The sequence below is a fragment of the Taudactylus pleione genome, unplaced genomic scaffold (genome assembly GCF_031769625.1).
Source record: "Taudactylus pleione unplaced genomic scaffold, aTauple2 ptg000366l, whole genome shotgun sequence".
Classification (NCBI taxonomy): domain Eukaryota; kingdom Metazoa; phylum Chordata; class Amphibia; order Anura; family Myobatrachidae; genus Taudactylus; species Taudactylus pleione.
The window spans coordinates 1851142-2427857 of NW_028284767.1; the positions used below are offsets into that span (position 1 = coordinate 1851142).

Here is a 576716-nt window from a genome sequence, read left to right on the forward strand (position 1 = left end):
TTCTGCAGCTAGTTTTATTAGCAGCACAAAAATAAACAAAACATATAAGTAAATCCTGGCCTGTCTGGCTCTAACTAAACCAAATGATTTCCTCTCTCAGAGTGAAGGGTCCTAACATCCTCACAAAACAGAAGTCTCTAGCACAGAACTTACATTCAGTAATAACAGTGTCTCTCAACAGGTCTTTGACCTGTTCCCCAGGCATTGAGAGACTGACTACAGAGACTGAAACACCCTTTATCAGCCTTTGACAGGAGGTCTGGCAATCATAGCTGCTTATATTCTTTTGTTACCAGGCAGAAGCTAAAAACTGGGGCATATACTGTATATCCCTCCTTGACAACCTTCCCAGTGTTTTTGTGACAATATATTCACATTACTACTACTGGAGAGCATAAGCTGTCATTTTCTCTGAATCAAGGATGATCAGCATTAGATACTAACTTTGTCTGTTGACCTGTAATAGGACAATGACCACCTAGCAAGTCAGTACCTAACGAAAGAACTCTGTTCATCTACAAGTAAATGACTAATGAGTCTGGGGTATTTATAGTCTGTTGTGTGAAAATATATATCACTATTTAATTTTATCTGCTTATGTTAATATACACATTATACTCTGAATGTGTATATTAACATTAACATAAGCAGATAAAACTAAATACAGGTTGAGTCTCCCATATCCAAATATTCTGAAATATGGAAATACAGAACTTTATTAGCATGACTGAGATAGTGAAACCTTTGCTTTTTGATGGTTCAATGTACACAAACTACCTTCAGGCTGTGTGCATAAGGTGTATGTGAAACCTAAATTAATTTCATGTATGTACAAAAACTTTGATTGAGCCACAAAATTAATGAAAATATTGTATAAAATGACCTGCTTAAGGTGTGTATAAGGTGTATATGAAACATTAATGCATTTTGTGTTTAGATTTGGGTACCATTCCCAAGATATCTCATTATGGTATGCAAAGATTCCAAAATACGGAATATTCCGATATCCAAAATACCCCTGGTCCCAGGCATTTTTGGATATGGGAGACTCAACCTGTAGGAATATTAGCATTTTCTATTTAGTAATAGCCAAAGAGGGCTGCAGCAGCTAAAGTCAAATGTGTTTAATTGCCAAGAGAAACATAGTTTATTAGTTACTCATCACAATATTGATAAGGGAATTAATGCCTATTATTACCATCTCATTTGTGCTGTTTTGACAGTCCTTTTTTAGACTGATCATTATCTTCTGCAAACCCTTTTCCCGAACCTGTGTCCTTTTCCTCCCCTTTAATGAATTTTGCCAGCTTATTCTTCTTATCAAGTTTGCCATATTAAGTTATTTTACTGTGTGTATTAGCATATCCTCTCTGCTACAGCCTGGGAAGGAAAAGTCAGTTGGGTTTTTGTCAGAGAGAAAGAAAGGGAAGAAGAGAGCTGCCATCTCAACTGTAAGGCACCATCTGTACGTAACTTATGCCCATGTAACAGCCAGAACGTTAGCCTTCTTTCACTGGAACTGATTTGAAGAGAAGTGCAAAATCTCAATTCTCTTGTCTCTCCAACTTCAGAGTGGACCACTGTGTTGTGTAATTTTGTCTCTTATTCCACACAGCAGAGAGGTAGGTGGTCCCCAAACCCAACACAATGATTGGCACATTTAATCAAATAACATGCACTTTATTAAACTGGAATTCTTCACCAATTTTAGCAAAAATACATTACACAGTATAATATATTTATGCAGCACTTCAAATAAATAAACATATACTATATATATATATATATATATATATATATATAACATTATCAATACTCATGTGTTGTTACCTCCAATTCCTAATTAAGTTGGCAATTATAGGTTATTTTGTTGTTCTATTAATTAATGTTACAGAAATAGTCAATATACCCACACATATAAATATACAATTTACAAAAGAAAGTCATCTGGCCAGTTAAACGTTGGTGCACATAAACTGAAAGCCTCAACTCTAGATTTAAGTGTTTTAAAAAAACTTTTTTCCATTAGTGATTATTTGGTTTTGCAGAAATACTGTTACCGGTAGATTAATACTCTGAATCAATTGTAAGAGAAGATCCTCTTCCGAAGGAATGCTTTATTCAAGCCTGGAATAGGTGATAGACTGCATAATAGTGTATTATGCTTAATTTGCAGATTTAATTATAGCCTGATGTTAGCAGTACTGGACCAATGGTGGTCTGGGATCTCTCTGCCTGGCATATGAGTTGTAAGCTACTCTGGAGGGTTTAGAGTTCAGTTAGGCTGTTAGTGAATTAATGTTCATATGTGGGTACACACAGACATCACTCATCTAACAAATGATTATGTGTTGACACCTCACTGTTTCTTTGTGGTTCTAGCTCTATTGGCTAATGTAAATCTTCCTAAGGGGTTTTAGCCCAGGATACTGTACTGTACTTGAAGTACTGACAAACAGTAGTAAGTTCACACTAATTTTGTAATAATTGTTTGGGGTCAAATCAAAATCACTCATTACTGTGCTATGGGCCTGATTCATATAATGCCACCGCAGCTGCAAATTTGTACTCATCGGCTGTGCCAAAATAGGCAAACCACCGGTATTTGTATTGAGACACCCATCAGTGACTTCACAAATCCAAACAAACGCCGAACAAAAATGCGGCATTGGTCTGAGATCAGTCGATATTCAGCCATCTAAGCAACCCTATGTTAGTGCAGAATGGCAGCGGGAACTAAGACACCAGAGCCTATTTTACTGTTTACAGGATTGCATTCGCTGGTTGAGACATGCCCCAAAAATGGTCACGACACACCTGCGTTTGAGTTGCCACCCCTGTTTCTGATCACAAACGCTCCCTGACGCTCACTTTGCAAATAAATCCTCACTGTGAGTAACAATGGTAATAAAACAGTGCGATTCAGCCGCATGCACAGATCACCGATAATTGCTCAGCTAAGTGAGCATCAGCATTTTGTCCAACTCTGAATCTCTATGCACTTTCTAAATCTGCCCACCTGCAGTGCAACATGATTTTGCCAAGGTGTACGGTAATTTGTTTTTTCTTGGTTTATTCCAAAATCAGAATCAGGCCCTACTGGAGGGATGTGCAGAGACTCACATGTAATACTCCTGAGATTTGATATAAAAATTATTAGAATAATACAAAGAAGATATTTATAACATCTTCTTTATTTATTGTAATAATTTTTATAGTTAACATTCACCAGCTTTGTGGAGCTCCCTGGGACTGCAGGTAGATGAGAGATGAGGCAGCAACAGCTCAGCCTTGCTTCTGTATAGTCAGACACTGCTTGCAGAGCTGGGGGCAGGGCCACACCACCGGTAGTAAGCTGCACAGAAAGAGAGATAATAGAGGCATGCCTTGAGCACTGATGGACACGTTGGATGTGTCATGTGACCAGGAAGAGCACTGCAGTGTTTAGAGATGGGAACTCAGTCAGCAGCAGCAAGAGAAGACACAGTGATGCAGTTAGGAGAATCAATGGACACTGAAGCTTAGTGTAGTGAGGGAAGAGTTACAGTGAGTAGGGGGTGAGACAGGCTCCGAGCACTCAGACACATCTCCATGTGTGCCTTCATAGCAATTGAGCTCACCACACACCACTGCCCTATTGTATATATTGGAGATGTGCAATGTGTGCAAATCCCATACATTTGGTATTCAAATATGCACCCCTAAGGGGCTGTGAACTAAAATACACAATGTAGTGGCGATGTACACTGAAGTGCCAAAAGTCATGAGATAGTAGTATGTAAAGGTAATGGTAGGCGGCGTCACTGTACTGTGTTGTCTTGGTAATGTCCAGACCTGCATCAGTTGTAATCTGACATCACATGAGTTAGTCTGAACACCAGCTAGGCTGCTCATGGCAAGGTGCCATGAATTATCGGAGTTCGAACGGGGCATGATAGTGGGAGCCTGACGGATGGGACTTTTAATTTCCAAAGTTGCATGGTCAGTCATCATTCCTTGATCTACTGTGTCACGTGTGTACCAGGAATATCTCATAGAAGGCATTACCAGCCACCATGGACAGTGCAGTGGCTGACCACAGATGCTTCGTGGTCACGACCAGCGGCATCTGATCAGACAAGCGACACTGGCTCAAATCACATTCACATTCAAAGCAGGAGTTACCAGAAGCATATCCAGCAGATCAATGCAGTGTTCTTTAGCTTCCTTGGGATATGGAAACAGAAGACCCACCAGAGTGCTCCTGTTAACACTACAACACCAGACACAGCGCCTGACCTGGTGATTTCGCTAATTGGACCCTTGAGGACTGGCAATGCGTGATGTGATCCAAGGAGTAACTGTTCCAGTTGTTTTGGTTGATGTTAGGGTTCTGGTGAGGCCATGGACCCCAGTTGTCAACAATTCACTGTGCAGGCTGGTGGTGGTTCCATAATGATGTGGGGTGTGTATACGTGACATGGGTTAGGTTCACTGGTCTGACTTAACATGTCACTGACTGGCAACTGATACGTTGCATTGATTGATGACCATTTGCAGCCCAGCATTTACTTCATGTACCCCCACAAGAATGGAATATTCCAGCAATATATTGCACTCGCCATGTTGAGTTGCTGCACTTTGCCGGGCTAGAGGGGGTTCTACACAATACTAGGCATCTATCCCATAACTTTTGGCACTTTAGTTTATGGACAATGTAGAGCACCATTGACCGCATTCACATGCCATAACGACAGCACATAGCCAGCATCAAATGAGCATTACTCCTAGTTGAATTCAATCCCTTTTAATTATACTATTGATGAGATTATGATAATTGTTGTATTTTTGTGAATGTGTTTTAGAGTTTGCCCAATACCACCAAATCTTACATGAGCAGAATGATAAAAATATACATGACACAATGCACTTTGTTGTATATGCATTGATTCTGTGTACACTACTAAGGGGTATATTTACTAAAATCCGGATTTATAGAAGTGCCTGTGTACATCTAAAAATAACAATTTCAATTCACAGTCAAAGATGCATATAAATTAATGATGTCTCTATGTGTCTACCTCTGCTTTGTATACATACATACTGTAGTTTTCTCTCAAGGGCATCTTCTTCTTAATTGCTGACACAATTTAAAATTCTCTCTTTTATTATGTCACTGCATATTATATTATCATATGTATTTTGCCCACAGCAAAATAGAAAATGCTACATGTGACCCATAATAATGTTTAACATCCTTACTCATTTACTTATACAGTAAACTCCTTCCACATCTTTATGACAGTATCCTAAACCGAAAGGCATCTGATGCAGATCAAAAAGTTCAGACTGTAGGAATGTGAGTTGCTGTGCCATTACTGGACTTGTATTACTGTATAAATCCTCCAGTCCACTGTACACATGTGCAGAAAAAGTCTGCCCAGCTGCTAGTCACTCTTCTTATTTAGGGATCTATTTACTAAGCAGAGTTAGAAGACAGAGTGAAAAGTAATAAGGTGCCAGGCAATCAGCTCCCAACTTTCATTTTTCAAACACAGCCTGTGAGGTGACAGTTGGGAGCTGATTGGCTGGCACCTTATCACTTTTCACTCTGTCTCCTAACACTGCTTAGTAAATAGGCCCCTTAGAGAGAAGCACCTTTATTGCATACTGTAAGTCAGGGCCGTAACTAGCTATGAGAGAGCAGTGCAGCTGCACAGAGCACAGCGCTCTGTGAGCGGCACCGCTGACCACTCACGGGCCCTGTATCTGGCTAGTAGGGTGCTTGGAATGGCACCCTGCATCCAGAATCGCTGATGTAATGCTGCCTGGAACTTCCCCTGGACTCTTCAAATGGCTGACTGCAGCCATAAAAGCTCCCAGGAGCATCCTGAGGATACTCCAGGCATCGCTGTTGTTCCTGTCACTGGAGGCCCAGCCCCCATGGCATGATGTCATGCACAAATGGGGCGTGGCCAGAACCGGGAGCTGTAACTTGAAGTTACTACATGGCTGTAAGTATAGTATGTGAAAAACTAATTTACAAGAAACATATTTACATGATTCCATATTTACATATGCTGTATGGTTTATAATGAAACAGTTCATGAAATTCAATATGGCCTTTGCACATCCATTTTTGCTTTGTGCAAACTCACATTTAAATGGAGAAAGTAGATGAGATATCTTTAAGGGCGACTCCCTATGAAAATGTTTATCTGAAAGTGCGTACAAGTACTTGTCCATTTATGTATAATTGTGTGTTAGAGAAATTCACGCAACCAAATATAGAAATGCAGAACACCATGATCATCTCATAAAGGAATCTTTTTCTCTTTAACTGCCAAGCAGTTAGGAAGAAACCATAAGACCATAAGAGCAAACTTTGTCTATCTGATAATGTCAGTGGGTGTACAGGGGATGTACAGTATTACCTGAGGACTGTAATGAAAGCTATAAAGCCTTGATAATCTAAACAATCATGGTTATTGCTGCATTAACCCTGGGGGAATCGTGCTCCCAGATAAGGGCTAGATCTATTTATTTAATTTATTAATAAAATGGCAAATTCTTAAGTATACTGAATTCGACTTTATTACTTTATGCAACAATGGAACACCTGGTAAAAGGTAAACTTAAACAAGTATCTACAGTATTTCATCTGTAATATTTGGTGTTGGTGTTTATTTGATCTTTAATATGTAGTAGCCAGAATCTATGTGTTGCACTTGTAACAACGGGATGTAGATAAAAGGTTGACAATCACAATGCTGACATTCATAATGTCAACATCACAATGTCGACAGTTTTGATACTGACATTATTAAAATGTCAACAGACAATGTGTCGACATTCTCAGAATGTTAACATGCGAATGTCATATCATACTACACCCATAACAAGTTAACAACTAACAAGATCATAAATAACACTTTGTTGTATATGCATTGATTCTGTGTACTAAGGGGTATATTTACTAAAGTCCGGGTTTATAGAAGTGGAAATGGTGCCGATAGCAACCAATCAAATTCTAGCTATTATCTTCTAGAAGGTGATAGATAAATCCTAAGTAGATTCTGATTGGTTGCCATGGGCAACATCTCCACTTCTACTAGACTGCAGCATTTATATGGTCTGCACATTCAGCACAAAAGGCATCAAGCATTCATTTCCGTACACCTACCTACATACACCTACCTACATATACCTACCTACATACACCTACCTACATACACCTACCTACAACTCTATGAGCAAATGTTTTTGACATTAGTTTGGATTTGTCATATTTCAGATGATTCAAGGTCCAGAAACTAATTGGCTAAAAATGTGTTAGGTATATCTTAATATTATTATCATTTATTGATATTGACCCTGATTCAGACCCACTCGCAAGCGGCTGTCCGCTCACAAGTGGGTCGATGGTCTGCACTGAGCATGCACACGACGGAGGGAGCTCCGTCGTGCGCATGCGCCAGACACGACGAGTGAAGGAAAGTCCTTCGCTCGTTGTGTCTGATCAAAGGGGGCGTGCTGTCGATGTTGATTGACAGCACGCCCCCTTTGGTGGGCGTGCCGGGGGCGTGCCTCCCTGACGGGGGTGTTCCCAAGGAAACGCCTACCGTCAGAAGCCGGCCCACTGACATCACTAGTGATGTCAGTGGGAGTGATTTTGGCTCTGATAGAGCCAAAATCACTCCGGGCCTTGCGGTTGAAAACCTCAAAAGCAGGCTCCGGCTCGCAGTTTCGATGGTCGCGATGGTCACGACCATCGCGGCCATCAAACTGCACGCTCGTATAGGCTGTGGGTGGTGACCCACAGCTATACGAGCGTCCAGGAGGACGCTCCAGAATTATGGAGGGCGGCCCTCATTCAGAGCGTGCGCTCTGCTCAGAGCTTACGCTCTGAATGAGGGCCATTGTTTCACCATGTTACTAAGCACTGTACAAAGAATAATTCATATTTGTCTTTAATATCAGTCTCTGCCTCATTGGAGCTTACAGGTTACATTCCCTAACACACAAGTGTACACACACACCTGGAGGAGACCCATTCAGACACAAGCCGTGGAGATCAATAAAACAGTAAAATATAATCAAAACAATGCATTTTAATGAAATATATTACAATTAAATTATATTTCAATATATAAACAATAATTTGAAATCCCCCATTGTGATACATGCTCTTTAATAAATCTGAGGGTTAGGATGAGTGGGTATTTTTCTTTTAATGCCCTCTAGGAACCCATGAGTTAAGCCAATACAGAAACATTGTGTATAGAATTAATTTGTCTATTTTAAATTAGCTTGTATTGTAAAATAATAGATATATCAGCAAAATATCTGTTTGTGCAACACTCAAGTGATGTCTGCGGGCAAGCAAGAAAATTGCCATCAGCAGCCTGTAGACAGATGTAAACATGCATATCACATAACAATAATTAAAATAGTTAATTAAGACAGATTGGTACATTTCTTATTTAAAATATGATTTGAAATTTCCTATATAATCCATACCATAAAGAATGAAATATGTAGCAAATTACAGTATATACAGTACAGTAACAAAGAAAACAAAAAAACTTTCACTGCCCTACAGTATTAAAGGCAGACATTTTGGTGGGATGGGCCGAAACTCTTGGCATTGCAGCTAATTAATTCAATAGGAACCATTGCCACCAGGACAGACTGTGGGCATGGTGCTAGAGGGGGCATGGCCAAACATGTTTGGGCGTGGCCAAACCCATTGTGAAAACTAGTAACTAAGCATACATGTGGACTCCGTGCGCACCATGGAGGAAGCTCTCCATCTCCACAATGGATGCATCCCGCTTGGCTCCACAGACAAGCCCAGTCATGGGTAATCAGAGCCCATCCTTCCCCCTTGTTGCCCCTGCTAGTCACATTCATTATTGAGGACCTTGTTGACCATTTATCATGAGGCAATGGTTCCTAAGCTGCTTTGTCCTGAATATTAATTTAGTCTACAAAATTGTAGTCACTACTGTCTACAGTAGACTTGGGATCTTTAAATGTCTAGTTTCATGTTCCTTACAATCTTTAGGGGTAAGAGAAGGAATGTAGAAAACAAGTTTAATTCACTGCAAGTTGATACAATTGCATCAAAATGCATCTATGAATTTTTGGCTGGTTGAGACCATCAGCTTAATTATCTTACTTTACCAGGGAACATCCCCATGTTATCATTGTAATGTATCAAATGAATAGTAGTGTGGAGAGATAGAGACTGGGGAAGGATGTATCAAACCTTCTATAAAGGATAAGTGGAGGTGTTCCCCATAGTAACCATATTTATGTAGCACATTCTATAAAACGATAGCTAGAATCTGATTGGGTGCAATGGGAAACACTTCCACTTGTCTTCTTTAGAATGTTTAATACATTTACCCCATAGTCTGGGAGAGATAGACTAGTCTAAACAAGATTTAACTCTTTGGACTGTGCTCCTCCTTTCACCCTCAGAAAGCTGATTGAGTATCTTGCTAGGAGACAGCTTCCATCCTATCCTGATATACCCTTTGTCTATGGGAAAACAAGTTGTAAGGACTTGAATTCTAGTACAGAGATTCTGCTTGAACTGAATATTTAGAATTTACAAGAAAGTCATTGCTAAGTTACCATTAAGTTACAATTTTAAACCTTGATAATTTGTTTCTAAACTACACAGGATGAATTGGAAGTCATGACATTGTGTGAATCAAGGAGACACCAAATCCAGCTCTGGTTTAATATTAGTTCTAGAATGCCTTCATCAATCAAATCTATAGCTTCTATTTGCTTGTGACTTTATAGCACACTACACAGAGTAATGACCAACCACAGAATTAACATTTTTGAGTTGGTTGACACAGCTATAATTCCAGATAATATTGTATCATGGAGCCCCTACATTAGGTTCTATAAGCATTTGTATATTAATTAAGGAGCCAGAACAGTGATGAGGTTTTTTGAATATGCTTATACCTAGATGAAACTAGTGCCAAAGGCCACATACCCCCTAATATAAGCTATTTGCTTGTGTAGAAAATGTACAAACTGATGATTAGGGTTCTGTATATATGTTAGACATTCACAATGTTGACATCAGAATGTGAACATGGTCATAATGGCAACATTGATCATGTCCACATTGAACATGACGACATGTTCATTATATTGATTGTGAACATGTTGGCATTCAACACTGATGTAATACCAACATTGTTAAAATGTCAATATTCTGTTTTTCTTATCTTTCTGTCTTAACTATATTGGTAACCCTAATGGTAACCCAAACCCTACCAGTAACACTAATGCTAACTCTAAACCTAATGGTACCCTAATGCTTACCCTGGCCCTAACGGTAATCCCAGTGCTAACCCTGACCCTAACGGTAATCGTAATGCTAACTCTGACCCTAAGCATCACCCTAATGCTAACCTTAACAGTAACAGTAAGGCTAATCCTAACAGTAACCCTAATGCTAACTCTAAACCTAATGATACCCTAATGCTATCCCTGACCCTAATTGTAATCCCAATGCTAACCTTGACCCTAACAGTAAGCCCAATGCTAACCCTGACCCTAACCGTCACCCTAATGCTAACCCCAACGGCAACCCTAATATGAACCCTAATCATAAAACTCATGGAAATGTCAAAATTATGACAAAGTCGACAGGTGTCAACATAGATTATGTCAGCATCATCAATTGCCATTGTGAATGTTGACATAAAAAACGGAGACACAATGACTGCATACCGGTGACTAAGGGAGCCATTTATCAAACAGTTTAAGGATGGCAAGTTGGGGTGTAGCAGTAACTAATCAGATTGTATCTATCATTTTATTGAATGTCCTAGATAAATGCTAGCTGATATTTGTTTGGTTGTTACAGACAACACCTCAACTTATCCTCTTTAGAGGGTTTGATAAATTAATTCCTAAAAATCTTAGTTAATGTGCTGCCCCATACAATATATGGTTTCTTTCACCTTTTCCTAAAGTTATTTACTTCTTTCCTTTGTTAAATTGTATTCAGTGACAAACTGACTATTGGGTGTAGTATAGATAAAGAGTAAAACAATCTCCTATCTGAGAGAGGAAATGTTGCTTCATGTGTGCGGAACCTCTTCTTTACTCAACTTCGTATAATTACATTGTATTATTTTGGAGATGCCTCAGTGCCAAACCTTCTTGCTCAAACCTCCCTCCTTAGGAGATTGTCCTTCGACAACATAATTATAGCATCACAATTACAGTTCACAGTTTGCTAGCTATTTTTTTAACAATCTATATGACAAAATATTGCTTAATCACAAATATGATTAATTGGATAGACCTTCTGATGGCTTATAGAACAAGGCTGTAAAGATATTTAATACTCTTGATAATTAAATGTTTGAAATGTAATACAGTGCATAATATGTGTGCATAATGGAGGCTGTGAACATGGATTAAAATCTGGGGAGTAACTAGGTATTTGAAGGTCCCATATAAAAAGTCTGTAAGGGCCCCTATGTGCCACCCAATGGTGAAAAATGTATATAACACTTTTAACTTGGACAAGGAAGACATTGTTACGCTCTGGGGCCCATAGCAGCGGCATGCCTTGCACCTATGGTAGTAACGCCCATGGTTAAAATGTTATTTTATCTGCTACTTTATTAAAGTACTGTACTTAAATATGATCTATCAACACTGAGAAGCCTTATTGGATATTGTTCATGTGTATTTAATGGAAACATGTTTTTGGCTCTTAATCCTAAATGGTGATACCTGCTTGCTGTATGTTGCATGAAATGTGCACTGTTCACAGAGGCGTATTTAGAGAGGAGGGGGCCCGTGTTCGCTCATCATATGGGGCCCCCTCCTCTCTCTCCGGTGGCCGTGGCGCACTGACAGGTTCAGTAGACTTCGGGTACTAGTCTATGCCCAGAGTCTACTGCGCATGCCGAGGACACCGGGAAAATGGCACAGCAGCCATTTTCCCTGCAATTTCACTACTGTACATGTGAAAAACACCAGGTAAATGGCCCATTTTCTAGGCATTCTGTGTAGCACCTCTTCAGCTGATGTGGGACTTCATAGAGGTAAGTATTACAAAGTATGGTTGTAGGGTGTGCGGTGTGGGCCCCCCTGGACCCAGGGGACCGTGTGCGCCAATTATAGATACTCCCCTGACTGTTCAACGGGCCGCAGTTAATTCAGTCACAATACACAATGTATATATAGGAGAAGGGTTGATATGATGTTATCATTTTTGTTATGACTAATTTTTTATGCAGTTTCAATTATTGTATGTTTAGAGAATAAAAGCATTTCCTATGTCTTCTATCCAAAGTTATGTCAAATGGACTATGGGTTTACACAGTAGAAAGCTTTAGTTGTACAAAGTTTTATAAAAGTTATTTAGCACCGGTATGTAGTTCCAATGTATCTAATATATTTTTAATTTCCACTTAATATACTATTATGCAAGAGCTCAATCTAACATAATTCTGAAAATATTTGTAGGTGAAATACTTTTGTTTATTCATTTTCTTGTCACCTCAACAACATCCCTCCTTCATCTAGAAGTGACCTCAATGATCTCCCTCAACTATAAGTCATCTCAACGGCAGTTCAATAGCATGGATAATCCATAATTACTATAAGGCTCAAATGGCTGCTACTGTATATTATACTCTCTGTCTGGCTTATCTCCAATGACAGCAACGCTGTAAGGGACATAGGGCCAAGAGCTTCTTCCGGTGCCGCTACCTTGTCCTTGTGCCATTGGCGGCAGCACCTGTCACACCACCATCTATATGGCTCTGGCTCATGATTATGACTGGATTATGTTAATGCAGTGTTGGGTGGAAATGCTCTCTTTATTTTTATAAATATACTTGTAGTAGATACACTACATATTTTCTGTTCTTTTAAGTGTGACACCTGTTTGCTAGTGTTTGAATGTGTTTGTAATTTAGAATACTTTATTCTTTTTAAACCAAATAATCACATTTTACAAACAAAGTTATGAAATGTACTATTGTTTCCATGAGTGAAACATACAACGAAAGTGCATGGATGGAAAATATGATTTCTATGTTTATGGAATGGTTGTTGTTAGCGGTGATCAGCAGCTGAGCTTACAGTTTCACTACTCAGATAATAAAAGGATAGATTTATTAAAGTGCTTGTCATGTATTTAGCAGAAAATTGTACACATTTAAACTTGTGCAATCCATCAAAATAACCACAAAATCCTTGTTTTACCTTACAAAATGTGATAAAATTCAGCAAAGACTGAACATTTTACTCTTTGAATTTGGTATAGTCTATCAATATATTTATTGTAGATGTGCGGTTCGGTTTTCCAGAAATCCGAATCCAGATCTGAGTCGCTGTTCTAATCTCCTGAGGAGATCCAGATAAATCCGAGTCATGGTTCTGATCTTCCTATGATTCGGAATTCAGTTTTCAAATCCAAATTTCGGGTTTTGGATTGCAAAAATTACATGATTTTAGCTGTTTTTAATTTTTTTTATCATATTTAAAAAACAAAACAAAAACTAGAGATGTGCGGGTCCGGATCTCAGGGAACCGACAACAACCGAATTTAGGGGTTCCAAGTCGAACCAAGTCGTCTGAGTTCGAAATCACTTTTGTGTACTGGGTCGAACCGAGTCTAGGTACCGATCACCGTGAGGTTTGGAACTCGGATTTAAAAACCATACTCGGGTTTTGGATTGCATGCTAACAGGTCAAAATTATGTCATTTTTGCTTTAAAAAAAAAATAAAAAATTCAGATCCAGAACCAAAACCTAAACACTTGAGGGAGGTTTTGCAAATCCAAAACCAAAACACAAAGATGAATAAAGATCCAAAACCAAAACACTAGGGTAAGCGCACATCTCTAATATCTATCTATCTATCTATCTATCTATCTATCTATCTATCTATCTATCTATCTATCTATCTATCTATCTATCTATCTATCTATCTATCTATCTATCTATCTATCTTTTCTGCCATACTGTCACTGTCACCTGCTGACCACCAGTTTTCATCAGATAATATAACATACTTGATAATACAAGTTCATGTGTAAGGACTGAAAACCAGTAAAATGCACCACATTATGCACTTACAAAGAGCAGTTTTTGGTTGATATTCATTTCAATGTACTTCCAGGTTGCCGTGAAATAATTTATCAGTGCTTGAGTTTGGAATTACACATTTTGCTTTTATAATATTTCAGAGACAGGAAGCCCAATGTGGAATGGAAATTAGCAGATGATAATTGGCTTTTCTGTAATTAGTTTACAGTATTTCTCATGAACCATTCACTCTGTGCCGATGCTGCTATTTATTTTGTATGAAGTGTTGTCCCCTTTATTAAAATTGTAAAAAAATTCCTACAGGAAACATGATCAAATATTGCGACTCAGATATCTTTTCCATCCATGTCACTAAAGAGAATTTGGCGTTTTTGCTGGCTGGACAGAGGTGATTGGAATTTCTCAGATTCCATCCTTAGAAGAAGAAGATCTGTCAACTGCAACGGGAGAGAAAATATGAATCAAGTTTGATATAAACACTGATTGTATGACCTAAAATGTGTAACATTAATATTAGTACTTTTTGTGGACTTTTATGATCAGGGCTAAAATAAACGTAACCATTACACTACAGTCTTGAAATATATGGATCAAACAAGCATAGGAAAAAACAAAGTAAACCATGACCGTTACAAACCTGAACGATGGATTGGCCAACGCGATATATCTTTGAGCGACGTCATATGTGTTTACACACCGGCCGATGGTTAAGCTGATACAGTATACCATTTGTCAGTTGTATGAATGATATATCGTCTAGTGCAGTGGTTCTCAAACTCGGTCCTCAGGACCCCACACAGGTCACATTTTCCAGGTCACCCAGCAGGTGCACAGGTGTATTTATTACTCACTGACACATTTTAAAAGATCCATAAGTGGTTATAATTACTTCACTTTTGATTCTGTGAAGAGACCTGGAAAACATGCACTGTGTGGGTTCCTGAGGACCGAGTTTGAGAACCTGTGGTCTAGTGTGTTCCCAGCTTTAAAGGAAAATGCCAAATAAGCTATTGGGGCTGATGCAAATAGCTCTGTGTTTTTCCACTGTGCAAGATTCTAATCCGTGTGACTGACTGAAACTACAGGTGACTCTAAGTCTTATGCAATTCAAAAACATTTCCATCTCTTGCGGCAAAGAGGTGTATACTGTATCGGGTCAGGTTAACAATGAGGAGAACAGCTGCAGTCCTCCACATAAAAACTAAGAACATCATCAAGACAGTATGATGATGACCAGTTGCCCAGCTGGCCACATGGTCATCCACAAATTATAAGTATAAAAATTGTATTTCTATATTCCTCACAAAATTATACAATTTTCATACTTTTTTGTATTTTGGGAGATATTGGGGCTGATAGTATATGAAGTGTACACGCCCACATTGTACTAGCCGCACCCACACAGCACTGGTCACACCCACACAGTACTGGTTACAGCTCCTCTGCTTCTCACAATTGGCTCTTGCCAAATTTGCATCCCAGGCCTATGTGGTCCTTAATACAGCCTTGGGTGTAACTGGGTAGCAATATGGTTTGACGCATAGGCTACATTTTTATTGAGGTAATGTCAAGAGCGTGTTAATGGAACTTCAGGCAATGCAGATTTCTTTTTGGCAAACATTCATCTGTTTTCAGATGGATCTTTTGCATTATATATAAGGCTGGTGCAAGTGCACACTCATAATGATGACAGCTACAGTTTGAAAACCAAGGGTGCAGATAGGTGCATTGTAGTCACATAGATACGTACATCTCTGCATATGGGTTTCTGCATTTAGTTCTGTGCAAGCAATGCAGGTGCAATTGTGGACAGCATGCGTGTAGCTCTGCTTCGGCCCTATTATTGGTAAAGAAACAAGAAGGACCCCTATTAGTAAAACTTTCTGGGTTCCTTGCCTTTGAACATCAGATGTATTGTTTAAAAAACAGTGTCAGTCAACTAAACAATTTGCAGTAGCCATCGGATTGGCTGCCATCAGCAAGTAGTCAGAAGTTTCACTCATATGAAAATTCATTCAGGATGTTTAGCCAGTAGATTCTGGTTACTAATCCCAGTATAGGCATTTTATTAGTGACTATTTTATTTACTTGTGAATGCACCTCTATTGTCGTAGAGTTTTAAGGTGCAATAGTGCTCACAGTGCTAGACAGGGGTGACAGAATACATTATGATTTGAAAACACTGTATTGAGGGCTCAGCAGAGAGCTTACAATCTCATGAGAAATAGTACAGCTGACACAAGAAGAGTGTCCGTGACTTGGAGTCGTAGAGTGGGGCATGAGTAGGGGGCTAGCAAATTGTTTTGCGTTCACCGCTTGGCATCTATAAAAATAGGTGCCCAATGGAGCAATTCAATTGTTGCTCTGTTCGGCCACCTAAAGCTGCGGGGGGACACATTTCCTCTTGCAGCATCATGAGGTGCGAGAAGTAATGTGTGCAAGGTCCATTGTTTTGGGTGCCTTAATGGTGGTTAAGGTGCCTAAACGACTGTTTGGGCGACCTAACCACTTCTTTAGACTGGTTTAACCGCATTGCACGGCTGAACCCTGTGCAGGTAGCCGCATTAAATACTAATGGGTACCCGAACGGAGAAACAATTGAATTGCTTCGTCAAGCGCCTATATGTACAGATGCACAGCAGGGGGTACGCAAAACAATTGAATCACCGTATTAGTCACAGAGGAGCTGATTCTGATTCGCGCAGGTCTCTCTTTACTGATGCACATGGCACATTTTTTAATACAGCGCATGCACAGAAGCCAATCTACGCATTTCTGGTTATGTCTGTCTTATTCTGAGTCGGGAGTAACTTGGCCGGACCTGTCTTTTGGGGCGTAGTCTGTGCAGGAGCAAAGTGATTGAACGTAGCCACCCTGACTTGTGGGCGTGTCGGGGGCGTGTATCACAGCTCTGTGTGATCCTGGGTCATGCGTAGGATGAAGGGAAACCTGTGTCTGATGGATCTCTTGCATCTAGAATGTGCAAGTGGAAGCCCATGCCACACATTGATTTTTCGCCAGCCACTGTAGCCGCCATCATTAGTATCTGCACTCATACCAGCCCCATGCTAGGTGCAAAAAATCCGTCAGAAACAGGATTCCCTTCTCCATATGCATGACTCAGAATCACACAGACACACATGACACTCCCATGACGTTTCCACAAGTCAGGGCAGTTACTTGAGATCGTATTGTCACTGCCCAGTCCCCCACCCCCTGAACATAGGCAAACGAAGGGGGGGTTTCCATCTGCCTGGAAACCCCCCTCCCCAGCCCACACCATGACCACAATAGAAATAGTAATATAATAGATTGTTACTAGTGCTACATGTTCTTCTCAGTATCACAAATGAAATAATTTGCACCACATGTGGTTCTTTTAACATGTATCAGCCAGTAATAAATAACCTGTGCACCAACTAGAAAATCTGGAAAACAGGCACTATTAGAGATGCACTGCTATAGAGCCCAATATGTACAGATACAGTATGTCCAGGGCAGTGCTAGGTTCTTCTGCTGCTCCTCCAGGCTCCCGGACTTGCTCCAATAGTCTGGAATGGTGCTCACATCCAAAATAAATACATTCAGCTCAGGCAAGATGGCTTACTGACGCATCTAATGGGTTACTGTCATCGCTAGTCCTGTATATGCTGGAATTATTGCACACAATACACTTTGTATGACGCTTATTAAAGCTGGTTAAGTACCAATTCTGCCCTCTTCATTGACAGGCCACACTCACTCTAAAATTAAGCCTTTGGAAACCCCCCTCTGGAAATCCTGCATTTGCCACTTCTGAAATTCCCTATTTCACATTAAACAGATGCATCCAAGATCTGTTACACTCACAATAGGACAGACTCGCCATTTGCGTCCATGTTAAGAGATATATCTGACTCAGATTAATGGCGGGATGTACTAAGCATCACATCCGCAATGCCGTACATTCCGCCACCTATCGGGTACATATTGCCATTAATTATGCCGGTATGTGCCTATATTTTTGATTCTGGCATTCTTCTGTGCATTTGCAGAATGACGGGCATACTGCCGGGGGTGCTGGGTGGGATCCAATTGGATCCCTCTCTGTAAGAACTGCGGGAAGGATCCCATAGACTTTTATTGTGTAATGCCATCTAAAGATGGCATTACCCACTGGGTCCAAGCTCCGGAATATATCGCATTCTGGAGCTTGGTACATATGGAATTGCAGTCAAGAGTCAGAAAACTAAATTTTTGGAGTTTTGGCTACATTTTCAGGCTTAGTATATCCCGCCCTCCGTCCCATATACGAGAGTAGTACAATTTTATCAGTGATCCATGTTTTATATAGATTACACTTTACGTTGTGTAAATATAATGTTTCTTCTTGAAAAAGGAAACAGCACATCATATAAATACATTTTATAGTTTCCCATATAATCCCATGCAAAAATATACTATAAGGATGATTTTTGACATGTTCCTAAATTGAACGTGTCACTCAAAATTGTTAGACTGAGACAGAGGAAATATTCTTGGTCTAACAATGTAAACAGAGCAGTTCATATTCCCAATTTATGTCTATCAGGAAATGTAACTCACTACTGCACATCCGTAACTGTCATTTTCTAGTTTTACAGACAATATATTAGTCCGGCCTTTTCATATAATAATGCTGTGATACAAATGTAGTCATTTTAATTGTACAAATAATACAGTAATATCACAATCTGCAAATCACAAATGTCAGTCCAAGATTAAATCCTGACAATTTTTCCTTGATCCCAATTGTATCACAATTTTACAAATAGTGCAATATTTTAAAAGTAGGTGACCCTGTTGTACTGTATGTACTTTATTATCATTAAAAAAACAAAAACAACTTTTTATTTTGACAGGTCCAGATAACAAACAATACAGACACCATAAATATAAGGCACAATAGCCCCGGTATTATACACTGATGAGCACAATCTGAATGAGTGTAACACGGTAAAAGAAAGTAAAAAAAAACTAACATGGCAAAAAAAAAGAATTAAGCATAACAAGTACCTGTGTGTACTCTCTAGCAGCTAGCAATGGTCTATGTGTCTTTTCAACATCATACAGAAAGAAAATAGAGCTTCTCCATACCATGAAGTTTATAGTTTGCTCCTTTGCACTTCCGCCCCGGTTTGCGGAAATCGAGATTTCCTCTCAATCCTCGATGGAAAAGAGGTTGCACTGGGCGAAAGTTGTCACTCATACTCTGAAAGATCTGCGAGGGCTGGTTCTGACTAAGCAGACGTAACGAGTGCATCTTAGATAAAGAAGATTAACAGAAATTAAAAGAATGAATTCAAATAACGCACAAGGACTTCTTTTAACCATGGGCATCTTTGTATCTAGGTACATCAATCATTATATATATATATATATATATATATATATATATTACAAGAAGTGCCCTTAATTTGCACTATATAACAATACAACCAAATAGAAACAGTATAAGTACCAGCTGCATCTCTCTATTGACCCCCTGTTAGATGGATGTCTAGAGTAGTGTAAATATATAAGAGAGGACGCTTGAACATTAATTCCAAGAATCACATATATTGTTTACAGAAAACATCCGGATACATAGTGCTGTATATAAAATAACAAATCATTAAAATATGATTTTTACTAAAAACGGCAGATCAGTCCTAGATAGATGAAATGATGGGATATTTTCGTATAATGAGCTTCTTTTTTAAAAATCTTTGAGATTTTTCTTTCAATGTGGGAATACTGATGAAGCAATTTTCATAGGGATTGAAGTTTTCCTGAAATAAACCCTCACACCAGAAAACACCTAAACATAATAGGCCAAATGACCACAATTAGTATTTTAAAAAATATTTATTTTACAAATATTTGACATAAACAGCAGTTAATAACATGAAACTGTCAAGTAAATCAGCTTACATCAAGTGTGACATTATAAACGTACTGTAACAGGGTTATCCACTGTTGCACCCAATGGTGGAAAGTGTACTATGAACAATCACCCAGTAATATGACCAAACACGTTTCGTCCTTATAAGGACTTCAGGGGTACATCACAAATTTGATATAAAATAACATTCAGTTCTAAATTAGCGACTGGATACACTTCTCAATCAGTCCCAAAGCTAGCAACCGGATACAGTTTTCACCAGAAAAACAATTGCTTTTACCATCAAACTTCAGCGAGCATAAAATCACGAGGTCCAAACCGTAGGCTGTGTGTGTATCACAAGGACTTCTTTAAACCATGGGCCTCTATGTATCTACAGTAGGTACATAAATCATTATATATACATATAATATATATATATATATATATATATTATATATATATGTATATATAGAGGTTAAAGTGGGTTGGAGGAGAGCAGATCTGCATTGCAGGGTGCCGGTTGAGATTTTGCTACCAGTGGGCACCCAGTTCCTTCCCTACAGCGGCAGCTGGAGGCTGGAGTTCACTCCTGAGTTCTGGCTTCAGGCTCCCGCTGTGTGCACTATGGGAGAGATATGACGTATCTCCTATAGTTTCGAGGAGCCGCCAGTTGGACAGCAGCGGACGCAGGAGCAAGCCTTAAGGTAAGCATTGTGTATTGTGTTTTTTTTGTGTGTGTAAGGGGCACTACTACTGGGTGCATTACTGTTGGGGGCATTACGATTGGGGGCACTACTATGGGGGCATTAGTATTGGGGCACTACTACAGGGGCATTACTATTGTTGACACTACTACAGGGAGCATTACTATTGTGGGCATTACTATTGGGGGCACTACTACAGGGGGCATTACTGTTGGGGCACTACTACAGGGGGCATTACTACTGGGAGCACTACTTCTGGGGCATTGCATAATCGGCACTGCATAAGGGGCACCACTCCTGGGGGCACTGTATAAAGGGCACCACTAATGTGGACTTTGCATAAGGGGCTCTACCACTGTGGGCACTGCATAAGGGGCACTGTCACTTCTGGGGCCACTGCTTATGGGGCACTACCACTACTGGGGGCACTGCATATATCTTTGCAGTGTGTACCCACCTTTATGGGTATACAGTATTTACTAATGGACAATTTTTGAGTAAATTTTTATGTTGATTTTAATTTTATGAAATCGACTCAAAACAGACTATATAAATCACTGGACAAGTCTCTCATTTACTAACAGAAAGAGAGAGAGGGAAACAGAAAGAGAGAATGAAGGGAGGGGGAACACAGAGAGACACAGAATGAGAGGGGGGACAAAGAGACAAAGAAGGAAGGAGGGGCACAGAGAGACAAAATGAAGGAGGGACTGTTTGACACAAAGTGAAAATAGGGGAAGACTGTGAGATACAGAGTGAAGGGGGGAGACTGTGAGATACAGAGTGAAGGGGGGAGACTGTGAGATACTTAGTGAAAGGGGGAGACTGTGAGATACAGAGTGTAGAGGGAGACTGTGAGATACATAGTGAAAGGGGGAGACTGTGAATTACTTAGTGAAAGGGGGAGACTGTGAGATACTTAGTGAAAGGGGGAGACTGTGAGATACATAGTGTAGAGGGAGACTGTGAGATACATAGTGTAGAGGGAGACTGTGAGATACATAGTGTAGAGGGAGACTGTGCGATACATAGTGTAGAGGGAGACTGTGAGATACATAGTGTAGAGGGAGACTGTGAGATACATAGTGTAGAGGGAGACTGTGAGATACATAGTGTAGAGGGAGACTGTGAGATACATAGTGTAGAGGGAGACTGTGAGATACATAGTGTAGAGGGAGACTGTGAGATACATAGTGTAGAGGGAGACTGTGAGATACAGAGTATAGAGGGAGACTGTGAGATACATAGTGTAGAGGGAGACTGTGAGATACATAGTGTAGAGGGAGACTGTGAGATACATAGCTGCAACTGCTCCTAACTATCTCTTTACACTGCACTTTTCTTACTATGGTGGTGCCCTGGGGCGGCTTGGCTGGGCCAGTTTTGGGGGGTCCTGCGCTCTGGATTTGAACCCTAGAATGTTAGGGACCTACCCGAAAGAGGTTACCTGGATATGGTGGGTAGGCCTATAACCTTGGCCATGATTATGCTAAAAACCTCTATTGATTGCAAAATTTTATTGCATTTATATATATTATTAATAATTTGGAGTTGTGCACCTGAAATTTCTGTTTCTGTGCCTATAATGATTGTACAGTATGAAGGGCTTCGTTCGGAGATGTACATTGTTCTGAATTTTATGCATGCATCGAAATGCACATGCGCCAAGCCCCCGCTGCAATCTTGCTTGTATACCTTCCAGGATTGCAGTGTGATTGACAGGAAAGCACCGTTTGGGTGAGGAAATGGAGGAGTGATCGCCAAAATGCAGGAGGGTCAGAGTAATTTTGGGGGTGGGTCGCTGAAGGCATCTGCAGTCCCCTATGTACATAAGGTGCCTCCAGCATCTCAGTCCAGGTGCCCATGCTGCATGACCATTCTTGTGAATGAGCTGGTGTTCTGTGTTAGATATTGCTGCTGAAGGCAATACACCCACCCTATGGGCTGTCACAGTCATGTAATCTTCAGTTTGACCAGTAGAGCTTGTCCACATACTGTATCTGTTGTTAAGTCGATAGTCAGTACTGTACATTGGCATTTTAATGGGTAAGATTACATTTTTTGTTTAATGTCCTGGTACAGCTGATGAATTGCTGTTCTTGTAAAATAGAATTGAAATGGAATTTGGTAGCGAAGAAACATGACCTCAACTACCTGGCTAAAACCAGATGCATTGATGGCGAATATTGGATGTAGACCTAATGCTAGCATAGCCGTCAGGGCTAAAGTAATCAGCTGTGCATCAGGACGGCGACTGTCATACTTGGTTGCTCTTGCAAAGATTTGTTTCATAGACAATTATTTTTTGAGTCTACTAGTCTTCTGTGATGAAGATTTACCACCAGCAGCATCAACAACCCTAGCGGGCAAGGATTCTTCTTGAGAATCGTGGATTACATTAAGGGAGTCTGTTTGCCTTTGCATATTGGATGCAGGAGGATTACCGCTGATCGCTAATGAGATTGCATGTGCTGGTATCTATACATGCTTCTGGATATATGTATCCAAAAGGAAGTCTGCGCACTCACGGTTATCAATCCAGCAGCAAAGGTTTTCTTCTCAGCTAGACCCAAAGTCCATCGTTTTCAAATGTAGCAATAATCATGTATATAGAGGTACTCACCAGACATAATTAAAAGTGTTTAATAAATCATAGCAGTAATACCACAAATCAACGTTTCGATCCTCCACAGGGATCTTAAGCATGATCACTGCCCCATAATCCCAAATGCCCAGCCAAGGGGAGCCGCATCTCCAGGTCCTGCCTCATCCACTGATGTGCACAGAGGGTCGGCCAGCCTCAGATGGCGGCTCACTCGGGTTTGCCACTGGCTCTGTCTCACCAGCTGCTGTCACCAATATGCAGCTCACACATAGCCGCCATCAGCGATACCTCGGCTGCATGGTCCATTCCTTCAGTGACCACCTCAGAACTTCTTACCATGCTCCTTATATACATTTGGTCGTGTGCGCCATGTCTTTCCTGCCCATGGCACGAGCGGGTTGAAGTGATTTCTGCCACTGCTAATGATTTCTTCAGCTGGGGGGGAGAAGGGTTTAGAAGTAAGAGAGACCATGACCTTTTCATAGTTCCTAACAGTGCCTTCATAAGCAAAAGTTTAATAGACAGCATGGAGCACTTCACTTAATACCAGGGGGTAGCACTCACACATGGTGGTCATATATATTCCTTCCCGCATAAGAGTGACACCACCACAAATTTATTAGATGGTCTCTTGGTGGGGTATCACAGTCCTTTATTGGGGTATCACAGTCCTTTGGTGGGGTATCACACAAAGATCTTGTATCTTATGGACGTGTTAAGGGAGTTTTGCGGGTGTGTCTCAGGAATGATTCCAGACTCAGATGCTTAATCAAGGCCATACTATGCAAGAGATTCTGCACCTAGCATTGGACTGGTAATAGTCCCGATGGTGCGTCCCATGATTGCAGCTCCTTAAAGTGGGCACAACAGCTTTTGCTCATTCAGATGCACGGATTTACACCAGTGGGACAATTCATACTGGCATTTGCATAGAACCACAAACACTAAAGTGGCAGAAGACGCTAACATGGTCGCAGCAACATCCGGCTCAGAATCAGCACCTAAATGTCCACATACAAGATGATTGAAACTAAACATGAATATTATTTTATATTTGTTCATGTAGAATGCTGTGGCCATAGTCGTGTCTGCGACTTTATACGAACAGTAGTCACAGCCCTTACCCTGGTGTACAAGCATGCGTTTAAATGTGCATGGACTGATACACCCACTTTGTGCATCTATGGATGCCATAATACCATTTGATGTGTCTTTAGAAGCACCATAGGTCGCACCATCGAGACTTGCAGCATCCCTATTGTAGGTGCGGATTTGCGTATGGGCTCCTATGTGAGCGATTAAGCATCTGTGTACACAACCAGGTCAGTGACACCCAGGGATGGACTAAGGCTTGTGGGGGCCACCAGGGCAAATTAGCTGTGGGGGCTCCCTTCAATCTACACAGAGCCGAGCCTACCCCCCCAAACCCCCCCTACATGAAGATAGGGGCAGACACACATACATATAAACAGTATGCTCACACAGTAACACATATATACACATTAACACATATATACAGTATGCACACTAACTCAAATGCACAATATCACATACATACTGTACATAATACACACACACTAAAACAGTACACTACACATACTGTACATACTGACACTTGATGCAGCAGCAGCTGCTGCTGGCCTGTTACAGGACTACAGGTTGCAAAATGACCCGGGCACCAGGCTCCTCAATTCATTAGGCCCATGTCATGACACGATTTGCGGGGATAATAGTGGTGGGGCTTGACATATTGGCTCCTCCCCCAATGCGGCCACTGTGGGGGGGATTTATGTGCTACTGGCTACTGCAAAAGCTGACCCCCTCTCCGGACATAGACAGCTGATGCAGCAACACTGACTGTACTGCTGCGTGCAGTCTATCAAACAGCCGCGGCTCCAGAGCCTCTACCCGGGAACAGGTGATGATGGACACCTGTTCCTGGCAGCGTAACATCGACCCTGTGTGGGGGCCCCTCTATGTGTGGGGGCCCAGGGACGACCGCCCCTGTTGCTCCCGCCCCCTTAATCCGGCCCTGGTGACACCCCTGCGACCCTCCCATAACACACCCATGAGATGGACCATCTCTGTGTGTCTGAATAGCCACCTCCCAGTCACCACCTAGGAACGCCCAGCGCTTTTCCAGTACAATACTGATTCCGTGCGTCTCAATTGCAACAGCACCTCCGTGCATATACACACTGTGTAACGCATGTGCTGTATGAGTTTTTAAGGGATATTCGTGCATGCGCAGTAGCAATAAATCAATGAACTCCATGAACTTCAGCATTTCCTGCGATTCAGGATCAGTCGCTGTATGGCCTTTATATATGATGGTATGGTTGTTAATTATCTCTTTCTTCTTTTTTTTTTTAATTTTTAACATTGGCTATTTGTATGTGTTGGAAACAATGGGCCTGATTCAGAGATGGACACTTATGCGATCACAGCTGCAATTACATATGCATCGCAGCTGCAAAATATGCTAATAGTTGCAAAGCTTACCCAAGCATGCCCACTGCTGCCTTCTCATATGCGTACAATGTTGCTTACCTGCGTAAATATCGGTAACATCGAAGCACATCGAGGATCCATCTTGCCCTTACAGCAGGTCTGATCAGCCGCAGTTTTGGGAGCTCTTCTGACACGCAGAGCTGCATATGCTCTCGCAGTGGCTAATTTATACACGCCCATGTAACAGTGCTCAAATGGACAGACACGCCTGGGTTTATCAGACCACCCCCCCGTCACCACCCTAAATGCTGACAACCTGTCACTCATTCTGCGATGGATTCCTCTGTGCCTCTGTAGTTGCAATGAGATCGGAGCACACGAGTAGCGAGGCTTATATGCATGCGCGATGGCAATCGCTAGGTCGGCGTGCGTAATTGCCTTTGCCTCCAGCTCTGGATCAGACCCTATGTTCCTGCACAGGCACCAAATAAAATGAGTACATACTTGCATAATTCACACACAATTAGTGTATTTATTTTAAACCTGGACGTTTTTTATTTTATAAAAAGTACTAAGTAGCTCTGAGCTACTGACATCTCTTTGTTTGCTCTTGTGAATGATAATGAAATTCACAAAAAAAAAAGTTTTATATGCTACAAAATCATGAGGCATCATCTTATTGTTCTCCCGCCGACTCTGCAGAAGGGTCCATAACAAGCAACAAATCTGCCATCTATTTCCAACAACAGCCCAGGGGTGATATTCTCTCAAATGAAGTACAGATGCTATATTGAGCCACCGCGAGTGAATTATGCGAGTCAGGGTGATTGTCATTCAGTATGCCTCGTTGCTATTTACTAATGACATGACTTCTGACAGTTTAGAATTCTGTGTTCACATCTATCAGTATGATAATTATGTACATTCCTGTAATTCTGCAATATGTTTTTTACAACACAACAGGAATAGTTCTGTGAATGCTGATGTGTTTTAAAAAGGTTATGGTGCTGTTGACAGTTTATTTTACTCCCATAGCTATAATTATTGCAAAACTGTTATGTATTTGTCCTAAAATTCACATAATTAAATGTCCATAAAGCAGACATCCCTCTGCATTCCCGTATATCTCCGGTCTGTGGGCTGATTTTATACTCTCCATGCCATTTCATTGGCTCCGATAATAATTTTTATGCCTGTGTTCAGTAATAATATCAAATTTATTTCTTGCTATGGTTACTGTGGTTACTAAGGATTAGACTCGAGTTTATAAGTGTTGCAGGTGCAAGAGGTGGAATTTAGCAGTGAAACTGCTGATTTCAAATTGGGCTATTTATAATGCTCCTGGCTCATATATTCCACTAAAACTCCTGCTGAACTAACGTAACAAGAATTGTCAGCATTGTGCATGGCTTTGTTTCCACAATGAAGTTTCCAGCATCTTGTACTCATGTTTATAACCTGCATAAATTATAACTTTTATTCCATTATAGAAGAAGTTTACTTTTGGGAGCCTGGCCACCGGGAGTGTTATCTAGCTAGGCCTCCATCTTTGGGACCTACTTTTTTATTATATATTTTGCAATTAATAGATTCTTAATTGCTTCACACTGAGCAAAACAAAGTGTATGTTCACAAATTCCACATGCTCCTCATTATACTCCCTAGCAGGGGCAGAACTATGGGAGACAGTGGAGGCGCCTGCCGCCGGGCTCCAGCTCTGAAAGGGGCAACTCCTCCATTGTCCACAACATATTCATCCCACTTAGGGCTGTAACTATGTACCCGGAGTGTACCGTCATGGCCGCCCAATACATGGCATCCCTTCTCGGCACCTGAGAAACCACCATACAGTAGTGGAGAGCTCCATGTCAGATCATCAGCTGCTGCCTTCATCAATCTATAGCCTCTCTGCATGCAAATTGCTACATTACAGTGTCAGTGGCTGTGTCAGGGGGGGGCACTAAATTATAGCTTGCCTCTGGGCATCTGGAATAAACTTACGCCACTGCTCTCTAGGCAGTAACAGGAAAGGCATCTACAAAACTCGACAACAAACTTAAGACTCAGGACCTCATTCAGAGTCGGTCGTAAGGGAAAAGGGGCTGGATATGCAAATGATGCACTCGCAGGTTGCGTCATTAAGATCGGCTCGTTAGCTGGCCGACCAAGGGGAGGATGCGGCCGTAAGACAAAAAATACGCCCCCTTCTCGTACGCATTACACATCATGTCCGGGCATATAAGGATTAATCAAGACCATCGGGAACCATCGGAACTGGTCGTAGAGCTTAAGGTTGACCATACCCTCTCTTAAGCTCTACGATCAGGTCAGTGTACAAACCACCCATGTCACATGTGCCATGACACTACTTAGTTAATTATGCACTCCCATAAAATGCCGTTCGCATAATTAGGCACGCCTGCGTTCGGATCTACACTCCCCCGTTTTCAAGCACCTTCCCCTGTTACCACCCACAAACGCCTCAATCTGTCACTCAAACTACCGACCTGGCCAAGTTCAAGGAGAGAGAAATTTCTGATCGTAGCAGCTAGTTTGCGCACGCGCATTGCGAACTTTACGCATGCGCAGTTTAGCGAACATCGGTGGCGTACGACCGTGCGGCCGCTGCGACCGACTGTGAATGAGGTCCTCAATGTGTAATATTTTATGTTCTAGTCCATCCATGTCATCACGTAACGCACATTAATCCCTACATAATTCTCTCATGTTACATGCTACTTATGTAATACCCCGCTATGCGAGGTATTAAAAATGACACTGCATCACGCTACAGCACATGTCATTACACAGACAGACCTTAATTCCCAGCAGCCTCTGCAGCTGCTCAGGAGGATATCACATGAGCAGTGTCAGATGGTAGGAGAATGACACTTGGAAGCTTGGGGCAGTTGGAGAAATGACCGGCCTGCTGGATAAACCCCGCCTGAGAGTGAGGCGCCTCCGGAAATTAGCGTTCTGTACCTATCAAAATCAGATGGAAGCCTAAAAGGTGGAGACAGCACTGAGAGGAGGAGAATGTACAGTAGCAGTGGAAGCTTCATTCATTACCACATTGCCCCTCCATGTTGGTGATGCAGCCTTTCCCCTATTAACTCCTCCCCTCCTGAAGTGATTGACAGACTGCAGTGAGCCTGATTCTCTCAGTGTCCTCAGAAAAGGTCCTGACATCTCCTCTGAGAAAGCACCCGGTCACATGACACAGAGGAGCAGATTTTAGTCAGAGCCTCAGAGATAGACGCTTCATTTAGGAAGGGTTCCAGTAAGGCAGCAAGAAGTAGTCAGGCCTCTCCCTGTTATCAGAGGCTTTCCTTACTGTTAGTAATAGGCAGCATGAACATCCACAATAACTACAGCAGCACATAGTAGTCTTGGCCTTAAGGAAGTGAACTGTATATTATTCTCCAAAGGGACTATACACTATAACTAGAACTCTATTATAAGTACATTTGGAAGCCCATCCCATGCAGATTGTGACAGCAGCTTGTCTGATAAGGAACCGGAGGTAGAAGTCCCATACCCTAACAGCAGCAATAGCAATAAGCCTGAGCTTGGGAAGCTAGTAGTGCAGCTCTCACTATATGTAGATGCTGAAATCCGCTATTTAGTGCACTTTGCACTCAGGACTCTGATATCTGGAGGTGCACATTTATAGTCAGGAAAAAACTCCTCAAACCAGAACTTTTCTCCATATTTTTGACCTGGGTCAGACTTTTCTAATAATCTGAACAAGTTAGATATATGGGCCATATATCAAAAAGTGTCTAGTTATTGTTATTTTGTGAACCCACTTATATAAGGAATAGAAATGGTGATCTAAATTTGATGAAATAATACAGATAAGGTGAATTTAATTTGTATGATAATCTCCTTGTTAAGGAACTAAGAGGGGTATTCAATATAAAAGGTTAACTTCCCTGGCGAAGTTAACGTTTCATATCGGAGTTTTTTTCTGCGTAAAGGTATGGTGCGCGCTCCCACTTATCCCCGTATTCAAAATAAAATTAATGAAAACGGGAAACTCCGAAGTTGGATTTGCGTAAAGTTACGAATTTTTCCTTAAAATAATTGTAAGACCCCCCTAAAGTTGTAAAAACATGGGGGAACACTATGGGTACCCCAGTTTTAGCCTTTAATTGAAAGTCGGGGATTTAAATAGCCGCAGCAGGTGCTTTTTTCCCGACATTGAAGAAGTGATGCAGAAGAGCACTTAGGTTATTTTTTTCGTTTTTTTAAGTGGTCCCATCAAATTTGGGGTACATGAAAATGGGTACTAGCATATTTTGGTGTCCCTAAAGTAATTTTTTAAAAATTCTGCATTTGTGCACCTGCTGCTATAATTCTATTCTAGAAAACACCTGCCGCATACATGCAGAACAGCCCTGAACCTATTTCCCTATTCTTTAACAATTTTTTCCCATTTTTTTTTTTCACCCCAATTTTTTAATTAATTTTTTGGGGTGTCCCTATTTTTTTTTTAAACTTTTTTTGACACAGTTCTTTTTTAAATGTCAATCTCAGGGGTGCAGGCTATTTTTTTAAGCCTGCACCCCTAAACCCCAATTCTGCACTTTTTTTCGACACCTATTCAATGGAGAAAAGTTATCACCTTTTTTTATCAAAGACTTGTCAAAACTGCGATAAGTCTTTGAAATCGAATAGGGTGTAAAAGTAAAACAAGTGATATTAACGCAAAAATGTTAAAAAGTGCGATATTAACGCAAAAAACGATGTAATCGCACCCATATTGAATACCCCTATCAAGGTTAATTTACTGGTTTGAAAGGTATTTATAATAATATAATAACCAGAAGATTCCAGAATAGAGATATCTGTAATAGCAAACAATATAACTATGTCAAATGCAAGGCCTGTACTCTAGTGTAATAGCTAGCAATTATAATGTTTTGAACTTAATGAGTTTTATTGGTATTGAACAGTGTATATAATTCCATTGTTATTAGTATAAAAGAAAAGACTATCTCTTAGCCTACATTGGAGCAATTGGTGTTTAATAAAACCTTGTATTGTACGAGAAAGTTGTCAGTTAATGAGCTGGGGAATTGGGATACTTGCCTCTCTGCCATAAAGTAAAAGAAATCTGTGAACATCCCATGACCATATGCATAACTCCAACCTGCTTTTGATCTGGCAAAGGTAGGAAAAGCCGTTAACCAACATTTAGGGTGTTACACTTATACTGTTCAGTCATATACTCTATGGTTCTATGGCTGCTTTGATCCATACTTGTCTACTTTTGAAAACGCATTTCAGGGAGATTGTGAAAGCAATAGCTATGAGAGCGCAAAAAAGTGGGCGTGTACTGCTATATCTGAGAGGCGTGTCATAAAATTGATTTACATCGAAAGCCCAAAAGCAGTTAGTTAGATCTATTTGTTCATGAAAACACACTAATGGTGCATACAAACAGTCAGATTTTTCTTCAAATCGATTAAAAAAATCGTTCATTCGTTCATATCTGAAGGAAAATCTGACATATCTGACATATCTGTCAGATCTGTCAGATGAACGATTTGAACGATGCGCGTTCCCGATAGTCAGATAACGATATCTGACATCTGATGTGTTTGCAGTCAGACTTGGACGATTCTATTAATTTTAATGTAGTCAAATGTAGTCAAAAATCGTTCAAATCGTTCAATTCTTTGGTAAAACCGTTCAAATCGTTCAATCGTTCATCTGACAGATCTGACAAATCTGACCGTGTGTATGCTCCATAAGGGGTAAATTTACTAAAGTGGGAGTTTTTAGAAGTGAGTTTTAGAAGAGATGTTGCCCATAGCAACCAATCATATTCTAGCTATTATTTTCTATGAGGTGCTAGTTAAATGTTAAGTAGAATCTCATTGGTTGCTATGGGCAACATCTCTTCTATAACTCACTTATAATAACTGTCACTTTAGTAAATTTACTCCTAATACTTTTCAGAAAATCCATGTAGCCATAGGGATCATTGTGCCTTATAACCAATGCAGGGAAATGATACTAATGATTCTATTTGAATATATATCTCTGTTTTTTGTAATATAACAGCTTTACAATGGGGGTAAGGTGTAATCAGGGAGATTGCTACACTCTTCAGGGAGACAGGGAGATTGCTGCTATTTCAGGGAGTCTCCCTGCCAACGAGGGAGGGAATCGGTATGAAATCCCGGCAGTCGGGATGCCTGCTGTCAATATACCGACAGCAGAATCCCAATGCTCAGGATCACGACAAGGGTCTGGTAAGTATAGTAACCCTCCCCCCTTCTCCCTCTAACACTCCTTTCCTGCATCCTAACACTAAACCTCCCCACCCTGTACCCTAACCCTCCCCGTTAGTGCTTAAACCTAACCCTCCCCCCTTAATGCCTAACCCTAACCCACCTCCCCCAGTGGTGCCTAACCCTAACCTCCCCCGCGCGGCTAAGACCTAACAAGCCCTGCTAAACTTACAATCGGCATCCCAGCTTACGGGATTCCAGCGTCGGGATGTCAACTACTGTCGGTATTCCGGCGCCGGCCTTCTGGTTGGGTAGTGGCATTTTGGCACCGGGATTTAGTCAGCCAGGATACCGGCTGTAGGCATCATAACTACATCCCCGAGGGAGAGTTTGCAAGTATGCTTTGATCCAATGTCAAGTTAGATCCCCATAATTATAAACTTAGAGCCTCTTTTTTCATTTTATAGATAAAATGTGTTTTTTTTTTAGCAGACTGTAATAACATTTTAAATTAAGCCTTTGCATTTAATGTATCTAAGTTAGTGGTCCAAAACTTTCTCAGTTCCATAATTTTTTAAGGCACCCCTGAGAAAAAATAATAAGTATTTATAACTCTAACCATTTGCCCCTTTCCCTGTCTCTCTCTTTGCCCTCCCCATGTCTCTCCCTTTGCCCCCCTCCATGACCCCCTTACCTACTTTCAGTTGTGATAGCCAGTGTTGCTGTACAGCATCACTCCTCAGATCAGCCTGATCTCCCACAATGCACTGCCTTGTAAGACCCCACTGTTGCTTTCCACTGACAGGACTGCTCCTGCACACTCCCCCCACTCTTCGCAATCAACCCCTCCCACTCCACTCCACGCCCAACCCCTCTCCCCCCGTGAACACAAAAATAATAAGAAAATTACACTGTGCAGTCTCACCCTGGTGAGAGCGCTGTGGCACCCAGGGGAGCCGGGGCACACAGTTTGGGAACCACTGATCTAAGTAATTATGTAGTATCTTCATACACCATTAAGGCAGCTGCAGCTTGTCAGCAGCGTTAGGGCAGTCTCCTTATGGGATGATGCAGGTTAAAACCATTTGTGTGTGATGTGTAATTTTGTAGTATCAGATCAGAAGCGCATGCAGACTCGAGAGCAGGCATCATGCTCTTAAGCCCCACCTCCTCATGGTATAATGCTGTGATTCAAGGGTCAATCAGGAGTGGCGGAGCCAATATGACACGATTTCATTAGAATCGTATCATTTGGCTCCGCCCCCTCCCGATTGACCCGTGAATCGCTGCAGTTTCACGCTAGGGGGAGGTGCCTAATGACATGGTGCCAGCCTGCCAGGTAAGGGTGTGTGTGTAATGTATATATGTATGTGTGTTTAATGTACAGTACGTGTGACATACTGTATGTATGAGTGTGTGCATGTGTTTGTATGTATGAAAGTATATATATATATATATATATATATATAAATATCTCATACTTGTAAATTTGGGAGGCTCCCGGACGAATCAGGTGCTGCTCTAGGCCCCCCGGAAAGGCAGGCAAGCATCCTGGTGGCCGCCAACCCCTCTCACAATCTCTGCATTGTGTAGCGGGGGTGGGGCCAAAGTGATGCCCCCGCTCCGCCCACAAATGCAGTGACGCTCCCTGCAATGCCAATCTTGCTGCTCCTTCCCGGAAGGGGCAGCCAGAATATCGGCAAGCATGTATATAAATATATATATATATATATATATATATTACATACATACACAGTATACAGTATGTGTGTGTGTAAACCTCCCTGTATAACTCCTGCGTTTGCCCCTGCAGATGATGTCACAGTTTGTCCTTGTCTCTATCTTGTGACTGAAAAGCAGAAAAATCACAAGAGGAGTGAGTTACTGTAACACCTCTCTGGGGTCTCTCTTTTTGATACATTGCTGCACTAAGACATCCTGTAATTCTTTGATAAGTGACAATACAGGATATTTCGTAGCACTGACAAAATTGAGACTGTAAAATAGTTGTACCCTCAATGTCTTGAGTAAGTTTCAAGCAGTATTTTTATGTAAATAAAAGTCCTTTATCTGGCATCCCACTTTCAGTTGGTAATTTACAAGAAGTTTTGCAATTTACCAGTAAGGGTTCAGGAAGGTGACGGGGGTGGGTGTGGGGAGATGGGTACGGGATGCAAGCGCTCAGGATCCCGGCAGTCAGAATCTCGATGCCAGCATCCTGACAGGGTTAGAATACTAAACCTAACTCCCCTCCCCTAGTGCCTAAATCTAACCTCCCCCTCCCCGCACTCTAACCCAAGCCCTCCCCCAGCGCCTAACCCTAACCCTCCACATAACCCTGTTACTTACCTTCGGGATTCCGGCGGGTGGGATGCTGGTGCCGAATCTCTGACAGGTGTCGGGATTCCGGAAACGGCATTCTGACCGCCGGAATCCCCGTGGTCGGGATACAGTTTCCTGGGTGTGGGGATGTTAAGGTGAGTCAGCAAGCCTAGCAAAATTATAATTTTTGCGGGGCATATTTCTATTTATGATTCAAACTAACAATTTATCAGACTAAGCATGACACTCAATTGTTTAATTTGTTATACAAAATTAGTATCAATACTGGACTAGGATAGTGATGTGGAGCTTTTTTAATGTTACATGGCCATAATAAATAAAATTTTTTTATAGCGATCCAAAAATACATTTGTGAATCTCGTGTCTTGTGTGTTATTTTTGCAATTACCATATCTTGAACACCACTCAATTTTTCATTATATCCTTTCCTGACTAATTCAGTTAATTACAACTCTGCCTAATGGGATAGGAGTGTGTTTCCGAAGAGCATAAAATGCTGTTAATGTGACCAAAGGCTAAAAGCAATGGATATCTAAAAAATATCATAGCACATTCAAATATAACCAAATAAAAACAAATTTATAACATACAACCTAGGGTTGTGCAATGATGTCCGTGTTTTGTTTTGGATCTGTATCTCCTTGTGTTTTAGATTTGGATTTGGTTTTGCCAAAAAACCACCCCTTTGTGTGTTTTGGATCTGTATTTTTTTTCAAAAATTTATAAAAGCAGCTAAAATCACATAATTTATGTTTTTTTTTCTTGTTTCTACAGTATTATTAACCTCAATAACATTAATTTCCACTCATTTCCAGTCAATTTTTACCACTTCACAGCTCACAATATTATTTTCATGCGGTTTAGGCCCAAAATTTGCACCAAGCTAGCTGGCTGACTAAGCTAAGCAGCAGCAGTGGGCGGCACAAACGCTTGGAAGTTCAACTTCCAATATGGCACATAAGGAAACATAAGTTGTCATTAATCAAGAGACCTGAAGGAGTTGGAGTATGTATGTAGTTGAAGGCAGGGACAGGAACGGTTGATTGGCAGTAACTTTTATTTCATTTTTAAGCAAATTTATGAAGGAGGAGGGGAGAGCATGGGTGAAAATATGTCCCATGTTTTGCCCACGAAATCAACCTGGTGGTTCAGAATAATTTTTAAAATTAAAGGGGCATGCAGGACATGCTGTCTGTGGCCATAAACATTTCTGGACATTTTTGGCATTAAGCAACCGCATGTCAAAGATTGCAGCAGCAGTGGCAGTTCAACTTCCAACATGGCACATCAGGAAACAAATGTTTTTATTATTCAAGAGGCCTGAAGGAGTTGGATCATGTATGTAGTTGAAGGTAGGGAAAGGAAGATTTGATTAGTAGCAAATTTAATAGAATTTTTGATTCCGAAGCAAATTTATGAGGGAGAAGGGGAGGCATTTACAAAAAAATATTTTGCTCATTCACATAAGTCTTTGCCCCAGAAGAATCCTTGAGCGCTGCTGCTGGGAGTGGATTTTCATCCCAGATGGGGACCAGGAAGACTACTAGTATTAGATGTGTGTTCAATATCCGCCAATAATTCAGTGGGTTTTAGACAGTTAATTGAGGTCCTGTGTGCCCGCTACCAAATCTCATCAAGATTCCACTTTACTAGAAAAGCAATTCTCAACCTGTACAGGGACAGTAAAAAACACTTAATTAGTGGCCTCCAAAATACCATTGTCCACTTAACCACAGATATGTGGACAAGCTGAACAGAGCAAATGCAAGATTTAAGATAAAAGTTTTAAGACATACATTGTTCTTCCCAATGGACACAGATCTGAAGAGATGCAAAGAGCTGTTGGTAAGCAAATTGTCAGCTCAAGTGGCACGTGATGCAGCGATGGCTTCTCCTTCAAGTGCATCTGCCGAGAAAAAAATAAACTTTCCCAAAAGACCCGCTGGCTATGCAGATGAGTCAACACAAAACACAAAAACTTTTTGGATGAATGCGCTGCAGATGACATAACAGGGATTAGATTCCTAGATGGTTAAGGTTCCTATCTCTACTTACTCTGGCTTTACAAAAGGTACAGATGACTTGACAATTGTTGTCCAGATTTGGGTAGATATAATTCCACACATAAGAAGTGTATTTTTTTTATCTTGTGCCCAGGAATGACAATTGGCTTTTCCTTATCATGGGCAATAACTGTTTCTTCCACTGCTTCCAGATTTACACAAAAAACATCCTCATTAACAACATTATTATTAGTGTCAGCTACACAAGTATCCTGCTCATCCTGGTGCACTTCCACAGAAGCATCCTCGATTTCTATGTCAGCATGTTCACTTGTACTTACATCATCATTAGAGGCAGGACCACCAGTCATAAATAAAGACCAAGGCCTTAGCCTTTCCTTGCCACCTCATGTGATGAGAGGCATATTGACAATTATGTCTTTCTGCAGCTAACTTTCCCTTTGATGTTTTTTTCTTTATCATTGTAAAAGATTGGTTCTTGATTTTAGATGCCCTGATTTAAGCCCTGTATGCCCTTGGGCATCGGCATTAGTAGATGATGTAGATGGATTAGTATCGTCATGACTGGTGGCACTGGCAGCAGCTCCATCACTAGTATGTGGCTCCTGCTCTCCTCTCAACTGATCGTTCTCCATATCAACAAACACAAATGAAGTGGGGCACAGCACACACATCAATTTGTACCAATTTTAAATATTACACTGCGGTATCAATGACCTGCAGTGTCACAAGATTTTTTATGAATAAGGAAAGAATAACACACTGCACTGTCACTTAGTGTCACAAGATTATATATGAATAAGAATAACACACTGCGATACCACTTAGTGTCACAAGATTATTTATGAATAAGAAAAGAATAACACACTGCACTGCCACTAGTGTCACAAGATTATTTATTAATAAGAATAACACACTGTGATATCTCTTACAGTGTAACAAGATTATTTATGAATAAGAAAAGAATAACACACTGCACTGCCACTTAGTGTCACAAGATTATTTATGAATAAAAGAATAACACACTGGTCTGTTACTTAGCGTCACAATATTATTTATGAATAAGAATAACACTGCGATACCACTTACAGTGTCACAAAATTATTTATGAATAAGAAAAGAATAACACACTGCACTGCCAATTAGTGTCACAAGATTCTTTATGAATAAGAAAAGAATAACATACTGCACTGTCACTTAGAGTCACAAGATTATTTATGAATAAGAATAACACACTGCGATACCACTTACAGTGTCACAAGATTATTTATGAATAAGAAAAGAATAACACTGCGCTGCCACTTACAGTGATGTCATTATTTTTATATATAATGCTAGTTATTTAGCACCATGTTGTGATCTTGTAGTCGGCGTGTAGACTAATCATTTATTCACGATTGAGGAAAGTGAAAAGTTGAATATTAGACTGTGCTACCATTTACAGTGTCACAAGATTTTTTATTAGTAAAACAATGTGCTACCACTTACAGTGTCACAATTTTTTTAATGAAATGAATAAGAACAACACACTTCACTATGACTTATAGTGTCACAATATGTGGACAATAAACTGTGGTCTGGCTGGCAGTGTCACCAAACAATAATAGCGCAGTTAAATTGCTAATGCACACACTCAACAAAAAAATAGCACTTTCATTTTTTTGGACACTGGGGAACAGCACCCCTGAATGAGGCAGCAGCCCCCTTGATGAACAAAACAGACTGCACCCGTTTTTATGGACAACAAAGCACCCCTGCCAAGTGCGGACAGACCACTTGCAGAGTCACAAATACGTGGACGATAAACTGCATCAGTGTCACCGAACAATAATAGCGCAGCTAAGTTGCTAACTCACACCCCTTTAAATACTGCAGCATAAGCCCCATTATGGACAAGACAGCAGCAGCCTTCAGGCCAAGACTTTGACTGGACACACACACTGAGTGACCGACAGTGACTGACTACGTCTGCTAGCTTCTCTCTCCACAGCCGGAATGAAAATGGCGCAGATCGCGGGGACCTTTATATAATCCAAAACCCACAAGAATCCGACAGCAGCAGGATGACACGTTTTGCCTTGTTTTCAGATCTGAGTCAGGAAGGAAAACCCGAGCCTAGCTCGGTTCTCGCCTCGGATCTGGAAGTTCGGGTGGGTCTGGTTCTCATCCCCAAAGTGACAAATGTTGGAATAATACTGACAGATAACCAATATGGGTTTAATAATGACACACAATAAATGTGATACATACCTATTGGCTGAGATAATGAACCTAAGGGGAGTGACAAACATTAAGAGGAAGGACCCTGCTCTTAAGAACTTATATTCTAAAAGAAAAGGCAGGGAGAGGGGATACTTGGGAGATGCAATGGTTAGGGATGTGGGAGAGAAGACCAGATTAAGCAGAAATCTGGTACACAAGGGTGAATAAGTGGTTTTGTGGGAGTGCTTAAAGCAATGGATGTTGAAGGAGAGTCTAATAGAATGAGGGAGAACATTTCATAAGCTGGTGGTAGCATGGGGGAAGTCTTGGGAGAGGGAGATGGTAATCAGTGGGGAGGAAATGCTGCAGTCACTGCCTGACCAGAGAGGGTGGGAGGGGGGGTGTTGAGGGAAATGAGGTTGGAGATATAGAAGGGAAAGTACAGTGAGAGAACTTTGAAGGTGAGGGTGAGAAGTTTAAATGATATCCTGTAGGGAATAGGGGGCCAGTGAAGGGATTGCCAGAGAAGGGAGGTAGAGACAAAGTGGCATGATAGAAAGATTAGTCCAGCAGCAGTGTTCAGGAGAGACTGGAGTGGAAAAAGGTGGTTATGGGGAGGACCGGTGAGAAGGTTACAATAGTCAAGACAAGAGATAATGATGGAATAGACCAGTATTTGATAGCATTGAGGGAAACAAAAATGAAAAGTCAGGAAATATTCTGGAAATGTCATTAATAGGAAGTGTGTGCTTAATGTGAGGAGTAAATGAGAAGGCTGAACCAAGTTCAATGCCCATGCAGCAGACTTTATGAACTGTGGAGATGGTGTTGTTGCCAACAGTGAGGATGAGGTGAGGAGGGGTGGAGACACAAGAAGAAGGGAAGACAATGAGCTCAGTCTTGGAGTATGAGGTTGTATGAGTGAGGATGTGGGAGGGAATAGGATCTAGTGGGCATGTGAAGGGGGGGAAGCAGAGAGGAAAGTCAGAATATTCTCATTAGTGGTAGGCAGAAAGGAACATAAAAAGGCGGATTTGGGGAAGGGTATGGGTGGATTGGGTGGGTAGGGAGAGGTACTTGGAGAAGGAGATCTTCAGCCTGTAAGATTCTACTTTGGAGATGAAGAAAGAGGCAAAGTTGGACGCAGAAGGAGGCAGTGGAGGGAGTTGAAGGTGGCGGAGAGATGACTTGTATTTGCACATTAGTACAATCTAGCCTGTTCTTCTAATAAATAAAGGAAACCTTCCATAATATGCCAAACATTTCTTTTATTTTGGATGTTATTTTTGACAATATAACTTGGGGGAAATGTAATGAACCATGATTTGCCTGGTTTTGTCTTTTCAAGAAATAGCCACTTTAAATCCCTTAGCAAGAATCAATGAAGATTGCTGATTTGGACAAATTGTGGTTCATTACATTTCCCCCTTAGTATCTTGGGATATGTGCATGCCTCCATTCAACTGCCTAGTTCAGGTGCCTGCAAAAGATACCATATAAAAATCAGTTCCCAGGCCCACAGAGCATGTTAAGTCAGGGGCAATGCTTTAAAAACAGGGGTAGCAAAGACAGAAACCACAGGTTGCAGTTGTTAACCCTACAAAATATACTATTTAGGTTCAGGTTTCATTATCCCTTTGGGCTGCTAAGGATGTTATGTCACCTCATCTGTAACAGAATATGGAACTCATGAACATAAAGACATACAGTAAAAGACAATAAATTAGGCATACTTTCACACAACTATGGTATAGGGATGACAGGTACAGATGACTGCAATTTTGATAAGTTCTGCACCATACTGTACCTCTCACATAATTATCTTCTTACAAATATAATACAGCTAAATTATTTGGCAGCAGTGGAAAATTAGAAGGTGTTATCACCAAGCACAGGGTTGTTGTGAAGATTCATTGGAACACTATCTCAGATCAGCTTCTGAAGCCAGTGAGTTAAGCTGGCATTGCTGTTGCCATAACTTCTGCAAACATGGACAACCAGTGCTTCCAGTGCTGGAGCTCCAGTGGTTGGGGTATGCCTAAACCACTGAATGAGTGTATTAAATGCTCTAATAGTGTTTCCACACAGAGGGATTGCCACTGACATGAAGAAGTAGCAGCCAGCAGTTTCTTATCTGTGAATATGCCTGCTACCACTTCTCCATGTCTTTGAAAGGCAAAGGATCTGGTGCTTACTATGACGTCACATCCATATGATGTCAAACTCCTATTCCAAGAATTAGAGAATACCGCTCCTATTTTACATTAGCTACGGTAAGGGGGTGGGTTGCCAGGCTCAGGGTTGGGCATGCCATTTCCAAAGAGGACGGGCACCATCTATCACATATCGGTGCCTTGCAAATAAAGGATAATAACAACAATAATAATCTTCATGACAAGATATGGGTGGATGAATAAGAGGGACAAGAAGCAGGTAGAAAACATAAGGGGGGAGAAAGATGATTAGAAAGAGGAACATGATGAGGACACACAAAGGACAAAGACATTCGGGAAACATGGGGGTGCTGGCATGAAAAGGACAGAAATACATAAAGAAAAGGAGAATTTTTTTTTACTAATAATATACAGTATGCTGGAATCAAGGCTACATGGACTTGCAATGAGATTATAGATTTGGCTTTTCCCAACCAGGGTGCAAAAGAACCCAAGTTGGTGACAGAGGGCCTGAGTCAGACTTGTGCACTAATGCCACTGGCCGCTGCTGCAACTTTGTACGCAGCTGCTGTGCGAAAATATGCAAGTGTCGCAGCCGCTGGGATTAGTATTGAGACGCATACCAGCATTTAAGCAACTGCATAGAAAGAAGCAGGAAACCTTCACAGATCAGTTGATTGTCGGTCCTTTGAGCAACACTATGGTCATGCAGAATGGCCGCCAGAACCAAGTCGCCATAGCCATATTTACTGCATGCGGGATCACAGTCGCAGGCAGATACAGTACATGTCCTGAACTGTCTTGTGATGGAATATATTTCTTCTTCCTTCCACTGGCATTCTGCTCAACAGAGATATAGCAGAACCCATGCCGAGAGCTTATACATTTAATTTTGCCTGGTAGGAATTGCTGCATGGGGATTAAAATTTCTCTAAGTATTCAATATTTAAAGAGAAGCATTTTAAATTAGGCACTGTGCAGAGGTAATTGAGTGTCAAAATTGACTACAAGAGCATTACAGCACAGTCTTGGAGCAACACAGGAAGGCTGTCCCTCTAGGAAAAGATTGTACAACTTTGCATGGCGGACCTCGTGACAGGTTTATTGAAAGCTATAGTTTATTTTATTATTACTGTCTCTGCAGATGTTATTTAAAAGCTGTAATAAACTATATCAAGTTTGATGACATCTACAGAAGTTGACGCTAAAAGTTTTAGATGGCAGCTGTTTAATTGCCGCACTGTGTTCTGAAACCAAAGCTTTATAAATAAATAATATTAAAACGTACAGCATTTTTGAACTGTCAAAAACTGCTTGCTTTAATAAAGGGTGTCAAATTAGATGGATTAATGAAGTAAATAAGTGTATTATACCCCTTCCAGAATAAATATGTATTATAATTATAATGAAGGAATAACAAGTCTTCTCCATGACACTAATATAGTTAATATGTACTTTTAGATGTACATTATTCTACAACTAGAAATGTGTTTATGTACAGTAGAACAATATTCCCACAGAACACACTGAAATGTTACAGATAAAACTAACTCAAAATAAAGATGTAATCAAATACGTTTCTCACAAAATATTAAATATCACAGCAAAATATAAAAAGCAAAGATCAATGTTTATCTTTCTAGTCTTAAACTTGTCTGGCCTGTGTTAATGTTTTTGGAATAATGCAAATCTGCCTTCAGAGCTTCATATCACACCAATCCGGAATATTTTGGGGGGTATTTACCATTGTGAAGTCATACGGATTAAGGGCTCTTATTAGACACATCCTGGCAATCAGTAAGAATTGAAGTGATAGATTACACTTTCATTTTTCTGAAAGGTTCAGGCCTGGCTTTGAAATTGCACAGCGCTGCCATCTGCGCATGTGAGGAGTGAAAAACTTGTGATGGCCATCACAGTCACTCCAGCTCACCGAAGAGGGATCCCAAGATCCCATTACAGCCGAGCTTCCCTCATAGGAAACAACCTTCTAACACCATCTGAAGATGGCATTAGCCACTGCAGGCATTTATTAAAAGCAAAACTATTCAGAGCCCCTATAGAAAAACTGTTGCTCGCACCTTTGTCTCTGATATGCCTTATACCTTTGCTACATCTGAGAGAAATAACTGATTCTGCATGTATTAAATTCACAATTAGTTTGATAAATAGACCCATAAGCCTCACTGCCCCATCAGGACAAATATCCTTTTACCATGGTTAAACAATTTTATCTCATAGTTCTGGCCATACAAAAGCTACAGTACATATTCATAAGTCTTCCGGGTACATTTATTAATTATCAGGTTTTAGACTTGATGATAGTAATTTATTATAGCCGCTTTTTATGCGAATACGAAATTATGTATTGCCAGAATATATAAAAAATACACATGCTAAGGCGATCACCTTACTTGCTGCATTGGGAGCCAGCTACGCAACAGTGCATGGCAGTCATCAGACTACACATATGCGAGTGCTCATTGATTGGGAGGGATACTATGGGTCCCTCTCCCTGTAAATGTTGCGCAAAGTAGCCCATAGGCTATAATGGCTAATGCCATCTATCAGGGCTAAGTTCTGGAATCTGCTGTGGACCCCTCCTAGATAGATTCTGGGATAATTCAAATATACAGATATCTCCTGAAAACAGGTGTTTTCAGGGGATATATATCAATTATTTCCTGACAAAGGCCTTTTCATCTCTTAGATTGCAATTTGTTCAGGATAGGGTCATGCTTACCCAGAGTCAGACTGGCTCACAGGTGTACAGGGGAAATCCCCGGTGGGCTTCACTGCCTGTGGGCACCATCTCCTCCTCTAGGTATCAGGTTGGAGACCTTGTACTCAAATGTAATGCCCCAACTGTTTGTCACAGTTTGAAAACGATACTTAACAGTAGAAACAGTGCATGGCTGCATATGTGAGTGACATCATACCACTCAACCTCTTAAGTGGTTCTATTCCTCATTTGATAAAGGACCTTTCATATTTTCTCCATAAATGAATAAGAGATCATCAATTGATATTGGATAGGATATATGAACAATCCTTGCAGCATTGTAGCATTGCTACCTAGAGTGAGATTGTGAAAGAATATGATCGGCTGCTTGCTCTAGTGGTTTCTAGGCACGTTATTGTTTATCAATAGTTAAGTGGGGATATATCAGGATATTGTTCCATTATAATTATATATATATATATATGTATTATTGGAATTGTGTGGTGTATGGTTTTATGCAAGCCTAGCCAAGAACTAGTTACTTTTATATTATATTATTAAATATTAATGATTTTTTACATCTGTGTCTTAGTTAATCTAAGATATCGCGCACCCTCAAGTTGAATAGTTTTTTCTATTCCTCTTGTATATATATAATCTCTAACCGTTAAGTAGTAACAGATCTACTTTATTGGGGAGCAGCGTACTATAGATTATGATATTATTAACAATCTAACATCATCAGATTAATTTAATAGCGCCTGGAGACTGAGTTTGTGGTTAACTCATTTTTGTTCTAAAATATTTGATAATATATCTAAATTAATATCTGTTATCAACAATGGGGGTGCAGCCTCCTGACAACTAGAAGTACACAGGAATATAGTAAAGATGTTCTCTATTTAGGCACACTAAATTAATTTAAAACGTAACTTTTATTAGTTGATTCATAATAGTCTGGTTGCACACTCAACTAGATGTCCGTGTAATCACCGAGAGCGGTGAGACCGCCGGGTGCCGTGATCACGTAAGATCACGCGGCCTCCGGCTATCTGCTGACGCTTACGGTCGCTCAACCCGCTGGTTGGCGGGGAGACTGGATGCTGCAGAGGAGGGTAGGTGTCTGGTGTACTGGCTCTATCTAGAGCACTGTTGTACTTCCTGGTGGCAAAATCCTGATGACCCTGATGAAGGCTTGAGAGCTGCTATGTGTTGGACCCACCACTATGTCATTCTCACTGAACATAATATGAACAGCTGACTCCCTGTCAGTGCCCACGAGATCCCACGTGCGATCGCAGGATTAGTTTATGTTAACAATCTATTACATTGATACACATAAAAACACACAGTGGGAACAGCCACCGCCGTGCGTTTCACTGATACTAGCTTTTTCAAGGCTAACCAGAATCCCCTGTTTGGTAGCCTAATATTCATTAGAATAACCAATCCACAATCGTGCTACTGGTCATGTGTTAATCCTGACCATTCTCATTCCATTCCTACATTCCAGTCTTAGTTTCTATCTTCAGGGATATAATAGGTCAAGTAAGTTCAAATTAGGTCAATTGGAACAGTCCTAGGCAATGGCCAGTCCTAGTATTGTATGATAAAAATTATGATATGGTGATAAAAAATAAAAACATAATTGAGATCATGTGATTATCTTGTGACCAGTAAAATTTGTCATTTTGAACTCCTAGTGTATAATCAAATACTATAAATATTAATAGTGAATACATTTATGTGTGGTCATTATGATCATGTTAAATATGATATTTGTCATATTAATAGCGTGTACACCAAAAGGAAAAATCAAGACTTAAATTATGAGTGATAACATGTGATATTGTAAAAAGAAATAATAAATAGAAAAAAGTGACTCACTACAATCAAAATAATTCATGTGACAAAAATAAGAAAAGAAAAATATTTTCTCATTTTTTAATGTGAGTCTGTATAAAGAAAAAGTACCTAACGAGGATTGTTATGGATTTATTTAACCACCCACAGTATATTGATAATATGCATATTCCATTAAGGGTTATCTATTCTCTCTAATGTAATGTACATGAGGATAATAGGTTAAATTATTGTTGGCTCACAATTGTTCATGGGGATAAAATGTATATATTGGGTCAAACTCCCCATTGATTGTAATACCAAACATGAAGAAAGAGGGAGAATTTTTACATATTCATTCTATTCTATTCAAGAAAAAGGAAAAGCCCTTACTTCATCAACATGTTCTATTCTTAACCTTGGTTGATTACACTTATGTCCCTCAGTTCATTATTAGCTCCCTTGATTATTCAAAAAGAAATAGTATATCATCTTCATTATTATTTAAAGATGTTGGATGGTTCCAGAATTTTATAGGAAGGCTGAATAACTATTTCCCTCATTCATTCCTCTTGGGGAAATGGAATCCATGCTGAAAATCAATCTTGCTTCTCATCTGAGGAGCTCACAATCTAAATAATCTCCTCTGATGCCCATATTGATTCTCTTCATATGCTTTTAATCCCTTTGGATTACCTTTGTGGTGTTTAAGAAAATGTTTTGCTACAGGAGTTAAAGTTCTAAATTTAGCCAAATCTTGTTTGGCATTCCTAATTGTTCCTATATGTTCCAGTTACTGGACTTTGAGTTGCCTAATGGTTTTTCCTACATAACTTTTACCACAAGGACATTCCAAATGGTAGATGATCCCAGCTGTCGTACAATCTATATAATCAGTGATAGTCCATTTATTGTTGTACCTATCATGGAAATATTCTCTGGGTGCCATATATTGACATGACTTGCATTGTTTACAAAGGTAAGAACCTTTTTTGTTATGTAGGGATTTTTTGACATTGCTGAAGTGACTATGTACCAAACAGTCCTTTAGATTGAGATCTTCTCCAACTCGATTGGACTCTATTGGGCAGGCATTTGGCTAAATCCTTATCCATAAATAAGACCTGCCAATGCCTCTGTAGAATTTGATTAATTTCCCTCCACTGGTTGTTATATGTACCAATGTATCTAACTGGTTCTTCCCTCTGATGTTTTACCTTTGGTATGAAGAGAGACTTTCTAGAGTAACCTTTTGTTTCTTTGATTGCTTGTTTAATCATTCTACCACTATAGCCTCTCTTCTTCAATCTGTCACTGACTTGTTTGTTTCTGTACTCACAGGTAACCTTTTGGGAACAATTCCATTTGGTAAGCAACAATTCACCCTTAGGAATTGCTCTAATCATTGGAGGTAAGTGAGCACTACTGCTATGCAAAACACTATTACTCGCTATGTTTTTTCCGGTACATGTCTGTAGAAATCGTACCATCTTCTCCTACCCTTATAGTAAGATATAAGAAATTGATCTCAACTTGATTCATTTCCATGGTGAGCTTCAGGTTCAGATCGTTCATATTTAAAACATCAATTCACTCCTGACACAAGTATTGCTCCCCTTCCCAGAGTATAAATACATTTTCTGAATACCGTAAGTATAATAAGATGTGTTTGCTGTATTTTCATGGGATTCGTTGAAAACAATTTCTTTTTCCCACTAACCCAGGTAGAGGTTGGCATATTTTGGGGCACATGCTGTGCCCATAGCTGTCCCTCTGACCTGGAGGTAGAACTGTTCATATGAAGTAATTTTTCTTCAATATGAAATCCAGTAGTGTTATCAGGAAATCATTAAACTCACTATGGATCCCCATATCTAGAAAAAATTTGGCTGCTCTTATGCCATTATCATGTCCAATACTTATGTATAGGCTTTGATATCACAGGATACTAGCCAAGTTTCTGGATTCACTATTAGGTTATGCAGTTTTATCAATACGTCCATAGTATCCCTGGTGTATAATGGTAATGTCAAAACATGTTTACAGAGATGTTGATCAAAATAAGTATTCACATTCTCAGGTAGACTATTAACACCAGAGACAATGGGTCTACCTGGTGGGATAGTATAATTTTTGTGTATTTTGGGGAGTAAATACAATGTCGAGATCTTGGGTTTATCAACTTTCAAAAAATCTGCATCTTTCTTACTGATAATTCCCTCTAGTAAAGCCTTTGAAATCAAATTATTATATTGGTTCATTTGTGCTCAGCATACAGTTCCTCAGATGTCTCCTGGTAGATGGCTACAAACTTTTGTATCTCTTCAGAAAGAATACATGGTATTCAACATGTTCAACTTTTACTTGGGTTTGTCAATTTTTTTTGTCAATTAATTTGAGTCTTCTGCATCATCACAGTTGCCATTATTAATTTGACCCAGAAAAATAAAATTCGAAAGGGTGTCCTTTACCATCCAAAGGAGCATCCAGTGGATCGGATGACATATCGTTCACATTGTCCAGTGTGTACAGACTATGTCACTGATGATGCACACTCCCGCATATTGTCAGCAACATTGCCCATCGCAGCATGGCCCCCACTGTCGCGATGTTGGTCCCGACATCTGTAAGTGTGCTTGCACTTGCCGATAACGGGACCCCCACCATGGGTACCCAGCTGACAATAGGTCGGCTGGGTACACATCATTAAATGTGTACCCAGCTTTAGACTGTTAGATATCATGAAACTTGGTAGCTGTTTGTATTATGAAAGTCTGTTCAATGGGTTGCATAATGCAGAAGGCACACTAGGATATTGTCCTAGACCTGGAGAATTTTTCCCAGCAGTCCATGACAGATGTAAAAGTAAAAATAGCACATTTTTACGTGATCAACAGTACAACCCCCCTCCCCCTGAAAACTATAATACTGTACCATTCCCTTCAAACTCATCTCTTCATTCAAGCATTAAAAGCCTGTAAATTCTCCATCCACTGCATTCCTCAATGTGGCTTACTATCCCTCTTGTGTCCAGCCATTTCTGCTGTTGAATGTAACTGCTATGTAGTTATGTAATTTGCAGATTGTAATTATGTATATATGTCAGTTTGTGAACTTTCTGTAACAATGTACCTGTGTAATAAAGTTGTACAGTATGTTCTACCCCTTATGTACATTACTAAGGGACACTAGTGGAAAGATTAATAAAAGATAATAATATAAGTAATAGACTTTACTGTCAACACTTAACTATGAGAAAGAAGGTGGGGCACTTACAAATTCAAGCTCACTACACCCCAGTTACCATATACTGTATGTGAATCCCTGCAGTTGCCATTTTGGGAGAAGCTGTAGCCAGTGTTATTTTAAAATAAAGTTGATTTAAAATAGAGGAGTTGGATGAGTGACAATTGTAGCTGTTGAGAGAGGAGAGCTGAGGGGATGCCATTGCACAGTGATAAGCAGTTGAAGAGATAAGCAGCTGAGAGTGACAGAGAAAAATGAGACAAAGAGAAAATCCAGTGACCAGGAAGCATGGAGGTGCAGGACAAGAGTGTTTAAGAGAGCTGAGGAGAAACAAAGACTATCTGAAGACAAGCTGCAAACAAGAGTGGCTGGGACTTGTGGTGCCAGATAGCCAATCTGAGAGTCTTGTCCAAGTATTTGCTGTGCCTACCTTCTGCAGGGGAATTCACATCCTGATTTGATGTAGGTCATCTGATTTGGTGAGTGGGACCCATTATTACACACAAGTTCTATGTGTGATATAGAGACAATGCTCCTACTTTCATATCAACCTTCAGTTGTGAATACACTTTAAGGGACCCAAAATATGCACAAAGAGTTAACCGTAACCTGGGTTATCAATGATAGGTCCTCTGAATTACTGTAGGTAAGGACATTCTACTAATGTGTAAAGGATGTTGGTAATTCAGTATACAGTAAGAGATACAGTAGTCAATTAGAATAAAACATAGCCAAATCTAGCCAATTAAAGAAATATAGTTGATTTTTGTGTATTCTAGAAATAGCTGAACTAGTCAGTGGAGTTGTATTCAATTTACAAAAAAGGCTAATAGCGTGTATTATTTATGTGATTTCTTATGTGTTTATTGTTTATTTAACCAAATATATTTTTCTGTAGCAGTGACCCATGCAGTAATTTTGGGTTACTATAATACAAAATTACTAAATAAATCGAGATTACTTTTCCATAAGTTATGTCTCCCACTGTTTGTGTCTGGTTCGGGAACCCTTGCCTCTCTCCTGGAAGTAAAGAGTTGCTGATAGAGTAAGAAGTAACTCCAGCTAACACCCACACTACACCATCTGTATCCTTACCAATGGGTATTACATATGCATCAAACTTTATTCCCTGTATAGTAGAAAAAAATCAGCCATGTAGCAGACCATTTAGTTGTGGATAAATGACTACTAGCATTCTAATGAAAATACAAATAAAACTATGGCACTATGAATATTCTAGCAATTTTAAACTAAATAGTCATTACATAATATTAGAGGACAGATATTTTTACTTTATTTTCTTATATTTGTATCAATGAGAACTCAGAGCAGATGATTGATGTTTGAATAAAAAACGTAGCTTCCATCTGTTTAATGAATTTTAAATTATAGATTTGTTTTGTTCAATGCTACTGTTTTGGGATGGTTGTACAATTCAGATAAACATAGTGTTTTGGTGCTCATAATATTAATTTATCCTTTTAGAATTTTCATAGCCTTTAGGAAAAACTCAGTGCTGGATATTTACTAGGTTCAATGTTTATACCCTATAGAATTTTGCACATCAGAGAATCGGTAAAGAGATTTGTTAATATATATTCAGAGCACGTCTGTCTGTTATGTGATTAGAAAAGTCTGTTTTGAATATGCAAGGTATTTTTGTTTTACTATGCAATGAGAAATATCTCTATCTTTCTCTATCTTATATCATTTTATATCCTATATTATTTATAATGGATAAAGCATGTTATTATTTAGTATTTTCAAATTCAAATATACATTGCTAAAACAGAGGTTCTTATGTTAGAGGCTCAGCTTCAAGACTCTGATCATGTGCTGAATCTTGGTGCTTTAAGCATCATGTTTCAGCCATGATTAAATCTTTATTCTTTCACCTGAAGAACATAGCCAGAATCAATCATCTGATTCCCTCAGAAGATCTTCCTACAGTACACTCATGCAAGCATTTGTGTCCCTACACTTTGACTTCTGCAATGCGCTCCATTTGTATCTCCTATGAGCTGATGGTGCTAAATGTAGCAGACATGCTGTTAACTACTTAACTGACAATTTGTTTTTACAAACAGGCCCTCAAATCTTTAAATTTTTTGAAAAAGTATTTAAATATTTTATGAAAAAGAATGTGTCTTCAACTGACTTGTGTCCATAGGTTCCCATTGTAACTGCCACCCTCCAAAGGCAATAGATCCCCCAATGGCAATAGAACCCCAGTTGCATTACCCCTCACCCCCTAGAGGTAATAGATGACCACTTGGATAACCCCCCACCACGACCACCACCAACCATCAGTGTCCATACTGTAGGTCCTCATTGTGGCACTGCCCCCCAACCAGTGCCATGTGTCACCATATACATATTGTACACCCCCTCAACTCCAGCCCCTTACTAAACTTAGCCTATATGAGTACAACCCCCGTTACCACTCAGTTATGCCCCTTTAGCAGCAAATGGAGATGTGTATGACTGTACATCGCCCATAGATGCTTGGTTCCAGCTTGCATGCAATCTATATAGGCTCCAAAATGCCTAATGTCTATGCCACTATCAATTATAATCCGGAGGTTTCTAAATACTTTATTTTCTCTGAACATTTAAAAGAAAATATGTTCTAAAAAGCTTGAGTTACAGTAGTTGCTTTTTTAATTATTCTTCTAATTTATTTATTGTAGAAATAAATGTCATTATACATGTCTGAGCTCTATCTGTATGATTATACTTGAATTATTGTATTAGATATAATTTATGTTTCCTGCCTTGGATAGCTTGACAACCATTATTTTATTTATGTACCTGTAAATAAAATTGCCTATACATTGTTTTTATATTATTGTATAATCTGAACAATATTGTTGCCAATGTATGGGACATCTAATGAGAATCACCTATATTTTCTGACAATATTTTAGAATGTAATCATCCAAGAACTCTAGGAAGCAGCTTCAATAAGCAAAACTCACAAATATATAATGACATGCAATACAGTTTGTGCAGCAGTAATTATACAACCTCACTGTCATACAAACTAGCTTAATAAAATTATTATTATGGCTAAAAAATGAGTAGCAGTACTGTACCTGCACTGAAGTGATATTCAAAGGTCTGTCTATTATAATCCAAGTCACAGTTTCATAGCATGGAGGAATGGTCATAGAACCCTGATAAGTCAGAAACCCAAATGACTCTGGATAGAGTTCTTCAATGCTGAGATCTTGTATGAAATTAGCTTCATCTGTGGAAATAGTTGTGTTTTGTGTTAAAAGAATCCAAACACACATAACAGTTTAATACAACCTTTACATTTTTTAAACCCATTTTTGTGACATACAAACAAATTAAGTCCCAAATGAGTTATTAATGATCTGCTTAAAATGTAACTATAATGCACAAGTATTGCTTATATATGTATAAATTCCTGTATGTACCATAATATATGTATATACTGTAAATTGTGATATAATTGCTTATTATTTGTGTGTTTTGATATTATCACTTTAGTGTTGAAAACATGTCTATAATCTTATATATAAAATTCATTAGTCTGTTTGTTTATCTGTCCGGTTATGCAATAGGACACCCCTGTACTGATTGAGATGAAACAAAGGCAAGGTAGTCCAGTTGGATTCTGGCCAGGTTTTAAGGGGGTTAGGGTCCCAGTTGGACCTCCTGTTGGTGTACACTGGGCAGAACTTTGGCCCGGGAAGCCTGTCTATCACTAGATGGATTTAGATGAAAACTTCCCAGAGGGGTGATAATTGGCCTGGGATGCCTAACTTAAAAACTTGAAGATTTAAACCCAGACAGTGCTGGGTACTTCAGGTGGTAAGGAATAAAGAACCTGTAATTATTCTAGATATATTAACTTTTATCCCATAGATCAGTGACTTTTTTAGAAGTCTGAATGCCCATATTTTTATATGGTAATGGAACTCCTTGGTGACTTCAAAAAAGAATAAACAACATTGGTGATTTACAGGGTTTCCAATAGGGGGTGGTTCCCTATTATAAAACAGTGGTTCCCAGACTGGAAGGGGTGCCACGGGTTGGTGGTCCTGGACCGAATTAAAATATTTATCGTCAATGTGATAGGCCAAACTAGTGCTGCTGTCTGCAAATTAATTAAAAAATATGTGGACAAACAGAAGTGTAACCCTGTCCTCCACCACATAACTGAACCCAAAGATGGCAGGTAAGCACATTTTATGTAATTTAATAATTTTTGCTGAATTTCTCAAAAAGAAACATTTGGCCTAGGGGTGCCATGAAAACAATTCTGATACTCTATGTCAGAGGTTTCCAAACTCCATCATTACACATTTTAAGGATATCCATGCTTGAGCACAGTTGACTTAATTAGTACCTCAGTCAATTGATTTAACCATCTGGATTTAAGCATGGATATCCTTAAAACCTGGATTGTAATGGCGGAGTTTGGGAACCTCTGCTCTAGGGCAATGTGATTCAAGAAAGTTTGAGAACCACTGGTATAAAGTACTTTGCCTGAGACAATCTGGAAGCCAGGAAGTGCCAGGAAAGCATAACCACGCCCGCAAGATGGCACGACCCATCAGTATGCATTGCTTGCCATATATAACCCAAGGGACTGTGGCCACACCCCTAATTAGCTAGTTATCGCTCTGCCTTTATGTATTAATAATCAGTGAAGACAAGACAGGGACAAGGGATCTGTACACTAATTTAATGATGCTTTGCTGATTTTAGCTAGGATTTAAATACATACTCCTCTTAAAAAATAAAACTGGACAGTGGAGGTATTTTAACCACTGAATAATTTTGTTATTAACATGTTAGGGACATTGGAAAATGGCCAAAGAAGCAGTGTCGTCCCTCCCCGCGTTGTCACCTGGTGCGCGGAGGGATGCGTTGCCTCATGGGAAGGAGACATGGCCTTGCAGGAAGGGACGTAACCTCGCGGCCCAAACCCCCTTGTCCCATGCTTTATATCGGGGGTTCTGAGCAGGGGGTGCAGGAGGTGCGGACTGCTCAGTTCTGTGTGCAGTATTGGCTCCCTCACAGTGTCAGGAGCCCCCCTTGTGACGCCACTACAAAGAAGTGCTTTCATTTTATAAAAGCTACTCAGAAAATTATAATTAGAACCTGATTTATTTCTATAGCATGCACCCTTCCCTGACCAGGAGAACCATGCAACTCTTTGGAGTCAATTCAAATAGATGCAACCTACTTGCGTCTGTAAGTGCGGTTATATGCTGTACTTTAGTACTGACGGAAATGCACATTTTTGTTCATGGGCTGCTTACAAAAATCAACAAGGCAAAATCTGATTGAATTGACCCCTTTGAGCTAATACACATCACAATTTACATATTGTACTGATTAAATATTTTGAGACAGTAACAGCTGTGTATGGATTGGAATCATGTACATCTGCTGGTGTTTGTGCATCTAAGCTGAGGTAACTAATTAGCCTGATCAGATTGATTTAATCAGTGTAGTTCAGATATGGCAAACATGTGCTTATGTGTGCCTGTACCCTAGCTATTTAGTTCATATAGAATTGTGTGCCTGAAAGTGCTGTTCCTAAGCTACCTGAAAACTTTTATTTTTTGTTTTTCTTGCTAAAAGAATATCCAATTAAGTCTGATTATGGATCCAAAGCACAATGTGAATGAGGTCTACTGAAAACAAATAGCTATTTTTAATGGATATTTATGTAATTAATGTTACTTTAGTTTTAACTAAGCAAATTACATCTGGCAATAATAGGATTTGCGATGTGTTATAAGTTGTGCACTTAATACAGTAGGCTACCAAATAAATCAGCAATGAGTTGAACGAAAGCCAGGGATGAAGCCCAGCTGAATTCATCGCCAACTTGTCGAGGTGTATGGTAATAACGTCATGTTTGGTGCACTGTCAATCTGTGGTGGACATTCTTGGCTGGCCTGATCGCTGCTCATCTTGAATGTCTGTCCTGTCATTATCAAAGGCAGTGCACCAAACCCAAACCTCTTTCAGTGACATGACATTATCACCATACACCGCGAGAAGTTGCCGATTAATTTTAGCTTCTGATGTTCCCTTTAGACACAGAAATCTGATCACAATACGCACCTCAATGATTGACCATGTTTCTGACGGCCCCGCCATCTTACAATTGATGTTGGTACAGTATAGCTGAAATGAGGCGCAGTCTATTGGCCGTGAGGGGAAGCAATGGTCTACCTGCTCTAGCCAGGTGGTAAATTACAATGAAATAGAGAATATTACACACATGAAAGGTCTTCTTACCTTACTTAATGAACCACCCTTTATATTATATAATAGTGTGTCTATCATTATATGATAATGTACCTTTATATTATATATTGTATGAGAGTGTATCTTTATATTATATATTATATGATGTATATCTTTAGATTGCATATTGTACAATAGATAATTGCAAGATTATATAATGTATGATACTGTAGTGCATCTTTATGTTGCATATTGCAAAATGGTGTATCTATATATTATATACTGTATGATTGTATATCTTTACATTATATATTGTTTGATAGTGTATGTCTATATTATATATTGTACACTGGTATACCATTATATTACATATTGTATGATGGTGTATTTTTATATTATGTATTGTATGATAGTGTATCTCCATATTACACATTGTACAAAAGTATATCGGTATATTGTCCATTGTACGATGGTGTATCTTTATATTATATATTTGCTAGTTTATTTGTATATTAAATATTGCATGAAATTGTATCTTTCTTTATATTATATATTGTATAATGGAGAATCTTTACATTATATATTGCATGATTTTGTATTTTTATATTATATTACTACAGTATATTGGACCTTGCAAATGCCAGGTCAAGAGGTCCCCCCCATCCCCTAACCATCCCGCCCACATTTTCCCGTGGTACTGACTCCTTTCTCTCTGTCCCCCAAAGTGGAAGCTGTTAGTGGTGGGGCAGCATGCACGTTCCCCTGATACTACTCAAATTTTGCCAATGCCGATTATTATATAGTTATTTTATAATAGTTTATCTTTATATTTTATATTGCATGATAGTATACTTCTATATTATAGTGTATCTTCCTTTAAAAAGTCAGTATGAGTTTTAGGAGAGCTGTAGGCATGGTATTCAGAATTCATTTTATTATATGTTATACTAACTGCAGCAAATGGTTTCTGTAATCATTGTAGTGAGCTTTCAGGCAAAACCTGAGAGTAATGTGAAATATTTCAACTCATTTAAGATGCAGATGTGACTTTTTCAGAGTAAAATGACTGACAAGTTACATGTGCTGTTTCATTTCTGAAATCCATATGCAATGTTATACAAAAATGCAATAACATTAGCTGCAATAAATCCCATCTAATGTCATTAAACAAACCACATCTAAACCTTACATAGCCAACCTGCAGGCAACTGCTGACTGTAAATGAGAAGTGAAATCTGAAATGAGTGCCAATATTTCTTTTATAGTGGCAATGTTCTTACCCCTTTCTGCTAACGTGGCATCTCTGTCCAGCGTACAAATGTTCACTTCAACCAAAACGTTGTAATATAATACAAGTCCAACAAAATGCTACCTCCAGATAACCTAAGCTTCCCATTCTACTACATTATTACATTCCTGTACACAATGCATACCAGACCTTTCCAAAGATGTTGTTAAACAGCATTATATTATCAATTGGTTCTACGATCAGGTCAAATTTCCACTGGAGGCTTAGTAATATATCACACATTTAATTTTGATTTTATTTCTACTCCAGCGCCTGCAAGTTAAAAGGATATTGCTTTACCCCATGGGATCTTCAGAATTCTTACTTCTAAAAGATATCTTTGTGATGGTTTCTCTGTTCAGCATCCTGTTGAGAAATGGATTGGAGTTATCCGCAACCTTCAAAGGAGGAGACCCCAGAATTAGTGTTAGTAATGCACTTAAATAAGCATACAGTATATATATATATATATATATATATATATATATATTTATTTATTTATCAATATTTTTTTTCTTTTTCAAATGCATTCTGAAGTAAAACTTCAGTTGAGTTCATGCATGATTCATTATGCAAATGCAAATATCTACTCAGTTATGTTTTATTTCACTAGTTCTGCTTTGGCATACTATATGCAATACAATAGAAAAATGAAAAAAAAAAAACCTGAATTACTTTGAATGTGCTGAATATGTTCATGTATTTGTTATATTGCCATCTTTGATTTCTGAGAAACAGTTATCATCTAAATCTCAAGGTGTAGACAGGAATCTGATTAGATATCTCACCTAAATTAGTTTTCGTACTAATCTCACAGACTCTTCATTCCTGGCCTGTGTAGGTTAAGTAGATTAGGAGGAAGAGTGAGACCTATATAAATTACATACAGTATATAAATATGCTCTAATGATTACACTGTTATTTAATAGGAATTGTCTTCTTGCAAAGGTGTGACCATACAAATATAATTGAATATGATATGTTTGCATTTCAAAATAATCAATAAGAGCATAGCTGTACATGTATGTTAAACACCCTAGCAGCTGATGACAGCTTATGCACCAAATGCATAATAGTAACGATTAAGACTTTAACACTATAAATTTAAATGAAGTCACCAGACATAAGTGGCTTTGAAATTAGTCAGCTGTATTATTTAAGTTAAATAGTATGGTGGCAAAAGAAGATTGGCCAGCTAATCAATAAAACCACTTGACTTATCGCACATTTACTTCAAACAACATCAACATCTACATGGTCCAATTGCCCTTACAACAACAGCAGAGAAATAAAATGTCTCCAACTGCAGACCCTCCACCATGACCCCTTCCACCCGGTACATAATGCTCTGCTCCTGGACTTCCCACCTAATGTATGATTGCAGCCACCTGGGGTGAAACACCCTTCTCATCAATTAACTAGTTGAACACAGGTGGCTGCAATCATACATTAGGTGGGAAGTCCAGGAGCAGAGCATTTTGTACTGGGTGGAAGGGGTCATGTTGGAGGGCAGGCAACTGCTGAACCAATAACACATGTAAGACTTACTGAGCAGGGAGGAGCTGCTGACCTCAGTAGGATATTATTCAGTCTACTTGGTGTATTGAAGGGAAGAACTACAACGTATACTTTTACTATGCAGTTTTGACAAACAGTGAATGCAAAAATGATTGTATATGAATGTTGGGAAGAGCTAGATGGGCCAAGTAGTTCTTATCTGCCATCAATTTCTATGTGTCTACGTAACTTGTGAATAAAGCGTCAAATTGCTATTAGCACCAAGTGCCGGATTTAGAGGTGGATGCTGAAAATATGTGGCAACGGGCACATCTTCTGCTGCAACTGTGTCGGTGTCTTTGTGCTAATGACCTTGCAAATTTTTTTCAATGTGAGACGCCCACTTGCAGCAGCGCAAATCCGCATCAGTACGTCTTTAGACGCACCGTCAGATGCACCATTGAAACTTTCACCAGCCTTATGGCGGGCACAGTTTCTCCATCTCACCATGGTGTCCTGTGAGCCATTCTGCATCCTTAAACGTAGCCGCTGTCAGCGACATACTGGTGACATGCCTGCGTCTGACTAGACATACCCCTGTTGCCTCCCGGAAATGCCCACTAAAATCCACACTCCCTGCATCCAAATTAGTTCTGTGTCTCTGTGCAGTAGTCATTGGGACACAAGTGCAGTACTTCTTACATCAGCCAACTGGGGGCATATCAGCATTGCATGCAATTAACGTTCTCCTCAGGCCCCAATGCTCTCCACCTGGACAAAACAATGTAACTTTATATTAGTGAAATGTTCTTTGTTTAAACACAGGAGCTAATCCAATTCTTCATAACTGTATTCTGTTCTTATTGATAAATATGTTATCCTTCCATCACTGTACGTACAACATAGTAAGTACTTTAAATGCTGCAACTTGTCTTTTTGCTGTTGACATAACTATCCCTCTAATAAATAGAACTTGTCATTGTTCTAGGGGTGTGATTCCCATTGCCAAATTGCTTTCCAATGACACTATAATTGAGTCTTTCCCAAAACATAAGAGCTAGCTTTAAGGTTCATAGGGTCAATGCTTACTAAGTTACTATAGGCATTCTTCACTCAGGCTTTACAGTTACTGCAATTTTATCAGCTAATGAGAACTTCTATAGAGTTTGCAGAACCCAGAAGACTGTATGCAGAATAAACTCTTCGTGCTGTTAGGGAACAATTATGCTTTCTATATGTAGTAATCTTTTTTAATGATTAATAAAATTGAATAGTTCACCCTTGTGGTTACACATGAGCCTGTTCTATTGTACAAACATTTGGATCTAGATTAGATTATAAAATAAAATGAGCTTTGTTTTCTTACCTTAAATTGCACTAAAACCCCTAGTTTATAATTCCATTAAGTATGTTGGTACTATATAAGGATATAAAGACTATTAATCAGTGGCGGCTCCAGAGGTGGGACTGCAGCGCAGTTCAATATTCAAATAGAGGAGCCACACCAAGGACCTCATTCAGAGCCGGTCGCATAGAGCATGCGGTCTGTCTGAATGAGGGGAGGACCTCTTGAATTTTCAAGACGTCCTCCTTTGCGGTGGTAAGGCTGTGGGTTAACACCCACAGCCTTACGACCGCCTAAGGTGATGGTCGCGATGGTCAAGACCATCGCGACCATCGGGGCTTACGACGAGACCCTAGGGTAGGGTCTCCCTTGTCGTAAGCCCCGGAGAGCTTTCAGCTCTGTCTGAGCCGGAAGCTCTCCTCTGACATCACTAGTGATGTCAATGGGGCCGCCCCCAAACGGTAGGCGTTCCCATGGGAACGCCCCCGTTTGGGCTGCCACCCCCCCGGCCCGCCTTCCAAACGGGGCGAGCTGTCAATCAACATCGACAGCTCGCCCCCTTTGGATCGAGACCCGCTACGACCGGCGCTGTCGGTTGTAGCAGGTTTCATGCATGCGCACGACGGCACCGGCGCCGTTGTGCGCATGCTCTGTGGGGGGCCATCGACCCGGTCCGAGCGCATCGGCGCTAACGACCGGGTCTGAATGACCCCCCAAATGCCCATCCAAACTGCCAAACATCGCTAGCCGGGTCTCACTAGCAGTTGGTGTGGCTCCCATATTTGAATATTAGACTATCCTGCAGTCCCACCTCTGGAGCCGCCACTGCTATTAATAATAATTCTCTCTCAGTGAAAATGTATTACATAAGACTGCAGTTTGAAGCAAATACAATTTGCTTTACAAATATCAATGGGTGGTAATTATCAAAAAAATATATTGGAGGAATAGAATGTATTTAATATTGGGATGGTTATATCAATGCATTAGAAGAGGTCAGGTCAAGAAAGACATAGGGGGAGATGTATCATCGGTGACACCGCCAATGCCGTACATCCCCCCCGACTTCGAGTACATACCGCGGTTAATTACCGCGGTATGTACCAAGAATATCGCAAAGAACAGCTCTCTTGATGATACATGCGCAGAAGTACGCGGGCCACGGGGGCTCATGGGAGGGATCCGTTTGGATCCCTCCCAGCCTGAGCGTCGCGCTAAGAAGCCCATAGACTTCAATTGGGTAACGCATTCTGCTGCTTAATACATACGGGGAATGTGGTAAAACACCCGAAAACTGCATTTTCGGGGGTTTTACCGCATTTTCGCCGATGATACATCTCCCCCACAGTAAGGGGAGATATAGCAAAGCATCTAAAGAGAAAAAGTGGAGAAGTTGCCATAGCAACCAATCAGAAGGTGCTCATTGGTTGCTATGGAGAACTTCTCCTGTTTTTTTCTTTTTCATGTTTGATACTGTACATCTGGGATGTAGTCAGGTGACTGGTGGCCCAACAAGGGCGTTAAGATAGGTGTCGAAATGCCAAAGCCTATCTTAATCTGAATGCCGGAAAGCAGACGGACGGATGCCCGAACGAGGTAAGTCCGAGGCGCCCGTACTCTTAGCCGCAGGGGGGGAGGGTTAGGGCAATTAGCGGGGTTAGGTTTTGGGGGGGATGTAAGGGTTGGGCACCCCAAGGGGGGAGAGTTAGGGTCAGGCACCACTGGGGGGGTATTAGGTTTAGGTATTAAGGGTGGAGGGTTAGGTTTAGGCACGAAGGAGGGGGACTTAGGTTCAGGAACTAACGGGGAGGGTTAAGGTGCGGGGTGGGGAGGGTTAGGCTACCAGAAAGGAGGGTTAGGGGGAGGAGGGTATTCCCTATGGGGATACAAATCATTGGGATGCCACTGTTGGTATTCTTACAGGAGGCATCCTGATAGCCAGCATATCATATCGATTCCATATATCTACCCCGTATTGTTCTGAACACACAAAAAAGTCACCTTACAGGAAAGGGAAGATAATATTAGTTAAACTCTATCCAAAGTGTCAATATAATGGTTCTCATTCTGATAGGCCACTGTTGATTCCAGTCCAATATAATACCTGCACAGATGTATTGTCCAAACCAGGACCGAGTTATGATATTACTGGACCCAACATCACAGGAGAGGGTACCTCAATTCTCAGTGACCAGAGTTCATCGTTTTTCTTGTCATCCTTCTAAACATTGATGCAATGGGTTATTCACCTACACTTAAAAAGTTCTCCAATATTACACCATGTTTTTTGTTTGTTTTGGTTTTTTTTCTTCTAGACAGAGACATTTTCACTTAGAGGTAAAGAGTATGGCTGCAGAAGTAGCAACTTTTCCATGTGACCTGCAAGAGATGCTACCCTCTATTTTATAACAGGTGATCAGCACCAATCACAAAGTGGCCAGTGAAGCACAGTAGTCTGTGCTTGCAGTACGTTCATGGGCTGGCCCACCCGTTACGCGAAGTACGCAGTAATGTAGAGAGATGGTGGTCTGGACTTCCGATCGGCGATTACATCTAATTAATGTCCGCCCGGTCAAACTCAGCAATAGATTTAATGACCGGGAGAACTATGGCTGCCTTGTATGTAACCTCTGGTTGCGCCACACACCCGCTCGCTGCCTTCTTGTGCTTCAGTGCTGTGCTAGTGATGAGGAGTTGCATGGAAACGCTCCTCTTAGGACGATGGTTATTAGAAGTCAAGGTGAGCAGTGATTATCCACCTGTCAGGCTGCTTGTCACAGAAGTTGCAGCCTTGGGGGAGGGGTAAAGGAGGAGGATGGGTGGGGCATTATATATATATATATATATATATACACACACACACATACTACACAATTGGGAATTTAAATATATCTGTATATCTTATAACTATTATGCTTTGTTTAAACTCAGCAAATTAAATGAGAACACACATATATATATATATATATATATATATATGTGTGTGTGTGTTTTAATTTAATTTTCTGAGTTTCAACAAAGGATAATAGTTATAATATATATACATATATATATATATATATATATATGAATATATATATATATATTTGTCAGCTGGTGTGCGGCCACTTTTGACTGCATGCAGGCAATTACCACTCAATGTATACGTCCACACTGTGTCGCATGCAATGTATAATCCAGTGTCCTAATAATAGCACCAGTGTCCCAATAAATTCCAGACCGCTGCTCTCCTTGAAAATCCCAAATCCAACCCAAGTGACTTAGATCATAATGTTTTTTTTTTCTTTTTATTATATCATTTTACTTGGGTGGTTAATATGTTTTAGTATCTGTGTATCACTTTTCATTTTCCCACAAGATCCAAGGGACAACTCCTGTTGCACACAAGAAACACAGATATTTATGGGCTGCACTATCTGCATAGTATCGCCTGAGTTTCTGTACTCAATATAAAATGCATTAACTGAGGGGCTAAGGAAAGTTACAGTATTTCTTATAAACACCTCAGCAATGAGTCATTCTCAGATATAATGAGACAGCTACTACAACTAATAGATTGCGATGTGCTCAAATCGATAGTTTGGTCTAGATACATACTGGCGGATGCATTTACGGCAAGTCTGTGAAAAATCGCAAGAAAACTATGATTTTCAAATATTGCAACTCGCCTTCCTGATTTTGTCAGTGTTCTGAATGCAAGCCGTCGGATTTATAAGCTGTGAGTTCACAAATCGTCAAATAACAACCAAACATTAGAGGGGCCTCTGACAGGCAATATGGATCAGATTGCTTGATGAGTGTGCCAAGATAACTGAGAGAAAGCTGCTGACAATGTAGACTAGCTGTGTGAAGAGACCAATGCCTTGTGCTGTGGGCAGGGGCACTGAGAGAGGGGGGAGTGGTACTACATACCAAGGCTTGGGCTTGATAAAGGGGCCTGGCTGGGGCCTGGTCCCCTCCCACCTCTCTACCTTACCTGTCAGTGGCCGGTCTACCTTACCTGTCAGTGTCACTCCTCAACCCAGCACACACTTCGCGGCATAGCAAAAACTGTATTTTTTACCTTTTTTTTTTTAAGCATACGTGGCCATGCCTACGTCCATTAGACCAGGGATGGGGAACCTCAGGCCCGGGGGCCATATAAGGCCCACGGAATCATTTGGACTGGCCCTCGGAGAGGTTTTCTGCTAGCTTCATCTGGCTATCAGGGTGCCTAGAATGGCACACTGCAGCCAGAATATATGCAGCAGTGCCACCTGGAGTGTCCTTTGGTCGCTTCAGATGGTCACACCGCTGCCTTTACAGCTAACCGGAGCATCCTCAGGATGCCATGGGCATTGCTGTAATCACCGGTGATCGTGGCCCTGCCCCCGTGTGATGTCATCAGGCCCACGAATAATATTAAATATTTCAAAATGGCCCCCGGCAGAAAAAAGGTTCCTCACCCCTGCATTAGACTATGCCCCCAAATATAACTATGCCTCACTACAGTCCTGGTGCTGGGAGATCATGAGCAGGTGCATTGTGCTAATTAGATGGAAGATATAAATGTCCTGTTTGTGAGATCTTTATGAAGAAATGGTTAAATATTGTGATAGGCAGGCCTTAGATGGGAAGTGTGTATAAAATATAAAGCTCTACATTTTCAAACTAGCATGGTTTGCCTATATTGTAATGGGTATAGTTGGAGTTACTGTACACGCTACAGTTAAAATCTGGGTCAGAAATTAATCACAGTTCTTAATAGGTAGAAAAACTAACAACAACTTCCGCCTAATACCAGTATTTCATTACAATACCAATAACTCACACTTGTCTCCAGCACTATAGTGCACGTGCACACAGTCTTTCATACTACAGATTCATGCATGTTAAAAATAATAATGCTAAATATTACATATTTTGCTTTCAAAGTACAAAAACACTGTACTGCTATGTGTCAAACGTGCCCTGCTGCAAGCCTTACAAAAAATTCAAACAGCCAATCGCCATCTGTTTTTCTTATGCTGCTTGGGACAAAACACCAATTTCTTCTGCAGGGTCCATAGGGATCCACAGGGATACCTTGGGGATGTCCCAAAGCAGTATTCAAGGGCGGGGACGGTCCTGAGCTGACAGGAGAATCTGGTGCCCAAAGGAAGCATCCTGAGAGGCAAATGTGTCAAACGCATAGAAGTGCAGAAAGGTGTGGACAGAGGACCACGTGCCCACCTAACAAAGCTGTTCAGCTAAGGCGCCACGGCAAGCTGCCCATGAAGGTCCCACAGAGCGAGTTAAATGAGCAGTGATGGTAGCTGGCACAGTGAGACCCGAGTGCAAGTAGGCCTGAGAGATAGCCATATGAATCCATCTGGCCAGGGTCTGTTTGTTAGCAGGCCAGCCCTTCTTATGGAATCCATAGAGGACAAATAGAGAATCCATTTGAGATCCACTGATTCCCAGGGTTCAAACGGAAGCCCTGCAGAGATTGAAGAACCACAGGCAAATCCCAAGGAGCCACCGTAGGGACAAAGGGAGATTGAATGCGGAGAACACTCTCTACAAAGGTGTGAACATCTGGTAATGTAGAAATCTTGCATTGGAACCAAATAGACAAAGCAGAGACATGAACTTTAAGTGAGGCCAGTCGAAGTCCAAGTTCTAGTTAGCCCGAAGGAAGGCAAGGATTCTAGAGACCCCCAAAATTTGTGGGTCATAACGTCTGGCACTACCTTGGGGTTTAGATGGAGATTAGAACCAGACACAAGGAGATTAGAACCAGACACCAGACAGTTAAAGCTGTTGACTCCCAGAATGCACTGGTCCTTCCCCCTATACCCCACCCCTAAGCCAGAGGCCCTTCAGTTAGTTCTGCTGTCTGCAGGAGTCAGACCACCATTTTAGACAGTGGGCTGCGTTAGGCAGCCAATGAGCATTTTTATTTCTTTGATTTAATACTTTATTATTCTACAAGCTGAGTGTTCAGCATTAGACTGTCTATGACATGTCTGTGCTGACACTCCATCACCCCTCCGGACGTTGCAACACCAGTTCCGTCTGGTACTCTCGATGGGCTCCCCAGGGACCTTGCTAGCTGGCCCCGCGGGATGACCATTGACTGCAACTTGGACATAGGGGACAGGCAAGGCTCTTTCCTCTGGTCTCAGGGGACAGACCGGAGGACGCTGAGTGTGTACACCGGGGATGCTGCATGCTCCACTAAGACCACCAGGGTACACATGGTGTGGGAAACCAGCATCCCTGGGGTCAATAATCAGCCTGGGGAGGCCATTCTTCCCTGTTTAATCACCCCCTCTCTCAGCTCAGGGCGCCATCCGCAGAGGTCTACACTGCTCTGAGCTGCATTTCCTCTCTGGCCACGCCCCCTCAGAGATCTCCAGTGGTCATCTTCTAAGCCCAACCACAGCTCTCCAGGAACGCAGGGTCTGGGTCCCCCTACATACCTCTCCCTGGAGCCAGGTTATGTAGTGCTATTGCCTACCAGTCATTACAGTCTGAATAGTTGTATTTAGTGCCAATTGTGTAGTTAATTTTCTGCATTGTATGCGATCTGCTAGCGCTGTGTGTCCGTTTGATATTTCCTATACTGTGAAACTTTGACTATCACTTTCTTTCTCTATGGGTCCCTTATAATACCAGTGTATCCAGGGACCATTTATGTGAAGTTGTCGCATACTGGGGGAGTTGCACTACACATTGGGCCTGATTCAGACCCAGTCGTTGGTGGCCCAGAGCGCATGCGCACGATGGAGCCGGCTCCGTCGTGCTCATGCACGAGACCCGGATAGCGATGGGCAAGCCGTCGCTCCGGGTCTCGCTCCAAAGGGGGCGTGCTGTCGATGTTGAGTGACAGCACGCCCCCTTTGTTGGGTGGGCCGGGGGGGGTGGCTGCCCAGACGGAGGCGTTCCCATGAGAACGCCTACCATCTGGGGCCGGCCCCACTGACATCACAAGTGATGTCAGTGGGAGAGCTTTCGGCAATGAGACCCTATCACAAGGGTCTTGTCGCAAGCATGATGGTCGCGATGGTCTTGACCATCGCGATCATCTTCCTGGCCACTTGCTATAGCTGTGGGTGTTAACCCACAGCTATGCGAGCGGCCAGGAGGCCGCTCTAAAAAAAAATAGCTCGGCCCTGATACAGAGCGAGCGCTCTGTCAGAGCGTCCGGCTCTGAAGCAGGGCCATAGTGCCATATATGTGCTAAAGTTCTACAGCTTTATACAGGCTTGAACAAGCTATTTCCCTTACTTCCCCCCTTGTGTTATCAACACAATGGTGAGTTTCTGCCTCATACTGTTGTGCTATTTTATGCAGTACAGGCAAGGGTAACAGAGTAGCTGCTGCACCCATATTACTCTCATGTAATTCATGCGCAGCAGGATTGAAGGAAGAAGATTTCATCCAAGAGGGACTCTAGAAATGATGGTATCCATGGCTGTTAAAAATATATTACAGGGTGAGAAATCACTACCCAGTAAAAATAAACGTCCTTGGGTTTCCTCTCAGTCCACGCTCCTTTCAGATTCCTCTGATGAGGCTGGAGAGGCAGATTTGTCTAATACTGAATCTCCCTCAGGGGAGGAGGAACTACAGGCAAAGATTAATATCCCTGCCCTAGTTCGAGCGATTAGAGATTTACTTAACATAGAACATGATGAACCCACTCCAAAAGTCTAAACACCCTTTGTTTAAGAAACAAAAGATAAACTCTGCAGAGTTTCCTATCTCTGATCAGCTAGTTGAACATGTGATGGCTGCCTGGCAGATGCCCGGTAAAAGGTTTCAGCTGCAGAAAAGACTGACCCATTGTTCTCCCTTTCCAGCTGATCATTGTACAAAGTGGGAGATTCCCCTGGCTGTGGACTCTCATATCACGCGGTTGATCAAGAGTTCTACTTTGCCTATTCTGTCTGCTTCCTCGCTGAAGGATCCCAGAGATAAAAAGGTAGAAGCTGGTCTGAAATGTATATATTCCCTTTAGGAACCTCTGCTCACCCATCCATGGCTATTGCTTGGGTAGCCAAGGCAATTAAAGGCTGGACAGATGCCCTTGAGGACGCCTCTTAGTACATGATTTCCCTTGTGGCTCACATTAGGGACACAGCCTCCTACATAGGGGAAGCTACACTGGACATAAGTCTTTTAACCTCCAGAATATCATCCATGTCAATGTCTGTCCTTCACTCTCTGTGGTTACGGTCCTGGAAGGCGGATGCAGACTCTAAAAAGGCCTTGGAATCACTCCCTTACAATGGGGACATTCTTTTTGGTCCTGACTTGGACAAGATTGTCACTTCTTTGGCGGCCTCTAAGACTGCTTTTCTGCCTTCTGCTCCAGCTGCTAAATGGACAACGTCCTTTTATAGAGTTTCGTCCCCAAGGTAAATCTAGGGCCAGTCCTTTCCTCGAAAGCAGGCTTCCTCTAAATCAGCCAAACCTAGGCCCAAGCAGGCCTGGGCCACCCGCCGTCCTGCTGCAAAATCAGAGGATAAACCATCCGCCAGACTGAAGCGGACCTCCCTCTGGGGGCTCCCAGAGTAGGAGGCTGACTTCTTCTCTTTGCCCAGCGCTGGACTCAGATCACCTCAGACGCTTGTGTACAGGAAGTGGTCTCTTACAGGTACACCCTCTCTTTCCTAAGAAGACCACCCCACCAGTTTTTCCACATGGGCCCTCCCTCAGACCCAATCAAAACTCTGCTTATACAACAGGCTATTCAGTCATTACTGCAGGTGGGTGTGATAGTTCCGGTCCCTCTATCTCAGAGAGGGACAGGTTATTATTCCACCTTGTTTCTGGTTCAGAAGCAGAATGGGGCTTACCATCCTATTCGCAATCTCAAATCCCTGAACAAGTTTATCAGGGTGCCCAGATTTTGGATGGTAACCCTGTGCTCTATAGTTCTAGCTATGGAAACAAGAGACTTTATGGTGTCATTGGACATTCAGGGCGCTTACCTTCATTTCCAGGCTCTACCCTTTGGACTTTATACAGTCCCATGGGTCTTTACAAAAATTATGGCGGTCATGGCAGCTCATCTCCATTGTAAGGGAGTCAGACTGCTACCATCCCTGGACGACCTCTTACTATTAGCACACTCCCCAGAGGTTCTTCAACAACACCTTCAGGTTACCATTGCCTTTCTGCTAGATGACGGCTGGTAATCAATTAGAAAAAATTCTCCCTGGTCCCTTCCCAAAGAATGGTCCATCTGGTGGCTCTTCTAGATACTCAGGTTCAAAGAATCTTCCTGACAGCGGACAAGATCTCCACACTGCAACATCGTGTGTGCAGACTACTCCACACTCGCCGTGTGTCCATTCACTTCACTCAGCGATGCAGGTCCTGGGATCCATGGCCTCCACCTTCGACATGGTGAAATATGCCCAATTCCACTCAAGAACCCTACAGCTCTTAATCCTCTACAGGTGGAATGGATTGCCTCATCGTCTAAAGTCTCAGATGATGATTCTCTCTCCAAAGGTTCATCTGTCTCTCTCATGGTGGTTACAGACGTCTCACCTAACCAGAGTTCGACCCTTCTGGGTCCCGTACTGGGGGTGATCCTAATGATGGATGCCAGTCTCCGGGGGTTGGGGTGCGGTGACTGGCCCGCACTCTTTCCAGGGTCATTGGACAACAGTCGGGACAACCCTACCAATCAACATGTTGGAACTTCGAGCGGTATATAAAGCCCTCACTATGGCACAGCATGTTCTTCAAGGATGGCCTGTGCAGGTACAGTCCGACAATGCCACTGCAATAGCCTACCTCAATCACCAAGGAGGCACTTGCAGTCAGGCAGCCATGTCAGAAGTGGCTCATATCCTCATATGGGCCGAAAAACACCTTCTGGCAATCTCAGCCATGTTCATTCCCGGAGTTCTGAATTAGGACGAGAACTTTCTCAGCTGTCATGATATGCAGGCTGGAGAATGGTCTCTTCACCTGGAAGTGTTTCAACCTCTTGTGGACAGGTGGGGTCTCCCAGAGGTAGACTTCATGGCTTCTCGACACAATCACAAACTGGTGATGTATGGATCAAAGACAAGGGACACCACAGCAGCCTTTGTAGACGCTGGCATACCTGTTTTCTCCGGTCTCACTCCTTCCTCGAGTTCTTCGGAAGTTCAAACAAGACGGAGGCATGGTCCTGCTGGTGGCTCCAGCATGGCCCAGATGACATTGGCACTCAGACCTTCAGAGACTCTCCATTGCAGCTCCTCTTTTGCTGCCTCAACCGCCATCTCTTGTCTCAGGTTCCTTGCCTACACCCGAACTTAGGTCGTCTAGCTTTAATGGCTTGGCTCTTGAAACATCCCTCTTAAGATCTAAGGGATTCTCTCCTGCTGTAGTACAGACTATGCTCAGGGCGCGTAAACCATCTTCTGCCCAGATCTATCACGGAGTGTGGCATGCTTACTTTCAGTGGTGTAGTACCAGACGTTATGGACTAGAACTTGGACTTCGACTGGCCTCACTTAAAGTTCATGTCTCTGCTTTGTTTTTTTGGTTCCAACGCAAGATTGCTACATTATCGGATGTTCACACCTTTACAGAGTGTTCTCCGCATTCAACGTCCCTTTGTCCCTACGGTGGCTCCTTGGGATTTGCATGTGGTTCTTCAAGCTCTGCAGGGCCCACTGTTTGAACCCCTTGAATCAGTGGATCCCAAATGGTTAACAGCAAAGACAATCTTTCTTCTGGCTATTACTTCTGCCCGAGGGGTGTCAGACATTGGGGCACTGTCTTGTCACCCCACGTTTCTGAGTTTTCATCCAGATAGGGCGGTTCTTCGTACTCGCCCTGGGTTTCTTCCCAAGGTGGTCTCTAAATTCCATATCAAAGAGGAAATTGTAGTCCCAGCCTTCTGTTTACCTAATATTTTGGCTGGGGAGGCTTCCTTGGATGTGGTCCGTGCCCTCAGGATCTATGTGGACCATACCAGTTCCTTTAGGAAACCGGATTCTCTATTTGTCCTCCTATGGATTCCATTAAAAGGGCTGGCCTGCTAACAAACAGACCCTGGCCAGATGGATTTGTATGGCTATCTCTCAGGCCTACTTTTACTCGGTCTCCCTGTGCCAGCTACCATCACAGCTCATTCCACTCGCTCTGTGGGACCTTTGTGGGCAGCTTGATATGGCACCTCAGCTGAACAGCTTTGTAAGGGGGCCACGTGGTCCTCTGTACACACCTTTCTGCACTTCTATGCGTTTGACACATTTGCCTCTCAGGATGCTTCTTTTGGGCACCGGATTCTCCTGTCAGCTCAGGAGCATCCCCACCCTTGAATACTGCTTTGGGACATCCCCAAGGTATCCCTGTGGATCCCTATGGACCCTGAAGAAAAAAATGAGAAGTCCATGCTTCTTCTGTGTACCAATCTTCCTTCTCTCCTGTCCTCCTCCTGCCATTGGCTTGCTAACTAACTGAAGGGCCTCTGGCTTAAGGCAGGGGTATAGGGAAAAGGACCAGTGCATTCTGGGAGTCAACAGCTTTAACTGTCTGGTGTCTGGTCCTAATCTCCACCTAAACCCCAAGGTATCCCTGTGGACACTATGGACTTCGAAGAAAGAGTGTTTATAAAGGTAAGTTTTACCATACCTCTAATTTTTTGATCGCTTCTCAGCCTCCAACAAGTTGCATAACATTTACTATCACACAATCCAAATCATCTAATTAATTCAGTGGTTTAGGCATCAATATGCTCCCTATGGAGAGAGATAAAGTGAAGAAAGATAGAGTACCAACCAATCAGCTCCTGTCATTTTTCAAACACAGCCTATAACATGACAGTTAGGAGCTGATTGGCTGGTACTTATTTCTCTCCACTTTATCACTCTCCAAGGCTTAACACATCTCCCCCATTACATTTACCTCCAAACTTTTTTATATTGCCGTAAGAGGGAAATTTTCAATTTGGTGGAATACACTTCCTCTAATAAGGGCCAAAATACATTACATTTACAGTGTAATTCTTTCAGCAAAAATAATAATAATAATAATAATAATAATAATAATAATTTATCATGTCTCTTAAGCATACCGTCTCTGAAGAGAACAACTTAAACAGGAACAGTCATTCAGGCCTTAGAATGAATGCTTTAGAAGCACCTCCTACTCCAATCTGCTTTGCTGAGCTGTCTAACTGCTGTATGAATCTAAAGTAGTGTCAAGCTTGTCCAATTTTCAGTTGTGGAAGAAGAGAATAGTACAAAGTTGACAGGTGAATTTATTAATTAAGCTTATTATTTGGATATTGACTGGACACCAGTAAAATATTTTTTTTGTCTCCTCAACAGTCCCTATCTCATAAGAAAAAAGGATTGTGTGTGCATATATATAATTCAATTTATGTCCCATGGTGCTGCTGTTTCCTCTGCAGGACAGAGGCCCTCATTCAGAGCCGCTCGCTATTTGCGGTCGTTCGTTCTAAAACAAGGGGTGGCTATTCAAATGAACCGTTCGCTAATTGCGGTCTGTTCACGCCTCTAAGTCTGAACGAGCGAGCAAAACTTGCGGTTGTAATTTTGAAAAATACGCCCCCTGGCCGCTCGCATCCTACGTCATGTCCGCTATTTATTAGATTAATCGAGTACATCGACCAGCGTATGAACTGCTCGCTATTCTTGTGGCTGGTTTTTTCAACCGCTATTTTGCGAGCAGTTCGGAGTAAAAAAAAACCAAGTGACGTGGTCAATGACGCTGCTGTATTAATTATGCACTCCCTTAAAACGCCCATTTTGACCTTTAAGCATGCCTGCGATCTAATTCCACACCCCCGTTTTCAAGCACCTTCCCCTGTTACCACCCACATACGCCTCCCTCTGTCACTCAAAATAGCAGGCATTCGCTATATAGCGAACAAACGATTTTCGGCCGCACTGACTGGTTCGTGCATGCATATTAAATTCCGTAAGCATGCGCAGATGTGCGAACATCGGTCAGAACGAACGAGCGGCCGCTTACGAGCGACTCTGAATCAGGGCCAGAGATCCAGGTCCCAAAGACATCTGGATGATGGAAGCTTGTTTTGGATCTCAAGAGATTAAACAAACTCACGCAGGTAAAAAAAAGTCAAGGTGGCATTGGCTGTGACCATGAAGCCTTTGCTTCAACCAGGCATGTGGATGGTGCCAATAGTCCTTCGGGGTGTTTTCTAACTCGCATATTCCAGCACACAAAGCTTCACAAAAAAGTTTCACAGTCTGTTCATAAATTCAAAATTGTATTTCAATTATCTCCCATGAGAGTCAAAATTATGATTACTTTCATAACACAGATTTGCAAAAAAATGAACACCATTTATCATTTTTCTTCATAACGGCCCACAGCAACTATGGTGAAGGTTATTATCTCCATAGCTTTGAAAGGAACAACCAGGACAGCCATGTGACCAGATGTTTGCTGAGATCACACAAAACCGCCCTGCTTACTTATAGATACAAAATAAGGTTTATGTTTAACGACATTAGGAGTATGAATTATTGTGATACTGGCAATCTGAGTTCAAAATGCTAGAAGATTCCAGGCCAAATAGGAATCATTCTAATACTGGCTATTGAACAAAGTGTAGAGTTAAATATTCCTCCTCACCAAATTATAGGAGCATGGTTCAAAACTCCAGCATTTACAGTAAGGTGTTATTTTTCTATTTTAAGTCAGTAAAATAATTTCTATTGGTTCATCCAATTTTCTAAGCAGGATAACTGTGACCAGGCAGTCACATTGCTAGTTTTTAATCATTCATTAAAGAGATACAGTAATACATCCTCAGTAAAGATTGAGCACTTCTCCAGTCAAAACTATGGGCCTGATTCAGGGTGGAGTTAAAAAAAAAAAAATCCACCTCCAGGCCGCTCGCATAGCTGTGGGTGACCACCCACAGCTTTTGTGAGCGGCCTGGTAATGGTCGCGATTATCGCGACCATCGGGCTTGCGACAAGATCCTTGTGGTAGGGTCTCGGTTCCCGCAAGCCCGAGTGAACTTCCTGCTCTAAAAGAGCAGGAAGTTCACAACTGACATCATGAATGATGTCAGTAGGGCCGCCCACAAATGGCAGGCATTCCTTCGGGAACGCCTCCTTTGTCCAGCCACCCCCCCCTCCCCGCCTACAAAACGGGGTGAGCTGTCAATCAACATCGACAGTCGCCCAGTTTTGTAGCAAGCCCCAGAGCGAGTGAAGTTCTCACTTGATCCAGGGCTCGCGCAAGTGCGCACTGGCCGACCATCGACCTGCTTGTGAGTGCTATGCACTCGTAAATGCGTCTGAATCAGGCTATATATCCCATATAACCCATATATATTTAAACTCATTGACTGGATGGTTTGTGTGGTGGTATGTGCATGTGGTATGTGCATGTAAATCTACAGATACAATATTTGCCTCTCTGTCTATATGCAAACCCTCACTTGTAACCTTATAACTACAGCACCATTTCTCTATTTTAATTTGTCTCCAAATGACTTGCACAGACCAGTAACTTACTCTTCACTGCACACATTACCAGGACTTTCTGGGGGCCCGGGGCACTTGAGACAGGGGAGGGCGCCCCCACTCCTCCTGGCCCTCTTCCTCTTGTCAGCACCCGCTCGTCACCTGGCTCATCACCCTAACTTGTTGTCCAGCTCACTCCCACAAGTCATACAGTCCATCCCCACTCATCTGGCCCTTTGAAATTGCACAAAACTGCACAGTGCAGCAGTGTGGTTTGGTTGGGGGGGGGGGGGGGGGGGGGGGGGCCCGATCTGAGAGATTGGGGCCTGGTTCCAGGGCCCCTGCTTAGTCTGGCTCTGCACCACACTTAACAGGTAGAAGAGTTGGTCATGACATTTTCCTCTGCCAAATTTAAAAATAATGCTATATCCATCACATCTAAACATATCTTTAGCATTCTACTAGCTGGTACAGGTTGTTTTGCGCTGTCGAAACTGTTCACCTGCAATACCTGGTACCATGTTCCTATTAACACCCTTTGGCTCTAAAAGATTTTAATCTCCCAATAACAACAGCTAATACTATAAAAGGTTGCTCCTAAGGAAACTGAAATTGTCCATGAACAGGGTTTATTGCAGAGCCTTTGTATACTTTTTACGACACAGTCCCTCAATGCCAGTGTCAAGAATAGATTTCAAATACTGTCAATAAAATGATTTCCCCTGGGCTGTTATTCTGCTACAATATAAGTAAACAATATTGCACTTTTTTTTTTTACAAGAATATTACAATCTCAGGTTAAAATTATGAAAAAGTATAACTTCCAGAGGTAAAAGGAACTAAATATAACTCCACATTGTGGTTTGGTGTTTTAATAAATTCTTGATTTCAAATTATCTGCCCTGAATGTGTTTGTCCCCTGGTGAATCTTTGCAAGACAAACACATAGGCTGTTGTGGTATTAGCTACGTAAATTTTGCTTGCAAAAAAAAAAAAATTGCTTGTAACACAACTTTTGCCTGATGGTCATTATTAGGCTATCCAATTAGAGCCCATTTTTATTGCGAGAAAAACTATTCGTTTTCGTCTGAAAAAACACTGCGTATGTGAAACCTGCATGTTTTTGCAATCGCAGCAACGAAAACGGGGCTGATTTCTGGGATTTTGTTTCGCCTGCCTGATGCAGATGAAACACTATCCCCGATAAGTGCTGGCTTTCTGGGCTAATTTAAGAGCAATTGCCACATTAATTAGATATATTAGCCATGGCAAATGAATGCGGCTTAATAGGATACCGACCATAGCTTAGTTTTATATCTGAGACATATTTTCAACTCTTTAATGACTGAAAATCCTGCTTCTTTGTGTCCTGTTTTTTTACCCTAGAGGCAAAGAATTGAAAGGATACCTTGCCACAGCCGTGGTTTTTATGCATGAAGGAACATGATGGTCAGAGCTACACAGTTTCAACCTCTAAGTATTTCCTTTATATATAGTGGAACAAGAACTAACACAATATACAGAATATAAAAATACAACAGCTTTTGTCTATTATTATTGCAATACTATTTAGGGTAGCGGGACACTAAACTCTGAATACGTTTCCTGAGTATAGCTGTCATTGATAATGATGGAGCCAAATCATTAGTGTCTTGACCCAGAATATGGACCAGACTAATGTTTTGGAAAGTATAGAAATGACTTTAAAAAATAACCCCAAAAATAATTTTTCAATTATTTGTCGTGTTCAGTAAATATATGCAGAACATAATAAAACTATTGATAAATTAGTGGTGTTCATGTTTTATAAATACTCTTTAATGTATCATTAACATGACAGAGGGTTTGCGCTCACCAGTGTTTAGTTTGCTTTGTTTGGGAGTCATAACATTTGATACAAATAATTAGTTCCACAATAGATAGTGCCAGGAGCTGTATCTGCTGAAGGACCATTCTCTTGTCTTTAGTTAACTGCTGTTCTTAAAAGACAATTTCTAGGTATTTCTTACACTGTAATGTGATGCACGTGCTTCACCTGCTCCACTTGCCTTGATACTTGTACTATTATTAGCCGTGCTCTGAAGCGGCTTCTCCTTGACTACATCTCTGCTAGATTTTACTAGATTTTACTTCTGCTTGTTTAACTACGCTTCACTTCTGCCTACATTGGCCGTGGCTTGTTCATTATTCCACTATGGCAAGGGCGCTCCTTCTCTGCTACCAGATCCAGTACACAATGTAGTAATACACTGTGTTGATCACATTTATTGCATCAAACCTAATCAAGGGCATGATCCTGAGTTGGACACATCTGCGGATGCTTTTCTGTACAGCAATGGCAGCTTGCTTACTATCTTATGCTAATGCAAGTATTTACCTATCATCATTAGCATTGGGACTTGCACCCACCCCAATGCTCAGTGCAAAAGATCTATCAGAAATGGGGTCCCATCTCTGTCCACATGCTATGAAGGAGTGCGGATCTTGGCTTTCATGTCCACATCACTCCCATGACATTCGTTTTGTGCAATCCCATAGTTGCTGCCCAGAAACACACATATCACAAAAAGTGTGCTTCTCTAACAGTAGGATTAATCTATATGCACTTGCCTTCTCGGAACATTTGCGGATGCATGGTCCGGCACATGTGCAGTTGGCTATAGCTTTCTGTAGAGCATGCACAGTTCACACATATGCAGGAGATCTGAACGTCTTTTACACTTCATCTGACTTAAGCTGGGTACAGGCTGATAGATATATCGGCCATTGCATTTAGCACCCGAAATATCTACAGTACATCGGCGGCTATGTACACCCAACATGTCTGTCAACGATGTCGTTCACAGACATATTGGATCAGTCGTGCAGCACAACAGATATAGCTAAAAAATATATCAGTCATCTGCTGGTGTGTACGGGCGACCCGACGATCGCTGGTACACATGCTACAGGTACCCACCGATGAGTGACAGATCAACTGCGTGGGGAATATAAATGCCTGCCCAGGTGTGAGTTCAAGCATCAGGGCAGGCAACTGGTAAGTGTGTATGAACTTACCAATCATCAGATACTGTACTACTGGACATTAATGTTATCACAGCTGCTCTAAGAATCACATCTTTGAGAATTTGATGTGAAAAATTCTCGTCATCACATCCTGAACTGTATGGTTTAACACTTTGTTATGTTCCACTTTTGATAACATGGACCGGATTGTTACTTGTCTACATTGTAAAATTAGCACATATATCACTTGTCCACCAACTAATCATGCAGAAACACAACCATAATTGTAGGGTAGGAGATGGATAGAATTATTAGCTTTTTACTAGAAAAATGACAATGACAGCATTCACTGCATGGAAACACAAGAACTCACATTCACGAACAAAGAGATTATAGCCAGGCCATTGGGGTTGCGGGATGCTTCGCTGACATTACTGTACAAATCCTGGTTATAATGAATCAGCTGTACCTGTAATAAGAGAGGGGTATCTCACAAGGTCAGTAGCTAAAAAAGAAGATATAGAGTCAAAGGTCATAGTTATAAGAGAAAAAACACATAAGTGAGAAATATAGAAAGCAGGCATGAAGAAGCACAGATTAATAGTTACATGACAACGGGAAGAAGCAGGGGGCAATGGATTCTGAACCAGATCAAGAAATGTAAGATCATACGGTGCATCATGAACACTGTTTTTTAACATTAGCAAAAAAATAAAAGAAATCTGTATTAACATATTTTAGTACAAAGGCAAAGAGGAAAAGTAGGGCTAATCGCTTTGGCACTGTTATGAATAATTGTATATGTTTTAATATACATCAATAAAATAGTGTGGTACCATACATCTTGACTACAATTAAACGTGGTTAAATTTAATAATGAAAACCTGCGGCAAAATATTTATTAAATCTCCATTCAACTGGGTATATAAATAGGAAATGGTTAATAATGAACAAGTATGATTTAACACACATTTGGTTTAAGTGCTCTACCTGTGCGTGTCTAATCCCAATCAACCTCTTTTGACCTACAGCACCTTGTATTCCCAGGGGGTCTCCCATCCAGGTACTAACCAGGCCTATCACTGTTTAGCTTCCAAGATCAGATGAGATTGGGCAATCAAGTGATGTATAATAAAATGGGTTGCACCAGCACCTGGTCAGAGCAGTAACCATAAATGTAGGGCTATCACAATGAATAGTCCATTTATTGTTTAAAATACAGTGTTCAAAGAAAGTGATGCATGAGCACCCCTAATTTGTTACACGTGAGTTCATTATAATATATATGTACAGAATCAGGTTTATATAATGTGCAACAAAAGGTATATAAAGGAATACTAAGTAGCGAAATGTTTTTCAGTTTGTCCTAAAATTTGCTATGATATAGCCGTATATTAAATCCTCACCAAATAAGGATTATTTGGTGAGGATTTAATATACGGCTATTATTAACACAGATTGTATGCCCAAATTAGGTACTGCATCGCAGAGTGACCTTGATGCTTTAAATAGCTCATTAAGTTCTTGTGGTGTTAAGTATCAAACACAAAAAATCCAAATGGTATTGTGTACATTATTACAAAGAATTCCATAATTAATAGTCATTTATCAATAATAGTGTAACATGCACAAATGGCAGGACAGTTTTCCTTTTGTTTGAATACATGGGAAAGAGAAACAATAGCATTCCCAATCATAAATATAGATATCCACATAGGTAGTAGCTAGATAGATAATTAAGTCCACTATCCAAATGCATGATATACTCTAAGCATAATAGCCTGAGTGTGAAGCTCATTCACTAACTGGATACGGAGGTCCTAAACAAAGTGTGTGTTCATACAATACCAATCCCAGTGCTGTGATATCTAGGAGTCTGGTCCATGCACTGACTGATTCTCCTAGCAGAGTATGGTGTATCTATGGACGCGCGTTTCACTCGACTGAGGGCTTGGTCACCTCATGCATTAACATATTTTAGGAAATTTATAAAAAAAATAAATTTTGTAACTGATATATCTTTGTGTTATTATGACTGTTTAATGGGCTGATAACAGCAAAATATAGGACAAAATATGTACAACAGCCTTACATTTACTTGAGCTTCACACTCTTCAAACTTTCTTTTGTTATGTGTGTAGTTCAAGTATATGTAACCTGCTATTTGCTTTTGCAGTTAGTTCATTAAATAGCAGTAGTTTGTTTTATATAGATTTATATGCAATGATTCATTTTAATGTGTTTCCTAATTATTATGTTACTGTGTATACGCTCAGGTTATTAACTGAAACCCTTCCTGATCCCTTCTTAGAAAGTAATGATTAGAATGGCAATCACAGGCTACTGAAATTATATCAATTACTGTAAGAAGAAACACGATAATGAAAGGATATCATAACAATTCAATACAATTAATAGCAATGTTTTCTATGCTGCATCATTTTCCATTTTACACTATGCCATCTATTATATTGACTGTCTCCTTTTATACACATGTATAGAAATAATCTCTTTCCATCTTTAAGCAATAACAAAACACAAGACATACAATACCTTGATTGAAGGCACTATTTAAGCAAACAATCACTTTCTGCAACATAGTAATTGTGATTTATTTTTATATACAATATCAGAAACTTGAGTCTGAGGGCCTGATTCAGACCTGCTCGCGAGCGCTGAGTGCTCGCAAGCGGGTCGATGGTGCCCTAGTGCTCCGTCATGCCAGCCGTCGCTATGGGTCTCGCACCAAAGGGGGTGTGTTGTCGTTGGTGAGTGACAGCACGCCCCCTTTGGTGGGCGTGCCGGGGGCGTTGCTGCCCAGATGGAGGCGTTCCCATGGGAACGCCTACCGTCTGGGGCCAGCCCCACTGACATCACTAGAGATGTCAGTGGGAGTGCTTTTGGCTTTGATAGAGCCAAAAGCACTCCTGGGCTTGCGGCAACGAGACCCTACCGCAGGGTCTCGTCGCAAGCCCGATGGTCGCGATGGTCTTGAACATCGCGACCATCTTTTTGGCCGCTCGCATAAGCTGTGGGTGGTCACCCACAGCTATGCGAGGGGCCAGGAGGCCGCTCTAATTTTAGGTAGGAGGGCACTGATTTAGAGCGAGTGCTATTGTCAGAGCATCCGGCTCTGAATCAGGCCCTGAGTTATAAGAATGGTAGGACCCTGTCACTAATATTGACCAATGTTTAATACAAATTTAATTATACACGCACACATGTATTATAGAAATCATGCTCTCTGTTAATTTGTTCTTTTGATTGTTATATGCATATTTTCTTTTTCAAAACAAATAAAATGTGATTGTAATTGAAAAAATTAGGCATTTATCTTAAAGCTGCAATGTCACCAAGTAAAATGTTTTACTAAGGTATCCCTCCCCTATCCAGGGCACAAGGGGCTGCTCTATTGAGTAATTATTTCCCCATTGTTCCTCCATTTCTTTTGAAGCTCTGAACAAAAACCAAAATCATCTGGGTGAAAGGACCAATCACAAATTGCAACCAAGAGATTGCGGCTTGTCATTGACTTCTTCTCATTCACACCAGACTTCTTCCCACTCACACACCTCTTCTCATTCAAACCACTTCCTGTTTACTAGACCTCTTCCCACTCACATTACACCTCATACTGCTCATACTACTCACACCACACCTATTCCCACTCACAACACAACTCATACCACTCAAACTACTCACGCCACACCTCTTCCCACTCACATCACAACTCATACCACTCAAACTACTCATGCCACACCTCTTCCCACTCACATCACTCCTCATACAGCTCATACCACTCACACCACACTTCTTCCCACTCACATCATACCTCATAGCGCTCATACTACTCATGCAACACCTCTTCCCACTCACATGACACCTCATTCTGCTCATACTACTCACACCACACCTATTCCCACTCACATCATACCTCATAGCGCTCATACTACTCATGCCACACCTCTTCCCACTCACATGACACCTCATACCGCTAATACTACTCACACCAGACCTATTCCCACTCACATCACATCTCATAGCGCTCATACCGCTCATGCCACTACTCTTCCCACTCACATCACACCTCATACCTCTCATACCAGTCATGCCACACCTCTACCCACTCAAATTACACCTCATATCGCTCATATCACTCACACCACATCTCTTCCCACAAACATCACACCTCTCATACCACTCATACCATTCATCTTCCCACTCACATCACACCTCATATTGCTCATATTACTCACACCACACCTCCTTCCACCCACATCACACCTCATATTGCTCATACCACTCACACCACACCTTTTCTCACTCACACCTCATACTGCTCATACCACTCACATCAAACTTCTTCCCACTCACATCACATCTAAGATCGCTCATACCACTTACACCACACCTCTTCCCACTCACATCACACCTCATACCGCTCATACAACTCACACCAAACCTCTTCCCACTCACATCACACCTCATATTGCTCATACCACTTACACCACACCTCTTTTACTCACATCACACCTCATATCGCTCATACCACTCACAACACACCTTTTTTACTCACATCACACCTTAAACCGCTCATACCACTCACACCACACCTCTTCCCACTCACACCACACCTCATATTGCTCACATTACTCACACCACACCTCTTCCCACTCACATCACACCTCATATTGCTCATATTACTCACACCACACCTCTTCCCACTCACATCTCACCTCATATTGCTCATATTACTCACACCACACCTCCTTCCACCCACATCACGCCTCATATTGCTCATACCACTCACACCACACCTTTTCTCACTCACACCTCATACTGCTCATACCACTCACATCAAACTTCTTCCCACTCACATCACATCTGAGATCGCTCATACCACTTACACCACACCTCTTCCCACTCACATCACACCTCATACCGCTCATACAACTCACACCAGACCTCTTCCCACTCACATTACACCTCATATTGCTCATACCACTTACACCACACCTCTTTTACTCACATCACACCTCATACCGCTCATACCACTCACAACACACCTTTTTTACTCACATCACACCTTAAACCGCTCATACCACTCACACCACACCTCTTCCCACTCACACCACACCTCATATTGCTCACATTACTCACACCACACCTCTTACCACTCACATCACACCTCATATTGCTCATATTACTCACACCACACCTCCTTCCACCCACATCACACCTCATATTGCTCATACCACTCACACCACACCTTTTCTCACTCACACTTCATACCGCTCATACCACTCACATCAAACTTCTTCCCACTCACATCACATCTCAGATCGCTCATACCACTTACACCACACCTCTTCCCACTCACATCACACCTCATACCGCTCATACCACTCACACCAAACCTCTTTCCACTCACATCACACCTCATATTGCTCATACCACTTACACCACACCTCTTTTACTCACATCACACCTCATACCGCTCATACCACTCACACCACACCTCATACCACTCGGATCACTCGCACCACACCTCTTCCCACTCACATAAAACATTTTCTCACTCACGTCTCTTCCTGCCAACACCACACCACATACAACTCACACCACACCTCTTCCCACTCACATCACACCTTTTCTCCTTCATACCTCTTCCTGCTAACACCACACCTCATACCACTCACACCACACCTTCCCACTCACATCACACCTTTTCTCACTCATGTTTCTTCCTGCTAACATCACACCTCATACCTCTCACACCACACCTCTTCTTGCTGATATTCCTCTTCCCAATCACAATACACCTCTACCTGCTCACACCACACCTTTTCCGCTCACATTGCTGCCATTTAAAGCTGAAGGTAATTTATTTGCCAGTTCTATATGATAGATCTGGCAGAGCCACTGGAAAAATGGCTGCATGTAACAGCTAATGGAGGTTTGGTTAAGGAGAATGAAGTCTAAGGTGGTAGTGTGGCTCTAAGATATAAGTCAGAAAGATAAAATATGTTTTATATATGTAATATATTTCCTGAATCAAGTTTGCAAGTAATGGTATCTTAGTCTAGGTTTAATTACTTTTCTAGTTATTTACCATTTCATTCATCACTTCCCTCGCTCTGCTGATTATGCCAGTGGCATTCCATGCAAATTAAATATAGGAGACAGATTCATCAAATACAATTTAAAAATACATTGTGAGGATTTGTGAATCTTTAAAATTAGCTGTATTCAAGCATTATTATGGCCTAAAAATAAATAGAAACTGGTGAAACAAATACTCAATACAAATGCACAGCTCTGTATTGCACACATTGCTCCAAAACTCCCTATCTTTGTTATAAAACAAAAGGGCACCTTTAAATTTAGTAACTTATGGCATCACCTTTAGATGTATTGATTACAAGCTAACATTACTTGCTGTGTATTGTTCCTGGACATTGTCTTGCGAGTATTTTGGTCCAATCCTCATTACAGAACTGAACAGAATAGATATTTTTGGCCAGGGATGCATGTATTGCTTTGTAGGGTAAAAAAAATATTTAGCAAGGTTGAATCGGTCATATAAAAAGGCTAAATATCTTGTGCTTTAACTTCTTATCTATATATGTACTGTGCTTTAACTTCTCATCTAACCAGTACTTGTATGTATAGTTACTATTGTATGTGGTTATGCTGTTTTATCAAAATTCCATTTCATCCCACATTTGCATACTCTACATTCTTTCATAGTCTTTCCCGTTATAATCCCAAATTCTTAATTACCTGAACATATTGTAACTACTGTATTACACTGATTACATTACTACTACCAAAGTGCAAAACTTTTGTGTAGACTATTGCCATACAGAAAACTGAAAAGAGATTGTGTAGCACTAATGTTGGAGCTGTGTTGATAACTGAAGTTTTATTATTTTTAAGGGGTCTATTTACTAAGCAGTGTTAGGAGACAGAGTGAAAAGTGATAAGAAAGTGATAAGGTGCCAACCAATCAGCTCCCAACTGTCATCTCACAGGCTGTGTTTGAAAAATGACAGTTGGGAGCTGATTGGCTGGCACCTTATCACTTTCTTATCACTTTTCACTCTGTCTCCTAACACTGCTTAGTAAATAGACCCCTAAGTGATTTAAAGGACATGGGATTTTTAAATTTAACATTGTTTCTGTGTATTTCTAATTAGTCTTGCACATACCTCATAGTTACTGTGTTGGATTGTTTTAATTATTTGACTTACAGGGGTCTGTCTTTTTCCAAAACTGTATCACAAAACTAATACACACTTATTAAACAAAAGTATTACACAGTTTCTTCTTTTGGTGATTTAAGTGAATGATCATTCTTGGGAATAGAATCAGTAGTGGTTTTTGTAAAAATAGGAAAAGGTGTGTTGTTTTGTGCACTAAAAAGTAACTGTGTTAACTTATTATTAGTCTAATAAGATTATCTAAGTGGCATAACCAAGAGGAGGATCAGGTTGTCAAAGGATTTTATGCTGTAGGTCACAAACATTTTTCCACCGTTATAGATCCCCTGTCACTAAGAGGTTTGGGAACAGGTTGGAGTACACTATTATCATATTTTGTTTCTATTATTAACACATATTTACTTTTCAAATAAATAAAGTGTTTATCGTGTTAAAGAGAGATTCTGTTTAAGTAAGATGCATTTTGAGTTTCATTGATCTTAAGTGTCATACAACTTTACCTCTAGCATATAGAAACATCTGTTGCAAGATGCAACCGTCATCATCATGAACTCATAAACTTGCACCAGGCCTCTGGGATGTGCAAAATAATCACCTTGAACAGCATTTCTTAAAGGTGTGATGGATCAAAATTAGATATAGCTATAAGGGGTATGTACCGAGCATACACATGAACACCTCTGACCAACCCTGCCAAGAGCAAGTGTATTCAGGGGTAAAATGGATTCACGGCTTTCTCTAATCCAGGCCATGAATGTTTTATTAATAGATAATGCACATTCCATTGTTTTGTTGCTGTAATCACCTCTCCAGCTGCAGTTTCCTTGTTCATGAGGTGCTCCGAGCCAATCCCATTTTCACTGCCAAAATGCAGCATCACCTCTTCAAGACGATGGTTATACAACAGAGGACCGCCTGAAATATTAACCGGCTGCTGCTTGTCGAGGCGAAATGAAACATGCCGCCCTGTGTTATACATTGTTCCACTGACCTGCAATAGAATATTCATAATTAAAACACCATCATAAGTAGCTGTAGCTTCATACTGTTTAGCAATGTCTTTTGTAAACAGAATGTCAAGGATAATCTAGAGCACAGTGCACATATCAGCACTTTAATTGTTAATTAGTTTCTTACGTTTGTTCATGGGGTAAATGTAAATTGCCCTTGGCATCAATTGTTTAACTCAGCCCAGGTTAATTCAGTCAGGAAGCCAGCAAACATCTCTGGGTGAAATCTTTGTCGTCTCTATGTGCCTGTCATGTGCACAAATCGACTGAACTTACTGATTTGACAGCAAAGTGTGAATTGGCTCCTCCGCAGTGATTATGACAGAAATAGGCCATAACATCTTGCAAACTTGAGGCACAAAAGATAATCCACTACATGCCAGAAGCATATTGTATCTTAAACTTCAATATGGCAAATCATTCTGTGTAAAGAGAATGATACAGTAAATGTTAAATGTAAATTGTGGTCTATAGTGACATATTTTCTCTAAAGCTGTGAAGACATTTTCAATATTGAAAATGTTCAGATAAGTGTTCTATGTCTTCTTCCTTCCCACAAGTGTGTCATTGAAGGACTACAGATGCCAAATCAAAAGCTACTAGGTACATTCTAATATTTAACATCAGTTCTATTTCCCTGCCAATTACTGCAAGAACACTGAAGATCATGTTCTCAAGCCATTAAAAATAGCAGTTGCAGTAGCATATCATATGTTATTGGCTGAACTCTAGGAGCAACCTACCCATGTTCCATTTTGTTAATTGATTCAAGATCCTTGAACAGGCCAAGAGCTCACAAATCGTTTAGCGTATCTCTAGCTAATGGATTTATTATTTGGTTGCATTTTTCAGTTATCGGACACTACACAGAAGTATCAATTCTATTGATAATAAAAGCCTGTACTATTGAATGACCTTTAGAAATCAATGCATATGCATTTATCAAACCAACCAGAGACTTTCAGCCTTTCACACATGCTGTAGCAGAAAATCCTTTGAACATACAGTATGCATTACTACTCACCACTCTGAACATTATATTACAAGTTAATCGTTTCACAAAGTTTCATAAATGACTCTTAAAACATATTTGTATAGGGAAATTTAGATAATTTGTTGGTTTGGTCAACTTAAGCACATGTGGAGAATGTCTGCATACTTTAAAGTATCCTCTCTAAAAAAAAACTGCTGGTGATAAAGATCTTAAAAATTATAAATATCTTGTGTTAGCCATTTTCTGTAGAAGCCTGTTATACTCTGTATATACAGGGTAGTTCTGTCTTGTATACTGCCACCTTTCCATGTTGTTGCAGTCTGTGGCTATTCACTGCCGGAGTGAGCGTGATTACTGAGATAGTGATGTAAGTAGGACAGTAGGAGAAAGATAATAAAAAAATGCTCTTCCTCTCCTGCACCTAGAGCACCAGTGAGTCACCATACTACATTGACTACATGAAGGATCTTAGGAGACTTCTGTCACCCTCACTTATACTTCAATCAATTATTGCAGTCTGTCTAGTGATGAAGGTTCTAGTTGAGGTAGGGAGAGGTATGATGGGCTCCAGGCAGCTTGGTGAGAAAGTCTACTGTGTAATCCTAAGAGTGGTGCCACCTGAGACTTAATTTGGTGATAGGATTTTTTTTGAGCAGATGAAATGAGTTGGGACAACTTTTTTGTTATTTGATCCAAGTTCTGGATGAATTGTATTTTAATATCAGCTAATCTGTTTTTATTATTTTCAATATGTGCAGATTACTTATCCTCCTTAATTTAACCTTAATAAATTTGTGTGACAATTTTACACTACTTGGCTAATTTGCTGTCATTACATATACCCTTGGATATCTGAGGGGTCTTTTGCAAGCTGTGAGAACTTTCAGATGTCCATTAAAGATTCACAGATAAGTTTTTTTCACTCAGTTCTTTTGTAGGTATGAGGCTAATCTTTATGCACATCACATTATGGCATACCAAAATAGTACATCTAGATGGTGCCTATCATGCAATCAATTTTAATATTCCTTTCTGCTAGATGGACAGCTGGTTTATTTTAAGCCAGGATGTTACATAAATATATATAATAACTGAGCAGAAAGTGCTTATATGGGGATTGAACACCAGATATATATATATATATATATATATATATATACTGTAAATATATATCAATAAATATATATATATCAATAAATTTAATAGTATATATATATATATATATATATATATATATACTATTAAAGGGACTCGGCATAGATTGGGTCACATCAGTCCGTCCCCACTTTCCCCAGCTTCCCCCCACAGTCTGCTCATGGCTCACGCCCAACACCCACCCCCCTCCCTTGCGTGCTCTGCTTTGTTCCCTCACATAATCTCCCTGCTTTTGGCAGTGGGCCATCCTTCTCTTCTGCAGTACTTGGTCTGCCCCATCTCTCTCGCAGTGGCCGTTGTAGGGGCACATGTGTGCTGGAACACACTTTACAGAGATAAATAAATCTATACATACATATATATAGACAAAAGCCTCTATATTTCAAGAGTAAACATGCCAAATGTAGCCAACATGGAATAACCATTTTCTTAGCTTCACCAAGGAACTGCTGGAATCTGAGTCACCATGAGCATCACAATTCAATGCAGGCAACTTCCTCCTGCACTGTAAGTTTACTGGTACAGTACATCATTCAATGTCTCTGCCCCCTGTCACCCATAGCAACGCTGCCAGTAAAATGCTGATTATTCCTCTTGCATGGATGGGTCAATCATTTTAAAAGAATGCTGGAATTCTCTTTTAAGATACTTAATTATATCATTTTAAATGTTTGCCAATGTACTGTACAGTAGTTTTATCAGAGAATAAGGGGTTAATGTATTAACATCTAATCATATGAACATACACTGCATTCAGATTGAGCTCACTTCCCCTGAACTAAAATGCCATATAACACTGTTCCTGCTTATTCTACAACTATAAAAATACAGTTCTCTTATGAAGTACCTGCTTTCCTTCCATGCTCAGTCTTAGTGGGGACAGAAAGGGGTCAAAAATTATTTGACTGGTGTTAATGTTAATCGGAGATTGTCGCTTGCCGATGGTACATAAATTCCATGCAGAGTTCACCAGACCCCAGAATGCTGGACCTAAAGTAAATAGAATTAATAATGTTAATTCATTTAGTATAACACTGTGTTTTAGTGTAATCAATTTTAATCTGCACAAATCACCATGAAGAAACATTTTCTGAATAATAGTAAATACAATTTACAGTACCTTGCTACGTATTACTGACACAAGCGTTTGTGTTCATTTTACTTTTATATTCTGTCTACTGTACATTGTTTCATCTGGGCTTTCTTGGCTTCTACAAGTTGTATCCTTGTTCAGTATAGGGGATGGAACAGACTCAGAAGCACTTTACCACAATCAATATGAGGGGGCAGGTGGTTCACGAAAATGGCTCCTGGAGCAGGGTATGATGGGCTGGGTTGGACTGGCTGACCATGTGTGAATTAGAGTCCATGGAGGTGGAGCGAGGTGCAAGAAGCCTTGTGATAATGAAGAGACACTGGTTTGTTTATTAAACTGAATCTGCACCTTTTGTTATTTAAGAAATCTACACTGCAAAATACTATTTTATATATATATATATATATAGAGAGAGAGAGAGAGAGAGAGAGAGAGAGAGAGAGAGAGAGAGTTTATCTGTCCAAAAAATCCTCTACTGTGTCTGAGGCTGCTGCATCCCAAGAAGACCTCTTTGTTCTAAGTGTTCAGATGAGTAACGCAGTGTACATAACTGTTCTGTGTGCGGTGGTATCCTCTCATCATCTGCACCCCAAAACAATTCTCACAAAGGGGATCTGTTCCTCCAAGTACATGAAAACAGTTGCCAGTGTTGTTTGTATATAAAAAAGATATTAGTGCAAAAATAATTGCATAGTGTGTTTTTCTTCCAGTGTAAGCAACGGTGTGTGTGGTGGCATCTAACTATCATCTTGCACCCCAAAACAATTTAAGTATAAAAAATAATTTCTTGCTGGTATCAAAAATAAAACCAATTATAGATCAGATGGTAGAAGAGCAGAAGCAGTAACCCAGTACTAGCGTTATGGCTGCTGCCAGTCATGATAGTACTTCAACATCTACTAAAGGTGGTCAAGGGGAAAGAAGGGTTAACAAAGTTCACCTGAAATAAGAAAGGGCACCTGAAATCTAACCAGTATTTCACAATGTTAAAGAAAAAACATCATCTCTAGCAATAATGGGAAAATTTACTGCCGAAAAACTTAATGTTCAACAATTATTCAGGATGTGAGTTATACCTATATCTGCGCAACCTAACAATCTTGCAGCCCCAATTAACACAAAAAGAAGTAACACCAACTTCAATATACATATAAAACAAAAATGAATGTTCTTGGATGGAGCTTATTGTTAATAAAAGATGCCTGGTATAAATAAGAATGGTAATAATAGATTACCCAATACTTTCAAGGAAATAGCAATTTCATTTATTCCACAATAAAATAATAAACATTAAAAGAACTTAAAAACCATCCAAATTATGTACAAATAATAACAAACAGAGGAGTAAGGTTCCAATTGACAGCCTCCCACCAAATTTCGACTTTGCAGTGGGAATATAGCAGAAGGTCCCGGGTTCACCAGCTCGGCACCACCGCAGAGGGCTTTACAAAGTCCAAGTAGCCTGGGTCTCAAAGACTCCCTCTGGTTCACATGCGGTCACTTCCTGATATGCATTACGGATCGCCAAGGATCCTTCCTAAGGCAAAAGTGGCATGTGACCTAAACAAGATTGGTATTTATACCCTTAGGTTGTCGCTGATTGGGGCTTCAATTCCCGCTCCTGTGTCCAAGACCAGACGTCGTAACTACAGCACTTCCGATCCATACCGGTAGTTATTTGCATTCCAAAGTCCGAGAATTCCGGAGGAACCGGAAGTTCATGCGTTCCAAATTGCGGCCATCTTTTTTTCTTGATCCACCACTGATTTAAATCCATTACTAGAAAATAGATATTGGAGTCTAGCTGCAGCCATTTTGTTAGAGCCTTCTTTTAGAAGCAGTTATATCAAGCGGTGTTGTATAAAACCCAAGCAAGGATACATCAATTACTCTTTTTCTTTCAAAGATGGCAGACTTGTTTTGAAGACTACTTGTGGTGTATGGTGTTTTTGTGTTCCACCGGATAAAACTATACTGTACTTTGTATTCCGGCAGTGTTCATCCCTCTACCGGCAGAACATTGTGCGTTAAAAAGTGGGAGGCACATATAGAAACCATTGTAATTCCTACACCGTTCACCTGATTTGGATGTAATTACCCTCAAATTAAATCTGAAAGTCTGCAGTTAAAGCTCATCTTGTTTGTTTCATTTGAAAGCCATTGTGGTGGTGAATAGAGGCCAAAATATGAAAATTCTGTCAATGTCCCAATATTTATGCACCTGACTGTATATACAAATTTTTAGTTTAAAAATTCTGTATGTTGCTCCCCAAAAAACTAACATTCATCACTACTTACCTGGTCCCTCCCCATCATCTACATGTTGTTGGGGTCAATTAGGCCTATGGGCAGACTTCTTTTGTACTGTAATCAGAAGGTATTTTTCTTGAATATTTGTAAAAAAACCAATGAGACCATATTTGATTCGGACTTTAAAAATGAACTAAATCTAATTAAACCAAAGACCATTGAGTATTGTGTACAACATGTCCTTGCTGGTCTGTTTTTCAAGGTTTAAAATTAACACACAATTACGTGTATGCATTTTTTATGAATATGTGGAAATCATTTATGAAATTTATTGATACATATATTCCGGGATTTAGACAATGATTTAATATATTTTACTTTATTTAAATGAAGTTTCTGCTGATACTGTAGACGTGTAGTGTTAGGTGCCATTAAGTACTGTACCATTAGCACATTACATTTTGGTTGAAAAAAATGAGAAGTGGAAATAAAGTTTGCAACACAAAAATAGTTTCTGACAATCAGTCCTTTTTACATGCTATTCAGTCATTTTTACTGAATGTGAAGTCTAACTTTCTTAACCAGTTCCTATTCAGCTGTTGTGGAACAACAAGTGCCAGCATGCCTTTCAACAATTATTTATAGTTATTAGGTCGAGTTCAAAATGATTACAAGGTGTCTGGCAATGCTGGACTAGGTTGTGTTACAACACCAGAATAAGCCTTATTTTTATTTCCCTATACTACACAATGCATATGACTAAATTATACATTTTTGAAGAATTACTAAAAATTTTTACAAATGCTATGCAACTGGGCACTTGCAGAAATTTCTACATACACACATGCATGTTGCTAAACGTGAACAATGTAAAGTAATTATGGCTAAAGAAACAATTCCTGGAACTTAACTGGTTAGCTTAGCATGTAGGCCAGAAAGCAAGGAGAATTTTTGAGTTACTATGCAATTTTCATAACATACAGTATCAGACAGACCTCTCATAATTTACATTTGGGATACATTTTTATTAAATGCCAACACCCACCTGCAGAGCTGTATGTTTTTGGCACAATTCACATATAATTGCAAAAATGTTATATATTTAACAAACTCAATTGTTCTTGTAGTTTTAAAACATACATTACTAAACAAAACACACAGTATCAAAGATATAAAGGAGAAAAATTTTTCAAATAAAATACCTGGCTGCCTATGCTGATTAGTGTCCTGCACATATGTCCGAAGCACAACTTCAGGTGAGATCAAGACCTTCAGTGACTCCTCATAATCAAGGAAGGTGGCAATATGGGGGGAGCCTCCACCTGTCCCAGCTGCTGATTTGGCCTCCTTCCTCATCTTTGCCTTTACCCGGACAATTGCTTTTTGCAGATATTGACTGTCCAGCGCACAGATCCCTCGGCATTGACGAACGCCACCACCTTCTCCCATATGATGTTTTTGCGCCTAGTGCTGACATGTGCCGACTCCCAACCAAACAGCTTCCAGAGGTGATTCATGACCTCCGTGACCAAGGCCATATTCGTTGCAAAAGAAAATTTCACATTGCGGTCTGTCCTGGTCCTGATGTAGGTCTGTCCTTCCCTACACTCTCTGCCTCAGAGGAGTGCGAATCCTGGGCTGCCACGTCCTCCTTTTCACTACCCCCTGCCCCTGACATTATACACTGAACAAATAACACTTAAAATGAAAGACAGACAAACAAACTCTTATACTACCACCACACACAGCACCCACACACACACACTCGTACAAACAAACAATGACAATAGACTGAAATAAAAACAAAGACAGAAAAAGTGACAGACATTGAAATAACATCACAACAAAGAGACAAGACAACTTTCATACACAATACAGCACTCAGAAATTGCAAAATACACTACTCACCAACAAAACTCCACTAACCACTAACCTTTCCCTACTCTGGATGGTTTGGGGCTGTTTTATCTGGCTCAGACATGTCTGTCCCACTCTCACACTTTCTACCAATCATAAACAACTTATGTGCACTCCCGTATTCTTCCTAAAGTGACTGCAATAGATAAACCCTGATCGCAACCAAATCACTGAAATTTACAGGAGTGTTTCCGAAGTCGCAAGTAAAACACAGTTCACATATACAAATACATACACCATGGTTATGTGAAAAACAGTTGCTTAGTAAATTTCCAGATATATGTGGATCGATCCGATCCATGTTGAAACTTGGATAAACATGGGTCCAACACGATTCTTAGTAAATTTACCCCTGCCAGTCTAAGGCAGATGATTCCTTTAGTTAAAATACTGGAAAAACAGCTAGAGAAACAAAGTACAGTATGTTGGACTTGTAGATCAAGTTCTCTATTCCCTTCACCAGGACCAACGGGTTTGCAATATCTTGCAATTGGATCACTACATTTTGGCAACCTTGCTAGATCCTAGGTTTAAATCATGCATAATATCTTTCTTTCCAACTGATATAGATCTTAAGAAAAGCAAAGGACACCTTGAGAGCAAATTGGCAGCTCAAGTGGCACATGATGACATCTCCAGCTTCAGTTTCTTCTGCAAATGCTGCTGACAGGAATAGACTTACCTCTCCCAAGAGACCCACTAATGGGGATGTTTCAACTCAATCCGCCAAAGTTATACACTATTATGACATCTGGCCAGGCTTCAAAGAATTGGCCAAAATCATTGACACCTCTACCGTTACTCAATCTAATGCAGTAAACATCTATAGAGTGGCGGAGGATTATTTTAATAACAATGTACAAATAAGCATGTAACATAGTCCCTTTGAATACTGGGAGAAAAAAGGGAATTTGGAGCCCCTTGTACAAACTAGCTTTATTTTACTTAAGCTGCCCACCCTCCAGTGTGTACTTGGAAAGAGTGTTTAGTACAGCCGGGAACCTTGTGAGTGATTGTCATAGGAGGCTACTTCCTAACAATTGGAAAAAACTGTTGTTCATATACAGTACATTAAATACCAATTCTAAGATGATGACCTTTGCTGCCAATTACAACAAACTACAGATCTGTGATGGTGGATTCCAGTGGGAATGAGCTAATATTGTGTGATAATGAAGGTGAGGATGTTAATGACATCTTCAGACTGTAGACATGATTAACAACACTATTAGCCACCTTAAGTCTATTGCTAGCTTTATTTGTGCGGGCCAAACAACCAAGCACTTCAGCCACAAATGTGGCAGTCCCTGTCATTGAAGTGCTTGGTTTGTTAAGCTATGCATGTCCTTTTTAATATACAACACAATGGTGGGTGGGAGGGCCCAATGACAATTCCATACTGCATCACTTTTCATTATGTGTTTTGCCAAAATTGTGTGTATTTGACAAGCAGTGTATATTACTGTACTTTACTGAGGCGTTCATGTTCTTTTGTATCTTGCAATGCCATCCATTACCAGCTTCTCATCCAGTTGTATAAGCCCCATTTCCTGGAGCTTCTCAGCAGACACAGACAGGTATCATCAAATCATATAATCATATAATTAATAATGATTCACTTTGACTAGGCTGTTACTCTCCCTCGAATCCTGAGGCCTATGTTTTGCAGTTTGTATTCAGTTTCCACTTCAAAGATCTCCTTGGGATTTGGATATTTGTTCTTTAGAAGTTTTTTCCATTTCTCTGCTTTATTTATTAACTCTAATCATTAAATTAATCAATCAACAAAACAATTTCTTGCAGATTCATGTTTTTTTAATGGTTTGCTCCATTTATCAATTTATATATATATATATAAGTATATATATATACTGTTATATTCTGCCATCAATCAATCAATTGATCAATCAATCAACCTCATTTGAATTTTGGATACTTGTTTTGGGATAGTGTTTTACATTTCTCTGATTTTTTTATCATTAAATTATTAACACTAATCAATCAATTAATCAAGCAATCAATCAATTTCATTTGGATTCTTGTTTTTTTAATGGTTTGTTCCATTTAGAATTTTTTTATATTTAGTTATATTCTGTAATCAATTAATAAATCAATTAATAAATCAATCAATCAATTACTCAATCAAGCAATGCTTTACCCTGCTTCCACTAAGTACTCTATCTTCATTTATCTGTGCTGGCATTGGGACTATGACCTAGTTCTTGATGAATGAAAACATTTTATTGTATTATGTACTGTAGTTTATATTAAACTGTCACCATGTCTGCCACTGCAGTGCCACTATGGTTTCTAGATGTATTATATTCTTTTTTAAACTGCCATGTGGTTATGCTGAAACCAAAATTGTGAGCTATGAGGTGGTCAAAACTGACTTAAAATTAGGAAATTAATGTTATTGAGGTTAGTAATAAAAACAGGCCCAAATACAAATAATTTTAGCTGTTTTTATATATGTTTTAAAGAAATCCAGGTCCAAAATCAAAAACTTTGAGAGGTCCGTGCATATCTGTAGTTATTAGTTATTATACATGGAAGTTTTCTATTATTTAGCTACCATTATAGCTAAAAACACAGTTGAAGCCATAATCAATAAGTGAGAAATAGATTGGGCAGTTGTATAATCCAGGTGTGTGAGAGCCGGAAAGATTATTATACAAATCCAAAATCAGTACAAGGAATGTTATACAAAACCAGTATAAAATATGTGCAAAGGAATTCAAGCAGTTATTCAGGAATGCTGGTTTAAGACACAATAATCTGTCAATTAGTTGATGCATTTATATATCCTTTCTACGAGAATGCAGCTAGAGATTGACTACAGTCTAGAAGTGTACAATAAAGTAATCTGGACATGCTTTAGGCTACATTAATCAAAAACAAGCTTCCCTAAGTAACTAACTGAGATAAACAAGTGTCCCAGAGGATAGAACAATGTTATTGAAACTCACAAGACCAGGCACAAACGCATGGCAGTTTAAAAGAATATAGCACAGATGAAACATTGCGGCAAAGGAGTGGCAGAAATGATTATTATTATTATTATTGTTTATTAATAAGATGCCACAGCGCCTTACAAAGTACATAAACAAATAAGTGACTTACAGTACAATACAATGCAGGACAAGCATATGGATAATATACAATGCTACATGGGGACCATAACACACAAATAAGCTACTGAGCATAAGCAACAAAGTGTTAGGTGCCCTAGTGGGGAGTTTGAAGTAGATGAAAATAAAGTAAGGAGAAGCACAAGAGGGTAGAGGGCCCTGCTTGCAAGAGCTTACATTCTAAAGGGGAGGGGCAGACAAACAGGCGTGACACAGATGGGGTAGACAGGGAAGGAGGAGCATTTAGCAGTAAGTTAGGATGAGAGCTGGAAGGCTTTGATGAAGTAGTGGGTCTTCAGAGCCCATTTCAAAGATTGTAGAGAGGTGGAGAGTCAGATGGGGAGAGGGAGAGGGGGAGAGGGAGAGAGTACCAAAAATGGGGAGCAGCATAGGCAAAATCTTGGAGGTGGGAGTGGGAGGAAGTAATCGGTTGGCATAAGAGGCAATGTGCATTTGTTGAATGAAGAGGGCGGCAGGAGAGTGAAGGTGAAGATGAGGTCAGAGATGTAAATGGGAGATGCCAGTATTATAAACTATGTGATGACCCAAGTGCCCCCCCCCCAGCTTGTACTATCCCTGCAGCTTGGGTCATCCCAAAATCGTGTACTTTTTACAGTATGTTCCTGCTTTCCAGTGTATAAGGGCAGGAAGGACAGACAATCAGGAGAGGGCCCGGCTGAGGCAGCTCACTATGTGTGAGTGGAACTTGGCCCATTATAATGCAGATGGAGTGTGTGTGCATCACAGGTTTTTGTGCCTATCAGTGTATAATATCTCTAAAGCCTGATATGTTACATACAAGATGCATGATGTTATAATGTGTGGTAAGGATGCAGGGGGAGACATCCCCCTCCCACTGGAATGTATAGGAAGCCAGGTATCTCTTTATGCCTGCTGAAATCCCCCACAGCTGAATGGCATGTGACATCACAAATGACTATGAGGAGTTAACAGTGACTGGTTTTATTGCTCTAATAAGCTAAATCCTCTTGTCAATGTGATGGGGTGGTCTTTGTCCAAAGGGGTCTAGGCCAGACACATGGGCACCGGAATCCTCTCCTCTGGAGTGAGGTAAGACAAGACCACTAACTGTACAGAGCATTCAAATCATCCAATAGTAGGGCTCAGAGGTGTGACCTCATGGTGGGAAATAGCAAACTGAGGATTTACAGGGAGAGTTCTGATTTGAGATAGGAGTGGAGTTCCTAGCCGGAGGGGCAGGACACAGGCAGGGCTGGTCACAGAAGTCGGGAGATCCTGCCAGCCTGCCATCCGTGGACCTGGCTACATGGAGGAGGTCTGGCAAAGGATACGCAGCCAATGCGTAGACTGGTTGGCACGCCCTGCTCCTGGTGGGCAGTGGACAATCAGGCCTAGCACAGACAGAGAAGCCATTTCCCTGAGAAGCATGGAGACACACAGCAGCCTAGCTCAGGCATAGCGATTCCCCCCCAGCCCAGGATGGTAAGCGTGATGCAGCAAATGTTCCCACTTCTAATACTAAGGGGCCTCTGCTATAGGGACATGTGTGTGGGGTCCCCAAAGTTTAGCTGATACTACTGGCAATTCTGTATATATTGTATATTAGTTTGTAGTTGCTGTTTTTACATTACTATAGAGTGTGTTTAAAATAAAGGTAACATTGTACCTTTGCTATTGTGTCATTCCTGTGTGATCCAAAGGGACTCATAAAGGAACCGGGGTACTGTGCAAGGTGCTGAAGGGCAATAGGGCAAAAATAATGCACGTGTAAACCAGTGTCCTACAAACTATACAACCCTATAGAATTTTTCATTACTCAAGAGCTAATAGCCTAAAATTAAGAGCCTAGTAGACAATATTATCTATTATCAAAACACTTTGCAACACACCAAATCACAGGTCCCAGGCCAATACAGGAGATTGAAGCTAGAGTAACAGTTTAGTAATAAAGATACAAATTAGTTAATCTGTTGAATTCTTTATTTTCAATAAAAGTTTACATTTGCCATCACTGTTTAAATGTATTTTATAGGAGCATAGTGCTGATAATAGCATGGAGACATGTAACCTTGCCTTCGAACAGTCAGAATTTTGGTTTGTATTAATATAATTTTGATTCAGGGCCAGAACCACCAGTAGAGTACTATAATATACAGTGCCTATCCAACACACACAATCTTGGAAAAATCCATAATGAAAAGTGGTGCACAATGGAATTATCCTTTGGCCCCCAACCCACCCTTATGCTGCCTATTAAAAAGGACATGCACAGTTTAACAAACCAAGCACTTTAGCAACCGGGACTGACACTTTTGTTGCTAAAGTGCTTGGTTGTTTTTGCCTCCACAAAAACAAGCTTAATCATGTCTACAGTTGGAAGATGACATTATCATCCTCACCCTTATCAGTGCTATGGATATCATAATCACACAATATTAGCTTATGCCCACTGGAACTCACCATTACAGAAATAATTGTACTTTGTTGTAATTGGCGGCAAAGGTTTTCCTCTTAAAATTTGTAGTTCATTTTGATGAATTCAAGTTTTTAAAAACATTTTGCCAATATCCTCCATTTTTTTGTTGTTTACAGTATCAGATTGAATCACAGAAGAGGTGTTAATATATGTGGACAAGTTTTTTAAATCTGACCAGATGTCATTATGTTTCAAACTGAGTTGACTCATCATCATCATCATCCCAAGTGATTCTCTTAGAATTGTCAGTTTCTTGCAGGCAGTAGCATGTGCAGGAGAAATTGAAGCAGGAGATATTGTGTCATGTGCAACTTGAACTGACATCTTGCTCGCAAGGAACTCTATGCATCTCTTAAGATCGGTGTCAGTTGGAAAGAAAGACATTATATACAACTTAAACCTATGATCAAGCATGGTTGCCAAAATGTACAGATCCAATTGCAAGATGTTTCAAATCCTTTGGTCCTGGCAAAGTGAATAATAACTTGATCTACAAGTCCAATATACTTTTCTGGTCATACACGGGAGATATATTTGTCCCAGGTTTCTGACCTACTGTATGTGTATTAAACCCCAGGAAAATGTCTGATTGCAAAACAGACTTGATAATGTTTGGGCTTTAGTAAAAGCCAGATAAGGGTTCCTGGGATTATGGATGGAGAGTGAGGGCAGGTTTTATCCATTAGGCCCATTTTGGGTCTTCAGGTCTTTAGCCTGAGAACAGGCTAATTAGTACTTGCACATGTAAGAGGCAGATAAAAGTGTGTCAGGGGTTTTACTCAGTGTCTCACTACTTGGGGGAAAACAGGCAGCAGACATTGTGACTCAATGACCATGAGTACTGTGCATATGCCTGTATTTGTGGTCGAGGCATTAGGTCCTATCATGATTGAGATGTTTGTTTAGTTAGAACCCAGACGGGTTGGGATTTTATGATTTATTTTTACTGCACAATAAACTAGCTTTGGCAAATTGCACAGAAACCCTGGACTGATGTGTCGTTTCCTGCCTGCTGTGTGTTTGGAAGTGCCCATCTACCCCAGGAGAGGACTCCCCCACCTTGATCGTATTACAATAGTCTTAACAAAAAATTTGACAAAACATTATTATGAAGGGGTATATTAAAATTTGTTTTTCACTACTTTCATAACTAAGCGATAAGGAAAATTATGCAAGATAATTTATGAAGATTTCTTTTTTTTATTGAAATCAAACTTTTTTTTATTTATTTTTTGCTGCCAAAGCAAATGTAAAAACCTAATTTTCTTGTGCTTATGACGTAATTCGGTTTAGGTGTATCTGAATGTACTCCTTACATAAACCTGTCACTAAGGGCAGAGTAAGTTGTATGTTAGGATGTTTGCTATGTGCGCAAATACACTATTTTTAAGTCTGAACTTTTTAATGCTTACGTTTTTGAACATATATTCATCCAACTCAGAACAAGCCCCAGATATTTGTCTTCAAGTCACAGTGACAGAACTCACACAGTAAATTATATAAGAAAGTCTGTAAATTTGAATGATCCATCTCTTGAAATGTGATATATGAGCTGCATTTTTAAAACATTTTCCTACAGATAAATTCATAATAATATATTCCAATGATTGAGTATGGCAAGGTTTCTAAGCACAAGCGTATAGGACCTGTCCAGGCCAGGCAACTTCTGCTGCTATAATTATCTCAGTTGAGCTTCAGAATCAACTGTCAGAGCTTTAACTCTCTTCCCTCATCTGATCAATGTCCAGAGTTAACTGTCACTGCTGCAACTCTCTCTGCTAATCTTCTGTATGTCCAAAATGACACCTAGCTCAGCTCCTGGATCATATGTCAGCTGTCATCACTGCTTCTCTCTCTATTTATGTGCTGAAGGTCACAGGTCAATCTAGCAGCGACTTTCTGCACTCAGCTGCTGAGTGCCCTATGTATTAAAAATGTCATTTAAAAGGAGATTATTTGGTTCGAGTAGTGAAGGGCCAGAGCTGGCCTAGCAAGCAGGATGAGGACCGCTGAAGCTCAAATAATTCATAGACAGGGGAATAGGACCTGTGAGAAGTATATGTGGTGATTTTGTGTAAATATTCGTGTGCCTGTAGTGATATAAAATGAGGATTTTGGAATATTCTGGCAGCCATTTAAATTTAATTTGCAGTGAAATATCGAAAGCAACAATCCCTATGTATTGTGATCTTACCAGCAGGGTCATATGACTTCTTTGTATGTTATTATGCAGTCTTGTTTTGTTACTATTTTGTTTCTAATTGTAAACGCACAACGGAATATGCTTGTGCTATATAATTAACTGCTAATAATAGTAATAATAATTATTATCATGATGCCTGTCTTGCCTAATCATTTTATATTGATTAATTAATTTTACTGTATATATTAAGGGGTTAACCCATTTTGGTCACAGATGTACATTTTAATTGCCGATCATATAGTGTCTTCTATGAAGATCATGTTAATATGTTTTTGTGTTAACTAGCTCACACAAAGCCATTAAGTTAAATCTGCTCAATGGCTGACAAGGCCACCAGTACATCCTGTGTCATATACAGTACAGTAACAGTAACCTGAGGTTGTGTTTGTGTTAAAACTTAAAATAATGCTCTTTGTTGGATATAAAGATTATTTGTTAAAGATATATTTACTTTATTGGAAGTTGATTAATATGTCTTTTACTGGGTTTGACTAGACCCTGCTTTTCCATCAAGTCTGAAATGATGATCAGCTCTGCTAGAACCAGCCACAATGCCAATAACAGACTAAAGGTGGCATTGCAACGTCAACGTTGACAACTGCTTCATGTTAAGCTGGGTACACATCAGTGCCGGCTCTTGAGATGGGGCTGCAGCACAGTCCAAAATTCAAATAGGGAAGCTACATCAACTGTGAGTGGTTCCGGTCCAGCAATGATTGGCAGCATTTGGTATGGCAGTTGGTATAACTCCCCTATTTGAATTTTGGACTGTGCTGCAGCCCCACCTCTGAAGTCACCACTGGGACACATTAAACGATATTTGTACCCAGCGATCCGACGGGCGACTGCATGGGTGACGGGCCTATATATCGGGTGGCCCCTGTCACATCCCGCTGCATGGGGTCGTCAGTTGCATCGTCAGATTGAGCTGCATGTATGACTGACCTGACGATGTGACTGATGACCTAAGCATGCATGGCCCGACATAGAACATACACATTAGACGATATTGACAATATATTGGACAGATCTGTTGGAACAGCCGAAATATCATCTATGTGTACCCAGCTTTAGGATCCACTGCAATACTAAAGTTGGGATCTCTTTTCTCTGCTGTTGTGACAAAGTATGGTTTGCTTGTATGTCGATTTTGGCTTCGTTACCCATGTTTATACATAATTCATCCCATGAAGTTTACTTTTATATCCTCTTAGGACTAAGCAGCATAGCTGGTTGAGGTGTTTTTCTGACAGCTACCCCAGCCAAGTGGATCTCTCATGAGAACATACAGCAATGTCTTATTCTTTATAACAAAGTTACCCTGAAGTGTTGTTTGTGTAAAGCTCGGTACATATTAGACGATATATGATAATAAAATTAGGTATATTTAATGTGCGCAAAATCTGCTGCCTCCCTGTTGTGCAGAATCAGAATCTCACCACACTCTTAACCAAAAACACACAGTGAAAAAAATCTGGACACAAGGTGGGATATACAACAAATGTATAAATATACTTAATAAAATACTTAATAAAAAATATATCTTTCTCTTCCCACCTTAACTTCTCACAAAGTGTCTATTCAACAAGCAGGGGGATCAAACATAAATATATGTGTACTCTACTTAAATGCAGGGTATAATTTAGAAGCTCATCAAGGTTTCCTTGCACGATTCTCAGATCTCCACCAACGCATATCAATGGTTCAATCCTAACATAAAATTCCAAAAAAAGGGAGAATGAACCTGGTGTAAATGTGGGGAATTAAATATATATAACAAAGATCATCAGAAAAAAATGCAAAAAAATGCAAACATAAAATGGCTATAAGCGCAGTCTAGGTTGATGGAAAAAATGACCTGGTATAGTACAGCAATGAAGTCCGGAAATCCACCACCCATCCAAGGAAGTCACAAATGGTAACTGTATAAAAGTCCCATTTCACCGATGCGTTTCGATCTGCTCCTGCAGATCTTTTTCAAGGTGTCAGAGATTCCCACCTTGTTATATATATTAAATTCATCACATTTACACCAGCTTCATTCTCCCTTTCTCCCTTGTAAGAAGAAGAGGTGGGAGGAGTAACATACCTAGATGTAATTGCCCCCACTTGCTAGCTTGTGAGTTGGGGTACGCTATTATCTAGACAATTTGGGAAACTGCAGTTAAGATTGAAAGAACTACTTACATCTTCAACAATTACTAAAAACTTTTTTTGTCTCTTTATGTGTTTAATTTTCATGTATAACATGGAGAACATCATGATGGTTTGAACGCTACATAAAGGAATCTTAAAATCATTACAACAAACCTCCAGAACAAACATAGTTTTTGAAACATTAGAAAGGACTAAGTATTTTTTGACGATATATCGCCTGATATATCATTTTGACATGGATTGGAATGATATATTGGGCATATCATCTAATGTGTACCTGCGATTGTGTGCTCCCATGGGTCATCAGCGACTTCGTCACAGCAGATCTGACCCTTCCGGTGGCTGACAGCATGCTCCTAGATGCGGCCATTGGATGATATATACAGTAGCGCCGTTGCATACTATATGATTCTATTTGTGTGGATGACCGATGTATCGTTATGTCATCCCAACGGCCACGATCCAGATTCTAATGTGCACCCAGCATTACAGTTGAAATATTGTTTTCATGGAATTTATGCTTAGTTGGTGAATGGTTACTTAAGGACACTGGGCCTGATTAAGAGCCGGACACTATTTGCGGTCAGTCGTTCCAAAAAAGGGGCTGGCTATTTAAATTGAGCGCTCGCTCTTTGCGGTTTGTTGACGCCTCTATGTCTGAGTGTGCGAATGAAAAATGCGCTCGCTATTTTGTAAAGACGCCCCTTTGCCATTTGGATCACACGTCATCTCCGGTATTTATTAGATTAATCGGGTACATCGAAAGGCATCTGAACTGCTCGCAGTGCTTGTGGTAGGTTTTTCTTACCGCTATCACTGCGAGCAGTTCAGGCTAAAATACAACCAAGTGACGTGGTCGATGACGCTCCTTTACTAATTATGCACTCCCATTAAACGCCGTTTTCACCGTTAGGCACACCTGCGTTCGGATCTCCACTCCCCCATTTTCAAGCACCTTCCCCTGTTACCACCCACAAACAGTAGATTCTGTCAATCAAATTAGCAGCCCCTCCCTGTTTTGCAAGCGCACGATTTCCATTCGCAATGACTGGTTTGTGCATGCGCATTACGACCCATACGCATGCGCAGTTGTGCGAACGAGCGGCCGCTTACGAGCGGCTCTGAATCAGGCCCTCTGTCTCATAAGGCTATCTAAGGGATTTGCCAAATTACACTTTCATATAAATGACTTGATGACTAGCATGGCTCTTACCATACAAATACCCTGGGGTGGTGATTTTGATAAACCTAAAACAGACTCTATGTGTAAATAAAGTTCCTTTGGTGAACAGATGATGATAGGATTGGTGTCATAATATCATTAGTCATTATGTTGTTAATCAAGCTTACACTAATCCACCAAGTTAACATGGTCTGAGAGTAGACATGCTCTGCTGAGATGAAAAATGCGGTGTTAAGTATAAAAAGTTTCTTTGGTAAATAGTTGGGGGCACATACTATTGTCTCATTAATACTTTTGTAAAGCTAACTACATAACTAGCTAACTAACTAACTAATTAATTAATTAACTAACTTACTCACACAAGACCATCATACTAACACGGCCTTAGCTGGCATGACATGCATGCATAGGCGTCTCTATAATGGGTGCAAGGTTTGTGGGGGGCCCACACCCTGCACCCATAGGTAATTATACTTACCTCTCCGCTGATTCCTAAGTGCTGCTCCGCCTCGCCGTACCGCAGCAAACACTCACTGGTAAAATGGCGGTGGACATTTTTCCAGTGATCTGTGCATGCGCAGAAAGATGTCCTCCGGAAAGTAGATGCGGGCGCCATTTTCCCAGTGACCCGTGCATGCACAGTAGGTTCTGGCATAAAGCCAAAATCTACAGCGATCACTGCCACTGAGCCGCTTACAGAGAGGAGGGGGCCCAAACGGAGGCTGCACACGGGCCCCTTCCTCTCTTAAAACGGCCCTAAACTGTCATTACTATGCAAATAAGTTGCATAGCATACAGTACCTTGACTGGAAATTAGACTTACTTTAATTAATATATTATGCATTTATGAATAATTGAAAAGTTGAACTAAACCTTGCAATAATTAATAAACGTGTGGCCATTTCCAACCAGCATCCTGTTGTCTTCTGTATTATATATGCTGAAGAGGATGTGTATGGCTATGATTAAGTCTATATGCTGAGTACAGTTAACTAGTCAATATTCTGCTCCCAGGAAAATAATGCAAACTATAGCTATGCTTAGAACTAGTGTAAACGTTTCCATCCCTTGGAGTACAAAAATTAGAAGTATTATCAAGTTCAATCACTGAGAATGTTTTCAGGTATACATTGAAAATACTGAAATCCTGAACAATGGTCTATTTAACTGTCTTTGTTTAAAGATGGTTCTAAAATGAAGAGATTAGCTGTGGGGTAAATTGATGAATCAACCCAAAATAGTCAAAAATGTCTCCATAAAGTTATTCCCTTGCAGCATCAATTGACTTCCAGTACACAGATTGTGGAGAAGCCAATCAGAAAGCATCATCTACAGACTTTACAACAAACTCATACCAGTGGTATTGAAAATGAAATTTGTAACCAAACGCTCCTCCAAGGGAAAGAGATCCACTAATATTAAAGCTTTAATGATTACACCAGACAGTATTTTCTAAATGCTTTCCATGCAAATTATAGTTAAAATTTTGATCTTCAAACTCACAACATTGGCCCTCATTCAGACCCACTCGCAAGCGGGCGCACGTACGTTAGGCGTACGTACAAAAATATTTAAATTCAATGGCTCGCTCGTATTTTCGTTCGCATCTAAAATTCCTCCCAAAACTCTGACGACCCCTCCTCTAACTAACGAGCGTACGAAATAGCGAGCGTACATCCCCGAAATGGCTTGAAAGGAACGCACGCACAAGTATAAACAGGAAGTGGCCTTGTCAGATGTCGATTACCTGCTCCTTTATTCTGCCTACCTCCATCAATCGTATCATGCCAATCAATGTATCAATTAGCTTAATTGTTTGTTTTTTTCAACACAATGCAAGAAACTTTACTCTTGTCCGTGTTTGTATTTACCCGCAGAATACGTACGGATGAAACATTCGCTTTTATTGTTCAAAAAACATGTGAACCACAATTAAACAATTGTACTATTGCTGTGGATCCCCGCATATTTCCCTGGGTTCATTTCTTTATTTAAATTTGCTTACGCATGTCACTGCATCAAGCCTATCATAACTCTCCAGAGATTTCTGGCCCTGTCGAACACATGACTCATACACTAACCAATAAAATTGCTCCTGTTAATTTCCAAAATACATTAGCCAATCAGAAAATTTTTACACACTTTATCAAAAATGATTTTTAAGAAAAACACCATTGCCATCATGAGAGCCTCCGCATTCACCAGGCGCGAGCTGCTGGTGCTTACGGAGGTCATGGATCGCCGGATCACCAGCCAGCCTCAACCCATGACCAACCGGCAGAAGCGCTCCGCGTATGCGGAGGCACGGTCCCGCCTGCGGTCCTTCGGCTCACGCCGCAACATCGGGCAGCTGGAGCGCAGGTGGTCCGACCTGCAACGGCGAACGCCCCGCTTGCTGGCATGCTTTCGCATGCAGATCCTGGCAAGTAAGTGTTATGTATTGTGGTTTTAATGTTTGTGTTTGTGGGGCAAACTGCGTGTGCATGTTTTCCTGTCTGTTCTATTTATTATTTGTACTCATATCTGCGTGTGCATGTTTTCCTGTCTGTTCTATTTATTATTTGTACTCATATCTGCGTGTGCATGTTTTCCTGTCTGTTCTATTTATTATTTGTACTCATATCTGCGTGTGCATGTTTTCCTGTCTGTTCTATTTATTATTTGTACTCATATCTGCGTGTGCATGTTTTCCTGTCTGTTCTATTTATTATTTGTACTCATATCTGCGTGTGCATGTTTCCCCTCTATTTCTGATTTATTAATTCTACTGCTATTTGGCTTATTGTTTTTTTTTTTTTTTGAACAAATATCTTTGCCACAAAAAAAGGCAACAAAATATTAGGCCAATTTGTTTGTGTTTAAACAATAAATTAAAAACAAAAAAATGAGATTGTATTGTGACATTATTGTACAAATGGGTTACATTTAATCCTGGCCCTAAAGGCAAAAACTGACCCTCTTAAAAAAAAAAAAGGCCTCTTTAAGGAAGGTTTAAAAAATCACATAGCGATGCAAATTCCACAGTAAACCAAAAAAAAGGGGAGCTAATTAAAAGATGATGACATTATTGTTACAATAGGCCATAACCAACAAATTGTGGCCAAAATAAACCCCAAAAATGTACGCTAATTGATTGTGTAATCATGACATTAGCAGCTCTGATTTCCACCTGCGTACGCTTTTGTGCTATCCCAATAAACTGCTTTCCAAACACATACCAAGCCGGTTTTCAATCCAACACTAATTACTTTACTGACCAGCCGCGATTAATCGCAGCACCATCGTTGAGTCCCGGGACGGAGGAGAAGGCCATCGCCAATGTGGTCGAGTAATCCTGACCCTAAGCTGTGCGAGCATTTTGAAGGGAAAGCGGATGTTCCAGTGACGTATGAGACGGTCCGAACACATTTGACGTTCGCATCTGCTAATGTATGTACGCCCCAAAAACGCCTCGCCACGCCTGCGTTTTTTCATCTCCACCCCCGTCAACACCCAAAAACGCCCTGTTCTGTCAATCACATTTGACATGTCACTTCCTGTACGCTATTTTAGGAACGAGAGAAAAAAAACTCGCAATCTGCCGTACGCACATGCGCAGTGTAACACCGACGCATGCGCGGTTAGTCAACATCGGAACGCAACGAGCGTACTGTTGTTAACGTGCGGCTCTGAATGAGGGCCATTGTACGCTATGTAAAAATGATGGGGTCTATTTACTAAGCCTTGGATGGAGATAAAGTGGACGGAGATATATACCAGCCAACCAGCTCCTAACTGACATTTTTTAAACACAGCCTGTGACATGGCAGTTAGGAGCTGATTGGCTGGTACTTTGTCTCTGTTCAATTTATCTCTATCCAAGGCTTAGTAAATAGACCCCTGAAACATTGTAAAATACAGACATTTAAGCCAGGCAGGAAGATTTTTTTTGTGTACTTTACAGTCTTTACGAACCTTAATTTGGTTGAGACAGTCAAACCCAAATTCAACCATCATGAAAATTATAATTATATTGCAAACAGGATTCAAGACCCTCAAACTGAGCAAATTCTATCTAATTTCAAACTGGTACAAATAATTCATGCACCTCTTTCTGGAAGTTATGGTCTGAAAAAGGTGCAGACTTACCCAGATTGCCTACTCTGATAATGATTGCCTGAAATATTGCAAGGAAAAGCTTCTATACCCCATGTGAACAAAAAGATCAATGTGTAACAATTAAATGTGTTACTGCCTAATTTATTGAACATGTGTTTTTTCATATGTTTCTATTTTTTGTTATGTTGCCAAATAAGAAGTCCACCATGTCCCATGATAATCTACGCACAAAAGACACTATTTCATTGCAGTCTGTCAAATGCCATAATACCTCGACCAAGGCAGCACTATGGCACTTAAGTTCAGGGTAGAGAAATAGGCTGCAAAAATAGGTTCTGTACCATATGCTTTAGTATACATTAATAGAAAAATAGGGAGAAATAATCCTTCATCTCTATAGGCCTATTTGTATTCACATTTAAAAACCACTCATGCCTGCTGCACATCATCAGGGTAGTGTACAGCAGTTTTTTATTGCAACAATTAAATATACATTATTTCTGGATGAATGATCGTTTAACACTGAAAAAGTTCTAGACCATCAGTGAGTGTGTCTTCTAGCAAACATAGTTGAATGTTTTCTCCTTTAAAATATGCACAGTGGTCCTTCATAATAAATGCAACAAAGTAAGTATCCTTAAATTTTAACATCTTTAGGTGAAAAAATGCACAGCCTTTTGTAAAAATGATTAATTGTACTGTACTGAAAATCACCTTCATTAATGATGTATTCAAGGCATGAATGTACAGTATGATCTGTTGGAATGCAGCTAAACATATGGTATGCAGGCTAATAATTAACATATATAGCATATGCCAGACAGATAACTCTGACAACCAACAAATGGATGTTAAACTACTTGGACAGCCAATGTACTATTAATAATACCAAGTATAACCTAAGTTAATAAGCAAGCATGGCACTAATCTATTCCATTTTCTATAGGTACCAGAAATATACACCTTTACTATGTCTTCCTAAAGTTTTATTAATTAGTTGGTAATTTGCACTCATTTATTAGAGATACATTGAGCATATGTTTGTTTCCTTCTGCTGTAGTTCATCAATTAAGTTAAGTAATTTATACATAGACTCTAGAAACATCTAATGTGCATAACTGCTATTTCTGCTAAATACACTGATTCTGATTTGCATATGAGGAGCTATTTGATAGCAAAATGTATAATATACTTTAATGGAAATTTATAGCTAATATACCCAGAATTCTCATTTGAGAGTAAAATTCTTGTACCATTCATAAATCTATGTGGACAGGTACAGTATAACAGAAGGAAAGTGTTATTAAAGATAACTATATAGATTTTTAACTACTGTAGGCTCCATTTAAATTCAATAAATTTTTACTTATTAATTATTTAGATATGACCCTGTGGCTTGCCTGTAATGATATCGGTATTGTATTTGTGTTATCTTTTCTTGCTGTGTTTATAAATCAAGTATAAGATCGATGTGAAGCAATAGAGGCCTGACATCGCAATAAGTGCAAAACACCATCCTCAACTGAAGTTTTAGGGAAGCAGATGGTAATATAAATGCACTTTATGAATACAGATAAAGAACCATTGTTGCCAGTGCTTATCCATGTGAGTAAAAATCTGAATAAATCTTACAAAATAGAAATAGGAAGTATTGTGTTGAGTGCACAGGGTTTTATCTGCATTTCAGTGATGTCTGAGGCATAGATGTAGGTGTAGGTGTTCACTAAAAATGATAGGTTGATGATGGATTGCAAGCTTAAATGTTTTGATCAAAATATGAATCAATACCACAGTATTTTATTGTGTTAGATATATTCAGATTTGTACCGACAAGGGTAAGCGCTGGCAACAATTGTTCCTTCGCTCCAAAATAAATGCATCAAGTCTTTGTTTTCCACATTTGAAAATCTTGATGCTTCTCCTTGTCAAGACTTCTCCCCGTCGTAATGATGACAAAGTGATGCATCAACATTCAGACACAGAGGGCTAATGCAGAGAGTGAAAACATCTGGGTGAAAAATGCAGATGTAAAATGCATTCACCTAAAATACGCAAATACATATTATTATTATTATTATTATTGTTAATAATATCATTATTAACCTTTATAGAGCGACACCGAGGTTCTGCAGCATTCTACAAATTGCATATACATAAACAGTGCCAACATTATGATAACTTTATGATAAAAACAAAACCCAAAATGAACACATAAAACAATTTACAAACAATCATAACCACAAAATCAGTGCTGGCTGTGACTTGTATCCTGCAGCAGACAGTTCCTGGGCCACTGTAAGGAAGAGGAAGAAATACAGATGTGTCCTCACTTGTCTTTCCTGCAGTCGCGTCAAACAGCCCTTCTTGGCGCGCCTGGTCCCGTTCGACTCTGCTAGCCCCAGGCACATTTTTTGCGTTTTATTCAAAGATGCAGCCAATGCGATGCTAATAGGATGCACCAGGAGACTGTGTTAATTAATTTGATATGTGACACTTGTATATCAGTGTGCCACTTAGTCTCTCAATCAGCATGCAAAGTGCTATGATGCAGTGGCCACAGCTTTTTTCCACGGCAAGTTCTGTTTACAGTAGAGATTGACTTCACGATCCGGGCCGGGTTTTTCCGCCTGACTCTGATCTCAAAACGAGGCAAAACGTCATCTTCCCGCTGTCGGATTCTTGCGGGTTTTGGAATCTATAAGATTCCCCGGTCATCGGCGCCATTTTCAATCCGGCTGTGGAGAGTGTACTGTACAGACATGTGGGTCCTCCAGGGGTGCTCTGTCTGTACTCTGTACATCCATCAATGGCTGCTGTGTCCTCCAGGGGTGCTCTGTCTGTCCATCAAAAGGGATGTTGTGTCTTGGGGTGCTCTGTAAGTCTAGGGGTTCTCTGTTCATTCATCAAAGGGGCTGCTGTGTCCTCCAGGGATACTCTATTGGTCGCAGTGTAATATTCATACATGTATTGTGCAACACTGCAAGTTGTAGTGCAGTGTAATATTCATACACATATTGTGACACTGTAAGTGGAACTGCAGTGAAATATTCATAAAAATTATTGTGACACTGTAAGTGGTAGCGCAGTGTATTGTTCCTAAAAAATATTGTGACACTGTAAGTGGTAGAGCAGTGTATTATTTATAAAAAATATTGTGGCACTGTAAGTAGAACCACAGTGTATTATTCCTAAAAAATATTGTGACACTGTAAGTGGAACAGCAGTATATTATTCCTAAAAAATATTGTGACATTGTAAGTGGTAGCGCAGAGTGTTATTCATAAAAAATATTGTAACTTTGTAAGTGGTAGCGCAGTGTATTATTCATAATAAATATTGTGACACTGCAAGTGGTAGCACAGTGAGTGTATTACTCCTAAAAAATATCATAGAGGTAGGGATCTTAACCACCTTGGAACTTCCTCCCTGTTACGTAATCTAAAGAGCATCCATCAAAAGTGATTGCAAAATTCAGAAACTTTGGCTAAAAAAGTAACAACAAGCAGTCCAGCATCAGCTAGCTTCCTTCTCTCTGCTAGATCCAAGCACCTGCCATCTTCACCACCAACCTCTTCATCAGCAATATGCTCAATCATGATTGGAAGTAGTCCTGCATCCAATTTGGTAAGGCTAACTCAGTCATCCCCTATCCTGCATTCCTCAGAAGAATCCTTGAGCGCTAAGCCTTCTGCTGCTGCTGGGAGTGGATCTTCATCCCAGAAGGGGACCAAGAAGACTACTAGTATTAGTTAAAAAAACAGCTGCTGTTAAACAATGATGTTATTAGATGTGTGTACGATATCCACCATTAGTGCAGTGGGTTTTACACAGTTAATTGAGGTCCTGTGTCCCTGCTACCAAATCCCATCTAGAGTCCACTTCACTAGAAAAGCAATTCCCAGCCTGTACAGGGATGTTAAAAAAACTTAATTAGTGTCCTCCAAATTGCTGTTATACCCACTGTCCACTTAACCACAGATTTGTGAACAAGTGGAACAGGGCAAACACAAGATTACATGACTGTAACAGACCACTGGGTGGGTGTATTGACCTCCGTGCCACCAACAACAGCAGCATATAATAAACAACAGCTCATTCAGAGGCAGGCTACTCTGTGTATCACAGGTTTCATTAAGAAGCATATCGCTGACACTGGGAAGTAATTGCAACTCTCCTTGGGATTTGGGATTTCTGACAATACCACCAATATTGTAAGAACATTACAGATGGGTGAATTCCAGCACGTCCCATGTTTTGCTCACACCATCAGCTTGGTGGTGCAACATTTTTTTAAAAATGACAGGGCCAATGCAGGAGATGCTCTCTGTGGCCCGCAAAATATCCGGATATTTTCGCCATTCAGTAGGTGCATGTAGAAAGATTGCAAGAAATGTTGAATTTGCCCTGTCACCAACTGAAGCAAGAGGCAGTTACAAGGTGGAACTCCCCCCTTCATATTCTTTAGCAGATGGAGGAACAGCAAAAAGCAATCCAAAGCAACACAACAAAGTATGAGATAGGAAGAGGAGGAGGTATGTACCTTGCTCAAGCTCAGTGGAAAATACTATCTGTTGTGCAAAGTGCTGAAACCCTTTGAAGTAGTCACCTGTGAAGTGAGTTCAGACATGGCTAGCTTGAGTCAGGTAATTCCCCAAATTAAACTGTTGGAAAAGCAGCTTGAGAAACTGAAGGAGGAAACTGAAACAAAGCAATTCCACCTCATATGTCGGACTTGTAGATCAAGTCCTTTATTCGCTTTGCCAGGATCCAAGGGTTGTCAGGCTCTTCCAATCTGATCAATACATTTTGGCAACAATGCTCAAATCTAGGTTTAAGGCATACATGGGGCTTTCTTCCCAATGGACACAGATCTGAAAAGACGCAAAGATCTGTTGGTAAAAAAATTGTCAGCTCAAGCAGAACGTGATGCAATGATGGCTCCTCCTTCAGTTTCTCCAGCAAGTGCGGCTGCCAGGAAAAACTAAACTTTCCCCAAAAAAGACCCACTGGTGATGCAGATGAGTCAAAACAACCAAGTTTTGACATCTGGTTGTGTCTAAAAGAATTGCCTATAATTAATGAGACCTTTACCGTGACTCCATCTGATATAGTCAGCATTAAAAGATTGGTTGAGGACTATTTTAATATGCATGTCAGACAGTCTGTTTCACTACTGGCAAGAAAAAAAGGCAATTTGGAGGCCCTTGCACAAACTGGCTTTGCTTTACTTGAGCTGCCCACCCTCCAATGTGTACTGAAAAAGAGTTTCAGAACAGCCGGGAACCTTGTCAGTGATTGGCGTAGCAGGCTACATTCTCAAAATGTGGAAAAGATGATGTTCATCAAAATGAACTACAAATTCCATGAGTAAGACCTCTACCGTCAATTATGTCCAAAAATTAAAGAGGCATCTGAGTCTGTAATGGTGGATTCCAGTGGGGACAAAGTAATATTGTGTGAAAATGATGTACACACTGATGAGGGTGAGGAATAATTGTGGGTGGAAGGGCCCAAGGACAATTCCATCTTGCACCTCTTTACTTTGCTTTATGTGCACTGGGCATTGCTGCCTGACATTTTTAAGTTTATAGTTTATCAAACTGCCATCCTGTCTGTCACTGCAGTGCCATTTTCTTTCCTAGATGTGCCATATTGGTAATTGAACTGCCACAGCCGCTGAAATCTTCTACATGTGGTTGCTGAAAGCCAAAAATGTCCAGAAATGTTTATGGCCACAGACAGCATCCCCTGTATGCCCCTTTCATTTTAAAAAAAATTCTGAACCACTAAGTTGACTGGGTGGGCAAAACATGGTAGATTTTCAAATGTACCCAGTTTTTTTCATTGCTCCCAACCTCAACCGGTTGCCTCAGGACCCTGGTGAATTGATAGGCTGTTATAAATAACGGTTCAGCTCAATAACTGCCTGCCTCCTTTGTATGTAGGTGACTCTAAGTTGAATAACTGGATAATGTAGATGAAGTGTGTCATGAGAGAGACCAGAAATATGAGCAGCAGCACAGAGCATCTTCCTGCCAGGATATGTGCAATAAAGTGCAAAAACGTTTAATACAAAAATTAGTTGTGTATATTGGTCACATTACATACATATATACATGTTACATACAGTGGGTAAAGCAGGCTGAGGTAACCTGAGGCACGCCACCTGTTGTTGACAAATAATCTTCCAGTAGGCCCGGCAAACATCACGGATGCAGGGAGTTCTAGTTCTGCCATAGAGCTACAGGCTGCTTTCCTCTGATGTAAACAGCAAGCACAAAGTAAATGTCTGTTTACAGTGTGTACTAACAGCACCTACACAAGCAAGGCCACCGCGTTTCTATTAGATGTATAAAAAACCTCCTCAAGATCAAAAAACGTCTTTCGTGGACTGAAGAAATTGATTAATTAAAACATTCTTGGTTTTTAAACTTCCTATGGTGTTGTATAGTTTATTAAACTACCATCCTGTCTACCACTGCAGTGCCACTCTGTGCCATGTTGGAAGCTGAGCTGCCACATCTTAGTGCTGCCCACTGCTGTCGCTTAGCTTAGTTAGCCAGCTAGCTCAATGCAAACTTTTGGCCTAAATTGGAAGAAATCAATATTTTGATCTGCGAGTTGGTCAAAATTGACTGGAATGACTGGAAATTAATGTTATTGAGGTTAATAAAACTGTAGGAACAAAATCGGGAACAAATTATGTGATTTCAGCTGTTTTTATGATTTTTTAGAAAAAAATACAGGTCCAAAACCAAAACATGCAAGGGCGGTTTTGCCAAAAACAAATCCAGATCCAAAACAAGAAGGAGATATAGATCCAAAACCGAAAACAGGGGGGTCGGGCACATCCTTAGTCCAAACTCCGAGTTCGGTTTTTAAATCCGAATTCTGAACTGACAGCAGATCTGAACCGGGACTCGGTTCTACTTGGATCCCCAAAGTGATTCCGAACTGAGACTCAATTCGGCTCGGAACCCCTAAGTTCTGGTGTGTTCGTATTTCAGGAAAACCGATCCGCACATCTCTAATCATAAATTCAGTAATGTTTTATCCTAACTCTTGCTATTCTCATGCTTTGAATGACGGCCGCTTGTCTTCTTGAATACTGACAAGCTGATGTAAAGGATCTTTTAAAGGCCTAATAAACAAAATATAAGTAATCATTCTACAAATTAACTTAGTCATGGATGCCTGATCTATTTAAAGTACATATTGTTCAATTGTTCATTAAGGTGGCACTGATTACCAAGGATTTAAATGAAACAGTGTCATCTTAAATGCTCTTTGCTAAGAACTGTATATATTTTCCTCATATAATTTCTTGAATGCTGTCTTCAGGGCAATTTTTTCTCACAAAGGATCATATAATTTCTCTTCGCGTACAGACAGCTTCCTACTTAGAATTATTAGAGTGACAATCCATGTGTACATATTACTGGGAGAAACAGGCAAATCACAATAACTAATTATACACTCAGAAAGGAGTATAGAATACTTGTTATAGATTTCAGATTTTTACCATTAGAGGATGAGGCATGATCGTGCAAAGAGATGGATGGCACCAATTGATGGGTGGCAGGCTTATCGAGTCAGATCACTTTCCATCTATAGAAACCAATCATGCCTAATGTCCTAATCAATAACAATTTAATGTCTTAATCTTCTAAAAGAGATGCAATTCTGAAATCTCCCATGAGTTAAGGACTAGACAAGAGAATAGATAAGTCACTGTGTGGCCTTCTCAGTCCCTAATTATGCTATAGCAATAGAATACAACAAATTTATGCTCAACAATTATAAACAGAGTGGTTACAGAGGACTCGTCAGGTTTCTTTTTATACTATACACACAAACTAAATTATGCAATATGTAATATGAGCAGGTATTATGGGCCTGATTCAGAGCAGCTCGCTCGCGCTGTGTTCTCGCAAGCGGCCCGATGTTCTGCGTATGCACATGCGCACGATTCGTTCTGCGCATGCGCGAACTACACACTGCGTTCGCTACCCTCTCGCTCGCCCAGCAAAGGCAGCCCAGGGTAATGAGTGACAGGAGAAGCCATTTGTGTGTGGTAACAGGGGCAGGACACTAATAACGGGGGGTTGGAGATGCGAACGCAGGCGTGCCTGGGTGTTTCAACGCCGTTTTAGAGGCGTGCATAATTAACAGACAGCGTCACAGTACACGTCACTTGCCATTTTTTCACACTGATTTCCTCGCAATGTTTGCGGTAGGGAAAAGCTACCTCAAGCACTGCGTTCGCATCCGATGGTGCTCGATGTACCAATGTTTTAATACACTTCCTGGAGATGACATGTTGCTGGTGGGTGGCTCTGCCTGTGCGATTGGCATACGCATACACAAAGTGGCCGCTCGCTAAGACATGGTGGGCGTGCTTATGCCTTGGCGAGCGATCGCTTCCCGTGGCGTCACTTCTAAAAATTTGCATACGCATCTAGCGAGTGTATTCAGATAGCAAACGGGTCTGAATCAGGCCCTATGTCCTTAACATATCTCCCCCCTCCATCCTTACAGACGCAGGGCCTTATTCAGTGGTGCACACAATTCCCTGACATTCCTGCGTTTTTGTAGCTACCCTGTTAACTCCCCAAATGCTGACTACCTATAACTCACTTTGCGTATAAATCCTCACTTCGCTCACCATCTCAAACCCGTCGATGCACGTATGCAGTGTGACTTTGGTGCATGCACAATAGCCCAAAATTGATCCACTGCACCCGACATCATCAACACTGCATGTTCCTCTGAATCAGGCCCTCAGTTACATCTAGTATTTAAGGGATTAGTGCAGAACTATGCAACTCCAGACAACGATGGCAGATAAGAGGGCAATTTATTTAAAGTAGAACTAGCACATAATGGTTAGCACAGTGGTTAGTATTGATGCCTCAAAGCATTCAGCCCATCAGTTTTATTCCAACTAAGGCCCGCTTTCAATTAGAAGCGAAAAGTCAGTTGCCGGACCTTTCGCCATCATCGCTGGTTTTGAGTGCGAAAAGTATCACGCTCGTTCCCGCTTATCCCCGTATTCAATTCCAAATCGGCAAAAACGGAACCCGGCGAAACTTAAATCGGCGAAAACTTCTGTCAGATTTGGGGAAATCAGCCTGATACCCCCCAAAAGATGCACTAACATAGGGGATCACTCTGGATACCCCCGAATAGCCCTGCTGAAGGTATTTGGTCACTTTAAATGGTCTCAGTAGATGCTATTTTGCGTGTTTTACAAAGTGGTGAAGAATAACATTTTGGAGGTTATTTTGGAGAAAATAACTAGTCCCGTCAAATTTGGGGTACATGAAAATGGGTACTAGCATATTTTGAAGTTGCTAATGTGATGGTTTAAAAAACATGAAAAATCCACCTGCTGCAACCACCTGCAATCATAAAAACACCTGGGGCATACTTGGGGACCCCCCTGGAGTCTATTTCACTAGTTTTTAACTTTGTACCCCATCTTAGTTTTTTTGCCCCCAAAATGAATGTACCTTTTGGTGTGTTCGTAATTATTTTTTTTACATTTTTTTGACACAGTTTACCTTAGGGGGCTGTACAAAGGATGCTGGGTGGTTTTCCAATGTTTACACCCCAATTCTGCACTTTTTTCCGCCTGCTATTCAAAGGCGAAACTTTTTTGCCGGGTCCATTGCCTAGGCAAAAAGTATTTGGAATTGAATACGGGGATAAGTTTAAACCGGCGAAAATGATGTAATCGGCGAAAAAGTATCGCCGAAACTGACTTTTCGCTTCTAATTGAATACGGCCCTAACTGCATGTAGTGTGTAAGCTCTCACCATTTTTGCATCTATAAAAAACCATGCTGACAGGTTATTTGCTTCTGATAAAATTACCCTGTGTTTGTGTGTTACTGTGTACGTGTGTGTGCATTATCGTGTACGTGTGTGTGTTATTGTGTACGTGTGTGTGTGCACGTGGTAGAAAACTTTAAGACTGTAAGCTCCACTAAGGCAACTACTTATGCGAATAACAAAATAAATAATAAAGCACTGTCAAGAGTGGTTTGACCAAGCAGCTGCTAAAAGGAGATAGTAGGTCTCCTATACAATAAATGGATAGAATACAAGAGAGCAGCGCTTCAATTAAAATTTACAACCATTTAATAAAATTAATGAAATATCAATTGCATAAACAAATCATAAACACAAAAACACATAAACTAGAAACTGGATATTAAAAATCTTTGAGTGCGATAAAAAACACAAATGAAAATTTCAGACATGCATGTCAAAGTTCGAGCTCCTGATAATAGAAACCCTTTTATGGCACCATACAAATGTACTAGATGAAGTCCAATTATTGGATTAAAGTGGCAATGGCAAATATATAGATATTACCAGTTCCAATGTTCTCCAATGGAAATGTGGGTCTAATGACTGGCAATGACCCGTGTAGTGTGGTCTTCTTTAGATCCGTGAAGAAGGCTGGTATCCTGCAGAGACATGTAAATCTCCTACACCAATTCTGCTGTCATCCCCAATAAACGGGGAAAGCATTAGCAAATAAAATCCCGGGCAGATAGATGATTGTCCAAATCAGGACCAGTGACTTGTGTCACATGTAGTTCTGTCCTTGCTACCAAAGATAACTTCACAGAGTTTCAATCAAAGAACATGTGTGCCAAGTAAGGGTATACACCAACGTGTTTCCCAGCCGGATTGGCAGATTTTTCAAGGGGATGAAATTTGTACGGTGGCATAAAAGGGTTTCTATTATCAGGAGCTCGAACTTTGACATGCATGTCTGAAATTTTCATTTGTGTTTTTCATCATACTCAACGATTTTTAATATCCAGTTTTTAGTTTATGTGTTTTTGTGTTTATGATTTATTTATGCAATTGATATTTAATCTGTTTTATTAAATGGTTGTAAATTTTTAGTTGAAGTGCTGCTCTCTTGTATTCTATCTACTTATGCGAATGATTAAACATTGTTTGTATTTTGTCTAATTTGCCGGCACAGTATAAATAAAGGATAATGATGATAATAATAATAATAATAATAATAATAATAATAATAATAATAATAATAATAATAATAATAATTACTTATGAACGGTTTGGTTTTGCTGAAAACCGCACACACCCGAACTTTGGAGGTCCGAGTCCCGGCTTGGGTCTTGATGTAAATTCATAACTCGGATCTCAAACCTGGATGTTGGGTTTTGGATTGCAAGAAAACAGGTGCAAATTACATCATTTACGCTGTTTTTATCAAGTTTAAAGAAATCCAAAACTAAAACTGAACCAAAACATTTGAGGGGGTTTTCCCACTGAAAGTAGGGAGTTTGTCATATGGGATTCTGCTGTAAGAGGTATTGATCTGGTAGTTGGTCAAGAAGTAAAAAGAGATTTGGTGCTGCCAGGAACAGGTTCAGTTTGTTTTGTCAACATTCATCATGTTGACATTAATAATGTCGACATGAGAATGTTGATATGGGTGGAATGTTTACATGTGTAGCATGTCGACATTCATCATGTTGACACAGATGAAACATTGACATTGATTAGAATGTCAACTAAACAGTCCCTGTGGTGCAGCGGCTTCACTTGCCTACACTAATGGCTCCGGCAGTGTCTTGTAGTCCGGCGGTCAGCTGATGTGGAATTCTGGCAGAGTCATCTGACCCTCCCTCCCACAGCCTATCTCTAGTGCCTAACACTAGCCCTCTGTGTCTGTAGCCTAACTTTAACCCTCCATTCCCGCAGCTTTACCCTATTGTTGGCATGGCACAGAATGTCATAATTCGAAATGTCAACACTGTAAACATGTGGACATTCTACAGGTGTTGACATGTTCCATGTCAACATTTCCACCATGTCAACATTATAACTTTGAGAAGTCGACAATGTAAATATTGACATCATGTTTGTCAATATGGTGACTGCATCCCCCAGGAACTATTGCTCTGAAAAATACCGTAGAATGTGCATGGTATAGACTGCTGAGTTGGTGACTCAAAATGAAGAAGTAGATGTTTTTGTACAGCTTTGTACAATTGCAGAGAGTTTTTGTCTTTTAGGAGGCAGAATCCTCTTTCTGAGACTTTTATCCTGTTCACGGGACAGAGGAACACTCCATCAGACACTAATAGGGGTATTAAATATGGGTGCGATAACATCGTTTTTTGCATTAATATCGCACTTTTTAACGTTTTTGCGTTAATATCACTTGTTTTACTTTTACACCCTATTCAATTTCAAAGACTTATCGCAGTTTTGAAAAGTCTTTGATAAAAAAAGGTGATAACTTTTCACCATTGAATAGGTGTCGAAAAAAAGTGCAGAATTGGGGTTTAGGGGTGCAGGCTTTAAAAAAATAGCCTGCACCCCTGAGATTGACATTTAAAAAAGAACTGTGTCAAAAAATGTTTTAAAAAAAATAGGGACACCCCAAAAAGTTAATTTCAAAATTCGGGTGCAAAAAAAAAAAATGGGAAAAATTGTTAAACAATAGTGAAATAGGTTCAGGGCTGTTCTGCAAGTATGCGGCAGGTGTTTTCTAGAATAGAATTATAGCGGCAGGTGCACAAATGCAGAATTAAAAAAAAATTACTTTAGGGACACCAAAATATGCTAGTACCCATTTTCATGTACCCCAAATTTGATGGGACCACTTAAAAAACAAAAAAAATAACCTATGTGCTCTTCTGCATCACTTCTTCAATGTCGGAAAAAAAACACCTGCTGTGGCTGTTTAAATCCCCAACTTTCAATTAAAGGCTAAAACGGGGGAACCCATAGTGTTCCCCCATGTTTTTACAACTTTAGGGGGGTCTTACAATTATTTTAAGGAAAAATTCGTAACTTTACGCAAATCCAACTTCGGAGTTTCCCGTTTTAGTTAATTTTATTTTGAATACGGGGATAAGCGGGAGCGCGCACCATACCTTTACGCAGAAAAAAACTCCGATATGAAACGTTAACTTCGCCAGGGAAGTTAACCTTTCTTATTGAATACCCCTCTAAGGGGTAAATTTACTAAGAATCGAGTTTGGGTGAGATTGCAATCTTGGGTGAGATTAGGCATGTTTTTCATCTCGCAAATTTACTAAAGTCAAAGTCGGGTGAGTTACAGAGAGATTTCTCTCATCTCACTCGCAAAACTCGGGAGACCTAGCAAACTCGAATCTTCTCACCATCGGCCAAACTCTGAAGTACTTTTCACCTCAAAGATACAGCTCGCAAATTTACCAAGAATCGAGATAAGAATCTCGGGTGAGATGCCTGCAAACTCTCTGCCAAATTGACGTTTTAAACACTCACCTCCAGAGCTGCGAGTTTGTCTGAAATATACACTAATCATTGTGTTTTGTGTATGTTTCTTTTTGTAACTTGTTTAAATAGTGTTAATTATTTTAAAAAAATTACGTGAGGTCCCACCCCAAAAGTCTAACCAGCCACGGACTTGCCAGCTAGTCCTGGTTCTTAAAATTACAGGAAACAAAATGTGTAGGGTTCCACTGTAATTTAAGAACCAGCACCAGGCAGCAGGGACAGAGCTGGTTTTAAATATAGGGAGAAAAAAATTGGCATAAGGTTAGCCCTATATTTAAAACAAGCTCCAGACCCTTTCTAGCGAAGGACTGATGCCACAGCCAGGGGTGTCCTTTCACCGGGCCCCCCAGCCACAGCATCAGCCCTGACCACTAGTCAGCCTCCAGCCACAGCATCAGCCCTGACCACTAGTCAGCCCTGGGGAGTTGGGGACCCCTCCAATAAAGGTGTTCCCCTCTCCAGGGCACCCCTGGCCTAGGCTGATAGCCCGGGGCTATCCCCGGCACTCTAGGGCGGTGGGTGCCGGGTTGATAGTGCTAGTGTGTAGTGTAAAATAAATGGTTAAATATTGTCTTTAGTTGTGAAACTACACATACCAGCAAGCCTCCCCCGCATGTTGGTATTTGGAGAACCACAAATACCAGCATGCTGGGCATTACGGACCCGCTGGTACTTATAGTTCCACAACCAAAGCAATACGAGAAAAAAAAACATACACCGTGAAAGTAAAATTTTATTATAACATACATTCACGCTAACACTCACTATCACACATACTCACCTAGTATCTGAAGTAATCCATAGGGGTACCTATAAAAAAATCAATACTCACCTCACCTATGCATAGTTCACGTCATATTCTCCAAGTAGGCATCCATGGTTTAATAAAAAAACAGGTGCTCCCAAATCCAAGCCAGACCGAGTAAAGGTATGTGTTTTCACATAGCTTTACTCCACGCGAATGACCGGGGCACACGTGTGCCATGTCATTGAAGGAGCTGCCAGCCAATCAGCGGGCATCTCCGCTGTGTGCGGTCAGCCTGTCTCCCCCATAGACTTCAATGGAGAAAAATCTCCATCAAATCTCTGCTCTATTGTATTATTGATGTAACCTCAAGTAACCTTGTGGTTACATCAATGATACAATGTAGCGGTTCCCTCCATAGACTTCAATGGAGATATCTATCAATTGAAGTCTATGGGGGAGACAGGCTGACCGAACACAGCCAATCAGCGAGCTGCTTCAACGGAGATGCCCGCTGATTGGCTGGCGGCTCCTTCAATGACGGGGCACACGTGTGCCTTGGTCATTCACGTGGTGTAAAGGTATGTGTAAACACATACCTTTACTCAGTCCGGCTTGGATTCGGGAGCACCTGTTTTTTTGTTTTAACCCCATGAATGCCTACTTGGAGAAGAGGACGTGAACTACGCATAGGAGAGGTGAGTATGGATTTTTTTATATGTACCCCTATGAATTACTTCGGATACTAGGTGAGTATGTGTGATAGTGAGTGAGTGTGCATGTATGTTATAATAAAATTTTACTTTCACGGTGTATGTTTTTTTTCATTTTGCTTTGGTTGTGGAACTACAAGTACCAGTGGGTCCGTAATGTCCAGCATGCTGGTACTTGTGTTTCTCCAAATACCAGCATGCAGGGGAGGCTTGCTGGTACATGTAGTTCCACAACTAAAGACAATATTTAACCATTTATTTTACACTACCCCTACACTATCAACCCGTCACCCACTGCCAAGGGGATGGGGGGGATAGCCCCGGGCTATCAGCCTAGGCCAGGGGTGCCCTGGAGAGGGGGACCCCTTTATTGAAGGTGTCCCCAACTCCCCATGGATCCCTGGCATGGGCTGAATAGCGATCAGGGCTGATGGTGCAGCTGGGGGGCCCGGTGAAAGGGCACCCCTGGCTGTGGCATCAGTCCCCCCATCAGAAAGGGTCCAGGGCTTGTTTTAAATATACAGGGAACCTCACACTATTTTTTCTCCATATATTTAAAACCAGCTCTGTGCTTGCTGCCTGGTGCTGGTTCTTAAATTACAGTGGAACCCTACACATTTTTTTCCCTGTAATTTTAAGAACCAGGACTTGCTGGCAAGTCCGGGGTTGGATAGTCTTTTGGGGGGACCTCACGTCATTTCTTATTTTAAAATAACCCGTTTTTTTACAGGTACAACACAAGCAGCTTACACATATCTCACTGATAAGTGCAGGATGCTAGCTCGGGAAAGATTTGCAGAGAGAAAACACTACACTCTTGGGTGAGTAATCTCAGCATCACTTGCAACTCGGGGGAGATATCTCGATCTGCATCACCATCGGCAATCTCACTTTCAGCTAAACTCACTTCTTAGTAAATTTGCAAGTAGAAAAACGGGAAAATCACCCGAGATTTGGCAATGCAAAACGAGATTAAAACAACTAAACTCGACCATTCCCGATTCTTAGTAAATTTACCCCTAACACTTGGTAAATAAATGCTGCAATGAGGAAGGGTTTGGACAACAAAGTTTGAAAGAATGAGACACTGTTAAAAAGAGACTATTCGCTTTCTGGTACTTGGGGAACAGAGGTTCTTAATGAGTAATTGAGACATTTCAATAGAAGATATTAAAATTAAATAAAAGGACCAAAAATATAGACCCCTCTTCCTCCACCATAAGTTGATCAAAGTTTATTTGACATACTGTAAGCCGCTCTACAGATGATACAATTTGCCCGTTATAATAGTCAAGGTGTTGAAGACTCACTGGAAATGCACTAGAATAACTTGCAAAACTCTAGACGGGCAGAAAGAATGATACAATCTGACATTTGAGGCCTATTAGCTCACATATGCAGTCTATTTCAAAACATTCAAAGCTTATACAGTAGAAACCAACCCACAAGCCCTTTCACTATAAAAAACAGACTTTTGTTGTGTTTCAATTTTTTTGGTTAAACATAAACAATTTTTAAATATAGAGGGGAATTCAATTAGCTATTGTAATTTCCTGACCCCTCGGGCCTATCCAATTAGCCCCAACACGTGGCCACCTACTGCACTTATCAGGGAATTTTTTTTCCGGACCATAGAAGGCTCCGGAAAAAAATCCCTAATAATTATCCTGTTTTCGCGGATCGGTCAGTGAAAATACATAGGCCTGTGAACTTATCACGGATTCTATGTGTTTTTGCCTGAAAACAGATATCTTTTCAGGCTCAAAAAACGGGCTCTAATTGAATTGTCCAAAGGTGAAAAATGCTAAAAAGTCCAGTTTTTAGCACCTGAAAAATTATCGGGGCTAATTAATTTCCCCCATAGTTGTTATACCGCTCTTCCTATATAAGGTGCTGGCCTTTATCAGTCTCCCCTTTATGTTAATAATTGTGGAATGCTGAATTTTAAAATTGTGCTCAGAGAAATGCCTAAAGTTGAAACACGTTTGATTAGTTAGTTTTGTACAATAAAGTTGCAAGATGTAGTGTAATGCATGTTATATAGCTATATAAGGTTATTACCTTTTAATGTTAAGCACTTTTTTTTTAAAGCGTGTTCTATATGTTTTAAAAAAAAAATAATAATTCAAATTTTGAGTAATCATACTTAATGTAATATACAAAAATATGCAAATCTTTCAAAACTAATTATTTTATCTTTTTGAAATGCTATTGAACTTCTGATTCCTCTTCTCTGTGCTCCTTCACCTTTCTCCTTTCCCAACCTATCAGACTTAAATATGTACAAACAAGGCTTATATAGGGATAACGAGGTCAAACTCACACAATATCTAACTCCCAATGCATACAATGGTCTCTGTGAGAAAACAACCCTATGTAATGAAACTCTCATTTTGGCAGTTTTTTACAGGCTCTAGCCAGGGCCTGCGCTAGGCGTCTCTGCACCCAGTGCTAAAGCGTGCTCCCCGCCGCCCGCTCCTTCCCTGCGTCCTCCCCCTGTCCATAATTAACATGTCAGGAGCTGGCCCTGGCTCTAGCTTGCAGTCACTTGACGGATGTCGCAGGAGAATTACATTGTTACAGTACCTTCTAAATTTACACATATTACATCCCACGACTATATATCCGAAGTTGCTGGAAACTTGCCACTATTTGCTGTGATAAAGAAATCATCGGAAGTACATTACATTCCCCCTATGCAGCTTTGGAAATGAGGACCTCATTCAGACCCGCTCGCTAGATGCGTTCGCTCGCTTGATGCGTATGCAAATTTGGGAAGGCAGGAGATCGTGCGGCAAGGCATTAGCACACCCACTATGTCTTGGTGTGTGATTGCTTTGTTTATGCAGATGCCCACCAGCCTGTCTTAAGACGTCCACTTGCGCACGTCATCTCCAGGAAGTGTATGCAACCATCGATACTATCGAGGACCATTGGATGCGATCGCAGCGCTTGTGGCTGACCATATGCTACCGAAAGCACTGCGAGCACTTCAGTGTAAAAACCAGCTAGGTGACGTGTACTATGATGCTGTCTCTAAATTATGCATGCCTCTGAAATGGCGTTGAGATGCTCAGGCACGCCTGCGTTCATACCACCACTCCCCCATTTTTAATGGCCAGCCCCTGTCACCACCCACAAACGGCTTCTCCTGTCACTCACTCTGCTGGGCAGTCTATGCGCAGCGAGCAAACGCTTCCCTATCTCTCGCACTGGTTCGCGCACACGCACTGCGATGCGTGCGCATGCGCACAATGCAAAAATCGTCTGGCTATGAGTGACCGTATCCTGGTGAGCGGGTCTGAATCAGGTCCTAAGTTCCCTGAATTGTTTTCAGTCATTTGAAAGGATATTATGGGGTTGATTCTGAGTTGGGAACAAAGCAAAAAAGAGTAAGTAACTTTGCACCTATGCAAAACCATGTTGCACTGCAGGTGGTGCAGTTGAAAATCTGCAGAGAGTGATGCTGGGTGATCCATTGCACGAAATATCATTCTGACGCGGATTGGAATGATGTACTGTATTGTGCGGATCGCATATTGTGTATGCCCGATCATGCATGCCCGCAGGTCATTCATCGCATCGTCATATCTGCTGTACAGCACAGCATTTGGGACGTTCAGATGAACTACACACCACGCCATCATCCACTGCATCATGCAGTGTGTAAGAACAACACAATGTATGGTGGAATCACATTGTGCAGTCGCTGGGTACACACATTGTGTAGTGTGTACCCAGCTTAAGATTTGAGAGAGGTGTGTTCAAAAATCTTAGTTGCAGTGTAAAAATAAAGCTGTCCAGCATTTGTGGGCTACATGAAGAAGCCGCTAGTATTAACCCTGCATGCAAAATAATAAGTGTATTTGTACTGCTTGTATTGCAACATGGTTTGTTCCAGATACAAAGTTACTTGGTATTGTTGCTTTCCTCCCAACTAAGAATCAGGCACTACAGTATATCTTATACTTCTCACTGAGGGGCATATGTATCAAAATATGTGGAAAGGTTCCCATGCTTTCCATCAGACAGAGCAAATTTCGACTAATTTTTGTATATTTTATCGTCATATGTATCAAGTATATTTCGGCGGGAATGAAAGTGTGAAAAACAACCTGAAAAACAATATCTATAAATTTTTTTGGACTCCGATACTGCTTAGATATATGAATTTGACAAAGAAAATAGAAGAACGCATGCTCTGTCTGTTCTGTAAGTACTGCGCAGTTCAGTTTTACGAAATTGATAAAGAACACAGAACTGTGCATGCCATATATATATATATATATATATATATGAGAGAATATAATTTACAAGTAGAAATCTAGTAATTATTATTAATTATTCATAATCAAATAGCCATTGGCTGTTGATATCTGATAAAATGAGCTTACAAAATAAAGTTCTTTCCATGGAGAGCTAGATGCACATACCTTGATTACCTGGATACAATGGGGAATTGGAGGGAAAATCTGGATGAAGACAGTGAAAGTGGATGGAACTAATTATCACAATTCTTTGATCATGAACTACAGCAATACCTTGTTACTAGGAAGAAATGTGGAATAGGTTCCCTCTCCTTTCAGTGTCTTAATCCTGATTTTCCCTCCAATTCCGCATTTATTTTTGGTAAGCAAGGTATGTGCAGAAGAACCTTATTTGTGAACTCTTAATAACCAATGGTCATTTAATTATGAATAATTATTTTATTGTCCAATAAACAAAAAATTTATATCAGTCTACAAATAGATCTCAGCTGCTCTAATACTATTAAAGCCAGCAAAAGCTGCCATTAAAAAAAAAAAGAACAATTTAGTGACAATTTCACAATGTGAGAATGATACATAGGATTCCCACTCACTTCTAATATAAGCTAAAATATTTTGAAAAAAATATGATAGCAACTGTTAAGTAAAAAAATTGAGAAATTTATAGCGAAAACATTTAATACGTTCTGACGATACTTATAGCTAAAATTTCATGGAATTCCTTATTAACGCATTTGTTTTAAAAAAAAAATGATCTTAATACATATCCTCCTTAGTGATAGTACAATAATAACCATGAATGGAACATAATTATTCCCATGATTTAATGAGATAAAAATTGATTTAGTATACTCTAAATCCAACTATATTGCACTTTAGTATAGGGCAATATACTGTAGCTAGGATTTTATGTATTTAGGTATCCCTAGAAACCAAGAGAGGTTTTTTGAAAAAGAACAATTTATTGACTATTTATTGAAAAAGATGAGAATTTGTACAGATAATTAATAGATTAGATCCCTAAAATGTCAATAAATGGTGAGATAATAATTATGGGAATCTTTGATATGCCTGGAGTTGCACACAAATCTATCAATAGCTTAATTAGATGGGAGTAGTGACATTCTGTATTGTTGGTGGGGAGCATCTCTCAAGCAATTAGGATAAAAATGGGTAAGAAAGCAATCAAAGTATTAGTTATCAATAACTTTGTGCCTAATATGTTAGAACTTGAACTTGAAAAAGATCACAGGAGTGAATGAAATGCATTGTTGTTCCTGATATCACCTTCTGAAACACCACGATTTTCTTACCTCCCAATTGAAGATTTTAGCTGACGGCAAGCTGTGCCGACAAAAGTGAGGAGCGGCCTTGTGAACAAGATCTACTGCCATTAATAGAGGTCCAGCACTTCTCCTCACCAAGCCAGACACAGAGACAGGTACGAGTGATCCACGAGGGGGACGCCCCTTAATCCGATTGAGACCCTGAAAACGGTATCAGTACACTCAGTTCCTGTGATCTGGGGGACTTACATTTATCAGCTCCTACACCGGAGGTAATATTGCAGTGATTTTAAATTGACCAGTGTTTATCATATGTACATTCAAGAAATATTACAAATCATGAGTGAGATCAAAAAATCCGCATACACTGGCCGTTTGAACTTTCTTTGAACTTTTCAAGCTTTTGAATCAGATCATTTTTTATGTGCTTTTTGATACATTTGTATCTATGTAGCTTCTTGCTATGCTAATTCAGAATTTATACACACACAGTGTTTCAGCAATTATAATTGCCATATGACAACTTGTATTAGCCATTTGTTTTTATACAACTACATTCTTATTTTTATTTTGTATTCTTTTTAATATATGTATAGGCTAGCATGTGTCTGTACTAATAAATTAACGTGTTAAGTATACTCTCCAGCACAGAATGTTTTGGCTTCTTATTCATTGTTTCATAAGGTAAGCAACACCTCATATTATTCTGCTGTAGGAGGGTATTGCGAATTTTCCAGCAAGTGAGGATCAGGCGCTGAGAGTTATTAATTAATGAATTAATTCTAGATTGCATATACAGAAGTAATAACAGCAAACTTGTGGAAAGCAGTATCAGATTGTACGCTTGGTGATCCGATTGTGCAAATGTTTTGTCTTGCTTTGATTTTATTTAGAATCCCCCATGTGGTGTTTGCAATGGAATATAATGGTGCTATATTATTACATAGTTTGACTTTGAATGCACTAACACCGAAAGTAAATGGATATGGAAATGTGTTGATAACTGCTTGGATTATATTTACTTCAGATGGTGCAATAGTACATGAAGCAAATGTTCAGTGCCTTTATAGACAGCAGGTAATGAGATGTTTACCATAGCTTAGTATATCCTGCTAAAGATGGACACTTATATCAAAATATCATTGATTTGCCCTCTTCCGACTGGAGAACAGATCATTACATGCGATACAAATCAGATACTTTTGTTGCTGTAATCAGCAAACATTGCAGCCTCTGTTCATGCAGGTTAGAAGAGGAAGGAATGGATTAATACAACGGACATTATGCTTTGCAATTCTCCCTGAGGATCCATATACATTGAAGGAGAACACCCATCAAAGTATATTGGAGATTCTGCTACTGATTTATTTTTTCATAAAGAAAACCACTAATGAAGATTACTCCCTCCATCTGACATGCTGATATATTACAACCAGCGATGGATTTTACCCCCCCTCCCAAGTAAAATCCACCACTCCTCTGTGAGCCCTCAGTCCCCGGCACCACTTAAAAGCGGCGGATCCTACCTTCCTCCTGTGGCTGCTATAATAAAAACAGAAGTGACTTCCCATTGGAAGCGCTTTCTGCTAATCACACTTCAGACAGGCAGTCCAAGAGGGAGGAGTTCCCCCTCCCTGCAACTGCCATTAGCAGCCTTTAGCAGATGGGAAGCCTCTTCTGAATTTACAGTATTATAGCAGCCCTATTCGGCTTCTAGGGGCCACAGATGATGCAACCCCTAGCGCCGATGCTGTTTGGTTTTTACTGTGCATGCGCAAGGCTTGTGTGGGTTTTTCCCCATTCTTTTTTCACAAATGTGCAATGGATATGGGCTGGACCGCTGCTGAGATGAGGTGATGCTGCAGCCCGGGCAGCCCCTCCGCAGGAGTCAGGTAAGAACTGCAGCTAATTATAACACATTGTGTGAGCATAACACCATAAGGGAATGGAAAAAAAATCCCCAGCAACAAAGAAGCCAAAACTGATTTTTAACTTTGTGATGACATCGAGTTCTTCAAGCACCAATATATTTTTTCCATTTTTAATAACTATCAAAATAAATTTGTGGAATACCCCTGAAAACATCCGTCTGCAGGAGATAACCTTAAACTTCAAGCAAAATGGGGTAATTTGTGGCAATTCAGGTATCAAAGTATCAGGAGGCAGATGCATATTGATGAAGAACTAAGCGTATTCCCTGCATTTCCACAAACATAAAAACACAGAAACATAGAATTTTCTTATAGAGAATAAACTGCTATTTTATTAATATTTTCTTGACAAAAACAATAGTTGGCCCATGCATTACTTAAATCTTTCACTGTATGAGTCCCCATCACAACTGTTGGGAAACTATTTTTTGTATCTATGAACCATAAAGTACAAAATGTCCTTCTTAAGTTACCTTTTAGTCTTGCTCTCTCCAATTTCAAAGTGCTTAACCTTGTTCTAGAAATCCTCTTATTTAAAAAAAGATAACTTTCTTGAACTGTATTTGATATAGTTGAATGATTCTACCATATCACCTCTGTCCCTGCTCTCCTCTAAGTTGTACATGTTCAGCTTTTGAAGTCTTTCTTGATTTTTAGTTATGCAGCCCATGCACCATTTTAGCTGCTGTTCTCTGATTTTAGTTTTCCTTAAACATTTTTTATAGACCCAGCTACAAGACAGCTGGGACTATCAGTGCAGGGGCAAACATAGGGTTTCCAGAGGCATCAAGAGTCTTCTTAAAAAAAAACTTTAAATTTGCAGAGCCCACCTGTACGGTTACTACTAACCAAATGAATGCTAATCGGGAGAAACACCCATTTAAAACCAATCCCCCGGCTCTCTCATTCAATGAACGCTCTCCCCATTGTTTTCAATGGGAGATTCTTCCCATTGCTCTGACCGTGACTTGATGATAGTGCATATCCCATTAATTGGACCAAATTGCATGGTAGTCCATACAATTCTTCATTCTATTTTAATATTTCACCAAAATGTTGTAAAGATAAGGGACTAGCAATTTTTAAATATCATACAAATAATTATGTTTTAAAACATGAAAAACCATAATGTGTGCTCCATGACAGAGCATATCAGAAGCACTAGGCACTATGCAGCAGGTTTAGTACATAGAGATACATCCAGAAATAGAATGCATACATAGGAGCTGGACGCTAACTTAATAATTATCAATTCTTGCTTCTTTTCATCCCCTGTAGAGGCATAGAGCCAAACTGAGGCTGAAGCTGATGCATATAATGGGCCTGATTCCAGTGGCGACCGTCCCCATGGTGTCACCTGGTGCGGGGAGGGACGTTGTGTCAAACGGCGCCAAATGGGAGTGTGGCTTTGCATAAGGGGCATGTCCTTATGGAGGGGGCTTGGCCTCACGACCGAACTCCCATGGGCCCGTTATTACTGGGAGGCAGGGGGAGGGTGTCGGAGGTGCGTGCAGTGACGGCTGGCTCCCTCACAGTGTCAGGAGCCGAGTGCTGTACTTAATTATACAGTGCAGCACCCGGCTCCTGTCACTGAGGGGGAGTCTGCACCTTGGTGTCACCCCTCGGCGGGTGACACGCGGGTGCGGCCTTCACACGCTGCACCCCCTTTGTGACGCTACTGCCTGATTCATAAATGGACGGAATCGCAGAGCCGCATGCAAGCAGCTGTGCAATTCCATCCATCTCAAATGCAAATCAGCATCTGCAATTGCATCTGCAATCCCTTTGGCCAGGTTGTGGTAGCTGAAGCTTATCGCAGCCTGGCTGGGTCCTTGCAGCTGCGAGTGATTCTGCATCCACCGAAGCAGTCCCCGGCCTTGTCCCTCCCGGAAAGCGGGGGCAACATAGCCCCATTTCCGGAATGGTGGCAATCCATGCCCCGCTCCACCCCCCAAACGCCATGGCATGTCAATCATGCTGCGTCTTGGAGGGGGGAGGTCTGTGAGTGAGATCTCAGGACCAGTTCTGCACATGCGCAGAATGGGTCCTTCACATGAGCAGACCCTGAACCATTGGAGTTGTGTGCTAACCATCAGCTTGGCATACAACTCTGTATCAGGCCCAATATCCATGGACGCAAAGACTCAGGCCTGATGAGTAATTGTCCATCTGAACTTTTTGCCAATGGCAGCAAAGTTTCGTGATCCAAAGTGATGTGCAAGGTGATTAAATTAAGCAGCATACACTGCATATAAATAACAGCATGCCATAATACCTGACATATGGATTGACTACTTACTTGAACTTGGGTGACAATCAGAACACATTATGAATGCATGTCACAAAGGGAAAATCGAGTCCAGTGTACAAAGATGATAGCTATACAATGTGCCAGCCTATTAAAAATCATAGTTAGCTGCAATTTTATAGTTTTAATGAGACTATGGAACAGATGTGGAAACAAAGACACTTGTTCACTTGCATAAATTGGGGATCAATACAGTAGATTAATAAAATCAAAGGCTGAGGGGATTGAATAAATCCAAGTTGTGGTTTTAATCTTACAGCGGTTCGGAAATTTTGATTTTAAATCTTTGCTTTTTGTTGTTGACATAGTTTGACCTTGGATTCTGCTGCTTTATCCTGTGCTGATTGCAGCTTGTCTTCTGTATCTATATTGCTTGCCGCCAAACCTAACCCCACCTTGTATACTGATATTGCCTTGTCTGCCACCAGCCATGACATCAGATTATTCTGGTGTGTGCTATTATCTGCTACCTGCATTGACCTTGGCTTGTTCATTAAACCTTGTGCAATGCCATCTGCCTGAAAGTATTTGTAGATCAATCTCTAGTTTGCCTCTAAATTATTACCCTCAAAAGTAAGCACAAATTAAAGAAAATAATTTTATAAGTCAAACTGCATTGATTGCCCCATAAATATTTGAATGTGATCAATAGACACTCAAATATATAGACCTCAAACATATTTGTCAACAAAGTAGAAGAATCCTTTACAAATGCAACATGTGCTACATGTAAACAACTGCTATAGTCAATCATTAATGTAGAAAAAAGGTTTCCATAGAAGCAAAGAGACAGCACTGAGCGGGCAATAAATATATAATCTTTGTAATATAATAAAGTTGAACATTTTGCAATCTGTTAATCAGATTCAATTTACAGTTATTTACATTTGTTATATGTTTTGATGGATGTATAATCTGATAGCCAGATAATATTAGATAATAGATTCAGGGATTTAGATTTACAGTGGCTGGCATTACATATATAACAGTGCCATGTACAATACAGATATGAAACAGTATTAAAATTGAAGCTCAAAAAAGGTATTAACCACTTCAAGACTGGATCAGTTATTCCCTAGTGGCTTTAGGAGACTAGATTAGCCAGACAAGGTATTGAGTGCTGTTACATGATCTCCTTGTTGAAGTGAGGATGTTGTTTTATTTGTTTGTGGGTTTTAGTGTGTGAAGCTAAATTCTTTCAGCCTTATTCTGGACTCTGAGGCCTGTAATGAGGTTTGTTGGACAAGTCAAACATGTCTAGCTGTCACAGATTCACATAAAGTTTTATGTGAATGGGCAGAACTAATGATCTGGTATATTTTAGACAGTCTGAATAAGAATTTAGCTTTCTGTGCATCCAGTGTACAGTCTAAGTGCTATCTATGCTTCTCTTTATTGTGCCGCCGCATAGTAACATGCAGGTTCATTATAAGTGGGATGCACACTGTTAAAGAATATATCAAACAGCTGCAATTCACAACATGAAATTGTGTTGGTTCCGTTGCTGAAACCACCTATGATTATATTAGACAGGAAGCCTCTAATTGAATTGCATGAAAATAGCAGGATTGCTCCCACAATTGGCTCTCAGTACGAACAGTGAGTTTCCATAAGTAGAGAACACCAGCCATGTATGAGACAGGAAAAAGAAAGGTAGATAGCCTGGAGAAAATTTACGTAGGATAATGGTTATTAAAGGAACAGAGGATCAGTGTTTTTTTTTTATTGTGCTTCCATTGACCACCAATGAAAGAGAGATTGCTGCTATTGCTGCTATGTAGGCACATAATTTAACTTGGTGGACATTCCTGTACATTGTACATGATTTTATGAATGGATATAACACTGTTATGCTGGGCACAGTATACATGATGCACAGGTAACTGTGCTGGGCATAACACTATAACCCTGAATATAGAGCATTATGTGATCGGTATGGTATTGTTATCTCAGCAAATCGCTGGTGTATGATGGAAATGTTTACTTTCTTCAGACTCATGTATGAAAGCACAAAAGTGCAAACCAGATCCGCAAATGTATTGAGATGCCCCATACCTTATTTTATCAACCATTTACAGTATATGAGTAAATATTTGGGGCCAAAATAGCAAACATGTGTCAGGATCCGGCCCGAGATCGGCCGCTGCTTACCTCTGTGTCGGCATCTTCGGGCTCTGAGGCATCCAGATGTCAGATGCGGTACAGGTAGTGGTTCGGATATTCTCCTGGGGTCTGCTAGGCCTCCATGAATGCGTTCTAGTTGCCACGGTGGTGGTCATGGGCGCTGCCATGTTGGTTAGTATCAGCTGTACAATTCCCTCCAATGGTAGTTAGTATCAGTCAGCTGAGATTTTTGCCCAATGATCTACTACCTAAGAGTATTTCAGGAAGTCTCATGGAACAGAAAGTTGCCTGTACAACTTTGCTTCACTAATGACTACTTGCTGTGTCTGCGTCCCAGGCTCCACGCTATATCTTATTGTGTATTATCAGTAAACTGTCTTCAAGTGTTTCTCTGGCATTTGTTACCCAATGCTAACCAGCATCTGGATCTGAAAAAGCAGTACTCAGTTACAAGTCAGGGTCTGACTCACCAGAGCTGTTTCCCATTGCTAACCAGCGTCTGGATCTCCAATAGCAGTACTCAGTTACCAGTCGGCGTCTGACTCACCAGAGCTGTTTCCCATTGCTAACCAGTGTCTGGATCTCCAATAGCAGTACTCAGTTATCAGTCAGCATCTTGATTCACCAGAGCTGTTTCCCATCGCGCACCAGCATCTGAATTACCAGTAATAGGATTCAGATTTCAGTCAGTGTCTGATACACCGGAGCTGTTACCCATTGCATCTGGATCTCTGGTGTCCGATACCCATTGCTGCCTGTGTCTGTATCACTGGCACCTAATACTCATATCCATTCAGGATTTTCTGGAAACACCTCTGCCACGATTTCTAGTGCTACATATCTTTTATTCTATTAATATATACTGTATATATATTCCCATTATTCAGACCTGAGTTTCCTCGCTTCTCCCAGGGACCTACCTGAGGGCCACGACCTGTTCATCTAGTGCAGTGAAACCCACATCCCGTTTGGAGGGGTCACTGGGGAATACCATCAAGTGAATCTAGACTTCACGCCTCGAGCTAGGTCTCGCCAACATCTTGGAGTGGCATATGAGGAGGTCTTATATACTACCGCCCCGTCTCTGGTCACCAAGTCACCCTAGCCCCCCAGCCACTGATCCTTCTGCTGAAGACAATCAATACAAGGGTTTGACAACATGGGCCGCTAAGGGACTAATTCAGAGACACACATAAGTCTGATACATTTGCAGTCATGTTTTGAGCTTGGAAAAAAATGTAGATCGTCACTTGTATTCAGAGTTGGCTGCATCTATGGCTGTATCCATCCAGCCATCATCACTATCAATACGCATTTACACCAGCCCTATAAAATAGGAAGGATAGCTGTATGCTGTCAGTAAGTATCATAACTCTACCCCAACCCTTCCTCCCCACACCCTAAACCTAACCTCCCCTCTAGTGCTTAAACCCTAACCCTCTCCACTAGTGCCTAACCCTCCCCCTAGTGCCCATCCCTAACCCCTAACCCTAACCACACTACTTATCATTGGGATGCCGGCGCCAGGATTCTAAATGGTGTCGGGATTCCGGCGCTGGCATCCCAACAGCCAAGATTTCAACTACATCCAACAGCCAGGTTTCTTCAGAGAGCTGTGAGACATATAGAAAGCAGTCATGCAGAAGAGCACATAGGCCTAAACTATATTATTTTTTATATTCTTTAGTTTGTTCACACAGTTAATAGGAGTAGATAACAGAATTGGTGAGCCGTACATAGAAGATCCAAGGCAAAAATGACATGACATAACACAAACATCAAAGAAGGACCAGTTAACTGCATTGAACCAGATTTTGGGGTTTTTAAAGCACTGGAAAGGGAAATTTGCTATTTAGGAAAGTAGGAGTGTGTGGAAAGTGAGGTGAGTCAATGGTACCGAATTAGAATAATAATAGGAGAGACGTCAGCAACTGAAGAAGTAGAGAGGAGCTCCAGCTCAAAGATTTTTCTCGCCACACATGGGTCACAGGGGAGAGACCAAGGGGTATTAGAGAAGAAGGATAAAGATCTGCTCTTTCTGAAGAGCCAATGAGCCCAAACTCACTGAAACATATACCCATCTATAATGGAGATAAAAAGTTATTTCCTCCATGGCCATTATACAGTATACCAAATTTATATTTTAAGTGCAGAGAAGGAGGGTGGAGATATGGTACACTCTTTAACTGGCTATTTGGCAGCTGCTAGAATATTGGTAGCTAGAACATTTATTAAGAGAGATTTGTGGGATAGCATAGCAAATACCGGGCTCTCAAGGAGGCTGTTTAGGAGCCTCCGCATTTGATTCCAAAAGGGGGGACAGGACAAGTCCATCAGATATGGACCATAGAGTCCATGCAGCCACAATTTCTGCATCAGGTGGTAGTCGTATAATAAATAATTATATGAGGTAATAAATACCGTTTTTCTTGATTTTCGTAGCAATTGAGATTTGACATAACCAACCTCATGTCCTCCCAGACTTCCTCATTCTGTGGAGGACTCACCTTCCTCTCCCATTCTGCTTCATGGTAGCTCTGCGAAAGGTAGAGGTGTCATGTATAAAACTATAAATTTAGGAGATCCTTCCTCTATTTGTGAGGTGAATGAGTCAATGCTGCGGAGAGTGTGTGCTGAGGGTAAGGAGTACAGGAAGTGGTATATCTGAAAGGACTCAAACAGGCCAAGTGCCAGAGTGGGTGGTTTAAGTTGATGGTCTTGTCAGGGGCAGCCGCCGACCATGCCTGCAAAATTGTAACATAAGGAGTTCATTTAAGAAGTTCTCTGGAAGCATAAAGGAAAATGCAAGTATTGTCAGCCCAATGTACGTGATGATGCTCATCTGCCATCCATACCCATGAGAAGCATACAACTGGGTGAGCAGATGCCTGTTGCACTGCACAAAAGAGTAATGTCAAAGGGAAGATTCACTTATACCCCTTTTACACCAGAGCTAAAACCCGGGTTATTGCAGGGTTAACCAGGGTAGCTCCTTGGTGTAAAAGGGGAAAGGGCTGGATTGCCGGGTCGAGTGACCCGGCAATCCAACCCAGGTTATTTGCAGGGTTTAACATGGGAATAACCCGTGAAACCCTGCAATGTAAATGGCGCGATCCAGGTCAGGGTGACCTGGATCGTGCCGCATACATGTCGATTGACCGGTTTCAGTGGCACTCGGAGATGGCGTCATCTCCATTCATCCACTTCAACACCGGAAAAGCTGGGTCTCTGCAAGCCCGGCTTCGGTGTGAACGGCGCCGATTTGGGAATATCCTGGGTTGGCTCCGTGGAAATTCCGGGTCTGATCCGGATTGGAACCCTGTTCCAACCTCTGGGTCAGACCCGGAATTTTGGTATAAAAGCGGTATTAGTGGTGGTGTGCCATCAGAACCTTGCACACTACTATAACAGGGGATACCCGTGCTGGACAGCCTTGCTGAGTTTTGCTTGCACCCCAAGCAAAAACAAGCAATGTTTACCCTCCCTTAATTTTTTGCATTCCGCTCCCAAACATATAACCTCTCACCTCTTTATTATCAACCCTTTCAATAAAATAAATCTTTATGTGTTTTAGTATGGTTTACATTCATCATAGACGTCATTACTGTTTTTATTACATGTAACAATTTTGGCTCAAGCAGGTGAGCAGGCAATATACATATAACAGATTAAAAAAATAAACATTTCCTCCATCACACTATCCCCTGTTCTTATCATTAGAATAATCTGTTCCATACAGATATTCTAATGTGTCCCTTATGGTTGCCAGAACATCAGTGCAGTACTTTCTAAGAGGCAGGCACACCCATATTATATAGATGCAGGACTCCTTGGCTGAGTCACACCAAGACCTACATAATATCATCTTAATTCTTACAGCGGTGTAAAATAAATGGTCCATCCATTTCATTTGTATGAATCTATCACACAGGACACAACAGAGAACAACAAACACTATCATAACCTTTTTCTGCTCAGTATTAGTGATCACACTATGGTACATTTGTATCAGTTCATTATTTCAATGTGGTGGTTGATTGATTTAGGTGTCATTATACAGTAAATAGGCAAATTACATGAATTAGATTTTTTGCAATTGTATACAGTTTTTTCCTTTCTTATTCTTTGCAATATTTTTTCTGTATTATAATTGCAGTTTCAAACAACGGTATTAAGCATAAACATTAATCCCTATGGTACACACATCCTCAGGCCAAAAATAGAACAAGGAGCATCGTAGGTCCATCGTTTCAAAACGTGTGTGCTGAGGACGTGCTTACTCAATGTCTTATCCCTGCAGGGACAAATGAGATATCACATATACGGAACAAACAGTGATTGAATTGTGAATTAATTACTGATTAATTACACCAGATTTAAGCTTCAGAAATCATTTGCAAAACAACATAGGTTGTTAAAACCCAACACAATTATGCAATCAATCCTGTAACAAGTGATAAATATCACATTGAGATGAAAATAAAAATTAATTGTAGAAATGTTTGTTTTATACAATGTGATCTACACCACAGAAATAGATATATGTATTATAGTAATACATTTGCTATAGGAAGATTAACATTTTTATTGACATACAAGCATGACTAAAGGTGCGTACACACTAGACGAATTGCTCTATGAGGGACATCGTCTAGTGTGCCCCCGGTAGGGGTAGGCAGGGGTGTGCTCAGTGTCGTTAACGACACTGAGCACAAACACTGAACGATATCATGAACGATATCGTTCAGTGGCAGGCTCCCTCCCTCATTCCCGAACATGCAACAGCCTGACAATATCGTCAGGTTGGCCTACATGTTCGGGCGATGAACGACAAAGACAAACGACCGGCGGGAGTGCGCATTGCTGGTCGTTATCATTCATCGTTTTTGCGCATAAAATAAACAATATTTTGGATGACTGAACTATAACGAATAGAGCCGTACTATCAATGTGAGTTCTTCATTCTATAAATTGTAATGTATTTTACAATAAGTGCCCCCAAGCATAGTAATCTAATAGATATATATATTTGACCTATGTGAGAAATATTACACAGGTCCTTCATCTACAACCTTTCATAAACTTCTGTTTAATAATAGATGCTTTTACCCTATTTGTATGTTTTGGTTAGTATGTCTAATACATTTTCATGATTATGTATTATTTTATTGCACCTGGCTGTTTTACACCTCAAAGGGCATTTTTTTCCATATCTATATATGCTTTAGGTATTTTATATTACATTTGATACCTGTGTTATGTTGGTTTGCATCTCATTATTTCCTTATATATATATATTTGCACTGCATCTGAGATTGTCCATGTGCAAAATTGCTCCCTTTTTGTTTTTTGCTTGGCACTCATCTCTGAATCAGTCCCAGGATATCTAGTTGTAATGCTTTGCCCCACACAGGTTGACTTGTCCCTGTCTCAATGTTCTTAGAGGTTGGGTACAAGATACCAGCGCTTGGGTACCCGGCGGTCAGATTCCTGTTCCGGCATCCTGACAGTGTTATGATACTGACATCTGTTGTTAAGTATACTAACCTTACCCCTACCCTTCTCTCCCCGCAGCCTAAACCTAAACACTCCCCCACCGCAGCCTTTATCCCGGTGGATTACTCCATCTTCAGATGGCATTACCCAATAGAAGCTTATGGTTTTTTTATCAGGACACCCCTGAGAGGGATCCAATCGGATCCCTCCCATCTCTCCCCACAGCACACGTGTCCTTCTGCACATGTGCAGAAAGACACCAGAGGGACTCCTGAATCATAAACCCAGAGGTCCCTCTATTGCAATGGCAGCTCTTACCAGGAGAACTGTCGTTTGGAATTTTCTAGAACATACTGCCGGTATGTACCCGATAATGAACAGTATGTGCGGCATCGCGAATTTGATGCTTAGTACAACCAGCCTTAAGTGCTAAGTAAGGTGATAGTGGCCCACAACACTGTAAGGCAGTGGTTCCAAAACTGGGTACAGTGGCACCCTGGGTTGTCATGGGGCACTGGCAGGGATGTCACGGATTGATGATCCAAGGCCAAATAAAATTATTTATGTATCATGTGAAAGGCAAAACCAGTGATAGTGGCTGCCAATCATAAAATATGTGGACAAACAGAAGCACAACCCTGTCCATCACCACATAACTGAACCTAATGATGCCAGGCAAGAACAATTTATTCAATTTAATATTTTTTTGAGAAATTCTTAATAAGGAAATTATGACTTAGGAGCGCAGTGAAAAAAATGCTGATACTGTAGGGCACCGTGACTCTAGAAAGTTTGGAAACTACTATTGTAATGTAAGTCTTTATTATTTCTTAACAAATCGCTGGCGTGGGGACAGCAAGCCACATTGGGAGAGAAACGTAAGCATATCTGTGATATCTCCTGTGTTACCTTTATGATGAATGGACCCAATACTTAATTTCTACAAAAGTAAGTGAAAATGTTCATTATATATGTATATATATATATATATATATATATATATATGTATGTGTATATATATATATATATATATATATATATATATATATAGATCCAAATGGTCTTCACTCACGTCCTAAATTAATTTGCTGGGGTAGCTACCCACATCCACAGGGGAGTCTGCAGTCAGAACACCTATGAAAACAAAACTTGAAAAAGAGATACCATCTTGAAAAAAGTCCATGGTTGGGACTGAAATGTAGATATGGATATGCTGTAACCCTGCCATGCTGTGAATTAATAAAGGAGATTTTTTGAAGACTGTTGAGTGCACCCCACTTTTTACATTTATGTATATATATATATATATATATATATATATACACACTAGGGGTGTGCACCGGCCACTTTTCGTGTTTTGTGTTTTGGTTTTGGATCTGGATCTTTCTTCGTGTTTTGGATCTGGATTGGTTTTGCCAAAACCACCCTTCCGTGTTTTGGGTTCTGGGTTTTGTGTTTTGGATCTGTATTTTTTTGAAAAAAAGCATAAAAACAGCTAAAATCACAGAATTTGTAGGTTTTTCTGCTCCTGTGCTATTATTAACCTCAATAACCTTAATTTCCACTCATTTCCAGTCTATTCTGAATACCTCACACCTCACAATAGTGTTTTTATGTCCAAAAGGTTGCACCGAGGTAGCTGGATGACTATGCTAAGCGACACGAGTGGGCGGCACAAACACGTGACCCATCTAGGCGTGAAACTGCAGTGGCAGACAGGATGGCATTGAAAAACTAGGCCCCAAACTGTACATAATGCAAAGAAAAAAAAGAGGTGCAAGATGGAATTGTCCTTGGGCCCTCCCACCCACCCTTATGTTGTATAAACAGGACATGCACACTTTAACAAACCAATCATTTCAGCGCCAGGGTCTGCCACACAACTGTGGCTGAAATGATTGGTTCGTTTGGGCCCCCACAAAACAAGCTGGCAATTAATCTGTCCCTGCACAAACTGGCTCTACGGAGGCAAGAAGTCGTCCTCATCCTCCTCATCCACAGATTCCTCACCCTCTTCAGTGTTATGTACATCCTCATCCTCACAGAGTATTAATTCGTCCCTGCTGGAACCACAGGTCCCTCTGTACGTTCTGGAGGCTGGTCTCCCTGGAAGAGTTGATCATTCATTTTATGAACATCATCTTCTCCACATTTTGTGGAAGCAACCTCCTACGCCTTTCGCTAACAAGGTTCCCGGCTGCACTAAACACTCTTTCGGAGTACACACTGGAGGGGGGGCAACTCAGGTAAAATAGAGCCAGTTTGTACAGGGACCTCCAAATTGCTTCTTTTTCCTGCCAGTACAGGTACGGACTGTCTGACATGCCTACTTGGATGCTGTCACCGATGTAATCCTTTAACAGACAGACGCACGCTTGTCGCTGCTGCTTTGAGGATTCAAGTGCGGCTACAGCCCACACAATTCACAAAGACAGAAAAAAAAAAGAATATTTTTATTGTTTGTGGAGCACACTTTGAGGGTTACACCACCCTCTAACAGACAGACGCACGCTTGTCGCTGCTGCTTTGAGGATGCAAGTGCGGCTACAGCCCACACAATTCACAAAGACAGAAAAAAGAAGAAGAATATTTTTATTCTTTGTGTAGCACACTTTGAGGGTGTCACCACCCTTTAACAGACAGACGCACGCTTGTCGCTGCTGCTTTAAGGATGCAGGTGCGGCTACAGCCCACACAATTCACAAAGACAGAAAAAAGAAGAAGAATATTTTTATTGTTTGTGTAGCACACTTTGAGGGTGTCACCACCCTTTAACAGACAGACGCACGCTTGTCGCTGCTGCTTTGAGGATGCAAGTGTGGCTACATCGCACACAAGTCACAAACACATTAAAAAATTTTTTTTGATTTTTTGGAGCACTTTGAGAGTTACAACACCCTTTAACAGACAGACGCACGCTTGTCGCTGCTGCTTTGAGGATGCAAGTGCGGCTACAGCCCACACAATTCACAAAGACAGAAAAAAAAAGAACAATATTTTAATTGTTTGTGTAGCACACTTTGAGGGTGTCACCACCCTTTAACAGACAGACGCACGCTTGTCGCTGCTGCTTTAAGGATGCAGGTGCGGCTACAGCCCACACATTTCACAAAGACAGAAAAAAAAAGAACAATATTTTAATTGTTTGTGTAGCACACTTTGAGGGTGTCACCACCCTTTAACAGACAGACGCACGCTTGTCGCTGCTGCTTTGAGGATGCAGGTGGAATCTAGACGGGATTTGGAACCGAGGACACACTACCTCCATCAATTGTCTAAATCCCACTGCACTAATGTCGGATACCGGACGCACGTCTAACACCAACATAGCAGTCAAGGCCTCAGTTATACGTTTTGCTTCAGGATGACTGCTGTCGTACTTCATCCTCATCGCTAGGGACTGTTGGAGGGTCAATTGTTTAGTAAAAGTAGTGATGTTCCTACTTCCTCTCTGGGATGATGAACAACTCCCAGCAGCAGCAACAGCACTAGTAGGAAGTGGTTCTTGATCTTTCCCTATTTTATTTTTATCAGAGAAAGTTTGGTCCTCCATTTATGTTATATTGATATATATACGTGCGGCTAAAGCGCACACAAACACAGAAAATATTTTTTTATTTTTGCTGGAGAGTAGTGCACTTTGTGGGTTACACCACCCTTTAAGAAATGAGCCAGCCGGCTCTTTACTTATGGGACACAGGCGCACGCTTGGCGCTGCTCCTTTGTTGATGCACGTGCAGCCACAGTGCACACAAGTCACAAACACAGAAAATATATATTTTTTTGGTTTGGAGTGTACTTTGGGGGTTACAGAACCCTTTAACGGTCAAGCCAGCCGGCCCTTTACTTATGACACAGGCGCACGCTTGGCACTACTTTGTTGATGCACGTGCGGCTACTGCGCACACAATTCACAAACACAGAAAATAATTTTTTTTTTGGTTAGGACTGGAGTGTACTTTCGGGGGTTACAGCACCCTTTAACGGTCAAGCCAGCCGGCCCTTTACTTATGACACAGGCGCACACTTGGCACTACTTTGTTGATGCACGTGCGGCTACTGCGCACACAATTCACAAACACAGAAAATAAATTTTTTTTTGGTTTGGACTGGAGTGTACTTTGGGGGTTACAGCACCCTTTAACGGTCAAGCCAGCTGGCCCTTTACTTATGACACAGGCGCACGCTTGGCACTACTTTGTTGATGCACATGCGGCTACTGCGCACACAATTCACAAACACAGAAAATAATTTTTTTTTTGGTTTGGACTGGAGTGTACTTTGGGGGTTACAGCACCCATTAACGGTCAAGCCAGCCGGCCCTTTACTTATGACACAGGCGCACGCTTGGCACTACTTTGTTGATGCACGTGCGGCTACTGCGCACACAATTCACAAACACAGAAAATAATTTTTTTTTTGGTTTGGACTGGAGTGTACTTTCGGGGGTTACAGCACCCTTAACGGTCAAGCCAGCCGGCCCTTTACTTATGACACAGGCGCACGCTTGGCACTACTTTGTTGATGCACGTGCGGCTACTGCGCACACAATTCACAAACACAGAAAATAATTTTTTTTTTGGTTTGGACTGGAGTGTACTTTTGGGGGTTACAGCACCCTTAACGGTCAAGCCAGCCGGCCCTTTACTTATGACACAGGCGCACGCTTGGCACTACTTTGTTGATGCACGTGCGGCTACTGCCCACACAATTCACAAACACAGAAAATAATTTTTTTTTTGGTTTGGACTGGAGTGTACTTTCGGGGGTTACAGCACCCTTAACGGTCAAGCCAGCCGGCCCTTTACTTATGACACAGGCGCACGCTTGGCACTACTTTGTTGATGCACGTGCGGCTACTGCGCACACAATTCACAAACACAGAAAATAATTTTTTTTTTGGTTTGGACTGGAGTGTACTTTCGGGGGTTACAGCACCCTTAACGGTCAAGCCAGCCGGCCCTTTACTTATGACACAGGCGCACGCTTGGCACTACTTTGTTGATGCACGTGCGGCTACTGCGCACACAATTCACAAACACAGAAAATAATTTTTTTTTTGGTTTGGACTGGAGTGTACTTTCGGGGGTTACAGCACCCTTAATGGTCAAGCCAGCCGGCCCTTTACTTATGACACAGGCGCACGCTTGGCACTACTTTGTTGATGCACGTGCGGCTACTGCGCACACAATTCACAAACACAGAAAATATATTATATTTTTAGCACTTGGGGGGAGCACCCCTGATGGACAGAGCACCCCCTGGACAACACTACAGCACCTCTTTAGGACTGGGACACTGCACAGGACTTTGGAGTGGACACAGCCCCTATGGAGAACTGACTGCACAACACAGTCCAGCCAGCCCCTATGGACTTTGAAGTAGTGGACACAGCCCCTATTAACAACAGCAGCACAGCACAACACAGCCAGCCCCTATGGACTACACTACACTACACTACACAGCCCTAACTCCCACCCTCCCTCTTCACTGTCCACAGCCGAGTGAGAAAATGGCGCCGACGTGGGTACCTTATATAGGATCCAAAACCCGCGAGACTCGGAAGGCGGGAAGATGACGTTTTGCCTCGATTTCAGAATCCGAGTCAGGCGGGAAAAGTCGAGCCTGACTCGGATCGGACTCGGATCGGGGGGGCTCGGGGGGGTTCGGATTTCAGAAATCCGAACCCGCTCACCCCTAATACACACACACATACAGTATATATATATATATATATATATATATATATATAAAACACAATAGAACAGTAGAATCTTTTTGTTAATAACACTATTTTATCTTTTTTATTGCATATTTGTTAATAAAGGTCAGGTTAAAATAGCTAGTAGTTATGTAATAATAAAAAATTACAATTTGGGAGGCATTTTTGGAAAAATATTTAGCCAGTTAAGTGGTTATGGTGGAATATTTAAAACAGTGGTAAATACTCTAACTTTAGGCAATATGGACTACAGATGGCACTTCTTTTACAGTAGTGGCACCCAGCCCATATTAAAGTCACTTATTAATCTAATAAAAGGGAACATAAAGTGTGCTCACACCCAGCAAAGCACACCTACTGTAGAAAACTGGGTAATGATCAGGGTTAATCATTCTCCCTCTAGATCTGTGCAGTATGTCTCTGAGGAATCCTTAGAGGGAATCACCCCGGATTCTCTCAGAGTGTAAGCTAATGATGCGGGAAAGCAAAAAGCACTTCAAGTGCTTCTGTAAGGTACAATGTACAGGTTATTTCTCTATAACTGCTAGTAGCCTCAAAGTGGGAACTTGCATAATACTGTGTGCTACATTTATTTCTAATGCTATGGGATAGTGGTCCAGCACCAAAAGTTTTTTCACGTCTTCCACACCAATATATATATTTGTGTTTGTGTATATATATATATATAGATATATATATATATATATGTAAATATATATATAAGTATATAAGTCAATAATATGAGTGGCGCACAAAGCTCAAACAGGCATATATACTAAACAATTAACTAAGAAAGAAATATAAGTGAAATGAGCACTCCCTATTAAAGGTGGCAGCCAATTACTTCCCAGGGATGATCTGTTCAGTAAACCATCAGTGAAATAGTGAATAAAAATGTGGAAGACAGGCGCCTTCAATGTACCAATCAAATAACAATGTTCAGAGAGGAATTTCAAGTATAATAGTCCACAAGGTCTTTAGGATGATTCCTGAAGTATCCTCACATAATGACCCTCTTGATGTGTATCTCAAAGAAAAAAACAAAAAAAGAACAAAACATAGTGTAGCTGGTACTGTATATGAATATAAATAGTGCTAAACACACTGAAGAAAGTGAATCAATATTAGTGAGAAAGCACTCCACATGTGCTATAGGATGGAATTCCAGCACCAATAATATCAAAGCCTCGTACCAACTGTATGTCTTTACAGCTCAGTAAAGATTAAATTCCTTGCTCATATCGGATTCCATTCAATTCTATAGGTGGTTCATGTCCACATAGAGAAACAAGGAACAAAAGCCTCCAATCGTGTGATAAGTTTAAAACATACACATAATTTAATAATTTTAAAATAAAAATTCGTACATAAAATAAACAAGGGAACAGCTTATCTGTCTGGTAGAAGGAGTCCTGCACATATGAGGTACACTGAGGTGTACTGAAGAAATCCCCAGGCCTGGGATTGGATGGCTAAATATTGAAATTAGGAAAAGTCAAGATGGTCCACCTCGAGTACGATTATACTTCAGGGATAACAGACTATCCAAACGTTGTTCCTACTCCTGAAGAAGTCCCCAGAATCCACAGCGAGATGAACCTCATTTAGCGGGACCCCCTGTTGGTCACCTCCTTTTACCAGACAGATAAGTTTCAGTCACACGATGATATACCCCTGATGAAGTCCCGCCTTAGGGATGAAACGCGTTCGTTTCATCTGTTTCTGTGATTTTATCAGTGATGTAAGCTAATCCATATGGAATTCACCATTTTTATTAAATAAATATTATTTTATTATAATACTGTTGTGGCAGCGTTTTATCCACTACTGATAGTGGCCTATTGGCCCTCTTTGTTTGGGTGCATTTTTTGGTGTGAGGGTCTCTTTCAGCCATATTTGGAGGAAGGAACCTTTATCCTGGCTAAACGGAGATCTCATCATATTTAAAGACTGACAGAATTTTTATCTCCAAAATATCTGTGAAAAAGAGAATAATTCATTGTTTCCCTTTGTGTCTAAGGACTGTTCATTGGAGTATTACGATTGCCACTTCTATTATCTACATTATATTTTAAATGCACAGTTTGTTGCTATCATCGACTGTTTTACAATATAAACATATTTTTATTGTTTAAATAAGCGCCCCTTCTCTTCCTTTTTTTGGTGTTTATCTATTGTATATCTGTCTAACAGAGATATAAAGAGAAAGGTGCAGCTACGTAATTTCTGATTCTGTATATTCTCATATCTCTTTCACTATTACTAAAGAATTAGTGCAATATAAGGGCATCTTGTTTGTAAATATATATAAATATATCTCTTAAATTCCATATCACTGGGAGGAAACCTCGGAGAGAGATAAAGTGGAGAGTGATAAAGTACCAACCAATCAGCTTCTAACTAGAGATATGCACAGACCTCTATGTTTTAATTTTGGTTTTAGTTCTGAATCATTGTGGTGATTTGCTTTTACTCTAGATTTAGATTTTTTAGAAAATTATAAAAACAGCTAAAATCGTGTGTTTTGGTTCTGTTTTGTTCCTACAGTATTATTAATATCAATTACATTCATTTACAGTCAATTTTGACCACCTCACAGCTCACCATATTGTTATCACAATATTTGCCACTGCAGTGAGCTGGTTGGCTAAATTAAGCAACAGAGCAGTGGCACAAACACAATGACAGTTTAAAAAAGAATATAGCACATCTATGAAAAACAATTGTATGTAAGTGCAGCTCACTTCAAGTTCACCTCTAACAAACATACACAAGAGACTGTTTGCACTGGATTGCAGGCGCTAGCTAGCTGCAGTCTTTTACACATTTCCCACACAGATCTATCTACAGTACAACGCTCTCTAATGGTGACTAGCATGTAGTATTACAGCATCAACTACAGCCCACACCCTCTGCATTCACTCTCTTGTGTTAAGGTGGACCTGAAATCATGAGGGAGGGGCTTACATGCCATCCAAAACACGCAAGATCAGTTGTTTTTACTTGGAACTCAGTGAACCAAGCGGGGTCTCACTTCAACTTTGAACCCCAAAGTTTGTGTGTGTTCCGGTGTTCAGCAAAACTGAACCGCTCATCTGTACTTCTGAAAACAATTTTACCAGCTGTGTTTGAAAAATGACAGTTAGGCGCTTATTGTTTGGTACTTTATCTCTCTCCACTTTAACTCTGTCACAATAGGGTTAAAATTGTAGCTGGTGATTTCTACATGGTTAGCAAATAGTTTGTATGAGGGCCTAATAATGAGTTTATACTAGGGGTGTGCACCGGCCACTTTTCATGTTTTGTGTTTTGGTTTTCGATCTGCATCTTTCTTTGTGTTTTGGATCTGGATTGGTTTTGCCAAAATCATTCTTCCGGGTTTTGTGTTTTGGATCTGTTTTTTTTTGGAAAAAAGCATAAAAACTGCTAAAATCACAGAATTTGTTTTTTTTTGTTCCTACGCTATAATTAACCTCAATAACATTCATTTCCACTCATTACCAGTCTATTCTGATCACCTCACACTATTGTTTTTAGGCCAAAATGTTGCACCGAGGTAGCTGGATGACTATGCTAAGCGACACAAGAGGGTGGTACACAGGACACAGGGCAGCATACCCCTACACCACACGCCCTGTGTGGTGTATTTAATTAATCCAAATAATTTTTACAGGGGCTGCCCTAGCCCCTGTAAAAATTATTTGGATTAATTAAATAGACTGGAGTGAATACACAGCACAGCGCAGCGTACCCCTACCCCACACAGGGCAGCCCCTGTAAAAATTATTTGGACTGAACATACAGCACAGGATAGCACTGGACTAAACTGATACAGCAGAGCAGGTCACCCCCAGACTGATACAGCAGCACAGCACCAGTGAACTGATACTGGACTGATACTGCAGAGCAGTCACGCCACTTTCCCACAGACACTACACTAGAGACTGAGACACGTTTTCTCACTACCCTCTCCAAGAATGGAGTGAAGATGGCGGGGCGGGAGACGCAAAATGTGCAAAGTCCAGGTCTCACGAGAATCCGACACCAGGATGATGACGTTTTACCTCGTTCCGGGAACCGACTCTGTTCCGGGAACCAAGTCTTGCGGGAAAACCCGAACCCGCTCATCCCTAGTTTATACACATATTTGAGACAGAAGATTACAGACTTTGAAGATAAGACAATGAGTCATGGTGTTTTCTGTAACATAGAGTGGGCACACCAAGTAGTAAGCATGATGGGCCAAATACCAGTTAGAACAAGATCAATGGGAGTAGCTTCATAAGCTGAAAGTATAATATATAAAGGGTTATATGGGATTCAACTAAGGCAGGAAGACATGCAACATATGTGCTTAGTTATTCTGCAATGATTGGCCATTGATTATAAGCATCTTGTGTGATGATGGATTCTCCTTAGATGAATTGCAGATATGATGGATATATAAAGATCTACACATTCTGGCTCCTGATGGTTAAGTATTCAACTCGCCGCAGGGGATACAATTCAGCATTGCTCCGGTGCGGGAGCAGCTACTCCGAAAAGCAGCTGTCCCCATGATTAGAAACACTGCTACTACAGTAGCAGCATTACTTACCTCCCCCATTGCCGGCTTCTGTGCATGTGTGACCAGAGGATGCAATGAGGACTCTTGAGAAGACAGCCCCGAACCTCCTCACCATAGGAAGGAGCAAGCCGCTGTTAAACAACCCCATCTGAAGATGGTGTTTGTTCTTGCAAGTCAACAAGCCAAACAAAAAGTTTTTAGAGTTTGTTGAATATTAGATGGTCCTATCGGACCCCAAATAGTGAGTGGCCCGTTACATAAAATGTGTAACGGGCCATTTAAGTGATAATGAAAATGCCCTTATAAAGCTAAGTATTGACTTACAATTGATTTTATTAAATTGCATTTCGTTTTTTCTTCACTTCTATGCACCAATAAATAGTATTTTTATAGAAAAATGTGCGGACCCCCGTGTTGGTTTTAATTTTGTATATATTTTATCATTATATTTATGTTTTGGCAAAACAACCCTCAAGTGTTTTAGTTCGGATTCTTGGTTCGGTTTTGGATTCCTAAAAAAAATTTGATTAAAAAAAATAGATAAACAATCTATTAAATAGCTTAAACAGCTAAAATCATGGAATTTGGACCTGTTTACATGCAATCCAAAACCTGAGTTAGTTTTTTAAATCTGAGTTCCAAACTTACTGCAGAACCGAACAGGGTTCGATTCGGAACCCCAAAGTGATTCAGAACTTATCTTTACTGACTGACGTAGAATAATTTGACTGACTCTTGTCAATAAAAGTGGCAAAGGAATGCAATCTCTCTCCAAAATTTGATAATCCCCCCAATCACTAATATTCCACCAGCTGTCATTTTTAGATTTGTGTGCCAGCCCCAGTCGGGATCTTCAGTGTTCAGGCTTGCGGCATCGGTATTTAGTCAGATGGCTTCCCGGCCGCCGGCATTTCATACCCAACCCAAAAAAGGAACTACAGAGTTATGTTGTTATTGTACAGGACAATTGAATGTTAAAAAGTATTTTATTTCTACTTTTTCAAAACTTTGAGGTCAGCAAACCAATTGTTAATAGAAGTAAGCAAAAATTTTAAAATAAAATGGAAATTACTATAGTGTGATTAATATGCATTATTATGTATTAATATTTTGACAGGTATTGTTTAAGTCATATTCATAATTTGTATTCTAATCAATGTTTTATAGTAATGTTAATTGTATTTGTTTACTTATTATACTTATAGTACAGTTACTTTCTCACTGTGTTACTTCTCTGGGCGTGTATGGGGTGCTGATAGAGGAAGGGGGATCTGAGATTTTTACAGACCTGAGATTGCAGGAAGGAATTATCATGCCAATGCTATGCCATGGCCATTCCCCTCTATGCCATGCCCCTCCCCAGAGAGCACCCCACCACTTTGCGGCAGTGTGCAGCATCAAAAGTTAACAGAACAGATACACAAGGGTCATAGCACGCCTCCACCTGTGCACCCCCCCCCCACCAGCACCAGCACCTGGACCCGCCAGGACTCCCAGTGGGCCTAGGCATGTTACCTCTTCAGGTGGTTATAAATGGTTATTAGTGGCAATAGAATAGATTTATGCATCTGAATACCTGAATAAGTTTGAGAATAGATAAACACCCTGTTTGTTTTGTAATTTAGTTAGGCAAGTTAGGGTTAAGAGCTAGGGGAAGGGGTGCGGTTAGGCTTTGGTCATTTGAGAGGTATAAGCCTATTGTAGGAGTTGTGGGAGGGCTTAGAGGATCAATATAAATAGCCTGGTGAGAGGAGCCATTTTCCTCTTTGCAGTCATTCAACCCCACCCACCCGGCTAAGCTGGTTTGTATGCTTTTTTGTTTTTGTTGGATTGAGCATTTTCTCTGTGATTTCTCCCAACAGGTAAAGGTGGAGCCTGGCGGGAAGCAGTGCTCCTGGGCGGCCTATTATTAGCGCAGGAGTGCCTGTGGTAGCATCTTTCCTTTGAGAGCGGCAAGTTGGTCACCGCCCTAAGGGGGGACCTGGTCCCTGTCCAAGGGAAGGGCCGAGGCTGTGCCAATTAAGGGGGGATGGTACTGCCTCAGGTCAGTCTGCGCGGGCCGGGGATTCACCCCTATTATCTCTTTCCATCGGGCTGTGACCTCGGAGCACTGCTTTCTTCCAGCCACCCATTGCTAAATTTCAATTTGATTAATAAATTCTGGCTGTGACCTCTTTAATTCCATATACATGTGTCAGTGTGTTATTTCTAGGTTTAGGATTAAGTTAACAAAAGGGAATAGTAAAACGAATGGGTGACTTAATAAACAGTGGCTGCATTGCAAAAGTATCAAACTATAGAGACAGTTTTTTGTTTAGAAAACTTCTAGGGCAGAATTTACTATTCATTAATATTTTGGCCTGTTTTGTGGCACTGCCAGGTTTGCTCACTACTGCTATTTCATTTTTACCAGGGCATAATCAGTTTGGAACTACAGAGGTTAGAGCAATAAGCACCTCCTGTTCAGCATTCCGTTACAGAGACACTAATTCTGCAGCATTTACCTGAGAAGAATGAAATAGGGGAAGTGCCCCCAATTTCCATTATGCTGAGATCTAAGGTTAGAGTGAATCATCTAATTCAGACATGAATTTCATGCTTCACAATTTTGGACTTTAAAGTTTCTGTTGAAATTAAGTGGATTTAAGATTGTGTGATTTTATTGAATATACTGTACCAGGCACACTTAGAACCTGATTCAGAGCCGCTCACAAGATGCGATCGCTCGCTTGCAAAAAAGGGCTGAGTATGCAAATCAAGCGATCGCTCCTTGCGCTGTAAGGACGCCCTCTATGTCTTAGTGAGCGACGGCAGTTAGCATATGCTGGACTATAAAACCTCCCACCTGTCACTAGCAGCACACGTCATCTCCAGGAAGTGTCTGATTAATTGTGAACATCGAGGGCCATCGGAGCTGCTCGCAGCGCTTGGGGTTGACCTAACCTACCCCAAGCACTGCGAGCAGTTCTGGCTAAAAAAAAACAAGTCACGTATGCAATGACGCTACTTTGCTAATTATGCACACCCATTAAATGCCGTTCTGATGGTCAGACACGCCTGCGTTCGCACAACCACTCCCCCGTTCACAAGCACCTTCCCCTGTTACCACCCACATACAGTGCAATCTGTCACTCAAAGCAGCGTTCTGTCTGTGTACTACGAGCGCTCAATTGTACATCGCAGACGCTAGTTTGCACATGCGCACTGCGACTTAGACGCATGCGCAGACAGGCGACAATCGCTCCTAGCAAGCAAGCGCAGCTTAGCGAGCGGCTCTGAATCAGGTCCTTAGTTATCTTATTCTATGATAAAATCGTCTCTACTGTACTTAATATTCAGGGTTGTTTAGTTGAGCTCTATAGGGATGTTTGTATGTTTTAATATGTCAAATTTTATTAATAAATAGTCAAGGATTTATTTTGCCAATTCCTAACCTATCAATTGGTGATTTGTTGACTTATATGGTTGCTTGGTATAATCATTTGGTTATTATTAATAATTGGGTATACAGTTTATAGTTTAAAATATTTGATAGTTTTTTTTATTTAGTTTGTTGTTTTTTAGGGATCTATTTAGGCACCTTTCTTAGATTTGCTTTCTTGTTTATGTTCTTTTTCTTTCTTAAATAGAATTTTATTTGAAGCCCCGAGTTTGTTTATTCAAAGGAATTGATGGGAAAGCTAACTTATAAATGGAAGATCTTTGCAAATTAGGGCAGATGGACACACTTGGGGAAGAAGAATTCTCATCTATGTTCATGCCACAAGTAAAGATCACAGCATGATTTGTCTCTCACACATTCAAACAAAGGAAAAGCAAGGAATCACGACACAAAACCAAGACGCAGAAAACACACGGTCACAGCTAGCACATTCGCTCACATTGCCAAGCAATCATATTCTTTCTTGTAATATTCAGTACTATATAACTATGAATATTTGGTTGCCGTGGATTAATTTCTGTCTGTAGTATCTCTAGAACCCCCTTACAACAGTATGAGGATTATTAATTCCCCATAATGCTCTCTGAGTTGTGTATTGGTCAGTGCGTCCACAATCATAGTTCCAGTTGGATAGTATTGCAAAGCAATAATGTAAGTCCCTGGAGAGGAGATACAGCACTTCATATCAATGTATTACTTTTCCTAGTTACAAGTTCATTTCCTCTATGGAGTCTATTTATCGTGATAAAAATGTCAGCAGTGATAATTATGTTTTGAACTTGCTGAAGTTCACTGAAGATTTTGGATGCATTCATCCTGCCTCATTAACTAAAGTATCACTGCCGAAAAGCTTTTCTTTTTGTGGAGACAGCTGTTCAGAAGTGTGATACACTTCACCTTCTCTGTTGTTGTTGAGTTGATAGTCTCAGCCTGTCACCTTTTAACATCTTGCACATGTGCAGTATACAGATATATATAAATTATTATAAAATTGCTAAATGTTTCTATTTACTTTATACTGTTCAATGATTTCCGCCATGGCTCTATTTACTAATTTGTTTTTTTATAGCCGATGCATCTGAGCGGTAATGTGCGTCAGGACGGGGCCGCAACTAGGGGGGCTAGAGGTGCACGTGCGCCGGGTGGGGATTGCGGGGAGGTGAAAAAAGCTGACTGAAAATGGCCGCCGCCAAAGAGGAGACAAATGCTAGAGGTCCTTACTGGACCTCTAGTGACTGTCTCCTCCTTGGTGGCGGCCATTTTTGGATGGCCGTTTTCAGCAGATTCCATGCGGACTAGCCGTCCGCATGGACTCTGCTGAAAACGGCCATCCAAAAATGGCCGCCGCCAAGGAAGAGACAGATGCTAGAGGTCCTACTGGACCTCTAGTGTCTGTTAGCAGAGAGCAATGCACACAGCATTCCCGGAAGTGCCGGGAACGCTGGCGCTGCCGGGAGAAGATGCTGAAAGCTGCATCTTCTCCCGTGAAATCCCCTGGCAACGAGCATAAACCCCCCTGGAGAACAAGCATAAACCCCCCTGGAAATGAGCATAAACCCCACTGGAAATGAGCATGTAACCCCTGGCAACAAGCATGAAACCCCTGGCAACAAGCATGGCACCCCTGGTAACGAGCATAAATCCCCCGGCAACGAGCATGAAAACCCCTGGCAATGAGTATAAAACCCCATGGCAATGAGCATATAAGCCCATAGCAACGAGCATGTAACCCCTTGGCAATAAGCATGTAACCCCTGGCAACGAGCATGGCACCCCTGGCAACGAGCATAAATCCCCTGGCAATGAGCAGGTAATTTTAAAGTAATTAGAAGCCTTACTGTGGGATATAAAATGGTGTCGGGCAAATATGTAAGTAGCACTTTAGTAATAGGCATTACAGTGAGTGGCATAATGTCTAATGGGCATTATGGTGTGTGGAATAATGTAAGTCACTATACCAGGGACGTCTGAGTAGTGCACTGCCTTATGGACGAGCAAGGACAAAATACAGGTACAGGAAGGGAGGGGGCGCAAAATTGCTGCTTTGCACCAGGTGACGGATATCCTAGTTTCGGCCCTGGTCAGGATGTCATTGAAACCCCTCAAGGAGCGATGATGGTTGCCTGTGAGCACTTGGTGGTAGGAATGCTATTTAAGGTGTGTACTTTTTCTTTTGTTTTGATGTCCTACTGAAAGGGTATTAAAGGTTCCCTGAAATGTTGACAAGATCCATGACTCTGCTGGGACTTTTTTTATGCCTCCAGTGCCGTCTCAAACATGTTTATTTATAAAGTCAGGATGTGTTAGTTTTTTAGAAAAACCAACTGCACATCTTTAGTACACATATATATATATATATATATATATATATACACACTATATGGACAAAAGCATTTGGCCACACCTGTTAATTATTGAATTCAGGTGTTTTATTAAGACCCATTGCCACAGGTGTATATAATCAAGCACCTAGCCATGCAGTCTCCATTTGCAAACATTTGAGACACAGTGACTTCAAGCGTGGTACTGTGACAGGATGCCAGCTTTGCAATAAGACGACCAAATCATGCTTCTCTGTTGGCAGTCAGATGTGCGAGTCTGAGTTTGGCGGATGCTGGGAGAAAGTTACCTATCTTACTGCATTGTGCCAACTGTGAAGTTTGGTGGAGGAGGGATAATGGTATGGGGCTAGTTCTCAGGGTTTGTGCTAGGCCCCTTATCTTCAGTGAAGGGCAATATTAGTACTTCAGCATATCAAGACATTTTGGAAAATGCTATGCTTCCAACTTTGCGGCAACGGTTAGGAGAAGGTCCTTTTCTATTCCAACGTGACTGTGCCCCAGGGCACAATGTAAAGGACTGCAAAGACATGATTTGATGAGTTCGGTGTGGAAGAACTTGACTGGCCCGCAAAGAGCCCTGACCTCAACCCCATCGAGCACCTTTGGGATGAATAGGAATGGAGATTGCAAGTCAGACCTTCTCATCCAATATCAGGGGATAGCACTCACCTGTCTTCTAAAAGCATACCTTTATTGCGATAAATGTATGCTTTTAGAAGACTGGTGAGTGCTATCCCCTTTTTTATATTTTTGTATGAAGAGGATTGATGTGATCCCGTATGGGTTTGCCACCCCAGCAATTTACTATCGAAGACGAGAGTGTGGACTTATTTGGACTATATATATATATATATTTATATATATGTTAATTATTAAAAAAACAAAAGCTGAATGATCGTGTCAATTACTAATACCAGGTCATCTGCCCATTTTTTGGGTGACATTTTGGTGTGAGGGTATATTTCCTTTCACCTTAATGGTTTCTTACATCATTTGAAGAAAAAACAAAGTGAATAACTGTTCTGGACTGCTTTGATTCACCTCCAATTGAAACAAGTATAAGGATTTTTCTTGTAGATATGGACTATCCTTGATTTTTATCTTATCATTTCATCACATTTATGCAATATTTTATAATTGATTGTTGAATAAGCACCCTCAGGTCCATCAGTTTATTTTTATTAACTGTTAGGTTCCCGCTGACAGGGGTCCCACTTTGAGCTGCTGCTAGTACTGACCTTAGCGCAAAATAAGGGTGTGTCTTGTAGTTGTCTATATCTTTTTCTGTCAGTTTCCTGTAATCGCTGCTGGTCGCTATGCTCATTTTTAAAGATAGGACTAAAAGGTCACAAAAGTGTAAATCTATTTTTGTTGAAGATGATCAATTTTTAGAAATTGATGAGAATGAGGATGATTACTATAGCTATCTCAATACTATGGAAAAATTAGTCACTAAGGAGTTAAAAGATTGGTACAATATAATTACGTTAGAGAAATATCTTGAAATAGATCGTATCCCAAGGGGTCTTAGGCTTTCTAAGACTCCCACATATTGGGCTCATGATGAGACATTCCTCTCAAATTGGAATACAATCTTGGTTGAATGTTCGGCCAAGCTTATTTCATTATTAATTTGTGAACGTAAAAAAGAACGTGTTAAATTGGAGGAGGAATTAAATATATTATAAGCAGTGGTCACTAAATTTGAAGGAAGTGAGGAATTTAAAAGATATTTTAATGATCTCCAGTTTAAACTAGATAATCTTGAAAACGAAATTATAGCGAGAAAACAAAAGAAATTCAGCAGAGGGGTTATTGGTGCTTTACCCATCTGTCCAACGTCATGTTTCCGCCATTGAGCTCACACCCTTTGGGGTGGTTTTTTGGTTAACAATCTACCTAACAAAGGCGTTGGTTATTCAACACCATTGTTTTTGATATATTTTAATAATATATTTTAATAATAAACAAAAGATGAATGATCGTGTCAATTACTAATACCATGCCATTTGGCCATTTTTTGGGTGACATTTTGGTGTGAGGGTATATTTACAGGACATTTCCACTCACCTTAATAGTTCCTTACATCATTTGAAGAAAAAACAAAGTGAATAACTGGACTGCTTTGATTCACCTCCAATTGGAACAAGTATAAGGATTTTTCTTAAAGATATGGACAATCCCTGATTTTTATCTTATCATTTCATCACATTTGTGTAATATTTTATAATTGATTGTTGAATAAGCGCCCTCAAGTCCATCTATTTATTTCTATTAACTGTTAGGTTCCTGCTTTGAGGTGCTGCTAGTACTGACCTTAACGCAAAATAAGGGTGTGTCTTGTGGTTGTATATATATATATATATATATCAGAACTGGAAATAGAGCGCCTAACGTGCATATATACCCTTATATTCATATATTTCTAATACTTCCTTACAAATATCCAAAAAATAAATACATGTACAAACAATTTTTTAGAAATGTACAGAAAAACATCAAATAAAATAAGGGCAAAAAATAGCTTATCTGATTATAAAAATGGTAAGTTCATGAAAGGTGAAGAATAGGATTCACCAACATGTTTCATCCGTTTGTTGGACTTCTTCAAAAAACGGACAAAACACGGTGGGGGCACTCATACATATATAAAAAAAATTTTTAAGCAATTTCCATTACTATGAGTACTAAAACATCTGGAGATTTCTAGAGGTTTTATAATGTTATGAATTATATTTACACACTTACAGTAGCACTTTGCACTTTGCATTTTTGAAGGAAGTAATAGAAATATATGAATATATGGGTATATAAGCACGTTAGGCGCTCTATTTCCAGTTCTAATATTTATACTTGTCTTTATGTAACAGATACCACTGGTACAATTTTTACTGGTTGAACTGACACCCATATTATTGAGGTGTGCTTTACATATATATGTGATTGATCTATACAAGTCAAATTATATATACACATATAAGTTAAACTCATCAGGAGTGTCATTGATAAAGATCTGTCTTTACGTGGCGCTGTAATCTTCCTTTTCATATATATATATATATATATATATATCAGAACTGGAAGTAGAGCGCCTAACGTATATATATATATATATATATATATATATACTGTATATTGGGAATGAGGTCATAGGTTCAATTCCCACTACAAACCTAACTGTGTGGAGTTTGTATATTCTCCCTGTGTTTTCATGGGTTTCTTCCGGGAATTCTGGTTTCCTCCGATACTTCAAAAATATACAGGTAGGTTAATTGGCTACCAACAAAAATTTGCCCTAGTGTGTGCATGTGGTAGGGAATATAGATTGTAAGCTCTACTGGGACAGGGACGGATGTGAATGGCTAAATATTCTCTCTACAAAAGCGCTGCGGAATATGTGTGCGTTATATAAATAACTGCTAATAAATAAATAATATATATATATATACATATATATATATATATATACATATATATATATATATAAAGTCCAGCAGGATGGCACTCACATGTACCCTCGTGTAATGTCCAGGTGCCCTCCGTGGGTGAAGTCAGCGCTCCCCCATACACATACACCAAAGCGGCAGCACTCTTGTAATAAAGATGCTGAACACAGGCTCTACTGATTCAGTAGATCCTGTGTTCAGCATCTTTACTACAGAGTGCCGCCGCTTTGGTGTATATATATATATATATATATATTATATATATATATAGTTATTCTTAAAAAAACAACTTTACATTTGGGGTGGCCCTTTCGCATTGAGCCTAATGTACTATGGCTGTTATATAGATGATTTGTTTTTCATTTGGGATGGGGATGAACACCTAGCACTTGATTTTGTTACTCATTTAAAAAAGACTTGTTTTAATTTAAAATTCGCTCACTGTTTTAGTCACTTTACGGTTAATTTTTTGGATCTCACGATCTTCTCTGAGGGCTCCTCGTTGGTCACGGTTAATTTTAAGAAGGTGGTAGACACCAATAATTTTCTACACTTTTCAAGTGGACAAACCCTGGCTAAATAATGTGCCACAAAGTCAGTTTAACCGTCTTCATCGCTATGGTTCCAATATAGTTGGCTTTAAATTAAAGGCAGATAAGTTGTTTGAGGATTTCTTAAAAAGAGGATAGCCTAGGTCACTGTTGGAGTCAGTGTATAATAAAATTCTAAAGATGAATAGAACGTCCTTTCTGGTTCCGAAACTAAGAAATCAATTGAGTAAAGAACAAAATAGTAATGATGATTTGGAAGAAAAGATATATTATGTCTCCAAATTTAATAACCAGTCCAGTGCCATCAAGAAAATCTTAGTAAATAATTTCAATATTTTACAACAAGACCCCATTTTGAATAGAGCATTTAAACCAGGATTAAAAGTGATTTTCAAAAAGAATAGAAATTTAAAAAGTATACTTGTTCCTAGTACTTTGAGAAAGGACAATAGAAGCGGAGTCCGTACCAGTTTGAGTTGGCTTCCCCCAATTCCTAAAGGCTGTTACAGATGTGGAAACTATAGATGTCTCACTTGCAGCTTTATAGGTAACAAGATCACAGAAGTTGTGTCCTATACAATTACAAGGAAATATAACATCCAGGAATTTATAAATTGTAAAACTGTGTACTGCATTTACATACTGCAGTACGTTGGGAGGACGACTCACTCCATCAAGATGAGATTTAGGGAACATAGATTGAATATATTAAAAAGATACAGTCAGCATGGTTTGTCTCAACACTTTGGCCAAGCCCACAACGGAGATCCTGCTGGACTAACTATCCTAGGAATGCAGCATGTTAAGTGCACTAAAAGAAGGGGAGATCGCTTTAGAACTTTATGTAGTAAAGAAGCATTAGTTATTACCAGTTATTTATATAGCGCACACATATTCTGCAGCGCTTTACAGAGAATATCTTACCATTTGTATCTGTCCCTGCCCCAGTGGAGCTTACAATCTATATTCCCTATGATATGCACATACACACTATGGCCAAATTTTTTATTCTTTTTTGTGGAGAGCCAATTAACCTACCTGTATATTTTTTGGAGTGTGGGAGGAAACCAGAGTACCCAGAGGAAACCCATGCAAGGACAGGGAGAATATTCAAATTCTGCACAGTTAAGGCCATGGCAGGAATTTAACCCATGACCTCATTGCTGTGAGGCAGTAATGCTAACCATTACACCATCTGTGCTGCCCTATGGGTTATGCATTATGGATGTTCAAGTTACAAACACTATTCCCGCTAGGGCTTAATGATAACATTGATTATAAATCATTTGCCAATTAAAATGTATCAGTGATCCCATCAATATAGACAACATAAATCGTTTGAATGAGAGGCCAGTGTGGAAGAGAACTAGCATGTGTCCTTTAGGCTGTGGCATATACACTGGTTATATATTTTAGTTGCTGAGGATGATACAAAATTTGGTATAAGGGTCAATTTTTCATTCACCAATCATTAGCTATGACATGTAGATTTATCCTTATTACAAATAAATGCATAGAGAGGGATGGTTTAGAGGTATAGCTACGATTTATGACATTTGGACAGTACAACATCTAAGTTCAAAGTCTATTTTTATGTATTTATTCAAAGAACATTTTTATTATTTTTATTTTTAGTTTGAAGGTTTTGCTATATTGTTTTTTAGGATTATTGTGACTACATTATATATTCTTTTATTTTATTATATGCATTAGGTAGAGCACTTTAAACGACAGAAGCATGAAATCCTTGCGGTAACAGTTTTTTAATATATTTGCCAACTTATTCATATAGGTCAGCTTTGTTCCCATTTAGGAAGGATAGAGAGGATAGTGTAGAGGTAAAGATATGGTTGTTGGTGTTGTACACTCTGGAGTACCGGGGTTCGAATCCAGATCTCTATATTTGTAATTTTATTCTATTTCATCTTTGAAGCTTATGGAGTCTAATTATATGTTTGAAATATATAATTTTTAATCAAGATGCAAATATATAGTTTGAATTTGGATGTATATATTCTTTATGTGTTTTAATAATTTTTTCTATAAATGCACATACTAATGACTAATTGCAACACCTGTGGAAACAGGTGTGAACCAACTGGATAATTAATACTAATCTAAATGAAAGTGGGCAGGAATAAATAAGGGGATCTTTGAATCCTGGAGATCCATGCTCTTTGATAAAGCCTCATCAAACAGAAGCAACATGCGTCAGAGGTATCTGCCACCAGTATCTTGCTGGACATCCATGCTATTATAACCAAGAACTTTATTAGTACACTAAGTGGGAGCCATTCTTTACCATGCCAGGACAGTGCTCTAATAAACAGATGGAAGCAGCAACTAACAAAGGTGGTACAAGCTGACTGAATTACAGCCTTGAGACCTGCATTCATTGGAATGATTGTGCTGCATGCCCTAAAGCTGGGACTCCACACTCTGTGGATATAAAGTACCGCTTACATACTGGGTTTTTCTGTGGTACAGACATGGAGGTCTGACCAATGAGGATAATAGTTGTCTCCTTGGAAAAAAAATTCCAGTGAGAAATTAGATTCTGAACAGATAATTCAATGTTGGTTCCTATTGAAGATTTTTTCATACAGTATGTGAACTGGTCATTTTATGAAATATATATATATATATATATATATATACAAACAAAAAGATATTTCCTATGATAAGGAAAAAAGAGGCGGCACTGCCGGTTGTAAACTTCAAGTTAAGCTGTTTAAATAAATAACGGCATGTGTACTGATAATAATCAACGTTTCAAGGCTCTAAAGCCTTTTCATCAGGATTCTACATGTACAGTCCTGATGAAAAGGCTTTAGTGCCTTGAAACGTCAATTATTATCTGTACATATGCCGTTATTTATTTAAACAGCTTTACTTGAACTTTACAACCGGGAGTGCCGCCTCCTTTTTCCTTATCATAGGAAATATCTTTTTGTGCAAACTTATCTAGGAAGGCACCCTGCACTATTATTTTTCTCATCCAGAGTGCCGGATCTGTGGAAATTATATATACTGTGTGTGTGTGTGTGTATATATATATATATATATATATATATATATATATATATATATGTGTGTGTATGTATGTTGACATTAATTATATTGTGAGACCATGTATAGTGCATTCATTTTCTTGATATATGTTAATATATATGAAAATAATTTGTATTTAATATAGTACATTGGCATCTTGCTTTTTTTTCTGTCCAGCCAAGCAATTTTTATATACGATAATTGGGAGTTATTAGTGCAACACCACACACGAATATTTGAAGTCACAAATTCCCACAGAAACCCTCCAAAATCTTGTGGAAAACCTTCCAAGAAGAGTGGAAGCTGTTATAGCTGCAAAAGGGGGGACCAACTCCCATATTAAAGTGAATGTATTGAATACAATATCATTACAGTCCCTGTTGGTGTAATAGTCAGGCGTCTGAATTCTTTTGTTTATATAGTGTGTGTGTATACAGTGCATACGGAAAATATTCACAGCGCTTCACTTTTTCCACATTTTGTTATGTTACAGCCTTATTCCAATATGGAATAAGTTAATTTTTGTCCTCAAAATTCTACACACAGTACCCCATAATGACATCATGTAAAAAGTTTTTTTGAGATTTTTGCGAATTTAATAAAAAAGAAAAACTAAGAAATCAGAAATACATAAGTGTTCGCAGCCATTGTTCAATACTTTGTTGATGCACCTTTGGCAGCAATTACAGCCTCAAGTCTTTTTGAATATGCTGCCACAAGCTTGGCACACCTATCTTTGTGCAGTTTCACCCATTTCTCTTTGCAACACCTCTCAAGCTCCATCAGGTTGGATGGGAAGTGTCGGATGGGAAGCATGCCTGGGCTCTGGCTGAGCCACTCAAGGACATTCACAGAGTTGTCCTGAAACCACTCCTTTTGAGATCTTGGCTGTGTGCTTAGGGTTGTTGTCCTACTGAAAGATGAACCGTCACCCCAGTCTGAGGTCAAGAGCGCTCTTGAGCAGGTTTTCATCCAGGATGTTTCTGTACATTGCTGCATTCATCTTTCCCTCTATCCTGACTAGTCTCCCAGTTCCTGCCGCTGCATGAGGCTGCCACCACCATGCTTCAATGTAGGGATGGTATTGGCCTGGTGATGAGCAGTGCCTGGTTTCCTCCAAACATAACGCCTAGCAATCACACCAAAGAGTTCAATCTTTGCCTCATCAGACCAAAGAATTTTGTTTCTCATAGTCAGAGTCCTTCAGGTGCATTCTGGCAAACTCCAGGCGGGCTGCCATTTGGTTTTTACTAAGGAGTGGCTTCCGTCTGGCCAATCTACCATACAGGCCTGATTGGTGGATTGCTGCAGAGATGGTTGTCCTTCTGGAAGGCTCTCCTCTCTCCACAGAAGAATGCTGTAGCTCTGACGGAGTGATTATCGGGTTCTTGGACACTTCCCTGACTAGGGCCCTTCTCCCCCAATCGCTCAGGTTAGATGGCCGGCCAACTCTGGAAAGAGTCCTGGTGGTTCTGAACTTCTTCCATTTACAGATGATGGAGGCCACTGTGCTCATTGGGACCTTCAAAGCAGATGATATTTTCTGTACTCTTCCCCAGATTTGTGCCTCTAGACAATCCTGTCTCTTAGGTGTACAGACAATTCCTTGGACTTCATGCTTGGTATGTGCTCTTACAAGCACTATCAAGTGTGGCACCTTATGACAGGTGTATGGTTTCAAAATCATGTCCAATTAACTGAATTTACCACAGGTAGACTCCAATTAAGCTGTAGGAACATCTCAAGGATGATCAGTGAAAACAGGATGCACCTGAGCTCAATTTAGAGCTTCATGGCATTTTGAGCTTCATGGCAAAGTCTGTGAATACTTATGTACATGTGATTTCTTAGTTTTTTTTCTTCTTAAAAAGAATTTATTTCAGCAAAGACGGTGTAATGGTTAGTGGTACTGCCTCAAAGCAATGAGGTCATGGGTTCAATTCCCTCCGTGGCCCTAACTGCCCCCAATAATATACAAGTAGGTTAATTGGCTCCCAACAAAAATGTACCCTAGTGTGTGTGTGCATGTGGTTGGGAATATAGATTGTAAGCTCCACTGAGGCAGGGACTGATGTAAAAGTGCTGCGGAATATGTGTGCGCTATATAAATAACTGGTAATAAATATATATATAGTTACTCTGAAAATAAAATATACTTTAAATAAAAAATGTCAATGCTGGGCTTGAGGAATCACAAGTGTCCTTATTATGAAGCTGCATAGAGAGTTAGCAGTTAGCCAAGGGAAGTGGCTGTGTTTTGTGTGCCATGGAGCCTGTAAAGAAAGCAGAGATGGAAGTGGAGGGGTTAGCAGGAGTTATTGGGGACACAAGCAGCTGCTAGTGCCGTGGAGCCCAGAGGGGGGAAGAAATCAAGTGGAGGAGGTGAGCCAGAGGCAGTGAGGAGTCGGACACAGCAGGGAGGTAACTGAATAGATCCCGCTACTGCACAAGTTGCAGTGTAAATGACAGCTTGTTATGAGATTCAGGTGCTGTACACCATCTCAGGATGACATACTGTAAAAACTCACAAATTCCGTATAAAAATGCTTTTTTGAACTGGATGAAATATTTAATTTTAACATCTCATTGCTAAAGTATAGGGATAGTGGTCCTTATCAGGGTAAATTTTTAACCAGGAGATATCAGTGATATCTCATGCATTACATGAATGATGAATGGAACTGTAACTTCTAAATTATATTTTGGGCCCATATTCAATTAGTCGCGAAAAGTCCTGGATTTTTTGCCTGTGGTACTTTCCTTCGCCTGTTTGGATATGAATTTGCAGCTTGTGTATCCCCGTGTTTTGCCCTATTCAATTGCAGAACAGGCGAAAACGGAAATCGGCGAATGCATAACAGGTGGAAAGTACTGAATAGAATGGGGTAATCAGTCTGTACCCCAAAATTAGATGCTCTGACACTGGAAATCATTACAGATGTGTACTATTAGCCCTAATAAATGTACTCTGTGTCCTTCAGTTGTCTTGAAATCTTTCTAGAAGCTATTTTTGTAAAAGTGGTGAATAATGATACAAAATAGTTTTTTTTGGTGAAAATAAATAGTCCAGTCAAATTTGGGGTACTTGAAAATGTGTGATAGCATATTTTTGTTTCTCTAAAGTGCACTTTTAAAAAAAGTGAAAAATCCACCTGCTGCATGCACCTGCAATCCTAAAATACCTGTCCCATCCAAACAGCCCCCAAGAAACCTATTTTGCTAGTTTTTAACCTTGTCCCCCCACTTATTTCATTTTTGCCCAAAAATGACATTTCTTTGGCTGACTTGTCCTTTGGGGGGGGGGAGGGGGGGTGTCCAAAGAGTTCTGATTCACTTCTCCACATTTGCACACCAAAATAAAGATTTTGCACTTTTTTCTGCCTGCCTTTCACTGGTGAAACTTTTCCGCCTGTTTTCAGTGCATTGAGTTTCTGTCTACGCGATAACATCCTGGAATTGAATTTGGAGATATAACGCAAACATACGAAAAGCAAAGCTTTTTCGCGGATTGTGGCTTTTCGCTTCTAATTGAATCCGGCCGTTAGAATTAAAAATTTGTAAATATTTGTATCTAAGTGATGATGAGTTGATGTGATCACATGACTTGTTTTAGCAGTAGCAGGGGCAGTGCCCCAGGGTCTCTAGCTAAAAGGGACCCCCAATAGACAAATTTTGAAATCCTCAAGAACTTTTTGAGCAAGTACTGTAGTTGAAATAGGACATGTTTTATATATGTTTGAAAACTATTGATTTTGCTACTTAAGAATTTAGCAACAGAGTATGACAGGGCTTCTTTAACCTCTTAACTTACTAATATTTTTTCCAAAAATGTCCCCAAATATTTAAAAAATTTATGTATTATCGAATTATGAAAACAATAGTTATTTTAAACCAGATTCAGCATAATTGTACTAACAAATATGCATATTTGTATGCAGACATTTAGAGGGAGATGTAGCCTTGGAAAGTGATAAAGTAGAGACCTTGCCCACAGCAACCATTTAGCTTCTAACTGTCATTTCAAACACTGCGCTAGATTAATGACAGTTAAAAGCTGATTGGTTGCTTTGGGCAACATCTCCTCTTTATCTTTCTCCAAGGCTTGATACAACTCCCCCCTAAACATCAACATTAAAGAGTTAAAAAGGTAAAAAAATTATATTGATGATATTTGCAAAGATGAAAGGCTGGCTGATCTAACAGTAACAGTGTTTTATTTAAATGTCAACGCTCCTTGTTAGCAATTGGCTGATTCCATGATATGTAGCCTGTTACAGAGGCAACACAATGGCACAAATCAGGGGTGGAGCTACTGACTTCTGCTGTGTACAGTTTCACAGCTGAGTAACAGCCCTCCTTCACGGTGCTGCTGGTAGTACACCATGGATCAACAGCCATCTCCACTCTCTAGCTTCTTCACTGCCCTGGTATCTATTATGCAATATTACAATTTATGGTATGCTGTAATACCACGTAAAAGACAATGAGTAGTGACACTCTAAATTCAGAAACACATTTACAACATAAATATACATTATCACGAGTGACGAAAGGCGGACCCGTGCTTGTTGGAGGTGCCGGGTAATTAGTTTGGACACTCCCGTAATATAGGGACCCCATTTCTTTTAAAACATAACCACTCCTTTTTCAATATTAGGTGAGATCCACCGATCAAAATATAGAATCTGTAACAACTCAGCTTTATCTTCATATAAAAAGGGAGGAACAGACGATGGCCACCTCCTCAATATCACTTTTTTGCTACAGTTAGTATAACAGTTAACAAGGGGTTAATATTGGTAAATGGGTATCGAGAGGGAAGACCATAGGTCAGAATGACAGCAAATCATAGGAGTAAGATCTTTACAAAATTCTAATCCAAGATTTAAAACAGAACTTTTATTCATACACCTTTTATTGAAAAATAAATAGGATATCCAGATAATGAAATAATGAGTAATCTCCCCTTTATATCAAGTTTAATATATGCTATAAAGATGTTACTATAACGTGAACATATATCCCTTAAAATAAATGTAACATTAAGGGAGTTTTATCCGAGACCTAAAATACATGTAACGGTAAAATAGTGTTTTTAAGTAAGTGAAATAATGAGATTCTAGGCAAAGGAGACAATGATAATAATGGTGATTCTGTCAATTCCTACAGATTATATACACAGGATATGATATATTTCTAAGTAATTCAGTCTGAGTTGATATCTAAATTGTACCAAAATTCCTTATCCTCAATATATCACTCCCCAAAGAAGCTTATGTATATCACTCTCACATACAATGGAAATTCAGTGTTTAGAAGCTGCACCCCAGAGTGTAAGAAGGAACTGCTCTTGAATGGGGATGTAGTTATAATCCCGAAAGACAGGATGCCGACGCTTAGAATGCCGGCACCAGGAATCCCGACACCTGTCAGAATGCTGGCGCCGGGATCCCGATGGTAAGTACTGGGGTTAGGGGGAAGATTTGGGTTAGTGTTTAGGCACTATGGGGAGGGGTTAGGGTTAGGCACTAAGTGGGAGGGTTAGGTTTAGGGTACGAGAGGGGGGCTAGGTTTAGGCACTGGGGGAGGGTTAGGTGTAGGCAGCAGGGAGGGTTAGGGGTAGGGTTAGGATACTGGCTGACAGGTATCAATATCTTAACCCTGTCGGGATGCCGACATTGGGATTCTGACTACCGGGATCCCGAGCGCCGGCAGCTCATACCCAACCCCTTGTATGATAACTGCAACTTAGCATAACAATGTATCAAGAATGTGTCCTTGTCCGTGGAGAGGGGGAACTCAATATACACCTACAGTATGAGCTGATTGTAGACATTATGCCAAATATTACTATGCATAGACTTGTTTGTACGTTCTATAGAAATGTTTTTAATGTGTTTTGCTAACAAAAAAATATTTATGGTATTAAGAAAACTAGCCTAGTTTTATTTTTACAAGTGCCCTATTCCAATGACTTGCCCACGGGCCCCACCAACCTACAGTACGGCAGAAATACAGGTAGGTGTGGTGTTTGCATACCTTTCCTATATGGGATACATAATCGTTTTCACACAGTTTAACAATGGAGCAAATGTTTCATCAAAGTGGTCACTAGATTTTTGGAAGTAATCTCTTCAACTAGTCTAGCTTTAAAGCATTCAGCGTCTCTGTTTTCTCTGTGTTTGATTTTAAATGTTTATTTACATGGTATTGAGTTATGACCTTGGGGTATATGAGTCAATGTAACAGTTTCATTTTCATGCAATATATAAATTTCCTGTTGTACTGCTCTTTCCTTATACTTAACCTTCACAGTTTGGTGTTCTCTTAGTTTTCTTGTTGTTGAATAGTGTTTGTGGGTTTACAATTACAGTACTGTACATGGTTAACAGGTTTATCTGTTTCCTTGAGTTGTTCTGTTTCTCCTGTCACACACACTGGCATCTTCTCTTTAGAGGTTGCTGCTGTCATAATTTTAATGAGGAAAACTCATCAACATGCACACTGTGTGGTTTGCTGTCAGTCTGTTGGTTTTAGGACTAGAAGCTCTTCAAACTTTGCTTTGTTCACTGTATCCCATTGAAACACCGTTTGTAACTCTCTCTCCCAATTTGGAAGGGTTTTCACTTGGTATCTGCAGAGAGGCCTTGCAACCGAATTGTCTGAGATAACGTACACTAGGGGCTTTTTTTTGTACTAATGGGCGGTTTGTCAAAGCCACCAATCATTGGACTTTGACCGATAGTTTTAAAACGATGACAGGAATCAATGCTAAATCAAGCTTGTTTAGCTATGATTTTTGTTGCCTTTTATAAAATTATCGATCAAAGTCGCCAATGATCAGCAGCTTTGACAAACCACCCAGAAATAAATTAAAAATCTGCGCATTAAGGAATTATAAGGGGTTTATTTAATATAGGTCGATTTTAATAGTTTTAAAATCGATCAAAATTGATCAACATCAATGTTGTGTTTCTGGGGCTAAAACATCCATTTACTAAAAGACAATTTCTTATTTGTTTTTTTAAATTTTAGTAATGTGTGATTTATCCCCAGGAATACAACATTGATTTTCATATCTTTTAAATTAATCAAAATGTATTAAAATCGACCTTTAATAAATAGACCCTTAAGTATCTCCAATGTACTACAAGTGATAATAATTTATTAAAATGCAAATAAGAACAATATATAGTACTATAACAAAAAAAAAATAATATTAACAAGTGGAAACTTGCCAATTGCGGTACATTGGAGATACTTATATTTTCTCTAAGCACAGGTTTGTAATTTATTTCTGTTCCAAGTTTGAGAAGCTTCCCCTGTTTCTTTAATCCAGCAGCTTTGCTACTATACACATTACGTGTGCTCCCTTTTTTAATCTTGTGCGCCTAGGGCAAGTTCCGTTGTTAACAAACTACCCGTTAGTAAATCTACCCCCTGGTTTCTTATGATTTTACAGCTCATAAGGCATTACCATTATTGATTTTGATGTTAGCTGACTTTGTAAATAGGTTGCTGTGATAGCTCTGATTAGTGCTTCATTTTCAAAATTTGTTTTCAAGGTGGACATCTATTAGCAAACTTTTTGCCTTCTTTACACTAGTTTAGTTGTTTGTTTTTTGCAACTTTGTTTTGAGAGCCTCATTACCCCCAAATTTGAACATGATAAAGAATTAATGACGACAAAGTCATGCTGTTATACAGTTTAATGGCTGCTCATGCATAGTTCCTCAACAATAAATGGCTGGGGAAAAAAAACAACACATTTCAGTGTAGAAATTAAATTCTTAGTACTAGTGTCCACAATAATATTCTTTGCAAGGTATTTTAAAATAGACACAAATCACTAAATTTTTTGTTGAGACTCTATTTGTCTTTGGTACACTTCCAGCTGAGATTTAACACTGCTCTGAAGAAAAACACTTCAAACACAGAAAGCTTGTGTGGATCTCGGTAATAGGTAATTATTTTTGATATATCTAAACTTGGGGTGGAATGTAATATCCTTAGGATTTGCAGTGATTTATATTATGCTGCAAATCATGTAGATATTTCAGCGATTTTGGTCTCCAAATGCCCAGATGTAATACTGTAGCTGGAAAGCCGAACTGTCAGCAATGTGGGGCACATGTAAAACCTACACATCTCCAGCAACATGACATATACTGTATCTGCATGGTTACATTGTGTCCCTTCCAAGATAACATTTTACCAGCTCAAGCTCTCAAAACCTAGGCAGTAGCAGCAGAATTATTATTGTTAATATAATTATTATTATTATTACTATTATCTTCCTTTATTTATATGGTGTCACAAGGATTCCGTAGGGACTAACTAAATACATAAACAAATGAGCAAACAAGTGAGCAAAACAGGAAAATAGTGAATTACAGTAAAAAAAATTGCAGTACGAGGACATGATTTATACACATTGCTGCATTAGTGGTGATAATATTCAAATTAGCCTCAGGGCGGCAGAAACCAAGGGTTAGTTGCCGTAGTAGGGAGTATAGAGAGATGAGAGTGTAAGTAAGGGAAGGAAAAGCACATGAGGAAAGAGGGCCCTACTTGTGAGAACTTACATTCTAAAGGGGATGGTCAGAAAGCAGGAGTGACACAGAAGGGGTAGACAGTGAGGAAGGAGCAGAGAGCAGTGGGTTAGGATGATAGCTGGAAGTCTTTGATGAAGAAATGGGTTTTGAGAGCCCATTTCAAAGTTTGTAGAGCGGTGGAGAGTCTGATAGGGAGAGGGAGAGAATTCCAGAGGTAAGGAGCAGCACAGGCAAAATCTTGGAGGTGGGAGTGGGAGGAAGTAATCAGTTGCCAAGAGAGGTGGAATTTATTTGTAGAGCAAAGTGGGTGGGCGAGTGTGTGAGAGGAGATAAGGTCAGAGATGTAAATGAGATAGGATTGGGTGAAGGCTTTGTAGGTGAGTGTGAGAAGCTTGAATTGGGTTCTAAAGGTGAAGGGTATAAAGTGGAGGGCGTGTGGGAGAGGGGAGGCCAATGTAGAAAATTTTGGAGAGGAAGATCAGCCAGGCAGCACCCTTGAGGACAGTGTGGAATGGAGAGAGGTTGGAGTCAGGAAGGCCCAGAAAGGAGGTTACAGTAGACAATCTGGAGATGATCAGTAGGTTGATGAGTGTCTCAGTTGTCTCCAAGCTGGAAATATTTCTGAGATGGAAATGGCAGAACTGAGTAGGTTCTAAAGGTATAGTTTGAAGGAGAGGGAGAAGTCAATGATAACTCCAAGACAGCACTCTTGGGGGCTAGAGAAGATAGGAGGACAAACAAAATATGGAGCCCACCCTAGAAAAATCAGCCCAACACTGACAGCAGTAGGGCTCATCCGACAACCCAGGTGGTGGATGTGATGTTCTAAAAGTGTTAATAAAAAGATGTATATGCTACTTCATGTCCTTTCATTTGCCGAGTATCATTTGATAATGTTTCCTTTATGGAAATAGCTTATTCCTAAAACTTGCTCTTTTATGCAGCTTTCGTAATGCATTTCACATGCTCTTTGTGGTCATTTTATAATATTATATACATTAACTGGTCATTTCCAACTAATGAGCTTATGATTGATCATGCCTGTGCTGTCTTTCTTCTCACATTCTCGGTTACTAATTTATTGTTTGCCAGTAGTAATAATCCCCCCAAGTCATCTCCATATCGCAACACCTCAGGCCTAAATATACAGCTGATAATTGTCATTATTCAGTTTAGTCCCTGTTAGTTTAAACTTTAATGGTGGGTACACACTATACAGATATATCTGCAGATGATGGTTGTTCGTACACACTGAACAATCATCATCTGTGTCTGCCCGCAGGTCCCGGTCAGGGGTGTGACCCAGCGGGTGGGGGGCCCGTACATATCTGTCCATGGGCTGTGTAGCACAGCCGATGCGATATGTCGGTGAATGCCGGCGTTCACCGACATTTCGCGGGTACACACTGCCTGACGGGCAGCAGATAGATACATTGGCCAATCAATTGATCGCCCAATGTATCTGTCAGTGTGTACCCAGCTTAAGTTGCCTGCCACATTTTATTTTTCTTACTGTCTTTGAAATGCAATGTTAAGTTACTCATGTAGAATTCGCAGATTTCAATGGGAGATTTCTTGTATTCACAACAAAGAGAGACTGCACAATGACAATTTAAGGTAGTGCCCCTAAATTCTCTCCAGTATAGCTTCTCAAGTAATACTTAACCTGTACCTGTTATACTATGACAACAGCTTTACTTGGGTCTAAGAAACTTATATGTTTTTTTCTGTTATCTTCTATTTGAGCTTATTCACATGACAATCTGCTGCTTCATAGACTAGAATTTATGACCTATGTTAAATTGTTCATTATTTACCTTGGAAGTCTTGTTTTCTTGCTGTTTGCAGCTGTGTTTCATCAATTGATTTGCAATTGACAAACTAAAAAAAAAGTTTAGTTTCTCTGACATTAATTAGCTCTATACGATTTAGGAGTTTTTATAGTGGTCAGCTGCTATACAACTATATACAGTATAATGTCTTCTGTAATTCATCTTAACTGCTATTTAGAATTGCATATACAGTACATTCCATTGTATTTCCTTACAATCTAGAAGTCTTATGCTTCATAATTTGCGTAGCAGGTACAGTATATTATTTAAATTAGAGATATGCGTTGGACCATTTTTGCTGGATTCGGATTTGGCTCTGAATCGTCATCCGGATTTGGTTTTGGATTTGCAATTTTTTTCAATTATTGACAAAAAATGCTAAAATCACATAATATGGGCCTTTTTTATTCCTAGAGCATTATTGACCACAATAACATTAATTTTCAGTCATTTCCAGTAAATTTTGACCATCTCACAGCTGCCTGGAGTCAGACCACAAATACAATTATTTTTATTTTTTAAAACGGTCAGCTTGGCTCACGCTGCGTGGAGTCAGACTGCTTTTACACACATGCTCTGGGGTACTACAGTGTACTGGGGTGCAATGTGCAGAACAGTACAAATACAGCAATTTTTATTTTTTTACTTTTTAAAATTTTTACTTTTTATTTTTTTAACTTTTTTTGCAGATAAATATGGAGTCACGCTGTGAACGCATTGGGTGGGGCCTGCGGAGTCAGTACAGCACCACTGTGATGGAATTAAACTAATTAAACTAGACACAGCTTGTGGAAGGACAGAGCACAGCCACTTAGATGGACACAGTGACAGCACAGTCCCTTAGAGATGGACATAGTGACATCACATCCCCTTACAGATGGACACAGTGACAGCACAGCCCCTTAGAGATGGACATAGTGACATCACATCCCCTTACAGATGGACACAGTGACAGCAGCACAGCTCCTTAGAGATGGACACAGCCCAAACAGCACAGCCCCTTAAAGATGGACACACAGCAGCACAGCCCCTTAGAGATGGACACAGCCCAAACAGCATAGCCCTTTAGAGATGGACACACAGCAGCACAGCCCCATAGAGATGGACACAGCCCCTTAGATATGGACACAGCCCAAACAGCACAGCCCCTTAGAGATGGACACAGCCCCTTAGAGAAGCACACAGCCCCACTTGGCGTTCGGCCTCAATTTGACATCTAAGCCTGGTGGGAAACCCCAACCCAGTACTCAGATTGAAAAATTCGGAGCGGTCCAGATTCAACGTAATCCGGACCACTCATCTCTAATTTAAATGTGATCTTTTCTGATGTGTTCACAGTGGTTTTACATATATTGTACCATAGTCTCTTCCTTGACATGAATTATTTGATCATCTTCCACTAGTTAGATTATTTTTTTTGTCATCATATTTCTTTTATCCAACCCTTTAATGGGTTCCAATAAATAGATCTACAGTAAAAAGGTTAACAGTGTCTAGGTAGACACTAACTGATAGACAGGCAATAGGTCCAAAGGTACAAAAGGTCGACAAGGACAAAAGATCGACACAAAAAAGGTTGACATGTATGTAGATCGACAGGTACAAAAAATGTAAAATGACCATTCCAATGTCGACCTTTTGGCAACACATTTTTTTTTTTTTAGGGCTAGGCTCCAGAAGAGATGGTTAGGGTTAGCACTTACACCGATGGTTAGAGTTAGGCACTAGGAAGGACTGTTGGGGTCAGGCACCAAGGAGAGTGTTGGGGTTAGGATTAAGTTTAGGGTTAGAAAACAACAAAAATAAAGTGTTGACTATTTTTGTGTCGACCATTCAAATGCTAGCCTTTTGACCATGTCGACCTTTTGTACCTGTCAATCTTCATTCATGTTGACATTTTGTCCCTGTCAATCTTTTGTACCAGTCGGTTTATTGTCTGTCTATCAGTTGGTGTCTATAAATCCTTTGTAAATGAGTACAGATGGACAAAAACTGTACTGTGTTTAGTGTACACAGGATAAACATCACAGCTTGATTTGTGTACCACTCATCCAAACCCGGGAACAACAAGAAAGCATAATCTTTTCCTTGTTCTTGTGTTGGGTGTGGTATAAGAGATAGACAGTAATTAGATAGACAGTGTCTAGGTAGACAACAGATGCTAGACAGACAATAGGTCGACAGGGACAAAAGGTTGACATGGTCAAAAGGTCAACACACTGAATGTCGACGTGTAAGAAGGTCGACGTGTACAAAATTGTCGACAGGATCAAATGGTCGACATGAGAATGGTCGACAAAAAATGGCCGACGCATGATTTTTTTATTTCGTTTTTTAGCCCTAATCTTCACCCTAACCCTCCCCTTGGTGCCTAACCCTAACCCTCCCTCCTGGTACCTAACCCTAACCATCGGGCTAGGTGCCTAACCCTAACCATCTCTTCTAGTGTCTAACCCTAACCCTCCAGTAAGTGCCTAACCCTAACCATCCTTCCTGGTGTCTAACCCTAATTGTCTGGGTAAGTGCCTAACCCTAACTGTGGAGGTAAGTGCCTAAGCCTAACCCTCCAGTAAGTGCCTAACCCTAACCTGTGTCAGCCATTTTTGTTGACCATTTTCATGTCGACTTTTTGACCCTGTCGACCATTTGTACCTGTCGACCTTCTTACATGTCAACCTTTAGTGTGTCGACCTTATGTCCCTGTCGACCTATTGACTGTCTAACATCTGGTGTCTATCTAGACATTGTCTAACTAATTACTGTCTATCTACAGTCCGGAACCCGCAAACAATTGCCATCCCAGCCAGAATCAGCTACAGTATATGTAATTTCTAACACTTTAGCTGCTGTGGTTTATTATCTTACTGTTGTAATTGTAACAGATATGACAGGTACCACACATGTTAATAAATGCAAATGAGCATGGAATAGAGACTGTAAAACACAGGTTGAGTCTCCCATAGCCAAAATACGAAATATTCTAAAACACAGATTCTTTTAGGCTTCCCCTGAAATAATGAAACACAAAGTTTGTTTAAGGCACAAAATTATAAAAAATATTGTATAAAATTACACTCAGGCTGTGTGTATAAGGTGTATATAAAACATAAATGCATTCTGTGTTTAGATTTGGGTCCCATTCCCAAGATATCTCATTATGGTATGCAATATTCTAAAATACTGCAAATTCTGCTATCCAAAATACTCCTGGTCCCAAGCATTTTGGATATGGGAGACTCAATCTGTAATATAATACCCTCTATTATACACATTTCATTTACTATTTATAGAAAATGCAAGCTGATAATAATACATATGTATAATTGACATACTGTATAAATTCCCTTAATGTAAAGATATATGATTACACATGTTCTTAATATTTGTGTTGAAATGAAATTAAAATCCACTTTTTTAATAATGTACTTAATCCTAACTTTATTTATTTCATTTTCATGAAAGTGTGGACTAAGAATAAAAGGCTGTTCAACTGCTGATTTTAATATGCTGTTCTCTGTATAGCTACAGTACATCAGATCTGGGTTTGATTTCTCCTGAGCCTGAGATGATGTTACATTATATATATATATATATATATATATATATATATATATATATATATATATTATATACACACACATCAATATCAACTTGGTACTGTATGCTCAGGAATCTCATTCAGATCCTGTCAAATGATTCCAATAAAGAGAATCCTAACAATACCCTTTGCTCAGTCAATGCAAGGAGTCTGCATCCTCATTGTCCATAGAAATCCACCTAACTCCCAGTTGTGACATGAGCCTGGATAAACTTCTGAGAAGAGGAATAATGCTAGCTATACGGAGAACCATTACAGTCTCTTCGCACACAGTAGGGTCATCCCCTTAAAACTAAAACAAGCATGAAAAATAAAGTCCAGCTTTGTTTATTGTCCTAATATCGGCGCCAGGCTTATGTAAAGTGTACATATTTGATAACCGAGCAGACATCCTAGTAAATGTGTGCGGTTGCAGTAATTGTAAGAACTTAACTGTAGACAAAGAGTACAAAACTGTATTTTCCTCTTTTTGACAATTTTGTGTGTATGAAATCTAATATAGCAGTTACCTGCTCTTACTAAGCCACGGTTCCCCATTCTGGCTGCACCTTCCGGGAGGGGGCAGCCAGATCAGCAAAATCAGGGGGGGGGGTTTGGGCGGAGCGGGGGGTGTGGTCATGTGATAGCGTCATTTTGGCCCCGCTACACAATGCAGATAATCCTGGCATTGTGAAGCAGGGGGCGGGGTTGAAATGCTGCGATTTGGCGTGAATCTAGTCACAGCCCCCCCCCCCCCCGCTGCAGGCGATTGTCATGTAATCGCCGGGGTGGCAGGAGGGGTCGGCAGCTGCCGGGAGGCTTGCCTGCCTTCCCGGGAGGCCGGGAGCGGCACACGATTTTCGGGAGGGTAGGCAAGTATGCCTATAAATTGAAATATCAAAACAATGGTTCAGGTTAGAGGGAACAGGGCTCTCAGCACCCCTTGCACCCCATAAAATAATAAAATTCAATGTTATTCTCGGTATAACTAGGTTAAGTTACTAATGATATCAGCACAACCACAGCTTTAGAACATCTTTGCAAAAAGTAATTTAATCCTGATATGCTTTAGTTGTTAATATATATTTCAGAAAATGTTCTATATGCCTGTGCCAAATAGTAAACAAGAGCATATAGTAATCTAATAGTACTGTATCTATAGGAAAGAAATGTACTTTCATTATTAAGCTCCTTATTACTTAAACACTGGAGTGTACTTTAGTGTTATATGAAAACAACAAAGAAAACAAACTGAATTAAAAAAAAAAAAAAAAGATAATAAAAAAACACATTTTTCTATTCCTCTCTTTTGTTTGTTAAGAATCATTAGACATTTCCAGCGGATGTCCATAATGCTATTGTTGTCCCCTTGAGAAGCAATGGCTTTTACAGTGGTGTCTTATTTATAGGAGGCTGTGTATTTTATGGCTGTTTTTATGTCCTTGACATCTTTTTGCTTATCCCTGAGCAGAAGGCTGAGCCTTTATACTGTAGTTTTAATAATGTATTGGATATACTTTCAGTGCTAGTTGCAACGTTACTACTTTATTTCCCCGTGGCAACTAACAAATGCTAAAATCTCTGGTAAGTACAAATTCTGCATATGATCAGACATATGTGCCTATCACAAGTTCATTTTAACCCTTGTAGTGTTACAGAAAACGTTAGTCCAGGAACATTTAAGGTTCCCAAAGTAATACATGGGTTATTAATGTGTTTCTCTTTCTGCTTTACTGCTCTTCTCCCATCTGTTCAGCTTTCTGTTCAGTCCTATTATTTTTCTTCCTCTCTTTTTGCACATTCTGTTTCTCTCTTATTTCATATCCTCATCACCTTCCGTGACAGTTTCAAAATTGTTAAAGTCCATCACTCACACAGCCCTCTCCAGCTGTCATAGAATCCTCATAAGTCACTCATCTTTCAGCGCAGGGAGAATATTTAGTCTGAGACATTTTTTTGGTTAACATTCATTTTCACAGAGCTTATGTGACTATGTTAGGTAGCAGGGGTTCCTATATTATACTCATAATATGGCATAATGAGAGTCTGGACCATCAGGAGGTCTCATTCCAACATTTGTAGACCTGTTCATGTAATTTAGTGTTGTGTATTAAGGTCTTCTTATTGTACTAATTATTCAGCAAATTATTCAATTAACTTTTACAAATGTCAGAGTGTGTAGACAATTCTGGATTCTGGATGTTAAAAAAATAGTTTTGTAATAAAAGAAGAAAAATTGTGCTTATAGTTTCAAGGTAAAAAATGATTTACATGGCTGCAATGTACCTTGGAGGTGTCAAACGTAAATCAGAGGAAGAGGATAGTGGCCACTTTATGACACCTTATTATATCTACTGAATAACATATTACTCCCCCATCTACCCTCTGAACAGCTTGTATTAATTAGGATTGTACTGTACATGTTGGTCTGTGTGACTCTGATGTGTTGGATTACATAATCCTCACACAACTCATTGCTTCTGATGGCAAGCACTAAGGCTGGGTATACACTGAAGCAACGGGTATTCATTCTGACATTGGAACAAATGTCTGCGAAAAGTGATTGTGCGTCCACACTGGACATATCATCCCTGGAGGCCCAGCAGTGACTTACCTTGTCCTGACAGCAGTAGCGGCACTAGTGCAGCCTCCGGTCCCAGCAGTCATGTGACTGTTACTTCTGTGTCAGGACTGTGATCCTCCAGCGGTTGGGTTAGTATTTTTCCCCTAACCCTAATCCCTACCCTTATCCCTCCCTCTAGTGCTTAACCCTAACCTCCCCCCGCAGGCTAACCCTAACCCCCCCACATCCTAACCCTAATCCCTACCCCTAACCTCCCCCTGCAGGCTAACCCTAACCTCCCCCCACATCCTAACCCTAATCCCTACCCCTAACCTCCCCACTAGTGCCTAACCTGTTCCTTGCAGCCTAACCCAAACCTACCCACCAGTGCCTAACCTAACCTCCCCCCACAGCCTAACCCTAATCCCTATGCCTAACCTCCCCACTAGTGCCTAACCCTAATCTCCCCCCACAGTTTTACCCTATTCTCTATCCCTAATCTCCCCACTAGTGCCCAACCCTAACCTCCCCCACAGCCTAACCCTAATCCCTACCCCTTACCTCCCTATTAGTGCCTAACCCTCCTCCCTGCAGCCTAACCCTACCACCCACAGCCTAATCCTAATCTCTACTACTTACCTTCCCACTAGTGTCTAAACCTCCTTCCTGCAGCCTAGCCCTAACCTCCCCCCACAGCCTAACCCTGACCTCCTCCCACAGCCTAACTAACGTTCTGACAGAGTTGACATTTTACAAGTTAACATTCCAAGAATGTCGACACGTTGCTTGTCATCATTTTAACAATGTTGACATCAGAGCTGCTGACATTGTATTGTCGATATTACGAATATCGACATTGCGATAGTCGACCGTTTGACTGCATTGCTTACAACCATGATGATGTATGACATAGGATTACAGAAAGACAGTCTCAATTTAAGGGCTTTATCTCACCTTTCCCATCAGGACAGCATTGTCCTGAGTGGCCAAGCAGTTGAGGAAGTATGTCCCGTTCACCAATGCTCTGTAGGCTTTGAAAGGGAAGAGAACCAGGTGTGTGGGTAGTCCAGCATGTTGGGAGCCCCAGTGAATCACTGACAAGCCATCCTCTCAAATCACTCTGGCTGCTACAGATATTGGGAAGTATGCTACTGGTACTAGTAAACAGTATGTGAATAGCAGCACACACCATATATATATATATATATATATATATATATTTAAGAGAAAAGAAACCAAACATGGAATTCTTGACATGTTGACATGGCTATAACTAGACGAAAGCAAGATCTCACATTGTTACTATACTTCGGTTGCTTGCCTTCACTGTTTTGCTCGTTTTCAAACACTGAACTTCTGCTCCTGGTTATATTTGTTATTTGCACCATTCTTGGTAAACTCTGGAGTCTTTTGTGTATTGTGTATTTAAACCACATGAGATCTGCAGTTGCTAGTATACTACAACCACCAGACACTTATTCCTTGCTCATTTTGGTGTTTTGTCTCAACAACAACTGAACCTCTTGACCATGTCTATGCATTTTTTTCACTGGTTTGCTGCCGCACAATTGACTGATATTTGCATTAATGAGCAAATGTACTGGTGTAACTCATAAAATGGCGACTGAGAGTCTGATGCAGAGAGAGTACTACGCTAGTTGGTGGGGTGTATTTTGTATAGTTTTTTCACTCTATACTCTTTTACCTGATATAGGGCAGTTGCAAATATATATGCTGCTGATAATGACTTTTCACAAAATAAGTGCATATGCTGCCCATCTGTATATGTATGGCTCTGCTCCCTTTTTGCTACCAAATCTGCACCAGCCTCTAAGTATATATATAGAGATAAAGTTCCTCAATGTGTCAGTGCCATGGACTGGAAACAATAACTATTGTACTTTGCATTTAGCATTAGTCTAGTGAGGAATGGCCAGCATTAATGGAGTTGACAAGGAGTAACAAAAACGACCTTATCAGCAGGGGACTTGCCAGGCCATCACCAAGTATTTCCATTGATAAACACTTCCAGGCAGCTTATGCATTTTCCAACTTTTGTAGAATTTCTTTTTACCTGTTGGTTACAGCCAGGGCCGAAACTAGGATATCTGTCACCCGGTGCAAGGTAGCAATTTTGCGCCCCCTCCCTTCCCGTACCTGGATTTTGTCCTTGCTCCTCCATAAGGCAGTGAGTGCACTAGTCAAACGTGCCTGGTATAGTTACTTACATTATTCCACACACCATAATGCCCATTACACATTATGCCACACACTGTAATGCCTAGTACCAAAGTGCCACTTACATATTTGCCCAACACCATTTTATGCCCCACAGCAAGGCTTCTAATTACTTTCAAATTACCTGCTCATTGTCAGGGGTTTTATGCTCATTGCAAGGGGGTTCCATGCTCGTTGCCAGGGGGATTCATGCTCATTGCTATGGGGTTTATGCTCATTGCCAGGGGTTACATGCTTGTTGCCATGGGATTTATGCTCGTTGCCAGAGGGTTTCACGGGAGAAGATGCAGCTTTCAGCATCTTCTCCCGGCACTTGCGCTGGCCTAACAGACACTAGAGGTCCAGTAAGGACCTCTAGCATCTGTCTCCTCCTTGGTGGTGGCCATTTTTGGATGGCCGTTTTCTGACTCTCCAGCCCCCAAGCCACCGTGAGTCATCCCTTTTTCACCCCCTGCACTCCGGCACCCGGTGCACGTGCACCGCTAGCCCCCCCCTAGTTGCGGCCCTGGTTACAGCCCTTGGTGAACTAATGAAAGAGATATCAGTTACCAATCCACTAATTTGTTATCAAGCCCATGCTTTAGGGCTGCCAGATAGCTACTCTGGATATTTGGGTTTTTAGGCCCATTTAAAGCAAGTACTGTATATTATAAATGTGATAATACAGTGGCGTTAGACCTGAGGCTAGTAACAAGAGTCGGACACAAAACAAACTCAGGCCCAAATGTGTAGCCTCTTTAACACCAATGAAAATCTTGTCATTAATTAAAGTGAATAAGTTATTAGATAAAAAAAATTATTAACATCAAAAGTATTAAATTAGCAATGAAACATTAAAAACCACTAATCCACATGTGTCTTGAACCTGAAGCATACGGCCCTTACATTTACTTTTCTGTCCTAAAATAAACTCTATCAGGGCAGTCGCAAATGCAGGATTTGTAGGAGGAGGGGGATTCCTTATATGTGTGTATATACAGTATGTTACATAGAACACATAAATATACACACAAACACAGATACTTACAGTACACTTACTTTTGGATTCTGACGGAAGAAGATGCTGCAATAGTCAGCGATGAGGAGTGGGCTGGGCACTTTTCATCATTAAGCCCCCTAATGGCATACAGTCACAATTTGTCCGTCTATGGGGAGGAGGCGGCACCAAAATGATGTCATTCTTATAGAATCGTGTAATTTTGTTTCTGCCCCCTCCGCACAGACCCGCAAATCTCGGCATATCGCCCATCATTTTCGTTACTCAGAAACCCCCCTGCGTGCACCAATATTGGGGATTTAAGTTTGAAAACAAATGACAATTTAGCAAATATATCAGCGGTGTATACTGTACACCTGTAAGCAGAAGTTGTTTATATGTGATTCTGTACACATTCCCATCAACCCCTATTGCTACTGCAGAGCTGTCTGAATATTTTATAATTAGGAAGATGCCAGAGAAACAAGATTTAAGGAGCTATTAATCTCATTCCCTACTCTCAGCATTAACACACCATCGTGAATCTCTGAGTCCACAGCATGTTATTCGTAGTGTTTGTATTAGCTTGGAAAAATGCACCCTTTAGATGGAGAAATTTCCAATAAGATCTTTTTTTAGAGAAAGCTTTCACAGAGGAAAGTAAGAGATATTGATGTTTCCCGGCATTACATGGTTCTAGAGATGCTGCTGATGCAATGGTCTTTAGAGGTGTGATGAGAGATGACTGATGTTTCTAGGACACTACATTTTATGACAACACGAACACACTGTAGAGTGCTACAAACTATACAATACCTGAGCAGTCAACAGGCAAATGCAATATTACCACATAAAAAAGTATGTTCTTATAATTACGTCCTAACCATAATATATTTCCAATTGTGCCTCTATCTCTATCGTTTACCACCTTGGTTCCCTTGTATAACAGAGAAGTGTGGTACGGTTAGAACAGTTCTCAGGAAGCTGTAACAGTACATGCCTTCCATATGCCCTTGTTGAAGCACAGGTCAAGGTATTCCTGACTGACACATTACAAAAGATCAACAGGTGGTAGTAAATATTTCATTTGGGATTCTATAAGGAGAGCTGGAAAACATGTATTGTTAGGGTTCCCTGAGGACTGTAGTGGGCAAACACTGTGCTAAAGTAAAGGCATGTACTGTACTCATCAGTGACGCTTGCCTAAAGGAAATGTGATCCACCTGTATGACATACGTACCTCCCAACATGACCCATTCCAGGAGGGACAAAAATCTCTGTTCCTGGACTTCCCTCTTAATTTATGATTGCCATCACCTGTGTTGAACTAGTTAATTGCTAAGAAAAGTGTTTCAATGCAAGTAAATGCAATCATAAATGAACCGGGAAGTCCAGGAGTAGTGCATTTTGGACCTGATGGAAGGGGGTCATATTAGGAGGGAATCGGTATGAAATCCCGGAACTCGGGATGCCAGTTGTCATTATACCGACAGCGGACTCCCGATGCTCAGGATCCCGACAAGGGTCTGGTAAGTATGTTCACCGCCCCCCCCCCCCCTTCTCCCCCTAACTCTAATCCTCCTTTTCTGTATTGCTGTATCCTGTAGCCCACAAATGCTGGACATCTTTATTTTTATACTACATTTTAGATTTCACTTTGGCCCCTTCCAAATCTACATCGTTCTGCACATTTCAAATCTGCCCCACCTATAGTGTAAAATGGTTTTACCAAAGTGCACAGTTACTTGGTGTTTATTGCTTTATTCCAGAGGTTCCCAAACTCGGTCCTCAAGCCACTCTAACGGTCCAGGTTTTAAGGATAACAATACTTAGACACAGGTGACTTAATTAGTACCTCAGTCTTTTAAATTTAACCATCTGTACTCAACCACGGATATCCTTAAAACCTGGACGGTTAGGGTGCCTTGAGGACCGAGTTTGGGAACCTCTGCTTTATTCTCATCTCAGTATCAGGCCCTATGTTCTCAAGACATCACACATGACTTAGGGCCTGATTCAATAGCAGACACAGACGCAATCACAACTGCAACCGCGCACGGATCGCAGTTGCCACAAATTGCTAATGCTTGCCAAATCACAGCCGACATGAAGGCACCCACATCGGCTTTATCATATCCGTCTAATGTTGCACTTTTGCATAAACATCGGTACTATCGACACAAATCAAGCAGTCACACAGCATGTACAACAGGTCTGACCAGCCGCAAACACTGCAGCTCTCCTCACACACAGAGAGCTCTCATGTTGCAAATGTAATCGCTATGGCTAATTTATGGAAGCCTATGAAACTGCGTTGAACGGGCAGACACACCTGCGTTTACTTAACCAGCGGTTACCTACCCCAAACGCTGACCACAGGACACTCACTTTGTGAATGGATCCTCTGTGCATACTCGCAGTGCAATCTTGACATGTGCGCTATATGACTTACACGCATGCGCAATGGTAGACAATTGCTCGAACTGCATAAAACTATCGGTATTGCGTCTGTTGTGAATCAAGTTATGGCCCTCACTCAGGATCTTTGGGACCTGACTATGTAAAATATCAGTTTACAATACTACATTTGTAGTGTACAGTACGTCAAGCAAGAGAATTCAAGTTCATTCTAAAATCCTTAATTTCATTCTGCCAACCTTATTCTAAAGTCATTATACAGTATAATGGTCATTGTTACAGTTTGTGAAAATTGGTTCTAGTCCTAATTTCAGTCACTTTCCCTTGTGGGAGTCCTGTAATGTTACCTGCAGGGTGATTATGAAAATGAATGAAAATTGTAATCCAAACCATTAAACTCAAAGAGTGAGAGCACTACATCTATTGGGGCTGATTCATGCAATGCAGATGTTCATGTAGTCATGCAATTATCATTCTGAAACAACACCCTACGATGCATGCGTTACCCTGAGTGTACACACAAATGCACTGACCAATGACATCAGAAATAGCGAGGGAAACCATGGGCGTTCCTGCGTGGTGACTGGGAGGTGGCCTGAAGTGAATGTAAAAAGTCTGTCTTGTGGGTGTGTTATGGGAGTCTCACAGGTGTGTCAGTGATAGCGGCTGCATTCTCAAACGTAGAGCTGCAGAGGCCATGTTCAGATGGAGACATTGCATAGGGCTGGAGCAAGAACCGATGGTGCAGGCGTTAGTGCACTGATGGTGGAGTGTCAAGAATCACTGTCTGTGTTACAGCATCCAGGGAAGCTAAAAGTGGGCATTTCAGGAATTACACATTCAGGCGCACGCTAGTACACGAGGGGGAGGCTGAAACAAGCATTTGCATATTATCGTTGCCATGAGTCCGTAAACATGCATGACCCTCTGATTCAGGCCCTTAGTATATGAAAATGGTGACCTATATGGTCCTGTTCCTAACTAGAGATAGGTGTTACCCTGCTTGTCATATTGTGGGAAGGGAAAATATCTGGAAAGAAAATCACTGCATTGCTCACTTCCCAGATTCATTTATTAAAGAACCTAAATACCAGAGGCATATTTTGTTTAGTACCGCAATAATATAAGTGAATATGCTGCTGGTATTAAATATTCATCATTACTTTCCTGGCTGACAAAGTCCAGTGACTACCTCCTCGTCGGCGGGGTCCTCCGCTCAGCTGCTGGCAGCTATACTTATTAATATATATATGGGGTAGACCTCGATAATTAACATTCTAACTTGCAACGAGCACCGGAGCAATTCATCACTGCTCCGATGCGGAAACAGCTGACCCGAAAATTATCGCCCCTAGTGTTTTCACTGCTACTTTCATAGCAGTGAAACTTAGCACTGCCAATTCAGACACGGCAGTGCTAGTGCGCTTGCATGAACTAGAGTATACACATGTGCACAAAGCCCCGGAGTAAGGATTCATAAGGGTCCATCTTTGCAGCCCAGGACTCCTTCTCGTAGGAGAGGAGCAGGTGTCTGGGAGAAAACGCCATCTGAAGATGGCGAATGCTCCCACCGTCAAGCTCCGAAAATATAGAATTTTCAAAGCTTGATGAAGTTAGACCCCCATACTAGTAAATGGGAACAGCGGGTGACATCAAGAGATAAAGGTAAGCAGGTCTGTGATATGTCCTTTATGATGAGTAGCCCCAATACTTAATTTCTTCAAAAGTAGGCAAAAATTTAAATTTTCATCTGCTTTTGTAGAAATTAAATGATAATGAGTAGACACCTTACAGTGGATGTACAGTATATGCTGGCGTCATGGAATTCTTAGAGGTCCCTGTGATTGTATATGGTGGTATCTCCTATATCTATACTTATAATAAAGTTGTAATGGTTGTGTCTGTACATAGAATTTTATGTGAGAAATGTACTCCTTGGGACTGTGGACCTGATATAGACCCGCTCGCTAGGATGCGTTCGCACGCAGTCAGCTGATTGTTTGCTTTCTGCGCATGCGTACGCATCGCAATGCACATGCCCAAACCAGTGCTAGCGATCGGGAAGCTGTTGTTCGCTGCGCAAAGACAACCCGGCAGAATGAGTGACAGGAGAAGCTGTTTGTGGGTGGTGACTGGGGCTGGCCACTAGAAACGGGGGAGTGGAGGGGTGAATGCAGGCGTGCCTGAGCATCTTAATGCCGTTTCAGAGATGTGCATAATTAAAAGGCAGCATCATTGTACATGTCACTTGGTTGGATTTTCACACTGAATCACTCACAGTACTTGCGGTAGGGTATGGTCAGCCACAAGCGCTGCGATCGCTTCCGATGGTACTCGATGTACCAATGGTTCCATATACTTCCTGGTGATTATGTGCTCAAGTGGGCGTCTTAAGAATAGGTGGGTGGGCGTCTGCATACACAATGCGATCGCACGCTAAACATAATGGGCGTGCTAATGCCTTGCCATGCAATCACCTGCCTTGCAGAAATTTGCAAACGCATCTAGCATGTGATCGCATCTAGCGAGCCTCTCTGAAACAGGTCCTGTGTATTAACAACGGAGACAAAAAGTTATTTTTTCAAAATTTTTGTTAGTCTATTTGCCTGTTCATTCCGGCATCATCCAAAAACTACAGGATGAATTTGGATTGTGTTTTCAATATTGTATAGCTTAGTCACCTAGAAAGAAACTGAGGTATGTATTATCTCAATGTGACATCAAAGAGAGGAGCAATAAAAGAAGAAACAGACACTTGACACTCAGCACGTGCAGTGTGCAGGGCCTCAAGCCAAAAATGACTAGATATATATAAAAATATTTTTTTGGGGACAAATATACTTTTAGGAACTGTCTATGAACTATGGAGACAAAAAAATATTGTATCGGAATTTGCACAGCCTCCTCAAGCCTAATATGACTATATGTATATAAATATATATATATATATATATATATACATATATTTCATACACCGAATGCAAACAGTTATATATGTATGCATATAGAAATTTAAAAAAATCCAACTTTATATTAAGCACTAATCAGGCAGCTTATCTTGACTCATGAAGTTGCAGTATACATGTCAATCTAGTAGATGGCATACCAATACAAGTACTACATATCATAGAGTTGCACCACAATATTAGATACCACTACTGTCTTTGTAAAATTAGTTCAGCTGAGCAATAACAGACATACACCCGAGCTGTATATTATTGTATTATGGTGTTGTATATGCTGACATAGGGCTTGTCTGTAGTCATGGGCTGTATATTGTGCACACTCGGTGGTGTATATGGCAAACATGCTGTACAAAAGTGCATTAACAGTATATCATTGACATATGAGAAGATACATGATTATGCTAGTTAAGCTATTATCTTAATGAAAGTCTGTAATTTGTGGACACCACGTCACATATGCTGGGAATAAAATTTCTAGAGATGCTTACCTGTGTTGTATTTATAATAATGTTTGCATGTTTTTTCTTCTAGTTTGCGATGTTTGTGTGAAAATATACTGAGTGAAGTAAAAAGTGTGAGGTTAAAGCAGTGCTGTTATACACTAATTTGTTAAATAAGAGAATAGTCTGCATTTTAAATTATTACAGTAAAACTTGAGCAAAGAACGTTGCCAGTTGCTGGCTATTGCATTGGAATAAGTAGCATAATTTGGTGCTTTGACTGAAGCTTTTCTTTAATATTCCATATTTGCAGACCTTGCACCGGCCCACTGAATCAAATAGCACTGGAAAGACAGAAAATCGTGCTGTGTTTCAACCCAAAGAGAGTGACACATGATTGGTTGGGAGTCAGAATTTGCATCATGTGATCTTCACCATTTCAAATTTCAGAAAAGTTGTTGTTTGTTTGGAATACAAAGTGGACTAATTTTGAAAGCTTTGAATTTACAGAAAGTACATTAATAGTGTTTATGAAATTAGACACTATTTTTATAATATATAACTAGACATAAATTTTATACGCTCATACATTAATGAAAAACCCCGTCCAGTACATCATTGTACCGATACATGAAATAATAATCAGTCTGAAATTATCAGTTATTTTGATACTATTCAAATTCGCCATGTAGCTCACCCTTAGACTTTCTATCCTGGTGGGATTATGGGATCACGCGATAGTTAGTGCCTCCACCCAAGCTACAATTCTCTTGAGGAATAACTAAGGCTTGCTTGGGGAAACCTTAATTAACACTTTGCTATCATTAGTGATATATTAAGCATGCACTTATATTCAATTTAAATACAATACACAATCACTAGAATAACTAGCACATGTTACACAAAAGGTTTTCTTTTATTTTTTTGGAACTCTTTCACAAGATCTGAGTAAAGGATTCCCACAAAGGTAAGTTTAGTAATAAACTTAACAATATAACTTTGCTTTATGACAACAGTATAATCAGCAAGCTTTATTTGTTGTAAACCAGTGTTTAATCCACAAACTACTTACTAGATTAACAATTTATTTCCTTAATAACCAAGAAGGTCTATATCTGGATATCTTCCAGATCACAACTGGAACCCTGTGTTAAATATACTATGCTAGTATTTCTGTAACCTCCGGATAGTTACTTTTACCTTATTTAAACTACTGGGACTTAAATTAGCCCATTAACTTAATGTGTGGATGATGTCACAATTTAGTATTCAACACCCAACACCTAACCTTCGCTCCCCCTTTTCTGGTGATCTTCACCAGTGTTAATACACTAAGGCCTTTCTCACACGTATTACTGGGAACAGTATTCTTCACCTTTCCACTATGAGCATAACTTATAACAGACAACAGTCACATAACATTATAACAATGGTAATGGGGTATGTTTACGTTGGTGCACATACTTTAGATGGTTCCTGACGTCCACTGCAGATATTACATTAAATGATGATCCTGTTCTATGATGCCAATGGTACACTGCTGTCTTCTACAGTTTTAAATAGCTGCCCGTGTTATACTGCTTCTTTGTAAATATATATGCATATATATGAAACTTAATATTGTTAATAATTTTATATCACTTTCTGAATTGATACCTCCAGGGCTAGTGGTTGCTCCTCACATGCGGATGACACATATGTTCAAAGTTTGGATGTTGTATACAGATTATACAGCAGAAGTATGTGGCTAGCTTGCTGTCAGAACTTAGTAGGTATGGATAATGCAGGCTGGGTTTATTGTGTGGTGATTACTTCAGCCAAAACTTTTTAAATAAATCTTACCTGGATTTCTGCCAAATAGTCAGGATTTTAGAGTAGCTGTTATCTGACCTCTTATGAAATGGAGTTTTACTGGTGCTTATACAGTGTATAGAACAGTCATTGTCTATGGGGATATCTCTCTATAGTGCTGTGCCCCGGTCAGCACTGGTAGGCTGGTATTGGGCTACTCCTCTATAGTGCTGTGTCCCTGTCAGCACTGGTAGGCTGGTATTGGGCTACTCCTCTATAGTGCTGTGCCCCGGTCAGCACTGGTAGGCTGGTATTGGGCTACCTCTCTATAGTGCTGTGTCCCTGTCAGCACTGGTAGGCTGGTATTGGGCTACTCCTCTATAGTGCTGTGTCCCTGTCAGCACTGGTAGGCTGGTATTGGGCTACTCCTCTATAGTGCTGTGTCCCTGTCAGCACTGGTAGGCTGGTATTGGGCTACCTCTCTATAGTGCTGTGTCCCTGTCAGCACTGGTAGGCTGGTATTGGGCTACTCCTCTATAGTGCTGTGTCCCTGTCAGCACTGGTAGGCTGGTATTGGGCTACCTCTCTATAGTGCTGTGTCCCTGTCAGCACTGGTAGGCTGGTATTGGGCTACCTCTCTATAGTGCTGTGTCCCTGTCAGCACTGGTAGGCTGGTATTGGGCTACCTCTCTATAGTGCTGTGTCCCTGTCAGCACTGGTAGGCTGGTATTGGGCTACCTCTCTATAGTGCTGTGCCCCTGTCAGCACTGGTAGGCTGGTATTGGGCTACCTCTCTATAGTGCTGTGTCCCTGTCAGCACTGGTAGGCTGGTATTGGGCTACCTCTCTATAGTGCTGTGTCCCTGTCAGCACTGGTAGGCTGGTATTGGGCTACCTCTCTATAGTGCTGTGCCCCTGTCAGCACTGGTAGGCTGGTTTTCTGTCTCACTTTAGGTGGCTGGAGTTATGTGGGGTTGATCCTACTGTTTTGAATGCTATTCCAAGCCTGGATTTCAAAAATATTTAATATAAAAGTCCCTGTTAATAAGCTTGTGGGCTGCCCAATGATATGTAGTACAGATGCCTTGCTGAGGTAAAATTTGATGTGGATCAGGGCAGTAATAATATAAGTGTGACTGGTAGCAGGTTTTTATTGGCAATGTCTCCCTCAAATGTGGCTGCAGGCCTCACACTGCAGGTGCCTCCTCTATGTTCCACTATTACAGTACCTCAGACTTATGCTCACACTCTGGCAGCCATTTTAGCATGTTCCTCGTATTCTGCTCCTGGGAGGGTCACCAGCCCTCTCCCTCACATATATCTGTGACATCTGCTGGTGTCACCAGTGCTGGAGCCTGTCCCCTCACTCAGGCTATTACCTCTCCCTTTCCCCTCATCATATGTAGGGGAGCCAGCCAGTCTCTCCCTCTCCAGTCAATTACCTCACCCCAACTGTCCTCCTGCTTGCCCTACAGCTGTATATAGTGCCTTCTCAGTTGCCATGGCAACCTCCCTTCAAATCAACCAATACTGGTAGCATTTACATTAACCCCTTCATTGCTGACAAAAGTACAAATGACAATGGGGGTTACATTTTCCCTACAGAAATATATCCATAGATCCTTTTATGCACAAGCCACTTTAAGATAAATTACTATATACTGTATATAATATAAATATATTACATAAAATGCAGGTAACCATACTCAGATGAAAGGAGGGGTTACAACCAGGATAATGCTGACATTGCCCAGCACCTTATATACACACATACTTACACACGCATAAATATATTATACCTGATGCTACAGTAAGTTGACTGTACAACTGTTTCCAAAGCACAACCTGTATGTTCTGCAAGTAAACCTGAGCTGTACGTATGTTAAGCGCAACTTCACTTGCGACTGAAGATGCTTAACTGGGCTGTAATGGGGTATTCTGATGTAGAAAACTAAGTGGGAGCTTGTTGCTGCAACGGCAGGCAGGGCTGCCATCAGGGGGGACTGCGGGGACTCCAGTCCCGGGCCCGGAGAGACAGGGGGCCCGGGTAGCAGAGCTGCAGAGGTGTGGAAAGCAGTGATGTGTGGTACCGCACGTCACTGGTGGAATGCACTGGCAGCCAGAGAAGAAAAGAGTCTCAGTGGCATTTAAAACATGGAGCCGGCTGCTGGCCAAAATAGCTCGTTCCGCGATCTGTGATTGGCTCGCAGCCGGCTCCATGTTTTAAATGCCACAGAAACTCTTCTTCTCCTCTTCTCTGGCTGCCGCTGCATTCCACCAGTGATGTGCGTTACAGTCCAGGGGAGTTGCTGTGGTGTATAACTCCTCCCAGCAGTTCCCAAGTCTTTGAGTGACTCACTGCAGTCCTCTCCCCCATGGCTGTGGACGGTAGGTGAAGGACAGCCAGGTGATGTCTGCTGCACTCAGCAGAGTTTGGGTTCTCTTGTAGGGAGGTGGAACCTAATTTCTGTAATAAATATATATATATATATATATATATATTAGGGGTGAGCGGGTTCGGATTTCTGAAATCCGAACCCCCCCGAGCCCCCCCGATCCGAGGCAGATACGAGTCAGGCTCGACTTTTCCCGCCTGACTCGGATTCTGAAATCGCGGCAAAACGTCATCATCCCGCCTTCCGAGTCTCGCGGGTTTTGGATCCTATATAAGGTACCCGCGTCGGCGCCATTTTCTCACTCGGCTGTGGACAGTGAAGAGGGAGGCTGGGAGTTAGGGCTGGCTGGGCTGTGTAGTGTAGTGTAGTGTAGTGCAGAGTAGTGTTGTGCTGTGCTGTGCTGCGCTGTGCTGCTGTTGTCCATAGGGGCTGTGTCCACTACTTCAAAGTCCATAGGGGCTGGCTGTGTTGTGCTGTGCTGCTGTTGTTAATAGGGGCTGTGTCCACTACTTCAAAGTCCATAGGGGCTGGCTGGACTGTGTTGTGCAGTCAGTTGTCCATAGGGGCTGTGTCCACTCCAAAGTCCTGTGCAGTGTCCCAGTCCTAAAGGGGTGCTGTAGTGTTGTCCAGGGGGTGCCCTGTCCATCAGGGGTGCTCCCCCTAAGTGCTAAAAAAAATATTTTTTTCTGTGTTTGTGAATTGTGTGCGCAGTAGCCGCACGTGCATCAACAAAGTAGTGCCAAGCGTGTGCCTGTGTCATAAGTAAAGGACCGGCTGGCTTGACCGTTAAAGGGTGCTGTAACCCCCAAAGTACACTCCAAACCAAATAACAAAATATTTTCTGTGTTTGTGAATTGTGTGCACAGTAGCCGCACGTGCATCAACAAAGTAGTGCCAAGCGTGCGCCTGTGTCATAAGTAAAGGGCTGGCTGGCTTGACCGTTAAAGGGTGCTGTAACCCCCAAAGAACACTCCAGTCCAAACCAAATAAAAAAATATTTTCTGTGTTTGTGAATTGTGTGCGCAGTAGCCGCACGTGCATCAACAAAGTAGTGCCAAGCGTGCGCCTGTGTCATAAGTAAAGGGCCGGCTGGCTTGACCGTTAAAGGGTGCTGTAACCCCCAAAGAACACTCCAGTCCAAACCAAATAAAAAAATATTTTCTGTGTTTGTGAATTGTGTGCGCAGTAGCCGCACGTGCATCAACAAAGTAGTGCCAAGCGTGCGCCTGTGTCATAAGTAAAGGGCCGGCTGGCTTGACCGTTAAAGGGTGCTGTAACCCCCAAAGTACACTCCAGTCCAAACCAAATAAAAAAATATTTTCTGTGTTTGTGAATTGTGTGCGCAGTAGCCGCATGTGCATCAACAAAGTAGTGCCAAGCGTGCGCCTGTGTCATAAGTAAAGGGCCGGCTGGCTTAACCGTTAAAGGGTGCTGTAACCCCCAAAGTACACTCCAAACCAAATAAAAAAATATTTTCTGTGTTTGTGAATTGTGTGCGCAGTAGCCGCACATGCATCAACAAAGTAGTGCCAAGCGTGCGCCTGTGTCATAAGTCAAGGGCCGGTTTGGACATCTGGTCCGGACTGAAGGACGTGCCAACAATTTCTGACAAGTCTACTGTCACTGCATATGATACTGTCCTCAAAGCAGCAGCGACAAGCGTGCGTCTGTCTGTTAAAGGGTGGTGTAACCCTCAAAGTGCGCTCCACAAACAATAAAAAAATTCTTTTTTTTTCTGTCTTTGTGAAATGTGTGGGCTGTAGCCGCACCTGCATCCTTAAAGCAGCAGCGACAAGCGTGCATCTGTCTGTTAAAGGATTACATCGGTGACAGCATCCAAGTAGGCATGTCAGACAGTCCGTACCTGTACTGGCAGGAAAAAGAAGTAATTTGGAGGTCCCTGTACAAACTGGCTCTATTTTATCTGAGTTGCCCCCCCTCCAGTGTGTACTCCAAAAGAGTGTTTAGTGCAGCCGGGAACCTTGTCAGCGAAAGGCGTAGGAGGTTGCTTCCACAAAATGTGGAGAAGATGATGTTCATAAAATGAATTATCAACTCTTCCAGGAAGACCAGCCTCCAGAACGTACAGAGGGACCTGTGGTTGTGGATTCCAGCAGGGACTAATTAATACTCTGTGAGGATGAGGATGTACACAACACTGAAGAGGGTGAGGAATCGGTGGATGAGGAGGATGAGGACGACATCTTGCCTCCGTAGAGCCAGTTTGTGCAGGGACAGATTAATTGCCAGCTTGTTTTGTGGGGGCCCAAACGAACCAATCATTTCAGCCACAGTCGTGTGGCAGACCCTGGCGCTGAAATGATTGGTTTGTTAAAGTGTGCATGTCCTGTTTATATGTAGAAATATGTATATTATAAGGGCACAGCCCTTATATTGAGGCTGCATCTAAAATAACGGATTTCTCCATAGAGAATTCCGGAGGGGGGGGGGGTCAGGGTGTTCAAGGGGCTACACCTCAAAAGCTTTTAGAGGTCCAGATCTGAAATTTGGTATGGCCTGTTCGAACCGTCACTGAGTGCTGCATGCCAAATTTCAGGGCAGAAACAAAAAATGAGGACATGGGAGTAATCTAAAGCTCCAACTGTCACTTTTTCCTGACATTCTCAATTAGGAGCACTTTTCTGCTGTAGTCTATGGGGTTTTTTTTGGAAGGTATAACTCAGGGTAGGGGTGGAATTTAGACTTGGGGTTTGTTTTATTAGGTAGCTATTGTGCCAGGGTACATGCTTTTGGGGTTCAGGTAAATTAGAAAGTTATAGTTTTTAAACTATTACCTCAAGAATGCGCCATTGTAGGACTTTTCAACTTGTTGCGCAGCCTCAGTAGGTTAGCAGCTCCACCATTTTGTGAGTGACAGCAATCTCATTCTGTGAGATTGCTGAATCTGCAGTTAACCACAGGGTGTGATGGCATACCATATCTGTATTGCGCAAAGAACATATCCATTAATAATCATAATTTCATTGCTTTTTGTAGTTTGAGTGGCAGAAAATCAATAGGTTTTGTGAATTTTCAGATCATGTCTAAGCAGCCTTAATGGGACATGTGTGTGTGTGTGTGTGTGTGTATATATATATATATATATATATATATATAAATATGTAAAGTGTGTATATATAAAACATCTTGTGCCTAGATATATGGAGTTAAAAACATGCAAATAGAAATGTCAGCAGAGCAAGTTATATAACCATACTTACGAACAAATTATCTGTGCCTCCAATAGGTCCAGCCCTCCGTCCCCCTGCCTCGAAATAGCTCCATCCACATCCACAGCTCCGCACACCTCTTCTGCCGTAATAACCCAGGTCATTGCCAGGTCTACCCGGGTTGCAGCTCAGTGGAAAAGAGCCGTTGAAAAAGAATCTGGGCCCAGTGACCCGGGAATCTGACCGCGGTCGCTACCAAGGCCGCACCTGTGAAAGACCAGGTAATGGTACAGTGTAAACAGATCCAGCCGGATCATGATGACCGGGTCATGCCTCAAATAAACCGATTGGATGCCTTCAGTATCACTTGGAGATGACATTATCTCCAAGCGTCCACTGTAACGTCGGAAGAACCGGTGTGAATGACTGGACTTGGGAATAACAAAGCTAGAGCCGCAAGTGTAATAGGGCTAAAATCCAGCTCCGACCCGTGCTCAGTCTGTGGTCAATGTCCTGGGTTGGAGTTGGGTTTATATTGGAAAAGGGGTATTATATATAATTTGCACCACATATTGGACCTCATTCAGAGTCGGTCGAAGCGGCAGCATGGTCGTATGCCACCGATGTTCGCTAAACTGCGCATGCGTAAAGTTCGCAATGCGCGTGCGCAAACTAGCCGCTACGATCAGAAATTTCTCTCTTTGAACACAGCCAGATCGGCAGGGGAAGTTGCTTGAAAACGGGGGAGTGGAGATCCGAACGCAGGAGTACCTAATTATGCGAACGGCATTTTATGGGAGTGCATAATTAACAAAGTAGTGTCATGGCAAACGTGACATGGGAGGTTTTTACACTGACATGGTCGTAGAGCTTAAGAGAGGGTATGGTCAACCTTAAGCTCTACGACCAGTTCCGATGGTTCCCGATGGTCTCGATTAATCCTTATATGCCCAGAGATGACGTGTAATGCGTATGAGAAGGGGGCGTATTTTTTTGTCTTCCGGCTGCTTCCTCCCCTTGGTCGGCCAGCTGCCGATCCGATCTTAGGGATGCAACATGCGAGTGCATCATTTGCATATCCGGCCCCTTTTCCCGTACGACCGTGTGGCCGCTTCGACCGACTCTGAATGAGGTCCCTTGTGTGAACTGATGATGATGACTACCAAACCAAGCATAAGGACAGAGGGAGGGTATACCGCATTAATGTATATAACTGCAGGTGGGGTGAAGATCACATTTATAGCCATGCCCGCAATGCAGGAGCAATTATGGCCACCTTGCGTTCAGCTCTTTATTCTCCCTATTCTTCCTATTATCTCAACTCATGGATCTATTCACTATGCCTTGGAGACAGATAAAGTGGAGAGAGAAATACCAACCAATCAGCTCTTAACTATCATTTTTCAAACACAGCCTGTAAAGTGACAGTTAGGAGCTGATAGGTCGGTACTTTCTCTCTCTCCAATTTATCTCTCTCCAAGGCTTAGTGAATAGACCTCCAATTTACACCACCACTGTCTCAGTTAAACATTTATTTTGACTCTTCTCTTTACCATTCCCTTTCCCGGCTACGTGTCAGAATTCTCTCCTTTGTTTTCTTGTCTCTCTTCATTTTTAATTTCCTCTACATCTTCCACAATTTTATGCAATGTTTTTCTCTTTTCCATAGTCTGTGCTGAAGTTTCATTCCACCTTGTACCTTTCAGTATGTGTCTCCCTCCCAATTCATATTCCCCTCTCTTTCCCTTTCATTCCATCTTAGCATCTCCCCCCTCTCCTTGCCTGCCCAATCCACCCGAAGACACATTGCAGCCTCTTTACATCAAACAGAGCTGTAAAAAATTACATCTCAGTTCCTATTAAACATAAAGATAGACAGATGGGGAGGGAGGTGAGGAGGAATGAGAGAGACAGAGAGGGGACACTCAGCATTGATTTGAGAGAAATCTGGAGTAATTTCCCACAGGTCGAGGAGCCCTATAAATCTTTAACAGGCTGTGTGAGTGTGTAGAGTAGGAACATCTGTGGGGGGAAGCACAGCAAGAGAAATAAGCCAAAGCTGTAACAATAACGAACACCCAGGAGTGTGCATTAACCCGCTGAAATCTGACAGTTATTGGCAGAAGGATTTCGCAAGCTCTTTGTTGAGACACAGAATATAAGATACGTTGAAAGTTCTATCCCTGTTAGCTTGGGAGCTTTGTAAAAAGTGAAATTTGTTTGGGAGCAGATGTCTGTAAGTCCTGTTAGTGTACCAGGGGATCTGGAATGTGGTACCTATCCCTATCATATGATAATTTCTGTCTGGGTCTGCTTTAAGTATCTGGATCTGATGTCCCATGGCACAGATTTACTTTTACATATCATAGACATACCCTCATACAGAGGAAATAATAACAATAGGATAGTCTTTACACATTTTTATGTATGCTCTTATAGATTTTGTGTAAAGCAGGGGTGGATTTAGGGGTTAGGGATCCCCTAGGCATAACAGTAACAGCAATCCTTTCAGTCCAATTCTATTATTTTCATTGTTTGAATTATAAACTCTCATTTTGGCGACTGGTAGTTTAGTATAATGTAACCTAATAATAAAACAAGCCATGAGCTATGACATTTTTTTTTTATTATTTATACATATTTACTAAGTAGGACAAGTTATGGAGCACGCTGCCCATATCCTACCTGTTCACAATGCACTCAAGATGGTGTACAGTGCGTTAGAGTGGAAATATTTTGTAGTTACTGGTAATTTCGGACTGACAGTAAGGAAACATGCCTCCATGTGCTGCACCTCAACAAGTGCTGCCCCTAGGCACGTGTCTCACATGGGTTGGGTACAGGATGTCAGTGCTCGGGATCCCGGCGGTCAGAATCCCGACACCAGCATCCTGACAGGGTACGTATCGGTCAGTATCCTAACCCTCCCCCTCTCCCTTACCCCTAAACCTTCCACCCTGCTGCCTAAACCTAACCTCCCCGCTAGTACCTAAACTTAACCTCCCCCTCTGTACACCCTAAACCTAACCCTACACCCTTAGTGCCTAACCCTCCCTCTAGTGCCTATCCCCTAACCCCAGTACTTACTGTCGGGATGCAGGTGGTCGGGATGCCGCTGCCAGGATTCTGAGATGCATTGTCGGACTGGAGCATAACGTGCCCACAGGGGGAATGAAGTGGTAGGAGCCCATGATTAAGCATTGAGTTCATCCACCAGAGGGTGTGTGGCCAGCCACTACAGACACTTGCTAACCAATCTTGGTGTAGTTTCTATAGAATGGAACCAAGCCCCCATGTTGATCAGTGCTCCTGTTCCACCAGGTAAATGGCATCGCTCTAATAGAGTAAAAATCTATCATTTGAAGTCTTGAACTTGACACGTAGAAGTGAGTGATGGGCCCACTGGCAGTGAGGCCCACGAGGGATTTCCCCTGTACCCCTGTGGGTCAGTCCAACCCTGCTGACAGGTGTCAGGATTCCGGCGCTGGCATTCTAAGTGCAGGCATCCTGACTATCAGTATTATGACCGCATCCCATCTCACATGACTAATGGGAAATGCTCAACTGATGTACAGATACAGTACAAGCATAGGGCAGCATAGTACATAAGGACTTCAATAGAAGTGCTTACAATTTAGGCAATAGTTTTTCAATGTATTTTTGTAATCACAAACATTTTAGAGTTCATATTTATTAAGTGTTGGATAGTTTTATCATTTTTTATCATAACAATAAGATAAGATATAAATATCTCCTGAATGTATTAAGAATCACATGCTGGGACAGTGGCTTCCATAGGAGCCCATCCCTATGATGTGTTAGAAGTGAAGTGAGCACTAATGTGGTCACTTTGCTTTTCCTTCGGTACAGCGTCGCTCCATTGTGCATGCATGGTCTGTTGACCACACATGTGCGAGGGGCAATTGACGGGGAGAAATCCTGCAGATCCCTCTCAAGGTAACGCTTATGGAGTGTAGCCTATAGGCTACAATGGCTAATGCTACACATTCCAGAGCTTGGAAAATTTGCCAGTTAAGCAGCCCCCAAAGAAACCTTTTGCAGTCAAAAACTGGATGGTACTTAATGCTTGAGTGTTGCCCCAAAAATTGTGTTTTTGGGGGATATCCCAAAAATATTTGTTGATGCATGGGCCCCTTCATGTTAAAAGCTTGTAGATGTTAGAGGTAAAGAAAATGCAGACACTCTGGGTAGTATTAAGAGACACCATGGGATACTGATGCAAAATGGTGCATAGGGAGTCAAGTTTCTGTTGCCCATAGCAACCAGATTCCATTAATCTGCTGTTTAGAAAATGAAAGAAAACCTGATTACTTGCTAAGGGCAAAATCTATTTTTTTATTTGTATAATTATTTTTTGCAAATGCCCCCCTTAAAGTCGTTATGAATATGTATAAGCAGGGCTGTAACTAGGTTAGTGCGACCTGTGCCATGGCACAGGGCACCGCAGGACAGGGGGCACTGTTTGGGCCTGTCAATTTTCTGTTTATTATCATTCTCACTTGTAGCTTCCTCTTATTTTATCCCCAGCATCTCCTGGCCTCCCCTATCTCCTTCCTGGCCCTTCCCCATAAGGCCATGCCCCTTTTTCGGGTGCTGTATGTCCCTATTTGAAAAATAGGGGGGGCGCCAATGCTCTTTCTGGCACAGGGCATCAAAAAGTCTAGTGCCCCATAGTCTGTAAATTAAACTCAAATAACCCTTTGGGTATTACAGGTGCCTATGCAGAAAGGATTGTATGCCCATTCGCAGAGTGTATCGTGCATGTTTTTGCATTGTGCATGCCCCAGAACTGAGTGTACGCAAGTATGGGTGTTGCAAAATCATACACATTTCAGTATTTGGTTGTAATAGGGCGTTCTCACGCAGGCAAAGTTCAGAAAAGGCATATCAACAGAACTGTGGGCCTGATTCAGAGCCGGACGCTCTTTGAGAGCGTTCACTCTGAATCAGGACGTCCCTGTTATTTTTTAAAGACGGCCTCCTGGCCGCTCACTAAGCTGTGGGTGACCACCCACAGCTTTAGCAAGAGGCCAGGTGATGGTCGCAATGGTCACGACCATCGCGACCATCGGGGCTTGCGACGAGACCCTTGTGGTAGGGTCTCGTTCCTGCAAGCCCCAGTGAGCTTTCGGCTCTAATAGAGCCGGAAGCTCACCCAGTGACATCACTCGTGATGTCAGTGGGGCCGCCCCCAAACGGCAGGCGTTCCTTCGGGAACGCCTCCATTTAGCCAGCCACCCCCCCTGCCTGCCTCCAAAACAGGGCAAGCTGTCAATCATAATCAACAGCTGCCCCGCTTTGGTGCGAGACCCGTAGCGACGGAGCACCAGTCGCTGGCCGGGTCTCACGCATGCGCATGCCAGAGCCAACTCTGGCGTGCACATGCGCAGTGGGGGACCATCGACCCGCTTGCGAGCACTGTGCGCTCACGAGCGGGTCTGAATCAGGCCCTGTGTGCCATGTACATTCGGGCAGAGCATAAACACATCTGTATTCAGATGTATTCTTAGCACCTAGTATAGTGCTGGTCAGGGGAGATACTAGGTATTTGAAGGCTCCATAGATTCAATTTGTAAGCGCCCCTATGTACCACCCAATGGTGAAAAATTTATATAACACATGTAACTTTGAAAATGGGCCCCACCTCAGCTCTGGGCCCCATAGCAGCTGAACCCCTTGCACCTATGGTAGTTATGCCCATGGTGTTGGTGCAAGCTGATGATGACAAGAAGGATAGGTATGAAAACAAATGTATGGATAGGATTAGTCTGAGATAAGCACCACTCTGCATACAAATGACTATATGTATTTAGATCTGTGCATGCAGTGCAGGAGCATCTACAGCCAAACTACTCTACATCAGTTCCTCAATGTTTAATTAATAAACAATCCATCTTGTCCATAATAAACTGATGCCACATTACCCAAAGCATAAACGTTAATAGTTTGTAATTAATGCATAGTAAATGCTAAAGTGGTTTACGATAAGCTTATGTACTTTATAAATCAATTATCTGTGAGTTTATATGTCAATCTTTGTATCCTTATGGAATAGAATTGTAAAGCTAGAACTATGAGAATGTTTTCAGTCTCCCCCTTTAAATCTCGTGAGAATAATCACATTAAGAAAACTTAATCTCAAGTTATGTAACTTTGCAATTTTTTATATAATCTCAGGCAATTAATAGACAAAGGAAGGGACAACTTTTGGTGTTCTCGATTTTTGATGAGCATTTATTGTGCATAGTCGCCTAAAATCTACAAAATAGGCTACTTGTCACCCAACCCTATTAAGATCAGATGACCTCACTCAGGCAATCACAGATTTTTGTGATTTATAGAATAGAGGTGGTGCTCGTCCCTGAGTAACTTGAGTAGGCTAACTTCACCACTCTTAGGGATTCCCTCTCACCATCAGTAACCACCTGTTACTGACTCAACCCACTGCGCAGTGGGCAGGTTACTAGATGCCACCAGCAGACACGTACATCGGCAGCTGGAACGGATTGTTCCACTCAGGCTCCTTTCATGGACCTGGAACCACCTCCTCTAGGCTCTTACCGCTGGCACCTGGAACTGCCTACTTCTGTATATATGTGGACATGCTGCTGCAACAGTTCTTGGGTAGTGTCTGCTAATTCCCACCCCTCACTCTGGACTTGCCTGCACTGGATAGCTGGCAGAGACAGCTTGGAGACACTGGGGTCAATCCAGAAAAGCTGGAGAATGGAATAGCATTTTGTACTATTCTGGTGGTCACAGGATACAAACAGATGCAGGCATCTTAAGGCAAGATGTTTATTGCTTAACATCTTTAAAAATACAAGTCCCCCTGCTTAAGGTGCTTGGGGCAATCACAGCATACAGATATCACAAAAGTACAATTCTTGATGTTCAGAGGATATACACATTCAGAGCTTGCAAGCCCTCTTTTTATCTGGTTCAAACACACAATACCCAAGAGGGTAAACCCACCCTGGTCCCCTTATCCAAACAAGCTAAGTGCATGCACTGTGCATGCACACATGTAACATTGTCCCTAATGGACAGTGGGGAGTGGTCACTCTGCTGTGCCTATGGCCACCTGGACAGGTAAACACACCCTAGTGCTGTCAATTCTGGAGGGAGAGTAGCTTCCTTCAAAACTTACTTCCAGGATTCTTCTGGGGGACCTTATCACCTTCTCTGGTTGAAGTTAGGCTCCAGAAGCTGGATGACAAGATGCATAGGCAGCTATCTCCTGGCCACTGTGAGCTCCTTGGAGCTCCAGCAAAACAATCAGCTGGTTGTGCTAGACAGCTCCTCCTGTATCGTCTCATGCCACTCTGATGTAGGAAGTTGCCTGTGAGGACATTCTGGTTCCCTGGGAGGAGGGATGGGGAAACCAGCAGCCACGAGAAGGTTTCACATCCCAACTAGACCATCAGAGAAGAGGCAAGTGCAATTTAGGTAATATACATTCAACCTATCACTTTTAAATACATTTAAGCATATTGTGATATATATAAATACTTCATGACTACACCAGGCTTTACACACCCAGGCTTAGAGAAAAATCTATTTTAAAATATATATTTGTTACATTCCCTATTTCCATCCACAAGCCCCAGTGCCTAGCACTGGAGCTTAACTCTTGCAGTGATGGGAGGGTGCCACAAGCTACTCTCCTGGTCCGCAGCATAGGAGCTCCCGATCCTGCAGCCAGTATCTGGCACAGAGATCAGGTCCTGTCCTGCTGCTGAGCGCCACAGCGTTCGTTCTTCATTCAGTGTTGTGGTGCACCTGGTCCATGCCTCCATGTAGCACGAGGGGTTAAACTACCAAAGTGACTCCCCTCAGTGCCGGAACTTTAACCATAAGCTATGACACAGCTACTGCAGGGGCACACACATAACTCAATACATAGTGCCTGGTACTGATAATCAATTTGAAATTCACTCCAAAGGTTCCTTATAAAAATTGCGGCAAGCACATGTTAGCCACGATGGGGGTGTGTGTGTGGGGGGGGACAGGTAGCCTGCAAAGGGACTGGAACCTGGTCACACCATTAAACTCTATTACTGAGATCAATCAGAAGAAATGTGCGTGAGGCGATTACATTGTGGTATTAAGTTTTTTGAGGAGATTATTATAATGTAGGGAAGGGATGTAGTAGGTCTCAATCCCGACGATGGAATTCTGAAAAGGGATTTAAGATAGGCGTTGAAATACCAACGCCTATCTTAATCCTGACGCTGGAATCCTGGAGGACGCCAGCCCGAACGAAGGTAAGCCGGAGCGCCCTTAGTGTTAGCTGTGGGGTGGAGGGGGGGGGGTTAGGTTTAGGTAAGTTAGCAGGGTTAGCATTTGGTTTGGGGGGGGGTTAGGGTTAGGCACCACTAGGGTGGAGGGTTAGGGTCAGGCACCACTGGGGGAAGGTTAGGGTTAGGCACTAAGGGGGGAGGGTTAGGTTTAGGCAAGAAGGGGGGAGACTTACGTTTAGGCACTAACGGGGAGGGTTAGGTTGCGTGGTGGGGAGGGTTAGGATTAGGCTACAATAAGGGAGGGTTAGGGGGAGAAGGGGGAGTGTAAGTATACTTACCCGACACCTGTCTGGACACCAGCCATCGGGATGCCGTTGTCGGTATTGTAACAGGAGGCATCCCAACAGAGTCGGCATTACATTATGTAAGGCAGGTTGAAATTGCTTGTGTTGCAGAACACTGTAAAGCTTCAGGATGAGCCAGTGGAAAATATTGGACCAGACAATTGTCTCATGGGTAAAATGTGTTATGTTGATGTGTCTGTACTGACTATTTTTTATCAATAACTCTGTATGGTCTAAGAGTTTACACTTTTGAAAATGTACATTTTTGTATATACATGCCTTTGTCCGTGTACAAATTCTATCTCTAATTGTGTTTGTTTCTTTCCAGAGTCACCCACTCACTAGTTGAAATGCGCATTGCTAATGACTTCTTGTCACCATACTGGCAAAGAGGGGGGAGGGGCTGAACTGAGAGCTTTCATTAAATATTAACGAAAATCATATAGGAGTTTGTCTTATCCTTTCCAAATGCACAAAGATAAAGTTTAAAAATTTGTCTACCTATTATACACATATATACAACTATACTGTATGCTTAGTGTTCCTATACTATCTACAGCATGCATATTGTTTTAGTAAATCATTGGCTTTCCTCATGCAGTATAAGACAGGGTTTAGCAATTCGTGTGCCGAGAATTTAGTGAGCCACTAATCATGTGCTTGCACTATGTAGACGTGTGCCTGTGATATCCTGAGATAAAATTGTAGTTTAAGGCGTTCATTACACGCATCCTCAGTGAGTGTAATACAAAAGGTGCCAGGTTCTGTATTTATAAGTTTGGACTGATCATTTAAATGTTATTTATGTTTTGTTTTTCAACTTTTCTAACATGGACCAAAGGTGCAAATTTGCCCAAAGCCATAGCAACCAAACATTTGATTTCCAAGTAGAATAGAACAGATAAAGGCTGAATGCTGATTTACTATTACTATATGGTTTTATGGAAATTGCACCTTTGAACACCATGTACAGTATGTAAATAACCGGATACTGTATGTTCCATATCACCATGTAGTGTAAAGGTGTGAATTTTGACATTACAATTGCACACCCTTTGGTGTGCCTGTTGGGACTATTCAAAGTGCTCTCTCACTATCAGCACCACTGCAGCTATTATATACTTCATCTGAGAAAAAAAAAAAAAGCTCAATAATTGTTTTATAAGGACTGGATTGCACCTCCCATGACTATTTTGCAATATTCAGCAATCCTCTTGTGTGTTTCCCATACAGCAAATCAAAAAGTGAACACCCCATGGAGAATTGTGGAACGTCTATATTGGCTGGCACTAAATAGGGTGACAAATAATCCCAAACTTTCCCATCTTTGTCCACCACTTTCTCTAGTATATTCTTTAAAGTTTTGATAAACCCCTCCACTAAAATATCAGTCTGAGGGCCTAATTCAGACCCGGTTGCTAGATGTGGATGCTCACTCCCAGCGTATGCAAATTCAGCTAAGTGACGTCAAGGCAGGCGATCTCACGGCAAGGCATAAGCAGGCCCACTATGTCTTGGCGAGCGATCGCTTTGTGTATGCAGACGCCCGCCAGCCTGTCTTAAGACGCCCACTTGCGCACGTCATCTCCAGGAAGTGTATGCAACCATCGGTACATCGGGGTCCATCGGAACTGACCGCAGCGCTTGCGGTTGACTGTATCCTACCACAAGCACTGCGAGCACTTCAGTGTATAATTCAACCAGGTGATGTGTACTATGACGCTGCCTGTTAATTATGCACGCCTCTGAAACGGCATTAAGATGCTCAGGCACGCCTGCGGTCACAACTCCACTCCCCCGTTTTCAGTCGCCTGCCCCTGTTACCACCCACAAACGGCCTCTCCTATCACTCATTCCACTTTGCAGGGTGAGCGAGCGCATCCTGATCGCTCGTGCTAGTTCGCGCACGCGCACTGCGATGTACACGCATGGCCACATTAGCAAACATCGCCAGCAAAGAGCGATCGCTTGCCAGTGACTGGGTCTGAATCAGGCCCTGAGGGTGATACAAAAAAGGTCCTTACCTTAGTAACCTAAAACAGGCGGCACAACTCTTTCATGATTTTTTACCTAAATGGGGTACCCTGAACAGTCAGGATTTCCTTAGCTATTCCCACTCTGCTAAAGACATGCACTAGTTCCCTAGCAATTGTCTTTGTGGATGTATTATGCAATGGTATTGCTTTCAGGTATCTGGTAAGCTCCACTGGGGCAGGGACTGATGCGAATGGGCAAATATTCTCTGTTAACCATTGCAGAATATATGTGCGCTACAGTATATCTATATAATAAGAAAGCGTGTCCATCTGTTTTGTCCTTTATGCATGGCCACAGTTTTGGACCTAACTCCACCAAGTTTGGCATGGTGTTGTAGTTTGACCAGGAATAAGTTTTTGCCTAGGATTGAAGTTCATCAGGGCCAAACACTGTCACACAATCTTTGAAAATGAGGACACTCTTAAATTACACAGGTTCCAGGGCTGGCTCCAGAGAAAATTGGCAGTCTGCCAAAAACCTGTGGGAATGCAAAAAAAGTATCCTTTTAACCTCCGTCTGAGCAAACTTGATGACTCTTGCAAGTTCATATTAAATCCAGAGCCTCTGTGTTTGCATGCAAGAGCGTAACAAGAACTTTGTGGGCCATATAGCAAGATTTTTTTTCCCAACGGTAAAAACACATTCATTTGCCCCCACAAAGAGCCCATTTATGTTATGCCACACAGACCCCATTCAGGTTATGCCACACAGAGTCCATTCAGGTTATACCACATAGTAGTACACCTTATACACATTATACCAAGCAGTGCTAGTGCCCCTTATACATTATGCCACACAGTAATGCACCTTACACTACACAACAGTGCCCCTTACACATTATACCACATTATACCCTTTACAGATTATGCCACATAGTAGTAGTGCCCCATATAGTACATTATTCCACACTATAGTAGTGCCCCTTACACATCATGCCCCCAGCTTCTCACCTCCCTGTGTCCCTCCAGCAGCCCCTTGCCTCCCCCTGTGTGCCATCAGCAGCCAGCAGTGTGGATTTGGGGCCAGACTGTCAGCTGGCTGTGGCAGACCGGGACAGACAGCGCTGGCACAATTTCAATCTGGCACTGGTTGCGGGCCAAAAAGAGCTCATGGACCAGCAGCCAAACAGCAGCTGCCACTGCTGATTGGCTGCTGGTCTGTGAGCTGTGATTGCCTCATAACTGGCTTTGCTTTCTCCCCATGACTGCTGACACCAAATCAACAGCGTTAACACCTGGGCACCCCTTGACGAACCTGACTGGACCGGCCCACCTTGTGTGCATGACTGGGTGCAGGGGGAGTGGCAGGCCACAGAGGCAGCTCAGGCACCATCGCAGCCACACCCCTTGCACCCACGGTAGATAGCAAACAGCATTGTAGAAAATAGTGGGGTCCTTTTCAGGATCAATGGAATAGGGTTATTAGCGAGCACAATGTGAACAAATAAAGGCTGCAGGTGTACTTCAGGGTCCAGTCTACAACCCGAGCAACACTGGGTATCCCAGCTAGTCTATATAATAAGTGAGAAAGCGCATCTGTCTGTCTGTCTGTCTGTTGGGGGGACACTCTTAAATTACACAGGTTCCAGGGCTGGCTCCAGAGAAAATAGGCAGTCTGCCAAAAACCTGTGTGAAAGCTACAAAAGTATCATTTTAACCTCATAGTTGCGCCCTATTTACTAGAGTCTGCATTTAAAATGCAGTTGTAGTGTGATATTTCTGACTAAATTAGCATTGCGCATTGCGGTTTTAGGAAATATCACAGGGATTCATCAAAAATCCCTTGCAGGGACAAAACTTGCGATAAAGCTCTGTCTCTGCGAATCCTGTCCACACACCTCTCCCTGTATTTTTTGGAAAATACATGGGCCGCTACCGACTATCGCACCCCTTCCCCGCTTAGCTTACACTTACCTCTGGTGATCGGTGTTCCAGTGATGTCCTCTGGGACTCCGGTCAGTTGGTCTCCCGGCTCCTGCACTATGAATCTGGTCAGCTGTTTTATGCAGCAGCTGACCAGGGTCACAGTGCAGGAGCCTGGGGACCTGCTGACCGGAACCCCAGTGGACATCACCGGAGCAATCAGTCCCTGGAATATGTTGGTTTTTATTACTATTTTCTTAGCAGCGATAAAATTGCGGCCCATCCCAAACAGAGCCCATCCATGTTATGCCACACAGAGCCCATTCAAGTTATGCCACACATTAGTACCACTTATACACATGCCACACAACAGTAGTGCCCCTTAAACATTATGCCACACAGTAATGCCCCTTAAACTACACAGTAATGTCCCTTATACATTATACCACACAGTAATGCATTTACAGATTATGCCACATAGTAGTAGTGCCCCATAGAACACATTATTCCACACAATGGTAGTGCCCCTTATACATTATGCCACTCAGTAATGTACCTTATAACATTATGCCACACAGTAATGCCCCTTACACATTATGCCCCCTCCAGCAACTCACCAACCCTTGTCCCTCCAGCAGCCTCTCGCTTCCCATCAGCAGCTAGCAGGTGTGGATTTGGGGCCAGGCCACCAGCTAATTACAGCTGGTGGCAGCGGAAGACATGGACAGACAGCATCAGCGCAATTTGAATCTGGTGCCGGTCACGAGCCAATCAGAGCTCATGGACCGGCAGCCAATCAAGAGTCGCCACTGCTGATTGGTTGCCGGTCCATGAGCTCTGATTGTCTCATGACCGGCGACGCATTCTTCCATGTCTGCCTACTAGTGCACCAGCTGTAATCTGACTGGACCATCCCACCTTGTGTGCGTGACTGGGTGCAGGGGGAGCAGTGGGCCACAGAGGCAGCTCATGCACCATGGCACCCCTTGCATCCACGGTAGTTACGCCACTGTTTTCATTCATCAATGGAATGGGGCTATAGTCAAGGACAATAAAAATAAATAAAGGCTGCAAGTGTCCTTCAGGGTCCAGTCTTCAACCCGGGCAATGCCAGATATCCCAGCAAGTATAAAGTAACTCAGGGCAGGAAGCATAGTAGTCAGGTACGTCTTTATGGACTCCTGGCAAGAAAGACTGCTGCAAAATTATCTCATATACTTTATCTACCGTTAAATGTCCTGCAGTTATGTGATCATGAGCCAGGTCCAACATCTATTAATTGTTCCCTCTGTTCCCTCTGTTCTCTCTTTTTGCACATTTGATAAAAGTCTTGATGTACTGCCATGTTAGGGTAACCTACTATCAGCCTCTACTGGGTTTCCATCAACCACTTTTACATTCTCTCTAGACTTTACCCGAGTAGGGTCTATTAACTGTTCTGAGGAAAACATATATATTCTTTGTTCAAGACCAGGCATACACTCATCAGGTTAAACAACATTTTCTACATCAGTAGGAGGTACATCATTCTGAGCTTAACTGCTGCTCTCGTCATTATCTGACTCCCTAATCATGCTTGGAAAAGGGAACACTTCAGAGTCTGGAAACATTTCAACTACCACTGTATCAGTAACATTAACAAACGGATCTGTAATAAATTGGGTTTTCCTTGTAGCTTCCAGAAGTGGGAAAAATCTCCCCCCACTATAGCATCATACATCAAAGTAGGAACTAATCCTACAGTGACTACAGTGGGACCACACTGTGGGCCTGATTCAGAGCCGGACGCTCTGACAGAGCGCTCGCTCTGAATCAGGGCCGGCCCTCTGGTTTTTCAGAATGGCCTCCTGGCCGCTCGCATAGCTGTGGGTGACCACCCACAGCTATAGCAAGCGGCCATGATGATGGACGCGATGGTCAAGACCATCGCGACCATCGGGCTTGCGATGAGACCCTTGTGGTAGGGTCTCGTTGCTGCAAGCCCAAGAGTACTTTCGGCTCAAACAGAGCCGAAAGCACTCCCACTGACATCACTTGTGATGTCAGTGGGGCCGGCCCCAAACGGTAGGCGTTCCCATGGGAATGCCTCTGTCTGGGCAGCCACGCCCCAGCCCGCCCACCAATGGGGGCGTGCTGTCACTGAACATCGACAGCACTCCCCCTTTGGTACGAGACCCGGAGCGACGGTTTGCCCGTCTCTATCCGGGTCTCGGGCATACGCACAACGGAGCCGGCTCTGTCATTCGCATGCGCACTGTTCTACAATCGACCTGCTTGCGAGCGCATAGGGCTCCCGAGCGGGTCTGAATCAGGCCCTGTGTTTCTATGTTCACTTCAGCATTGTTATGATACAGAGTATCTCCATCTATACAACAGGTTACACCAACGGTTTTTCCCTGATATTTTGAGAGGTTCACCAACTCTGCTTTTACAAGAGTTATCAGGTTAAAATAATCTAACAGAGGGCCTGATTCAGACCCGGTCGCTCTGACAGAGCACTCGCTCTGGATCAGGGCTGTTTTTTTTATTTTTAGAACGGCCTCCTGGCCGCTCGCATAGCTGTGGTTGACCACCTACAGCTACAGCGAGCGGCCATGATGATGGTCGTGATGGTCTTGACCATTGCGACCATCAGGCTTGTGATGAGACCCTTGTGGTAGGGTCTCATGGCCACAAGCCCCAGAGAGATTTCAGCTCTAACAGAGCCGAAATCTCTCCAATGACATCACTCGTGATGTCAGTGGGGCCGCCCCCAAACAACAGGCATTCTCATGGGAATGCCTCCATTTGGGCAGCCACCCCCCCGGCCTGCCCACCAAAGGGGGCGAGCTGTCACTCACATCGACAGCTCGCCCCCTTTGTTGCGAGACCCGGAGTGACGGAGTGTCTGTCGCTAGCCGGGTTTTGCACATGCGCACAACGGAGCCGGCTCCGTCGTGCGCATGCGCTGTGGGCCACCATCGACCCGGTTGCGAGCGCTCAGCGCTTGCAAACGGGTCTGAATCATGCCCACAGCCTCTACCTGTTTGCCTTCTACAGTGATTATACACATTTGCTTATCTGGCTCAGCCAGTTGGACTGCAGTGCAAGATAGTTGAGCAAAAAGAGATACTCTACAATTCACATAAGCAGTATCACATTGCATTGGTTCAGAGGTAAGTGGACATTTAACAGCAGCGTATCCCTAGCCATCATACAGTGCTGTAGCTAGTGCTCCTGGTGCAGGCCACGCCCTGTCCACATGACGCCACATGAAGGGGGCATGGCCTACACCCAGTGCCGATAGTGGGTGATTACAGCAGTGCCCGGAGCATCATCTTTAAGGGCAGGGCCAGTGCAAGGTTTCTCGGCACCCTAGGCAAAACCTCAGCCTACTGAAACCACCACCACCAATACCCACTTTCCAGCCCCTCAGGTGAGGAGAAGAAGGTGAGGTGTAGAAGTTCTACAGCTGCCACCCAGATTTATGTCTCTCAGAGACATCCATAATATTGTGATAGGCAGAGTCTGTGGTGTCCCCAGATTCCGGCGCCCTAGGTAGCTGCCTAAAGCTGCCTAATGGAAGAGCCTGCCCTGTGTAAGAGCAATGCTGTAAGGGCAGCATTGAGACCGTCTGCGGCGGCGCTGCCCACAGAGCGCTGTACTCTGGGTCTGATTCAGACCTGGACGATAAGAAGCTTTCGCTCGTAGCTTCCGATGGTTCGCATTGTTCGCATGCGTATGCATCGCAGTGCACGTGCACAAACCACTGCGAAAGATCGGGAAATGTTCGCTTGCCCAGCATAGACAGCCCAGTTTAATGAGTGACAGAAGAGGCCATTTATTGGTGGTAACAGGGGTTGGCCACTAGAAACGGGGGAGTGGAGGTGCGAACACAGGCGTGCCAGAGCGTCTTAACGCCGTTTCAGAGGTGTGCATAATTAATAGGCAGCGTCATAGTACACGTCACCTGCCTGGTTTTACACTGAAGTGCTCACAGTGCTGGCGGTAGGGTAAAGTCAACCTCAAGTGCTACGAATGCTCCCGATGGTACCTGATGTACAGATGGTTGCATACACTTCCTGGAGATGACATGCGCAAGTGGGCGTCTTAAGACATGCTGGTGGGAGTCTGCATAAACAAAGTGAACGCACGCCAAGACATAGTGGGTGTGTTTATGCCTTGCCGTGCGATTGCCTGCCTTGCTGGGTGTGTTCCAAATTGAGCAGAATGGCTGAGTGAACTGAGACGCCGGAGCCGAGTTTTGTGTGTATGGGGTTGCAGAAGCAGGCAGCGACACATCTTGTAAATGATTGCAACATGCTAGCATTTGTGGCGGCACCCCCATTACTCAGATGGATGCGCAGTTTATAATCGCTCAACTGTGAAAACTTTGTCATAGCGTACTTCTCTGAATCAGGCCCTATATGGGTCAGGCTCTGCAACAGTAGTTTATGCATCAAATTTACACCAGGAGAAAACAACAGCAAATACATTATCTTTACACAAGGAGTATCAAAATAACTGATATATCGCTTGGCATTGTTAGCTGGAGATGCTAAAGCCACTTACCTGATTTGTTCACAATGTAATACTTGTGACAAAAACACTGTCAAATTTGTCAAGAGGAGATATATATGCCCCAGGTTTTTAGCTTCTGTCTGGTAGACAGAAGCTAATTAGCAGCCTTGATGCCAAAACATATGTGAGAAGCTGATAAAGGGCATAAACAGCTGGGGGGTGGGACCAGCTATTTAAAGTCACGGTTATTGTAATTTTACTGTGGGGGGACATGGCTACACATGATCATGGCCCCACCCCAGCTGTTCAAAACTGCATTTTCTGTATTTTACAGTAGGGAGTGAGGCTAGGATGATGTGTTTCAATGCAAATCAAGTTATCTGACTTCCTGACCATGGGCACTGATAGACTGGCTTACTTTGTCGGTAGGCCGGAGAGCCCCCCGAATTTGGGACTCTGCCAGATCTTCTGGGAGCATTGGCAAGTATGGGCTGAAACAGTAGGCTGCCTACAAAGCTTGGAACAAATGACATCACTGTGGCACTGCTTGACTAATAATAATGAAAAATTACATAGTATTGAGCTATTGATTTCTAGTTCTCAAGAACATTAATGTAATTCTGGCCGCAAAATGGCTGTTTACTGACATGTCGTCTGTCTACTGTATGTACTGTACCATAGTCTTGTGATACTATTAAGACAGCTTACAGAGCTTACTAGCCAGTATTCAGCTCATGTTTATCAGCTTTGTTTTTGTATAAGTCCAGTTAATAGATTTGAGATATGATAAACCACCCACAATGTGAAAGCTTACTGACATGACATATATACAGCAGATGAATGCTTTTCATCATGACATGACAACTTATGTCTCTCATTGCATTCTACAACTCTTGGCTCAATCAGTATTCTGCAGATCTTGGCTATGGTAAAAATTAGTTTCAGGTGAGAGAAGAAGAGGTACTTTAGGATTGGGGTTGAGGTACTACAGTATATGGCTGCAGGCAGAGGATAGTTTGTGGCACTGTTGAGAATAGGGATTCAGTTAGGCTATATGGACTGTATACTAAATTATAGGGTAGTAGAACACTTGTCTTTTGAGTGGTTCTCTTGACTGGAGATAAATGGCAGACAAGCAATTTTCCCACGACAAGTGTTGGAGTTTTTTTTAAACAAGAGAAATCATAATGATTGGCATTGGTTGTTTATACACCTATTTTATTACTAGGCAACTGGAATTTCAAGTCTAAAGTATGTATTATGGCAAGACAAAGCTCTCTTGTGATCTTTATAAAAGCAGCCTATAAGCATACTGTATCAATCTTAATGCATCTTCCAAAACCATTGATAAGTAAATAATATATCTGGAATAATGCTTTATATAATAAAAAATTGATTTTAATAACATATTTATAGAATCATCACACATACCTGGCACAAAACTCCCCTGGACGGCCTCTTTATATGCCCACCACTCTTCATAAGTCTTGGCTGGGCTGAACTGTGCTGAAGGTACACAGAGACAGAATTAGTGCAGTGATACTATGTAGATGATAAAATAAGGCAGCAACACTATAAGTTATAAGTCTTTCTAATGCAAAAGTACTGCGAAAATAAATACTGACTAATATCTGACATGTCTATAGTAACAATGGCAACATGGTTATAATGTCTACATGGTCATCATGTAATTGGCAACAGTCAGTATGCCAACATAGCATTTTTACAGTGTCTCTAAGCCCTAACCAAAGCCTAACCCAATGCCTAAATTTAAACACTGACATGTACTTTCAACATTGTCATTGTCGATATTCACAATGTCGACATAATGACCATATCAACAATGTCAACATAATGACCATATCACCAGTATGTTCATGTTGATATTGTCAACATTTTTCACTTTCAACATTTTCACCATGTCTACATTCTGGCACCAACATAATGACTACATGCCATTTTAAATGTCTCCAGGTTAGAGACACAACAGTAAAGAAATATATTACAAGTTACAACATAAAAGTAAGAATTATATATAGAATACCATAAGAAGCTATTTTGTATCTTCCCAGGGATCAAGGAGCAATGTTTCCAAAATAAAACATCATTGAACACTTTACTTTGTTTAATTTAGTCCAACCAATTAGAACATCTTTGAGGTGAAAGAACTAAGCCAAGCAATGTAGGGCAGCATACAGAGTAATTGCACCTTTCTGACCACTGCTATAGTAGTAACTGTGCAAACAGATACTAATATATATTTAGTGTCTTTGGCCAGCCACAGGTCAGGTATACACAGGTAGGTTATATAATGTGCCTTTAGTATCTAGCTGTACACTGTCTTGTCTTAGTTATCTTTGGTAAATATATTCCACTGTGATATTCTTTTGCCATTGTGCACATTTCATGACATATGTTATCCAAGTCTCATACTCATAGTGTGAAATATAACAATATATTTCATAACTACGCATACACTTTATGTACTCAAAAACATTTACCCTTACAACTCTATTAGTATACTGTTGTTGTCAATTTGCACTTCGCAAATTATATATATATATTGGAAGCAAGTAATATATATATTGGAAGCAAGTAATAAGGAGAGTGCACTCGTGATTAAAAGATAAAACAGTAACTTTACTGACATCTATTTACGTACATCAAAGTTAAAAACAAGCGGTATCACCACCAACGGATCCTCCGGAACTCAACAGTGTGGTAAGTCGATCTCCGGACACCGATCATCCAAAACTAGACCCGGTTCTGGCACACCGGTTGACGCCACTCCGTCTGTGTCACTAGCCACGCCCTACGCGTTTCTTCAGTATGACTTCGTCAGGGGGTGTGGCTTAATCCCTACTACCATACTTTATATACCCACTCATGAATTACTATTGGATAATTAGATAAAACACATTGTTTCAATGATTATACAATTCCTCTGTTTAACTCATTAAGAGAGGTTTTATCTATAGATCCGAACATATATCCATTATACAACACATCTTACACAATTGATAACACATTTTAACTTACATCCCACAAAAAACAACAATATACATAATCCTCAAATAGGTAATCGTTATATTTCATATTTTACTTCTACAACATTATTAATAACTATTAGAATACAACTATTTATATAATCTCCAAAAAAGATTAATATTTTCATAAAGAGACAAATGGAGGAAAAAAGAGAAAAAGAACAGTTACATAAAGTAATTATAAAAACAAATTTAAAACAGCATTCTAAAGACATATAGACATATAAATATCAAATATTTCATATATCCAAAGAGCAAATAACCATAGATCAGCTGCGATATTGCAATATTGCACATCTGTGACAGTCGAACCATCCCATATTAGCAACCCAGAAGGGAGAGATCTCCAACAACAACTGAGTTACATCGAGAAAGTCCCTCCATCACCGACTGTGCAAAAAGGGGACAATATCACAGCCTTCATTTAGACCCTCTGGTGCAAATGTGTTTAGAGTAAAAATCCAGAAAGTTTCACGTTTTCTCTCCACCCCTCTCGCCTAGCTCCACTTTGTCAATTGCTTTAAATTTCAAGTTATCGAATTTTATTTAATCTAAGTGAATTATCAAATGATGAAGGTTGGCTGGGTAAAATGGATGGTTTTTATCCTTGTAATAAATGTAAGGTGTGTAAATATGCCAATAAGGAAAATAAACCAGTTTCTAGTTCAGATAATAGCAAAATGTGGAAAATAAAGGGTAAATTAAGCTGCATTAGCTCATGTGATTTATCTACTTGAGTGTGGCTGCGGTAAACGCTATGTTGGCAAGACTAAGCGGCAGCTAAAATTACGGATTCTGGAACATACCAGGAATATTTTCAACAAAGTTACAAACCACAGCGTTCCGCAACATTTTGCGGTCTGTTGTGGATCAAAATTAGATAACTTGAAATTTAAAGCAATTGAGAAAGTGGAGCTAGGCAAGAGGGGTTAAGATATTTTATGTCACCTGTCAAAACATGAAACTTTCTGGATTTATACTCTAAACACATTTGCACCAGAGGGTCTAAATGAAGGCTGTGATATTGTCCCCTTTTGGCACAGTCGGTGATGGAGGGACTTTCTCCATTTAACTCAGTTGTTGTTGGAGATCTCTCCCTTCTGGGTTGCTAATATGGGATGGTTCGACTGTTACAGATGTGCAATATTGCAATATCGCAGCAGATTTATGGTTATTTGCTCTTTGGATATATGAAATATTTGATATTTATATGTCTATATGTCTTTAGAATGCTGTTTTAAATTTGTTTTTATAATGACTTTATGTACTGTAACTGTTCTTTTTCTCTTTTTTCCTCCATTTGTCTCCTTATGAAAATATTAATCTTTTTTGGAGATTATATAAATAGTTGTATTCTAATAGTTATTAATAATGTTGTAGATGTAAAATATGAAATATATGTGATAATAATGTGATCCTGTAAAATAAGGAAACATTGTGATTCCTAAGTGATTGGATGTTGTTATATCAAGTGAATAATAACGACTACCTATTTGAGGATTATGTATATTGTTGTTTTTTGTGGGATGCATCAAGGTCTAGTTTTGGATGATCGGTGTCTGGAGATCGACTTACCACACTGTTGAGTTCCGGAGGATCCTTTGGTGGTGATACCGCTTGTTTTTAACTTTGATGTACGTGGATAGATGTCAGTAAAGTTACTCTTTTATCTTTTAATCACGAGTGCGCTCTCCTTATTGCTTGCTTCCAGAATCTACTGCTCTGTGGCGTGGAGCTGCATGCAGCTGCACTAATTTGAAGTCTCCTTACTGGCAATAATGAACAGAGAACTCTATGCGCATTTGGGCTTCCTTCTCAAAATATATATATATATATATATAGAGAGAGAGAGAGAGAGAGAGAGAGAGAGAGAGAGATATATATATATATATATATATATATAGATGTATATGAAAGAAAAGGTTTGTTTGTTGGCGAATATCTTCCACAGCTCTCAAGGTAAAGCTGACAAGTCTTACATAGTTATTTAGTATAAAAAAGTACACTATTAGACCACATAGCGAGAATGCGACAAAGTGACAGAGTGACAAAACTTGTATATAAAATTAATTGGTGTTTTTTTGTTGTCTGTCTGGTTATGCATTCAGACAACCCTGGATGAAACTAATGCAAAGTTGTCCATTTGGATTCTGGCCAGGTTTTAGGGCAATTAGGTTCCCTGTTGGATTTCCCATTGGTATACGCTGGCCAGTACTTTGACCCAGGATCCTGTTCTGAGCCTTCCACTGGATGGATTTGGACAAAAATTCAGAGAGGTAACATTGGGTCCCAGAAGACATACTAGGGGGTGAGGTCCTGGTTGGACCTTCTGTTGGTGTACGCTGGGTAGAACTTTGACCCGGGGATGCTGGGCAGAACTTGACCTGGGGACCCATTTCTGGACCTTCCACTGGATGGATTAGGATGAATAATTCACCCTAGGATGGCAATTGTTCTGGGATGCCTAATGGAATGGTTGGAGTCCAGGTTGGACCTTATGGCGGAGTACGATGGGCAGAACATTGACCCAGGGAGCCTATTTGGACCCGGGGAGCCTGTTCTGAGCCTTCCACTGGATGGATTTGGATAAAAACTTCACAGAGTGGTAACATTGGATCCCCAAAGATATACTAGGGGGCTAAGGTTCCAGTCGGACCTCCCGTTGGTGTACGCTAGGCAGAACTTTGACCTGGGGAGCCTGTTTTGGGCCTTCCACTGGATGGATTTGGACAACATCACATAAAACTTAATAACTTGAAGACACACCCCTGCATCGATTGGGGTGAAACCAATGTGAGGTGGTCCAGTTAGATCCTGGCCAGATTTTAGGGGGGTTAGGGTCCCAGTTGGTCCTCTTGTTGGTGTATGCTGGGCAGAACTTTGACCTGGGGAGCCTGTTCTGGGCCCTCCACTGGATGGATTTGGATGAAAACTTCAAAGAAGGGTGGCAATTAGTCTTCGATTTCTAATGGAGTGTCTGGGGTCCCGGTCGGACCTCACGGCTGAGTATGCCTGTCAGAACTTCGACTCAGGGAGCCAATTCTGGGCCTTCCACTGGATGAAATTGGATGACATCACATATTAAATCTTAATAACTTGAAGATTTAAACCCGGGCAACGCCAGCTACTTCAGATAGTAGTTTATATAGAGAGTAGGGAAGCCAATCTCAAGATTGGGATTGGCAGAAGGTCTCCCAGGATTTAGGGCAAAAAATGGCGGATTTTCAAACCCGGGATTGGTGCCTCCAATACCGGAAATTTCAGGATTAAAACATGCGGTTTGGCGCGGTTTGACTACAGCCAAAGGTCAACGCTGAGCACTAGTTCTGTTGGCTCAGATGCTGCCCCCAGGCCTCCTGCGACTGCCACTTTGCGTGTCCATGCCCGCCCGCACTGGAGTCTGTCTGTTGTGGGCCGACATTGATTAACTTAATCCCTGGTGTCCCAGGAATCCTGGGATTGAAAAAATGAGCTGGGATTGGCCTCCCTAATAGAAGGGACATGCAGTCAGGGAAGTCAGAGCCTCCCCTGTCATATTCCTGAGATTTTATGTAAAAATTATTAGAATAATACAAATCAGATATTTATAACTTATAAACATCTTCTTTGTTTGTAATCATTTTTATAGTTAACACTTACCAGCTTTGTGGAGCTCCTTGGGACTGCAGGGAGACAGAGAGATGCAAGATGAGGTAGCAACAGCTCAGCCTCACTTCTGTATAGTCAGACACTGCTTGCTTGCACTGCTTGCAGAGCTGGGGACGGGCCACACCACGGGCAGTAAGCTGCACAGAAAGAGAGCTAATAGGGGGTGTGTCTTGAGCACTGATGGACACCTTGGATGTGTCATGTGACCAGGAAGTGCACTGCAGTGTTTAGAGATCAGATCTCAGCCAGCAGCAGCAAGAGAAGACATAGTAATGCAAGTAGGAGAATTAATGGTCACTAATGCTTAGTGTACTGAGGGGAGAGTTACAGTGAGTAGGGGGTGAGACAGCACTCAGACCCATCTCCATTTGTACATCCCCAGCCATTGACCTCACCGCACATCACTGCCTAACAGAGAGCTTGGACAACAATAGTTATTGCATCCTGCAGTGTGGTTTGGTTGTAGAAGGACTGGGAATACTAAAGGGCAAGTTCTGCCTCAAAACATGCACAATATTGTTGCCAAATGCTGAGTGAATATTTTGCAGAACAGTTTTAGAAGTTTTGTTGTTCTCTAAATAGGAGGTATCTCAGCGATTTTAGCCAATTACAGATAGCTATAATTCCTTGATTTTTTTTTTATTTTCATAAAACACAAAATTTAACAAATAAGCATACCAAAACATGATTGCATATATTCTAAAAACAATTAGTGCTCATCGGGCCCCCCTCCTCTCTTGGCATCTCTGGTGAAGTGTTTTGTTATTTGGGAAGGCAGTGACATGTTAACTTTCATGATTTTCAAGGATAAGTCTGCATGTAAAAGGAGCAGTGGTATGATGTGAGGCAGGGATTGGAGCAAAGAGGGCAGTAACTGATCAAGGGCAGGATTAACTAAAGGACAGTTTAATCAAAAATTAATTTTGGCTAGATGAGAAGCCTGCCAGGAGGACAGGATAACCAACAGGCTGCTGAAGCCTGGAAGGCAGCATGGAGGGAGACGGAGAGTGAAGAACGGAAGCAGCGGCTGGAGTGTAGACGATTCCGGAGAATAGCTGGAGCAGCCAGACCGAGCCGTAGGAGGAAACTCTATAACCGGTGAGGCAGAATGAATCTGGAAGCTACAAATAGGAGGGGCAGCCAATCAGCAGCATATGGGAGTATGGGTCACTCTCTGCAGCATCCCCGGTGCTTGGTAATCAGCGGAACTGGATAATAATATTGTTATACCCCTTTTCCACCTAAATCCCGGGTCTGACCCGGAGTTGGAACAGGGTTCCTATCCGGATCAGACCCGGAATTTAGGCAGTGCCGACTCAGGATATTCCTGAGTCGGCGCCGCTCACACCGCAGTCGGGTATAAACCCGGCTTTTCCGGCGTGAAAGTGGATGCTTGCAATCGGCCAGCTTGCGGCGCACTGCAGGTCATCAAGACCCGGAGTTTGCCGTACACACAGCAGGGTTTCACGGGCTACGCCTGTGTTAAACCCTGCTGTTTACCTGGGTTGGACTGCCGGGTCACTCGACCCGGCGATCCAACCCTCACCCCTTTTACACCTAGGAGCTGCCCGGGTTAACCCTGCAATAACCGGGTGTAAAAGGGGTATTAGTCAGTGTAGGTCCTGAGCCGGTTGGAAACAAGCCGCTGCCACGGCTTGAGGCAATAACCACCCCACTCTAAAAATGCAGGAAAATCAAAGTTTTGCAAAGCACCACATTAGAAATTGCTTTCATGATTTCTTTTTACATGGTCAGAAAATGCATCAAGCTCTGGTTTGACAAAAACACCAGAAAGAAAGGTGGTCGTGAAAGACAAGATTGCACAAAGCTATGTTGTTTGAGCTATCTGTCCATTGAGTATATAAGATAAGGCTCAAAACACTTATTAATTATGAGGCCACTCATTATTAATTTATGAAAGACACAAAAAACAGTACATAAATATAGGCAAAAAAAGCCTCACTTATTTTATTAATATATTAGGGTGGACAAACTAATGTATGATTAATTATGTTATAAAATTAATATTATTTTAACTTTAATTTAAAGGGTCAGTTTTATCTAATAATTATGTGTGCAAAAGTCATTTATTTATGAAGGGGAAATATTATTTTATGGCACTATAAATGGTTCCTACATCATAAAATAATAACTGGAGATGTGCGCTGACTGCCATGTTTTCGTTTTGGATCTAGATTCATCTTCGCCTTTTGATTTTGGTTTTGCAAAACCACCTTCAAGTGTTTTGGTTTTTGATCTGCGTTTTTTTTATTAAATTATAAAAAGTTTTAAAAACAGCTAAAATCATGTAATTTTTACAATCTAAAACCCGAATTCAGATTTAAAATCCAAATTCCAAACCACAGGAAAATCAGAACTGCGACTCAGATCTTTCCGGATTCACGAAATTCATGTGGATTCGGTTTTCTGGAGAACGGAACCACACATCTCTAATAATAAGTGTTGCTCCAGTCATAAATAAATTATTTGTAGGTCTATCCCTCAGTTAAATAGAGGAAGGACAGGATGTTCCAACAGCAGATAGTAGTCATGTAACACAGCTGACCGACTGATAAAGGAACATTGTGGTGTCACGCAAACCTCTAAAAGAAACCGGGTGCATATATTCTATACCTAACCGGTTTGTCAGAGTGTTCTAACCTAAACTACAAAACAAGCATATATATATTAGGGGTGAGCGGGTTCGGATTTCTGAAATCCGAACCCCCCCGAGCCCCCCCGATCCGAGTCCGATCCGAGTCAGGCTCGACTTTTCCCGCCTGACTCGGATTCTGAAATCGAGGCAAAACGTCATCTTCCCGCCTTCCGAGTCTCGCGGGTTTTGGATCCTATATAAGGTACCCACGTCGGCGCCATTTTCTCACTCGGCTGTGGACAGTGAAGAGGGAGGGTGGGAGTTAGGGCTGTGTAGTGTAGTGTAGTGTAGTGCTGCTGTTGTCCACTACTTCAAAGTCCATAGGGGCTGGCTGTGTTGTGCTGTGCTGCTGTTGTTAATAGGGGCTGTGTCCACTACTTCAAAGTCCATAGGGGCTGGCTGGACTGTGTTGTGCAGTCAGTTCTCCATAGGGGCTGTGTCCACTCCAAAGTCCTGTGCAGTGTCCCAGTCCTAAAGAGGTGCTGTAGTGTTGTCCAGGGGGTGCTCTGTCCATCAGGGGTGCTCCCCCCAAGTGCTAAAAATATAATATATTTTCTGTGTTTGTGAATTGTGTGCGCAGTAGCCGCACGTGCATCAACAAAGTAGTGCCAAGCATGCGCCTGTGTCATAAGTAAAGGGCCGGCTGGCTTGACCGTTAAAGGGTGCTGTAACCCCCGAAAGTACACTCCAGTCCAAACCAAAAAAAAATTATTTTCTGTGTTTGTGAATTGTGTGCGCAGTAGCCGCACGTGCATCAACAAAGTAGTGCCAAGCGTGCGCCTGTGTCATAAGTAAAGGGCCGGCTGGCTTGACCGTTAAGGGTGCTGTAACCCCCGAAAGTACACTCCAGTCCAAACCAAAAAAAAAAATTATTTTCTGTGTTTGTGAATTGTGTGCGCAGTAGCCGCACGTGCATCAACAAAGTAGTGCCAAGCGTGCGCCTGTGTCATAAGTAAAGGGCCGGCTGGCTTGACCGTTAAGGGTGCTGTAACCCCCGAAAGTACACTCCAGTCCAAACCAAAAAAAAAAATATTTTCTGTGTTTGTGAATTGTGTGCGCAGTAGCCGCACGTGCATCAACACAGTAGTGCCAAGCGTGCGCCTGTGTCATAAGTAAAGGGCCGGCTGGCTTGACCGTTAAGGGTGCTGTAACCCCCGAAAGTACACTCCAGTCCAAACCAAAAAAAAAATTATTTTCTGTGTTTGTGAATTGTGTGCGCAGTAGCCGCACGTGCATCAACAAAGTAGTGCCAAGCGTGCGCCTGTGTCATAAGTAAAGGGCCGGCTGGCTTGACCGTTAAAGGGTGCTGTAACCCCCGAAAGTACACTCCAGTCCAAACCAAAAAAAAATTATTTTCTGTGTTTGTGAATTGTGTGCGCAGTAGCCGCACGTGCATCAACAAAGTAGTGCCAAGCGTGCGCCTGTGTCATAAGTAAAGGGCCGGCTGGCTTGACCGTTAAAGGGTGCTGTAACCCCCGAAAGTACACTCCAGTCCAAACCAAAAAAAAATTATTTTCTGTGTTTGTGAATTGTGTGCGCAGTAGCCGCACGTGCATCAACAAAGTAGTGCCAAGCGTGCGCCTGTGTCATAAGTAAAGGGCCGGCTGGCTTGACCGTTAAAGGGTGCTGTAACCCACAAAGTACACTCCAGTCCAAACCCCAAAAAAAATTATTTTCTGTGTTTAGCCGCACGTATATATCAAATCGATATAACATAAATGGAGGACCAAACTTTCTCCGATAAAAATAAAATAGAGAAAGATCAAGAACCACTTCCTCCTAGTGCTGAAGCTGCTGCCACTAGTCATGACATAGACGATAACATGCCATCAACGTCGTCTGCCAAGGCCGATGCCCAATGTCATAGTAGAGGGCACATACAATCCCAAATGGCAAAGTTCAGGAAAATGACCTTGAAAAAGACATTTAAATCAGCTGAAGAGAAACGTAAACTTGCCAATATGCCATTTACGACACGGAGTGGCAAGGAACGGCTAAGGTCGATCCCTAGTATGTTCATGACTAGTGGTTCAGCTTCACATGACGATGGAAGCCCTCCTCCCACTAAAAAAATCAAAAGAGTTAAGCTGGCAAAAGCACAGCGAAGAACTGTGCTTTCTAAGAAGATATCACAAATCCCCAAGGAGAGTCCAAGTGTGGTGGTGGTTGCGATGCCTGACCTTCCCAGCACTGGACGGGAAGAGGTGGCTCTTTCCACCATTTGCACGCCCCCTGCAAGTGCTGAAAGGAGCACCCACAGTCCACTTGCTGATATGCAAATTGAAGATGTCACTGTTGAAGTACAACAGGATGAGGATACTGGTGTAGCTGGCGCTGAGGAGGAAGTTGGCGAGGAGGATTCTGATGGTGATGTGGTTTGTTTAAATCAGGCTCCGGGGGAGACAGTTGTTGTCCGTGGGATGAAAAAGCCCATCACGGTCATGCCTGGGCAGAAGACCAAACATTCCACCTCTTTGGTCTGGCAATATTTCTATCCAAATCCGGACAACAACTGTCTTGCCATATGTACCATATGTAAAGGTGAAATAAGTAGGGGTAGGGACGTCAACCACCTAGGAACATCCTCCCTTATACGGCACCTGCAGCGCGTTCATAAAAAGTTACTGTCAAGTTCAGAAACTTTGGCTAAGACCGTAAGCAGTCCAGGGACACCTAAATCCCGTTGTCCTGTTGTATCCAAGCGCCTGCAAACCACACCGTCAACTCCCTCCTCGTCAATTTCCTCCTTAGTTAGGATCGGAAGTAGTCCTGCAGGCCATGTCACTGGCATGACTGACTCTCCTATCCGGGATTCCTCCGGAGGATCCTGCATTGCTACGCCTACTGCTGCCGCTGCTGCTGTTGCTGCTGCTGGGAGTCGTTCATCATCCCAGAGAGGAAGTAGGAACACCACTACTTTTACTAAACAATTGACCCTCCAACAGTCCTTAGCGAGGAGGATGAAGTACGACAGCAGTCATCCTGAAGCAAAACGTATAACTGAGGCCTTGACTGCTATGTTGGTGTTAGACGTGCGTCCGGTATCCGCCATTAGTGCAGTGGGATTTAGACAATTGATGGAGGTAGTGTGTCCCCGGTTCCAAATCCCGTCTAGATTCCACTTCACTAGGCAGGCGATACCGAGACTGTACAGAAACGTCAGAAAAAGTGTCCTCAGTGTCCTGAAAAATGCCGTTGTACACAATGTCCACTTAACCACGGACATGTGGACAAGTGGAACAGGGCAGACTAAGGACTATATGACTGTGACAGCCCACTGGGTAGATGTATCACCTTACGCAGCAACAGCAGCAGCGTCACCAGTAGCAGCATCTCAGAAATGCCAGCTCGTTACAAGGCAGGCTACGCTGTGTATCACCGGTTTCAGTAAGAGGCACACCGCCGACAACCTCTTAGAGAAACTGAGGGAAATCATCGCCCAGTGGCTTACCCCACTTAGACTCTCCTGGGGATTTGTGATATCTGACAACGCCACCAATATTGTGCGGGCATTACATCTGGGCAAATTCCAGCACGTCCCATGTTTTGCTCACACAATAAACTTGGTGGTGCAGAATTTTCTGAAAAGCGACAGGAGCGTGCAGGAGACGCTTTGGGTGGCCCGAAAAATTTCTGGCCACTTTCGCCATTCAGCGACTGCGTGCCGAAGACTGGAGCGCCAGCAAACACTCTTGAACCTGCCCCGCCATCACCTGAAGCAAGAGGTTGTGACGCGGTGGAACTCAACCCTCTATATGCTTCAGAGGATGGAGGAGCAGCAAAAGGCCATACAAGCCTATACATCCACCTATGACATAGGCAAAGGAGGGGGTATGCACCTGACTCAAGCGCAGTGGAGAATGATTTCCGTGTTGTGCAAGGTTCTCCAGCCCTTCGAACTTGCCACACGTGAAGTCAGTTCAGACACTGCCAGCTTGAGTCAGGTCATTCCCCTCATCAGGCTTTTGCAGAAGCAGCTGGAGAAAGTGAAGGAGGAGCTAAGACGGAGCGATTCCGCTCGGCATGTGGGACTTGTGGATGAAGCCCTTCATTCGCTTTGCCAGGATTCCAGGGTGGTCAATCTGTTGAAATCAGACCACTACGTTTTGGCCACCGTGCTCGATCCTAGGTTTAAAGCCTATGTGGTGTCTCTCTTTCCGGCCGACACAAGCCTGCAGAGGTGCAAAGACCTGCTGGTGAACACACTGTCAGCTGAAGCGGAACGTGACACGTCAACGGCTCCTTCTTCATTTTCTCCTGCAACTGGGGCTGCCAGAAAAAAACTTAGGTATCCTAAGCAACCCGCTGGCGGTGATGCAGGGCAGGCAGGACCAAGTTTGGACATCTGGTCCGGACTGAAGGACCTGGCAACAATTTCTGACATGTCTACTGTCACTGCATATGATACTGTCACCATTGACAGAATGGTGGAGGATTACATCGGTGACAGCATCCAAGTAGGCATGGCAGACAGTCCATACCTGTACTGGCAGGAAAAAGAGGCAATTTGGAGGCCCCTGTACAAACTGGCTCTATTTTACCTGAGTTGCCCCCCCTCCAGTGTGTACTCCGAAAGAGTGTTTAGTGCAGCCGGGAACCTTGTCAGCGAAAGGCGTAGGAGGTTGCTTCCACAGAATGTGGAGAAGATGATGTTCATCAAAATGAATTATCAGCTCTTCCAGGGAGACCAGCCTCCAGAAGGTACAGAGGGACCTGTGGTGGTGGATTCAAGTGGGGACGAGTTAATACTTTGTGAGGATGAGGATGTACACACTGAAGAGGGTGAGGAATCGGTGGATGAGGAGGATGACATCTTGCCTCCGTAGAGCCAGTTTGTGCAGGGACAGATTAATTGCCAGCTTGTTTTGTGGGGGCCCAAACGAACCAATCATTTCAGCCACAGTCGTGTGGCAGACCCTGGCGCTGAAATGATTGGTTTGTTAAAGTGTGCATGTCCTGTTTATACAACATAAGGGTGGGTGGGAGGGCCCAAGGACAATTCCATCTTGCACCTCTTTTTTTTCTTTGCATTATGTACAGTTTGGGGCCTAGTTTTTCAAACTGCCATCCTGTCTGCCACTGCAGTTTCACGCCTAGATGGGTCACGTGTTTGTGCCGCCCACTCGTGTCGCTTAGCATAGTCATCCAGCTACCTCGGTGCAACCTTTTGGACATAAAAACAGTATTGTGAGGTGTGAGGTATTCAGAATAGACTGGAAATGAGTGGAAATTAAGGTTATTGAGGTTAATAATAGCATAGGAGCAGAAAAACCTACAAATTCTGTGATTTTAGCTGTTTTTATGCTTTTTTTCAAAAAAATACAGATCCAAAACACAAAACCCAGAACCCAAAACACGGAAGGGTGGTTTTGGCAAAACCAATCCAGATCCAAAACACGAAGAAAGATCCAGATCCAAAACCAAAACACAAAACACGAAAAGTGGCCGGTGCACACCCCTAATATATATATATATTAGGGGTGTGCACCGGCCACTTTTCGTGTTTTGTGTTTTGGTTTTGGATCTGGATCTTTCTTCGTGTTTTGGATCTGGATTGGTTTTGCCAAAACCACCCTTCCGTGTTTTGGGTTCTGGGTTTTGTGTTTTGGATCTGTATTTTTTTGAAAAAAAGCATAAAAACAGCTAAAATCACAGAATTTGTAGGTTTTTCTGCTCCTATGCTATTATTAACCTCAATAACCTTAATTTCCACTCATTTCCAGTCTATTCTGAACACCTCACACCTCACAATAGTGTTTTTATGTCCAAAAGGTTGCACCGAGGTAGCTGGATGACTATGCTAAGCGACACGAGTGGGCGGCACAAACACGTGACCCATCTAGGAGTGACACTGCAGTGGCAGGCAGGATGGCAGTTAGAAAAACTAGGCCCCAAACTGTACATAATGCAAAGAAAAAAAGAGGTGCAAGATGGAATTGTCCTTGGGCCCTCCCACCCACCCTTATGTTGTATAAACAGGACATGCACACTTTAACAAATCAATCATTTCAGCGCCAGGGTCTGCCACACAACTGTGGCTGAAATGATTGGTTCGTTTGGGCCCCCACAAAACAAGCTGGCAATTAATGTGTCCCTGCACAAACTGGCTCTACGGAGGCAAGATGTCATCCTCATCCTCCTCATCCACCGATTCCTCACCCTCTTCAGTGTGTACATCCTCATCCTCACAAAGTATTAACTCGTCCCCACTTGAATCCACCACCACAGGTCCCTCTGTACCTTCTGGAGGCTGGTCTCCCTGGAAGAGCTGATAATTCATTTTGATGAACATCATCTTCTCCACATTCTGTGGAAGCAACCTCCTACGCCTTTCGCTGACAAGGTTCCCGGCTGCACTAAACACTCTTTCGGAGTACACACTGGAGGGGGGGCAACTCAGGTAAAATAGAGCCAGTTTGTACAGGGGCCTCCAAATTGCCTCTTTTTCCTGCCAGTACAGGTATGGACTGTCTGACATGCCTACTTGGATGCTGTCACCGATGTAATCCTCCACCATTCTGTCAATGGTGACAGTATCATATGCAGTGACAGTAGACATGTCAGAAATTGTTGCCAGGTCCTTCAGTCCGGACCAGATGTCCAAACTTGGTCCTGCCTGCCCTGCATCACCGCCAGCGGGTTGCTTAGGATACCTAAGTTTTTTCCTGGCAGCCCCAGTTGCGGGAGAAAATGAAGAAGGAGCCGTTGACGTGTCACGTTCCGCTTCAGCTGACAGTGTGTTCACCAGCAGGTCTTTGCACCTCTGCAGGCTTGTGTCGGCCGGAAAGAGAGACACCACATAGGCTTTAAACCTAGGATCGAGCACGGTGGCCAAAATGTAGTGGTCTGATTTCAACAGATTGACCACCCTGGAATCCTGGCAAAGCGAATGAAGGGCTTCATCCACAAGTCCCACATGCCGAGCGGAATCGCTCCGTCTTAGCTCCTCCTTCACTTTCTCCAGCTGCTTCTGCAAAAGCCTGATGAGGGGAATGACCTGACTCAAGCTGGCAGTGTCTGAACTGACTTCACGTGTGGCAAGTTCGAAGGGCTGGAGAACCTTGCACAACACGGAAATCATTCTCCACTGCGCTTGAGTCAGGTGCATACCCCCTCCTTTGCCTATGTCATAGGTGGATGTATAGGCTTGTATGGCCTTTTGCTGCTCCTCCATCCTCTGAAGCATATAGAGGGTTGAGTTCCACCGCGTCACAACCTCTTGCTTCAGGTGATGGCGGGGCAGGTTCAAGAGTGTTTGCTGGCGCTCCAGTCTTCGGCACGCAGTCGCTGAATGGCGAAAGTGGCCAGAAATTTTTCGGGCCACCCAAAGCGTCTCCTGCACGCCCCTGTCGCTTTTCAGAAAATTCTGCACCACCAAGTTTATTGTGTGAGCAAAACATGGGACGTGCTGGAATTTGCCCAGATGTAATGCCCGCACAATATTGGTGGCGTTGTCAGATATCACAAATCCCCAGGAGAGTCTAAGTGGGGTAAGCCACTGGGCGATGATTTCCCTCAGTTTCTCTAAGAGGTTGTCGGCGGTGTGCCTCTTACTGAAACCGGTGATACACAGCGTAGCCTGCCTTGTAACGAGCTGGCGTTTCTGAGATGCTGCTACTGGTGACGCTGCTGCTGTTGCTGCGTAAGGTGATACATCTACCCAGTGGGCTGTCACAGTCATATAGTCCTTAGTCTGCCCTGTTCCACTTGTCCACATGTCCGTGGTTAAGTGGACATTGTGTACAACGGCATTTTTCAGGACACTGAGGACACTTTTTCTGACGTTTCTGTACAGTCTCGGTATCGCCTGCCTAGTGAAGTGGAATCTAGACGGGATTTGGAACCGGGGACACACTACCTCCATCAATTGTCTAAATCCCACTGCACTAATGGCGGATACCGGACGCACGTCTAACACCAACATAGCAGTCAAGGCCTCAGTTATACGTTTTGCTTCAGGATGACTGCTGTCGTACTTCATCCTCCTCGCTAAGGACTGTTGGAGGGTCAATTGTTTAGTAAAAGTAGTGGTGTTCCTACTTCCTCTCTGGGATGATGAACGACTCCCAGCAGCAGCAGCAACAGCAGCAGCGGCAGCAGTAGGCGTAGCAATGCAGGATCCTCCGGAGGAATCCCGGATAGGAGAGTCAGTCATGCCAGTGATATGGCCTGCAGGACTACTTCCGATCCTGACTAAGGAGGAAATTGACGAGGAGGGAGTTGACGGTGTGGTTTGCAGGCGCTTGGATACAACAGGACAACGGGATTTAGGTGTCCCTGGACTGCTTACGGTCTGAGCCAAAGTTTCTGAACTTGACAGTAACTTTTTATGAACGCGCTGCAGGTGCCGTATAAGGGAGGATGTTCCTAGGTGGTTGACGTCCCTACCCCTACTTATTTCACCTTTACATATGGTACATATGGCAAGACAGTTGTTGTCCGGATTTGGATAGAAATATTGCCAGACCAAAGAGGTGGAATGTTTGGTCTTCTGCCCAGGCATGACCGTGATGGGCTTTTTCATCCCACGGACAACAACTGTCTCCCCCGGAGCCTGATTTAAACAAACCACATCACCATCAGAATCCTCCTCGCCAACTTCCTCCTCAGCGCCAGCTACACCAGTATCCTCATCCTGTTGTACTTCAACAGTGACATCTTCAATTTGCATATCAGCAAGTGGACTGTGGGTGCTCCTTTCAGCACTTGCAGGGGGCGTGCAAATGGTGGAAAGAGCCACCTCTTCCCGTCCAGTGCTGGGAAGGTCAGGCATCGCAACCACCACCACACTTGGACTCTCTTTGGGGATTTGTGATATCTTCTTAGAAAGCACAGTTCTTCGCTGTGCTTTTGCCAGCTTAACTCTTTTGATTTTTTTAGTGGGAGGAGTGCTTCCATCGTCATGTGAAGCTGAACCACTAGTCATGAACATACTAGGGATCGACCTTAGCCGTTCCTTGCCACTCCGTGTCGTAAATGGCATATTGGCAAGTTTACGTTTCTCTTCAGCTGATTTAAATGTCTTTTTCAAGGTCATTTTCCTGAACTTTGCCATTTGGGATTGTATGTGCCCTCTACTATGACATTGGGCATCGGCCTTGGCAGACGACGTTGATGGCATGTTATCGTCTATGTCATGACTAGTGGCAGCAGCTTCAGCACTAGGAGGAAGTGGTTCTTGATCTTTCTCTATTTTATTTTTATCGGAGAAAGTTTGGTCCTCCATTTATGTTATATCGATTTGATATATACGTGCGGCTAAACACAGAAAATAAATTTTTTTTTGGTTCGGACTGGAGTGTACTTTGTGGGTTACAGCACCCTTTAACGGTCAAGCCAGCCGGCCCTTTACTTATGACACAGGCGCACTCTTGGCACTACTTTGTTGATGCACGTGCGGCTACTGCGCACACAATTCACAAACACAGAAAATAATTTTTTTTTGGTTTGGACTGGAGTGTACTTTCGGGGGTTACAGCACCCTTTAACGGTCAAGCCAGCCGGCCCTTTACTTATGACACAGGCGCACTCTTGGCACTACTTTGTTGATGCACGTGCGGCTACTGCGCACACAATTCACAAACACAGAAAATAATTTTTTTTTAGGTTTGGACTGGAGTGTACTTTCGGGGGTTACAGCACCCTTAACGGTCAAGCCAGCCGGCCCTTTACTTATGACACAGGCGCACGCTTGGCACTACTTTGTTGATGCACGTGCGGCTACTGCGCACACAATTCACAAACACAGAAAATAATTTTTTTTTGGTTTGGACTGGAGTGTACTTTCGGGGGTTACAGCACCCTTTAACGGTCAAGCCAGCCGGCCCTTTACTTATGACACAGGCGCACGCTTGGCACTACTTTGTTGATGCACGTGCGGCTACTGCGCACACAATTCACAAACACAGAAAATAATTTTTTTTTGGTTTCGACTGGAGTGTACTTTCGGGGGTTAAAGCACCCTTTAACGGTCAAGCCAGCCGGCCCTTTACTTATGACACAGGCGCACGCTTGGCACTACTTTGTTGATGCACGTGCGGCTACTGCGCACACAATTCACAAACACAGAAAATAATTTTTTTTTAGGTTTGGACTGGAGTGTACTTTCGGGGGTTACAGCACCCTTAACGGTCAAGCCAGCCGGCCCTTTACTTATGACACAGGCGCACGCTTGGCACTACTTTGTTGATGCACGTGCGGCTACTGCGCACACAATTCACAAACACAGAAAATAATTTTTTTTTTGGTTTGGACTGGAGTGTACTTTCGGGGGTTACAGCACCCTTAACGGTCAAGCCAGCCGGCCCTTTACTTATGACACAGGCGCACGCTTGGCACTACTTTGTTGATGCACGTGCGGCTACTGCGCACACAATTCACAAACACAGAAAATATATTATTTTTTTAGCACTTGGGGGGAGCACCCCTGATGGACAGAGCACCCCCTGGACAACACTACAGCACCCCTTTAGGACTGGGACACTGCACAGGACTTTGGAACTGACTGCACAACACAGTCCAGCCAGCCCCTATGGACTTTGAAGTAGTGGACACAGCCCCTATTAACAACAGCAGCACAGCACAACACAGCCAGCCCCTATGGACTTTGAAGTAGTGGACAACAGCAGCACTACACTACACTACACTACACAGCACTAACTCCCACCCTCCCTCTTCACTGTCCACAGCCGAGTGAGAAAATGGCGCCGACGCGGGTACCTTATATAGGATCCAAAACCCGCGAGACTCGGAAGGCGGGATGATGACGTTTTGCCTCGATGTCAGATCCGAGTCAGGCGGGAAAAGTCGAGCCTGACTCGGATCGGACTCGGATCGGGGGGGCTCGGGGGGGTTCGGATTTCAGAAATCCGAACCCGCTCACCCCTAATATATATATATATATATATATATATATATATACAGGATGTATATATGTGTGTGTGTACACAGTATATATTTTTTAATTTATATATTTATTTTGAATATATATATATATATTTTTTTTTTTTTTCTTTGGAAATAAAGTCTCAGTTTCAATCTGATTGCCATGTTAATCCAGTTTTGTTGAGTGTGAAATGCTGCTTTAGCATGTTTTTTGCGAAAATCATTATTTTGGAATTCATGAAACCATTTATTTAAAAGTTTCCCAACCGCAATGCATAGAAATGTTAGATAAACAGACTTTTGAAGCTGTTGATGAAAGGAATGCATACATATTAGTAGTTTCTGATATGTAATGATGTTGAATCGTAACAAAAATGATTTTAGTGGCTCTTCAATAGCAGTTGTTTCTTTTATTAAGCAAATATGTCTATTTTAAAGCAAACAGTTGTTCTTCTAGTAGACAGGCTGAGAAAAGCTGCCCAAAGATTTTCAATCTATGTTGACTTTGTTATTATCACTGGATGTGTATAAAGATTTTTGAGAGATTTTAAATCTTCTATCATGGTTGATGTAATGGTTGGCATTACTGCTTGACAGCACAAAGGTCTTGGGTTCAATTCCCATTATGGTCCTAAATGTGTATTCTCCCCATGCTTGCATACATTTCCTCCAGGTGCTCCGGTTTCCTCCCATAATCCAAAAATATACTAGTAGGTTAATTAGTTCCCAGGAAGGCTAGTGTGTAGTGTGTGTTTGGATACATGTGGTACATAATATGAATCCTCTGGGGCACGGACTGAGGTGAATGGCTTTATATATAACTGTAATAATAATAATATTAATAATAATAATTCCGAGTGGTTCCGAGTCCCAGCTCGGATCTTCCTGGCGAGCTCTGATCTGGAAAAGAAGCAAAACCTCCTCTTCCTGGCGTTGGATCTCTGTGTTTTGGTACAAATTGCTGTCTTCTGTCAAATCCAATCAGCCGCTGCTGCCATTGTCACAGGCTGCTGGTTGGCTGAGAATGGCTGTGTCTCAGCCAACCAGTGTGCTGTTAAAATGATAGCGGCCATTGATTGGGTCCAACAGGCACACATACACAGAATCAGATGTTCTGTAACCAGAGCAGAGGGTACAGCTACATGGGCCCACTGGCAATCACCGTTGACCACACAGAATGACATATTTTAGTGGTGAGTTCGAACTACCCAGCCCCCTGCTACTGTAAGTGATTGTGAGTGAGTGATTGACTATGACTAAGTGTCTATTGGTCTTGTCATTTTGTGTAGGGTAGGGATAGAATATTATTGTAATGTGGGGCTGTATTGATGTTATGTGGGTATGTACTTATGTAAAGTTGGGCTGTATAGGTCTCTGTGAGGTTAACAATGCAGTGTTAGGGCTGGTTTGAGCCAGGAGGAGTATTTATAATTTTTGAATGATATTATTTTAATATTTCAAAAACTCCGGCGCTTATCAGTTTGAATTAAATGAGTTGCTATCAAATATAATTGACATATAAATCCAGCTGCAAAGACTTAAATGAGCCTGTGAAAACTCCTTCTAAAATCAAACACTAAGAAAAAAGACAATATATCTCTGCGCTAATGAAAAGTAAACACAGTATGTGAGATGGCAGACAAATACACGAAAAATGAATATATAAAATTATCAGGACTCGATCAAAAAATGCAGATATACAAATTTTAATTAAACGATAATACATACATAATGCGGGAGCCTTGGATGTATATATCGGCACCAGCCTCACTCCGCTGGGACAATGGCTGGGGGCTTTCTCAAAGAGTGACTCTTTGAGAGAGCCCCCACTGTTTCCAGGGGCGAAATGCTGGTGTGCCGATCACGTGGCGACCGCTGCTGATACATTGCTGCTGATACATTGTGGCTGCTGACACTCTGCAAGACATTGTCCCAGCGGAGTGAAGGCTGATGCCGATATATACATCCAAGGCTCCCGCAGCCGGGTCACGGCAAGATGTTTCCAGGACACAGAACAAACCTGCGGGGTGAGCATCATTATAGACTTTGTCATACTCCAGGCTATTATTGTTCTTTACCCTCACGGGACTTCAACCCTATACACCATTTTGAAGATGGTAATTGTTTAATCTGCATGATTAATTCAAATATATGTAGTATATACTACATGCGGGACTTATATTGTAACATCTGCGGAGTTCATCAAGCCATTATAACTGGATTTGACACTAGTACCAAGGAGTTGAGAGATCTTCAACTCATTTTACACATTGATATTGTGTTTTAAATTATTTCACCTATTTCAGCTGATTGATGAATGCCAATTAGAGGCATTATGATGGTCTAAGTCCAATATGTGGTATTTCATAAGTCATTATGTATGTATTATCGTTTAATTAAAATTTGTATATATGCATTTTTTGATCGAGTCCTGACAATTTTATATATTAATTTTTTGTGTATTTGTCTGCCATCTCACATACTGTGTTTACTTTTCATTAGCGCAGAGATATATTGTCTTTTTTGTTGATATTATTTTAATGTTGGAATTAATTGAGGGAGGGAGGAATCCTAAGTATTATCTGTGGGTATTGTTTATTTTTACTGTGTAATTTAGAGTTAACTACAATAGGACACACTCCTTCCAAAATGTAAATCACTCTGCACATTTTAAATCTTTCCTAACATGCAGTGCAACATGGTTTTGCCAAGGTGCTAATTTCTTCTTTGCTCCTCTTTTAGCTTATTTTTTTATTTGCTCCTAGGTCGGAATCAGGTCCTAAATTTAAATATTTGAAATACTCCTTGTTTGATGCACAGTACTAACACTAAGCACTTAAAGATTTAAAGACTGAGCTTGGTATCAGCTCATGCATGGACCCCGGGCTACTTTAGCTGTGAAGTTCTCTCTTGCTCTGTTGGCTCCTCAGTGCTGCAGTGTCTCTGATTGACCTGTTAGCACTGTGCTGCTGGGAGCCTCTTCACCTGCATCTTTACTGCTGAGTACAATGCGGTCATACAGACACATACTGTACACTTTTCCTGGCCTGGCCTGCTACCACAGAATGCTATTAGCAGTGGTGGGCCAGGCAATGTGTCCGTATTGCTGGAGTCTCAGGCGGCCTCTAGGATTGAATCAGTGCATTGTGTGGTGTATCCCTCAGCAGCACCCAGACACTCTCCTCCCCCTGCATTCATTACTAACACCCCAGCAGCACCCAGACACTCACTCTCCTTTCCCTGCATTCACTACTAACACCCCACCAGCACCCAGTTACACACTCTCCTCTCCCTGCATTCACCACTAACACCCCAGCAGCATCTAGACACATATTCTCCTCCACCTGCATTCACTTCCAACACCACTGCAGAACCCACACACTCTCCTTCCCTGCATTCATAGCCGTGCCAACATCGCAACAGCAGCAACCAAACACACGCCTCCCCCAGTTAACCACCAACACTCCAGCACACAAATACTATTGCCTGCTCCCACAAACACAGCAGATCCTGCATGTGTGAGAAGTAAGAACCTACAAAGGAGGGATGGGCCATGCACTCTAGACTCTGCCAAGCCCCTTTTATGTACAATGGTGTTGTTTCTTGCTGGAGATCAATCCCTAGAGCAATGACAAGTGAGGGATCCCTGCACTCACTATAACTTGAATGGGGGGGTGGATCCCAAGAGACCCAACTCTAGTGTAGGGTCCCTGGGAGAGGGAGGACCATGGCACATGCTCCCTGGGCTCCTTACTTATTCCTGCACATAAAGCAGAACCTGGAGCAATGGAGGAGGTCAGTGTGCCCCAATCAGGGCTGGCCAAGCAATATCATATGCATATGGCATCTTAAGGTGCATGGTGACCAAGTTTAAATCTGTGCAGCAGTTTACTATGTTACAGACTATCATAAAATCTTTTTTTGTAGAGCAATACACGTTTCATCATGGCGATATACACAAAGGAAAGAAAATTACATAGAACAGTACATGGCTGGACAAGCAGCACATTTACAGACAAGTTAATAACTTTACATATACCATATACAGTACATAACTGCAACCTACAGATTAGATAATTATATATGAACTATAGAAGGAGACAGTTCACAGTTCGCTAGAGTTTACATTCTAGATGGGTATGGGTAAAAGTGATAGGGGTGCAGAGATCAGGATTGCAGAGACTGGAGAGTAAAGAAAAGGACTTGTAAACTTGTGTGAGATGTTACTTTTTGAGTGCACATTTGAAAGGTTGTAAACTGGATGAATGTCTTATAGCCCATAGGAGGGTATAGAGCAGCATGGTAGGAATCTTGGAGGCAGAAGTAAGAGGCGCTGAATAGAGAGGAGAGGAGAGAGGCGCAGTCATCAGTAGAGTGAAGTGCGGGAAGAGGGATTGTGCATGGGAATGAGGCTGGAAATATAAGGAGGGTAGGAGTGGATAATGGATTTGCAAACCCCCTCCTTGCAATTATGGTAATGCAGCATGAGGCACCAATACTTATGCGAGCTGCATTGTACAATGCAGCATCGAATACTCTGCGAGAACATCGGCCAGCTAAGTGACCCATGGGGCGACACGCCACCTTTTCAGGAAACAAAGGCCATCGCCGCCCCCTCACAGGCAAACGCAGGGGGGTTTCTGTCTGCCTGGAAACCCCCCTCCCCAGCACACACCATGACCACAATAGAAATAGTAATATAATAGATTGTTACTAGTACTACATGTTCTTCTCAGTATCACAAATTAAATAATTATCTCCACCCGTGGATCTTTTAACATGTATCAGCCAACTAGGAAATCTGGAAAACATGCACTGTTAGGGATGCACTGCTATATAGCCCAATATGTACATATATGTCGAAGGAAGTGCTAGTTCTTCTGCTGCTAATCCCGAGCCCTGGACTTGCTCCCATGCTCTGGAATTGTGCCCACATCTGAAATAAAAACAGCTCAGGCAGGATGGCTTACTGACACATCTAATGGCTTATTGTGATCTCTGGTCCTGTGTATGCTGGAATTATGACACACAATACAGTTTGTATGATGCATATTAAAGCTGGATAAGTGCTAATTCTACCCTCTTCATGGACTGGCCACACTCGCTCTAATATCAAGCATTTGGAAACCCCCCTCTAGAAATCCTGCGTTTGCCACTGCCCCTCCCTACCCACAAACAGGCAGACTGTAAATTACTGACAGTCTGCTGCCAATCTGTGTGTGAACACGCAGGACCTGTACTGCACATGCACTAGAGTGCACTTGTGAATCAGGCCCATAATACATATAATTTAACTCAATTGAATATTAAAATGTTTTGTTTGTTTTTTAAGGTATTTTCTTGGTGTATATACTATTTTATAAATTCACACTCTATTCCCAAATTTCCAAGCTCCACATTTTGTTTTTATTTAATTCTTACTTCAGGGGCTCAAGAATCCACTTATTGGTGAGCAGCTGGAGAGATTGCTTTAGACAATTATACTACCCGAATTCAGCATCGGTCATGATTTGGTCTGTATAATAATAGTTAATTCATATAATTTAAATCTTCAGAAGTGCTTTACACATAATATGAGAAATTCAAGAAAGCCAAGAGATTTGGAAAATGAAACTATATTACAGGTTGAGTCTCCCATATCCAAATATTCTGAAATACGGAATATTCCGAAATGCGGAATTTTTTTAGCATGACTAAAATAGTGAAACTTTTACATTTTGGTGGTTCAATGTACACAAACTTTGTTTAAGGCACAATATTATTAAAACTATTGTATAAGATTACCATCAGGCTTTGTGTATTAGGTTTATATGAAACATAAATGAATTTCATGTATGTACACAAATTATGTTTGAGCCACACAATTCTTGAAAATATTGTATAAAATTACCTGCAGACTGTGTGTATTAGGTGTATATAACACATAAATGCATTCTGTGATTAGATTTGGGGCCCATTCACAAGATATTGCATTATTTTATGCAAATATTCCAAAATACGGAATAGTCCGATATCCAAAATACCCCTGGTCCCAAGCATTTTGGATATGGGAGACTCAACCTGTAATATATTTCAAAGTTTACATAAAACATAAACTAAACTGTACAAATAAAAGTTCTACAGGTGTGGCAGTACAGCAGGTAAGCTTCCAGCTTTCTTGACATGACTACATGGTCCAAAAAGTAGAATTTTAGAAGTACAGGAGCCTGAATCAAAATTGAGAAATAGTTTCAAAACTGGGAATAAACTGTATACTTTACACACATTGAAAGAATCTGTATTCCCCTCTATCTTTCAACTCTCCATTTTTGACAAACATGCTACAAAAAGCACATGTACCTGAACATACAAAAGATCACCAGGAATTTTTGATGTCCAATATAATGGAAGTCCAGATGAGAATAGTCTATAACACATTACGCTTATGCACACTTATGAAGCATCTAATACAATGCTTGAATTGTAAAGAAAACACTTTATTTCCAAGGTTTCTCTATGCCGATTCCATCTCATTACTAAACATGGATTTTAAAAATCTCTGTGCAGTAAACTACTAGCTAGCAGATTGAAAATATTTTACCCTCACTTACTGACTATATACACCAACTGGGATTCAGAAATAAGCACTTCATAATTGGAATTTGAAGAGCTACTGCAGCCACGTATGTCAGTTCGGAATTGCAATCCCTAGGCCTGAATCAGCAAGGACCACAATTGCAATGCTGCATGCAGGCAGCTTTGCAATTGCAATCCTTGCAATAATGCAACTGCAGCAGGAGGTGTATGACACCCCCTGCTGCATTTGCAATCCCAGCACTGCGACGGAGGTTGCAGGCTGGGATTACCAGCACGACCATCGTGACCATCGGTGGTCGATGGACGCGATGGTGAACGGTGCCGGGTGACCGGTCAGCTGAGTAAGCCTCAGCTTTCTCAGACTGGCCGGCTTATAAGCCAGCCTAGCAGACTGCCTACGTCCACACAGTCCTTGTGCTGGCCTCTCCCAGAAAACACCATCTGACACCGCCCCTTAAATGCCTCTGCCTGTCAATCAGGCAGAGATATTCAAGAGCTTGCATGCATCTTACTAGGAGCCATTCTGCAGACTCAGAGAGTGGGTCCTGCGAAAGCGCAGATTACCGATAATCGGGAATCTACGTTCAGTAGTGCACTTGATTGCAATGCTGAATCAGGCCCCCTATCTAAAAATGTTCTTAGCCTTGATGTCACTAGAATGTTTTATATAAATTCTTGACTGGTGTCACCTTCTTAGGGGGAGATTCATTTTTCTGTCATAGCTGTGAAGTACCTCCTGGAATGGTTGGGTGAAGTCACTTGGTGACCAGTAACATCACTAATTTTCTGCACCATAGAAGTGTGTAGGACAACAAGGGATGTGCGCCGGACCATTTTTGCTGGATTTGCATTTTGCTCTGATTCGTTGTTCGGCTTTGGATTGGGATTTGCCAAACCTGCTGTGACTGAGTTTGGTTTTGGATTTTTTACAAAAATTGACAAAAAAAGCTAAAATCATACAAATTGGGCTTTTTTTTGTTCCTAGAGTATTATTAACCTCAATAATAGTGATGGGTAGTTCACGAATGATCAGTTCCAAATGAACTGATCTTCAAAATGAACTAGTTCACTCAGTTCACAGCTCTGGCAAAGATCAGTTCATCAGGATCTAAAACAAGTGGGAGGAGTTAGACACAGTGACAGAGAGAGCACAGCAGCTCCATTAGGCATGAGTCAGTACTGCTAAATTACCACAGGTGGCACTGCTATGCTCAGACTATGTGTGTGACTGTGCAGCTCATTGAACTAGATTCAGGCATTCTAGTTCACTAGTTCGAATAGGTCAGTGACTCAGTGACTCATGTGGAGCTGATTGAAATTTGTCATGATGACTCATTGAGTAGTTCAAAAGTCACATGATACATTCCCCATTAGCTCTCTCACATACAGTTATGAGTCAATACTGTTAAACAACCACAGATGGCACTGCTGTGATCAGACATATGCATTGTATGGATCTGATGTATATTGTCAGGATTCATTCTCCTAGTATATTAATTAACAAGATACACTCCTAATCAGCTTAAGATACAGTGCGGAGTGCTGCATGCTATATACTGTACTTCTGTTTACTATACAAGACATAGGGGGAGATGTATCAAACCTTCAAGAGAGATAAAATAGAACCTATCAGCTTCTGTCATTTTATAGACTATAAACCGAATAAAGAGAAAAAAGAAGGACTCCTTTTGGGGGCACACAAAAGGTATAGAGTTATGACATAGATGTCCTATTAAAAAATAACTTTTATTGTATATTAATTAAAAAATTATGAACAACTGTAGACAAACAAAAGAGACAAACAGTGTATTTTACAGAGAGGGATAGATAATGTTCACTCCCACAAATGGTTTGTGCATATATATACACAATAACCAGGGAGATTTATTACTCCCGTAAAAAATGTGTATAAGGGCCTGGCAAAATAATTATTCATAAAATGGAAGTATGCTTATAGCTACTGTATATCACCAATTAATCATAATTAAGGCAAGTTCAATGTAAAAAACATATCTTTCAATTACCATATAGAACCTTCTTGATCAGATGTATTTGAGGAAGAAATATAAATAACAAAAATTGTACACAATTGAAACCAATCTCAGATGCTTGCCTATGATTTGCCTTTATATATCTGATCAGTGAGGCTTTACTATCATAAACCAGTCGTTTATGTGTATTAGATTGGTTGAAATTGTAAACAATTATTATTCATATTTTTTTCTCACAAGCCCCGCCCCCCGACACTAAGCCCTGCCCCCCACGATCGCGGACCCCCCTTGACCCCCCCTCCCTTACTTACAATTACCTGCATGCTCCAGGCCTCCGGTAATGTCCTCCATTCCTCCGGTCAGGTGATCACCCATACTGCACTGGGGCCCGATCACCTGATGACCGGGTCGCAGTGCACTGTGGGAGACCAGCTGACCAGAGGGGAGACATCACCGGAGGCCCGATCACCGGTCCCAGGAGTCAGGTAAGTGATTATTTTTTTTACTATTTTTTTTTCTCTTTTTTTTTACAGTAATCAGCTTGCGGTCTGTTTAGACCACACAGCTGATTACAGGGACCGACTCCCGACTCTGCTCTCCCCGTTAGAGCAGGCCAGGAGTCCGGTAACCGGGGGAGACCCTGGATAACGCCACCTCCAGGTGGCGTTATTATCACAGGGCTTTCCCCGATATTTTTTTCACATTTATTTTTAGTAACTCTGGTCGGATCACATTTCCCATTACAATTATGGGAAATGCGATCTGCTTTACTAAAAATAAGTGATACTTAGGGGTTGGAGTAGAATTTTACGAATTCTACTCCAAATGCCCTGTAATAACTATAGGTGATACTAAAATAATGTGAAAAGGGTGTGAAAACACCCTTTTTCACTTTATTTTAGTAAAAATAATGTTAATAAATAGAGCCCCTAATGAGCTAGTAGTTGAAATCCCTATTGTTTGTTTATTAGACTAGTTCTAGGTTTCCAATCACTTCTCTCAGCAGTGTTTCAGAGCCAGTGATGTAATGACCTAAATGAACTACATGAACTGATCATTTGAACTATTCTTTTCAGTGAACTAGATCATAATGAACTGATCACCAAAATGAACTACATTTCCCATCACTACACAATAATATTAATATCCAGTCATTTACAGTCAATTTAGACCACCTCACAGCTTATAATAATGTTTTCACCATTATTGGCTAAAGGTTGCAGTGAGCTGACTGGTTACTAAGCGACAGAGCAGCGGCGCAGCGGCACTGACACCACAGTTTAAAGCACATCTATGACACATTGCCACACAGCAGTGGCAGAAATGAAAGGTAGTGCAAGATGGAATTGTCCTTGGGCCCTCCCACCCTTATGTTGGATATTAAAAAGGACATGCACACTTTAACAAACTAAGCACTTCAGCGACAGGGACTGAAGTGCTTGGTTTGTTGGGCCCCCACAAAACAAGCTACCAATCAGCTTAAGGCAACAGCTCTACAGTGGCAAGATGTCATCGTCATTGCCATCCTCACCCTCATCAGTGTGTACATCATGCTCACACAATTTTAATTCATCCTGCTGGAATCCACCATTACAGAAGACTCTGTACTGTGATGTAATTGCTGGGAAAGGTCTTCCTCATGGAATTTCCAGTTCATTTTGACGAACATCATCCATTCCACATTTTGAGGATGTAGCCTCCTACGATGTTCGCTCACAAGGTTCCCAGCTGTGCTGAAAACTCTGAGTACACACTGGAGGGTGGGCAGCTTAAGTAATGCAAAGCAAGTTCCTACAAGGGCCTTCAAATTGTCTTCTTTTCCTTCCAGTACTCGAAGAGACTCTGTGACATGTCAATTTTTTTGGTGTAATGAAAAGAATCCTCCACCATTCTTTGGACGGTGATCGTATCAGGTGGAGTTACGGTAGAGATGTCACTAATGTTGGGCAATTCTTTTAGACCCGACCAGATGTCAAAATGTTGGGTTGACTTATCTGCATCACCACTGGGTTTTTTGGGAAAGCTGATTTTTTTTTCTGGCTGCTGCTGAAGAAATTGAAGGAGGAGATGTCATAGCGCTTGTGATACTTGCCAACTTGCTCACCAGTAGCTCTTTGCATCTTTTAAGATCTCGGTCAGTTGGAAAGAAAGACACTGCATACGACTTAAACCTAGGATCAAGCACGGTTGCTAAAATGTAGTGATCAGATTTCAAGATCATGGCCACCTGTGGATCCTGGCAAAGGGAATAAAGGACTTGATCTACAAGTCCGGTATACTTTGCAGATTCGCAATCTCCTCCTTCAATTTCTCCAGCTGATTTTCCAAAAGCCTAATTAGGGTAATCATAAGCGCAGATTAACCTCTAATGCAATAATTAGGGGAATCACCTGACTCAAGCTAGCAGTGTCAGAACTCACTTCACATGTGGCTACTTCAAATGGTTTGAACAAGACAGAAAGTACTCTCCACTGTGCTGGGCTAAGGTACATTCCCCCTCCACTCCCAATGTCATGGCTTTTTGTATAGCTATGGATAGCTTTTTGCTGTTCCTCCAACTGCTGAAGCATATAAAGGGTGGAGTTCCACCTTGTTACCACCTCTTGCTTCAGTTAGTGGCAGGGCAAATTAAACTGTTCTTGAAGGTGCTGCAATCTCCTGCATGCTGTTGCTGAATATCGAAAATGTCCCTAAATTTTTTGGGCCACAGACAGCATCACCTGCACGTCCCTGTCATTTAAAAAAACAAACCTGCACCATTGTGTGAGCAAAACAGGGGATGTGTCGAAATTCACCCAGCTGTAATGCTTTCACAATATTTGTGGTGTTGTCAGAAATCACAAATTCTGAGGAGAGTCCAAGTGGGGTAAGCCATGTTTCTATGACATCTCTTTTTCTAAGATGTTGTCAGCGGTATACCTCTTATTGAGTCCAGTGACACACAGAGTTGCCTGCCTCTGAATGAGCTGGCGTTGTTTGTTACATACTGCTTATGCTGCTGCTGCTGAAGACAATTCACTCACCCAGTGGGCTGTCACAGTCATGTAATCTTTGGTTTGCCCACTACCGCTTGTCTGTGGTTAAGTGGACAGTTGTTACAATGGCATTTTGTAGGGCATTAATTAGGTTCTTTTTAATGTCCTGGTACAGCCGAGGAATGGCTTTTTGGGTAAAATGAAACCGAGATGGAATTTGGTACTGGGTACACAGGACCTCAATTAACCGTGTAAAACCCACTGCATTAATTGTAGATATTGGATGCAGATCTATCACTAGCATAGCGACTGGGTGAGAGCAGTCATATTTGCTTCCCCTTGCAAAGGATTGTTTAACAGTTAATTGTTTTGTTAAACTACTACTCGTAGTTTTCTTGGTCCAACTCTGGGATGAAGATCCACCCCCAGCAGCAGCAGTAGCAGCAGGCCTATTGCTCAAGGTTTCTTGTTAGGAGTCCTGGAATGGGCTTGAGTCAGCTAGTAATTTGGATGCTGGACTACCTCTGATCATTACTGAGGATATTGAGGATGAAGGAGTTGGCAGTGGAGATTGCAGATGCTGGGATCTAGTAGAGAGAAGGGAGCTAGCTGATGCTGGACTGCTTGTTATTATTTTAGCACCAGTTTCTGATGTTATAAAATGCTTGTCATGAGCTTGCTGCAGATGACGTAATAGTGTGGAGGTTCCTAGATGCTTAACGTCCCTACCACTAGTTACTGTGTTTCCACAATGGCAACATATGGCTTGACAAATGTCAGGATTTGGGTAAAAATAACTCCAGACATGAGTAGTGGATTTGTTGGTCCTATGCCCAGGCATGACAATGGCCATCTTCTTATCATGGCCAAGAGCTGCTTCCACTGGTGCCTGACTTGCACAAACAACATCCTCATCCTCAATATCCTCATTAGTGCCAGCGTCAGCTACAGAAATATCACTCTCAACCTCTTGCAATTCCACATTGGCATCCTCAATTTCTATATCATTAGCAATACTTACGCTGCTCATCCCCACAAATACATATTGAGCAGAAACTGTGGAAAGTGGCTTTTTTGAAAGGTCAGACTCACACATAGCACTCATGGACACAGTTAGATTCTCCTCAAGGATTTCTGACATTTGTGTTTCTGAACACACAGTTTGATCTACTGCCTTAGTGGTTTTCAATTTTTTTACACTTCTGTGAAAAGGTCTTTCTTTGTCATGAGAGGCAGAAGATGCCTCACTGACAGGTGCAGAACCATCACTAAGAAATAAAGGCCAAGGCCTGAGCCTCTCCTTGCCACTGCGTGTGGTGAATGGTATGTTGCCAATTTTCTGTTTTTTTTGTACTAACCTTTAGAATTTTTTTGTGTTTACCTGTGTGAAATTTTGATTTTTGGATTTCAGATACCCTAATATTTTAAAGCCTATACGCCCTTGAGCATCAGCTTTAGATGATAGTGATTGACTAGTATCATCATCATGGCTGGTTCCAGCAGCTGCACTGCTAGCATTTTCTTGCTGCTTCTGCTCTACTGTACACTCAGTCAGTTGTCATGATCCATATTCATGAAAACACACAGAGGGCTACTGCCCAATTAGTCATGGTGCTTTTATACACAATGGGCTAAGGCCCACGAATTCACAGTGCTTTTAATTTATACATAGAGGGCTAAGGCCCACGGAGTCATGGTGCTTTTAATTTATCCATAGAGAGCTAAGGCCCACGGAGTCACGGTGCTTGTATACACAGAGGGCTAAGGCCTATGGAGTCACGGTGCTTGTATACACAGAGGGCTTATGCCCAAGAAGTCACAGTGCTTGTATACACAGAGGGCTAAGGTCCAAGCAGTCATGGTGCTTGTATACATAGAGGCCTAAGGCCCACAGAGCCACAGTGCTTGTATACATAGAGGTCTAAGGCCCACTGAGTCACAGTGCTTGTATACACAGTGGGCTAAGGCTCACGGAGTCATGGTGCTTGTATACACAGAGGGCTAAGGCCCATGGAGTCTCTGTACTTGTATACACAGAGGGTTTAATCCCAAGAAGTCACAGTGTTTGTATACAGAGGGCTAAGGCCCAAGCAGTCACGGTGCTTGTATACACAGAGGGCTAAGGCCCACAGATTCATGGTGCTTTTCATTTATACACAGAGGGCTATGGCCCATGGAGTCATGGGGATTGTATACACAGTGGGCTAAGGCCCACAGAGTCACGGTGATTGTATACACAGAGGGCTAAGGCCCAAAGAGTCATGATGCTTGTATACACAGAGGGCTAAGGCCCATGGAGTCACATAGCCACTTGCCACAGCCACTTGTGAGTCACTCTCGACACTTTAATTAGCAGAATATAGCGCAGTGTGCCCCCTATACAATCACTTTACCAGCACAGCCACTTGTGAGTCTCTGGACACAGCCACTTAATAAGCAGAGTACAGCGCAGCATACATCAGTGTTCAATGTGCCCCCTATACAGTCACTTTGCCAACACAGCCACTTGTCCTTGTCACAGCCAGTACATAAGCAGAGCAGTGCGCAGCGTGCGGAGCGTGGAAGTGAATGGCGCCAAGTCCCAGTCTCTGTGTCTTATGTAGAGGCGAGCTCTCACCTCTTGCAAGAATCCGGCATTCTTGCCTCTCACGAGGATCCAACATCAGGAGGCTGACGTTCGGCCTCACAGTGGGATCCGAGTTGGTGGGATCCCCAATGTTTGGATGAGTCCGGATTCCACAGAACCCGGACCGCTCATCCCTAAGGGAAACTAGTGTGGCCTTTAGTGAATTTTCTTGTTGTTCATATATATACAGTACTGTGCAAAAGTTTTAGGCAGGTGTGGAAAAAATGCTGCAAAGTAAAGCCGGGTACACACTGCAGTGTAGTTTCCGTGTGAATCAGTACGACATATCGGCCACATCACTCAGTGTGTACAGTCAATATGCGTGCTCTCACGGACGCTTGTGATATTGTCTGGTCAGCCGTGCTGCACGACCAACCGGACGATATTGCAAGCACCCCGTTGCAGGTAATGAAAGAAGGAACGAGGTATCATTCCTTCGTTCATTACAAAAATAAAACATTTTTAAAAATAGAAGTTTTAATAGTAGAGTTGTACGCCAGACCATTTTTGTTGGTTTTGGTTCTAATTCTTCGGCTGGTTTTGGAATTGCCAAACCGCTGTGACTGGTTTTGGTTTTGGATTGTTTTCCAAAAAGTGGTAAAAAAGTTCAAATCACATAATTTTAGCCTTTTTTTGTTCTTAGGTATTATCACTTCAATAATATTAATTTCCACTAATTTCCAGTCAATTATGACCACCTCACAGCTCACAATATTGTTTTCAATATTCAGTTTTGCGACTTGGTGAGAGCTGTCATACTTGCTTCCCCTTGCAAAGGATTGTGTCACAGTTAGTTGTTTTTTTTAAATAGTAGCCTTAGTCCTTTTCTGGGCTGAAGATCCATCCCCAGCAGCAGGCCTAGTGCTCAATGAGTCTTCTGAGGAATCCTGGATAGGGAAGGAGTCACCTAGCCTTAACAAATTGAGGATAAAAGGTGTTGGTGGTAGAGATTGCAGGTGCTGGGATCTAGTTGAACTTGAGAGAAGGGATTTAGCTGATGCTGGACTGCTTGTTGTTATTTTCTTAGCACCAGTTTCTGTTGATGTTGAAAACTTTTCAAGATTTCGCTGCAAATGTCATAACGGGTTTCTAGATGGTTAACATCCCTACCACTACTTATCGTGGTTTTACAAACACTACAGATGGCTTGACAATTGTCATCAGGATTTGGGTAAAAATAATTCCACACATAAGAGGTGCATTTGTTGGTCCTATGCTCAGGCATGACAATGGCCTTCCTCTTATCATGGTCAAGAGCTGCTGCCCCTGCTTCCTGACTTACACAAACATCATCCTCATCCTCAACATCTTCTTTAGCACCGGTGTCAGCTACACAAATATCCCCCTCATCCTCTTGCACTTCCTCAGTGGCATCCTCAAATTCTTTGTCATCAGCTATATTTGTGCTGCTCATCCCCACATTTGCAGAGGGAGCAGAAATGGTGTAAGGCAGTTTCTTTGCGGGTACAACAGTATCAAAAAGGTCAGGCTCACACATCGCACTCATGAACACAAACGCACAGTTTTTTCTACTGCCTTAGTGGTTTTCATTATTTTACACCTCTTCTACACTCTGCGTGATAAGGTCCTGTGTCATGAGAGGCAGAGGAAGATGCCTCACTGACACTTGCAGAACCACCACTCATAAATAAAGGCCAAGGTCTCAGACTTTCCCTGCCACTGCGTATGGTGAATGGAATGTTGGGCAGCACAGATGGTGTAATGGTTAGCATGACAGCCTCTCTACTCTGAGGTCATGGGTTTGATTCCCACCATAGCCCTACCTGTGTGGAGTTTGTATATTTTCCCTGTGCTTGCGTGGGTTTCCTCCAGGTGCTTGGGTTTCCTCCCACACTCCAAAAATATACTGGTAGGTTAATTGGCTCCCAGCAAAAATTTACCCTAGTGTGTATGTGTGTGAGCATGTGATAGGGAACATAGATTGTAAGCTCCACTGGGGCAGGGACTGATGTGTATGACTGAAACATTCTCTGTAAAGCACTGCAGAATATGTTTGCTCTATATAAATAACAGGTAAAAAATTAAATAAATGTTGGCAATATTATGTTTTTCTGCACCACACTTTCCCTTTATTAGATGTGTTTTACTCCTTAGCACTGTATATTGTATATTTTTGATTTTAGATGCCCTGACATAGACCCTCTATGCGCTTTAGCTTTGGCTTTAGTAGATGACATTGAAGGACTAGCATCGTCATCATGGTGGAAGCAGCTGCAGTGACAGTATGTGGTTGCTCTTCCCTGAACAGAACGTTATTGATTTTTCAAATTGCAGATCACTGCATGGCTTATATATGCACTAGGGGTGAGCGGGTTCGGATTTCTGAAATCCGAACCCCCCCGAGCCCCCCCGATCCGAGGCCGATCCGAGTCAGGCTCGTCTTTTCCCGCCTGACTCGGATCTGAAATCGAGGTAAAACGTCATCATCCCGCCTTCCGGGTCTCGCGGGTTTTGGATCCTATATAAGGTACCCGCGTCGGCGCCATTTTCTCACTCGGCTGTGGACAGTGAAGAGGGAGGGTGGGAGTTAGGGCTGGCTGGGCTGTGTAGTGTAGTGTAGTGCAGTGTAGTGTTGTGCTGTGCTGTGCTGCGCTGTGCTGCTGTAGGCCCATAAGGGCTGTGTCCACTCCTCCAAAGTCCATAGGGGCTGGCTGTGTTGTGCTGTGCTGCTGTTGTCCATAGGGGCTGTGTCCACTCCTCCAAAGTCCATAGGGGCTGGCTGGACTGTGTTGTGCAGTCAGTTGTTCATAGGGGCTGTGTCCACTCCAAAGTCCTGTGCAGAGTCCCAGTCCTAAAGGGGTGCTGTAGTGTTGTCCAGCGGGTGCTCTGTCCACCAGGGGTGCTCCCCCCAAGTGCAAAAAAAAACAAAATATTTTCTGTGTTTGTGAATTGTGTGCGCAGTAGCCGCACGTGCATCAACAAAGTAGTGCCAAGCGTGCGCCTGTGTCATAAGTAAAGGGCTGGCTGGCTTGACTGTTAAAGGGTGCTGTAACCCCCAAAGTACACTCCAAACAAAATAAAAAAATATTTTCTGTGTTTGTGAATTGTGTGCGCAGTAGCTGCACGTGCATCAACAAAGTAGTGCCAAGCGTGCGCCTGTGTCATAAGTAAAGGGCCGGCTGGCTTGACCATCAAAGGGTGCTGTAACCCCCAAAGTACACTCCAAACAAAATAAAAAAATATTTTCTGTGTTTGTGAATTGTGTGCGCAGTAGCCGCATGTGCATCAACAAAGTAGTGCCAAGCGTACGCCTGTGTCATAAGTAAAGGGCCAGCTGGCTTGACCGTTAAAGGGCGCTGTAACCCCCAAAGTACACTCCAAACAAAATAAAAAAATATTTTCTGTGTTTGTGAATTGTGTGCGCAGTAGCCGCACGTGCATCAACAAAGTAGTGCCAAGCGTGCGCCTGTGTCATAAGTAAAGGGCCGGCTGGCTTGACTGTTAAAGGGTGCTGTAACCCCCAAAGTACACTCCAAACAAAATAAAAAAATATTTTCTGTGTTTGTGAATTGTGTGTGCAGTAGCCGCATGTGCATCAACAAAGTAGTGCCAAGCGTGCGCCTGTGTCATAAGTAAAGGGCCAGCTGGCTTGACCGTTAAAGGGCGCTGTAACCCCCAAAGTACACTCCAAACAAAATAAAAAAATATATTTTTTTGTGTTTGTGAATTGTGTGCGCAGTAGCCGCACGTGCATCAACAAAGTAGTGCCAAGCGTGCGCCTGTGTCCCATAAATAAAGGGCCAGCTGGATTGACCGCTAAAGGGTGCTGTAACCCCCAAAGGGCACTCCAAACAAAATACAAATTTTTTTTCTGTGTTTGTGAATTGTGTGCACTGTGGCTGCACGTGCATCAACAAAGGAGCAGCGCCAAGCATGCGCCTGTGTCCCATAAGTAAAGGGCCGGCTGGCTCATTTCTTAAAGGGTGGTGTAACCCACAAAGTGCACTACTCTCCAGCAAAAATAGAAAAATATTTTCTGCGTTTGTGTGCGTTTGTGTGTAGCCGCACGTATATATCAATATAACATAAATGGAGGACCAAACTTTCTCCGATAAAAATAAAATAGGGAAAGATCAAGAACCACTTCCTCCTAGTGCTGTTGCTGCTGCTGGGAGTTGTTCATCATCCCAGAGAGGAAGAAGGAACACCACTACTTTTACTAAACAATTGACCCTCCAACAGTCCCTAGCGAGGAGGATGAAGTACGACAGCAGTCATCCTGAAGCAAAACGTATAACTGAGGCCTTGACTACTATGTTGGTGTTAGACGTGCATCCGGTATCCGCCATTAGTGCAGTGGGATTCAGACAATTGATGGAGGTAGTGTGTCCCCGGTTCCAAATCCCGTCAAGATTCCACCTGCATCCTCAAAGCAGCAGTGACAAGCATGCGTCTGTCTGTTAAAAAGGGTGGTGTAACCCTCAAAGTGTGCTCCACAAACAATAAAAAAATTCTTCTTTTTTTTCAGTCTTTGTGAAATGTGTGGGCTGTAGCCGCACCTGCATCCTTAAAGCAGCAGCGACAAGCGTGCGTCTGTCTGTTAAAGGGTGGTGTAACCCTCAAAGTGCGCTTCACAAACAATAAAAAAAAATTCTTTTTTTTTCTGTCTTTGTGAAATGTGTGGGCTGTAGGCACACCTGCATCCTTAAAGCAGCAGCGACAAGCGTGCGTCTGTCTGTTAAAGGGTGGTGTAACCCTCAAAGTGCGTTCCACAAACAATAAAAAAATCCTTCCTTTTTTTTCTGTTTTTGTGAAATGTGTGGGCTGTAGCCGCACCTGCATCCTTAAAGCAGCAGCGACAAGTGTGCGTCTGTCTGTTAAAGGGTGGTGTAACCCTCAAAGTGCGCTCCACAAAAAATAAAACATTCTTTTTTTTTTTTCTGTCTTTGTGAATTGTGTGGGCTGTAGCCACACCAGCATCCTCAAAGCAGCAGCGACAAGCGTGCGTCTGTCTGTTAAAGGGTGGTGTTACCCCTAAAGTGCGCTCCAACAAAATAAAATAATCTTCTTTTTTTCTGTGTTTTTGTGTGAAATGTATGCACAGTAGCCGCACCTGCATCCTCAAAGCAGCAGCGACAAGCGTGCGTCTGTCTGTTAAAGGGTGGTGTTACCCCCAAAGTGCGCTCCAACAAAATAAAATAATCTTTTTTTCTGTATTTGTGTGTGAAATGTATGCGCAGTAGCCACACCTGCTTCCTCAAAGCAGCAGCGACAAGCGTGCGTCTGTCTGTTAAAGGGTGGTGTAGCCCTCAAAGTTGCTCCACAAAAAATAAAAAAATCTTCTTTTTTTTCTGTCTTTGTGAATTGTGTGGGCTGTAGCCGCACCTGCATCCTCAAAGCAGCAGCGACAAGCATGCATCTGTCTGTTAAAGGATTACATCGGTGACAGCATCCAAGTAGGCATGTCAGACAGTCCGTACCTGTACTGGCAGGAAAAAGAGGCAATTTGGAGGTCCCTGTACAAACTGGCTCTATTTTACCTGAGTTGCCCCCCCTCCAGTGTGTACTCCGAAAGAGTGTTTAGTGCAGCCGGGAACCTTGTCAGCGAAAGGCGTAGGAGGTTGCTTCCACAAAATGTGGAGAAGATGATGTTCATAAAATGAATTATCAACTCTTCGATGGAGACCAGCTTCCAGAACGTACAGAGGGACCTGTGGTTGTGGATTCCTGCGGGGAAGAATTAATACTCTGTGAGGATGAGGATGTACACAACACTGAAGAGGGTGAGGAAGCGGTGGATGAGGAGGATGAGGATGACATCTTGCCTCCGTAGAGCCAGTTTGTGCAGGGACAGATTAATTGCCAGCTTGTTTTGTGGGGGCCCAAACGAACCAATTATTTCAGCCACAGTCGTGTGGCAGACCCTGGCGCTGAAATGTTTGGTTTGTTAAAGTGTGCATGTCCTGTTTATACAACATAAGGGTGGGCGGGAGGGCGCAAGGACAATTCCATCTTGCACCTCTTTTTTTTCTTTGAATTATGTACTGTTTGGGGCCTAGTTTTTCAAACTGCCATCCTGTCTGCCACTGCAGTGTCACTCCTCATCTAGGAGTGACACCACGTGTTTGTGCCGCCCACTCGTATCTCTTAGCATAGTCATCCAGCTACCTCGGTGCAACCTTTTGGACATAAAAACACTATTGTGAGGTGTTCAGTGTTCAGAATAGACTGGAAATGAGTGGAAATTAAGGTTATTGAGGTTAATAATAGCATAGGAGCAGAAAAACACACAAATTCTGTGATTTTAGCTGTTTTTATGCTTTTTTAAAAAAAATACAGATCCAAAACACAAAACCCAGAACCCAAAACACGGAAGGGTGGTTTTGGCAAAACCAATCCAGATCCAAAACACGAAGAAAGATCCAGATCCAAAACCAAAACATGAAAAGTGGCCGGTGCACACCCCTAATATGCACGTAAACAAAGTGCACCAAACAAAAATACAATTTATTTTTTTATGTCACAGCTCTATTCCTGCATGGTCTGAAGCCACAGTGGTTATAAATACAAGTGAACAGAGCTCACCAAACAGTATAAACAATAAAATTTATTTTTGGAAGTCACAGCTCTATTCCTGCGTAGACTGGAGCCACGTGGCTTATATATATATATAAATGCACGTGAACAAAAAGTACCAAACAGTACAATTATTTAATTTTTTTTTGTAATGGCGCAGCTCTATTCCTGCGTGGACTGGAGCCACAGGGCTTATATATGAACGTGAACAAAGCGCACCAAACAGTACAAACAGTACAATTTATCTTTATGATGTCACAGCTCTATTCCTGCCTGGACTGGAGCCACAGGGTTTGCCTTATATATGCACATAAACAAAGCGCACCAAACAGTGCAAACAATACAATTGTTTCATTTATTTTTTTTGATGGGGCAGGTCTATTCAAACAGTATGGAGTGGAGTCACAGGGCTTATATATGCTTGTGAATATCTTAGTGATGGACACAGCACTGCCATTACAGAAGAGTAGAGAACAGCATATAGCAGCATGCACCCCCTATAAACATTGACTAAGCAGCACAGCCACTTGTCGTGACTTGAATTGTGAGTGTACACAAAAGCCTATAGAGCAGAGTACAGCACAACATACAGAAGCGTGCACCCCCTATACACAGTTATTGACTAAGAAGCATAGTCATTTGTTGTGACTTGTGATTCTGGATACAGCCTATACAGTAGAGTACAGCACAGTATACAGAAGTGTGCACCCCCCCCCCCCCTTACCCTATACACATTCACTAAGTAGCACAGCCACTTGTGATTCTGGATATGGACACAGCACAACATATACAGCAGAGTATAGCACAGCATACAGAAGCCTGCACCTCCCCTATACACATTCACATAGTAGCATAGCCAACCTAAACAGCATAGTTAAGCGCAGCATACATCAGCATGCCTAACAAATTATGACGCATAGTCCCGTCCGTGGCACCTAATATAGAATCCAAAACCTGCGAGAATCCGACGCCACGTGGATGATGTTTTGCCTTGAAGTGAAACCCAAGTCAGACGGGAAGTCCCGAACCACCGCTCGGATTGACTTGGATTCCCAAGGTTTGAGTGGGTTTGGATTTCAAGGAATCAGAACCGCTCATCTCTAGTTAATAGTTTATTTTTATCAATGAACAAAATGCAAAGTGAATGAACAGAAGATAAATCTAAATCTAATCAATATTTAGCGTGACCAACCTTTGCCTTCAAAACAGCATCAATTCTTCTAGGTACACTTGCATACAGTTTTTGAAGGAACTCGGCAGAGAGGTTGTTTTAAAGATCTTGGAGAACTAACCACAGATCTTCTGTACGTGTAGGCTTGCTCATATCCTTCTGTCTCTTCATGTAATCCCAGACAGACTTGATGATGTTGAGATCAGGGCTCTATGGGGGCCATATCATCATTAATTGATAAATATAAACTAGTAACACTTCTAGTTTTGAAAGCATTCCTACTTTGCAGTATTTTTTCCACACCTACCTAAAGGTGCGTATACACTTGCATATCTTGGACAGAGAGTACGATTCCAACATTGTAATCGTACAGTCTTTCCTCTTCCCCTGTAGTGCCTACACTGAACGACATGTCATTCAGTGCAGGCAAAAAAGAAAACTGCACAGTACTATATGATGAAAAGACCCCAGAGGTCGGCCTATGATTTGCACACTTTCATGTATTTAATACAATCATTTTTATGAAGCCTGTGGAGTGCCACCTCTTCTTTGCCTTGACAATGAACTTGGAAATTTATCTGTACTTAAGGAAGGCACCCCAGCATTATTCTTACAGCATTTGAGCGCCTAACTACATGCAACTATATGTATATATATATATATATATATAGTAATAGTATATGGTAAATATGAATATGTTAAAATAATAGATAGGGGTATATGTCAATCGGGACCAACTCTCTCTTTTTTTGTTTTAATCATGCACATGACCTCTTGCTTTTTGATATTTGTGAATCACAAGTAGGAACAAATTGGCTACATTTGCAGCTTTTGGTGATGTTATAATATTTATATAACACCAGTCATGTATAGCCACATACTGTATATCATCGCTAATTTAGGTTTTATCTATCTGGCTTTTAGATGAATGTTGAAAAAATATTTGGCTTTTTAATTGACAACTGCTCACAAACCTATTGAGAAGATTGAAGATAACACTGGACGAGACTCCTGGGTGCCGACATGCTTGATATTGATAATGTTAATTGATTCTGATGTCGATGGTGCTATGAACAAAAATACTGATGTAAGGTTGTAGAACTTTACTTTCTTCCTTTAAACAAATATGTATTTTGTTTGATGTAAAATAAGCAGACATGGCTCCACTTTGCTGCACATTTTATTTTGTGTCTACTATATTCTTAATATAAGCAAAGTGGAGTCTAGATTGTCCATTTCTAAGGAACTCCAAAAATGTGGTCTTTCTTAGGCCTAATAATCCACATGGAAACAAGGTGTTAAACATTCTAAACGAGTGGCTAACATCTCTGTTGTCTTGGAGTTCTGGTTTTCTATAAATAGTAAAATACATTACATTTTTAGAACGTTTTATTAGACAAATCAGTAATCTAGAATCAGGGATCTATTAAGCTGAAATAAGTCCTTTTGAGAAAGGTCTTTTATCAATTTTTCCCAGGTTGTTAATAGGTTAACAGCGAGAAATCAGAGATGGAGGCTTACCCTAATTTACTAAGCAGCGAAAACCTTTGCTTTACATTTCTGGGTGACGCCATCTTGAGACTGTTACTTGCAAAGCTAGAAAGGCTTAGCTTCATCCCCGCCAGGTCAAGATACTGTGCTCATGCGGGTCCGCTTGTCCATTTTAGTGTGACCCTTCGATGTCAGCACTAGGCTGCTGGTGCTGGTGTAAACCCTAAAATCTGTATTGATGCAAAAAGCGGCCAAACTTATTTTTAGTTAGTACACGTTTTTAATAAACATACCCTTCAGTATGATCATTATATAATCTGTTCTTAATAGAGGATGAAACCTCATCAATATTGATTTACCTAACAAGGTGCAATTGATACACTACAAGAGAAACTGCTTGCATGGTACAACACTGTATGCTGATATGAATCTATCTATGGAAGCAATATACCAGGAATGACCAAGTACTGGAGAATGCTCATTTGTTTTCAGTTTCTAAACTGTGGCAATCCTTGCATAAAAGTAACTTTCTACTAGAGATGTGCGCTGACCCCCGTGTTTTCGTTTTGGTTTTGGATCTGGATCTACCCTGGTTTTGGATCTGGATTCGTTTTGCCAAAACCTCACCTCCGTGTTTTGTTTTCGTGTTTTGGTTTTGGATCTGGATTTTTTCTTAAAAAATCATAAAAACAGCTAAAATCACATAAAATGGGCCTGTTTTTGTTCCTACAGTATAATTAACCTCAATAACATTGATTTCCAGTCATTTCCAATCAATTTTGACCACCTCACAATATTATTTGCTTAATCTAGTTAAGGCCAAAATTTTGCATCCAGCTAGCTGGCTGACTAAGCTAAGTGACACAGTGGGTGGCACTAACATGTGGCAGTTCAGTTTCTAATTTCCAACATGGATACAGTGTGTTATACAGTGTGGGTTGGATACACCAATAGTACACTTACTGTGACAGCAGTGTCGGCAGAGTGGGGTTACCGACGGTGTCCTCAGCACATGGAATGGCAGTGCTGCGGTACTGGCAGTGTCCTCAGTGAAGGGTACCGGTGATGTCGGCAGTGTGGGGGTGCCAGCGGTGTCTTTAATGCAGGTTTGCTGGCTGTGTTGGCAGTGCGGGGGTGCCAGCGGTATCTTTAGTGCAGGTTTTCCTGGCTGTGTCGACAGTGTGGGAGAGCCAGCGGTGTCTTTAGTGCAGGTTTGCTGGCTGTGTCGGCAGTGCGGGGGAGCCAGCGGTGTCTTTAGTGCAGGTTTGCTGGCTGTGTCGGCAGTGCAGGGATGCTGGTGGTGTCCTCGCTGTGGGAGTGTCGGCAGTGTGGGGGTCGCTGACGGTGTCCTCAGGACGTTGGGCAGTAGTGCTGGAGTGTCGGCAGCGGTGGTGTCGGCAGCGGGGGATGCTGCCAGTGGGGCTGCCGGTGGTGTCGGCAGCAGGGGGTGCTGGCGGCAGGGGATGGTGGGTGCCATCTGCTTTTCCCTATTTTGTAGTGTTTTCAATGGGCTTAACGCTGATTGGCTGAGAGCCGTGACAGACGGCTCTCTCAGCTAATCAGCGTTAAGCTCGCTGAAAACAAAACCTCGCGACTCGACAGAGGGGTCACGAGGTTTTGGCTCGGGTCAGGGATCCGGGGCAGGAAGGGAGATCTGTTTGCCCCGGATCCCCGAAATTCGGGTGGCCGGACCCGCTCATCTCTACTTTCTACATTCACATACTGAATGTGACTTTTTTACAGATTTCTAGGCTGGAAGAGTGGTACGTTATATCCAACTTGGTAAAGGCAAAAATCAAATCTATTAAACAGTTAAAAATAAAGATCATCAATAAGCAGGTTAATTTATTTTTGCCATGTTTACAGGAAAATATGCAAGCACAACCCTATATTACTGAAACACCTCAGAGACAGTGTAACACAGGTTCTAGTAATCCCTTGAACTTGGTGATTTCTCAAAGGAACACAAGTAAACAAGCAGCATCTCTTCTCTTTTCTTAAGAGAGAACATTAACCCTCAACAGAGATCAAGAGGCCTTCCTGCTGATCTATTTTCCAAAGCAGTCAGTAGCAAGAGACATTGCTAAACATCATGAGAAATTTGAGATATTTCTGAAAAAATCTTCTTGATGCATATGTCAAGCCACATAGGTATTTTTCACCTGCTTTGTGTTTGACCCGTAGTTAAGGCATTTTAGAAGAAAATTGGCAGATTACACATCACTAATGCTGGCCATAAACGGTGCGATGCACCGTGTAGTGCGACTGCCGATCCGTCAGCAGACGGATCATGCTGTCACTGCCGGCATTCGTGCGGTCCCTGCAGACCGCACGATATGCCGGCTCCCCCCTCCACCATTTGAATGGGATCGTATATTGCATCCCAGGTCAGATGGTTTTGCCGGAAGACCTGGGGATGCGATGTACGACCACGCGGGAGCCCACAGCACGATATCAGATACGATATCGTGCCCATACACGGCATGATATAGCACCTATATCGCGCTGATCCGTCGGATCGGCACGTATATCGTGCCGTGTATGGCCACCTTAAATCTCCCTCATTTCCTACTTCTCTGTCACTGATACAATAAATTTAATTCAAAAGCAACACTCTAATATCAATTTTATTGCAGCCTGGAAGTCCATTCTACAAATTATGGTGTACTTGACTTCTCCAACATTTAAACTTGTTAAAGATAAATAATTAACAATTATTTTAGTATAAAGATTTGCAGTTCGGCTTTCCTAAAATATAAACACACCTGAACTTAAGGATTCCGAGTCAAATTGAGTCGCAGTTCGGAATTACTTTGGGGTTCCAAGTCGAACCGAGTCCCGGTTCTGGTCTGCTGTCAGTTGGGAACTCAGATTCGGGTTTTGGATTGCATGTAAACAGGTCCAAATTACATGGTTTTAGATGTTTTTAATTTAATTTTTAAATACATTTGTATCTATTTTTAAGGCATCCAAAACCAAACCAAAACCAAATCCGATGCAAAACACCTGAGGGTGGTTTTGCCAAAACCAAAACCCAATAATTAATTAGAACCAGAACCAAAACCAAAACACAGTGGTCCATGCACATCTTTACTTCAGTATGAGTTGATTAGAAAGAGTACAGTAACTTCAATAGTAAAACATTTGAAAACACCCAATTTCTTGAAATTAGAGATGTGCGCAGACACCCGTGTTTTTGTTTTGGTTCTAATTCATCATCACTTTTTTGTTTTTTTTGCAAAACCACCCTCAAGTTTGGTTTGGATTCGGTTTTGGTTCAGTTGTGGATCCCTTAAAAATCAATTAAAAAAAGATACAAACAGCTAAAATCATGTAATTATGACCTGTTTACATGCAATCTAAAACCTGAGTTCGGTTTTTAAATCCGAGTTCTGAACTGACAGCAGACCATTGTCTGGACTCTGGGCTCGATTCAGACCCACTCACACTAGATGCGTACGCTTGTTCCCAGTGTATACAAATTCGACTAGGAGACGGCAAGGCAGGCGATCACACGGCATGGCATAAGCACACCCACTATGTCTTGGCGTGCAATCGCTTTGTGTACGCAGACGCCCACCAGCCTGTCTTAAGACGCCCACTTGCGCACGTCATCTCCAGGAAGTGTATGCAACCATCGGTACATTGGGTACCACCGTAAGTGAACGTAGCACTTGAGGTTGACTATACCCTACCGCAAGCAGGTGACGTGTACTATGACGCTACCTGTTAATTATGCACGCCTCTGAAATGGCGTTAAGACGCTTAGGCACTTCTGCATTTGCACCTCCACTCCCCCGTTTCTAGAGGCCTGCCCTGTCACTCATCCAGCCGGGCTGTCTATGCTCGGCGAGCGTATGCTTCCCGATTGATCGGACTGCTTTGCGCATGCGCACTGCAATGCATACGCACATTGCAAAATATCACCAGCAACGAGTGAAAGCTTCTTAACGAGCGGGTCTGAATCAGGTCCTCAGTCTCACTCGGATCCCTAAAGTGATTCCAAACTGGGACTCGATTTGACTCGGAATCCCTAAGTTTGGGTGTGTTCATATTTCAGGAAAACCAAACCACACATCTCTACTTGAAACACACTTAAGGCTTATTTCTGTGTTGGAACGCAGTATCAGCACTAAATTATAATACTTATAAGTTATAACTAATTCCAGAAACAGGTGGAAATCAGTTAAATAATTTCAGAATTGAAATAAATACAGCAAGCATCTACACACTTATCCGGAGTATAGAAGCTACTATAAATCTTACATCAACTTGTAACGTTAGGTAAGTAATGGCACCTTCTTCTGAGTACCGGCACCTTTTTCATCGAAAAAATAAATAAACAAAATGAATAGTTCATCACATACAACTAATAATAACCCACCGATTGTGGAGTAGGTAAATTTTCCTCTTAAGAAAAGGTGTTTTGGGTAGAAATACATGGACGATTTCTGTAATCAAAATCATACTAATAGCACTTAAAAACTTCTACTTACTACACATATCACACAAAACTAAGGAAATACGCCATGCTTTGAGCAATAAGAATACATCAATTAAATGAAATATGGTTTCAGCATGCAAATAAAAATGTGTCACATGTGACACCTTCTTTATGTTTTATGTGCAGCTGGAAGCTATTTTAAATTACATACCAGGAAGGGTTAATGCAGTTAAGTGTACTGTTTTAAGCAAAAATCTAAAGTTTTTAATAATCTGGGCTAAATGTGTAAAAAAAAATTTAAAACAAGCAAATAATTTGTTACTCGTGTCAGTAAAATAGCTAAAAAAAAAAAAATTATATATATATATATATATATATATATATATTTTATCTGTGTATGGTCAATTCATTGTCACTCATTCATTGTGACATAGCACATGATGTCTCCGATATTCTGCACAATGGGCCGTGCAATAACAACTTTTTGGTGTGACTATATTTAGCTGACAGCAACGATTTTATTAAATTTAGTTGTTAATGCATTGTGACTGCCCAGAGACGATGAAGCCACTCAGGCATCGCCCCTTAGCAGTCAGGCAGGCGTGGTAATGCTGCATGCTGCTAAGTGAACTGTGTGACCATCTTCTCACAACAGCATATTAACAATTAATCACTGAATAACTACATTACCATTGCTCCAAAAGCCCAGGCTGAACGCACGGTAGTGGCATTATTGCTGTACTGCATAGTATGATCCTTTTAAATTATGTTTCTTAAATCTTCTAATATATTTCTAACATCCAATATTGCAATACTTTGAGGAAGATGTCCTCTTACTCTGTGGATTTAACTGTAATCCTAACCCTACAGAGTTCAGCAGAGAGAAATGATGGGAGTTCAAGAAATTAGATCCGCGATATCCGGTAAGTCTAGTGGACAATACAGTTACATTGTTTTGTGAGTTTGCAACTCAATTGATTATACCAATTTCTAAATCCCCATCTTTAAACAATGCGGGTATCAGAAACAAATCAGGAAACGTACAAATTACATCTATTAAAAAACAAAAATGATGCATTAATTAAAAGCTTTGAGCATGAGGATGTAATATGGATTTAAATACTATTTCTACATGTTCCTATTTGGCTGTAGTATCACTGCACATTGGTTATTACCAGGCACAACATTGTGTGGTCCCATATTCTTTTTTTGTTTTAATGCCTATTCATGTGATCACAATTTTCTGTGCCTCCTGTCAGCAAGTGATGTCTGGATTGGAATGGACTTTGAAGGAATATAAAAGATTATGGTAGCAGTTTCCAACAATTAGATAAGTAACAGGGACTCACGGATTGAGGGCATAGTGGATATGGATTGTACAAAGGACTTGATCAGGTATAAGTGGCTCTCAGTATGGCAGGGGACAATGTAATGAGTTGCCCAGTGGCACTTAACTGCATTCAATTTGCTAGAGGGTTTGTAATATTTATTTTAAAAGATTCCCAAGAAAGTGTCCATGTGCCTAGACATAATAAAAAGGTTAAAAGAATTACATGCAAACCAAAGGGCAGGTAGCCATAAAAATGATATATCTAAGTCAGGGCTCCTTTCCTAGGAGGCACAATTTGATGTAATAGCAGCCACTTTTAAAGCCAGAAGGAGGGTACTAATGGTAGTTTTTCGGGACAACAGTGGTGATTTGACCCAAATTGTGCAACAAGTTCCTTGGAACCACTGTTGTTATCTCTATTTTCTCAATAAATATGCTATGTGAATGTGGCTATGGATTACATATACATGATCGCACTTGTACAATGTAGAAATGTGCTTTGTTGCAAACTTTGCATATTCACAGCTTGCATCTGTATTTAGAGTTTTCCACATGTTGCACTTGTGTTCCCTTGCATTATGAGGTGCGGATCAGCGGTGTTAGGGGTAAATTTACTAAGAAACGTGTCTGATCGAAATTGGCCGATTATAAACTCGATTTGCATCGCTGAAACTCGGGTGATTTTAGGATTTTGAAACACTCAAATTTACCAAGAATCGTGATTAGCTAAGATCGTGTTTTCTGATAGTGTATGTGATCGAGATTTTGCTCCTGAGTTCCCTAAGTCTGACTGCACTGAAACTCTCCCAAACAAGCAGCTCGCACATATCAGTGAGATATGTGCAGACTGCTTGAGTGTTTTAAAAGTATTTACATGGTTGTTAGAAAAAAAATTAAGTAGGGATCCCCCAAAAAAGCATAACCAGCCCCAGGCTCCTGAGTCCTGGTTCTTAAAATACAGGGAAAAAATGAGCAGGGCTCAATGTATTTTATGAACCAGCGCTGGGCCAGTGAGAAAAAAATGCTTGGGGTTCCCCCTGTTTTTTAAAACCAGCACTGAACTCAATTCTAGCCGGGGGGGAAATGTCACAGCCAGGGCACCCTTATACCGGGTCACCCCAGCCAAAGTATTTACACCCCAAGCTAGTAAGCCCAAACCAGGAATCTCAGGGGAGGTGGGGACCCCCCCAATAAAGGGGTCCCCCGCTCTTGAGCACCCCAGGCATACGCTGAATCCAGGGGCTTTTCTCTGCACCCCTGGCCAGTGGGTGCAGGTTTAATAGTGTTGAAAATAAAACAAAACTATTGTTTTTTACAGTGGAACTACAGGTCACAGCGTGCCTGTCCTTTGGCACTTGTGGAACTACAAGTGCCAGCAAATGGTCGACACCAGTACCCCCTGGAAAAAAAGTTAAAAAAGACAGAACACACAAACCATAGAATTTACAATTTTATTACACACCTAACACACTAACACACACTTGCTTTCAACCAGATGTTCACATCCCCTTGTCCAGGTAAAATTTCCATGGTTTACCTGTGAAAAAAAAATTCCAATACTCACCTACCTCCTGGCGTTGCATCTGTCCCATTCTCCAGTAAAGTCCAGGGGTCTTGGCAAAAAAACAAACAGACTAAACATACCAGGTTGGACATGTATACATGTATGTCTTATCACATACATGTATACAGTGCAGAATGACAGAAGACACAAGGCTTTTGTCATTCTCCAGGCCGGACAGCCAATCAGAGACCACTCTACATTTAGCGGCAGCTGATTGGCTGTGACTCGAGTGGCTGTCAGTCAACAGCACGTGGGTAAATTTGCAGTAAAAATGGCAAAACAAACCAAAGATTGCAATCTCGACCAAACACAAATCTAAGTAAATTTACCCCTTAGTGTGCAAACTAAAGATGTGTGCAGACCACCGTGTTTTGGTTTTGGTTCTACATCATTGTAATGTTTTGGTTCTGGCAAAATCACCCTCAAATGTTTTGGTCTTGGTTTTCTTAAATAATTTATAGAACCAGCTAAAATCATGTAACTTAAGACCTATTTTTCTTCCTATAGTATTAGTAACATCAATAACGTTAATTTCAAGTAATTTCCAGTCAATTTTGACTATCTCACAGCTGACACTATTGTTTTCAACAATATTGGCCAAAAACTCCAGGGAGCTGGCTAGCTAATGTAAGCGACAGAGCGGTGGCACAAACACATGGCAGTTTAAAAGAAAATAGCACATCTATGAAAGATAGTGGCATTGCAGTGGCAGATAGGATGGCAGTTTAAAAGACTATTCAACCCTATAGAATAATTTAATCTAATAGAATACTAAAAACTAATAGCCTTAAAGTAAAAGCCTAGTATAAAATATACTATACTACCAAAACACTTCTTCAAACAGCAAATCACAGGCCTCAGGCCAGTAGAGATAATTACTTCTGGAGTCAAGTATAGCAGAAAACTAGATCACCATCAAATTTACTCCAAACATTGATACACCAGCCAGAGGCCAGTACATGTGATTGGAGGTGGATCATTTAGTAAAAGGTAAAGCATTGGTTACTTTAATGAAACATAAATCAGAATCATGTAACAAACTATTAAAAACCAACCTTTAATTGTAAGTTTTCAAAGGCAAACTGAATCCAAACATCAAATCACAGGCCTCAGGCCAGTAGAGGTGATGGCTGCCAGAGTTAAGTCTAGCAGAAAACTAGATCACCATCAAACTTATTCCAGTCCAAAGAGCAAATTACAGGGCCATGGTCAGTACATGTGATTGGAGGAGGAGTATTTAATGGTAGGTAAAGCATTATTTGTGAAAACACAAGTAAATCGGAAACATGGAACAAACTATTAAAAACCAAGCTTCCAAATGTGAGTTTTTAAATGCAGACTAAATCAAAACAGCAAATTCACAGGCTTCAGGCCTATTCAGGCAGTTCAAGCCAGAATAACTGCCTAGTAGAAAAGATAATAAAAACAAACTTCTCCAACGAGCAAATCATAGGCCTCCAAGTTAAAAATGTCATCATTCTCATCAACACTGTTATTAATATCATAACACAATATTTGCTCATTCCCAATAAAATCCACCATTACAGTCTATTTATGTAATTGGTGGCAAGGGTATTCCTCTTTAAATTTCAAGTTCATTTTGATGAACATCAGGTTTTCCACAGTTTTTGGAAGTAGCCTCCTAGGGTTCCCGGCTGGGCTAAACACTCTTTCCAAATACACACTGTAGGTTGAGCAGGTTAGGTACACCATAGCTAGTTTGTACAAGGGGTTCCAAATTGCTTTTTTTTCCCCTAGTATTCAAAGGGATGGTTACATGCTAATTTGTACGTTATCATTACAGTAATCCTTCATCATTCTATTGATGCTTACTGTATTAAATTGATTATAGCAGAAGTGTCAATATATGTGGCCATTTATTTTACGCCTGACCATATTTTATAATGTTTCTCTCTGGTACGCTTATTTGACTTATCATCATCAACATCATCAGTGGGTCTCTTGGAAAAGGTCAGTTATTTCCTGACAATAGCATTTGCAGGAGAAACTGAAGCAGGAGACATTGTGTCATGTGTCACTTCACCTAACAACTTGCTCGCAATGATCTCTTTGCATCTGTTAAGATCTGTGTCAGTTGGAAAGAAAGACATTACACAGGACTTACCTAGGATCTTGCATTTTTGCCAAAATTTAGTGGTCCAGTTGCTGCAAACCCTTTAATACTAGTGAAGCAATAAAGAACTTGATCTACAAGTCCAACATGTTTTGTTTCATATCCTGCTTCATACTTCTCTTGCAGCTGTTCCAATAGCTTAATAAGAGTATGAGAAGTGAAAATAACTTGCGCCAATGATAAAGGCACAATGGAGGTTAGGAGTATGCAGCTTTAACTTTCTAAGTTCCTTGGAGATAGCAGAATCAAATGACGGAGGGTTTTCAAGCGCTTCTCCTACCTTTAGGGGAGAATTCAATTAGCCGTGGTAATTTACTACGGGCATATTGAACCCCCCAGTGCTATTCAATTAGTTCTGAAGTGCAGAACTTATCGGGGATGTTTTTCTCCCACTGCACAAGCAGTGAAAAAAAAATCACAGATAACTTGGTGGTTAACAGGTGCAGCGACCCTGTTAACATATAAATCCATGGACATTTCACCAATTCTGTGTGTTAAACACCCATTAACACATCAATTTAATGGGTGTTAACAAATGTATCAGGTGAAAAAGGGGCCTAATTGAATAGCCTTGGGCAAAAAAGCCAAAGGTTACCTCCCTGTTTCACCCCATTGAATTATCTGGGCTAACTGAATTCACCCCTTAATCTCAACATGTGTGGCTTATTTTACAAAGAAAGATATGCCCCTCATCCTGTTGCAGTTCCACGATAGCATCCTCAATTTCTATGAAATCTTAATTACTGTTAATACTGCTCATCTTCACATTTGGGTTTAGAAATGGTCAAAATACACAAAAGGAAACATACATCTGCACACATGAATTAGGTTATCTTAATTAATTAAATTAACCCCATATTGTTGTATTATCAATATTGATATATCTGTAGTGGGGGTGCTGCCATTAGACAATAAGCATAATATTGTTTTAAAAGAAAGAGAAAAAAGTTTTGTCTTAGAGATGGCGCACAAACTGGATTATATAATAAAATAATATTTTATTAGGTATGCATTAAAATATTCCAACAGGAATAAAATTCAGCGAAATAAGGTTAAAAATGAAAAAATAAATAATAACGTGACTATTTTTAATAAGAATGTGAACTAAAATTCAAGGAAAAGACCCTGCCATGTGAATTGATTTCCTATTACTAATATCAATGGATTCCCATGTTTGAAGTGCAAGTGTAAATTCTTGCAGCACTCAGGTATTTGACAAAAATTGGGAGCGATCACAAATGGAAAAATATGATAACATCCTGATGTTATGGGAAGGTGACCAAAAACAACTGGCAGAATTTATCTTGATATTGAATACTAATGATCTCAACTTAAAACTTACTAGCTCTATGAGTCAACGAGAAATTAATTTCTTAGATCTAACCATAAGGATTGATGTAGGAGGTCAAATCACCACCGACATGTTTAGAAAGATACTGCCACAAACAGTATACTACACTCCAGTAGCTCACATCTGCCAGCCACTATTCGGGCGATCCCCAAAGGAGAAATATTAAGAACTAAGAGAAACTGTTTCACTCCAGAAGTTTTTGAATTTAGGCAAAAACAACTGAGTATGAGACTTAGAAATCGGGGATACAGCAACAAATTAATTAAAAGAACGATTAGGGAGACCGAAAAAACATTGAGAGACTCATTGTTAAAAACAAGAGAGAAAGAACAGAAAGAAGAACCGATTAGATTTGTGGGGACCTTTCATGCCCAATGGAGAAAGATCAGAGATGTGCTTCAAAAACATTGGTCAATTTTACAAACAGACAATGATCTAATGAAAATTCTACCTCCTAAGATACAAATGAGTTGGAAGAGATCCCGCAATTTGAAAGATAGACTAGTGCACAGCCACATGAGTGTGACTAAGAAGTCACTATTTAATAAAAAGGGATCATACAAATGTGGACAATGTAAGGCCTGTAAGTACATGGTACCAAAAAAATGGTTCTTTGACAGATACAACAAAAAATGGATAATTCAGAATTATATTACCTGCACCACATTAGGGACTATATACCATCTGGAATGTCCCTGCGGAAAAATCTATGTGGGTAAGACATCCAGACCCCTCAAAGTAAGGGTACTGGAACATGTCAGAATGATCCGCAATGCTAGTCATGACTTGGCCAAGTTTAAACCCCTCACAGCTATAGCTAGACATTTTTATAAATATCACAATAGCAATCCCAATCTTCTGGAAGTCTTTGGAATGAAACACATCCAGTTGGGAATACGAGGGGGTAACCTTGATGATGAACCATTAAAAGAGGAGACCAGGTTAATCTTTGTAATGGATAGTTTGTATCCTAAGGGCCTGAATGAAAATAACAGCTATGTCCCATTTCTTAAGAACCCTTAGATAGCTGGTTTATGAACTCCGCTGTAAATATTATGCTATGAACCATCTAACATCTTTGAATGAACGTAAGGATCTGGTCAATTACATTCTCTAATCTATGCTAGGCATATTTATCCCTCTAATCAGCATTTTTCAAAACAACATATGATATATACCAACTAAATATGGGCCAATATGATGCTCCAGTTAAACATTCTCTTTTCTCTTTAACAATGATGTGAGTTTATAGGTGTATGTATGATTGTATACATACATCTTTTCTACCTTAGGACAATTTTTACCATATAATTACTATACCTAGTAAAAGTGCTGTGTATCAATGAGGGTTTCATTGAGATGACAATCGTTATAATTCATCTTGAATTTGATTTAAACAATCTCAGTACTCTTATAATTTTAATTTTAATCATCTTAAGTACAACATGATGAGAGGGAACCTTTATAGTAATAATAAGATAAATGGATTAATATGATATCATAGTTATTGGAAAGATACAACTCAGATGGGATACTCCCTAAATAACTATATGACTTATGTCATTAATTTCACTAAAGGCATTATTTCATATGACATTTCTTATGGAATATGTAGGAATACTGATATGTCTACAGGGGTCTATTTGTCTATGAAAATATATGTAAAGCGGTTAATGATATAAGAGTCTCACAATTATTATTATTATTTACGTATATTATAACAATTTCTTATCATAGAAAATATATATAAAATATTTTTTTTATCAGCAACAAATTATGTCACTTCTTGTTCACTTCTTTAAGTATTAATCTAATGTTCACTAATTTTATCTTTCATTTTAGTCACTCATATATTATTAATTTATATTTAGAGATATGTTAATAAGGGTCTGTGTATCTAAGACAGTATGTATGATGCAAGAATTTAGTAGATCAATGACATAGGAGCCTCCCAATTATTATTAATTTCATTATTCAACACTTTTTCAATGGTAATAAAGTCTATCTTGTTACTTTTTGTCCACTTTTTGAGTGTCACTTTTATTTTACCTTTTTTTCACCTTTGCACTATCAGTTTATATTTACAGTAACACATAGGAAATTAAATTTGTTAACATTAAATTAATTTTCACTTGTGGGTTATGCATTAATATTTCACATCAGTTTCATTTCACTTACTAATTTATATTTTATTGTCACAAGTATCACATACAACATAATATTTGTCAACACTTATTTATTTTGCACTTGATGGTTATGCATCAATATTTCACATCAGCATCATTTCACTTGTTTGTCACAAGCATCACATACACTATAATATTACTATTTTTCATTATATTATATTATATATATCTCTTATTATTGTATTATTGAACCCCCCTTTTTCTTTATTTAGATTTGGGATATTATTATTTTTCTCACATTATCATGTTTATTATTAAGCTAGTATACTTACCTGTTTAATTTACCTCTCAAATTATTATGTTAGAATACTTACCTGTTTAATATAATACTAATGGGACTCATAGTATATGTTTATGTAGAGAATATTCCTAATTGAATATTGTTTCTTATTAATTAATGGTTTGCTTGCGATTTATTGTCTCCTTTTATTAAATTTCAGTATACGATATGTTGAAGGACACACGCCCCCTAATGATTGACACACACGTATACAACTCTAGCTCCAGCTTAAGTTGCTATGACTACTTATACCATTAACGAGGAGTGACGATAAACTCTTCCCTAGTCTTGAAATCGCAGCTCTGATTGGTTGAGATGCTGATTACAAAGTATGCCAGTAAACTAATGCGGGATTGGTCCATGAGACCACGTGACCAGGGAACATGATGTCATTGGTCCCTGTGTATGAATATAGTAGAGGGCAGTGGAGGCAATTGTCTTGCCTTTGATAAAGCTTAACAGCGAAATGCGCGTCGGCGGTATACCCGCCTTGTGTTACCCATGATTTATGTATAACTAATAGACTTAATAAGAACTCACTTTAATAACTGTCCAGTTACAGGACAATGTATGAAGTTGTGATCACGTGAATGTGCAGCATATCTGACTGTTTCTATATTAGCAAATTAGCTTGACATTCTGCATATGTGTTAACTAACAATCAGGTCAGATCTATCAATACTATGCTAAGTGCATTTTACTTGCACTAGTATATATTATTGTATGTGTGTCCAGTTACAGGACACTTAGAGGGGAGGTGATTGTGTCTGCGTCTATTAACAATAGTAATAACTGGCAACAGTGTTTCAGTTTTTGTTTCTACCAAACTGAAACAGTCAATAGAATAAGTTGCAAATGGATGGATACTGCTACTACACCTATTAAATTATGAATAATGTTCCCTTTAACTGATTAAAGGCGGTTTCCATAGGATATTGACTTTATGAGCAGTCTTTGACAATAAATCTAATTTAGATAATAATAGAGTATCACTGATACCATTGACAAGTCCTCACAAAATTGTCAGTCTTGTAAACTATTCAACGAGACACCAGTATTATGTAATTTTTAAAGGAGTTAACGATCAGTGACACTGTTTTTCGGAGAGACTGGTGACACATTATTTTCAATCATACTAACATCCCCTCCCCCATTTGTGATCACTCCCAATTTTTGTCAAATACCTGAGTGCTGCAAGATTTTACACTTGCGCTTCAAACATTGGAATCCATTGATATTAGGAATAGGAAATCAATTCACACGGCAGGGTCTTTTCCTTGAATTTTATTTCACATTCTTATTACAATTAGTCACGTTATTATTTATTTTTTCATTATTAACCTTATTTCGCTGAATTTTATTCCTGTTGGAATATTTTAATGCATACCTAATAAAATATTATTTTATTATATAATCTGGTTTAGAAATGGTGGAAGGAGGCTTCACTACGTGATGATTACAGTATCAAAAACCTGAAACTTACACATAGCACAGTTGTTCTTGTGCTGTAGTGTTCTCTTTTTGCACTGATTTGTCTGCTTTAGAGGTGACACATCTAGAGTGAGAAGGTGTTGCATGCTAAGTTATGTAAAATGTCTGCATGTGGTTGCCCCCCAGTTTTATGCAGAAGGCATTCTAGTGCATAAAAAAGCAGTAGCAGGACCACCCTACCTTTACTGACTTTGACACTACAAATACCACAGATGCCTTGAAAAATCTTTTCAGGATTTTGGTAAAAATTGCTCTGCATGGAAGAGGTAGTTTTTTTTAACCTTTTCCCCAGGCATAACAATGCACTCCTTATCACTGGCATGAGGTGTTGCCACTGTTGGATGACTTACACAAATAACACCATCTTACTGAATTTTAACAACTTGTTCTTGTCCCACACATTCATCATTAAAATCCACATTAGTGTCAGATACATAATTGTCCACCTCATCCTGTTACACATTTACAACTTCCACAGTAACATCCTAAATTTCTATGTTTATCATCATTACTTTTACTACTATTGATCCTCACATTTGCCAAGGGTTCATAAACAGTGAAAGGAGGCTTCTCATGGATTGCAATGTCAGAATTCATTGTCAACTTGTCGAGGTATACAGTGATAACGTTATTTCACAGAAACAGGTTCGGGTTTGGTGCACTACCTTTGATAATAGCAGGACAGATAAACTTAGAGCGTAGGTGGTTTAATTTTGTGTCAATTAATGAAAAGGCAGTGCAAATAGTCTCGGTTGATATTGTTACTGTAAAGGTTTTCGTGTTCAGCAAATAATGTACCATGTTTACTGCTGTATTAAAACAATCTATTGCATTATCTATAAAATAAAGTGTAGGCTTCAGTTGTTGTGATCATTAGATAAAGCATGCAGGGAAGTATTCATATTGTACATCCAGAAAAATAAAGTTTAATGCTCTGTAGGTCTTATTTTCACATACAATTAAAATGACTGCTTATTTCTTTAGCTTTGATTTGACATATTATCTGTGCTACATATTCAAAAGCGTGTACACTTTATATACTGTATTAGTCCTAAATTGTCAACTGTGGAGAATTCTTCCAGCAATACAAAAGTATTTAGAAAAAAAAGGTATGTGACATAATTGTTGAAAATATTAATTAGGTAATTAAATAGTAAGAATAGATCCATAAAAGTTTACTTATCTTAAAACAAAAGTGTAAATATGCTCTTTCTTCTAAGGGTGGGCATACATGCTCCATTTTATAGCTGCATAGTCTGTCTGACATCACAGCATAAGTATATAAACTCTCTGCATTGTTAGGGATTCAGAGATGAGATGGACAGAATTGCAGAGCTGCACACAAGCGGCTATACAATTCCGTCCATCTAAAATGCTAATGCAGCAGGAGGTTTCTGTAGGAAACAAAAACCTCCTTGCTGGATCTGTGATCCCATCGCCGAGGTCACATCCTGGGATCACCCACAACCATCGACACCATCGGTCATGAAGGTTGCTCCTTTGGGCAGGCTGTGGATGCTGAAAATTACAGCAGCCTGACAGGCCTGGTCACTTGCGAGACCAGGAAGTCTGCATCCACTGATGCAGACCATGTGGCCAGCCATGCCCGCGCTCTGCCCCCCCAATGATTGACATGCTGAGGCTTGGGGGAGGGTCTGCTAGCGAGATTGCAGGATCTTTTTTGCACATGCGCAGACCCCAATACATTGGAGATGTGTGCTGACCATCGAGTTAGCGTACATTTCTGAATCAGGCCCTGAGTGTATCTAACAAACTGAAAAGATTGATAGGCGGTATCTATCTTTTTTTTGAACATGCAAATGCCTCTTTAGGGGAATCCAATTCATTGTGATGGCTGTGGGGCCTCCATAACACTTTGCAACCATTATCTTTGCTCATTTTTCCTTTCACCCTATAGAGGTTGAAAACACAACTTAATGGGCCTTGTATACTGTAATAGATGGTAATGGGGCTGAACCTGAATACGAGATTCCGTTCAACTAATGCGATGCTCCGTGACTCTGCAAGCAGAAACCAGTGTCGAGCTCATTGATTTTACAGCTGTCACAACCATCCTGATTGGTATCGGCATTTGTACCAGTCCCTGGCTGGGTGGAAGAGATCCATTAGGACTGGCTTCCCTTCCCCATACACATGACTCACAGAGACTATGGTACAAGACCATGACACTTCCACAAGTTTGGAGGTTCCATGTGCTCGCTTTGTCAACACACAGTTCCCAACCTGAAACGCACAATTTCCCATAAAGACATATCCAGTCAAGAATAGGATGTATGCAATACACAACTATACACAACTGCGCATGCTCTCTATACAAAACTCACTGTTTGCCTATGTGCACAGATGTCCATCTGACTCAGCCACAATGTGTGTAGATGGACATGGTACAGATTGGCCACATTTCCATTGTCTGTCACTATGCAAATATTTGATGTCATTGATTTATTTTTTTCTATAAAGCACCTCTTCCATAATACATATGAACTATAAACTCCTGCTTTTTTTGATATTTTTACTGACAGAATGATATAACACGTGACAGTAAGGGCCCATTTGGACTGCCTTTACTTCATGTGTCACAACTTTCATATTCAGTTTTATTAATTATGTAATAATGCTCTTTCCTGAAACATGTGCCAAGATGAAAGGGCAGACTAGATGGGCCAAGTGGTTCTTATCTGCCGTCAAATTCTATGTTTCTATGAAGCAAAAGTGATGCCGGAGAAACCTAGAAAGCTACAAGATAATGTAGAACTAGGAATGTCACATTTTTCAGTGTCTGACATTGTTATAAACCATCTTGCCCAACAGGAAACACCTCCAACTCAGGGGCGTATTAAGATAGGAGGAGGCCCGCCGTCTACAGTCTAAGTCTGGGGTCCCTTCCTCTCTACTCAGTGGCTGGCAGTGCACTGAGCCCAGCAGTAGACTCTGGGCCTAATTCAGACCTGCTCACGAGCGCTATGCACTCACGAGTGGGTCGATGTTTGGTCACTGTGCATGCGCACGCCGGAGCCGGCTCCGACGTGCGCATGCGCGAGACCCGGCTAGCGAAGGGCGCTCCGTCGCTCCGGGTCTCGCACCAAAAGGGGGCGGCTGTCATTTTGGAGGCGTGGCTGGGGGTGGCTTCACAAACGGAGGCGTTCCCAAGCGAACACCTGCCATTTGTGGGCGGCCCCCTGACATCACCAGTGATGTCAGTGGGAGAGCTTCAGGCTCTATTAGAGCCAGAAGCTCTCTGGGGCTTGCGGCCACGGGACCCTACCACAAGGGTCTCATCGCAAGCCCGATGGTCGCTATGGTCTTGACCATCGCGACCATCATTCTGGCCGCTCGCATAGCTGTGGGGGCCGCTCCAAAAAAAAGAAAAATCACCCTGATTCAGAGCGTCCGGCTCTGAATCAGGGCCTCTGTGCACTAGTAGACACTAGCGCTGTGGCAGAGGCTACTGCACATGCACAGGTCACCAGGAAAATATCCTTGGCGCCTTCCCTATTACGCATGTGCAAAGCGCCAGGAAAATGGCTGCTGCCCCACTTGGGCAGTGATTTGTACAGCACTGCTACTGCCAACGTGGGACTATGGAGAGTTAAGTGTTGAAGAAATGGGTGCAAAGTGTGGGCCTCCTGCGGTGTGGAACTACACCCCTGCTCCAACTATTGAAAGTCATTAGAATGTATCATCCTGAAAAGAAAATGACATCTTTATATTTATATGTTGGGTCAGGTGCATTATTAAGCAGTAATTGTACAGTATGGCTCCACCCATTATATAGGTTTACCTAAATGTGATGCAATAGTGGCACATGACTGTTAGTAGGCTCAATAGTGCACACACAGGTGCAAAACACAGCAGCACAAAGAGAGAATATGGGAGTAATTCAGCTTAGAATGGAATTGCAAAGCTGCAGGCAGGTAAAGGACACCCCCTGCTGCATTTGTGATCCCTGCACTGCAACCAAAGTTGCAGGCTGGGATCATCGTCGCGATGGTGGATGGCGCCAGGACGCCGGCCAGCTGAGTAAGCCTCAACTTACACAGCTTGGCCGGCTTGCGAGGCCAGGAAACAGCGTCCGTGGACGCAGCCCCTGGCCTTGCTGCCCCGTTTTCCAGGAATAAAACAGTTCCGGGACATTGAAGCTTCTGCCTGTCAATCATGCAGAGGCATAGAAGGGGCTGCGTGTGATCACGCAGGACTTGTTCTGCACATTCCTGCAATGCTGAATCAGCCTCTATGTTTGTATGGGCTTCCGCATAGTTTTATTTTCATTACGTATATGATCCCTGCTTTCTCTTTCCTTTTATTTGATTATATCATTTAAAGGAGACCAAACAGTTGCTGTTAGTGTTGGAAATGAGTAACTGAATTAATTCAGTGAAAGGTGAAGAAATTCTAGTATTGGACATTCTTCAGCGCACAGATGCGAAAACTATTTATTTTGTGGAATGGGATATTCTAATGGGATGTAGTCAGGATACCGGCTATCCTGCCCGCCGATATCCCGACACTGTCAGCCCAACAGGGGATTAAAGAAATCCCGACGCCTATCATTAGCCCCACTACAAAATACTGACACCCGGAACGAAGGTAAGCTGGGTGTCTTAGCGTCTAGCCACGGGGGGGGGTGTTAGGTTTAGGGACCCCCGGGGGCTTAGGGTTAGGGTAGGGAAAGGGGGGGTTAGGGTTAGGCACCACTAGGTAGGGGGTTAGCGTTAGGCACCCCCCAGGAGTGTTAGGTTTAGTGTGCGGGGAGGAAGGGTTAGGTTTAGGCACTAACGGGGGGGAGTTACGGTTAGGCACTAGTGGGGAGGTTAGGGAGCCTACCCATTAGCAGATAAAATGAACAATTGAATGATATATCGTTCAATCGTCAATTATATCTGCTAATGGATAGATCCTAAACGATGACAGATGCGCACTCCCGCGGCCAATAAATCGCATCAATCATCTCTCCAACATGTTGGTCAATTATCGCATACAGCTGTACGATATTAGCAATATCGTGCAGTTTATATGCGGTAAACGACGAACGACGAAAGATATTAACAGCAGCTACAGAGCACTGAAGAGAAACAAATCCACTCTCTGAATGATGTCATGCGATATCGTTCATCGTTCGTCGTTTGCCAAAATCTGTCATGAACATGAAAGATATCGTTCAGCACAGTCACTGGAAGTTTCAAGGGATATCTTTTGTCTTTATGGAGGGGAGAGGGAAGGGTTAGGTTACTTACCAGCCCCAGTCCGGAAAAAGGTCCGTCCGGGTTCCGCTGTCGGTATTTGATCAGGCAGCTATTCAGCCATCGGCATTAAATACTGATTCCTATTCTAATGTACTTCAGGAGGTAGAGAGATTGTACATTTAGATGTTTTCCCAGTTTAACAGGCTTCAGAGCATCTTTACTTTTACCTACTTCTTACCCCCCACCAGGGCACCTAACACTTGGTAGCTTACGCCCGGTTGCATATCTAGGTGTTATAGTCACTAATGTAGCAATGTATATTATCCATGTCCTTGTCCTATTTTGTACTGTAAGTCAGTTGTCAAATTATTATGTACTTTGTAAGGTGCTGCAGAACACTTGTGGCACCATTTAAATAAAGGATAATAATAATAATAATAATAATAATAATAATAATAATAATAATAATAATAATAATAATCTCCACAGTGCAAATCTGTTAGCTTTGTAGACTACATCAGGGGGAGGGGAGGAGGGAGGGGGAGGCTTTAAAAGGAACTTGGGATCTAATTTTAATAACATGTCTTATGTGAAATTTCATAGCGGAAAGGCAATAACTTTCGCAGTGCTAATGCGCGAACTAGCAAATGCGATGGGAACTGCGATTGCTGAGGCTACGCAGACCCAGAGCAGAGTGACTGACAGGAAGTACTGTTTGTGGGTGGTTATGAGGGGTGGTCGGACGTGCCAGTGCGTTGCAATACCGTTGTAGGGGCATGCAGAAATTATACACTGCACTGATAGTGTGTGTGGCTGCTAGCAACTTCTGAGTAAGGTCAAGGCTTGTGCAAGTGTGCATATGGGTCCAATGTTACTCGATGTTACCGATTGTTTCGCTATGTTGCCCTAGTATACGGATGTGAGTAAGGGGAAGTGGGCGACTTTATGTCACGCTGTGTTCACAATGTGAATGCAAACATTTAAATAGCACCGCTAATATTAGCAACTGCGGTATGTGCGTATAAGCACAATTGCGATCCATAGTGAATCAGGCCCTGTGTCCTGAATCAACTATGGACCTAAAGCTGGGTACAAACTGGGTGACAGTACAACCCAGCAATGCATTAAGCGATGGTATGATACATCGCGCACACCATACACACTGCACGATCCACCGTACGATGACGTAATGTATCGTTACATGCTGCTGTAACTACACTGCGTTGATTATTGCATCATTCCATCTGAAATGCAGCACAACATATGGGACGATGCAATGAACGATGGCCGGCAATGATGGATCAGGCGTACACACTATAGGATGCAGGGGTGGAACTGCCGTAGACAATGAAGGTGGTCACCTCTGGGTGCCAGCCTTGAAGGAGGCACCTCTCCTTCATTGTCCCAAACAATTTACTCCATCCCCTAACAATAAGTGTCTACAACTGCTGCAGTGCAGCTACCCACATACTTTGACCCCAGCCAGAGTCGGACTGGCCCACTAAGCACAGCTCAGCTCCTTGCCCGGCAGTCAGGTGTTAACAGGCCCAGCAGTGGCAGCTGCAGGTGTGGCACGAGCCCCATCCATGTGCAGCAGCACCACTGACTCCATTTTCTGAAATCAGCTGTGACATCACGGGGGAGGATCCAAGCTGCTGCAGGCACTCAGGGAGCTGCATCAGAATGATGTATGTATGCAGTGGGAACTCAGGGCCTGATTCAAACCTGTTCGCTAAGCTGCGTTTGCACGGAACCTGACAATGTTTGCAATCTGCGCATGAGTACAAGACACAGTGCGCGTGCACAAACTAATCCATGCGATCGCAAAGCGTTCGCTCCCTGGGCCTGATTCAGACCCGCTAGCAAGCGCACAGCGCTCTCAAGCGGGTCGATGGTCCCCCACTGCGCATGCGCCACCTCCGGCGTGCGCATGCGCGAGACCCTTTCCAGCGTTGGCAGCTCCGTCGCTACGGGTCTCGCTACAAGATGGGGCGGCTGCCAATGGTGAGAGACAGCTAGCCCCATTTTATAGGCGGGTGGGGGGGTGGCAGCACAAATGCAGGCATTCCCTTAGGTTTGTGGGCGGCCCTGCTGACATCACTAGTGATGTCAGTAGTGGACTTCCTGCTCTATTAGAGCAGGAAGTTCACTCGGGCTTACGGGAGCCGAGACCCTAGCACAGGGTCTCGTCGCAAGCCCGATGGTTGCGATAATCGCGATGAACTCCAGACCACTTGCACAAGCTGTGTGTGGTCACCCACAGCTTTGCGAGCGGGCTGGAGGAATGAAGTGACAGGACGAATCATTTGTGGGTGGTGACGGGGTGGTAGATGGAAACATGGGTGTGGTGGTGCGTACGCAAGCGTGTCTGTGCGTCTGAACGCCGTTTCAGGAGCGTAGATAATTAAGATGCAGCGTCAGCATACATGTCACATGGCTGAATTACACACTGAAGCACTTGCAGTGCTTGCGGTAGGGTATGGTCAGCCACAAGTGCTGCGTATGGTTCAGATGTTACTCGATGTTACCGATTGTTTAATACACTTCCTGAAGATGACGTATGTTAGTAAGGGAAAGTGGGCGTCTTGTGTCAGGCTGGTGGGCATCCTAATACATTCCGCGATCGCATGGCAAGACATAGTGGGCGTGCTAATGTCTTGCTAGCGATCGCGGGATTTACATACTCAGGCTGCCGATAGCTACATACGAACGCATCATAGTGAACGGGTCTGATTCAGGCCCTCAGTTCCTAAACCTCTCATTAACTACGACATAATGTCCTGGGCCAAAATGTATTTTCCATAAGATTAATTAAACTTTAAACTTTTGAGTGCCTTCTTTTATAATATATATATATATATATATATATATAAATAATTGTTTTTATATAGCGCTACCCCCAGTAGCTCCATCCAGTCCCTGAACATATTTTTACAAAAAAATAGCCCTGCATAAAATTGTTTATTTGAATGTATTTTAACAATAAACTCGAGAACTACTGGACTAGTTTTCATCGGGTTTTAACGGAAAAGTTCTTTAAGGTCCTCTGAGAAACATAGGCTATAAACACACACAACAATCGCCTACCCTGAAACATGACCCCTTCCACCAGGTACAAATTGCTCTACTCCTGGACTTCCAACCTAATTTATGATTGCTGTCACTATTGAACTAGATAAATGATGAGAAGGCTGTTTCAGCACAGATGGCTGCAATCATAAATTAGGTGGGAAGTCCAGGAACAGAGCACTTTGTACCTGATGGAATGGATCATGCTGAAGGGCAGGGCCGGATTAATGGGGGGGGATGACAGGGGGGTTGTCCTGGGGTCTCCACACATAAATGGCCGCCACAACCACAAGGGGTTAAAGTGGTCTGTAACAGGAGATGGAACCAGTTCCGCCTCCTCCAGCCCACCTATTCCCGGCACCGCAGGAGGCTCCATTTGCCAGGGGCGCCCGCTGAAATTTTGTTACCAACGGGCACCTGGCTCCTCACCACAGCGGCAGCCGGAGGATGGGGCTCACACCTGAGCTCCGGGTTCCTGCTCCCGTAGTGTGCAGTGCCCTATGGGAGAGACGTCATGACGTCTTTCCCATAGTTTCGAGGAGCGGCAAGCCAGACGGACGTGGACGCGGGGCTTAAGGTAAGTATTGTGGGTTTTTTTTCACTACGGGGGACATTGCTACAGGGACATTTATTACTACAGGGTACACTACTACAGGGGGCACTGTTACAGGGGTCATTACTACAGGGGGCATTACTACAGGGCGCATTGCTACAGGGGGCATTACTACTGGGGGCACTACTACAGGGGCACTACTTCTGGGGGCATTACTACAGGTGGCACTACTACAGAGGGCACTACTACAGGGGGCATTAGTGCTTGGGCACTATTACATGGGGAATTATTAGTGGGGGCACTATTACAGGGGGCACTAATACAGGGAGCATTACTATTGGGGGCACTACTACAGGGGGCTTTACTACTGGGGGCAGTTCTGCAGGATTCATTACAACAGAGGGCATCACTATTGGGGCATTACTATTAAGGGCACTACCACAGGGGGTATTACTATTGGGGGTGCTCCCACAGGGGGCATTACTACTGGGGGCATTGCATAAGGGGCAACACTCCTGGGGGCACTACTGCTGGGGGCACTGCCACTACTAGGGGCACTGCATAAGAGGCACCACTACTGGGGGCACTGCATAAGGGGCACCACTTCTGGGGGCACTGCATAAGGGACATGACTACTGGGGGCATTGCATAAGGGGTACTACTGCTGTGTGCATTGTATAAGAGGCACTACTACTGTGGGCATTATGTGTATTAGGGGCACTATTACTGTGGGCATTGTGTATAAGGGGCACTACTGTGGGCATTGTGTAAAAAGGGCACTGCTGTGTGTCATAACATGAATAAGGGACACTACTATGTGTTGTAATGTGAATCAGGGGCACTATGGGCCTGATTCAGACCCGTTCGCTATTTGCGGTCATTCGTTCAAAAACAAGGGGTGGCTATTCAAATGATCCGTTCGCAAATTGCAGTCTGTTCACACCTCTAAGTCTGAACGAGCGAGCAAAACATATGCTCGTTTATTTGTTAAAAACGCCCCCTGGCCGCTCGCACCATACGTCATGTCCGCAATTTATTAGATTAATCGAGTACATCAACCAGCGTATGAACTGCTCGCTATTCTTGTGGTTGGTTTTTTCAACCAGTATTTTGCGAGCAGTTCTGAGTTAAAAAAAACCAAGTGACGTGGTCAATGACGCTGCTGGATTAATTATGCACTCCCTTAAAACGCCCGTTTTGACCTTTAAGCACGCCTGCGTTCGGATCTCCACTCCCCATTTTCAAGCACCTTCCCCTGTTACCACCCACATACGCCACATTCTGTCACTCAAAATAGCAGGCATTCGCTATATTGCGAGCACATGAATTTCGGCTGCACTGACTGGTTCGCGCATGCGTATAACGATCCGTACGCATGCGCAGATGTGCGAACATCGCTCGGAACAAGCGTACTGCCGCTAGCGACTGGCTCTGAATGAGGACCTATGTGCGGTGTAATGTGGATAAGTTTCTGCAACTGGTGAGTAGTACTGTATTTCATGTGGGTACCTATATGTGTTTTTTGTTTCCTGTTGGTGTATATTGTGTGTTTTTTTTCGTGTGTGTGTCTGTGGTTTTTTTTCATGTGGAGCCCATGGGTCCCATTTCACAATGAGACATAACCCCTTTAGCACTCACTAAAGGGGTTATGTCCTCCTTTCAGTATTTAACAAACAACACTAAGCTTAGCTTATCGCTGTTTGTCAATGTACAGCTTACAAGCGATATGGTCCCCATTGCACATACCCCCATTTTGTCCATATCTAATAGGGTTCCCACATGTTTGTTTCCCAGGGGCACCCTCACAGAACTTAACCAGGCCCTGCTGGAGGGTCTGTAATCCTTTGTCCACATCAGGAAGCCATTAAAGAGATAACTTACTGGGCTTCTTCTGTAATCTCGTTGTGACTGACAAGCTCCGGAGGACCCCAGTGCAGGAGAGGACTGAAAGAAAGGGAAGGGGTGACCACCATACTGCCTGCATGGCTCTAAGCAGGCCGACTGACTGACTTCACTGACAATCAGGTGACAGTGTCCCCATCCACATAATACTTTAATCGTCGATTCAGTATCATTGAATAAAATTAATAATCACTTGGCATCATTTAATAACTCGGCAACATGTGTGGTATATAATATAAATATATTTTATATATAATATATGTGCACGTCTCATTATTTGTTTTTTTTCTGAAAGGGTGATGTGTTTTAATACTGTCTGTGGTGGGGGTGGTGTATTAATATTGTGTGTGTGGAGTATTCATATTATCTGTATAAAATGCGGGACACTGCTGATGGTCTCTGCATTATATGGAGGTCACTGCAATGCTCTCTGCATTACATGGCTGTCACTGCGACACTGTATTATATGGTGGGTACTGCGACACACTGCATTATATGGGGCCACTGCAACACGCTCTGCATTACATGGCAGGCACTGCAACATGCTGCATTATACTGTGAGTACTGTGACACTCTGCATTATATGGCATGCACTGCGACACTCTGCATTATAAGGTGTGCACTGATGGTCTCTCTATTATATGGTGGTCACTAAAATGCTCTCCATATTGACTGACGGTCACAAACATCGCAGATGGTGTAGCGGAAAGACGGATTTTGCGTCTGCATGGGCATAACTGCACCTCATGGTGTCAGTCTAAACATGTAACTTTCCTTTATATATGTATTTGTAATGTTATTTGTGTGTGGGAAATGACAAGCCTTTGAACAAAGGTTGAAAGAGAGGTTATAGGAAGTTTGTTTACCTGCCAGCCATAAATGTCCAAATCATATATGGCACAGAAGAAAGATGCCCCTGGAAATGACTAGACATCTGACCAGGCTCTGCTAAAATAAGTCATTAAGAGCTTTTTTTTTTTCCTGAACAGAGATGAAAGCAGTATTGCTTATACCAGAGACACACAGTCTTCAAAAGGTGTGGATTCCCTCACCTAAGTCCAGGGGTATGTTTATTGACATAAGTCTTAAAGCTCAACTTCTAACAGAAATGAAGGTATAATAAAATAACCCCTGCCCAAATGACAGAAAAACCCTGGAGTCCAGCTAGAGGGACAATACAATCTGAGCTGACAAGGGTTAAAATTACCCCATGTAGTGGGTGAGGAGGGATGCTGGAAAAGCAGGATAAAAATGTGACAATCTGGTAGTTCAGTGTTCATTTCTGAGAGGCTATCGTGAGGTACAGATTGATCAAGGGTTCGTCATTGGGGTTGCCTCATCCCCGGACCACTTAAGTCAACGGTGGTTCGTATCTCCAAATTTGTTATTTTCTTTTATTTCTTGGAATTGTAATTTGTGTGAACCCTTTTATTGTAACATTATATCTTGTAATTTTTTGTAACTAAGCTTTGAAGATTGTCTTGAATTAAAACATTAATTCTAGTTCTGGAACTGTGATTTTATGACCCAAGGCCTCATATGGCTCATGTTACCTATTTTTACTAAATGTTCATAATCATGTAGCAGGTAAGAGCAAAGGCTTACCCTGCATTTAATACTAACGTTCCCCTTTGCTGGTGGCAGCTATCAGGTTTATATAACCAAGTGCTGAGTTAACTTGTAAAAGTCACGGGCAGCGATTCTCAGATTGGCGTATCTGGAGAGATCAGCCGGCAGTCTGTGACAGATGGAATGAGCGATTTTTACACTACTGCGCATGCATCATTTTCTGATACTGTATATCACTCTGTACATGCATCAAATTTGCAGTCCAAAGTCGCATGAATCTGCATCAATGAATGAACGGAAGCGGTAACAGGTTAGCGGGGAAATGGGCTGTAACTGGATGGGAAGTACATAAAACAACTAATTTTAATTGGGATGTCAAGGGCATGTCATTCGTTTTACAAAGTTGAAAAGTTGGCATGGGCAGTGGGGGCACCAATATCTATGTTACCACCGGGCAACTAGGATAAAGTTATGCCACTAATATACAGAAGCAATCCGATCTGTGCTGGTACAATAAATTGCACAATACATTGTATAGTGTGTACCTAGCTTAAGACACAGCAGCAATTCATTTTGAGATTATGGGGAAGTGAACAATCTAAAAATAGTCATATTAAATATTTAAAAGAAATTGAACAAACATTAAAACAATTTTCAAATAAAAATTTATTTTTGAAACAGAATATTTACAAACAAACACACTAGAGTCCCAATACGGTGAATATTATAATAAGCCAAACTGTGAGAGATTGGCTCTTTACGTGGAGGTCATGTCACTTTTTGCTGGTATATTTATACAATCCTATGATTAATATCCTTATACAATTTCCTATTCTCTTTTCTAAGATACTAGAAATAACCTCAGAACTCCATGTTCTTTGAAACAGCATTCAGACTGACAACAAATTGTTAGGAAATCAGGAAAACTCGGGGGTGCTTCTAGCCTTTTTGAAAAACAAAACTCAAAAAAGCAAATAAAGAAAGTATATTTTCCCAAATCTCACTGCTCCTCATACTTTTCCCTCACTTTGATATGGTAATGTAACTCCATATCTAGCTTCTATAAGATATACATATTCAATATGAACACATAATATTTTGTTTCAGGAAATCTGGGGAGATCCAGGTGGGACGGGCATGGACATGGCTCCGCAAATTGCAGTTCTGCCCACCAAGGGTGGAGTGATTTGACAGGGGCAAGCACTGCCACAACTAGACGGCACTGCACCCTGTGCCAGTCATGCCGTCTGACTGGATGACATCATGCTGAGGGGGCTGGGCTGCCAGCGCGGGGAAGTATAGCACTGCCAGGAGCATCCTTAGGAGACTGCACAGGCTGCGGTGTCTTGAGTGTCTTGAGTGTCCAAAGGTGCTTCGAGTTGTACTGCAACAATGATCTTAGCTGCAGGGTGCCATTAGAGGCATGTTTCTGAAGAAACTGAGTAAGGACCAGCACTTCACAATTTGCAAGACCAACTTGCTAAGGACTGCACAGGCTTTATTTCCACTAATTGGTAACATTACATTTGCTAAAATACTGGACTCACTATCATTACTATTGGATTCTTATCCTCATTGTGGGAGATTGTATAAGACCCTTATGGGCTATCTCCTCTCTTTATAAAAATGTGATGACTATGAGGTTTATTTACTAAAGTGAGAGTTTTTAGAAGTGAAGATGTTGTCCATAGGAACCAATCAGATTCTAACTAATATCTTCTAGAAGGTGTTAGTTTAATGTTAAGTAGAATCTGATTGCTTGCTATGGGCTACATCTCCACTTCTAAAAACTCTCACTTTAGTAAATTTACCAATGAGTGTTGTGCAAAAATGGCATTACTTATTAAAATCATAATGCATTATAGGTAGGATAGTTTGCATATATGTAAATTATTTTACCCACAATGCATTTAGATGCAATGGTTGTACTCTATTCCTGTATTGTTGATATAAAGAAATTAAACATGGATTTGAATATAGTTAGCGTTATAAATGAAAAATATATTAGAAACAAAAATAAAAACAATAGTCTCCCTATTTCTACAGGTGTGTGATTTAAACTACCACCAGTGTAATTTTAAAGCTATTATGTTTTACTAATATGGAGGCTAGGGTAAGATCCTTACGGGGTATCCTCCTCGATTCTCATTCTTTTCCTAGTCAGAACCAGGGACACTAAGATTCTTCTTTACCCGCACCCCCGCTTCCTAGTAGAACGGAACCTCACAGTGTCAGCACCCAACGCACAGCCCAGAAATCACACCCCACACACTAATACAGACAGGATACAGCAATATATACATATAATAGGTACAACAAGTAATAAATAAATCTAATGACCAAGGGCCACAACAAAATAATTTTTGTTTAATGTATTTAGTACTAGGGGTGAGCGGGTCCGGATTTCTGAAATCCGAACCCCCCCGAGCCCCCCCGATCCGAGGCCAATCCGAGTCAGGCTCGACTTTTCCCGCCTGACTCTGATCTGAAATCGAGGCAAAACGTCATCATCCCGCCTTCCGGGTCTCGCGGGTTTTGGATCCTGTATAAGGTACCCGCGTCGGCGCCATTATCTCACTCGGTTGTGGACAGTGAAGAGGGAGGGTGGGAGTTAGGGCTGGCTGGGCTGTGTAGTGTAGTGTAGTGCAGTGTAGTGTTGTGCTGTGCTGTGCTGCTGTTGTCCATAGGGGCTGTGTCCACTACTTCAAAGTCCATAGGAGCTAGCTGGACTGTGTTGTGCAGTCAGTTGTCCATAGGGGCTGTGTCCACTCCAAAGTCCTGTGCAGTGTCCCAGTCCTAAAGGGGTGCTGTAGTGTTGTCCAGGGGGTGCTCTGTCCATCAGGGGTGCTCCCCCCAAGTGCAAAAAAATATATATTTTTTCTGTTTGTGAATTGTGTGCACTGTGGCTGCACGTGCATCAACAAAGGAGCAGCGCCAAGCATGCGCCTGTGTCCCATAAGTAAAAGGCCGGCTGGCTTGTCCGTTAAAGGGTGCTGTAACCCCCAAAGGGCACTCCAAACAAAATAAAAAAATATATTTTTTTGTGTTTGTGAATTGTGTGCGCAGTAGCCGCATGTGCATCAACAAAGTAGTGCCAAGCGTGCGCCTGTGTCCCATAAATAAAGTGCAAGCTGGATTGACCGCTAAAGGGTGCTGTAACCCCCAAAGGGCACTCCAAACAAAATAAAAAAATATATTTTTTTGTGTTTGTGAATTGTGTGCGCAGTAGCCGCACATGCATCAACAAAGTAGTGCCAAGCGTGTGGTGTGCCTGTGTCCCATAAATAAAGGGCAAGCTGGATTGACCGCTAAAGGGTGCTGTAACCCCCAAAGGGCACTCCAAACAAAATAAAAAAATATATTTTTTTGTGTTTGTGAATTGTGTGCGCAGTAGCCGCACATGCATCAACAAAGTAGTGCCAAGCGTGCGCCTGTGTCCCATAAATAAAGTGCAAGCTGGATTGACCACTAAAGGGTGCTGTAACCCCCAAAGGGCACTCCAAACAAAATAAAAAAATATATTTTTTTGTGTTTGTGAATTGTGTGCGCAGTAGCCGCACATGCATCAACAAAGTAGTGCCAAGCGTGTGCCTGTGTCCCATAAATAAAGGGCAAGCTGGATTGACCGCTAAAGGGTGCTGTAACCCCCAAAGGGCACTCCAAACAAAATAAAAAATGTTTTTCTGTGTTTGTGAATTGTGTGCACTGTGGCTGCACGTTCATCAACAAAGGAGCAGCGCCAAGCGTGCGCCTGTGTCCCATAAGTAAAAAGCCAGCTGGCTTGTCCGTTAAAGGGTGGTGTAACCCCCAAAGTACACTCCAAACAAAATAAAAATATATTTTCTGTGTTTGTGAATTGTGTGCGCAGTAGCCGCACGTGCATCAACAAAGTAGTGCCAAGCGTGTGCCTGTGTCATAAGTAAAGGGCCAGCTGGCTTGACCATTAAAGGGTGCTGTAACCCCCAAAGTACACTCCAAACAAAATAAAAAAATATATTCTGTGTTTGTGAATTGTGTGCACTGTGGCTGCACGTGCATCAACAAAGGAGCAGCGCCAAGCGTGCGCCTGTGTCCCATAAGTAAAGAGCTGGCTGGCTCATTTCTTAAAGGGTGGTGTAACCCACAAAGTGCACTACTCTCCAGCAAAAATAAAAAAATATTTTCTGTGTTTGTGTGTGCCTTAGCTGCACGTATATATCAAATCAATATAACATAAATGGAGGACCAAACTTTCTCCGATAAAAATAAAAAAGGGAAAGATCAAGAACCACTTCCTCCTAGTGCTGAAGCTGCTGCCACTAGTCATGACATAGACGATAACATGCCATCAACGTCGTCTGCCAAGGCCGATGCCCAATGTCATAGTACAGGGCACATACAATCCCAAATGATAAAGTTCAGGAAAATGACCTTGAAAAAAACATTTAAATCAGCTGAAGAGAAACGTAAACTTGCCAATATGCCATTTACGACACGGAGTGGCAAGGAATGGCTAAGGTCTTTCCCTATGTTCATGACTAGTGGTTCAGCTTCACATGACGATGGAAGCCCTCCTCCCACTAAAAAAATCAAACAAGTTAAGCTGGCAAAAGCACAGCAAAGAACTGTGCGTTCTAAGAAGATATCACAAATCCCCAAGGAGAGTCCAAGTGTGGTGGTGGTTGCGATGCCTGACCTTCCCAGCACTGGACGGGAAGAGGTGGCTCTTTCCACCATTTGCACGCCCCCTGCAAGTGCTGAAAGGAGCACCCACAGTCCACTTGCTGATATGCAAATTGAAGATGTCACTGTTGAATTACAACAGGATGAGGATACTGGTGTAGCTGGCGCTGAGGAGGAAGTTGGCGAGGAGGATTCTGATGGTGATGTGGTTTGTTTAAATCAGGCTCCGGGGGAGACAGTTGTTGTCCGTGGGATGAAAAAGCCCATCACGGTCATGCCTGGGCAGAAGACCAAACATGCCACCTCTTTGGTCTGGCAATATTTCTATCCAAATCCGGACAACAACTGTCTTGCCATATGTACCATATGTAAAGGTGAAATAAGTAGGGGTAGGGACGTTAACTACCTAGGAACATCCTCCCTTATACGGCACCTACAGCGCGTTCATAAAAAGTTACTGTCAAGTTCAGAAACTTTGGCTAAGACCGTAAGCAGTCCAGGGACACCTTAATCCTTTTTTCCTGTTTTATCCAAGGAATCGGTGGATGAGGAGGATGAGGACGACATCTTGCCTCCGTAGAGCCAGTTTGTGCAGGGACACATTAATTGCCAGCTTGTTTTGTGGGGGCCCAAACAAACAATCATTTCAGCCACAGTCGTGTGGCAGACCCTGGCGCTGAAATGAATGGTTTGTTAAAGTGTGCATGTCCTATTAATACAACCATAAGGGTGGGTGGGAGGGCCCATGGACAATTCCATCTTGCACCTCTTTTTTTTGTTTGCAGTATGTACTGTTTGGGGCCTAGTTTTTCAAACTGCCATCCTGTCTGCCATTGCAGTGTCACTCCTAGATGGGCCACGTGTTTGTGCTGCCCACTCGTGTCGCTTAGCATAGTCATCCAGCAACCTCGGAGCAACCTTTTGGCCATAAAAACAATATTGTGAGGTGCTAGGTGTTCAGAATAGACTGGAAATGAGTGGAAATGAAGGTTATTGAGGTTAATAATTGAATAGGAGCATAAAAACCCACAAATTCTGTGATTTTAGCTGTTTTATGCTTTTTTAAAAAAAAATACAGATCCAAAACACAAAACCCAGAACCCAAAACACGAAAGGGTGGTTTTGGCAAAACCAATCCAGATCCAAAACATGAAGAAAGATCCAGATCCAAATCCAAAACACAAAACACGAAAAGTGGCCGGTGCACACCCCTATTTAGCACACATAAGTAAAATTTACATATAAGTGTGCTTTAATTTCACTGATCACTTTGCTAATATACTTTTGACTTCTTTAAATTTAATTCTGTATGCAGTTCTATAGCAATTAACCAATTTATGTATCTACATAAGACTTTATCATTTTTTAATAGAATTTTTTGGTTTGTTTTGGGGGGGGGCATTTTTCAATTTGCCCTGGGCACCAAAAACCCTTGTTACGTCTCTGCCCCCAATAGCCCACCCCTCACAACCCGCAGCTAATAAGGCTTTGCCTTGGTGCAAGATTGTAACCCCTGTGGCTGATTCAGATTTGCACTCAACTTTTCCTCAATTGCACTCACATTGCATACACACAACTAAATAAACATAATTGCCGATATGCAGAGTTGTTCTCATCTGTGTTACTGCAAAGCACCTGCCCATATGCTTGGTTAAAAAGCTGTCCTCATTACTTGCACGCACTTGTATCAGCCCTATCCTGGGAGCAAGAGATGCATCAAAATGAAATGCTTCTCTGCATGCTGACAACTTTGCATAACCCTCAACATGCCCTCACTCAACCTACAAATGAGTGCCCTGCTGCTACCCAGTAACGCTCATTCAACATAAGTGTAGATGCAAATGAGTTGTGTATGTCTCGCCCATACGATACGGTCACCTGGCAACAGGAAAAGTAAAGTTGTTAAATATCACTAGATCGGTCCGTAAACAGACTTGGCTTGCATTTCATTTTCACTCAGCCCCTCTATATTGACCTACTTCTAACTCAAAATGGGTTTTCAATATATCCTGAACAGTAAACAGAATAAAACCTGACAAGTAAAAAAACTAGTTGTACTTAATTACTATATTTAAAAAAAAAAAAAGATCTCTTCCTGACATCTGCTAGTGGCAGTGCAAGCTCTGGTCTAGTAAGTAATTGTCATATTACGTTCATCCTAGCACATGTTTCTTTAGATAAGCTCCTAGTTATTAGGTAATATATAATTCATAAACTCTATGCATTTAGTATTACACCCCCGGTATTAAAATCTCTTCCGTTATGTGCAAATGCACTGTATTATTTAGTTAAATACTTCCAAGTTCCTTTTATTCAGTAATGTACTCTGTATTCATCACTGTGCCTAGTAATCACCACAGTGTTAATTTATGCTATTATACTCAGTATTATTTAGTAATAAACCAATACACCATTCCCTAACAGAAACTATTAATGGACGTAATATAGGTTGGCAGACTGCCATTTTCAGATAGCATCAAGGAGATATAAATGTGTAAATACCTGCAGCAGACTTTTCTTGTACAGCTTTTGGAAGCAACTTTCGGTTATTTATTTATGCTTATTTATGTGATTGTATAGTTCTGCATGCAAAATAAATGTATTGTATAACCAGGGCAATGAAAAGAAACATATAATGTATTTATATGCAGTATAACCTCTAGTCATGCTTGTTATGTACCAGCATGTGAGAGCCAGAGCTCACTGGTTAATCCTGTTATTCAAGGTTCGCAGATCACTCAGGCAAATAAAACCGGAAAGATGCTATGGTATTTTTGTTATATAGTATATTTGCATACATTATCATACAGATCCAGACAATATACCACACCACCACTTCACCTTCCCTTGAACACTGTAGATGCAGGAAGGAGAACTGCACAATCTGCCTGAATGGGTTCTGTATCCAGTTGCTTTCCAGAAAAAAGAGATGTCCACTTGCACATCCTGGTCACAGGTCTACAAAGCCCTATACCTGTATGGTAGGGAATGAAAACACAGTTTCACTCTTCATGGCCAAGTTATTAGAACAGCGAGTTGGAGACAACTACAGAGTATTATAGGAATATTAGAGTCACCGAGCAGTCTGGTACAATCCTGCAGCAGGGTCTGGTAGGAGTAGGGATGAGCGGGTTCGGATTTCTGAAATCCGAACCCCCCGAGCCTCCACGATCCGAGGTCGATCTGAGTCAGGCTCGACTTTTCCCGCCTGACTCAGATCTGAAATCGAGGCAAAACGTCACCATCCCGCCTTTCGGGTCTCGCGGGTTTTGGTTTCTATATAAGGTACCCGCGTCGGCGCCATTTTCTCACTCGGCTGTGGACAGTGAAGAGGGAGGGTGGGCGTTAGGGCTGGCTGGGCAGTGTAGTGTAGTGCAGTGTAGTGTTGTGCTGTGCTGTGCTGCGCTGTGCTGCTGTTGTCCATAGGGGCTGTGTCCACTACTTCAAAGTCCATAGGGGCTGGCTGTGTTGTGCTGTGCTCCTGTTGTCCATAGGGGCTGTGTCTACTCCTCCATAGTCCATAGGGGCTGGCTGTGTTGTGCTGTGCTGCTGTTGTCCGTAGGGGCTGTGTCCACTCCTCCAAAGTCCATAGGGGCTGGCTGTGTTGTGCTGTGCTGCTGTTGTCCATAGGGGCTCTGTCCACTCCTCCAAAGTCCATAGGGGCTGGCTGTGTTGTGCTGTGCTGCTGTTGTCCATAGGGGCTGTGTTCACTCCTCCAAAGTCCATAGGGGCTGGCTGGGCTGTGTTGTGCAGTCAATTGTCCATAGGGGCTGTGTCCACTCCAAAGTCCTGTGCAGTGTCCCAGTCCTAAAGGGGTGTTGTAGTGTTCTCAAGGGGGTGCTCTGTCCATCAGGGGTGCTCCCCCCAAGTGCAAAAAAATTATATATTTTTTCTGTGTTTGTGAATTGTGTGCGCAGTAGCCGCACATGCATCAACAAAGTAGCGCCAAGTGTGCGCCTGTGTCATAAGAAAAGGGTCGGCAGGCTCCTCCGTTAAAGGGTGCTGTAACCCCCAAAGTGCACTCCAAATAATATATTTTTTTCTCCTGTGTTTGTGAATTGTGTGCGCAGTAGCCGCACGTGCATCAACAAAGTAGCGCCAAGCGTGCACCTGTGTCATAAGTAAAGGGCCGGCTGGCTCGTCCATTAAAGGGTGCTATAACCCCCAAAGTGAACTCCAAATAATATATATTTTTTTTCTGTTTGTGAATTGTGTGCGAAGTAGCCGCACGTGCATCAACAAAGTAGCACCAAGCGTGCGTCTGTCTGTCATAAGTAATGGGCCGGCTGGCTCGTCTGTTAAAGGGTGGTGTAACCCCCAAAGTGCACTCCAAACAAAATAAGAAAATATTTTCTGTGTTTGTGAATTGTGTGCACTGTGGCTGCACGTGCATCATCAAAGGAGCAGCGCCAAGCATGCGCCTGTGTCCCATAAGTCTATTAAAGGGTGTTGTAACCCCCAAAGTGCACTCCACAAAAAATAAACAATTCTTTTTTTTGTGTTTGTGTGCGAAATGTATGCGCAGTAGCCGCACGTGCATCAACACAGCAGCAGCGCCAAGCGTGCGCCTGTGTCATAAGTCAATGGCCGGTTTGGACATCTGGTCTGGACTGAAGGACATGCCAACAATTTCTGACAAGTCTACTGTCACTGCATATGATACTGTCACCACTGACAGAATGCTGGAGGAATTATTTTCTGTGTTTGTGAATTGTGTGCACTGTGGCTGCACGTGCATCAACAAAGGAGCAGCGCCAAGGTTGCTCCTGTGTCATAAGTAAAGGGCCGGCTGGCTTGTCCGTTAAAGGGTGCTGTAACCCCCAAAGTGCACTCCAAAAAAAATAAAAAATTCTTATTTTTTTTTCTGTCTTTGTGAATTCTGTGGGCTGTAGCCACTCCTGCATCCTCAAAGCAGCAGCGCCAAGCATGCGTCTGTCTGTTAAAGGGTGGTGTAACCCCCAAAGTGCGCTCCAAAAAAAAAATATATATTTTTTTTTTCTCTTTGTGAATTGTGTGGGCTGTAGCCACAAATGCATCCTCAAAGCAGCAGCGCCAATCGTGCGTCTGTCTACTAAAGGGTGGTGTAACCCCCAAAGTGTGCTCCACAAAAAATAAAAAAATCTTCTTTTTTTTCTGTCTTTGTGAAATGTGTGGACTGTAGCAGCACCTGCATCCTCAAAGCAGCAGCGACAAGCGTGCGTCTGTCTGTTAAAGGGTGGTGTAACCCTCAAAGTGCGCTCCACAAAAAATAAAAAATTCTTCTGTTTTTTTCTCTTTGTGAATTGTGTGGGCTGTAGCTGCACCTGCATCCTCAAAGCAGCAGCGACAAGTGTGCGTCTGTCTGTTAAAGGGTGGTGTAACCCTCAAAGTGCGCTCCTCAAAAAATAAAAAATTCTTCTTTTTTTTTCTGTCTTTGTGAATTGTGTGGGCTGTAGCCGCACCTGCATCCTCAAAGCAGCAGCGACAAGCGTGCGGCTGTCTGTTAAAGGATTACATCGGTGAGAGCATCCAAGTAGGCATGTCAGACAGTCCGTACCTGTACTGGCAGGAAAAAGAAGCAATTTGGAGGCCCCTGTACAAACTGGCTCTATTTTACCTGAGTTGCCCCCCCTCCAGTGTGTACTCCGAAAGAGTGTTTAGTGCAGCTGGGAACCTTGTCAGCAAAAGGCATAGGAGGTTGCTTCCACAAAATGGGGAGAAGATGATGTTCATAAAAATGAATTATCAACTCTTCCAGGGAGACCAGCCTCCAGAATGTACAGAGGGACCTGTGGTGGTGGATTCCAGCTGGGACAAATTAATACTCTGTGAGGATGAGGCTGTACACAACACTGAAGAGGGTGAGGAATCGGTGAATGAGGAGGATGAGGATGACATGTTGCCTCCGTAGAGCCAGTTTGTGCAGGGACAGATTAATTGCCAGCTTGTGTTGTGGGGGCCTAAACGAACAAATAATTTCAGCCACAGTCGTGTGGCAGACCCTGGCGCTGAAATGATTGGTTTGTTAAAGTGTGCATGTCCTGTTTATACAACATAAGGGTGGGTGGGAGGGCCCAAGGACAATTCCATCTTGCACCTCTTTTTTTTCTTTGCATTATGTACTGTTTGGGGCCTAGTCTTTCAAACTGCCATCCTATCTGCCACTGCAGTGTCACTCCTAGATGGGCCACGTGTTTGTGCCACCCACTCGTGTCACTTAGCATAGTCATCCAGCTACCTCGGTGCAACTTTTTGGACATAAAAACATTATTGTGAGGTTTGAGGTGTTCAGAATAGACTGGAGATGAGTGGAAATTAAGGTTATTGAGGTTAATAATAGCATATGAGCAGAAAAACCAACACATTCTGTGATTTTACCTTTTTTTATGCTTTTTTTTAAACAAAATACAGATCCAAAACACAAAACCCAGAACCCAAAACACGGAAGGGTGGTTTTGGCAAAACCAATCCAGATTCAAAACACGAATAAAGATCCAGATCCAAAACCAAAACACAAAACACGAAAAGTGGCCGGTGCACACCCCTAGGTAGGAGACAACACTTCACAATCCAGCATCAAAGTATCAAATAACTTCAAACCCCTACTGGACCCTCCTTTTAAAGTGAGCCAATTACCAACACTGTTTGTATAAAACTTGGTGGGTTCCACATACATACATATAAATCCTGAAATTGGGATTTAGTACAAAAAGTGGATGACAGCAGTGTTTCAATTAATCACCTGTAATCCCTTCTAATCCCTATTGGGTAGACACTTGGATGTTTGCTGAGAAGCCCTGTAGATTCTATACAAGTAGTATAGATTAGTAGTGCTGTGTCACAAACTCTCGAATGGATTGTGGATGCAGCCCGTTTTTTTGGGAATTGGCTGGACCTATGCCTGAGGCACGGAGTCTAATGAATTCACCAGGGACCCTCGCAAGAAGGTTTGGATTTGGCTGCGTCCGACACACATGTCACGGCCCTCAGGTTAGGTTCCCCTATACAGGTGCTGGTGAGTACTGGATGTAGTGCAGAAGAATAACGTAGTCGACAGGCTGGGTCAATACCAAACAGACGAAACGGTACCAGGGAGCAAACTTAGATGGGTCACAGGGAGTAGCCGGGGTCAGAACCAGATATCAGGAGTAGTACAAAGGAATCAGGCGAAATCGGAGTCACAAACAAGCCAAGGTCAAGATCAGGAAAAGAGATGAGTACTGGAACGCTGGAGTATGGTATGGAGCCTATACTCTGGCACCTGTCTGGTGTCAGAGACTCCCTCTTATAGGGAGAAGTCCAAATCTCGCGCCAAGCGTGACTTCACGTTTGGAGCGCCTGTTCCTTTAAATCCCCTGCAAGTCAGCACGCGCGCTTCTAGGAGAGCCAAGGCCGCCTGCACTTGTGAGGAGAACCCAATCCTGACATCACGGCAGCGGGCGCTTGGGACTCTCCGCCCGCTGCCCGCCACCCGGTAAGTAATAGCCGGTGTCCGGTGCACTGTGACATGCTGCTCCCTTTAGCTCAGTTTTTCTCCTGAGGGTAAATCTGAAAAGTATAAAATAAACGGGGCAGACAATAGTGAAAGTACATAGCAATTTTTATTCCTCTCGCACCAGATTAAAATCACGTACAAGATAAACATCTTGATAAAGTGCATGATTTGCACAGATGTATACTTAGACTCCAGCTAAATGTGGCTAAACTGGTGACACACATGCAGCTCCCCGACGCCAGAACTATCGAGAAATTGTGAGACCTGGAAGCGCGGAAACTGTGGAAGCAGGTTAGCACTGGTGTCTAAGTATACATGCGTGCAAATCATGCACTTTATCAAGCTGTTTATCTTGTACGTGATTTTAAACTGTGTGAGAAGAATAAAAACTGCTAAGTACTTTCACCATTGCGCGCCCCGTTTACTTTATAATTTTCACATTTACCCTCAGGAGGAAAACTGAGCTAAAGGGAGCAGCACTAATTAAGGATTTTAAAAGAAATGATGCCCCACTGCATGATCTAAAATATATAAGAACTACAATACTTTGGCTGGACAATTCTATATATATATTAGGGGTGAGCGGGTTCGGATTTCTGAAATCCGAACCCCCCCGAGCCCCCCCGATCCGAGTCCGATCCGAGTCAGGCTCTACTTTTCCCGCCTGACTCAGATCTGAAATCGAGGCAAAACATCATCATCCCGCCTTCCGAGTCTCGCGGGTTTTGGATCCTATATAAGGTACCCGCATCGGCGCCATTTTCTCACTCGGCTGTGGACAGTGAAGAGGGAGGGTGGGAGTTAGGGCTGTGTAGTGTAGTGTAGTGTAGTGCTGCTGTTGTCCACTACTTCAAAGTCCATAGGGGCTGGCTGTGTTGTGCTGTGCTGCTGTTGTTAATAGGGGCTGTGTCCACTACTTCAAAGTCCATAGGGGCTGGCTGGACTGTGTTGTGCAGTCAGTTCTCCATAGGGGCTGTGTCCACTCCAAAGTCCTGTGCAGTGTCCCAGTCCTAAAGGGGTGCTGTAGTGTTGTCCAGGGGGTGCTCTGTCCATCAGGGATGCTCCCCCCAAGTGCTAAAAAAATAATATATTTTCTGTGTTTGTGAATTGTGTGCGCAGTAGCCGCACGTGCATCAACAAAGTAGTGCCAAGCGTGCGCCTGTGTCATAAGTAAAGGGCCGGCTGGCTTGACCATTAAAGGGTGCTGTAACCCCCAAAGTACACTCCAGTCCAAACCAAAAAAAAAATAATTTTCTGTGTTTGTGAATTGTGTGCGCAGTAGCCGCACGTGCATCAACAAAGTAGTGCCAAGCGTGCGCCTGTGTCATAAGTAAAGGGCCGGCTGGCTTGACCGTTAAGGGTGCTGTAACCCCCGAAAGTACACTCCAGTCCAAACCAAAAAAAAAATAATTTTCTGTGTTTGTGAATTGTGTGCGCAGTAGCCGCACGTGCATCAACAAAGTAGTGCCAAGCGTGCGCCTGTGTCATAAGTAAAGGGCCGGCTGGCTTGACCGTTAAAGGGTGATGTAACCCCCAAAGTACACTCCAGTCCAAACCAAAAAAAAAAAATTTTTCTGTGTTTGTGAATTGTGTGCGCAGTAGCCGCATGTGCATCAACAGAGTAGTGCCAAGCGTGCGCCTGTGTCATAAGTAAAGGGCCGGCTGGCTTGACCGTTAAGGGTGCTGTAACCCCCGAAAGTACACTCCAGTCCAAACCAAAAAAAAAATTATTTTCTGTGTTTGTGAATTGTGTGTGCAGTAGCCGCACGTGCATCAACAAAGTAGTGCCAAGCGTGCGCCTGTGTCATAAGTAAAGGGCCGGCTGGCTTGACCGTTAAGGGTGCTGTAACCCCCGAAAGTACACTCCAGTCCAAACCAAAAAAAAATAATTTTCTGTGTTTGTGAATTGTGTGCGCAGTAGCCGCACGTGCATCAACAAAGTAGTGCCAAGCGTGCGCCTGTGTCATAAGTAAAGGGCCGGCTGGCTTGACTGTTAAGGATGCTGTAACCCCCGAAAGTACACTCCAGTCCAAACCAAAAAAAAAATTATTTTCTGTGTTTGTGAATTGTGTGCGCAGTAGCCGCACGTGCATCAACAAAGTAGAGCCAAGCGTGCGCCTGTCATAAGTAAAGGGCCGGCTGGCTTGACTGTTAAGGGTGCTGTAACCCCCGAAAGTACACTCCAGTCCAAACCAAAAAAAAAATTATTTTCTGTGTTTGTGAATTGTGTGCGCAGTAGCCGCACGTGCATCAACAAAGTAGAGCCAAGCGTGCGCCTGTCATAAGTAAAGGGCCGGCTGGCTTGACCGTTAAGGGTGCTGTAACCCCCGAAAGTACACTCCAGTCCAAACCAAAAAAAAAAATATTTTCTGTGTTTGTGAATTGTGTGCGCAGTAGCCGCACGTGCATCAACAAAGTAGTGCCATGCGTGCGCCTGTGTCATAAGTAAAGGGCCGGCTGGCTTGACCGTTAAAGGGTGCTGTAACCCCCAAAGTACACTCCAGTCCAAACCAAAAAAAAAATTATTTTCTGTGTTTGTGAATTGTGTGCGCAGTAGCCGCACGTGCATCAACAAAGTAGTGCCAAGCGTGTGCCTGTGTCATAAGTAAAGGGCCGGCTGGCTTGACCATTAAGGGTGCTGTAACCCCCGAAAGTACACTCCTGTCCAAACCAAAAAAAAAATTATTTTCTGTGTTTGTGAATCGTGTGTGCAGTAGCCGCACGTGCATCAACAAAGTAGTGCCAAGCGTGCGCCTGTGTCATAAGTAAAGGGCCGGCTGGCTTGACCGTTAAAGGGTGCTGTAACCTTCAAAGTACACTCCAGTCCAAACCAAAAAAAATATTATTTTCTGTGTTTAGCCGCACGTATATATCAAATCGATATAACATAAATGGAGGACCAAACTTTCTCCGATAAAAATAAAATAGAGAAAGATCAAGAACCACTTCCTCCTAGTGCTGAAGCTGCTGCCACTAGTCATGACATAGACGATAACATGCCATCAACGTCGTCTGCCAAGGCCGATGCCCAATGTCATAGTAGAGGGCACATACAATCCCAAATGGCAAAGTTCAGGAAAATGACCTTGAAAAAGACATTTAAATCAGCTGAAGAGAAACGTAAACTTGCCAATATGCCATTTACGACACGGAGTGGCAAGGAACGGCTAAGGTCGATCCCTAGTATGTTCATGACTAGTGGTTCAGCTTCACATGACGATGGAAGCCCTCCTCCCACTAAAAAAATCAAAAGAGTTAAGCTGGCAAAAGCACAGCGAAGAACTGTGCTTTCTAAGAAGATATCACAAATCCCCAAGGAGAGTCCAAGTGTGGTGGTGGTTGCGATGCCTGACCTTCCCAGCACTGGACGGGAAGAGGTGGCTCTTTCCACCATTTGCACGCCCCCTGCAAGTGCTGAAAGGAGCACCCACAGTCCACTTGCTGATATGCAAATTGAAGATGTCACTGTTGAAGTACAACAGGATGAGGATACTGGTGTAGCTGGCGCTGAGGAGGAAGTTGGCGAGGAGGATTCTGATGGTGATGTGGTTTGTTTAAATCAGGCTCCGGGGGAGACAGTTGTTGTCCGTGGGATGAAAAAGCCCATCACGGTCATGCCTGGGCAGAAGACCAAACATTCCACCTCTTTGGTCTGGCAATATTTCTATCCAAATCCGGACAACAACTGTCTTGTCATATGTACCATATGTAAAGGTGAAATAAGTAGGGGTAGGGACGTCAACCACCTAGGAACATCCTCCCTAATACGGCACCTGCAGCGCGTTCATAAAAAGTTACTGTCAAGTTCAGAAACTTTGGCTAAGACCGTAAGCAGTCCAGGGACACCTAAATCCCGTTGTCCTGTTGTATCCAAGCGCCTGCAAACCACACTCCCTCCTCGTCAATTTCCTCCTTAGTGAGGATCGGAAGTAGTCCTGCAGGCCATGTCACTGGCATGACTGACTCTCCTATCCGGGATTCCTCCGGAGGATCCTGCATTGCTACGCCTACTGCTGCCGCTGCTGCTATTGCTGCTGCTGGGAGTCGTTCATCATCCCAGAGAGGAAGTAGGAACACCACTACTTTTACTAAACAATTGACCCTCCAACAGTCCTTAGCGAGGAGGATGAAGTACGACAGCAGTCATCCTGAAGCAAAACGTATAACTGAGGCCTTGACTGCTATGTTGGTGTTAGACGTGCGTCCGGTATCCGCCATTAGTGCAGTGGGATTTAGACAATTGATGGAGGTAGTGTGTCCCTTGTTCCAAATCCCGTCTAGATTCCACTTCACTAGGCAGGCGATACCGAGACTGTACAGAAACGTCAGAAAAAGTGTCCTCAGTGTCCTGAAAAATGCCGTTGTACACAATGTCCACTTAACCACGGACATGTGGACAAGTGGAACAGGGCAGACTAAGGACTATATGACTGTGACAGCCCACTGGGTAGATGTATCACCTTACGCAGCAACAGCAGCAGCGTCACCAGTAGCAGCATCTCAGAAACGCCAGCTCGTTACAAGGCAGGCTACGCTGTGTATCACCGGTTTCAGTAAGAGGCACACCGCCGACAACCTCTTAGAGAAACTGAGGGAAATCATCGCCCAGTGGCTTACCCCACTTAGACTCTCCTGGGGATTTGTGATATCTGACAACGCCACCAATATTGTGCGGGCATTACATCTGGGCAAATTCCAGCACGTCCCATGTTTTGCTCACACAATAAACTTGGTGGTGCAGAATTTTCTGAAAAGCGACAGGGGCGTGCAGGAGACGCTTTGGGTGGCCCGAAAAATTTCTGGCCACTTTCGCCATTCAGCGACTGCGTGCCGAAGACTGGAGCGCCAGCAAACACTGTTGAACCTGCCCCGCCATCACCTGAAGCAAGAGGTTGTGACGCGGTGGAACTCAACCCTCTATATGCTTCAGAGGATGGAGGAGCAGCAAAAGGCCATACAAGCCAATACATCCACCTATGACATAGGCAAAGGAGGGTATGCACCTGACTCAAGCGCAGTGGAGAATGATTTCCGTGTTGTGCAAGGTTCTCCAGCCCTTCGAACTTGCCACACGTGAAGTCAGTTCAGACACTGCCAGCTTGAGTCAGGTCATTCTCCTCATCAGGCTTTTGCAGAAGCAGCTGGAGAAAGTGAAGGAGGAGCTAAGACGGAGCGATTCCGCTCGGCATGTGGGACTTGTGGATGAAGCCCTTCATTCGCTTTGCCTGGATTCCAGGGTGGTCAATCTGTTGAAATCAGACCACTACATTTTGGCCACCGTGCTCAATCCTAGGTTTAAAGCCTATGTGGTGTCTCTCTTTCCGGCCGACACAAGCCTGCAGAGGTGCAAAGACCTGCTGGTGAACACACTGTCAGCTGAAGCGGAACGTGACACGTCAACGGCTCCTTCTTCATTTTCTCCCGCAACTGGGGCTGCCAGGAAAAAACTTAGGTATCCTAAGAAACCCGCTGGCGGTGATGCAGGGCAGGCAGGACCAAGTTTGGACATCTGGTCCGGACTGAAGGACCTGGCAACAATTTCTGACATGTCTACTGTCACTGCATATGATACTGTCACCATTGACAGAATGGTGGAGGATTACATCGGTGACAGCATCCAAGTAGGCATGTCAGACAGTCCATACCTGTACTGGCAGGAAAAAGAGGCAATTTGGAGGCCCCTGTACAAACTGGCTCTATTTTACCTGATTTGCCCCCCCTCCAGTGTGTACTCCGAAAGAGTGTTTAGTGCAGCCGGGAACCTTGTCAGCGAAAGGCGTAGGAGGTTGCTTCCACAGAATGTGGAGAAGATGATGTTCATCAAAATGAATTATCAGCTCTTCCAGGGAGACCAGCCTCCAGAAGGTACAGAGGGACCTGTGGTGGTGGATTCAAGTGGGGACGAGTTAATACTTTGTGAAGATGAGGATGTACACACTGAAGAGGGTGAGGAATCGGTGGATGAGGAGGATGAGGATGACATCTTGCCTCCGTAGAGCCAGTTTGTGCAGGGACACATTAATTGCCAGCTTGTTTTGTGGGGGCCTAAACGAACAAATCATTTCAGCCACAGTTGTGTGGCAGACCCTGGCGCTGAAATGATTGATTTGTTAAAGTGTGCATGTCCTGTTTATACAACATAAGGGTGGGTGGGAGGGCCCAAGGACAATTCCATCTTGCACTTCTTTTTTTTCTTTGCATTATGTACAATTTGGGGCCTAGTTTTTCAAACTGCCATCCTGTCTTCCACTGCAGTGTCACTCCTAGATGGGTCACGTGTTTGTGCCGCCCACTCGTGTCGCTTAGCATAGTCATCCAGCTACCTCGGTGCAACCTTTTGGACATAAAAACACTACTGTGAGGTGTGAGGTGTTCAGAATAGACTGGAAATGAGTGGAAATTAAGGTTATTGAGGTTAATAATAGCATACAAATTCTGTGATTTTAGCTGTTTTTATGCTTTTTTTAAAAAAAATACAGATCCAAAACACAAAACCCAGAACCCAAAACACGGAAGGGTGGTTTTGGCAATACCAATCCAGATCCAAAACACGAAGAAAGATCCAGATCCAAAACCAAAACACAAAACACGAAAAGTGGCCGGTGCACACCCCTAATATATATATATATATATATATATATATATATATATATATATATATATATATATATGTATATATATATATATATATGTATATATATATATATATATATGTATATATATATATTTATATATATCAGTACTGTGCAAAAGTTTTAGGCATGTGTGAAAAAAAAAATGCTGTAAAGTGACTAAGGGCCTCTGGGCCTGATTCAGAGCCGGACGCTATTTGCGCTCGCTCGTTCAGAAAAAGGGGCTGGCTATTTAAATGAACCCCTCGCTCTTTGCGGTCTGTTCACGCCTCTATGTCTGAACGAGCGAATAAAACATGCGAACGTAATTTTGAAAAAAACGCCCCCTGGCCGCTCGCATCATACGTCATGTCCGCTATTTATTAGATTAATCGAGTACATCGAAAGGCGTCTGAACTGCTCGCTATTCTTGTGGTTGGTTTTTCCTACCACAATCATGCGAGCAGTTCTGACTATAAAACAACCGTGACGTGGTCAATGACGCTGCTTTGTTAATTATGCACACCCTTAAAACGCCCGTTTTGACCTTTAAGCACGCCTGCGTTCGGATCTCCACTCCCCGTTTTCAAGCACCTTCCCCTGTTACCACGCACATACATCTCCTCCTGTCACTCAAAATAGCAGGCATTCGCTATTTAGCGAGCACACGATATTCGGCCGCACTGACTGGTTCGCGCATGCGTATTAAAATCCGTACGCATGCGCAGTTGTGCGAACATCGGTAGGAACGAACGAGCGGCCGCTTACGAGCGGCTCTGAATCAGGCACTCAGTCAGACCCACAAACAGCCTCTCTTGTCACTCATTCAGCTGGCCTGTCTATACGTGGAGAGCATACACTTCCCGATCACTCGCACTGGTTCGAATATGCGCACTGCGATGCATGCGCATGGGCAGAATGCAAAATCTGCTGGCTGCGTGCGAATGCTTCCTAGTGAGCTGGTCTGAATCGGACTCTAAGTGCAAAGTGCTTTCAAAAATAGAAGTGTTACAGTATTAGTTTATATTTCTCAATTAACAAAATGCAAAGTGAATCAACAGAAGATGAATCTAAATCAGTGGTGTAACTAGGGTATTTGGAGCCCAGGGCAAATTTGAAAAGGGAGCCCCCATGTGCGCGCGCCGAAGACGCGCGTGGCAAAAAATGGGCGTGGTCACTTAAAAATGGGGCGTGTCAACATGACACACCCCTTTATTTTCAAACTGGACATTCCTATCCATATGCACCTTAACCCCAGTAGTACCCCTTATACAGTACCCCCAGTTTGCAGTTGTGGTCCCTCTCATGCACGCCCATAGTAGTGCCCCTTATACAGTGTCCCCAGTAGTGGTCCCTCTTATACAGCCCCCAATTAGTTCCCCTTACTCAGTTCCCCCAGTAGTTGCCCCCCCAAATGCAGTGCCCCACGTAGTGTTCCCCCTTATGCAGTGCCCCCAGTAGCAGTCCCCACAATGCAGTGCACCCAGTAGCGGTATCCCCTTATGCAGTGCCCTTTATATGGTGCCCCCAGTAGTAGTCCCCCCCCCTATGCAGTGCCCTTTTATATAGTGCCCCCAGCAGTAGTCCCCCCCATGTAGTTTTCCCAGTAGTGGTCCCCTTATGCAGGCACCCTGTAGTGATCCCCCCTGTAGTGGTCCCCGCAGTGCCCCTAGCAGTAAGCCCCTTATATAGTGCCCCCAGCAGTAGTGTCCCCCCCTCCCATGCAGTGCCCCCAGTAGTGGTCCCCCTGATGCAGGCTCCCAGTAGTGACCCCCCCTATCCAGTGGTCCCTGTAGTGGCCCTTCTTATTATTGCCCCCAGTAGTGGTCCCCCAAGTGCAGAGCCTCTAGTAATAGGCCCCTTTTAGAATGCCCCCCAGTGGTAGTCCCCCCCAAGTAGTAGTCCCCAGTAGAGTAGCCCCCCCCAGTAGAGGTCCTCCCAATGGCACCCCCAGTAGTAGCCACACCTCCCCCAGTAGAGATCCCCCCATTAGTAGCCAACCCCTCCCCCGTTGTGCAGATAGGTTTAAAAATAAATAAATATATATAAAAATATACTTACCTGATTCCACGCTGCTCCTGCTCCTGTCCGCGATGCCGCTCCCGCCCGCCAGTCCGCCCGGGCAGGCGCACTCAGCATTATGGGACTGATGTCATGACGTCATGACGTCAGTCCCATTACGGAAGTCCAGCTCTTGCAGTGGGTGCTGCAGCAGTCAATGAGAGTCTATCTGACTCTCATTGGCTGCTGTTTAACACACGCATCGCTGCCAGCGCTGGCGGCAATGCGTGTGTTATGCACAACCTGAGCCCGCCTCCTAGCGCTATTGGGCAAGCGCTCAGGGGGAGGGAACGGGCTCAGGCGTGCAGCACAGGACCGGCGCTGGAAGCCTAGCGCCGGTCCTCTGTAAATGTGTAGCACTGACCGCACTCATTGCGGTCGGCACTACACTGGCTAATTAGGGCGGGCGGGCCGGTACTGCACCCCCCCCGCGCCGCCGGTCCAATGGCACCCAGGGCACGCACACCACCCGACCCCCCCTAGTTACGCCACTGATCTAAATCAAATCAATATTTGGGATGGGATGCACTAATACAGTGCAAAACTTATCGCCACACACCGCATTTGTACTGATCGCATATGCACTAACATATGCGATCAGTACAGCAAAGGACAGCTCTTCCGATAAGAGCTGTCCCTTGCGATCTCTGCTGTGCCCTGGACTTCCGGGTTTATGACCCAGGAGTCCATCTGCACATGCGCAGAGTGATGCGGCAGCCACGGGGCATGCTGGGAGGGATCCGATCGGATCCCTCATAGCAGCGCGATGCAGTAAAAGCCCATAGGCTTCTATAGGGCAACGTCAGCAAAAGCTGCAAAGTGACTAAGCTGGCGTTACCCAACGCATCGGAGACCCGGCGGCCAGGACAATAGTGCATACGGAAAATGTGGTAAAGCCCCGGAAACAGGTTTTTTTTTACCAAATTTTCTGTTTAGTGCATCTCGCCTTTGGTGTGCCCACCCTTTGCCTTCAAAACATCATCAATTCTTCTTGGTACACTTGCACACAGTTTTTGAAGGAGCTCGGCAGGGAGGTTGTTCCAGACATCTTGGAGAACTAACTAGATCTTCTATGGATGTACAGTAGGCTTGCTCAAATCCTTCTGTCTCTTCATCTAATCCCAGATAGACTCTATGATGTTTAAGATCAGGGCTCTGTGGGGGCCATATCATCACTTCCAGGACTCCATGTTCTTCTTTACGCTGAAGATAGTTCTTAATGACATTAGCTGCATGTTTGGGGTCATTGTCATGCTGCAAAATACATTTGGAGCCAATCAGATGCCTCCCTGATGGTACTGCATGATGGATAAGTACCTGTCTGTATTTCTTAACATTGAGGATACCATTAATCATGACCAAATCCCCAACTCCATTTGCAAAAATGCAGGCCCAAACTTGCAAGGAACCTCCATCATGCTTCACTATTGTCTGCAGACACTCATTATTGTACCGCTCTCCAGCCCATGTTATTGTTTCCCTGGTGATGGGTAATGCACTCCTTTCATAGGTGCCTTAGAGACCACCTAACAGCTGGGATTTGTGTGATGTAATCGCACCCTTCACTGGAAGTCTGGCTGTGATCGGGCTGGTTTGTTTCACATGTAGTGACCCTATTTAGGGTAAGAACATTGTGTAAAAAAGGAGTAGTATTAAAAAAATGGCGCTTTTATCGTGTGTGATGTGAACTACTGATAGTAAAATATATAGTCAAGACATGAATATTTAGCTTAAAAAGTAGTCAGTGAATCTTCATTGGGGTTCCCAGATGACGAAGTATGATGTGGATGATGTTGACAGAATATATGAAAGAAAAGTATTAGAACATTCAGGAAGTTCTAATTGTATCAATAATAATCAAAAACAACACTAGGAGCTAGTGGAGCTTACCCCTACGCACTCTTCAGAGTGGGGGGAAGTTCCTGTAAAGGTATCTTTAGGCGTTAAAATTTGTTCCAACAACACATTTTATATTTGTAGATGTCATCAAAGAAGTGATGGCATACTTCACTTACATTAAGTGGATACCAGTGGCGTAACTAGGGCAGGGCGAGCGGGGTGCGTGGTCCAACGGCGCGGGAGGGGCGCCGCCGGCCACGGTACCGGCCCGCCCGTCCTAGTTATCCAGTGTAGCGCCGACCGCAATGAGTGCGGTCAGCGCTACACATTTACACAGTCCTGTGCTTCACACCTGAGCCCGTTCCATCCCCCTGAGCGCTTGCCCAATAGCGCAAGGAGGCGGGCTCAGGCTGTGCATAACACACGCATCGCCGCCAGCGCTGTGTGTTAAACAGCAGCCAATGAGAGTCAGAGACTCTCATTGACTGCTGCAGCACCCACTGCAAGAGCCGGACTTCCGTCCGGCTCCTGCAGTGGGTAATGGGACTGACGTCATGACATCATGACGTCTGCCCCATAATGCTGAGCGCGCCAGCCCGGGCGCGAGTGGCGTCACGAGCAGGACCAGGAGCAGAGATTCAGGTAAGTATATTTTTATGTATATATATTAGGGGTGAGCGGGTTCGGATTTCTGAAATCCGAACCCCCCCGAGCCCTCCCGATCCGAGGCAGATCCGAGTCAGGCTCGACTTTTCCCGCCTGGCTCGGATTCTGAAATCGAGGCAAAACGTCATCATCCCGCCTTCCGAGTCTCGCGGGTTTTGGATCCTATATAAGGTACCCGCGTCGGCGCCATTTTCTCACTCGGCTGTGGACAGTGAAGAGGGAGGGTGGGAGTTAGGGCTGGCTGGGCTGTGTAGTGTAGTGTAGTGTAGTGCAGAGTAGTGTTGTGCTGTGCTGTGCTGCGCTGTGCTGCTGTTGTCCATAGGGGCTGTGTCCACTACTTCAAAGTCCATTTCAGAAATCCGAACCCGCTCACCCCTAATATATATACATAAAAATATACTTACCTGAATCTCTGCTCCTGGTCCTGGTCCTGCTCGTGACGCCACTCGCGCCCGGGCTGGCGCGCTCAGCATTATGGGGCAGACGTCATGATGTCATGACGTCAGTCCCATTACCCACTGCAGGAGCCGGACGGCTGTGTTGTGCTGTGCTGCTGTTGTTAATAGGGGCTGTGTCCACTACTTCAAAGTCCATAGGGACTGGCTGGACTGTGTTGTGCAGTCAGTTGTCCATAGGGGCTGTGTCCACTCCAAAGTCCTGTGCAGTGTCCCAGTCCTAAAGGGGTGCTGTAGTGTTGTCCAGGGGGTGCTCTGTCTGTCAGGGGTGCTCCCCCTAAGTGCTAAAAAAAATAATATTTTTTCTGTGTTTGTGAATTGTGTGCGCAGTAGCCGCACGTGCATCAACAAAGTAGTGCCAAGCGTGTGCCTGTGTCATAAGTAAAGGGCCAGCTGGCTTGACCGTTAAAGGGTGCTGTAACCCCCAAAGTACACTCCAAACCAAATAACAAAATATTTTCTGTGTTTGTGAATTGTGTGCGCAGTAGCCGCACGTGCATCAACAAAGTAGTGCCAAGCGTGCGCCTGTGTCATAAGTAAAGGGCAGGCTGGCTTGACCGTTAAAGGGTGCTGTAACCCCCAAAGTACACTCCAAACCAAATAACAAAATATTTTCTGTGTTTGTGAATTGTGTGCGCAGTAGCCGCACGTGCATCAACAAAGTAGTGCCAAGCGTGTGCCTGTGTCATAAGTAAAGGGCCGGCTGGCTTGACCGTTAAAGGGTGCTGTAACCCCCAAAGTACACTCCAAACCAAATAACAAAATATTTTCTGTGTTTGTGAATTGTGTGCGCAGTAGCCGCACGTGCATCAACAAAGTAGTGCCAAGCGTGCGCCTGTGTCATAAGTAAAGGGCCGGCTGGCTTGACCGTTAAAGGGTGCTGTAACCCCCAAAGAACAGTCCAGTCCAAACCAAATAAAAAAATATTTTCTGTGTTTGTGAATTGTGTGCGCAGTAGCCGCACGTGCATCAACAAAGTAGTGCCAAGCGTGCGCCTGTGTCATAAGTAAAGGGCCGGCTGGCTTGACCGTTAAAGGATGCTGTAACCCCCAAAGTACACTCCAAACCAAATAACAAAATATTTTCTGTGTTTGTGAATTGTGTGCGCAGTAGCCGCACATGCATCAACAAAGTAGTGCCAAGCGTGCGCCTGTGTCATAAGTCAAGGGCCGGTTTGGACATCTGGTCCGGACTGAAGGACGTGCCAACAATTTCTGACAAGTCTACTGTCACTGCATATGATACTGTCCTCAAAGCAGCAGCGACAAGCGTGCGTCTGTCTGTTAAAGGGTGGTGTAACCCTCAAAGTGCTCTCCGCAAGCAATAAAAAAATTCTTCTTTTTTTTTCTGTCTTTGTGAAATGTGTGGGCTGTAGCCGCACCTGCATCCTTAAAGCAACAGCGACAAGCGTGCGTCTGTCTGTTAAAGGATTACATCGGTACAGCATCCAAGTAGGCATGTCAGACAGTCCGTACCTGTACTGGCAGGAAAAAGAAGCAATTTGGAGGTCCCTGTACAAACTGGCTCTATTTTATCTGAGTTTCCCCCCCTCCAGTGTGTACTCCGAAAGAGTGTTTAGTGCAGCCGGGAACCTTGTCAGCGAAAGGCGTAGGAGGTTGCTTCCACAAAATGTGGAGAAGATGATGTTCATAAAATGAATTATCAACTCTTCCAGGAAGACCAGCCTCCAGAACGTACAGAGGGACCTGTGGTTGTGGATTCCAGCAGGGACAAATTAATACTCTGTGAGGATGAGGATGTACACAACACTGAAGAAGGTGAGGAATCGGTGGATGAGGAGGATGAGGACGACATCTTGCCAGTTTGTGCAGGGACAGATTAATTGCCAGCTTGTTTTGTGGGGGCCCAAACGAACCAATAATTTCAGCCACAGTCGTGTGGCAGACCCTGGCGCTGAAATGATTGATTTGTTAAAGTGTGCATGTCCTGTTTATACAACATAAGTGTGGGTGGGAGGGCCCAAGGACAATTCCATCTTGCACCTCTTTTTTTTCTTTGAATTATGTACTGTTTGGGGCCTAGTTTTTCAAACTGCCATCCTGTATGCCACTGCAGTGTCACTCCTAGATGGACCACGTGTTTGTGCCGCCCACTCGTATCTCTTAGCATAGTCATCCAGCTACCTCGGTGTAACCTTTTGGATATAAAAACACTATTGTGAGGTGTTCAGAATAGACTGGAAATGAGTGGAAATTAAGGTTATTGAGGTTAATAATAGCATAGGAGCAGAAAAACACACAAATTCTGTGATTTTAGCTGTTTTTATGCTTTTTTAAAAAAAAAATACAGATCCAAAACACAAAACCCAGAACCCAAAACACGCAAGGGTGGTTTTGGCAAAACCATTCCAGATCCAAAACACGAAGAAAGATCCAGATCCAAAACCAAAACACAAAACACGAAAAGTGGCCGGTGCACACCCCTAATATATATATATATATATATATATATATATATTTTTTTTTAACCTATCTGCACAACGGGGGAGAGGGGTGGCTACTACTGGGGGACCTCTACTGGGGGAGGGGTGGCTACTACTGGGGGCGCCATTGGGAGGACTTCTACTGGGGGGTGGCTACTCTACTGGGGACTACTACTTGGGGGGGAACTACCACTGGGGGCATTATGAAAGGGGCATACTACTAGAGGCACTGCACTCGGGCCTACTACTAGAGGCACTGCATTACTGGGGGCAATAATAGGAAGGGCCACTACAGGGGGCACTGGATAGGGGGGATCACTACAGGGTGCCTGCATAAGGGGACCACTACTGGGAAAACTGCATGGGGGGGACTACTGCTGGGGGCACTATATAAAGGGCACTGCATAAGGGGATACCGCTACTGGGCGCACTGCATTGTGGGGACTGCTACAGGGGGCACTGCATAAGGGGGAACACTACGTGGGGCACTGCATTTGGGGGGGCCACTACTGGGGGTACTGAGTAAGGGGAACTAATTGGGGGCTGTATAAGGGGGACCACTACTGGGGATACTGTATAAGGGGCACTACTATGGGCCTGCATAAGAGGGACCACAACTGCATACTGGGGGTACAGTGTAAGGGGTACTACTGGGGTTAAGGCGCCTATGGATAGGAATGTTCAGCGTGAAAATAAAGAGGTGTGCCATGTTGACACGCCCCATTTTTAAGTGACCACGCCCATTTTTTTCCACGCGCACATCTCGGGATGTTGGAGGGGGGCTCCCTTTTCAAATTTGCCCTGGGCTCCAAATACCCTAGTTACGCCACTGGTGGATACACAAAACACATGTAAAGGTTTCTTTTTAGGTCTCAATGGATGCGTACCGGTACTCACATGGATAGATGTAGGAATAATCCTATCAAGGTATCTTTAAAATGATGGAAGCCTCTTTCACATATAAAATTTATTTTCCAACAGAGGAAGTACCAACAGGAAAAATATATAAATACACACAAAAAATAAATTTGAATAAAAGGGATGTATGGGGGAGCTGGCTTAGCAGTACGGAGATTTGGTAGGACCCCAATAAAAAACTTTTATTTACCTACCCTCAAATCACGCCAAATAGACCCATTGGATGATGCAACTTAGCCACAGCAAGCGTCACCCAAGATAGGAGTGACCCACATATTGCGGTCTGATACGAGTGACCCGCGCCATGCTTTGCACTACCTATTGTTATACTTAATCTGTGATCTGCTACTTGTTTATACCAATTCCTTTGTGACAAAAGTACTAATCTAATGTGCTTGGTGCACTGTAAGCTACTTTGTGCTCGGCTACCTGGTGAACAAGATGCTACATTGATGCAGAAGCATGACAGTATGCAGGCCCGCTGAGAGCCGCGGCGGGCCCGGGTAATAGGGGGCATGGCCTAATCGCTGGAGGCGTGGCGACGCCCCCCTTACCCGAAATAAAAGATTTGCAGCGCCCTGGGGAGGGGGGTGCTCTGGGCCCCTTCAGCCCTGCTCAAAGTCAGGGGGGGGCACGATCAGTGTGATTGCTCCCCCCCACAGGCATAGGAGACTGCTGTGGCTGCTGCTCAGCAGCCACGAGCTGTCTCCACTGCAGCTCAGCACACGCTGTGTGCTGGGCTGCTGTGAGGGAGGGGGAGCGGCAGTGGACCCGGGACGCTGCCAGGCCCCTCAGGAAGCCCGGGCCCCAGGAATCTGTACCCGCTCCCCCCCCTCTCGGCGCCCCTGACAGTATGAGAACTAATACCTTTTGCAGAGTGTCTAAGCTGCACCTAGCATCTCGCGCCTTATAGAGCAAAAACACAAGGTGAATGAGAACACCTCTGTAACTTTCTGGTACAACGATTGCATGAGTGGATGCCATATTTAGCCAACATTTATAAATCCTGCTTGTCATTAGCAATTATATACTGACAGCAGGCAAACAAGGGTTAATTATGTTATTTGAAGATATATGAATAATCTTGTTTTCGATGCATCATCCATCAGAACTGGTTTGCAGGTAAACATGCGTGTGTGCGACTGTGTGCATAAAATACATGTATTCTACATATACATGTATTCTAACTAGAGATGTGCGCCGACCCTCATGTTTTGTTTTTGGTTTTGGCTCTGGATCTCCCATGGTTTTGGATCTGGATTGGTTTTGCCAAAACCTCACCTCCATGTTTTGTTTTCGTGTTTTGGTTTTGGATCTGGATTTTTTCTTCAAAAATCATAAAAGCAGCTAAAATCACATAAAATAACATTTATTTCCAGTAATTTCGAATCAATTTTGACCACCTCACAATATTATTTGCTTCATCTAGTTAAGGCCAAATGGTTGTATCCAGCTAGCTGGCTGACTAAGCTAAGTGACACAGTAGGCAGCACTAACATGTGGCAGTTCAGCTTCTAATTTCCAACACGTATACAGTGTGTTATACAGTGTGGGTTGGATACAAGGGCCGCAACTAGGGGGGGGCTAGAGGTGCACGTGCACTGGGTGGGGATTGCGGGGGAGGAGAAAAAAGTTGACTCAGCTATTCGGCGGCCATCCGAAAATGTCCGCCGCCAAAGAGGAGACAAATGCTAGAGGTCCTTACTGGACCTCTAGTGTCCGTCTCCTCCTTGGTGGCAGCCATTTTTGGATGGCCGTTTTCAGCAGATTCCAAACGGACTAGCCATCCGCATGGACTCTGCTGAAAACGGCCATCCAAAAATGGCCACCGCCAAGGAAGAGACAGATGCTAGAAGTCCTACTGGACCTCTAGTGTCTGTTAGCAGAGCGCAATGCACACAGCATTCCCAGAAGTGCCGGGAATGCTGGCGCTGCCTGGAGAAGATGCTGAAAGCTGCATCTTCTCCCGTGAAATCCCCTGGCAATGAGCATAAACCCCCCTGGAAATGAGCATAAACCCCACTAGAAACGAGCATAAACCCCACTGGAAACGAGCATGTAACCCCTGGCAACGAGCATGGCACCCCTGGTAATGAGCATAAATCTCCTGGCAATGAGCATAAAACCCCATGGCAATGAGCATAAAACCCCATGGCAACGAGCATGTAACCCCATGGCAACGAGCATGTAACCCCCTGGCAACGAGCATGTAACCCCTGGCAACGAACATGGCACCCCTGGCAATGAGCATAAATCCCCTGACAATGAGCATGAAACCCCCATGGCAATGAGCATGAAACCCCATGGCAATGAGCATGTAACCCCTGGCAACGAGCATAAACCCCCTGGCAATGAGCAGGTAATTTTAAAGTAATTAGAAGCCTTACTGTAGGATATAAAATGATGTCGGGCAAATATGTAAGTGGCACTTTGGTAATAGACATTACAGTGTGTGGCATAATGTGTAATGAGCATTATGGTGCGTGGAATAATGTAAGTCACTATACCAGAGACGTCTGGGTAGTGCACTGCCTTATGGAGGAGCAAGGACAAAATCCAGGTACAGGAAGGGAGGGGGCGCAAAATTGCTGCCTTGCATCGGGTGACAGATATCCTAGTTTCGGCCCTGGATACACCAACAGTGCACTTACAGTGACAGCAGTGTCGGCAGAGCGGGGTTGCTGATGGTGTCCTCAGTACATGGAATGGCAGTGCTGTGGTGCTGGCAGTGTCCTCAGTGATGGGTACCAGTGATGTCGGTAGTGCGGGGGTGCCAGCGGTATCTTTAGTGTAGGTTTGCTGGCTGTGTAAGCCATCCGGGGGTGCCAGCGGTGTCTTTAGTGCAGGTTTGCTGGCTGTGTCGACAGTGCGGGGGTTGCTGGCGGTGTCCTCAGTACATGGAATGGCAGTGCTGCGATGCTGGCAGTGTTCTCAGTGAAGGGTACTGGTGGTGTCGGCAGAGTGGCGGTCACCGCGTCCTCAGTGCAGGTTTTCTGACTGTCTCGGCAATGCAGGGGTGTCGGCAGAGCGGGGGTGCCAGTGGTGTCCTCAGTGCATGTGTGCTGACAGTGTCGGCAGTGCAGGGGTGCTGGTGGTGTCCTCAGTGTGGGAGTGTCGGCAGTGTGGGGGTCGCTGAGGGTGTCCTCAGTACGTGGGGCAGCAGTGCAGGGGTGCTGGCAGTGGTGGTGTCAGTGGGGGAGCCGGCGGTGTCAGCAGCGGGGGGTGCCGGCGGTGTCAAGCGGCGGGGGATGGCGGGCGCCATCTTCTTTTTCTTCTGTGTGCATTTTCAATGGGCTTAACGCTGATTGGCTGAGAGCCGTGACAGACGGCTCCCTCAGCCAATCAGCGTTAAGCCCGCTCAATACAAAACCTCGCGACCCGACAGCAGGGTCGCAAGGTTTTGCTTCGGGTGAGGGATTCGGGGCAGGCAGGGACATCCGAGCTTTGCTCGGATCGCCCCAGATCCCCGAAATGCGGGTGGGTTCAGATCTCTGAGATCCGAACCCGCTCATCTCTAATTCTATCCCTGTGCGTAAACAACAAAGCTAATAACAGCTTTTTGAAGCAATAGTTAACTAGTTTATTTATTAGCAATTTCTTATATAGCGCAGCATATTCCGTTGCGCTTTACAATTGGAAACATAAATAGAACAAAACTGGGTAATAACACACAGATATATAGGTAGGAAGTTCAAAAACAACACGGATATTACAGAAATAGATTTTCACTGAAGCAGCACATTCAGTTTGTTTAAAGGAGCATTTGCTCACTATATTAAAGCGCGGTTTCAATCATTGTGTATTATAGCAGCCGACTTTGAAAAAGTGCACAATGGTGTAGTATGCAGCATAAGGAAAACAGAATTGCTTCGCTTGCAGGTGTGTCACTAGATGTCCGTTAGATTATGTAATAACCAATAGAATGACGAAGGGAGAAGAAGAATTACATTAAAAAAATGTTCATTGCTATTAGAGGGAACAGTGTCTTTGTATCAGTGGTTGACATGAGCTACATACAAAATGTTGCTGCCTTTCAATAGACTTAAATGATCAATGCTTTATGGATGCTATAATGCTATAGCTCTTGAAACTCATCTTTATAGCCTGAGGTCCTTCTCGATCTTATTTTAATTTTTAAAGTCCAGAGTAATACTCAAAGAAGCAAGCATGTCCTCTCCGGCTGCACATTTTGGAACTTGGTGGTTCAAGGACAGAACTTTTTTCTCTTCATTTTACACTAACAGCAATAATTGAAAATATATACAAGTGGGAATACTCTTAAGCTACCTACACACTATACAATTATTGGGCCGTTTTGTGAGTAATCGGGTGATCGGCCTGATTTATTGTATAGTGTGTATGAACGATCGTTTCAGTGTTTCACCGATAAAACATTAAGAAAACATCCACAGACACAGGCCCTCATTCAGAGGCGGTCGGAGGATGCAAGCGGTCGCTCAGAAACTGGGCGGCCGCTTGCATCCTGACCGGCCGCCTCTGTTTCGGTCGTTAGGCTGTGGGTTAACACCCACAACTCTAACAACCGCTAGGGTGATGGTCGCGATGGTCATAGACCATCGCGACCATCGGGGCTTACGACGAGTCCCTAGGGTAGGGTCTCACTTGTCGTAAGCCCCGGAGAGCTTCTGGCTCTGTCAGAGCCGGAAGCTCTCCACTGACATCACTAGTGATGTCAGTGGGGCCTCCCCCAAATGGCAGGCATTCCCACGGGAACGCCTCCATTTGGGTTGCCACCCCCCCGGCCCGCCTTCCAAATGGGGCGAGCTGTCAATCAACATCGACAGCTCGCCCCCTTTGGAAAGAGACCCGCTACGACCGGCGCTGTCGGTCGTAGCGGGGCTCACGCATGCGCACGAAGGAGCCGGCTCCCTCGTGCGCATGCGCACTAGACAAACATCTAGGCGGTCGTGCGGTCGTATACAGTACGGCTGCCTCTGAATAAAGCCCACATTCCTTCGATTATCTGATCTGTCAGTCAAGAACGAAAATCTCTGCCTCAAATTCCCGATATGGAGCAGAGTTCTCCTGTCACTATGTCATCATCCTTGTGGGTGGACATGTGCAAAATCAGTGGGGTGTGGTGAGAAATTGCTAGCTTCTATGGAAAAATTGCATAATGTGTAGCACAGATATTGGGGCAGGCAATTTGCTAAAAAATCGCCCCGTTTCTCGTCCCAATCAAAAAAATCTAACAATGTGGTGTCCTCTCTAACTTGTGTCAGGTGACATTTAATTGCATCTCTTTTGTTCTCTTTCGCCTCCTCTCAACAGTTCGGAAGGAATGTAGTTACCACACCGGCGGATGGAATACTGTCGGTCTAAATCCCGACAGTGCAAGCCTGACACGGGACTTAAGATAGGCATCAGAATACCGACATCTATCTTAATCCCTACGCCGGAATCTTGACTGACACTATCCCGAGTGAGCTAAGCAGTCTTAGCGGCTTTAGGCTGGGGTGGTGAGTGTTAGGTTTAGGCAGCATAGTGGGGTTAGGTTTTGAGGGGGAAGGTTAGGGTTAGGCACCCCTAGGGGGGGTTGGGGGTTAGGCACCACTGTGGGGGGGTTAGGGTTAGGTGCTAAAGGGGGAGGCTTAGGTTTAGGCACTAACAGGGAGGGTTAGGGTACGGGGTGGGGAGGGTTAGGGGGGTGAAAGGGGGAGGGTTAGTATACTTACCCGACCCCTGTCGGGATACTGACAATTGGGGTGCCACTGTCAGTATTTTGACAGGAGGCATCCCGACTGCCGGTATTACATACCTATTCCATTCGTAATTACTCTGTAACTCTGTACATGCAATAGTTTGCTATTTTTCATTGACTTGGAAGTTGCTAAAAATTATGGCCGTATTGTGGCGACCTTTGCATGCAAGTAGCACAATATATTGGATCACGATTTGGAGGCTGACAACTTACCAGAGATGTGGGGTGTAGTAAAAAGCCATGCATTGCCAGCATCCCAGCATGTTTCTAGAGTGTTTGCATAGGGTCCCTCCCAAGCAGAACCAGCACCAGCACTTCTGCTTAGGCTGATATTGGAAAAACCTGGGGTACAAATAGCACTAGGCTTAACCAGCCAGAACTAGTGAAACCATAGAGGGGAGACCCTCAGTGTGGGGCTCCTATCACTGTGATTTCATCAGGCCATTTGGCACCAAGGGAGATTTTCCAGTGAGGTTGGAAGCAGAATAAAACACCCCCTCTCCCCTGGGAATAAACAGCCCTAATGCCAATAGAACTAAGGCTTTCCCTTAATGGATGGTGGGTGTGTTGTTATAGTACATAGCACATGCCGGTGCTATGGGGCAGCGACAGTGCCTTCCTTGTGGCCCTGCACCCTGTGCAACGGCAATGCTCGCACATCCCTAGTTATGGCCCTGACAGGCCCCCAGGTATGCCCATCTGCACCTATGGGTATGGGCAAGTGTAAAATGATTGGGGGCTGCAAAGCTGTCAGAATTTAGCCACGGTAGCTAACGTCATCTGAAAATGACATTAGCCGCTAGAGCCTATGGGATACACTTCGGAACATTTACCTGGAAGGAACCCTCCCAGGCAATGGCCACCGCACATGCGTTGTCAGTGGACTGCGTATGTACAGTAGTGATATAGTAGTGAAATGAATACTAATGCAATCACTTCAATACTAACATGTAGCAGGGATGAGATCCTTTCGGAGCTTCTGTCGCTGCATGTGTTTTTTAATACATTCCGGTGTAAATAATTTCTTATTGCTGCGATTAGTAGCAACAAGAAATTACAATTATCGGGTCTAAAACCCGATATATGATAACTATAATCCTTAATTTAATTTTTGGGATTCATTTGTCTTTTAAGTGAATCGGTCCACTCTCATTCATTAACAGACGAATTACTGCAAGTATCAGGTGCCGGCTGTATGAAACAGATCATTATATTCAACAAGCTCTCGTTTTCTTCTAATAATAGTCCATTTTTATTATAGTTTGCGCTAATAATACCCCTGCACAACCTTCCCGTTAAAAACATCACTTTTATCGTATAGATTAATATTTCTCTATAGTGGGGGAGAAATTAGATTGCTTTTTGTGCTGAATTTTGAGATTCTAAGCACACTGATCCACCAGTATTCAGCGGCTCACCTTTAGCCCTGGGGAAGCGGCTCTCTCCTGTGGATGACTGAAGAATCCAATCTTTCTTATTAAATTTCCCTCATGGATCCTGTAATAGACTTCGTAGAAGGAATAAGTAAAATATCACTTACCATCCTCAGTCTAGCTTTATGTTTTCTAATCCACAGAAGGAAGGGGACTAAAATTATAAATTAAAAGCTTTTTTATTACCTACATCGACCCTTGGTGTTATCTCATTTCATTTATATCTGTTTTCTTGTGGCTTGTATGTAAATCTTTCTGCACACAGCCTGTATTCAGGTTGACAAATTAATCTAAACCACTGGTATTGTTCTGCACCTCGGGGAATGCAGCATACACTAGTTTAGTAATGACCATTCCACTTAATTTACACTTGAACATTGTGATTATATGTAATGTATAAAACAAGTCTTATCAACACTCTGATAGCTGCTAACTGCTGATTACAATTACACATGCATTCATCTTGTCATCTCAGCTTGATGCTTAAAGGAAAAGTATCACTTTATATAAAGACATCTATTTCCTGCTCGGTTATAGTAACTAATACTGGATGCACACTGGAAATATATATCTGCAGATCGCCTGATCTGCAGATATATCAGCAGATGATGGTTGTTCATACACACTGGGCAACCATCGCTGCCTCTGGCCGCGGGTCCCCCCCCCCCAGCCACTGCAACAAGTGTACCGGCGGTCGGCACACAGCGCAATGAGCAGATACTGTATATCTGCAGATATATCTGCCATCGGCTGTACTGCACAGCCAACACGATATGTCGGTGAACGACGTTGTTCACAGACATAATAGCTGTACACTCTGGCCGACGTGCACACGATATATCGGCCAGTGCATACCCAGCATTAGAGTTCTGTACTCTCTGTGATTACATTTTATTTGAATTGCCTTTTTCAACACTGTAATGAAAAGTGTCGAGACAATTAGTTTGTTACAAGTGTTTACACTTAATTCTTAACATCCAGAACTAATAGATACCACTGTACAGGAATGACACTAAGCAAAATAAATTCTTCTGCAGCAATTAAGATACATACAATCCACTTTGCCTGTCTCCATTCTCCCTACATGGTGCCAGAAAAGAGAGAGGGGAAATATAGGAAATCTGGCACTTTCAAAGCTTTCTGACATGCTTGAGGGCTCGTTTAAACCTATCTGCTGTCAATGCACTTTTCAGCTGCTAACTAATGCTGCATTTACAATAGGATGAATGGGTTTTCTTATGGGTTCATTCTTATCCTTGTGCAACATATACGATTCCAGAATGCAGAATGACCTATATCCCATGCATTAACGTACAGTATGCTTCCTTTACTATAGACTGAATTGTACAAACACAACCCATTCAATGCATAGAGCACATGTCAGTTGTTGTTTGCCCATTTCCCAGTGCATGTGTGATCAAATTTAATTTACACTACCTTACATTAACACTTGTCACTCTATGTGGCCGATTCAATTATGATCGATGTGGGAGTTGGAACGCTCATAACATTGACAGCATCAGCACTCATGTTACCTCACACCCTCATAGGAGTGTGCAGGAAAATGAGTGATGTTTCTCTACTGTGATTCCAAGTGATATATGCAGCTACACAACATGTCTGTACATCGCACAAAATTTAATTGGCCCCAATGAGTTAAAGAAAGTGGTTTGGAGTAGAATCAGTGGTCAAAGTGGGCCAGTATACAGCAGTAGGCTTCACCAACCCTTAACAACTCCTTTGATTGGAAAGCTGTGTACACACTATACAATAATCGGACCAAAATGCAGATTTTCAACTGTTCGGTCTGATAATCTGGTAGTGTGTATGATGCATTTATCGGCAATGGTTGGTTCACAACCAGTGCATAACAGAAGAGCTGCACAACATACTGTATGACGGACCCGAAGGAAACCTATCGAACTGAAAATGTACAGTAGTGTGAATGGAATTCTGATCATTGTTCTACATTTCCTGCTGATAGTAGGAATTTGTATTTCATTTTAAAACAGCAATGATGCGCCTACTCCCGACTTATCTTAAAACAATTGAACGTTATGTCAATGAATACAAGTTTGTTTGTTAACTGACACAGGGGGTCATTCAGACCCACTCGCGAGCGGCAGTACGCTCGCAAGTGGGTCGATGTTCCCCACTGCGCATGCGCACGACGGAGGGAGCTCCGTCGTGCGCATGCGCAAGACCCGGGGACTGACGGGCTTTCCATCGCTCCGGGTCTCGCACCAAAGGGGGCGTGCTGTCGATGTTGATTGACAGCACGCCCCCTTTGGTGGGCATGCCGGGGGCGTGCCTGCCAGACGGAGGCGTTCCCATGGGAACGCCTACCGTCTGAAGCCGGCCCCACTGACATCACTAGTGATGTCAGTGGGAGTGATTTTGGCTCTGATAGAGCCAAAATCACTCCAGGGCTTGTGGCAGGGAGACCCTACCGCAGACCATCGCGACCATCTTTTTGGACGCTCGTATATGCTGCGGGTGGTGACCCACAGCTATACGAGCGTCCAGGAGGACGCTCCATTTTCATGGAGGAGGGCCCTGATTCAGAGCGAGCGCTCTGGTCAGAGCGTCCGGCTCTGAATCAGGCCCACAGTCTTCAGTGATATATTAATAGATCATATGTGTCCTAATTACTGCTTATCAATGAGTGGGGTCAAACTTTATTCCACCTACGTTTATAAAACCCTGATATCTTCTTTAAACCTTCAGTGCAATACTGTATTGCAGCATTGCTTCACGTGAGTGTTGTGTAACCAGGCATCTGTACCCTCTAACATGACTACTGCCCAGGGGTTGGCAACGTGAGGTACTCGACCAGCTGTGGAACTACACACCCCAGCGTGTCCTAATAGCAAAATTGTGGCACGGAATGCTGGGATGTCTAGATCCACAGAAGCCGGAGTGCCATACGTTGCCTACCCCTTGTGCAGCTCTTTGTCAGTGCAGCCAATTTGTCTTTACACCATCCCATACCCACAGAATGTATGAGTGCAGTCACCAGTTTTCAAGAGCTTCTTGCAGAGCTGTCTGCAGGATGTCCAGGTGGATGTAGGGACCACTACAAAGGGGCTCACCATGCTCGTTCACATTGCTCACCTGAGTGTTGTGTGCCAGACTTTACCAGGCTTTATTCATTGCCAACACCTGTAAGTTTGAAACATAAGTATGTATATGGGTTTTTTTTAAATAGAGTTAAATGTTATGTTTATATTTTTATAGTTTTCCTTAGATATATTTATGTTTTACTGTTTTGAGTGTTTATTTATTTTTATGGTTATAAGTTAAAATGTATATATCTGTATTTATGAGGTTTTATATGTTTAATGAAAAGTTTTTGTTAAGGATTTACAGTTTAATATAAAAAAACACTGTTTTACAGTACATCGCATTGCAGTTCCTTTGAACACCATTAAATATTGCTCTGTAAGCACCTATCAATTATGATGAGACCTTTTAGTGGTCAGAAAGTGCAGTGTAGCCACTAGCGTTTGTTCTGCAGGTATGGCTCTCCTTAAAAAAAATTTAATATATGGAGTGACCAATTGCAGCAGCTCCATAAACGTGTGGTCATCTATTCTAAGAACATTCCTGTAGTCATCCGGATTATTTTCCTGAATTTTATGTCATAGGTGCATAGTGGACAATGACTCTCTCCCCAGTAGCCAGTCCTTTATCCAATAGCTTCTATTATGTGTTCTTCTGTTTCTCTTCTTCAGAGATCGTAGGTAGCTCATTGTACCTGTAGCAACCACATAGGCAGCAACAGCTTTTTCATGATCCATTCGTGAAGGTACGGAATGATAATTGTGTAGTATCTAGCATCGTTTGGCATCTGTCAGGTGTATACTCAGCATAAGAATATTCTGAATTTCTATTTTAACCAATGAGTATAGTAACGATTTTTGCAGAAGGCAGGATTTAATTATTGCTCCAATGTGATTGATCGATCTATCTATCTATCTATCCATCTCTATGTTTAATAACCAGGAGCTTCAATCCTGTGTTCCTCCAATCTCAGTTGTATTGTCAGATATAGTCTATTTGATCTTTATCACCTCAGGTAGTTGGCGACTACTGTATGGTGTCAAACATAAAACATAATCCTGGGTCCCTATCCTTTTCTACTTATAATTCAAACTTGGAACACACATGCAACTTTATATTCTCCATTTGTAAATCACCATCTCTGGTTCTGCGATTTTAGTTATTAACTATAGTAGTTAAGTTTGATGATGTCCATTAATGATGCCCTAGTGCTATCCTCGCATGCCAATGCCTTTTAAATTTACAGTCAAATGTTATTTTCTTGATTTGTGATTAAATCTTTTTATTGTTTCAATTATCTTTCATTGGGGCTCTGGACCAGCTACATAAAAATTCTCTCGGCTCAGCCCTAATCATTTTTATAAAACGTAGTCATTTTGCAGAGATGTCATTAGTTTCCACATCATGGCTGCACTATGTAACATTAAATAAGGCAAAAGTTAAAGAAATAGGGGAGATGGAATGCACAGGAAAGGTATAGGGTAATTTAAGAAGTTGTTTGTCTTCAGATAACTTTCATTTATTAGTTTGCAAATGTCCTCTTTTGACTTTCGGTAAATACATTTCTGTAATTTTATGGATTCACTCTGTGGTGTAATGTATACATTTATTCTAAACTTGTAGCATACCGTGGTCCTGATTCAGAGGCACTTGCTATTTGAGAGTGCTCGCTCTGAATCAGGCCAGATTTAAAAAAAAATCTGCCTACAGGCCGCTCGCATAGCTGTGGGTGACCACCCACAACTTGTGCGTGCGGCCTGGTGATGGTCACGATTATCGCGACCATCGGGCTTGCTACGAGACCCTTGTGGTACAGTCTCGTCCACCGCAAGCCCCAGTGAACTTCCTGCTCTAATACAGCAGAAAGCTCACTATTGACATCACGTGTGATGTCAGTAGGGCCGCCCACAAACGGCAGGCGTTCCTTCGGGAACGCCTCCGTTTGTGCAGCCACCCCGCTGACCTGCCTACATGTGCGCACTGCCCGACCATTGACCCGCTTGCGAGCGATATGCGCTCGTGAGCAGGTCTAAATCAGGCCCTGTATGTACTGACTATCTGACATGGCAGATTGAAAGGGTATTTCACTCTGAAATAATTTTGTAACAAAAAGCAAAACATATGCAATATTATTAAGATAATATTTACACATATATACAACATTTTTACTATACTTAAAAATGTCAATGCGCACACTATGTGCTGCACGTACGACAATGTTATATGCAAATCACCCACCATACATGAATTAAATTAGAAAACATAAATCAGAAACACAGTCTTCACATGCGCTCACATAAAATCAAACTTAATAAAGTCCATATAATCAAAATATCATCCCAAATACTTTTCGGGATAAAATGACAGGCTCCTGATCGCAAATTTCCACCATATTGTTTCTATAAGTGGTTTCCACACGGTCTCCCAATGTATATAAAAAAATAGAAGGGTATAAAGAGAAACACAATAGTGTATGTATGTTCTTATCAAAGTTTCCGCTTTTATCTTTGGTTATATTCTTCCGTCTTTAGGTATAGAAATTTTGTACCATACTCACATCTCTAAAGGCGCATACCCACTACACGATAAAAATGAATGGTTGAACAATTACATCATTATCGTTCAATCGCTTATTAATCGCACAGTGATTATGCCGGCAACTACCAGCGATTCGCGCTCCCACTGGTCGTTGTTGGCATCTGTCCTCGCCTGAACATGCAGACCAACCTGCCTATATCGACAGGCTGTGCATGTTCGGGGATGAGGGAGGGTGCCTGCACTGAACGACATATCATTCAGTGTGGGCACATAGGGCCTGATTCAGAGCCGAAAGCTCTGACCTGAGTGCTCGCTCTGAATCAGTGCCCTCCTCCCTGAAAATGGAGCGGCCTCCTGGCCGCTCGCATAGCTGTGGGTGACCACCCACAGCATATGCGAGCAGCCAAAAAGATGGTCGCGATGGTCAAGACCATCACGACCATTGGGCTTGCGACGAGACCCTGCGGTAGGGTCTCGCTGCCGCAAGCCCAGGAGTGATTTTGGCTCTATCAGAGCCAAAATCACTCCCACTGACATCATTACTGATGTCAGTGGGGCCGGCTTGAGATGGTAGGCGTTCCCATGGGAACGCCTCAGTCTGGCAGCCACGCCCCCGGCACGCCCACCAAAGGGGGCGTGCTGTCAATCAACATTGACAGCACGCCCCCTTTGGTGCGAGACCCGGAGCGACGGAGAGCCCGTCGCTATCCAGGTCTCGCGCATGCGCACGACGGAGCTCCCTCCGTCGTGTGCATGCGCAGTGGAGCAACATCGACCCGCTTGCGGCCGTCCTGCACTCGCGAGCGGGTCTGAATGACCCCCATAATCCACTGCACAGGATGAAGAATGATTGAACGATTGCAATGTTGTAATCGTACAGTCTTTCTACACTTGTGTAGTGGATATGCATCTTAAGGTATACATTCCACCCATAAAGGTTTCTTTCTTTATCCCTTCTTATTTCCTCTGTTTTTTAAACATTAAAGGGTGCAGGCACACGTACGGGATGTATGTCGTTTCTCCAATATAGGTCCGACACATGGGATTAAACTAAGAAATACAAAATGTGTAGTACGGTCATTAACATGAGCCTAAAACAACCCTAAAGTGTGTCACATCCCTAAGGGAGCGGTCAAATAGTGGTGATCTTTCCCTCTACCCTTGGAAGGTATCTCACAGGTGGCATACCCTTCTCACGTAGTAGTGGTGCTTAGAACTCTTTAAAGGTTTCTTTAAATTCTGTAGTCCAACACCTCAACACTGAGAAATTTCCCCTCCTCCCTTGGAAGATCTCTCACAGGTGGCTCACCCTGCTCATGTGGTAATGCTGCTTATTACACCTATAATGGTTTTTTAAAATTCTGTTGTTCAACACCGCAACACTGTGACCAATTTACTTCCCAGACCTCACCTGGTGGTTTGAATAGAATAAAAGGATGGATGTATCCAACTACCAGAGTCCAATATAGAGTGAATCCTGTAGCAGTTTCTTTATAATGTTTCTGTTCTGATAGCGGGTCCTTCTTCCACCCGCAAACAACTTGCAGTACGTAAAAATTAAGGAGGAGAAGGAAATCCCATCAGAGAGTCTATTATGTATTTATATGTGTGGATTCTTTCAAGTATATATAATACCCCAAAATGGGCAGAGCTGATAAAAAAAATAGTATTTATTCGATCAACACCATATAACAAGTACTATATAAAAGATATATAAAAAAAACCAAAGTTGGATAAAACAAGTACTGTATGCTGATTCTGTCAAGATTCAGGACATGAGGGAAATGTTAAAAAAAAATCATATACATGACCTGAAATGGGAGGTGGTCCGGATCACCACCCCTTCTGATGTCATGTAGCCTCTATGTCTGATATTGACACCCAGCAGGGTCCACAGCCTCACCACCAACACGTTTCAACTGAATGTTTTTTCCAAAGTGTCTAATATTTTTACTATAGTTTTGTGCACTTCGATTGCTGCTGCGATTCTGCATGGAACGCAGCTGCGAAAATATGCTAATGCCTGAAAAAGCACAGCCGGCATAAAGATGCCCACTGCTGCCTTCTCACATGCATATGACATCCCTTATCTGCATAAACATACAGTATCAGCTGAAATAAATGTACAGTATTGTCTCCATACAGTGTACAGTATAGTACAGTATTGCATCCATACAGTGTACAGTATAGTACAGTATTGTCTCCATACAGTGTACAGTATAGTACAGTATTGCCTCCATACAGTGTACAGTATAGTACAGTATTGTCTACATACAGTGTACAGTATAGTACAGTATTGACTCCATACAGTGTACAGTATAGTACAGTATTGCATCCATACAGTGTACAGTATATTACAGTATTGACTCCATACAGTGTACAGTATAGTACAGTATTGCATCCATACAGTGTACAGTATAGTACAGTATTGCCTCCATACAGTGTTGGTAGGGTATGTTGATGGAAATATTGCAAATAGTTTAATCATTTCCTGTTAGCACCTTCAGGGGCTTTTGTAGAGTTAGGAACTGTTTAAAAATAAGAGAAAAAAGGAGCAGTTTGCACCTGGAACAAACCAATAATTTTGTTCTACAGGGCAGCTTTTAAAAAATATTCACATCTCTGCACTATTGCAGTATTAAGGGGGAACACAGGGGGCATAAGGGGCGAGTGCCACCACTGCCATTAGGAGGATCAACGAGACGATCCAAGTAATGCTGCTGCAGAGACATGGGGGGGTCCTGAGGCTATGGAGAGACACAGGCTGTTGCAAACACATAGGGGTGGGAGAGCTGAGGTTATGAAGAGGCATAGGGGTGGAGGACTGAGACTGCTTCAGAAATACAGATGGTGATCTGATGATATGGAGAGACAAAGGGGGGAGGGTGAGCTGAGGCTATAGAAAGGCAGAGGGGGTGCTGAAACTATTGAGAAACACACAAAGGGAGGGCTGAGGCTGCTGAGAGATACAAAGGGAGGGCTGAGGCTGCTGTGGAGACACAGGGGGTGAGCTGAGGCTATGGAGAGACAAAGTGGGGCAAGATGAGGCTATTGAGAGATATGGGGTTGCTTAGGCTATGGAGAGATACAGGGGGTGCTGAGGCTATGGAGAGACAAAGAGGGGGACTGAGGCTATGAAGAGACAAAGAGGGGGACTGAGGCTGTTGCAGAGACACATGAGGTGAGCTGAGGCTATAAGAAAACAGTGGTGGAGGGCTGAGACTGCTGCAGAAACACCTGGGTGAAATGAGGCTATGGAGAGACACAGGGGGGTGTTGAAGCTTATGTAGACACAGAAGGGGAAGTCTAAGACTGCAGAGAGACACAGGAGGGAGGGCTGAGGGTGCTGCAGAGACACATGAGGTGAGCTGAGGCTATGGAGAGACAAAGGGGAGCAAGCTGAGGCTATGGAGAGACACAGGAGGGAGGGCAAACTGATGCTGCTGGAGAGACACAGGGGAGGGGGCTGAGGTTATGAAGAGACACATGGGAGGGGTGAGCTGAGGCTGCTGGAGAGATACATGGGGACACATAGCCTCAGCTCCCCGTCAGCTGGGGGAGGTGATACTATGGAGAGATGCATGAATAGTGAATACTGACAGAAGTTATTGTCTGTCTAGGGAGGATCAATTTCTTCAGAGGTTCCCCGTTACAGAGAAACCACAATATAGGTAAGAAAAGACTCAAGTCGGATAGCCTGTGCCTGTAGCTGGGAATGATTGGGGTGCCCCAAGAAAATTAGTTTACCAAGCCCAAACATTTCTGCTGCCAGCCCTGGGATGATTCTGCTCATCTCTAGCCTCCATTGCCAGCAGTAGCCCTCCCAGGGCTCTCGTCTTAAGTGCCCTGGGGCCCTGAAGGCTAAATCCGTCCCTCCTCTGTGCACATTCTAAATATGCCCTACCTGCAGATTTGCATTAGCCAATCAAGGTATTTGAATTTTTTTCTAAATGTTACTGTATATAATTAAAATTTTCCAATGTGGCCCTTAGATCATAAAATATTGTACACACTTAAGCTGGAAAGCTAAATCAATGAATGCAGTACTATAGGAGACAGGAGTTGCAGGAGCAAGTGTATCCAAATGAAAATAAGCAAAGCAGGGGCTCATTCCGATTAGCTCGCACCCCTCGTGGCCAGCTCTAAGCCTGAATTCGCAACCAAGTCTGAATTTTGCTCTTAGCCCTATGGAGCTGCAAGCACTTTAGTGCGAGATCGGGCTGCCGCAAAGTGCAGTTATTTTTGCGATGACTCGCACCCGTGAGATCATTGCAGCTAACTGGATCGAGCCCTAAAGCTGGGTACACACATAAAGATTTTCTGTCCAACCATCCAACTACTTGATTGGATGGAATGAAAATCTGGTAAGGTATGGGAGTAAATGATGATCAGCAATTTGCTCCTAAATGCCAGAAAACAGATGAAATTGGTCGTCAGACAAGTTTGCTAAATGTTTGATCTAAACAATTTGTCCATTTTCCGGCGTTTGGGAGCAAATTGCTAATTGTCATTTGCTTTCATATTACTAGATTTTCATTCCAACCAATCAACTACAGTTGGCTGTTTGGACAGAAAATCTTTACGTGTGTATGCAGCTTAAGACTCTACAATGTTAATTGTATCTACTGAACTTCCTCATCACCCTGGTATTACTACAGGCATCATTAACAAATCTTTTGCTAAAACAATAACAAATTATAAAAAAATAAACATTTCTAAAACTTATGGGCAGCATAATATATAGGTATAGTTCATGCACGTTTGTGGTGATAGTCACTAATACATTTTAGGGAAATGTTTCTATATCATATAATTTGCAGTAACGTCAAAGTTAGGAACTAGCAAAATGCACACAAGATATTCAGTTAGCCTCAATGTGCCGTGGAGCATCCCCGCTGTGCTCGAATTTGCACATATATGGTAGCCCCTTTATCATTGATTTTCCAGCACATGGTTATGCTGATTGTTTAAGTATAATTCGCCTTTAACATGTGAAAACACTTTGGGGTTTTAAATACGATTATAAGATAATTTCTTACTAGGCCTTACTAGTACAGTAAAACCTTTTACCCAGCTGCTGTTATTAAACCTAGATAAGTAACATTAAGCAAGCTTAATGGCCCTTTACACACGTGAATGCCAGCGAGGTTAAGTCATTTTCTTGTGAAACAGTTGACAATGCCTTACTAATGAGACATTAGTATCTCAAGTCATCTTCTCATCCTATTTATGATAGTCTCTTGATCACAATGTATTATAGAGAATTATAGATAAGTATTATAGCACAAAGTAAAGTTGAAAATAAATCAAATGAAAGAACAGAATGTATTGCTTTTGCTAGAGATGTCATGCATGCAGGGGTGGAAAATCACTTAGTTATGAACATGTTAATCTTACAATGACATGTAAAGAATACTGCAGAAAAACTAAAAACAAAATAATGAAAAAGTCTGAATAAAGGGCCTGATTCAGCACAGATCTTAAAGCTGCATTTGCACTCTCCCGGCAGCTGCAAATGTATTCAAATTAATGCAATCACATGATCAAGCCGCCACCTCCCTTTACATACATTCGCAATGCCTTCGCAAGTATGAGAAAACATCGGTAACATCAAGTAACATCGGACCCATATGCACAGTTGTGGTTGACCATGATTTCACTCAGAAGCTGCTAAACTTCCTGTCGGTGTCTACAGCTCAAGCTGCGTATGCCACCGCAGGGGCTTAATTATGCACGCCCCTGTAACGCCGTCCCAATGCACAGGCACGCCTGTGTTCGCCCGACCGCCCCCCGTCACCACTCACAAATGGCACTTCCTGTCACTCAATATCGGAAGGGTCTGCGTACTCACTGCAAACCCTTACTGCAGTGGCTAGTAGGCGCACGCGCAGTGCGATGCATGAATGTGCGAATGCAGCCTAGCGCTCCATGCTGAATCAGGCCCAAAGTTCAATACATTTTGGGGCTGATTTAGAGTAGGAAGTAAATCACGCTTATATTGTTTAACACAATCATGCATGGGAACAATGTGTATATATTTGCAAGATCTGCTCTACAAATGGCAAACTTTCAACTATGCATCATACCTTTTATACAGCATATATTGTTTTTTCAATATATAGCTTATAGCTTCACTATGGAAAGTAGTTTTGAACACTTGGGACTAAATGTTACAGAGTGCGAGCTGGCACCGCTGCGGGAAGGCGAGTATTGCCCTTTTTTTTAAAACAGATAGCATGTTAAAGGCAAAATTGGCTTGGTTTTGTCTTTAACATGCTTTTAAGTAGGGGTGAGCGGGTTCGGTTTTACTCGGATTTATTCGGATCTTTAAACAGCATTTTATTGGCTATCGCCTATCATGTGTTTTGGATAGCCAATATAATAAATCCGAATTTGCGGTAAAGTGGCGATAAGAACCGAGTAAATCCGAGTAAAACCGAGCCTGCACATCCCTACTTTTAAGTTAAAAGACAGTACATTACACCTCCTCTGTGCATTGCAGGGGCAGTGCTGCCTATTCCTATAATGCACAGCACTTGCCTCCTGCTCCACTATGGTGCCGCCTACTCCTCCCTGGTTGTCCCGCCCTCATCTTCTGTAGTACCACCTCTTTTAAGTTAAAAGACTGCACATTACACCTCCTTCTCTGTGCAGTTCAGGGGCTGGGCAGCCTATTCCTATAATGCACAGCACCTGACCGCCCGCGACTGCCGCTCCTCCGACTGGAGCCTCTCAAATGTCTAAGGGGGTGAGTAGCCCCCTTCCCACCCCATTCCAGCGCCTGTGCCTGTGTCTTATGCTAATGCTGCGGATGATTTAGTTAATAGCGTCCCATGCCAACGTAGTTCAGTCTTGGTGCATCTTTAGACACACCATTGGTGAACCATCAGATGCACCATCGAAACTTGCACCAGCCCTATGGCATGTGCAGTATCTCCGTCTGACCATGGCCTCCTGTGTGAGGTGCTGTGCATCTTTGCCCACGACATGCCCACAAAGATTTTCCACACTCGTTACGTCCCAGGAATGCCCACTGAATTTGTGTGCATCCGATTCTGTTCTGCGTATGAGCGCTAACACAGCATGCTCTGTGTGACTGGGATGCATACGCTGACCTAAAGCATTGGCCAATTGCGCACGGTATCAACACTACATGGGACTGAGCATCAGTGCCCAAGTGTCACTTAAATATTACAGAGTTTAGAACATTTTGCTTATGACATATTGCTTATGACAGCAAGCTTTTTATTTTCATATGAGATGCTCTTTATACTGTTTTGCCTTGAGTACATAAGGACGGACAGATGGAATTGAGAAGCATAACAGGTGTTTTTGGTCTTTGGAAAAACCTGCTTAAAAATGAGATATTGAATAGATTGAATAGATGAGCCAAGTACAGAATCTTTTTGTATAGAGGCCAGAACTCCAACACTACAGGCAACAGCAAAAGCTAATATAACACTTATAATTTGTATATACAGAATTCTATTCAGGGCAATACCATCATTATACCAGATAATAATTCCAACTACGGCCCTACCTGTTTGGAGTTTGTATATTCTCCCTGTGCTTGTTAGGGTTTCCTCCGGGTACTCCGGTTATCTCCCACACGCCAAAAATATATTGACAGGTTAATTGGCTCCCCACAACATTGATCATAGTGTGTATGTGTGTGAGCATGTGATAGGGAATATAGCTTGTAAGCTCCACTGGGACAGGGACAGATGTGAATTGTAAAATATTCTCTGGAAAGCGCTGCGGAATATGTGTGCGCTATATAAATAAATGGTAATAAATAAAAAATAAATAAATAATAACAGACACTACAGATATGTCCTCGCTCATTTTGCTGCCGCTGCGACTTGCCGCAGCACGCATGCCGCGAGTTGTGCGCCTGCGAATGGGTGCGTGTCTTTTTCACTCCCGCGAACCATAGGATTTCATGGTGCGAATCTTGTCACGGCCTGCACATGTTGTGATGAGTAAGCACATTTACCGCATTGGCGGCAAAGATGAGCGAGGACACATCTGTATGTTGATTTGCAATATTAATATGGTGAAACGGTACTGTATTAGCATACAAAATACATGAAACTAATTCTAGTAGACATTAAAGTACAAAATATTTTTATTTTTTGCATAATTCCACAATATTATTACCCTCACAGGAGAAAACCCTTTTATATCTGTGATGAAAACATTAAATCTCCAGAAGCAGTGGATGCCCTCTCACCTGCACAGTCCTGTTATAAAAGGTCACATATATATTCATATTTAATTATATTATGTTTCCACTAAACTGAGCAATCTGTGAATGAAAATGTAAATGTAATCTAATGAGCTCTACACCCTAAAGGGTGACATGTTCAGCATAACCTCCCAGTAAGGGTTTTTTCACTACTATTTGTAATGAAACCCAGTTGAATCCTATTTGGGCAGCCAGCAGGTTGTGCCACAATATTGCTAGAACACAAATTACCTAAAGTGCAGAAATGCTTAAACAGATCAAAAACAGTTCCCACACATCTTTGGAGGCTGTGAATACTGAATAAAAAAACAGAGGACAGCTTAATGCAAAGATGGGTTTATAATGAGAAGGGAGCTGTTCTCATTTGAAAGTGAAGAAGTAATATAGGTCATTTATTATCTGCTAAATTGTGAATGTACTGAATTGTACACCTGGCATGTACTAGAAACCATGGTATTATGGTATATTCTTTTTTTGTCATAGAAAATTTAGATATATTAATTTAATTAGATAATAATAACAGCTTCCACTATTTTTAGTTTGGGGGAGGGTGAGAAATGACAAGAGCCAGTGTGTTTATAGAGGCTACAAATATTTATATACAGTAGTATCTTACATATTTGTTATGAATCCCCTATTATCAAAACTTTATAAATTAATATTGATATGTCAAATTGTCATTCTGATTATTATTCACAGGAAAATAAAAAGCTAATCCTTTAAATGTAGGAAATTAGGAAAAGAAATCTTATCACATTAAATACTTTTTTCCCTTTGGTAATTTGCAGCCCGGAAATCTACTTTAGTTTTCTGTTTATTAGAGAAAGAATTTCTGAATTGTATTCAGTAAACATCATTTATGTTTGAGACAATGAAGCTTGTGTGTCTGAGTCAGAGATGGACGCAGCAGCGATTCTAACATACAGTAAACGAATGCAGCAGGAGGCGCCTGAGGAGAAAAGACGCCTCCTGACAGCAGATCCGAGTGCTGCGTCCTAAGACACAGCATGGGACATTCTGCCAGGCCATCGGCCATCTGAGTAACTCTCAGATTGGCCCTCGCAGCTCCGTAGCCAAGGCCAGGAAGCCTGCATCAGAAGATGCAAGCCTTGGCCTCTGCACGCCCAGAAAAAGATGGCGACACACCCCCATTTTCCGAGAAAGAGGCCGGCACCGCCCCTAACAGCTGCAGCCTATCAATCAGGCTGTGGATTTAGGGGGCACTGCGTGAGACGATGAAGGACCTGTCCTGCACAAGTGCATAATGAGTCGTGCGCATACGCAGATGCCCCAGCATCGAAGATGTACGCAAACCATGTTTGAGTACATCACTGAATGAGGCACTGTGGGCCTGAGTCGGATGCAGTGCCGATGCCACATCAACAGTTGGCCAATGTTTTAAGTCTGCACATGTGCCCCAATCGCACAGTGCATAAGTACCGTTGGTCAGCACTCAGAGATGCAGTACAGAATCAGACACACGGTCTGCATCCAAAGACACTGAACAGCTCACTCAGGACTGCCATAGGGTTGGTGTAAATTTCAATGGTGTGCCCGATGGTGATGTCTAAGGGCGCACAGAGATGGAAATGCGATGCCCTTTCTCAAGATGCTGCAAGTGAACATCTCAGCTTTGTGAAAATCAGCCATGATATTAGTATGACAAAGACACAACTGTTGCAAAAGACACATCCATGTCTGCCTCCGACTCAGGATACAACTCTATATGTAGCCAAAAGAAAAATGTTAGCATGTTGTATATATGCACAAATGCTGTAGAAGCTAATTCATGTGCAGTTCTGAGTGCTTTATTTTAATACAGATGCTCATTTCTGATCTTCCTTATACACATCAGTTTGCACTCCTACTCTCTGATGTCCCCAGGTGTAAGGGTATGGTGGGGCGAAGGGGTGGGATCTGAGGAGGCATAGGGGTATACAGTATTTACTAAACAACGTTTTTTTAAAGCAACAGATTCTTGGTGGCTTTGAGGGCTGGATATAAAAGGACTATAGTAATACAAGCAAAATCAGGATCAACTGGGAATTGGCAGCTTTGAAAAACCAGCCTTTAGTAAATATACTCCATACTGTGCAAACATCTCATGAAAAGCCAATCATCTAGCACTGTAACTCTTTCATGCAATGTGCTGGTTATGGATATGTTGGTTTCAGGGGTGCAATCTATACCCTAAGCTCATGTTTTGTGTTGTGGGGGTGGTTCTGTGCTAAAAGGTATAACACAAGTAAGAAACTGTAGTCAAGTTGTGACTAAACATACAATTTATTTACCTAAAAGCATACACTGTAGTAAACACAAAGACATACAATTGAACATGAAATGTAGCCAAAAATTGTAACATTTGTTACTTTAAAATTGTAGGTGTCTTAAAAAGACATTAATCAGATTCTCAGATGCTGATTAAAATAGTATATGGTAATATGGGAAAATGCAATATTCTGCCAAACGAATTAAATAAAATAGTTTCTTGAGAATTGTCATAGTTTATAACAGTAGATGCTACCAGAATCAGTTATTCAGATAGACATAGAACATTATGATAAAGTTCAAGTGTAAAAATGAACAAAAATAGTAAATTGCCCATGGAATAAAACCAGGATGGTTGGAGGTTTAAACCTAATTGTTTAAATGCTGGTTGAAATAAATAATATGTTTCCGTTTTCCACATCTGAGCATATTTCTGACATAGGGCCGTATTCAATTAGAGACGAAAAGTCAGAATCCGCGGAAAAGAATAGCGGATTACGTAATTTCACCAGGCGGAAACTTTTCGCCCGATTCAATTGCAAAGACTTTTCACGTAAGTGGAAAGTCAGTGCAATGTAATAGGTGGACAAGTTTCGCCTATGAATACCAGGCAGAAAAAAGTGCAGAATTGCGGTTTTGGGGTGCAAAGGTGGGGAAACCACCCTGCACCCTTGGGACAGGTCCCCAAAGGTTACCTCCATAAAAAAAATCCTACAAATTTTTGAAGAACACCCCAAAAAATGACATTGAAAAAGGGGGCGGGAAAAAAACAAAGTTGGGGTACAAACTTAAAAACTAGCAAAATAAGCTTTTGGGGGGTATCCAAGTATGAGGGAGGTGTTTTTTTGTTTGCAGGTGCTTGCTGAAGGTGTGTTTTTCACTGTTTTTTAGACTTCACTTTTGCGATTTTTAACCATGCGGGCACCCATTTTCATGTACCCCAAATTTGCTGGCACTAGCTATTTTCACCAAAAAAAAACTGCTAAATGCTATTCTTCACCACTTGTGCAAAAGACAATAATTAGCAGCTATTGAGAGCATTTAAGTGCCCCAAATAGCTTCAGCAGGGCTATGTGGGGGCAACTACATTGATCCCCAATGTTAGTGCATCTTTTGGGGGGCGTCAGGCTGATTTCCCCAAATCTGACAGCACTTTTCACCTGTTTGTTTTTGCGTCCCTTGTGATTGGCCAAAAACATGCGATGTAGGTGAAAAGTACATTTTGCCAACAGACGGTGAAATTAGCGCAGCTAATTGAATACGGCCCACAGTAGGAACATTTTCCAAATGGTCCCAGTCAGAAGCTGATGCATTGGTCCTTTTGCAAGAAGTTGGTCCATTAGAAAACAATGTCCCTGACGAAATCTGACATCTCTACAAATGAAATGCATAGGAATGACCATAGCAAACTGTCACTGCCACTGGAAACCTCTGCTGGCTTCAGCTCATCCAGAGAGCAACAATGTCACAAGCACTGTATGGACTCCATACAGCAGCACCTACTTATACATCATCTGCACCTTCCTAGGAAACACTGACACCACCGGTGCACGTGATCTACACTAACAGTCCCAATAAACCTTTAGATAAGCACTGCATGCAGAAGCTATAGATTGTTATAGACCCAGGTCTTACAGGAATTTTATATTCATATTCATGATCAGTATGATCGCTCCCCCCCACAGGCAGAGGAGAGGAGACTGAAACTGCTCAGCGGCAGCAGTATTCTCCCACTGCAGCCCAGCTCACAGCAGCGTGTGTTTGGCTGCTGACAGGTAAGTGGGAGATGTGGCGGCATCGGACCCACGCCACTCCAACAAGCCCGAGCGCCGGTAATTAGTACCCGCTCCCCCACCCTCTTGGCGCCCCTGAATACAATCTGAAAAAGGGTTAGAGACACTAAAATTCTAATAAAAAAGATACATGAAATTTTAGCATAAACCAAATTAGGATATACAATGAGTATTTCTTCCAGCATACAGAACAAGAGTCGTCAATGTCATTGTTCTTCCTTCATGATCAATTACGTCCCAAGGCATACATTGTGCTTAGTATGGCAGCCACCACAGAGCTCAAATGTAAACTCTTTTTTCTTTTCAAACCCTAAGACAAAAAGCTACAGTATTTCTTTGCAAATGTTTGTATCATATACATGGGATCCTTTGTCGCCATCAATTATTTTTCTAAAACTACAGTAATTGTAAGACTAATCTTCTGTTGTATTATCATGAAACCTTTTGGGATATTAGGGGCATGAAATGAAAGCAAGCAAAGCCAAAACTCAAAATAATTTCATTCTTTCTTTCCTGAACTTGGGCAAATCATTGGTAATATAGGAGAATGTTACAGGGTAAGTATATTGGTAGTGCTCCTTTTCCTTTGTGGGATACTGTGATAGTTGTGAGTCAATGTCACTCTCTTGAGGAACAATAGTCTACACCATGTCACAGGATTAAATGAAATCCTTATGAAACATAAAATTGTAGTAAACTACAGCAGACATACTACACTAAACCCACGTCAAGCAGATAATGATAATAGAGTGATCATTTCCCTTCAGAGGTATAAAAAAAAATGAGTGTAACATCAGAACAGTCTTTTATAGTTAATCCAGATTTTCCAACCAATTCTCAAACTACTTGATCTGTAAGCAAAATGACTATACAGGTAAAGAATAGTCTGTATAAGAGGCACAATGAACAGCGGAGAATAGTGATCCTACAGTTGCAATGTACCACAGAAATAATCCAGGCAAATTATCTCATTTTAAGATTCTGTATGTATGAGAGATATACAGTATTTTTTATGTGGTTTAGAATATGATTATGATTAACTTGTGTTGCAAAATTCTTGTAGAGGTTTGGCTTCCAGAGAACCTTGGATATGTTCTCATGGTAATTAGGCTATCAAGATTTAGCTGTACAGGTATATGCAGTCAGATTGAAATAAAGTTGTTCAAAAGTAACAATGTATATCCAAGGGACTGAGTGGCAGCAAAATATTTGTGCATGGTGGGACATAAACTTACTGTACACAACAAAAAAATGACTAGAGAAGTGTCCTTCTGATGCTTTGCAAATAAATAATTCACTAATGTTAATAGTGATATTCAATCAACATCATAAAAAAATATTTGCAGAAGTCTCTCTCTCCCTCTCTCTCTCTATATATATATATAAATATATATATTAGAGATGAGCGGGTTCGGATTTCTGAAATCCGAACCCCCCCGAGCCCCCTGATCCGAGTCGGATCCGAATCAGATTCGAGTTTTCCCGCCTGACTCGGATCTGAAATTGAGGCAAAATGTCATCAACCACCTAGGAACATCCTCCCTTATACGTCACCTGCAGCGCGTTCATAAAAAGTTATTGTCAAGTTCAGAAACTGTGGCTAAGACCGTAAGCAGTCCAGGGACACCTAAATCCCTTTGTCCTGTTGTATCCAAGCACCTGCAAAACACACCATCAACTCCCTCCTCGTCAATTTCCTCCTCAGTCAGGATCGGAAGTAGTCCTGCAGGCCATGTCACTGGCATGACTGACTCTCCTATTCGGGATTCCTTGGGAGGATCCTGAATTGCTATGCCAACTGCTGCCGCTGCTGCTATTGCTGCTGGGAGTCGTTCATCATCCCAGAGAGGAAGTAGGAACACCACTACTTCTTTTACTAAGCAATTGCCCCTACAACAGTCCTTAGCGAGGAGGATGAAGTACAACAGCAGTCATCCTGAAGCAAAGCAGATAACTGAGGCCTTGACAGCTATGTTGGTGTTAGACGTGCATCCGGTATCCGCCATTAGTGCAGTGGGATTTAGATAATTGATGGAGGTAGTGTGTCCCCGGTACCAAATCCCATCTAGATTCCACTTCACTAGGCAGGCGATACCGAGAATGTACAGAGACGTCAGGAAAAAGTGTCCTCAGTGTCCTAAAAAATGCGATTGCACCCAATGTCCACTTAACCATGGACTTGTGGACAAGTGGAACAGGGCAGACTAAGGACTATATGACTGTGACAGCCCACTGGGTAGATGTATCACCTTATGCAGCAACAACAGCAGTGTCACCAGTAGCAGCATCTCAGAAACGCCAGCTCTTTCCAAGGCAGGCTACGCTGTGTATCACCGGTTTCAGTAAGAGGCACACCACCGACAACCTCTTAGAGAAACTGAGGGAAATCATAGCCCAATAGCTTACACCACTTAGACTCTCCTGGGGATTTGTGATATCTGACAACGCCACCAATATTGTGCGGGCATTACATCTGGGCAAATTCCAGCACGACCCATGTTTTGCTCACACAATAAATTTGGTGGTGCAGAATTTTCTGAAAAATGACAGTGGCGTGCAGGAGACGCTTTGGGTAGCCCGAAAAATTTCTGCACACTTTAGCCATTCAGCGACTGCGTGCCGAAGACTGGAGTGCCAGCAAACACTCTTGAACCTGCCCTGCCATCACCTGAAGCAAGAGGTTGTGACGCGGTGGAACTCAACCCTCTTTATGCTTCAGAGGATGGAGGAGCAGCAAAAGGCCATTCAAGTCTATACATCCATCTATGACATGAGTGAATATAGAGGGTTCACCACAAGATGCAAACCATTGGTGAGCCACAAAAACAGGAAGACCAGATTAGAGTTTGCCAAACAACATCTAAAAAAGCCATTACAGTTCTGGAACAACATCCTATTGACAGATGAGATAAAGATCAACTTGTACCAGAGTGATGGGAAGAGAAGAGAAGGAAAGGAACTGCTCATGATCCAAAACATACCACCTCATCAGTGAAGCCTGGTGGTGGTAGTGTCATGGTGTGGGCATGTATGGCTGCCAATGGAACTGGTTCCCTTGTATTTATTGATGATGTGACTGCTGACAAAAGCAGCAGAATGAATTCTGAAGTGTTTCGGGCAATATTATATGCTCATATTCAGTCAAATGCTTCAGAACTCATTGGACGGCGCTTCACAGTGCAGATGGACAATGACCCGAAGCATACTGCAAAAGCAACCAAAGAGTTTTTTAAGGCTAAAAAGTGGAATGTTATGCAATGGCCAAGTCAATCCCCTGACCTGAATCCGATTGAGCATGCATTTCACTTGATGAAGACAAAACTGAAGGGAAAATGCCCCAAGAACAAGCAGGAACTGAAGATATTTGCAGTAGAGGCCTGGCAGAGCATCACCAGGGATGAAACCCAGCGTCTGGTGATGTCTATGCGTTCCAGACTTCAGGCTGTAATTGCCTGCAAAGGATTTGCAACAAAGTATTAAAAAGTGAAAGTTAGATTTAGGATTGTTTAGTTTGTCCCATTACTTTTGGCCCCTTAAAAAGTGGGAGGCACACATAGAAACCGTTGTAATTCCTACACCGTTCACCTGATTTGGATGTAATTACCTTCAAATTAAATCTGAAAGACTGCAGTTAAATCACATCTTGTTTGTTTCATTTCAAAGCCATTGTGGTGGTGAATAGAGGACAAAATATGAAAATTCTGTCAGTGTCCCAATATTTATGGACCTGACTGTATATATATATATTGTATTGCATAATTTTCTATTATTTATTTGAAACAGGTGATTAGTACACACACATATAATATACTATATATAAAATGCCAAAGATATACATTATGGCATATACAGATATAGTTAAAAAGGACACGGAACTACAGCAGTGCCACATGCAATCATTCTCCAAAGCAATTTGTAGGAAGACTAAATCTATACAGCTAGATAAGTGATCCAGGACTTGGTACAATATATGATGATATACAGTACACACACACTGACACAGCACAGCCACACACATATTGTTCTATCTATCTATCTATCTATCTATCTATCTATCTATCTATCTATCCAATACATACACACTGACTTAGGGCATTTGTGGTTCCGTGCAGTATGCTGTGCTCATCCCCTTGCTGCCCACAGATCGACCGTAGAACTAATTAAGCTCTATAAAGAAGAACACACTGGCTGCCAGTACAGGTGTTGATTGCAAGATACTGTAAAACTGTACATTTTTTTTTGCTGAACAAATAACACACTATTAATCCGGCCCTAAAATACATACAGAAGCTGTGAAAAAGAATATATAACAAAACAGATAATGAATTATAAATTCCCCAAGGCTAAGGCATATGAAAATGACACTTACATACACAACATAAATGTGGAAACATTTATATAACAAAAAAAAATCATTCATTCCAATTAAATATTCATAGGGGTGCACAATCTCCAATACAAATTGTCCATGTTAACACGAGATAATCAAATTGTTGTACAAGCATTATTACACTTTGTGATTTGTATCAATTGTCTCATACAACATTCCTTATTTTTACTGTGCGATTTACACTGTCTGCTCTGTTCTATATGATAATAATTACATTGTTTACTTAAAAATAACATATAAAATATATAATTTCTAATTGTGGTTTTACTTTTCTACTAATTTGCACTGGTCAAACCTGGGGTGCAGACATTAATGGGCAAAAGTGTTCAAATATGAATAAAAAAATTCTATGCATCTTTAATTTACATACAAATATATATATATGTCCTTAAAGTCAATTAAAATCTTAAAATTTGTCGTCTATCTCTAGGCTAGTAGATAGACAAAACATGCTGGGATGTATTTTAATACACTGTTTAGCTGTTTGATAGCTTCGGGATTGTCTCAAAGTTCTACAATGTATGCTCAATTTGGTTATATTCTAAATATCTCTTAACCATGAGAAGATCACATCCAACTAAAAGGGAAATCGAATAACCATAAATAATTACAGAGCTGTTACTTTCATTTTGTGGTATAATGCCACTTTTACATTAATCTTTGTCACTTTTTAATGTACAAAAATATATGGAAAATACTACACCGAGAATGTGTTTTATCTTTTTATTATTTCAGTACAGCTGGTCTCTATGAAGAAAAGCTGCCACACGGCACTAAGGGAAGTTGTCATCATTTCAAGAAACTTCACATGAGAATTTTATACTGCACAGACTTTTATTTGTTAGTAGAATGTATTTAAAAGGCTTCAGTCCAGTGCCACACATTCATACTATGTACATATATATATATATATATATATATATATATATACACTTCTCCCTGATATGTGATCATTTATATTTCTTGCCTTTTTCAACATACAGTTAAAGAAAGATCCAAATTTTTGCTATGTTTTAATTATTAAGTTTTAAATAAGCTGTATGCTTAATTAAATATAGTAGATATTGAAGTCAAAGTCAGAGGTGCTAGTGAAAGGTTGATATGATGTATTTCAATATTTTTCAGTTTTTTTAATTAAGATTTAATTCTTGTACAATAATTCAATTAGATGTTACAGTGAACTTCAGGTCATTTGCAGAAATAGTACTGCATGATTTAAATAATACTGTTTTAGCCAATACTTATCTTTTTTCATTTTGTTTATTAAAGTTTAAAACTTAGGAGCTCATTCAGACCCTCTCGCTAGATGCGTTTGCTCACTCCCAGCGTATGCAAATCCAGCGCATGCCCAGCAAGGCAGGCGATCGCACGGTAAGGCATTAGCACACCCATTATTTCTTAGTGTGCAATCTCTTTGTGTATGCAGATGCCCACCAGCCATTCATACGACACCCACTTGCGCACGTCATCTCCTGGAAGTGTTTGAAACCATTGGTACATGGAGCACCATCGTATGCGATCACAGCGCTTAATGTTGAACATACCCTTCCGCAAGCACTGCGATCACTTCAGTGTGTATTTCAACCAGGTGACGTGTACAATGACGCTGCCTGTTAATTATGCGCGCCTCTGTAAACGGCGTTGGGACACTCAGGCACGCCTGCGTTCGCACCTCCACTCCCCTGCTTCTAGTGGCCTGCCCCTGTCACCACCCACAAATGGCTTGACCTGTCACTCATTCAGCTGGGCTGTCTATGCTTGGTGAGTGTACGCTTCCCGATCTCTCGCTGAGGTTCGCGCATGAGCAATGCATACGCATGCGCAGATCGCAACTATCAGTCAGCTACGAGTGTTTGCATCATAGCGAGAGGGTCTGAATTAGCTCCTTAGATCACTATTCCAACCAATCACTTGCAAGAATTAAAAGCAAATTCTGGAAAAAAAGGCAACAGGAGCTAATCCAAGAGGTACTCATAATACACAGCTATGGCAGTTTACCATCAACAATTTCCAATTGACTTATGCCACTGATGGAATTACTGTAGAGAATATATATGTAAGTTTTTCAATCTCAATCGTTTCAGTTTTTTTTTATTTTATTATTCATGAACCAGCAACGCATTTGAACAAATTTTTTTTATTCAGAGAATCAGTCTTTGTTGAAAAATGCCCATCCTTGTCACAACTCAACAATCCATAGTCTTTTGTCAGTAAGCTCTCTACTTGCTCATTAATTGAAGTGTCAAAGTAGGAATTATATTTGCTTATATATAAAGTATACTGTTGGATGCATAACTGCATTACACGTTATCCATTACCTTTGCTGTGGTTCGATTTAAATACAACCAAGACTTATGTAATGTAATGAAAAAACCAATGTGTTAGTCTAGCTCTTGTGCTTTATAAACACCAAAAAATAAGCTAAAACCACATTTAAACCATTTACTGATTTCTGTTCTAATGGTTTTAATAATAATTTGAGAAACATTTAATATATGATGTGAGCTTAAACTAACAATGACTGAATTGGATAGCACTGCTCCATGATAGCACTCATAAATGTCTCTCTTACTATGCTGTGTTACAGAGTATATATTGTATCTATATAAATTGATAGCAGCACTTCCTAAAGCAGATTATACTTCTAACACACCAACTGTGCCTACTTTGCTACCTGCAATGTACAGACTTGCCAGTTCCATGATGTATAATAATGTTGTTTTGTAGCTGTTTTTTAATTAACTGTAGGCGTTTGAATACACTGGAAAAAGAGTTCACTGGATTCGAAATGACAGAGATCAGGCTGTAGTATCATTTTTATTCATAGGGAAAATAAATGTCCCTAATTTCTTAATATGTAAATGTATGTTAAATGCTCCCTGATAATTTGTATATAGAATAGACTGACAGTTCTAAAAACCATCTTATTTATTTTATTTATTTATTAACAGTTTCTTATATAGCGCAGCATATTCTGTTGGGAAAGGGATTGAAATGCCGGCGGCTGTTTAGCTGCCGATTCAAATCCCGACAGTGGCTGCCGGACAGGTCAAGATCCTGACAGAGGCAGGTAAGTACCCTAACCTCCCCTTTCCACCCCTAACCCTCCCTTAGTGGTGCCTAACCCTAACCCCCCCCTTAATGCTCCCTATACCTAACCCTCCTGGGGGGTGCCTAAACCTAACCTCTCCTGGGGGGGTGCCTAACCCTAACCCTCCCCCCTAGGAGTGCCTAACCCTAAACTCCTCCCCAAATCTAACCCTAACCCTGCTAGACTCCCAAATCATAACCCTCCCCCCCCCCCCCGCGACTAATGCTAAGAGCGCCGCAGACTTACTTTCATTCGGGATGTCATTATGGCATCGGGATTATGATACACATTGGTATTTCGACGGCTATCATAACTCCCTAGCCGGCATTCCACTGTCGGGATTGTGGCCAGCACATGACTACATCCCATTCCGTTGCACTTTTCAAATGGAAACAACATTATTAGAACAACACTGGGTATTAACAGGCAGACATAAAGGTAAGAGGGCCCTGCTCGCAAGCTTACAATCTATAGGGAAATAGGTGTTGATACACAAGGATATTGCAAATTGGTCCAGCCATATTGCAGAGGTTATTGGTGAGCGGTATGATCCAGTCACACAGTAAAGTGGCCTAGGGTTAGGAGGATGTGAAATTGAAGAAAGAGAAAATATTTGATGATATGTGTATACTATAAGAAGGGAATTAGATAGGGAAGCTATGAAGGTTATGTGGGTGGCTCTGGAATCTGATACGCTTGTCTGAAGTGGTGAGTTTTGAGGGAATGCTTGAATGTTTGGAGACTAGCAGAAAGTCTTATTGTGCATTAGAAGGCATTCCAGAGGGTGGGTGCAGCCTGAATAAAGTCCTGTAACTGTACATGGGAACAAGTAATGCGCAAATCTTGTGCAGAGCAGAGTTGTCAGGTTGGAAGATATTTTGAGATAAGTGAAGAGATGTATGTTGGTGTGGTTTATATGTGAGCGTAAGTATTTTAGATTGAATACGGTAGAAGACCGGTACCCAATGGAGGGACTTACAGAGTGGATCAGCAGACAATGAACATTTGGCAAGGAAGATCAGCCTTGCAGCTGTATTCAAAATGGATTGTAGCGACAACAGTGTGTTTTTGGGAAGACCAGTAAGGAGACTATTGCAATAGTCAATGCAGGAAATAATGAGTGTACGGATTAGAGATTTTGCAGTTTCTTGTGTAAGATCAGGTCAAATTTTTGCTATGTTTTTTAGATGTATGTAACAGGATTTTGAGACAGATTGAATGTGGGGAACAAAAGCCAGTTCATTGTCAAGGATGACACCTAGGCAGTAGGCTTGTGGTGTCTGATTGATTGTCGAGTTGTCAACAGTGATAGAGATATCAGGTTGGTAACTACTATTGGCCGATGGAAATATAATTAATTTGGTCTTGGATATATTAAGTTTGAGGTGGCGAGATGCCATCCAAGATGAAATGGCAGAGAGACATTCAGTGACATGGACCAGCACAGATGGTGACAAATGTAGAGAGGATAAGTAGATTTGAGTTTTGTCCCCATACAGATGATACTGAAAACCAAAAGAGCATATTATTTATCCAAGAGAGGTGGTATAGATTGAGAAAACCAGAGGACGTAAGACTGAGCCTTGCAGTACTCCAACTGATAGAGGTAGTGAAGAAGAGGCAGTATAAGAAAAGCGAACAGTGAAAGAGCGATTAGATAGGTAGGATGAGAACCAAGAAAGGGCTGTTCTTGATTACCTAGGGATTGTAGTGTTTGTAAGAGAAGAGAGTGGTCAACAGTGTAAAAGGTAGCAGAGAGATCTAGAAGAATAAGTAGTGAGTAATGGCCTGTAGCCTTGGCACTTACCAGATCATTTACTACCTTATGGTGTATACACACGGGAAGATCGTCAATGATAACGATATCGTTAGACAATCTCCCGGGTGTGCTGGATGACCGATATGGATCATCCAGCACACCACCTACCCACCAATGATGGCCCATGTGCCTGCATGCACGGTCGATGGATGATATTGTCATCATCAATGCGTGCCCGCGCATCACAGGTCATTGGTGGGTTGGAGGCACCGAAAAATGCACAATGTGAATGATACCGATATGATCGATATTGTTATCAGTCCTATCATGCATTTTAATCGTACCATGTGTATGCACCATAAGTCAGTGCTGTCTCTGTGGAGTGTTGGGAATGAAAGCCAGACTGAAGTGGATCCAATAAGTTGTGCGAGTTAAGAAAGTGTGTGAGGTGAGCGTAGGCAATTCTCTCCAGTAGCTTTGAGGGGCATGGGAGCTGGGCGATAGGATGGTAATTTGAGAGAGAGTTAGGGTCAGAATTTAGTTTTTTCAAAATGGGAGTAATCACTGCATGCTTGAACAGTGATGGAAAGATACCACTAGAGAAAGATAGATTACAGATTTTAGTTAAGGGTGGGATGAGCAAAGGAAACAGAGCTTTATCGATTTGTGAGGGTATAGGATCCAGAGTAGAGGAAGTAGAGTAGGATGATCAGAAGAGTGTAGATACTTAATCTTCATTTGTGGGTTCAAATGAAGAGAATATGCCAGTGGGTTCAGGTAGGCAATTGAGCAGGTCATTGGCTGGGGAAGAGCCCACCACTTAATTTCAGATATTATAAATCTTGTCCTTGATATAGGAAGCACGATCTTGTACACTGATAGTAGCAAGTGGGTTGGGTAAGAAGAGATTTAAATGTATTAAAAAGTTGCTTGGGGTTAGAGGCTTGGGCAGAAATGAGAGATTGGAAATATGTTTGTTTGACAGTGTCCAGAGCATTACGATAAGAATGGTAGATAGTCTTATATGTAAGGAAGTCACTTGGATTATGAGATTTATGCCACTGACGTTCTACTTTACATGAGAGTTTTTGTAGGTGTCTTGTTAATTTGGAATGCCACGGTTGACGTCTAAATCTACGTGGAGTGTGATGGGTAGCTGGAGCCACTTCATCAAGGGCTAGTTCTAGGGTCTGGTTCAGGTGTGATACAGCAGTCTCAGGAGAAGTGAACACAGAAATTGGTGAGAGTAATTGTTGCAGAGAGGTGGCTAGTTGTTGAAAATGAATAGCATTAATATCTCTGCGGGTTTGAGGAGGCTTGGTTGATTTGATCTTGCCAGGGGAGGAGTGGATAGAGGGTTTAGCAGTAAACTCTCACACTATTACATTGGTCGAGTTGCATTTTCAAATTGGGAAAACATCTGGATGAGAGTTTAAATCATGAGTGTTTTTAGTGTGAAACACATACGAGTTTGCCCTGTTGCTTTGTTCTCGGACTCTATTACATTGGCCAAGTTTAAAAAGTGTGAGAGAACTCACATTTTCTAAACGCTCACCCTATCACATTTGGCCCCAAATGTTGTCACTAAATTCTCATCTAGCCCATCTCTGGTGGCAGGTGTCTCCCATTCCTCCTTTTGTGGTATTCACATTGATTTAGACAAGATTTGAGATTCCAGAATTTTATTCAGCGAGCACACAAGCACACACACGTACAAAGCAGTCACCTCTGGCTGTGTGTGTGTCGGTGGGGGGGGGTTAGTGATCACACTAATCATGCCCCCACTTTGAATTTTCCTCTGGCTGAGGGGCATGCGGCAACCCCCCGGTGGAATGTGCTGCACTGCGTCATGGCATAGCAAATACTATTATTGTTGTACGGAGGCGTAGCCATGCCTCCCTACATGACTCTCACAAGTACCAGGGCCCAGCACATCTCTCATTGGCTCTACACACACACATTTATATAAGTATTTTTTTGTGGACTGTAATAATGTAACCAGTAGGTTAGGCAATATATGGTCTTTGCCTCTAGCAGCCCCTTTTCCCTTAGAGCAACACAAGGACGAGGGTTTGTCTCTGGTCCTGATAGAGATACTGGGGGAGATTTATAAAAGCTTGAACAGAGGAAAAGTGGATAGAAATAAAGTACCAATCAATCAGCTCATGTTATTTTGCAGGCTTGTGTTTGAAAAATTGCAATTAAAAGCTGATTGTTTGGTACATTAACTTGCTCCACTTTATCTCTAAGGCCAGTATTCAATTGCCGGCGAAAAGTCTTGGACTTTTTGCCTGCCGGACTTTCCGCCATCATCACTGGTTTTGTATCGTGCTCGTCCCCGCTTTTCGCCCTAATCAATTGCAAAGGACGCGAAAACATGTCCTGGCGAAACTCAAACAGGCAAAAAATGCTGCCAGATTTGGGGAAATCAGCCTGACATCCCCCAAAAGATGCACTGACATTGGGGATCACTATGGATACCCCCTAATAGCCCTACTGAAGGTATTTGTTGTGCTTAAATGCTCTCAATAGCTGCTATTTAGCGTCTTTTCACAAGTGGTGAAGAATAGCTTTTAGAAGGTTTTTTTGGGAAAAATAACTAGTCCCAGCAAATTTGGGGTACATGAAAATGGGTGCAAGCATGGATAAAATTGCTAAAGTGAAGTTTCAAAAAATTAAAAAAAACGCACCTTCTGCAAACACCTGCTAACAAAAAAACACCTGGGGCCTACTTGGGGGACCCCCTGGAGTCTATTTCGCTAGTTTTTAAGATTTTCCCCCCTTTGTTTTTTTTCGCCACCCCAAAACGAAAGTACTTTTTTGGTGTGATCTAAAGTATTTTTTTAAACTTTTTTTGATGCAGTTTACCTTTGGGGGACTGTGCCATGGAGGCAGGTGTGTTCCCACAACTTTGCACCCCAAACCCCCAATTCTGCACTTTTTTTCGCCTCCATTCATAAGCGAATCTTTTCCGCTGGTTACATGGCGCAGACTTTTCGCACCGGTGAAAAAGTCTGTGGAATCTAATACGGGGATAAGTTCTCGTCTGGCGCAATGACGTCACCGGCGAAACTTTTTCGCCGAAAACGGCTTTTCACCGGCAATTGAATATGGCACTAAGGGCCTGATTCAGAGCCGGACGTTCTGACCAAAGCGCTCGCTCTGAATCAGGGCCCTCCTCCATTAAAATGGAGCGTCCTCCAGGACGCTCGTATAGCTGTGGGTCACCACCCACAGCATATACGAGCGTCCAAAAAGATGGTCGCGATGGTCCTGACCATCACGACCATCGGACTTGCGACGGAGACCCTGTGGTAGGGTCTCCCTGCCACAAGCCCTGGAGTGATTTTGGCTCTATCAGAGCCAAAATCACTCCCACTGACATCACTAGTGATGTCAGTGGGGCCGGCTTCAGACGGTAGGCGTTCCCATGGGAACGCCTCCGTCTGGCAGGCATGCCCCTGGCACGCCCACCAAAGGGGGCGTGCTGTCAGTCACCATCGACAGCACGCCCCCTTTGGTGCGAGACCCGGAGCGACAGCTTGGCTGTCGCAGTCCGGGTCTCGCGCATGCGCACGACGGAGCTCCCTTCGTTGTGCGCATGCGCAGTGGGGAACATCGACCCACTTGCGAGCGTACTGCCGCTTGCGAGTGGGTCTGAATGACCCCCTAAATCTCCTGTTTGGAATGTTGAAGCCTTGAAAAATCTGTGTTGTAAGTATTGTTGAGTCTCTCAAACCAAGTTTCAGAGATGGGCTAAATCATTAAGCTAGGTACGCAGTAGATGATATTTTGGATGATTTGACGATTTCTGACAGATCGGAAAGACATGCTGCTCAATCTGAGGATGTTATTAACGATTTTTACCACATCGTGCAGTCTGTACGCTCTACTGAACAACGAATGATGTGTCGTTCAAAACTGCTCGATGTTGAAGTCAGCTGAGTCCCTCCCAGACACTTCATTTTTTTTATCCCATCTAGAAAGACCCACAAATTATTATAATTTTGCTGAACTCTTTAAGATGGTCGTCAGGTGTTTAGAAAGCATACGATACATCCTTATATATCGTTCCGTTGTTTGTAAGATTGCACAGTGTTTACGATATCACATCGTTTGCACATCGTCTAATGTGTACCCAGCTTTAGACACTCTGGCAGGATGTATCTTTCCTAAAAATGCAGTACAGGATCCTTTTCTGTCCTCCACTGCTTCTGCGCATGCAGATTAGGACTTCCAGGTCATAAATTAAGAAGCCTCTTAGCGCTGGGACAGCTTTATTTCAGAACATGCGTATACTGGCATTAAAAATTGCCAGTATGCATGCGAATAGGGGTGAGATGTACTGCAATCTATTTGTTATACATGATACACCCAGGGCCGGCCCTATCCCAAATTTTTTGGTAAGCAATATTTTTGGAGCCCCCAGGCATATTGTTGTGCATGTCCAAACAAATTAAGGGACCGTGGTCTCATGGAAAATTCCATAACCATGACACACTTTTCTCGTCACTCTGGGAACAGTGCTTTCCATTCCATATGCACCTTAATGCAGTCCTCCCAGTAGTGCCCCTTATACAGTACCCCCAGTATGCAAACCAGTAGTGGTCCCTCTTATGCAGGCCCCAAGTAGTGCCCCTTATACATTGCCCCCAGTAGTGGTCGCCCTTCTGCAGGTCCCCCGTAGTGATCCCCCCTATGCAGTGCCCCTTCTACAGTGCCCTCAGTAGTTGTTCCCCCTGTGCAGTACCCCTTGTGCCCCAGGAGTGGTCCCCCTTATGCAGGACTCTAGTAGTGCCCCCAGCAGTGATCCTCCCTATGCAGTGCCCCTTATACAGTGCCCCCAGTAGTTGTCCCCCCTGTTCAGTACACCTTGAGCCCCAGGAGTGGTCCCCCTTAAGCAGTCCCCCAGCAGTAGTCCCCCCTATGCAGTGGCCCTTGTGCCCCAGGAGAGGTCCCCCTCATGCTGGACTCCAGTAGTTCCCCCAGTAGTGATCCCCGCTATGCAGTGCTCCCAGTAGTAATGCCCCCTGTTAGTGTGCCCCCAGTAGTAATGCCCATTAGTGTGCCCCCAGTAGTAATGCCCCCGTTAGTGTGCCCCCAGTAGTAATGCCCATTAGTGTGCCCCCAGTAGTAATGCCCCCATTAGTGTGCCCCCTGTAGTAATGCCCCGTTAGTGTGCCCCCAATAGTAATGCCCCTGTTAGTGTGCCCCCAGTAGTAATGCCCCATTAGGGTGCCCCCAATAGTAATGCCCTGTTAGTGTGCCACGCCCACACACAAAAAAAACCCCAAAACGCAATACTTACCTTTAGCCCCGATCCTACGTCCACTGCCGTCCGCCGCTCCTCGGAAATATGGGAGAGACATCATAACGTCTCTCCCACAGTGCCCGCGGGGGGAGCCGGATGCCGGAGGTAAGCTGTGAGCTCCGGCGTCCGCCGCTCATCAGAACTATGGGAGAGACGTGGTGCTGTGGGGGGGAGCCGGAGCTCAGGAGTGAGCTCCGGCTGTCGCGGCCGGGGGTTTTTGGGGAGTGTGGCGGTGGCGGCGGTGGCAGTGAAGGGGGGGTGGGGAGAGGAGGAAGAGTGTGGCAGCGGTGCTAGAGTGCGGGAACGACTGTGGCACTGGGGACACCACCCACAGCGCCCTCTGCTGGCTGGTGCTCTACGCAGTTGCGTAGTTCACGTAACGGGCGGGCCGGCCCTGGATACACCCTGCCCTTAGTGTGAGCTATACAGAATATGGGACAATCCATTCAGTATGATATGAAGGGGCTTATTTATTAAAGTATGTTAGCGGGAGTGGGGTGGGATGGGGGCTTACAAGCAAATTTTAAGTATCCCAAAGATGTGACAAGGAGGTCCCTCAATTTCCAACAGCAGCCCCCATATGATTCCATGTCAGAGGGTAAATAATGACCACCTATCATAAGACTCAGTCACGGCTATTACACATGGCCCTCGGGAGCATGCACTCTTAGAAGATGCAGATCATGTAAGGAGGTAAGAGCATGCATATGGACAATGTGAATGTTGATGGTAGAGATGCAAACAACCACTTGCCTCCAGTCAACAAAATTCCTAATAAAAATACACGTGAAATGAACTGCTCCCATTAGCTCTGAAAAGATTCTAAAGAAAATAATATAGTATTGGTAGCTGTGCATGTTGACTTTGGCATAAATAATAGGTGATCTGCAGTGGTTTTAATATTACCCATTGGATTATCTACTGCCTAGTGAAGTTTAGTGTTTTATTTAATGTTATACATTGCAAAACTATATTTCACAGTGTTGAAGGATTTTTTTTCAATAGTCATTTTAATAAAATTGTAGATAAAACTATATTTATATACGTCTTAGAATATTTGTGCATAGTCTTAATGTATCCTCTCCAGTTCCACAGTGCACTGTCATTTTATTGCAGACAGAACAGTAACTATTTGGATTACTCAGTTTCTGAAACAATATATTAATGTGTCAAAATAAACGGTGCTTAATCACATTTATACCTGCAGGTGCATGGCAAGACACAGTATACAAATGATGATAGCGGATGAGCATTATGCAAGTAATAAATAGGCCAGATTTAAGATATCTCTGTGTGTATATACAGTATGTGTCTTCCTAATGATTTCTTCATTTCTATAACTAGATTCTTATTACCCGTCCCTGCCGTACATATTATTTTGCATATTTTAAACAATATTCGCTGTACTATTATGTTACAGTTAGACAAATGCTAGCCACAATTGCAGCCTATAAGGCTTTGAAAATGACTATGATGCAGTGAAAGTGGAAGCTTTGAATTTTTTTATTTTTAACAGTTATTAATATAGCATGCACATATTATGCAGCGCTTTAGTTTACAGAGGAGATTTCAGTCAACCATGTCAGTCCCTGCACCTGTGGAGCTTCTGCCAGAAGCCAGTTAACCTACTAATATGTTTTTGGAGTGTGGGAGGAAACCGGGCACCCTGAATAAACCCACAAAAACACATGGAGGACATGCAAACTCCACACAAATAGTGCCTTGGTCAGGAAATTAACTCTCAGGGCTGTGAGAGAGTAATGCTAATCACTATACCAATGATGCTGTCTGATAACTGTGACATCATGCCTGGTAATTATGCTATTTATGTTGAATACTGTATTTGTGTACTATTTGGCGATGGTATAAGCAGAGTAATAGAATACACCAGTATGGTTTATTAAGCAGTAGTGTGTTTGTACATCCGTAGTCACAGCTACATACATCCAGTTTCTGGAGGATGGATCGGCACTTGAGTGTAACATACAGAGCACCCGCTGGTGATGTATGAGGGTAAATGCAAGCAGTAGCAGTATGCAGTAGTAGCAGGTATCTCAGGATATCACAGGGTCTTTGGAATCTAAGTGGAATATGTCTGTGTCCCACTGCGGTGCTCTAACACAGTGATAACATGGCGCCGTGCATGTCCAGAAGACTAAACAGTGGCCATCTTGGAAAAGGATTGATGCCTCTCTCCGGGAACATCATTGAGAGTGCACTCCATATCTCAATGATTAAAACCGATATGATATTGGTAAATACAGTTGGAACATTACCACTGATCACCTCTGTCAGGTTGTACCTGCAGTTGTCTTCCATTTGGCCCCAATAATAATATCACTGATCTGACTGCTGCTTAGGACATCATCCCATACTTATGGTGCAGGCATGGTCAGTGTGTGGTTAGGGTCGGACTAGCCAGACTGGGCTGGGGTAATTCCCAATGGATCACTACATAGCCAGATTGAAGGGAGACACAGGATGCCATCAGTGGCGCTATGTAAACTGGGGGTACTGTGTGGCATCATGTGTATTGGGGGCACTTTGCAGCATCATCTGAACTGAGGCCACTACAGTGTGTTTAACACATCTGTGGTGCAGCTGGGCATATTTACACATTATATTATTTAACAACATTGCCAGTATATCATTTTGACAATTTAATTGCCGATTTAATGGCCTCTCCAGTTGATGGCCACACCTGCCCAAAGGCTGGTCACACCGCTTCAGGGTGCCCCTGCTATTGCATTCCCCTGTTGGGCCCTTTCTGCCACAGTCCAACACTGTGTGTGGCTAACTTAGTGGTGTGTGATGGATGGTGTTTTTTTGTGGGGCACTCAGACAGGAGTAATGGTGGGTACACACTACACAATATGCTCCCTGAGCGATATCGTGTAGTGTTGTCCCCGGCAGGCTGTGCTCAATGTCGTTCATGACATTGAGCACAGCCGCTGAACGATATCATATAATAATATCGTTATCGTTCAGTCGTCCACTTTATTGCCCAGTGTGTACGCACCTTAACATTTAATTCTTATATCTGATTCTAGAAACAGATAGAAATCAGTTATATCATTTTAGAAATGAATTAGTGTAAATAAGCATCTGATGACTTGTCCTGAGTGTGAAACTAGTATAAATCTTAGTACCTTTTTCTATAGAAAAAAAAGCACCAGTGATGGAGATCTGATCACTTAGTTTAACAATCACAAGTGCTATTTGCAGTGAATTAATAGTGATCCAGCTGTATAAAGACGACATTTATAACTATGTAGCCCAGACACAGTATAAGTATGTATGCAACTGAAGTGCACATAAGCTAATAAGTAAACAAAAAACTGCAGTAAGACAGTATTTATGGATTTCACTTTATCTATGATATTAATTTTTGTGATTCAGCTTTATTTTCAATGTGGGCTAAACTGAGAAAAAATTTTGATGTTCTCAAGAACAATGTACATATATTATATGTCTGTCAATCCATTAAACCTACAGTCAACAGATAATAGCTGAGAACATCTACAGAAAAGACATTTGCATGGCAATGCTACTCAGTCAAGTCAAATAAATACATCTGATGCTAGCTCATCGATTCCGTGCTGATCAGGGCAGAAGTTGTACCATGAAATCTGCCACTTATCTTCAACAGTAATATACAGAGAAGCCGGTTTTGTTTTTTACAATATATTGGGCATTTTGGTAAAGTAGTAATCCTGTATCCTTTAAAATTCACCCTATGTGGCTGGTGTAACCACAAATATCTAGATGAGGCACAAAATAACAAAACACTTTACAGAATGCAATTTAAATATATCACTAAGGCTCTCTGTAAGTGTGTCAGTATGCCAGCTGCACTGAACAATTGGATGAGTTTTCACACTGCTTACACATGTGGATGGCCAAACTGGATTTTTCTGCATTACAATAGACTTCTAACAATATTCTGGTCAGTGATTACCATACATGTTCTGTAGGCCGACATGGGGCCTGATCAGCCGCTGTGCAATACCGTCCAACTAAAATGCAAATTCAGCAGGAGGTGTCTGTATGAATAGACACCTCCTTGCTTGATACATCTGCGATTCGAGTGCCACGGATCAGCATTGCAACTATATCGACTACCTGTTGCGATGGTTGCTCCTTGGCCAGGCTGTGTTAGCTGAGACTTACTCAGCCTGGCTGGTTCCTGGCAGCGGCCAGGAAATTTGCATCCAAGGCTGCAGACCCTGGCCTCATCCTTCCCAGAAAACTGGGGCAACACCCCCCGTTTCTGGGAACACTGGCCAGGAACACCCCCCAAATGCCACAGCCTGTCAATCAGGCTGCAGCATGCAGACAATGTGAGCAGACTTACAGATGGAGGGTTGCACATATGCGCAGTACACATCCTGCACATTACCAGTCCTCCCGCCATCAGAGATGTGCTCTAACCATCGGGTTAGCGTAAACCACTGATTTAGGCCCACAGTCATCTGCCATTAAGGGGTATATTTACTAAAGTGAGAGTTTTTAGAAGCTTGGTTGCCCATAGCAACCAATCAGATTTTACTTAACATTTAACTTGCACCTTCTAGAAGATAATAGCTATAATTTGATTGGTTGCTCTAGGCATCATCTCCATTTCTAAAAACTCTCACTTTAGTAAGTATACCCCTAAGTGTTGTGATATCTTACTTGACCAATCAGATGTTCATCTGACTGAATAATTGCTTACAGCCAATGCCAACTCTTTTTCTAGCCATATTAAACAAACATTGGGCTGCTGATCCTGCATGACATATTTGTGCATTACACTGAGAATCTCAGCATGAAGCTTAGATATATAAGCAACTATACTTACTGTACATGGAGCAAGATGTTCTCAATATATTTATAATATACATCCAGTAACATGGCAATTTTACTCCAGTGTTTTGATTCTGTTTCATTGTGCTGGTGGACAATTTGTCAGGTATATGGCAAATCTTTACTTCTCTTCTTAGGACCTCATTTTAGAAAGCTGCTCACCACACAACCCCTTGGTTTTGAATTGTGTGACTATATGTACCATCTAAAGCCAAGTTGCTAAATGATACCTCTACATGGTGCATCTATATTTGTGTGGGAGATGGAAAACCTGCAGAGGTATTGTCACATTGTAGATCCAAACTTCTAAAGCTGGGTACACACCTGGCCGACAGGTCCCGCCAATTATCCAAAGATTGGTAAGTGCATACACACTTACCAACCGTTCGCCCAATGTGTCAGCACTGACATCACAACAGGGTGGGCATTTTTTAATTGCCTGCCTAGTTGAGATGTCAGTCACCTGGGGGTCCCTGCAGCGTATGTATGGGCAGTCGGCGGGTCACCTGTACACACCGCCAGACATCCTGATATATCCGCAGAATATATCGGCATCGGCTCTGCTGCGGGACAGATGTAATATGTCTGTGAACGTCATTCACAGACATATCATTATACACACCCGCCAATGTACTACAGATATATATTCAATGGAATGGGCAATATATCTCAGTGTGTACCCAGCTTAACCATTTTGAACCACATTGTACTGAATAATGTTTAAGACTCTATTTAAAGCAAGATTAATATATTTAATTCAGCTCATTTTACACATGACATTATGAAAATTACATTGTGGCACATTTTTGTGAGTCAGATTGAGCCATTTCTCAAACCAAGTATGTTCCAATATAAATAAAATCTTTGAGTTGCACTTTCACTTCACCAATTCACAAAATACCATTCCACACTGTATTTGTGTGTTTGCATTTCCCAGAATTTATAGACCATAATTATAGCTGGGACGCTGACTGTCAATTAACTCTGCTGTGCAAGTTTGGGCTCAGAAAACCTAAAGTCACAGTTTCCTGGTGACTGTGCAGCCAAAGCCACAGAATTAGGCAATATTTTGTTTTACAATTGCTTGATATAGTATCTCAGATAACTTTTCATTTCAGGTTTTTTAGCCAAGTTTTTTTTGTTATTATTGTTATTGCAGGCTTAGTGCTTTGAAAAAATATCACAAATGCAAACACATTGATCAATTCATAAAAAAGAGACACTTGGCTTATCATCACCCATGTAAAGCTATTGTTGGTAGAAAAAAAACAAAAGAAATCAGCAAAACTGACTCAAAATCAGCTGGAAAAGCTAAAATGAGTGATAACAATCAAATTAGGATGCAAGCTTAATATTCCACCTCATTACGTTGCCTGACATTTTATCTATCTCTGCAAAAAAAAAAAAAAAACATGGAATAAACTCCAGCGCTGCTATTAAAATTCTTCACTCTGCTTCTTTAATATAAGATCATTTCAATTGCTGTTCTGCTTTGACATGTGATGTAGGAAAGTGTTAGATCTGTAGCATCTGAACTGCCAGCCTATCTCTTTAATCATTATACAGTATTTGTTAAGCAAGTCTTCTATGCCTTGCTTTATTTAGTGCTCAGGAAACAGTTGTCAGAAGAAAGGTAGAGTATGCAGCCCAGGAGCCAGCAGCAGTAGCAGAAGCATAGGCGATTGCTAACACTCTTAAACCTCTGCACTGCTGGAGGGCCCTGCCAAGTGTGAATAGGTGACACAGATATGGATTGCCAACTTGTTATCCCTTTTATAGCCTCGGTAACCTGAAACACAGCTACACGTTAAAGCAGCAACACAGAAATACAATACAAGTTATAAGGCTTTTTGATGTTCAGAGGGAAGGCACATTTAATTTTAATTACAAGTACAGTAAGAACCTTGACAATTCCCGTCATTAACCTTTCTACATGACACATCTACTTAGCCTGCATATCAATTCGCTAGCTACATTAGTAAAGCCATTAGTAAGGGGAGTGAATGTTCTTTATTTGTGGAGGCCCCCTAAATAATGTATTCATAACTATGACCTGTCAGTCTTTCCTTAAATACCTTCCACCTCTATTTGGGATGTTCCTTACATACTGGACTTCTGACTATTAGCTTTGGAGTTTCCATATTACAGGCTACCATTTTCTGATAGAAAAAAAAATGTAAGCAACAAAGGTAAAATGTTTTATAAATAACATTAAGCTGTCAACTCCAGGGTCTTTCTTTTTTAACTGCCATTTTTTTTGTAAATATACTCTCTAAAATCCATTTCCAATTTTAGGTTGACATATTGAAAGTACATCAAGGCCACCTAAGTTGGAACATTACATTCTTTCAGTTTTTCGGTAATGGGAGCATGAAGGAAATACTGGAGCTCATTATTATTTGGACATACTGTAGTTGCGCAGTGAATGTATGTTGGGAAATACGTACAAAAATATTTACTTATTTGTATACATTGACAGGCGTAGAAGTAATAAATGCTAAAGTTACAATACTCTATTTGGAAACAATATAATAATGTAAGAAAGTGTCATATAAATAAAACAGAATAGGGTCTTCACAGTAATTAATAAATGGGAAAGTCGCACTTTCCATATAAAATTAAATTAAATACAAACACCTCAACATCTGTTCTTTTCCCTTCTAACAATCATATTATCTGCCTAGACTAGTCCAAATGGAAATGTCAATGAATTAATGCTTGATATAGTGTAGCTGTGATGCTAATGATATACAGTATGTACCATCAGCTGGAGGAGTCAATGATAGTCAGGGCTGCCAAAACTTCCAGGAGGCCCTGCTGCTGGGTGGTGTGACCACAGGAGGTGTGGCTACATCATTTCTTTCAGTACTTACCTTATGGAGCAGCCACGGCATCACAAGGGGCATGGTTATGCCTCCCCTGCACTCCTAGACCTCAACAAAGGCACAAGCCTGGGTAATCCATGCCCATCGCCTCCCCCTCTCTGCACCCCTGCTGATCATCATCATTACTGCATATAATTGCACCAGCGCTCTTGTACTTGCAAAACTATTAAAGAAATCTAAATGAGGCACATTGATGCTGAAACGAGCATGGAAAAAGTGTATATTTACACATATGCAGAGAAGCAACTTTGCAATGCCGTCAAACTAATATGATATTGCAGCAGGAGGTGTCTGAAGGAAAAAGACCCCTCCTGCCGGCATTGCAGATCCGAGTGCTGCATCTTAAGATGCAAGATTGGATCATCTAAAAGACCATTGGCCAACTGATAAACCCTGAGATTACTCAGAGTGGCACTCGCAGCTCCATAACCGAGACCAGGAAGTCACCGTTGGAAAACTTAGACTCTATGTGATTGGATCAGTTCACCTCACCAAGAGATCACAGATTATTTTTGATCCCTCTGCTTCTTGGTGTATTATGGATTCCCTCCTGTTACTAACCCCACCCACTGCGCCATTGACAGGTAACATGCTGCCACCACCAAACACCTACAATCACCGATTGGAACCGCTTACTTCCACCCAGACTCCTACACTGGCACCTGGAACCGCTTACTTCAACCCACGCTCCTACACTGGCACCTGGAACCACTTACTTCTGGGTATGTGGGGGCATGCTGCGGCAACACTTACTGGATAGTGTCAGCTAGCTTCCACTGGTCCCTCACCATGGACCAGTCTCTGCAGGGTAGCTGGCAGAGGGCTTTAGCTAGGAGATACTGGACAATTCAGAACCACTGGGGAACAGAATAACGTTTTGCGCTATTCTGATGGTTACAGGAAACAAGTGTCTTGAAGCAAGTAGATATTTATTTATATTTATTTCTCAGTCTTTCAATAGACAATTAATCCACAGCATACAGGTAATCTTCAGAAGTATAGCCCTCTCTGAGAGTCAGAGGATATCTACTTTTAGAGCATGCAGGCTGGTCTTTTTTCTGGTTCAACAACACAATACCACAAGGGGTAAGACCACCCTGGGTCCCTTAACCAATCAAGCTAAGTGCATGTGGTATGCATTGGCCAGCTCCCTCTGCAGTTCATCATGCCACTTTCAGGCATGAGGCTTCAGAGGAAGGCATTTACAGTAATGTACCTGGGGGGAGGCTGAGGGACCCAGTAGCCCACAGAGAGCTATGGATCCTCCTGGACATCAAGGGAACAAGGTAAGTAAATTTTACTTTACCATTAAATTACATTTAAAATACATTGTACACTAAAATTACATACATGCATTTCATACAGACTCTTAAAATATACTCTGGGCCTGATTCATTACGGATCGCTATTGCGCAGACCTGCTGCAAAACTATGCTAATGAATGAAATTGCAAAGCCATCACACAGCCAGCATAGAGACGGCCACTACTGCTATCTCACATTCGTAATACCTTGCAGTCCTGCGTATACATTGGGAACATCGAGTAACATCGGCTCCTCATGCACAACAACAACAGGTCTGTCCTTACTCAGAAATTGCTAACCTCGTCGCACGCAGTGAGTATACAAGCTGCGAATGCCATCGCAGTGGCTAATTTATGCACACCCAAGTAACATTGTTTCTTCGACCACTCCTCTGTCACCACCCTAAACATTGACCTCCCACTCTATGATGGCTGTGTATCAATGTAGGCGATCGCAGGGCGATCACATTGCTCACGCACGTGCACTGCGGTGCATACGCATGCGCATTATGCACCATCAACCAAGCTAAACTTACATAATTTGGGCTTTATTTGTTCTTAGAGTATTAGTAACCTCAATAACATAAATTTCCAGTCATTTACAGTCAATTTAGATCATCTCAGAGCTCACAATATTGTTTTCATCATTATTGGTCAAAGGCTGCAGTGAGCTGGCTGGTTACCAAGCGACAGAGCAGTGGCAGTTTAAAGCACATCTATAAAACATTGCCAAACAGCATTGGCAGAAAAGAAAGGTAGTGCAAGATGGAATTGTCCGAGTGGGGTATGGCCAGCAGAGTCACAGTACTTGTACACACAGTGGGCTACAGCACAAGGAGTCACAGTGCTTGTATACACAGGGGTACAGCCCAAGGAGTCACAGTGCTTGTATACACAGAGTGCTACGGCCCAAGGAGTCACAGTGCTTGTATACACAAAGGGCTACGGCCTGGAGAGTCACAGTACTTGTATATGCAGGAGGGTATGACCCAAGGAATCACAGTGCTTGTATACACAGTGGGGGTACGGCCCAAGGAGTCACAGTGCTTGTATACACAGTGGGGGTATGGCCCAAGGCGTCACAGTGCTTGTATACACAGTGGGGGTACGGCCCAAGGCGTCACAGTGCTTGTATATACAGTGGGGGTACGGCCCAAGGACTCACAGTGCTTGTATACACAGTGGGCTACAGCCAGCAGAGTCACAGTACTTGTATACAGTACACAGTGGGGTACAGGACAGATAAACAGTTTTTTTTTTACTTTTTTTTACTTTTTTTTAACTTTGCTTGCGTTAACTTGTCACAGTACTTGTGTGCTATGCAGTGAGCTACAAGGAGTCGCAGTGCTTGTATACACAGTGGGGTACAGCCAACAGAGTTACAGTACTTGTATATGCAGTGGGGTACAGCCCTAGGAGTCCCAGTGCTTGCATACACAGTGGGGTACATCCCACGGGGTCGCAGTACTTTTATACACAGTGGGGTACAGCCCAATGAGTCACAGTGCTTGTATACACAATAGGCTATGGCCCAAGGAGTCACAGTGCTTGTATACACAGTGGGGTACAGCCAACAGAGTCACAGTGCTTGTACACACAGTGGGGTACAGCCCAAGGAGTCACGTTGCTTGTATACACAGTGGGGTACAGCACAAAAAAAAGAAATCATTTTTTTTTTCACTTTTTAAACTTACTTGAAAGTTTTTTTTACTTTTTTAAACTTTATTTTTTGTACACACAGCCATTTGTGAGTAAGGACACAGCTACTTTAATCAGCAGAGTATAGCACAGCATACATCAGCATGCAGTGTGCCCCCTATACACAGTTACTTTACCAGCACAGCCACTTGTGAGTCTGACACAGCCACTTTAATCAGCAGAGTATAGCACAGCATACATCACCGTGCAGTGTGCCCCCCCCAGTGGCGAAACTGCCGGAGACAATGGAGTCAGTTGCCGCCGGGCACCAGCCCAGATGGGGGCACCTTCTCCATTGTCACCCAGCCATTCCATGTTCTACCTGCTGCTGAAACAGATGTTCTGCTGAGCAGATCGCCGATCAGCATCAGTGGCGCTCCTCCTTTATGACCTGCAGGAATCTGTACTCTTTGGTCACGGATGTCACGTAGCATTTGACCACTGCGACCCTGAGCCTGCCCGACTGAGGAGCCGGGACTTGGAGACAATGCGGCTGGGACGCGGAGACTGCATAGCTGCTGTCAGTCCCTTTGGGCAGTGGACTTCACCGTGGACGGGAACCAGCGCGGCCGCAACGGCACTGTGGGGAGAGTGGGCGGGAGAGCAGCTAGAGCCAGCCCAGCAGATAAGCAGTGGCAGTAAAAAACATTGTAGTAAGTGCAAGCCAAGCCCTATGAGGGTGGGGTGGGGGCCGGTGCTAGAGGCAAGTGGTGCAGTTGGTGCTGGGAGGGGGGTAATATATTTGAAGAGTATATATTTTAGCACTCTGTCATGTTAATTCATTTAACATGACAGAGTGATAAAATATGTGCTCTTTAAATATATCACCCCCCTAACATGACAGAGTGATAAAGTATATGCTCTTTAAATATATAACCCCCCAACATAACATAGTGATAAAATGTATGCTCTTTAAATATATAACCCCCCAACATAACAGAGTGATAAAATGTATGCTCTTTAAATATATAACCCCCCAACACAACAGAGTGATAAAATGTATGCTCTTGAAATATATAACCCCCCCAACATAACAGAGTGATAAAATGTATGCTCTTGAAATATATAACCCTCCCCTCAACATGACAGAGTGGGGGGCCGGCTCCCTCGTGCACATGCGCACTTGACAAACATCGAGGCGGCCATGCGGTCGTAGACCGTACGGCCGCCTCTGAATAAAGCCCTAAATCTCGCGGCTCGCAAGCTTTCGTCTCTGCTTTATAAGGAGGAGCCCGCGTCGGCGAGGGTGGCTAGTGTAGGGCTGGTGCTGTCTGCTTTGTCCAACTGGGCAGGTGCTGTCTGCTGTGTCCATCTGGGCTGGTGCTGTCTGCTGTGTCAATCTGGGCTGGTGCTGTCTGCTGTGTCCACCTGGGCTGCTGTGCTGTGTCCATCTGGGCAGGTGCTGTCTGCTGTGTCCATCTGGGCTGGTGCTGTCTGCTGTGTCCATCTGGGTTGGTGGTGTCTGCTGTGTCCATCTGGGCTGGTGGTGTCTGCTGTGTCCATCTGGGTTGGTGGTGTCTGCTGTGTCCATCTGGGCTGGTGGTGTCTGCTGTGTCCATCTGGGCTGGTGCTGTCTGCTGTGTCCATCTGGGCTGCTGTGCTGTGTCCATCTGGGCAGGTGCTGTCTGCTCTGTCCATCTGGGCTGCTGTGCTGTGTCCATCTGGGCAGGTGCTGTCTGCTGTGTCCATCAGGGCTGCTGTGCTGTGTCCATCTGGGCTGGTAGCGTGCTGCCTGTGTCATCAATCACTGCTGCCCGGTCAGGGGTGCTCCGGGCTCCAATAAAAAGTGTATTTATTTTTTGTGTGTGCGTTAGCCGCACTTAGGGCCAGATTCAGACCCGCTCGCAAGCGCTAAGGGTCTCGTCGCAAGCCCCGATGGTCGCGATGGTCGTCGCGTGGCCGCTCACTAAAACTGTGAGTGGTCACCCACAGCTTAGCGAGTGGCCCGAAGGCCGGTCAAAAAAAAATACGCACTTCAGACCTGTGAGCTGGTCTGAATCAGGGCCTTATTCAGACAGCAACCTAGTGCTGCCTGTGTCATCAATAGCTGCTGCCTCGGTCAGGGGTTCTCCGGGCTCCAAGTTCTTAACCAATAAAAAAAATAATAATAAAAGTGTATTTTTTTGTGTGTCTGTGTGCGTTAGCCTCACTTATTATCAGACAGCAGCAACCTAGTGCTGCCTGTGTCGTCAATCGCTGCTGCCTCAGTTGTATTGTAATGGCCACACTCATCATCTCTTGTATGCCCCTTTCATTTTTTAAAAATGGCCACATGTTAGTGCCGCCCTCTGCTGTCGCTTAGTTTAGTCAGCCAGCTAGTTGGATGCAACATTTTGGCCCTAGGCCTAACCTAGATGAAAAAATCAATAGTGTGAGCTGTGAGGTGGTCAAAATTGACTGCAAATGACTGGGAATAAATGTTGTTAAGGTTAATAATACTGAAGGAACAAAAACAGGACCAAATTATGTGGTTTTACCTGTTTTTATAATTTTTTTAAAAAAAGATCCAGATCCAAAACCAAAGCACGCAAGGGTGGTTTTGCAAAACCAGATCCAGATCCAAAACACGATGGAGATACAGATCCAAAACCGAAAACAAACCCAAAATATGGGGGTCGGAGCACATCCCTAAATGTCAGCGGCTGTGACAGGGGGGGCACCATATTATTAATTTGCTCCAGGCGTCTAGGATGAATTTATGTAACTGGTACCCCCTATACACTGTCACTGTAACAGCACAGCCACTTGTGAGTCTGAACACAGCCACTTTAATCAGCAGAATATAGCGCAGCATACATCAGCGTGCAGTGTGCCCCCTGTACACAATCACTTGTGCCCCCTATACACAGTCACTTTACCAGCACAGCCACTTGTGAGTCTCTAGACACAGCCACTTTAATCAGCAGAATATAGCGCAGCATACATCAGCGTGCAGTGTGCCCCCTGTACACAATCACTTGTGCCCCCTATACACAGTCACTTTACCAGCACAGCCACTTGTGAGTCTCTAGACACAGCCACTTTAATCAGCAGAATATAGCGCAGCATACATCAGCGTGCAGTGTGCCCCCTGTACACAATCACTTGTGCCCCCTATACACAGTCACTTTACCAGCACAGCCACTTGTGAGTCTCTAGACACAGCCACTTTAATCAGCAGAATATAGCGCAGCATACATCAGCGTGCAGTGTGCCCCCTGTACACAATCACTTGTGCCCCCTATACACAGTCACTTTACCAGCAAAGCCACTTGTGAGTCTCTAGACACAGCCACTTAATCAGCAGGATATAGCGCAGCATACATCAGCGTGCAGTGTGCCCCCTGTACACAATCACTTGTGCCCCCTATACACAGTCACTTTACCAGCACAGCCACTTGTGAGTCTCTGGACACAGCCACTTTAATCAGCAGAATATAGCGCAGCATACATCAGCGTGCAGTGTGCCCCCTGTACACAATCACTTGTGCCCCCTATACACAGTCACTTTACCAGCAAAGCCACTTGTGAGTCTCTGAACACAGCCACTTAATCAGCAGAGTATAGCGCAGCATACATCAGCGTGCAGTGTGCACCCTATACAGTCACTTTACCAGCACAGCCACTTGAGAGTCTCAGCAGAGCAGTGAGCAGCGTGCGATTGAAATGGTGCCGAGTCCCGGTCGCGGCGCCTTATATAGAAAACAACTCTTGTGAGTAGTGGCGTAACTAGGGCAGGGCGAGCGGGGTGCGTGCCCTGGGGGCCACGGTACCGGCCCGCCCGCCCTAGTTAGCCAGTGTAGCGCCGACTGCAATGAGTACGGTCAGCGCTACACATTTACACAGGACCGGCGCTAGGCTTCCAGCGCCGGTCCTGTGCTGCACAGCTGAGCTGTGCAGCACATCTCTGACTTAGGTCCATTGTCCATAGAAATGGGAGTGGTGAATTGCCAGATAAATAAAAGCTTCCCTGCAGCTGTGTGCAGTCCTGTGCGGTGTTGAGAAATCCCCAGACAAATGGTGGAACAGCTGTGATTAGGACATTCATGGAGCCTATAAATTATTTCATGATATACAATACCAATATTCCAATGATCCAGCGATAAAAGAGTAGTCAGATTTACATAAGTATATACTGTACATCCAAGCCAAATGGAACAGGATCCTGAATCGCGCCCTCTATGGGGAAATAAACCTTGCTAGTTTTATTGTCTGTTAGGTGCTGCATACATTCACATACTACACTGGATGCACATCACAATATACCTTGGTTTTGCAGTGATTCATCTAGATGGTTATTCAATATAATTCAAGCTATACATCTACAGTACTCTCTGCTCTTGGGAATCACATACGCAAACTAGTGAAAGAAAGGATGGGCTTTTCTGCCAAAGCATAATCAGAAACTACAAACTGCTCTCCATTAAAGGCATAGGTTAGGACTAGATGTATCAAACATCACAATATAAATGCAATGATATCCACAGGACAACTATAGCTTACCAGCTCTTTACTCCGCTGGATTGTACATGTAAGAAGCTCTTCTTGTTGAGGCAGTTGTGTTATAACCAGCTGTCCCAGTGATGCCTTAACTTCCTTATTTCTGACCCAGCGGTTCAAATGTGCGGTTATCAGCTTTCACATGTACAAGGGACAAGTAACGGAAAGGGATCCTTTGGATCCATCTTTGGTGAATTTTGTGAAGAGTAGCCCATAGGCTACAATAGCCAACACCATCAAATGACTGCGTTAGCTACTGTGTATAAGCCCCTATGGAGACTCTAATATCTGTTGCGGACCCTGTTAATGCATATGGAGATCCTACAGTGATGTGGCAATCCTCCAAAGTTTTTGGAGGATTTACTGCAATTTTACCTTTCATTCATCTGGGATGTAGTTATGAGACTGACAGCCGCGATGCCGCCGATCTCAATACCGACAGGGAAATCCCGACAAGGGACTTAAGATAGGCATCAAAATACTGATGCCTATCTTAATCCCGACACCAGAATGCTGAAGGACGCCAGCCCAAACGAGGTAAGTCTGGGGTTAGGTTTAGGGAGCGTAGCAGGGTTACGGGTATTTTTTTGGGGGGAGGTTGGGGTTAGGCACCCCTAGGGGGAGGGTTAGGCAACACTGAGGGGGGTTAGTGTTAGGCACTCAGGGGGGAGGGTTAGGTTTAGACACAAAGGGGGAGACTTAGGTTTAGGTACTAATGGGGAGGGTTAGGGTTAAGGTGCGGGGTGGGGAGGGTTAGGGTTAGGCTACAAAAAGTTAGGGTTAGGGTGGAAGGGGGGAGGGTAAGTATACTTACCCGACCCCTGTCAGGATACCAACCAACTGGATGACGCTGTCGGTATTCTGACAGGAGGCATCCCGACAGCAGGCATTACATACCCATTCCATTCATCTCATCCACAATCTCTAACAACTCTGAGCTGGTGCAAAAAAACTATTTTTTTTGCAAAGTGGAAATGTTTGTGTGCCCATCCAAAGAGCAAAGTATACATCCTAAAATGTGCATTCACTACTCCTTTATGTCATTTCAATAATCTCACTCAGCAAAATGAAATCTTGTTTTTACACTGTATTACAAAACTTGATGCACCAGAGCGCGTACTCTGTAGTTAGCAGGGGGTGATCTTACTTAGCATCACCCAAAAGGATTCCATGCCATACCTCTCCATCCATTGTGTGGTATCGCAGAACAAGCCCCATACACAAATAAATATATATATATATATATATATATATATATATACATTTTATGTGTGTGGTTTTTTAATGTAAAAAGTAATTGTAGTTTTGCTGTTAGAAGAATGGCAAGATAAATATTCAACTTTCGCTTGTGATACTTATGTTTGAATGTTACTCAGATGACACTTCAGTATCAACAGTGACTTATTCTAACTTAAACTAATTGGCTGCCACCGTCTAGAAGACTGACAAATTAATTATCTGGGGAATAGTAACTTTTTGATGTGAAACGTGACAATCGTCCCACAGGAATGAAAAAAAATACTTGGTTAAGCTTATTGTACGCCTGTGGGTGGCAGAAAGCATATGTGTCTGATACCAGAAGGTCTAAGTGTCTGAGACAGGTGGTACCATAAGTGAGCTAATTAGCCAGCTTCTCTGTGTAGAATACAGGTTTACCAAGTGCTCTTGAGTGCGTAAGAACCTGAGGCCCACTGCTACCTGCATATGGTTGAGTCTAACTTTGCAGAAGGCGGACTGCAGATTGCTATCAATTACATTTATTCTTCTGTTGTCTACATCCGACTTCCCCTTCAGTGTTAGGCGGGGGGTGGCTGCTCACATCACTGAGAATTATGGTGTATGCTAGACAGCTCATTTTCCTTTCCCCTCTATGGGTGGTACTGCTGCTGTTTCGGCTATTCACACGCCAACCCAATGGCACTTCGTGACCATCACTTCTGATTTAATTCCCCCCAGAGAATGGCCACAAGGGAGTGCAGCATGACAAGTTGGAATACACACTTGCTAGACTTTGGCATGTTTATTTATTGGTCAACCAAGAACTTTTTTCACCCAGGGACACGCTAATTGTCACATGTGTTGCTTTCAAGATTTCAGCAGGCTCGTTGCTTGAACTCAAACAGTGGGTTTGTCATAAGTAAAAAGCATAACCTAAGTTGAGACTCACTGAGGTGAAAATATTAATGTTGCCCCAGCAATCAGTCTCAGGGGTATATTAACTAAAGTGCAAGTTTCTAAAAGTGTAGGAGTTGTCCATAGCAACCAATCAGATTCTCGCTATTATCTTCTAGAAGGTGCTAGATAAATTAGTAGAATCTGATTGGTTGCTATAGGCAACACCTCCACTTTTATAAACCTGAACTTCAGTAATATACCCCTTAAGGTTTTCTACACAGTATTGAGTGAGGAATGTTGCCCAGTTGATGAAATGCAATGACAATGCCTTCCAATAGCCCAAAGCTTCCGAACCTTTTAAATTGTAAAATGTTTTCATAATAAACTGATTTTATTTACTCTGATTCAGATATTTACGAAAGACCCATCAGGGTTATATGCCTACATTGATTACATATTGGCCTTTCAGGGAATTCAAGTGTGTTTATGGTGTCAGACAGGAATATAGTTATATACACAGTAAGCCAGAATGCAATATGGTCCTACAATAAAAACATTTTTAATGTAGCTTCCATTGAATGTTAGACTTTAGGCTTTTCTTGGTTCAAGTATATTATGCTTAGTAGCTATGTTTCTGGAATTGATAATAAATTAGGATCCAAGTTGATTCCTAAGCATGTATACAGAAGGATGAGGGTAAACTTTTGCTGTGAATCAGTGGAGATACATATTGAGCATGTTTGCTTGTGTTTGCGCTGAATGAAGCTCCTGACTGGACAGAAAACTACTTGTCATTATGGGGGTCTATTTAATAAGCCTTGGATGGAGATAAAGTGAACGGAGATGTTACCAGCCAATCAGCTCCTAACTGTCATTCTTTAAACACAGCCTGTGACATGGCAGTTAGGAGCTGAGTGGCTGGTACCTTATCTCTGTTCACTTTATCTCCATCCAAGGCTTAGTAAATAGACCCCTCTATTTATTTATTTATTACTAGTTATATAGCGCATACATATTCTGCAGTGCTTTATAGAGAGAATATTTGTCCATTCACATCAGTCCCTGCCCCAGTGGAGCTTACACTCTATGGGGGTCATTCAGACCCACTCGCAAGCGGCAGTACGCTCGCAAGTGGGTCGATGTTCCCCACTGCGCATGCGCACGACGGAGGGAGCTCCGTCGTGCGCATGCGCGAGACCCGGACTGCGACAGCCAAGCTGTCGCTCCGGGTCTCGCACCAAAGGGGGCGTGCTGTCGATGTTGATTGACAGCACGCCCCCTTTGGTGGGCGTGCCTGCCAGACGGAGGCGTTCCCATGGGAACGCCTACCGTCTGAAGCCGGCCCCACTGACATCACTAGTGATGTCAGTGGGAGTGATTTTGGCTCTGATAGAGCCAAAATCACTCCAGGGCTTGTGGCAGGGAGACCCTACCGCAGGGTCTCCGTCGCAAGTCCGATGGTCGCGATGGTCAAGACCATCGCGACCATCTTTTTGGTCGCTCGTATATGCTGTGGGTGGTGACCCACAGCTATACGAGCGTCCAGGAGGACGCTCCATTTTAATGGAGGAGGGCCCTGATTCAGAGCGAGCACTCTGGTCAGAGCGTCCGGCTCTGAATCAGGCCCAATGTTCCCTATCACATGTGCACACACATACTTACACACTAGGGATAATTTTTATTGGGCATCAATTAACCTACCAGTATATTTTTGGAGTGTAGGAGGAAACTGGAGTACCCGGAGGAAACCCACGCAAGCACAGGGAGAATATACAAACTCCACACAATTAGGTCCGTAGTGGGAATTTAACCCATGACCTCAGTGCTGTGAGGCAGTAATGCTAACCATTACACCGTCTGTGCTGCCCCTCTATCATTATGTCTGCTGACATTTTTATTTATGTCCCCCTTCTGTACTGGAATTTCAAGTGGCAGAGATTGATTTGTAACACTTACCGCCGGACATCGCATTTCTACTGATCGAATATGCACTAACATATGCGATCAGTACAGCAAAAGACAGCTCTTCCGATAAGAGCTGTCCTTTGCGATCTGTGCCGCCTCGTGGACTTCCAGGTTTATGACACGGGAGTCCAACTGCGCATGCGCAGAGTGACGCGGCGGCCGCGGGGCATGCTGGGAGGGATCCAATTGGAGAATTCATAGCAGCGAATTCAATGGTAATAAGAGGCTGCAACATACTGTCCAAAAACTGTGACACTGGTTGGTAGATTGAATTTCTAGCCGAAATGATCGGACGGCCTGGCGGTTTGTTGGGGTGCACTTGTGGATCTTAGGTACTGTGAACAGAATAGGACCCACAGGGTGTTTTTGTGTAAGAGCCTTGAGCAAGTGCTCAGTGATAAGGTTTTCTTGCTCAGCCTTAATGAGTAAGGCGTCCAGTTCCTGTTTAAAATCGGAGGTGGGATCAGACGAAAGTATCTGATATGTGTTATTATCGGCCAATTGACGGTAAATTTCATCCCTGTAGTCGGTAAGATCCTGGATAACTATACCGCCCCCCTTATCGGCGGGGCGGATCACCACATCCCTGTAGTCACCGATCGCTTTCAAAGTGCGCCACTCCTCCTTATTTAGATTATGATGTCTAACTTGGGACGCTTGCGTATATCTGGTGATAGAATCATCTAAAAGGCGTGTGAAGGAGGGGTTCAGAGAGGTGGGGTCAAATGAGGATTTAGACCTCTTCTTGATGAACTCGTGATGTAAAGGTGGGGGATCCGTTGATTCATTGTGTTGAAAAAATTCCTGTAATCGGAGTTTGCGGCTAAAGCGATGTAGGGCTATCTGCCACGCTAAATCGTTGTCATGACCACCAATCGACGCCTGACACTCTGACGTCATCTCTGCGGGATGGGGCGGTCACGCGGTCAGTCCCGGACAGCGTCCAGCCGCAAACATAGGGCGGGTGTTTCTCTTCTTCCTCTATTTAAGGTAAGGTTCTTTACACACACTGTTTCATTCACCTTGACAAAGGGGCTTGTTTGTCCCGAAACGTTGGTAATGTGATTTGTTCACAGTAAATACTTTTTCTGCCGTTGGATGACTCCGAGTGCCACTGCTTGCTGTTTGTTTGTACTCGTTTATTCAGAGGGCACCGGAGCAAGTTGATATACTGCTATAGAGTGCAAGACTTTTACCGTCATTTGTATATATGTATATATATATATATATATATATATATACTAGGGGTGAGCGGGTTCGGATTTCTGAAATCCGAACCCCCCCGAGCCCCCCCGATCCGAGTCCGATCCGAATCAGGCTCGACTTTTCCCGCCTGACTCGGATCTGAAATCGAGGCAAAACGTCATCATCCCGCCTTCCGAGTCTCGCGGGTTTTGGATCCTATATAAGGTACCCGCGTCGGCGCCATTTTCTCACTCGGCTGTGGACAGTGAAGAGGGAGGGTGGGAGTTAGGGCTGTGTAGTGTAGTGTAGTGTAGTGTAGTGCTGCTGTTGTCCACTACTTCAAAGTCCATAGGGGCTGGCTGTGTTGTGCTGTGCTGCTGTTGTTAATAGGGGCTGTGTCCACTACTTCAAAGTCCATAGGGGCTGGCTGGACTGTGTTGTGCAGTCAGTTCTCCATAGGGGCTGTGTCCACTCCAAAGTCCTGTGCAGTGTCCCAGTCCTAAAGGAGTGCTGTAGTGTTGTCCAGGGGGTGCTCTGTCCATCAGGGGTGCTCCCCCCAAGTGCTAAAAAAATAATATATTTTCTGTGTTTGTGAATTGTGTGCGCAGTAGCCGCACGTGCATCAACAAAGTAGTGCCAAGCGTGCGCCTGTGTCATAAGTAAAGGGCCGGCTGGCTTGACCGTTAAAGGGTGCTGTAACCCCCGAAAGTACACTCCAGTCCAAACCAAAAAAAAATTATTTTCTGTGTTTGTGAATTGTGTGCGCAGTAGCCGCACGTGCATCAACAAAGTAGTGCCAAGCGTGCGCCTGTGTCATAAGTAAAGGGCCGGCTGGCTTGACCGTTAAGGGTGCTGTAACCCCCGAAAGTACACTCCAGTCCAAACCAAAAAAAAAATTATTTTCTGTGTTTCTGAATTGTGTGCGCAGTAGCCGCACGTGCAACAACAAAGTAGTGCCAAGCGTGCGCCTGTGTCATAAGTAAAGGGCCGGCTGGCTTGACCGTTAAGGGTGCTGTAACCCCCGAAAGTACACTCCAGTCCAAACCAAAAAAAAAATTATTTTCTGTGTTTGTGAATTGTGTGCGCAGTAGCCGCACGTGCATCAACAAAGTAGTGCCAAGCGTGCGCCTGTGTCATAAGTAAAGGGCCGGCTGGCTTGACCGTTAAGGGTGCTGTAACCCCCGAAAGTACACTCCAGTCCAAACCAAAAAAAAATTATTTTCTGTGTTTGTGAATTGTGTGCGCAGTAGCCGCACGTGCATCAACAAAGTAGTGCCAAGCGTGCGCCTGTGTCATAAGTAAAGGGCCGGCTGGCTTGACCGTTAAGGGTGCTGTAACCCCCGAAAGTACACTCCAGTCCAAACCTAAAAAAAAATTATTTTCTGTGTTTGTGAATTGTGTGTGCAGTAGCCGCACGTGCATCAACAAAGTAGTGCCAAGCGTGCGCCTGTGTCATAAGTAAAGGGCCGTCTGGCTTTACCGTTAAGGGTGCTGTAACCCCCGAAAGAACACTCCAGTCCAAACCAAAAAAAAAATTATTTTCTGTGTTTGTGAATTGTGTGCACTGTGGCTGCACGTGCATCAACAAAGGAGCAGCGCCAAGCGTGCGCCTGTGTCCCATAAGTAAAGAGCCGGCTGGCTCATTTCTTAAAGGGTGGTGTAACCCACAAAGTGCACTACTCTCCAGCAAAAATAAAATAATATTTTCTGTGTTTGTGTGCGCTTTAGCCACACGTATATATATCAATATAACATAAATGGAGGACCAAACTTTCTCCGATAAAAATAAAATAGGGAAAGATCAAGAACCTCTTCCTCCTAGTGCTGTTGCTGCTGCTGGGAGTTGTTCATCATCCCAGAGAGGAAGTAGGAACATCACTACTTTTACTAAACAATTGACCCTCCAACAGTCCCTAGCGATGAGGATGAAGTACGACAGCAGTCATCCTGAAGCAAAACGTATAACTGAGGCCTTGACTGCTATGTTGGTGTTAGACGTGCGTCCGGTATCCGACATTAGTGCAGTGGGATTTAGACAATTGATGGAGGTAGTGTGTCCTCGGTTCCAAATCCCGTCTAGATTCCACCTGCATCCTCAAAGCAGCAGCGACAAGCGTGCGTCTGTCTGTTAAAGGGTGGTGACACCCTCAAAGTGTGCTACACAAACAATTAAAATATTGTTCTTTTTTCTGTCTTTGTGAATTGTGTGGGCTGTAGCCGCACCTGCATCCTTAAAGCAGCAGCGACAAGCGTGCGTCTGTCTGTTAAAGGGTGGTGACACCCTCAAAGTGTGCTACACAAACAATTAAAATATTGTTCTTTTTTCTGTCTTTGTGAATTGTGTGGGCTGTAGCCGCACCTGCATCCTTAAAGCAGCAGCGACAAGCGTGCGTCTGTCTGTTAAAGGGTGGTGACACCCTCAAAGTGTGCTACACAAACAATTAAAATATTGTTCTTTTTTCTGTCTTTGTGAATTGTGTGGGCTGTAGCCGCACCTGCATCCTTAAAGCAGCAGCAACAAGCGTGCGTCTGTCTGTTAAAGGGTGGTGACACCCTCAAAGTGTGCTACACAAACAATTAAAATATTGTTCTTTTTTTTTTGGTCTTTGTGAAATGTGTGTGCTGTAGCCGCACCTGCATCCTTAAAGCAGCAGCGACAAGCGTGCGTCTGTCTGTTAAAGGGTGGTGACACCCTCAAAGTGTTCTACACAAACAATTAAAATATTTTTCTTTTTTTTTCGGTCTTTGTGAAATGTGTGGTCTGTAGCCGCACCTGCATCCTTAAAGCAGCAGCGACAAGCGTGCGTCTGTCTGTTAAAGGGTGGTGTAACTCTCAAAGTGTTCCAAAAAATAAAAAACTATTTTTTTAATGTGTTTGTGACTTGTGTGCGATGTAGCCACACTTGCATCCTCAAAGCAGCAGCGACAAGCGTGCGTCTGTCTGTTAAAGGGTGGTGACACCCTCAAAGTGTGCTACAGAAACAATTAAAATATTGTTCTTTTTTTTTCTGTCTATGTGAATTGTGTGGGCTGTAGCCGCACCTGCATCCTTAAAGCAGCAGCGACAAGCGTGCGTCTGTCTGTTAAAGGGTGATGACACCTCAAAGTGTTCTACACAAACAATTAAAATATTGTTCTTTTTTTTTTCGGTCTTTGTGAAATGTGTGGGCTGTAGCCGCACCTGCATCCTTAAAGCAGCAGCGACAAGCGTGCGTCTGTCTGTTAAAGGGTGGTGACACCTCAAAGTGTTCTACACAAACAATTAAAATATTCTTCTTCTTTTTTCTGTCTTTGTGAATTGTGTGGGCTGTAGCCGCACTTGCATCCTCAAAGCAGCAGCGACAAGCGTGCGTCTGTCTGTTAAAGGGTGGTGTAACCCTCAAAGTGTGCTCCACAAACAATAAAAATATTCTTTTTTTTTTTCTGTCTTTGTGAATTGTGTGGGCTGTAGCCGCACTTGAATCCTCAAAGCAGCAGCGACAAGCGTGCGTCTGTCTGTTAAAGGATTACATCGGTGACAGCATCCAAGTAGGCATGTCAGACAGTCCGTACCTGTACTGGCAGGAAAAAGAAGCAATTTGGAGGTCCCTGTACAAACTGGCTCTATTTTACCTGAGTTGCCCCCCCTCCAGTGTGTACTCCGAAAGAGTGTTTAGTGCAGCCGGGAACCTTGTCAGCGAAAGGCGTAGGAGGTTGCTTCCACAAAATGTGGAGAAGATGATGTTCATAAAATGAATTATCAACTCTTCCAGGGAGACCAGCCTCCAGAACGTACAGAGGGACCTGTGGTTCCAGCAGGGACGAATTAATACTCTGTGAGGATGAGGATGTACACACTGAAGAGGGTGAGGAATCGGTGGATGAGGAGGATGAGGATGACATCTTGCCTCCGTAGAGCCAGTTTGTGCAGGGACACATTAATTGCCAGCTTGTTTTGTGGGGGCCCAAACGAACCAATCATTTCAGCCACAGTTGTGTGGCAGACCCTGGCGCTGAAATGATTGATTTGTTAAAGTGTGCATGTCCTGTTTATACAACATAAGGGTGGGTGGGAGGGCCCAAGGACAATTCCATCTTGCACTTCTTTTTTTTCTTTGCATTATGTACAGTTTGGGGCCTAGTTTTTCTAACTGCCATCCTGTCTGCCACTGCAGTGTCACTCCTAGATGGGTCACGTGTTTGTGCCGCCCACTCGTGTCGCTTAGCATAGTCATCCAGCTACCTCGGTGCAACCTTTTGGACATGAAAACACTATTGTGAGGTGTGAGGTGTTCAGAATAGACTGGAAATGAGTGGAAATTAAGGTTATTGAGGTTAATAATAGCATAGGAGCAGAGAAACCAACAAATTCTGTGATTTTAGCTGTTTTTATGCTTTTTTAAAAAAAAATACAGATCCAAAACACAAAACCCAGAACCCAAAACACGGAAGGGTGGTTTTGGCAAAACCAATCCAGATCCAAAACACGAAGAAAGATCCAGATCCAAAACCAAAACACAAAACACGAAAAGTGGCCGGTGCACACCCCTAATATATACTATATATACACATAAGCGTTTGTTTTAATTAATATTATTGTACGTGTCAATGTGTTTTGTGAATAAAAATCTTTCAACACTATTATTTATTCCTACAGTACCTTTATTTCTTATGTTCCATAATAACAAGGTAAAACTACAGTATACATCCTAGATGAATTCCAAGTCTGGTACAGGTAAGTACTGGAAGGAAACATCTATGTACTGGAAGGAACACCATTCAGACAATACTTTACCATTTGGATACCTCTGTTTATTTATATATCTCTTCTATCACAGTATGTGCGTAAATGCCTAGAATTGGCAGCAGTCCTCCACTGGCAAAATGCTCCTCTTTTCAAATAGTGCAGGTTACAGTATATAATCATGTTAGAACCGATATATCCATTTCATTTCAACAACTTTTTATTTATTTCTCCTAAAATGCTTTTCAATTTTTTTTTTGTATTATATTCTGTAGATTTTTCATAAACTAGGTAGATAGATAGATAGATAGATAGATAGATAGATAGATAGATAGATAGATAGATAGATAGATAGATAGATAGATAGATAGATAGAGTCTACTGTAGGTGAAAAGGCTTGCTATTGGGGGAGAAATACCTCTGCATATGAATTCTCACTAACCCTTGAACCTACAGACATACAGTCCTGTTGTCCTTCTAAATTAAGTCTTGTGAAACACTTCAGCAGCCAGCCCAGCCAACATCCAGACACAAACAACAAATCATCTGCTTCAATGAGATGGTGTAATAATTTGAACTCCCTTTAGATGCATTCATCTTGCTAAGCAGATCTCCGGGCTTTGCGTTCAATTGGGTGCATTTACGTACAGTCAGGTGCATCAGAAATTACATGTGTTACAAATAGTCCATCTGTATATATATGGCAGATTATTTTACTCAATTAGCTTCACCTTCCCTGCTAGAATTGCTGTCCTATCACAGTTCTCTGCTTCATTGGGCACAAAATCACAGACATCAATATTCTAATCTCTAATTAATCTGTCTCTGGAACACTGATAACCAGACAGAAAAGTACATCCTTCTGAAGGGTCCGATTTAGAATGAGAAGAAAATCCGGCCTCATTTAGGAGTTAGACGTCTTACCAATTGTAATGCATAAAAATATACATTTTTATGCTGTGAATGTGTACTAAACGAGTTGTGCATATATGTGACTTGCGGCACCTTACACAAGGAAAGGAGGGGGATTGTGAAGTGTAAGTTGAAAACAGTAAGACCATATATTGTGCACATAACTGTAGCACGCCCCCTAGAGATGTGGCCTATTTACATCGGGCCTCTTCTGTAGATATGTCTTAGACGACGTAGCTAGTACTTTGGCAACATGCATGTGGATGATAATTTCACCAGTTGGCGCTACATTAGTGCTCTGGCTATGTCAAGTTACAACCATTGACTCAGATTTGTAATTTGTCATTTTTATATCGACTGCAGGAAAGAAGACATTCATTGAATTTATAAAGCAGTAAATGACGGATGTGGGGTTATTTGTATATAGTTAAATTTTATACAGATAATGCAATGTTTGCATGCATTGAAAATGCTTTCAAGACACTATTCACACTTGTTTATATGCCACTTTATTAAATTATATTGGGCACAAATGGGGTAATATAATTTTTATGTCGGTCCAATACGGCATATCATCCGAGAAATTGACTAGTACACAGTTTCTCAAACTTGGTCCTAAGGACCCCAAACAGTGCATGTTTTCCAGGTCTCCTCACAGAATTGCAAGTCAAATAATTAGCTCCACCTGTGGATCTTTTAAAATGTGTCAGTGAGTACTGACTACACCTGTGCATCTGCTGAGTGACCTGGAAAACATGAACTGTGTGGGGTCCTGAGAACCGAGTTTGAGAACCACTTGACTAGTATATATCAAGCATTAGTCAGGTCTTTCACAGTTTTTACAGCCAGGTCACACCTGCACACATTCCCAGGGACTTGCCCCAACAAAATTATACAGTAAATTAACCCTTACCGCACTGGGTCAAACCTCAAAATAACTAAGAAAAGTGAGTATCGCTCCCCTGTCCTGACAACATTTTATTGATAAATTTTATTGGCAGGTGATTTTATTTTTTATCGCTGAGATAAAAAATAAAATGGACAACAGGGGCTGAGATTAAAAGAGAAACTTTATCGCTGTATATTAATAAAAACACCATTATGTTTCTCTCCGGATGAAAATGTCAAAGTTATAACAACTGACTTGAAAATATAAAAGTAACATGCAATTAAATATCTCAAGTGAAGCACCTTAAATTTCACATGCAGAATGTATTCCAGTTAGGGATTACAGGGAGGCAAAGTGCAAAAGTAAGCAGCTTTTTCAATTCACAAGGCCACAAGTAACCATGATCTAACCACAGTAATATATCTCATAAATATAGAACAGGCATTAAAGAAATTGAAAAAAGTCCATCACAGGGTAACAAAAATGATAAGTGGTTTGTCAAGCAAGGACTGTGGAGAGAGACAAGCTACAGTGAATATGCTCAGTCTGCAAAGCTGCCAAGGACCACCAGAAAATAGTTTAGGACGTTCCAGCATTGCAGACCACAAATTGGATTAATGAACCAGCAGCCGTCTTTCTATATTCAGGAGCAAGTCTTTAATAACTTATACATTGATAATAATATATGGCAAGAAAAGCTACATCTGACAGCTTCACACTAACAAGAGGTATGGCTTTACTCCTCGTACAACATGCTTTTAAGGAAAGACATTACCAATCTATTTTAGATACAGAAGACATATAAAAAGGATGCTGTGAGTGAAGATACTTCAGTACTGATATATTCAATAAATAATACAATGCAAACCCTGATAGAACCTTTTATAAGCCCAGGAGAGATCTTGATTTAATATACCATATATATTAAAAATTTTCCTGGTTGGTGCTGGGGCCATATGGATTTCACTTAAAAGCCTTGCAAACAGTATGTTCTATCTTGCTTCTCTCTCTCTCTCTCTCTCTCTCTCTCTTTGTGTATATATATCTATATATATATATATATATATAATTAATCACACGAAAAAAACTTTATTTCGCGCTAGGTCAATTCAAGCAGCACCTCAAAGCAGGATCCCTGTCAGCAGGAACCTAACAAATAATACACAGATACAATAAAGAACCCGAGGGCGTTAATCAAAATTGAAAAACAATAAGTTAAAATAAATTTTTTTAGCAGTCCAGAGCTTTATAGGAAATAATGCTTGTTCCAATTTAGGGAGAATCACAGCAGTGCAGGAAAATTATTCATTAGACTTTTCTTCATAAGATGTGGAAGAACTGTTACGATTGGGGGGAATGTCCTGAAATATACCATCAGAATACAATGGTGTCAGATAACCAACATCTTGGTAAGGTAGATGTACACCACCATTCACCCCAAAGGGTGTGAGCTCATAGGTGGAAACCTGACGTGGGACAGAAGGGTACGACACCTTTAACCCTATGCATTTCATCCCTTGAATGGGACTACCCCTGAGGAAGTATGGGAGTGGTGGATGCTTTGGCATGGGGAACCCACGCTGTGTGTCTCCCTGTTGTGGCATTACCACCCTGGCTGGTTCAGCCCGAGGTGGGTTATAGGAAAATATGGTAACCCCATGTCGGTTTTTTACCCTAATTTCCTGTACCAGAACGTACTTAGAGATCCAGGGCTACTAATGCTTTTGGTGAGGGACCCCACCCCATTTTTGCCTTAATATTTAACACTTTCTTTCACCTACAACACACAGACGCACTGCACACATCACACTGATCTGTGCAGTGCTTCTGCAGAACATGCTGCTCACAGGAAGATCTATTAAATTTCAGCCCAATACGAATGAACTCGTACACAATCAAACACGATTGCATAGACCATCGAAAAACACGATTCAGCGAAATACGATTCTTACTAAATTTGAGTGTTTGGTCGAAAAAACTCTCACGAATCCAAGCGATGTCCAGCGTGTTTAAACTCAGCCAAACAGCCTACTGAGATGGATGTTGGTAGAATTTGCCAATGTTGTCGACATGTTCTGAATGATGACATTCAGAATGTCGACATGGACAGGAGATTGACATGTCAAATGACATAATGCTGACATTAGCAGAATGTCAACATTGTGATTCTCAACAGGCCACATGTCAACCATGCGGATGAGTATGCCTGATCCTATCCCTATTCGCAGCCTAAACCTAACCATAAAATCATCCAAAAATTGACTGCCGACATTCACAACGTCGACAGTATGTCATGTCGACATTCTTTCAATGCCGACATTCTGAATGTCAACATTATGCATGTATACCAGATAGGGCACCTGTATGTGATGAAACGTGTATCACATTTAAATACCTTTACTTTCAAACGATTAGTACTGCTCCTTCCTATCTCTGCCGGAGTATTGGGTGAGTGTGATATATTACCATATATTGGATTTTGCACAACATTATCACTGGATATCATTTAATTGGGTACTGTATATTGAACATAGAAATTTGATTTTCCACCTAAGCGCAAGTGGAAGGTACAAAATGCAGCATATTAAACAGAGGATGAGTCCCAAACTGTGTCATGGTGCAAAACCAAGCCCGTTTTACATATTACAAAGTGGAAATGGCTGTGTGTAGACAAAATGCTTCTTCTTCACTTATGTTAATAAATAAAATGAAATCTAATATTTGCACTGCTGAGCCTACTCAGTACTGTGCTAGAGATGCCCTCACTCTAAACACTCCCATTGACAGCTGCACACTTCTGATCCAATAGAAATGATTTTGCAGTGCGCTTGGGCCATGTTGTAAATGAGGCCCATGGTCAAATTACAAAGTACATTCTTAATACAATATACAATACATCAAAGAAAACAAGTAAACAGACAATATAGTAACAACTCATCACAAAGATACTTCTTAACTGGGGCACATTAGATATTAAATACTGTATCTGTTGAACACTAAAACAGGATTGATTGCTATATAATTGCTTCTATTAATGTGTATACTACTGACATGAGGAGATTGTAACCCCAGTGAGAGTGATAGATACTGCTTAGAGTGTTATGAATCTATATTGTTACCGAATAGGCAGCTGACCTCAAGGTATCTGCCATACCTTCAGGATATTGTCTGACACTGGCTGTAAGTGTACATAATATTTTATATGGAGTGCGCATAGTTGGCCAACACAAGGCCATCTTTCAGAGATAGCAAAGCTGTTTGTGGAGCAGAGTGTGTTGGTGATGAGATAATGGAAGCCTAAAGGCACATATATCAGTTAGTGCCATTAAAACATAACATCTAAAGTCTTACACTATTTTCTTGGGGACAGGGCCAATTAGATGCAAAAAGATGCCTCAAGGAGAATCTTTTCAAGGAGCCAGTGAATACAAACTGTGGTCTATGCCGCTAAATAGGGGTGTAGAACACTTTATGTATTATGTCCATCGTCCACGTGGGGAAACATCACAGGGCTCATTTAGAGTAGGAAGTATATATTTTTGTTGCCGAAAGATGCTAATTTTTGTACTGTGCCCACTAACAGCCATGTTCACGTTGTGCTAACGACTGAAGAAGTGGTATGTGAGAGGAAAGGCTACTGTAGGTAACTTTGGTAACACATAATTGTGATTAAGGGGTCTATGTACTATGCCTTGGAAAGACATAAAGTGAATGAAGATAAAGTACCAACCAATCAGCTCCTATCACTTTACAGGCTGTATTTGAAAAATATCAGTTAGGAGCTGATTGGTTGGTACTATAGCGCCATTCATTTTATCTCTCTCCAAGGCTTAGTACACAGACCCCTCAATTAGATGAGGATGCAGATATGCCTTTATTCCTTGTGGGTGCTGGAGGACCGATGTGAACATATGCTGTACTATATTCAGTAGCTGCTTCTGATTGGCTGATTGTGGAGTAATCTTCAGCATAGGATGTAGTTAATAGACCAGCGGATGCAATGCCGCTGGTCTAAATCCCAACTGGACCTGCCCGACAAGGGACTTAAGATAGGCATCGAAATGCCAACGCCTATCTTAATCCTGACGCCGGAGGACCGACCCCCGCCATCCTGATCGTCCGCTGATGGGTAAGTATAACACTTAGCCTGGGGATGGGGGGTTAGGTTTAGGGACCTCCGGGGGTCCCTTACCAACGCCCGTCGGGATCTCTCACTGTCGGATTCTCACTGTTCAGCCGCCGGTATTTCAATCCCATTCCCTTCATCAGATTGTACTGAAATCATTAGCATTGATAGTGTATTATGTCTATTCACATTACTTATTTGTTCTTTTTATATCGACTAATGTGGAAAGATAAATTACATTTCATTTTTAAATAAACAAAAGAATGAAGAAGTGGTGAATTTAATTATTTTTATTTTTATATAGTAAATGCGACTTTCACATCTGTTAAGAAGTCATTATTCTCTCCTATGTATCCGACCGAATCACCATATTTACAATGCATTATATTATCAGACTGTTTACACATGGAGTAATGCCTCTTCTGCAAAAAGTACTAATACATACACCTAGGGGTATATTTACTAAATTGCAGGATTTTTAGAAATCCAGTTGTTGCCCATAGTAACCAATTGGATTCTAGCTATTATCTTCTAGAAGGTGCTAGATAAATGATAAGTAGAATCTGATTGGTTGCTATGGGCAACAACTCCACTTCTAAAAACCTACACTTTAGTGAATATACCTGCTAATGGTTAAATATCCTTTCAGGCGTGCATACACTTACTGGTTTGTCTGACATAAGTAGAACTGTTCTTGAGTTGTTTGCATTACAAGATGTGTCCTAATCTATATGTGGACGCCAGGGATGCAGGACATCTTTTGGTCTTGGGTCAGGGCGGGATTATGGACCACATGGGCCGGGGGCTGAAAATGTTCAAGGGCCTATACTGAGAAGGGGAGGAGATATCATGAGTGCTGTCTGGGTGTGGCCTTAGAAGCGTGGGTGAGTACACCTATACTATCAGCCCCAATGTCTCACTAGATACATAAAAATAGAGAAAAATCATAATTTTGTGAGAAGACTAAAAATACTATTTTAATACTTATGATAGATGTCCGACTAGGAATGGGTATGTAATGCCAGTTGTTGGGGTGCCTCCTGTCATAATACCGACAGCGGCATACTGATGATTGGTATCCTGACAGGGGTCGGGTAAGTATACTGTACTTACCCCTCCCCCCTAACCCTCCCTTTTTGTAGCCTAACCCTAACCCTCCCCACCCTGCACCCTAACCCTCCCCGTTAGTGCCTAAACCCAAGTCTCCCCCCTTCGCACCTAAACCTAACCTTCCCCCTTAGTGCCTAATCCTGACCCCCCCCAGTGGTGCCTAACCCTAATTCTTCCCCCTACGGGTGCCTAAATCTGACCTCCCGCCCAAAACCTAACCCTAACCCCGCTACGCTCCTTAAACCTAAATTCCCACCCCATGCGCGGCTAACGATAAGGGTGCCCCAGACTTACCTCATTCGGGCTGGCGTCCTTGTTCCGGTGTCGGGAATTAAGATAGGCATCTGTATTTCGACGCCTATCTTAAGTCCCGTGTCGGGACTCCCCTGTCGGTATTGAGACCGCATCGCAGCCGCCAGTCTCATAACTACATCCTGTCCGACTACTATGGCCAGCTAGGAAGCTGATCATCATCTCATACTGCTATGATGATGGGCCTATTTTTATGGGGAGATTTGTAGCTCCACCCAGCCTATTGTTATTCTGGCCCTGGCATGGGTACTACAGGTGTGTGGCCAACTCTGTGTGTCATGGGGTGCAGGCCAGCCTGTTGTGAATGCTATCAGGTCCCCCCTCTCATAGCCTCTTATGGATGTATAGTAAGTGCACATAGTTTTGCATACATCTTTCCTACCTACTGCAATGGCACATGTGTTTTCACTGCTAAATGACAGCCTTCATTTTACTGCTGGATTAAAACGTGTGGTTGTTTGAAGAAGCATGCTTTCCAATCAAACATTGGTCATTTATATAGACTAGAGCTCTTGAAAAAATACTTAATCATCTTCATATATAAAAGAATTATTAATAATTAAATTATGGGGGAAGAATCTGCAGTCGCAGACAAAGACATGTCTCAAAGATGGTCACTACACACCTTCGCTTGAGTCACCACCTCCCCTCTGCCTCCCACAAACAGTCCCTGCCTGTCAATCACTTTGTGAATAAATCCTCACTCTGAGTGACATTGGTAACGAAACTTGATGCATGCGCAGTGCGACTCAACTGAGTCCTAAGCTGCTTTAAACATATGCAGAGATCCATCTTATTTCAGACAAATCTTTTTCACCAGGTATAGGTCTTGTTCCAATCTGCGTTGGTACCAAGGACAGCAACTTTCACAAGAGAAGGGATGAGAGCGACTCTACTTCTCTTCATACAGACAAAGATCCACATTTAATTCCCTTGAACGCATCCCTGAATCAGCCCCATTAACTTTAGTGTTACTGCCTTAAAATAAAAATATAAATGTGATGATTATTAAAATTAACTGAATGGAAATGGATATTGAAGATCAAAAGTATGTCAAGATAATGTCATAACTACTTCCAATGATGTTTTCCAGTCTAGGTTCAATACATTTTGCTCACTAAACATAGGCAAATCTGATGTGAATAATTGATTGGGTTCTATATGAATATTCACCATGCTACTTGTATACAGACGTTCAAAGCATTATGAGCTCCTGGGAGTGCGTGCTATGAGGAATATTCTGAACTCATTCCATCAAAAGGCTGCAGGGGTTTTTAATGAGAAATTATATGTACAGTACTGTGGGTTTGCAACTTGCAATTAATGCTAGCAGTTGGCTCACAATCTGCTAAGCATTTAAGGGGTTAAGTCTTGCCGCTGACTTTTTTTCACAGATATGCCTGAAGACACTGAACTGTATATAATATTAGATATGCATATTTTATAAGCTAACCTTGAGTATCAAAAATAGGAATAAGCTAGTAATGACATATATGTAGTGTGTGTCATCTGTCACAGTAGTGCCCTGGACCCCTTCAGAGCCAGAGAGGAATGAAGCATACTGTATGTGTATTAAAAGAAGAAAGCCTGGCATGTGATATATGGATGCAGGGCAGGATACTCACTTCTCTGTGACAAAAAAATGGAACTTTATGATCATCTATTTCTGATGTACAGAAAAGACTGTATGTGTGCTCATTTATATGTACTGTACGTGTGTGCTTGTCGTGATGCCAGATTAAATGGTGATTCATGACTCCCTTTGAGAAAATACTTAGGCTTTGGTGATGAGTATAGATTGCAGCAAGTATAATGCAAGTGAAAGTGGATTAACTATATATTTATTGATCAATATATCATAACTGAAATGCTGTAGTGTATGTGTTACAACAGATGGTCTTCCCCTTCCTCAGCTAGAACAAAGATTACTCTGACAGTCAACTTCAAGTCCCAGGAATTGCTTTTTCATAAATAATACTGCTGTGTGGAAACTAAGTATATTATTATCCGTTGCAACTAACAGATAAGCAAATGAGAACTTGTACATAATAATATTAAATATATTACTATAATTCTTAGTTTGTCAGCTAAAATCAGTATTTTTGACAAATTTAAATATTTAAAGAACAGCACAAAATGACAACTGGGAAAATGTAAGTACAGTATAATAGGAATGAAGACACCTACTATACAAGTTGGACAAACTGAAATGGATACATCAGGCTTGTTATAGAGTAACTTTTTATGTAGTCTTCTCCATCCATTACCTACGTGCATTAGTTACATATGAAGTTCACAAGAGAATTGGTCTCTAGAAAATATTCCCATCTTCCACATTCCCATCTCTTGTGTGTATTTTAACCCTTATGATTCCACACATATATAGAAACTACTTAGACACATCAATACTCCTCTGATGGACCCAAACCAAAACAAACAAACAAACAAACTTATTGGCATGTGCATATACTATGGGAGAGGGGAGGTGACAAAGAAGTGCCTGATTACTGGACTAAGTAATCTTTGTGCTGCAGTACTGGAAGTGTTAATCAGTTCCCTTCATATTACACACTCCATGGAAAGCTATCTGCTACTTACATACAGTAATCCCCTTCAACTTTTAATTGTGCTCTTAAGAAGGTGGGCAATATTACTCCTATACATTTCCAATAGATGCATTGCAGAACTGTATTATCCAATCAATAAACATCATTATTTTAAATAAACTATTTGTTGAAAATTCTACGCTGCCCATTAATGATTCTCATCTGGTCATAATTACCTTACACAAGAATTTGCCAAGTGCCACTACATATGAATGACTGAAGGAATTAATGCACTTTCCCATAGCACTTGAAATGATTTCAGGATTCCAAGTTAGCTTTGGAATGTGCTGTTTTTATAAGCATCGTTTATTAAAGGGAGATAAACTGTTAGCCCTGATCTTACGGATTCATTGTTGCATGTAGTTGGAGAAGCTTCAGGGTGATACTGTATCTGTTACTTTGTCACTGTAAAGGGCATATCCTAATGTCTTTCCTAATAAAAAGAGACAGCAAAAGTGCAGGCAGGTGCTCTGGACTGCATTTACTAATCTATAGAGAACAAGAGACCTCTGTGGTTTCAAAAACACCCAAATTGATTTTGTCTGCTGGCCATAGATACCTTCTTTTTTTTTTTAAAAAGTGCATTAAAAGAAAAATTTTATATATATATATATATATATATATATATATACATATATATATATATATATATATAAACACTCTACAAGACCTCTGCGTGAATAGCAATGTTGCACTGATACAAATCCTCGTGTCCTGTGAATCATCACATTACAGAGATGGTTTAGCTACATGCAGCTGACTTCCAATCTGAAATATGAAAGTTAAACTCCAGGTGCACTGTGTCCTATCTACTTCTTTTAGACAGGACGAAACAGATCTATACAGCAACCCACCAATACAATAGAAGCTAAACAACCATTGTGTTTCTCCTACGATTTTTCCCAGTAATCTTTAAAGCATGACTTAACGATGGCTGTTAATAGAGAGCATAAAATATTCATAATGAAGAACACCTCAGTGGCCAGCATGCTATTACTTACCTGCGGTGTATATAGCACTGCTTGCCTGAAGGATTAACACAGATCTCCAAATGAATTCTGGCATTCTGCTGCTGGTTATCCCTTCATCTCCCGAATGATAGAAGACAGCTAGATCCCCATCAACACAAACACAGGTTGAGAGGGGAAAAAAAAAAAATAAGAAAGAAAAAATTCTACTAGTTTCCAAGAATGAGAAAACCTTTACAGATTCCCTCCCTTTGTTATATTTGCTTCAATGTACTGAAATTCCTGACAAAACAAAGCAAATAAACTATTCTGCTGCCCTATTTCTACCCTAGATTATCACCTCTCACTATCTCTCTGCATGTGAGAATTCTGTAGCTCTTAGAATAAAGCTTCCTGTTTGATTTTCTTTCCTTCGCTCCTCCTTTCCCATTCCGTTCCTTTTTCCTTGCCTTCTCCCTGGCTCTGTACCTTCCAGTCACTGTTACCCTCCCCTTTTTTCTTTTTGAATATGTTTATTTCACTCTCCCTGTCTCGTTCTGTCTCCCTTACATAAGACGTGTTGTTCCTTCCCCTTAAGATTTCCTAGGCTGCCCTCATTTCTACAGTCACAGTCTTCCCTGTTTAGTTCCTGGTCATGTTACACTTTTGCTGTACTTTTCTGCATTTCAATCCTCTCATTGCTCTTTAAGACCAGAATATTTTCTTTCTGTACCTCTGCTCCCCTCAACCGTCCTTAGAGAATTGGTGGGAACTGTTGTAACCAGTACCACATAGATAAAAATCAGTTCTTTCAATCTGACTTATACTGTAACAGACTAATTAGTTTACGACGTGAGAAAGGAATAGTGTACAATGCTTAATCCAGTCCAACATACTTAAATGCAATTAAATAGAAATAATGTAATTCTATTCATTTACCCAAAATACATCTAAAAGAAAAAAAAAAGAGTTCATAATAAATTAATGGATGGTATTGTACAAGCCTGGTTCATAAAATATGTATTGTTTGTTATGGTCTGTAAACCTTTATATATTATACATTTCTGTCTTTTTGTTAAGAACATGTGCTTTTGTGTTTTTATTATTCTATTCTATGTATTGTTATTTGCTGTAAGGTAAAATAGCACCTCCTATCCCATGAGGAGGAGCAATGATGTTTGAGTTTGAAGGGGGTTAACATTGCTGCCTCACAGCACTGGGGCCAACCAGGTCAGTCTCTGAGAGGAGTTTGTATGCTCTATCCATGTTTGTGTGAATTTCCTCTGGGTGTTCAGGTTTCCTTCCACACTCTAAAGACGGAATCGGTATGAGATGCCGGCAGCTGAATAGCCGCCCGTTCAAATACTGGAAGCCCAAATGGTGCAGAATCCCGACAGGCACAGGTAAGTACTCTAACCCACCCCTCTCCCCCCCTAACCCTCCCTTAGTGGTGCCTAATCCTAACCTCCCCGGGGTTCCCTAAACCCTAACCTACCCCCGGAGCTGCCTAAACCTTACCCTCCCGGGGGGGTGTCTAACCCTAACCTTCCCCCAGTGGTGCCTAACCCTAAGCCCCCCTTCCGAAAGCCTAACCCTAACCATCCCTGGGGGATTATCCTGATGTCCTTCGGGATATCGGTTTCAGCATAACACTGGTCAGAGGGATTTCACCATTGGTATTTCGACTGCCGGCATCCCGTCCGTTTGCATATAAACTGTATCCCCTAAAGACATACTGGAAGATTAACAGGCTTCTGACTAGTGTGTGTAGTATTGATTGCAAGCTCCACTGGTGCAGGGACCAATGTGAATGATTACAATTCTCTCGACAAAGCAGTAATAAATTAGCACAAAATAAATAACTGTACAGTAGATAACGTCTTAATAATCAAGGTAATCTAATCAGATTATACATCTAATCTAAAAAGAAAAACAGAATAATAGTACATAACATTTGTGCGTGACTAATCATGGCAGCATCCACCATTCATAAAGAATATCACTGGATGTAGAATGAGAAAGTATACATTGTAATATATTGTAATCTGCAAACAGGAATAATTTTTTTTCATATGGTGCCACTAAAAATCAAGACAGATTCAGTTAAAATGATGAAACAAAAAGAGTTGCACACCTGTTTGTCTAAAAAGGAGTATTATACTGTACATTTAATTGTGCGAAAATATAATGTATAATGAAGGGCTTCAAAATGATCAATATGTCATTATCTGCCTAAACATTATGCATGCAGTTTAAACTTTAAGTTTAAAGTGTGTTTTAATAGAAAGTAAGGAGTGGATTTAACATAATGCAGTTACACAAACCACAGATTAATCCATCCAAAAAATGTTCCCAAAAAAGAAGTATATATCTGTTATCTTGCCTCTCATTGTGCCACTTAGCATCAGTTCTAGACTTTTGGGGGTGGTGTAGAGCTGAGTGCCCCTTGGATGCCTGGGCCATTGCTAATGTAATGGTTGATAATAGGTAAAGAAGGAGAACTGTGTGCCCCCTAAAAAAATAAATATTGTCCTCATTATATTTAAAAATTATATCTGTGCCTCTTCATTCTTTTTTTATATATTTGCCTCTTTTATATTTTTGCGCCATAAGATTATTTTAATAATTTTCTGTAGTGTTATACTTAGTAAGGGGTGGAAAAAATAAATCCTGTAGCATGAAAACAGAGAAATAACATCCTCATAGCCATCAATGGTGGAGAACCATAGGATCTCCGCAATCATTGTCAAAACCATCGACAATCGGAGGCAAACCATCAATGATTGTTAACCATCAATGGTCAGTGACTATACCTACTCTTTTATATTAGGGGAAAACATCTCTGGATGTTGTCTGTGACATGTCTATTAGTAGCTCAGGCTACTTCATGTGTACACTGCATTTGCTTCATTTTATTCAGTGGCGTACTGTAGGTGGCATACTCTATCTAAAATGAGTATGGGGTGTGCAACGTATAATGAGTGCAGGGTATGCAGTGCACACCGGCCACTGGGTCTAATGGCCCTACACTATACATACTGCACCCATTTAGTATACACAACACTCCGGAGTCTAAATGTTGGTGCTGCATAAAGCAGTTACTACTACTATCTTGTGCAGTCTCCAGACTGCTATTAATCTCCAGATCCAGTCTGCAAGTCTGTCCAGTTAACCACTACAGTATTGTGCATTTCCCAGACTGCTAATCATCTCCATCTCCAGCCTGCAAAGCCTGCGAATTTATCCTCTGCTGTCCTGAACAATTCTCAGGGGTCTATGTACTAAGCAGTGATAAGTGACAGAGTGAAAAGTGATAAGTCTGTAATAAGTGCCAGCCAATCAGCTCCCAACTGTCATTTTGCAAACACAGCCTGTGAGATGACAGTTGGGAGATGATTGGCTGGCACTTATCACAGACATATCACTTTTCACTCTGTCACTTATCACTGCTTAGTACATAGACCCCATAGACTGTTATCACCCACAAGTTACTCCTGCAGATCCTGTGCAGTCTCAGCCTGCATCCTCATTTCTGTTCCAGTCTGCTGCTTCACTGCAGTGTTACACAGCTTACCTGTGCTCTTCCACAATATGGTCCATTTATTTTACCAGGCCTGAATGAGGAGCAATATATTATGGCCTGCTAGCTTCCACAGTGTTCCAGTTTCCAGCAACATTTTGAAGAGGTCCCTCTCCAAAGCTTCAAGAGAGATACCTCTCTCTATAGTGGTTTTTATGCCCCATAATAGTGTCTAGTTAATTGTATGCCCAATTTTAGTACCTTTGTTAATTTTAACCCCCTCTTCCACCACCCTGGATAGTACCCTAATTAATTTTACATTCCCCCCCCCCACACCACCACCCCACTCCAAAGTAGTACTGTAGTTCATTTTATGCCCCATATTAATATCCTCGTTAATTTACCCACCATATTAGTGATCTTTTTCATTTTATGAATCATAAGAGTACCCCAGTAAATGTTTTGCTCCATAGTAGTGCTCTAGCTCATTTATTGGGCCAGACCCAATTGCTTAGCAGGCAATTTTGGAAACTTGGAAGTCAACTATATGACCAGGGTACAGGGCCTCCTAAGCATCTAGGCCCCATAGCAATGACACTCCCTGTACCCACTATAGCTACGCCCATGCAAGGGACCCTGACCAGGATATCACACCATCTTATACTGTGACACTCTATGGTTAGCCATAGAGAGTTTAGCTAAAATAAACTGTGGAATAGGTAGAGGTTCAACTGTGGGAATGAGAGACTCTACAGCAAGTGACAGAGCTGCAGATAACTATCAAAATATTTTTGGGGAGTACGATAACTATTCTGTATCTGTGAGAAAGTAAGGGGGATGCCTCCTGACATTATATCCCACAAAGTGACTCCACCCTTGTCCCCTCAGGTATAAAGCAGTAGATTTGGGAATAATTTATCTATCTTCACCAAGGAAAGATTAAAGGAAGGCAGCTGTATGTCCTCAGAGCACAAATTAATACCATGCAGACAAAGCAACAATGGCTTTAGGGTAGATCAAAGTGTTGAGCTTGAAAGATGTAGAGAGCCACAACAGGTCTGGCAAAGAATGCGGGGAAGACATACTCCATTCCAAAAGGTCCCACAGTGTGCGAGCTTTAGACCAGAACCAATCTCTGGCCTGACTCAGAAATCATGCAGTTTGGTAATATCCCACATTTTGAAACCCCACATCCCCTTCCATTTTTAGCAGGAACACTGTATTCCAAGCCAGCCTAGGTTTTTTTGTACATACTTTACCTTAATGGAGTAAAATGTATTAAGCAGAGAGGATGGAAGCACTCTAAAATCTAACAATTTTGGTAGAGTTCCCATTTTAATGCTGCTAAGTGCCCCCACCACAAGGCCTCGTAAAACATCCAGTCTTTTGTCAGAATAGATATTCTATTGAGGAGAGGATGAAAATCACAAGCAGTTATATTTCATGTAGACAAATTATGTATTGGGAGTGCCTTTGTCTTAGAAGTCATTAACTCCTGTAAACTTGCAGAGGTGTGTGGCTGTGGACAAGGATATCCATTTGACATGCAGAGGTCTGTGATTGGAGATGAGGCAATCTGTCTAGCATGCAGAGATGTGTGGCTGTAACAAGGAAATTTGGTTAACATGCAGAGGTCTGTGTTTAAGGATGAGAAAATCCAGGTAACATGTAGAGGTCTATAGCAGGCTGAAGACAAGATAACAAACTTAAGCACAGGAGCTGATGACACTTGAAAAGGATAGGTTAGACTATCACCAGCACTAAGGCGTCAGTGAGACCACGTTATAAAATGCTCTATTAAATCACCTGGCTCACTTCCATGACTCACACATTCAGCTGCACACACTGAGTGTTCCAAAATGGTGATGCCATGGCAGAAGTTCACCGTAATCATGGCAATAGGACATACTGCACAAAATGACATGCAATGCACAGAGAGATACGCAGCATGTAGAACCCGATGATTACCTCTATGCTGCACTGTCCTCCACAATGTAGCACCTCCTGCAGCTTCTAATAGTACCCCCCTTTGAGAAGGAATCAAAAGACCCCAATGACTGGGCTTTGTGGAAGTTTGGTGAATTTCATCTTGAGTCTATTAGCATGAAGATTCCTTGATGGTGGGATCCAAGATCTCGCTTCTAGACCATACTTTCAGTGAACTACAGTAAATAACGGAGTTGTCCTGAAACAAATTTTGTCCATAATCTTTTCAATGACATTATATATTCCTGATGCCTATCGATAGTCCCAGTGGCAAGCTTACAATTAGATTGATTGATAATGTTCTAGACTTAATAGCAGAGAATAGTCAGAATGTCTTGGGAATCATTAGAGCTGCTGGAAGCTCAACCTGAAAGCTCACTGAGTTGATTTTTCTACTAATCATAAATTGACTAATAAACCCGGGACCCAATTTATAGGAGTGTTGCTTGAGTCTGTTTTTCTTAGTTGAGACCCACGCTTTGTCTCCAAGTTTGGGGTTACATTTTCTTCTGTATTTATCCACATTTTGTTTGGCTTGTTCATATGCTTTTATAAGGGCAGCATGGAATTTACTCTATATTTTCTTGAAATATGACTGCAGTCCAAGAACCTCAGGAGAAACAATTTCCGGAGGCACATGAAAAAAAAATTATGTGGGATGAAACCCATAATTACAAAAAAAATGGAGAATGTTCTGAAGCCACATGTGGCATATTGTTATAGGCAAACTTAGCCCAGAAAGGAGACCAGTTGTTATTATGTTGTGAAAGATAAAATCTCAAAGTTTCTCCAAAACCTGGTTGACACGTCCAAACCACCCATCGGTTTGTGGATGATAAGCTGAGCGAAAACTTAAATTGACTTCCAACAAATAACATAAAGATCTCCAAAAACTTGCGATGAATTGGGAGCCTCTGTCTGAAATTAATTAATTTAATGCAGCACACAGCAGCATGTGCTGGGCTGCTGTGAGGTAAGAGGAAGGGGGGCAGCACCGGGCCCCTCCAGCAAGCCTGGGCCCAAGTAATTAGTGCGGGCGCCCCTGCATATACTGCATGCTGCCTATATTACACCAACTACCACAGTACTAAATCACATAATTACACAATAACCATAACCATTATAGCCAATTACTGTATTTCACACATTAAACTATGCCATAATCCATGTTCCTTTGTCTGGAATACAATCCATTTAACATGCAGAGGGGTGTGGCTGTAGACAAGGAAATCCGGTTGACATGCAGAGGTCTGTGGTTTAAGATGAGGAAATCCATTTCACATGCAGATATGTGTGGCTGTAGACCATACATGCCTACCCTCCAGGTTTTCGCGGGAGGCTCCCGATTTTTCGGGTAACCCCCCGCACCCCCGGAAGGGTAGGCATTTCTCCCACATTCTGCCCACTTCCTAGTGAAGTGGGCAGAATGAGGAGAATACCCGCGGAAATCGCGGGTCTCCGTGAAGGGGCGGGGCTTAAGATGTGATTCTGCATGAATCACAGCATTTGGCCCCGCCCCCTATGTAAATTTTAGCCAATTGCCGCAGTTTTGTCGTGAGGGGGTGGGGCTTAATGACGCGAATCATTAGGCCCCACCCCCATCGGCCCCCTGCTGCTTCTCTTACCCGGGCTTCTCCCGGGAAGAGATTATAAAAGGTAGGCAAGTATGCTGTAGACAAGAATGTGGTTAACATGCAGACCTGGTCACAAACAAATGCACACAATGAGTGCTCCAAAATGGTGATACCCATTGCAGAAGCTCACAGTAACCATGGTAACAGGATATACTGCTCAAAATGATATGCACACAGCACTGCACAGCATGTGGAACCCGATGATTACCTCTGGACCGCAGTGTCCTGAACAATGCCGCACCTCCTGTGGCTTCTAACAATTGCTACTTATTTAGTCAATAGCACATCAAACAAGTACAGAAATCAAAATAACAATCACAAAATTAGACATCCTACTGAAACCATAGCATGACCCAATGACCATAGGGACCAGTCATTCAAAGTTCAGCCATTCTAGTCAAAGGAAGTATATGGCAGAATCAAAAGGTCCAACAGCTTGAAAAGGAAATGGTTAATAAAAGGACACATGACCGTGCTTTTTTTCCAATGACCGCACACCTCAACCTGATCTACTTCCTACTGTAATCAAAACCTCATCATAAAGCAACAGCTGTATCACTAGACTATTGTTAAAAGTTTAACTGTACAAGCAGCATATTCTAAATGTTCATCTGTTTTATTCACTTACTCTGCTATCCAGTTAAATGTTTATTCATTAAAAATAATTCAGATTAAACAGCCTCTTCTGAATTATTTTTATCTCCTATTATTTATTTATTTCACACTACATCATAACTATCTATAACTATTTTGTTGCAACGGGGCCATTTTCTAAGATAGATATACAACTCTTGGGTATGTGGTCACGCTCTGATATAGGCATGCCTTAGGTAGTTGAATGCCCTCGGTTTTCGGCGAACGGATATCAGAGCGCGACCGCACATCCAAGCATGGTATATTTATTAAATGTCACCAAAATGTTAAAATCTCCCAATACTATTGCAGAAGCCTCAGAGGGTTTTTCAGCTTGAAGATTTTTGTCTTAAATATGGAAGTAATGCAACCTTATGAGCATATATTTGGAAGCTCCCTCTGAGGTACTTTTAGCTTTCGGAATGCGATGTATTTTGTGTATAAGAAGATCAGAGATGGGAGCATTTGAGAGAAGCTTTTGAAATAGGCCAATGACAAAGGGCCCCATTTACAAACAAAAAATAAGTCCTTTAGCGCTCGCTAAAGGGGTTATGCCAGGTTTCTGTATTTAGTAAACAGTGGCAATCTTAGGTTACCGCTGGTTTTACAGCATCGCTCTCACCATCTTTTAGATGGCGAGAGCGATGCAGGCCCCATTGCCGGCAATGGAGACCCGGCGGTGCCTTTGCGGCTTCAGTGAAGCCTTTCAGGCACTGCCGGGTCTCCCTGTCATGTACATGCGCAGACGGACCGTCGCGCATGCGAATAACACTGGAGCCCCGTCGCTGGCAGCATTAGGCTGCCAGCATCCCAGCGGAGGACCTCGCCGAGGACCTGGACTTCGCTGGATCTCGCCGGAGGGATAAGTATTACTAAATGCCAGTGGAATTTTCATTTGTATCACAGTGATACTAAACGAAAATTCCTGCTGGTATTTCGTTTTGTTTGTAAATGGGGCCCAAAGTCCATAAAACCTGAATGCTGGACAGATCCAGGGATGCATCATATTTTAATATTGTTTTGCCATGACCTGTCCTCCAGGTCACCAACCTTGTCCCACAATGACACAATCTCAGCCTGCATGGTCTCAAGAAGAGTGATAAAGTCATTGTGAGATCCAACCACCTCTCCCCTTTTGGTCTCCAGGCAGTTTGTGCGACTCATCAGGTGATTAGTACTGTGTGGTTATCCCTATAGAGTGTTTCAGAAGTAATATTAGACTTGAAAGCGGCAAAAAGTTGTTTCATTTTATTTTTCTGAGCAGGAGCAATTCTGTCTCCTTGGAAGGGTCCTACACAGGAGTTTGTGAAGTTGAAGAAGTGATATACTGTACACTGTGGACCTGATTTGGATTTGTATGCAAACCCGATGGTATACGTACAAATCCAATGTTTGTGGATCTGCGCATGCGCAGAATGGGTCCTGCATGATCACTGCATGATCTGCCCTTAGCTGTAGCATAATTGACAGGCTATGGCGTTTGGATGTGGAGACCGGGACGTTTCATAAAACATTCGACAGCCGCAGACTTCCTGGACCTGACTGACCAGTTCTGATGGGCAGCCTGAGTAAGCTTCAGCTTACACAGACTGGCCGAGGGCTGTGACCATCTCGACTATTGATCCGAAGCTGTGTTTTTGGACTTAGCACTCAGATCTTAGATGCATCCAGGAGGCGTCTATTTCCTACAGATGATCCTGCTGCATTTGCATTTTAGTTGTATGGTATTGCACAGTCACTCTCCTGCGGCTGTGCAATACCATACAAATCGGAATCAGGCTCTGTGTCAGGAGCCGGAAGTATGAGGTCCCTTTGTCAGTCACTTGGAGAACCAGACTTTGATGACCTGGAGGTCAGAGGAGAAGGTTTCAAAAATATAACAGGAGACACAGATTTAGAGGCTCCCTGTAGCAAATTGCAAGACAGGATGAGGGCTGGGTGATGCAGGCAGCAATGAAGATCTGTACTCTCTCTCTCAAAGTACCGGGCTTACACTGCAGAAGGTCAGTAGGTCACAAGTTTATTGATAAGAACAGTATGAGCCTCCCAATTCTGCAACGTATGAAAATAAATACATCTATAGATGGCGTTGCATATAGAAGCCTATGGGTTCCTATATGCAGTGACTCCCCAGAGAGGGGATCCCTTGACATCCACTCATGGTTTGTGCATGCTCTGGCCCAGTGGCATAACTATAGAGGGGCAAGGGGTGTGTTTGCTAAGGGAACCGGCGCCCTGCACCCTGCTGAGTTTTTTTTTTAACTTTTAAAACTCCCAGGGCAATGGCCATGTGGCTTGGGGAGCGGAGGGGGGGGGGGTGTGTGGTTGTCGAAGCGAACTGTAGTGTCACTCACTGACACTGTCCTTCCATACAGGCAGTGACTGTCTTTGATGTGAATGAAAAACTATGCTGCTGCTGCCTCCATCATGACACTGATCATTTATAAATATAATATTATTTATAAATATAATATGCCCATTAATAATATATATATATATATATATATATATATATATATATATATATATATAAATTCCACATGGTGCAGCACTCCGGTTTTCAAATAAGCTCTCACTTGTCAGGACGAAATGAAAGTGCCACAAAATATATAGGCTCTGAAACTTTGCCATAATACCCTTCGCTGTATGAGAGCTTATTTGAAAACCGGAGTGCTGCACCTCGTGGAATTTGTATGTTGTCACCCTGGCATCTTTTTCATACCACAGGGAGAGCCGGATGATGTGGACTATATATATATATATATATATATATATATATATATACATACATATATACATAAATACACATATATACATAGATACAGCCCACAAAGTTCTAGGTATGCCCCTGCTCTGGCCACTGGGAGTGCATGCAAAATAGGACTCCTAGGTCATAAATTCGTAAGTAAGCGCTTCGCCGGAACAGTAGTCATCATGCATACTGGTATTAAAAAATGCCAGTATGCATGTTATTGGGGGCGGGATGTATTGCAAAGTACTGTATATATGGTACTTGATAGATCCCACCCAGAGTATTGTCTTAATAATAACAAAAAAGTGTGAGTGCCCTGTTACCACAGATTTCTGCACGTTCTGTGGAGATATGAATGAGCTGTGTATGACTCTCCGTTGCCCGTATTTGCATTCACTTCCAGAGCATGTACAGTGTGAAAACATGCAATAAACCTACTAAACTGATTTCTATTCAACTCTTCATCTGCCCCAAACTACAGTATATTATGGAAAAAAATATTTTATCATAGCTGTAAGATTACATATAATATGGTTTGGGAACAATATGAAAAGTAGAAACTGTATTTCATAAGATGTAATACTGCAAATGCAGTTTTGTTGCAATTGGTACATTTCTCAGCTGAGATACACTGACTAGAACACTTATAGCACTTTTATACCAAATTTCTGGATCTGACCCAGAGGTTGGAACAGAGTTCCAATCTGGATCAGACCCAGAACCTGCCCTTTTCAAACTGTGGCGCCGGCCCAGGAAATTCCTGAGTTGGCACCGTTCACACCGGAGCTGGGTCTGCAGTGACCCTGCTCTTTCTGTGTTACAGTGGACGCTTGGAGCTGATGTAATCTCCAAGCACCACTAAAGGCAGCCAATCGGGCAGCATGCAGCACGATCCGGGTCATCATGACCCGGATTGTGCCGTTTACACTGCAGGGTGGTATGGGAACGACCCGTGGTCAACCCTGCAAAGTACCGAAGTCGGATGCTCAGGTCCCTTGACCTATGTGGATCCATTTACACTGACAAAAATCCTGGGTTGATGCGCATCGACCCGGGATTTTTAGGTCGGTGTAAAAAGGGTATTAGAGGATGCTATACAATGTGCAAAACTGACAAGACCCAGTATAAGCTCTTTGATTAGCTGATTACACTTAATTCTAGTGCAAACTTTATGGATATATGGAGCAAGATAGTGGTATTTGCACTAGTCAGTAGGCAGTGTAGGACAGAGCGAGAGCTCATTTGTAAATTTAGTTTGTATTTAGAAAGGACGCACAACTATTTCATCTCAAATTTAAAAACTAGGAAGAGAGATCAGAACAAATTTTCTGATGTATTTCAGTGTCCAAATTTGTGTGAATCAGGGTGAATAAAATTTCTGTAACTTCATATATTTCTAGTCTGAGCCAGAGTATTATATTTGATTGTATTAATATTGATTAATGCAACCCAACAAGTACAAGCAATTAAGGGGTTAAATGCATTAAACGTATCAATTGTCAATGTCCAAATAATTAGCAGAAGTAACCTCTTTACAAATATGAACACTATTGCAGAAACTGGTCTGTAACAAAACTATTGTCATCATTCATTGTAGAATGCAATAAATGCATAACAAATACACATTGCCACCTATGAATAAATACACCAACATAAGCCACTCACAGTGTAATTTAATACCTTGCCTTATGCCTGTCACCTATCATTGTGGCCTGAGTGCATACTGTAGCTGATGGATATTTCTGGCTTAGCTTTGAAGGAAAAAGAATAAAAAAACTAAACACAAACAAAAAAATAAATTAATTTTAAGTGGACCTGTTCTCTCCACATAAAATTAGATTAAAACAATACAAAATCAGTATTCTATTGCAGTTACGGACAAATTGAATCTAATAAATGCTCATGTTGGGTCAGCAAGGATTTGGAGCAATTATGCCAAAACTTTGCAAAGAATTTAAAATCTATCGAGAAAATCTTTAGCTCCAACAAAATATATAAAATGCAGCAGTATTACATTACTGTATGCATTACAATTTTTAAACATAAATATCTTGAAAGTTTAAACATTTTTGGTAAGCAATAAAAACAAATAGTTTGCACAAATTTAGCTAACAACAAATTAAACTTTTTAAAAATAAGCATTATACTGTATATAAAAAAATCTCAATGAATGAAGTCTAGATCAATAATAATTGCAATGATTTGATATGTGATACTTATACATCTGTTTGCAACTGAGTCTCTCAATCAGCATGCGAAGTGCTATGATTCAGCGACCGCAGCTGTTTTGCACATCAATTTCCATTTATAGACTTAAGGGGTGATTCTGTAGTGGACAGAACTGCAAAGTTGCACATAAGCAGCTTTGCAATGCCGTCCTTGCAATTATGTTAATGCAGCAGGAGGCGTCACTCCTCCTGCCTGCATTAATGAACCGAGCTGCATCCACAGACTCGGATTATCTGCGTGATCTCTGGCCAGCTGAGTGACCATGGCGTCACACTGGCCACCCATCACAGATGTAAAAAATAGGCCAGGAAATCACCATCCGCCTATGGAGACCCTAGCCTCTCCCCCCCAACCACCATCATCGGCAGCAACACACCTCCACTTTGAAAAATGGAGGCTGACGCTGCCCCCTTGCACTGAAACGGCAGCAGCCTGTGCAATCACACAAGACCCATATGGCACATGTGCAGTACGGGTCTGGTGCCTGCACAAATTCCCCATTATTGGGAATCTGTGTTCAGCAGTGCACCTGTATGCACTGCTGTGAGGCCCTTAGTTGCACACAGATATACAAGTGTCACATATCAAATTAATCAGCACAGTCTCCTGGTGCGTCCTAGTCACATTGCTTTCGGAAAAAAAAGGACACCTGATGCTAGCAGAGTTGCACGGGACCAGGCGGCTCACTTACGCCAGGCATATCGCGTTGCATGGCGTATTAAGGCTAGATGAGAATCTGTACTTCTGGCCCTGCTTATCAGAGTGACACCCTGTATTAATAAAATAATCAGTAGGTTTTTGGTGATCCAGAACTAGAACTAAATAATTTTTAAATACAATGGTTTTAATTTGTTGTCTGCATAAAGGGGTTGATTTAGAGATAATGTGCATTTCCATGTTGCCTATAATGACATACTCAATATGAGCCTGATTGTGAGCAAGTGGTAATGCAGACAGATCTCATGAATATCTGCTTACTGTGCATGTGAGACTTTGCAGCAGAACCAGACACACACACTGACATAGAGTAGTTTTCCTTACAGGGTGGGTTCAAGTCACAATACTAATAGTGACGGCTGTGACTCCATATGTAAAAACAGTGAGTGGGATGGACTTCCACATACAGATATACAGATATTTGGAATATACAAGTGTATTCTTACATTAGCATAAAAAGGAAGTAGGCTGCATTGGCCACACGGAAAATCGGATGTGGATGCATCTGGCTCAGAATCAGGCTCTATTCCGGATGCCTATAGTGACCATAAGTTCTATGCGACTATCTTTACAAATTCTAAGACATACACATATAGGCAATTGCACAATATCCAGTCCACTTGCCTCTGGAGCAGCTGTCATCACTAGCAGGGGTGTAGCGAGGGTGGTTCCAGTGGAACATGAGCTCCAGGCGCCAAAATGGACAGAGGGCGCCATCCAGGGTTCTCGAATTCATGGGGTGCTGCACCGTATGACGGCCGCCTGTTAGTTTTATCTCGGTTTGTTTGCTCGATATCCTAAATAAGTTATGGATCTGAAATCCGTTTCTACATTTCATGCTACCTCAAGCTGCCCAAATTGCCTCCTCTTCGGCCCTCCCTCCTCTGTGATCATCTTCAGTCACCTCCCCATTCCTGTCAGATTGATTACAATCACTTCTCACCTCTATAATTCTCTCCCCTCTCTACCTTGTGATCGGCTCTTTACCCCTGTCCACTCCTTTGCTATGGGCTGCTGTCTCCACCCCTCTCTGATTTACTCTTTGTCACTCCCCTCTCCTTTCTTATTGGCTTCTGTCACCACCCCTCTCCTCTCCTTTTCTTATTGGCTTCTGTCTCTGGCCCTCTCTGATTGGCTTGGCCCTTCCCCTCTCCTTTCTTATTGGCTTCTGTCACCTCCCCTCTCTGATTGACAATTTCCTCTCCCCTCTTCTCATTGATCCCCTCCTTCCTTCTCTCCTCATTCATATATTGTGCTTCAAAGGACTTAAAAGTGACACATCTGCGGTAAAGTCCTAAACTTCAATTATAAGGTTATAGATTCCCAGGAATGAACACGAAGGGCCAAATGTAATAGGGTGTCAGTTTTGGTAAATTGAGAGTTTTGTGCTAAATTCACAATTTTTAACAACTCTCCAATGTAATAGGGTGTCAGTTAAATAGAACTCATATTTTTTAAGTGTTACTAAAATCTGCCTTCTCACACTCGCATCCAGATGTTTTCGCATTGAAAACAATCAACTCACCCAATGTAATAGGGTGTCTGTTTTAGATGCAAAAAAAAGATAACCAAAAGTCCCCAAATAATAGACCTGCTTCAGGCTAGCGAGTATATCCTGAGCAGGTCAGATTAACACAGAAACATTCACATATCCATGAGGTACATGCATGTTTCTGTGTGTACTTATGTAAAAGGTTTTAAATTATAAAAAAATTATGTGCACCCCCTCCCCAAAAGCATAACCAGCCCAGGGCTTTATAAAGCCTGTCCTGGTTCTAAAAAGACAGGGGCCAAAATGTGCGGTGGGGCATCGTATATTAAGAACCAGCACAGGGCTTTGTTGAGCTGGTCCTGGTTCTGGAAAATCAGGGGACAAAACAAGTAGGGGTCCTCTGAAGATTCCAAAACCAGCACCGAACTCTTTCTAGCGGAGGGATAATGCCACAGCCAGAGAAAACCTTTCACCGGTTTCCCCGGCCAAAGCATTACCCCTGACTGCTAGTCAGCCCAGACCGGAGATCCCTGGGACTTGGGGACCCCCCAATAAAGGGGTCCCCCTCTCCAGGGCACCCCAGGCCTAGACTGATAGCCCTGGGCTATCCCGGCACCCTAGGGCAGTTGGTGCCAGGTTGATAGTGTTGGTGTTTTAAGTAAATTAAACAGTTAAATATTGTTTTTAGTTCTAGAACAACACATACCAGCAAGCCTCCCCCACATGCTGGTATTTGGAGAACCACAAATTCCAGCATGCGGGGCATTACGGGCACGCTGGCACTTGTAGTTCCACAACTAAATTAATACGTAAAAAAACAAACACACACTGTGAAAGTAAAATTTTAATAAAACATACCTGCCCACTCACACATACTCACCTAGTATCTGAAGTAATCCATAGGGGTATACCTGAAATAAAAATCCATTCTCACCTCTCCTATGCATAGTTTACATGCGCTTCATTCCCTGTAGGCATCCAAAGGGTTAAAAAAATGGAAAAAAGCCGTACCAAGTCGGACTGAGCAAAGGTATATGTGTGTTCACATACCTTTGCTCCGGGTAATTGACCGGGGCACACGTGTGCCCCGTCATTGAAGGGGCCACCAGCCAATCAGCGGGCATCTCCATCATAGCAGCTCGCTGATTGGCTGAATGCGGTCAGCCTGTGTTCCCCATAGACTTCAATGGTGAGAATTCACCATTGAAATCTATGCTGGGTACCGCTAAATCGTAACCACAAGGTTAATTGAGTTTAATCTTGTGGTTACATAATTGATACAATGTCGCTGGTATTTGTGGTTCTTCAAATATCAGCATTAATATAGGTGCAATGTATATTTACGAAGTACAGTAGGAGCATAGCTAAGAAGGGCGCTTCCTATAGGTGTTACCAATCTAGTGAAAGCTGCTTGGGGCAGTAATTGCAGTTATATGCTGTGCATCCTGTGGCATTTCACTCTTGCACATATATTGTTATCAATTTAAGTTAAATGATTAGAATATATAATACAATCTCCTCAATTGACTAGTAACAATGATTCAAAGGAGATACAAGTCAGATCCTAGGTGCTATACATAAATAAAGCAGTGCCTAAGCAGCTACCCCTTAATGTCAGATATAGCCTAAACAAAGCATTCCATTCCCTCAATGGGACCTCAATGCTCATCGTGATACTGCCACTGTTTCCTGTTTTTCTCTTCACTTCAGTATACAACCCATATGCTTGCCATACCCCACTGTCACTATTCAGTACAGGAAGGAGGTGGGGTATGACATGCACTCACTCTGGGCGCCATGGTTCCACGCTACTCCTCTGATCACTAGTAATGACACTTGCACCGACCCCATGCTTCGTACAGAAGATCTGGCTGAAAATGTCATGCACAAGCCAAGCACACAACTCACAATTATAGATGTGTGTGGTCCCCCGTGTTTGGTTTTGGTTCTAAATCTTCATTGTGTTTTGATTTTGTCAAAATCACCCTCAAATGTTTTGGTTTTGGTTTTCTTTACAAATAATAAAAACAGCTAAGATCATGTAATTTGGTCCTGTTTTTGTTCCTACAGTATTATTAACAACAATAGCATTGATTTCCAGTAAATTTTGACCACCTCACAGCTCACAATATTGTTTTCATCAATATAGGCCAAAGGCTGTTTTGAGCTGGCTGATTAAACTAAGCAACAGTTGGCAGTTTGCATTAATCATGAATTAGATCAGAGGCCTGAGGCCAGCACAGAGAAATGGAGGTCGAGTATTCAGTGAAAGCAAGGTAAAGCATTGATTGATTACTAAAGGTAATCGGGATAGGTGTGTAGGATAGAGCGCTAGGTTTGGACTATGGATGCAGTCTCAATAGAAATAAATGTACTAGTAGCTATGATAAGCAACAAAATGACATACATTTATTGATTAAACATCAAATACACAAAAAAAAACCATGTGAAAGATCCTGGATAATTACTGGCAATGGTGGAAAGATATCCTCACCCTTTGCGGTGGTTGCGGTGGGCTAGCTTTTGATAGCTGTGGGTCCCAGGCTTATAGCTCGACACCACCGCAACACGTGGACGGACGACTTACATTAACCTGGACTGACCTGGACATACTACTATTCCCATTGGGGCTCCCCATATCCCCATATTTGATGTTTAATCAATAAATGTATGTCATTTTGTTGCTTATCATAGCTATTAGTACATTTATTTCTATTGAGACTCCATCCATAGTCCAAACCTAGCGCTCTATCCTACACACCTATCCCGATTAGCTTTCATTCTCTAAATCAGTTTTTGTGTTGCTCCCCAGGTGTGTATAGAGCTGCAGGTGGTTTGGTTTATTGCGCAAGATTTGGTTTTTCACCCAAGCTTCTCAAATTGATTGATTACTAAAAGTACTAATAAGTATAAAGAAAAAACAAATCGGAGACATGGATAAAACTATTAAAAAATCCAAACAGCAAATAACAGGCCTCAGGATAATAAAAGAGATTCAATATTCAGTAACAAGTTAGTAGAAGTTCATAATTATTATAATCATACTACTCTGTATCTGTGGAGAAGATGTGGGAAATGGGTCCTACGCCTAGATGAGAAACAAACCAAGCTACCAATGAGCTTAAGGCGACTAACAGTGTTGTTAATAATCATCACATTTGGAAGATTTCATAATCATCCTCATCAGTGTTAATATCGTCATCATCACACAATATAATTTTATTCCCACTAGATTTAACCATTACAGAAGTCTATGTACCTTTTTGTAATGGGCAGCAAAGGTCTTCCTCCTAGTATCAATTTTTCCACATTTTTAGGAAGTAGCCTCCTTCCCTGATCGCTCACAATGTTCCCGGCTGTGCTAAACATTCTTATCAAGTACACACTGGAGGGTTGGCAATCTTAAGTAAATCAAAGCTAGTTTGTACAAGGGGCTTTAAATTGCCTTTTTTAGCTACTAGTATTCAAAGGGATTGTGTGGAAAAAAAATACATTACATATGCGTATCTAGTATCAAGCATGTTTGCCAAAATGTACTGATTCAATTGCAGGATGTTGCAAACCCTTTGTTCCTGGCAAAGAGAATAGAGAACTTGGGCCCTCATTCAGACCCGGACGCAAGTGGGCGTTCGTACGTTCGGCGTACGTACAGAAATATGTTAATTCAAGCACTCGCTCGTAATTTCGAACGCATCTAAACATCCTCCCCAAACTCTACCAACCCCTCCTCTAACTAACGAGCGTGCCAAATAGCGAGCGTACATCCCCAATGTGGCTTGCAGGGAACGCACGCACAAGTTCAACCCGGAAGTGGGCCTGTCAGATTCTGATTACCTGCTCCTTTATTCTGCCTACCTCCCTCAATCGTATCATGCCAATCAATATATCAGTTAGCTTAATTGCTCGTCATTTTTTTTTTTTTTTTGGCAATGCAATAAACTTTACTCTTGTCCGTGTTTGTGTTTACCCGCAGAATACGTACGGGTTAAACATTCGCTTTTATTTGTCAAAATACATGTTTGAGCCAATTAAACATTTGTTTTCTTTGTTTTTAACCACGCATATTTTACTGGGTTCATTTCTTTATTTAAATTAGCTTACGCATGTCACTGCATCAAGCCTATCATAACTCGCAAAAGATTTGTGGCCCTGTCGAACACATGACTCATACACTAACCAATAGAATTTGTCCTGTTAATTACCCAAATACATTAGCCAATCAAATTTATTTTCGGGTCTTTATTAAAATTGTTTTTTATAAAATACACCATTGCCATCATGAGAGCCTCGGCATTCACCAGGCGCGAGCTGATGGTGTTAACCGAGGTGATGGACAGGCGGATCACCAGCCAGCCTCCCCCCATCACCAATAGGGAAAAGCGTTCCGCAAGCGCGAGGTACGTGGCCGCCTGCGTTCCTTCGGCTCACGCCGCCAGATCGGCCAGCTGGAGCGCAGGTGGTCCGACCTGCAACGGCGAACGCCCCGCTTGCTGGCATGCTTTCGCATGCAGATCGCGGAAAGTAAGTTTTTGTGACTGTGGTTTTCATGTTTATCTTTGTGGCCCTAACTGCATGTGCATGTTTTCATGTATGGCCTATTTATTCTTTGTACTCATATCTGCATGTGCATGTTTTCATGTATGGCCTATTTATTCTTTGTACTCATATCTGCATGTGCATGTTTTCATGTATGGCCTATTTATTCTTTGTACTCATATCTGCATGTGCATGTTTTCATGTATGGCCTATTTATTCTTTGTACTCATATCTGCATGTGCATGTTTTCATGTATAGCCTATTTATTCTTTGTACTCATATCTGCATGTGCATGTTTTCATATATGGCCTATTTATTCTTTGTACTCATATCTGCATGGGCTTGTTTTCATGTATGGCCAATTTATTCTTTGTACTCATATCTGCATGTGCATGTTTTCATGTATGGCCTATTTATTCTTTGTACTCATATCTGCATGTGCATGTTTACATATTTGTGGTGTCAAAAATTAGCGTTTAACAAGGTCAGGGTCGAAAATAACCACAATTTGTTTCCCATCTTTTAGGGGCAGAGCGAAGACTACGGCGTCATCGCCGTCAAAGATGGCACTCTCGGCCCCTCTCCCCAACCCCCAGCCAAACATCCACACCCCAAAATTTCCTAATTTCCCCCTCCTCCCCAGCCTGCACAGACCCTGTGGCACACGTGTCGGGGCTCCTTCCCCTCCATCCCAATTCCCCCTCCCCTCCAACCACCCCTCTCGTAACTACCCCCTCCCCTGAATCCCAAATCACCCCTCCCACCTCGTTGGGGAATGTTGGCACCTCCAAGGAGGACGAGAGAGTTGCTTCTGGACCGGGCGTCATTTTGAACGGTATGTTTGCCTTTTTTTTTTTTTTTTTTAAATGTTTGTATCTAATCCTGTGTCTGTGCCTTTTACTTTTTTCGGTTTGTCAGAATTTGGTGTAGATTTCTGTTTGTCTTTACCTTTTACTGCTGATTTCCCCATACACATATCCCACCTGTCAAAATCTGATGTTTTTTGGTGGAATTTTTTGGGTGTCCATTTTTGGGTCCTTGGATTTTTTGGGTTAAATGTGCTTTTGGTCACAATATTGTCATTTTTGGGTAGCTTTGTTTGGCTTGTTTTTTCATTGGGTTTCATTAATTATGTATTAAGCCCCACACTTTTCTAACCCACAGAGGACCAGAGGCGTTTGGCGGACCTAGCCGGATGCGTCGAAAAGATGCGGGGCTACGTCATCGGGCTGCTGGTGGTCCTTGACCATATGTCAGTGATCCTGCGTCCCTATTTTTTTTTTTTTTTTAAATAGTTGTATTAATTAAAAATGTAAACTTAACGTTCTGTCTCATTCCTTGTCTCCAAATCTTAGATTGTTTACACTGACATAAGTAGACTCTTCCAGCAAGTATTTGCAATTAATGTCACTAAGATTGTGTGTTGTATTTTTTAGGGAAACAGGCACATGAAACACCTAATAGTAACAATCTGCTTGGCCTTTTTTTGTGTGTGACAATTTATATATTACTACATTTTACATGTTCCAATTTGGGGGGCAACTTGCTTAGGCCGAGATTACAAAGCCTACTGATTGTACAGAATTCCTTTTGGTGTTGGTTTTGATCCAGAAAGCATATTTAAATTTAGATCAAATTGCGTCATTACAGGATTAACCCTTAATAAATTTTAACGTTGGTGAACCTGGTTACACTTGCTTGTAATGGTCAATAAAATTTGCAAAATTACACTCTCAAAACATTTATTCACAACATAACTAAAAAACCAAAGTGTTGACTCACAAACAATACACACAGTGAAAACAAAAAATACAACCCATCAAACACCATATGAAAAAAGTAATGAAAAATCAAGAACTGGTTGACGAAGGAGCATGCCAACATGATTCCACAAATGTTGCGTTGCAATATTGGTTCCAGAATATATATCCAATGTGTCCCCATGAGGGTTTTTTTTGGGTAGCAGGAAGTAGTCATCGTTTGAGTCCCAAAGATTATGAAATCAAAGAGAAGATGGGAAACAAAAAACAAATTAATTAGATGGTCTCCAAAAATCCTTACCACATTGTGTCAAAAAACTTTTTTGTTGCCAATAATTACCTAAAATATCTGGCCACCACATCATCGCGTATGGCCCCCCCACATACTGACCTCCGACCAACTTCGGGGGGGCCATCCTCAGGCAAGGCATCCTCTGGCTGCATTGGGACACCACTCCTTATGGCGATGTTGTGAAATATCCCACACAGGACCACAATTTTCGAAACCATATCCGGCAAATACATGAGCTCGCCACCAGAGCGGTGGAGGCATCTGAATCAGCCTTTTAAAAGGCTGATACAGTGCTCCACCACTTGCCTGGTGGCTGTAAGTGCAGCATTAAAATTACTTTGTGGCCCTGGTATGGGAGCCAAATAAGGAGTGAGCAGCCAGGGCGTGCAAGGGTAGCCACTGTCTCCTGTGAAAAAGAAGTGACAACATCAGGATCACTGTGTATCAAGCTTAACATTGTTATGTACTAAAGGTCTCCACTTACCCAGAAGCCACGCATCACCAGCTTGTAGGTTGTTTAATTTGTGCCATATCCCTGATTGCCGGATGACGAATGAGTCATGTGCACTTCCGGGTAATTTTGCATTCAGGGACAGGATCTGGAGGGAGGCATCACATACCACCATTACATTCAGGGAGTGATAGTGTTTCCGGTTGCAAAATATGGCCTCCAGCCATGCTGGAGGCTGAAGTGGTATGTGAGTACCATCCACAACCCCTATGATGTGTGGGAAGCCAGCAATTTGGTAAAAATTGGCCTTGGCCACACTAAGGGCACCCATATCCAAAGGCATTTTAATAAATTGATGGAGGTGCTTGAAAAGGGCCTCCATCACTGCCCTCAGGATCCGGGAAAAGGAGGATTGGGAGATTCCCGCCACTATTCCCACCGTTGTTTGAAACGATCCTGAGGCACAGAAATGTAACACCGCCATAAATTGCGTAAGTGGTGGTATTGCTGTAGGACTGTCAATTTGCCGCTCAAGATCACTCTCTATTAATGAGAGAGTGTCTATGATGATTTGGGGCGGAAGACGGTAGCATCTTAACACCTCATCATCGGGCATTCCAAAAAGGGTGACACGTGTTTGATATATCTGGGGCCTTGCACGCCTACGGTGCCTATGCCTGGGACGAGATTGAGGTTGGTTGGATTCCGGGAGCATGGCCAGAACAATCCGACCAAGATCAACCTGAAATTGCAAGAATTGAATGTAAGGTTTTTTTGCCCAAAAATAATTGAAAAATTACTTAGCTTGACGATACAATCCAATGATGCTTACATGCCGGGGTATTGTCATGATTTTCCCAACCTATAAATAATAACAAATAAACAATGCAACAATTTAGGGTGGGCATTTAGGAATCTAAATTGGGTGCAAGACAAAACAGAAAAGGGGAGAAACACACATTTGAGCAAAGAGCAAAACGACAGTGCGCAGACTACCTCAATTTGGGCCCAAATGTTTTAAAAAAATGCTAAAGGGAAATCACAAGCAATTTCACGGTACAAAATAAGCAGATAAAAATGCGCTAATTAAGTCGCAAATACAAGGCAAAAATACGCAGATAAAAATGCGCTAATTAATTCGCAAAAACAAGGCAAAAATACACAGATAAAAATGCGCTAATTAATTCGCAAATACAAGGCAAAAATTACGCAGATAAAAATGCGCTAATTAATTCGCAAAAACAAGGCAAAAAATACGCAGATAAAAAAAGCAAATTAGTTCATACATTTCGGAATCACAAAACCAAAGTTTAAAAGTGTAAGGTCAAACAAAGTTGTGTAAAAAAAAAAACTTACCAATAGAGGATATATAAGTCACCGGATAAAAAGGTCATTGGGGCAGAGCCAAAAGAAACCTAACAAAGGAGATTTTTTAAAAAATTAACGAGCCAAACTTCACAAAAAGAAGGAGACACAAAGTGAACAAAAGTAAGACGGGCAAAAACTTACCAAAAAAAACCACGACAAAGAAACCAACCACAGCAAAAAAAGCGAACGGAAAATAAAACTCCAAAAAGACAAACCAAAAACCACTCCAAACAACGCCAAATCCAAATCCCGCCAACAATCCACTCCGACCAACATAACCTCCAACAACCAACAACCGCCACCTCGACTTGAGACGCCCCAAGCCATAAATAGTGTTTATTTTCCCGCACAAATTAAGGAGGGATCATAGGAACGCACAATGAATGATGCGGACGAAAAATAAGGACGCATGTATAAATACGTCACGACCCAAAAAAAACGTTCTGGTGTATTTCTTGTTGGGAGATAAGAAATGGCTACAGACCAGGGAAACAATGGCCAAGAGTCTGCCGGTAAGTATTTCATGCATTTCCAAACAAGGATTATTTTGAAACATAATATAGTGCAAGTTGTCAAGCTTAAATTTCTCAACGTTTAAACAAATAGGTGTTGAGGATGACATGGAAGAGGCTGCTGGGCCCAGTACTCCGACCAAAGCTGGCAAAAAGAAAAGGCAGCCACAATTCACAACAAAGGAGATGGAGGTTTTGATTCAGAAGTGTGTGGACATCCTGCCACAGGCAGATAGGAATATGGGTGCAAGCCAGAAATGGAGAATGTGGGAGGAGGTAGCCAGTGCTGTCAATAGGGTGGGTGATTATGTCCGTCTAGCCCGGGATGTCAAATGGCGGTAAGTAAAAACTTGACCCCCCTAAAACCAAAACCCCCCCAAAAACTGGAATAATGGTTCCTTTTTCACCCACAGATGGAGCGACTTCAAATATCGCCTGAAACAAAAAATGGCGGACAGGGCTAGGCATGCCAGGGAGACAGGTGGGTGTCCCACCCCTGTGTCATTGGAGTTGAATGATTTAGAAGAGCTGGCACAGGGGTGTGTGCAGGCTGTGGAGGTGTTTGGCGTGTCCAACATGGATAGGGACATGCCAGACTTTGCGGCTCCTCATGTTGTCCCAGGTAAATATTGTGATGTCACCAACTCTGAAATGTTATTGTGCCAATATGTAGATTCTAATGTGACTCTTTTCTCATTTTTCTCACAGAGACACAGGCGGATGAGTCTGCTCCAGAGGGGAGCCTTGGCCGCAGAATTTCTGCTGGCTCTGCAGGGGAGGAACCAGTACATCCGGCTGAGGACCCTGCAGAAGCCAGTCCAGGGCAATCCCCCTCGCAGGCAGTGTCCCTCCTCACAGAACTCAATTTTAAATCGGATTTCCATACGGAGATTCTGCAGAGGATGGACGCCAGTCTGGTACGGGTGGCTGAGGCCCTGGAGCAAAATGCTGCGGCCAACGTGACCATTTTTCAGGCCCTGGCGGAAAATACCAGGGCCAACATCCGCATCGCCAATGCCCTGGAGCAGCTCATTCGCCAGCACATGGTGGAGCCGACCTCCCTTCCTGCCGGAACATCAGGATCCTCCACCTCTGGCACAACATCAGCCAATCCACCAAATGTGCCTAGCCCTGTGCCTAGTCCAGAGGCCACAACATCTGCCTCTGGACAGGCCAGCCCGATGACATCCCAGACCCGGTCTAGCGCCCTCCCTCCCCCAGCCAAACGGGGGAAAAAACATTGACAGCACTGGCTACTTTTCCCACACTCCTTCTGTGCTTGCCCCATATTCCTTTCTGGCCAAAACTTCCCTCTCCTTTCTTGTGAATTGTTTTTAATTTTTTGATTTAAGTTTCCATACCTTTTATGTTTGCACAAATTATATTTTTTTTAGGAATAACACTGCAAAAAATGTTTGGGCCAAAAATGTGCCAGAAATTGATTTTAATTTCCAATAAATTGAGAAAAAATGTTCGACATTGTATTCTGACATTATTTTAGAAATGGTTTACATTTAATCCTGGCCCACAAGGCAAAAACAAGCACCCAAAAAATTAAAAGTTGATAAAAAAACAAAGGGCACTTTAAGGAACACTTTAAAATTTACATAAGGATGCAAATTCACCCGACAAATTCAAAATGGAAAAATACACACAAACATGATGACATTATTGTTACAATAGCACAAAAACCAAATATCAACCCAAAAAACAGACCAACAAATGTACGCGAATTGATTGTGTAAACCTGAAATTAGCAGCTATGATTTCCACCTGCGTATGGTTTTGTGCTAACCAAAAAAACTGTTTTCCAAACACATTACAAGCTGGTTTTCAATACAAAACTGATTGTTTTTCTGACAAGCCATGATTAATCGATGAAACATCATGGAGGGCCGGGACGGAGGAGAAGGCCATCGACAATGTGGTCGAGTAATCCAGACCCCAAGCTGTGCGAGCAGTTTGAATGGAAAGAGGATCATCCAGTGACGTATGACTTGGTACGAACACATTTGACGTTCGCATCAGATAATGTATGTACGCCCAAAAAACGACTCGCCACGCCTGCGTTTTTCCATCTCCACCCCCGTCAACGCCCAAAAACGCCCTGTTCTGTCAATCACATTTGACATGTCACTTCCTGTACGCAATTTGACGAACGAGACAAAAAAAACTCGCAATATGCCGTACGCACATGCGCAGTGTTACACCGACGCAAGCGTGCTTTCTCAACATCGGAACGCAACATGCGTACTGCTGTTAACGAGCGGCTCTGAATGAGGGCCTTGATCTACAAGTCCAACATACTTAGTGGAATCACTTAAATTAATCTCCTCTTTCAGCTTCTCTAGCTGCATTTTCAATTGTTTTAGTAATTTGCATTAAACTGAGAGTATTCTCCACTGTGCTCATCTATGGTAACTTGACCCCCCCCTCCTCTCTATATCTCATGGTGTATTTTGCATGCTTGGATGACTTATTGCTGTTCCTCCAGTTGCTGAAGCATATAAAGTGTGGAATTCCACCTGAGTACTACATCTTGATTCAGTTGGTGGTGTGGCAAATGCTGTTGTAGTTACATGTAGTTGCTGAATGCCAAACATGGTAAGGTTTTTAGCCCAAATTTAGTCCTGCATGCACCTGAATTTTTAAGAAATTCTTAACCACCAAGTTTAATGTGTGCATAAAACATGGTACATGTTCAAAATCACCCAGTTGTAATGTTAATGCAATGTTACTTGTGTTTTTGGAAATGACAAATCATGAGGAGAGTCTTAGTGGGGTAAGCCATTTTGCTATCCCATTCTTACTTTGACACAAACAACATCCTTCTCCTAAAGAATATGAGAATATGCGCTCGACTTAAAGATATGAAGTATATGGATTTAGAAACTAGAGATGTGTGCAGACCCCCGTTTTTTGGTTTTGGATCTGGACTTGTCTTTGTGTTTTGGGTTTGCAAAACCACCCTCACATGTTATGGTTTTGGTGTTGGATCTGTAGTTTAAAAAAATTAAATAAAAAAACCACAGCTAAAATCATGTAATTTGGACCTGTTTACATGCAATTCTAAACCTGAGTTTGGTTCTTAAAACTGAGTTCTGAGCTGACCGCGAACCATGCTGGAACTCCAAAGTGATTCCGAACTCAGACTTGGGACCCTTAAAGTCGGTTGTTATCAGTTCTCTGGGAACCGGGCCCACATATTTCTATTAGAAATGCAGTAACAAAAATAATGTAAATAAATGTGTGTATTTATAAAATCGGTTCAGTGTAGGGTCACTTGAAGATGACTTATGCCTGAACTGTATTGGCTGTGGTAAAAAAGTATTGGTGCCCCAATCACCTTCTCACTGTGGGAAGGTAAGATGCTCTTCTATGGATTGTCTTTCTGTAAGGTTGGTGATCTTGTCAATATACATTCCGCTTGTACAATCACCAATGTCTCTATGCTTGGTTTCACAGATGTGGGAGTAAACTCTGACAGGCATCCGGCTACTGAGCTGCCCTACCCTACTACCTGCTGCTGGCTGCTCATCCTGCAGGACGTAAATTTCTTCAAGAAGTGGAAGTACTCTATAATTATGTTTTATTTTATATATTTAAAAGTTTTTGATGTACTGTATGTATAATATATATTATAAGGGCACAGTCATGCCCTTATATTAAGGCTGATTTGAATAAATGGAATTTGAGTGGCTACATCTCAAAACCTATTGGATGTACTGAGCTGAAAGGGCAAAAAAATAAAAATTTACTAATACCCCTTTCAGACATACGACCCGGGAAATTTCCTCCTCAGACCCGGGAATTTCTCCTGTGTAAAATCCCAGGTATTTGGTTGAGACCCCCCTTTTACACTACAGCTTAGACCCAGGAAACTCCCGGGAGACCCCTTTCAGACATAAGCAGGGTTTTTCAGTTTTTTTACACTGGATGTCTGTTAATAGCTGGTGTTGTAGGTGCTTATTGAAAGTGAGATGACTGAGACTGCAGTGTGGATGTTTTAGGATCCTCCGTTGCTGCAGCTTCCTGACCTGGAGCAGCATAGCTGCCTCTTCCAGCCTCCCCGGCTCTGCCTCTTGCCATGTCCATGATGTCGGTGAAGAAGAGGAGCTACTGGCACACACGTACCGGCCGGACTTCAATGACGGTGAGGCAGCCTCTCTGTTAGTCATGGCAGGAGTGACTGTCAGCCGGCCAATCAGAAGCTGCTTGGTGCAATCCGGGAGTAAATTTCCAGGTAGCACCATTCAGACATGAACCAGGTAATTTCACGGGACTTAATTCCTGGGAAATTCCCTGGTCGATTAAAGGGTCGGCTACCCTGGCAAGTGTTACCGGGTAGGTAACTTTCAGAAATACGTGTCAACCCAGGAATTTGGCTGAGGCAGACCAAATTCCTGGGATTCTCGGTATGTCTGAAAGGGGTATAATTGGGAACAATCTAAATTTTAAACTGTTAGTTTGTTTCTTCCACTTCCTCTATGGTCAAAACTGACGCTTTTCTGCTTTAGTCTACAAGGGATTTTGGGGAAGGCATAACTCAGGGTAGAGGATGGATTAGGACTTGGGGTTTGTTTTGTTAGGTAGCTCTTGTTCCAGTGTAGGGCATTTTCAGGTAATTGAGAAAGTTACAGTTTTTAAACTATTAGCCCACAATATCCCATTATATAGATAGGAAATGTCAATTTGCTGCACATGCTCAGAAGGTGCCTCCTGCAGGGGGTATACAGTTGCTTCACCTGGGTGCACTAACATGGCTGGCGATAGCAGTACTGGGACCATGGCAGAGGTAGTGGGCATGGTGGCAAAGGGAGCCAGCGGCAGGACCTGGTGGAGGTAGTAGGCATGGCAGCAGACCTGAATCCGAGAGTCCCCTGTATTTTGATAACCAGGACTGGCTCTGAAAAGCCCGGTGTTGGTTGAGCTAAATACAGGGGACCCCTATGCCATTTGTCCCCTGTATTTTCACGACCAGGACTGGTTGTGAAAACAAGAAAACTAGGAGCGCTACGAGCAAAAAATGACATAACTTTAATACAATAATCTAAATAATAAAACATATATATATGAATCTAAGGTGCATCAATAGATAAGTGACAAGATGTCATAAATTAGTAGTCACATTTAAATACAAATTCAAAGACAACTGTGGCCACAGCAATATTTATGGGGAAAAAAACACCAGATAAACAAGCACTGCCTATATATAGTACTGTATAGGCAGTAAAATAAAAAACAGTGCTTAGATGTATAATCAATAAAAGATATGCTGCATAGGGTTCGCTTAGCTGTATAATCGGACTAATGTCCCACTGATATATAGAGGACGGAGCTTGAGTCAAAATACACAGGAGCAAGAATAGTTACGTGCTGTCAGAAGACTGCTCTGTGAAGTTCAATGATCCCCTTTGAAATATAAGAAGGTGGTGTAAAGCCGGGAATCGTGTGCCATTGTTGAGGGTAGCATAGATGTGAACAAGTCACCGACAGACAAAGTGCAATATCAACAGACATCTGTTAGAGGTGTAATCATCAAAGTAGAGATCAGTACACCCAATACTAGTAGTTTCCTCAGAGCTAATACCCCACATTCTACTCCATTGTTCACATATACTTTATACAATTAAGGTGAATTAGTACAGGTGTGATCTGGCACCTTGTGAGATCCGTTCATATGTTTGAGTCAGTATTGAATCACCTGTTTCAAATAAATAATAGAAAATTATGCAAATACAATATATACAGTATATATATAATGCAGGAGCACCGTGTGACTCGGTAGAGCCGAGCGTCTTTCGTACAACTTTTTACCTTCAAATGCGTCTTATCTGCACAGTGATGCGAATAGATAGCACAAGCAGAGCAGCTTCTGTTGATTAAAATGATATGCAGCATGCCTATGTTCTGTGTGTGTCTGCATACAAAATGCTATGTTATAGTGCTACAGCCACTGACACTTCAAAGTAGCATTTCAGATGCAGATACACCAGCAGTCACTCCCAGAACATAGTACAAAGATATAGATCAAGCCTAGGATTAATCTAGAGAGGAGCGCTCTGTGATATTAATGTATAGGGAAAAAGCCTTTGGGTGGGCTGGGATTCATATAATATTGGAATATAGACGAATGAGTGAAGTCAGTGATGTCAACAATAAGAATTGAGAAAGTCAAAAGATTAGTCTTAGTATACTAAAAATCTTAAATGGATAAGAGATACAGGTGGGCAAAAACTGTAGGCTTGGTGTTGAAAATGTTTGAACTATACAGATGTCATAGATGATAGACTGATGATAAGCAGTGCAGGTGTTGCACAATAATTGTCAGGATAAAAATCCAAATTGGTGACACAATATATATAAATATAAATTTAAATAGATCTCCTATTGTCTTCAATACAGTTGACATAGGTGCACTGAACATACTAGAGCCTCTCATGGAGGATAATGACATTAATGAGATCCAACAAGACAGAAGATTTTTGATCTTTCACAACCAGGGAGTGGTTGTGCTCTATCCTTTGCAGCATAGAGGCCCATTTATTGAAAGCTATGCTGCAAAAATAAATGATTTGTGGGAAAACAGGTAATAGTCATCAGTTTAGTGACAACCTGTCTAGAATAGAGAGATCAGCATTATCTTACCTTATTAAGGATAGGAAAATCATGATCAAGCAAGCTGATAAGGACGGGGGCTTAGTTATCCAAAACACTGAGGATTACCTATTAGAAGTGAGTAGACAGTTGAATAATCTGTTGTTTTATTCTAAACTAACTTCTGACCCTACTTCCCTCTATCAAGCAGAATTGGATCTTCTTCATTCTGAAACCTTCAATCATGGCAATATTTCCACTGATACCCACAAGTTTTTTGTTTGTTGAACATCCACGCATCCCTATATATTACCATGTACCCAAAGTACATAAGTCTTTGGTATCCCCACCCAGACTTCCCATTACTGTATATCTGGAGTGGGCTCACTCACAGCTAATCTCTCAGCTTTTGTTGATGCTTGCTTTCAATAGTATGTTATGGCTCTCCCCTTTCACATCAGAGACACCACCCATTTTTGCAGATTCTTGATTTCGTCACTTGGCAGGATTCATATATTATTCTAACTTGTGATGTTGAATCACTTTACACTAATATCCCACATGAGTTTGGTTTACTGGCCAACAATCATTACTTAAATTCTGATTTAGAGGTGGATGAATTTCGGCGTTCTTTTCTTTTATTATCAATTTGCTTCATTTTAGAACACAATTATTTATCCTTTAATGCATAATTCTTTTTACAAACACGAGGTACTGCAATGCGAACCAGGTTTGCTCCTAGTTATGCAAACCTATACATGGGCCTCTTTGAGGAGTGCCATGTATCGGCAAGCAGATTTGGGAAAAACCTTGTCCTCTATGGATGTTATATTGATGATATTTTTATTGTTTGGGATGGGGATTCTGACACACTCACTGGGTTTGTTAATCACTTGAATCACAATGTTTTTGGTTTAAAATTTACTCACACTTTTGACACAACTAGGATTAGCGATTTGGATATCACGGTTTGTGCCTTTGGAGGGAAATTGAATTCAGCTACCTATATCAAAAAGGTTGACTGTCAGAATTACTTGTATTACAACAGTAGTCATTAAAGACCATGGAGGGATAATATCCCTGAAGGTCAGTTCCTTCATCTCAGAAGGAACTGCTCCTTAGAATCTACCTACATTGAACAAAGCAAGGACATGTATTCTGCTTTCATGAAAAAAGGTTATCTTAGTCATATTTTAGCTAAAGTTCTTGAAAAAGCTATATCCCGTAGTAGTGATACTACGATGATCAATAACAGAAAGAAGCCATTGCAGGTTTTATCTGACAGATCACTTTTATCACACAATTTAATTCTTCTACAAGTAAGATTAAAAGTATTATTACTAGTAACTTTACCATCTTACAACAAGATACATTTCTGGGTCCCACATTATCTACTTCAAACAAAGTAATTTTCAGAAAAGCCAAGAGCCTTAAACAGAAATTAGCCTCACATCTTTTTTCCATCAGGGGAACTAATGTCATACCTGATAAGCTTTCCACTTCTTTAAATTGGTTACCTGCAAAACCAAAAGGTTTTTTAAATGTGGTCGAGACAAATGTATGACTTGCAAGTATGTTGTGAATGGCTGTAGGATGGTAACCTTATTCTTCATGAAATAGACATTTGAAATAGCTAGCTTAATGAATTGCAAATTACAATATGTGATTTATGTTATACAGTGTTGATGTGGGATCCAGTATGTGGGGAAGACCACATGGAATCTTAACATCCGATTCTTGGAATATAGAGGTAATATCGCAAAAGGTATCAAGTCACACAGCCTATGTCTATAGACATAGACTATAGGCATATAGTCTAGTGTTTGTCTACAAAGACAAACTGATGGTTTGTCTTTATTAGCCATTGAGAAGATTAATACCACTCAAAAAGGTGGGGACAGATTTCACCTATTATGTAGATGTGAAGCATTTTGGATTTTCAAATTATATACTCTATCCCCCCAGTGTCTCAAAGATTCAATTGAACTTAGGTGTTGACCCGCTGTTTCCAACGAGTCACTATTAGGTATTATGAGTATTCTCATACACAATGGCTATTGCCCCCCCCCCCTTTTTATCCTGTGTGTTTTTAATTGATCTGTTGCATTCTCTCTACCTATTAACCTCTGTTTTCTCTCCTCATATCTTGGTATTAAGGAGTATGGTATTTGATTTTAGTTTATTTGATTAATAATTGCAAAAATGCATACACACATATATATATATTTTAGATTTTTGCATTCATAGTGCACCACTGCCACACCCGTTCTGTTGAGTTTAAATATATCTCACGGTATGCGGCTGTGGCACTACTGCCCTCAGGTGGATATGTCTTTCAAAGTCTGCTACAGATCTATAAAGCATTTTTGGTGTGTGGACTCCACACAATTTTTATACATTTATCGGAGAATGAGATAGACCCCTGCTGACACAATTGTACAGTAGCTAATGGTTTGCAATATAATAAATCCTATGATTTGATATGATATTGATTTATATATAAGTTTGGTCCAAAGTGGCATCTATCTAAATGTGCCATGCAATTTTTATTTTTATATTTATTTTTATTATTATTCTTTGTAGCTCCTTATAATAACGTATTAGTCTGTTATCTGTTTGAAGCCATTATGTGGAGGAATTCTTTTTTTATTTGTCCATGTATACATTTTATTTGTAAATTATTTTATATATTATATTTTATATATTTTTTTTTATTCCATGTTGATTTTAAATATATTCATATGATTAAATGCAGCGGTCATTGTAATTCAATTTCTGCTGATGTAGGTATGCTTGTTGTATATATATATATATATATATATATATATATATACAGTCAGGTCCACAAATATTGGGACATTGACAGAATTTTCAGATTTTGGCCTCAATTCACCGCCACGATGATTTTGAAATGAAACAAACAAGATGTGCTTTAACTGCAGACTTTCAGATTTAATTTGAGGGTAATTAAAACCAAATCGGGTGAATGGTGTAGGAATTACAACAGTTTCAATATGTGCCTCCCACTTTTTAAGGGACCAAAAGTAGTGGGACTATCAACTCAAAAGCTATTTCATGGACAGGTGTGAGCTATTCCCTCATTATTTCATTATCAATTAAGCAGGTAAAAGGTCTGGAGTTGATTCTAGGTGTGACATTTGCATTTGGAATCAGTTGCTATCAACTCTCAATATGAGATCCAAAGAGCTGTCACTATCAGTGAAGCAAGCCATCATTAGGCTGAAAAATCAAAACAAACCCATCAGAGAGATAGCAAAAACATTAGGTGTGGCCAAAGCAACTGTTTGGAACATTCTTAAAAAGAAAGAATGCACCGGAGAGCTCAGCAACACCAAAAGACCTGGAAGACCACGGAAAACAACTGTGGTGGATGACAAAATAATTATTTCCCTGGGGAAGAAAAACCCCTTCACAACAGTTGGCCAAATCAAGAACACTCTCCAGGAGGAAGATGTATATGTGTCAAAGTCAACAATCAAGAGAAGACTTCACAAGAGTGAATATAGAGGGTTCACCACAAGATGCAAACCATTGGTGAGCCACAAAAACAGGAAGACCAGATTAGAGTTTGCCAAACAACATCTAAAAAAGCCATTACAGTTCTGGAACAACATCCTATGGACAGATGAGACAAAGATCAACTTGTACCAGAGTGATGGGAAGAGAAGAGAAGTAAAGGAACTGCTCATGATCCAAAACATACCACCTCATCAGTGAAGCATGATGGTGGTAGTGTCATGGCGTGGGCATGTATGGCTGCCAATGGAACTGGCGCCCTTTTATTTATTGATGATGTGACTGCTGACAAAAGCAGCAGAATGAATTCTGAAGTGTTTCGGGCAATATTATATGCTCATATTCAGTCAAATACTTCAGAACTCATTGGACGGCGCTTCACAGTGCAGATGGACAATGACTCGAAGCATACTGCAAAAGCAACCAAAGAGTTTTTTAAGGCTAAAAAGTGGAATGTTATGCAATGGCCAAGTCAATCCCCTGACCTGAATCCGATTGAGCATGCATTTCACTTGATGAAGACAAAACTGAAGGGAAAATGCCCCAAGAACAAGCAGGAACTGAAGACATTTGCAGTAGAGGCCTGGTAGAGCATCACCAGGGATGAAACCCAGCGTCTGGTGATATCTATGCGTTCCAGACTTCAGGCTGTAATTGCCTGCAAAGGATTTGCAACAAAGTATTACAAAGTGAAAGTTAGATTTAGGATTGTTTAGTTTGTACCATTACTTTTGGTCCCCTAAAACGTGGAAGGCACATATAGAAACCGTTGTAATTTCTTCACAGTTCACCTGATTTGGATGTAATTACCCTCAAATTAAATCTGAAAGTCTGCAGTTAAAGCACATCTTGTTTGTTTCATTTCAAAGCCATTGTGGTGGTGAATAGAGGCCAAAATATGAAAATTCTGTCAATGTCCCAATATTTATGGACCTGACTGTATATATATATATTGTATTGCATAATTTTCTATTATTTATTTGAAACAGGTGATTAAATACTGACTCAATAATATGAACGGATATTACATGATGCCAGATCACACCAGTACTAATTCACCTTAATTGTGTAAAGTACTGTATATGTGAACGATGGAGTAGAGTGTGGGGTATTATCTCTGAGGAAATGGCTAGTGTTGGTAGGCCGAGAAACGTGTTAGGTGTCATAACCTCTACTTTGATGATTACACCTCTAACAAATTTCTGTTGACCATCTATAAACCAGCGAACATTATTTTTCTTTAGAGCGGCTGCATATGCTCTTTACCAGCAGCACCCTGTAACAAGCCGGCATCATCTATTGAACCTGGACTCAGCCGCCTTCCAGCACAGTGGACCTTGTCTGTGGGTGGCCTATTTATATCCAGGGAGGACCGAGCAGCTCCTCTTGCTCTTTACCAGTGGCACCCTGTAATTAGCCAGCATTACAATATTGAACTGGGATTTAGCCGCCTTCCAGCACATTTCACCTTGTCTGTGGGTGACTTGTTCACATTCCGGGAGGACCGAGTGGAGCCCTTATTATTGTGCACCCGAGGGAGTTGGTTGGTGTACATTTGAAGATATGCTACCCTGAAAAATGGCACACGATTCCCGGCTTTGCACCACCTTCTTATATTTCACAGGGGATCATTGAACTTCACGGAGCAGTCTTCTGACATCACGTAACTATTCTTGCTCCTGTGTATTTTGACTCAAGCTCCATCCTCTTTAGATCAGTGGGACATTTAGTCTGATTAAACAGCTAAGTGAACCCTATGCAGCATATCTTTTATTGATTACACATCTAAGTGCTGATTTTTATTTTACTGACCTATACAGTACTATATATAGGCAGTGCTTGTTTATCTGGTGGTTTTTCTTTCATAAATATTGCTGTGGCCACAGTCGTCTTTGAATTTGTATTTAATGTGACTACTAATTTATGACATATTGTCACTTATCTATTGATGCGGATTCAGTATGATTTACCACCGGCCGCATGGCCGGCGGTTCTAATCCCGACAGCGGCAGCCCGATAGAGGAGGAAATCCTGATCATCCTTTGGGTAAGTATAACTAACCTAATTCCCCCCCTAACCCTAACCCTCCTTCAAGGGTGCCTAACCCTAACCTCCCCCCCAAGTGCCTAACCTTAACCCCCCTCTAAGTGCCTACACCTAAACCCCCCTTCCCCGCAGCCTAACCCTAAGTTTCCTGGGGGGGTGCCTAACCCTAACCTCCCCCTGGAGTTGCCTAACCCTAAACCCCCCTTCCCCTAGCATAACCTTAACCACCCAGGGGGGAGGACACTGTCAGCAACCCCCACACTGCCGGCACAGCCAGCAAACCTGCACTGAAGACAGCGCTGGCACCCCTGCACTGCCGACACCGCTGGTACCCTTCAACGAGGACACTGCCAGCACCGCAGCACTGCCAATCCATGTACTGAGGACACTATCAGCAACCCCCGTACTGCAGACACAGCCAGAAAACCTGCACTGACAACACCACTGGAACCCCCTGCTCTGCTGACACCGTCGGTATCCTGCACTGAGGACACTGCCAGCACCACAGCACTGCCATTCCATGTACTGAGGACACCGTCAGCAACCCTGCTCTGCTGACACTGCTGTGCACTATTGGTCTATCCAACGCACACTGTATAACACACTGTATCCATGTTGGAAATTGGAAGCTGAACTGCCACATGTTAGTGCTGCCCACTGTGTCACTTAGCTTAGTCAGCCAGCTAGCTGGATGCAGCCTTTTGGCCTTGACTAGATGAAAAAAATATTATTGTGAGGTGGTCAAAATTACTGGAAATATATGTTATTGAGGTTAATAAGACTGTAGGAACAATAATATGCCTATTTTATGCGATTTTAGCTGTTCTTATGATATTTTAAGAAAAAATCCAGATCCAAAACCAAAAACAGAAAAAACAAAACACCAAGGAAAAAAATCCAAAACCATATTCAGATCCAAAACCAGGGGAGATCCAGATGCCCTGAAACATTGACAAGGTTTTTCAATACACTTGAAATTATTTGTATATAATACGGTGTCTCTGAATGCCCATATATTGTTTGGACGATTATATATTTTTTTATTTACTGTAAAAAAAAATATTCTCCAAAAATGTCTCCAAAATTGCTTATTTTTTAACGGATCAAATTATGTAAATAATAACTATTTGTCCCTTTCTCAGAATAATTGCATTCACCAATCTGCATAATTTTTAATAAATTATATTGAATCAGGTTTAAAAAGATATTTATATACTCTAATGTACTCTAATAAAAGAAATCAACACTTTTGGGATTTTTTTTAGCCAGTTAAGTAGTTAAAATTAAAACAACCTAAGTTTGTATTTAATTTAATGTATTTTTTATTTGTTTCTGAGCTTGAAATTAATAATATTTTATCTTGAAAATGTGACTGGCATTTATTGAAAGCACTGTCATGACAATATTTTGTCTTGTATATATGACACTTCATTACATTATTACTGTAAATTGGGCCTGATTTAGCATGGATTGCTATTGCGATAACGTACGCAGACGGACGATTGTTGTGTACTGCGCATGTGCACGTGCTTGAGTTAGCACTGCAATCACTCATGCAGATACAAAGTTATTGAAGATGGAGGGATGGTACATCAGCATTTGGGGTAGGTGACGGGGGAGTCGTCGGAGAAACGCAGGCGTAACTGTCCATTTGAACGCCGTTGCATGGGCGTGCATAAATTAGTCTCTGCGACAGCATGTGCAGCTTGAGTTCTCACTGCATGTGACAAGGTTAGCAAATTCTGAGTAAGGTCAGACCTGTTGTAATTGTGTGTGAGGGGCCAATGTTACTCAATGTTCCCGATGTATACCCAGGATTGCAAGGTATTACGGATTTTCGAAAGCGGTAGTGGGCATCTCTATGCTGTCTGTGGGCATCTCTTTAAGGGCTTTGTGATTGCAGTCATTAGCATATTTTCGCAGCAGACCTGTGTGCGTAATCGCAGCTGCGATCGCAATAGTGATCCATGCTGAATCTGTCCCATTGTGTACAGATAGGATAATGTGTCCTTTGCATTTCGTACTAACACTTTTAAGCCACATCTTTATGGACCCTGGAATAGTGAGTAACCCCTCCTGCATCTCGTCCACTTCCTAGTGAAGTAAGGAGGATTGTGTGCTTAATTCCATAAATTGCTGGTCCATAAGAAAGGGGCAGTACTAATTTGACGTGATTCTACGAAACCCGTAATTTCCGGCATTATACCACGAGGGGACAATGCCTAATGACTAGAGGTGGCCTTCCCTGTCGCCATAAGCGATCAGCTGAATACGGGAGAAGAGAAAAGTAAAGTAGGTAAGTATGCCTCTCTACTCTTTTTTTAATGCTATCATGGGGCGTAAGTATACACACGTACATCTGTAGCAAATGCAAATGGTTATTAGCCCTCCTCTAAATGAGCCCAAAAATGCTTAAGGTCAATTTTAGACAGAAGATGTCACCTTTTAGCCACAGAGACCATGTCCTCTTCCTACTCGTACTTCATTTCTAATTACTTTCTAATGCTGCATTCCTTTGGGAAGCACTGATTAAAAAAGGGATTAAAGTCAATGTGGCTAACAATATGCTACAGTGCTTGGTGGAACATTGAGATGAGAGTATATTTATAAACTTCAGTAAATAGTCTGTTCAGGCTCGACATTCTAAAGGGACTTCCTAATTGAATGAAGCAGTTCAGTATATACAGCCCAGACACTTAAAAAATACCTTCTTACAGAGTTTTGAAATACTGCACTAGCAAAGATCTGAATCAGTGGTGAGAGTATATTTATAAATTTCATCTAACAGTCTGTTCGAACTTGGTGCTTTAAAGGGACTCCCTAATTGAATGGAACAGTGTATTATATACAGCTCATATATTTTCTTTCAAGTGCTCCCTTTGAATGGAAATGCTATACCGTATTTTGTGAAATGGGACTGAATAAATCCTAATTGGAGATTTGGAGAATTCCTTGGATGCTTTTTGTCGGATTCTGTGAACACTATAGAGTCTATGAAAATTTGAGTTTTAAGGAATAATCATTATTTTAATTAGGTGAATTAGCTCCAATTATGTTTTATTGCCCTCTCAACCATGGGCAGATTATCTTTTGTTATATTTGAATGTCATAATTAATATGTGATTGTGGCTCTATTAACTCTTTTTTTTATGGTATCATTCTTGGTGGATTATTTAAACAGATTTTTATTGTGTTTTTTTATGGGTTTTTTTTTTAAATAATACTTCTATAAGCAACACAATTTTATATATTAAATGTAATATATGTTCATATAAATATTTTTCAGGTATATATAAATTAATGTAACTCCATGTGACTATATAGTATTAGAGCTGTCTACAGTATTGTTCTTTATATAAAGGCTGTACTTTATAAGGAGCTTGCAGTCTCCTTTTTGACAGGTGGGATGTTTTTTCTTTGGCGATAGAACATTTTTGTTTACTACAATAAAGGAATAAATATTAAAGAAATGTACATATGAAACAAAAATTGGTGCAAAATTAGAGTTGCATTTGTGCAGAGAGCATATACAGGAAGGTACCGAGGCAAAAAAGTGTACTTACTTATATTCAATTCTTTTTTCTGATGATAATGAGTACCGGGACCATTTTTATTTCTGGGAACAGGAAGTTCTTCTACCATCATTGCTGGCATAGTTTGACACCCTTCCTATGACTGGTATAACCAGGTTAGTCCATTCCAGCTACTTAATAGACTAGTGAGACACCTAGCCTTCAGCAGTTTAAGTGTGTATAGTACCTTTTTTCATAAACAAAATGCACTGCTTATATACAGTATGATGAGTTTAATACAGTACATTTCAAAATTTTTAGACAAGTATGTCACCATAGGTGGAAAAAAGCTACTCAATTTTCGTTGGATTGCCCTATCATTCGTTATAGTGCACTCCAACAAAAAGGGACTAGCTTTTCTCTCCTATGGTGTTATAGGGTATGGGTCTATACTGTCTTTAGTCTCCGAGTTGCACCCTATCAGGTCTAGAAATTATATTATATTTTAGCAATTATCATATACTGTATTCTAGACCTAAGTAAGTATAATCATGTTTGTGAAATATCTCAAAAAAGGACAACACAACTGGGCGCTAGTCTTGATTAGCAATAAATACTGTATAAAACTGGGAAACTGCTGCTTCCAAAAAGAAGGAATGCTGAAATCTATAGCTAGTCCAAAAGAGGAGATAAAGGAAAAAATCCAAAGGAAGCAATGTTTATCCAGATAGATACAAATTATTCTACAATCGTAAAAGATTCTTACCATACAAATAAAAAAATAAAAAAACATTTGGCCATAAATGTATACATGAAATCCCAAACATAAACCATATAATAAGCTGAGTATTATTAGTTGTTAGTATCCACCCGGTCAATGTTTGCGTTCTGCACATGTGTATGAGTCGCAGTGCGGTGCGCGAACCGGCCGAGCGATTGGGAAGCGATCGCAGTGAGCACGCAATCCAATCGCACAGTGATTGACATGAAGTGACCGTTTGTGGGTGGTGAAGGTGGGGTGCTCGACGGAAAGCAGGCATGCCTGTGCGTTTGAATGCCGTTACAGGGACATGCATAATTAAACCCTTGCGATTGCATACGCAGCCAGAGGTCTAGATGGCGGCAGGAAGTTTAGCAGTGTGTGAGGGAGATCATGATCCACCACAACTGTGCGTATGGGTCCAATGTTATTCGATGTTACCGGTGTTTTCACTGACTTGCGGATGTATGTAATGGGAAGTAGGCGGTTTTATACAGTGGTGGGCGTCTTGGTATAGTGCTGCGGATGCCGTGCGATCTAATTCATTAGCATATTTTCATTGCAAGTGGGTGCGTGCTGAATAAGACCCCAAGTCAGCGCCAATGCCTTGATAAGGTAGGACCCACAACAGATGTGCCCATGTCACTCTATAAAATGCCTTGCCAACATCACAAATAATGACAATGTTGTCTCTCTCAGCAGCATTATGAGTGTGTATCATGGCTGCTATCAGCTGTCTGACATTTAGCAGTGACATCCTGCATTTGACAAAACCATTTATAGAAGGGTGAAGTAGGAATTATAATAGAGTTTGAAGCCTAAGGGCAACAAGTCTGTAAAAAAAAATCAGGTCTTGGTTAAACAAAAATATATAGGTCTGTATGACTGAACCACAGTGGGATCTCTGCATAGCTTAGGCAATACTCTAAATCTGGCCATATTAAAACTGTATGGGGACCCGTGACCATCTATTATAGAATTACACAACAAGGTCAATTGAGGCAGAAACTGGGGAGATAATAATTTGTAGTACTCAGCACTGAGTCTATCTCATCTTGGGGTAGAGTGGATCTTATGATCAGTGAACGTGGCCATCAAAAGAGCTCTGTCACCTTCATAAAGCCAAGAGAAGCCAGATTCACACATAACCTGTATACCTACGGCCAGGTCATCAGAGGGCACATAGTGCCTCTATTAAGACCTTTATGGGACTATTAGCACAAGAGACCAATGAACATGTGATGAAACCCCCTAAGTCAGCCATAATCATAACAAAACTGAATGGATGGCATTGAGGAATTTGTCTGCTAATAATGAGTTAATCTTTAGACCTGCTGATAAGGGGGGAGCCCTGGTTGTGCAGGATTTACATGATTACAAAGAGGAGATCCAACGACAACTGGGTGATACTGTTACCTATACTCGATTAACTAAGGACCCTACTAAACAATTTACAGAACAGTTGGTGATACTCCTAACATCTGCGCTTGATAATCATATTATCCCTAAAAAATTATTTGAAGCATTGAACCAGCACACCCAAGTGGTACCAGTACTTAATACCACACCTAAAGTGCATAAATCTTTAGTTAAACCACCCGCCCGCCCGCCCATCATCACAGCAAGAAATTCATTATTACAACCAGCTGCATTGTTATTAGACTCCTTGTTCCAACCTTGTATATAATAACATCCTAGATATCTACTAGACACTACTACATTATTAAAGAAATTGAGTGCCCTACAAAAATTTGATAAGCAGATATGGCTATGTAGCATTGATATGAATAGCCTGTACACTGTAATACCACACAGTGAGGGTATTGCTGCTACTAAAGATTTGTCACAGGGCATCCGTTATTCTGTTGTCCTGATGTCGATTTTTGTGTGGCATTGCTTGAGATTATTTTGACAAGAAATTTGTTCTTATATGATGATACATTCTTTCTCCAACTTGTTGGTTGTGCGATGGGGTCTTGTGTGGCCCAATCGTACACCAACATGTACATGTTTCAAGTTGAGAATGAGATTTTCTTTCATGACGGAATATATCTGATCATATTGTATTATTTTGTCACTATTTTGACGATTTGTTAATTTTCTGGCACTAAAGAACAATTTATTTCTGTCATTGAGACACATAATGCTAAAGAACAACCTGTTAAATTGAGCTATGTTATTAGCGACAGCCTAATTAACTTCTTGGATGTACAGATTTCTTTGATTGATGGTATTGTGTCTACTAGGTTATATTCTAAACCGACTTATAGAAACAATCAGCGGGATATGCACAGTTTCCATCCATCACCACTTAAACGTGGCCTACCATACTCACAATTGCTGGGCATTAAAAGGATCACATCTGACCCGTGTATTGCTGAGCAAGAAATGAATACAATGATCAATAATTTCTAGCACGAGAATACTCTATTGAATTATTAGAGGAGGCCAAACATAAAGTACTTGACATAGATAGGGATAAATTATTGGCTAGCAGTGCTAAAGTGACCAGCACGCAGAACTTCCCATGGGTCATGGAATATAGCACAGCTAGTGATGATATCAAATGAGTTGCAAAAAGACTACGGCCCTTAATACAATCAGATAATACAATCAGATAGCGATTTACCTTTGGTAGATACCAAACTTATGCCTTGCTATAAGCGGGGTTAAAACCGACATAACTGGTTTTAGAAAGCTACTGGTAATTTTTTGCATACCAAAATGGGATGTTTCAAGTGCTCTTGCACTCCGTGACAATTTTTGATCTCTGGCAATACGTTTCAACACCCACACATGGGTAAAACATATTACATTAGATATCAGCTTACATGTAACTCTAAATTTGTCGTTTATCAAATTATCTGTCCCTGTGGGCTGTCATACATAGGTAAGACTGAACGTACCTTTAAAGAGCGTATGACAGACCACAGGTCAGCTATACGCACTGCTATTGGTTTGGGTACTAGTGAGCAACCGGTTGCCCATCATTTCTGCCAAGCAGCACATACACTAATGTGTTTACGTTACCGTATGATTGATCACATACCTGTGTCCATCTGGGGTGGGAATCATGCAGCTAAATTGCTGCGCTGTGAGATGAAATGGATTTTTTTATTAGGGACTCTTGTACCCAAGGGACTTAATGATCACCTGGGTCTTCATCATTTTATGTAAGAAAGAGATAGTATCCTTTCTTTCTTTTCTTTCCCCTTTATTGATCTCTAGCATTATTTATGTGATTAAGTGAGTACTGTATATTCTACCTGTTATAACTATATATATTTGTCTATACGTTTAGATGTCTGTAGTTTGATAGGCATTTTTTCGGCCAGCATGCTATTATTATTATATATATCTAGATTGATTATATTATTATGGCAATAACTGCATTAGACTACTGGTAGTTGTTTGTGCATTGTTATATTTATATATATATTACATAACATTGTTAGCCATTGGTGCAATTATGTGCTTAGTTGTCATGTTTATATTTTTTTATAGATTGTTTAAATGTTACCGTGGTGAAAGGAGCACAGTAGTGACTCACTAGTGGATGATGTTACTTTGTATGCGCTGCAGTACCGGGTGGAGCGTCCCGATTCCGGAAGTGTGCTAGCACGGGGTGTACTTGTATGTATTTAAGGTAAGACACTATTGTATTTCTTTGTTCTGGCGAAAGTGCCATGAATACATACTGTAGGCACTGAAACGTTGCCGCTTATAATACTGCCGTCTGAGTTTCATTTGTAAGACTGGAGTGCTGCACTTTGTGGATATCTTATATATATATGATATAGGATCACTGGTAAAGTGGTCTGTGACAGGGACATTTATCCCTGATTCCTGTCTTATGTGTTTTAAATCCCCAGGAGAAAGTCTGCAGTGTAGCAGGCTTGAGTCTCGGCTTTTTGAAAAGCCGGTTTGGGACCTGGGGGTTGTGGGTGAGAGGAGAGGGAGGGCTCCACCCACGGCCGCTCCAGGTTTTGGTTCTCGCAGCCTGGTAACAGGCTTGTTAGGGTTTCCACCTGAGAGTGGCCAATATAAGCCTAGTATGTTTAGGACTGAGTGTCTCACCTGGGAGAGCAGGCAGGGAGTTTGCTCAGAGACACTTGAAAACCTATCTGTAAGTGTTGTGCTGTGCCTTTGTTGCTGGTGAGGGCATTAGGCCCTGCCAGGTTCTGGTAGTGAGGGAACTACCAGTGAAGTTAGTGCCCCGACAGGGATAGGATTTATGTTTATGTTTTCTTTATGTTATTTCTGACATTGTACAATAAAGACTGGCGCCGACCAGCTTGTACTTGCATCCAGACTGGTGTGCTGCTTCCCTGTTGCTGTGGGTGTGTGTAAGAAAGGAGTCCTTCTACCCAGGAGAGGGAACCCCTAATCTGACTGTGTCACAAAAAAAAAAATATATATATATATATATATATATTCAGAGTATTTCAAGAAATAGTTTGAGAACTATTGGGGACCTGTGAAGTTCTCATGGTAGGAGAAAATTTCAAAATACATTGGAGGGTATTGTGGGTTCTGATAATATTAGCCAAAAGTTCCCAGACTTGTGCCTATTTTGCTGGAAGGAAATGTTTAGTTGGCCCTGCTCAGTGCATGAGGTATTATATAATTGTTGGACGACTACAAAAGCTTCATTTGACGGTGTCAATTGGTAACATTGAAGAATATGCAGTTTATAGGTCAACACTCAGAACTTACATAAGAAATAGTGTGTCTTGAAGTACTGGCTTGGAGGTAGCCAAAAACAAGTTAATATTACAATATATCAATATAAGAAATATTGTCATCAGCATAATCAGTGAAATGGCAAGCTAAATACTTTTTCTTAAAGTCTTCTGATGAAGGCAAATAGTCAGGCAGCACCAAATGTATGATGTGACAAAAGGGAGTGTCGAGAAATAGGCTAAACCAGATGGGTGCGTGATCAGAAAGTACCATTGTGCCAATTGCCTAATTTGCAAGTCTATGAAATCAGGTAGTAGTTATCAACCCAAAATCAATTCCAGTGAATGTGTGATGGGGATGGGGATAAAATATGAACTCCCGGGAAGTGGGGTGTTGGTGTCTGCAGGGCTCCAACAGCTGAAAAGCATTCTGAATCAATGACAAAGCAGTTGGTGTGCTGCCAGTGCCAGATTAAGGTCCAAATGGGCCTGGAGCTGAAATTTATGAAGGGCCTATTGTATGCTGCCGCAGGGGTGTGACCAGTGTAACAGGGGTGTGACTAACGATGTGGGGGGCGTGGCCAGTATATTGGGGAGTGGTCTAGCACCTCCCCACTTTGCGCACATATACATATATACACACACACATATATATATATATATATACACACACACATATATATTATACATATACACACACATATATATATATATATGTGCCCCCCCCACATACATATTGGTAGGCCGATAGTAGTCACCTATCGCACTACCTTTGTGTAGGCACAGATGTAAGTATTGCTGCCTGTACTACACTACATTACCCACCACCCACTGAAACACCTTTCACCCATCAATCAATGCTATATGCCGAACCTCTTACCCACTACCACTCATGGAGGCCATCTCTCAAACACTGAAGTACCCATCATTCACTATCGCTCACCGGCCCCATATTTCAACATCTGTGATCCCTCTCACCACCACTTACTGACCCTAATGCTGACACACTGATATACCCCTCATAACAGATGCACAAATACCCCTCACTTGCCATCATGCCCTGACCAGGTAACCGACGCACAAATACCCCTCACTCACATCATTCCCTGACCACACAACAGACACACAAATACCCCTCACTCACATCATTCCCTGACCACACAACAGAAACACAAATACCCCTCAATCACATCATTCCCTGACCACACAACAGACACACAAATACCCCTCACTCACATCATTCCCTGACCACACAACAGACACACAAATACCCCTCACTCACATCATTCCCTGACCACTCAACAGACACACAAATACCCCTCACTCACATCATTCCATGACCACACAACAGACAAACAAATACCCCTCACTCACATCATTCCCTGACCACACAACAGACACACAAATACCCCTCACTCACATCATTCCCTGACCACATAACAGACACACAAATACCCCTCACTCACATCTCATCTGTATGTTCTGTGTTGCGCTGCCCCCTCATCTGTATGTTCTGTGTTGTGCTACCCCTCCTGTGTCCATTATTATGTACTCCCCCCTCCTCTGTGTCCATTATTTTTCCCCCCCATGTGTACATTATTATGTCCCCCGTGTTCATTATTGTGTCCCTCATCCTTTGTCCATTATTATGCCCCCCCTCTCTGTCCACTAGTATGTGCCATCCCCCCTGTGTCCATTATTATGCCCTTAGTCTGTGTCCATTAATGTGTGCCATACCCCCTCTGTCTCTATTATTATGCCCCCCCGTGTCCATTATTATGTTCCCCCTCTGTGTTATTATTCCCCCTTCTGTGTCCATTAGTATGTGCCACCCCCCTCTGTGTCCATTATTATGCCCCCCGTGTGTTCTTCATTATGCCTCCGGTCAGTGTCCATTAGTATGTGCCATACCCCATGTGTCCATTATTATGTCCCCCTACTGTTATTTATTATTCCCCCCTCTGTGTACATTAGTATGTGCCATACCCCATATGTCCATTATTATGTCCCCCTACTGTTATTTATTCTTCCCCCCTCTGTGTACATTAGTATGTGCCATACCCCATGTGTCCATTATTATGTCCCCTTACTGTTATTTATTATTCCCCCCTCTGTGTACATTAGTATGTGCCATTCCTCCGTGTCCATTATTATGCCCCCTATGTGTCTATTATGTCCCCCTATCTGTGTGCATTATTATGTCCTTCCCCCTCTGTGTCAATTAGTATGCCCCACCCCCCTCTGTGTTCATTATGTTCCCCCGTGTTCTTTATTATGCCCCCACAGTGTCCATTAGTATGTGCCGCACCCCCTCTGTATCCATTATTATGTGGGTGTCCCCTGTGTTCATTATTATGCCCCCCATGTCTATTATTATACCCCCCATCTGTGTGCATTATTATGTCTTTCCCCCCTGTATCCATTATTATGTCTTCCCCCACCGTGTCCATTATTATACCCCCCATCCCCATTATTATGTTCCCCCCTCTATGTTAATCATGCCCTGCCTCTGTCCATTAGTATGTGCCATCCCCCTGTGTTCATTTTCATGTGCCTACCCATATCCATTATTATGCCCCCTTCTGTGTTTATCATTATGTCCCCTCATCTGTCTGCATTATGTCCTTCCTCCCTCTGTATCCATTAGTATAAACCCCTCTTTGTGTCCATTATGGTGTTCATTCCCTCCCCCCTCTCTGCACCCCTCTGCTTCCTCCCCTCCCCCCTCACTCTGCACCCCCCTCCGTAGTTCACTTACCTTCTTCTCTCTTGTCTGTTCCTCTGCCTCGACCCCTCTTCCATGCTTGCACCTTCGGCTTCCACGGGTCTTCTCCCCACTGGCACTGCACTGACAGGAAGGTCAGGTGCTCTTGGTGTCAGGTCCGTCTCCTCCTTATTCCGACAACCACCCACGAGAGCCCGGCGCGGCGGCGCCTATGTGACATCACGCGGCTAGACATCACATGGCAAAGAGGAGGAGCTGAGGCACACTACGCGGCGCAGGGAGGGCTTGTGAAGCAAAGCCTTCTACTGCGCCGCTCTATACATAATCAAGGCTGCCAGGACTAGGTTTTCCCGGATGGGGGGGAGGGTGGTGCGGACTGCAGGAAGTTGATGGGTGTGGGGTTTGTAAGGGCAGGTCATCGGACGGCCGCTTGTTCCAACAGGAAAAATAAATTATTCCTGTCTCCAGCGGATCCTTCTTGGTGGTGTGGGCCTATTTTCATGGGAGGGCCTGGAGCTGCAGCTCCACCCGCCCCATTGTTAATCCGGCCCTGTGTGCTGCCCCGCCACCTATCTCTTTGTCCTAACTTGTCGAGGCCTGGTAACAGAGTGGTATTAAAATACCTGCCGGTTATCAATTCCCCCTTAACCAGTCCTGAAGGCAGACATACATCTAAAAAAAAACATTGGTAGGTCATGTGGGAACACACAATGTGACCAGCATAAACTTTTCACCTTCCATTTCTAATTTAAGAAACAGAAATCTGCCTCCCCAATCTGTTAGGCTCTCTAGCACAGTAAACTAAAATGAACGACTCCTCACAATTGTTTAGTGGTAAAAGTTGCTCACCTAAAATAATTTATCTTATTACTGTTTCCCTTAAAACATTGGGGTCCCACTCTTTACAGTTAGAATCCTGGAGAACTACCACAGTTTCAAAACATTTTAAATGTTATATTCACCATGGATAATGGGCAGCTAAGCTCGGAGGATGCCAGATGGTCCATGCAGGGCTGCATCTAGGGGGGGGGGCTAGGGCTGCGTGTGCACCAGGTGACAGATTTGAGGGGGTGCCACAGGGCCGCTCCAGGGTCATGAGGAACTAGCGGCCGCAATGAAGGGACCTGCGGCCAGTGTCAATAACAGCAGGCAAGCAAGGCATGCTGGTGGCTGCCAAGGGAGAAGATAGGAGGCAATCGGGTCGGAGGAGAGACAGAGGAAGTCCCTCCCCTTTTCTCCCATCATCACACCCCGGCGCCTCTCCTCTAAGTTGGTTCCACTCCGCATTTCCTGCTGTGTCCACGGCAACATCGGGAGTCTGAAGTCCATAAAGACCATGGTAGCCAGTGCAGAAGAACCTCCCTAGCCCCTGCCTGCCAGCCCAGCCCTGCACATCACATCACAGCCCTGCCTGCTCCTGCAAATAGTAAATTATAGCATTTTATTTCTGTGTGTGTGTATATATATACATATAAATATGTGTATATATATATATATATATATAATATACGTGTGTGTATATGTGTGTGTACAGTATTATATGTATGTGTATACGTGTGTGTATATGTGTGTGTGTATATATATATATATATATATATATATATATAAAAATCGGGCTGCACTCACCAGTTTGTAGAATAGAAAACAAATTCTTTATCACATTTGTCAGCAATAGTGTTTCTTCATTGCTGACATTTTTCAATAAAGGAATTTTTTATATATAATATATATATTATATTCTGCATACCTCCCAACTGTCCCCATTCAGCGGGACAGTCACACTTTCTGGAAATTGTACTGCTATACCACCTGTAGGCCACAGTGTCCCGCAGGCCGGAGGGAGGGTGTTTGGGCACTATCGTGCATGCGCTCGTCATCCGCATTGTGACCGGAGACAATGGGGCTGCCCCACAGCTCACAGAGCTCTGGCCAAGCCCACAGCATGACAAGAACAAGGACATGACTTGCAACCCCAACCCAAAAATGGGTCTGCGTGTCAGAGACGGGGACGGGGGGGTGTTGCCAATTACTGGTTTGCCCCAGGTGACAAAGATGCTACCTTCGGCCCTGGTCCAGGTCCTACAGTTTTACAGTCTCAGGTAGGTCAATTACGCACAGTTTGTGTTTCCTGTTTCTGTTCATCAAATCCTTATCCTGCATGCATTAAATAGTGGACTCATGTGATTCACAAGTGCTGTGTGAGCTGTGCCAAAACAGAATCAATGGAGTTCTATACTTCCTTGAGGCCTTCCAGTTTTTGGTCCAGCAGAGGAGATATTAATTAAGAAATTTCTTCTGCTCTAGAAATAGAGTGGGTACAGAACCTTGAGAGGTCCGAGGTATCCTCTGGCAGACCCTCAGCGAATGGTAATGCAAGGGGTGAGGGAGTTGGCAGAGTCCATGGCAGGCATTGGTATGTCTTTGGAATTAGTTTAATGACTGTCACCAATGCCGTGATACTGCTTGGCCATAAACCTCTACATACTGGCAAAATTAATAGACAGGCACCAGGAGCATGGTGCAGGCAATAAATAAGGGAAGAAGTGGCTCACACAACCACAGGAGGTATAACACAAGGAAACACAAAAAAATTTTTTTAAAGTTTCTCCAAATGATACCATACTGGGTACCAATGTGTAATGTTTGCATTCCATTATGTTCACCATTTACCACAATAAAAAGATCTCGCCCATTTTAATCATTCAGAAACGAGATGCAGTCAATTGACTGATGGCCGGGATGCCGACTGCCGGTATTACGATCACCTGGAGATGCCAACACTGGAATACTGACAGCCAGCATCCCGAATGTAAGTACAGCAAGGCCGGGCAGCTGTTAGCCGCCGGAGTTGTCTCGGGGGGACTTAGGCTGCGGGAGGGGAGAGGATAGGCTACAGACAGGGGGGGTTAGGGTTAGGCACCATTGGAGGGAGGTTAGGGTTAGGCACCCCCCCGGGGAGGGAAAGGTTTAGGATGCAGGAAGGGGGGTTTAGGGATAGGCACCACCTGGGGGAGTTTAGGCACTTCCCTGGGTAGGTTAGGGTTTGGCACCTCTAAGGGAGGGTTAGGGTGGGGAGAGGGGGAAGGTTAGGGTACTTACCAACTGTAGTCGGGATTCTAAATAGTGGGCTCCGGGCATTGGGATTCTAACCAGTGGCTTTTCAGCCGTCTGCATATAATACCCAGACCTTCAGAAACCATTGAAAGTATCTTCAGCAAAACTGAATAAAATCATAAAATTCCTCAGTTGAGTCCTTTGGAAACATTCTTTATTTCAGTTTTGAAAAATGTATTTATGAGCTAAGCTATAAAGAATCATCTGATTTAACTTTTTTTGTGTGTTCGCCCATAAAACTTTTTTCAGTCACTTTAGTTGCTCCTTTATTCCCCGTTCTTCAATCATAGCAGTTTACCTAACTTACTGTATAATACCTGCTCAGGGAAGGTTTTTCTGGGTAAAAATGGTAAAAATGAATCAGCTTTAAAAACAAATTGATGCCTTAAAATAGGCAACGCATATCTGAAAAATAAACTTTGATGCAAAATTGTGCTTGAAGAGAAAATCTTTAATAATCCTGGCATTTTTGTACAAAGCACTATGCATCACTTCTCTTTCAATGAATTGAAAAAAGTGGAGAGGCTTTATTACACTGGAAGTCTTTTAGGCCAGGCGTCAGGATCATATGGAAATTAAACAGTAAAGTCAAGAGTCAGAAATACATTACACAGACTATAGATTGCTCTACTGTCCAATTACATTTGCTCTTATTGCAGAACAATATAACATTTGAGAGTTGAAAGAGTGTTGAGAGTAAGCTGGGTACACACTGGAGCGATGTCGGGCCAATTTTCCATTTCGCAATGACAAAACGCCTACATTGCTCAGTGTGTACACTCAATATGCGCTCTCCCGCTGTCGCATGTAACGTTGTCATGTTTGATGTGCTGCACATCAAACTTAACGACATCGCTAGCGACCTATGGTAAGTTAATGAAGGACAGAACAGTGATTGCTCCGTTGTTTACTAAGTTGTTCAAATTGGTGTCAGTGAGCATTTAGTTTTGTTTTTTCTTTCAGTTAAAGTTATGTTTTATCACACCAAAATCAAAGCATGTTGTCAACCATGGTTGCAGGGACGTCTTAAGAGAAGAGGGGCCCGTGTGCATTCACCGTCTGGGGCCTCCTTCTCTCTCCCCGGCGGCCTGCAGCTGACTGACGCAGCTGGCAGCCACCAGAGCATCAGTAGACACTAGGCACTAGGGTGTGCCCAGAGTCTACTGCACATACGCAGATCGATGGGGAAATGGCGTGGCTGCCATTTTCCCGCCAATTTCCTCACTGCATATGTGCAAAACGCTGGAAAAATGGCTGCGGCGGCCATTTTCCGGCATTGTGTGCAGCGCTGAAACAGCCCGATGCGGGACCTCGGAGAGGTGTTTTGGATAATATGGGTGCAGGGTATACCTGTGTGCACCGTACACCCTGCACCCATTATAGATATGCCCCCGCATGGTTGTAACAGTGATCTCTCCTAGCAACCATGACTGTGATAATACCCATATAATTTAATGCAAGTGTATCACACTGCTCTTAACTGAATCATTTTAAAAAAGATCAGTGAGTTTACTTTAAGGATAACAGAATAAACTCTGGTGAATACTTGGTGTTAAGTTCTTCTCTGACCTAGAGTATAGGCAGTAGTACACTTATCCGTAGCACTGTAGTATAGATTAGCTACAGATTAATGGGATGTTATGCAGTAATTGTTGCCCTAGCTGCATATCATGTCATGCTGTAGTAGAGCTGTGATACTGAAATTAAATCAAGTTGTTTATTCATTTGCTTAAATATACTGCATTGCACAAAACTATAAAGAGGTTAATTTCAACAAGAAGGAAACTTGGTGACATTTATTGCTGTAAATTAATAATTTTAAGCTCTATAGTCCTTGATTTCTCATCAACATTTAGGTCAAAAGGAGAAAAAAAAATCAATGCATAAAAAATAATATGCATGGATGTCTGCCAATAAATATGGCGATTTTAAAGATTTAATGCGCGACAGAATGATTTAGCACGAAAGCGAACAAAACACTCTCAGGAGTGAGTCAGAGAGAACAGTGTGAAAGTCTATTTCTGCCAAGAGAAACATAAAATGAGAATTTGATGATAATTTCAAAATACTTATAGAAAAATTTAGAGGCAGCAAAAAATGCAAGAAAAGTTACTGCAAAGGCTTAAAAGTTTACTTTATAAGTTACATGTGGGCAAAACAAGGGCAGCAATACCAAATGTTAGCGAGAAGGGTATACTGTGGGCAGATGAATATGTGAGTATCATATCAAGAACTTCAAACAAGCTACAAAGCTTAAAAATGTGTCCTTTCAGTATAAAAGGGTTTTGCATTATTGCATCCCCTAGAAGGGAAAATGACATTGTTTAGGGGATCAAGGAGCCAATTCAGATTTGCAGAGCAGTCGGTTGCAATTACACTCACGCTGCGTGTTCCGAAATAAATGTGGATATTTCCCAATAGCTGAGTTGCACACATCTATGTGACCTCACTGCCCCTATCCATCCACTAGTTCAAATAGTCATCATCGTGGTCACCTTGTACCAACTTTATAACTGGTGCATGAGATCCATCTGAAAATCTGATGAACCTCGGAGTATGTATACACAACTCAGTATAACCCAGAATTCTGCCTACGAGACCCAGTACTTCCTCGCCCAGTTTTGCCCATTCAGCTACAAGTGGTGTTCACACTTATGAGTCTCATATGATTCATAATCATCCATAGATACGTGCTCTCAGCTAAAGAGCATGTATAGTGCAGAAATTACAAGATATGTCTACAAAAGGGAATTGAAACTCAACTGTCAATTAACCCCTACGTGTCAACAGCTCGGGTGCAAGCTATTGCTCTTCCTGAGATAAAGAACTGGGTTGATATGAGTGTTCCTTACTGAATGTGAGTTTGGTCCAGCAAGATGTCTTTGTGATAGGATAGGCTTATGTCCCCTAGACACTTGTTATTTGTCTGTGGTTTTACTGATTGGCTTGGGGTTCTTTTTATCATCAGTACCTTTCAGTTATTGACCTCTCTGACAGGCATTAACTGGCCATGAGACACAATTGTGCACCAATTGCAGGAGAGCTGTCGGTGCCATTTCCATGCTCCTACACAGGCACCTGTAACCTTCTGGGTATTGAGTTTCCCTGCTGCAGCACATTTTTTTTGGTACCTGTGGCTTGTTCATGACCACTTCCTTTGGATCAGCACTGAAGGGTATCAAGCAGCATTGTCTTAGAGCACTGATTTCAACACAGGACAGTCATGGGGGCTTTTAGAGTGTTAGCTCTTATCTGGTGGTCACAGGTTTAGAGCAGGTAACAGGCATCTTGTAGGAAGAAAATTCTGTACAACCACATGGAATACAAGAATAAAAAAGAACACTAAAGCAACATATGCTTTTTATCTAGAGCCATTACAGGTCTACCCTCATACCCTCAATTGAAAGCGCTTTAGATAATGCACCATTGCAGCAGATGTCTGAGTAGGGTGGTCATTTGAAAGAGGGGATAGACTGCACAGAGGGCCTGACTTAGAGACTACTGTATGCTAAAGCAGTTGCAGCTGAGATCCTGCACGCAGCTGCAATAGTGAAAATATGCTAATGCTGTAGTCGGCTGGATATGTTTTGAGATGCCCACCGGCGGCTTCACAGATCCAAGCAAGTGCGTACACATATGCTGCCTCTGTCACAGATACTTCTATAATCAGCCATGTGAGTAGCTCTGTGGTAATGCAGAACAAGACAACTGAGACATCAGAACCACTTTATGTGTGTATGGGATCGCAGACCAAGGCTACAACATGCCCCAAAAACGGTCGGGACTCATCTGCATTTTTTGTCACAACTCCCTGTTACAGTATCTCCCTGAAATGGTCCCTGACTGTCAATCACTTTTGTTAGGTATTCCTCAGAGCGAGCAGCAATGCAAAAGTACCTTGGAGTGTGTATGGTGCGACCGTGATGCATGCGCAGTCAACCAATTATCGCTCAACTACGTAAATATTGGAGTAGCATACACCTCTGAATCAGGCCCAGAGTCAACCAATCACTACACTAAATTTCATTAGGCCATTCAATTGGATAAGCTCTTCATGCTCATAACCAGATCTCTACCCCCTGTCTTTAAGCCGACCTCTCTTCATACCAACAAGAGAGTTTACAAGACATGAATATTATATATATTACATGTACAGTAATGTAACATTTTGGAATGAACACAATGTAGATGTGTGGGATTCCGCCTGTTATCAGAGTCAGTCACATCTATACGAATGCAATAACACATCCATCAGCTTGTGGAAGTAGCCATGATCACTATTAGCACACATTTGCAACAGCCCTATCTTTGGTGCAAGAAACCCACCTGAATCATATGGATATTGCATATGCACAACACTGAAAAGTTGGCATTTTCTCAAACATGCCCATGGCACACATATACTATGCGCCCAGTTGCCACCCAGTTACAATTTTGGATGGACGTTGTACGATTTACACTAACCAAAGCTAGAGACTTTCACGAAATAATGGAGGCATGGGAAGATACCCCTATTTATTACATTTATCATCGTGCGAGCACAAACACACACACATACAGTATAAAAGTTGCCATAGAGTCATCAAATTGTGTAAATAAATAACTTTTGTGTCTAGAGCAGAGGTTCCCAAACTCAGTCCTCACGGTACCCTAACAGTCCAGATTTTAAGGGTATCCATGGTTGAGCACAGATGGTTAAATCAAAATACTAAGGTACTAATTAAGTCACCTTTGCCCTAGCATGGTTATCCTTAATACCTGGATCATTTGGGTTCCTTGAAGCCCGAGTTTGGAAACCTCTGGTCTACAGTCATCTAAGTATGGTTATATTATATTTTTTTGCTCTTATGTACTGTACCATTTTATTAATGAATGGCTGGTGCCTTACATGTGCTCACTGGATTAGCATGTATTCATACATTAACACTCCTCAGAATAGTTTCAGTCATAATTTTCTGATAGTATCATAGGTGCATTTGATGCATTATGTGAGCTAGGGTTGGACAATATAATGGTCTGCATCAGGGCTGTAACTAGGGGTGTGTGAGCGGTGTGGCCACACATAGCACAGAGCTCTGTGGGTGACCCCGCCACTCACCCATGGCCCCTGAATCTGGCTGGCAGGGTGCCTTTTCAGCCACGCTGCAGCCAGAATCTCTGCAGCAGTGTCACCTGGACCGTCATTAGGACGCTTCAGGCATGCATACCGCTGCTCTTACAGCCCCTCAGAGCATCCTGTAGATGCTCCTGGCACTGCTTTAATTCCCAGCATTCGTGGCCACGTCCCCTCCATATGATGTCACATGGAGGCTGTGGCCTGGACTGGGTGCCGAGTCCATTGGTCATGGCTCTGGTCTTCATCAACACAGTATATGGATCGATTTAGGATGAGCACATTGGTGGCAGGCAATCATCACTGTAAAAGCATTAATATTTTGGCACAACAGTAAGTAGCTCAGGAAACTCACAGAACACATCAGAACCAGCACTTTCGCCAATCACCTGGCTTCTATTTGACCATTTGACCTGAACATTTCTCTGTTTCCACCAAGAAAACATATGAAAAATTAGCAATCAACTCCAGCATAACAAATGAAAATTAGAAATTAACACTACCAGTTGCGAGCTATTGACTCAAAGCACCACTGATTCTGGCCTATCACCACTATAGTCGTAGAGAGCTAAAATAAGCCTACACCAGCCTTCCTGCAGCAGGAGCGACAGAATGATGTGAGCAATATTTTGTCTTAACAGTGGACTTGCAGCTTTTATAAATGGTGTGTGTACAGGTGTTAATACTGCAAAGTTGTTAGGCACACACCAGTGGATGACTCAAACTATGAACAGCCCAGTTACTTAACCAGTGGTGTTTTGTTTAGTGAACGATAACAGGTACAGCCATACTCACTGCTACATGCACACTGATGATGGAGCAGAACTTGAGCAAAGCAGGGTTTTATATAGCTCACCAACTATAATCCTGTAGCTTTATAGCAGGTATTTACCAGGTTCTTTTCTAGGTGCTAAGTAGGAGACTACTGTCTCCCACCAGTAAAGGCAAGATGGCCCCTGCACATGTTTTCGTAATAAGCTCAGTGGTAATCTTGGAACAGAGCATGAAGCATTTCTGGAATGACAGGAAAACTGGAGTCTGCATAATAGCGCACTACTCTTTCAATATTCCCCCCCTCACTTCCAGTGACGTGCGGTGAAGATGGGGAAGCACACATGTATAAAAACACAGTTTTTATGTCAAAACTCTGGAGCATGGCTCTGCCTCCCCTGCCTTCCCTGACTGCACATCCCTGATCACTACAAGCTCCTCCATGTTACACAGATATTCAAATGAAGCTTTCTAGTAGCAAGCTGAAAATAAATGGTATAAACACACGAAAAGGCATCAACACATCATGTGACTTTAACTTGGCTTTCTCAGAAAATACTATGGCAAAAGTTCCTTTACTAATAGCATGGGCCTTAACAACATTATCTCAACTCACGAACTTGGGTCTGTTGCAACTATCACAATTCTTGATGGTTTTTACACTTATAGTTTTTAAATCTTATAAATTCTTTTTACCCATCTTGGATTTCCATTCACACCAATCAGACTTTTGGTGTTATGATTTCTGGATATCTTGAGGGTCAATGACTGCAATGTTTGCAAATTCTTCATCATACCTCCTAGATGACTGGCTGATACAGTATATGACCTTGCAGAAGATCTTTTCTGTGGTTGAACTTACATGTTGATAGTCTCTGGCATAGATATTTCTTCAGCTGCTGACATGTCCAATGACACATACATTACTTGCTCTGCAGATCAGCTGCCAACTTTTCTTCAATTTGTGTTGTTTCTTGTAACTTAACAAGCTATCTGGTATTTGGATTCCACAATCTGTAACCTTATAGTAGCTCTCATGGTAATAGCCAAGCATGATACAATTTACTGACTTTGAAACCAGCTTGTGTCTTTTGGTATATGCACACAGGCATTACTTACAAAGGTTCCGAGATGTGTTAGTTTTGGTTTACTCTTTGAGCACTCATCTATACAGTAGGTGTTATGTCCATTAGGGCAACTGTATGAGAATGAGATCTTCAGATACACTGATGTGGACATGGCTTTTGCCCAAAATTGCAGATCTAGTCCTGCATTCTGTAGCATGCATCTTGCTCTTTCTACTAGTGTATGGTTTGTTTGCTCACTGACACCATTTCACTTAAGAGTATAGATCAATTGATGATATATTCCATATTATCTTAAGAATTGTTCCACCTCTCTGTTGAGATATATTCCACCATTATCAGATCTCATAATCTTGAGTCTGTAACCTGTTTGATGATCTTTTTCGCCACTTCAGATTTTTATCCGATGAAGTACACATGTGTCATCCTTGTGAAGTCATCTACAAACATCACATAAAATCTGTATCCACTCACAGACTTTTCCGTCCATTGGACCACACACACATCTAGATGTACTATTTCAAGTGATTTTGTACAGTAGTTCTGTTTGTTGATCCTGGAAACGGTTGACAAAATTGTTTTCCCTCAATACAGCTCTCACATATAGGTTTCTCTGCACTAGTCACTAAGATTCCTGTGTCCATCCCACTCTGTAGCTTCTGAACACTGTCATGTCCATGGTGACCAAATCTTATATGTCAGAATTCCAATGACTGTGACTCAGTTGTTATCATTGTGTAACAGTGCTATGTGTCAAGGACATACAATTGCTGACATTTAGGGCCTCATTCAGAGGCGGTCGGAGGATGCAAGCGGTCGCTCAGAAACTGGGCGGCCGCTTGCATCCTGACCGGCCGCCTCTGTTTCGGTCGTTAGGCTGTGGGTTTACACCCACAGCTCTAACGACCGCTAGGGTGATGGTCACGATGGTCAGAGACCATCACGACCATCGGGGCTTACGACGAGATCCTAGGGTAGGGTCTCACTTGTCGTAAGCCCTGGAGAGCTTCTGGCTCTGTCAGACCCGGAAGCTCTCCACTGACATCACTAGTGATGTCAGTGGGGCCTCCCCCAAATGGTAGGCATTCCCATGGGAACGCCTCCGTTTGGGCTGCCACCCCCCCGGCCCGCCTTCCAAACGGGGCGAGCTGTCAATCAACATCGACAGCTCGCCCCCTTTTGAAAGAGACCCGCTTAGACCGGCGCTGTCGGTCGTAGCGGGTCTCACGCATGCGCACGAATGAGCCGGCTCCCTCGTGCGCATGCGCACTTGACAAACATCGAGGCGGCCGTGCGGTCGTAGACCATATGGCCGCCTCTGAATGAAGGCCTTAGTGCCTGTAGCTATTACGGTCCCTCATCTATTTCTCAAAATGTACTCTCCTTTAACAAATTTAACTTTGTGGCCTCTTTGTTCTAGGACATTGATGGCTATAAGATTTGTTCCCATTTCTGGTATATAAAGCAGATCTAGGATCTCTGTGACTTTTGTTCCTGTTCCAATTTTTAGGTGATTTTAAAATGTCCCAACTTAAGTTGCTGTAAGCACTTGTTTGCTAATTCCTTTGATAGTGATAGGGTCACATTTGGTATCTTGTTGAATCATTTCTCACTGCAGCTGAATTGCCTTGTTGTGCCTGTATTGATATACTAGTAATCCTTTCTGCGGCTATCTACACTCAGAGCTGACTCATCTCTGCCATTGCATTTCTTGCTTTGCATAGGATTCATAATCTTTTGTTTGCACTCAATTGCTTTGTGACCTATCTTGTGATAATTGTAACACTTGAATTTAAATGTTCTGAATTGTTCACTCTTTGTATGTAATGCAGTTGTCTCAGCATTTAAATAACAGGACACACATTCTTGAAACTGTAATAAATTTGCTCTGACTGTGTCTGTTGTTAACTTTGCTGTGTTTGCCTCTAATGCCACAACCAAGAAATCAAACTCAAGTGTCAATTTCTGCACCATTGATGTCTCTTTATGATCCACTTGCACTCCATCAGATGTTAGTTTGTCTATGAAATCACTGATACTACTACATTCATTAAATATTTTGTAATACAATCACATTTTAAATGTATCCTTCTTATGAGACCTCCATCTTGATATGCTGCCTGCAGTGCTGTCCAGATGTCTTTTGCTGACTGTTTCCCATGTATTATAGAGTAAACGTGTTGCTCTACACTAAAGCCTTTGTTCCCTATGGCTTTTTCTATATTATCTGGGCTTGAATATGCATCTGGTTCTACAGTGACCTTCTCCAACCTTTCACCCTTTAATTACATTTCCATAGCAAACTTCAAGGTTATATAATTTTCTGCATCTTTTAGCTTGATAAACCCTATTATGGGTGTAGCTTCTGTATTTATGCTTCTTACAGACATTACTGTACAGATTCACTGCTGCTATACTGCCCAGGAAACACTCTGTGATGTATTCACTTTGTGCTCTTATGTAGTCTGCACTACACACATGGTTAAGATGGCATCTGTGTGCTGCTCTAGGCATCTCCAATAGCTTGTATGTCTGGGTACTTTACACCTGCATGCCTGGGTTTTTTACACTTCTGTGTCTGGGCACATAATATGTTTGTGTGTGTAGGTGTTGATATTGCAGAATTATGTCAGAACACACCAGTGGATGAATTAAACTGAACAGTTCAGTTACTTAACCAGTGGTGTTGGTTCATTGATTGATAGCAGGTAGAGCCATACTCACTGTCACTGGTAATTAAGCGGAACTTGAGCAAAGTGGGGTTTTTTACAGCTCACCAGCTAGTAAGTGTATGCTGCAACTGGTAGTGGTGCAGCATGCTGGAAAAGCTTTATATCAGGTATGAACCAGATTCTACTGTTTCCTACCATGTCACTCTTACACAGTAAAGACAAGATGCCCTCTGCACATGCTCAGTAGTGAGCTTGGTGGCCATCTTGGGACAGGGCATGAAGCCAACCTGGAGGGTCAGGAAGACTGAAGTCTGAGCACTATTTCCACGGGTTGGGTATGGGATCCCAGCACTCAGGATCCCAGAGGTCAGAATCCCAACACCGGCATCCCAACAGAGTTAGGATACCAACACCTGTCGATTGGTATCCTAACCTTCTCCCTAACCCTAACCCTCCTTCCCTGCTGCCTAAACCTAAACTCCACCCCCTAGTGCCTAAAACTAGGGAATTGGATCCCCAAATGGCATTCAGTTACTTCCTCCAGTCAATCTCAGTGAGCAGTAAGCTTACATCAGGACCATATAATCAATGCAATTGATATTTCTTACTACCGTTATCAATTTAAATATCATCCATTATCTTTCCTTTTCCCTCACCCAAACATAAATGTTTTCTTGGTCTGAGAGGGAAGAATGGAGAATGCGATGTGTGTTGTTACTAGGGCTTGTATGCTTTCCAATGCTGATAAACAAGGCAAACATGTGGGAATTAAACAAGTAGAATATCAAAAATAAGGCTTCCACAACAAAAGCAAAATAAGTAATAAGTAGAATGGATATTGTAACACTAGTTACAATTAAATTTAGGAACTCCATTTGCACTTGCTAAAGGGGTTATGTCCTTCATTCAACAAACAGCAGTAAGGTTACCACTGTTTGCCACTGTTCTGCTTACACCATCTATGGTCCACATTACCGGTAATGATGACTATCCCGGCAATGGACCCATCTAAAGCTTCTCTGGCTTCCAGGCTTTGCTGAATCCCTGCCAGGTAGAAACACTATTCACATTCACAAACGACTATCAAGCATGCATATTACTCAACAGTCCATCTCCAGCAGCAGTAGGCTGCCGTAATAGTGCAGAGGATGCTGCTAAGGAGGAGGACATTGCTAGACCTTGCTGGAGAAGTGAGTTGAGTGGTGTATCATCTTTTTTGCATCTTATTCACTCGAATGAGAGTCTTAGTTATTATTATTATTATTATTATTATTATTATTATTATTATTACTATTATTATTTTATTATCATTTATTTATATGGCACCACAAGTGTTCCGTAGCACCTTACAAAGTACCAAGAAACAACATGATGTGACAAAATCACTTCACAAGACTGTACTGATTAATTTGATAAGCGGCACTTGTATACCTGTGTTTGATTGAGTCTGAATCTGTACAACGGACCTTGAATTGAAAAAAAGCCGCAACTGCTGCATCATAGTACTTCATATACAGATTCAGACTCAGTTGCAATCTAATAACCATTTCCCTGTGGCTAACTCATTTAGACATTTTCAATCTGATAACAAAGATTTTCCTTCAGTCATCATCCTATAAGTGCAAATGTAACTCAGTTTACTACTTAATTTGCACAAGGAACATCCCTCTTTTTTGTTCTAGGAGACTAAAATTATACCAGAATTATATGATATTCCCTTCTCTCATACACTCAGTGGGACCCGCTCCTTAACATCTGGCTGTGGAAAGTGGTGGAGCACACAGCAGCCCACAGGCACCCCTGAAACCTAAATCCTAATCTGCAACAGTGAGTGGAGATGCTGGAGGGAGGGGAGTATACTTATGTAATGTGTTTCTGAATAGTATTCTGAGGATGAGAAGTTTGTTATTAGTTAATGAGGTGCGGGAGTGCAACTGGGGTGTTATTAGTGAATGATGGGTGGGGATGTAAGTGATGCTGGGGTGTTATTAGTGAATGAGGGATGCAGATGCTGCTGGGATTTTATTCGTGAAAATGGAGTATTATTAGTGAATGATTGGTGCAGTTGTGGGAGTTGCTGGGGATGTTATTAATGAATGAGGGGTGTGGGTGCTGCTGTGGTGATTTCAGAGGAACATTGCTGCAGTAGCCACATTAATAAGAGAACATAAAGTTAGTAAAAAAAAGGAAAAAATATAATAGTGGGGAGGGATCTTGTAGGGATGTGTTTGGTAATGTCAGGGGTCACTGGGGCTGGGGCTGCTTGACTGACAAATAAAAAAATATGTATATAAAGAAGGGGGGCAGCAGTGACTTGGGCATAACATCAATACATACATAAAGGGGTAGTCAGTCACAGGGCATGATGATTGTGCTGGAAACTTGCAGGCAGGGATGAGGCTTGAAAGACATTTGGAGGGTTAGGCTACAGTGACATGGGGTTAAGGCTATAGAAACATGTGAAGATGAGGCTGGAAAGATACAGGGTTCCGTGTTGGTGAGACACATGGGGAGATGATGCTGGTAAGACACAGGAAGATGGTGCTAAAGAGACAAAGGAGGGGATGGTGTTGGAGTGACACAGTGGGAATGATGCTGGTGAGACATTAGGGGAAGCTGGAGAGGCAAAGGGGAATGGCACTGGAGAAACACAGGGAAGATGGTGCTGGAGAGATTCAGGAGGTATGACACTATAGTGTAGCAGAGGGGACAGCACTGGAAAGATGTAGAAGGATGGTATCTATCTGGAATGTTTGATCATGGAAGTTCACATTGGTCCTGCCCCAAAACTTATATTATTATGTATTATCTGGTTGACCTTGGTTGTATAAAGATGACATATTATTCCTATGCAGACAGATAGCTTCCATACCATATGAACTTCTATATGCATAATGAAAACCAGTTTAAGACATTATTTGCATAGGGAGGCTCAATAAGTTCAGAGGTCCCCCTTTGCAGAGAAACCACCATATAAGTAAGAAAATACTCAAGTACAAGGGATACATAAGGGTTTGAAATCCTGGGACACTCAAGTGACCAATACTTGGGGACCTCATAAACAAAGTCTTAAAGGGTTGGCAGAAAAATAATTAAGAGTGACACTGAAGGTATAAAACATTTTTTTTCTTTTTAAGGGACCTAACAGTGTAGCAGGAGTGTTAAAAAGCATCTAAAATGTATTTCACACTATCATAACCCCAAAAACCTCTGGGCGCTCAAGGGCCATTCAATTTAAATTTTCCTATACAAAACAGTATGTTTGTACATGGTATTTATCCCAGTCATATTAAAGTTTAACTTGCTCTCCCTTCTTTGTGTTTCCAATGTGTATTTCAGTATCAACATAAGTATAAGCCTAGAATTTTAAAGAACAGTTTTAAAGGGGCAAAATTAAAAAAAAAAATTCTGGACACCATTAACCTTAGTTGTGCCTCTGACAGTTGCAAGGCACCATGAGTTCCATCACATCAACAGGACTTCTTTTAGACCTGCCCACCCCCCCTCCATGTTGCACAGACACCGCTTCTAGCATTCCTAATTTTGATAAAGACCTTTGCATTCTGATAAGGTCAAGTTTGGGGTGCCCTCTCTTGGGGTAAATTGTCACTTCCAAACACACAGCAGCCAGGAAACAGCACACCAATCCAAAATTTCCGTGAAATTAGTCCAAGCTAGTTTATTGTTCAGAAAAAGAAAGACATTAAATAAAATCCTAACCCATCTTGGCTCTGACTAAACAGAGATTTCCTCTCTCATAAGTGGTAGGACCTAATGGCCCTACCACAAGCATAGGCATATGTACAGTACTCATAATCATTAAATCACAGTGTCTCTAAACAGACTTGCTACCTCTATCCAAGGTAGTAATACACTGAGTAAAACCCTTGGCACACTTTTATCAGCCTCTTACAGGTGCAAGTACTAATTAGCCTGTTCTCAGGATAAAGACCTGAAGACCCAAAATGGGCCTAATGGATGGAGTCTGCCCTCACTCTCCATCCATAACCTCAGGAATCCTTATCTGGCTTCTAATAATTTCCAAACACTATCAAGTTTGTTTGACAATCACATGCATTTTCCTGGGGTTTTAATACATTTAGGTAAGAAACCTGGGACAAATATATCTCCCATGTATGACTTTACCAATGCTTTTGACACATATCGCCCCTTTTTTTCAACCTATGGGGTGGAACAACTGCTGCCCCCAAACAATCAACGCGAGACAAAGCGTCTGCATTGACCAGATGGCTCCTTGGCCTGTGTTCCACTAAAAATGTTAAGTTTTGTAATGTCAAGAACCATCTTGTTATTCTATCATTGCTCTCTTTATTTTCAGACATCCATTCTAAAGGGACATGACCATCCTGAATTTCCTTTCAAGCAGGTAGTACCTGAGAGTTTCTAATGCCCATTAAATGGCCAATGCTCTCTTTCGTCAGTGGCAGAGTTTTTCTCATGTACATTCAACTTTATTCTTAAATAAAGAAGATGATGCTTTTCACCTTCTTTGTTCTGGGACAGAACCACACCTATTCCTACATCTGACACATCAGTTTGAACCACAAATTCACTTTTAAAGTCAGGTGTCATCAGAACTCGTTGGGTACACAATGCTACCTTCAACCCCTGAAAAGCCTTTTCTGATTCAGGACTCCACTTAACCATAACTTTCTGTTTGCCCTTGGTAAGGTCTGTCAGTAGGACAGCAATGGTGGCAACATTGGGTATAAACCTTCTATCATTCCCTGTGATCTCTAAGAAAGCTCTCACCTAATTCTTATTCAGGGGTCATGATAAATTTAGCATTGTCTCAATTTTATTAAGTTGGGGCTTTATCAAACCTCTGCCATTGGTATATCCAAGATACTTTACTTCTTCTATCCTTAAACATCATTTTTTTATTGGCTGTCAATCCTGCCTTATGGATGGAGTCCAATACTGTTTGTACTCTGGTTAAGTGAGATTGCCAATCAGGACTATAGATGACTACATCATCCAGATAAGCAACATCATACTGTCTATAGGACCTTAGAATTCTATCCATCATCATTTGAATGGTGGCGGGTGCCCCATGTAACCCAAATGGCACCATCTTATATTGGAACAATCCTTCTGGTGCAGAAAAGCTGTCTTTTCTTAGGTATTATCTGTTAAAAGCACTTGCCAATACCTTTTGGTTGAGTCTAGAGTGTTTAAGTACCTTGATGTTAATAGTCTTTCAATAAGTGCATCCACCTGAGGCATTGGGTAGGCATCGAAATTAGACACATTATTTATGGAAATCATTGCAGAAGCGCAAACTCAGGTTTTGGGATGATCACTATGGGACGTGGCCACTCACTATGACTCCTCAATTACACCTAACTCCAACATTTTTTTAAATTTCTTTAGACACTGATTCTCATTATGCTACTGGGATTCTATAAGGCTTTAAGTTAACCTTAACCCCTGGGTCAGTGAGTATGTCATGTTTAATGACTGCTGTTTTACCCGGTATGTCAGAAAACAAAACTCTATTTCTTGCTTGAAATTCTTAAGCCTCCTGCTATTGAACAATGGAGAAGGTTTTAGCTATTGGTAGTTCAGGGACCAAAGGTACTGAGGGTACAAGAGTGACCAGGGTAGCTGACATAGCTGCTCTATCCTTCCAAGGTTCTATAAGATTTACATGGTAGATCTGTTCTGGCTTTCTCTTCCCAGGCTGGTGAACTTTTTAATTAACCTCCCTCTCTGCCAAAAATTTACTTTCTACTGTGGGAATAAAAATAAGCACTCTATCCCCAGGTGCAAAGATGCGCAACTGGGCATTGCGATTGTAGACCTTTTGGACCTGTTCCTAGTGCTCTCTCACTATCGGCACCACTGCAGCTATTATTTCCTGAATTTGGAATCCTTTACTCAATAACAGTTCTATAAGGACTGGATTTCCCCTCCCATGTCTACTTTGCAATGTCCAAAAATCCCCTTGGGTGTCTCCCGTACAACAAATCAAAAGGTGAAAACTCCGTGGAGGATTGGGGAACCTCTCTAATGGCCAGTAATAAATAAGGTAGCAAATAATCCCAATCTCTTCCATCTTTAACCACCACTTTCTTCAGCATGTTTTTTAAAGTTTTATTAAACTTCTTCACTAAAACATCAGTCTAGGGGTAAAACATAGAGGTTATTAGCTGAGCAATTTCAAACAGGCAGCACTACTCTTTCATGATTTTTAACATAAATGGGGTACCCCAATAAGTCATGTACTAGTTCTCTGGCAAAGGTCTTGTTGACGTATTGCACAATGGTATCACTTCTGGGTACCTGGTAACATAATTCATTATCACCAAAATATATTGATGGCCCCAGGCAGATTTTATTAGCGGTCCAACCAAATCAATAGCTATTCTTTCAAACGGAACCTCAATACTGGGTAATGAGATAAGCAGACTTCTAAAATGTGGCCTTGGAGCATGGTACTGACATTTAGGTCAGGATGCACAATATTCACATACCTCTTTATGAACTCCGGGCCGGAAAAATCTCTGTAAAATTCTCTCAGTGGTTTTATATACACCTAGGTGACCTGCATATGCCTTGGGCACTACTAATTGTTCCACAATTTATTCCCCTTTCTTGTTCACTTGGTACAACAAATCCTGACTTACTGCAATGTGAGGGTAAAATAACCTACACTCAGGGTCTATGGGGTTTCCGTCAATCACTTTTACATTCTCTCTAGCTTTTATCAGAGTAGGGTCATTTAACTGCTCTATTGCAAAGATCACTTTTCTGACCTCCAGATCAGGCAGATGATCAACTGGTTCAAAAACATTTTCTATGCCTGTAGAGGGTACATCATCCGGTGCCCCACTAGTGCGCTAATCATTCTCTGGCTCCCCAATCATGCTTGAAGAAGGGAGCATTCCTGATTTGGAAGACACTCCCACTGCATCAGTAACATCCTTAAATGGATCTGGGTTATATACTTCTGTAACAAATCGTTTTTCCCACAGCTTCCAGAAGTGGGCAAAGTTACTCCCCAATATCGCATCATACATCAAACCATGAACCAAACCCACAGGGACTACAGCGGAAACACACTGTGTTTCTATGTTCACTTCCGCAGCAACATAATACCGAGTATCCCCATGTATGCAAGTTACGCCAACAGTTTCCTCCTTATATTTTAAGGGGTTCACCAATTCGGATTTAATAAGAGTTACCAGGCTACCAGAATCTAAACAGAGCCTCTATCCGTTTGCCTTCTATAGTGACTATACACATTTATCTGACTAAGGGCCTGATTCAGAGCCGGACGCAATTAGCGCTCGCTCGTTCAGAAAATAGGGGTGGCTATTCAAATGAACCGTTCGCTCTTTGCGGTCTGTTCACGTCTCTATGTCTGAACGAGCGAACAAAACTTGCGGTCATTTCTTGGAAAACTACGCCCCCTGGCCGCTCGCATCCTACGTCATGTCCGCTATGTATTAGATTAATCGAGTACATCGACCAGGGTATGAACTGCTCACTATTCTTGTGGTTGGCTTTTGCTACCACAATTTTGTGAGCAGTTCTGGCTATAAAATAACCCAGTGACGTGGTCAATGACGCTGCTGTTTTAATTATGCACACCCATAAAACGCCCGTTTTGACCTTTAAGCACGCCTGCGTTCAGATCTCCACTCCCCGTTTTCAAGCACCTTCCCCTGCTACCACCCACATACGCCTCTTTCTGTCACTCAAATTTTCAGGCATTCGCTATTTTGCGAGCACATTAATTTCAACCGCACTGACTGGTTCGCGCATGCGTATAACGATCCGTACGCATGCGCAGTTCAGCAAACATCGCTCGGAGCAAACGAGCGGCCGCTTACGAGCGGCTCTGAATCAGGCCCTAAGCCTGTCGGTCTCGATAGTCAATTGCTGCACTGTAGTGGTTTCCTGCTTAACCTCTGTAGCCTGTATCAAGGCCTTAATAATTTCCTCCATGTTATCTTTGGGTGTTGCATTTCGAATCTGGCTTCCCTTTGAGGGCCCTGCTCGTGAGAGCTTACATTCTAAAAGGGATGGGCAGACAGACAGGGGTGACACAGATGGGGTAGACATGGAGGAAGGAGCATGTAGTAGTGAGTTAGGATGAGAGCTGGAAGGCTTTGATAGAGTAGTGGCTTTTGAGAGCCTGTTTGAATATTTGAAGAGAGGTTGAGAGTCTGAAAGGGAAAGAGTTCCAGAGGAAGGGAGCAGCTTGGGTGAGATTTTGGAGTCAGGAGTGGGAGGAAGTAATCAATAGACAAGAGAGGCGGCATGCATTTGTAGGAAAAGCAGGGAGATTAGTGTGATGTAGATAAAGGTGTGGTGATGTGAGAGGGAGAGGAGGGTGGGTGCAGAGCTTAGTGGTGGGGTAGTAGGACCATGGTGGGGGAGAAAAGAATGAAAGCGTAGTAACAGGAGAGGAGGGGGAGGGAAGCAACAAGGAGGAATACAGATAGAGAAGGGGAGGAAGAAGTGGGGGAGAATAGGGGGTAAGGATATAGGTGGGAACAGGGGGTAGAATAAAGGATTAGGTAGGCACTGAGTATTTGAAGAAAACATGGTCATGGTGTGGATGAGGTAAGAAGGGGGGAGAAAAACGAAGTAGGAATAGTGTATGTATGAAAACGACAGTGTTGAAGGTTTTGTAAAATGATGGTGAAAGAATACTGCTGGTGACTGCGCATGCTCGATGACAAAATTATTTTGTTTTTTTATTGAGGGGAATATATGTGATTTAATGGGGTTTTAAAATGAGTAATAAAAAAAAGAAGTTCAAAGTTGTGAGGCTAAGCAAAAAGCAATAGTTAATTAGATAGTACATGCAAGGTTATATAGGTTGCTTGGCATTGGTACGAATAAGAATTTAGGTTTTAGTGAAAAAACAGAGGCAGAACAAATAGTAGCAAGTGACGTAATGTTTTTGCAATGATCAAACAAGGAGTTCAGTGTTGCATGTCCTGGTTATGCAGGCAGCAGATATTTGTTGTGAAGAAGTAGTGAACTCACACTTGATGCTCCACAGGTGTCCATATGCAGTATTGATAGCAGTTTAGTTTTGTTTGATTAAATGTTCTCCTTCTGTTTTCCTTCGGTTTAAAGCCGGTCATAGAGGGGTATTCAATATGAAACGTTCACTTCACTGTCGAAGTGAACGTTTCATATCGGAGTTTTTACCTGCGTTAAAGTATCGGGCGCTTATCCCCGTATTCAATATAAAATTATCGAAAACGGGAACCTCCGAAGTTGGATTTGCGTAAAGTTACGATTTTTTCCATAAAAAATTTGTAAGACCTCCTAAAGTTGTAAAAACTTGGGGGATCACTATGGGTACCCCCGTCGGGGATTTAAATAGCCGCAGCAGGTGTTTTTTTCCCGACATTGAAGAAGTCTTGCACAAGAGCAATTAGGTTATTTTTTTTCGTTTTTTTAAGTGCTCCCATCAAATTTGGGGTACATGAAAATGGGTGCTAGCATATTTTTAAGTCCCTAAAGTAAGTTTTTAAAAATTCTGCATTTGTGCACCTGCCGCTATAATTCTATTCTTCAAAACACCTGCCGCATACTTGCAAAATAGCCCTGAACCTATTTCCCTATTGTTAAACAATTTTTTCCCATTTTTTTTTTCACCCCAATTTTTAAATTAATTTTTTGGGGTGTCCCTATTTTTTTTTAAACCCTTATTTTTTTTAAGGGTGTCCCGATTTTTTGTAGGACATTTTTTTTTGAACATTTGCTTTTAAGGGGACATTCCCAAAACTACAGGATATTTTTTATAAGCCTACACCCCCAAACCCCTATTCTGCATTTTTTTTCAATTACTATAGTGCTTAGAAAAATTATCCCTGTTTTTCAAAAAATGACCCTTGAGCCCATTAAGGAAAAAAATGGGAATTTTCGGCAAATATGCCTGGGACCCCCCTAAAGATGTCCTGACATGGGGGATCACTATGGGTAACCCCGTTTTTGCCTGCTTAAGAAAGTCGGGTTTTTAAATAGCTTTGCAAGGTGTTTTTCCCTGCCGTGGCTATTAGAAACCCCGACTTCCTTCAGGAGTTAAAAATGGGGGTACCCATAGTGATCCCCCATGTCTAGACATCTTTAGGGGGGTCCCTAGAATATTTCCCAAAAATTCCCGTTTTAGTTAACCTGTAAAAAAAATTAGTAAAAAATTACAAAAAAAATGACATAAGGTCCCCCCCAAAAGCCAAACCAGCCCCAGGCTTGCCAGCCAGTGGTGGTTTCTAAAAATACGGGGAACAAAATGTGTAGGGTTCCACCGTATTTTAGAAACCAACACCAGGCTGCAGGGACTAGTGCTGGTTTTAAATATAGGGGGCAAAAATGACGTGGGGTACCCCCTATATTTAAGACCAGCACCAGACCCAACCGACCGGGGTGTAATGCCACAGCCCGGAGACCCAATCACCGGGGCTCCAGATCCTAAGCATTACACCCCAAGTCGGTCAGCGCAAGCCGGTGATCTCGGGGGAGTCGGGGACCCCCCAAAAAAGGGTCCCCCCTCTCCCGAGCACCACAGGCTTACGCTGAAGCCTGGGGCTCATCCCCATACCCCTGGAGCGGTGGGTATGGGGGTAATAGGGGGGCCAAATAATGTAACACTATTGTACTTTACAGTGGAACTACAAGTGCCAGCATGCCTGCCATTTTGCACTTGTGGAACTACAAGTGCCAGCAGACATGCGGCACCTGTAATTTCACTGTAAAATAAATAGTTAAAAAAAGACAAAACACACACACCGTGACAGTATAAGTTTATTACATACACCTACCCATTCACACATACTTACCTATAAAATCCACTTGCGCAAGGAGCTGCAATGAAAAAAACACCTGGGCCATACTTGGGGACCCTCCCAGAGTCAAGTTCGCTATTTTTTAACTTTGTTCCCCAACATTTTTTTTTTGGCCCCCAAATTCAAAGTGCTTTGTTTGGGATGTCCCGATTTTTTTTTTTGACACAGATCGTTTCAAGGGGTCATTCTGAAGGGTGCAGGCTATTTTTTTTAAGCCTGCACCCCTAAACTCCAATTCTGCACTTTTTGTCGCCACCTATTCAGTGGTGAAAAGTTATCCCCGTTTTTTATCAAAGACTTTTCTAACTTGCGAAAAGTCTTTGAAATTGAATACGGTGTAAGACTAAAACCTGCGATAATGATGTCATAATTGCGATATTAATGCAAAAACGATGTTATCGCACCCATATTGAATACCCCTGATAGGCTGAAATTTTCCCTAAAATATATTTTGCACTTCTGAGATCTGCACTTATGATCTGCTAACTACAGCCAAGGCTAACAGCCTAGTGAATGATATTTAAGTAGAGATGTAGCCAAGTGTGCACCCTAATTAATGACAACCCCCCACTGGCCAGCCAATACAGACTGAGCAATAAAATGGCTTAAACAAACATGTAGCACATATCAAACATTTAGGACTTAAGATCAATCATGCCTACACTCAATCTAAAGACTGTATATAATACTTAATAATACTTATGGCAATTTATATACAATAAAATATTATAAGGCACAAGCAGACTTCAGATAACAATTGCTGATTACCTAAATCTATAATTCAAATAAAGCAGCACATCAGGAGTAATGTTCTGCAGCAGACTTTAGATAAGAGTTGTTGATTACCTAAATCTGTAATTCAAAAAAAGCAGCACATCAGGAGTAATGTTCTGCAGCAGACTTCAGATAACAATTGCTGATTACCTGTTGGAGACAGAGATAGGAGGGGTCATTTCAATCAGTCTCAGCTGAAGACATAGCCAGTAACGCCGGTCTAATGCTGATGTTTTCCCTAAAATCTATTTTGCACTTGTGAGATCTGCACTACAGCCAAGGCTAACAGCCTAGTGAATAAGTAGATGGGCACTTCCAAACATACAGCAGCCAGGAAACAGCACACCAGTCCAGGGTTTCCATGAAATTAATCAAAACTAGTTTATTGTGCAGAAAAAGCAAAACATAAAATAAAATCCTAACCCATCTGAGCAATGACAAACTACAGAGATTCCCTCTCTCATGAGTGGTAGGACCTAATGGACCTACCATACACATATGCAAATGCACAGTACTCATGCCTCTTTCCTCAGGTAGTGAGACACTGAGTAAAACCCATGACACACTTTTATCAGTCTTTTACAGGTGCAAGTAGTAATTAGCCTGTTCTCATGCTGAAGACCTGATGACCCAAAATGGACCTAATGGATGGAGCCCACCCTCATTCTCCATCCATAACCCCAGGAACCCTTATGTGGCTTTTACTAAAGCCCAAACATCTATCAAGTCTGTTTTGTAATCACAAACATTTTCCTGGGGATTTAATACATATAAGTCAGAAATCTGGGACAAATATATCTCCTATGTATGACCTTACCAGTGTTTTTGTCACCATATGTTATATAATAGTTACCTAATGCTGGAAATTGAAATATATATTTTAATAGGCTAATGGTGCCACATAAATATAAACCTTGTTCATTACCACAGACAGATAAACTGAGTGAAAAAAGAGAAAAAAAAATGAAACAGATAATTACTGTATTTTATGGTAGTAAAATACATTTTATAGATACATCCCTACTGCAGGCCGCAGACAATGATCAGAGAGAATACGTTTCCATTCTGAAAATTGGATTTTTCTGAAACCATTTTTTTCACTTGTAATCCTATTTCCTAAGGTGCACTTTATCCATTTTTTATTCTATTACAAGATTTTATTTTATTTCTCACCATCTGTCTGTATTTCTGTGACACTCATTTAATTGAAATTTTTTTTGTGGCCTTCTGCGATTATCCAAAAGACCACTTAATACATATTTCTTTTCATTTATTTGAACACTAGTAACAAACTGAAACAGACACATCGATAAACATACATATGCTTTTAGGTTTGATATTTTTCAAGTCGATCTTTGCTGATGAAAAAGATTAAAAAGATTTTAAACAATGCAGTTTGAAAATAATAAATCTTTGTATAGAACCTTGTATTATACCCTTTTAGTTTATTATTTTACAAGCAGGGTTATAAAATGTTAATCAGATTAAAAAAAGAAGATATAGGAACTCTTTATATGGAAGTGTGATTTTGGTTGACAAAATATAAAAAAACAGCTGACTGCACTTGAATTGATATTGTTAATAGAGATGAGCGGGTTCGGATTAGTTAATTGTTAATATAGTTATTTGTCTGCTTTTTTGATGATAACACAAAGGGTTTCTCTTTACCATATAAAACATTTCTTTTACATACATATACCTGTATCGTTCTACAATGTATTGATTTCTTATATAATATATATATATATATATATATATATATATATATATATATACCGTATATTCATATAAAATAATGCTGTAGCTTCAAATAATATATAATATATAGTAGGGATGTGTGCTGACCCCCATGTTTTGGTTTTGGTTCTGTATCTTCTTGTGTTTTGGATCTGGATTTGGTTTTGCCAAAACCGCCCCTTGCGTGTTTTGGTTTTGTATTTGTATTTTTTTTTTCAAAAATTTATAAAATCTGCTAAAATCACATATTTTTTTTGTTCCTACAGTATTATTAACCTCAATAACATTCATTTCCACATGTTTCCAGTCAATTTTGACCACCTCACAGCTCACAATATCATTTTCATCTGGTTTAAGTCTAAAATTGCACCAAGCTAGCTGGCTGACTAAGCTAAGCGGCAGTAGTGGGTGGCACAACACGTGGCAGTTCAACTTCCAACATGGCACATCAGGAAACAAATGTTTTTATTATTCAAGAGGCCTGAGGGAGTTGGAGTATGTATGTAGTTGAAGGCAGGAAAACAAAGATTTGATTAGTGGTTAATTCAATAAAAATTTTTGATTCTGAAGCAAATTTATGAGGGAGGAGGGGAGGCATTTACAAAAAATATTTTATTCATTCACCTTAGTCCTTGCCCCAGAAGAATCCTTGAGTGCCGTGCCTGCTGCTGGGAGGGGATTTTTATCCCAGAAGGGGACCAGGAAGACCACTAGTAGTGCTTTAGAAAACAATTGACTGTTAAACAATCCTTTGCAAAGATTCCACTTCACTAGAAAAGCAATTCCCAACTTATACAGGGACATTATACAAAACTTAATTAGTGGCCTCAAAAATGCCGTTGTACCCACTGTACACTTAACCACAGATATGTGGACAAGCAGAACAGAGCAAATGCAAGATATAAGATTTAAGGTTTAAGTCTTAAGTTGTGTCTTTCTTGAGAATCCTTGAGCACTATGCCTGCTACTGCTGGGAGAGGATTTTCATCCAAGAAGGGGACCAGGAAGACTACTAGTAGTGCATTAAAAAAATTGACTGTTAAACAATCCTTTGCAAAGATTCCACTTCACTAGAATAGCACAGATATGTGGACAAGCTGAACAAAGCAAATGCAAGATTTAAGACTTAAGGTTTATGTCTTACGTTGTGTCTTTCTTGAGGATCCTTGAGCACTATGCCTGCTGGTGCTACTGCTGGGAGTAGATTTTTATCCCTGAAAGGATGAAGATGTGTCTTTCTTCCCAATGGACATATATCTGAAGAAATGCAAAGAGCTGTTGGTAAGCAAATTGTCAGCTCAAGTGGCAATGGTGCAGTGGTGGCTTCTCCTTCAGTTTCTCCAGCAAGTGCATTTGCCGAGAAAAAACAAATCTTTTCCAAAAAAGACACTAGTGATGCAGATGAGTCAACACAACCAAGTTTTTTTGTCTTGACAATGGGCTTTTTCTTATCATGTGCAACAACTGTTTCATCCACTGGTGCTAATTTACACAAACAACATCCTCATCAACATCCTCATCATCAACATCCTTATTAGCATCAGCTACAAAAATATCCTGCTCATCCTGGTGCACTTCCACAGAAGCATCCTCGATTTCTGTCAGCATGTTCACTTGTGCTTACATCATCATAAGAGGCAGAACTACCAGTCATAAACAAAGGCCAAGGCCTTAGCCTTTCCTTGCCACTTCATGTGGTCAAACTGGTATATTACCAATTTTATGTCTTTCTGCAGCTATCTTTCCCTTTGATGCTTTCTTATTTACCACTGTAAACATTGGTTCTTGATTTTAGATGCCCTGACTTAAGCCCTGTATGCCCTTGGACATCGGCTGAAGTAGATAATGTAGATGGACTAGTATTGTCAAGACTGGTGAGACTGGCAGCAGCTCCAGCACTAGTCTGTGGTTTCTGCTCTCTCAAGTCTCAACTGATCGTTCTCCATATCAACAGACACGAATGAAGTGGGGTACAGCACACACGTCAAATTTGTACCAATTTTAAATATTACACTGCGGTATCAATGACCTACAGCAGGGATGGGGAACCTCAGGCCCGGGGGCCATATAAAGCCCTCGTAATCATTTGGTGTGGCCCTCTGAGCTTTTTTCTGCTAGCCTCATCTGTCTAGCAGGGTGCCCAGAATGGCACCCTGCAGCCAGAATCTATGCAGCAGTGCCACCTATAGTATCCTTAGGATGCTTCAGAAGGTCACACCGCTGCCCTTACAGCTCCCCAGAGCATCCTCAGGATGCTCCAGGCATTGCTGTAATCACTGGTGATTGTGGCCCCACCCCTTGTGACATCATACAGAGAGGGGGCGTGGTCTGCACCAGGCCCATGAATAATGTTATCTACTGTATATCAAAATGGCCCTTGGCAGAAAAAAGGTTCCCCACTCCTGACCTACAGGGTCACAAGATTTTTTATGAATAAGAAAATAATAACACACTGCGTTGCCACTTACAGTGTCACAAGATTATTTATGAATAATAAAAAACACTGCACTACCACTTATAGTGTCACAATACGTGGACAATAAACTGCAGTCTGGCCGGCAGTGTCACCGTACAATAATAGCACCGCTATGTTGCTAACGCACATACACACAAAACAAAAGCACTTTTTTTTTACACTGGGGAAGAGCACCCTTGAATGAGGCAGCAGCCCCCTTGATGAACAACACAGACAGCACCCCTTTTTTATGGACAACAAAGCACCCCTGCCGAGTGCAGACAGACCACCTGCAGAGTCAGAAATATGTGGACAATAAACTGCAGCAATGTCACCGTACAATAATAGCGCAGCTAAGTTGCTATCGCACACACACAAAAAAAGCACTTTTATTTTTTTTTACACTGGGGAAGAGCACCCCTGAATGAGGCAGCAGCCCCTTGATGAACAATACAGACAGCACCCCTTTTTTATGGACAACAAAGCACCCCTGCTGAGTGTGGACAGACCACCTGCAGAGTTATATATATATATATATATATATATATATATATGTGGATGGTAAACTGCGGCAGTGTCACCGTACAACCATAGCGCAGCTAAGTTGCTAACGCAACGCACAAAAAAAAAGAAAAAAAGTACTTTTATTTATTTTTTTACACTGGGGAAGAGCACCCCTGATTGATAGTGCAGCCCTTCTGAACAACACAGCACCCCTTTATGGACTGCAGCCCTAGCCTGATGAACAGGACAAAAACACAGCAGCAGCCACAGTTAATTGACAGGACAAATGACACAGCAGCTGCAGCACCCACTGAAGTAAGCCCCCCTTTATATACTGCAGCCTAAGCCCCTTTATGGACAACACAGCAGCAGCCTTCCGGCCAAGACCCCAACAGGACACACACACTGAGTGACTGACAGCGACTGACTACGTCTACTAGCTTCTCTCTCTACAGCCGGAGTGAAAATGGTGCCGATCGCAGGGACCTGTATATAATCCAAAACCTGCAACAATCCGATAGCGGGAGGATGATGCATTTTGCCTCGTTTTCAGATCTGAGTTAGGCAGGAAAACCCGAGCCTGTCTCAGTTCTCGCCTCGGATCTGGAAGTTTGGGTAGGTCCGGTTCTCAGAGAACCGGACCCGCTCATCTCTAGTATATAGCGAGTGCAAGTAGAATATCATTGTAATGACTTGTTAAAATGGTTTTGTAGTAAAGACTTTTGAATATTTAAAAACAAGTTACCACCAAGTTCCCAGTCCCAAAGGTAGCAGGAGACTCCTTAGGTTGGATCACCTCCAGATGGTATTCGGTGTCCGCTATTATTGTGTTTCCTAGTGTTCCACTTCTTGGAGCTAGGAAATTAGGACCTCCGATGCACATGGAGGATACAGTCTGTGCTGCCGCTAATCTAAATACTTTCCACGTCTGTTAGATCCAATTCATCGCTGGACACGGAACCCACTCTGCGGGACAGAGTATGAACAGGAGCAGCCACAGCTTTAACAAGTGTACGAAACCACATACTGTATTATCATGTCCAGCGGATGCTATAATCCCAGCGCTCATAAGAATATTATGCTTCTTGCAGGCTATTAAAGTACATTTCTCCCTCAGGGGTTTATGCACTAAGAGTACACATATCACAGTGTTAAAGATGCTCCTGCTTCGCCTGTTATTGGTGCGAAGCAGGAGGCAGCTCCCCCGATATGTACTTAGAAATGTGATGCTGAAGAGGGTGAATGAAAAGTCACCCCCTCGGCGATGACGGGCAGTAGAGCAGAGACTGGTCTCATCCTCTCTCCTGTAGTGCTGCTGCAGTAGTGAGACTTTTTTTCCAAACTTTATTGAAAATGGACAAAAGTGACAGAGCTCACTCCCTGCTTCTTTACTGCACAGGAAGCACATAACACAGACCCTCCAACATGACCCATTCTATTAGGTACAAAATGCTCTGCTCCTGGATTTCCATCTTAATTTATGATTGTATTAAAGCACCCATCTCGTCAATTAACTAGTTCAACACAGGTGACTACAATCATTAACTAGGTGGGAAGTCCAGTAGCAGAGCATTATGGGGGAGATTTAAAAAAGCTTGGAGCACCAACCAATCAGATCTGAACTGTCATTTTACAGGATGTGTTTGAAAAATGACAGGAACTGCTTGGTTGGCGCTATCTCTCTCACAATTTTTCTCTCTCCAAGCTTTATTAACTCTCCCTCTTTGTACCTGAACCGTGGAAAGGGTCATGTTGGAGGGTAGGACAACGGCAACAAGAGGAGGCAAAGGGATCATCTCTGCCTTTAAAGTTTGATCACAGCGCTTTTGTTTGTCCCTCTAGGACTCTCCCTTAAGGATATTCCTAATAGTATGGGTCACCAATATGACCTGAAGCTTAATAAGGCCAAAAAAAGTAAAACAGTTATAGGAACTTGTTCCACATTCCACAACTCCAAATCATCTAAAGGCACACATCCACTAGATGATTAAATTGAGCGATTGAACGATAATGATATCATTATTGTACGATAATTGTTCAATAATCATTTGAAAATCGTTTAAAAAATGTCTAAAACGACCAGTGATGCGCATCATGCTGGTCGTTTAGACATCTATCATCGTATAAATATGTTGTACAACCTGACAATATCGTCAGGTTCAACATGTTTGCAGATGATTGACGTGCCTTCACTGAACAACTGCTCATTCAGTGAAGGCACATCACAGACAGACAAATGACTGCACGATTACAATGTCGTAATCGTGCAGTGTTTTGCCTATCGTCTTGTGGATATGTGCCATTACATTAACAAATATTAGAAGGCTGACCTGCGGGCTATACTACCCCCGCCTAATTGGGTAAAACACTCCTGTAGTACATTTATGTGGTGCACCAGAGAATCTGAGTATGAGGGATAATACCATATTATTTCTCCTAAATCTAATCCACAAGCAGAGAGATTTTCTTATTATCCATGATCTTTGAGCTTGCAAGCATTTCTGTTGACTGTTGTGAAAATTTTCCCTTATATAATTTTTCTGCATATTACTGGATAATACTAAATATGGTCCATTATTCTGTTAAGATTTTTTTGTGAGGCACCACATTAATTCTGGTTAAAAATGTGTTGCAAATTAGTAATGCATTAAAGCAATAACTAATAAAAATTAGGGGTGAGCGGGTTCGGATTTCTAAAATCCGAACCCCCCCGAGCCCCCCCGATCCGAGTCCGATCCGAGTCAGGCTCGACTTTTCCCGCCTGACTCGGATCTGAAATCGAGGCAAAACGTCATCATCCCGCCTTCCGAGTCTCGCGGGTTTTGGATCCTATATAAGGTACCCGCGTCGGCGCCATTTTCTCACTCGGCTGTGGACAGTGAAGAGGGAGGGTGGGAGTTAGGGCTGTGTAGTGTAGTGTAGTGTAGTGCTGCTGTTGTCCACTACTTCAAAGTCCATAGGGGCTGGCTGTGTTGTGCTGTGCTGCTGTTGTTAATAGGGGCTGTGTCCACTACTTCAAAGTCCATAGGGGCTGGCTGGACTGTGTTGTGCAGTCAGTTCTCCATAGGGGCTGTGTCCACTCCAAAGTCCTGTGCAGTGTCCCAGTCCTAAAGGAGAGCTATAGTGTTGTCCAGGGGGTGCTCTGTCCATCAGGGGCGCTCCCCCCAAGTGCTAAAAAAATAATATATTTTCTGTGTTTGTGAATTGTGTGCGCAGTAGCCGCACGTGCATCAACAAAGTAGTGCCAAGCGTGCGCCTGTGTCATAAGTAAAGGGCCGGCTGGCTTGACCGTTAAAGGGTGCTGTAACCCCCGAAAGTACACTCCAGTCCAAACCAAAAAAAAATTATTTTCTGTGTTTGTGAATTGTGTGCGCAGTAGCCGCACGTGCATCAACAAAGTAGTGCCAAGCGTGCGCCTGTGTCATAAGTAAAGGGCCGGCTGGCTTGACCGTTAAGGGTGCTGTAACCCCCGAAAGTACACTCCAGTCCAAACCAAAAAAAAAATTATTTTCTGTGTTTGTGAATTGTGTGCGCAGTAGCCGCACGTGCATCAACAAAGTAGTGCCAAGCGTGCGCCTGTGTCATAAGTAAAGGGCCGGCTGGCTTGACCGTTAAGGGTGCTGTAACCCCCGAAAGTACACTCCAGTCCAAACCCAAAAAAAAATTATTTTCTGTGTTTGTGAATTGTGTGCGCAGTAGCCGCACGTGCATCAACAAAGTAGTGCCAAGCGTGCGCCTGTGTCATAAGTAAAGGGCCGGCTGGCTTGACCGTTAAGGGTGCTGTAACCCCCGAAAGTACACTCCAGTCCAAACCAAAAAAAAAATTATTTTCTGTGTTTGTGAATTGTGTGCGCAGTAGCCGCACGTGCATCAACAAAGTAGTGCCAAGCGTGCGCCTGTGTCATAAGTAAAGGGCCGGCTGGCTTGACCGTTAAGGGTGCTGTAACCCCCGAAAGTACACTCCAGTCCAAACCAAAAAAAAAATTATTTTCTGTGTTTGTGAATTGTGTGCGCAGTAGCTGCACGTGCATCAACAAAGTAGTGCCAAGCGTGCACCTGTGTCATAAGTAAAGGGCCGGCTGGCTTGACCGTTAAGGGTGCTGTAACCCCCGAAAGTACACTCCAGTCCAAACCAAAAAAAAAATTATTTTCTGTGTTTGTGAATTGTGTGCGCAGTAGCCGCACGTGCATCAACAAAGTAGAGCCAAGCGTGCGCCTGTGTCATAAGTAAAGGGCCGGCTGGCTTGACCGTTAAAGGGTGCTGTAACCCCCAAAGTACACTCCAGTCCAAACCAAAAAAAAAATTATTTTCTGTGTTTGTGAATTGTGTGCGCAGTAGCCGCACGTGCATCAACAAAGTATTGCCAAGCGTGCGCCTGTGTCATAAGTAAAGGGCCGGCTGGCTTGACCGTTAAAGGGTGCTGTAACCCCCGAAAGTACACTCCAGTCCAAACCAAAAAAAAATTATTTTCTTTGTTTGTGAATTGTGTGCGCAGTAGCCGCACGTGCATCAACAAAGTAGTGCCAAGCGTGCGCCTGTGTCATAAGTAAAGGGCCGGCTGGCTTGACCGTTAAAGGGTGCTGTAACCCCCAAAGTACACTCCAGTCCAAACCAAAAAAAATATTATTTTCTGTGTTTGTGAATTGTGTGCGCAGTAGCCGCACGTGCATCAACAAAGTAGTGCCAAGCGTGCGCCTGTGTCATAAGTAAAGGGCCGGCTGGCTTGACCGTTAAAGGGTGCTGTAACCCCCGAAAGTACACTCCAGTCCAAACCAAAAAAAAATTATTTTCTGTGTTTGTGAATTGTGTGCGCAGTAGCCGCACGTGCATCAACAAAGTAGTGCCAAGCGTGCGCCTGTGTCATAAGTAAAGGGCCGGATGGCTTGACCGTTAAAGGGTGCTGTAACCCCCGAAAGTACACTCCAGTCCAAACCAAAAAAAAATAATTTTCTGTGTTTGTGAATTGTGTGCGCAGTAGCCGCACATGCATCAACAAAGTAGTGCCAAGCGTGCGCCTGTGTCATAAGTAAAGGGCCGGCTTGCTTGACCGTTAAGGGTGCTGTAACCCCCGAAAGTACACTCCAGTCCAAACCAAAAAAAAATTATTTTCTGTGTTTGTGAATTGTGTGCGCAGTAGCCGCACGTGCATCAACAAAGTAGTGCCAAGCGTGCGCCTGTGTCATAAGTAACTGGCCGGCTGGCTTGACCGTTAAAGGGTGCTGTAACCCCCGAAAGTACACTCCAGTCCAAACCAAAAAAAAATTATTTTCTGTGTTTGTGAATTGTGTGCGCAGTAGCCGCACGTGCATCAACAAAGTAGTGCCAAGCGTGCGCCTGTGTCATAAGTAAAGGGCCGGCTGGCTTGACCGTTAAAGGGTGCTGTAACCCCCAAAGTACACTCCAGTCCAAACCAAAAAAAAAATTATTTTCTGTGTTTGTGAATTGTGTGCGCAGTAGCCGCACGTGCATCAACAAAGTAGTGCCAAGCGTGCGCCTGTGTCATAAGTAAAGGGCCGGCTGGCTTGACCGTTAAGGGTGCTGTAACCCCCGAAAGTACACTCCAGTCCAAACCAAAAAAAAAATTATTTTCTGTGTTTGTGAATTGTGTGCGCAGTAGCTGCACGTGCATCAACAAAGTAGTGCCAAGCGTGCACCTGTGTCATAAGTAAAGGGCCGGCTGGCTTGACCGTTAAGGGTGCTGTAACCCCCGAAAGTACACTCCAGTCCAAACCAAAAAAAAAATTATTTTCTGTGTTTGTGAATTGTGTGCGCAGTAGCCGCACGTGCATCAACAAAGTAGTGCCAAGCGTGCGCCTGTGTCATAAGTAAAGGGCCGGCTGGCTTGACCGTTAAGGGTGCTGTAACCCCCGAAAGTACACTCCAGTCCAAACCAAAAAAAAAATTATTTTCTGTGTTTGTGAATTGTGTGCGCAGTAGCTGCACGTGCATCAACAAAGTAGTGCCAAGCGTGCACCTGTGTCATAAGTAAAGGGCCGGCTGGCTTGACCGTTAAGGGTGCTGTAACCCCCGAAAGTACACTCCAGTCCAAACCAAAAAAAAAATTATTTTCTGTGTTTGTGAATTGTGTGCGCAGTAGCCGCACGTGCATCAACAAAGTAGTGCCAAGCGTGCGCCTGTGTCATAAGTAAAGGGCCGGCTGGCTTGACCGTTAAAGGGTGCTGTAACCCCCAAAGTACACTCCAGTCCAAACCAAAAAAAAAATTATTTTCTGTGTTTGTGAATTGTGTGCGCAGTAGCCGCACGTGCATCAACAAAGTAGTGCCAAGCGTGCGCCTGTGTCATAAGTAAAGGGCCGGCTGGCTTGACCGTTAAAGGGTGCTGTAACCCCCGAAAGTACACTCCAGTCCAAACCAAAAAAAAATTATTTTCTGTGTTTGTGAATTGTGTGCGCAGTAGCCGCACGTGCATCAACAAAGTAGTGCCAAGCGTGCGCCTGTGTCATAAGTAAAGGGCCGGCTGGCTTGACCGTTAAAGGGTGCTGTAACCCCCAAAGTACACTCCAGTCCAAACCAAAAAAAATATTATTTTCTGTGTTTGTGAATTGTGTGCGCAGTAGCCGCACGTGCATCAACAAAGTAGTGCCAAGCGTGCGCCTGTGTCATAAGTAAAGGGCCGGCTGGCTTGACCGTTAAAGGGTGCTGTAACCCCCGAAAGTACACTCCAGTCCAAACCAAAAAAAAATTATTTTCTGTGTTTGTGAATTGTGTGCGCAGTAGCCGCACGTGCATCAACAAAGTAGTGCCAAGCGTGCGCCTGTGTCATAAGTAAAGGGCCGGATGGCTTGACCGTTAAAGGGTGCTGTAACCCCCGAAAGTACACTCCAGTCCAAACCAAAAAAAAATAATTTTCTGTGTTTGTGAATTGTGTGCGCAGTAGCCGCACATGCATCAACAAAGTAGTGCCAAGCGTGCGCCTGTGTCATAAGTAAAGGGCCGGCTTGCTTGACCGTTAAGGGTGCTGTAACCCCCGAAAGTACACTCCAGTCCAAACCAAAAAAAAATTATTTTCTGTGTTTGTGAATTGTGTGCGCAGTAGCCGCACGTGCATCAACAAAGTAGTGCCAAGCGTGCGCCTGTGTCATAAGTAACTGGCCGGCTGGCTTGACCGTTAAAGGGTGCTGTAACCCCCGAAAGTACACTCCAGTCCAAACCAAAAAAAAATTATTTTCTGTGTTTGTGAATTGTGTGCGCAGTAGCCGCACGTGCATCAACAAAGTAGTGCCAAGCGTGCGCCTGTGTCATAAGTAAAGGGCCGGCTGGCTTGACCGTTAAAGGGTGCTGTAACCCCCAAAGTACACTCCAGTCCAAACCAAAAAAAATATTATTTTCTGTGTTTGTGAATTGTGTGCGCAGTAGCCGCACGTGCATCAACAAAGTAGTGCCAAGCGTGCGCCTGTGTCATAAGTAAAGGGCCGGCTGGCTTGACCGTTAAGGGTGCTGTAACCCCCGAAAGTACACTCCAGTCCAAACCAAAAAAAAATTATTTTCTGTGTTTGTGAATTGTGTGCGCAGTAGCCGCACGTGCATCAACAAAGTAGTGCCAAGGGTGCGCCTGTGTCATAAGTAAATGGCCGGCTGGCTTGACCGTTAAAGGGTGCTGTAACCCACAAAGTACACTCCAGTCCAAACCAAAAAAAAAATTATTTTCTGTGTTTAGCCGCACGTATATATCAAATCGATATAACATAAATGGAGGACCAAACTTTCTCCGATAAAAATAAAATAGAGAAAGATCAAGAACCACTTCCTCCTAGTGCTGAAGCTGCTGCCACTAGTCATGACATAGACGATAACATGCCATCAACGTCGTCTGCCAAGGCCGATGCCCAATGTCATAGTAGAGGGCACATACAATCCCAAATGGCAAAGTTCAGGAAAATGACCTTGAAAAAGACATTTAAATCAGCTGAAGAGAAACGTAAACTTGCCAATATGCCATTTACGACAAGGAGTGGCAAGGAACGGCTAAGGTCGATCCCTAGTATGTTCATGACTAGTGGTTCAGCTTCACATGACGATGGAAGCCCTCCTCCCACTAAAAAAATCAAAAGAGTTAAGCTGGCAAAAGCACAGCGAAGAACTGTGCTTTCTAAGAAGATATCACAAATCCCCAAGGAGAGTCCAAGTGTGGTGGTGGTTGCGATGCCTGACCTTCCCAGCACTGGACGTGAAGAGGTGGCTCTTTCCACCATTTGCACGCCCCCTGCAAGTGCTGAAAGGAGCACCCACAGTCCACTTGCTGATATGCAAATTGAAGATGTCACTGTTGAAGTACAACAGGATGAGGATACTGGTGTAGCTGGCGCTGAGGAGGAAGTTGGCGAGGAGGATTCTGATGGTGATGTGGTTTGTTTAAATCAGGCTCCGGGGGAGACAGTTGTTGTCCGTGGGATGAAAAAGCCCATCACGGTCATGCCTGGGCAGAAGACCAAACATTCCACCTCTTTGGTCTGGCAATATTTCTATCCAAATCCGGACAACAACTGTCTTGCCATATGTACCATATGTAAAGGTGAAATAAGTAGGGGTAGGGACGTCAACCACCTAGGAACATCCTCCCTTATACGGCACCTGCAGCGCGTTCATAAAAAGTTACTGTCAAGTTCAGAAACTTTGGCTAAGACCGTAAGCAGTCCAGGGACACCTAAATCCCGTTGTCCTGTTGTATCCAAGCGCCTGCAAACCACACCGTCAACTCCCTCCTCGTCAATTTCCTCCTTAGTCAGGATCGGAAGTAGTCCTGCAGGCCATGTCACTGGCATGACTGACTCTCCTATCCGGGATTCCTCTGGAGGATCCTGCATTGCTACGCCTACTGCTGCCGCTGCTGCTGTTGCTGCTGCTGGGAGTCGTTCATCATCCCAGAGAGGAAGTAGGAACACCACTACTTTTACTAAACAATTGACCCTCCAACAGTCCTTAGCGAGGAGGATGAAGTACGACAGCAGTCATCCTGAAGCAAAACGTATAACTGAGGCCTTGACTGCTATGTTGGTGTTAGACGTGCATCCGGTATCCGCCATTAGTGCAGTGGGATATAGACAATTGATGGAGGTAGTGTGTCCCCGGTTCCAAATCCCGTCTAGATTCCACTTCACTAGGCAGGCGATACCGAGACTGTACAGAAACGTCAGAAAAAGTGTCCTCAGTGTCCTGAAAAATGCCGTTGTACACAATGTCCACTTAACCACGGACATGTGGACAAGTGGAACAGGGCAGACTAAGGACTATATGACTGTGACAGCCCACTGGGTAGATGTATCACCTTACGCAGCAACAGCAGCAGCGTCACCAGTAGCAGCATCTCAGAAATGCCAGCTCGTTACAAGGCAGGCTACGCTGTGTATCACCGGTTTCAGTAAGAGGCACACCGCCGACAACCTCTTAGAGAAACTGAGGGAAATCATCGCCCAGTGGCTTACCCCACTTAGACTCTCCTGGGGATTTGTGATATCTGACAACGCCACCAATATTGTGCGGGCATTACATCTGGGCAAATTCCAGCACGTCCCATGTTTTGCTCACACAATAAACTTGGTGGTGCAGAATTTTCTGAAAAGCGACAGGGGCGTGCAGGAGACGCTTTGGGTGGCCCGAAAAATTTCTGGCCACTTTCGCCATTCAGCGACTGCGTGCCGAAGACTGGAGCGCCAGCAAACACTCTTGAACCTGCCCCGCCATCACCTGAAGCAAGAGGTTGTGACGCGGTGGAACTCAACCCTCTATATGCTTCAGAGGATGGAGGAGCAGCAAAAGGCCATACAAGCCTATACATCCACCTATGACATAGGCAAAGGAGGGGGTATGCACCTGACTCAAGCGCAGTGGAGAATGATTTCCGTGTTGTGCAAGGTTCTCCAGCCCTTCGAACTTGCCACACGTGAAGTCAGTTCAGACACAGCCAGCTTGAGTCAGGTCATTCCCCTCATCAGGCTTTTGCAGAAGCAGCTGGAGAAAGTGAAGGAGGAGCTAAGACGGAGCGATTCCGCTCGGCATGTGGGACTTGTGGATGAAGCCCTTCATTCGCTTTGCCAGGATTCCAGGGTGGTCAATCTGTTGAAATCAGACCACTACATTTTGGCCACCGTGCTTGATCCTAGGTTTAAAGCCTATGTGGTGTCTCTCTTTCCGGCCGACACAAGCCTGCAGAGGTGCAAAGACCTGCTGGTGAACACACTGTCAGCTGAAGCGGAACGTGACACGTCAACGGCTCCTTCTTCATTTTCTCCCGCAACTGGGGCTGCCAGGAAAAAACTTAGGTATCCTAAGCAACCCGCTGGCGGTGATGCAGGGCAGGCAGGACCAAGTTTGGACATCTGGTCCGGACTGAAGGACCTGGCAACAATTTCTGACATGTCTACTGTCACTGCATATGATACTGTCACCATTGACAGAATGGTGGAGGATTACATCGGTGACAGCATCCAAGTAGGCATGTCAGACAGTCCATACCTGTACTGGCAGGAAAAAGAGGCAATTTGGAGGCCCCTGTACAAGCTGGCTCTATTTTACCTGAGTTGCCCCCCCTCCAGTGTGTACTCCGAAAGATTGTTTAGTGCAGCCGGGAACCTTGTCAGCGAAAGGCGTAGGAGGTTGCTTCCACAGAATGTGGAGAAGATGATGTTCATCAAAATGAATTATCAGCTCTTCCAGGCAGACCAGCCTCCAGAAGGTACAGAGGGACCTGTGGTGGTGGATTCAAGTGGGGACGAGTTAATACTTTGTGAGGATGAGGATGTACACACTGAAGAGGGTGAGGAATCGGTGGATGAGGAGGATGAGGATGACATCTTGCCTCCGTAGAGCCAGTTTGTGCAGGGACACATTAATTGCCAGCTTGTTTTGTGGGGGCCCAAACGAACCAATCATTTCAGCCACAGTTGTGTGGCAGACCCTGGCGCTGAAATGATTGATTTGTTAAAGTGTGCATGTCCTGTTTATACAACATAAGGGTGGGTGGGAGGGCCCAAGGACAATTCCATCTTGCACTTCTTTTTTTTCTTTGCATTATGTACAGTTTGGGGCCTAGTTTTTCTAACTGCCATCCTGTCTGCCACTGCAGTGTCACTCCTAGATGGGTCACGTGTTTGTGCCGCCCACTCGTGACGCTTAGCATAGTCATCCAGCTACCTCGGTGCAACCTTTTGGACATGAAAACACTATTGTGAGGTGTGAGGTGTTCAGAATAGACTGGAAATGAGTGGAAATTAAGGTTATTGAGGTTAATAATAGCATAGGAGCAGATAAACCAACAAATTCTGTGATTTTAGCTGTTTTTATGCTTTTTAAAAAAAAAATACAGATCCAAAACACAAAACCCAGAACCCAAAACACGGAAGGGTGGTTTTGGCAAAACCAATCCAGATCCAAAACACGAAGAAAGATCCAGATCCAAAACCAAAACACAAAACACGAAAAGTGGCCGGTGCACACCCCTAATAAAAATGTTTGTCTAGTCAAAAAAGACCGTCAATGTGCCCCCCAAAAATCAGTATTATACAATTATTATTCTTTCTATTTATTATACTCTGCCAGTTAAGCGCACGCAAGACAGTATGATAAGACCAAAGCATGATCTGGTAAAGGATCGACTTGTGAGAGACAGAAGACTATCACCAATGCCCCTAAAAGAAAAGTGGAAAAGTGGTGCAAGATGTAATTGTACTTGGGCCTTCCAACCCTTTTGTTGTATATTAATAAGGACATGCACAGTTTAACAAACCAAACTTTAGCGACAGGGACTACCTCAGCAACAGTGACCGCCACTTTTGTGGCTAATGCCCTTGGTTTGTTGTGGGCCCCCAGAAAAAAAAGCTACCAATGGGCTTAAAGCAGCTAGCAGCATTGTTGTTAGTTAGTTATTAATCTCTAAGATGTCATCATCATTATCAGCCTCATCAGTCTCTGTACTTTGATGCATTGGGTGGCAAATTAATCCTCATAGAATTTGTAGTTAATTTTTAGCCTCCTGCTCCGATTGCTCACAAGGTTCCTGACTGTGCTAAATGCTCTTTCTGAGTACACACTGGAGGGTGGGCAGCTTAAGTACACGAAAGCTAGCTTGTACAATACAAATTACCTTTTTTCCTGCATGACATGCACATTTTTACATTGTCATTAAAATAATACTCCACCATTCTAAGAGGCATAGGGGTATATTTACTAAAGTGAGCGTTTTTAGAAGTGGAGTTGTTGCCCATAGCAACCAGATTCTACTTAACATTTAACTAGCACCTTCTAGAAGATAATAGCTAGAATCTGATTGGTTGCTATGGGCAGCATCTCCACTTCTGAAAACTCTCACTTTAGTAAATAGACCCCTTAGTGTCTCAGATCGAATCACGATTCAGGTGTCAATAATTGTGGGCATTTCTTCTAAGCCTGACCAGATCTCAAAATCGTGTCTGGCGCACTGAGTTGACTCATCATCCACTCCCCTTGTGGGTCTCTCAGGAAAAGTAAGTTTTTTACTTGTAGCACAGTCTGCAGGAGAAACTGAAGCAGGATACAGGGTCATGTCATTATGTGCCATGTGAGCTGTCAAATTGCTGGCAAAGTGCTCTTTGCATCTCTGAATATCTGTGTTAGTTGGAAATAAAGATATTGCATACAACTTAAACCTAGGATCAATCATTGTTGCCAAAATCTAGTAATCCAATTGCAAAATCTTGACAAACCTTGTGTCTTGGCGAAGCAAACAATAAAGTTGATTTACAAGTCCAAAATACCAGAATCACTTTGTTTCATCTCCTCCTTCGGTTTATCTAGCTTCTTTTCAAGTAGTTTTATTAAGGAAATCACCTGACTCAAGCTGGCAGTGTCTGAACTCACTTCTGAACTTTGGCAGTGTCTGAACTCATTTCATAGTTGCTACTTTAAATGGATTCAGTAAATTGCATAAAACAGAGAGTAGTCTCCAGTGTCCTGGAGTAAATTACATTTTCCCTCCTCTCCCTATGTTATAGCTTGTGAGTAGGTTTTGATGGCTTGTTGCTGTTCCTCCATTTGCTGAAGTATATTAATGGTGGTATTCCACCTGGACACTACCTCTTGCTTCAGTAGGTGGCATGGCAAAAGGAACTGTTGTTGCAGCTGCTGCAATCATTTAGAAGCGGTTGCTGAATGCCTCTAAAGAAGTGGATAACACGCCCAAACAACTGTTTGGGTGCCCAAAAAAACAGACTTTAGACACATTTCTTCTCGTTCCTCAATATCTGTGAGAAGGAATGTCCGCCCCAGCAGCGTTAGGCCTCAGAACGGAGCAACAATTGAATCGCCCCCTAAATGTCATCCTGTTTATGACAGTAGGTTTGACCGAGGGAACTTATAGAGATAGATTAGAAGGAACAAAGGGAATTTATAGGTATAGATTAGGTTAATAAAGTTAGCGGGGTGTTTTTGTTGTATTTGACAGTTGGGTTGGCAACAATGACAGGCTGGAGGGGGGGGTTAAGGGCGTGTTATGTAAGAGGGTGTGGGGGAGATTATGTGTGTAATTCTGCCTCTTTGAATTTGATCTCCCGCCACCCCCCCTATTGTGTCTTGTGTCGGCTTTATTTCATAGCAGGGAAATACCTGCAATATTAAAGCATCTTTCTTGCTGCAGTATGAGCGGTGCACTCCCCTTCAATGCACTGGTTAGGCCGATTTCCTTGGGATCAGGGCCAAAACTCGATTTCTGTCACCCAGGGCAAGACAGTAATTTTCCCCCAAAAAAAAAATACAAAAAAACATAGAGGACAAAAAGGATGTGTGGTTTGGGACAGAGTAATGCGCCTTACAACACATTGTGCCACATTAATGCCCCTTACAATGCATTATGCTACACAGTAATTCCCCTTGCAACACATTATGCCACAGTATTGTCCTTTACAACACATTATGCTACAGTAATACCCCTTACTACACATTATGTCACAGTAATGCCCCTTACACATTATCCCCTTACACATTATGCCACAGTAATACCCAGTGGTCGAAGTGGGAATTTCGAAGTGGGGGTATGGACGCGACTACGTGTTATGAGGGGTGTGGCCACACAAAACACACACACATTGGTGGCAATTCAAATAAACATGATGTGAATAGCATCGGGAAGGAGTTCCTGGAGCTATTCAATTGTTTTCCTTGCGTCTGGAAGACGGGAGATGCCGGTTAGCACGCCTTGAGCCAGGTGTTTACGTGCGCTAACTGTCATTTTTCACATGAAGTGCCGGTTGCAATGCTGTTAGCACTGTGCTAAACTGAAAAACAGAATCGCTGCGGGAACTTTAGTTGGATTTCTGCTTGCACCCTCAGGAGGATGCGAGCATAAATTCTGTACTTGGACTAGCAGCGAGGTCAATTGAATAGCTCTGGGAGCCCCTTCCTAGCACTATTCAACATCATGCTAAATTGAATAGCCCCTAAAGGCACCGATCGGAAAATAAAGAAATACATTGGGCACAGGAAAAAAACCACATACACATATAGGGGTCTATTTGCTAAGCATTGTTAGGAGGCAGAGTGAAAAGTGATGTCTGTGATAAGGTGCCAGCCAATCAGCTCCCAACTGTCATTTTTCAAACACAGCCTGTGAGATGGCAGTTAGGAGCTGATTGGCTGGCGCCTTATCACTTTTCACTCTGTCTCATAACACTGTTTAGTAATTAGACCCCATAGACTTTGCATAAAAAAAACCACATTGGCACCGATAAAAAAATGTTGTAGGGTACACAGGAGTGGTGAGGCGCACAGGGGAGGTGGGGTACACAGGGGTGGCATGGCACACAGGGTAGGTGGGGTACACAGGGGTGGCAAGGCACACAGTGGAGGTGGGGTACACAGGTGTGGCGAGGCACACAGGGGAGGTGGGGTACACAGGGGTGGCAAGGCACACAGGGGAGGTGAGGTACACAGGAGTGGTGGGGTACAAAGGGGTGGAATGGCACACAGGGGAGGTGGGGTAAACAAGAGGTGGAGAGGTACACACTACAGAGAAAGAACTGAAAGCTATTATTACTCACCGATTGCTGCAACAGCTGAAGAGTAGGCTGTCTGACCCCAACTAGGTGGAGTGGAGAGGGATCCATCCAAAGGAGGAGGGAAGCAGGGAGAAGTGCAGGAGCTAGTGGCACCAACAGTTGTACTAGGGAGAGCCCCAGCACTAGAATCCAGCTCCAGGGCTCCCTCAGCCAGCCACAGTCACCCTCACCACGGAGGACAGTATGAGGAGCTGTCTGGCTGTGACTCCTGGTCCTGAATCCAGCGGGGGTTGGGCTGCGGCGAAGGCACAATGTCTCTGCAGCGTGCAGTGGATGTTGCAGAGACCTTCAATACAACACCCGGCACGGAGGAGGGGGGGCGGATGGACACCCGGCACACGCGGGCATGAGTTACTGGACTCTGCAGCTTTGATCCTGCAGAGATCTTCCGGCGGGGGCGGGGAATGGCTCCCGCTATATGTTAGGTATTGGGCAGGCAGTGGCACATTGACTGAGCCAGCCGCTGCCACAATCTGGCGGGGGACGGGCAGCGGTGGAGGCACAATGTCTCTGCAGCGTGTAATATATGCTGCAGAGACCATCAGGCACCTGGCACATTTGGATGGGGGGGATGGCGGACAGTCACCCAGCACACGCAGACAGGAGTTCGGAGGGCAGGGGCGGGGGAAGGCTCCGGGTACACACTCAGGATTGGCCAGGCAGCGGCACACATACTGCGGCTGGCTTTAGGGGCTGTGCTCTAGTGTCAGGGTCACTTACAGAAGTGGGCTGAGCTTGTAGCTTTCCCGCTCAGCCCTCTTCCAAGTTCCAGCTAGGTACAAAAAAAAAAAGTTTATTGCTTGAAGTGCCGGTATGCCATACCGTTGCATACCGGCACACTTCGAGCACTGGTAATACCCCTTACTACACATTATGTCACAGTAATGTCCCTTACACATTATGCCACAGTAAGATCTCTTACACATTATGCCACAGTAATGCCCCCCAGTGATAGCAGCCCTCCCAGAACTGACAGATAAAACACTATTAAAATCGGATTTTCACATGAAAAAAGTGGGATCTCCCAGTAAGCCAGCTCCCTCGTTTTATTTGCCGAGGCCGAATGGTGGGTGAGCTCAGGCGGCGCAGGATGGGATGGAGAAGCCACATGCCGAGGATCGCTCAGTGCCACTGTCATTCTAATGTGGCACCAGTCACAAACCAATTGGAGCTCTCAGACCGGTAGCCAATGCTGATTGGCTGCCGGTCCGCAAGCTCTGATTGGTTTGCGACTGACATCAGATTAGACTGACGGCGGTGCTGGGTCTCTCAAGGCCGAGCTGCAAGAGCCAGGCGGTTGCCTGCAGGTCCCAGCGTGTGGCTCCAAAGCCACACATGCAACTATCTGTGGCCCCCCCACCTTGGCAGCCTCTCCTCATCACCCCCTCAAGTTCTGCACCTGGGGCATGTGCCACCTTAGCCCCCCGCCCTAGTTGCAGCCCTGCTGGGATCAGGGGCACCTCTCAACCGAGCGGGCCTGAATAGTGCATTGGCATTGGTGTCGGATACTGCATCACCTGCTTAGAAAGGGAAAGTTGGCCCTTGCAAGTTTTAATATCATACTTGCCCTTGGTATTGGGATCTTTGACCCTTGTGAGTTGTGACATCTTTTTGCCTAAGACAAGTGGACGCTGTTTGTTTGCCATTCTTTCTTCTGCCACCATACTTATCATTGTAACATTAAATAAAGCTGACCATTTATTTTGAACGGCATATTTTGGTCTTGTGTTGTTGTTGTTTTAGTTAAGTATAGGCTAAGTTTATGGTTTTTATCTATCATCTGACAATAGAGAGTTTAAGAAGCTGATTGGTTGGTACTTTATCTCTCGCCAAGCTTTGCTACATCTCTCCCTTTAATACTAGTTTTGGTCTGCTTATCTGTATGCTGGACTTATAAAGATGAATCACTTGTAGAGATAAGCAACATTTTTAAAACTGACCAGCAAATACATTTACCTTATTCTAATTTGGTTGGCAAATTTAGCATGTTTTGCTTGCAGAATTTTGCCCTGTGATTATTCAGTTCTATCCCAATCACATCACATAGCAGACTTTATGGATTGGTGGCAATTCAGCTTTTTACATAGACTAAAAATTCAGGGAAATGCAAAGCCAAATATACAGATCTATAAGGCAGGATGATGTAATGGTTAGCATTGCTGCTTCACATCCCTGAGATCTTGGGTTTGATTCCCACCAAGGCCCTAACTGTGTGGAGTTTGTATGCTCTCCACATGCTTGTGTGGGTTTCCTCCGGAGACTCCGGTTTCCTCTCACAATACAAAAATATGTTGGTACTGTAGATTAATTGGCTCCTGACAAAAATTAACCCTTGTGTGTGTTTGTACATGTGGTAGGAAATATAGATTGTAAGTTTCACTGAGGCAGAGACTGATGTGAATGGAAAAATATTATCTGTAAAAGTGCTACAGAAGATGTGTACGTCACATTCAGCAATTATGCAAAAGCAGAATCCCACAAAGCTCAAATATTGAATTGCTAGAACTTCTTATAGTGTGTAACACCATGAAAATCAATTTGCACAACATATTACCATCCTTTCTCTCTTCTATAATCATATCTACTGTATATGTTACATAATGCTTTGAAAACAATTCTGACATAAGAAATGCAGTCTCTGGTCACTAGGTGGCAATGTCAGACTATATGCTTTTTAGCATTCTCTCAAAGCCCAGTAACATATCATAGATATTTTAATTCACAGACATTCAAATTGGGCTGTCATAATGTTATTTTGAGGAATTCTAAAAAAAGATTCCTGCAGGCCCTGATTTCAAAAAAATGTATGCCATTAATTTTTCACAACTCTTAACAGATCATCAATAAACACTCAGAAATACAGAAATGAACATTTAAAACATGAGGTGCAACAGAACAACTGCCGTTATTGTCCCACAGCTCTCTTCTGTTATAATACAGCCATTTCCCCTAAAATGATTAATTTGTTTTCCAATCCAAGAACTGTTGCTTTCTTTCTAAGAAACTTAAGATAGATTTATTTATTCGAAACTGACTTGCAAGGGGCCGATGCAGGAAGGAAAGTAAAGTGCGTGTAAATTAATCGAAAGAGAAGTGCATGGTACAGTAGCGTATTTCATCATAGTTTGGAGAGAGATAAAGTGGAGAAAGATAAATTACCAAACAATCATCTTCTGTCTTTTTTCAAGCATAGCCAGTAAAATTGCAGTTAGGCTGCCCCTGACTTATGGAGGGTGACGGGTTCCTTCCCCTAGCAAGAGGCCCAGTCACCTGGTTCTCTTTAGTGTGTAACGGGTGTCTATGCTACCATATTCCCTCACCTCCCAGGACTGTTGGGTGGTAGACTCGCCACCGCACCAAGGGATTCAATTGGTGGCTGTATTCCGGGGTCCATTTTACCAGCAGCAGTGACAGCAGCAGAGCGCCCCACCTACAGTAGTGATGATCATAGAGCATACGATGGTGACACTGGTGGGCAGGGCCATAACTATGGGTGTGCGGGCAGTGCTGACCCACAGTCCCTGCATCTGGCTAGCAGGGTGCCTATAATGACATGGTGCCTATAATGGCACCCTGCTGCTAGAATCTCAGCAGCAGTGCCGCCTGGAGTGCCCTTAGGATGCTTTTGGCGTGCCCACCACTGCCCTTACAGCACCCCGGAGCATCCTGAGGATGCTCCGGACATTGCTGTGATTACCAGCGATCGTGGCCCTGCCCAACTCCATGTGACATCATGCGGAGGGGGTGTGGCCTGCACCTGGTGTTGTTAAATGAAGGTACGGTGCTGCTGGCGGGTTTTCCATCAACTTTTCAGGATCAGTTTTATGGGTTGGGTTGGAGGAGGCCCATAAATTATATGAAAACTGGTTTTGTGGCAAATACAGTTTTGTGGTATGCTACCTGCGGATGCATCCCGGTGAGGCCCAAAATGTTAGGAAATATATGCATGCTATGGATAAGATATCTAGGCATGATATGTGGTGTGTTTATGATAACATGCTTAGGAGAAAGCAGTACAGTGTGGAAATTATCAAATTTGGCTATAAGGACATGGAAGAGGTGTAATGGGGTTTTCAGAGGGGTAGCTGGGGTAGCAATATCCATGGCGAGTGCAGGGGCACAGTCAGCCTTTACACAAGGGTGTCCCTTTGTAAATGCTTATATTTAGCAATGTTTGCAGTGTCTCTTTCATTAGTGGGGGCAGACACAATGATAAAGACTGTGGTCATGGTGACGGTGCTCAGCCAGCTTTCAATCCTCAGCTGGTGCTGTAGATAACGTATAGCTTTATTACCCATTAATTTGGAAGCCATAGCCAGGGTGTGATAAAATTTGTCAAGATTCACAATGTCAATATTCATTAGTGTGAATGTCAACATGGTTGTAATGTCAATATTGAACATGTTGACATGATAATATTTATACTGATGTAATGTCAACATTGTTGAACTGTTGACTATGTTGTTTGAGTATACTGCAATCCCTAATACTAGCCCTAACATTAACCTTAACCATAACAGTTACTATAACCCTAACAGTAACTCTAATGTTTACACTAACCCTAAACCTGCCCCTAACGGGAGCTCTAACAATAACCCTAATTCTAATGGAAATGTCGGCAATATGACAAAGGAAACATTTTTGATGTAGACATCCTGTCCATGTTGACATTTTGCTGATGTCAACATTAATGGTGTAGACATTTTAACTATGTCAACATCATGAATGTTTACCTTCCATCAACATTCTGAGAGTTGACATTTTGAAAGCAGATATCATGTATGCATATTGTGACACAGTTAGGTTAGGGGGTCCCTCTCCTGGGTAGAGGACTCCTTCCTTACACACACACAGCAGCAGGGAAGCAGCACACCAGTCTGGATGCAAGTACAAGCTGGTCGGCACCAGTCTTTATTGTACAATGTCAGAAACATAAAGAAAACATAAATATAAATCCTAGCCCTGTCGGGGCACTAACTTCACAGGTAGTTCCCTCACTACCAGAACCTGGCAGGGCCTAATGCCCTCACCAGCAACAAAAGCACAGCACAACACTCACAGTTAGGTATCCAAGTGTCTCTGAGCAAACTCCCTGTCTGCTCTCCCAGGTGAGACAATCAGCCCTAAACACACTAGGCTTATATGGGCCACTCTCAGGTGAAAAACTAACAAGCCTGTTACCAGGCTGTGAGAACCAAAACCTGGAGTGGCCGTGGGTGGAGCCCTCCCTCTCCTCTCACCCACAACCCCCAGGTCCCAAACCGGCTTTTCAAAAAGCCGAAACTCAAGCCTGCTACACTGCAGACTTTCTCCTGGGGGTTTAAAACACAAAAGACAGGAATCTGGGACAAATGTACCTGCCACAGACCACTTTACTAGTGATCCTATCACATATCCCCACCTTTGTTTCGACTTGTGGGGCGGAACAACTGAAGCCCCCAAACAATGAATGTGTGACAATGCGTCAGCATTGGCCAGCTGGCTTCCTGGCCTGTGTTCCACTGAAAATTTAAAAGTTTGTAACGCCAAGAACCATCTTGTAATTCTCGCATTACTGTCCTTATTTTCAGACATCCACTTCAGAGGGGCATGGTCAGTGATCAATTTGAACTTTCTTCCGACCAAGTAGTACCTGAGAGCCTCTAACGCCCACTTTATGGCCAACGCCTCCTTCTCCACTGTGGCATAGTTTCTCTCATGTACATTCAACTTTCTGCTAAGATAGAAAATAGGGTGTTCCTCACCCTCCTTGTTCTGGGACAGGACCGCTCCTATACCTACTTCTGATGCATCGGTTTGTACTATGAATTCCCTTTCAAAATTAGGAGTCATCAGGACTGGTTGGGAACACAATGCTACTTTCAACTCCTGAAAAGCTTTCTCTGCCTCAGGACTCCATTCTACCATGACTTTTTGTTTGCCTTTGGTCAGGTCAGTCAGTGGGACTGCCATGGTGGCAAAGTTGGGTATAAACCTCCTGTAGTACCCCGTAATTCCCAAGAAGGCTCTCACCTGCTTCTTATTCAGAGGCCGTGGCCAATTTTGTATGGCATCAACTTTATTGAGCTGAGGCTTATTATCAGGCCTCTGCCAATGGTGTATCCCAGATATTTTACTTCCTCCATGCCTAGACAACACTATTTTTGGTTGGCTGTCAAACCTGCCTTATAGATGGAGTCCAACACTGCTTGTACCCTGGGTAAGTGAGACTGCCAATCAGGACTATGAACGACCACGTCATCCAGATAAGCAGCCGCATACTGTCTATGGGGCCTTAGAATCCTGTCCATCATTCTTTGGAAGGTAGCAGGTGCCCCATGTAGCCCAAAGGGCAACATCTTGTACTGAAACAAGCCCTCTGGCGCTGAAAAATCTGTCTTTTGTTTGGCGCTCTCGGTTAACGGCACTTGCCAATACCCTTTGGTTAGGTCAAGAGTGGTTAAATACCTTGCTGTCCCTAGTCTCTCAATCAGTTCATCCACTCTTGGCATCGGGTAGGCATCGAATTTTGAAACACTGTTTAACTTTCGGAAGTCATTGCAGAAACGCACACTCCCGTCGGGCTTTGGAATCAACACAATGGGACTTGACCATTCACTATGTGATTCTTCAATAACCCCTAACTCTAGCATATTTTTAATTTCTTTCGACACCGATTCTCTTTGTGCTTCTGGTAACCTATAGGGCTTTAGATTAACTTTAACCCCTGGGTCAGTGATGATGTCATGTTTAATGACCGAGGTTTTCCCAGGTACGTCAGAGAACAGCACCCTATTTCTAATCAGAAACTCCTTGACCTCTTGTTGGTGAATTGCCGACAGGGTTTTTGCCACTGTCACTTCGGGAACTAAGGGCCCTGGACTTACTGGAGGGTCTCGGACGGCCGACAGTACCGTTCTATCTTTCCAGGGCTTTAACAGATTTATATGGTATATCTGTTCCGGCTTTCTTTTCCCCGGCTGGTAAACTTTGTAATTGACCTGCCCCACTCTTTCTAAGATTTCAAAGGGCCCTTGCCATTTAGCCAAAAGTTTATTTTCCACAGTGGGAACCAATACTAACACTCTGTCCCCAGGAGCAAAGCTGCGTAACCGAGCATTGCGGTTGTATACCCTCTGCTGTGCCTGTTGAGCCTGTTCCAGGTGCTCTCTCACTATCGGCACTACCGCAGCAATTCTCTCCTGCATTTGAGAAACATACTCAATCACCGTTGAGTATGTTGAGTAGACTGCCCCTCCCATGTCTCTTTGGCAATGTCTAGTAACCCCCTTGGGTGTCTCCCATACAACAAGTCGAAGGGTGAAAACCCGGTGGAGGACTGGGGAACTACTCTTATGGCCAACAATAAATATGGCAATAAGTAGTCCCAATCCCTACCATCCTTGTCGACCACTTTCCTAAGCATGTGTTTTAACGTCTTGTTAAACCTCTCGACCAGCCCATCGGTTTGTGGGTGATAAACCGAAGTTCTTAACTGTTCGATTTTGAACAGGCGGCATAACTCTTTCATGACTTTGGACATAAACGGTGTACCCTGGTCAGTTACTATCTCCTTAGGTATACCCAGCCTGCTAAAGACATGAACTAGCTCTCTGGCAATGGTCTTGGTTGACGTATTGCGCAACGGGATCGCTTCCGGGTACCTGGTAGCGTAATCCATTATGACCAGAATATACTGGTGTCCCCTGGCAGACTTCATTAAGGGTCAAACCAAATCCATCGCTATTCTTTCAAATGGCACCTCTATGATAGGCAATGGAACAAGTGGACCCTTAAAATGTGGCCTGGGAGCATGATACTGACACTCAGGGCAGGATGCGCAAAAGTCAGATACCTCTTTATGAAGCCCGGGCCAGAAAAACCTCTGCATTAATCGCTCAGTGGTTTTCTCTACCCCTAGATGGCCTGCCGTTATATATGACCATGGGCCAGATCCAACACTGTTCTTCTGTAGGCTTTGGGAACTATTAGTTGTTCCACAACATCTTCCCCCTTCTTAGTCACCTGATATAACAAATCCTGCCACATTGCCATGTGGGGATAGGACAAAGAACTATCAGGGTCTACGGGTTTACCATCAACTACTTTTACATTCTCCCTGGCTTTTACCAAAGTAGGGTCATTCAACTTCTCCACGGCAAAGACCTCTCTTCTGACCTCTAAATCAGGCAGACGATCACCTGGCCCAACAACACTTCCCACCTCAATGGGAGGCACATCAGTTGGCGGGCCACCGTCATGCTCCGCATTCTCTAGTTCGCCAATCATAGTAGAAAAAGTGAATAACTCTGACTCAGAAGAAACTCCCTCCTCCACTACATCGACAACCTTCTCAAATGGATCGGGGTTGTTCACCTCTGGAACAAAACGGCTTTCCCACAACTTCCAGAAGTGAGCAAAGTCTCTCCCCAATATTGCATCGTACATCAGACCATGTATCAACCCTACAGAAACTATAGCAGAACCACATGGTGTCTCGATGTTCACCTCGGCAGTAACATAATATCGAGTATCCCCATGTATGCAGGTCACACCAACAGTTTTCCCCTCACGCCGCAAGGGGTTCACCAGCTCAGCTTTTATAAGTGTCACCAAGCTACCAGAGTCTAACAGTGCCTCTACTCGGTTGCCATCTACAGTGAGTACACACATGTGCTTATCAGTCACAGCCTGCCGGTCAGCCGTACAGGCTATCTGTGCAAAGAAAGACCCCCTGCGGTAGACATGAGCAGTATCACATTGCATAGGTTCAGTTGTAAGTGCACAATTAGCGGCAATATGGCCGAAGCCACCACATCGGAAACACTGAGTCATATTAATGTCTAGTCGTTTAAGGGGCAAGAACCTTCCCGGCCTGGCAGGCCTGTCTCCAGGTTCTACACCCTCAGTCTTAGGTACATTCCACCGCCCAGCACCCTTCTCCCCTGGAACAGTCTTACCAGTGTCTGTGGGAGTTCGCCGGTGCGCCATCGGGGCTCAGTGGGGCATACTCATCAGCTCCTCAGCCGCCACATACCTCTCCACCAGCTCGACCAACTGGTCCGTGGACTTAGGGTCTGCATGGCTCACCCACTTGCGCAGAGTCGCAGGTAATGATCGCAGGTACCGGTCCATCACGACCCTTTCCACGATCTGTGGTCCCATCAGCGTCTCGGGCTGTAGCCATTTTGAGGACAGATGGACAAGGTCATGCATCTGTGAACGTGGAGGCTTGTCCATATGGAACTCCCAGCGGTGGACCCGTTGGGCACGAACAAAGGTGGTGACTCCCAAGCGAGTTAGGATCTCCTGTTTTAGTTTTTTATAGTCCTTGGCATCAGCCAGGCATAAGTCAAAATAGGCCTTTTGTGGCTCCCCAGACAAAAAAGGTGCCACCAGACTTGCCCACTGCTCCTTGGGCCAACTCTCCCTTTCGGCCGTTCTTTCAAATGCGGTGAGATAGGCCTCCACATCATCGCCCGAAGTCATCTTCTGGAGGAAGTGACTGGCTCGTACGGAGTGAGTGGTGGTGGGAGGACCAGTATTAACATCTCTGGGCCGGGCGAACAGGTGCTGTACCACCTCTTTTATGGCCTGGCTGTTTTCCGCTAAGGCCTGGTGGGTTTCCTCTATGGCGACCTGTTGTTGCCTCTGGGCTGTCTCCAAGGCCAACAGTTGCACCCTGGTGGATTCCTGCTGAGCCCTGGTAGATTCCTGCTGAGCCCTGGTAGATTCCTGCTGAGCCTTGGTAGATTCCTGCTGAGCTTTGTTCGTCTCCTGCTGAACTGCTGTAGCTTGGAGCAAGGCTTTAATAATGTCCTCCATTTTGTCCTGGGGTGTAGGTTGGAAGCTGAACCTTGCCTCTCTGAACATTGGCTGACGCCTCCTCTATGGGACTCCAAGGACACAGAGTTATTTCCACACTCACAAATTGGGTGTCTGTCCCTTTAATTTTTAAACGGAAAGTTTTCCTCTTGCTGCAACTTCAGTGTGTGTGGGTGCCCGCATTCTCCACCATATTGTGACACAGTTAGGTTAGGGGGTCCCTCTCCTGGGTAGAGGACTCCTTCCTTACACACACACACAGGGGCAGGGAAGCAGCACACCAGTCTGGATGCAAGTACAAGCTGGTCGGCGCCAGTCTTTATTGTACAATGTCAGAAACATAAAGAAAACATAAATATAAATCCTAGCCCTGTCGGGGCACTAACTTCACAGGTAGTTCCCTCACTACCAGAACCTGGCAGGGCCTAATGCCCTCGCCAGCAACAAAAGCACAGCCCAGCACTCACAGTTAGGTATCCAAGTGTCTCTGAGAAAACTCCCTTTCTGCTCTCCCAGGTGAGACAATCAGCCCTAAACACACTAGGCTTATATTGGCCACTCTCAGGTGAAAAACTAACAAGCCTGTTACCAGGCTGCGAGAACCAAAACCTGGAGTGGCCGTGGGTGGAGCCCTCCCTCTCCTCTCATCCACAACCCCCAGGTCCCAAATCGGCTTTTCAAAAAGCCGAAACTCAAGCCTGCTACACTGCAGACTTTCTCCTGGGGGTTTAAAACACAAAAGATAGGAATCTGGGACAAATGTACCTGCCACAGACCACTTTACCTGTGATCCTATCACAATATCCATAGCCAAGTGGCTTACATGGTTTTCTGATAAAGCAGATGCTGAATTTTTAAACTTAGGTTGTTTGGAGAGGTTTTGCTTGCCTGTCACAGGGAAATTCACCCAAGAGATATTGGAGGTGGTGCAGGACAGGGTGCAGAAGAAGGTTAATATTCTTTGTATAAGCAATTTGTTTGAGGTGCCCCAATGGTTGACCTGGTATTGGCCTGTATGGGTGTAGTCCATAAGAAAGATATGAGAACATTTCGATAGATCAAACGTATATATTATCTGGATCAGACCTTTGTTAATGCAGCCAACCCTGAGGGTATATGACTGGTTATTTTACAGTCATATGATGAAGCTTTGCATAGTAAAGGTTCATGGGCAATGGGCCCTTTTAGGAAAAAATACATGAAATCAAATTTTTAACATTATGCTTTTGCATCCGGATTGCTTTAGGTTTATGGGTTTTTGGCTCGATCATGACTTCTAGATGTTTGCTTATGGGTTATTCCTTATCGGTACATCATCGCTTGGACAGGTTAAAGGGAGTGGAATCCTATTTGTATGATATTCTTAAGGTAGGTCTTCAGGGCTGCATTAAGTGTTTGGATTTTATGTCAAGGCCTTGTTCCAGCATTTTGTTGTATCAATTGTGAAGGAAAGATTGAGAGGCCTTATTAAGTTATCGAAATTCATGCTGTGGAATTTTGTTGTTGCCTCCCTGGGAAGAATGGTGACAGGTTGATAATTAAAATAACTTGTTGTGGTGTGACATTATGACAATTTTATGCAGGAAACTTAAAAGGTATTGGTGGGTGTCATAAAGCCTCACCATTTCATATCATTGACTGTCGAGTTGAAATTGGATTCAAGTGTTTCAGACTCCAAGCCAGGTGCTCCTACCTGTTATGTTTTTGGCAAATGTGTAATGCCACTACTCACATAAAGCCTAATAATTTGTAAAATGGCATATACGTACAGTACAGTAATAGAAGTCATCTTAAAATATCTAGTACTGGGTATGGTTAACCATTTGGGGTGGCACGAAGGCTGCCTTTTTTATTACATTGCACTGGCTTTATGAAGAATTTTGCTTCATTAAAGTGTAGGGTAAGATTACTGTATACATCTGCTGAATACTGGAACAAAAATAAAGTTATTTTGTGCTCAAACTGTTTGATTTTCAATCCCCTTACCTAGTAACAATCACCTCCCTGAAATAAAATCTTCACTCAACATGACCATATGAATAAACACAACTACTCTTCCACAATACTGTGCTCTATTCATGGAAATTTAAGAGTACTTGTTCAAATTGTGGTGTATGGCTCCATCAAAAAGGATTTTGCCCATCATCTTGCCCATTTTGTGCTTCCAAAAATGGTAGGCAGCACTGTAAGGCTATGTTAACCTTTCATGACTTCCTATTACTGTTCTTACACTGTCACGCAAAGCTAGATGATAGAAATCAAAAAGCAAAATGATAGTATTTATTTATTATTGTTTATTTATATAGTGCCACAAGTGTTCTGCAGTGCTTTACAAAGTACATAAACAAATAAGTGACCAGTGACTTACAATACAATACAGTGCAGGACAAGGACATGGATAATATACATTAGCGACCATAACACCCAAACAGCAACAGCATAAGCAACCAATTGTTAGGTGCCCTTGTGGGGAGTAAGGAGTAAATAAAGTAAAGAGAAGCACAAGAGGGTACAGTGCCCTGCTCATAAGAGCTTACATTCTAAAGAACACCAACATACCCCCTTCTGCACACCAACATGGCCCCTTCTGCACACCAATTTGCCCCCTTCTGCACTCCAATATTCCCCCTCCTGTACAACAAACATGCCCCCTCCGGCACACCAACATAATCCTCCTGCATACCACTTGCATTCACATAAAAAAATACATTACATTTCCATTCTTTATGGTTGTTCAGTTCATTAAATATTATATACTTATCTCATTTTCTGTCAGCTACTATATATTAATTGCTTCACATGTGTGCTCCAATAACTGACAGTATTTCTAAACAACAACAACACACACACACATTCAACCAACAGTTCTTAAAAAGTCAACAAATTTGTCAACATTACACATGACACTTGAAGTTTGTTACAGAAAATATGTTTAACCACCTTTAGCAGCAACAAAGGCTTAATCTTTGTTGGGGTAAGTTTTACTAGGATTGCATAATGTTTATGAGTGATTTTTGCCCTTCTTCCGTAAAGATTTGCTTTCCTGCACATCAACATGCACTTCCTGCACACCAAATTGCCCCATCCTTCACACCAACATGCCCCCTACTGCACACAAACATGTCCTCTATTGCACACCGTCCTGTACAACAACATGTACCCTCGAGCACACCAACATAATCCTCCTGCACACCAACATGCCCTATTCTTCACACCAACTTGCCACTACTGCTCACCAAAATGCACCCCCTTGCACACCAACAAGCTCTCTATTGCACAACAACATGCTTCTCTTTTTCACCAGAATACACACAACATTGCACTTTTTACTTACTCAATTTCCTGGAGTTATGTCAGCTACATAGATCCTGGCTGGAACACCAGCAGCCCTTCATGCAGTTTGACTGCAGCAGTCACATCAGCAGAGAGTCATCTGTTCGGGAACTGCCCTTTCCCTGTGGTCTATTAACAACTGGGGAGGACAAAAATGCCTAACCCAAATGGCACCCCCAAATGTCCTTGGTGCCCAGAGCACAAGCTCTACCTGCTCCACCCATGCTATGCCCCTGGGTGTATCTCCACTCCAGACTCAGATACTGATAATGATAGTGATAGTTGGCCTCTTTGGCTTCATTCACAAGTCTCCCTCTGACAATGTGTTTTGAGATGGACTTGTCTACGTGTGAAGTTTAATGCAGCTTCCATTTTTTTTTACAATTGATTACAGTGCTTACTGGGATAATCAAGCACTGAAATATTACTTTGTACCCTTTTACATTTTGTGCATAACTATAACATTACCTTTAATTTTCTTAGAAGGCACTTTGTTCTTCATTTAACAGCTTTCCTTCAAGTTCACAGTATAACCAATGTTATATGAATTAGGTAGTATTATATCCTTGAAAGCTGACTATTTTATCCACTTACCTGACACATTTTTTTTCCAAAAACCACTCAGAAATTGTAGTTTTTTGTGATTGAATTAGGTCAAGAAGATCTTTTTAAAACTTATCCAACCCAATTTTATATAAAAAATGTTTTATATATTATTTTTTTAAATAGAGTATACCACCATTGGTTCTCTGCCATCAATGGTAAAAGTAGTTGTCATCAGCCATCAATCATTGATTTTTAAAAACATTGATGGTTGACATTGATCATCAACAATAGATTATTTAAAATATCAAAGGTTGACAGCACCCATCAACCAACGATGTTTTGAAAAATGTTGATGGCCATCACTACCTCCATGTCACAGTCACACACACACAGGTGGGGGAGAGAGGCCAGAACTGAAGATCCCGGCGGCTGCAGAGAGAAGCATCCGCCGGGTGATCACACAAAGGAGAGGGCCTGGCACTGACAGTCCCGGTGGCTGCAGACAGGAGAAGCAGCCGCCGGGTCATCACAGTGGAGGGAGGGGGCTGCTCTGAAGGGGACAGTGGAGGGAGAGCGCCAGCTATCCTGAGGGAAACTTCGGAGGGAACCAGCTACTAGATGGTTCGATTAGTCTTTCGCAGACAGACAGAAGCAGCCACTGGATAATCACAGAGGGGGGGGCAGCGCAGACAGCCCCGGCGGCTGCAGAGAGAAGCAGCCACCGGGTGATCACACAGAGGAGAGGGCCGGCACTGACAGTCTCGGCGGCTGCATAGAGAAGACGCAGCAGGGTAGTCTGACAGAGGAGGGCAGGGCGGCATGGAAGCTTCTATCTGCAGGCACCGGGTGATCACAGATTGGAGTGGAAGCACCGCTCCAGGTCCCAGCGGCTGCTTCTCTTTGCAGTTGTAGGGTAATCGTACAGGGGAGGGGGCAGCGCTGACAACCCTGGCTGCTGCAGAGAGAAGCAGCCGTAGGGTGATCACACAGGGGAGGGGGGCGGGCACTGTCAGTCCCGGCAGCTGCAGAGTGGAGAAGCAGCCTGTTACAAGTCCAGTCCAGGACTTGTCTCCTGCCAGTATTCCTCCTGCTCCTGACCATGCTTCTAGGTTGCCGGTAGCTAGGAGACCCAGACGTCAGAGGATTTCACATGTTTCCTCCTAGTGTTGCCTGATTGGCAGCTGATCCTATTTGAACTTCCTGGACTGTCGCCGCCCTGTCGGCTATAGAGTTTTCATGTGGAACTTTTGGTTATGCAAACTGCTCTCTGTGCATCCAGACTTCCAGCTATATTTTCTACATGCTGCGTGTATTCTGCTCACCGGCTTTTAAGTGACCCAAGTACCCTGGGTCCAAGCAACTATGTCTCCAGGGCCCTCCAGGCCATACAGCTGTCCTGCTTCTATACCACGTTTCAAGTAACGCTGTCTGCAGGCCCCTCCAGGCCATACAGCTATCCTGCTTCTATACCACGGTTCAAGCATCGCTGTCTACAGAGCCTCCAGGCCATACAGCTATCCTGCTTCTATACCACGGTTCAAGCATCGCTGTCTACAGAGCCTCCAGGTCATACAGCTATCCTGCTTCTATACCATGTTTCACGTAACGCTGTCTGCAGGCCCCTCCAGGCCATACAGCTATCCTGCTTCTATACCACGGTTCAAGCATCGCTGTCTACAGAGCCTCCAGGGCATACAGCTATCCTGCTTCTATACCACGGTTCAAGCATCGCTGTCTACAGGGCCTCCAGGCCATACAGCTATCCTGCTTCTATACCACGGTTCAAGCATCGCTGTCTACAGAGCCCTCCAGGCCATACAGCTATCCTGCTTCTATACCACGGTTCAAGCATCGCTGTCTACAGAGCCCTCCAGGTCATACAGCTATCCTGCTTCTATACCACGGTTCAAGCATCGCTGTCTACTAAGCCCTCCAGGGCATACAGCTATCCTGCTTCTATACCACGGTTCAAGCATCGCTGTCTACAGTGCCTCCAGGCCATACAACTATTCTGCTTCTATACCACGGTTCAAGCATCGCTGTCTGCTGAGCCCTCCAGGCCATACAGCTATCCTGCTTCTATACCAGGTTTCAAGCATTGCTGCCTGCTAGGCCCTCCAGGCCATCCAGCAATCCTGCTTCTTCACCACGTTTCAAGCATTGCTGTCTACTAGGCCTCCTGGCCATTTAACAACTTTAGTTTGGACTGTAAACCTACAGTAAATTCTATTGACTGTCCTATGGTTTCAGCTCCTTATTGCACCATTGACATGTTGTGTTTTCCATCATATAATTTATTTAGTAAACTGCCATGATTTAGCTATACTTCTTGTGTTTGTTCTTCGATGTGCCACGTATCTCCAACACCTCCATCTTTGGAGTTTGTATGATATTTTTTATGTAGATGGTGTGGTCACATACAAAGGGCACCCCAGATGGTTGAGTGCTGGGGATTGAGCCTGTCGTTTATTTAAATTTTGTGGTCACACTTGCTAGGGCACCCTGTTTTTCAAATGTAAGACAAACTTTTTTCTTTTTCCAGGTGCTTATTAACTGATAGCCCTGGGTGTGGTCCTGTCTCTTTAAGGCAGGACCCAGTTTCATGTTTAAAATGTATGCAAGCTTGAGCCCAAGATGGCAGATCAAGTTCATTTATCTGAGAATCAGTGTAGGGACTGGCTAGATGGGAATGACCGTGAAGCGGTGGCCAGCTTAACAAATTATTGCAATATTTTGGAACCAACATTCCCTATGTTCAAAGGAGTTGCAGTTTGAAAAGCATGTGAGTGCCGAGTTTGTATGATATTTTTTTTATATATATACAATATGTATATATATATATATATATATATATATATATATATATATATATATATATATATGTGTGTATTTATATATACCAGTATATTTGTGTTTGTATATTTATATATATATATATATTTATATATATATATATTTTGGATCTGCAATAGTGTAATGACGTCACTGTGTTACTGTCCAAAGAATTCCGTCGCGTGGGAGTGGCTTTGCAGCCATTCTCTCACTGGTTAGTTCTCCTCCACAGTGCCGCATGCCACCAGACCCCCCCGCATCCTGCCGTGGATGCTGCTAGATCCCTGCAATGCAAGCCGGACCACCCCTCTCCGTGGACACTGATGGACTCCTGCTACACTGCCAGACCCCCTATTCTAAATAGCATTTTGGATATGGGAGACTTGACCAATGTGTGTATATGTACACTATATGGACAAATGTATTCGGCCACATCTGTTAATTATTGAATTAAGGTGTTTCAACCAGACCCGTTGCCACAGGTGTATAAATGAAGCACCTAGCAATGCATTTTTAATTTGCAAACATTTGTGATACAAAATGGGTCGTTCTGAAGAGCTCAATGACTTCAAGCATGGTACTGTCATATCATGCCACCTTTGCAATGAGACGGTTTGTGACATTTCATCCCTGCTGGATATTTCACAATCAACTGTAAGTGGAAGCATTTAGGAACAACAGCTACTCCACGTAAAATCCCAGATGGGGCGCAATGACTCCTAAGGCGCATGGTGTGCAATGTCACCAACGCTCTGCTAATTCCATAATTGAAGAGTTCCAAACGTCCACTGGCATATGTAAGCACAAACACTGTATGGCGGGAGCTTAATGGAATGCATTTCCATGGCCGAGCAGCTGCATGCAAACCTCATATCACCAAGTCCAATGCCAAACATCAGATGGAGCTGTGTAAAGCACACCGACACTGGACTGTGGAGCAGTGGAAAAGTGTTCTGTGGAGTGACGAATCACACTTTCCTGTTTAGCAGTCAGATGGGTGAGTCTGGGTTTGGTGGATGCCGGGAGAACATTACCTGCCTGACTGCATTGTGCCAACTGTAAAGTTTGGTTGAGTAGGGATAAAGCTATGGGGCTGTTTAGCAGGATTTGGGCTAGGCCCCTTATATCCAGTGAAGGGCAATCTTAATGCTTCAAGATATCAAGACATTTTGGACAATGCTATGTTTCCAACATTGTGGCAACAGTATGGGGAAGGCCCTTTTTATTCCAATATGACTGTGCCCCAGTGCACAAAGCAAGGTCTATAAAGACATGGTGATGAATTTAGTGTGAAAGAACTTGACTGGCCCACACAGACCCCTGACCTCAACTCCAACGAGCACCTTTGGGATGAACTGGAATGGAGATTGCAAGCCAGGTCTTCTCATCCAACATCAGTGCCTGGCCTCATAAATGCTTTACAGAATGAATGGTCATAAATTCCCACAGAAACACACCAAAATCTTGTGGAAAGGCCCCCCGATATCCAGCCCTGATCATCTGGCAAGCTCAGTTGTGGTGCCCACTACAGTGAATGGGGCCACACAGCAGCATTGACAATAATGAGTCACACTGTTACACTGTTACACTGCGGCCGGCCAAAACAAAGAAGGAGGATGCGGTCTGGCACACCTCTTCTCCTCCCCTATCGTCTCCTCTCCTTCCCTCCTTCTACCTCATAATCTCTGAGGTGGGGAGGCCGGTGATGTCTGAGGGGTGGGAGCTTTAGAGGCTGGGAGCTGTGGTGTTTGAGCAGGCTTAGGTGGCTTCTGAGTGGCGGACTTCGTCTCTGGTGCAGGCTGCTGCTGGGGCTCCTGCAGTATGGGATGCTGTTGTTACAGTTTGTGCTGCTGAGCCGGAGACTGCTGCTGTGGTTTGTGCTGATGGCCAGCCGGCCTGCGATTCGAGTCCATGTAAGCCCCCTGCCTGCGGTAGTTGGACTTGCCGCCCATTCCTTGACCGCCACTGCCCCACATGTAAATGTTAAGTCCCATTCCTCCACCTGCCCTAGTGACCTGCCCCAGCATGAAAACCAGAGGAGAGGAGTGCTACAGCCTACAGTCAGACTGCGTGAAAGGTCAGTTGTCAGTTCTTTACTCACAGTTAACTCCAGCTGGGTGTGTGTTGTGTTTTTTCTCTCTCTCTCTCTCTCTCTCTCTCTCTCTCTCTCCACTTTACTCCCTTCTTCAGAAACCTAACATACTGTAACATTTGCCTCTACCCTTTGCCCATCACTCACTGCTTCTCCCTGTAGCCCTCCTCCCATCACAGTCTCTCTCTCTCCATCACCCACTGCCCATCACCCTCTGCCTCCCACTTCACCCACTCTCCGTTATCTTTCCCCTATCACCCACTGCTTGTCACCCTTTCCCCATCCCCCTCTAACTGTCCCCCTCTCTGTTACCCACTGCTTCTCCTTGTCACCCTCTCCCATCACCCTCTCCCCATCACCCACTGCCCTCACCCTCTTTCTTTCACCCTCTGCTTGCCAACCCCTCCCCATCACCCACTGCTTCTCAATAACACCCTCTGCTTGCCACCCTTTCCACATCACCCTCTGCCTCTCTCTGTCATGATCTCCCTGTCCCCCTCTCTCCATCACCCTCTGCCTGTCACCCTATGCCTCCCCCATCACCCTCTACCTCCCCCTGTGACCCACCGCTGTGGGGCATATTGTGAAATATATATAGGTAGTGCAAGATGGAATTGTCCTTGGGCCCTCCCTCCCACTCTTATGTTGGATATTAAAAACATGCACACTTTAACAAACCAAGCACTTCAGCGACAGCTAAAGTGCTTGGTTTGTTTGGGCCCCCACAAAGAAAAGATCACCATCAATACCACCATCAATGCCATCACCCTCAGTGTGTACATCATCCGATTCCTCACACAATATTAATTCATCCCCGCTGGAATCCACCATTACAGAAGTTTCTGTACTGTGATGTGATTGACGGGAAAGGTTTGAAATTTCCAAGTCATTTTAATTAATATAATTCTTTCTATATTTTGTGGAAGTAGCCTCCTACGTCGTTTGCTCACAAGGTTCCTGGCAGTACTAAAAACTCTCTCCGAGTACACACTGGAGGGTTGGCAGCTTATGTAATGCAAAGCCAGTTTATACAAGGGTCTCCAAATTGCATTTTTTATCTTCCAATATTCAAAGGGACTCTGTTACATGTCTACTTGTATGGTGTCCTGAAAATAATCCTCCACCATTCTTTGGATGGTAATCGTATTAGATGGAGTTATGGTAGAGGTGGTGTTACTGGTGTTGTACAATTCTTTTAGACCCGACCAGATGTCAAAATGTTGACTTATCTGCATCACCACTGGGTCTTTTAGGAATTTTTTTCTGGCTGCTGCTGGAGAAACCAAAGGAGGAGACGGTATTGTAGTGCCATGTGCCACTTCAGCTGCCAACTTGCTCACCAGGAGCGCTTTGCATATTTTAAGATCTGGGTCAGTTGTAAAGAAAGACACAGCATACGACTTAAACCTAGGATCAAGCATGGTTGCTAAAATATAATGATCAGATATCAAGATCATGGCCAACCGTGGATCCTGGCGAAGCGAATAAAGGACTTGATCTATCAGTCCAGCATACTTTGCGGATTTTTCGCTTTGTTTAATCTTCTCCTTCAATTTCTCCAGCTGATTTTCCAAAAGCCTAATTAGGGGAATCACCTGACTAAAGCTAGCAGTGTCAGGACTCACTTCACATGTGGCTACTTCAAATGGTTTGAACACCTTGCATAAGAAAGAAAGTTCTCTCCACTGCACTGGGCTAAGGTACATTCCCCCACCTCTCCCAATGTCATGGCTTGTTGTATAGCTCTGGATGGCTTTTTGCTGTTCCTCCGTCCACTGAAACATATAAATGGTGGAGTTCCACCACGTTACCACCTCTTGCTTCAGTTGATGGCAGGGCAAATTAAACTGCTCTTGCAGGTGCTGCAATCCCCTGCACGCCGTTGCTGAATGCCGAAAATTTCCCAACATTTTTCGGGCCACAGGCCGCATTTCCTGCATGCCCCTGTAATATTTTTAAAAATCTTGCACCACTAAGTTGATTGTGTGAGCAAAACAGGGAATGTATTAGAATTCACCCAGCTGTAATGCTTTCACAATATTTGTGGCGTTATCAGAAATTACAAATCCTGAGCAGAGTCCAAGTGGGGTAAGCCATATTTCTATGACATCTCTTAGTTTTTCTAAGAGGTTGTCAGCGGTATGCCTCTTATTGAATCCAGTGATGCACAGAGTTGCCTGCCTCTGAATGAGCTGGTGTTGTTTGTTAGATACTGCTTCTGCTGCTGTTGAAGGCGATTCACCCACCCAGTGGGCTGTCACAGTCATGTAATCTTTAGATTTCCCACTACCGCTTGTACACATATCTGTGGTTAAGTGGACAGTGGGTACAATGGCATTTTGCAGGCCAATATTTAGGTTCTGGTTAACGTCCTGGTACAGCCGAGGAATGGCTTTTCGGGTAATATGAAACCAAGATGGAATTTGGTACCGGGACACAAGACCTAAATTAACTTTGTAAATCCCACTGCATTAATTGCGGATATTGGCCGCAGATCTAATACTAGCATAGCCGTCATGGCATCAGTGATCCGCTGTGCGACAGGGTGAAAGCTGTCATATTTGCTTCCCTTTGTTTAACAGTCAATTGTTTTGTTAAACTACTACTAGTAGTCTTCTTGGTCCACTTCGGGCATGAAGATCCACCCCCAGCAGTAGCAGCAGCAGGCCTAGCGCTCAAAGATTAATTTTCTTCTGAGGTGTCCTGGAAAGTGGAGGAGTCACCGTGACTTAGCATTAACAAATTGGATACTGTACAACCACTGATCATTCCTGAAGATATTGAGGAAGAAGGTGTTGGCGGTGGAGATTGCATGTGCTGGGATTTAGTAGAGAGAAGTCATCTAGCTAATGATGGACTGCCTGTTGTTATTTTTTAGCAGCAGTTTCTGATGTTATCAAACACTTGTCATGAGCTTGCTGCAGATGATGTAATAGCATGGAGGCTCCTAGATGCTTAATGTCCCTACCTCTACTAAAAGTGGTCCCACAAAGGCTACAAATGGCTTGACAAATATTGTTAGGATTTGGGTAAAAATAATTCCACACAAAAGATGTGGATTTGTTAATTCTGTGCCCATGCATGGCAATGGCCTTCTTATCTTGGCCAAGCACTGCTTTCACTGGTGCCTGACTTATACAAACAATGCAATTCCATGGTGGCATCCTCAATTTCTATGTCCTCGGCAATACTGCTCATCCCCACAAATGCATATGGAACAGAAACTGGAACTCTGAAAGGTCATGCTTACACATAGCAATACCACTCATGGACCCACTTAGACTCTCCTCAGGGATTTCTGACAATTGTGTTTCTGAAAACACAGTTTGATCTACTGCCTTAGTGGTTTTACATTTTTTTACACTTCTTCTATAGTCAGATTGAAAAGGTCTTTCTATTGTAATGAGAGGCACAAGATGCCTCACTGACAGTTCCAGAACCACAACTCAGAAATAAAGGCCAAGGCCTGAGCCTTTCCTTGCCACTACATGTGGTGTATGGGATGTTGCCAATTTTCTGTTTTTCTGCACCAGCCTTTAGAGGTTTTTTTGTCTTTACCCCTGTGAAATTTAGATTTTTTTATTTCAGACACCCTAATTTTTTAAAACCTCTACGTCCTTGAGCATCAGCTTTAGATGATAGTAATGGACTTCCAGCAGCTGCAGTGCTAGCATTTGCTTGCTGCTTCTGCTCTCCTCTCGGTTCGTTGTTGTGATACATATTAACAAAATCACTAAATTGTACAAAGAGTACTTATGCTGGGCATACACTGCCAGATAAAATGTCTGTCAGACCGACAGACATTATATCTGGCTGCCTGCCAGCCACAGATGTCGCCGGCATACACTGTGAGAGAAATCTCACAGTGTATAGCCCGACATCCACGCTCCGCCCCCGGGGGAGGAGACATTTCCCTGTTCCTTCCATAGGAAGGAACACAGGAAATGTCTGTCTGTCGGCCGCGCTGGGCATACACTGCCCGATGCGGCCGACAGTTTCCCGGGTAAATATCGCATTGGACGGGCATGCTGGACAATCCAGCATGCCCGACCGAGCAATATTTAACCCTCGGTCGCCCGCATACACGCTGCAATTATCGCGGCGATCCGCCGATATCGGGCGGATCGTCCCGATAATTGCAGAGTGTATGGCCAGCATTAGTAATAGTATTAAGTATTTATTTATAATATTTATTTATTATTACTCACTGTGAACTGGAGGCACGGAGCTTGTACACACAGTGGGCTTATGCCCAGTCACGGAGTTTGTATACACAGTGGGCTTATGCCCAGTTACGGAGCTTGTATACACAGTGGGCTTATGCCCAGTCACAGATCTTGTATACACAGTTTGCTTATGCCCAGTCACGGAGCTTGTACACACAGTGGGCTTATGCCCAGTAAAGTCACAGAGTTTGTATACACAGTGGGCTTATACCCAGTCATAGAGCTTGTATACACAGTGGTCTTATGCCCAGTCACTGAGCTTGTATACACAGTGGGCTTATGCCCAGTCATGGAGTTTGTATACATAGTGGGCTTATGCCCAGTAAAGTCACAGAGTTTATATACACATGGGGCTTATGCCCAGTCATGGAGCTTGTTTACACAGTGGTCTTATGCCCAGTCACAGAGCTTGTATACACAGTGGGTTTATGCCCAGTAAAGTCACAGAGTTATACACGGTGGGCTTATGCCCAGTCACGTATTAAAATCACAGTTATACACAGTGGGCTTATGCCCAGTCACAGAGCTTGTATACACACAGTGGGCTTATGCCCAGTCACAGTTTGTATACACAGTGGGCTTATGCCCAGTCACAGAGCTTGTATACACAGTGGGCTTATGCCCAGTAAAGTCACAGAGTTTGTATACACAGTGGGTTTATGCCCAGTCATGGAGCTTGTATACACACAGTGGGCTTATGCCCACTCATGGAGCTTGTATACACAGTGGGGTTATGCCCAGTCACGGAACTTGTATACACAGTGGGCTTATGCCCAGTCACGGAGTTTGTATACACAGTGGTCTTATGCCCAGCCACAGAGTTTGTATAGACAGTGCACTTATGCCCAGTAAAGTCACAGAGTTATACACGGTGTGCTTATGCCCAGTCACGGAGTAAAGTCACAGAGTTATACACAGTGGGCTTATGCCCAGTCTCGGAGCTTGTACACACAGTGGGCTTATGCCCAGTCACAGAGCTTGTATACACAGTGGGCTTAAGCCCAGTCACAGAGTTTGTATACATAGTGGGCTTATGCTCAGTTACGGAGCTTGTATACACAGTGGGCTTATGCCCAGTAAAGTCACAGAGTTTGTATACACACTGGGCTTATACCCAGTCATGGAGTTTGTATACACACAGTGGGCTTTTGCACAGTAAAGTGGGCTTATGCCCTGTCACTGAGCTTGTATACATAGTGGCAGGGCCGCCATCGGGGGGGACTGCCGGGCCTGTAGTACCGGGCCCGGACACTCTGGGGGCCCGTCCACTCCTCTGAACGCATGTCCACTACTTATCCCCTGTTAAACTTACGGTCACTGACAGTCTTGGTTGGGGCCGCCGGCCGCCAGCGCCCTTTCCTATATCCTCTCACTATCTCTGACTGCCCGACGCTGCTGCCGTGTATATGGCTTAGCTGTGGGAGGCAGGCAGAGTGGATGCTCCCAGCCTGCTCTGTGCTGCTAGCCTATAGCACAATCGAGCAGCCGGGAGTATCCTCTCTGCCTGCCTCCCACAAGCAGCCACAAACACCACAGCAGTGGCGGGCGGCTGGAGAGGTAGGGAGAGGATATAGTACTGGGCGCTGTTGGCCGCGCAGTGGTATAAGCGGACCACCGGCCGAGCCTGTCCGGGAGTGTAAATTTGGCAGGGGAATAGTAGTGGGTTGGTGGGCCCCGTGGGCCCCTCGTTGTGAGGGGGAGGGAGATTACAGGGGAGGGGGTGTTTGCTGTGTTCTGCATAATGGGGGCTGGGGAGGCCCTACCTATTTGGTCCGTCCCGGGCCCCACGATTTCTGAAGGCGGCCCTGCATAGTGGGCTTATGCCCGTAAAGTCACAGAGTTATACACAGTGGGCTTATGCCCAGTCACGGAGCTTGTATATACAGTGGGCTTAAGCCCAGTCACGGAGCTTGTATACACAGTGGGCTTATGCCCAGTAAAGTGAAGTCAGGAGGTTGTATACACTGAGGGCTAATACTCTAGAAAATAATGTCCAGCAACAGGAACTCGTCCTTTCTCAGCAGAGTGACAAAATGGCTCCTCACCATTTATAGAGGCGGAACGTCATCCTAGCCTCACGAAAATCCGACGTCAGCCGGGTGACGTTCGGCCTTGAGGTGGAATCCGAGTCAGACGGGAACACCCAAACTTGCAATTGGGTGGACTCGGATTCCACCTTTTCGGAGTGGTTCGGATTCCTCAGAATCCGAACCACTCATCTCTACTTAGAATGATTTGTTTTTTTAATTCAGAAATGTATAACTGCTGTCTCTGTTCCTGGTGTGGAGACTTTGATATAAATAAACCATTGGTTTCAATTATAGCTCAAAGTACAGTACATACAATGTTATTTTCCTGTACAATAAACCATGTTTTTTTTTTTCCTGGACTTTGGTAAAAGCTTAACAAGTAATTTACATTTACACAATTTGACCAGTTTGCTGCTTTCATGGCTTTTAACTCTTTTATTATAGACCCATTGTTATTAATATGTTGAATATATTAATATAATTATTTGTATTGCTTTCCTGCACCTTTACCTTTTTATTCTGAATATTTTTAGTGCCTGTTATTCGTATGTTGCTTGAGATTTTTATGCCCAAAATTGAAACGGGAGCTTACAGTCTAAAGGGAAGGGGGAAACAAACTATGCTATACTGTAGTAGTGGCAGCTGATTGGCTGGCAGCCCGGCAAGTGCAGGAACCCTCTTGATTCCTGTTACTTGTGGAGAAGAGCTGTATGTATAAATACGTATAGCTCTTCTGTCAGGTATGGCTCGGGACAATGTTTTTTTTAATGGCTGGAGACTTTACTGGACAAGAAGACTGACCTGCACCAAGAGTTAAGTGAGTATTGTGATAGGATCACGTCATAAAGTGGTCTGTGACAGGGATATTTATCCCAGATTCCTGTCTTATGTGTTTTAAATCCCCAGGAGAAAGTCTGCAGTGTAGCAGGCTTGAGTTTCGGCTTTTTGAAAAACCGGTTTGGGACCTGGGGGTTGTGGGTGAGAGGAGAGGGAGGGCTCCACCCACGGCCACTCCAGGTTTTGGTTCTCGCAGCCTGGTAACAGGCTTGATTGGGTTCCCACCTGAGGGTGGCCAATATAAGCCTAGTGTGTTGAGGGCTGATTGTCTCACCTGGGAGAGCAGGCAGGGAGTTTGCTCAGAGACACTTGAAAAACCTATTTGTGAGTACTGTGCTGTGCTTTGTTGCTGGCAAGGGCATTAGGCCCTGCCAGGTTCTGGTAGTGAGGGAACTACCTGTGAAGTTAGTGCCCCGACAGGGCTAGGATTTATATTTATGTTTTCTTTATATTTCTGTCATTGTACAATAAAGACTGGCGCCGACCAGCTTGTACTTGCATCCAGACTGGTGTGCTGCTTCCCTGATACTGGATAAGACGACCGAACACCGGGGATAAGGTGAGTATAGTGTATGTAATAAAATGTTACTTTCTACGGTGTGCAAGTATTGTTTTTATTTTAATATTTCCTTTACAGGAGTACAATGGGTACCAGTGGCCACTTAATGCCGCATGCTGGTATTTGCGGTACTCCAAGTACTTTACGTCTATCCTGCCTTGTGGCAGTTCTTGGTGAAAAGCAGAGAGCTAGTTAGTCTTTGCAACCCTAGGGCAGCAGTGCTAACAGAAAAGATAGGGTCAGAGGTCCTGATTCAGACCCGCTCGCAAGAGCTATGCGCTCGCGAGCGGATCAATGTTTGGCCACTGCGCATGTACACTCCGTAGCTACGGGTCTCGCACCAAAGCGGGGCAGCTGTTGATGGTGATTGACAGCTTGTCCCATTTTGGAGGTGGGCAGGGGGGGTGGCTGGGCAAAAGGAGGCGTTCCTGCAGGAATGCCTGCCATTTGTGGGCGGCCCTACTGACATCACTCGTGATGTCAGTAGGTGGACTTCCTGCTCTATTAGAGCAGGAAGTCCACTGGGGCTTGTGGCCATGAGACCCTACCACAAGGGTCTCGTCGCAAGCCTGGTGGTTGCGATGGTCTTGACGACCATCACGACCATCACCTGGCCGCTCGCATAAGCTGTGGGTGGCCAGGAGGCCATCTTTAAAAAAAAAAGGGACACCCTGATTCAGAGCGAGTGCTCTCAAAGAGCGTCCGGCTCTGAATCAGGCCCAGAGTCCACAAGGCATCCCAGTGTGATGATAGTATATTCAGCTCCACATGTGGACTAAGGGTCTCGTTCAGACCCGCTCGCAAGCACCGATGCGCTCACTAGCGGGTCGATATAGAGGCCCTGCTCACGTGCCGCGGCCACACTGCGCATGCGCAAGCCCCGGAGCGAGAGAGAAATTATTTTACTACAAAAGGGGCGGCTGTTGATAGTGATCGACATCTCACACCATTTTGCAGGCGGAGCGGGGGGGGCTTGCCAAATGGAGGCGTTCCAGACGGAATGCCTGCCATTTGGGGCGGCCCCACTGATATCACTCGTGATGTCAGTGGTGAGCTTCCGGCTCTAATAGAGCCGAATGCTCACTGGGGCTACCACAAGGGTCTCGTCGCAAACCCCGATGGTCGCAATGGTCTTGACCATCGCGACCATCAACCTGGCAGCTCGTTAAAGCTGTGGGTGGTCACCCACAGCCTAGTGAGTGGCCAGGAGGCCAGCTCAGAAAATTGATGCGGCCAACCTTATTCAGTGCGATCGCTCGCATTTTGCGAGCGCCTCTGAATGAGGTCCAAAGTAAGGAAGCCAGCTTTGAAGATGGATACAGTACAATTTTTGGTTGGACAACTTGAAAAACAAAGAGCTACTCAGACTCAGCTGTTGCACTACCTGCAAGAACTTTCCAGTTGGATAGATAAATTAAAAACCCCACTTACTAATCAAGCTAGAAGCACCTCCTGGGCTCAATGAGTCACCTGCAACCCCTGCAAAGGCTGCCTCTATTTGTTTACCCACACCAAATAAATATGATGACTATCCCAAATCTTGTTGGGGCTTACTGAATCAGTGTAGAATCCAATTCTAACTACTACCTGGAATCTTTACCACCGACTTGCCCTGGCATGGGCCTCACCCTAATGGGAAAAAGCTTACCCATTGCTATAGTATTATGTCAATTTCCTGTTGACATTTAGGAGAATCTTTGATGAGACTTAATGGGCAACTTTGGCTGATACAGAATTTCTCTGCTTGCGCCAAGGAGCTCAAACTGTGGTGTAATATGTCACTCAAATCTGCACACTGTCATCAGAACTACAATGAAATGATGAGGCTCTGATAGCTGGTATTTTGCAAGGTCTCATTGACAGGATTAAAGAAGAGCAAGCAGCCAGAAACTTACCTACCTCTCTAGATGAATTTATCTCTTTATGTAGTAAAGTTGATTTCCGTTTCAGCGAAATATCACAAGAGAAACATAAATCAAAATGACCCAGGTTCAAAATTGCTTCCCAGGTTTATGTCATCCTACTAACTGCTAAAGAACCCATGCTTTGACGTTCTCCCGAAGAATGAGAGGAGAAACTCTTCCTCTATTGTGGCAGCTCTGACCATCTACTGTTTGCATTCCCCAAGCATTCAGGAAACACTCGTTCCTAATAAATAGGGGAGAGGTCCAATTAGGAATAGTCACCCACTCTCCAAATAGTTCTTTGAAGCAAGAATATTCCGTAAAAAGTATTACCTAAAGCAGAGGGAACAGACAAAAATGCAGCAGAAAAATAAGGTAATTGTCAACCTTACAACACAAATAGGCAAAAGAAAACTGCGCTTTAAAGTCTGTGCTGGGACACCAGAAACGTGAATAAAAATAAAATGATATAGATATGAAATAAATTTAATAAGCTGAAAATCAGCACAAAATGACACATGAATACATAATTAGGAGTTGATCAGACTCTCATATTTAAAAAACCCAATGGATAACATAAAAAATATACAATAAATGTATCAAACGGAATAAACTTGTACCAATTGAAGTATCCTAATTGAACACTGATAGATATTGGGTAATGACCCCGTAGATTCTGTTTACTGCAGTAAATATATAAAAAAATCAACATACATAAAAAGGATTTATTTGAGAGGTGGTGACGATCTCAGACTGTCATATCGATGTCAGTGAATAGGTTAGGTATATATATATAGAATACCACAGATTTAACACAGACCACTAGTGTAAATCCACCTAAGTGATATTAGCAAACAAAAATATTAGCTAGTGGATACATTAAAGGCTGTCAAAATTGTGAGCCTGCTAAATAGTATTTTCAATATGCTATTATGGGTTAATTTAAGACTGGACTAATTGACTGACCAATCAACCTTGTTTGTATAGTATTTAAACCCTACAATGGACATAGGGAAACATCCTGGCTTGAAAAAGGCTACAGTGGTAGCCGAAACGCGTTGCTGTTTCCCCTTGAACACTGGAGTGTATTTGGAGTCAGCGTTTGATTCACTTATCTACACCATTGGACGGCTGACACTATTATCATCTGCTGCAGTTTATCTACTGCTGGGGACGGGAGCTGACCTCGCCTGCTCGCCTGGCTTTCCGGTCATAATACTGACTGCTCCATCACCCACGCTGCTCACCTGAGATGCTCAGTGGCTGGATCTTTGCGGCTCGCCTTCTTTCACGGCAAGCTCTTGTCCTGCAGCATTCCAGCGACTTGAGGTATGGGAGAGGAATCCATCTCTGTGCTCTACACATTAGAGCCACCGTTCACCCCTTTACCATCTAGCCACCGTGCTCTGGATACGGCTTCCAGTAGGTGCGCAGCGGGTACACCACCATCTGGAGCTGTTTCTCCCCCCCCCATTTTTTCCCCTGCAGCGTCCCGACCTGTTGCAAGGTAACTCATACATCATTGCACTGACTTTACAAGGAGTTCCATCACTTACTGAGACATATTACCCTTGATTTATTGTTAGCAATTGGGAAGTCAGTCCATTACCTGACCCTATATTATCCCCTCTGAGCGGGTGCTAGTTAGGAGACTGTTATTCACAATTTTATACTACAAGGAACAGTTTGTTATATATGCGACCAACTTTTGACAGTCTATTCACTGACATCGATATGACAGTCTGAGATCGTCCCCACCTCTCAAATCAATTATTTTTATGTATGTTGATTTTTTATATATTTACTGCAGTAAACAGAATCTATGGGATCATTACCCATTATCTATCAGTGTTCAATTAAGATACTTCAATTGGTAAAAGTTTGTTCCGTTTGATTCATTTATTGTATGTTTTTTATGCTATCCCTTGGGTTTTTTAATTATGAGAGTCTGATCAACTCCTAATTATGTATTCATGTGTCATTTTGTGCTGATTTTCAGCTTATTAAATTTATTTCATATCTATATCATTTTATTTTTATTCACGTTTCTGGGGTCCCAGCACAGAGTTTAAAGCGCAGTTTTCTTTTGCCTGAAAGAATATTCCATCCCAGATTGCACCATCCGTTATCAGACTCAGCAGATCCATCTTGGAGTAGGCATTTCAATTTTGAAAACATTTCCTTTCTAATCATTCCCAAAGCCTGCACTCAAGTTATCCTGGGATTTCCCTGGTTGCAACATCCTTCCCCTCATCCAGACTGGGGAAGCTTAGCTTATTTTGGGCAATGTCTTAAACAGGTTATACCTGTCCAGTCAGCTTCCCTGGACTCTTGTAAACTTCTGTCTCAAATTCCTTTCCAATATCTAAGAGTCCAAGATGTATTCAGCAAGAAGGAGTCTGAAGTCCTACATCCCTATCTTGTTTGGGACTGTCCTATTAACTTAGCAGTAAGGAAAACTCTCCCAGAGGAATGGTTTATCTTTTCTCCCGTCCTGAGACTCAAGATATTCCAGACTACGTTAAGAAGAAAATCCAGCTAGAGACCATCAACTTTCCCTACTGAGGCTGGATTCTTCTGGATTGTAAAAATAAAACATCAGGGTCTTGACCCTTAACCATTAATTACAGAGGTCTTAATAATTCCATAACTATCAAAAATAGGTTCCCTCTTCCCCTCATAACTGAGTTATTTTCGACCAGATTAAAGATGCTATCATTTTTACCAAAATTTATTTAAGTGGAGCCTATAATCTAATATGAATTAGAGAAGTGAAAGATGGCCTTTAATACATTTGATGGCCATTATGCGATTTGGACTTTGTAATCCATTTTCCAGAGTTTTGTTATAAATCTTAATCTTAATGAAATCTTTCATGACTTATTATATTCCTCTGTGGTTGTGTACCTGTGTGATATTCTCATCTTCTCCCATGAGTTAGGGGTATATTTACTAAGGTGAGAGTTTTTAGAAGTGGAGATGTTAACCATAACAACCAATCAGATTCTATTTAACATTTAACAAGAACCTTCTAGAAGATAATAGTTAGAATCTGATTGGTTGCTATGGGCAATATTTTCATTTCTAAAAACGCTCACTTTAGTAAATATACCCCTTAGTCTCTCACAGAAAGCATGTCTGTGAAGTCTTCACCAGACTTTGGCAGAATAAATTGTATTGCAAACTTGAAAAATGCTGCTTTAATTGGAAAAAAATCGATTTTTAGGTTACATAAATTCAGCACCAGTCTCCAAATAAGCATGAGAAGGTGCAGGCCATCCACTCCTGGCCCCAACAAAATAACCTCAGAGCAGTTCATCACTTTAGAAGAGTGGCAATATCTTCTGGTTCTTCTTGAAGGAGCCTAGTTTCCTATCCCCATATGTACTGACCATAAGGAATTAACTTACTTACAGACAGCCCAATGTACAGTATGAACCCTGGTCAAGCTCAGTGGTTGTTATTTTTCTCCCACTTTGATCTCTGTATCTCTTTTCGACCTGGTCATAGAAGCCACAAAGCAGAGAAAACTATTAACATGGAATGATTGCTATTGATATACAGTACTGGACATGCTGGCATTAAGCAGACCTATGACCTGCAGCTTTGCAGTTACTATTGGTCTGCTCTATGTCATGATGTTACCAAGTTTGTATCTTCTTGTCCTAAATATGTCCAACAGAAAGTCAGGCTCTCTGTGGTCCTCTCCAGCTATTGCTCATTCTAAAGTAACCGCAGAACCACATCTCCATGGATTTTATCATGGACCTTCCACTCTCAGGAAACTGAATACAACATGACTTTGTCCCCCTCAAGGGACTTTCTTCTGCACCCTCCTTGACCGAATTATTTATCAAATAAAACTCTCCATGGATGTCCGAAGGAGAATGTCTCTGATTGGGGAGTTCAATTCATAGAGAAGTTCTGGAGATCCATTTGCAAGACAATCACCAACTTAATTTCTCATCTGCCTACCACCCACATTTAAATGGTCAGACTGAGTGAATCAATTAGGACTTAAAAACATTCCTGCACTTATATATTTACTCCTCTTAGAACAATTGGGCTAAGCATCTCCTTTCACCAGAATTTACTCACAATAATAATTTTCTTTTAATCCAATAAAAACGAAATCCAGTATCGACGACAGTCTCCATTCTTGGGTATGTTTGGCATAATTTATTCCAGCTTCAGCGGCTCCTGCTGTGGAGGAGTTGCTCCTGGACTTTACTAAAATCTGACACGGAATTAGAACCAATCTGTAAAAAACATCCCATCATTACCAATATGAGGCTGGAGCCAAAAGACTGTGGACCTGATTCAGAGCCGGACGCTATTTAAGAGCGCTCGCTCTGAATCAGGGCATTTTTGTTTTTTGTTGCGACCTCCTGGCCGCTCACTAAGCTGTGCTTTTGCGAGCGGCCAGGTGATGGTCGCGATGGTCGCAGCCAGGTGATGGTCACGATGGTCGCGACCATTGCGACCATTGGGGCTTGCGACGAGACCCTTGTAGTAGGGTCTCATCCGTCGCAAGCCCCAGAGAGCTTCCTGCTCTAACAGAGCAGGAAGCTCTCCACTGACATCACTACTGACACTGGTGATGTCAGTAGTGCCTCCCACAAATGGCAGGCGTTCCTTCGGGAACACCTCAGTTTGTGTAGCCACCCCCCCTGCCCGCCTCGAAAATGGGGCAAGTTGTCAATCAAAATTGACAGCCGCCCCCTTTTGGTGTGAGACCCGTAGCGACGGAGCGCCTGTCGCTGGCCGGGTCTTGTGCATGCGCACGCCGGGGCCGGCTCCAGCATGCGCATGTGCAGTGAGGGACCAATGACCCACTTGCGAATGCTGTGCACTCACTAGTGGGTCTGAATCAGGCCCTGTGTCCTAACATAGTAGTAGATGTTGCCCTGTAATGATTTTCTGTATGCAAGTACTAGAGGTCTTAGTAGAACACTGTGGAAAATGACAGCACCATTTTTCTTGTATTTTTGCAGATCTTGAATAACAAAGAAAACATCACTAAAATTTGAGAAAAGTTTCACCAAAAGTTGAAAAATGGAGAAAACTGAAATGAGAGCCGTCATTAAATATCTGCAAATGAAGATGACACCTACTGAAATTCACACTCAAGCTCAAGGAACACATTCATGGGAAAACCTTTGCATCTGATGACGATGTCATGACTGTTGTACAGGACTGGTTTCAGGACCAATCACCAGACTTTTTCCTGAACGGAATCAAGAGGTTGGAGCATTGATGGGAGAAGTGTATTGAAGTTAATGGATACTATGTCAAAAAATAAATGCCATTCAAACTTTAATTTCTCTGTTATTCATGGTCAGGAAACTGACTTTTGGATCCACCCTCATACTGTACAGATAACAGACACAAGGCCATACCTAATTTAGACGCTGGAGACAAGGTCTGGCTCTCCATTCAGATCCTAGGATTACGTGTCCCCTCCTTGAAGTTTGCTCCTTACTTTACTGGTCCTATTGCCATCATCCAAGTAATAAATCTGTATTCATACAATCTCTAACTGCCTAACATTGTGTATCCCTAACTACTTTCATATTTATTTGCTCTTTCTAATTTCCTGAGGATATTGGGCCTGATTCAGACCCACTCGCGAGCGGCTGTACGCTCGCAAGTGGGTCGATGGTCTGCACTGAGCATGCGCACGACGGAGGGAGCTCCGTCGTGCGCATGCGCCAGACACGACGAGCGAAGGACTTTCCTTCGCTCGTTGTGTCCGATCAAAGGGGGCGTGCTGTCAATGTTGATTGACAGCACGCCCCCTTTGGTGGGCGTGCCGGGGGCGTGCCTCCCTGACGGGGGCGTTCCCACGGGAACGCCTCCCGTCAGAAGCCGGCCCACTGACATCACTAGTGATGTCAGTGGGAGTGATTTTGGCTCTGATAGAGCCAAAATCACTCCGGAGCTTGCGGTTGAAAACCTCAACCGCAGGCTCCGGCTCGCAATTTCGATGGTCGCGATGGTCACGACCATCGCGGCCATCAAAATGCACGCTCGTATAGCCTGTGGGTGGTGACCCACAGCTATACGAGCGTCCAGGAGGACGCTCCATGAAAAAGGAGCCCGGCCCTCATGCAGAGCGTGCGCTCTGCTCAGAGCGTACGGCTCTGAATGAGGGCCATTGTTTTTAATTATCTTTAATAAATTGTGTATATTTTAAACAGTTGTGGTATTGATAACTGTATGCGGACCCCCGTGTTTTGGTCTTGGCAAAAAAACCTCAGATGTAAAGGTTTTGGTTATGGAAAAACCACCCTCAAGTGTTCTGATTTGGTTTTAGTTTTGGATTTATTTAAAAAATGTATAAAAACAGCTAAAATCATGCAACTTTGACCTTTTTTTTTCCTATAGCATAATTAACATCAATAGTATTCACTTAGAGTTATTTCCAGTCAATTTTGACCAATTTTGGAACCTGAAATCATGATGGAGGGACTTACATGCAATCCAAAACATGCTAGATCCAGTTTTTAGATCCAAGATCTGACTTGCAGGAAGACCCAAGCCAGTACTCGGTTCTACTCGGTATCCCAAAAGTGATCCAAGTCGGGAGCTGTATTGACTCGGAATCCCAAAGTTCAGGTGTGTTTGGTTTTCAGCAAAACTAAGTCGCTCATCTCTAGTTATTATATTATATATTAGTGACCCACCCTGGCTTCGCAAGGGAGCAATTTCATCTTGCCATAACCCCCTGCATCTCATTACAACCTACGCTATGTCACTACAGTCCCCTGCATCTCACAACTGTCTCCTGCTTCTTACTCCTGCCTCCTGCATGTCACAACTAGATGAGTGGGTTCGGATCTCAGAGATCCGAACCCACCCAAACTTAGGGAATCCGAGTCAGATCCGAGTGGGCTCAGGTTTTCCCATCTGACTCGGATCTCAAAACGAGGCAAAACATCCTCCCGCTGTTGGATTCTCACAGGTTTTGGAGTCTATAAAGGTCCCACGATCGCCGACATTTTTCATTCCGGCTGAGGAAAGTGAAGAGGGAGGAATCTGGGAGCTGTGCTGCACTACTGTGTGGCTGCTGTTGTGTGTTGTGACTTGTGACTAGGTTGTGCTGAGATTCGTGCTGCATAATTGAAGTTGTCCTGTCCATAGGGGTTGCCTGGCTGCTATCCATAGGGGCTGGCTGGCTGTTGCTGGCTGTTGTCCTGTACACAGAGGCTGGCTGGCTGTAGTCCATAAGGGCTGGCTGCTGTTGTCCATAGGGGCTGGCTGGATGTTTTGAGGTTGTCCTGTCCATAGGGGCTGTCTGGCTGTTGCTGGCTTGTGTCCTGTCCATAGGGGCTGACTGTCTGTAATCCATAGGGGCTGGCTGTTGTCCATAGGGGCTGGCTGGCTGTTGTCCTTATTAATCCATATAGGGGCTGGCTGTTGTCCTGTCCATAGGGGCTGGCTGGCTGTTCTGCGGTGTTGTCCAGGGGGTGCTCTGTCTATCAGGGGTGCTCTTCTTCACCCCCAGTGTAAAAAAAATAAAAAAATGTTTTTGCATGTGCGTGTTAGCCACATCACCAGTGTGAAAAACAAAGTAATTTTTGTGTGTGCATAATTGCGTATTAGCCACACCACCAGTGCGAAAATAAAAGCAATATTTTGGTGTGTGTGTTAGCATGCCACACCACCAGTGATAAAATAAAACAATTTTTGTGTGTACACCACCAGTGTGAAAACAAAAACAATTTTTTAGTGTGTGCGTGTCAGCCTGCCACACCACCAACGTGAAACTGAAAACAATTTTTTGTTTGTGTGGTTAGTTGTGTGCATTAGCCGCAACTTAGCTGCGCTATAATTGCTTGGTGACACTGCTGTAAGTATGGAGGACAGTCACATGACAGGAGAACAGGATCCACATACCAGTCTTGTAGCTGCTGGCAGCAGTCATGATGATGACACAAGGCCGTCAACGTCATCTATGAAGGCCGATGTACCACGACTTAAGTCAGGCCAAAAAGTGAGACTAATAAAATCAACTTTTACCCTGTTAAATAACAAAATATCTAAAGCTAAGTCAGCTTTAGAGAAACAAAAAATTGGCAATATGCCACCCACTACATGAAGTGGCAAGGAAGAGATAAGGCCTTGGCCTTTATTATTTATGACTGGCGGTTCTAGTGATGATTTAAGTCCCTCTGCTTGTAGGAGAGGTGCAAAAAAAAGTAAATTGTTAAGACGAGAAAGACACCGGAGCCAACTGTGTGCTCGAAAAAAATCACAAATCCCCGAGGAGAGTCCAAGTGTGTCCACGGTTGCCATGTGTGAGCCTGACCTTTCTAATACTGTACTTGAAGAGGATCCTCCTTCCACCATTTGCGTGCACTCTGCAAATGTGGGGATGAGCAGCACAAGTCAACATGCTGACGTAGAAATCGAGGATGCTTCTGTGGATTTACACAAGGAGGATGAGGAGGATATTTATGTAGTTGGCGATAACAACAAGGATGATGAGGATTTTGATAATGATGAGGATGTTGATGGTGAGGATGTTTGTGTAAAAACTGTAAATCAGGCAACAGTTGTTGCCCATGTTGGGAAAAATCCCATTGTTGCCTTGCCTGGGCAAAGGACCAAAAAATCCACTTCCATTTTGTGGAATTATTTTCACCCAAATCCGGACAACCTTTGCCAAGCCATTTGTAAGGTCCTCAACCACCTAGGAACCTCCTCTAAGTTATGTCACTTGCAGCACATTCATCAAATTGGAAAGGGTATTTCAAATTCTACGACAATCAGTCCAGTGTCACTTTGCTGCTCCCTTCTATCTGGTTCCAAGCACCTGCAATCTCCACCACCAACACCTGCATCATCATCAACATCCTCATTCATGATCGTAAGTAGTCCTGCATCCAATTTCATAAGCATGACTGACTCCTCTCCTATCCGTGATTTCTCAGAAGGATCCTTGAGTGCTACGCCTGTTGTTGCTGCTGGGGATGGATCTTCATCACATAAAGGGACCAAGAAGACTACTACTAGTAGTAATTTAAAAAAAACTATTGACTATTAAACAGTCCTTTGATAGAGAAAGTAAGTATAACAGCTGTCACCCAGTTTCACAGCGGATCACTGATGCCCTGACGGCTGTGCTAGTATTAGATGGTGAAATAATAAAAAATGAGGATGATAATGTGGAGGAAGTGCAAAAGGAGAATGAGGGGGACTTTGTGTCCTATCTGACGCTAATGAGGATGTGGTTTGCGTAAAACAGCCACCAGTGACAGCAGTTCTTGCTCATGATAAAAAGAAAGCCAGAAAAGCCACATCTTGGGTGTGGAAATATTTTAATTTAAATTCTGACAACAGTTGTTAAGACATGAGGCCCTGATTCAGAGCCGGACGCTCTGACAGAGCGCTCGCTCTGAATCAGGGCCGTCCTTCTGAATTTTTAGAGCGGCCTTCTATATAGCGAGCGGCCAGGAAGATGGTCGCGATGGTCAAGACCATCGTGACCATCGGGCTTGCGACGAGACCCTTGTGGTAGGGTCTCGTTGCCGCAAACCCTAGAGTGCTTTTGGCTCAAACAGAGCTGAAAGCACTCCCACTGACATCACTGGGCCAACATCGACCCGCTTGCGAGCGCTCGGCGCTCGTGAGCGGGTCTGAATTAGGCCCTCTGTTCCATTTGTAAAGCCAAAGTTAGCAAAGGAAGGGATATTAACCATCTAGGGACCTCCTCCCTGTTACGTCATTTGCAGCAAGTTCATGCAATTTGTTTAACAAAATTATAATAAATTGTAAATTAATAACAAGCAGTCCAGTATCAACTACCAGCAGTTTGGACCAGCACATGCAATCTCCACCACTAATTGATGGTAGTCCTTCCATAAAATGTTTTGTGGGGGCCCAAACAAACCAAGGAGTTCAGTCACGAAAGTGTCAGTCCTAGTCACTAAAGTGCTTGGTTTGTTAAACTGCACATGTCCTTTTTAATATCCCACATAAGAGTGGGAGGGAGGGGCAATTCCATCTTGCACCTCTTTTCTTTACATTTTGCACAATTTGGGGCATTGCCGACTGACATTATTATAGTTTATTAAACTGCCATCCTGTCTGTCACTGCTGTGTGGCAATGTTTCATAGATGTCCTATATTTATTTAAACTGCCGTGCGTTTGTGCCACTGCTCTGTTGTTTACTTTAGCCAGCCAGCTCGCTGCAGCCTTTGGTCCATATTGGTGAAAAATAGTGAAATCAATATTGTGAGCTGTGAGGTGGTTAAAATGCATGAAAATTATTGTTATTTAGGTTAATAATACTGTAGAAACAAAAACAGATCCAAAACCAAAACATAAAAACATAACACTAAGGAAAAAGATCCAAAACCAGATCCAGATCCAAAACCAGGGAAGATACAGATCCAAAATCAAACCCAAAACACTGGGGTCGGCCAACATCTCTAGTCACAACAGCCTCCTGCTTCTCACTACTGCTCCCTGCATTTCACCACAGCATCCTATATTTCACCACGGCCCCTTGCATCTCACCGCAGGCCCCTGCTTCTCACTCCTGCCCCCTGCATCTTACCGGTGTCACCGCATCCCCACTTCTGCTGGCCTGCAGCTGGCTGGGGCTTGGCCACTGGGATCTGCTGAGAAGTTCTGAAGGATAATGGCTGAGAGCTTTGTATTGCAGCTACTGTAAGCATTATCAGCTGCATGTCCCTGGGGCACCTGTGCATATTTCCACAGCCTCCATGTGCTCCCCTCACCAGCTGCTTAACATGGTGTTGAGCAATGTTCTCTTTGCACAATGGACCCTGTATTTGCTGGGCTTCCTGTTGAGTTTCTTCGCCCTGGTGCCCTTGTTCAAGAACAGTGCTGACTTCCATGGGAGGTGCCTCTTGTTCACTGAGGGCATGTGGCGGAGTGAGAACATCATGCTGGATGAGGAGCACTTGACAGTGGAGTAGTGTTCACTGGAGTCCGTCTGCAGGTTCAGTGTAGGGATAGACTTTGGAATCTGATGGTCACTAACCATTGATGTGTGTGTTCCATTGGTAATGTTTTTACAATTTGATGGTGGAAGGTCAATGTTTGCCTCCATCAAATGGAAACATTTTATGGTATTCTGATGGCTGATTGTTTTTATTCAGTCCCTGATAGCTACAGTATGCCTCCCCTGCCTCCTTCCTGACTACTGTGACTGCATCAGGGCATCTTCATGGGTTAGTTGGAGGCTGTATCTCATTCTCTGGGTATGATTCAGATTTGGTAATAGAGTAAAGGCCCCCATACATGGTGCGATGGCACCGTGCAAGGCAACAGGGGATCTGTCGTCTGACATATTGGGCTCTCCACACACACGGTGCGATCAGGTGGCCAATATTCCGGCTCCCCCCTCTCTCATTCGCATAGCAATCCATGGGATTGCACATCGCATCCCCTGATCGATTGGTCCTGCAGAAAGATCAGGGGGTGCGATGTATGACCCTACGGGAGCACCCTTGGCCCAACATCAGGGCCATACACAGTGTAATATAGCAGGCAAATCTCACCAATCAGTCGGATCACCTGCTTTATTGCCCCGTGTAGGGGGGCCTTCATATAGACCAAGTAACTCCGTACCTGGACAAACCATTTTGCAATGCAAAGGGTGCAAATACATACTTTTTTTTGCATGTGTGGTAAAGTATTTATTTGCATGTGTGGTAAAGTCTGCTTTTGCATGTAGCCTACAAATGCTGAACATCTTTATTTTTAACCTGGAATTAATATGTCAGTTTGGACATATAGCGCAATTCATTGTTGTGTGTTATTAAATGCTAATCTCAGCCTTCCTTTTGGGTTCAATGGTGCCATGGAGGGTACGAGCATTGAGATGCCCACTTTCAGGCTGCATGGTCTTTGCATTTGCGATGAAGATTGTTAACACTCCAAAATCAACGCAATATTGGTCGCAACATCAACATTTGCAATAGTCTAGGGTCTTCTGTAGCTATTCTCCTGAAATCCAACCAAAAATGGTTTCTGAAGCATTGGACTTGCAATAGGGAATTGCAGCAGTGTTCCCAGACACTCCCATAACATTTCCATAATACGCCCATGAACCGGCCCCTTTTTTGCAATTACTTTAGATAACCTCCAAGTCTCCACCCTAAAACACCCCTGGATCCCTAACCCCTTCTCAAGTGTTAGCAATGCCATATGCAATTGCAAATGCCAAAACACACCTGGGTTAAGCTACCTGAGTGGTCATTGCATACAATTTAACATCTGCTGTGTACAGAAATCTGCTCACAATCAAGAGTACACAGACATTCCCAACAGTATGCAAAAAAACTAAATGTTATTGATGTTAAAATCTAAGTGGATACAGGGCCTGATTCACTATGGATCTCAACTGCGATTGCAATTGCGATTACACATGCAGTTCAACTGTGATATTATGCTAATCCACTGCGATCGCTATGCCATTGCAGCACTACACAAGGATGCCCACTTTACCTTACTCACATCCGTAATACTTTGCAAGACTGCAAAACCATAGGTGTCATTGAATACAATCACAGCCACTTTTCGTGTTTTGTGTTTTGGTTTTGGATCTGGATCTTTATTCTTGTTTTGGGTCTGGATTGGTTTTGCCAAAACCACCCTTCCGTGTTTTGGGTTTTGTGTTTTGGATCTGTATTTTTTTTTTTAAAAAGCATAAAAACAGCTCATATCACAGAATTTGTGGGTTTTTCTGCTCCTATGCTATTATTAACCTCAATAACCTTCATTTCCACTCATTTCCAGTCTATTCTGAACACCTCACACCTCACAATAGTGTTTTTATGTCCAAAAGGTTGCATCGAGGTAGCTGGATGACTATGCTAAGCGACACGAGTGGGCAGCACAAACACGTGGCCCATCTAGGAGTGACACTGCAGTGGCAGACAGGATGGCAGTTTGAAAAACTAGTCCCCAAACACTACATAATTCAAAGAAAAAAAAGAGGTGCAAGATGGAATTGTCCTTGGGCCCTCCCAGCCATCCTTATATTGTATAAACTGGACATGCACACTTTAGCAAACCAATCATTTCAGCGCCAGGGTCTGCCACATGACTGTGGCTGAAATGATTAGTTTGTTTGAGCCCCCACTAAACAAGCTGGCAATTAATCTGCCCCTGCACAAACTGGCTCTACAGAAGGGAAGATGTCGTCCTCATCCTCCACATCCACCGATTCCTCACCCTCTTCAGTGTTGTGTACATCCTCATCCTCACAGAGTATTAATTCGTCCCCGCTGGAATGCACCACCACAGGTCCCTCTGTACGTTCTGGAGGCTGGTCTCCCTGGAAGAGTTTTTTTATGAACTTCATTTTCTCCACATTTTGTGGAAGCAACCTCCTACGCCTTTCGCTGACAAGGTTCCCGGCTACACTAAACACTCTTTTGGAGTACACACTGGAGGGGGGACAACTCAGGTAAAATAGAGCCAGTTTGTACAGGGGCCTCCAAATTGCCTCTTTTTCCTGCCAGTACAGGTATGGACTGTCTGACATGCCTACTTGGATGCTGTCACCGATGTAATCCTTTAACAGACAGACGCACGCTTATTGCTGCTGCTTTGAGGATGCAGGTGCGGCTACAGCCCACACAATTCACAAAGACAGAATAAAAAAGAATTTTTTATTTTTTGTGGAGCGCACTTTGAGGGTTACACCACCCTTTAACAGACAGACGCACGCTTGTCGCTGCTGCTTTGAGGATGCAGGTGCGGCTACAGCCCACACAATTCACAAAGACAGAAAAAAAAAGAATTTTTAATTTTTTGTGGAGTGCACTTTGAGGGTTACACCACCCTTTAACAGACAGATGCACGCTTGTCGCTGCTGCTTTGAGGATGCAGGTGCGGCTACTGCGCATACATTTCATACACAAACACAGAAAAAAAGAAGATTATTTTATTTTGGTTTGAGCGCACTTTGGGGGTTACACCACCCTTTAACAGACTTATGGGATACAGGTGCATGCTTGGTGCTGTTCCTTTGTTGCCACAGTGCACACAATTCACAAACACAGAAAATAATTTTTTATTTTGTTTGGAATGTACTTTGGGGGTTACAGCACCCTTTAATGGTCAAGCCAGCCGGCTCTTTACTTATGACACAGGCGCACGGTTTACGTTACTTTGTTGATGCATGTGCGGCTACTGCGCACACAATTCACAAACATAGAAAAAAAATAAAAACAATTTTTTGGAGTGCACTTTGGGGGAGCACACCTGATGCACAGATCACCCCCTGGACATCACTACAGCACCCCTCTAGGACTACAGCCTTTATGAGACACCACACAACACAGTCCAGCCAGCCCCTATAGACTTTGGAGTGGACACAGCCCCTATGACTGCAACTGACTGCACAACAAAGCCCAGCCAACCCCTATGACAGCAGCACAACACAGCCCAGCCAGCCCCTATGGACAACAGCAGCACAACACAGCTCAGTCAGCCCCTATGGACTGAGTGGTCACAGCCCCTATGGACAACTGCAGCACAATGCAGCCCAGCCAGCCCTAGCTCCCACCCTCCCTCTTCACTGTCCACAGCTGAAGTGAGAAATGGCGCCGACGCGGGGACCATTTATAAAATCCAAAACCTGCGAGATCCAGAAGGCGGGATGATGACGTTTTGCCTCTATTTCAGATCCGAGTCAGGCGGGAAAAGTCGAGCCTGACTCGGATACGACTCGGATTGGGGGGGCTCTGGGGGGTTCGGTTTTCAGAAATCCGAACCCGCTCATCCCGAATATATATATATATATATATATATATATATATATGTATATATATATATATATATATATTGAAAACAAATCAGAGAAGGGCGCTCCACAGTGCAAATAAGCATTTTATTCACAGACATTTAAAAGACTGTCAGAAATTGCCTAAAGTGTACTCATACCAAACATAAAAGCACTGTAGCTGGTTACCACAAGATGTGAAATAAAATTCTCCACGGCATGCATCAACCGTCCTCCTGAAGAACCGGGGGTCCTACCTCACACCATGAACTACAGCGTGCTGGACAGCGGGATATCAGCCGGATGTACGGGGACACCAGTGGAGCCAAGGTCGTGTCAATCAGGCCACGTTCTTCTAATGCATTTCGTCAGATGACTTTGTCAGTAATGTGACCTTGGCTCCACTGGTGTCCCCGTACATCTGGCTGATATCCCCTGGTCCAGCACGCTGTAACCACCATATAAGGCATATAACTAAAGTCATTGATAGAGTGTCCCGCTGTAACATAGTGTCTGGCCACCAGTGGAGTGTTGCTTTGCAGCTGAATAAATGCTTTTTTAATCGAGGAACTATGCATGTAGCAGAAAAGAGGCTTTTGTTTACAGACATCTTTAAGAATCGGATCAGTCTGTAGTATATACCAATGTTTTAATATAGCTTGTTTGAAAAGCCCTGAGGTGATTGAATATGTGCTACTGAACATCATTCTGGTGTCCTGTGCTTTAATTGGTCGTGGTGTTAAAAGATCCTGTCTATTCAGAGTCAGACATTTTTGCATAGCTTGGTTGACTTAATTTTTACAGTATCCATGCTGGATGAATTTATGTCCCATAACATTAAGTGGTATACAATCGGGAAGCCAGAATCCCGACAGGCGGCTTCCCGGCTGCTTTATCCTGGCATGGGATAAATGACCGGCGCCTATATCTAGACGCCTGCCATTTCCCTGATGCCGGGAGACCGTTGACGCACGTGCGGCTACTGCGCACACAATTCACAAACATAGAAAAAAAAGGGTTAGGTTTAGGGCACTCGGGGTGGACTTAGGGTTAGGCACCCCCCCGAGAGGGTTAGGGTTAGGCACCCCCGTGGAGGACTTAGGGTTAGGCACCCCCCCAGGGGACTTAGGTTTAGGCAGCGGTGAAGGGGGGTTAGGGTTAGGCACTTAGATGGCGGATTAGGGTTACGCACTTGGGGGGGGAGGTTAGGGTTAGGCACCCCTAAGGAGGGTTAGGGTTAGGGGGTTAGGTTAGGTTAGTTTATACTTACCTAAGCGACGATCGGGATTTTCGTGCGGCCGGCGTTATTTCATACCGATTCCCATTAAGTGCCGCTTGTAGAACTAAGTTACTGGAAACACCTGAACTAGACCAATGGAGTTCAATCCAACACCATAAATGATCACAACTCCATTGGTCCAGTTCAGGCGTTTCCAGTAACTTAGGGGTCTATGTACTAAGCAGTGATAAGTGACACAGTGAAAAGTGATAAGGAAGTGATAATGTGCCAGCCAATCAGCTCCCAACTGTAATTTTTGAAACACAGCCTGTGAGATGACAGTTGGGAGCTGATTGGCTGGCACCTTATCACTGATTTATCACTTTTCACTCTGTCACTTATCACTGCCTAGTACATAGACCCCTTAGTCTGACAAGTGACAAGTGATGTAAATGAGCTACAGCAATAACTGAGTTGATGGAAAATGAAAGATAAGAATGTTCTGGAGGTATATGAAATATGTCACTAATATGGACAAATGAAAGTTTTTTAAAACATTTTATTTCAGAAGTATGGAACTGAGTAGAAATTGATACAATCTCACTTTGCACTTTATAATGTTTTAAATATACAGTGGAACATATTGCAGGACAGAGACAACTGGCTAATGAAATGTTAAGTGGACAAAGCTGAATGAAATTAAATAATAGCCACTATTTAAATGGTAGGAGACATAGGAGTTACACACCTTTGATATCCTGAGTTAGCCGCTGACTTGGATTGTAGGTGGAGAAACGCGTTGAAGTGGACACGGCAACTGCCGGTTTGTGTGATCACACTATCTTAACTAAACTCCGGTCTCAGTGGGACATCAGAGAGCAGCGCGATTGAGGTGAATACCTGTTTATTTAACACGCCCGTCGAGAGGGCTCTCTTGGATGGACACAATTTAAATGTGAGTGCACCACATTTTTTAATTACCGCACCATTGGCTAAGTACGGTACTTCCTTACCCTTATCAAAGGGAAGGATTAAGACATTATTATTCAGTCTGCATAAAATTCCTGCACCATAAACTTTGGCATTACATCATTGCCTACCTATTTCTATTGCGGAGAACGGAATGTGAATACGTCTAGCAAGTTGGATACTGTGTAACCATTGATGCTTTCAACTATATTATTGCAGCCTTAAAGGTGTTTCATTACCACGTTTATTGCTAATAGCACTTGGAACTGATAAGGACACAGTTCAAATTGTATGATTAAATTGCCTAACAATTCTGGTCATAGTTTGCATGTGTGAAGCTTCAGTTGCCCTAAGACCAGGGCTCTGCATTATATTTAAATATATATTATTTTTTTATCAGCTATCTTAATAGAGGTTATATAGTATATTTATATTCAATATGGTTCCATCGATGTCATCAGGTTGATCTGATTATAGATCAATTTTTTTTTATATATTTGTGATTAAATTCTGTTCTTACATTTGATATGACAGACAGCGCTTCATTTTTTCTGTATTACTTTGTAACCTTGATAGGAAAGGTATACCCTATCCTGATTTGATAGCAGCAGTCTGGGAATCTTAAAATTGAGCTGTGCTAACTTTAGCGCCAGATTTTATTTAATTTTCCAGAACCAGGACTAGATCAGAGCCCAGTGCTGGTTGCGCAGCTTACGGGGGACCCCTTCGTCTTTTGTCCCCCGTATTTTGGCAACCAGGGCTGGTTTTGACTAGCCCAGTGCTGGTTGTGCTTAAATATGGGGGACCCCTATGTCATTTGTCCATTATAGTTAAGCACAACCAAGGAATGGCTGCCTGTGCTTAAAAAAACTGTAAAAAAATGGCGTGCCCTCCCCCCCCCAAAAAAAATAACCAGCATTGGGCTTTGCAGACCCAGTACTGATTGTGATAAATAAAAGGGACAAATGCCGTAGGGGTCCCCCGTATTAAGCATGACCAGCACCAGCCTTTTTAGAAATAGTCCTGATTGCCAGAATATGGGGGACTAATGACGTAGGGGACCCCTGTATTCAGTGCAACCAGCACAGGGCTCTGAGCTGGTTCTGGTTCTGGGAAATACAGGGGAAAAATGCATAGAGTCCCCCTGTATATGCAATAACCAGCACTGGACTTTGTCTAGCAGGGGTGTGATGCCACAGCCAGGGGAGCCCTTTTACCGGGCCTCCCAGCCGCAGCATCACCCCTGACTGCTAGTCAGCCCAGGTCGGGGATCCTTGGGGAGCTGGGGACCCCCCCAATAAAGGATGCACCCCAGGCCCAGGCTGATAGCCTGAGGCTATCCTCGGCACCCCTGGGCGGTGGGTGCCGGGTTGATTATGTAAAGTATGGTGCAAGTAAAGTTAAAATATTGTCTTTTGCTGTGGAACTACAGTTCCCAGCAAGCCTCCCCCGCATGCTAGTACTTGAAGAACCACAAGTACCAGCATTCGGGGCATTACGGGCCTGCTGGTACCTGCACTTCCACAGCAAAAGCAATATTAAAAAAACACAACACACACCGTAGAAATGTAAAATTTTATTAGAACATACATGCACCCACACATTGTACTCACACATGCACACACTATCTCACATACTCACCTATGTATCCCTGAAGCCATTCTGTCCTCTTCTCCAGTAGACAATTCAATGCATTACCCGTTATAAAAATTCCATACTCACCTCCTCCTATGCTTGGATCTGTCCTATTCAAAGCAATCCAGAGTCTAGGCAAAAAAAAATATTGAAAAAACGTGGAACCATGGACATTAGTAGTGTTCTTAGAGAACACTTCTACCCGAATTACAGCTCCGCCTGGCATTTCAGCTCAGAAATCCCGATGCAGAGTGCTCATTGGCTGAGAGAGGTGAGCCTTCCGCCTCTCAGCCAATGAACCGTTCTCACCATTGACTTCAATGGTGAGAACCGAGCGTGCCCTTTTAAAAAATGGCGCCTCAGCGCCATTTTTGAAATTAAAAGATGGCCACCGTGAGCCAATCATTGCTCGCGACTTCATTGCCCTGCCCACCTCAGCTGGCTTATATACAGCCAGCGCGAGGCGTGGCCACTTAAATTTTGTCGACCAGGAGGCAGCAGAGAAGAGCTGCTGAAGACAGAAGACGCTGCGGAAGCCCTGAAAGGGCTGCGGCCGGGAGAAAGAGCTTAAAGGTCACCGCCATCCAGGTTAAGACACTGTAGAAGTCCTGGGGGAAGCGGCAGCCATGAAAAAGAGCTTAAAGGCTGCCGACCCCAGTTGAAGGTCCAGCTAAATAAAATAATTTTGTCTGTTTGTTTTATTTTATTATTTCTTTTGCAGGGGTACTATATGTACCAGCAGGCACTTAATGCCCCGCCTGCGGGTACTTGTTGTTCTCCAAGTACCACTGTGTGAGGATGCCTGCTGGGACCTGTAGTACTACTGCAAAAGACAATATTTATATTTTCATATGCACTACACTACATAATCAACCCAGCACCCACTGCCCAGGGTGTAGGGGATAGCCCCGGGCTATCAGCCTGGGCCTGGGGTACCCTGAGGAGTGAGACCCCTTTATTGGGGGGGTCCCCAGTATCCCAGGGATCCCCAGCCTGGGCTGACTAGCAGTTAGGGATGATGCTTCGGCTGTGGGGCCCGGTGATAGGGCTCCCCTGGCTGTGGCATCACTCCCCCGCTAGAAATAGTCCTGTGCTGGTTCTGGTAAATACAGCGGGACCGTATCCATATTTCCTCCTGTATTTTCCAGAACCAGGACCGGCTCAGAGCCTAGTGCTGGTTGCGGTAAATATGGGGAACCTGTACATCATTTGTCTCCCCTATTCTGGCAACCAGGATTGGTTCTGAAAAGCCTGGTGCTGGAAGTGCTTCATACAGGGGACCCCTACATCATTTGTCACCTGTATTTAGCACAATCATTACTGGCTTTCCAAAGCCCAGTGCTGGTTGTTGTTCTTGGTGAGAGGGCCACGCCATTTTTTTTTATTCATTTATTTTTACACAGGGTTTTTTTTTTTAATCACAGAAGCATAGACGGGTCTCACTGACCCCATCTGTGCTTTTGTGTTTATTTATACACAGATGCAGGTATCACGGATCTATCAGATCTGAGCCTGCATCTGTCTGCTGCTTCCTCCCCTGAGTCCTTCCACCAGCTCCACCGCCGCCATTAATGCCCCCGGGTCCCAGCCACAGGTAACGTCTGCTGCCCGTAACTTACGGCTGCCTTCTTTCCCCAAGCCCATCCACCGCACCCGCCCGCACTGACCTGCTCTCTTGGTTCACCCAAGTGAAGCCACAGTGAATACATCTGATGGAGGCTCCTACTTTTACGCCACTGCCAGGGAAATATCTATATACATTAAAAATCATGTCCTCTGAGACAGACATACGCGATCAACATAACGGTTGCAAGTGCAGTACTACATAGTCAACTTCCTCCAGAACAATACTTTTAGTAGGTATCAAATATGGAAATCTCTTTCCCCACCTGCACAGTACTCTTAAATATGTTTAAATGTCACAACCCGTTATGGTTCCAGAGGTGGGGCTGCAGCGCAGTCCAAAATTCAAATCCTGTCATACTCATGTATACTTTTTTAATAAATTTTACAGTCAAAACTTTGAAGAAAATATTATAAATATCTTCTTTGTATCATTTTAATATTTTTTATAGTCAAGACTTGGAGAAAAAGTCTATGGCAGGTGAGGCACTGCCTCTACTGTCAATATTTCCCACACATCCCTGATCAACACAGCAAATTCCCAGCACTATATACTGCTGCACCTTTGTATAATGCCCACATGAACCCTCGGGTTCATATATGTATGTTTAAATCTGGCTCTGATACTAACCAGAGCCTCCCTAACCATTTACCTGGCTGGGGAGGCACCGCACATGACTGCTAAAGGGGTTATGCTTTGTTGATAAATGGAGCCCTTAATAACAATAACCATATTTATTTAACAAAGAATTAAGTACATATTACACATATGAGATAACATGACACACATGCATCTTTTTGTTTTTCTTTTAGAGACTACTTTCTCTCTGCGTGCACCAGGTTGGCCTCCTCTACATTTGCCCCTGGTGTGCACATTGTGGACACAGAGTGAAAGCGCTGGCAGTTTTGCCAATAGATTACCATTACACATTGCCAGCGTTTTTAGAATCCATATTGTTTAATGTGATACCTAGAGGTTTGGAAGTCAAAACTACCATCAATATACTGTGAAGGGCAGTGGTTTTAAACCACTGTCGAATACAATTCTTAGTACATTTTCTCCTTAGAACTCAATGGGGCCTATTCACTATCACTTAATTTTTACAAAAGCATGAGAAAATATTCATTTGTAAAATGGGGGCCAGCAGTGATCGGGGAGCCGGCCCCAACAGCCGCGGCTCTGGTAGCCACCGCTGCAGCTATGTATCCGGGCCCAAGAACTACAGTGATCACTAGTTGATCACTGTGTAGAAGAAGCAGCAGCGACATGCTCCCGCCATGGCTCCGGAACTACAGTGAAAAATAGTGATCACTGCTATGTACAGGAAGCAGTAGCCGCTGCTCTGGCTGATGCTGCTTCTATGTACCCAGGTAGCCTAGCGGCGCCCTGCACACACCCTACTGGGCCTCAGCTCCTCCGACTCCATCATGATGCCCATTTTTATAAGGGCCATAATATATATATATATATATATGTATAGTGTATACTAAATTGTTCCACAGCATTTCAGTTCTGTCAATACACCAAACAGCATATAGAGGACTCCAAAGCTCCCCAGTCGACATGAGAGACTCCTAACTTGAGGAACATCCCTTCACTCAGGGACAGTCTCTCATCCAGCAAACACTTTCTTCAGGCAGAAATACTGACGTCCGAATATCTAGGGGCTCTGGGCTTGATTCAGAAACATACAATATTGCAAAGTCATTCGACTTTGTACACAGCAGCTGTGGAATAATATGCTAATGCTGCAGGAAGCACCTTGTGTAATAGACGCTTCCTGCTGGTTTCTGATCTGCTGCTGCATCCAAGGACACAGTCATCGGGTCACACCGGCCGTCTGAGTAACATTTTCTAAAACGCGCCCTGTCACCGCCCCTTCCCTGACCCCATGCTGCGGCTCAGGGGACACAGTGACTGTCGTTGCAGACACCATTCTGCACATGTGCTTGACAGATCCCTCTGTCACTTATAACTATCCCAATATCCAGGGACTTTTCTTCTGTATATGCTGATAAGTTTATACAGCTCATTAACATTTAAATACTGGGCTCCTACAAAAACAGTTCTACCTACCCTCACTAAGGGAGCACTTTTCAAGGGGGTTATACTCATGTGTAGTCTAAACACAATGAACTATAGGGGTGATTCAAGGTCGCACACGACCATGGTAGCAGCTGCAGTAGCATTATTATGGTAATGAAGCAGGAGGCATCATGCAGCATCGGAACATATGCATGTTCCTCTGCCGCCTTGAGTGGCCATGGCGCCACTGAAGCCAGCAAACAGAGATGCTCAAAAGAGGCCAGAAAATCTCCGTCAGCCGACGGTGATCCTGGCCTCATCCCTCCCCCCCAACGGCAGCGACATGCCTCCGTTGGAGAAACTGAGGCCGTCACCACCCCCTCCCCACCCAGAAATGGCAGCAGACTGTCAACCACTGACAGTCTGCTGCCGCTTTGTGTGTGAACTTGCAGGACCTATACTGCACATGCGCAGAACTGGTCTTGCGCCAGCGCAACCGGCACAATCAGGGATGTGCGCTAACCATCGGATTAGCGCACAGCTTTGAATTATCCCCTATGTTTTACAGTATAGCTTATCAATATGTGTGGTCCTACCACAACTAACAAATGACAGCAGCTTTATCATCTTGTGATGTTATGTTAAAAGGAAGTAACTGCACTCAAATAAAATTCCCAGTGTTTGAAACATGAGTCTTAATGAAATGACATTCAGGTCAATGACTTACTGTATCTTACAATCTTTTTTGTTAGTGCTATCAGTGAACCATAAGCTTAATTATTTAAGGAGGTCCTTGAACCTAACCTTGCCAAAGTTTACCGTGTAAAGGGGCACAGACCAGGAGCATGAATGAATAAAACACATTCTTACAAAAATGTGTAAAAGTTCAATATAAAACCTCTGGCAACATTTACAGTTTGTGAAATGTGTGGTATTTAATGTACTAGAAAACAAAATGAAAAGATCAGTCCATACTGATGGTGTTTAATTATATATATATATATATATATATATATATATATTCCTTAGACAAAAGACCTTATGGGTTCACATGTCCCATTAAGGCTGCTTAGACATGGTCTGAAAATTCACAAAACCTATTGAATTTCTGCCACTCAAACTCCAAAAAGCAATGAAATTACGATCATTAAGGCTGACACCTTAATGGACGTGTTCCTTGCGTAATACTAAGCCATGACACCATGTGGTTAACTGCAGATTCAGCACTCTCACAGAGTGAGATTGCTGTCACTCATGAAATGGTGGAGCTGCTAAGTCACAGAATTGTGTGCTCATTGGAATACACACATGCAGTCTATGCAACTGAGGTCTGAGCAGTTCATACAGCTATGCAGATAGGATAAGAATATAGTGGATGGGGGAACAGGGGCAGAACTGTGGGAGCAATGGAGGCACCTGCCGTCGGGTGCCAGCACTGAAGAGGCACCTCCTCCATTGCACACAATATATTCACCACGCTTAAGGCTATTTTATATTAGTGTTTTTGTGCATATGTAAGAAGACAGAGCGGTGTGGATGGGGCAGACAGAATGGTCTGTAGAGGGGAAGATTAGGCAGTACAGATGGGGGCGAGCCAAAGTGATGCAGCTTGGTGGAAAATGGTGCACATGGGGGGGAGACAGAGTGGCACAGTTTGGGGGAACAGAGCGACATGAATGGGGGGTACAGAGTGGCAAGGATGCGGGAAGACAGAGCAGCGCAGATGGGTAAAGCCAGATTAGTGTGGATGAGGAATACAGACTAGTACAATGGGAGAACACACAACAGAAGGGATTAGGGAAGACAGATTAGTGCAAATGAGTGGGAAGACAGAGTGGTGTGGGTGGGAGGGGAAAGACAGTGTGGCACGGTTGGGTAGACAGAGTGGTGCAGATGGAGGAATAAAGTGTGGCAGAGATAAGGGAAGACAAAGTGACGTGGCTGGGGGCAAGGCAGTGGTGCAGATGGAAGGAAACAGTGGCACGCATGCAGGAAGACAGGACAGTGCACATGGGGAAAGACATATTGGTGTGGATGAGGGCATGCAAACTAGCAGAGTTGGGAGAACACACAGCTGTAGAGATTGGGGAAGGTATAGCGGCATCGAGTTCGAAGATAGTGTACATGCATAGACAGAGTATGATAGTTTTAGCAATTAGGGAGCTGAATGTGTGTAATGAATGAGATGGATGTATGGAGTAACAAGGATGTTGGAACCCAGTGGGATTGTTGTGGTGAACGAATGGGAAGATTGTACTAGCACAGCCGTCATGGCATCAGTGATCCGCTGTGAAACTGGCTGACAGATGTTATACTTACTTCCTCTATCAAAGGACTGTTTAATATTCAATTGTTTTTTTTAATTACTTCCGATCACAAATGAGGATGTAGATGATGATGCAGGTGTTGGTGTTGGAGATCGAAGGTGCTTGGATCTCACAGAGAGGGAGCAGGTAGGTGACACTGGACTTGTTACGTTTTGAGTTTTGGATCTTGGCATAGACTGCATGTGTGTATTCCAATGAGCACACAATTCTGTGACTTAGCAGCTCCACCATTTCATGAGTGACAGCAATCTCACTCTGTGAGAGGGCTGAATCTGCAGTTACACATGGTGTCATGGCATACCATATCTGTATTACGCAAGGAACACGTCCATTAAGGTGTCAGCCTTAATGATCGTAATTTCATTGCTTTTTGGATGTTTGAGTGGCAGAAATTCAATAGGTTTTGTGAATTTTCAGATCATATAATTAATCAACATCAGTTTGGACTGATCTTTTCATCTTATTTTCTAGTACATTCCATACCACACATTTCACAAACTATAAATGTTGCCAGAGGTTTTATATTGAACTTTTACACATTTTTGTAAGAATGTGTTTTATTCATTCATGCTCCTGGTCTGTGCCCCTTTACACGGTAAACTTTGGCAAGGTTAGGTTCAAGGACCTCCTTAAATAATTAAGCTTATGGTTCACTGATAGCACTAACAAAAAAGATTGTAAGATACAGTAAGTCATTGACCTGAATGTCATTTCATTAAGACTCATGTTTCAAACACTGGGAAGTTTATTTGAGTGCAGTTACTTCTGTATAACATAACATCACGAGATGATAAAGCTGCTATCATTTGTTAGTAGTGGTTAGAACACACATATTGATAAGTTGTCTATAGTCTGATAACCTCTAATCATCATTAACCTACTTCACTAATATCTATATAACTAGAAATGACGACAGACACAGAAATTGCTATTTAAATAAGGTGACAACTTTTATTTATTTATTTTTATCTAATCAAATTTTTATTAGAAAAGAAGGTGGCAAAAGAAAGCATTGCTAATCTCAGCTCTAGCCCAAACATTCCTCACTATCAAATGGGGGGAGGCAGCTGTACACCCCCCAACGCAAACTGAGCCGTGGAGGCCTAAACTCCCCCGTCTATTGGCTTAGCACTGCTGGGGCCCAACCTTAATGAAGAAGCCCAGGTCCCCCCATTGGGCAGAGACAGCTCGCCCTGCGAAAGGGAAGGTGCCCCCAACAGCTACTACTTGCGTCCACTATTGGCCGCTTAGAAGCAATGCTTTCCCGCCAAAGCAGCGATCACTAAAATCGCAGCCCGCCACCAAGTGACCCTATAACTATTTTTGCAATATTGAAAAAATTGCCTTAAGGAACACTCTCATCCCATCTTCACTAAGATGAATCCCATCGTTGCGAAAGGCTAATGTTTCATCATACCGGATACCCGGATGCCTTACCACAAGGCCTCCTATGCTAAAGATGTGTTTTCCAAGAGCAGCATTAACTTTCCTACCTTTACGGTCAATTACTGGTCCTTTGTGAGGGCACCTCCAGACCCGACGCTGTACTATGTCTGACCAAACAGTTTGCATTGAGCTATAAACTGAATGCCATTTATCAACATCTGCCCTGATGCTAATTATCAGTTTTATCCCTGTCCAATTACCTAAGTCATTGCCCCCTGCATGTATGACTAGGCGTCCCCATTTTTTTATGTAATCCTCAATTAAACGATCCATACCCTCCCACTTTAGACCCCTGATATCTATCCACCTAACCCTCCGACCATTGAGCAACGTAGTAGCCTCCATGGCCGATGTCGAGTGGGCCGCCCAATAAATGAACGAGTGACCCACGAACCAGACTTCTGAAGAGGTCCGGAGAACATCTGTAACAGATATAATCCAACATATAATTAATAATAAAACCAACCAATCAACGCCATGCTCACACAAACAACATGAAACATAAAAGGTTGGGATGGGGGGGAGGGAAAGGGGAGTGGAGCGCAATAGGACGGGCAACCCAGACGAAGGTAAAACCTGTATTATAAAAAAAAACCTTAGTTAAAGGGAAAAATTTTTAGGGCAAATCCCTTCGTACCCCCACAATAGTGGCGAGTTAAATGACTAAGCCTGGGTTTACCCCGCAGGGAGCGCATAATGCCTAACGCTGCGCATTACTGCGAATGTACTTCTTATATGCTGCTGACTTCCATCTGCCAAGTTCTTTAATGGCCGGTTCAGAGCAACCCGCTTCCGCTGCACAAGTGGCCGCCCCTATACGGAATGAATGTGTGCCATATGCTGCCACATCCAACCCCAAAAATACTAAGCATCGCTTAAACACTGCAGAAAACTTAAATCTAGTAAGCGGTGAGCCATCTGCATGCGCCAACCAATGCTCGCTATCCCTGGGACGTACTCTTGAGTAATTTTCTGCTAAGGTTACCGGGCACACCTCTCTTACAACTTGGGCTGGAACCGTCACCCATTTTCCCTTACCTAGCTGATCTGTTTTAGACCTATGAATTTTACACAGTAGGGCCTTAGGCTTTTGAACCACATTTTTCCTGAGTAGACCAGACTGCATAGACTGCTTGGAGGCGGCTACTGGCTCACAAACCCTAAATGCTCCAAAGAAGGCCATGGAGAATGCGGTTTGAAACAATATTATTTCAAACTCATTGGAAGCTACATTGGGCAAACAACTAATTAGGTCCTTAAGCAAGTCCAAGTCAATGGGACGTCTCTTATCCTCCTTTACTCCTTCAGATTTGACCCAACCCTTCATTGCTTTTGCAATTAGAAATGATGTTGTGGGATTATTTTTACCATACATCTTTGAGAAATATGAAATCCCTGCCAATGATAGAGCAGTCGACGCTCTAGATCGACATTGTTTGTAACACCTCCAAACAAATGCACTTAAGCTCTGCTCGCAGGTCTTACCTTCGCATAAACTAGAAACCCGAAACTGCTCCCAATCTTTCCATGCTTTGGAATAGGCCCGTCTCGTGGACGACGCCAACGCCATGGCAGCTAATCTTTCTAACCCGTCTCGATAATCTGCCAGACAGAGGAAGGGCATTTTAAACCTTGGAGATTCGCCTTGGGAGCGAGCGCTCTGAATTTCAACCACTGGAAATGTGAAAGCGCGTCGGCGATGCAATTGTCTACTCCCGGGACATGTTTTGCCTGAAAAAAGACATTTGCCTCCAAACACTTAAGCACTAGATGTCATAAAAGACGCAACGCCAAAGGTGATTCAGCTCTCTGATTATTGATAGCTTGTACCACCCCTAAATTATCACACCAGAACACAATGTTCCGGTTGCGAAGTTGCTGCGCCCATAATTCAACCGCAACAACTATTGGAAAAAGCTCAAATATCAGTAGGTTTGCGGTCAAACCGGTAGTATGCCAAGCTTGAGGCCACTGCTCCGCGCACCATTCCCCGTCTAGGTACGCACCGAAACCTACCGAGCGTGAAGCATCTGTAAACAGTTGCAAGCAGGGACTTTCTGTGGGCCCACTCAACCAAATCCTAACCCCATTAAAGTCCCTTAAGAATGACAACCACATGGTCAGATCATCCTTTATTTTCCTAGATAATCTAATTTTATGATGCGGAGAAGTGAGCCTGGCTGTAGCCCTTTCAAGCTTTCTACAGAAAACCTTTCCAACCGGTATTACCCTGCATGCAAAATGCATTAAACTTAAAAGGGATTGAATTTCCTTAAGTTCAATCTTGTTACCTGATAAAGAACCGCTTATCTGTTCCATTAATCGCTGTACCTTATCCAATGGTAAATGGCAGCAGCCCATCCCCATATCAATTTTGATACCTAAGCAAGACAAACAGGGTGTTGGACCCTTCATCTTATCCTGAGCAATAGGTACTCCCAAAACCTTAAACAGCACCTGTATTGAAAACAATGTTTTCTTACATGCCTCACTATCCCGAGATCTGACCACCAGAAAATCGTCCAAATAGTGTGCAACCCCAGCGTGACCTGTACCCGCTTGCACACACCATTGCAAAAAGGTACTAAACCTTTCAAAGAAAGCACATGATATTGCGCAACCTATAGGTAAACAACGATCAATGTAATATTGTCCTTTAAACCTGAAACCCATTAAACCTGAAGGATTCCTGATGCAAAGGCAACAGGCAAAAAGCCGATTCAATGTCGATTTTAGCTAACATAGCCCCTGGACCAAAACTTCTAATTAATGCCAAAGCTTCCTCAAAGGACTGATACTTTACGCTGGCAATCTGAGGATCAATGGCCTCATTTACTGAAGTACCTGCTGGGTAAGAAAGATGTTGAATCAGACAAAATTTTCCTTCAGTCTTTTTTGGTACAACACCCAAGGGTGTATAGGTGGGCTGTTAAACGGCCCAACCATCCTACCTAATTTTAGCTCAACATCTAACTTAGCCTGCACCTCCTTAGGAAAATCCCTGGCGGAACGAAGGTTGCGCAAAGCAGTGGCAACCACCGGTCTGCAAACAGGAATTCTAAAACCCACAGTAAAACCCTTCCTAAGAAATTCGCCATCAAGCTTTTATGGATACCAGCCCAACCATTTTGACAATTGCGATAATTGCAATGGGGGAATGGGTATGAAATACCGGCGGCCGCATGGCCGGCGGTTCGATTCCCGTCAGCAGCAGCCCGACAGGAGCAGAGTTCGAAGAAGCGGAAGCCCGACAGCGCTGGAAATCCCGATCGTGGATAGGTAAGTATAGACTAACCTAACCCCCCTAACCCTAACCCTCCATAGGGGTGCCTAACCCTAACTTCCCCCCCAAATGCCTAACCCTAATCCCCCCACTAAGTGCCTAACCCTAACCACCCCCTTCCCCGCTGCCTAAACCTAAGTCCCCCGTGGGGGTGCCTAACCCTAAGTCCCCCCGGGGGTGCCTAGCCCTAACCCTAACCTCCCCCTAGCCTAACCCTAACCCTACCGGGGGGGTGCCTAACCCTAAGTCCCCCCCGGGAGCCCTAAACCTAACCCTCCTCCCAGCAGCTGTCCGCTCGCGGCGCCCGGTATCAGTACGATCGTGATGCCGGGCGCCGGTCTCCCGGCATCGGGGAAATGCGGCGTCTACATCTAGACGCCCGGCATTTCACCCTTGCCGGGAAATGACAGTCGGGAAGCCGGCTTCCCGATTGCTTCCCGCACTGGGGTAGGAGCTCTATTTAACTAATTTACGAGATTCTGTCGCCGAGGGAGTTGTTGCTGCCATTCCCCTCTGGCATTCCTTTGCAGAATGCCCTCCCCCACAATTGGAACAAAGGTGTCGAAAGCGACAGCTCGCCCCCCGATCGCATTGGCCCCCATTGAAAGCAAAACATTTCCCTTTTTGAAAAGTGATTTGCTTCGCTCTAGCTGCCCCAAACTGTTTTTTGCTAACCGCTACCTCCGGTCCCCCTTTCTTCTGGTGAGTGACTTCTAACCATACCTCTACGTCTTTAAATCCAGAAGACATAATGGTATGCCCGTCCTGTTTCTTACGAAACTCTTCGTCGTAAGATCGCCAAATATTGCCCCTAGATTTTACATACATACCATGTATCAAATGTATGTATTTTAAAATGTTCAAATACTCTGTGGGCCTAGATTCCGCATTGCATGCCTCAAAAACCAGCATACCATTCAGCCAGTTATTGTAGCATCTATAGGCCTCCTCCCCTATGCCACCTGATGCCTTTGCTGCTGACAAACCTTTTCTTCCTTCCTCCGTAATTTTGAACATATCCACAAAACGTCCTTTAACTATCCTTTCTTTTACGCTTCTGCGCAAATCCCTTGTGATTGCTGTATTCGCGCAATGTACTAAATCTCCACACTGCTAGAATGGCTAACTGTCTGCGCATTATGCTTGCTGGACTCGCTCTTATGTGTGCCCTTAAAATGTTTTTCTAAAATTTTCTGAATTTTCTTTGGCCTCTTAGGCGAGCCCGAAGAAGAACTACTATCGCTAGTGTAAGAGCTAGTGTGATCTGATGTCTGTGTAATAGCACCATACTAACCAACACTAGATGTACCAGCCACTGGCTCCACTGCTTGTGAGATGCTCTTCTCCCTCGCCTTCTCAACATCTGCATCGGATGTCGCCATTGACACGGATGATCCAGCGTCTGCCGCTGCAATTGAGGATGTAACTGGAGGAGCGGCTGTTGGTAACATAACAGGAGAAGGGGTTGGTGTGACTTGCGCCTGTAATGCTAAAGCTTGTTCCCGAACTTCGCTCGGGGTAGTAGCCGCATTAGCGTTAGCTATTGAAGCATTCAATTGCAGTTGCGCGGGCCAATTAAATGGAGAAAAACCCCAGGTTTGCGGGGACCAATATGGGAAAAAACCCATGCCAGCTGGATTAAATCCGCTTGCTGACGACTGCATATTTTGAGGGGGAAAGGGCCAGAAGGGAAAGGTGGGGTTGGTAATATTAGATGCTTGAGCATTAAAACCGTGTGCAAATGGAAAAGTGGAATAAAAAGAGGGGGGGCACCTGACCCACTTAAGCCAAGGTGCATCTGGGGGGCTGGAGCAGAAGATGACGCCGTTGACTTGGAAAAAAACAGCGGCGATGTAGAGGGAGGAGCAGAATTTATAGGTTCAGCTACAATAGACAAGCAATCATCATCCTCACTAGGTGTGCTGGAACCACTGGCAGAATCCAAGTGCAACTCAGGCAGGAGAGGCTGCACCATATCTTGGGATAAAGGTGGTACCTGCTGCAGAACTGCTTGTGTGCTGGAACAGGGGGTAGACATGCTGCTGAAATGTATGTCCTGCTGAACCTGCACTGCTTGGGGGGTTATGACAGTGAGGCTGTCTGCAGGGGGGTGGAGGGCACTGTGAAAGGAGGTGAGGCTAAAGGGGCTAAGTCTCTGTCAGCACTAGCTGACTCATGAGAGACTTGGCCAGGAGGGAAGCCTAAAATGGCCGGGGGGGGCGTGGCCAAAACGGCTGTGTCTGCCTGATTAATGGCAGACATTCGTCGCTCTTTGCATCCCCGGCTGGAGCCCACCCGGGCCGGGGTGACACAAAGTGAGCTGGGAGGGGGAGAGAGAATAGCCGCGCTACTCGTGGCGGGTCCCGGCGGTGCGTGCACAGCGGGAGTGAGAAAGCCTCCCGCTGGAAGAGCCGCAGGCACCACGAGGGGGGAAAATGGCGCCGGCAGCAAGTCCGCGCTGGCTGGTCCAGTGACCAGCTCAGCCGCAGCGTATGCCGCCAGTGCGCCCTCGGTGGCAGCGCGAGAGGGCATGGCCACCGAAGGCATGAAATGGGGGGGCCACGGGGCATGTCTCTTGGAAGCATGCCGGGATGCAGGGGGCTGCTGGGCTCCAGAGGAGGGCTGGGGGAGCTGCCCAGCAGGGGATAAATCCCTGCGGACCACAGAGCTGGATGACAGGGGGTGTGAAAATTTGGCTGGGGGGAGGGGGGGGGGCAGAGCGCTGCTGTCTGGACAAAACAATATTAAGTGATGATGAATAGGCCCCATTGAGTTCTAAGGAGAAAATGTACTAAGAATTGTATTTGACAGTGGTTTAAAACCACTGCCCTTCACAGTATATTGATGGTAGTTTTGAATTCCAAACCTCTAGGTATCACATTAAGCAATATGGATTCTAAAAACGCTGGCAATGTGTAATGGTAATCTATTGGCAAAACTGCCAGCGCTTTCACTGTGTGTCCACAATGTGCACACCAGGGGCAAATGTAGAGGCCAACCTGGTGCACGCAGAGAGAAAGTAGTCTCTAAAAGAAAAACAAAAAGATGCATGTGTTTCATGTTATCTCATATGTGTAATATGTACTTAATTCTTTGTTAAATAAATATGGTTATTGTTATTAAGGGCTCCATTTATCAACAAAGCATAACCCCTTTAGCAGTCATGTGCGGTGCCTCCCCAGCCAGGTAAATGGTTGGGGAGGCTCTGGTTAGTATCAGAGCCAGATTTAAACATACATATATGAACCCAAGGGTTCATGTGGGCATTATACAAAGGTGCAGCAGTATATAGTGCTGGGAATTTGCTGTGTTGTTCAGGGATGTGTGGGAAATATTGACAGTGGAGGCAGTGCCTCACCTGCCATAGACTTTTTCTCCAAAGTCTTGACTATAAAAAATATTAAAATGATACAAAGAAGATATTTATAATATTTTCTTCAAAGTTTTGACTATAAAATTTATTAAAAAAGTATACATGAGTATGACAGGATTTGAATTTTGGACTGCGCTGCAGCCCCACCTCTGGAACCATCACTGGTTGTGACATTTAAACATATTTAAGAGTACTGTGCAGGTGGGGAAAGAGATTTCCATATTTGATACCTACTAAAAGTATTGTTCTGGAGGAAGTTGACTATGTAGTACTGCACTTGCAACCGTTATGTTAATCGCGTATGTCTGTCTCAGAGGACATGATTTTTAATGTATATAGATATTACCCTGGCAGTGGCGTACCTAGGGTATTTGGAGCCCAGGGCAAATGTAAAAGTGGAGCCCACCCCCCTCCTATGTGCGCACACGAAGGCACGCGTGCCTATATGGGTGTGGTCCCAAGGGGCGTGGTCACTTATAAATGGGGCATGTCAACATGACACAAACCCCTTTCTTGTCACTCTGAACATTCCTTTCCATTCCATTTTCACCTTAATGTAGTGCCCCTTATACAGTCGGCCTATGCAGTGCCCCCAGTAGTGGTCCTTATACAGTGCCCCCAGTAGTGGTCCCCCTTATGCAGCCTCCCATTAGTTCCCCTTATACAGTGCCCCCAGTAGTGGTCACCCTTATGCAGGCCCCCAGTAGTGATCCCCCTTATGCAGTGCCCCACGTAGTGGTCCCCACTATGCAGTGCCCCCAGTAGGGTCCCTTTTACAGTGTCCCCAGTAGTTGTCCCCCTTATGCAGGCCCCCAGTAGTGATCCCCCCTATCCAGTGCCCTTTATACATTGCCCCCTGTGGTGGTCCTCTTTATTCAGTGCCCCCAGTAGAGGTCCCCCGAATGCAGTGTCCCTTGTGCCCCCAGTAGTAACCCCCTTATATAGTTCCCCCAGTAGTAGACCCCCCTATGCAGTGCCCCAGTAGTGTGGTCCCCCCTATGCAGTGCCCTTTATATAGTGCCCCCAGTAGTAGTCCCCCCTATGCAGTGCCCCCAGTAGTGGTCCCCTGATGCAGTGCCCCAGTTGTCCCCCTCAGTAGTGGTTCCCCCTGATGCAGTGCCCCCAGTAGAGGTCCCCCCAGTGGTGCCCCCAGTAGAGGTCCCCCCTGTAGTGCCCCCAGTAGTAGTCCGCCCCCGATGCAGTGCCCCCAGTAGTAGTCCCCCCAGTAGTGCCCCCAGTAGAGGTCCCCCCAGTGATGCCCCCAGTAAAGGTCCCACCCAGTAGTAGTCCACCCCCCCTGACAAATACACACAAGTAAATAAAAGAAATCTGAATCCAGAATCCATTACCTGAATCCACGCTCCGACTCCGGCCACTGCTCCCGCCGCCATCCGCACGTCAGTCCTCCCGCGCTGGTGCGCTCTGCATTATTGGAGAGACGTCATGACATCTCTCCCATTACCCACTGCAGGAGCCGGAAGGCGGAGCTCATGAGTGAGCTCCAGCCCTGCTCATGCAGTGGGCGCAGCAGCAGCAGCCAATGAGAGTCTGTCTGACTCTTATTGGCTGCTGATTAACACACACATCGCTGCCGCGCTGGCGGCAATGTGTGTGTAAATGCACTAGCCTGAGCCCGCCTCTCACCCTTTGCCTGGTGCTATTGGGTAAGCACTCAGGGGGAGGGAAGGGGCTTGGCTGTGCAGCACAGGAAAGCGATGAGCGCAGGAAAGCCTAGCGCTGGTGCTGAGTAAATGTGTAGTGCTGACCATACTCACTGTGGTCGGCACTACACTGGCTAACTAGGACTGGCCTGTACCATGGCCGGCGGCGCCCCCCACGCCGACCATCCCATGGCACCCAGGGCATGAGCCTCGGCGGCCATGCCCTAGTTACGTCACTGTACACTGGCTAACCATCCTACAGAGACTGAAAATGAGAAGGAGATGGAAGATTCTTGATACATCAGCCATAACTGGATTACTGTATCCACATTTAGAATGTGAGTATAGATTTCTTAGAGAGCTTCATAATTAAGAAGTATCCATAATTGTGTACTATTTTGAAAGACCGTATTGGGTCACAAGTCAGCCTGAGTGCCATTTATAACTGTATTCTTATCATACATAATACACAAACAAATGTTGTCACTATCAACTATAAACTTATAAGGGATATCAACTGAACCTGACACACCTTTGATTATTTGCATATAATATATACCTCATGACCCTTTGTTATTACAGTTATACTAATCAGTTATTTCTGTTCTTATTAAGTACTGTAATAATCTCAAATCTTGAACTAATAAGGGCTGGTTGAGAGTTGCACACAGGTCAGTCGCAACTTCGCATTGCATGTTAGAAAATAAATGCGCATCTTCAGCTGTTTGCCAAGTTGCATGCATCTATTGTATGCAGTCGCACCGCTCCAATACATCTGCTTGTAAAAGTAGCAGTCATGCTACTGTAGCCTCCTAGGCTCTCTGGTCTTAAAAGTACAGAGATGGGGGCTCTATTAACTATCACAGTTCAGAGCTTGCAGCCACTGTGCATGTGTTGTAACAATGGGGCCCCCTGCTCTGCTCATATAAGAGCAAAGTGGGGACCTCAGGCAGGAATTCAGGCAATTAGGGGGGAGCGGGAACCTTAGATCAGGAGAACAACCTGGATTTGATAGCAGGGCCGAAACTAGGATATCTGTCACCCGGTGCAAGGCAGCAATTGTGCGCCCCCTCCCTTCCTATACCTGGAGTTTGTCCTTGCTCCTCAATAAGGCAGTGCACTACTCAGACGTCCCTGGTATAGTGACTTACATTATTCCACACACCATAATGCCCATTACACATTATGCCACACACTGTAATGCCTATTACCAAAGTGCCACTTACATATTTGCCCGACACCATTTTATGCCCCACAGTAATGCTTCTAATTACTTTAAAATTACCTGCTCGTTGCCAGGGGTTTATGCTCGTTGTCAGGGGTTACATGCTCATTGCCATGGGGTTTCATGCTCGTTGACAGGGGTTACATGCTCGTTGCCAGGGGGTTTCATGATTGTTGTCAGGGGATTTATGCTTGTTACCAGGGGTTACATGCTCATTGCCAGGGGTTTCATGCTCGTTGCCAGGAGGTACATGCTCATTGCCATGGGGTTTATGCTCATTGCCATGGGGTTTATGCTCGTTGCCAGGGGGTTTCATACTTGTTGTCAGGGGATTTATGCTTGTTACCAGTGGTTCCATGCTCGTTGCCAGGGGTTTCATGCTCATTGCCAGGAGGTACATGCTCATTGCCATGGGGTTTATACCCGTTGCCATGGGGTTTATGCTCGTTGCCAGGGGGTTTCATGCATGTTGTCAGGGGGTTTCATGCTTGTTACCAGGGGTTCCATGCTCGTTGCCAGGGGGGTTTGAAGGGAGAAGATGCAGCTCTCAGCATCCTCTCCCTGCAGCGCCAGCGTTCCCGGCACTTACGGGAACGCTGTGTGCTTTGCGCTCTGCTAACAGACACTAGAGGTCCAGTAGGACCTCTAGCATCTGTCTCTTCCTTGGCGGCGGCCATTTTTGGATGGCCGTTTTCAGCAGAGTCCATGCAGACGGCTAGTCTGCATGGAATCTGCTGAAAACGGCCATCCAAAAATGGCCACTGCCAAGGAGGAGACAGACACTAGAGGTCCGGTAAAGACCTCTAGCATTTGTCTCCTCTTTGGAGGCGGCCATTTTTGGATGGCAGAGTCAGATTTTTCACCCCCACCGCAATCCCCACCCGGTGCACGTCAACCTCTAGCCCGCCCCCGCAAGTTGCGGCCCTGTTCATAGGAACTTTCACCTCTGGTTGAGGCTGCACCCCTGATACTAATTGTAGTTCTGCCACTGGTCCTCACATGAGCCCAGGTAACATATCCTTCCTCCTGCTTGCTTGTCATTGATCCTCAAGACACTCGAACACATGTAGGGTTGAAGTTTAGATTTGCTTTGGTAGGTGGTTTAGTAGATTACATTTGTATTGCAGCTCCTGTTGTGTTCTGCATGTAGTTACTGAGGGCCTGATTCAGAGCCGGACGCTCTGACCAGAGCGCTCGCTCTGAATCAGGCCCGGCCTACCTAAAATTGGAGCGGCCTCCTGGCCACTCGCATAGCTGTGGGTGACCACCCACAGCTTATGCGAGCGTCCATGATGATGGTCGCAATGGTCATGACCATCGCGACCATCGGGCTTGCAACGAGACCCTGCGGTAGGGTCTCGCTGCCGCAAGCCCTGGAGTGCTTTTGGCTCTATCAGAGCCAAAATCACTCCCACTGACATCACTAGTGATGTCAGTGGGGCCGGACCCAGACGGTAGGCGCCTCCATCTGGCAGCCACGCCCCCGGCACGCCCACCAAAGGGGGCGTGCTGTCACTCACCATCGACAGCACGCCCCCTTTGGTGCGAGACCCATAACGACGGCTACCCCGTCGTTATTTGGGTCTCGCGCATGTGCACGACGGAGCTCCCTCCGTCATGCGCACTAGGGCACCATCGACCCGCTTGCGAGCGCTCAGCGCTCGCGAGCGGGTCAGAATCAGGCCCTGAGTGCTGAAAAAAGGGGCAGAAATTTTACAAACTACAGTCATATTGCCTGCACAGATCTCTTATTTTTTAAAATGTTCCTGACCGCTAAGTACACTGTATTGTGTGTGTATGTCCATGGTATTTCATGAGTCATAAGGCACAGGGGCCTATTCATCATTACTAAAAAATATATGGAGATAATTAGGTTTAGAACTCGCATGGAGTTCTGCCTAATTACTGGAGGAATTCATCATTCCTCCTCTCCATATGTAGCTATTGCGAAAAGCTGTCATTTTGCGATGATAGATACTTTTCCCTGCCTGAATCATCTGACATCCTTCAGCTCTGCTCCTTCAGCTCTACTCCTTCAGCTCTGCACTGCCAGTGCCTGGTATCCCTGGTGGCGTGTCCAGCTTTCCCCCAGTGCCCGCTCCATCCATGATATGTCCCCTTCCCAGTCAGGTCTGCCCGGCTGTTATATACATGACACTGACAGGCTAGTAGGTGGCAGCTGTGGATTTGATAATTTCCATGGAAAGTAACACAGACAGACTTAACTAGGAGATATCAGTGATATCTCCTGTGTTAAGTATATTAATGAATACAAGAGAAATGTAATTTAAGGAAAAAGGACCTTAAAAATGATAGTTTAGTGTTGAAGAATAGGCCCCACAGACATGGTTAGTAATATAAACCTTTTTTTCTCTGCTCAGCACGATATAAATTTGGAGAGAATGCTGACTATATAAGGGTAATTCCCACATTTAGAGCAAGGGAAGTGTACAGAACTAAGCTACATCTCACATCCAAGTGTATGTTAGATTAGCAAATAGTAGACTTTCCTCAGGATTCCTCATATCTGATAATAGAGCTAAAATAATCTGTTTAGGAATTGGACAAGGTCACAGTATATCCTGAAGTGCAATGTGTATGTAGATAATATATAAATTAAACTATAAACCAAGGTTCACAAACTGAGCTGTGTAAGCAAATCATAAGCAGTGTATAATAAATAAATGGGAATGCACTTATGTAGACATGCAAATATGAACCCCGTGTTTTTGTTTTGTTTTGGTTTTGGATCTGGCTCTCCCCTGGATTTAGATCTGAATCTGGTTTTGGATTGTTTTCCTCAGTGTTTTGTTTTCGTGGTTTGGTTTTGGTTTTGGATCTGGATTTTTTGCAAAAAATCATAAAAACAGCTAACCACATAATTTGGGCCTGTTTTTGTTCCTACAGTATTACTAACCTTAATAACAATGATCTTCAGGCATTTCTAGGCATGTTTAACCACCTCATAGCTCACAATATTGATTTCACTATTTTTCACCAATACAGGCCAAAGGCTGCAGCGAGCTGGATGGCTAAAGTAAGCAACAGAGCAGCGGCACAAACGCACGGCAGTTTAAAAATATATCAGACATCTATGAAACATTGCCACACAGCAGTGGCAGACAGGATGGCAGTTTAATAAACTATAATAATGTCAGTCGGCAATGCCCCAAATTGTGCAAAATGTAAAGGAAAGGTGCAAGATGGAATTGTCCCTCCCACCCACTCTTATGTGGGATATTAAAAAGGACATGCACAGTTTAACAAACCAAGCACTTTAGCCACTAGGACTGACACTTTCGTGGCTGAACTCCTTGGTTTGTTTGGGCCCCACAAAACATTTTTTGGAAGGACTACCTTCAATTATTAAGGAGGAGGTTGATGATGAGGGTGTTGATGGTGGAGATTGCATGTTATGGTCCAGACTGCTGGTAGCTGATACTGGACTGCTTGTTATTAATTTACAAATTATAATTTTGTCAAACAAATTACATGAACTCGCTGCAAATGATGTAACAGGGAGGAGGTGCATAGATGGTTAACGTCCATTCCTCTGCTAACTTTGGCTTTACAAATGGAACAGATGCCATCACAATGGTTGTCAGAATTTAGATTAAAATAATTCCACACCCAAGACGTTGCTTTTCTGCCTTTCTTTTTATCATTAGCAAGAACTGCTGCCACTGGTGGCTGATTTACGCAAACCATATCCTTATCATCAACATCCACATTAGCGTCAGATAGGACACAAATTTCCCCCTCATCCTCCTTTTGCACTTCCTCCACACTATCATCCTCATTTTTTATTATTTCACCATCTAATACTAGCACAGCCGTCATGGTGTCAGTGATCCGCTGTGCAACTGGGTGACAGCTGTTATACTTACTTCCTCTATCAAAGAACTGTTTAATAGTCAATTGTTTTTTTAAATTACTTCCGATCACGTATGAGGATGTAGATGATGATGCAGGTGTTGGTGTTGGAGATTGAAGGCGCTTGGATCTCACAGAGAGGGAGCAGGTAGGTGACACTGGATTTGTTACGTTTTGAGTTTTGGATCTTGGCGACGTACACTTTGATATTTGATGAATGCGCTCCAAGTGATGTAACAAGGAGGAGGTTCCTAGGTGGTTTAGGTCCCTACCTCTACTCACTCTTGCATGGCAACAGGCACATATGGCTTGACAACTGTTGTCCAGATCCGGATGAAAATAATTCCACACGTGAGAAGTAGATTATTTTGTCTTGACAACAATGAGCTTTGGCTTGTTCAAACCATGGGCAACAGCTGTTGCCTTACTTACAAAAAGGACATCCTCGGCATCAACATCCTCATCACCAACACCAACATCTTCATCATCAACATCCTCATCATCCTTTGCACCTTCATCCACCAAAATATCCTCCTCCTCCATGTGCAATTCCACAGAAGCATCCTCAATGACTACGTGTGCAAGATGTTGACTGCCCTTCCCCACATTTACAGAGGGCACACAAATGTTGGAACTTGGAGGGTCCTCCAGGTCGGGCTCACACATGGCAACCGCAGACACAGTTGCACTCTCCTCTGGGATTTGTAATTCTGATTTCTCAGGGCACACAGTTGGTTTTTCCGGAGCTGTCTTAACAACTTTCACATTTTTAATTAGACCACCACCACTACTACTACAAGCAGAAGGTCTATCAGAAGAATCAGCAGTCTTCTTCATAAAGTAAGAAGGCCAAGGCCTTATTCTTTCCTTGCCACTTTGTGTAGTGAATGGCATATTGCCAATTTTTTGTTTATCTAAAGACAAATATCCTTTAAAAAATTTTTTCTTAATGTCAGTAAAACCCGCTTTACCATATCACACAAGGTTGCAACGTGCATTACTGGCTGGATCTTGTGCACTACTGCGGTTATGGCGAAAACCCACCCACACAAACAAGAAAAAAATATGACACTATTATTTTTTTTTTTTTAAGAATGACTGTAGTCGGGCAGCACAAGGTTGCAACGTGCGTTACTGGTTGGATCTTGTGCATTACTGCGGTTAAGGCGAAAGCACACCCACACAAACAAGAAAAAAATATGACACTTTTATTGTTTTGTTTTTTTAAGAATGACTGTAGTCGGGCAGCACAAGGTTGCAACGTGCGTTGCTGGCTGGCTATTGTGCGCTACTGCGGTTAAGCCTGCTAATGGTGCATGCACACACAGAAAAATCTAAAAACTTTAAAGACACTTTGATTTTTTTTTTTGTTTACTTTTTTTTTTTTTTAGAGTCCAGAACTTGGGCCCAGAGATGGACACAGCACAAGCCCAGGACACAGCAGACAGCCCAGATGGATCACCAGACAGCACAGTGACAGCACCGTGACCAGAGACCAGAATGGAACAGCAGACAGCACAGTTACAGTACCGTGACCAGAGACCAGAATGGATCAGCAGTCACAAGCCCAGGACACAGCAAATAGCACCAGCACCTCTCCCAGCCCTACACTACCCACCCTCCCTGTTAAGTCTCCACAGCCAGAGTGAATTGGCGTCCGCTGCATGGTCCCTATATATTACATAGATCATAGAGACGAAAGCTCGCGAGCCACGAGATTTCATTTCTATGGTTTTGCCTCGGCTTAAGATCCAGGGCCGGCGGAGGAACCGAGCGCACGTTCAGTTCTCGCCCCGGATCACAAAATTCAGGTGGGTATATAATAAAAATATAGGGCCTGATTCAGAGCCAGATGCAATTAGCGCTCGCTCGTCCAGAAAATAGGGGTGGCTATTCAAATCAACCGTTCGCTCTTTGCGGTCTGTTCATGTCTCTAGGTCTGAACGAGCGAACAAAACTTGTGGTCAGCAGACAGCCCAGATGGATCACCAGACAGCACAGTGACAGCACCGTGACCAGAGACCAGAATGGAACAGCAGACAGCACAGTTACAGTACCGTGACCAGAGACCAAAATGGATCAGCAGTCACAAGCCCAGGACACAGCAGATAGCACCAACACCTCTCCCAGCCCTACACTACCCACCCTCCCTGTTCAGTCTCCACAACCAGAGTGAAATGGCGTCTGTCGCGTGGTCCCTATATACTACATTGATCATAGAGACGAAAGCTCGCGAAACAAGAGATTTCCGTCTCTATGGTTTTGCCTAGGTTTCGAGTACCGAGTAAGACGGGAACCTCCGAGCCTGTTTGGATACGACTCGGATATGCTAAATTCGGGTGGCCTTGATTCTCTGAGAACCAAACCTGCTCATCTAATTTAGATTTGTGAACACGCTCTTACTCAGGGCTGGATTAAAGCTTGTGGGGCCCCTTTGAAAACTAAGTTGTGGGGGCCCCCACCAAGCCACAAGGAGCCTACCCCCACATGTGTGTTAAACATGTACGCACACAAATAATATATATGTAGCAAATGTACTAACACACATATATACAGTACACACATAAACACATACAAACACACTAACACATATACTGTACATCCACAGTATACACACTAACACACATATACACAATAAAACATTACACAGATACACTTACATTTGTATGCAGCAGCTGCAGGTTGCTAATGGGGATGGGCACCTCAAATCATTAGGCCCCGCCCCCTCACATCGTAATTCCGTGATTCGCGTGTGATATGGGGGTGCAGCTTGATGTATTGGCTCCGCCCCAATTGGTTGGACTTGGTCCATCGTGTGGTTTCTATGTACACAGACCCCCCCCTGTGTGTTCTAGGAACCTCTCTATGTGTGGGGGCCCCGACATGACCTCGTCTGTGCCCCCCCCCCCTAATCCGGCCCTACTTTTACTGTACCTAACTATGTGTGCATGGTGTGCACATGCGCAGGGACTCCTAATTTGTGCAGGTCACATTTTTTGAGCCACAAAAGGACTTATGTCCCTCTGGGAATTGGGACTGATATCCCAAAAAAGACAGACAAGACATAGAAGAATAGTCGGGAACTATGAGAGCGGGGGGGAGGAGGGGGATGGGCTTGTAGGACCGACCAGGGGTTTGGGAGTCAAAAGATGAAGCAGAACCAGAGGGGAGGTTGTATAGATGGTACAAAGCAGAGCAGAGGTGGTTGGCGGATGGGATGGAGCAGAGCAGGGTTCAGAGGGATGGAGCGCAAGCAGTTTGGGGGATAGGTAGATGGGATGGAGCAGAGTGGTTGAAGGGGTGGGAGAGGACAGGATGAACACATGTGAACCAGTCAAAGTGAGGGAGAGCACTGGACAGAGGGTAGATGGAGCATCTGGGGTCAGACTGTGGTGATCAGGCATATGCTGGTTGCCTTTACTTGTATTTTATATTCCTACATTACTGACAATTTGCATTAAAATTTATGAGATTTAATTAATCAATTTTTTTCTCTAATTCCCTTCATTTTTCCTCCTGTATAAAGCTTTAAAAAATATATTTCTATAGGTCATTTTTCAGTTGTCAAAAGAAAGTTCTGTCTGCAATGAAAAGAAAAACATTGGCCCTCATTCAGAGCCGCTCGCTATTTGCGGTCGTTCGTTCTAAAACAAGGGGTGGCTATTCAAATGAACCGTTCGCTAATTGCTTTCTGTTCACGCCTCTATGTCTGAACGAGCGAGCAAAACTTGCGGTTGTAATTTTGAAAAATACGCCCCCTTGCCGCTTGCACCATACGTCATGTCCGCTATTTATTAGATTAATCGAGTACATCGAACAGCGTATGAACTGCTCGCTATTCTTGTGGCTGTTTTTTTCAACCGCTATTTTGCGAGCAGTTCTGAGTAAAAAAAAAACAAGTGACGTGGTCAATGACGCTGCTGTATTAATTATGCACTCCCTTAAAACGCCCGTTTTGACCTTTAAGCACGCCTGCGTTCGAATTTCACACCCCCGTTTTCAAGCACCTTCCCCTGTTACCACCCACATACGCCTCATTCTGTCACTCAAAATAGCAGGCATTCGCTATATAGCGAACAAACGATTTTCGGCCGCACTGACTGGTTCGTGCATGCGTATTAAAATCCGTACGCATGCGCAGATGTGCGTACATCGGTCAGACCGAACATGCGGCCGCTTACGAGCGGCTCTGAATCAGGCCCATTGAGTTGACTAAAAAAAAATAATCAACTGCCCTGATCTCTCAAAACAAGCAAGAAAATATTCCCAAATGAATGTAGGAATACATGCTAAACATTGATAAGAGACATTTTCAATATTCTTCCACAAAGCAATCTGCATTTGGTTGAAAATTTTTTATACATTTAGCCTAAATAGTTTGGGCCTAAATGTTACCATTACTACTGTAATAATCACCTACTTGTGGCCCAATTTATGTGGTGTGGAGTTGTGTTGCAGTTACCTGAGACGTGAGGTTCCCTACTTGAGTAAATCCAATTTTTTTTAAATTATAACTTACTTTTATTTGGACAAATTACAACAGTTTTTTAATTAGTACAATCAGATTTATCTTCCACTAACAACAAAACAAATGGTTCATTAGATACAATCACCTTAACATTAGTTTACACAAAGTAACAATAACACGTTCTTATTTTTATTTTTCAGGACATAAACTGGATTCTACAGCTGCAGCTTCTCACCAGAACCCTGTAAGTAATATAATTAGGGAATCCAACACAACATACAATAATGACCAATTAAACACTGAGTAAGTATTATTATTAGCCCTCTCTTTATGACCATGCAATAAACTACCTTATATGTCTGTTTTCCAATATTATATCTTTATTTTACAACTCTTTATAGTTTATAAACCGGTTTTCTGATCTCACTACTTTACCAAAGTTCAGCACTATTTTCAGTTTTGTGCACGAAGCGTTGCCCAGGTTGCAGACTATCCATAAGGCTATAGTGTACACTATAAAGCAATGTTCTTTGTTTCAGCCCCTTATTCAATTTCAATTGAAGTCTCCTTTATAGTAATTCTCTCTCTGGGCCTGATTCATACCCGCTCGCGAGCGCTGAGTGCTCGCAAGCGGGTCGATGTTGCCCAAGTGCGCATGCGCACGACGGAGGAGGCTCCATCGTGCGCATGCGAGAGACCCGAATAATGATGGCCAAGCCGTCGTTATGGGTCTCGCACCAAAGGGGGCGTGCTGTCGATGGTGATTGACAGCACGCCCCCTTTGGTGGGCGTGTCGGGGGCGTGGCTGCCCAGACGGAGGCGTTCCCATGGGAACGCCTACCGTCTGGGGCCGGCCCCACTGACATCACTAGTGATGTCAGTTGGAGTGCTTTTGGCTCTGATAGAGCCAAAAGCACTCCAGGGCTTGCGGCAGGGTCTCGTCGCAAGCCTGATGGTCGCGATGGTCTTGACCATCGCGACCATCATTTTGGCCGCTCGCTATAGCTGTGGGTATAGCTCTGTTCCCTTATGCTGGCCATACACCTGCACGTTTTCGGCTCGATTGCACAATTTTCGACGATGAATCGTGTAGAAATCGAGTATTTTTGGAGTGGGATATGATCTGATGTGCGCTCCCGCAGCTCCTTAAAAGGATCATATGATCAGATGTGCAGCTCATATGATCCGTCATATTTGTATGCTGATCATGCCTTGTTTTTCAGCATGGGATGCATCATGCGTCCGTAAGTCCGAGTGCCGTCATTTGAGTAACAATTTCCTGTGTACGCCCACTGCAAACAGCACCTTCATGACTGAAGAGGAGCAATGGCGTCGTGAGCAGCAGACACGATTGAACAGCAGGTAATTGATGCCCTACAATGCCGACTGTCCACCAATGTTTCCCCAGCAATGCCCACTGTCCACCAATGATTTGGAAAAGCATAGTGGGGGTTGTTTTGGGCCCTGCGCACACTGGACACCTCTGTTTGTCCATTATCAACCACCTTATGTTTTGCCAACAATGCCGATCGGCCACCTATGTGCCGACTGCAAACCTATGTACCCACCGCACACCTATTTGCCCATTGCCCACCTATGAGCCCACCACACACCTATGTGCCCACCGCAAACCTATGTACCCACCACACACCTATGTCCCATTGCCCACCTATGTGCCCACCGCAAACCTTTGTGGCCATCACCCACCTATGTGCCCACCGCAAAACTATGTACCCACCGCACACCTATGTGCCTATTGCCCACCTATGTGGCCACCACACACCTATGTGCCCACCACAAACCTATGTACCCACTGCACACCTATGTGCCCATTGCCCACCTATGTGCCCACCTAAAACCTATGTACCCACCACATACGTATGTGCCCTTCGCCCACCTATGTGCCCACCGCACACCAATTTTTTTATAAATAATGAAAAGGACATTATTAAAATGAAATGAATGTATCACCCACACCTTCTTTAGGCAATTATATGCATTTCAAATAATTGACCCGTGTGAAAACAATGTAACTTTATAAATAACAAGTCAACATTTTAAGAAAAACTCTTTAGAAAACAATTTTTCCCCCGTTATTTGGGGGGCCACAATTACAACGTTCAATTGCCACCCCCAATATAAGTCCAGTTAGGCCCCCATTATTTGAGAGGCCACATTTACACAGTTGATTGGCCACCGCCACTGTTGGGGATGGCCAGAATATAAGTCCACTTAAGCTCCCCTTATTTGGGGGGCCACAATTACACAGTTCAATGGCCACCCCAAATATAAGTCCACTTATGTCCCCGTTATTTTTGGGGGCCACATTTACATAATTAATTGGGGGAACACAAATACACAGTTCAATGGCCACCCCCAATATAAGTCCACTTAGGTCCCCCTTATTTGATGGGCCAAATGATCACAGATCAATGGCCACCCCACTGTTGGGATGGCCATAATTAAAACCACCAGATGAATATGACCACTACTATAGTGGTCATATATTAATATTAATAAATTTCCCTTTTTTTGTTTTTTCCATTCGAATGTCTCTGGATCGTGAACCTGAATTTATTAGTGGCGCTATCAAGCTATACAGGCAACATGATTATCTTTGGCGTACTAAGAGCCTGATTCAGACCCGGTCGCTAGGAAACTGACGCTCTTTGCAAACGATGTTCGCTAATGTGCGCATGCGTGTTTTTCGCAGTGCGCATACACAAACTAGTACGAGCGATCAAAATGTGCTCACTCGCCCTGCAAAAAAAGCCCAGTGGAATGAGTGACAGGAGAGGCCGTTTGTGGGTGGTAACAGGGGCAGGCCAGTAGGTACGGGGGTTAGTGGAGTTGTGAACGCAGGCGTGCCAGAGTGTTTGCACGCCGATCTGGGGCGTGCATAATTAACAGGCAGCGTCATAGTACACGTCACCTGGTTAATTTTTACACAGAACTGCTCGCAGTGCTTGCGGTAGGGTACAGTCAACCGCAAGCGCTGCGGTCTGATTCGATGGTTCCCGATGTACCGATGGTTGTATATACTTCCTAGAGATGACGTACGCTAGTGGGCGGCTAAAGACAGGCTGTAGGGCATCTATAAACACAAAGTGATCGCTCGCCAAGACATAGTGGGAGTGCTTATGCCTTGCCGTGCAAGCGGCTGCCTTGACGTCACTTAGCTGAATTTCCATACACTGGGAGCGAGCGGCCACATCTAGCGAGCGGGTCTGAATCAGGCCCTAAGGCCAAAATGTACAGCAACAAACAGAAACGTAACCTGGAGTTTGCTGAGTTGTCGGTGTATAGTAAGCCATACCACGACGATGCAACCCCAAATTGGGTGCGCAATAAGATACAGAATCTGCGTACAGCCTTCATCAAACAGTACAAGAAGGTGGAGAATTCAAAACATTCGGGATCTGGGACTGACAGCGTTTTTAAACCCATGCTCTGATATTATGACTTCCTCATGTTACTGGTGCAGCAGAATTTGGTTAGACCTTCTGTGCAGGTGATGGCTGAGATAGAGGAGTACAGCCTGCAGGAAGACGATGTTGGGAAATTGGCTGAGTCATCTATGGTAAGTTACCACATTTTTATATATATACTCCTTCTGCCACGGCTTTGCACCATCCCCATTAAAATAGGCCATATATTCTTCTCTGACCTTTTTGGCTAGAGAAGTCCCAATTTCCATGACCGCGGGTACTGCCACTGAGAGGAACTGAGCAAACTCTTCGGCATGGTCTAGGTCTTTGACAGTTGGGCCCAATAACCTTTGCTGGGTGGCTTTCTTGCGCAGGAAGTTGTGCAGGATACAGCAAGCGGTGGCCACCCAGTCAATCTTCTCCACCTTTAAATTAATCGTGGTATGCAAAATCCAGAATCGGTTGCTCAAGATCCCAAAGGCGTTCTCAACAATATTTGTTGCCCGAGATATCCGGTAATTGAACACCCGAATCTCATGATTCAAAGCACTCTGTGGGAATGGCTTCATGACATTCTCATAAAGGGCGAAAGCCTCGTCAGTGACAAATACGTAATTGAAGCCGTGTTTGGCAGCCTCTCTGGGCAGCAAATGAAGGGTGTTCGTGTTGAGATGGTGGTAGAATTCCATCTTCTTAAAGGAGCCACTGTCAGAAGAACAGCCGTTCCCCCCCACATCTACAAACAGGAACTTGTAGTTTGCATCCACCACGGCCATCAGAACAATGCTAAAGTACACCGTACAGTTTAATAGTAGGACCCACTGTTGGGTTAATCCTAATATGCTTACCGTCGATAGTGCCTCCGCAGTTAGGGAACTGCCAATGGCTCTCAAACTCATCCCCAATGGCTATCCACTCTTCTGTGCTTTCTTTCTGTCAAATAAATTGAAAACCAATTAAATATGACCTTTGATTTAATTTTCTCTTATTACAGACTTCTGACAACCCCAGCTACCTAGACCTTTTCCTCAGTGGAGAAGCTAGTGTGGCGACTACAAAACCCACCCCCCAGTATTCAAAAAACAAAGGCATAAAACTAAAAATACACAACAGCAAGAAGACCCACTACTTTGCCAGGCCAGAGAAGCATTACTGATCTACCAGATAAGTATGACCACTTTGCGGCCTATGTCAGTGCAGCGTTGAGAGGAATGGTCCAAAACCAAAGAATCCAATTTGAAAGACTTACCTCCGAACTCAACATCAAAGCAAGACACTCTCTACTAACATCGGACACTACCATTATTACCCCGCCAGTATTTCCAGCCCCACCAACACTCACCATGCCAACACCCACATACTATTCATCCCAACCATACCAGCCACCAATGGCCATCTACCCACCTCCACCTTCCAAACTCCTCCACAACCCACCTCCTCCTACCATCCTGCTCCCCCACCCACCTTCTCCTACCATCCAGCTCCCCCACCCACCTCCTCCTCACAAACAAATCCCCCATCCAACTGTTCCATTCATAATATTCCACCATCCACCTCCACCTACCAACCCAGTTATCCACCTTCACCACCCAATGTTTTCACTATTTTATGCGAAGTTGAGGAGGACAATGATGCTTTTTCATAATTGCGATGTGTTTCTCCACCTATTTTCTACACTTGTTTGGTACCCAAATAGCGCCATGTTGGCATAGTTTTGCACAGTAATAATGAAGTTCACACTCCCTGATATGTATGGTGCTGTATGCAGCATGGTGTTTGTAACACAGACTCTCTGGCAGCTAATCAACACATGCTGGAAGTAGGGATGAGCGGGTTCGGATTTCCAAATTCTTAACCTCCCTGAGCCCCCACGATCCGAGCCAGGAACCGAGTTAGGATTGACTTTTCCCGCCTGGCTCGGAACTGAAATCGAGGCGAAACATCATTATCCCGCTGTTGGATTCTCGCAGGTTTTGGATTCTATAAAAGGTCCCATGATCGCCGCCATTATTCATTCTGGCTGTGGAGTGTGCGTGCGGAGGGATGGAGTGAGGGAGCTGGGAGCTGTTGGCTCGTGTTGTGTGATACATCACATACTGGGCTGGCTGGCTACTGTTGTCCATACATAGGGGCTGGCTGGCTACTGTTGTCCATATAGGGGCTGTCTGTTGTCCTGTCCATAGGGGCTGGCAGAGGGAGGGATCTGGGAGCTGTTGGCTACTGTACTGTTGTGATAATAAATAAAAATAATAAACTTAGTAGTACACTACTTATATAGTTATATATATTACAATACTGGGCTGGCTGACTACTGTGAAGAAGGAGGGAGCTGGGAGCTGTTGTTGATGCTGGCTGGCTACTATTGTCCATATACAAAGGGGCTGGCTGACTACTGTTGTCCATATAGGGGCTGGCTGTTGTCCTGTCCATAGGGACTGGCTGGATGTAGTGCTGTGTTCAGGGGGTGCTCATCCTTCACGGGTGCTCTCTTCACCTACCACCACCAGTGTTAAAAAAAATAATATATATTTTCTGTGTGCGTGCCATGTTAGCCTGCCACACCTGTCATCAGTGAAGGTAGGTGCATAGGGTGCTATGCTCCTATCAAGGGGCTGCTGCCCAAAAATACAAATCATTTTTACAGGTGCTGTCCTGTGTGTTGTGGTGTAGGCCGCTGTCCTTCTTTAATTTTTACAGGTGCTGTTCTGTGTGGTGCAGGGCTACGCTGCCCAAAAATATAAAATACAAATAATTTTTACAGGTGCTGTCCTGTGTATTGTGGTGTAGGCCGCTGCCCTTCAAGAAAAAAAACCTTTTACAGGGGTTATTCACTCCATAAAAATAATGGAGGATAAAATAGGAGAAAATCAAGAACCACTTCCTCCTAGTGCTGAAGTTGCTACCGCTAGTCATGACATAGACAATGAAATGCCATCATTGTCGTCTGCCAAGGCCGATGCCCAATGTCATAGTAGAGGGCATGTAAAATCCAAAAAGCCAAAGTTCAGTAAAATGACCTTAAAAAATAAATTTAAATCGTCTGAGGAGAAACGTAAACTTGACAATATGCCTTTTACGACATGGAGTGGCAAGGAACGGCTAAGGTCCTTCCCTATGTTCATGACTAGTGGTTCAGCTTCACATGACAATGGAAGCCCTCCTCCTCCCGCTAGAAAAATGAAACGAGTTAAGCTGGCAAAAGCACAGCAAACAACTGTGCATTCTAAGAAGATATCACAAATCCCCAGTGGCGGGCTGGGCCGGGTGCCATCTGACCCCGGGCCAGTATAATTTCAGTGTTATGGGGCCGTCATTCTCCATACACTTCTGGCGGCCGGGAGACATGCATAGGATACTCCCCGGCCACTCAGTTTGTGTAGCAAGGATAATCAGTGCGGCCATCTGCCACACTGATTTGCTTTGAAGCCCTTGTAATAAGCAGCTGCCCGGGGAGCATCTTGTGCATGTCTCCCGGCCGCGGGCAGCGCAATCCAGGAGTCGGACTCAGGGGCGGATCGTTCAGACATTCAGCATAACATGACTTAGCTGGGGCGGGGCATCACTGGGTGAGGGGAGGTAGCCAGGCACCTCCTCTTCCCTTCCACTTCCCAGCTGTCCCACGTGGTCTGTCAGTCCACACTGCAGAGTCAGCATTTAGAAGTTTGAAGTGGGAGCTAGTGATCCCTGCGGCAACTGTGCTGATACAGATGCCCGGAGGCTTCCCCTGGTAGCCAAAATCACCTGGACCTTCCATGGACTTAACAAGTTTGGGGGCCCTACTACTAGGCCACTAACTGCCTGTCCAGTTGAGATGAGACTTCAAGTCCCAGCACTCCCTGTCAACTGGATGTGCTGGGACTTGTAGTGCCATCGCAACTAGAGAGGCCCTGAAAAAACAAAGTGCACATTATATATATATATATATATATATATATATACATATAATGCATTATATATAATGTATGTGTGTGTATATGTGTTTATATAAATATATACGTGTATATATATATATATATATAAATATATATATACACACACACGTGTATATATACAGTATATGCATATAGATACAGTGTATGTACAGTATATATGTGTATATATATATATATATAATATATATATATATATATATATATATATATATACACACACACACACACACACACATTCCACAAGGTCTGTCTATCACATAATTGAAATCTATAGCTTCCACTGGTGCCCTCAAACTTACTTAATAGGCTGCTTCAATGTAAATCCCCCTCAGTTTCCGTCCTCACCCCCTCTGTAAGTTCCCCTCAGTCTCCCTGTCCTCTCCCTCCCTATAACTCCCCTTTAGTGTCCCTGCCCTCAGCCCCCCTTTAACACACACTCAATATTCCTGCCACTTATACTGCCTGTCGCTTACCCTGATTCTCATTGCCCTGTCACTCAGTCACATTCACCCTTCATATAACTCTCACGGGATGCAATTGGGAAGCCGGCTGGCGTTATACTGACAGCCGGCTTCCTGACTGTCATATCCCGGTGAGGGTAAAAAGCCCGCCATCTAGATGTAGATGCCGCTCATTTCCCCGATGCCAGGAGACTGGCGCCTGGCATCCCAATCGAAGGGATGCCGGGTGCCACGAGCGGACAGACACGGGGGGGAGGGTTAGGTTTAGGGCTTCCGAGGGGGACTTAGGGTTAGGCAACCCCCCGGGAGGTTAGGGTTAGGCTAGGGGAGGGAGGGTTAGGGTTAGGCACACCCAGGGGGAGGTTAAGGTTAGACACCCCCCCCGGGGGATTTAGGTTTAGGCAGCAGTGAAGGGGGGTTAGGTTTAGGCAATTAGAGGGGGATTAGGGTTAGGCACTTGTGGGAAGGTTAGGGTTAGGCACCCCTAAGGGAGGGTTAGGGTTAGGGGGGTAGGTTAGGTTAGTTAATACTTACCTAGGGACGATCAGGATTTCCAGCGCTGTCGGGCTGCTGCTGCCGGGATCTATTCCAGTGCCGGCCGGCGGCATTTCATACTGATTCCACTCTCACTGACCCTCATAGTGTCTACACTCATCATTTACTGTATTCCTGCCAGGCACACTATCACTCACTCTAAGCACCAAACACTCACCCTGGCCCTAACGCTAAAATATTGATTGGTAGGGCATGCCAGATCGTCCAGCATGCAAGTCCAATGTGATATATAGTTGGTTAAATGTCAGCCCTATAGGGCAGTGTATGCCTAGCAGTAGCCGACAGAAAGATATTTCCCCTGTTCCTTTCCTAGGGAAGGAACAGGGAAATGTCTCCTCCCCAGGGGTGGAGCACAGATATCAGCTGGGTGTCAGGCTGCCAGATAAAATGTCTGTCGGTCTGGTAAGCATTTTATTTGGCAGTGCATGCCCAGCAAAAGTAACACACTGTAAAATAACCCACAATGTTCTTCAACACACAAAACGAGCAGGAAAGAAGGGCAAAACAGAGACAAAGACAGACATAGAGAGGCAGAACAGAGACAATGACAGACATAGAGGGGGAGAACAGAGACAAAGACAGGCATAGAGGGGCAGAACAGAGACAATGACAGACATAGAGGGGCAGAACAGAGACAAAGACAGACATAGAGGGGCAGAACAGAGACAATGACAGACATAGAGGGGCAGAACAGAGACAAAGACAGACATAGAGGGGCAGAAGAGAGACAAAGACAGACATAGAGGGGCAGAACAGAGACAATGACAGACATAGAGGGGCAGAACAGAGACAAAGACAGACATAGAGGGGCAGAACAGAGACAATGACAGACATAGAGGGGCAGAACAGAAACAAAGACAGACAAAGAGGGGCAAAACAGAAACAAAGACAGACATAGAGGGGCAAAACAGAATCAAAGACAGACATAGAGGGGCAGAACAGAGACAAAGAAAGGCATAGAGGGGCAGAACAGAGACAAAGACAGGCATAGAGGGGCAGAACAGAGACAAAGACAGAAATAGAGGGGCAGAACAGAGACAAAGACAGACATAGAGGGGCAGAACAGAAACAAAGACAGATATAGAGGGGCAGAACAGAGACAAAGACAGACATAGAGGGGCAGAAAAGAGACAAAGACAGACAGAGAGGGGCAGAACAGAGACAAAGACAGACATAGAGGGGCAGAACAGAGACAAAGACAGACATAGAGGGGCAGAACAGAGACAAAGACAGACATAGAGGGGCAGAACAGAGACAATGACAGACAGAGAGGGGCAGAATAGAGACACAGACAGACATAGAGGGGCAGAAGAGAGACAAAGACAGACATAGAGGGGCAAAACAGAGACAAAGACAGACATAGAGGGGCAGAACAGAGACAATGACAGACATAGAGGAGCAGAAGAGAGGCAAAGACAGACAAGGAGGGGCAAAACAGAGACATAGACAGACAAGGAGGGGCAGAACAGACACAAAGACAGACACAGAGGGGCAAAACAGAGACAAAGACAGACACAGAGGGGCAGAACAGAGACAAAGACAGACATAGAGGGGCAAAACAGAGACAAAGACAGACACAGAGGGGCAGAACTGAGACAAAGACAGACACAGAGGGGCAGAACAGAGATAAAGACAGACAAAGAGGGGCAAAACAGAGACAAAGACAGACACAGAGGGGCAGAACAGAGACAAAGACAGAAAAAGAGGTGCAAAACAGAGACAAAGACAGACATAGAGGGGCAGAACAGAAACAAAGACAGAAAAAGAGGGGCAGAACATAGACAAAGACAGACATAGAGGGGCAGAACTGAGACAAAGACAGACATAGAGGGGCAGAGCAGAGACAAAGACAGACATAGAGGGGCAGAGCAGAGACAAAGACAGACATAGAGGGGCAGAACAGAGACAAACACAGACACAGAGGGGCAGAACAGAGACAAAGAGAGACATAGAGGGGCAGAACAGAGACAAAGACAGACACAGAGGGGCAGAACAGAGACAAAGGCAGACACAGAGGGGCAAAACAGAGACAAAGACAGACAAATTGAGGCAAAACAGAGACAAAGACAGACACAGAGTGGCAGAACAGAGACAAAGACAGACATAGAGGGGCAAAACGGAGACAAAGACATACACAGAGGGTCAGAACAGAAACAAAGACAGACAAAGAGGGGCAAAACGGAGACAAAGACAGACACAGAGGGGCAGAACAGAAACAAAGACAGACATAGAGGTGCAGAACGGAAACAAAGACAGACACAGAGGGGCCGAACAGAAACAAAGACAGACATAGAGGGGCTGAACGGAAACAAAGACAGACATAGAGGGGCAGAACGGAAACAAAGACAGACATAGATGGGCAGAACAGAGACAATGACAGACATAGAGGGGCAGAATGGAGACAAAGACAGACATAGAGGGGCAGAAGAGAAACAAAGAGAGACATAGAGCTGAGAACAGAAAAAAAGACAGAGACAGAGGCGCAGAACAGAAACAAAGACAGACATAGAGGGGCAGAACAGAAACAAAGACAGACAAAGAGGGGCAGAACAGAGACAAAGACAGACATAGAGGGGCAGAACACAAACAAAGACAGGCATAGAGGGGCAGAACAGAAACAAAGACAGACACAGAGGAGCAGAAGAGAAACAAATAGAGACATAGAGGGGCAGAGCAGAAACAAAGACAGGCATAGAGGGGCAGAACAGAAACAAAGACAGACATAAAGGGGCAGAACGGAAACAAAGACAGACATAGAGGGGCAAAACATAAACAAAGACAGACATAGAGGGGCAGAACGGGAAAAAAGACAGACATAGAGGGGCAGAACGGAAACAAAGACAGACATAGAGGGGCAGAACAGAAACAAAGACAGAAAAAGAGGGGCAGAACATAGACAAAGACAGACATAGAGGGGCAGAACAGAGACAAAGACAGACACAGAGGGGCAGAACAGAGACAAAGAGAGACATAGAGGGGCTGAACAGAGACAAAGACACACAGAGGGGCAGAACAGAGACAAAGACAGACACAGAGGGGAAAAACAGAGACAAAGACAGACAAAGTGGGGCAAAACAGAGACAAAGACAGACACAGAGGGGCAGAACAGAGACAAAGACAGACAAAGAGGGGCAAAACGGAGACAAAGACATACACAGAGGGTCAGAACAGAAACAAAGACAGACAAAGAGGGGCAGACCAGAAACAAAGACAGACATAGATGGGCAGAACAGAAACAAAGACAGACACAGAGGGGCAGAAGACAATCAAAGAGAGACATAGAGGGGCAGAGCAGAAACAAAGACAGGCATAGAGGGGTAGAACAGAAACAAAGACAGACATAGAGGGGCAGAACGGAAACAAAGACAGACATAGAGGGGCAGAACAGAAACAAAGACAGAAAAAGTGGGGCAGAACATAGACAAAGACAGACATAGAGGGGCAGAACAGAGACAAAGACAGACACAGAGGGGCAGAACAGAGACAAAGAGAGACATAGAGAGGCTGAACAGAGACAAAGACAGACACAGAGGGGCAAAACAGAGACAAAGACAGACAAAGTGGGGCAAAACAGAGACAAAGACAGACACAGAGGGGCAGAACAGAGACAAAGACAGACATAGAGGGGCAAAACGGAGACAAAGACAGATTACAGAGGGGCAAAACAGAAACAAAGACAGACATAGAGGGGCAGAACGGGAAAAAAGACAGACATAGAGGGGCAGAACGGAAACAAAGACAGACATAGAGGGGCAGAACAGAGACAATGACAGACATAGAGGGGCAGAATGGAAACAAAGACAGACACAGAGGGGCAAAATAGAAACAAAGACAGACATAGAGGGGCAGAAGAGAAACAAAGAGAGACATAGAGCTGAGAACAGAAACAAAGACAGACACAGAGGCGCAGAACAGAAACAAAGACAGACATAGAGGGGCAGAACAGAAACAAAGACAGACATAGAGGGGCAGAACAGAGACAAAGACAGACATAGGGGGGCAGAACACAAACAAAGACAGGCATAGAGGGGCAGAACAGTAACAAAGACAGACACAGAGGGGCAGACCAGAAACAAAGACAGACATAGATGGGCAGAACAGAAACAATGACAGACATAGAGGGGCAGAATGGAAACAAAGACAGACACAGAGGGGCAAAATAGAAACAAAGACAGACACAGATGGGCAGAAGAGAAACAAAGAGAGACATAGAGGGGCAGAGCAGAAACAAAGACTGGCATAGATGGGCAGAACAGAAACAAAGACAGACATAGAGGAGCAGAACGGAAACAAAGACAGACATAGAGGGGCAGAACGGGAAAAAAGACAGACATAGAGTGGCAGAACGGAAACAAAGACAGACATAGAGGGGCAGAACAGAAACAAAGACCGACATAGAGGGGCAGAACAGAAACAAAGACAGACATAGAGGGGCAGAACGGAAACAAAGACAGACATAGATGGGCAGAAAAGAGACAAAGACAGACATAGAGGGGCAGAACAGAAACAAAGACCGACATAGTGGGGCAGAACAGAAACAAAGACAGGCATAGAGGGGCAGAACAGAAACAAAGACAGACATAGAGTGGCAGAACAGAAACAAAGACCGACATAGAGGGGCAGAACGGAAACAAAGACAGACATAGAGGGGCAGAACGGAAACAAAGACAGACATAGATGGGCAGAACAGAGACAAAGACAGACATAGAGGGGCAGAACGGAAACAAAGACAGACACAGAAGGGCAGAAGAGAAACAAAGACAGACATAGAGGGGCAGAAGAGAAACAAAGAGAGACATAGAGGTGAGAACAGAAACAAAGACAGACACAGAGGGGCAGAACAGAATCAAAGACAAACATAGAGGGGCAGAACAGAAACAAAGACAGACATAGAGTGGCAGAACAGAGACAAAGACTGACATAGAGGGGCAGAACAGAAACAAAGGCAGACATAGAGGGGCAGAACAGAAACAAAGACAGACATAGAGGGGCAGAACAGAAAGACTGACAGACACAGAGGGGCAGAACAGAAACAAAGACAGACATAGAGGGGCAAAACAGAAACAAAGACAGACATAGAGGGGCAGGAGAGCAAGAGGGGAAAAAGACCAAGATGGGATTGAAGAGAGAGACAAAGTAGTGAAATAGTGGGATTGGAGAAAAAGAAATAGTGGAGGGAGAAGAGAGATATGGAGAAGAGACAGAGCTGGAAGTGAAAGATGGAATGAGAAGGGAAAAGTGGAGAGGAGAAACTTGGGTTGAAGAAAGAGAGAGAGTTAAAAAAAAATTAAAAGAAAGCCAGGCAACGCAGGACATTAAATCTAGTGTGTGTATATAGTGTATATATATATATGTGCAGTATGTTTTTAAATGTTAATTCTTGTGTGGATATTTTTTTTTGCTGTACTGTTGTGTGTTTACTAAGGGGTCTGTGTACTAAAGCCTCAGAGAGAGATAAAGTAGATGGAGATAAAATACCAGCCAATCTGCTCCTGTTATTTTACAGACTGTGTTTGAAAACTGACAGGAGCTGATTGGTTTGTACTTTATCTTCATTGAATTTAACTCTCTCCAGTGCTTAGTACTGTGCATTGTGATCTGATGCTGCACTGTGTCGATGCTGCCCGTTGATGAGGGCAAGGGGGAGACTGGAAGCCCCCCTCTCTATTCAGTATTTTCAAACTGCTATCCTGTCTGCCACTGCAGTGCCACTCCTCGATGGGCCACATGTTTGTGCCGCCCACTTGTGTCGCTTAGCATAGTCATCCAGCTACCTCCGTGCAACCTTTTGGCCTAAAACAATATTGTGAGGTGTAAGGTGAAGTAGCCAGATCTCTGGCATAATACGTATAGGCACTGTGTTCTTTGACCGCTGAATCACGGTGCAAACAGTCCACTGATTTAAATGTACTTATATGTGCTATGCGCAGTAACAGCACACGATATAGTTTTCTGACCTGACCTTTAAATTACGGTTCCAAGAGCTTACACATCCAATGAGCCTGCTTGCATCTAGCGTAGTAACAGCGCATGATTTCTAATCACACGGGAGAACATACATACAGCAGCGGGCAGTACAAGACCCGCTTGCTCTCCTTATATGTGATGATAGGAAGGGGGAAGTTTTCAATGAGAGTGGTATAAATCATAATAGCAGACGAACTCAATGTACCGATAGAGCGGTTGCCGACAGAGACGGTGACAGCGCTATAAGGAGCAGGGGTGCTGCACACATATTAATGAAAAAGTGAACAATTGACACCCCAATAATTAGGGGAGCCACTAATAATAAAAATATATATATGGTATAATCACCACTCTCCGTCCCCCTATCCTCACTTTTATACACTTCCAATATAAGGAAGATAATAACAACTTTAACACTGTTTGTGGACTGTTACAACATTGAGGCAACAAATAGCCTATAATGTTGCAAAAGCTCTTCTACCATACAATATATAGATGATTTTTGTCCCAATGGAACAGCACTGCACTATAATACTATAAAACTTATACTAACTACATATCAAAGAATTTAAGTTGAATATCCAAGTATTATATATACTGTATACATTTTTTGCAGATTGTACCAATTGAGGGACATGATCAAATAAATCATAAATATAGAGCCATTAATATCAATACTACTGTGATTCAGCGGAACAATTTATTGATTTTAATATATTACACTTTTTTCTTACTCTTTTGCACGTATTCTTATTATCTATGGGCCTGATTCAGAGCCGCTCGTAAGCATCAGTTCGTTCGCTCCGAGCGATGTTTGCCCAACTGCGCATGCGTACGGATCGTTATACGCATGCGCAAACCAGTCAGTGCGGCCGAAATTCATGTGCTCGCAAAATAGCGAATGCCTGATAATTTGAGTGACAGGAGTAGGTGTATGTGGGTGGTAACGGGGGAAGGTGCTTGAAAACGGGGAGTGGAGATCCGAACGCAGGCGTGCTTAAAGGTCAAAACGGGCATTTTATGGGTGTGCATAATTAAAACAGCAGCGTCATTGACCACGTCACTGGGTTATTTTATAGCCAGAACTGCTCGCAAAATTGTGGTAGGAAAAACCAACCCCAAGAATAGCGAGCAGTTCATACCCTGGTCGATGTACTCGATTAATCTAATAAATAGCGGACATGACGTAGGATGCGAGCGGCCAGGGGGCGTATTTTTTCAAAAAACGACCGCAAGTTTTGTTCGCTCGTTCAGACCTAGAGACGTGAACAGACTGCAAAGAGCGAACGGTTGATTTGAATAGCCACCCCTATTTTCTGGACGAGCGAGCGCTAATTGCATCCGGCTCTGAATCAGGCCCTATATTTTTATTATATAGTATATTATCTTTAATGATATTATTAAATGTTATGTTTTAGGATTAAAATAAAGATTAATACATAAAAAATCCTTGGAGTGCACCTTTTATTCTTACACTGGTCCTTTTTGTTTTGATTTGAGGTGTGAGGTGTTCAGAATAGACTGGAAATAAGTGGAAATTAATGTTATTGAGGTTAATAATAGCATAAGAACAAAAAAAAATTTCTTTGATTTTAGCTGTTTTTATGCTTTTTTAAAAAAAAAAAAAAATACAGATCCAAAACACAAAACCAGAGATGAGCGGGTTCGGATCTCAGCGATCCGAACCCACCCGAATTTTGTGATCCGGGGCGAGAACTGAACGTGCGCTCGGTTCCTCCGCCGGCCCTGGATCTTAAGCCGAGGCAAAACCATAGAAATGAAATCTCGTGGCTTGCGAGCTTTCGTCTCTATGATCTATGTAATATATAGGGACCATGCAGCGGACGCCAATTCACTCTGGCTGTGGAGACTTAACAGGGAGGGTGGGTAGTGTAGGGCTGGGAGAGGTGCTGGTGCTGTGCTGTCTGCTGTTTGCTGTGTCCTGGGCTGGTGCTGATCCATTCTGGGCTGGTGCTGTGCTATCTGTTTTGTCCTGGGCTTGTGCTGATCCATCTGGGCTGGTGCTGTGCTGTCTGCTGCGCCCATCTGGGCTGGTGCTGATCCATCTTGGCTGGTGCTGTGCTGTCTGCTGTGTCCATCTGGGCCAAGTTCTGGACCCCCCCAAAAAATAAAAATATATATATTGTCAATTTATGTTCTGTGTGTGTGTGCGTTTTAGGCTTAGCCGCACAAGATTCAGTAAGTTGCAACCTAGTGCTGCCCGACTCCAGCCGTTATCAATCTGTGCTCTGGGCCCAAGTTCTGGACCTGAAAAAAAAAATAAAGTGTCTTTTTTGTCTAATAATTGTCTGTGTGTGTGTGCGTGTTAGGCTTAACCACACAAGATACAGCAAGTCAGCAACGTAACCTAGTGCTTCCCGTCTCCAGTAGTCATCAATCTGTGCTCTGGGCCCAAGTTCTGGACCTGAAAAAAAAAGAAATAAAGTGTCTTTTTTGTCTAATATTTGTCTGTGTGTGTGCGTGTTAGGCTTAACCGCACAAGATACAGCAAGTCAGCAACGCCACCTAGTGCTGCCCGACTCCAGTCTTCATCAATCTGTGCTCTGAAAAAATAAATAAAAATAAAGTGTCTTTTTTGTCTAATAATTGTCTGTGTGTGTGTGTGTGTGCGTGTTAGGCTTAACCGCACAAGATACAGCAAGTCAGCAACGCAAGCTAGTGCTGTCCGACTCCAGTTGTCATCAATCTGTGCTCTGGGCCCAAGTTCTGGACCTGAAAAAAAATTAAAATAAATTGTCTTTTTTTGTCTAATATTTGTCTGTGTGCGCACGACTGCACGTGTGTGAATTTTGTAACCGCACTTTGGCTACACTATTGGTGCTTGTGACACTGCTTCAAGACGGCAGAAAATATGGAGGGCAAGGCCAAGAACCACATGTTGTAGCTGCCACCAGCAGTGCAAGGCCGTCAACTTCCTCGTCCTCTATGAAGGACCATGCCCCAGGGCTTAAGTAATGCCATTGATATGGTAAAGCTACTTTTACTGAAGTTAAGAAAAACAATTGAAAGGAAATTTGACAAAAACTTTTGATCTGTTAATTTATCTCCCTTGACCTTGTCTTCTCTTGCTTATTTTCTATCTCTAATTTCCCCAACTCGGCCTTCCTTGTACACAGCCACCTTTATGTTAGGAGGTCTAATCTGGTCAATATGGTGCTTAATTGTGCTTATTGCAGTCTGCTGCAGCTACTATGACCCCCTGGCTATGCAGTTCAGGTCATGTTAGAATGATAATATTCAAAGGTGGCTGAGAAGGAGGCAGATTCATCCACTACTAAGAAGGAGCAAAGCGCCACTGGAGAAAGTCTCATTTCAAAGCAGACTTTTATTTTATTTTACAACACTGCCCTATCACTTGCCATGGAAACATATTTCACTTCCATACTATGCTCCCAGTCTTCTAACTCCATTACTCTTTTGCCATCTTCAACTCACGTCTTTGCCCAAAAACATCTCCGCCCCTTACTCCCTTACATCCTATTACGTTAGCACCTTCTTCAAAGACATAATCAACACTATTCTACAAGGTATTTCTAAGGTTAAATTCCACACACTCCATTCCCTGTTGGAACCACTGTCCCTGCTTGTGTTTTTTATTATACATCCGGACGATCCTTAATGTATTATTTTCACAATAAGTGCGATAATAAATTATAGTTATCTGGACTAAAACCTGATAATTAATAAAGATGCCTCCATTCATATACTTTGTAATACACTCTACAATGTACCTTCCATTAATGAGATAAAGTCCTCATCTCATCATTTTAAATGACAACCTGCCCCTTTATCTGTCTCCCCTCCCAACCTCTCTGCTATCCCTGGCCTCCTGCATGCTCAACTCTAGCTCTTTTCTTCAACCTGTCTCTCTCTATTGGCACATTGTACAACACATGCTCATCTCACCAATTCTATACAAACCATTTATCAGCCAAAGTCTCTCTAACTACTGTACCACCTTATTTCTCTCTGTCTTTTTGCCTCCAAGCTACTTGACAACTTGTGTATTATTGTAAAACCAAATTTCTTACCTCTCACTACACTCTCCGCTGTCTGCAGCCAGGAGTCAGTTCACCACAAAGTGTACAGGATTTTTCTCTGGACCTGATTCTGATGTGGATGATATTGCACAGCCGCAGTACCGTACAACTAAAATGCAAATGCAGCAGGAGGTGTCTGTAAGAAACACACAGCATCAGATCCCTATCGCGGCCATCGGTCTCAGCCCTCGGCAAGTCTATGTAAGCTGAAGCTTACTCAGACTGGCCGTCAGAGCTGTTCCGAGTCTAGGAAGCCTGCGTACAATGACACAGACCATGCACTCGGCAGGCCTACAAAATGGGGGTGACATGCCTCATTTTGTACTATGGTTCTTGTCACTGCCACTGCTCTGTCCCCCAAATGTTTCAACATGTCAGTCATGCTGTGGCTAAGATGGGACTGCGAGATATCACGCAGGACCCATTCTGCACATGCGCAGATCCCCAAAACAGGGGCGTAACAATAGCCCCTCCAGACCCTGCACTGGATTAGGGGCGTGGTGTCTTGGGGCAGTGTTTATGCAGATTCCATGCAGTCTAGCAGTCCGCATGGAATCTGCTGAAAATCTCCCTCCAAAAATGGGCACCGCCTAGGAGAAGATATGAAACCCCTGACAATGAGCATTAGACCCCTGAGCATTACAGTGTGTGGCATAATGTGTAAGGGGCATTATGGTGCGTGGCATAATGTGTAAGGGACATTATAGTGTGTGGCATAATGTGTAATGGGCATTACAGTGTGTGAAATATTGTGTAATGAGCATTACAGTGTGTAAAATAATGTGGAATGGGCATCATGGTGTGTGGCATAATATGTAAGGGGCATGACTATAAGAAGGAAATATTCCAAAAAATGTTAACTGTGTTTTGGGGGAGGGGGTGCATTTTTAACTGTTCACACTGGGAGACAAATTGCCTAGAAATGGCCCTGCATTACTTTTACCAAAATGCCATGGGGGGGGTTCCAGAAACTTTTTTGGCAGGGACAGGGTCGGCTCCAGGGGTCTGAGCACCCTGTGCCAGCCAACACTGTGCCCTGCAAACTAAAATTGGGGGCATGGCCTCATTACCATAGGCCACACCCTCTAAGTAACATTATTTGGAGGCATACCCACATGGCATGCCTCCAAATAATGTCAGGCTGGGGGTAAAGCCCAGCCCCCTGTCACTGGCTGGGCTTCCCCCAGCCCTCTCGCGCAGCATCCATTCACACTCCGGGGGTGCGGCACAGCTGCGGCGGTGGGGGTCCCCAACCTCCCGATTTCACCACCCATGGGCCACTTCGGGATGTTGGGGAGGGTTGCGCCCTCTTTGGGTGGCGCCCCTGGTCGAACATCCCTAGAGCCGGCCCTGGGCAGGGGGAGCAACATTTATAGTTACTCCATTGCCCCAAAATATTTTCATTTGTATGTAAAGCTTTGGGTTTGCATACAAATCTGAATCCGGATCTCTATTCCATACTCAGATTTATATTGTGATCATGGCTGTGCAATGTATTTGTCCACTCTACTAATGACATACTATACCTGCAAACTGACTAAGAACTGACTCTTAGGGATATGGGGCCTGAATCAGAGCCGCTCGCAAGTGCACATTGCTCGCAAGCAGCTCGATGTTTGGCCACTGCGCATCACACGCAGTGACTATTCAAGCTGCGTACGGCATTGCAGTGGATAATTTATGTATGCCCCTGCAACAGCGTTCAAACGAACTGGCATGCCTGCATTTCGCCAACCATCCCCCCGTCACCTCCCACAAATGGTACTTCCTGTCAATCACTCTGCAATGGGTCTGCGTAGTCACTGTGGTCCTGATTCAGACCCGCTCTCTATATGTGGGCGCTCGCTCCCAGCGTATACAAATTCAGCTAAGTGACGTCAAGGCAGGCGATCGCACGGCAAGGCATAAGCACGCCCACTATGTTTTGGCGAGCGATTGCTTTGTGTATGCAGACGCCCACTAGTCTGTCTTTAGACGCCCACTTGCGCATGTCATCTCCAGGAAGTATATGCAACCATCGGTACATCGTGGTCCATCAGAACTGACCGCAGCGCTTGCGGTTGACTGTACCCTACCGCAAGCACTGCGAGCACTTCAATGTATAATTCAACCAGGTAACGTGTACTATGATGCTGCCTGTTAATTAACACACTGCAAACCATCGGCATCAGCGAGAGTATGCATCTTAGCGAGCGGGTCTGTATGAGCTCTAAAGTCTGGATTCCATATGTGCTGTTTTTGAGGCCATAAAAATATATTGTCTTGATATTGACGTCTGCTTCTCCTTTATCTACACTACAGTCTCTTATCCTCTGACCCTGTTTCCATCCCTCACTATTTTAGTCTCCTCTTACTTGATAAAAAGTGATTATGAAATTATGAGGTCATTCATCACCAAAGGCACAAAGAAATGAAGTGACCTTTCACACCGGAGCTAACTAGTTATACAAAAGCAATAACCCCTGTGGTTTCAGAAAAAGATAATACATTATCTGTTATATAGATGACATATATTTTGAACTGCATACTATAGATAAGATGAAAGGGGCTTTACTGTAGACAATGTATCGCAAGAGTAAACATAAAAACCAGTAGAGAGGTAGTCTACCATGGGTGCACTTATAGAGGGACAAATAAATTAAAATGTAACCTTTATTGTTCAAGTTAAAATAGTATTTTCTCAAAAAAGGAAACAGTGAAATAAGCTAACATAAAGTGAGAGAATTGTATTCAATGAACAGGAAGTAGTTACTGTAAATAAAAAATTACAACTGTGCATCCATTCAAGTGACATGAAAATGTTTAAATACAGCTAGAATGTGCGGGATTTTCTCAGATCTTGTTTATTCAGTTTGACTATACAGTTTTTTTTAGCAGCTAATGACATGCATAGAATCATATTAAATAGGGTGAGCTTTCAATATAAAGATATGTATTCTCTTATTGAGCTTTAGGGTTCTTTAAATTAAGTCATCAACAAAGCATTTGCAGCAAAACGTTCGTTGACATTACTGCTGTGCATCTGTGTCCTCTGACATACTTCATGTAGCATTGATGTGGTGTGTGAATCAAGTAAGACTATTTTAGGGAGAAGGAATGCGGGACCCTTGTTCCTCTTCCTTTGGATAAGTTTTCCCAGGTCTTGTAAATCTGTGCACTTGCCAGTGACAGTGAAGCAGGGCCACTGCGTTCCTGAGAGTTACTGGTAGTAGGCTAAGGGCGGGATGTACTAAATGAAAAATGCAGTAAAAACACAGTTTTCAAGGTTTTTACCGCATTTCCATATGTACTAAGCCCCGCCCACCCTTTTTTTGGCACGGAGGGTAACGCCAGAAAAACCTGGCGTTACCCTATAGAAGCCTATGGGCTTCTTACCGGACACAGCACCCGACGCTCCGCCGTCGCCCAGCACTGGCCCCCACTCACCTGCTGTCCATGGTCGCCGGCCCGCGCTCCTCCTCCTAATCTTCTTCCTGGTGCAGGGAGGAGGAGGAACCTGGGGCTTCCTGCACATGTGACCAGCAGAAAGCTCCCGGGGCTTGGAGGGGACGGGGTCCCACGGAGACCCCGTCACAAGGCATCGGCTGCTTCGCAAAGGGCAGCTCTTATCACAAGAGCAGTCCTTTGCGATACTAATCGCACATGTTAGTACATATGCGATTAGTAAGGTTGCGGTGACTGGCGGAATGGTCACCGCAACCTTAGTACATCCCGCCCTAAGAGAGGTGACAGTCATCTGAGGATTAGTTGTGGGAACTACTGTGTGGAGTTGGATTGTATTACTGAAGTGTGTTGTGCTGTTTATCACCCATTCTGTTCAATAGACCACCATACCTACTATTGTGCCTGGTTGATCTGCAACCCGGTATCTTCACGCCAAGTCCAGCATCTATCTTTTAAAATATATAAAAATGGCCTTCCTTTGCCAGAATCACTAATTGTTTCTATTTAAGAACTTTAGGGCCTGATTCAGACCCACTCGCGAGCGGCTGTACGCTCGCAAGTGGGTCGATGGTCTGCACTGAGCATGCGCACGACGGAGGGAGCTCCGTCGTGCGCATGCGCCAGACACGACGAGCGAAGGACTTTCCTTCGCTCGTTGTGTCCGATCAAAGGGGGCGTGCTGTCAATGTTGATTGACAGCACGCCCCCTTTGGTGGGCGTGCCGGGGGCGTGCCTCCCTGACGGGGGCGTTCCCACGGGAACGCCTCCCGTCAGAAGCCGGCCCACTGACATCACTAGTGATGTCAGTGGGAGTGATTTTGGCTCTGATAGAGCCAAAATCACTCCGGAGCTTGCGGTTGAAAACCTCAACCGCAGGCTCCGGCTCGCAATTTCGATGGTCGCGATGGTCACGACCATCGTGGCCATCAAAATGCACGCTCGTATAGCCTGTGGGCTATACGAGCGTCCAGGAGGACGCTCCATGAAAAAGGAGCCCGGCCCTCATGCAGAGCGTGCGCTCTGCTCAGAGCGTACGGCTCTGAATGAGGGCCTTAGATTGGAGCAATCCTCAGTTATGGTATCCTTCCAATGGACAGGCCTATCTCCCTTTTCTGACTTTCCTATACTTTCTGAACATACTGGGCACCTAATCCAGAGAAGCATGTACTGTAGGTCCGAATGCAGCCACAATGGGAATGCAAATGGTTTGCTAACAGAATGCTAATGCAATGATATGTATCGCAGCTCTCAACTGTTTTTTTTGTGTCAGCTAGCACTGCCATCATCACTAGTATCAACACGTACACCTACCCTATGAGAGGTGCAAGAGATCTGTCTGACATAGGTGTCCTCTCTGCATAGGCACGACTATGGTATAACTGTGGTTATACGCCCATTACACACAGATAACATTAACACCAGATGGTTTTCATCCATGCACACAACCAGTTGCCACCCAAGAAATTTCCATTTCACTGATAGAGATTACTATCTGACTCAAAAGTGATGTTCACTATGGCGCATGCATGGTTTGCTAAAACTCTCTAGATGCTGCCACATTCGGACTTGCGTGTAACTCAGGCCAACCATCTCCTTCCATATACACTGTCCAGGAATTAATAATATCCAGACAATTCTAAGTCATACCTAATATATCATAATTCCATTAATTCTAGCTCACCTGTTTTGTAAGACTCAGCATTTAGTATTTGTTCTGCCATTTTTAAGCTTACCTCCTATTAATCTCTGCCCCATTCATACCCTATTTACCATGAGTTCTGTTCTCTGCCTATGCTATTTTGCCATATTGTAGATAAAACGTACCACAAAGAAATCAAATATAGAAATATATATTCCTTTCCTACTTGTTTGTGTTTAACTACTGTATGTCCTTCAAACTATGCACTTATCTGAACCACAAAACTTGTGTCCATGGCTAGCCAGTGGTGCTGACTTCCTTTAGCAAATGCCACTGCTGCTCTCCTGCCTTCTGTGCTCGTTGCTAGGTAACATTTTCTCTTCTAATAGAAAAGTGGTACTGTGCTTATCATAAAATTTTACTTAACATGGCAGATATTATAAATTTCCACGACACAGTTATAAATGAAACAATTTTATTCCATTAATCTAGTGTAAATGCATATCATATAATATGCGCCCATATCTGAAACATCTTATAAGATAATAATAATTCTAAATGCTGAATCCTTCTATAAAGCAAAGTATTGTTTTCACTGTGTGGTTTAAGAAACAAATATCTGTTCTTATATTAAATTCAACAATCTGGCAAAATGGAAGCTGGAGAAAGTAATAGTTCACTTGCTTATGCTGGCCATACACGCTACAATTATCGGGTCGATCCGCCCGATATCGGCGGATCGCCGCGATAATTGTAGCATGGGGGGGAGTGACCGAGGGTTAAATATTGCTCGGTCGGGCATGCTGGATTGTTCAGCATGCCCGTCCGATGCGATATTACCCGGTAAACTGTCGGCCGCATCGGGCAGTGTATGCCCAGCGCAGCCGACAGACAGACATTTCCTGTGTTCCTTCCTACGGAAGGAACAGGGAAATGTCTCCTCCCCCGGGGGCGGAGCGCGGATGTCGGGCTATACACTGTAAGATTTCTCTCACAGTGTATGCCGCGGACATCTGCGGCTGGCAGCCGGCCAGATAAAATGTAGGTCGGTCTGACAGACATTTTATCTGGCAGTGTATGCCCAGCATTACAAGGAGAGAATAAATTTGGAGTCCTTTGTTACCAGAATGTATCCGGCTGATTTGTTGATGACCCGTTCCACAAGAAAACTGTCTCCTCGGTAATCTGTAAATAAAGAAAGCCCTCCTTGGACAGATAGTGCAAACAGTCTCACAGTCCACAGTCCGGAGCAGCTTGTATATATAATCAGCTTAGAATGTCCCTGCTGAAAGCGGCTCTAATGCTGCTTTGTATGATGCACTGCACACTGGTGAAATAATCAGGCAGCAGAGCACAGCATTACCTGGCTCCCAGGTGTGTTCAGTGGGACCCGGCTCCCCTAGTCAGCCATACACCGGCAGAGAGTGTAAATGCAATCAGCGGGGATCCAGCCAGGTTCCTTTAATGTCTTCACTTTGGCAAATAATGACTGCAAAAATATGCTGTAACTGACGCATTTCGCTTATTAGGGAGCATTTTCTCTTCTGCCATAGGGACAGCACATGTGCTGCTGATTCATTCTTTGATCATGTGATTCATGGGCTTAAACTCCAGGTGCTCTCATGCTGGTTCTCCAGGATTTTAAGGCTCCAGCTTCTGTGCACCTGTGGGGGTGATTAGAGTGCTGAGCCTGCTTTTCTGTGAGTTTTCTATGTTGTGACTTTGTCTGACCTAGGATTCTGCTTATGTCTCCTTACCTTTCCTGGGCCAGTTCACTGGACTTTGCCTTGCCCGCTGCCTGTCCCAGAAATTGTTTACTGAACTTTTATTTAGCCCACTACCTGCCTTTGACCTCGGATTGTTTACTGGACATTACCTTACCTCTGCCTGCTCTAATACAGGATTATTTACCTCTATGGAAAAGGCAGCTTGCCATAGGTGAAAACTTCATGAGACGGTTCTTGGGATCTTATTATATCCAATGGTATTGTCCTAGGAGGAGACTTGTAGCTTTAAATTAGTGGTAAGCTATTAATTATGATTTCTGTCCATTCAGCTGTGTCACACTTCTGCTGAAAGTAACTATTCCCATCTTTAGATTACACTGTAGGCCTGTATGTATGTATTGTTTTCACAACAAGAGATGCTTGTGTATATCGTTCAGTCACTATGATGGAGACAGAGCCTTATTGGACATAAATGTTATTGGGAGTGTTCCTGGTAGGCCAATGGTCCACATCATAACATACAGCAGTGGCTTGGTGGCAGAGGCAGGTTGGACCTGATCCAAATTCATTGATTTAGTCACACCTGTCTGGATCTGAAATGCTAGTTAGTAGCTTCTTCTCTACTCCTCTGTAAACCCCTGACTCCAGTCTTCACCATGTTTGACACATCCTATCTCTGAAACCTCCTATCTTCATCTTAACCTACAGTATAGAAGCTATTCGAACTCATTCTGAGTCTCATGCAAAGTACTATTTTGCAGGCAGCTCTGGAAGCCAGATTTACTACCTTATGCTAATGCGAGATTATGTTCTGCTAATGCAAGGGTCCATGTGTGTTCGAGCAGAAAGCCATGTCACCCATTAATTTTACACTATCTGAAATACCCATCATCATTTATATTGGCACCTTCACCATCCCCATGCTAGGTGCAGAAACAGGCTTCCCTTCCCCATATGCATTACTAAAGGTGCATACACACACAACGATGTAAGTAATGAACGATTTTCATTCAGTTTTTCCCTTGACAAAAGTGAAAGATAATCGTTATACAAAGTAGTTGGTTTTACTTTGCTTAATAAACAATTTTCTGTGTGCTGAAGGAAAAATGTTGCAACTTCTATTGAAAATCGTTCAGTTGGCCAATCTGACTGAACTACAAACTACAATCAACAAACATGAACGCGCATGAACGATAATCGTTCATCGTTTATCATTTTACACTGAACAATTGACGATAACGACGTCGTTTTAGTTATATCGTTCAAAAAATCATTGTGTTTGTAGTTGTACGCACCTTAAAGGTGCATACACACACAATGATTTTTTGAAAGATTATCGATAACGATATAGTTTATCGTTCAGTCATTGAAAAAATCGTTCACTTTCTGAGTTAAAACGGTGAATGCGCATTCACATTTGTAGTTCAGTCAGACTGACCAACTCAACAATTTTCAGTAAGGGAATATGCAAAAATCGTTTGAAGTTAAAAAAAAATCATTCATTACATTTAGTAAATGAACGATTTAGTAAACGATTTTCGTTAATTTTTCCCTTGAAAAAATTAACGAAAATCGTTTACTAAAATCGTTCATTTACTAAATCGTTGTGTGTGTATGCA

At 42.8% G+C, this 576716-nt stretch overlaps 1 protein-coding gene across 1 annotated transcript; it reads right to left on the bottom strand.

Moving 5' to 3' along the window:
* Positions 1 to 14326: 14326 nt before the first annotated feature.
* CA11 (carbonic anhydrase 11 (inactive)) lies at positions 14327 to 386100 on the bottom strand. The gene is made up of 9 exons (XM_088444469.1): positions 386037 to 386100; positions 213890 to 213964; positions 87574 to 87716; positions 84373 to 84558; positions 76718 to 76813; positions 56378 to 56450; positions 51623 to 51777; positions 19204 to 19369; positions 14327 to 14525 (listed from the first exon to the last, which is right to left on the bottom strand). Exons 1-9 carry the CDS (start codon positions 386098 to 386100, stop codon positions 14491 to 14493), a joined length of 993 nt encoding a protein of 330 aa, XP_088300595.1. The 3' UTR covers positions 14327 to 14490.
* Between the last annotated feature and the right edge of the window lie 190616 nt (positions 386101 to 576716).

Coding starts and splice junctions, on each gene's coding strand:
- CA11 (XM_088444469.1), bottom strand. CDS start 386,100: ATGCCAGAATTCATTTGGAGATCTGTGTTAATCCTTCAGGCAAGCAGT. Junction 84,559..87,573: donor TGAGCATGGAAGGAAAGCAG/GTACTTCATAAG, acceptor ATTCTATTGCAG/GTCAGTGGAACAATGTATAA. Junction 14,526..19,203: donor AGCAAACTATAAACTTCATG/GTATGGAGAAGC, acceptor CTCCCGTTGCAG/TTGACAGATCTTCTTCTTCT.